The sequence below is a fragment of the Rhinolophus sinicus genome, chromosome 3 (genome assembly GCF_057876585.1).
Source record: "Rhinolophus sinicus isolate RSI-liver-muscle chromosome 3, RSI-T2T, whole genome shotgun sequence".
NCBI classification, from domain to species: Eukaryota; Metazoa; Chordata; class Mammalia; order Chiroptera; family Rhinolophidae; genus Rhinolophus; species Rhinolophus sinicus.
The window spans coordinates 4,557,946-5,134,661 of NC_142503.1; the positions used below are offsets into that span (position 1 = coordinate 4,557,946).

General features: G+C 42.2%; 4 protein-coding genes and 2 long non-coding RNA genes across 13 annotated transcripts; 3 read left to right on the forward strand and 3 right to left on the reverse strand.

Annotated features, from left to right (window-relative positions):
* Positions 1-18,014: 18,014 nt before the first annotated feature.
* LOC109453569 (uncharacterized) lies at positions 18,015-34,772 on the reverse strand. 3 transcript variants are annotated; one of them, XR_016020592.1, is made up of 7 exons: positions 34,637-34,772; positions 32,476-32,573; positions 30,351-30,541; positions 29,679-29,797; positions 28,628-28,712; positions 20,112-20,206; positions 18,015-19,685 (listed from the first exon to the last, which is right to left on the reverse strand). It is a non-coding gene; the product is annotated as an uncharacterized LOC109453569 (long non-coding RNA). The 3 variants fall into 3 exon arrangements; XR_012495192.2 differs by having other exon boundaries at positions 18,015-20,206; XR_012495191.2 differs by having other exon boundaries at positions 18,015-20,206; positions 32,476-32,592; positions 34,637-34,726.
* ADCY2 (adenylate cyclase 2) lies at positions 34,500-383,224 on the forward strand. The gene is made up of 25 exons (XM_074329098.2): positions 34,500-34,810; positions 58,987-59,184; positions 145,793-145,954; positions 230,280-230,429; positions 281,428-281,576; positions 284,013-284,124; positions 286,207-286,334; positions 291,110-291,268; positions 292,094-292,226; positions 293,565-293,741; positions 297,712-297,755; positions 300,520-300,600; positions 303,908-303,977; positions 306,196-306,293; positions 319,342-319,426; positions 332,392-332,529; positions 339,979-340,098; positions 345,261-345,430; positions 353,991-354,075; positions 358,791-358,949; positions 362,500-362,646; positions 364,955-365,062; positions 373,187-373,301; positions 378,016-378,140; positions 382,407-383,224. The coding sequence occupies exons 1-25, from the start codon at positions 34,604-34,606 to the stop codon at positions 382,557-382,559; spliced, it is 3,273 nt and encodes a 1,090-aa protein (XP_074185199.1). The 5' UTR covers positions 34,500-34,603; the 3' UTR covers positions 382,560-383,224.
* A 722-nt stretch (positions 383,225-383,946) lies between these two features.
* On the reverse strand, positions 383,947-402,555 carry CFAP90 (cilia and flagella associated protein 90). 4 transcript variants are annotated; one of them, XM_074329100.2, is made up of 4 exons: positions 401,847-402,541; positions 401,141-401,394; positions 388,650-388,766; positions 386,659-387,080 (listed from the first exon to the last, which is right to left on the reverse strand). In XM_074329100.2, the coding sequence occupies exons 1-4, from the start codon at positions 401,884-401,886 to the stop codon at positions 386,901-386,903; spliced, it is 591 nt and encodes a 196-aa protein (XP_074185201.2). In that variant the 5' UTR covers positions 401,887-402,541; the 3' UTR covers positions 386,659-386,900. The 4 variants fall into 4 exon arrangements, with proteins under 4 accessions (XP_074185202.2, XP_074185201.2, XP_074185200.2 ...); XM_074329101.2 differs by lacking the exons at positions 386,659-387,080; positions 388,650-388,766 and adding an exon at positions 383,947-384,340 and having other exon boundaries at positions 401,847-402,555; XM_074329099.2 differs by lacking the exons at positions 386,659-387,080; positions 388,650-388,766 and adding an exon at positions 399,298-399,738 and having other exon boundaries at positions 401,847-402,554.
* A 3,565-nt stretch (positions 402,556-406,120) lies between these two features.
* Positions 406,121-414,523, reverse strand: FASTKD3 (FASTK mitochondrial RNA regulator 3). Of its 2 annotated transcripts, XM_019743371.3 has the most exons (7): positions 414,392-414,523; positions 411,883-413,354; positions 411,176-411,261; positions 409,061-409,235; positions 407,912-407,981; positions 407,459-407,573; positions 406,121-406,460 (listed from the first exon to the last, which is right to left on the reverse strand). In XM_019743371.3, the coding sequence occupies exons 2-7, from the start codon at positions 413,318-413,320 to the stop codon at positions 406,362-406,364; spliced, it is 1,983 nt and encodes a 660-aa protein (XP_019598930.3). In that variant the 5' UTR covers positions 413,321-413,354; positions 414,392-414,523; the 3' UTR covers positions 406,121-406,361. The 2 variants fall into 2 exon arrangements, 1 of the variants encoding a protein (XP_019598930.3); XR_012495189.2 differs by lacking the exon at positions 407,912-407,981.
* Position 414,524: 1 nt separating this feature from the next.
* On the forward strand, positions 414,525-452,711 carry MTRR (5-methyltetrahydrofolate-homocysteine methyltransferase reductase). Of its 2 annotated transcripts, none has more exons than XM_074329095.2 (15): positions 414,525-414,637; positions 416,237-416,401; positions 417,963-418,116; positions 419,868-419,985; positions 422,573-422,948; positions 427,378-427,500; positions 428,975-429,128; positions 429,962-430,050; positions 432,790-432,970; positions 435,102-435,144; positions 435,677-435,839; positions 438,162-438,280; positions 439,430-439,522; positions 439,641-439,823; positions 442,032-452,711. In XM_074329095.2, exons 2-15 carry the CDS (start codon positions 416,273-416,275, stop codon positions 442,174-442,176), a joined length of 2,070 nt encoding a protein of 689 aa, XP_074185196.2. In that variant the 5' UTR covers positions 414,525-414,637; positions 416,237-416,272; the 3' UTR covers positions 442,177-452,711. The 2 variants fall into 2 exon arrangements, with proteins under 2 accessions (XP_074185196.2, XP_088652553.1); XM_088796427.1 differs by lacking the exon at positions 414,525-414,637 and adding an exon at positions 415,344-415,530.
* Positions 452,712-454,091: 1,380 nt separating this feature from the next.
* Positions 454,092-466,316, forward strand: LOC148758450 (uncharacterized). The gene is made up of 2 exons (XR_016020593.1): positions 454,092-460,911; positions 465,827-466,316. It is a non-coding gene; the product is annotated as an uncharacterized LOC148758450 (long non-coding RNA).
* Positions 466,317-576,716: the final 110,400 nt, after the last annotated feature.

The window sequence follows — 576,716 nt, forward strand, 5'->3', positions numbered from 1 at the left end:
ATTTGCGCCATCCCGGGGTAATTATTGTACAATCCATTTCCATCGGAATAAGCACGGGACTACTTTCATTGCATCATAGAATGCATTCACCTTTAGAGTCAGAATGTGTGTCCTGTGTGCGAACCTTGGTCCCTGCAGCACTACCTGGGTGTGATGACAAAATTGCCCACACTGGAATAATACTCTACGAATTCCACCTTTCTGCAGGAATTCTGCTCCCCATGCAACTGAAAGGGGTTTTTTAAAGCCTCAAAGCATCTGTTGGGTATTTTCTCTTAAAAAAAAAAAGAACATATTTTCCCACCTCCTCCTCAAATGTCTCCTGAAATCACACAAGTTGTCTGTAAAATGCTACACAATCCTTGCTGTTGCCTTATACCTGCTTTGAGCTGAGGGAATTTTTTAACCCACTGCTTTTGTGCTTGCAGATGATATTAACTAAGCAGTTTTGGAGGAATTTATCATTTAAAAAGTGACAAGGATTAAATGTATTTATACCTCTTTTCATCGTTTCCATATTGGCCACGAGGCTGCATGTTTCAGTGAATGAAAATACTTTAAATAACATAATCACGGATCAAAAGAAGGGCAATGTTGTAGGGGGTCTTGCAATTTTCCTCTTGTGCTGTAAACAAAGTCTTTACTGTATCAAGACGTATTTTGTCACTTTGAAGGAAACTCATGTAAATGCTCAGTTAAGTAAATTACTGCTGGGCATCGTTTGCTCTTCTGTTGCACGGCAATTGCCACGTACACAGGACGTAAGTGGTGAGCCTGCCTGACTTCCTAACAACGAGCAATGCATGTGCAGAACCCAGCCCGTCGTCGAGGCATGTGGTGGGTACGCTGTCATTCTCTTCTCTTCTGCTCTTCCGACCTTGGCAGCTATGGACATTTCAGCATTGGCATTTCCTAGGGAACCTGAAGTTCTTTCACATAAAAGAAGAAGAAAACAGTTATGGGGTCTTTTATCTCGATAGGAGTAGGTAGTTTGTTGAGCTCTATTTTATAATGCAAACATGCCGTTCTTATTTTATTTGTAAATATTGAAAAGGTATTGTACTAAGTAAGAAATCAAGGCTAGGCATCAAATCAATAGAATTTCCTGAAAGGGATTCCTGGAAAAGCTTCTAAGAGGAAAATAAAAAGGTATGAAAAGAAGCGTAATTTGATAGCTGTGACACATTAGTTACTGGGAAATAAAATAAACATGAAAAAAACTTCAGCTGATCATTTCAAAGTCAAGGGTAAAGTCAGTGTCTAATAAATCACTCAGATCCATAAGCACATTCGTTTTGGCGACAAAATAATTCTGCTAAAACTGAAGGTATTAACAGACATTGTACTCGTTGGTGTAGTGACTCTCATCTGTCTTCCATTCCTACATTCTTATGACTTCCCAGCAACTTATAATCAAACTAAATTCTTCCTATAAACTTGAATTAGTAGTTTGGCTTGAGGGAAAAATGCATTAAATTACTTTATAACATAGCTTCTGTGATCAGCTTCTATCTTATAAAATTATGATGCACCCTAGGCTTGAAAGAATGCAAGTTTAAACAAATTTAATATACTCTCTATTTAAAATTATATTTGGTAAAATATGCTGGCAATATTGGAGACTTGACCTGAGTTAGAACCGAGAAAGGGAGCTAAGCATATGTTTTCAAAGAAAGGTCTAAGAAAGATCTGGAAATGAGAACATAGCCCTTGAGAAAAAAAATAATAATGTAGGTGATACTGGGATATAGTCATGGAAAAGTAGGCGTACACAAGGTCAGACAATTAATCTCATGAACTCATCCTAGAAAAAGTGCTATATACTTCAACGCTGAATATCACTATGGTCACCTTTGAAGTCCTCCCCTTGGGAAGTTATGCACTGACACCAGCATCTAGTCCACTCTTCAAAGCAATTTTGGAACTCTTTTTCTGGGATGGCCATCAGAGCTGTCGTTGTATTACGCTTGATGTTCTGAATGTCATAAAAATGTCTTCCTTTCAATATTTCCTTTATCTTTGGGTAAAGAAAGTAGTCATTAGGGGCCAGATCAGGTGAGTAGGGAGGGTGTTCCAATACAGTCATTTGTTTACTGGCTAAAAACTCCCTCACAGACAGTGCCATGTGAGCCGGTGCATTGTCGTGATGCAAGAGCCATGAATTGTCGGCGAAAAGTTCAGGTCGTTTTTGTCTAACTTTTTTATGCAGCCTTTTCAGCACTTCCAAATAGTAAACTTGGTTAACTGTTTGTCCAATTGGTACAAATTCATAATGAATAATCCTTCTGATATCGCAAAAGGTTAGCGACATCATTGCAACAAGTTCACGAACTGAACTGTCAGACATGGAATCCAAGAACCTGAAGCCAGCGGTTAGGCAGAAAAATGCTCTCTCATGATGTCCACGTCCTAATGCACAGCACCTGTGAAGACGTCACCTTACGTGGCCAAAGGGGCTTTGCAGATATGATTAAGTTAAGCATATCGGAATGGAAACTTTACCAAATTATCCAGGAGAGCCCAGTGTAATCACAAAGTCTTTGTACTAGGAAAGCAGGATTGTTAAAGTGGGAGGGAGAGATTTCAAGATGGTATGCTACTGGTTTTGAAGATGGAGGAAGGACCCATGAACCAAGGTATGCAGGTGACTTCTAGAGGCTGGACTAGACAAGGGAGAGGATTCTCCCCTAGAGCCTCCAGAGGGAATGTGGTCTGCCAGCACGTTGGCTTGAGTATGGTGAGACCCATGTCAGACTTCCAACCTCCAGACTGTGAGATAATACATCTGTGTTGTTTTAGGCTATGGAACATTTGGTAATTGACTACGGCAGCCATAGGAAACTAATACATTAATCAAAATAAAAACACGCAAAGTCAGAGAAGCAGATTACTGCTTGACTATCTTTGTTGAAGAAATATGCATTTCACTGAATAGCTGAAGAAACTTTTTGAGAAATTCCTATATCGAATTATCTCTTGATTGCAAGTCCCAAGCTTCATTTTAGATGGAGAAGAGAATGACGTAGCATCGTGTAGGAAGGGAGGGGAGCCACCTTGTTACTTCAGATGGGGCACCCACAGGGCCACAGTGGGGGCGACATGAGCCTGGCGGTCTACACTCAAACAAGACAGAAGTGAACTTCAAGCCTCAGGAAAGCAGATTTGTATTGAGAAGTCTTCTATTGATAGCACCCTGGTTTTTCTTGAGACCCACTTAGGCACCTCTTAATGTCCATGTTTCCAAACCTGAGACCACCAGATGCTGCAATGACGTGGTCACTGCTTGGTGTAAGGTGTGGCTTTGGACTCAAGCCAGTAGACCATCCAAGCCAATGAGACTTAATTGCAACACTTGTATTTCCGCCATCAGAAAGAGACCTTTTCTGTGTTGTTGGCTAGCTAATAAGATAATGCAACGGACTGAATGTTTGTGTCTTCTCAACATTTATATGTTGAAATCCCCATCCCAATGTGATGGTATTTGGAGGTGGGGTCTCTGGGAGGTGATTAGGTCACAACCCTCCCAATGAATGGCATTAGTGCCCTTATAAGAGGCTACGGAGAGCTCCCGGCCTTTTTACCATGTGAGGCTACAAGGAGAAGTCTGTGACCTGGAAGAGGGCCCTCCCCCTGCTATGCTGGCCCCTGATCTTAGATTTTCTTCCCTCAGAACTGTGAGAAATGAATCCCTGTTGTTTGTAAGTCACCTGAGCTGTGGGTCTATGTTACAGCAGCCTGGACTGAGTATGACAGATTGTCATCCTGGAGCTGGAAGCAGCCGTCCTAGACCATAAGGGAGGAGTCGGAGTTCTGAAAATGAAGCCAGTGCCACAGAAAGCAGAGCTGAAAAGGTCACAAGTGGGACTGAGATGATCCCCAGGACGAAGCCCGAGCCCGGCTGGGGTCCCCTCACAGAGGACACTTAGACCCAGCCTGTGGACCCAGACATCTCCTCTTCAGGTTTTACTGGCAACTAAGAATCCTCTATGGGAAGGAAACAATATACGTTTTCTCTTTTCCAGTTACACACACGCAAACACGACATTCCTGCGAGAATGGACATTCACACAAACGGGACTTCCAAAGGACGAGATAACATACAAGTGCCCGAAAGAGCAAAGGGCAGCAATGGTTCCCTAAACAAATTAATAATGAGGAGCCCGTGGTATTTAAGAGCATGAAAGTAAGCCAAGTGATGAGTCCCAAATAAATCCAGATCCATCAGCATCCTCAAAGAAAGGCTGAGAAATAGCGGCAAATAGCCATGGCAACCCCAACTTCAGGTGTACGTAACTCTTACAGCTTAAAAAGGGTATCCTGTTTATTTTCAAATTCTCTGGAAGGTTCTCCTGCATTATAGATAAGACAGGACATCACTATCCTCTATTTAAAGATGAGGGAACTGATGTTTGGAACTGTTACGCATCCAGGTTATTGATCTGGGCTGTTCCAGGTTTAGCCTTCACACTTAGGTCCGCGCTCCTGCCTCCAAACCCTCTCCAAGACCCAAACTAGTACTCTACACTGGTGACAGTTCTTTGCATTGCAACTCGTACCATCTGCATTATTGTTTATTTTCCTTGCAGGTAGCTGTGCACTGGGTTCCTCTGGAATATTTGGACACTAAAGTTACTCTGTGTAGGAGATCTGTTTGTAATCAATATTTAGAATGATGCCATCCAGAATCAACTAAAATGTCTTCTGTTCAGTGTTTCCTTAACTCAATGAGTGCCAACTGCAGACCAATAGAGAGGTGGCCTGTTTCCAAATGCGAAGGAAGAGTGTTCTGATTGCTTTGTGTCTGCCTCAGCTCGGCTCAGCGTGTGCACTAGACTGTCAGCAGAACCCATCGACACTCTTGCTGCCCCCTGGGCTCTCCAGTGGATTCTACCCACATCTCCTACTGGCTTCCTGGCCAGGCTCACTGTGTTAGATGGAGGATTTAAACGCAGAGATTCCTCACGGCCTCAAACTGCAAGTGTAGACTGTAGGTTTGCAAGGAGGAAGGGAAGCTCAGTTTAGAAAGGCCTCAGGGAAAAGGGAAACTTTCAGTTTTGTTTACCACACACTGAAAGGATGACCCAGATTTGTTAATGTCATGATGAATGAGCTTACATGTCATGAACTTGAATTACTTTCGCTGTAGGATGGGGCAATAACACCTTTTCTAGCTTCGTTCCAGGTGTTTGCTTTGTGCATAATGACTTATAAAGGGAAAAAGAATTATATAAAGTTATCATACAAAAATTAGATAAAGTGCCATTAATGGTTTGATGTATTTCTGAGATAATATGTCAGAGGAGAAAGCCACAGCCTTCCGTAGCATGGTTGTCCCTCTGTGAACAGGGGTGTCACTGGTCCTCTCCACTGGGGACGTGGTCCTGTTCATGAGGGTACTAAACAGAACTGCACCTTCCTGCTAAGAGAGGGCCTGTCAGTTAAGCATGAGTGTCAGAAAACTCCCTAACATGAAGAGTAAAAGGCACAGAAGTTGATTCAAGTCTTGGATTCTTTCCCTGGCAGAAGTTAGAATAATTTATGCATTTCCCATCTAAAGTTTCCTGTCTGATTACACTGAGGAGAACAAAATCATTACAGGCAATTACCATGTTAATAGACAAGAGATTGAAAACTGAAAACTCTGAAGGATGGGTAAGTCCATCTTCCTGTCACACATGGTAGTTTTGCTTCTGCCTCTAGGTTTCCAAATGCATATGAATTGGTAATCAACGTGCTCCATATTCATAATGCAAATTAAAATGCATATTTGATTGCAAGCCTCATTTAATAAACCAAGAAAATATTCCTAACACTTGCAGTGATAATTAGGGTATGAATTTTTTGTATTTTTATTGAGCTATAATTACATATAGTATAATGTGCAAATCTTAAGTGCACTCTGTGATGGGTTTTTAAAAATACATGTACCCGGGGGACCAGCATCCAATCAAGAAATGGATTATTGCCTTCACCCTAAAAAGTTCCTTCACAGCACTTAATAGTATATTTCCCTCCCCACCCCCAGAGGAACTACCATGTGGAGCTATCGTCCAAAAAATTAGTTGGTGAACATCATAAAAATGGGAATATATAGTACATGTGCACGTCTGATTTCCTTCACTCAACATAATATTTCTGATATTCACCCATATGTGTACATCAGCAGTTCATTTCTTCCTCCTGCTGAGCAATATTCCATTGTATGAATTCACCACAATTTGTTTATTCACACTCCTGATGGTAGACATTTGGGTTGTTTAAAGTTCTTGCTCTCTGGAATAAAGTCACACTATTGTACAAATACTTGTGTGGATATTTCTTCATTTCGGCTGGAAAAATATCTTAGAGTGGAATGGCTGGATCATAAAATGGTGTACACTGAATTTTTATAAGACACTATCAGTTTTTTACATTGGTTGTACCATTTCACACTCCTACCAGCAGACATGAGATATCTAGTTGCACTGTATGCTCTCCAGAATTTGTTGTTGCAAGTCATTTAAATTTAAACCACTCTAGGGGCTGGATAGTGGTATCTCATTCTGGTTTTAATTTGCATTTCCCTGATAACTAAGAGTGTTAAACACCTTTTCATGTCTTTTATGGACCATTCTTATGTCCTCATCTCCTCATCTGTGAAGTATATATCCAAGTCTTTTGACAATCTTTAAGTGGATTGCTTGTCTTTTGCTTTTGGTATAGAAGTTCTTTATATAATTTTGATTCAAGTCTTTGTCATATATAAAAATTGTGAATATTTTTCCTAGGCTGTGATTTGCCTTTTTAATTTTTTAACAAAGTGTTTTGAAGAGCAGCAATTTTAACTTTGAGAAAATTCAGGATACCATTTTTTTTTCTGTTGGGTTTAGTGCTTTTACAATCTCTCTAAGAAATATTTGCCTATGCAGGTCACAGAGTTATCTCCTTTTTTAAAATAGAAGTTTTATAATTTCAGTTTTTAAATTTTGTCTGGAATCCATCCATGTCCGTCAATTTTCATGATAGGTATAGATCAAGGTTCAATTTTTACATACAGATATGTAGTTGTTTCAGCATCATTTGTTAAAAACAACTTTCCTTTCCGCATTGAATTTCACTGGCACGTTTGTCAAAACGAATTTTGCTGCACATGCCGATCTATTTATGGGCTCTATTCAGTTTCATAGATCTGTCTGTCCTTATATCTGAATCATACTGTCTTCATTATAGGATAGCTTTATAGTAGGACTTAAAATGAAGAGTCTATGTCTGTAATTTTGGTATTTGTTATTATCTCCAAAAAAGCCTATGGGATTTAAGCTACGTATGTCAAAAAATTCTTCTTTTCTTTACATATCCTTTAAGCAACTACACCAAGATGGTAAAACAGCAGTTCTCAAAGTGTGATATGGGAAAACTGGGGCCCCCAAAGCCTTCTGGGAGGTCTACAAGGTCAAAACTTGTCTTAATAATCCAGAAATCAGAGAGTGATGTCATCAAGATGGCAACACAGGTCATTTCTGAATTCAGCTTCCTCACAAGAAGACAAACTGGCATCTATCCATAGACAAGACACCATTGAAAAATATCCTGGAACCCAGAGGGTGAGGTTGAAGCACTCATGGACCTGTGAGATGTAGAAGCACCACATGAGAAGGGTAAGAGGATTGGGTCCACTCTGACCACCTCCCCCTCTCCCAGGCTGGCACAGCAGGCATCCAGAAGGCCCCCCAGCCCTCGGGGTTCTTCACAAAGACAAATACTGTACTACCTCAATTATATCTGGAATTTTTAAAAAAATGAACAACTCTTAAGCAGGAGTAGATTGATGGTTGTCAGGGGCAGAGAGGTGGGGGTTTGGGGGTGATGAAATGCGTGAAGGGGGTCAAAGGTACAAACTTCCAGTTATAAGCTAAGTAAGTTCTGGGGATATAATGCACAGCATGGTGACTGTAGTTAACAATAGTATATTGTATATTTGAAAGTTGCTAAAACAAATCTTAAAAGTTCTCACGCACCCCCCAAAAAATAGTAACTATGTGAGGTGATGGATTTGTTAACTAACCTTATTGAGGTAATAATTTTGCAATACATACATTTATCACTTCATCATGTTGTATGCCTTAAACTTACACAATGTTATATGTCAATTATATCTCAGTAAAGCTGGGAAAAAATCCAATATCATTATTTGCCTTCTCATTCTCACTCTCTCTTGAGTGTGTAGAGTACTGGAAGTTTATCGTTTTGGTTTCACGTCACATTGTAATTTACTGTCAAGGAACTACTGCTTTTTGAGTTTTGATGCAGTAATGAAGAAGACTATGCACAGTTATCATGGAAGGCATAAGTGATCCCTCCCTTTGCCAGCTCTGTACCTGTATTAGGCCAGTTTTCTTTATACATTTCAACCAAAATGACACATCATAACAGATTGAATGTAGAAGCAGGTGACAATCCAGGTGCCTTTCATTAAACCAGACATTGAAGAGATTTGCAAGAATGTAAAACGATGCCACTCATCTCACTAATTTTTTTTCATTTAAGAAAATATACTTTTTTAATATAAAATATGTTATTTGTATTCATATGCAATGTATTTATTATCAAGTTTAAAGAAATAACTATGTTTTGAAAACTCCTCAGTTTTCATTTCTTATGTGATAAAAATTGATAGATTATAAACCATATCAACCAACGTGCACGTGGTTTTAAACACATTTTGACAATCCTTTAGCATCTTTTCAAATTTAACTTGCCCAGAAACCAATTTCTGTGTCTATTTTGAGGAGGCACCACGGCACGTTGGACAAGAACAGCTCCTTCCTCCCTCGGTGCTCAGAATCGCTGATTCTCTATTCATTTATTTAGCCTACTCGTCACGCTCACGTAACCTGTCTTCTAGAACTTGTGTCTTGTTCCATAGCAGGATACATTAGTGAGTAATTTTCGATTCAATTCAAAATGACATTTTAGTGTAACTCTTAGTAGATAAAACCAGACATGTCTGAATATTTCTCCTCTTTTAAATGTTTGCACTCAGAAAAAAAGAGTTTTATTTCTCCTTCTTTCATTCTCTTCCCTGGCAATTCTTTTGGAAACAAAAAGACTAACTAATATTTAAATGAGTTCACGAATTCCAAGTTTGAATATTTTAAGGAACATTTGTGGATTGATGTGACTCATCCATCCACCTTTCTCATTCTCCAAAAGTGGAAAAACATAGACAACGATATTCTTGAGGATTCATTTATGCAGCATTTATTGAATGACTGTCATGGAATTAGCCTAAAGAATGTATCTGTATTCAACGAAATAAATGTACAGTTTTTTTCCCAGAAAAACTTATTTGCTTTTTCAGGGTATAGGAAACTTGAAAAAAGTAAACCAGCTAGCATACACATGGGTTTCTGTGAAATAAATTCCACTCCTCCATTAAATTATAACTCTACCTTTTCATTTGAAATCACCATCCTGCACAAAATTATATCCCTTTTCCAGACTCACATGTTCAAAGTCATATTCTTCATACATCAGGAAAGCTTTAAAAATGCTCTTAACATTTTGTGCAACCAACTTCAACTTTAGACTAAAAAGAACAAAAATCTAAGATATACTAATTATCTCTACACAAAAATGGTAGTGGCCACTCTGCTATGCAAGTACATTGGAAGCTCGTGTTTCCATGTACCTCGAAGGGCTGATATTTTTGAAAGTCCACAGCCACTTTCTTCACTAGGCCTAGGAGGACAGGCACATTCTCACATAATCAAGACTAAGGAAAGCCTCAAACTTTGGACCCCAGACATAGGTAAATGCAATGACACATCTGATGCATCAAATTAAAGACACTACTAGAAAGAGAGACCATGTCATGAGGGCTCTCCTTGTAAACCTACCCCTACAAGGGGAGGAGAAAAAGGACTTCAGAATCCAGTCTCCCTGGAAACCTCTGATGTGGCTCTTACAGATGCAAATAGTAATCTGTCCCTCAGGGGACACCTGGGGTGGTACACATCCACCATTCTGAGAGGTAGCCTGTTCCATAGGTTACAGCTTTCACTGGCTAATTCAACTTCCTCTAACTTTAAATCTGCCTCCATGCTACTTCCATCAGCTTTCTTTTATGTAAAAAGGAAGCAAAGCCAGTAGCATGTTCTCCCGTCCACTTTCCTTCCAGCTGGCATAGGAACAAAGCTGGATGTTGCATAAGAGTGATCATTCCTGGGGCAGCCACAGTCAAAACAGGAAATAAACCATTAACCTATTTTCAATAATGGACTCAGAATAGTGCTCTCATCTTTGGAAGAGTAGAAATTTAATGTGTCCTGAATTTGAGTGTCTGGTTCTCGACAATTACTAATAGTTCACACCAACTCACGTAAGTCCCTCTTTGATTAGTTGAGGGAGATTTTGGAATAAAACAAACAATTCAATCATGTCTACTTTAGGCCCGTTGGACTTCTCGTGCAGCTGCCAATGGTTTGGCCTCAAAAGAAGCATTTCTCTGAAAAAGGATGAGGAGATGCTCGAGTGTCGCTGGATTTCATTTGTGAGTGAAAATGTTCCCACTCATTGCCTTAAATTTGTCTCACTTATGCAATGTTTAGAGATTGCCTCACACATAAATAAATACATACTGTCCCAGACTGGCCTGTGGCGAGATGCGGAGGAGTGAGGCAGCAAGAGTGAGAGATTTTCTGGCAGAAAAACACCCTGAAAACCCCTCTGGCACTTACTAAAAAGATGTGCTGAACCCCCATAAGTCTCATTCCGACACCTATAAGTATATATATGGTGGCTTATATTACAGGGCCTTGCTGTTTACTCGAGCAGTAATTGTTGAAAGCTAGGGTGTGCCAGATACTATATTAGTCATTGGGGATGTAGTAGTGAACAAAAATATGGAATTACCAATAAATATGATACTGTAGGACACTCACACAGTACTTCCAAGGGTGCCAGATGTGCTTCCAAGCACTTAAAAATATTAACTCATTTGATTCTTGCAATTACTCCATAAGGTAGTTATTATTGCACAGATAGTCAAGGGCCCGGCCCAAAGTCACACATCCCATCAAAGACAGAGCCTACAACTTAGTAGCGTGGCTTTCAAATTCAGTTTATCAACAACAGAGAATCAGAAATACCTTTTCCATCATGACTCAACACACACACACATAGACACACAGACATACTTACATATATAGAACTGGGGTTAAAGTTTTACAAAATAATACTGATTTTTATTAAGTGTAATACATTCTTATACTTTATATTCTCTTTCCATGTATTTTAATTTTATTAAAAGTGTCTGTTCCCATTCACTAAACTGACTTCATGAGTTCCTCTCTAATAGGTCATAAACCTGCAGTTTAAAAGTCACTGGTTTTGTGGCAGAGGTGTGGGAGGATATTAAAGAATTGCAAAATAACTGGAAGATTTCCAGTGTGATATGATAGACCTAAGGTGAAGGTAGGAGTGGGGATAAGAGAGACCCATCTGTGCTGAGGTCCACAGGCAGGAGGTAAAAGCCTGGAAGAGCTTTCTAGGAAGCAGGAAGAGCCGGTACCTGAGCTGTGCAGCAGGCAGGGGTTGGGTAGTGAAGAAGCAGGAGAAGGCCAGTGGTCACACCGGGGAGAACAGAGAGGATGGTGGGTGTGGAATGAGGCAGAACTTGGCACCTGACAGATGACAGGAGGTTCTGAGGCTATCGTAAGGGTGAAGCCCTATCGTAAGAGGAGAGGGTACCGGTACAGGTGTTGCTGTCCGTGAGGAGGGCACTAGCTTGTAGGGCAAGAGCTGTTCTGGCTTGGACGGTGTGGTGAAGTGGTGAGAGGTCGACTGACTTGCGAAACACTTGGGAAGTGAGAATTCAATGGCTTGATGGCTGATTGAGGGAGATATGGTAGGACTGGCATTTCCAACACGACACAGTTGTGGCCTGAATCAGATAAAAGGGTAGTTTGTGGATAAGAGGAATGCTGGAAAGCACGGAGATTTGCAGGAAAGATCAAGAGTGAAGTGCAGATGTGTTAAGTTTGGAAGACATATACCACACCCAAGTGAAAATGGAAATTAATCTCTGGGTATTTCGGTCTGGAGCCTGGAAGAGTGGCCTGAGCTTGAGACAGTCATCTGAGATCCATTGGCACAGAGGCATTTAGAGTCATAAACGTACTGAAATTTTCTAGGTAAGTGTGTCCCTATGGGAAGAGAAAGGGACTGAATTTTAGAGCTGGTTGTGAGAAATACACGACAAAGGCATAAACAACAAACCATCCTTGGAGTTCGGTGAATTTCAGTTTCACCTTTTTCTTTTCTTTGCCTGGGCCTTCTCCTTGTGTGCTCTTCTTTTCATCAGAGAATACCACTACGGGGGAAAGAATAGCTGACCATCCTTATTATTAAACATGATAGGGTTATTGATTTTAGATAAGCATAGTAAAATCGTGTTTTGCACCAAGCCTCTTCTATGGAAGTGCCCTTCCATTTTTATTGCATGAATCCATACACACAGACAGCAGATTGTTTTTTCTAAAGTGATTGCACCAATGTATGTGCCACCCTATGTGCTCTTCTTAAAATATGGTATTGACACACCTCCATTGGCAGTGGGACTCTGAATACTCCTTCCCCTGGGATCCAGATGGCCCTTTGTAACTGTCTCAACCAATAGAATGTGGCTAAGGTAGCACTGAGCAGCTGTCACAAAAGATAATACAGCTTCCACCTGTGCCCCCCACCCTCTCAACTTCTGTCCTTGGAATGCAGACCTTATGTTGTGAGGCACACAGCCTACATGCAGAGGAGATGTTTGGTGTCTGGCCAGCAGCCTCCGCTGGGCCCCCAGTCAATAGCCAGTGTCAACTTCCACATGTGAGTGAATGAGTGAGCCCTCAGATGATTCCAGCCCCCAGGCTTTGATTGGCCAAGGCCCCTAATATCATGGACCTGACAGAAGCCATTTTGTTGTCTGCTGTCTCAACTCCTGACCCACAGAGACCATGGGAAATAATAAGTGTCCATTGTTGTTTTAAACCACAAAACATTGGGGCAATTTGTTACTCAGCCATAGTAACTGGATCACAGTCTCTGGCCATGTACCTCTAATCTTCACTCATGAATGTAAGAACTTGGATTAGTTCATTAAATGAGCAGATTGATGCCTTAACTTCCAAAAGAATTGCATCTGTGGCCATAGAGGCATCAGTGGGAGGACCAAGGCAGAAACTAACCCTGATGGTTGAGCTGCAGAAGCAAATCACCAAAGAAGAGTGTAGAAAAGCAAGGATGAGGCACTGAAATAGTCTAACTCGACCATGCATTTCATTTTGTGCAGCACGAGCCGTGCATGGAAAGTCCTGTAGCCGCAGACGCTGCTTTGTTGAATGGTGTCTGTGCCCCTCCCCAGCTGCTAATGGTTCACAACTGGCCTCTTCTCTGGAATAATGCCCTGAGGTCACGAGTCCTCCTTCCCCTCCCTCAAAGGTTGGCCTTCTTGCCTAATATGGGATAACTGGTGTAACTCATTGGCCCCGTTGAATTTATTCTCGAATCTGGATCACTTCCTTTCCTGCTTTCTTTCCTTGTCTTATCCTGCTTTCCCTCAACACCTCACCTGGAAGCTCCCTCACACTCTCCCAAGAATCCCCATGTCAGACTTTGGTTCTAGGAAACTTGGCTTTAAAATGTGCCTAATACACACACGATTGATAAGACTAGACAGGATATTGGCCTAATGTTCTGGACAAATGTCATTTGGAATTTAATTTACATGCACTTTCTCTACCCTAATTTTACGTTGTGGCCAGCATTGACTTTGCAATTGTCACAGACTAGGAAATGGTTCCTATTCCAGAGATACACCCTCTCTGTTCCTATTCGCCTTCTTAAAGAACTCACCCTCCAACACACGCACCCCAGAATCGGCCGTTCTTCACATCATAGGGCTTCCCTACCAGCACCACCTGGCTGGATGGTCTCCATCCAACCTGAGGCTTCCTGATTTTCTCATCAAGAGACTCAGAGCCTGAACTGTGATAGGATGGAAGTTCAGGGCTAAGTGTGAGCCAGGTATAAGTGAATCAGAGAAAGCCAAATGCGCTGCAGAAAGCACGATGCCCTCTCAGATGCAGAGAGAGAAGCCATCTCGATCCCGCAGTGGCCATGACCCCAGGAAGGGGAAGGAGGCAGTGCTTCCGGGCTCCTGACACTTCCCCCAAGGCTGCGCCTTTTCCCATCCTGGGGCTTTCAAGGTACAGCAAACGTGGTTGTGCTTTAACTGTAAGAGGGAAGAAAGCCTTCTTCATTTCTCTTTTTGCTTTTGTTTTTGTTTGCAACCAATTCTTAAATGAGAGGGACAATGTAGCATCAAAATCATGATAGTGCTTATTAATAAAGGCATCATAAAAAGATACACTCCAATATTAAGTTTACTATATCAGCTCATGTAGAAATATTTACATGTCCATCCATATTGCTTCCTGTCTGTGTCCAAGCTGGAAAACTCATGGAGTTGACATCATAAGAAAACATATCTTTTAAATCTCCATATAGTCTCTTTGAACTAAAAGATAAGAAAGAGTAATCTTATGATTCCTTCTACTAACTAACTCAGAGTATATTGAATGCTCAACACATTTGATTCTTGGATTAACAAGAAATGAATGGAGTGAAGCGATTTGAGTAGTTATCCTGATCCCCAAATGAATAATAGATTTATCATGATTCAGGTTGGTGATGCAGTGCAAATATGTTCAATATGCTCTTACTGCAGCCAGAGCTCACTTGGGGAGAAATTGTCAGTGATCTCAGGTAAAATATTTCTTCCTGCATATGCAATGAGGATAGACAACAGGGGGAAACTGGACAGGCAGCAAGATCATAATCTTATACTATTGAATAAAATTTCAAAGGTGCAGCCCCTGCTTCCAGGGGAGCTCCCAAAGAAGTTATTTGCATCCTACTGGGTCCTTTTATCCTGTATCAAGTGGAGTTGTCTACCCCAGGGAAGGGTCCCAAGATTCCTCTGGATGTGTTTCAGATCACAGAGGGCCTCCTTGAATTTTATTTTTAAAAAGTTTTTGAGAACTAAAAGTGCATTATTCCTCCTGACTGGTTCATTTCCTCCTCACTGACAGAGAATGAGTTTAATTTCTGCTAGACAGCTGGGTGTAGGTTACATTCAGATTGAAGTGTCAAGCAATAAAATTCTTTATCTTTCAGACCTAGAGATTTCCCCAACAGGATCTCTAAGCTATGCTTAATTAATTACTGAACTAGATCTTGATTCTGAAAGTGGTAATCAGGAGTTTTTTGAGCCATGTCAAAGAATGACCTATTTCTCATTAATTCACAATGAACATTTGAAAACACTCTGATGTGTTTAAATGAAATGGTCATCTTTGTAGAAATAATGCAAATATTATTTTATTGATTTTAGTCCTTGACTCTACTTCAGAATGCTTTATTTAGTTATTTCTGGAATTTAAAAAAATATACTATAAAAGAAATACATAGTCTTTTTTAGAAAATATGGAAACTAAAGAAATGTAAGAATAAGGCAATAAAAAGTCATCTATAATTCTACCCACAGTTTACTAGTGATAATATATTTGCTTGTGTATATTTTACTCTAAAATTTTGAAATAATAATGACTAATAAATGTTATGATTAATCACTTAAAGTTATAGAAAAATTTCCCCAGTGCTATATTTTTATTGAAACTATGACCACTAGGCATATCTTCTGAGCACTCAATCTCATGTTATCCTTATAGATACTGAGTAACCTCTAGATGTGTGTCTATCTCTCTATTTCTCTATCTCTCTATCTCTCTATCTCTCTATCTCTCTATCATCTCTCTATCTAGCTATCATCTATCATCTATCTATCTAAGTCTATTTATAGTTTGCTTATTGTCTGAATCCATTCGGGCTGCTATAACAAAATATCATAGACTGGTGGTTTATATACAACAGAAATCTATTTCTCATAGTTCTAGAGGCTGGAAGCTCCAAGATCAAGATGCCCACAGACTCAGTGTCTGATGAGGACCCAATTTCTGGCTCCTAGGTGGCTGTCTTTTTGCTGTAGACGGGGCCAGGGATCAATCACTTTGGAGCTTCTTTTTTAAGGGCACTAATCCAATTCATGGGGACTACTCCCTTATCACCGACCCAAAGCCCCACTTTCAAATACTGTCACATTGGGGGTTAGGATTCAACATATGAATTTGGGAGCAACATAGTCAAAGCACTAATCATAAATATTGAATATATTTCCTTAGGTTTTCGTTTACCTTTTAATTTGTTTTATGATTTAATGGTACCTACATTTAAATTTAGAGTCAGTGATATTTTCTTTTGTGATTCCTTTCATTCGGTTTTACACTTTGAAATCCCACGAAGGGTAAACTGTTCATGAATTTTTTGATTTAGGTATTTTTTTCTTTTATTAAAGAAAAGTGAAGGGGGGCGGGGGGCTCTAGAAGAGGGTAAACATGCTCTAATATATGGTGATGGAAAGAGAACTGACTCTGGGTAGTGAACACACAATGTGAGATATAGGTAACGTATTACAGAATTGTACACCTGAAATCTATATAATTTTACTAACAATCGTCACCCCAATAAACTTGAATTTTTTAAAAAAAGAAAAGTACTATCAGCTGATAGTAGAAATCTCAAACACTGTAGAAAGATATTGTAGTGCAGAGTTCAAGTCCTATTTCCCCTTGGACACCTCTGTCCCAAGGTCCAACATTCGTTCTGCAAAGCGAAGTGTGCTTAGATTCCTAGGCATCCTCTACTGATGTTGAGTGTACAAACTTCATCTCATTTTTTCCACTGTTTACATTTTAAATTAACCAACTTAATTGAAAATGTCTGGAAATAGCATAAGGCAACTTCGTCCTACTTCCATTTGTCCATGAAACTATCTTGTGCACGCTGAGACATTAAAATATCTTCTAACCATTTTAAGCTTGTACCAGTCCCATGCCCTAGTTTTCATTTCACCATGGCTTTGTAATGTGTTATTAAATCAGAATCAAAAAGTATTCCCAAGTCACCCTACTCCTTACTTTTCTTATATTTATTTAGTATTATTCTGGTCTTTGAAACATTCTTCCTATTCTTTTTTAATATTACAAAAATCTTTATACATAATATTTGCATACTTATATATCTGTAGGAAATAGTTTTAGAAATAGTGTACTTAAATTTTAAATTTTGATGGATATTATAAAATTGTCCTTTCAAAAATTCATTCCAATTCATGGTCTTCTGCCAAAAGTGCTCTCTCATCCTCTTTAAAATTATATTTTGTCTGTTTGAAATATGTGCCTATGTAATTGCTGAAAAACACTACTCTATTACTGCTCTAATTTGCATTTATTTGTATAATAATTGGAATGTTACATGTAGTTATTAAATCTTTAGCTTCTTGTAATGTCCTTCCTCCTTTATTCTTTGCATATCTTTTATTGGATAATTTGTCTTTTATTGTTGACTCGAAAGGGATCTTTAGATGAGAAATTTATATCTTGGTTATACATCCTAGCATATTAACATTTTGTCTCTTTTCTTTTCAGTTGGTGTGTCATTTTTTTTTTCTTGTAGAAATAAGTTCTATGCAGTCAAATGTACCATTCTTTTCCATTATGGACCCTGTGTTTCCCTTCTTGCCTAGATAGGCGTGCGGAGCCCAAACTGTGTACCTCTTCATAATCCCTTGACTGTCTGCTTCCTTCTGAAAGGGCCGCCTGCCTCCACCACCAATTTTGCAGAGCTCCCTGAATCCATGCTAAGTCGCTCTTCCACTTTCAGGCTTAGATGAAATGCCACGTCGCAAGGCTTGGATCTGGCTTGCTGGGCGGTCCCTGAGGGACTAGATAATACAGCCTGGATGTGGGGCGGTTAACTATCCACGAGGTGAATCCTGAACAGTGAGAAAAGGGAAATGAGAAGACACTCCTTGGATAAATCCCTCACCCCACCCCCCCCACCCACCCCCACACACCGCTTTCTCCTTCTGTGGACAACCCAAGTGCTAAGTCTTCCTCACAGCCAGTTCAGTGGCGTCCCTTCCAGTGACCATTCCTGTACCTCATTGCTTCGTTGCTTTCCTTGGGTCACTTCTCTTTCTTCTCGCTCTCTCTGCTTGGACTTGCACCTCCCCCCACATTACCTGCAGCATCAGGCTCCCTTGTAGATTGTCTCTGGGCTGAGACAGTCGCCATGGGAAGGTGTCCCAGATGATGGTTCCCAGGTCTAAGTCAGTTCCCAGACTGGAGTGCACTGATTGACAGGCAGACTATGTCTCATTGGCGAAGTCTCTGATAACTTCACCACGGCTGATTTCATTACAGTACCAATACTGCTGATGTCCCACCAGGAGAACTAGGGACTCGTGGTGAGTTCTGCCTGTGGCTCCATCCATCCAGGAAACCAGCCACACACTCCCAGCAGATGGATTACCCTGGATCCCTTCACCTTGGAGGGGCAATGGTTTCTTCTTGAAATTATATTGGAGGAGTCCCTTGTGCCAAGAGTACCCCTTGCTGAGAAAGTTACCCTCTCTCTTTGTGGAAAACATCAATGAATAACACCAACTCACACAGAAGAAAACATGAATAGCCTAATATTAAAACTATAGCTGGTGAAATGTTCAGATTTTCAAGGAGTATGCAATTCCTTATTTTATGAATAATATAACAGAACTTCATTGTACAAAACTAGTATAATTCTAAATAATAAAAAAAAGTGAAAAAAGATCAAAATGCTACTTGCACAAAAACCAAAACTGGGCTGACTTTCAGCACGTATGTTTTGGCATCTGTACATATTATCTAGGGAAAGGCCAGTGAGGTCTTCGTCAAGCAGAACAGAGTGCCTTGGTCCTTTAGGTTTCTCATACCTGCTCCCAATGCAGCTCACCATTCCCAGGGCCCCCAGAGCTCTCAACCTCCTGAGACACCGATGCCTATGAAAGCCCCCTCAGGAGGTGAGAGAAATGGAAGGATGGATTAATTAAATATTTTCCATACCTGCTTGCAGAGATGTTCTAAATCTAGTTCCTCATTTGTTTTTGTCCAGAATGAGTTCCTTTTAATGCCAGGACTGCATTAATGTATGCCGCTTATATACGCGGGCAAGCACACCCATTTCGGTGTCTACCTCAGGAAATACACAAGATGTACACATCCCTTGCCTTGTAGGCATAGCTTGAATACTTTTCCTTCTCATTTTATTATTGTAGCATTTTACCAGTTCCTTTCAGCGGGAAATGACAGTATACTTTTAAAATAACTTTTATGTGTTAAAAGGATTTTGGCTGCCTTATACGGCTGAGATCATTTAAAATTAGAAAGGAATAAACATATTTTACAAATGTAATGTACTGAAAGCCATCTTTGGATTCCAGACTAAAAGACCCTGATTCTTATCACTGGCATTCTCCTTCTTTCATTTCCAAGATGATGCCTTTCCATCTTGCTGGCTTTGAGATCCACATTCTATCAACTTTGGAGACAGGGTCCCATGTGGCAGTTGGTTTTAAATACTCATGGAAAGGTTCTAAATGACCAAGCAAGACCAGGGAGGATTGGCCTGGGTCCTCGTCACACTGCAGCAGTCATGGTGGGTGTATCAGAATGGTAGCGTCACGTGGCGTGCAGGCCTCATTCGTTTTCTATGTTCCTCTGATAGAAAGGGGCAGGAGAGAAGGTCAGATAAGCAAACAGCCTTCATGTCCACATGAACTATTTAATCATCACAACCCAGGAGATGGTGTGGTCCAGCTCATCCTTTTACAACTGAGGTCCAGAGAGGTGAAGACGTTGCCCAAGTCTGCACAAGTGGTCATGCAGCTGGTACTGAGCCTACGTTTGCCTCACTCCAGAGCCCATGATCTGCCTCTACTCCATCCTTCCTCTCCAAGGCCACAGGACCCAACCTGTGCCACCTCCCACTAGCCCACCACAGCTTCCACATTGCTCCACACGGAGATCGATCACACAAGGGCTCTTCTTCACTTGAGCCGTTCACTTGTGTCTCTCCTGCTTGGGCCATCTCTTCTTCATAGGAACACATAGTCTCTACATCACCCTCACTTTTAATTTTGTCACCTTCTCTTTCGGCCGTGCCCAGTTTCCTCAAGGTATCTCCACTCCCTCCTTCCCTTCCTTTCTATTTTCTGTTCTTTCTTCATAGCACTGCTTTTCTGAAAGAGCAAAATCACGGACAACATGTAAGAATGGTGTTACCGATAATAGTATTATGTTAAGAATAACCCTAAGACAGGCTGCCACGTGACTTCTCCTCCAGATGTCCCTGGAGGGCTGTCCACCATATCTAGGAAACGGGCCTAGGGGTTAGGCAAATGACAAGCACTTGGCGACAGAGAAACAAGGAAAGGAGGAAGGAAGGCTTTAGATTTCATTTCCCCTTTGCACTCTCTCGGCCACACTTCTGCTCATTCCCTGACTTTTTCCCTCAACATCTCCCCATCTTCTGCTATCTTCTAGCTACTGTGATCACCCTGCATTCTTGCAGAATCTCCTTCTTTCCCTAATTATCAGTGGTTCTATGTACATTCTTCTCAGGAAATAATGGTCACAAACACTTAAGACAAAAAAGTATTGGCCCAGTCATTTTTCAGACAAGGGATCACAGGTTAGCCCTGTTGGGAAGGGGCACTAGTAACCGCCTTGCAGACAATCTAGCTGGCAAGTGTTCATTGGCAATCATTTCTCGTGAGCTGGTATGACCAGGGGGAGCTGAATTCCGCATCTGCCTTCACCAACTTCCTGTCTCCCTCTCTCCTCGTTGGCAACATTCAATGAGGATTTAATGAACCATTTTCTTTTCTACAATACCAGGGCTGATATTAGTCAACAAATAATTAAGTGATGGCTGGGCTCACCCACTGCAGTGCCAATTTCACCATGGCAGGGAAAGCTAATCATGTCCCCCAATTTGAATGATATCTGATGAGTGGCAGTGCTGTCATTCAGAGCAAAATGCTAATAAGGCAATTTAGTGTTGACACATTCCATTTTCTTATCTTCATAACTTCATACGACAGTCATTCCATACAACTTTCCTAAATATGCATTATCTTTGTCATGAAAAGGATGAGGAAAAAGTGTCATTGAGTTTCAAATAGAGAGGACAAATCTAAGTAATTGCACAATTAATGATTGTTCACATGTAAAGAGAGACTGTTCATTTTCCATTATGTAGTGATTTTTATTGCCTTACTTGGACACTATCTCAGTTCCCTGTGTTTTTTTTTTTTTTTTTTCTAAGTCAGGTTATAAAACCAGACACTCCACTCCAGGAAAATGAATTATGATCATTTTAGTGGTTGTGGAGTATATGCTGACCTTGTAGTTCTCCAAATCACTCCAAGTGAACTGAATAATTGCAATGGGCCACACAGGTATACTCAGGTGACCTAGAACATGCTGTTAAAAAAACTTACAGTATAGCTCCTCTAAGATCAATTGCTTGGTCCTTCAAAATTTCAAACTTCTATCCCATTAACCAATCCTATTCTTTGAAGACAAAAGTCAGGGATATATTTCAAGTATGACTTAGGTTGACATTATGACCTGCACATACACACAAAAGGCACTGCGGCACAGGTATGGGACGAGTACACAAACCTACAGAGTAATTAAACCCCTAGGTTCACACATGCCTTTCTGGAAAGCTCTCTAAGGAAAATGACCTTCAAAGAACCATCTAGATGAGCCATGGCAATCCTGTACTTCATTCTTTAGGAATAACTGGAAAAAGTCTGTCCTGCGAGTGGTTACTTTTCCAGGGAAAAGCCATGACTGGACAGTCGTGGACAAAACCATTCCAGTTTATCACATGTTTACATTCTGCTGAAGAATCAGAGGGCATCCTGGGCCCCTGCACGCTCCCAGGACAGAAAGGCCTACTGCTCAGAGTCAGTGGCTGCCTGACGTTTTTGTGAGAAGGGTGTTCTCCCACTCAATTTTCTAACTGAAGTAGGTTTGCTCTCCAGGAGCAAACATCGGGAAAGAAGAGGGCCCCTATATTCAGGATTCTGAACAGGGACCTTACTGGTCTAAGCAGTGGAAAAGAAAGACTAGATCAGAAAGTGAGTGAACGAATCCCCAGGACTTGGGGTCAAATGACTTGACCCCTGCACTTCCTACAATTTCATTATTCGAATAGCCTCGTACTTTCGGCCATTACCTAGCTCAACTAAATTAAATATTTACTTTCGCATGTGATTTGTTGGATAAATATTTAATATGATAGTAGCTTTGTTACTGAAAATTGTTACTGTTTCATTTTTGATCACCACTGATGTTTAGCTTCATATCAATTACATTTTCCCCATTTATTTTGGTGTCTGTAAGTACAGGAAAAAATACTTTTTATTTTTACTTTCACACATCGTATATTAAGTGGAGTGGTTTTACTACTATTATCCTACCCATATTATAGCGATTTCAGACCAGAGGTTACAACCTGACATGAAAATGTCATACTGTACCATTTTTAAAGTACAAATATTTATAAAACATTAGGAAAAAAACATACTAAGAAATTTCAAAATAAGTACATCTTCTAAATGTAATTTTTTACATGAAATATATGTCACTGCAACATTTAGCAATCCTTCAAGTAATCTATTAATTATACTTATTTTTTTGTTTTGACATAATTTTATTTGAATTTATTTCTATCTAAATATTCCAACCTATAAAACACTTTTATACTTTTTCTTTCACAGGCAGATCTTAAGCATGTAATGCAATGAGGTTTGGTCAATGTATACACCCATGAAGAGAATGTTTCTATCACCTCAAAAGTCCTCTTAGAACCCTTCCCAGTTGATTCCTATCCCTCTTGGGCCACCATTGTTTAGATTTGTGGCATCATGACTTTACCTGTTCTTGAACTTCAATACGAGGAATCATGCCGGGTGTACTGTTTTTTGTGCCTGGCTTCTTTTGCTCATGGTTCTTGGGAGTCATTCATGCTGTCGTTGTCCTTTTCAGTTTTTGCTAGTTATGGGAAACGCTATTATAAGCATTCTCGCTCAAGACTTTTTTGGGGGTATTTCCATTCTCATTGCTAAGTAGCTAAGCGTGGGATCACTGGATTATAGGGTTGGTATAAGCTCCAAAGTAACATTTTACATGGATGAGAGTTTCAATTGCTCCACGGCCACACCAACATGTGGCGTTATTCTCTTTGATTGTACGCACTGGAGTGGTGTTATCTTATTATGGATGTAATGGTAGTTCACCTCATGACTAATGATATTGAACATCTTTTCATGTGCTTATTGGTCATTCGTATATCTTCTTTGTGAAGTGTCTGTTCAAGTATTTTGCTCATTTTTCATTAGGTTGTTTTCTTTTTACTGAGATATAGGGATTCTTTATACATTTTAGATCCAAGACCTTTTGCAAATGTACATATCCTGAATATTTTCTCCCATTCTGTGGTTTGCTTTATTATTATTTTTTTTGTAGTTACTTATGGAATAGAATTAAAAAAAATAACATCCAATTTATCAATGTTTTACTTTTATGTTGCCTAAAATTGTTGCCTACATCAAAACCCTAAAGGCATCCTCCCATAATTTCTTCTAGCAGCTCTTTAGTTTTAACTTTTACATTTAGGAGTCTGATCCATTTTAAATTAATTAAGATATTATTTGTTATATGTTTCTGATGAATGAAACTAATCTTTTAATATTTAAAAAATGCCCTTCATTATTCTCTGGTAATGCTCCTAATCTTAAATTCTACTTTATTATTAACATAATTAGACCAGCTTTCTTTTTCTTACTTTTGCATGGTATGTATTTTGTCCATTCTTATGCATTTCTTTATCTGTGACTGTATATATTTAAAGTGATTTTTTTCCTTCAGCACATAGTTGGATCTTGCTTTTTTTAAAATCTGATCTTCCAATCCTGCCTTATAATTAGAGTGTTTAGTCTGTTTATATTGAAGGCAACTATTGATATATTTGGGCGTAGTTCTACCACATTACAATTTATTTTCTTTTTTGTCTCATCTGGTTTTTATTCCTATGTTTCTCTCTGCCTGTCTTCTTTTGCTGTTAGAATTAGTCTATGGCCATAAAAATTCTAATTCAATATATCTATTGGCTTTTTAGCTATACCTTGCAATTTTTTTGTGGTTAGTCTAGGAATTAAAATATGCAATGTTGATTTATCACTGTCTATTTAAACCTAATGAGTATTACTTCACATAAAATATAAAAACTTACAGGGTATAATATAACCTACCAACCTTTTTGCTACTGTCATAATTTAATTTGCTCACCTATTTTTGCTATTGTTATACATTTTATAAAGTATGTGCTATAAACTCCACATTTTAATGTAGTAACTTTGCTTTAAACATTTAGTTTTCTTTTAGATAAATTAAGATCAGCATTTCTATCTGATGATAATTTTTTTCAGCTTGGAAAACTTCCATTATCATTTTTAATAGTGCAGGTCTGCTAGCAGTTAATTTTTTCAGACTTTACCCTAAAAGTCTTTATTTCAAATTCATGTTTTGATTTACATAGAATTCTCAGTTAATGTGTGTGTGTGTGTGTGTGTGTGTGTGTGTGTGTGTGTGTTTTCCTCCACTTTAAAGACATCATCCTATTATCTTCTGACCTCCATTGTTTCTCATGAGAAGTCAGTCATACTTCATGCTTCCCCTGGATGGAGTGTGTGTGTGTGTGTGTGTGTGTGTGTGTGCCCTTATATACGCAGATTCGTTCATTATTATCTGCAGAGGGTTGTTCCAATAGAGCCTTTCTTCCTTTGTAGAAATCAGAACTTTTAGGCTACTGTTTTAAAATATAATTCAAGATAGTATTAAAGAACCTATATCATTTTGCAAATTCATGTACAAAATATACTAATCAGATGATAAAAACAGATTGAAATATAATGTTAAAGTAAAATCTTTTTTTAAAAAAAACCATTAGATAGAGCCAATTATATGGTAATGGTTGTTAAGAAATTGTTTTACCTAAGCCTTGTACTAAAAGCCTTCAGATAGGTGACTGCATTGCACTCCACCTGCCTTTTCTCCTCCCAGCCTCACAGGAATGGGACTGGTGAAAAAACTCAAAGCGCTGATAGGAAAACAAAGAAGCAATATTCTCTCACATTTGAGTGCCACAGCATCAAATGCATGACTGTGCTTTGCCCCAGTGAAACAGCCATGCACTTTTCCAGGTTAAGCTCTGCCAAGAAGGTTTCACACAACAAACCATGAACTGCGATGGTTTTGACTCCCATGTTCTGCGATAGGTACCATCCACACTATGGTCTTAATGTCCCAACATGGTTTTGAAAATTTAGCTTCAAAGACTAAATATACACTCCCAGTAATCAAGCTCTGATTTCCCATGTGCCCATCAATCATTTAAAAGTAGCTATATTCTAATTATCTTTAGTTTCTGTCTCCCACTGTCATACATATATATACATATATATATACACACACACACATACACACACACACATATATATAAAACATATATCCCACCTATCTTCAAAATAGTTTGAATTAACTTTTTAATTAAGCATTATTTAAAATAGAGCAATCAAAGACTGCACTAATTCAGTACTCCTCCTTAGGAAGTGGGTAGGTTTTCAATCAATCATCAAACCGTTATGTAACAGAAAAGCTTCCAGCTGGTTAAAGAAACAGGGCAACTCAGGATTACGGGACTGCATATGTATTAGAGTAAAAGATAATAATAATAAATAAAACAAGATCATGACTGTGAATCTTTGTCTTGAACAGCTTAAGCAGATGTGATCCCTTCCTTAAAGGTCTTATATTACGAAGTGTGCTTGTAAGAGAATTTAGTTATGAATCTGGACCAATGACCAGAAACAGATACACAAGCACAAGTAATCATCCTACAAATGTCTAATAAAAAATGTTAAACATCCCTAGAGTTTATTCATCTAACAATCACTAGGTTAACATGTTGAGTGGGACTAGTACCCATTCCTGCTTTTGGTTGTATCAATGTATTTGATAAGAATTTCTCCCACATGGGTAGTTCAGCATGTGTGTGGGGACAGAGCCAGGAGTGCAGTTTCCAGGCTCTCGGCCTCACGTGGAAAGGTGCTGGCTCAGGTAGTGAATGGCCATCAACTGTGATTGGATGGCCATCAGCTGTGGCTAGTTGGCCGTCAGCTGTAACCAGTGAGCCATTGGCCACTAATATAACTGCTGTGGCTACGCTAGCAGTAGATGGGGGGCTAGCAAGAAGATAGTGGCTGAGCGAGCAGGAGCAGACTGCTGTTAGCACAGCAGACTATGGGTTTTGGATTGCAGAGAAGTGGATGGCAGGTTGCAGATAGTGTGGCTCCTGCTTCCTGTGTCTCCAACCCAGATGCCAGCGAGAATATAGTGGTATGACTCCCCAACCTATGGCTCCGTGGGTGTTCCTTTTGGGCCTTACCATGTCCTGCGTTCTTATGTGGGGAGCGGGACCAGGGACCCCGCAGGCCGCCCCACACGACAGCATATCATCATGCAAATCCCTGCATTAATTGGCTTTTTAGTACCCAGGGCCCATTCTTAAACTCTGGGCTCTGAAAGGAGTCCACCTCCTTAAGTACAACAATTATTTTACAAATTCTATTTTGCACTTGTGATTAGCTGTAATTCACTGAAACACAGAATAAATCCAAAGAAGGAAAACGATGAATATTGTTTGGGTCAAGAATACTTTATTCACAGGAAGGAAAACCATTCTGGAAGCATCCAAATGAAAGAAGTGCTCTGATAGGTAATGTGTCAATCATTGGAATAAATCTCATTTTGTTCTGGGCTCATACTTGTGATTCCTAATGTCACACCTCACAACTCCTTTATCTCTTAAAATTTCCTACAAAATACCACTGAAAGAGGGTAAAGAAGGCTAGTGGATATTGCTCTATAGTCTCAATATAGAAAATTAGCAAAACGGACCTATAATTTAGATTTGTAAAGTTTTGTCCAGAGCAGGCATAATTATATTTAGTATTCATAAATTTAAAATAACTAAATATAATTATATATTTTGTCTCCATATAAGAAAAGCAAATGTATTGCTATAACTGGTGTCATGCAGGGTGTCACGCGGGGTCTCTAGTCCTGCTCCCCACATAAGAATGCAGGACATGGTGAGGCCAAAAAGGAACACCCACAGAGCCATAGGTAGGGGAGTCATACCACTATATTCCCGCTGGCGGCTGGGTTGGAGACACAGGAAGCAGGAGCCACACTATCCATAACCTGCCGTCCACTTCGCTCTGTCACCCCACCTCACTTGCTAACTGCAATCCTTCATGCTAACTGCAACCCGCTCTTGCTAGCTCAGCCACCATCTTCTTGCTAGCCCCCATTTTTTGCTAGCGTAGCCACAGCAGTTATATTAGTGACCAATGGCTCACTGGTTATAGCTGACGGCCAACTAGCCACAGCTGATGGCCATCCAATCACAGTTGATGGCCATTTACTACCTGAGCCAGCACGTGAGGCCGAGAGCCTGGAAACTGCACTCCTGGCTCTGTCCCCACACCTGGATACCTTTTTGTAGACTTTGTCTTAAGAAAAGTAGCTATAATACTTTGTGCTCTAATGAAACTTGCTCTAAAACAATTTGAATAAACATTGAGCAACCTCCATGTTTGACATCCATTCATTTTCAGTTTAATATTTAAAATTTCTTTATTTATTTTTTTGAGATGAGCCCTCCATTTGTTGGCTCTCGAGTAGTGAAGTACAACTCTACCCCAGCAGATATTTTTTTCATGTATTAGTTATTAGTGTGTAATATAATAATGAGTGTCCAGGTTAAGATTGCCTTTTTATTCCTTCAGCCTGCCGAGCGTGAAAATGTCTTCAACATTTCCTGGTAACAATGTAAACACAGCCTGTCTAGATAGAGTTGGCACGTTAAGCATATCTGGCCATTTGGAGGTTATTTAATCTAAGACTATTGGCCCTGTGAACTCAGCAACCTCTCCCCACCATTTTCCCAGGTACCACCTGGCACTGAAGTGGGGCTGAGTTCAGGGGGCTGCTATGCAAGAGAAAGCAGGTTCTGTCTCCTTCAGCAGACTCAGTTGTCTCCTCATTTGAAATATTTATTGTGTGAAATTTTACTGTGACAGTATTTTCTTTATTCAACTAGTTTTTATATTAAAATGTAGTCACTATTTATCTATGTATTCAAACATTCTATTGAAACAGAAAAACCGTGTTTAGAAATCCATATTGTTAGAAATTATTATGCTTTCATGATAATGGACTACAAAGTAAGTCTGGATGCTTGCCTTTTTAGGATTTGAAAACATTGTGAGAATTTAAAACTACAAATAGAGTGCCAATAGCAAATATATATATAAACCTACTCACGACCTGGGTAACGTTTCTATCAGATCAAGTTCTGGTTAAACTAATATATTAGCATTATTTATCAATTGTACTCTTTTTTAAAAAAAGAATGAAATTACCTTCTATCTTCACTCAGCCGTTTATTCATCTAGCACACATTTATTAAACACTTACTATGTTGTTTTGCAAATTTCAGGAGCAAAATAAAATGAGTTTACCTTTTAGTGATGGAAGACAGACCACCTTAATACAAAAATAAGCTTGTATGTGTCCACTGAAATAGTCTCCTTCCTCCTTTTATACCTAAGGAAATAGCACTTGTGATCAAACACGTACATACAATTTCACAAACTTTCTTTTGGGTAAAGTTCACTAATTTTTATTGAATGTAAGTAATTTCCTCCCCGTTGATCTAAAAAAGTTGATTAAAAATCCACCCCTTTACCCCGCCCAGGATAATATAAACATGTTAGAGAGAGCCTTAAAATAATTGGTCCACTGCTCTTACTTTACAGATAAATAAACTAAAGCTCAGATATGTTTATGACTTCTTTGAGGATATACAGTGGGTATGAGACACGAGGCAAAAACCCAGAACTTTAAGAACATTATTATAAGAATATTGGTAATTATTACAGTAGTGTGGAATGACACAAGCAGTGAGTTTGATTTATTTTCAAATGCAAATATAAAATCATGAATCAGTCGTAGAGTGACTTAAAATCTTAAGCTAAGTTATCTGAATTGAATGAATTCAGAATTGGGCAAAAATATTCACGAATTACGTCATAGCATTACTTTTCATAGACACTACTTCTTGTTCCTCCAAGCACAGTATGTATCAATTTTACAGTGTAGTTAATTTAGTTTCCCATTGACTATTTCGAGGGACACTTAAAAGGATATAAAAGTCAAAATCAAGGTATCTGAATTATCCACCTAAGCTTGCTAAATAAGCCCCCTCTTCCTGTACCTCCCTGGGCAACAGATATGAGCACACATGAGTCATTGCTTTTCAGGTCCCATTCTCTGGGCAAGAGCCAGGCAATCGATATTTCTCACAAGGCCGGAGACGTACTGGAGACTGATTAGTCATTAACCTCTTCTCACTCCTCCCGGTGCAGGGAAGGAATTCCAGCGTCTCCGTGGATTTTGAAAAAAGTACTAGTGACAAATTTTGGAATGGCCGTGAGATTTTGTGCAGGGTCTGTTATAAAACAGTTGTATGACTTTCTTGCATATTCAAGACCCTAACTCCCAACAAGTCACCTGAAATCAGATCTTAAAGATGATTCTGTGAAATATTTATTCCAACTGTGTCACTTGAGAAATCATTGATGAAATCAGCCAAGCAAGTGGGATCTTTTCAAAGACATGTCGCGATCATCCTGTACCGGATGGGAAAGAAATGAAGTATATTAATGTCACATCCATCCACTTTTTCCCTGATATGCTAAAAACTAAACTGCAAAAGAGTTCCTTAGTGAGCTCAAAGAGTTAATGCGACTTCTAGGAGCCATAAGCTGGCTATGGTTGTGTGGTTTCTGAATCCACCCTCAGGTTCAATAAAAATGTAAATGTTATCTGGGTACACAAGACGTATTTCATGGTGATAATGAATCTGTTGACATACTGTTCCTACTTTATAACATAAACTTCAGTGATGTGTTCGCCAGAGAGAGAAATGAATACACCGGGAAATGCTCTGTGCTCAGCCCTTACGATATGCTCCGGGCTGGCCATGTCCGAGCTGTCCTTGGCACCGTGTCCCCGTCCGCCTTTATTCAATCAATCAGAGCACTGTGACACAGGGAGGAGTCCAACAGTGCCCTTACTGACTGAGCTAATCTAACTGGATTTGGACTAGGAACCAGAACATGGGTTCTTTTTTCAAGTCAAAGCCGCGGATTCAATAACCTGTCCTGCAGCATGATTACTTACCAGATTTATCACTGTTCAGGTGTGTCACAGTGTGTGTGAAAGATGACCAGATTAGGAGGGGAGAGGTGGCCTGCAGCTCCTGGGTGGAGAAGCCTGCCTGCTTGTCCTCAAGCCTGCCCCTGCAGGCTGTGCACGCAGGCCAGATGGGAATGCTGTTTTCTGTCACCAGCTAGCAGGCCCGGCTCTCTGATCTGCAGGGCCCGAGGCAAAAGGAAAATGTGTGATTCCTTGTTCAGAAAATTTCCAAGAATTTTAAGATGGTGACAGCAGAACCTTAAAGCAAGTGTGGAGCCCTGTGCAACAGCACAAGTCAAACACCCATAACGCCTGGCCAGCGCTGCCTGCTGGGTTCCAAGGATGAAGGGCTGCCCTCTAGCGTTGCAGGAAAAATGAAGTCTCCTTCCTAATGCTTATTCCTTTTTTTTTTTTTTTTTAACTCCCTCAGGTCCAGGTAAAGCTTCCACAGTTGGTTTCTTTGTGCATTTTATCACAAATAAGTTGATATGGAATAAATTTATGGGAGAACCCTTTGCTTTCCATGCCTTACTCATGGTTTAGTGGCCCTGATAACCCTAAAGGCATGGAAATGAACTGGAGGACCCCTTGGGGCCCCTTTGGTTGCATGAGGCCGTATTTCATGCTCCTGGCTTTGTGCCAAAGGGCGTTTTTCATTCTACTTCGTGTTGCTTGCGAGTTATTATATTTTCCTTTTTTTTCTTTCAAATAGAAACTGTTGTGAACTTTGTAAAAGGCATTTTAATTCTAAAACACCGATAGCATAACTATAATGATTATGTTGGTTCACATTTCATTTTGTATTAATGCAATGACAGAGGGCCCTGTAAAAATAAAGCACTGAAACTAAAACAAAAAACGAAAACCCAACAAAACCTCAGGGAAGCCTGATATATCCTTCTACCACCTGTGTCCATGATGATGAAGTTAAAACTGTACAGGAGAGTTGGGATGAATGTTGAATTTTGTTTGTTTTGTTTTTAGGAGCCCTCCTTCTCAAGGTACTACATTGGCCATTCCTACAAGGGTCTCAGGTCAGGTCCTTCCCCACCCCCCCGAATGTCAGCACATGGTAGGCACAAAATAAATATTTGTTAAATTCATGAAAAAATGAATAATAAAAAAATGTCATGAGGGTCAAGTACAAAATTCCCTCTGTGTGAGTCTCTCCAATTAAAGTTCGCCCTTGCATCTACCAAAGTCTCCTTAAAGTTTCACAACAACCCTGTTTACCATTTGGAGCATATACATGTGGTTGTTGAAACTACCCAATCTCCCCACTGGAACTAAACAGAAAATAATTTATTAAACCTTTTCTTTTCCCTCACAAGTCTTTCAGTTCTTTTTCCCCCGAGAAACATAAGTTACAAATTATTTACTTTTTCTTCCTTCTAGAGTGGGTGAAGACAGACATTTATCAGTTCAAGGGGTGAAGCAGCAGCAAGAATTGGAGAGAAAATGAATAATGTGTATGTTGTTCCAACAGGAAAAGGCTGGAAATGTGCAGCTCTGCCCAAATTGTGGACCCTGAGAAGGAAGATTCATGTGATATGAACTCTGAGAAGGAATTTATCTGCTGAGATGAATTTCCTCTGGTCAACCAAGGGCCCCAATTTTATGATTAATAAGAGCCGGACAAATCAGAAGCCTACAAATTTGGATATCTCATTTACATAAAGTGGGCCTAATTGGAAACCTGGGTGGGAACTTTTGCTATAAAAGCCAGCTTCCCGTTTGCCTTCCGGCAACATAATTTAGGTTGCTACTTGAATCTGTCTCCCCAGACTGAAGCTCTTTTTGCTCAAACAAGTGCCTTTTAAAAATTCTTTATTACAGTCTAAAATTAATTTGGTTTACAAAACTCAGAAAGACCTTGGGCAGAGCTGGAGAAATCAAGAGAAGCCACACAGCGGAAACTGTGGCGAACTTCCCACTTCACCGTGTCTCCTTAGGAGAGGTCAGAGTCCGGATGTTTGTTAGTGATTCATCTGTGCTGCCTTTGCAGCTTACTCTCAGAACCACCCAAACCCTAGAATCCCCTGGTCCAAAAGAAAGAAGCAAGCCCAATGGTTAGATCTGAACCAGCACGAAAGGCTGAGAATGGAATTACCTGGTTACAGTCTACAGTCCGAGTGGTATGAGCAGAAGGGCCGGCAAGGAGAGGTTGGGGCTGCAGACCACTGGCCCAAAGACAGTTTCATTCTCTTGCTAGGGCAGGAAGATACGGCTGTGAGAGCAACAGGAGACATTCGGGGGATCTCCTCCCATCCACTGTCTCCCCCAGTTTCCCCTCCTCTTCAGGTCTGGGGCAGGACAGAAGGCCTGGGGCCAGGTGGAGCCTGGTGGGGCAGGATGCTGGGCCAAGGATCCGTGTTCAGACATGCCCTTGGCCCAGGCCCTCCTCGCCCTCTCCCCCTCTGCCCCTCCACCACAGCCATAATCTCCAGCCCCCGGTGGCAAAGCTGTGCCTTTCTCTGGTCATACTCCCTGGGCAGAACAGACATTATCTGCTGCTAAGAATAACCCCCTGGAAGGTTCGTGGTCCCATCTCCCTGCGTGGCCTGGGTCCTGGTCATTGGCACTCAGCTAGCCAGCTCACATCCCTATCTGGGAGGGGCACAGCACAGCCCAGGCTGGCAGCAGGACAGTTCTCTGGAAGGTTTCCTAGGTGCTAGGTGGTGCCAGAACTGAGTCCTGAGAACTGGTTGTCTGCTCAAAGAGACAACTGCGTGCCTAGGAACACCCCCTGGGCTGTTTGCTGGTGGTGGGAGAGGAGAGGGTCACTGTGCTTCGGAGTCGTTGGGCTTGAGAAGCAGGTGGGATTTGCAGGTCTTTGTGCAGACAACACTCACATAGGAGGAAACCTCCAGAAGGGTGGGATCCTTCGGAGAGCAGCCATAAGATCCCCCCCCTCCCCGCATCCGGCAAGGGCCAGCGGTCTCCACTCCCAGGCTTGTTGGGAGGGGACGCTGCCCCCACGCGGCTCCAGTCGCATCTCTGGCGCTTCCCGCGCCCAGCCCCCCGTGGTGGCGTGGAGGGGGAAATCCCAGAGCCCACCCTCCTACCCCGATGCCCAGATGCCCAGCCACGCTCCCCTGGTGAGACCTTGCTGCCAGCAGCCCCTCCAGACAGAAGGGGCTCCGAGGGACCTTAACGAGCCAGAGGGGGCCCCCTAAACCTCCGGTACTGAAAACCTTGACCCACTGGGCACCTCCAAAGTGTGACTTCAGCTGAAAGTGCAGGACGCAAGTGAAGCTGCCCCCCTGTCCCCCAGGACTTGGTAGGGTATAAAGTTCAATCATATCCACCTCCCGCCCTCCTCCATTGCGCATTTGGGGCTGTACTCTGCTCAGCGGACTCCACCGGCCCCAGTGGAGCCCACGGGTCCCAAGGGGACCTCTCCGCCCCCCCGCACCGGGAAGTCCCCCTGCCCTCTCTGATAGTGGAGAGGAGCGTGGGAACCCCACTTCCTCTCTGAAATGACAAAGAGGGTGGGAAACCCCAATCGCTAAAGGGGGTAGGGTAGGGGAACCCGTCTTCAGCGCCCGCAGACAGGGAAGGAGGATGTCCTCGCTGTCCTCCGAGTAGGGGTACTGAGGGTGGGGGAGCTCCCTGCGGAGCTCCGAGACAGTGGGGAGGAGTGTGCGAGCACTTCTCCATCCCGCAGCCCACAAAGAAGTTGGGGGTACGGGGGGTGGGAGTGCCTCTCCCGCCGCGCTGTAGTGGCGAGGAGGTCCGGCGCCTCCGTTGTCCTCCGAGCGCACTGAGAAGGGCAGAGACTGCGAACCCCCAGGCTGTGCTCCGAGGTGGTGGAGAGAGGTGGACCGCTCTGTGGCTGATTGTGGGAAGGTGGAGGGAGGGGACACGCGGGTGGAGCAGCGGCTGCCCCCCACCCCCCGCACACCTCCCCGTCCGCCAGCCCCGGCCTCCTCTAACTCGCCGCCGGGCCGTCGGGGGGAGGCGCGGGGTGGGGAGAGGCGGGCCGAGCGCCCCCTGTCGCACCCGCCCCCTCCCGCGCGGTGGCGGCAGCGGCGGCGCCGGGAGCTGCCCCCGAGGCCGCCGCTCGGCCCTCGCCCGCGCGTCAGCGCCCAGCCCCGGGCGTCCAGCTCCGCCCGCGCCGAGGCCCCTGCACGCAGCTCCCGAGCAGGCAGCCGGGCGGCCGAGGCGGCGCGGGGGTGGGACGCGGGCGGCGCAGCCCCGGCCGGGCGCGCTCGGCCGGCGCCCCGCGAGCCGCCCCGATGTGGCAGGAGGCGATGCGGCGCCGCCGGTACCTGCGGGACCGCGCCGAGGAGGCGGGCGGCGGCGCCGGGCGGCGGCGGTCCCGGGACTGGCTGTACGAGTCGTACTACTGCATGAGCCAGCAGCACCCGCTCATCGTCTTCCTGCTGCTCATCGTCATGGGCGCCTGCCTCGCCCTGCTCGCCGTCTTCTTCGCGCTGCGCCTGGTGAGTGGCCTCCCCGCGGGACCTGCCCCGCGCGGCGCGGGTCCCCGAGAGCACAGGGACCCAGCCAGCCGCGCCGCTTCCCGCCGGGGGCTGCCCTCGGCCCGCAGCTCGCTGCCCCTCCTGCCCGCCCGCGGCCGGCCTGCTTCGGGCGGGGGCTGCGGGCGCGAGAAAAGTTTCCTTGGACGGTTCTGCCCAAAATAAAGTTGCCGGGGTGTTCGCCAGGTGGACCTCGGGGCGGGTGTTTCCCGCATCGCCGCGCTCTCCACGCCGCGCCGCTGCCCGCCACACCCGCTCGGACGGGTCTCATTGCCGGTCAACCTCCGGCTCCTTCGCCGGCCCCTGCTCGGCCCCTGAGCGGCCCTGTTAGTTTGGATCGCACGTTATTTCACTGCAAAGAGCCTGCCTCGGGAAAGTGGTTAATGACGAGGAAAATGTCAAAAAGTATATTATTGCACTTCTTTGCCCTCAAATCTGTATGTATTTAGTCCCATAGACAGAAAGAGATGGGGTGTTGACCTGTTATGTCTTCATCCTGTGAGTCTGAAGTAACAAGCATCCGTGCTTTCCTGCTTCTAGACAGGGAGTTAATCGTGTGTACTGTTTTGCACAGGTTATTAAAGTGGATTTCATCCCTGGGAACACGGTGCAACCCAACAGCTGATGTCAATTTTGCCAATTTGTATTTTTCAAGCAGAAATCCTTGGCTCGCTCCCTCGAGCAGTGAGGGGAAATCTGTAGATGGCGGTAAACTTCCTGTTACCGAGCCTTCTGTTTGTGTGGTTCAAACTTTTGCACCGCTTACGGGTGAGATGTATGTGCACATGTTGTGCCAGGCATTGATTACCCAGTGAAATATTTTGGGGCAGTGGGTGATTTGGGGATGTCTCCCTGAATGATACTGTTTTTAGCTTAAGAGTATAAATAGGCACCTATATTCTGTCCCCTGAGCAAAGAAGTGGAGGTTTTGCTCGTCTTGCAGCAAGTGTGCAGAATAGCTGTCTTTGGGATTTGGCAGTTTGTTTCTGATATCCTGAGCCAGATGGTGCTCAGACATTATGCATGGGAAAACTTATCACCACGGGGTTCTTTAAAAAGGATTCTTTCCCCCCACTCTGCTGGAGGGGTGCTGTCTTCTGCTGGAATTCAGTGAGGTAATAAGAATTAAGAGAATGTAGGAAATCACAATGCTGCAGATCACAGACTGGATCTTATACTTAGAGCAGAGAGCACCCTGGGTGTGAGTTCAGGACAGACCTCGTTCTGGTAACCGGCCTCAGGTGCTCCCTGGATGGGCATCTTTCTCTTCACCACTTTTAGGACCAGAAAGGCCTGGGAGCGAGACTTCTGCTCAGGCTCACTGGCAAGCAGCGTCTCCAAAAGCATCTTCTTTTCGGTCCTGTACTTCCTGGGAAGAAAACAACAGTTTTCCTCTGGAAATCTGTTCTGCCAGGACATAGCTGCCGGTGATTCTGTTGAATCTGTAATTGAAACCAGTTGTGGCTTGTTTCTCTTCTAAGTGGAGAAGGAGGAGCAGGTGATGGCCTATTTATAGCGCCATTAATATATTTAAAGACCAGTGTGAAGTTCATACCTCCCCTAACGCCCCACTTTGTTTGCCATGACACAGACCTCTCATTTGATGTTGGATTCACTGGAGTCGGGCTGAGAGCACCATTCTCCGATTTGTCTTAATCCTTATGTTTCTTTATACAATTACTTTATATTCCATTTCATGTGGTGCAAATGCTGGCATGGTAGCCTTTCAAGGTTTGTCCAGGCAGCTTCACTTTTCCTTGATAAATCGATCATTTCCACACGATTCAGCTACATCGTTTTAGGCACCCCCATGCTGTGGCTGTAGCCTGGGCAGATGTCCAGATGGAGCCTGTTCTTTCCCTGGTCCACGGACCAACTACTTGTAAATCCTTCAAGGTGACGAGCTATGCAGAAACATGCCACAATCTGGGAGGTGGAGAGGCTACCTGCCGACAGGACCCGGGGCTGCAAAGCCAAGTGGGAAATGGGAAATGCCTGCGAAGAATGGGCACATCCTCAGAAACGACTTAGGAAGGACTGGGACAGTCCTGAGCTGCCAATAGTTCATTTTGCTTTTGCTTTTAGTAATGTCACTGTCATGCGGGAGACCCTGCTCGCTGCGCCATGTGTCACATGGGGCGGCCTGCAGGGTCTCTGGTCCTGCTCCCACATAAGAACACAGGATATGGTGAGGCCAAACAGGAACACCCATGGAGCCATAGGTAGCGGAGTCACACCACTATAGTCTCACTGGAGGCTGGATTCACATGACGTGCGACCGGCTGTCCGCTTTTCTGTCAACTGACCGGCTCCCCTCACTAGCTGCAATCCGCCTTGCTAACTGCAATCTGTGCTTGCTAGCTGAGCCACCATCTTCTTGCTAGCCCCCATTTTTCCTCTTTCTGCTAGCGTAGCCACAGCAGTTATATTAGTGGCCAATGGCTCACTGGTTACAGCTGACAGCCAACTAGCCACAGCTGATGGCCATCCAATCACAGTTGATGGCCATTTACTACCTGAGCCAACACTTTTCTATGTGAGGCTGAGAGCCTGGAAACTGCTTTCTGGGGCTCTGTTCCCACAGTCACCAACAGCAGTTCCACTTCCCCAAATCGTTCTGCATCCAGATAGTCAAAGATGGTTGGGGTAGGAGCATTGGAAGATGGGGCCAGATAAACACAGAGCAGAGCTCACGTGAAGAGGGGTGAGCTCCTTTCTCAGCTGACCAGAGCCTGGCTTCTCAGAGACCTACCTTGGGAGATGGAAATAGCTGCTTGGGGCCAGCCCAGGTTTCCACCTTCTAACACTTTACTAGAATAGCTAGGCTCTGATGTAATTCAGGAGCTCGGCAGATCTATTTTTGCTGCCTGAAATCTTGGACAGATTCCTTCTTTCCCATGAATCTGCCTGATTTTGATTTCCATTAGGCTTCCATCAGTTCTTATAGTAGAGAAAGTCTGGCAGCTCTCTTAACGCATACCCATAGTCTCAGAATACTTGGATCATAACATGCACGTCGCATCATCCAAGGACAACTGATGTAATTGCCTTTGTATGAAGCGATTGGAAATAGCTATTAAAAAGACAAAAGTGAGCTGTGTCTCTACTTTGTATGTCTGCGATTGACGTTATTCACAAATTGATTTCACTGAATTTCAGTTTGTGGTCAATCCATGATTCTACGTCATTGATCGTGAATTTAAAGTAATGCTCCAAGTATTTTTATTATACTGTACAATAAATTCTGAATTCAAACATCTTGCTTTATTATTTTCTACATAAAATGTTATGAAGTAGGTTTAACCCTATATTTGTTAAGAGTTATCTTAGGCATGACACAAAGTAAATAGAACCCATCCATGATAGCATGTCTAGAATTTAAATATTCTGTTTAATAACAGAAAAATATTTTCCGTTGCTTATCACGGAAATTTTTAATGATAGTACTGGCCTGATGAGCAAAGTAAATTTTGCCCTTGGCATTGGAAACATGGGAACCAGTGAGACCAGACTTTACGTTCTGAGTCTTGTGATGGCCCCTCATTTTCTAGGACTGGTTCTCTTTAGTAAATGCGTGAAAATTCTGTCTCAGAATTAAATCTTATCTCATTTATTATGTCCAAAATCAGGCAGCTTTTCTCAAAATTTGCTTGTCACTGTTAGCAAAGGTTGACATAAATTTTTCAGTTTGTCAAAATACCAGCCTGCTTAGGCAGGTTTGTTTTGGATAAAATTTATGATTAGAAATAGACAATATTTCACGTAGAATGGAAAAAATTTATTTCCATAAGCTTTAAATAGTCAGATATTGGCATGAAATAGAATTGTTAAGTATGATACTGAAAGCCATATAAGAGTGTATACTTTTCTTAAATACATAACACGAAATTGGCTTTTTTATCCCAGATGATATTTCAGTGCCTCCAGTGGGTGGAAGGGTGTCAGTGGGAAGAAGTCAATCCTTCACCCTTTTCTTGGGGGTGGAAGACTGGAGAAGGCATGTGAATATGCCTGACTCTCCTCTAAGGAGCAGGACATTCTATGCATACTTTCTCTAGTCCTGTAGTTCTGAGGGTGGAGGGGGATAGTACGTGTTCTTAGGAATTGGAGTAAAGATAGCTAAACATAATTGTTTTGAGCATTTCTATACATGCAAGAAAATCTTAGTTGGTGGGTATTTGTAAATTGCAACAGGTAATTCACTAGTCATTTTATTTATTATTTAACCATGGTATAAACATAAAACAAGGAAAACTAATTTTCTGCAGGAAAGGTGGTTGCAATTTAGAGGGCTAGCAAGGAAAGATTTCAGGGGCATCCTGTGGGTATTATAGCGCATGCTTCAATATGTGCTCAGTAGCTGTGCCACAGGCAGAGACAGTGGTGGTTAGAAGCATCTGTCTGCTTTGGCATTTGCGTTTTGTCCCTTTCCATCTCTGTCATTTTGGGCAATTGGTTTCACCTCTCCATGCTCCAGTTTTCCTGTTTGAAAATGGAATGGTACCTGCCTTCTAAGGTGACGGTGCAAAGAGTACATACGAATAATGCCTGGCACAGAAATTGCCTCCAGGAACTGTTGTCATTAGTGGGTCTTCAGTAGTCGGTAGTTGCATTTTCACTGTTGCTATGAAAGAACACTTAGTCACATCGCATTTGAGTTGGAAGGGTGCTGGTTTTACCTGTGGGGAAACTGAGACCCAGTGAGGTAAGCTCATGTCTTCAAGGGCATGCTGTGTGGTATTGTAACTGGGTGCAGGGCATTGGACTTTTCCTGGGTGAACTTCCCTCGAGCTCACTGCAGGTATAGAATCCCCAGCTCTGGTCCTGGCACAAAAGACCTTTTTTTTTGTTGACATTTCATCCTGATAGGGACACCCTCCACCTTCATTCCATGTAATGGAGTTACTTTCCATTTTCTTCTCTTCTAATGGTGAAGGAGTCTGGGTAGAGATGCTTCCTCCCTGTTAAATGCCTGTGGTGGGGCCCCATTTGTTCTCGTTATGCTGAATAGTCCCCATGTTTTCCCTTTAAGCGGAGGAGCCGGTGGTGGCTCTGCTTTTGCTGTCGAAGCAGCCCCTGGCATGCAGAATCCATTCCTGTTGAGCTGTATGTGAAACTCACTGACATTTTTAAATCCAACATTCTATTTAAGAGATAGTAACACCATTCAAGCGGATGTATAACTAAGTTAAAGGTTTTTTATGGTTGTACTAATCACTGTGAGAAGTCTGATCAGTAACTGCTAGTGATGGGGTGTCAAAGCTGGGTGTTACACAGAATCCACTGGCACCTCGTCCTTTCTAGACGTTGACGTTGGCACGACCACAGTCCGCAGAACTTCACTCATGGCTGCCTTCACTGATAGGCACTGCGTGCTTGCAGGGATGGGCACTGGGATTGGCAGCCTTGTGGGAGTTGTGTCACCCTGAAGTGGTGACACGCTGATGTGATACCCTACGCTAACACTGGTTCCCTGAGGGGGCCTGGCTGTCAGCCTGGACCCATGGGCTGAGTGCGTCTACACCTGGGCCTCTACAGCTCCCTCCACAGGGCTTCTAAGGGGCGCCCCCCACCCCAAGCCTCTTCCTCCTTGAGCTGCATAGTCAGTCTCGCGTGAGCTTCGCCCAGCCATGGTCGCTGCCTCACGCGCAGGCCTCGGTCTCTGACATTTGCAGAGCTCATGGACGGTACCCAGTCCTGTCACCACCACATCACTATCACCTAACACGCAGCATAGTTTTGCGATCCATCTTCTCCTCAAGTGACTGTTACTTTGGGGAACAAGCGTAGCACTGCTCATATTGAACGCAGCACTAACCGTTTCGCAGGTGCTTAATTAATGTGTGTAACTTACCGTGTAGGTATGTTTTCCTTAGCAGCTGTCATTTCCATTGTGTAACCTACTGGTTAAGAGCACGGATCTTTGCTGAAACCTGCATCCGGGTCTCAATTTTCCCACTTAGTACGTGTTCCTGACATACTGATTTATCTGCTGTAGTTTCAGTTACTTCATCTGTGAAATAAAATCAGTGACACCACCAGGATTGGGGAGCTCTATTGGGAATTGAGATAGACCATGGAGCATCTAGCTGTACCCCACATCTGGGTGTACCCCACAAGTGGAGGTCACTGTTGTTATATTTGTGTCACGGGGGTCTTCTTGTCAAGGTCTCTGGTAGCTGTATGTCTTGTTGAAAACTAAATGAGTGCCAGGATTTTAAAACCTGGGAATGTGTTTCTATTTATGTGGGAAATGGTATGCCTTTAACTTTGAGTTGTTAAAGAAAAAGAGACAGAAGCATAGGTCGTTGAATTGAAAGTCACATTTTGCCAACCAGTTTCCCGACTCTGCCCAGAGTCCTAGCATGGACAGTGGTGCCAGTGCCAGAAAGGATGAGAATACAGACCAGGGTGTGAGTATTTGGGATGCATCGGCCAGTTACTTCTCAGAGCCTAACCAAATCACCTGAAGAAAACTTGGCACTTGAATGGGAAATTTCATTTATTGGCACAATTAAAGTACGTTGTACGCATAGCTCACTGCATTTGAAACATACAGACATAATATACAATAGCTTCTTTTTAGAATCCTGAAATTCCTGAGAAGATTTCTCAAGATGGTTATTATTGTCTGAGAGTCAAGTTTCTAGGATCTCCCCCCGCCCCCCAGAAGATAGTGGTTCTGACTTCAAGGTCTTAGAATTGGAACTTTTACCCATTTCCGCCAATGTCCCTACTATCCCTCAGGCACAGTGATGTGGGGATAGCATAGCTCGGACCAGCCAGAGATCAAAGATGTTGGCTTTCATTCCTCCGGGCTGACCCCCCAAGACTGAACTATTGTACGTGTATGTTAAATGTCCCGTATTATTTTTTTTAAAGCTACAAAAAATAAGGGACAGAATAATTAAGAATTTTAAGCTACTAGTGTTCTGTGGACATTATAAAGGAAACAGAAATTTAGACTAGTTCATTTCTGGAACCAATAAAAGCTATTGCTGTTACCTCTAAAAGCCGAAGACTAAAGTGATGAGGGGAATACACATGAAAGAGATAATAAAGAAATGTTAATGTAGTTCAAACATACGGTGTATGCACTGTCTGCTCCTTTCCCATCACTGACTTGCAGTTAATTCAAACGTATATAATGTATGTTGTTTGGAATTGGACTTCAGGTACACAGAATAGGACTTATCATTTGATTGGTTTGATTACTCTTTGATTCTCGAGCACAAGCCTCGTTGATCTCTATCTGTTCACTTATTTATGCTAAAACAAACACCTGTGAACCCAGTCCAGCCTAGACGATCCCCAATAACGTATTTCCATCTGTGTGTGGCACCTGTCCCATCACTTGCCTGCCCTCAGAAGTCGACCTCGTATCACACTCTGTTTATTATTCTCTTTTCTTTTTGTTCATTTTATCACACACACATATATATCCTGCATACATATATACAGATATCACATATGTATGGTATACGAGGTCTGACAATTAAGTTCATGAACTTGTTACAACAACATTGCTATCCTTTTTGGCAATCAGAGGGATTATTGATTATGGATTTGTACCAACAGGGCAAACAGTTAACCAAGTTTACTATTTGGAAGTGCTGAAAAGGCTGCATGAAGAAGTTAGATGATCTGAACTTTTCGCCAACAATTCATGGCTCTTGAATGACAACACAGGGCACTGTCTGTGAGGGAGTTTTTAGCCAGTAAACAAATAACTCGCTCCATACTCACCTGATCTGACCCTCAATGACTTCTTTCTTTCTTTACTCTAAAATAAAGGAAATATTGAAAGGAAGACAATTTGATGACATTCAGGACATCAAGGGTAATACAACAACAGCTCTGATGGCCATTCAAGAGTTCCAAAATTGCTTTGAAGGGTGGACTAGGCACTTGTGTTGGTGCATAGCTTCCCAAGGGGAGTAGTTTGAAGGTGACTGTAGTGATTTTCAGCAGTGAGGTATGTAGCACTTTTTCTAGGATGAGTTCGTGAACTTAATTGTCCGATCTTGTGTATGAGATGTGAGTAGTGAGATGAAGACCATTTACATATTTTTTCTTTGTGGAGAATGAAGTTTTGCTGATCCATTTTTGTTATTTCTTTACCCGCATCTGTCACATATCAAAATTTCATATGAGTGGTTTGTTTTGCGCTTTCTCTTCTGTCCCGTTGGTTAAGTTTTGTTTTTATCCCTGCAGTACTGTGTGTGCACGTGCACACACACACACACACACACACACACACACACACACAAAACATAATTACTAAACCTTTATAACGAGTGTTTATATTAAGTAGGACAAGTAGCATTCAACTCCTTTAAAATTTCTTGGTTATTCTTGACCTTTTGTTCTTCCATATAAACTTTACGATCAGCTTTGTCAATCTCCATATTAAAAAACAAAACAAAACAAAAAACCCAAAAAAATCTCTACTGGGATCTTGTTAGCATCATATCAAACCTATTGATTTATTGCTGAGAACTGATAATTTATGATATTTTCTACCCTTGAACATGGCTTTGGGAGAATGGTGTCATGTATTAGTTGCTGTTGAGAGCATCTACTGTACCCTGGAGGACATTCTCCCAGCCCCACAAAGTGTCATCCCCAGGCAGACCCTGTAATTGAGTCTTTACACATTCATTCCCTGCTTCAATCAAGGATGCTGCTGCAAGGTGATGGGGGGCAGGGTGAGACCAGCGAATGCCATTGGTTCCCTGGGCAGAAGCACTGTTGACAGGAAGGCAAAACCCCTATCCAAAGAAAATTCAAGTGAGAACAAAGTGCTGCCCCTTCCATCATGGAAGAGGTCAGTTGTAATCAGCCTTACATAGATGGCTGGCTGGACCTCCAGAGGAAGGTGCATGTAAGGGGCTCAGAGTTACCATGCTTCCGCTGTCTCCTTTTTGGTGGCCATACTGAATTCTGCAGAACCAGCTGTAATTCAGACCTGGGGTTTTATTTCCTCAGACATAGGACACTGTCTCTAAGGACACAGGTCCAGGTCAGGTCACAGGGGGCTCTGAATGTCTGTATCATTTGCTCTTGCAACTTCCTTGTGCCTTCAGACCTACCTGAGCCCTAACTCCTGCCTTCCACCTCCACTTGGTGGTGGGATGCCTCTGTGGATGCCTGACTTCATGGCCTGGAGGCTCCCACAACTGTCCGTTAGTGATGGGCGGGCATCTCGGGTTGCGTGGAGACTTGGTGGTCCATGGTCAATTCCTTCTGGGATTTGGTGATAAGCCACCAACTATTTCTCAAAAGGAGAACAATTATCTGCAGAACCGCTGAGAAGTCTGTGTGAAACACTGATGTGGGTGAAAAGTGGGAGCTTTCAGGGAAATCTGTGAAGACAAATGTGGCTAGTCACCCAAAAGGTGACTGAAGGAGGAACTCCATGGCAAGGGCTCTGAGAATCTGTTGCATCTGTGTAGCCACTACCTCTGTGCTGCAGCCGAGAATCTGCTTGGCCACTGTTGAACTTGGGCAGAGGAGCAGGCTACGGGGCAGGGAAGAGTGAGCACCCACTGAAATCTGCCTGGACCCCTGTGACGGCCCACGGCCGGCTCTGACTGTGATGACCTTAGGGGAGGGTTGCATACTCCTCCCAAATCTGGCACAAATTCCTCTTCCGAGCCATTTGGAGAAAGGGGTTCTGAGAAATGGAACTCCCAGCAAAACCAAGCTGACCATAGATAATTCACCCCAACTTTAAAAATGGCAGTTTCCCTCCAAGATCCACTTGTATTCCAAGCACACCACAGGTGTTGATATGTACTGTTTTCATAAATCTTTTCAAATTTATGTTATGATTTCTTTTTCAGTCCAAAAGTTAGAGCTGTGCTTTTTATCCAACAGATATGTGGTAATTTCTAAGTTGTGCTTTTATTATAAACCTAATTTAAAATTGTTGTGATCAAAGAACATGGGTCTATGTGATCTCTTGGAAATTTTTTGCAAGTTGCCTGGTACATAATTTTAAAAAAAAATCCATGTGCACTTGAGAAGAATATTGTCCTTTCTGAGGTTGGGTGTGGAATTTTGTATTTGTCAATTAGGTCAAACTTGCTACATATGACATTTGAATCTTTGGCATTATTTGTTTTGTTTTCATTTTGCTTGCTTGACCTATTAATGGCTGGATGGAGGTGTTGAAATCTATTCTTGGTGGATTCACTTACTTCTTCCTCTAGTTCTATACATTTATACAATTTGAGGCTATTTTGTTAAGTTTATAAATGTTTCCAATTGTTACAATTGCATAGGAATTTTTATTTTATCTTTATCCTTAAAGTTATTTTATATTTTGTAAGATGTTAAAATAGCATATTTTCATATTTTTATTTTCAACCTTTCTGCATCTTTTTGGTTAATCCGTTCTCTTGTAAATAGCATAGAGCTGGGCTTTGTTTTATGACATAGTCTGTGAATCTGCCTTTTGATTGGCATGTTCAAACCTTTTATTTAATTATAATAATTAACATATTTGCAGTAGTTTCACTTACTTGATATCTGTTTGGTATCTCTGTCTCAATTCCTTCTGCTTACTCTTTTATTTTTTGTCTTTTTTTTTTTTCTTTTCTTTCAGTTTCTTCCCTCTGATGATTTGGAATTTATACATTTTATTTGTATTCTTTTGTTGGTCGCCCTTGAAATTTTATCGTCATAAATATTTCAACTTGGTCAGTCTTGACACCAAGGTCATTAAATGACCTTTGAACACTTTATCTGTAGTATTTCCTCTCCTGACTCTATTAAGCTTATTATTAAATATTTCAATTTTGTCTTTTTAAGCCTAGAAAATAGATACTTATTATTCTTTCAGATAGACTTTGTCTGTTTAGTTGTACCACAGTGTTTGCCATTGTATTTGTTCACCTCATTCTTTCATTTCATGCAGTCTTTTTAGAATTATTTAATTTCCTAAAAGTTTTTTTAGAGATTTCTTTTTTCAGTTATAGTTGACATTCAATATTAATTTACATTAGTTTCAGGTGTGCAGCTTAGCGGTTAGACATTTATGTAATTTATGAAGTGACCCCCCCATTAGTCTAATACCCACCTGGCACCATATATAGTTATTACCATATTATTGACTATATGCCCTATGCTGTACTTTACATTCCCATGACTATTTCATAATAGTAATTTGTACTTCTTAATCTCTTCACCTTTTTCACCCAGCCCCCCAACCCCTCTCCCATCTGGCAACCATTAGTTTGTTCTTTGTATTTATGAGTCTGTTTCTGTTTTGTTTGTTCATTTATTTTGTTCTTTAGATTCCACATATAAGTGAGATCTTATGGTATTTGTCTTTCTATGTCTGATTTATTTTACTTGGCATAATATGCTGCAGGTTCATCCACATGGTCGTAATTGGTAAGATTTCATTCTTTATATGGCTGAGTAATATTCCATTGTATATATGTACCACCTCTTCTTTATCCAGTCGTCTATTGATGGGCACCTAGGTTGCTTCTATATCTTGGCTGTTGTAAATAATGCTGCAATGAACATAGGGGTGCATAGATCTTTTCAAATTAGTGTTTTGGATTTCTTCAGATAATACCCAGAAGTGGAATTTCTGGGTCATAAGGTAGTTCTACTTGTATTTTTAATTTTTTGAGGAACCTCCATACTATTTTCCATAGTGGTTACACCAGTTTACATTCCCATCAATAATCCACAAGGGTTCCCTTTGTCACATCCTCACCAACACTTGTTTGTTGGTTTATTGATGATAAGCATTCTGACAGGCGTGAGGTGATATCTCATTGTGGTTTTAATTTGCATTTCTCTGATGATTAGTGATGTTGCATGGTATATGCTTCCATTTATTTGTATCTTCTTCAATTCTTCATTGTCTTATAATTTTCCAAGTACAGGTCTTATACCTCCTTGGTTAAATTTATTCCTAGATATTTTATGTTTATGCAATTTTAAATTGGATTTTCTTCATTTCTCTTTCTGATAGTTTGTTATTGGTGAATAAAAATGCAACTGATCAGGATTCTCTCTATGTAGTATCATGTCATCTGCAAGTAATAATGGTATTACTTCTTCTTTTCCAATTTGGATGCCTCTTAATTCTTTTTCTTGTCCAATTGCAGTGGCTAGAACTTCCAGCACTATGTTGAATAAAAGTGATGAAAGTGGACATTCTTGTCTTGTTCCTGATCTTCAGGAAAACGCTTTTAGCTTTTCCCCATTGAGTATGATGTTAGGTGTGGATTTGTCATATATGGGCTTAATTATGTTGAGATATGTTCCCTCTCTTTCCACTTTGCTGAGGGTTTTGTTTTTAATCATAAATCAATGCTGGATTTGGTCAAATGTTTTTTCTGCATCTCTTGATATGAACATAGGATTTTTATCCTTCATTTTGTTTATGTGGTATATTACATTAATGGATTTGCAGATATTGAACCAACCTTGCATCCCAGGAATGAATCCCATTTGATCATAGATGATGATCTTTTTACTGTATTGCTGAATCCTGTTTGCTAGCATTTTGTTGAGGATTTTTGCATCTATGTTCATCAGGGATATCGACCTATAATTTTTTTTTTTTTTTTTTTTTTTTGGAATGTCTTTATCTGGTTTTGGAAGCAGGGTCATACTGGCCTCCTAAAATGCGCTTGGGAGCCTTGCCTCATCTTGAATATTTTCTACTAGTTTGAGAAGGATAGGTGTTAATTCTTCTTTGAATGTTTGGTAAAATTCACCTTTGAAGCCAGCTGGTTCAGGACTTTTGTTTGCTGGGAATTTATTGATTACTGATTCAATTTCATTAGTAGTGATTTGTCCGTTCATGTTTTCTGTTTCTGATTGATTCAGTCTTGAAAGATTGAATGTTTGTAGGAATTTATCTATTTCTTCCAGATTGTCCAATTTGTTCGCATGTAATTGTTTGTAGTATTTTCTTATAACCCTTTGTATTTCTGTGATGTCTGTTGTTACTTCTCTTTCATTTCTGATTTTATTTATTTGGGTCCTCTCTTTTTTTGTGATGAGCCTGGTTAAAGGTTTATCAATTTTGTTTATCTTTTCAAAGAACCAGCTCTTTTTCATTGATCTTTTGTGTTTTTTAGACTATATTTCATTTATTTCCACTCTAATCTTTATTATTTTTTTTCTTCTACTCACTTTGGGCTTTGTTTGCTGTTTTTCTCTGGTTCCTTTAGGTGTAAGGTTAGATTGTTTGAGATTTTTTTTCTTTCTTGATGTAGGCCTGTATTGCTATGAGTTTCCCTTTTAGGAATGCATTTGCTGTGTCCCATAAGTTTGAAGTCATTGTGTTTTTATTTTAATTTCTCTCAAGGTATATTTTGGTTTCATTGTTAACCCATTCGTTGTTTGGTATCGTATTATTTAGCCTCTTCGTGTTTGTGTGTTTTTCAGGTTTTTATTTTTTATTTTTTTGAATTGATTTCTAGTTTCACATTATTGTGGTCACAGAAGACGCTTGATATGCTTTCAGTCTTCTTAAATTGATTGAGACTTGTTTTGTGGCCTAACATGTTATCTATCTTAGAAAACGTTCCATGTGCAATCGAAAAGATTGTATATACTGCTGGTTTGGGGTGAAATGCTCTAAAAATATTAATTAAGTACATCTGGTCTAATGTGTCATTTAAGGTTGCTGTTTTCTTGTTGATTTTCATTTTGGAAGATTTATCTATTGTTTTCAATGAGGTGTCAAAGTCCCACACGATGGCTGTAATACTGTTGATTTCCCCCTTTATGTTCATCAATATTTGTTTTATATATTTAGTTGCTCCTGTGTTGGGTGCATAAATGCTTACAAGGGTTACATCCTCTTGTTGGATTGATCCCTGTATCATTATGAAATGTTCTTCTTTGTTAGTTTAGCCTTTGTTTTAACATCTGTTTTGTCTGATAGTAGTATGGCTACTCAAGCTTTTTAGTTTGTTTTCATTTGCATGAAATAATCTTTTCCCATCACTTTGCTTTCAGTCTATGTGTGTCTTTCGATCTGAGGTTGGTCTCTTGTAGATAGCATATGTGTGGGTCTTGTTTTCTTATCTACTCAACTGTCTTATGTGTTTTGATTGGAGCATTTAATCCATTTACATTTAAAGTGATTACTGATAGATGCATAGTTATTACCACTTACTATTCATCTTTTTTCTTCTTCTTAAACAAGTTCCTTTAACATTTCTTGTAACATTGGTTTGGTGGTGATGAACTGCTTTAACTTTTTCTTGTCTGGGAAGCTCTTTATCCTTAGAGTCTAAATGATAGCTTTTCTGGTAGAGTAACCTTGGCTGTAGGTCCTGACTTTTCATCACTTTGAAAATTTCATGCTCATCCCTTCTGGCATGGAAAGTTTCTGTTGAGAAATCAGCCGACAGTTTTATGGGAGCTCCCTCATAGGTAACTAATTGCCTTTCTCTCGCTGCTTTTAAGATTCTCTCTTTGTCTTTAACCTTTGGCATTTTAATTATGATGCATCTTGGTGTGGGCCTGTTTGGAACATCTTGTGTTTCCTGGGCTGCATGTTTATTTCCTTTACCAGATTGGGAAGTTTTCCATCATTATTTCTTCAAATAGGTTTTCAATTCCTTTCTCTCTCTTCTCCTTCTAGTACCCCATATGATGCGAATGTTGGTATGCTTGATGTTTTCCCAGAGGCCTCTTAAACTGTCCTCACTTTTTGGATTCTTTTTTCTTTTTGTTGTTCTGATTGGGTGTTTTCTGCTACCTTGTCTTCCAAATTGCTGATTCACTTCTCCGCTTCATCTAATGCACTGTTGATTCCCTCTAATATATTCTTCATTTCAGTTATTGTGTTCTTCATTTCTGACAGGTGCTTTTTGTTGTCTATCTCCATTTTTATGTTTTCTATCTCTCTGTTGAAATTCTCACTGAGATCGTTGAGCAGCCTTATAACCAGCGTTATAACTCTGCATCTGGTAGATTACTTGTCTCCATTTTGTTTAGTCATTTTTCTGGAGTTTTGTTCTGTCCTTTCATTTGGGACATGTTTCTTTGTCTCCTCATTTTGGTTTTCTCCCTGGGTTTGTCTCTGTTAGGTAGAGTTGTTATGTCTCCTGGTCGTGGTAGAGTGGCCTTATGTAATAGGTGTCCTATGGGGCCCAGAGGCACACTCTCCCTGGTCACCTGAGCCTGGTACTCCAGGAGTGTCCTTTGTGTGGGTTGTGTGTGCCCTCCTGTTGTAGTTGAGTGCTGATTGCTGTTGACACATCATTGAGTGGGATTGACCCACAGGCTGACTGGATGTGAGGATTGGCCATGACCACAGCATACGAGCTGCTCTGCAGGGTCTAATCCATGGAGTAGGATTCACCCCAGTGGGCTCTAGTGCCTATTCAGACCACTGTTTGGGTTTGGCACTTTTGGGGCTAATTGGGTGATGCTCTGTTGTGGTCTGAACTGGCCACTGGGTACGTTGCTTCTGGGGCATCTTCAGAGGGGCTCTGAAGGTCAACTACTGCCTCTGATTGGCCTGGGCCTGGAGCTACAAAGTGATCTGTGTTTGATAACTGCCATTGTTGGACCAAGACAGGCTGCCACCAGTACCAGGCCTGGGACAGTTCATCAAAGGCACAGGACACCCAGAGGCCTGCTGCTGCCTGCCTATAAGGTTTAGCCAGTAAAAGAGCCTAGGGAAATATGGGAGTTGGTTGAGGAGCGGTTTTAGGGAATCACCAGGGTAGGGCGAGTGGTGTTCACCACCTTAATGCAGATTCAGGTTTGGTGCCAGTGCTGAGCCAGGGGCCACTCAGCATAAAAGCACAGGGCACATAGAGGCTAGAAGCCACCTGTCTGGAGCCAGTGGACCTTTGAGAGCTTTTTAAGAAAAACTACAGTATGAGCCTAGGCTGGCTGCCTGTCCCCGAAAGAGCCTCTGGCAGGGCATGAATTGGTTGGAGCCAGGTCCCAGGGAGGTACCAGGGTGGAGCGCATGAAGCTTACCAGGCCAATGCAGTTTCAGATTTGGCCATGTAAGGAGGGCTCAACACAAGAAAAACGGTGTCTGCCTGCCAGCTACATAGGAGGCAGGCGCAACACGGGCACAGTGGCGGCTGTCCCTCCAGCCCTCTTCCTAAGCCACACAACTCAGTTTCTTCCTGTATGTCTCTGGTGCCTCCTGAGCCATTGTCCCTCCACCAGAGACTCAGGTGTGAGTACCTGCAAGTGCCTGAGTCTGTGTGGGCCCTTTAAGAGGATGCATGGGTTTCCTGCAGCCTTCCATCTCACCCAGACAGACGCAATCCATGCTGATTTTCACAGCAAGATGTTATGGGGCTTCTCTGCCTGGCGCTGGAATCCTGGGCTGGGGAACCTGGTGTGGGGTTGGGGTCCCTCGCTTCTCAGGGAGGAACTCTGCAGTTGAACTATTCCCTCCAGATTCTCAACTGCCACTTGTGGGTGTGAGACCTGCTTATTATAGTCTCTGCCTCTCCCGTTAGTCTCTGCATGGCTTCTTCTGTATATCCATAGTTATAGGACTTGTGTTCAGCTAGTCTTCTGATGGTTCTTCAGGTTGATTGTTCTATAATTTAGTTGTAATTTTGATTGTGGTCGTGGGAGGAGGTGAGCACAGCATTTACTTTGCCATCTTGATCAGAGCTAGAAAGGGTTTCTCAGTGGTAAATTCCTACTTTAAAAAATTATTTATATGTAAATGTTTGTATTTTTGCTCTTATAAAAAAACAAAAAACACCTGATTTTTTAGCTATACAAGGTTGACTGTTATTTTGTGCTCAATAATTTGCCATTACTGTCTTGCTGTTGAAATTTCTGCTCTCATGTTAGTTGTTGTTCTTTGGATGATCCTTCCGTTTTCTTTGGCCACTCTTAAGATGTTCTCTTCATCTATTAACATTTTGCATTTTTATCATCATGTAAATATGTTTGATTTATTTTTGTTTAACTGGCATTGTGGAGTTGTAGAATATTGGTTTTTGTTAGTGCTGGACAATTCCCAACTGATCTGTCTTGATATGAAATTTCAAGTGTCTTCTTTTTGTAATTCAGGAACTCTAATCAGATATGTTATACCTTCTTATTCTTTTTATTCTATTTTCCATGTCTTAGGCTTTCTTATAATTTTTATCTCCTTACATTTTTATTGCATTGTATTTAAATTCTTTGGTTTATCTTTCACTTCACTAATTTTTAAAAAACTGTGTCTTTCTTTTTTTAAAAAAAACCCAATTGTTTAGCTTTTATTTACGTGATTATATTTGTCATTTTCAAGTTCCATTTTCTCTGTACCTTAGTGACTCCTGTAGTATTGTTATCCTTGAAATTGCTGCCTTCATTCCTTTCAACATGTCACATGCAGCTATTCTGTATTCTCTGGCTGTCAATTTTGACATCTGTTATCCTTGGAAATCTAAGCCATTTACAGTAGTACCACGGTTTTCGAACATCTTCGTTGACGAACATTTCAGTTTACGAACGCCATAAATCCAGAAGTAAATGCTTCGGTTTTCAAACACGCCTCGGAAGTCAAATATGTCACGCAGCTTCTGCTGAGTGCAAGATCCTGAGGCCTAGCTGTCGGCTGTTTTCAAATGTTTCAGAATTCAAATGGTCTTCCAGAAGAGCTTACATTCGAAAACCGAGGTACCACTGTATTACTTGTTTTGGACCCTTGTTCTTAGTGACTCTGCTCATTCTGGTGATTTTTATTGTAAGAGGTTGTTTGATTGTCATTGGTAGGAATATTGACATTCTACGTGAGTAAGTTTTTCCAAAGACTAGTTTGCTCCTGTTTCCAAGATAGCTGGGATGTGCCCCAGTCAATGTCTGCTTTGGGTCCCTTTCACCATGGTCCATGTTTTGTGCTTCTGCATCCTGCCAGGCTTCTCAGCCTCCAGGCATCTCTGGCACCCCTTGTTGCTTACAATGCATGGGTGGCTCTTGCTCTTCCCAGCAGCCCTTAGCTCCATGCCTTTGTGCACTCATTTTCTTTGTGGGGGTTGTAGGGTCGGGACAGAAGGTTGAGGGGAGGAGAGGGGGAAAAGTTGGAGACCTTGTCTTCGTTTTGTGAAACTAGAAGTGCCTCCAGGAACATTTTGTATTTGGGGTCCAGTTCTTATAGAAAGAGAAGTCCTTTAAAGTATGATACCTGATGTGGAACCATTTCCCATGTAAAATACTTTGTGTCTTTATCCATAATCTTAATATGTGAGTGAGAGTGCTGGCTTGTGTGATAGGAGCTGAGAATAAGTAAATATGGCCAGAGCCTAGGCCACAATTTGTGTTTATGTAACACGTTACTTGCATAATTACAAGCAGTGGCTGATACATCTTTTAAGCAGTTGGAAAGTGGTTCATCTTTCACATACCTATAATTTACGTGTTTATTTCAAAAATATTTCTATGTTGTGGATTGTTCAGCATGACAAATTGACTAAAGTTTAAGTATGAGAAGGCTTTCAGTTTTTCAGAATTAGTTTTGCATTTTACATTTAGATCTATGGTCCATTTTGAGTTAATTTTTGTGAACGTTTTAAAGTATTTGCCTAAATGTACTTTTGGGGTTCTTTTGGCATGCGGATAGCTATTTAGTTTATCTAAGATCTTTTGTTGAAAATACTATCCTTTTTCCATTGAGTTGTCTTTTTTCCTTTATCAAAGATCAGTTAACTCCATTTGTGTGGGTCTGTTCTCTTCCATTGATCTACTTGTCTATTTTTCCAATACCATCCCGTCTTGATTACTGTAGCTTTACAGTGAGTCTTGGAGTCAGGAAGTGTCAGTCCTCCAGGTTTTTTCTTCTCCTTCAACATTGGGTTGGCTATCCTGGGTCTTTTTGCCTCTCCGTAGAGAATCAGTGTGTTGCTAGCTACAAATTAACCTCCTGGGATTTTTATTGGGATTGCACTGAATCCATAAATTAATTTGGGAAGAACTGACATCTTGACAATATTGTCTTCCTATCATGTGCACGGACTAGCTCTCCATTTATTGAGATCTTCTTTATTTCATCGCAGTTTTAGAGAAATTTTTAATCAATTTTTATTTACTCTTTTCACACCTCATTGTAAATAAAGTATCACTATATATGTGGAAAAGAGTAAAACATGCATTTTCTATTATATCACACACACGTATATTATGTGTGAATGAAAATATATAGCTGCATGCATACACCTGCACTCAAATATATATCATAGCTAAAGGCTGATTTCTTTTTGTCCAATGGCAACCCTTTCAAATAATGTGTGGTAATAAAGTAAATTATCATTTAGAACGCAAAATGGGCATCATTTCAATAATGAATAGTCAGGCTAGCCTTGGCGAGAAAGTACTGAGATTTGAAGGGAAAAAGGACGTGCTGGTCCTCACAATAACAGTCTCTCTTATTGTGGGGCGCCTGTCAGGCACAAATACCCTCCGACCACGCCGTGTCCCTACTGCTGTTCACACTAAGACCCAGGCTTAGGGGGGCCCAGAGCTCACCCCGACTCACGCAGAAGGAACTGACAGAAACAGTTTCTACCTGCAGTCTCTGGGACTTCAACACACGTCACTAAAATATTTTTTATAGAAAAGCAGTGTTTTACATTAGATTGGCCCTTACTGTCTAAGTGAAAAATAGTACTGTTTAATGAAAAATAAAAGAAATGCATGTGGAAACGAAGGAAACTACAGACAATCTGTTGCTCCATGAAAAAGCCTCTAAGAAACAAAGGAGCTGTCACATAATAAATAAAAGAGATGGGTATTTAATAGGTGTAGCAATTAGAAGCCATCCAAAATCACCAGCAAATGCATTGAAAATGAAAGAATGGTGTTGGAAGAGAGTGATAGGAACCCATTACCATAACACTGGATGAGACCATGCCCAGCATCTCCCTCTCAAAGGCGTTTTAGTGTGCTTCATTTAGTTTGTGTTATATGGTATTTTCTTCTTACCTTTTACAAGGCATATTTAAAGGCCTTTGAGTACATTTTAGTACTAATAAAGGCAATTTAGTACATTTCATTTAGTTTGCATTATGTCATATTTTTTGCATGAAGGGAGAAAGGGTTGGGGTGCATAAACATATTTAATTTAGATTAACAATGTTTTTAATGTTTTAGGTTGCTTTATTTTCAGCTACTCTGTTTGTTTTATACTCTGAATTTTGAAAACTCAACCAGCTCCAGAAGAAAACAGCCACGGGGTGTGTCTTGTGGCTTCATTCATCTTCCCGTCCACGGGGAGGGAGGGGGACCGTGGCACACACGGTCTCAGGGCATTCCTTTATTCAGTTTTCTTTGCCTTAAGAAGAACGCATGATGCCAACAGCGAGACTAGGAAAGAATGTAGTTTATAAGCTTATACATTCTTTAATGAATACTCTACTGTTTTTCCTTGACACTCTTATAAAAGATTCTATTTTGTGGAGAAATCTATATTAAAACTTGCTTGGAATTATAGTTCAAAGGGAAGTGCGGAAATAATTGATGGCTGTTCTCTTTCTAGAAGAGCCCCTATCCTTCAGTGGGCTCCAGTTTTCCAGGGGGTCGGGTCAGAGGCCTCATGAGCAGCAGCTGACCATCTCCCGCCATTGGCCATCGGGGAATCTGCTCCCCCACTGAGGTGGGGGACACTGCTTGAACATCCTCCGCTGATGTGTGGAAAAGACCTGGTAACGTTGGAATCTGGTGAGCAGGGTTAGGCCACCAGCCCCCCCAGGATCACATTATGATTGAGGGGCGTTCCTATGCCCCTTCCTCCCTAAAATATATATTCACAGTTATAGTTTACAAGTGTGTTGGCATGAAGAGTTATGTAATTTTTGACCCTAAAAGCTTGTGGGTTTTTTTTCCTTCTGGTTTATTAGGGGACCCCAGGTCCTGTATCCCCTGTGCCTAGTGGAAAAGTCACCTTGAGGCCCAGACAAGTCACTTCTCAGTGATGAAGACCCTGATATTTAAAAGACGAAAAGTGAGGTGGAGACTGGCATGTTTCAAGCCTCGCACAGCGTGACATCTTAGCCGTGTCCCCAGCACGGTGATCACCTGGGCCCTTGTCCACAGTTAGCTCTTTTACAAGGAAGTGCAGGAAAAGTGCCTCCAGGTAGCCCAGTTTGTCCTCCACTTCCTGGAGGTACTCCATCACAATCTTTCTGTCCCTTTAGCTCCTAATTTTCACTTTATGTATATTTTCGTCTTTCTGCTGAAATAAGAGGCAATAAAGTCAACAGTTGTTTCTCCCCTACGGAGTTAATGAAATAAATGAAAAGTCACACTGGGAGAACAGTTGTCCTGGTGATCCCTTAGCTTCCTGTCCACAGCTCAGTTAAGTTTAATTTGGGAGATGCAAAATAAAGTCAGTTTCTGTGGCTCCCTGTGTGCAGCAATCCTAATCTCAAATCCCATTTGCCCAGCGGACATGCTGTCGTGTCCATGCTTACGTTGACGCGGGGTGTCTGAGTGCTGGGGAGCCCTGGCAGCCTGGTGGAGAGCTGATACCCTTTTGCAACGATTGTCACATGTGTCTGAGGGTAAGAATACAACGTAGGCACTTAGTCATGGGCAAAAATAGCCATGGAGGGAGAGCATAAGAACATCACATCTGATCCTCTTGTCTTTTGCCAGTTCTGGAAACATACGTTCGTTTGGTGACTCAAGGGCTGGCGCCACTTGGTGTAGCCCATCATCTGCACAACCGGAGGGCGGAATGCAGACCCTAGATCCCTGGGCTGGAGCCCCGGTACTCTGTCCCTCACTGGTTCGGTCACCCCATGGCAACTCATTTTCATTCTTGGTGTTCCAGTTTAATCCCCTGTAGAGTGTTGCTAACACCAGTGCCCCCTCATAGGGCTGTCGTGAGTATTAAAGAGGTTAAAACATGTAAGAGCGCTTAGCCCAAAAATGCATCTATTGGTATTTCCTAGGGTTGTTTCTGTCTTCATTTCCCCAAGTGTGACTTAACACCCATATAACAGAGAGAGAAAGAGAGGTGGAGTCATCAGGGTGAGCCTGGGTCCCTTTTTTCCCTGTCCATGTTGACTTGCACTGGGGGTGGTTTGATATCTGTGGTCAGTGGTTTGATGTCTGGATGGGGCCATCTCCAGTGTGAAGTTATAACTGCTCATGTGGCGAGTGAACCTGGTGGCAACCAGGAAAGCGGAGGGGTTCACCAGGCTCCGTCCAGTGTTAGACGGAGCCACTACATAAGTCCCAGCTTTTACTGTAACTACTAATATTCTAAAACCTCAGAGGAAGTTCTCAGGGCCTCGGGCAGAAGGATTTTTTTGTTTTGTTTTTTTATTGAAACTCCTTTGGGTGTTTCAGGAACTGAACATGTTGGGTGAGGATTGAAGACCTCAAACTGCGTTTCATCTGGCAGTGCGTGCTCTTCACAGTCAGGTTCCAGCATAATGTTTCACAGAAGCTAAAGCCTAAACCCATGCTTGTATCATCAAAGGAAGCATGATGTCTCTTACATTGTGCTGAATTGTGTGGAATTGAAGTAGTGTGCCTTTTGGGGGTGATGGTTAGAAAGAGATACAACGTGTGATCAAAGAATACGGTGAATGTTTAAATAAAAAAAAATTACAGTAAAAGACACATTGCCATTAATCCCCCTCAAAATACTCCCTCTCATTTCAAACACACTTATCCCATCGTTCTTGCCACTTTCTGAAGCAGTTCTGGAAGTCCTCTTTCATGAGTGTCTTTAGTTGAGCTGTTGTGGCTGCCTCGATGTCCTGAATTGATTCAAACATTTACCTTTCATGGTCACTTTGACTTTGGGGAAGAGCCAGAAGTCACACAGTGCCAGATCTGGTGAATAAAGTAGATGAGGACACACCATGATATTTTTAATTGACAGAAATTGCCATACCAGAAACGACATGTGACACGGAGCGCTGTCATGATGGATGATGATTTATGGCACACTTTGAAACAGACCTTCTCTTAACTGTAGCTCACACCAGACTGCACCAAACAAGTTGAAACTTGTCACACACTGTGATTAAGTTTCAACAGCCGTTTCCCATATTGAAGATCCCTGCCTTTCCGTTGGCTGGCACTCGGTAGCAGCAGTCACCATATTTTGTGATCACAAGAGAAAGGCTCCGTGTCACACATTGCTTCTGGTATATGGCAATTTCTGTCAAATAAAAACATTATGGTGTGTCTTCATCCACCTTATTCAATGAATCTGGCACCATGAGACTTCTGGCTCTTCCCCAAAGTCAAAATGATTCAGGACATTGAGGCAGCCACAACAGTGCAAACTAAAGACACTCATGAAAGAGGACTTCCAGAACTGCTTTAGAAAGTGGCAAGAGGATGGGATAAATGTGTTCGAAGCGAGGGAGGAGTATTTTCAGGAGAGTTAATGGCAATGTGTCTTTTGTTGTAATATATTTTTTTTAAATTTAAACATTCACTGTATTTTGTTTATTATACCTTGTACACAGAAAATGAGCATTAGTGTGCAAATGTGGATTTTAAAAACATGCGTCAGTAAGAGGCTAGTAATAAACCCCTATCTGCTCTTTGCTACTGGAGCTCAAGAGAGGTGGGGAAGGAAACCAGAAAAATGGCTGTTCTTCCAAGTATTTCCCACTCTCTTATCTTCTATAATTAGTACTTTCTGTCCCTTCTCTATTAACCTGTGATCCCGTTGAAACAGTAATTGCCATGCATTGAAATAAGAGCTCATCACTTTGGAGACTGCGATAGGTTTTAGATTTTTTAAAAATAAAACATTTCAAACCACTTGGAAGCCTTGGTTTTCTACGGCCAGGGCATGTCTTACCCTGTAATGCAGACAGTGAAGTTAAGTTGGTTGTCTTATTTTAACCTGATATTATGTGGTTTTGCGTTCACTTTTGAATAAAATCCATTTCTCCATTTTCCAGGGAAAATTTAAATTTGATGGCATAGCTGTTTTGCATAACTTAGGTGTCTAACATTTGGATATTTATATGGGAAAGCATGGCTGTTTCATAGGAAAATTACATTTTCAGAAGTTTAAACTGTTTTGCTTCTGAAATAACTTTTAAAACTCAATATATTTTGACACTGCTGAATGTCGATCACAGTTTGATAACTTAAATCATCGCTGCCATGCTGTTTCTGAACTGTACCTTTGCGATATTTTTTTCTCTTAGGAAGTTGAAGACCACGTGGCGTTTTTAATAACAGTTCCCACCGCCCTGGCAATTTTCTTTGCGATATTCATCCTCGTCTGCATCGAGTCTGTGTTCAAAAGGCTGCTGCGCCTCTTCTCGGCGGTGATATGGCTCTGTCTCGTGGCCATGGCCTACTTGTTCATGTGTTTCGGAGGCACCGTCTCTCCCTGGGACCAGGTAAGGTGTGAACCTGGGTTTATCTCTTCTTCAGCTGCTCTGCTTTGTGACGTCCTTAATTCTGTGAACTGGGCCGTAAACTGTAGCTGGGAGACCTTTCACTGAGAAACAGGTCTTTTGGAAAAGTTGTCTTAGCGGCGACCTTCTATCTGAAGTCACATGATGCCCAGGACGCTTGGTCCTGCCGGCAGCCAGGGCACACGCCTGGGTCTCACTTGTCACTGATTTTAGATGGCTAAGTCTGAGTTTACACCTCACACCACATTTCAGTAGATCCATCTTCTCCTGGCCCCTGAGTTTCCTGTTATTCCAGAATTCCTCTGGGATGGGAGCCTGACCTCGTGCTTCGAATCCTCAAAGACTGGTAGTTGCCCTTGAACCCTTTCTCAGTCACTGGACCTTCCTCCTTAAAGAATTTCGTGACACTGATTTGGTATGAACATGATATGTTATAGCGATAGGTTCACTTCCATACCTGTTGGGAAACCCCCCAGCTCTTCATGTGGAACCTGGTGAGGCTCTTGGCTGAAAAAGTGGCTCCATCTGGAGGATGGTAGGTCTTTCAGAGAGTGCAGTCTAAAGAATGGATGTCCCCATTACGCTGTTGCCACCTGGCTATATCCCGCTGACCTCCGGACTGCACGGTGTTTGTCCAGGACTCAGGCAGGTCCCGCTTGCAGATAGGGGTGTGCAAGTTACCAGCTTTAAGCTCATAATTGAAGGCTTGGGGCTCTGCAGCCATGCAGGGAGAGTGAATTCAGCACTGAGAGGGACGTCACAGAGTTGCTAGGGACCCAGGAGCCAGAGTGGGAGAGGAACAGGAGCCAGGAGTGGGTAAAGGAGGAGCCATCCTTGGGAGCAGAGGACCCTGAGGGAGAGTTGCTGTAGAGGCCAAGGGAGAAGGGAGATTCGAGGTGGGAATAGACAAAAGGGTCCAAGTACCTGGGCAAGGGATGGAGCATTCCTGGTGTGCGTTACTCGGAGAGAGCCCTAGTTGAGCTGAAAGTTGAGGTTTCTGGTGGGTTCTGTCAGTAAGTCACCCCATGAGCTCAGCCAAGCCATCATCATGTTTGGGCCTCAGTTTCTGCTGCAAAGGGAGAGGACTGCAGTGAGAGAACTCAGGTTGGTTGCTCTGGCTCCAAAGGACACTGTCGTAGTGAAGAATTGGTGGCACCAGCTTTCCTCTCTTGCCGCTCCCTGGAGAGGCTCCAGGGGCGCTGGCTGTCTCCTTGTCATGCTTGCCTTCAGGCCCTTTGGGGGGCTGGACACACACGCCGTGCTCGGGTCTGCTCAGCCTGCACCCCAGCTCTGCCTCTCTTGGTCATGTGCCTGCTCCCCGCCCTCACCCAGCGCCTTTCCTGGTGCTCGTGGCCCACAGCCCCTCCCGCCTTCGCCTTCCTGCGCACACCGCACAGCAGGAGGAGACCGGTCAACAGCACATGTTTCCTGACCTGTGGCCTGGGCCCCCGGCCCCTCCTTGCACCAGTGCCACTTTCTTTAAGCACCTAGCTTCCGAAGGAGCCTTACTATCTGGAAGAGCAAGCACCCCCTCCTTTATCTTTTGTTTTCCCGTTGTTCAGAATTTCCTTAGCTCACTTTCCACATGAATTACAGAATCTGCCTGTCATGTTCAGTGCGCACTCAGTTGGGATCTGGATTTAAATAAATCATGTGGCGTTTCCTAGTTTTTGCTTTGAAAGGTATTTAACAACTAGGGAATAATAGAAGGATACTATAAAAAAATCCCCGAGATTTGCCCTTTTTTGGGATTGTCTTTCTGTAGAATGACATGGCATGTCTCTCCAGTAATTCTGGTTTTCTTTTACGAGTCTGTCCTCCATAGATTATTTATTTTTTTTCATGAAATCAGTAGTAATGTTCCTTAGACTTGTTCTGAGGTACCTAAAAATGTGTTTCTGTTTCCTAAAAGGGTTCTTTTCTTTTTTTTTTTTTTTAAATTGCCTTTTCTATTTAACGTCTATGCATAAAGATACTGTTGCTTTTTGATGTTGAACTGTCTGCAGCTGTTTTGGTGACTGTTCTTAGCTCTATTGGTTTATCTGAGGGTCTCAGTTTATTTATAAAGACAGTATTACCATCTCCAGATAATGAACATTTCTCTCCCTTTCAAATCCTTACTCACTCTCCTCTCAGGTGCTGCGTTGTCTGTGTTAGCCAGGACTCTCCATGCAATGTCCATTCAGAGTGACAGTGGCATTGGACCTGTTTCCATCTTAACTGGGACATCAGTAATTTCACCAGTAATATAATGTTTGTTTGATTGTTACTATTATTTTAATAGAACCAGTCAGTCTAAGGACCTCCCATCTGTCTGGAATGTTCTTCCACAGCTTGTTGACTCCTGTGCTCCTTTCATTAACCTCATGGAACCCCCTCTCAGAGCAGCCTTCTCCGACCTCCCAGTGCCACCCCATCAGGCGACACCCCTCACCCTGCCTCCATTTCCCCGTGGAACTGATAATGAATTATAGTACCGCAAATCATATTACATATCCCTCGCTTTGTTTATGGACGGTCTCCCCGCAAGAATAGACTCTCGTGGGCAGGGATGAGACTGTCTTTCCATGCGTGTCTTCGCACCTCCGGGAGTGCTCCCCTAGCATCAGCCTCCCACAGCTACTCACACAGTGTCTCCATCAATGGATAGCTGCATTTTTTCTTCTCCACATTTTTTGTTTTTGGATTTTTTGTGTGTGCACTTGCTCTGTGTTTGCCTATCGTTTGGTTTTATGATGTACATTTTGGTCTTTATTGATGTTACCCACATGCTTTTAAGCATCTTAAATGTGCTTATCTCATAGTTGTTTCAAGACTGGTTTGTCGCAGGTGGGGTTTGTTGGCTAACTCTCTCAGTGTTAGTTACTCCTGGGTGCTTTGATATTGCTGTGGCCAAGCTCACGTTGAGTGGGATTTGCCCACCTCTTCTCTCCCACCCATGTCACAACTGCCTTCCTCATGCTACCAGGGCACCGGGCAGAACTAGCTTATGAGGAGATCTCAGCCCTGTTGACATTGCAGGTAGGGTGGCCAGTCCAGCTTATGTCCTTGGCAAGTTTCAGGGACACAGCTGTGTCTGCCTGATGCTCAGGAAAGGCCACAGCCAGGCAGGGTGCAGCTATTTTTGGTCACTCTTCCTAAGTTGGGGGCATGGGCAGGGTGTCTGCCTCATGCTGTGGGCCTGCCCACACCCCTTGCCAGAAGACGGACACTTTGGGCCCTATTCTTCCAGAGGAACTTGAAATCCTCCCCAACCCGCTTGGCCACACCTGCCCCACTCAACAGGCATGCGGATTTAAAATGAAATGGTTCTGTCTTGTTAGCATAAAAGTCTGGCAACTTTTAATATTGGCACCACAGATATAGATCTCTCCGTGAGCACTCACCTTCTAGAAGTGTGACAGTAGGTTCACTGTGCTTAAGGAATTGTGCCCAAGAGTGCTTCCCACTAGAAGATGGTTCAGTTAACACCCTTGCTGTACGGGGTGCAGGAGTGAGCGTGCTGCACAGACGGGGGAGCATCTGTGCAAGACACCACTGCTCACACCAGTGGCCGGTTTGGGGGTTCCCAAGGCGACCCTGAGGTTTGCTAACTTGCTAGAAGGACGCACAGAATTCGCTGAAAGCCATGATGCTCACAGTTATGGTTTATTACAAAGAGAGAACACAGATGAATGTCAGCTAAAGGAAGTGTCTAGTAAAACTACAAAACGGGGACTTGGGCTGCACTACCTCTGGGCAGTGGTATGTGACACTATGCTCGGAGCACTGCCTGCCGGCGACACTCAGCTGACCCTCTGTGCCCAGAAGTTTCACTAGAGTTCAGTCACACTGCTGCATGGCTGGCCTTCAGTCCCTAGCCTCCTGGAGGCCTGATATCTGCAGTCTCCAGCCCTCTGTGGGCAGAACTCACACTGCATGGCCCTGAGTCCCCATCGTAAATCACATGTTTACTGTCTGCTGGCAAACCCCAGGCAAAAGAAAACACTCCCTCAGGCAGGGCATTCCAGGGGCCTAGGGATGACTTGCCAGGAGCCCAGGGCAAAGGCCAGACCTTTCTTAGGTAAGGAGGATTCTTCTGTGCACAGATGGCTTGAGTGTACGTCTCAGCCATCACCATCTCCGGTATAGAACACAGTATAAACAGGCAGCACTTGTGTCGTCTGGCCTGCATGTGGCCCTGTTCTGAGTGCTTTCCTTACGTAACCTCAACACCCCCTCACAGCTCCATGAGGTGGGCACGCACACACTTAGGCTTTGCAAGTGTGGAAACAAAGACACAGGGTGATGAAGTACGTTGGTCGTGAGAAGAGGTGATTTCACCCCCTGGGGACATTTGTCCATGTCTGGACACATGTTTGATTGTCACAACCTGGATTGGGGGGTTACCACTGTCACCTAATAGGAAGAAGCCAGAGATGATGCTCAGCATCTCACAAGGCACAGGGCAGCACCCATCACAAACAATTGACCCGCCCCAGATCTCAGGGTAGCACATCTGAGAAACCCTGTCCTATGCAACACAGTCCTTCAGTGATACCTTTTCTTCCTTTTAGGTTCAGGCGTACAAAACCATGTAATAGTTAGACATTTATACCCCTCACTAAGTGATAAGCCCTCTCCCCCAATCTACTACCCCTCTGGCATCGTATATAGCTGTTAACAAGTCCATTGACTCTGTTTCCTATGCTGTACTCCACATCCTGTGACTCATTCTCTCTCTCTCTCTCTCTCTCTCTCTCTCTCTCTCTCTCTATATATATATATATATATATATATATATATGTATATATACATATATATACACATATATACATATATACATATACATATACATATACATATATATATATAATTATAGTTGACCTTCAGTATTATTCAGCTTCAGCTTCAGGTGTACACTGCAGTGGTCAGGCATCTGCACTGTCCATGAAGTGGTCTCCCTAATAAGACATGTGTCCATCTGACACCTACAAAATCTTTACATTATTAATTCTATTCCCCAAACTGTCTTTCATGTCCCTGTAGCAATATTGTCGCTACTAATTTGTACTTCTAATCCCTTTACCTTCTCCCCCATCCCCACACCCCGACCATCTAGCAACCATCAGGTTTTTTCTCTATATCTCTGAGTCTGTTTCTGTTTAGTTTGCCCTTTTATTCTGTTCTTTAGATTCCACATATAAGTGAGATCATATGGTATTTGTCTTTCTCTGTCTGACTTATTTCACTCAGCATAATGTTCTCTAGGTCCATCCACATTGTTGCAAATGGTAAGATTTCCTTCTTCTTTATGGCCAAGTGATACTCCATTGTATAAATGTACCACAGTTTCTATATCCAGTCGTCTACCGATGTGCATTTCAGTTGTTTCCATGTCTTGGCTATTGTGAATAGTGCTGCAATAAACATAGGGGTGCATAAATTTTTTTTGCATTAGAGTTTTGGATTTCTCTGGATAGATACCTAGGAGTGGAATTGCTGGGTCATAAGGTAGTTCCATTTTCAATTTTTTGAGATACCTCCATACTGAGTTCCATAGTGGCTTCACCAATCTGCAATCCCACCAACGAGGGTTCCCTTTTCTCCAAATCCTTGCCAGCACTTGTTGTTTGATGATTTATTGATAATAGCCATTCGGACTGGAGTGAGGTCTTATCTCACTGTAGTTTTTATTTGCATTTCTCTAATGATTAGTGAGGTTGAGCATTTTTTCATACATCTGTTGGCCATCTGTATGTCCTCTTCAGAGAAATGTCATTCATGTGCTCTGCCCATTTTTTAATTGGGTTGTTTGGGTTTTTTTGGTGTTGAGTTGTATGAGTTTGTTTTTTTTTTTTTTTTTTTTATAAATTTTGGATGTTAACCCCTTATCAGATGTTTCATTGGCAAATATCTTCTCCCATTCATTAGGATGCTTTTTGTTTTATTGATAGTTTCCTTTGCTGTAAAAAAACACACAACAACAACAAACAAACAAACAAAAAAACTTTTTAGTTTGATGTAATCCCATATGTTTATTTTTTCTTTTGCTTCCCTTGCCCAAGGAGATATATCAGTAAAAATATTACTAAGAGTAATGCCTGCAAATTTACATCCTATGTTTTCTTCTAGGAGTTTTATGGTTTCAGATCTTACATTTAAGTCTTTAATCCATTTTGAGTATACTCTCGTATATGGCATAAGGAGGTGGTCCAGCTTAATGTTTTTTGCATATGTCTGTTCAGTTTTCCCAGCATCATATATTAAATAGACTGTCTTTGCCCTAATATAAATTCTTGCTCCCATTGTCACAGATTAAACGACCATCGATTTATTTTTGGGCTCTCTATTCTGTTCCATCGATCTATTTGTGTTTGTTTTTATGCCAGTACCATGCTGTTTTGATTACTGTAGCCTTGTAGTACAATTTGATGTCAGGTAGCGTGATACCTCCCACTTTGTTCTTATTTCCTCAGGATTGCCGTGGCTATTCGGGTCTTTTATGGTTCCATATAAATTTTAGGATTATATGTTCTAGTTCTGTGAAAAATGTCATTGGTAATTTGATAGGGATTGCGTTGAATCTATATATTGCCTTAGGTAATATGGACATTTTAATATATTAGTTCTTCCTATCCATGAGTATGGTATATGTTTCCATTTATTTGTATCCTCTTTAATTTCTGTCTTCAGTGTCTTATAATTTTCTTAGTATAGTCTCTTACTTCCTTGGTTAAATTTATTCCTAAGTATTTTATTGTTTTTGAAGCAATTGTAAATGGGATTGTTTTCTTAATTTCTCTTTCTGATGTTTTATTATTGGTGTATACAAATGCAACTGATTTCTGAATATTAATTTTGTATCCTGCTACTTTACTAAATTCATTTATCAGTTCTAATAGTTTTTGGTGGCATCTTTGGGGTTCTCTACATATAGTATCATGTCATCTGCGTATAATGACAGTTTTACTTTCTCCTTCCCAATTTGGATGCCTTTTATTTCTTTTCAATGATGCCTTTTGAAGAACCAGTTCCTAAATCCTCAGTGAGTGGAACCATATGAAATTGCCAAAGCACGACTTAGTGCTGGTGCCAGTTTTGATCAGACAAGAAGGAGTGACTTTACAGTGTGTGGCCCTGAGACAGGACAGGTAGGCAGAGGGGTGGCATCCTTGGAGACTGGTCTGCACCTGGGGAAATAAGGAAGATGGAGAAGAAAAACATGTTAGGTGAGTTGTCCTCTCAGCCTTGAAGGCATGTGGACCTTCCCCATCAGTGGTGTTTTAATTCAGCCCCATCTTGAAGTCCCTTCTACCTGGTGCTGCCAGGGCCCCAACCCAGCAGATGTTTGTTCTACACAGCTGCCTCTCGGATGAAAAAAAAAAAGTTAAATGATATTTTGTTGATGGTTCCAAAGACTGAGTGAAGTCGGGTGGTAAATTGCAGAGTTTTGGCTCCAGCTGTTTAGTGGCAGCGTCTGTGTTTTGGATGGAAGGCCAGTCTGCTTGCTTCTTGCTGGAACTGATTAGCGGAAACACCCTTTGTTTGTTCTCTGACTTTCCCAATGACACAGTGGTAGAGAGACAAAGAGGGTGGTATTGTCACTATATTTTATCTTATTGTTCTGACTGGTTTAAACACACGTGAGCGAATTTGAGCTCAAAATTAGTAGAGGGATATATAAGGTGCTTGTTCTGTTAAGTCAAGTAAATGGGTAGTTTCTATTTTTTAAATAAATCCGTGGTAGTATAGGGTGGTTCCTTCCCTCTTCTCCAAATGCCCAGCACAGATACATAGCATAGCAATGTTCCCCGTCCAGAAGACTCTAGAGCGTGGGTCCTTCCCGACAGGTAAATCTTAGGGAATGAGGCTTAATCGAGGTTGCCAAATCATGTCTCACAGCTTGGGCCAGAAGTCTGAAATCAAGGTGTAGGTGGAACCACGCTTCCTCTGAAGGCTCCAGGGGAGGGTCCTTCCTGTCTCTTCCAGCTTCTGGTGGTCGCCCTTAATCCTTGGTGCTCCTTGGATTGTAGACATGTCACTCTGCCCCCTCATCACATGCCATTCTTATCTGTGTGTCTCTTCTCACAAGGACATCCATCTATGTTCTGATCTTAAAGTGATGACTTCTGCAAAGACCTTAAAATAAGGTCGCATTCACAGGTCTTAGAACTTGAGGTTAGGACTTGAGCATATCTTTGTGAGGGACCCAATTCAAGTCATGAGCGATGTCATTTCACAGGAAGGAAGGCACGCTGTTCCCTAAGTGGGTGCCCTGCTGTGGCAGGAAGCCACTTCCATCTTGTGGCATGTTGTTCTAGTAGCCATTCCCCGCTTCGTAGGTTTTGATAAATGCTCTTGATGTCAACCTTCACTTAAAGGGCAGACCCACCTTGGAATTACACGTACGCCATACAAGTTTTGATGCTTTTCCAAACCAGTGTCTGTCAGGAATCAGAGACATTCGTGTGTGTGAATATCCTACTGAAATAAGTCCCCACTCACGAATAGAAAGAGAAAACAACTTGAGCGTCGTATCGCCGTGTACACGAATGGAGACGTGTGAATGAATGTCTGTGCATCAGAGACCTTGGTTTATCTTTGCTGTCCAAGTAACAGAAACACTTCTGTTGGGTTCCTACATTAGCGACATTGAGTAAGTCTTTCTTGCCTGATACTTTTTGTGACGTGTTTGGTTTACTTGGTGAAGCTACGCTTCTAGATGCTGCTTTATTTAATGGCTTTATAACAAGACAGATCCATTTCATCTCAGATGATAATGACTGACTTAGGACCCTCCCTCTGAGATGGGAATTCCATTTGGGAGGTGGCAGGACAGGAGGGCAGTCACCAAAGTGGCTGACGCTTATATGCAGAGGTGCTGGGTTGGCTGAGTGAGAATGCAAGGGCTGTGTCGTATCTGCATTTGACACATTTTCTGCTCCCCTCCTACTAAGAGCTCACTGAGTAGAGTTCAGTAAACACTTCCATTCTGACAACCTCACTGCAGTCTTGGCAGGGAGACCATGCTGAAGTTGTTGCATAGATTTGTTAAATTACCAAACTGAAAGGCTAACATTTTGCTCCCAAAGAAGAGACTCTCTTTGTCTTATTACCAAAAGGATGCCAGACATTCAGGATGGGCCTGTGTGTGGTTTCTGACAAAAATAGGACATCAGTGTGCAAACATCATTTTTTTTTTTTTATTGAAAGTGGGTGAAAATGTAAGAAAATAAAGGCCTGTCCTACGCTTTGAAATGGTACAGAATTAGTTTGCTTTTCCTTTCGTGCAGTCACCTGGAATACTATTAAAGAATGTATTTACTGTGCAAAGAACCTAGGAGCATGTGAATGCAAGGAGACAAATCCAGCCTGGCCCTAAGTACCCAAGAAGCCCAGGCCTGGCTGCTTTTGTGCACCAGGGTGATTTCCCAGGGGTCATTTTGGAGTTAATATGAAGAAGCACACACATGAGAATAAAAATTAATATAAAAAATATTCTAATTAACAACAGAGATGAGGGTTTTTAATTTGTTGTTGTTGTTTTTAATGGTAAAATGTGGGTTTTAAGGAGGTGCAATAGTGCGGGCCAGCCTGAAGTATTGTTATTTTGAGATGCCCCACTTTTCTGCTGTTTAAAGCGGAGGTGGAATTTCTGTATTGTCCCTCCTCTTGGTTTCCAGCCAGAGCTTTGTGAAAGTCACACTGACTGCGATGAACTGGGAATTTACTGCGACCCTCACTGGGCCTTCCAATCCTGACACTGCTCGAATAGACAGTTCTGTCAGTGTTTCTGGAACAGGCTCTGTTTCCTCTTCCTTCTCTCCTCGTGTGCTTTTCTGTAGAGGAGCACAGGCCCCGGCACTGAGATGGGCATCATACGTTAGCTGTTACCCGGTCATTGAACAGGCACAGCCATTCTCACCTCTGCACTCCTGTGCTCCTGCCCACCACACCCCTACATCAGCATATTTTAAAGACTAGGTGGCTTTGGAGACATTTTTGTTTGTTGCTCTGTTCCTAGTGGACAGCACAGTGTCACATATGTAGGGATCACACTGCAGACATTTCTGGAAATATTAAACAAGTGTATGTAGCACATCGGCCTGCCTGCCTTCTCCACCATAATAGTGATTAAAAAAAACACACCACTATTTCCATCATCTTGGTCCTTCCCTGTGCCCGGCACTATTCACTCACTTTACACACCTAACTTATTTGACTATACAACCCTGTGAAGTAAGTACTATAATTATTTGCAGTTTGCAGATGAGAAAACTGAGAAGTTAAGCAAGTTCCCCAGAGTCACACAGCTTGGAAGAGAGCCTGAATTTACATGTGGCATTTGGGCACCGTCATCATCACCCATCATCTGTGTGTGCCCGTTGTCGTTGACGACTGTGTGATGTTTCCTGTTGTGAGTTGGCAAATGACAGATTATTGTGTGGTGAGGAAGGCTGACATTTAGGAATTCTGGGTTGTTCTATCTGTATGGCTTTTGGGTAATGTTGTTTGGAAAAACTTCATGGAGAGGAAGCTGTTACTTCTGAGATGCCAAAAAAATCAATCATGTCGCTGGTTTGAATTGTCAGCACAGAATCCCAGTTGGATGTACTTTCATTCCTCAGATGAATCTCTAAGAGAAATGGGACATGTCTGACCCAAGGAACAAAATGTGTGTGTGTGTGTGTGTGTGTGTGCGCGCGTGTGTGTGTGCGTGCGTGTGTGTGTGTGCGCGCGCGCGCGTGTGTGTGTGTGTGTGTGTGTGTGTGTGTGTAGTGTGATTGTTGGGAATCAGTGATTGTTTTTATCCTGCAATTAGCATCACTTCCTTATAAACAGATTCCATATAATTTCTCTTCTTTCTGCTGCTTTTCTCATCTTTTTCTGGATCAGCTCCTCTCTACCTGTATTTAGCCCCCTTCCTCCTCATCGGAAAAAAACACATCAGTCTCAAGGGGTCCTGGGAGGGCATTTGCCAAGATGCTAACTCAGGGTGCAGTCCCGCCCAGCACCAGCTTCTCTCTGCTTCGGCAGAAGCTGCACTGGCTTTGGGTATGGTCCCAGACTTTGCTTGATGTCTGTATAGTATGGCTCATGTACTTTGGAGGGTGGCCATCTTCACAAGGACGCTGGTCCTCTAGGTGCAGCTCTCAGGGCATCTGGAAGCACCTCTGGGGAGGGCAACATGAAGTTGAAAGAAGTCATGAGGCGGTCTGGAATTTGTAGTGTTTTCCTGAAAAAGCTGACATTTTATTTTACAATGGAGGAAAAATATTCTGTAGGCTTCCAAAACATCTGTTACTGACACTGTTTAAATGGAGACATTTTTGATGGCAGTTGTCTTAGGGCTTCCTGCCTTTAGTGTCCCTTGTGTTTGCCAAATGATTTTACAGAAGGTTGTGTTTGTAATAGAATTCCAGCTACTTTGGCCTGGAATCTTGGCTGCTGTTATTATATCCAAAGAAACATTCTTACAGGAACTGGTGAACAGTACAACCTGTCACTGTCAGGTTGGGACTGTGTGTGTACCCATGCGAGCAGGCAGGGAGCTGCTGCCATGAAGGGGAGTGAATTCTAGACTCCCGTTGGAGCAGCAAGTTTGTAGGAAAAAATAAATCCAGAGTTTAAATTATTTCCTATTAAGAGTTGCTAAGCAACACCTCACTTAGTGTCTCTAGTATTCAGTATTTCAAATTTCCTTTTCTCAGCAGCCACTAATGTCATCCTCACCCAGCAATTTCACAGGGTTGAAGAGACACAGTTCCAAGTTTGGGAAGGCAAACACATTGAAATTCTCAGGACAGAAAACCAAAGAGGAGAGAGGAGAGGACCACAGAACGAGAGAGCGTGTGAGGTCCAGGGATTTGCAGAGGGTCCCATCAAGTCTCCACCGGGACTGACTAATTGACACCTGCCTGGAGGATGGGGGTGGGGGCTCCTACCATGGCTGAGGAAGAGCCTCCAGGAAGGAGAAGATGGAATAATTCTTGGTACAAGGCCTGTAGAGCGAGCATCTGTGACAAAGGACATTTCCCAATGCAAAGGGAATTAGTTCATCAAGAAGATTTAATAGTTCCAAATACCGGTACACCTAATAAGAGAGATTCAAAAGACATGACGTGAAAATCTACTCAGACATTTCAACACGCTTATCTCAATAACAGGTAGGGTGATAAGAAAGAAAATCAATAAGGATATAGGAGACTTGCGCAGTACGACTAAACAAGATGATGTAACTGCTGTTTGTCGGACACTCCACCCAACAACACAGAGATCATGTCCTTTCAAATGAACGTGGAATGTTTACCAGGACAGACCACATTTCTCGACCATGAAAATCTCACCGAGTTTCAAAGGATTACTGTCATATAAAGTATGTTCTTTGGCCATAATGGACTTAAATCAGAGATCAAGAACATAAATACATTTGGAAAAATCAATCAATAATTGGAAACTAAGCAACCCATTTCTACATAATCCATGAGTCCAAGAAGACATTACAAGAAGAATTAGAAAAACACATTGAACTGAATGAAATAAAAACATGGGTCACAATTTGTGGGGTGCACCTGGAGAGAAATTTGTAGCATTAAATTGTTATGCTACAAAAGCAGTAAGGAGTAAGGAGTAAACAATTTAAGCTTTCAACTTCAGAAACAAGAAGAAGAAGTGCAAATTTGAAGAAAGAAAATTAAAAGGAGAACAAACGGTGAAATTGTAAACAGAAAAACAATAATTAATGAAACCAAATCTGGTTCTTTGAGAATATCAGTGCAATTGATAATACTCCAGCCAGACTCGTCAGAAATAGAGAAGATAACATCACCAATGTTAGTAATGTGAGCTGGGTTGTCACAAAGATCCTCCAGATTTTAATTTAAAAGGATAAGGAAACATTACAACAGCTTTATGCCAATAAATTCCTCAATGTAGACGAAATGCACAAACTCCTTGAAAAGCAAACTAACAAAACTCATTCAAGATGAAACAGATAAACTGAACAGCCCTACATGTGTGAAATAATTTGAGTATGTTGTTAAATATCTTCCTACAAAGAAAACTCCAGACCCAAATGTCTTCCCTGGTGAGTTATATCAAAACTTAAGGATAAAATAATCACAATATTACACAAATTCTTCCACAAAAATAGAAGAGTGAACATATCCCAACTATGCCATGAAGCCACCATTAATCTGCTACCAAAGCCAAAGACATTACAAGGAAAGAAACTACAGACCAAGATCTCTCGTGAACACAGACACAAAAGTTCTGAACAAAATTTTAGTAAATTTAGTCCAGCAAAAAAAAAAAAAAAAAAAAAATTACATATGTATCATGACCAAATGGGACTTATCTCAGGAATGGAAAGTTAGTTTAACATTCAAAAATCAATTAACATGGTAGCTGTCTACTCTAGGCTGCCCCTCACAACTCCTCTGCTGCCCCTCACACTCCTGTGCTGGTGCTTCTCTTCTTAAATAAACTTTCTGACTTATAAAAAATAAAAAATAAAAAGATAAAAAAATAAATTAATGTGATTCATCACATGAACAGATCATTTCAATAAATGCACTACATGTCATCATTTCAGTAGATGCAGAGGTGGCATTTGACAAAATACAATACCTATTTGTGGTAGCATCTTCCAGCAATCCAGCGATAAAAAGGAACTGCTTCAAACTTATAAAGGTCAATTGCAAAAAAAAAAAAAAAAAAAAAGCGTCACACTTAATAGTGAAAGACTGAGGTAAGGGTGATCACTGTCACGACTTCTTCTTGGTGTTGTACCGGACACCCTTGCCCAGAAGGCAAGAAGAAGAAATAAGACATACAAACTAGAAAACAAGAGTTTAGGCTGCTTTCTCTGTTTGTGTGTGCACTGTCCACTATGGGAGCCATTAGACTCACGTGGCTACTGAACACTTCAAATGAGGATATTTTGCATTGAAATGCGCCCCAAGTGTAAACACAGACTTTTAAAGACAAAGCATGAAAAAACTCGTAAACCATTTTATTCATAATATTTTTTACTCGTTACATGATAAAACTATAGTATTTTAGAAACATAGGCTATATCTGGTGTCTTATTAAAATCAATTGTACCTACTTTTAATGAGGCTGCTAGAAAGTTAGTATTATACGTGTGGCTTGCATTATATTTGTGTTGACCAGGTGAGGTCGACTAGTAAGTTGAAAAGCCTGTGGAACCTAAAGAACGCTACTAGCACTAGGTGATAAGTGGGTTTAATGAGGTTGCGATACAGGAGTAAATTGTATGCCTGTATATTAGAATCTTCCAATCAGAAATTGAGAAAAAACTACCATTTATTATAGCATCAATAACATAAAATACTTAGGAGTAAATTGAGTAAATGTGTGTGACTCTTCTACATGAAAAATTATAAAACTTTTTTGACAGAAATTAAAGAAATAAGTAACTGGAGAGATAAACTTTGTTCATGGATCTGAGACTCAATGTAAGTTGTCCATTCTCCCCAAATTCACCCTCGATAGACTCAATGCAATCTCAGTAAAACTCTCAGCTTTTTAATAGAGTAACAAGGAAATTCTAAAATGTATATGGACATGCAAAATACCAAATATAGCCAAAACAAAGGTGAGAAAGCAGAATTATGGAGGTTTCACTCTACTGGATTTCAGGATTTATTATAAAACTACAATAATCAATACAGTATTGTATTCATATGAAAATAGACATTTAGGCCAATGGGATACAATAGACTGATCAGAAATGGTCGCACGCATATATGGTCAATTTATTTTTCACAATATTCCAATCCAATTCAATGGGAAAGCATAAGGTTTCCAACAATAGCTGCTAAAAATATTGGATAACTGTCAAAAAGACAAACTTACACCCTTAGCTCATGCAATATGCAGAAATTAGCTCACAGTGGATTATAGACTTAAAAGTTCATTCTGAAACTATTAAACTGATAAAAGAAAACATGAGAGAAGATTTTGGCACCCTTGGGTTACAAAGCTATTTCTTAATTACAACACATCAAAAATATGAACTATTAAAGAAAAAAACCCTGACCAATAGGATTGATCAAAATGAAAAACATTTACTATTGAAAGACACTGTTCTTAAAGTGAAAATGCAAACGACAGACTGGGAAAGATAGTTATAAAGCATATATCTGACAAAAGCCTATACTTAGAATACATAACAACAGACTCTTACAACTCCATGGTACCTTAGTAAGGTCGAAAAACAGTGTATGATGTTTTGTGGTACACAGCTAGTTTTCACATACTCCATTTCAAATTATTGACACAGTATCCTCAAACGGGAGGTATGAGTCCCATTTTAAATATAAAAAAAACAAAAACAAAAGCAAAACACACCCTCCCCCAAAACCTGAGACCCCAAAAGAGATTTTGTGGCTTTCCAAACACATTTAGCTAGTGGGGCTGGAAGGCACTCTTCCTTCCTTCTTCTGTTCTGACTTGCTGACTCCCAGCTCTTCACTGTGACTCTGCCCAGCCTTTGTCATGGCCAAAGGGAAGGAGGGGGTCTTTAAGGAGAATTAGTTATGCACAATGTTGTAAGAGGATGGCAGTGTTTCTGTTTTTATCACGTCTAAGGAGATGATTTCTTAAAGTTTCATTACGTATTATGTGTTTTTAGACTGACAAGTCGATTGCCAAGTCGTTTGAAATTCAGTTCCTTTTCAGCCAGTTTTTTTAAAAAGAATGTATATATTTTTCATTGAACATGGGAAAAGCACACACACACATAAACACACAAAATGCCTAAGTCACCAGTCTATGTTTTCTTTAATGCTCTTAATATGCAAAACTTATTTTTATTACTATTTTTACCTCTTGATGGGGGAATACACCGTGTTTCCCCGAAAATAAGACCTAGCTGGACAATCAGCTCTAATGCATCTTTTGGAGCACAAACTAATATAAGACCTGGTCTTATTTTACTATAATATAAGACCAAGTCTTATATTAGTTTTTTATTTTACTAATTAATATAAGACCAAGTCTAATATAATATAATATAACATAATGTAATATAATATAAGACCGGGTCTTATATTAATTTTTGCTCCAAGAGATGCATTAGAGCTGATTGTCCGGCTAGGTCTTATTTTCGGGAAAGCATGGTAACTAAGGAACCAAATATTCTAAGAAGCATAAAAACACAAATGCATTACTAAAAAATTATGAAGCAATGAAATAATTTTTTTTGTAGACAGATGCATTGAATTTCTTGTAGAAGGGAAATAAATGGGGGCTATTACAATAAAATAAAAATAATCCAATCAAACTGTATGATATTGGCCGAGATACAGATAAATAGACCAAGGGGACAGAGGGAGAATTCAGAAAGAACCTGCCTGTCTCGTATGGCAGAGGTGGAATTAAAACATAGTGGGGTAGGATGGACTATTCAGTAAGTGAAAAAAATGAATAAGTGAAATAAATGGACAAAAGAAAGAAATCGACTATCTTATGGAAAAAATCAGATTTCTACTTCATTCCATTTAAAAATATAAATTCTAGGTAGATTAAAATCTAAATAAGGAAAGCAAACTGTTAAAGTTTTCATAAAAATGTACAGGGAAATCTCTTCGTAACATCAGATAGGGAAGGGTTTCTTTAAGACATGATAAGCAAAAAAAGAAAAAAATTATAAGGGAAAGTAATGAAGAAATGTGAAAGGAAAGGCCCATCCCAATTATTTTTGTCTTCAGATATTCAAGAAACAGTCTTAGATGTGTGCAGCGGGAGGCGTGTAGATGAATTAACAGGGAACTGGAGAAACCAATTACAGCACTTTCATTTTTTGAAATACTAAATGAGTCAAATGAATAAAATCGATCCACACATAGCAACACTGATAAATCTTGAAAGCATTTTGTTGAGTGAAAAAGGAAGTTTCCAAATTATACTGATGATATGTGTATTGATATTTTGAATACTTACAGATACAAATATTAAAAGAATGAATGCATGGATGGGAAGAATAACAGTAAGTTCTGTCTCCTGGTTACTTATGGGGGAGGAGAGAAAGGAACGTAAAGGGGTGTATGTACCTATAACTGTGTGTGTGTGTGTGTGTGTGAAATACAGTATTAAAAGCTAGTATGCCATAATGTACAAGAGGTGTGTTCATGGGTGTTTGTCATATTATTTGTTGTACTTTCACAAATTCTGGTTTTAGTCATTTTACAGCAAAATAAAAAAGAAAAAGTAAAAGAACATCAGCTGTGCTAAATATAACTTTGCCATTGACCTGGGTCCGCCATTCTGTGCTAGGGCCCAGCTTTCAGACCCCGACCTACTTGTCAGCCCCCAGCCGTCTCTCCCGCCGCTCCCTCCCCCCACAGCCTCTGGAACTGTCATCACTGTTCACCACAGTGAAAAAACAAGCCTCTCTTTTGCCCTGAATGTGTGTTATGTCACTAGTTTTAATAAGAAGTGTTCTATTTCTGAAACTTAAAAAAAAAATTGTATAGCACTATACAAATGTCAGAGACTGTAATACTGAATGATGGTAAGATTTGGTCACTAGAGTCTGTATTTCATAATGAATGAAACACAATCAAAATGTTCGAAGAATATAATCATTTAAAAGAAGTAGCAAACAGGTGTTATCATTACATTTACTTGGAATAGATACTTGGGGGATTAGTTAATGGCTATAGTCATTAAATCCTATAAGGAATATAATTATAATTGAATATTAATTGTTTTCCTTGGTTTCCAGCTATTTCTCAAAAAGAAAAACAACAGAAAAAGCTATTGACAAAAGTGTGAGAAATGAAGGATTAAAATGAAAGCATCTGCGCCTTCTCAGTTTTAGTGTGCATGCTGTCGAGTGTGAACTCTTGGTGTTTTTGACACTTTTTTGATGGGCCCATTAGTATAACAATTATAACATTAGCATGGAAGCATTAAATAAAACAAATGTGGACTGGTTAAAACACTGCCACTTTCTTCCCTCTCTTATCACCCACATGTCTTCTTTTAAGGCACGTGCTGTCATTTACCTGCAGACACACTAAGTGTGGTGCATACAGGGATGTGTCAGCCTCTGAGGCCTTGAGTTCTGGGTCAGCCTCATGTTACATACATGATTGCAGAAGAGGAAACTTGGAACCTAGATATGACAATCGATACTTAGTCCTTTCCAGATTATTGGAAAGGCAAAGCCTCCAAGGTCAAGTAGAGGACATGTGGATACTGCATGCTCTAAGGACATAAGCACACACTCTTGTAAACTCCAACTTGTGAACTCAAAGTGGAAACAGGCCTTTGTGATTAGGAGGGCATCTGTCTGCTGGTCTCTGGTGTGGCCTCTGGAAGTGTTAGGCTGGTTATTTGTGAGTCTTCACAGTGTGTGTGTGTGTGTGGGGGGGGCTACACAGACCCTCAACTACAGGGTAGAATTAGGGTCCTACAAGGCGTGCCCTACAAATTGTGGTTACAAAGAGCCAATGGTTTCAGCCAAGAGTCCTGGGTGTCTGTCCTGTGGGAGGTCTCCGTGGGCCCAGAATTTCCTTTGTAGATTTATAGGACAATCTGATTGTGGAAAATTAATTCGCTTTCACCCAGAATGCCAATTTATGATTTTATTGCTGTTCAGAGAATGGTCCTATTGCTAACCAGAGTACCTTCTTTTGGTGTTGGGTTACCTGGGATACCCATTCAGCTGGGTGTGTGCTGAAGATCAGATCAGAAGAAACGGAGTGTGATGAGCTCTCCTTGGTGTTTCATTCAGGCTGCGATATAGTCGGAGGGATGTCACAGTTGCATGAGGACTGTTCTGGGCAGATAAGTTGGGCCAAAGCTTGGGCTACAAGCCTGGAGATGTCTCAGCATCAGTGTCTCACAAATACTCTCAGGTGAACCAAGTTAAGGTCTATATGGAGTGTGGCCCAGGGAAGAGGACGGACTTTTTTGGAGTAAAAGCACTTTTTCCTTCAATTGAAGGAAAACCTAGGCTTGGTTTTCGCTGACATCTTCTCTTCCACGTGACCCTTCACTCATTTTCATGTTAACACTTGTCCCAACATGAGAACCTGTTCTTCTGTAATATGACCTGCTCAGCAGACCTGGGGGCTGTGGCCGCCAGGACCTGGTCGGCTGGGACAGTCCAGCGCATAAGACTGCTTATTCTAAGCCCTGGACACATTCCCATTGCTTACGAGCTGTTACTTAATGAAACGAATACAAGTTTCCTTAGGAGTCCAGAAAGACTTCTAATTAGTTCAGTTGAATAAAAGGGGCCCTCGGAGTCGTTGGAGCACGTACTGACTACTCGAAGCACAGCTAAGTTTTCTTTCTCACTTTGAGCAGAGTCCTGTGTCCATGTGGTCAGCAGTGGGGCCTGTGCCCTCCAAACATGGTCACCCAATGAGGCTCCAGCTGCCCTTGTGACACAGAGGTGCTCATGCCCACAGAATTAAATAGCAGAGACTTGAGCTCATATAGCTGAAAGGTACGAACAGCACCCTCAGATTGGCAAGGTCTCCTCCCTAACAGGTAAGTAAGTGACTTACTAATGACGGACTTCTGCAGATAAAGGCCACTATTAAAATTTTAGAAGCCCTTGGCAATTTCACCATTCTTGGCTTGGTTTTCTCCGAGAGTCTGCAGAGAATGAAATGCAGTCAGTCCCCGTGACTTGCCGGTACACGTTTGTGATTTCGCCTACATGCGAAAATGTATTTGTAGTCCCCAAATCAATATTCGAGGTCATTTGTGGATGTGAGCAGAGCCGCGTAACATTGGAGTTGCCCAGTGTGCACCTTTCGGGCTGAGGTGGGACGAGGTGACGCCTGCCTTGTTCTTTCAGCCCTCACACTGCAGGTCCGTGTCCCTTTCAGGCTCTATTTGGTGCCACGTTTTTGGCATCTTTGTTGATGACTTCACTGCTTAAAATGGCCCCCAAGCATCGTGCTGAAGTGCTGTCTGGTGTTCCCAGGAAGGGGGGGCTGTGGTGGGCGTCATAGAGAAAACGTGCCAGGCAAGCGTCCCTCAGGCAGGCATTACAGCGCTGTTGGCTGTGAGTTCAGTATTAATGAATCAACATTGTATAGCAAAGGAGGTGTTTTTAACAGAGGCAATAAGACAAGGTCACATACTGATCCGTTGACAGAAGTGTTGGGAGAAGAGGACGCAGGCACCTAGCCCTGTATGTAACTGGCAGTGCTTATAGTGCTGTCATACGCACAACTCCTGGAGCAAGGAGAACACCTGTACCTTACCTCGGGAGAAGTGAGTACCAACCTCAGTGCAATAGAACCTGTGGGGATGACATTGCCGCTGCTGGTGTCAAACTTCTGTCTCCCGTGGCCTTTTCCATTTCCCTATTTGATTATTGAAACAACATGTGCCCCAGCCTTGATATTTTTATGAGTTGTATTTTGGTCCCACTCAGTTTCAGCCCATCCTTGAAAAACAGCCAACCTATGATATTATTAGAGAACCAGAAAAACAGGTCCATGTGAAGGGTGAAGGAATGTCAGGATTCACATTCTGAAACAAAGGTCCTTAAGTCAGTGTCCTTCTCTTCAGCAGCTGCGGACTGCAGGTGCCGACCGGGCAACGTGCAATCGTGGGCTCCTTAAAAACAGCACACCAGGCGTGGGCAGCTTGTAGGGGATGCTTCTGCGATGGGGAGGGCCTCTGAATCCAGATAAAGCTACTGCCCCTTCCTCAGGGAGTGTCCTGAGAAATCCATTGGCATCTGGCCTGTTAGTCATTTCAGAGCTGCTCTGCCTTCACAAGGGGCTGTTTCTGTCCCTTGGATGGCATTTAGGCAGGAGAGACCTTCTAAAGGGGCCGTTGGGACCAGGCACAGCCCCATTTCACAGGTACCAGCTGTGGGACTGGTGCTGACCTCCGACAAGCAGAGGGCTGCGGGAACTCAGGCCAAGAGCGTCGTGACAGTATACCAGGACAGGAGTTGTACAGAATGCCTGTGTCCCATAGCAGCCACGTCACATCCTGAGGGATTATCCTGGGGACGCTGAGCCTCTCCCATGATCACCCTCAACCCCCTTAAGCCACCACAGAGCTAGGGAAACGAGGTGTGGCTGCGTGCAAACCGAGCTCCAGTCTTGTCCCCCAGCCCCCTCCTGGGATGGGCTGCCCCAGGCTCCCCGAGGATGGCAGACGAGGCTGCACAGACCTCGGGCATTAACACCTGCTGCTGGGAGGAGTGTGGAGTTGTGGGGAGGAGTGTGGGCTTGCCAGTCACATAGCGGTGTCCCTGGTGATGTCACTGCGTGCAAGATGTGAGACTTTGACCAAGGGAAATAACTTGTCCAGTCCTCAATTCCCCATCTAGAAATCCATGGTATAAATACCAGTTCACGATCGATTTCAAGCTGCCACCAGCTCACAAAATTCCTGAATACTCTTCTAGCCCCTAGGAGCTGGCTTGTCACACCACTGAATAGAACCAGTGGGCATCAGAAGGGCCCTGCTGAGAAAAATAAAAAGATGTAAAAGGCATATAGCATCTGTTTCTCTCAATTTCATGGTACTGGTGACAAAAAAGAAACAGTTTCACTGAAGCTGTGTTGATTTATGTTTTTTATTGATACATTTTTTCTCATATTGCAATGGCCTGTCCATTCCATCTCAGTACTTTTAAAAATTTGTATTATGAAAAATTTCATATATACCCAGAAATGGAAAGAATAGTATAATAAACCTTTATATATCAATCATACAGATTGTTCCATTTTTGCTTCATGTATCCCCCTTTATTTTAATGAAGCAGATCTGAGACATAGTGAGTTAACCCCTACATGTTGATATACTCCTATACTCTTAAAAATCTGTGTAGCCGACAACCCAACCACCCAACATTTGTGATGGTTAGTTTTATGTGTCAATTTGGCTAAGCCATAGTACACAACAAGTCAATTAACACTAATCCAGGTGTTGTTCTGATACATTTTTTTGTAGCTATTGTTCAACATCTACAGCCAATTGACTTTAAGGAGATTGCCCCTGATAATCTGGGTGGGCCTTATCCAATCAGCTGAGGGCATTAAGAGCAAAATTGAGCCTCATCCAATCAGCTGAGGGCCTCAAGAACAAAATTGAGCCTCATCCAATCAGCTGAAGGCTTTATGAGCAAAGCTGAGGCTTCCTGGAAGAAGTTCTGGCTCAAGCCTGCAGCATCAGCTCCTGCCTGACCTTCCCAGCCTGCTGGCCTGCCCTGTAAATTCATACTTGCAGGCCCTCAAAAGCAATTCTTTGAAATATTTCTGTTTCAGATATATGTGATATCTATCTGTCTATATCATCTATCTATCTATCTATCTATCTATCTATCTATCTATCTATCTATCTATCTATCTAACTATCTATATATCCATCCATTCACCCACCCACCCACCCACTGGCTCCTTGTTCTGGTAGAACCCTGACGACTGATATGCCATCATAACACTTAAGAAAATTAACAATATTTTCTTGCTGTCATATAATACCAGTCTATATTCAGATTGTCACAATTCTCTAAGGCATGTTTTTATTTTTGCATTTGGTTTAATGCAGTCAGGGTGCACATAAGATACATGAATTACATTCGGCTGTTGAGTTTCTATGTGTCTTTTCATTTAGACTACTCTCCCTCTCTTCTTTCTGATTCCTTTACATTGTTGATGTGGTTTGGTACTTCGGCCTGTGGAGTGCCCCATGCTGGATCTGTCCATTTGCTACCTCCTGTGTTGTTTGGTTTCTATCTTTGTACTGAATATAATCTGTAAACTGAAAGTGACCTGTAAAGGCTTGATTAGATTTAGCCTTAAAGGTAGGTCTAGCTTTTGGGTTTGGGTGGGGAAGACCAAAATCCTTTGCTGAAGGTGGCGTGTGGTTCCTATGGCATCACATCAGCGCATGGGGTGATTATCAGCCCCAGTCTTGGTGGGGTCAGATCAATATTGGTTGATTCAGAGGGTGAAAAACTGAGCCCTTCACTGGGTCCTTTCCCATCGGTCTTCCAGCTCATGGTTTCGTCTGTTGATGACACTGGCCTGGAGTCCTTATTTTGTTTGTTTTCCTAATTCTAACTTTCTCCAAGTTATGCTACAAAGAAATTTCACTTATGAAGCAGAGCTATTTATTTTATCTGACATGAAATTGTACTAGGAAAGGGAGAATAAACTAACTTCTTCTCTATAACTGACAATTTTCTGAGTAAGGAATTTGTGCCCTACTATTTACAGTGGTGATCGATATTTTTGGGGGGTGGGGGTGCTTCCTCTTTTGGGGATACCATTTGAACTCTTGGATTTATAGTCCTGAATATTATTATATGCAGTGTTATGTATTTTATGTGTTTCTGTCAGCTGTAATTATTATCATTTTTGATGCCCAAATTGTCACTTCTGTAGCTAGCTGGAGCCTCACGATGTTCGCTTCTGTATCTTTGACATAAACCCCTTCGTCTTTTACTGCCCTTTTGCTTCCTGCATAACGAAATAGCCCCGACTCACCCGACTATTTCCTTCCCCACAACAGGGGTGAAGAAAGGTGTTGAGGAAATGTTGTTCATTGTTCCTGTTATTGTTTCCAGGTATTTTCAGGGGAAAGAGCTAGAAACTATGTATTTTTGAAAAGAAGGAAATCATGAGTTTACTGTGATATTTTTTATTTAAATTTGAAGTTACAAAGTTGTTACCTTGATTTTTGTGGGTATAAACATCTACAGCCCTAACAACCTGAAACAATTATTCACTTGTCCATACACATCCATAGTTCATGTGTAATATAGGTTTTTTAAAAAAATACCAGTGAATAATAAGACCACTGAATGAGTTTTAAGCTTTCTCTGCAGCTCTGTTTAGTCTAAGAATACATGCACTAAATCCATAAAGTCAAAACCCTGTGTTCTTAAGTCTCTTGGCGTATTTTCCAGTGTGTTTATGATTCTACCTGATAAGATAGCTAGATTAAATTTGTTTTCAATTGCTAGGAATTCTTGTTTTGTAAAATTTAACTGGACTTTTTGAAAATATAATTACATAATTCTAAAGTTACAACTATACAGATATATCTCTATTTCTGTCTATCTACCTACCCATCCATCCATTCATCCTCCCTCCCTCCCTCCCTTCCATCCACCTCAGAGGAATTTCAGAAGTCTCCCTCATCCCTGTTGACTTAGCCATGTTCCCTTCAAGCCCCTTTTGGTAACCGCTTCGGCTGTGTTTTTTAATCTTCCCAGTTAAATTATATTTCCCCCCCTAAATTATATTCTACAGTTAACACTTCATATCTGTATATAGGGATTCTTTCCCCCCCTAAATTATATTCTACAGTTAACACTTCATATCTGTATATAGGGATTTCTTTTTTGGCTTCCTATTCCATATTGTGAATTTACCTTAGTTTATAAACTATGCCAATATTGATTGACCTTGGAGTTATTTTCAGTGTTTTACTATTAGAAATAATGCCACATGAATGATTTCGTACATTTTTGCCAGTGTATCGTTTAGGTAGCTGCCTAGAAATAGGACTTTTAGGGCAAAGGATAAGCACAGTTTTGCTAGAAAGGGTCACGTTTCCCTGCTCTGTGCTTGGACCACATTGCTTCTGAGGTGATGCACCAGTGTGCCTGTTTTGCCACCTGCTGACCAATGGGATCTCAGGGCACTTTTAACTTGCATTCCTTGCGTTATGCGAGTGCTCAGATGTTCAAAGGACATTTAAAATGCTTCTCTGAACTATTCCTTCACAGGTTCACCCATTTTTGCATCAGATTGTTCTCTTTTTTAGGAATTCTTTGCTTATTAGTAATTTGCCTTTGAAAGAAGTTGCAGATATTTCCCCCAGTTTGTCCTTTGTCTTTTGAATGTTCTTGTGGTGCTTTGCATACAAAAGCTTAGTTTTAAATTTTGATGCAGTTGAATTAATCGGTCCTTTATTACGTCCAGATTTGGAGTCACATTTAGTAAGTTTCCCCCCACTCCTAGTTTATGGAAACAGCTCTCTGAGCTCATCCTTACACATGGATCACTGATTCATGTGGCATTTTTCTTGATAGAAGGTATGAGATGCTTTATCTTTTTCTAAGGGGGCTACCCAGTTGGGCCAAGGCTGTTAACTAACAGGATGCCCCTGTTTTCCTTCTGCTGAATCTCCCCTTCACTCGGGGCGGTTCTCCACTCTGTTCTCTCCCATTGGTCTGTGTGTGTGTGTGTGTGTGTGTGTGTGTGCGTGTGTGTGTGTATGCGTGTGTGTGTGTGTGCGTGTGCGTGTGTGTATGCGTGTGTGTATGTCTGTGTGTGTGTGTGTTTGTGTGTGTGTCTGTGTGTGTGTCTGTGTGTGTGTGCGTGTTATAAATGAGGTTTATTGATTTTTCTAGGTTAAATTTATATCCTGCTATTTGACTAAATTCTTTTTTTAGCAAAGTCTGTAATGCACCTTTGGTTTTTCAGATAGTTTTATCTGCATGTAAAGATTGTTTTAGTCTTTTCCACCAAATTCTTAAGCCCCTAAGTTAAGCCCCTAAGTGCTTTCTCTTCTTTGATTGCAACGCCTAATACCACCAGCCCTTACTCAGAAGCTTCTCCAGTCCTTACAGCTTGTTTCCGGGAGATTCCTCCGGAAGTGCTCATGGGAACAGAGTCCCCCGAGCTCTTCAGGGACTCGTGGCCACCCGCTGGCCTCTCCATCTCTGCTGTTGTGACTTCTGCCCTAATTCAGGCTTGTGGTGTCTCTGGCTTGCTTGTCTTGTGCATGGAAGTTTATGTACCTATATCCCAGCCTGGCCGTGTCTGCCTCCTAAGGTGAAGGGGCTTGTCATGTAATTCCCTACAGGAGGGACGTACATCTCCACAGGGTTCCCTTCACTTCTAGGGACTGGTTCAGAGAGAAAGAGAGATGGAATTCCAAGACTCTGCCATTTCCATGCTGGTACAGGGTGACTTCCGGGTCCGTGGTCTCCAGACCTACCCCCAGCCTCATTTTAGTTTTTGGCTTCTTGTTTGTCTGTTTCTATGTTTTATTACACGTATTGAGGTGGCATTGGGTAATAACAGAATGTACGTTTCAGGTGTACAGCGTTAGAATACGCCATCTGTATATTCCGTTGTGTGCTCACCACCTGAGGTCTGTCGTAGTCCCCTCCCACAGGACATTAACACCGGCAGACCCACAGCTGGGAGGTGAGGGGCCTTCGCCGCCCTGTAGCAAGTGTGGTGGCAGCCAGAGAACCTGCAGGAGAGGCTGAGAGTGGGGGGACAGTCTTACAGAGGGAGGGGAGAGGTTGGATGTTGGGGGAGGCCACAGTCTGCAGACAGCAGGCTTCCTGTGGCCAAGGTGTGAGGCGCTGCTTTGTACCAGACCTTGAGCAAAATGTCTTGCACTCACAGTTGGCTTGGAGGGATGGTTGGAGGGCAAATACATAAGAAAGTGCCCCAGAAGGCACAACAGAGCTGGAGAGCCTGGGAGGGAGATGTGTCAGCAGCCGGACCTCCTGGGTCTACAGAAGCTTCTCCAGGAGGGTGTGGGGCTTCCCACAGGAGGTGGGGGAGTGGGAAGGGGAGAGCTTTACTGAGCTCCACAGACGGAAGATCGGAGGGTGGAGCCTTAGGTGGCCTCTCAGCCCCTCCAGCGGGCATAGATATTCTCCCAAAGCTGCCTGCTCACACTAGCCTCTCTCTCGCACAAATCCTGCCTGGGAAATATCTGGAACATTGGTTTCCACTGAGGCCCTGAGGTAGGGACAGGGCTTCCTGGTCACTGTTTCCCACAGCTGCAGCATTTGGTTTCTTTCCTTTAAATGTGGATTTAAAAAGTCTGTCCTACCTGCCTCAAAGGCATTGTCATGAGAGTACATGAAAGATGCAGTAGAATGCTGCAGCTAGGGCCGGAATCAGGTGACAGCCTGCTTCTGTCCTCTGTGCTTGTTCAGGGTTGCCAGTGCAGGGACAGTCTCTGCTGGGCCCTGTGGGCCTGGACCTCTCCCCGGTCACCACGTCTCTACCTTGGCTTTGTCTAAGGCCCCTCACGGTCTGCGGTCTTGGGGCTGAGCACATTTATTCCTTATTGGTTGTCGTCTTCTCAAGTTCAGAAGCACCTGGAACAAATCCACTCATTCACACTTTCTATCCAAAAACAGCTGAGCCCTCTTTCATTATTTTAAAGGGCTGCCCCTTAAAACAGGCTGAAAACAAAATGTTCTTTCTTTGGAAAATGAGCACTTTCAAATGTGTTTTCCGTGTGTGCAGTAGCTGTTTTAATAGTTAGATAACGCAAAGTGCTCCTGTCTTGGCTTTTCACCTGCAGACTCTTCTCTTTCAGTGTGGCATTAAAAAGCTAAGTAAGCACAACCAGCAGATGCCAGCCCCACTCTCAGGCTGTGCTCCTGAACCTGAATAGCCGAGCAATAAACAAAAATAAAATGGAAACTCTTTAGTACCTGATTGAGATACATAGTAACCGACTATTGAAACTAGGGGTACCGGGTGGGGGGGGGTAATTGACTTTCCACTTTGAAAAGAGCCAACTAGATATATTTAGTTTTCAATTCCTGATCAAGAAAACAGGTTTCAGATATTTGAAAATGTTAGGTATAAATGTCCCTTCAATTCCCACTTTGCCGTCTTGTCCATATTGGTGTCTGTCCACCACTTCCAAACTTTGCTCAGCGTTTCTGTCCTCACACAATCTGGCGGAAGACTTGTATAGGAGAGGTATTCATTCATGCTATAGTGTGCAATCATATTTTGTTACGAAAATTATGCTAAAAGTGCATTCACATGCCATGAGGAAAGTGAAATTCACAGGTAATTCCATCCTTCAGAGCTGATGCCATGTCTGTTCTGAACATTCCTAAAAGATGTTTGCCTCCGCACTGACCTTTGCTGGGGGTCATGTTCTCTCTTCAGTTTAGTAGCTTGCCTTTTCCACATGTATTTAAAATTCTTCGTAGGCATTGATTAACGTCCTGCACAATTTACCTAACTCTTCTGTGGCTGTTGGATATGTAGGTTATTCCAAATTTTCTCGTTATTATCACCATGCTGTGATAAACCCCCCTTATGCATTGAGCACGTTTTGTGCTTTTTAGAATCATTTCTTAGATTGCAAAAAGTGAAATTGCATGTCCAAAGAGTGTTGATGAGTTTGTAGAAGATACCTTCAATGGCATTGCAGGAAGTTTTAACGTTTTATATGCCCCTGTGTAATAGGGTCCATTCTTATTTTAGCCACAAGAACTTGAACCATACGTGGCATGTTTCCTAGGCAATGTATAATGTAACGGAAGTTCATTTGGGGATAATACAGAAGAATAAAATTCCCTGAGTCATTGCAGCCATGCTTCCACTGTGATCTCTGTTGATATGTTGTCAGTGAAGAGAGGCTGAACTTACCCTGCAGCGTATAAGAGACAAACTGAAATCTAAAAGTCTGTCTGAGATGAGAGGTAATTGATTACATATTGTTCCACTAAAATGTTCATTGCTGCAGATGAAAAGTTCTTTAAATTATGGACATTTAAGGGAAAAGTCTCCATTAAATGTGATAACACTCATTGCACAGGATTGAAATTATATAAATACATACTCAATTAAAAACATAATCAGAAATTTATATGATATAAAAATTTTATAAAATATATGTCATATATATTACATATAATATGGAATGTGTTTTATGTTATACATTTTTATTAAGCAATTAATCTTTAATGGTTATTAACTAACATTAATATGTGTTATGTATTTTAAATATTGCTGTATAATTATATACTAGTATATAATTATATAATGTAATAATAATATACAAATATTATAGTTATATAATATATAAGCTATATAAGTGATGAGGGAACTTTTAGTAGAAATAAAATTTAAGATAAATAAAAATTCTGTCTCCTGCTCCCATCTTGAACAAATAGGGGTTTGAGATAAAAATATTTCATAGTTTCTTTGCCAAGGAGAGGAATCCTGTTATAAAACATAGCATTTGTTTTGAACTTATTCTTTAGATGTAGTTATACTGCATAAAATAATGAAATTTAAACTTGCCTTAAATTGGAATATTAATCATTAGTTTGAAATGAAAACAGAATACAAAAATATTTTTTTTTATTCTTTTATAAATATTTATTTTTTAAATACGTTAGTTTTCTAAATTATAAATGACATTGATGTGAACAAAATGAATTTTTCTTAAGGAATTGTGTGTCTTTGGGGACTTATGTACACTAATGAGCTCTTAAATGCATAGACTGCAGGAGATTGGATGGAAATCGTTTTATGTGCCTGAAAAAAACTCAGAGATTTTTTCCAATAAAACTCAGAGCTTCAGAGAATGCAAATATATTTAACTTACTGAAGGAAGACATTTGAAATGAAACTGCATTTCCTGTGGCATCAGCAATGTGAATAATATCTGAAATATTACTATGATCAGGCTCGAAGAAATAAATACTCCATCCGCTGTGATGTTCAAATTTTAAATATTAATAGTATATTGAAACACTGTTTATTCCTGCTGTAATTTTAAATGTGACGCTTAGTCTTTATCCTGTAAGAAAAGATCCTTAATTTTAAATACAACCATAAATTGTTGCATTGGGGGTAATTCATGAAGTGTTGGTGGCCCTAGGTAGAATCTTCTATCATTTTCGATTCTAATGTCCGTATTGCCCAGCATGTCTGAATAATAAATATCATTCCTTTTCTCTACTTTGAAATCTGGTAGGACTCCCTGGTCTAAGTGGAGTTTTAAAAGTGGCGTGTTTATTCTCTTAGCTCAATACGATGAGTATTCTGTAAGAGAAGCTTTTATTTGTGACACAGTGGGTCATTTAGAAGCGTGAGCTCGAGGTGTGGTACCCACACTGATAACATTAGCAAACCTGGGAAGCTGTTGGAAAGCAGACTCTCAGGCCCCACCTGGAAACTCTGGGGTGGCCCCGGTTATCTGTGCTCACCTAGATTGCAGGTGATTCTATGCTACAGCTGGAGAACCACGAATGTCAAATATTTTTCGTAGACTATTCCTATTTGAAATTCACCTTACTTAGGTTCTGCATTGATGCTTTGTGACGTTAGGAAATAGATTATAGTTGAGGTTTTGGATGGAGACCTGGCCCATCAGTGAGCTTTGGTAGTGGCTTACAACAACCCTCTGAGCTCAACTGGGCAGTTCTTCTGGTCTTGGCTGGGCTTCCTCGTGCATCTGTGGTCAGCTGCTGGGTGGCTGGGGGCTGGAAGGTGTGGGATGCCCTCAGCTGGGGTGCCTTGTCTGTCCTCTGTGACCGTCCTTGCTCTAGTGGTCTGCTCCAGGCTCATTCACATGGTTCCTAGAAAATGGGTGGGAGCATGACCTCCGAGCTGGCCCACGCCCCTTTGCATTTCTGTTAACCACCCCAAGACTCAAGACCAGCCCAGCTCCAAGGGGTGGAGAGAAGGACCCCACCTCTTCATGCGAGGAGATGTAAAGTCCTATCATCAAGGAGAGAAGACTCAGGGAGGGGATAACGATATGCAGACAGTTCCCCACATGCCCCAGGTTCAGGATCAAGAGTAAAGACTTCTTGGCTATGGAATCCAGGTCCCCGTCCTGTATTCTGTTCACATCCAAAGCTTCCTGATTTGTCTCTGAAGCTGAGAAGGATGGCACAACTGATTCAGAAGGACACTGTACGTTCACAGTCACCGACTCATCCCTGTGATCAGTGAGAAGACCATGTTTGCAAAAGTCAAATGAACCTCAAAATTTGACAAATAAAAACATATAAAGCAGACTAAGTGGAAACAAGTAAAAATGTGGATTTTATTTCAAGAGTAGGCTTCTCGCGTTCAGTTCTGGATTTCCTATGCAATTTCTGGAAGGTGCTCTTGTAGATGATGTGTGCTGGCTATGTTCCCACTGGTTTCACACATAGCTCATGACATCCTCGGGGCTTCGAGGGTGATGGCAGTAACAGTCAAAGACAGACTTTTGTATCGTCCTCAGGTATTCTGCTGCTGCTGCTTATATTACGGGAGGGTTTGTGATAAGGAAGAGTAAAAAAAGCAGTAGGAAAAGAGAAGTATGTTCTTGATTAATGAGCTTTGGACCAAAACCTAATGTAGTTTATCTTATTTACAATAAGTATAGTGGTTTTGAATAGTTCATGTTATCCTTTAAATTATTAATGGCGGTAATAAACTGTTTTGTACAGTTATGAGGAAGAAATATTTACTTGCATTTTAAGATTATTTGCTAATGTGGAATTAAAGCAGTGATTAACAAACTATGATCCAAAGTATTCAACTATTATTTATATTTTTAGTGACAGCCTTTTGTTTCCCCCTCCCTGAGTTATGTTTAGGAAAAATAAGACATGTTTTCAGTGGTATTATCAGTATGTTTGGAACTTCCGCTCTCTTATTGACAAGTTCTAGTCTTCTAGACAGTGTATGTTAAATGACTTTCTGACTAATATAGTTGCTCCCTAGAAGAAAGAAAAGAAAAAATCTGTGCCCTCAGGGAGCTTGGCAAGATACAATATGGGTAATTCTGTTCTCAAGCAAGTATAAAGCACCCCCAGAAGGCTAAATATTATGACAAAGACTTTTGCCTGAGACTTACTGGTACACAAAGCAAAGGATATGTGGGTCACTTGGGAAGGAGGTAGGTGGGATTGACTTTGAGCTAGCCTGAAAAGAAGTGTGCAGATTGAAGGAATTACACTTAACTAGAATGGCTGACTGAGGGCAGGGTCACGATGACGCTGGAATAAAACAGTCACTCAGCACTTAGCCAGATGACTTTGGGTAGCATACCAGTCAGCCATTGCTACAATGATGCTAAAAACCAAATCACCCCAAGCGCAATGGCTTAAATCATGAAGAGCCTGCTTTGCACTCAGGCCGGGGTGGCTGGGGCTTGTCTCAGCTGGCCCTCACTCCAGGCTGTAGTGAGTTCAGACCTGCCCCACATATGCACCTACATTCTCCAAGGTGCCCCTCAGGGAGTTTTCGCATGGTGGACCAAGCAGAGTTTGCGAGGACACTTAAGGCCACTGTTTCCACCATGTCCACTAGCAGTCCATTGGCCAAAGCAAGTCGCATGATCAAGCCCAACATGTTGGTCCAGAAATGCCATCTTGCCCACAGATGGAGCACAGGGAACGTTTGCTGAACCACAGTCCACACTGTTCCAGGCAGGGCAGGAAGAGTCTCGGTGTTCTTGGAGCTAATGTTTGTTTTCACAGATGTACATTGCCAATGCAGAATTTATTGCCTTTTTTTTTTTTTTTATTCTAGTCATTCACCTCAAACCCCTTGCTCGTGTTTTGGAGAGACTGTGAGAGATTTATTTTTTCTAACATAATTAGCCTCCAAGGAGGTGATCTTTTTAAGTCACAGCAATTTTGAAATGACTGCATTTTTCCAAGAATAGTATTGGCAACTTCAAAATTGAGATCAGCCTATGTTCTTGATTTGACCTCAAAACAAAAGGAGCTATAGTTATTGTTGTGCTTATCTGGGAATGTAAATTTAAAATAAGTCAAAAACCCTAGATATGGCATATACCATTAATAAGTTAAATAGCTTGAATGCACTATTTACAGCAATTTAAGTGGTATTTATCTTTGCAGAAATGACAATAGAATTCCATTTCATCTGCAGGGTTATTTGTGCCTTCTCAAATTCTAATTACTAAAATTGATAATGAGGGATTCTTTCTATACAGTGCTATGGAACATTTACTTGCCTCTTTTACTATAAAATAGAAGCTCTCTTAGCTATACAGCTGTACAAATTTTGTTCTCTCTTTAGCTTAAAATGTAAATATTCAGCATTATCAAAATTAGAACTCGAGTTATAATTTCAGAAGTTTATACCTAGCACTGTTCCAGGAGGCTGATAATAATTAAGTAATAATGGTTAGCATGTTTCTTACGAGCGTCTTCAAAATGAAGGTATCAGGGAAGGACACTGACCTAAATATCAGTTCAGTTGGGGTTGCTTTTTTCTCTTTGCATGTTTGTTTCACCCTTACTCAGATTAAATTTTTATGTCTTTTGTAGATAATGCACCCTCTACATGAATATGTATTTCTTATAGATAATGCAGTAATTATTATAATGTTCCTAGTCTCTTTAGAAGGAGGTGGGGAGGTGACACCAGTTGGAAAGAGTTGGACATTGTGAGGGAAGGGGTCTAGGGAGCTGATGGACGTTTTAAACTCTTGCAAGTGTCACCTCTATCACTTAAAATGAGGTTCCACTGAATTTAAAAGCAAAAATGATCAAGGAGGGAGGTTTATTTCTATCACATCTCAGAGATGTTCAGTGAGGAGTCCAGAGTTGGTCAGGATGCTTCGTGATGCTGGCAGAGAGCCCTGGCCCCTCACCGCCCACGCACGTTCTTGGGCCACCACAGTGCAGTCCAGGCTGGGAGGAAGGTACTCTCCCTCCTTTGCAAAGAGACTTACTGGGAGGTAAGGGGTTCATATCCAAAATGTACAAGGGGTTCCTACAACTCAATAGTAAATTATCAAAACAGTTTTATTAAAAAATGGGAAAAGGACCTGCATAGACGTGTTTCCAAAAAGAGACATCCAAACGGCCACTGGGTATGTGGAAAGGTGCTCAATATCGCTAACAGGGAAATGCAAATCAAAATTATAGCGAGGTGTCACCTCACACCTGTTAGAATGGCTGTCATCAGAAAGATAAGAGCTAAGTGTTGGCGAGGATGTGGAGAAAAGGGAGCCCTTGTGCACTGTTGGTGGGAATGTAAATGTTACAGCCACTATGGAAAACAGTAAGGAGTTTCTTAAAAAAAAAAAAAAAAAATAGATGTAGCCTATGATCCAGAAACCCCTCTTCTGGGTATATACGTGTATCCAAAGGAAATGAAGTGAGTATCTCACAGAGATATCTGCACTCCTGTTTTCATTGCAACATTCTTCAGAGTAGTCAAGATATGGAAACAGCCTAAGAGTCCACTTATGGATGATTGGATAAAGAAGATGGATGACACAGATGAATTAATAAAGAAGACACACACACACACACACACACACACACACACAATTGAATATTATCAGCCATGAGAAACAAGGTAATCTATCATACCGTTTAGCCATTTGTGACAATCGATGGACCTTAAGGACATTACGCTAAGTGAAATAAGCTAGATAGAAAAAAACAGGTACTACATGGCATCACTTACATGTGGGATCTAGAAAAACAAAACAAAACAAAATTCAAATTCATAGAAAGAGAGTAGAAAAGTGAGAAAAGTGGTTGCCAAGGTCTGGGGTTGAGAGAGAATGGGGAGAGGTTGGTCCAAGGTACAAACTTTCATCTAGAGGATGGATAAAATCTGGGATCCAACATATAATCTACGTAATTGGTAGATAACACTGTATTCCATAATTGAAATTCACTAAGTGCGTATAACTTAAATGTTCTCATCAAGAATAAAGGATAAATAGGTGAGGCAAAAAGGTAATGGATGTTAATGAGATGGCGGAATCCTTTCACAATGTGATATATGTATATCAAATCACTACGATGTACATTTTAAATAGTTTACAATTTAACCTGGGAATTATCCCTCTGTAAGTCTCAAAAAAACAAAAACAAAAACATCCGAAAACAAAGATACTGGGATCAACCCTACAGCTCTTTGTCCCGCCTCTCATTGGCCAATGACGTCTGCGCAGAAGGGAAGTGGATAATGTACCCAGTCCTTTGGCTGGTTAACAAGGGACTGGGGTGCTTTTCCCTTTACCAAAAGGAAAGACTCCGTCTTGGGGGCAACTAGTAGCAATCTTGGCCTCAGTGCACGTGGCCCAACTTGTCCTTAGAGGGTTTTCTGAATGTGCAGTATGGACATGCACCGTGACATATATATCAAACAGTGACCTTTTAACTACCTTTCAATTCATAGGAGCACAATAATTCAGTCTAATATTTTGCCGTCCCATAGCTTTTATTTATTTTATAAGCTGGCTTGAGGCTATGATTGTTTCCACACATGTGCCTTTGGCACGTCTTAGAATTAGATGGGGCTTCCAAGCTAATCAAACCATGTTTTTAAAAGGAGATGGGAATTTAGTTGAGGTATTCCTTTGTGTGTTGCTTTCTATGGAAAAATTAAACTTGGATGTAAAAGCACAAATTTCTCATCATTTAGGAGTGGGGATTTAATAGGTAAATATTTGAGTTTACATTTGTTGTGGACTAATTTAAGTAATAAATGCCAGTTGTGCTGTTTAAGCAAATTACAAAATGTTTCAGTGTTCTATCTAAATTCACATTTCAAACAGTATTTGCTCATTTTAAAAAATGAGTTCTATTTTTAATTAAAATGTATTGAGATGACAATGGTTAGTAAAATTGCATAGGTTTCAAGTGTAGAATTCTGTAATACATCATCTATATATCACATTGTATGTTGTTCACCACCCAGAGTCAGTTCTCTTTCCATTACATTGTATTTGACCCCGTTTCTATTAAGATCTCATATTTTAGCATCTATGATGTGAAAACACAATAAATGGAAATCATCATTCTGAATATTTAGAACATTATCAAAAACTGCCAGAGAAGGACACGCAGTGAAGGGCAAGATTGCTTTCTTATGATTGGAAGTGTTACCGAGAAGAAAGGATAGACAGCCCAGTAAAGATGCTTTCTCTTTCGGTTGGTTTATGGCGTCTGCACATTTTGATAGCAGCGTGTCGACATTCACTGTTTCTGCTTTAAATAGAGCACGTTGATTAGTAGAAGCAGCAGCCTGGGACTGCCTACAAAACGCTGCTGAGTATTTGATTAAGCCTAATGTGTTTTAATTAACAACAACATAAGAACCCAAACAGTGCATCTCCGTAAGTCTAACCTTATTATTTTCAAGTAGCAGTTGAATAACACTTGGAAGAGAGTCATAAATCTCTTAGACTAATTAATGGAAATGTTTTTAAAATACTGGCAGATGAAAGTGACAAATGTGTCACTCCCAAAATTGTGTTTCTCAGCGACTGATTGATAATACTAGGTCAGTCGCCAAGTTTTAATTTCTTGATTAAGTGGCATCTTGCTGTTGCATTCATGTTTACTGAAGTTAATAACTAAAGTCTTTGACACTTCCTGTCCCTCATAGGAAATATTTTCCCTCATTATTGAAACAATGCAGATCTTCAAAGGTAGCTACAAAAAATCAAATTATTTGGTATTTTATTAATGACAACTTAGAACTGTAATAGTAACTGATGGCAGTTCTTAACCAAAAATTCCTAAAAATTCTGAAGTGCCTTTTGAAAAAGCAAATTGGTAAAATTATATTTGGTGTATTTTTAATACTTCTTTTGCTTCATTTTACTTCTTTTCAGCATTGGGTGGGTATTTGTGGTGTAAATGGGAATGTATTATTAAGTTGGATTATCTATTTGATCCCATGTGTGGGTTGGATAGAAAATAGACATTAAATACATTTTTTTGCACCTGTGGCTCTGCTTATTCGTGACATGGATGCCAGGTGACAGGCTGCTGCAGGTGATGAAAGGGCCAGTAAGAAGGTGGGGAGCTACCCTGCAGAAAGTCTGGGAGGAGAAGGGTGGGCTCCAGAGACATGTCAGAGGGCAAACCAGCAGAGGACTTGGTGATATACTGGTGAGGTTAGGCTGCCCATGAATTTGAGATTTAAAGAAAAAAAATTTTCCAATTGTCTATTGATGAGCACTTAGGTTGCTTCCATATCTTGGCTGTTGTACATGACACTGCAATGAACATAAGGATGCACGTATTTTTTTCAAATTTGTGTTTTGGATTTCTTCGGATAAATGCCCAGAAGTGGATAGAGAAGGTGGTACATATATATTATACAATTGAGTATTACTTGGCAACAACAACAACAAAAAATTCTTACCATTTGCAACAACATGGATGGATCTAGAGGGTATTATATTAAGTCAAATAGGTCAGACAGAGAAAGACAAATACCACATGGTCTCACTTATATGTGGAATCTAAAGAATAAAACGAACAAAACAGAGAGACTTGTAGATACAGAGAACAAACTGATGGTTTCCAGATGGGAGGGGGTTGGGGGCCTGGGTGAAAAAGGTGAAGGGATTAATAAGCACAAACTTGTATTTAAAAAGTAGTCACAGGGATGTAAAGTACAGCACAGGAATATAGTCAATGATATGGTGATAACTATGTGTAGTGCCAGGTGGGTACTAGATTAATTGAAGGGATCACTTCTTAAATTATATAAGTATCTAACCACTATGCTGTATACCTGAGATTAATATAAAATAATATTGAATGTCAACTCTAATTGAAAATAAAAATATTTGAATAAGCATGCTTCTATAGTTGGCTTTAGCTACCGAGTACAAAACTTATGTTTATGCCTGTTGCATGCCATTGTTTGGTTTCCTCCCATCGTATGGATTACCAAAATCCTTTAAAATCTTTATACTATTGTCACATCGCTACTAATACTGTCCCTCAGTGCCCTGAGGGTCTGTTCAGTGTCCAGTACACTGTAATGAAGATGTACAGGACACCGACCGTTTCCTGGAGGTGTGTCGAGCTCAGCACCATTCCATGTGCATTGCCCTTAGGAAGTACTTGTGACCACAGACCCCATTTTACAGTTAAGGAAAGTGAAGGTCAAAGATGCTGTAGAACGTTCCCAGTGACGTTCTCAGTGGGGCCCAAATATAGCCCAGAGCTACATGTGAGCCCAGTTCCAGAGCTCTGCATTTCAACTGGAAGCTGTACTGTCGCTCTCCATCCATCCCACAGAAGACCTTGTACTGGGAGCACCACGCAGACAGAGTGAGACGCAGCCCGGAAAAGCAATGAGCTCGGTACATAAATAGCTCTGCTTTAACATTCTAGATGAAGGAAAATTCTTTATCCCCTTCGCCTCCCCCCCAGAAAATAAAATCCATGGGGATTCAAAAGGAAGGGATCGTATTAGGTTGAAGGACTAAGAATGTTTCGCGGAGACAGTGCTTTCAAAGGCAGGACAGGATTACAAGAAGGGAGGGCAAATGGTGGAGGAAGTGACAGCCGCAGCCAAGCTGCAAGGGAGACAAGTGGTGTGAACCGGAGGGGTCGTGAACCCTCCATTCTAGCTGCTCTTCTAAGTATCTAGCAGAGAATTCCAGGTAAGAATGAGCATGGATTAACAAATGTCACAGCTTTGTCAGAATAAGAATGAAAAAAAACCCAACACAATAAAAACCTCACTACTGCTCTGTCAAACCATAACTCTATAAGTAGAACAGTTGAAGGAACTTCCAATTTTCCTTAAATGTTCTAAAAATATCCATGAGCGATGTGTGTGTGGTGGTGATTATGATGAGGATTATGATTGTTCTTCAGGAAAAAAGAAAGTAAGAAATGCCAGTGATTCCAGTTTGGTTAGAAGTCTGCCTGAACTTAAATGCACACGTCTCAGTCAGCAGCCTTTTGAAGAATGTACGAAATCAAATTTTGAATGGGATAGGATGACAGGACCTGAGACTGACAGCAAGTGGTGTGTGAACATCTGAATGAATGAGTCTTTGTGAGGCTGTTATCAGAGGATATTAATGTGAGGGAGCCTGGCTAGGCCAGGGCATACGCAGAGAAAAGGTGCTCAGTAGAAGAGAAGAAAGGCATTCTTAGCTACCTTTGCCAGATTTCGTACTAATTTGACAACCAGTGATCACACCTTCATTTCTACGGCCTTTGCAAGTATGATTTTGTGACTGCTTGTTAAATTTGATGCAGTATTATAACTTTTCTGGTTTTGTGGTTATATAATTTGTCTCTTTTGGAAAACAATATTATGTTGCCACTAACAAAAGGTTGTTAATTGAAAAGGAAAAGGGTAGCAGAACAGGAGGAAGAAGGTTATTTCTCTCAATTTGTATCTTGTTGCTCAGCTAAAAACCTTCCATTTATCTGTCAAGTCTAGAAGGCTAGAATAAAAAACAAGGACTGGAAGCCATGAATTGAGACTCTGTTGCAGAAACCCTATTACTTTGTGACTTTAGGCTAGACATTTAAACTCTTCATGTCTTAAACAAATTCATTGGCAACCAAATGCTAAAATGGTAGCTTAAATAAATAACACCTTCAAAAAAATGTTTCGTGTCCAGGAAAGGTGACCTAAATTTTAAACAGTCTCATAAGTAAGTGTCAGAGCTGAGACAGCCCTCAGGACTTCACTGTCCCCTGTTGTCCCTGTCAGGTAAAGGCAGAAGAGTGGGCAAATCCACTTTCCCTTGGCTTCCTCTATTTGAGTAAGACAGCCCCATGTGAGTGGCCATTTTCTGGTAATTTGCATTTTCTGGTAATTTAAACAAATGGCACTAATTTATTTCCCAATTGCAAAAGTAATCTAGGGTATTTTTTTTTGCAAAGAAATTGGAACCCAATCAAAAGGCAGCCATGAAAAACAAACAAACAAACAAACAAACAAACAAACTGATTAGCTAACCATCCATTCATGACTCCTATTAACTTTTGGAATATGAGACCCTGAGCATCTGCATTATGCATAATATATATGCGTGCATATACACACGCACATTTTTACTTATTTACAAAAACGTGAATCTAAAAATTCCTATAGCCTTTGTCCTATTTATAATAGACGATAATCTTAGCGATACTTTTCTAACAATAAAGGCTCCGTGTTGTGCCGTCCTATGTGTCATAACTTAACATTTCCTTATTGTGGATCATCTGAATGGTCCTGTCGTCTACTGTTTTACTGATTATTTCATTGAATAAAATCCTCTAAGTGCTATTTCTAAGAGAAAGAACTTGTATGGTTTTTCAGTTTTGGTTTTACTTTAGTTTCATTTTTCCTGTTTTGATTTTTGGCAATTCAAATCGTTTCTCATTATTCTATTATTACATGTTTCTTTGCCTATTCATTCCAGTTTATTATTCCTGGATCACTTGAGAAATGTTTTCCCTAAGTTCCTTTATAAATTTTCACTGCATTGTGTAACAGTTACAAATTAATTTGGAAATAATAGCCGATTCACAGTAATACTATTTCCTGTAAAAGCACACGGTGTAGCTCTTTATTGATTAAGTTCATTTTTTTTTTTCTGATCCTTCGTAAGGCTCTGAGTTTTCTACATGTACTTCCTGTATGCATATTTACATTGTATTTCTGGACACATTCTTAAAACTTGCATGAAGAAATTTTAATAAGATTTTCTGTCATTGTCTGTCTATCTATCTATCTATCTATCTATCTATCTATCTATCTATCTATCTATCTATATATAAATTTTGTGCATAGTTTAATTGATCAATTTAAGCAATCCGCCATCTGCTTCTCTGCCAACCGACCCCGCTTGCTAACTGCAATCCACGCTTGCTAGCTTAGCCACGGCAGTTGTATCAGTGGCTAATGGCTCACCTGTAATACCTGATGGCCAACTAATCACAACTGATGTTAACTTTGATTCTAATTTTGTTCATTTTGATTGGTCTTCTACAAGCAAAGATAATTTTCTATCCACTTTTTAATAATTTTTCATCTCATTGTTTTGTCTAGACCTTGGAAAACAATGTACGTAACACTACTGCTGTTACTGCTGTTACTTACATTGGTGTTAGTCTTGTTGTTAAGACCTACTAGTGGTGATAAGGTCTTTTATGGGTGTACCTCTAGAATTTCATTTAATGTGATTTAAGATAGTGGTTGTTGATTGTAATTTAATGTAGAGATTCTTTTTCTCATGGCTCACTTTTTATTTCTCCATGCTCCTCGGCTTCTTTTCACTTTGTTTTGCTATTTTTCATCCTTTTTATCCATTGTTTCATAAATTGCATACTTTTGTGACTTGTACTGAATGAAGCACAAAGTAGATGCAGTTATATATTTATAGAAATACAGATTTTTCTACAGTAGGCTTCTCTATTTTTTGTGTCACATTTCTTTCCCTTTGTACAGTATTCTAGATAATTTTCACAAGTCACACAATTATTTTCTATATTTCTGTGTCTTCTGTAGCTTTGTTATTGATTTCAGTTTATTTGTTTTTTGGTCAGAGGACCTACTTTATATACTTTATGTGATTTCAATTAATTTAAATTTGTTGAGGTCTGTTCCATGACCCAGGATATGTTCTACTTCTATGATATTCCACAGATAATTGAAAATAATGTGTATTCTACCTTTGTATGATGGAATGTCCTCTAAAGATAAATTAGGGCACTTGGTTGGTAGTGTTTTTCATGTCTTTTCCTCATTACTGATTTTTGTATGCTTATTATATTAATTATTAAGAGAGAGGTGGTTACGTTTTTAACTACAATTTGGATTTATCTACTTGATAAAGATAGTTTTTATTTCATGTATTTTGAAGCAATATTGCTAAGTGCATGCATATGTCAGTTTCGTATGCCTTGTTCATGAATTCACTCTGTTATAATTATTTAATGTTCTCTATTCTGGGTAATAATACTTATTCTGAAGTATATTTTGTTGCTAAATATAGCCACTCTAGTTCTTATTTTTTGTTTTTGTTTTGTTTTTTGGTTGTTTTTCTAGTTAGAGCTCAGATGGTATATCTTTTTCTATTTTCTATTTCTTTTTTCTTTTTCATTTTTTAACTTTTAATCCATGTCTTTATATTTATATTTGGGTTTCTTATACACAACACAATGTTTGGTTATTACTTTTTTTAATCTTACATGACTATCTTTGTCTTTCAATTGATATATTTAGCATTTACCTTTGACGTACTTATTGATGAGGTTGGATTAAAGACTACTATCTTGCTAGCCGTTTTCTATTTGTTGCATCTGTTTTTATGTCATTTAAAAACCTTTATCTGCTTTTTGCCTGCTTTTTTATTGAGTATTTTTTATGATTCTTTTTAATCTACCCCATTAGCTTATGATGTATAACTCCTAAATTTTTATAGTGGACACCCTTAATTACAGTCTGTTATACCACTTCACATATATTGAAGGCACCTAGAACAGTATACTCACAATTACTCCCTCCCATTTTTTGTGGTATTACTTTCACTCATTTTACTTTTACATATGCTACAAATCCACAGTACATTGCTACTATTTGCCTTGATAAAATGTTTTTTTAAACAAAGGAAAAAATGTATTTTACCTTTACTTTTATTGCAGTCATTTCTGGAGATTTTCATTTGTGTAGATCCAAGTTTCTGTAGTGCAGCTGTGCTGGTAATGAATCCTCTAAGTTTTTGTTTGTTCAAAAAATGTCTTTATTTCTCCTGCACTTGGAGAGACATTTTCTCTGGTTATAGATTCTAATTTGATGGTTTTCTTTTTCAACATCTTTAAGATGTCGATCCATTGTGTTCTATTTTACATAGTTTATAATGAAGAGACAGCTAAGGGTTGTAATTCTTCTTTTGCGTCCTCTCTATGTAATGTGTTTTCACTTTCTCTAGAGACCTTCAAGAGTTCCTCTGTTTTTGGATTTTAGCAGTTTGAAAATAATGTCCCTAGATTTTCTTTTTTGGTATTTATTCTGAAATCCTTGGATCTGTTGTTTGATATGTTTCATTATTTGTGGAAAAAATTTCAGCTATTATGTCTTCTGTCCTATTCTCTGTTCTCCTTGTGAGATTCTGACCACACATATATTAGAGGCTGTTTGCTATTGTTTCACAAATCTGGGATGCACTGTTTTATTTTTTCTCCTCTTCTCCTTATGTTTCATTACTTTCTATCAACCTATCTTAAATTTCACTGATTCGTACCTAAAGTTTGTTGAATTCCCTGATGAATCTGTCAAAGACTTCCTTCATCTCTGCTTTCAAATTTTTATTTCTAGCATTTCCTTTCTACTCTTTCTTATGACTTCTCTCTTTACCGAAAGGTAATGGAAATATTGAAAGGAAGACATTTTGATGTCATTCAGGACATCAAGGGTAATATGGTGACAGCTCTGATGGCCATTCCAGAAAAAGAGTTCCAAAATTGCTTTGAAGGGTGGATGAGGCGCTGGTGTTGGTGCACAGCTTCCCACAGGGAGTACTTCAAAGGTGACTGTAGTGATATGCAGCAACGAGGTATGTAGCACTTTTTCTAGGATGAGTTCGTGAACTTAATTGTTCGATCTTATATGTGTATCTAGATGTATAGCTTGTTTGGTCTCTTCTTGATGCATGTTTCCTTTGCATTTTTGTGTGTCCCATAATTTTTTATTGAATGTAGGACATTATGAGTAGGAAAGTAGAGACGGAGATAGATAGGTTTATGCTTAGAAATGGATATGTCTTTCCTTCAGCTCGGTCATTAGTGGGAGGGTTGAGTTGGTCTTGTGAGGGGTTATGCTGGCTTTGGGTTTTGTCTTGCAACTTCACTGAACCATTGGTTTCTAATTCTTTACTTTGTCCTTAGGCTGTGTTCTAATTTGTTGGTGGTTTTTTTCAATGTTCCTGCTCTTCCCTCAGCTTTAGGCCTGTCCGGTTCCCCCAGCAGCACTCTTGCCATTTCCCCAGTAGTATAGTGCGCTTACTTATTACTCAGTGCTTGCAGACCTGCTAGTGGGAATTGGAGGAGGGGAATTCTGTACTGGCCCTGCCTCAGTATCAGGCAGGCTCTGCCTCTGTGGCTTTCAGGGTTGGGGCCCTTGGGGGTAACTTCACCTCCCAGCATGAGGAGAGGTCTTATGATCGGACTTAGATGATTTCCTGCCCCTCCCCTAGGGATAGATGACCCTTTAAAAAATTATTTTATCTTCAGCCAGCTGCAATGGTTATTCACTTGTGCCCTGGGGGTGAGAAGGAATGCTACCTTTTCTTGGTGGCCTGAGGCTTTTGTGTCTTATGGTAAAACATCTAGGGCTGGGCTTAGTGCCTTTTCCACAGTTGTGGCCATTCTCTGCTCCCACGCATGCACCATTGAGCGGCTTCTCCCAGCTTCCCGCCTAGCTCCCCATCTTTTCCATGATCACCAGTGGAGGCCTGTGTGGAAGACCCTGTGATTGAGTATACACCCTGCTTATACCTCAGCCCTGCGAGTTCTTTCCTCTTATGCTCTCCCACACTCTCCCTTAGCAGTTCATTAGAAGTTTCAGCTGACATCTTCTTAGCTGTCCCTTTGGTGGTCCTGTCTTCCATCTGTTCCACATCAGGGGGACCACATCAGTGCTCACATCCTCTCCCCCCTCAGGGGTACCCACCTCTCCGAAGATACCAAGCTAGTTCACTGCTCTGTGATGCCAGCTCTGGTGAGATCAAGGAAAGTGAAGAGTTTATAGATTATCCTGCCTTTTCTTAGAGGCTGGGAACGATGTTCTTGACAGGTCACTGCATTCCAGGCAGAAGCCAGAAGCTCTCATGTACTTACCATGTCACTCTGTGAGTTCATTCCTTCATCCACTCATTGAACAAAGCTTTACTGAGTGTGCACCGGGCCAGGCACAGGTCTATGTGGTGAAGGTACCACAGACACAGGGATAGACGTAGGTGTGCTCTCATGGTGCCCACAACCCAGTAAGAAGGCAGACCGTACATACAAGAAAGCAAAGAAATAATGAAATTCAGGAAAAATGGGCAATGCTTGCTGTGAAGGAGACTACCGGGGAGCTATAACACGGACCTCAGAGAAGGGTCTGATATTGAGGGTGGGTAGTGGGCAGGGGACCCCTTGAGGAGGTGAAATGGAAGCTGAAACCCAAAGGTTGAAAAGAAGCCGGACTTGTTAGGAGTTGTGGTTGTGGAAGCTTGGGGCAGGGATTTGGGAGAAAACTTTCCAGGCAGAGAAAATATGAAAGGAACCTAGGGTGGGGTCTGCTACAGGAATTGATAAAAGGGCCTGGAGAGGGAGACCGCCTGAGGGGGTGGGAGACATGGGCAGGTTGCCACGGAAGAAGGCTTCAGTTGTACTCTGAATGCATTGGGAAGTGACTGGTGGATGTCACAGGTTGAATGTGTCAACCAAGGTCCTAGCAAGGAACAGATGGCAGGCTCAAATGGGGTGATTGAGAAGCAATTAAAGGAGGCACTGTTCACAAGGTCTGTGCAAGTATAAGAGAAACCAGCCTGGGGTTGTTGCACACCCAGGCCAGCCACCACAGGGAGCTCTGAGCACAAGCCTGAAGTGGCAGTAGCCCCGGACCTGGGGAATATGGACTCCGAGAGAGTCACCTAAGGAGCCTTGGCTCTTGCTGGAGGAATGCTGGCCCAGCAGTAGGAGCCCTACGCCTCGCTCGTGCCTCCAACTGGTAAACCCCACGGAAACCAAGTGGAAACGGAGCCCATTGAGCCAGAGCACAGGCTTTGCAGCCTCTCAGGAGCAAGGGAGGGATGAAAAGGACAGCGAGCGTGTGGGAGAGAAGACAAAGTATGCAGCACCCAGAGGAATAGGAGCCGAACTCCTTTCGTGCTCACACCACCTGTGGTGTGGAGAGTGGAGGGAAGATGCAAATGTGATCATAAGTGGTTTGAACAATGAGAGGCTCCTCCCAGCACTCCAGCAGAGCAGATGTTGGGGGGCTGGGCCGTGTGATGGACAGAAGCAAGGGATTTGAAGTGTATTATTAGGGTAGATCAAGAAGGTCTTGTCGGGCAAGATTGAAGGGGTGAGGCAGAGTCAAGGGCAACTCACAGGCTGTTGTAACAGGGCAGAAGCCAGCACTCTTTTCTGAAGTGGGGAAGACTGTGACCGTCCAAGTTTGAGGGAAGAACAAGAGTGATGTTTTGAAGATCTTAAGTCTGAGGCATCCTTGAGACAGCCAAGTAGAGATGTCAAGCAGGACATTAGCATCTTCCTCTGATATATACATTCTTCTAGAATAAAGTTTTCTATTAGACACATAAGTGATGTGTCTAACGAGGACATTTTTTAAGTTCACTGTCTTTACATTTCACAACCCATTTAGAGAGGAGCAGACAGACTGTGGAGCAGCATGAAGAGAACGGGAGAAAATATCTGCAAATCGTATATGTGATGAGGAGTTCATATCCAAAATATACAAGGAATCCATACACCTCAATAACAAACAACAAAAATATCCCATTAAAAAAATGGGGAAAGGACCCGAATAGACATTCTCCCAAAGAATACATCCAAATGGCTACCAGGTACATGAAATGATGCTTAATGCCAGTAACCATCAGGGAAATGCAAATCAAAACCATAGTGAGATATCACCTCACACCTGTCAGAATGGCTGTCATCAAAAAGACAAGAGATAACAAGTATCGGCAAGGATGTGGAGAAAAGAGAACCCTGGTGCACTCTTGGTGGGAATGTAAGTTGATACAGCCAGTATGGAAAAAAGTATGGAGTTTCCCCAAAAATTAAAACTAGAGCTTCCATATGATCCAGCAATTGCACTTCTGGGTATTTATCCAAAGAAAATGAAATTTGCACAAAGAGATATGTGCACCCCCACATTCATTGTAGCATTACACACAAAGTCAAGACACAGCAACAACCTAAGTGTCTGTTTATGGATGAATGGATAAAGAAGACGTGGTACATACGTACAATGGAGTATTATTCAGCCATGAGAAACAAGGAAATCCTGCCATTTGTGACAACGTGGATGGACCTTGAGGGCATTATGCTAAGTAAAATAAGTCATACAGAGAAAGACAAATACTGTATGACATCACTTACATGTGGAACCTAGAAAAACCAAACGCATAGAAACAGTACCTTGGTGGTTGCCAAGGGCTGGGGGCGGGGAAATGGGGAGATGCCAGCTCAGCAAAGGGTACAAACTTCCAGTGATAGATGAATGAGTTCTGGAGATCTAATGTACAACATGGTGACTACAGTTAATAATACTGTACTATATACGCAAAAGTTGCTAAAACTTAGATCCTTAATGTTCTTACCACAAAAAAGAAGTGGTAATTATATGAGGTGTGGCAGGGGTTAATGAGCACTCCTGCGGGAACCATTTTGCAATATGTCAGTGACGAGAACATCACATTGTACACCATAAACTCATACAATGTCATATGTCAAGTGTGTGTCCAGAAACCTGGGGAAAGAAAGATACACCACATCTTCCCTTTCTTAGAGTCTCACTACCTATGAGGCAAGGAAATGTAGAAGATTATATCTTGAAAACCCTAAAATTTTAGCATTGCAAATAATTTCTCCAGATTCAGTGTCTGTGGTGAAACTTCTTTCACATTTAACCAGGGAGATCTGGTTGGAGTCAAAATGTGGAAATGTTTCAGGGGAAAAGCTGACCCACAGCCCAGCCCACACCTAGACACCGGGGGAGGAGTCTCCAGAAATCTCTTCATTTCTAAAACATTGGAAATTTCCTTATCAGAGAGGAGTTGACAGACCGGGGAGCAGCATGAAAAGAAACATCTGGCCTTTGCTTTGACACCTAGAGCATTGCTATGAGTCCAGGAAGCTGAAAGGCTTCTCAAAAACCATAAAAATCTAGTTCTGCAAATAATATCTCAGGCTCAATATATCTGATAAAACGTGTTCCACATTTAACATTACCTCTCCCGTTCTTACATTTATCCCCACTTCCTTCTATGTTTCCTCTAGTAAGATAATGGGTCATAAAAACAAAGGATGTTTTCATAGTAAAGACGTCATGTTCTTCCAGAGAAGGCTCCAAACAAAGAGGCTGAGGCAAGAGGCATTGGATACTGTATTATTTTTTTTTAAAGTGGGAAAACAATGGTGACATCCCTAGGCCCTGCCTAATTTCTCCTATGCCCTCATTGTATGCACCAGAATCGTTAGCATGGTTCCGGAACGGTAAATTTTAAAGAAAGAAATATGTGAACGTTTGTTTAGGTTCCACTTGCGGAACGTTGGACGTGCAGTTGTGGGTCATGTAGAAGCAAAGGCCGTCTTCTGGGGTTGTCTGTCCCGTGTGCGGTCAGTCGTACCCTGCAGGAGCCCGAAAGCCCTGCTCCTGACCGCAGATCTGTCACCCGAAGTGTCAGCCTTGTGCCAGGGACAACATGGGCTCTTCCTAAAGGTGCTGGCGTTTTTTTCTTTAGAGCTTTTAAAGCTTTAATCTTAGCTCGTCTTCATTTTACTGAATATCTGTGTTTTTCGATAAAATGCCTTTGCCTGACGCATAGTTTGAGGCCTCGTCAGCACTAAGGATGCCGAGTGCAGAACTGAACCTGGTCTCTGGGGAACTACCCTGTCTGCATGGGGCTGGAACTGTCATCCTCACGGTGGTGTTGATCCGCTGTCAACCTCCAGTGATTCACATAATGCGCCAAAATATTTGGTTACGTCAATTGTATGTATATACCCTGGCAGGTAGCGATTACTTTGTGTGAATGTACCCAGATGTCACTTTAAGGGCACTTAGTTGGCTATATTTAATCTTCCACACTACATGGCCCCTGGGAGATGAAAAATAACCAGATGAATTTTTTGGCTGACTGATGGAGTGAACGAATATAAAATGTTGGCTGATACAAGTGATGGTGGTGTGGTGTTTTTGTAACTTTATGTGTCTGCTTCATCAGTATCAGTATGGCAAACTCAGGACCCACTAGTCTTCTCCATGGTGCTTATAACCTGCTCGGTAATAACCTGTAAGCAGTTACCACCTGTCACCTCCAGGTGAGGCCTGTTGTCTTGATGACGGTTCACTGTCTGAACAGCCGGGCTCACCATGGGCCTGTGTGAATGATAAGAAAATGATTAACAAGGATCCTGTTTCTACAAACGTAGAAGAGCATCAAGCAGACGTATAAACTAGTATTAGCAGGGCCAGTGAGCAGCATATATAATGTGAGTGGCATTAGGGAAATGGGAATCCATGTGAAAATATTGCTACTCTTTCCATTAGTTTGTTACTTATATGTGTATATATTTACACCCATCTGAGTGTATATATATAATCTTAATAATCATAGAATTGTGTTTGAACATACGAGGAACTCAAACATTTGTTGAATGAATGGTGTGTCTTTGTTGCTCAATAAATATTAACTGTTTGAAAGAAAATGGAAACACATTTTTTATAAGGTCCCATTGTTTTGTCATCCAATATTTTGTGGTCAGGCTAATCTTTGAAGACAAACAAAGATACCTTTATTTGTACAAGTTTATTAGATACAACACAATCTGATCATGTTTTTTCAAGGGAGAGTTCCTGGCCTGAAATAAACTTTGTTCCAAAGTATGTTTATTTTTTACTGATGACACATTAGTGTAAACCAAAGGGATGATAGATTTTTTATTATCTATTGGGGGGTGGGGGTTATAGGAAAACACTAAGCTTTCTATTATATATGTCCACAGCTGCATATAGGACACTTGGTAACAGTCTGCCGTCTACTTCAAGAGTGTTTTTAATTTTAACGGATATTTTAGGTCATTTATATTAGTAAAATGCTATTTAATATGCTCTTATAGAATTCGGTATTTATCTTTTATTTTGTAAATTCACATGGAAAAACATAATGTAATTGTCAGGGATTGGATGATTGAAACTTAGTAGAAACCATGATTCATTTATGATTGGTGACATGTGTTGGTGCTTTTAGGGGTCCAAATTCAGCATGAGGAGCTAGAGAACAAAAGTATAACTTTTTAAAAGGGGACATATTTGAAAGAATGACAGGATTTATAAATAAGCCCTGATGTCTGATGTATAGTATACTGGGTTGGCTGATACTTTAAGGTGCGCATGCTGGGATCAGAAGGTCATTTACTCGTGTGTAAAAATAAAGTGCCACTGGGACCTGGAGCCATGTCTAATTTTAGCTCCAATCTCACAGCTTAGTGACTCTTCCCATCAGTAAGTTTCACCTGGTTTATTTCTAAGATGGTGCAATCACTTAGGAAGCTGGTTTCCATGAAGTTCTAAGAATCATGATTTGAGGCGAATCAGTGTGTTTCTCAGTCTAGCAGTATGTATATTCCCTGCTGAGTCAGAAATGGTGTAAGACTTGAATTTTCAACAAGTCCGATATATGGGAAGGTTGGGATCGGAGTGCTCTGCTTACGCAGTCCCTCAGAGTAGCCTGTAGCTTTCCTGTGATGAAAACTGCAATGCATTTCCAGAACGAATGGCTCCACCTGAAGGAGACCAGTTGCATTTTGTTTTAAGCTATTGTTTACTGCAGTACTGGAGACATTTCCTTCCCTGAACATCATGCAAAAATGTAACAGGCTGTTCCACTACTTAGGGTGCTGGGGTGTGAAAGCTCCTTCACATTGAGGTTGGTCTGTGCCCCTCGGGCACGACCGCGGTTGCTATGTGCCTGGAGCCCAGGCAGGTGACACAGGGTGAGTGTGCCAGGTGGGAGGCCTCGGGAGGCGGCCGCAGGCAGGCATTTGAGCCTCGCTGTCTGTGCACCTCCGCCCAGCACACACCTCCTCGTCCCGCGCTCCCTCTGGCTCTGAGCAGCCTCCTGCCCCAGCTTTTCCATCTCCCACTCCGCATGCATCCTGGTCAGTGTGCAATGTACGGCTCAGTTGTCTGTGCCTCGCTGGAGCCTTACTATCTGCAGTAGTCTCTCTCTTTAATAATGACAACGGCCATTTGCATATAACTGGAGAGTTTATAAATATGTTCACACAGAACTTGCATTACTGACATCATTAAAACGTTGATAGAGCAGAGTTTACCTTTCCTAGGAGAGGAAGCCCAGGTTCTAAGAAGGTGAATGATATTCCTGGACGGTGTCAATATCCACTTTCACCCATCTGTTCATGTATGAAATATTCTTCGACTAAATATGATTTTAAATCAATTATATACTTCCCAAACCTCTATTCCACATATATGCTACTGAACCAAAAACGAGACAGTTAATACTTGGAGAAGTCTTCTAAATGACCATTTAAAAATCAAATATACAGCTTACAAGGTTTAGTTATAACCTAGTATCATCCAATTCGAAAATGTATTAGGGGGACATAACCCAATTTACAAAATCTACATAATCACAAAGTTTTCAGGAATAAAAATGTGCTCAGCCTTTATGAAGAAAACAGTGAAATTGTTCCAGTGTGCTGAGTGACCTGAAGAAGTGAGGCATTGGAAGTGCTCTGAGTGAGTGGAGAGCCCTAGAGTCCTTCTGGGGCTGAGGGGTGAACGTCTGCCCTACCCCTGCCTGGAGCTTCCTGGAAAGTCCTGCCTTCAGACGCTGCCTTTCCAAGCCTTCTCTCCCTCCCTCCCCCACTCACTCTCAGCTGATAACCTTGCTTCCTCCCCTATTTCACTGGAAAATTTTAAACAACCTGAAGAGCTACCCCCACCATATCCTCTCCTCCACACACCTCTTTCCTCAGCCTTCCTGCTTGTCGTGGCCTTTGAACTTTGGGCAGGTCTCTTTTCTTGGGCTGACTCTTCTTCTTGGCCAATTTTCTGGTATTTTCAGCTATCCAAGGGTATTCTCTCCCACTTTCTCTCCTGCATCCTAAAAATCTTTATCCTGCAGCCACTAGCATGCTATTTCTTACATTTTCAGAAGCAACACTTTTAACCCCATTTCCCATAAATTACCATCCCATCTCTCTCTTTCCGTTTATAACAAACTCCTTGAAAGAGTTATCAGTGCTCTCTGATGACAGTTTTCCCTGGGCCCTAACATAGTGAGAGGAGCATAGAGTTCAGTCAGCCCATGGGGCAGAAATTGCACTTGGGAAGGTCCCCTCATCAAGGTGACTGGTAATTTCCACTTGCTAAATCTGGTGGTAGTTCTTAGCCCATCTTTTACCAGTTCTGCACAGTGTATCCCTGTTCTCCCTCTGAAACTTGGGTACATGTGGCTACACCACACATGTAAACCATGTGTAAGTCTAAAAAAATACACAGACACACAATAAACAGTTCTAAAAATACGCTATCAGCTCGGGAAAGTACTCAAAATATATCTAAAAGGCAAAAGATTAAGTCCTTGAAATATAGAGAGCTTTTTCTGATTAATAAAAAGAAGATCGAAACAGCAAAAGAGGAATAGACAAAGACATGAATGTAAAATTCACAGAACAAAAACACATAAAAAATTGTCAGTCTCACCAATAATAAAGAAATTCAAGCTTACATGTCAGCCATTTAACATTTTCAAAACAGTTAGAAAGAATAATAATGCAAAACAAGACGTGTTTCTGTCTTGCCAGTGGAGTGTAGGGTGCTACACATCCGTGGAAAGGATTTGGGCAAACTTTTCCTTAAGTCTTAAAATGTGCATCTCCTTTGACACGTGAGTTCCACATCTGGTAAATTATCCAAAGAACATAATTACACAAATATGCAAAAGATGTAACTGAAACTTTCTAGAAACATAGAGAAATGCTAAGTTAAATGATATCTATTGGTAACTAGTAAAAAAAAATTGATATGAAGGTTTATTAATATCCTAATTGTGATATCACTACGTAATATGTATAAAATAATACGTCTAGTCCAATCCCAATTTTGTTCTTTATTTTAGAAAAGAAATGGAAGGATAAATATCCAGATCATAAAAGAAGTGACCTATGTGTATTAGAGATATTCCTATTTATTTACCCTAGCATTTGAATCTTCAATGTTTTCTTTTTTTTTAAATTAAAGTTTATTAGGGTGACAATTGGTAGTCAGTGTTTTCTTTAATAAATATCTTTCCCTATGAATATAAAACAACAAAATTGGAAAACAACACTTTTATTTAACGGAATTACATAATTCAAATTCTAAGTTTTAATCCAAGGTGAAAATATCGATTTTATCCAGTAAGGACCCATAAGACTGAGAGAAATCCAGAGTTGCGAGGGACACACTGTCTTCAGGGACAGCTGAGCATTCAACCTGGGCACCACCGGGCTTTATCCCTTTGTGACGGTGCTTTTATAAGTTTAATTTTTTAATTAAAAAATGAAATATAATAGCCAAATTTTATCTATAAATGTGTGTAACATATATAGACACACATCTACACACACACATATATGGATATGCACACCTCTGTGTGATCTCCTGGGTCCCCAACCCCAACTTGGAGAGGGACATTTGGATTGTAAATACCCAGAAATCTCCCAGGACCAAAAACTTAGGTTGTCCTAAATGTGGTGTGCTCTGGAATTGCCTTTGATCGTTCTCTCTGCCCAAGTGTTGGGGGGGCAATGTTCATCTTTTGAGCCCCAGGTGTAGCAGACCTGAGCTATTGCCTGATGACATAAGGTAGGCGGGTGACAGATGTGGAGATGAACTGGCTGTAGCTGCAGTGCTGGAATGTGCTTCTATTATTCTTGATTTCTGTGGTTTTTGATTGAATTTTGAAAACAGGTTTAACATGTCATTTAAAGCAGAAGTAAAGGCTCTAAGGACTAGGATGGTAAACTTTATCATTCTTAGTGGGAAGTAATATACTTTCAAAAGAAGGAAATTTGATATGTGATTGGAGATTCATTATTACTGTGGAGTAAGTAGGCGTTTTCATAGACTAAAATATACGTAATTGATGTTAGTTTTTCTCCGCTTACAACTGGTAGGAGTTGGATAATAGCAGTGGCTTCTGGAGGAGCTGTCCTTTTATTCGGTTACTGCCATTGTTTAGATCTTTCAGAAGTTATTTTATCGGATACTAAATGGAATGATTTTCAAGTGGGAATATGTAATTGTTCACCGTTCATGTCAGGCTGACTCCAGCCTACCCCCTCCCACGTCCCACCAGTGCAGTGAATAGGAAACAGTGCACGTACAGGGCTCTGCCTGTTGCTCAGAGGTAAATAGCCTTGATTTGGTGAATTTAAGATTAGGTGACAAGAACAAGAAGGCGTATGGACACACACAGTAAAAGTCTCCTGTGGCACTTTCATTGCCTCCATCTGAAGCAAAACGGAACAATCACAAAAAACAAATGGAAAGAACAGAAACATACCTTATAGGGACTCACCACATGCCCTTGAAAGGTTCTACCCAGCAAAAAATTAACAATAATAAATACGTATACTGATTTATCTATATTTTGTAAGTATAAATGCATTTTTATAAATGTGTTGAATATATATATGTATGTATATATACACATATATACATATACATATACATATACATATACATACATACACACACACACATATATATATATATATATATATATATATATATATATATATATATATATTTAGCATCACTTTGGGGGTGCAGTTGCATGACAAGTGGCCAAGTATCTGAAATCTGTGTGGTCCTGAACTGATATGTCACCCTAGAGAAGGCACATTAAAGTGCTATAATTCACTATCACCCTACATCAGACATCTGTTGAATAATAGGGCCATTAAATATGATAAATACGATACACGTAAGAAATGGAAACTTTTCAGATGAAATATGCATAATTCAGGACATGACCTTGAGGGAGGGGGTGATGCTATTGCATTAAAAATAAAATGCCCTTTACAATTGAAAGGCTAGTAAAATAATAACAAAATGAGATTGTATTGAGCAGGAGCCCAAGAAGCACAAAATTAAATAAAGGGAAATGCCTTAATATGGATCCCCAAAGGGCAGCTGAGGGATTTACTTGGTTTATCAACAAATTATTATTTTATCTTTTTAATAACTAGAACCCTGCAATATTCAATATGTATTCACACATATTCATGCTTGGCTATGAGAATAATCCAATTTGAAGTGAAATTTTGTATCATATTACTCATTGTCTTCCATTTATCATTGTGTTTGTAAGAAGACCTGGAAAGTATTAAAAACAATAATTACATGAAGCTGATTTCTTGTGACTCTCATAAGGGAGTGACTTAGCTGAATATTACTTTTACTTTATCATTTTCGGTTCTGTTTCATCTTGTACATTATATACAGAAAAATGTTTCAATAATTTTAGTATATACTTTAAAAAATAGGCCATTGATATCTCGATCTAAAATAGAGATTAAAGTCAGTACTTTACATACAAACTGGGTTGTTGACATCATACATTTAATTGAAACTAACTTTCTATATTTGCAATTATTATCTTTCCTTGACGAGAACCAATTTCCATTCGGGATCATTTAGACTGTGCTTTCGATACGGCACAAAAATAGCTGAAGTCATCATGTTGTTTTCTTCACCTACCCACTTAGCACAACTCGTTACCATGTTCCACCCTGCGGTTATTTGTTACATTTTACGACGAATGGAGCTTGTAGGGTGCCAGGCCCCTACTAGACATGGCTTCACCCCGCTGAGTAAGAACTGGGCGCTGCCTTGAAGGAGCACAGGTGTCAGGGGGGTGATGGAGGACACGTCACACAGTATGGCAGGTGCCATACAGGGGAAGGTGGAGAAATGTGAGCGTCCCCGACTCCAGGAGCTGTGTGCCCTTCAGCAGCACTGGTCCAGCCCCCACATTGGACCGGGTTTGGGGAGTGAGTAGGACATCTCTAAGCTGGTGACAGGGAGTGGGGGCTCATAGGGAGCGACGGTTCCAAGTGTGGAGGTGAGAAATACTCAGAGAAGTTTGTGTTCTGTGAATTCTGGCAAACATTTACGGGAGAAATAATGCAAATTTTATTAAAACTTTTTCAGAAAATAGAGGAAGATGAATTATCAGCCAACTTTTTGGGGCTAGCACAATTAACTACAAAACCTGACAATACATTAAAAATATAGAGAGAGACCAGTACCTCTTGGGGTATGTAGATGCAGACGTAGAGGCATAGATGCAGAAATCTCCAAGACATAAGAAAGGGTGAAATGCCACAGGAACATATCACTTCTTTGTGGCTATTTGAGTGTCATGTCCCGTGTCAAGCATACAGACACCCCTGGACTCAGTTTCAGCTGGAGTACATCTCTTGTAGGGAGGCCTTATAGTCCAAAGACCCCGTTCCTCCGCCTGGCACGAGGCAGTTTCCCCTGGTTCTGAGAAGATCTCAGTCTGCAGGGGCCCCAGTCTGCCTGTGTGGGATGTAGTTAAGGTCTTGACCAATTAGTCTCCAGACCCATTCCTCTAATGTCAGGTTCCCCAAATCGGAGTGGTAAAAGCTTAGTGGTATCTCCTGGTCCCCGGTCTTATCTAGATGGGATTCAAAACATATTTCTTATTTGCTGAGGGGCTGGGCTTCTTAGGAGAGTCAGAGAGGTAGGTGAGTCTCTCCTTAGCTCATTCTCCACAAATAGGATATATTTTTGCCCCAAAAAAGAAGATGCTGGCTGTGGAGGAAAATCCTGGAGGCCAGCACTGGAGAGGTGAGAATAGGATGGTTCCCGCAGTGGTTTCTTCCAGCATTGTTCAGACCCTACCAAGACATGTCTCCATATCTTTCTGGAACACGAAGTATCCAATCCGTGGTGAGGTAGATCCCATCCTATCAAGTTGATGTACCGTACTATGTAATTATGCCTTCCTAATGGTTAAGCCTTTCCAGTTGTTTCTATTTTGTGTATGCTTCTTTTGTTTTTCTCACAAAAATCCTTATTTTGCTGTGTGCCTTGTGTGCATATCCGTGGAATTGTGCCTTAATTATTGCAGGGCACTTTAACTCTCTTGATAATGTGTTTTCAATGTGCTTCTCATATTATGTTGTATCGATTGCATTACCTGTAATAGGTAATACATTATATCCTATTACTATAATTCAAAAGTCACATCGCTTTAAGAAGGGTGTGCTGTGTTTCCTATTTCCTGTCTTAAACTGTTACCGATCCTTGCGCCTGGTCTCCAGCTCGTCCTCCTCGTCTCTGTGCTCTGCCCTGTGCTTCTCAGGACAAGCAGTGTTTCCCTTTGTCACTGATGCTGTTCCGGTTGGGCTCCAGGGACCGCAGTGAGCAGGAAGGGAGTGGGTGGCTGGTGAGATGGACACCCGTGAGGGAAGGGAAGGAGGCGGCTGTGCTGAGGGAGGGGGTCAGCTGTGCTGAGGTTGCAGCAAGGACTCAGCTCACCCTGCAGGGGCCTTGGAAGCTGGAGTCACCTTTCCAAGCTGGGGAGAGGACTGGGCCTTACACCCCAGTGACAACCAGTCATTGAACTAGTCAGCGGCACCAGGAAGAGGTGAGCCCCAGGCAGGTGGTTGTGTTCAGGTGATGCCATTTCAGGGGGGATTCGTGTGGAGATGGCAGCCACCAGCCAGCACAGTTGTGAACCTGCTCTGTACTGGCAGTAAATCCCACTTGTTCCACTGATTCTACCCACGTGCCCAGGCCGTGTGCCAGACAAGTCTGTACCCCGTCTCTTCCTTTCTGTGCCTACTTACTCAGGCTTCTCAAGCTGCAATGCCCACGCTGCCTGCTGCTCTCCCCTCAGGCCCTGCAGCCTAGTGGCACCAGGACAGGTAAGCTTTCTGCAGTCCAGGTGTAATTAGATCAGCCTTCTGCTCGGAGCCCGTGGACACCTCCCTGCGCTCCTCGTGGAGTCTGTACTTCCTGCCAAGCATGTGACTCCCTAGGTGTTCCAGTCTCTTGTTATCACTCTGCTTTAACTCAACACCTTCCATCCCTCCATACGCCCCCTGCAACTTGGCTCTCGTGATTTTTCCCTGCTGTTCAAAAACTGAGATGGGAGCCTCTCACATGTGCTAGCATTTCACCATCCTTAACCCCAAGTCTTAGCGAGCAGGGCCTGGATCCTTTGTCAAGGCCTCCTCCAGGCCTGGCAGATGGCGCAGACTCAGGAAGCAAAGGTGGTGGACGAGCTCCACACCATTTTAGTAATTACCTGAGTGCAGAGAAGCTCCCAGGCTCCATTTTCAAGTCCCAGCAAGCACTTGAGAAGCACTCATAGGTTTCCAGTGAAGTGTGAATTACCTGGAGAGCCACCAAGGTGTCAAGTGACAGAGCGCAACAGAGAGTGTTAGGAGCACGAAAAAGAAAGAAACAGACTTCATTTTGATGACTTGTAGTAGTAGCTTTGACTAAACTTGAGACAGTGAGAAAAGGAACTGGATGGAAATGTTGACTCCATCCTTATAAACCATGCTTTTCTGGGAGAACACTGGACTCAGGGTCTCACTGCTGCTGTGCAGGAGTCGGCCTGAAGAGGAAGCCCCCTCTGCCATCCATGTGCCTTGCTCCTGTGCCAGCTGTCCCACTTGAGGCCTGCCTGCACTCCCCTGGCGGAAATGACCAGCTGTTTCATCTCTGCGGTCACTTATTTTTTACTCTTTCTTGCTCAAACCTCCTTCTACCCCCGAAGCTCAGACAAACCTGTATTTTATTTCCTGGTGGCCCTTTTTCGTTTGGTCTAGTGTGTAAGTGGTCCTGAGGCACATATACACATATGTTTATCGTGAGGGTCCCTGCCGTCACCCCTGCGTCACGATGAATGGATGTGCTCTATGTGAAAGCACTTCTAGGTACTCTGTGGGAACTTCTGCCTCCTGTTCATTGTGTGCTGGGAGGCACATAGATTTCTGCGTCATGAGTCTCTAATTTGTTTGTTTAGAAGAATCTAGGGTACTCCCATGAGCGCCTAAGATGCATAAATTAATTGCTTTTAGAAATTAATACTCTAACATCCCTTAATACCTGAAGTTCTGTTTTGTTCCCAGACATTTAACTAAATACATTGACAGAGGAGGATAGTTGCTTTGAAATGAAATGTCCTAAACTGAATATACTTATGAATTTTTTTAAATCTTGAGAAGGATAATGCACTTCATTTATTGGTACTGAAAAGGTACTTCTTAAATAGTATTTTGTTCCCAGTGCAGTTGGACCCATTTAAAGTAAACCTGGAACAGTCATACTGTACCTTTTAAATTTCTCTGGAACTTTATGTGAGTGCTAAATCTGAAGGTTTTGGCTTCCTTCTCTAAATATAGTTCATGAACCAGTCATCAGTTCTTCAATTTAGTAATAGGTTTAGAGGCAGTTTCAATGAATTCTTTAGCCAGTCAATGGAAAGTTTTCATGCATTTCAGAAAAAATAAATCACACGAAAGATGACTGCATTTATCAAAAACACAAGTTTTCTCTCACGCCTACCAAAATGTGTGTTTATTCTCTATAGAAATAATAAAGGATTGTTGTTATTGTGACAAAACAACAGAATCCAAAGTTAAAATAGGGATGGGATGTTAAAAATATAAAAACAAAAAAATAGAATTATCAGGTTATCTGATTGACTTTTTTTTTAATTAAATTTATTGGGGTGACAATTGTTAGTAAAATTACATAGATTTCAGGTGTACAATTCTGTAGTACTTTTATGATTTTTTCATTAAATTTGTGGTTTGAGTACAAAAATACAAAAGAATATGCTTGTAAAAGGGAAGAAATAATATCAGCAAAATATAGATGATGACAACTTAAAAGTTATTTTTTCAGTGCATTCATACATAGAAAACTATTAGGTAGATAGGTGATAGATGACAGACAGGCAGATGGATGAGTGTCAGTCAGTGGGTTCCCATTACAACACTGCAGGCAGCACATGAATACGGACGCCATCCCAGGTCATCCACGTACATTAGAGGACCAAGGAGTGACCATATAGTCACCTTTTTTGCTTTACTGGTTTTATTTCCATATAGGTGCTTGAGCAGTATAATTTGATTTGAACTTAATAAGACAGTCTGTTTAAAATGATGAGTAATATATGCGTACTCCTGATGATTCATTTGTATTTCCTCGGTTTCAAAACTCCCATTAGAGGTGTTGGGAGGAGGATAGAAAAGCACTTTATTTTTTCTCCTTGACTTCTCTGTAGCCCTTTTAAATATCCCCTTATTTCATTGCTTTACAATCACAGACAATAGGAAATTGCAAAGCAGACTACGTATCAATCTATGCTGATAAATATTAAACTCTAAATGAAACAGATGGATTTTTAATTAAATATATATAATGTAAACAAAACCAAGGCAACTGAAAGAGTTGAATAACCATTTGAGAAATTTAGGAAAACAACTTATTTTTAAAAGGGTTCTAGTATCAGAACAATTTCCTCTTAGACTGGCTGATTTCTGTAATGTTTCACATATTGTAAATAGGAAAAGGAAAGCTTTCCAATTGATTTTTACGATGCTGGCATCAGCCTAATATTCTAACCTGATAAAGACACAAATATAGTGCTAATGACAAATCTCATGGCAATAGATGCAAAGTATTATGAAAAACATTGGCAAATTTAGTCCAATAGTATATAAAAACCATAGTTTTCATAGTGGCTAACACCTACGTAGATGATGCTATGTTCCAGGTACTATTCTAAGTTCTGATGTATTATTAACTAGAATGCAAACCCATAAAGTGTTTTTCTGTTTTGCTCATTGATGTAACAACAGAAGGTGGAACTGTGCCTGGCACAAAACATAAACTCAATAAATTTGTTGAAAAATATTAATACATTTCACAGTAACAGTATGAAGTTGATACTATTAATATTCCCATCATATACAAGAGTGTAACAGGCTCATAAGTGATGAAGAAATTGCCCAAGGTCACACATACCATTCACAGCCATGTGGGGTATTTTGTGGGAGTGCAAGGAAGGTTCAATGTTAGAAATCTAATATTATTGTTTAATATTTTAATCTATCAAAGGGACAGACATCACAAGGTCATTTTGATAATATGCTCAGAAAGAGTTCAGATAATTCAATTCCAATTCTTAGTGGAGAAAACTCTCCATGAAATAAAATTCACAAGGGAATTTTCTTAATAGTTTATAAATAAAAAAGAACTCAAACTCAGGCTCTGAATTTTTATGGATGTAACATTAGAGGGATTTCCTTTAAGATGAAGACCAAAGAAAGATGTATGCTATCAATTCTGTTGGGTAACATTGTACATAACTGCACTCCAGTTGAACAGGGGGAAAATTAAAGTATGCATATAGAAAAGGACAAGGAAACACTATTATTAATTGTGGTTATGTCCATTGATATATTAACAGCTGGCTAATCATGGCCAGGCAATCCAACCCGTTAGCTTTAATAATTAATCTCTCAACTGAGACTACTAATACCACATATTTCACCACACTTTTGTTAAAATAACTTGGATAATACATGTAAGATGCCTCTTGTACATTAGGTGGCCAACAGTAAGCACTCAGTAAATGTTATTCATTTTTATTATTACCTCCTGAGAAACCAAAGAGACACACTTGAGAACCATTAGCACTAATGGAGAGAGACCATATGTCAGTGTGTCATAAGTTAATATATAAAGCTTAAGTGCTTTATAATATACAAGTTGAAAAAGTTAGCAAAAATATGGGACAATAACCCTATTTACATTAATATGAGCCTATCTAGGAATATGTTATTATATTAACATATTAACAATAAAATGTCAGGGATAAGCATAAGAAGAAATATTCAGAATCACTTGGGATAAAAGTATAAAACTCTAAGGTGTGTCATAGGAGAAGATATTAATGAATGAAGAGCTAGTATATTCTCACATATGAAGATTCAATATTCTAAAAATTTATATGTCAAATTTCTGTAATCATTTTTTTTAAATAATTTGTTTTTTAAATTTATTGGGGTGACAATTGTCAGTAAAGTTACATAGGTTTCAGGTGTACAATTCTGTAATACATCATCTATATATCACATTGTATGTTCACCACCCAGAGTCAGTTCTCTTTCCATCACCATATATTCGATCCCTTTTACCCTCATCTACCACCTCCCTCCCCCCTTTCCCTCTGGTAACCACTAAACTATTGTCTGTGTCTGTGAGTTTTTGTTTCTTCATTTGTCTTGTTCCTTTGTTGTTTTCAGTTTTGTACACCACATATCAGTGAAATCATATTGTTCTTGACTTTTTCTGTCTGGCTTATTTCGCTTAGTATAATAATCTCAAGATCCATTCACATTGTTGCAAGTGGCACTATTTCTTTTCTTATGACAGAATAGTATTCCATTGTGCAATCTTTAGTCTCACCTAAGATGCACTACTAAGTATGGGGAAATTAATGACATGTCACTAACTTTTATATGGAAGAATAATATACATGCAAGAATAACCAGGGAAGTTATAGAAAGAAGGTCCAGAGACAGTTACTTGAATTTTTATGGTATTAGAATGTGTGAAAGTTAGAATAATTAAAAGATTAGGTTACAGGAATAAAAATAGACAGATGGATAGAACAGAAATAGTCACAAGTATATATGTGTCATTTCAAATCAGTGGGAAATGAACTGAGCCTTCAAAAAAAGTGTTAGCTAACCATTTGGGGATAAAAAAAGAAAATTACAATTTCTGGTGTTAGTATTCCTATTTAGATAGATGGACACATCATCTAAATTTCTCTACACATCCCTCAAAAAGCTTTCACATCAGTAAGGAGAGCAAATGAGACCATTTGTAACCTATTCCAAAAACACAAGTAGGAGACAGAAATTTACAAGCATATGTAATTTGTGTGATGGGAAATAAACTTTCATATACCAGCTACCAGCAGAGCCAGATAGGAAAAACATGACTGTGCTAAATCAGAAAGAAATTGAACAGAAAATAGGAGAGGATGGTGGCAGAGAAAGACCCATATACCTGGTCTGAACTTTGGTGGATCAAACGTTGCCTAATTTGACTAATGGAGAATTTAATAAAGAAAGCAATTTGAAAGTCACAGGAGCAGGGGTGGCAGTCTTGGAAACACAGTCCTTTTGTGTGTGGGGGTGGGTGGGTGGGTGGGGGGGTGTTCCTTGGATGCATAGTGATGGAAGGAAAGATAAATAAGGATGGAAATTAAAGTCCTACAGAAACAAACAAACAAAAAGAAAAGAAACTTTTTTGTTTGTTTTAAGAGCATTTAAGATCTACTCTCTTAGCAACTTTCAAGTATATAATACAGTATTATTAATTATAGTCACCATGCCATACATTAGAGCCCCAGAACTTATTCATTTTATAACTGGAAGTTTGTACCTTTTGACCAATATCTCTCCAAGCCCCTGGCAACCACCATTCTATTCTCTGTTTCCGGGTTCAGCTTTTTTAGATTACACATATAAGTAAGATCATACACTATTTGTTTTTTTTCTGTCTGACTTGTTTCATTTAACGTAATGTCCTCCAGGTCCATCCATGTTGTTGCAAATGGTGGGATTTTCTTCTTGCTCATGGTTGAATAATTTTCCATTGTATGCACATACCACTTTTTCTTTATTCATTTATCTGTTGATGGACACTTACGTTGTTTTTATATCTTGGCTGTTGTGAAAACTGCAGTGAAACTGGAAGTACAGATATGTCTTTGAGATCCTGATTTCATTTCCTTTGGATCCTGGTAGATATACACCCAGAAGTGGGATGGCTCAATTACATGGTAGTTCTAGTTTTAATTTTTTGAGGAGTCTCCATGCTAAATCGGCGGCACCAATTTGCATTTCTACTGATATTGCACAAGACTCGGAGGTGTTAACATTATGGTGGGAATCATATCTGCACATTGTGCACCTTAAACTTACACAGTGTTATGTGTCAAATATATCTTAATAAAACTTATACAAATAAAATATGAGTCTCAAATAATCAGAACCCATTCTGTTCCATCTCAGGGAGCCATTTATTAAAGAAAATGTGCTTCATTATATCAGAATAAGAAGGTACCTTCATTCTTACCTACAGGCATCTGGTATTGTTTGTTCAGGAAAATAAAAGACATTTCTAATGAACAGAACATGGCAAGCAACATCTCAACAATGTTTCGATGAGAAGAAATCAGAAAATGAGAATGGAAACCGCCCCCAAATAAACCATAAAACTAAAAAAAAGGAAAAATGTACTATAACATTAAAAAATAATTCATATTCTTAAAATATTTTTAGATAATATTTAAAATTTCAAATTAGAAATTAAAAAACTTGGAAGAGAAATGGATAAAAAACAAACAGGGAGAGATAAAATGAGAATTGATAAAATGAGAATCTCAGAGAAAATTGAAGAGACAAAAGGTGCACAGAGCAGAATAGATTTAATGAAAATATAATGAACGATATTGATGACTGACAATAGCCAAGAGAACCAAGATGAAAAGAAGAAGTAAAACGGATCAGAGAGAAAGGGATAGGTATAAAAACAGGCAAAGGGGTTTCAACATTTATATAACTGGAGTCCCTAGAAACAAAAGCAGTATAATGAAACAGACCTAATGTTTAAAAACTAAAATACAACAATTGGGGGGAAATTAAGGAAGACCTGAATTTATACATTAAAGGGTCCACTAAGTAACTGAGAAAGTGACCTAAAGTGCCAACAACTGCTATGTTTCTGAGAAGTCTGCTAGATAGTAAAGAGAAGAACAAATCTTCAGGGAGTCCACACAAAAAGATCCATCATTTATAGGAAAGAAAATCAGATTGGCATCTGAATTCTCTGTATTGACCTACAAAGCAAGACACAGATGGAATAATAATTTAGGAAACTCAAGGATGTGTTTTGTAGGCGCTTGTAATTTTATATCCAGCCAAGCTGTCTTTTAAGAATCAAAAACTCAAGTAGTACAGTACACATGAATCCTTCCTGAGCAATCTAATAGGGTATCACTCTTCAAAGGGTTGTGTCATGATGAGGAGATAAGCACCTTGTTCCAGAAAGTAACTCAACGCATTTGCTTACTTTTGTGAGTAAAACATACTTACAAACAAACAAAAAATTGGCTGAACTTAACCATGTCCTTAGTGAAATAATTCACTTAATTCTGTCTTAAGTTTCTTATCTCCTACTGCACTGGTTAACAGTTTGTAGACGACACTTTGAGTGGTGCCATACAAAGGACAAGATCTATCCAAGAAGAGATGACTGTGAAGCTTAGGCAATAGGACTGATGATGTGCCCTGAATACATGAGTGTTGATTGAATTTTGCAAGGTATCCATGAATCTGGAAGCACAGGTGAATATCCACTGTTTTCCTCAGACATTTTTATTCTGTAAAACAACAACAATAATAAAGATAATATGTGTTTCCAAATTTTATGGATAATCTATAGAGCTAAGAGTAAAATAAGAGTGGAGACAAATATGGGAAAATATTTGTACATGTTGTATTTTCTGAAAAGACGATACAATTTTTAAATGGGAGGAGTACTGGCAAGGACATTGCACACCAATTTTGGTAGTGAGGATTGGTTCAACTACTTGGCAACATTTTAAGTTAGTGTCTACTACAGGTCAACACATGCATAGCCTACAAGTCAGCAATTTCATTCCGTTTATATTCAACATAACATAAGTGTATGAACGTATACATCAGAAGATATGAAAGTCTGATAATAAAGGTCAAGAACTTGTTGCAACAATGTTGCTAACCTTTTTTTTTTTTTTTTATATCAGAGGGATTATTCATCATGAATTTGTACCAACTGGACAAAGAGTTGACCAAGTTTACTATTTGGAAGTGCTGAAAAGGCTGCGTGAAAAAGTTAGACGACCTGAACTTTTCCCCAACAATTCATGGCTCTTGCATCATGACAATGCACCAGCTCACAGGGCACTGTCTGTGAGGGAGATTTTAGCCAGTAAACAAATAACTGTGTAGTAATACCCTCCCTACTCACCTGATCTGGCCCCCAATGACTTCTTTCTTAACCCAAAGATAAAGGAAATATTGAAAGGAAGACATTTGGATGATGTTCAGGACATCAAGGGTAATACAACGACAGCTCTGATGGCCATTCCAGAAAAAGAGTTCCAAAATTGCTTTGAAGGTTGGAGTTGGTACTGACATTGGTGAATAACTTCCCAAGGGGAGCACTTCAAAGGTGACTGTAGTGATATTCAGCAATGAGGTGTGTAGCAATGTTTCTAGGATGAGTTTGCGAACTTAATTGTCAAAACTCGTATGTACATGAATAGTCAACAGTGATAATGGCCTAAATCTGGAAACTGCTCACATGTCGTTAACAGAAAACTGATTACATGAATTGTATATTATACAATGGGATGCTAGAGAGCAGGAGAAGGAAGGAACCTGAGCGATTGTCATCAGCAACGTGGGTGAATCCCACAAATATAATATTGATCAGAAACTCAGCCATAAAGGCATAAGTGGTAGGATTCCATTAATGTAAAGTTTAAAAAGAGCCAAAATGAACCTCTGGCATTTGACGTCAGGATGGTAGTTACTTTTGTGCATATGGTTTCTTGAGGGGGGGGGTGTCATAGGACAGATTTCTGGGGAGCTTGAAATACTTTGTTTCTTGTTCTGGGTTCTGATTACACAACTTGGGTCGCTCGCTGGCATCCTTTATGTTGTGCAGTTAGGAATTTTGCACCTTTGTGTGGATGTCACACTTTAATGAACGGTTCAGGATTGGAAGGAAAGAGAAAAGAGGAAAAGTAAAATGAGCTTCTTGGTTGTTGCTTAGGTAATAAATGAGAGTCAAAGGGTATAATTTAAAGCTGACAAAGCAAATAGCGTACACTGAGTAAGGAAAAGAAGGACTAAGCGTGTGTGTGTGTGTAGCAGTTACCACTAAAACAAAAATACAGACCTTTCTAAATACAAACAAATACGATGGAAAATAAAAAGTTCTTAAAGACAAAGGACCACAGTAAATATGATGTAATATCCACAGTTAAATTAATATGGAGTTTTACCAAGTTAGAACTTTACAGTCACATCAATGAAAACAAATGGGTTTCACCCACTTAAAGAAAGAGAAAAAAACATCTTTATGTCGTCTCACAAAATAAAACCCAGCTCTGTGCTTTTCCCAAGAGACACTCCCCCAGGGATTCAGAGAGGCTGCAGGAGCTGGGACTCCCCTTCCCCCACCCACTGTGCTGTGTTGTTTGACGTGCCCCTTCATGGTGGGATTTGGTTTGTTACTGTGCACATCCTTGCACTACAAGAGTCTCAAAGCTTATCATGTCATTTTTCTGTCCCAGTTCCAGAATCAGCCATTTCTCCAAGGAAAATCAACACTATGTGAGCAGCAAAATGAAGCTGGGATTGGATTATAATGCAGTGTAAAATAAGCATTCAGAAATCCACACTGATATAAAGAAATGATTTAATGCATAAATGAATGGGGAGGATAGTCAAACCTCTCATGAAATGAATCCTACATAATTTCCATTGCGTAGCTGTCTGACTCAGAGGAAGGAGAGCAGAAGTTCTGTCCTCAGGTGTGGTCTGCACACAGTGACGTCCTGCCGGAGGACAGTAGGGGAAGGGCAGGAGGGGGAAACTTTGTGGTAGAGACATGTGAGAAACCCCACCGTGGCCAGGTGATCGGGTCAGCATCAACACTCAGAAGTCTTGTGGAGGGTACCTACCCTAGGTATGGATACGGTGTCCGAGAAAGGTACTTTATCTCTGATCCTCATGCCCAAAACACATAACCCAGGAAAATCCTGCAAAAAACACCATACAAATTTCAGTCAAGGGACAGTCTATAAACCTTATTAATACCCCTCAAAACTGTCAAGATCATTACAAACAAGAAAACAATCTGAGACATTGTCATTCTAAGGGGGACATGAAAATGTACTAATGAGGTATCCTGGATGAGATCCTAGAACAGGACATTAGATGAAAACTACAGAAATCTGAATGAAGTATGGGCTTTAATTAGTAATAGTATGAGATTATTAGTAATAGTATGAAATTATTAGTGATAGTATAAGATTATTAGCAGTATATAACAAATGTATCATACTACTAAGATAATAGGAGTAACTGCATGCGAGGTATGTGGACACTTTGTATTATCTTTGTAATTTTTTCTGTAAACATAAAACTGTCTTTAAAATAGTTGATTAAATTTTTTTAAAGGGGAGGAGGCAAAGATTCATCCTTTAAATGCAAATAGTGAAAAAGAAGGCATGTTATCATGATACCAGACCAGGTAGAACAACAGAAGAACCAGCTTCGTGAAGCAGAAGCTCGAAGGGATGCCAGGAGATGCAGACAGACTTATGAACTGAGCACAAGATCGGGACCCTGTAATCGTTAGTGAGGTTGGCCTTCGAGTGCTGAATTAAATGTAACACCCAATAGTGCAGAACTGACCTATGTGAAGTGGGCCATCAGTAAACATGACCCAGAATTCCTTTATGTATTGTTTTGATTGTTGCTCCTAAACGTACATATTCAAAAACGAAGTTAAATTGGAGAGGCAGAAAACAAATGGAACCCTCAAATTAACCAAAACGCATGTTGTATTGAGAATGATGCAGAAAGACAAATAGATACAAGTAACTTTTGAACGCAGTACCCTGGCTGTACAATTTCTTATGGAAAATTTCTAAGATCTGAAACACATCCTGGACTTTACTTGGCTTGGTGTGAGCAATTTTATTGATATAGTAATTTCAATGATATCATTAATTGTGTATATTGGAGGGGAGGATAAGTATATTGGTGATTTTGGGAACCAGGGTTATCTCTGGAGAACACAGATACACATAGGAATTGAGTGAGGTGAGGAAGAACAAAGCAATATTGGGTTTACATGGGAGGAGTCACTGTGAAATTACGATTTACATATGTATTTTTCAGCTGTGCCCACAGAAAGTAACCAGAAAAAAAAAAAAATGGAGTATTGGTGTGGGGACAGAGTCCCAGAGAGCAGTTTCCAGGCTCTCGGCCTCACGTGGAAAGGTGCAGGCTCGGGTACTAAATGGTCATCAGCTATGACTGGTTGGCCACCAGCTGTTACCGGTTTGCCATTAGCCATCGATGTAACTGCCCTGACTGCGTTGGTTGGTAGGTTGGTTGGCAGGCAGAGAAGCGGACCAGCGGTTTGCGGATTGTGTGGACACACACTTCCTGTGTGTGTCGCGCTCAGTCACCAGCGAGACTGGGGTGCAGGAAGACCCCTTGTTGGGGTACTAGTGGATGTTTGCTCCCTGTGTCTCCAACCCAGCCGCCAGCGAGAATATAATGGTATGACTCCCTTATCTATGGCTCTGTGGGTGTTCCTTTTTGGCCTCACCATATCCTGCGTTCTTATGTGGGGAGCGGGACCAGAGACCCCACATGACACCCCGCATGACAATTGGTCACACCTAGTACCCAGTTCTTCGTCTGTAAATAGTTTTCCCCTTAACGAGACCAGGATCCTTGGAGAAATTCTTGACTCTAGATCTGAAGTAGAAAAGTTTTGTTTGAAAATTATCAATGCGTTCTTAATAAGTCAGTGTGTTTTTCTGAAGTTAGTGAGGAGATTTAACAATTGAAATAATGGTGCTGGGTTTAAGAAATTTTACTTTTATGCATGTTCTTACAGAAAACTTCCAACATCGTTTTTATTTTCGATTCACAAATAAGAACTACATTTTAAATAAAATCTTTCCTTTTTAGTAAACCTCTCCATTTTCTTCCTTTACTGGACTTACTGCTGAGGTTCTTGACCTGGAGTTTCATTTAGTGCTTGCTCTAGAATCTGCTTCCATGGGAAGAAAGTAGAACATACAAGCTAACGCCAGACTTGGCTGCTTCCTCAGTGGTCCTGCCTGACCATCCACGAATGCACATGAATTCAATGGCAGCGCTTAAGCCTGTAGGAGAATTTCAAAACTTTAACAACTCTAAGCCATAAAATGTTGTTATTCAACAAGAGAAATTACTTCATTTACGATTGAAGTAATCAAAGTATCAAATTACGATTGATACTTTTCGATCATAGTCATGGATCTTTTTGAATGTCAACGAAAGTTATATGTTTTTAAATAATATGATCTGATTTGGAAGAAATTAAGTAGTTTTGAGGTAGAGTAGAAATACCTGTGAGGCCGGGCAGAAGCTCCTGCTGTGGCCCTTCTTGTTAGGAGCGTGGGAGAAGTGCACCTCTTGGCGGCTTGAAGTCACCTCGTTTTCCCAGTGGCCTAGGCCAGGCTCGGGGGTGGGGGACAGGGGTTGGGCTTTCTGCTTCCTCTGCACACAGCGCACTTCCTCCTTCTGACTTAGCTTGATCGCTTGGCCTCCATGGCTGATGAGTCCATGAGAAAAAGAGAGGACAGGCTATAGACAAAGGGAACTGAGTTTGGACCTCATTCAAGTATAAACTCATTCAAGACTGTTCAATGGAATGGTCATGTTTTATTGATTCACAGTTTTACAGCTCCTCTTCTGGCAAAATTCACTCTTCAGCTTTTTAGAAGCTTTTCAGTAAGAGTAAATGGCCCTGGTTCTGAACTGGTTTGTACCAGTACCTGGTGATATATTTAATACTTGACACAATTTAAATGATCCAGTGTAGTTGGAAACCACTAGACCAAAATCGTTTCATGTGAATAATCTGTGTCACCTCCAGGTTTTGCTCACCCTGTCCCCTCTCCCTGGAATGTTCTTCTCTGGGATAATGCTGTCCCTTCCTAGCTTTCTCTGGCCCTCTCTCTACAAACACTTGTCCCCCATGTCAGAGCTGCCTGTTCATCTGGACCCCGCGGATCACCAGCTGCAGGGCAGCAAGACTCAGGTCCCTTTGTTCTCTGCTGTGTCCCCATGGGGCGCAGACCTGGACACACAGTAGGTGCTTGGTAAACACTGCATAGTGAGCGAAGACGTGAAATGATACCTGACCGCATTGGATCCCACCTTTACCCAGACTACTGGTGTGTGTCTTGATTTCTGCTGGATTCGTGACTTTTCCTTGTTCTTAAAACTCTGAGAAGTGTGCAATTAATTATATAATAAAATACATAGTAATTAGAGTGCATTACCACAGATGCACACATAAGTTGATAAGTGTAAGAGACAAGGAGGGCCCAATCATGCATTTGTATACTTTGATTACTCTTTGTGAAGGTTATTAATTACATGTGAACTTTAGAGTAAGACAGACTTAATTGTCCAGTCATGTCAGTTCAACAAGTGTGTGCTGGTGTGAGGCTGAGGTCAGAGGCAGGTGAGAGGACTCTTGGGGTGCAGACTCTGGCACCAGATTCCCTGAGGTTCAACCCACCTGTTGCCACCTGCTATTAGAGTGGACCTTGGCAAGGCACTTCGCATCTCTGTGACTTGGTTTCCTTATCCACCAAATAATACTTCCTCAGTGATGTTGGCTGTTTGATGATTATTAAGGTGAAGAGGAAGATAGCATGGCGCTGTCCCTTCCTGAGGAGCGGATGGAAGGGAGAGTGTTTCAGTCCAGGTGCCAGGGTGCTCGTGGGCACGCCCACAGGAGCACGTGGAGCCTCACAGTGGAATGAAGACAAATATGGAAGAACAAACATAATTTAATCCATTTTTAAACGATGGTATTTCAAGGAGAGAGACAGCGGGAAGGAAAAAATGCATATGTATTTTTTAAGGCGGCATTTACTCATGTCTGCTTTCCCTGTGTTTGCCCTTTACAGGAGTTTACAAGGCATGAAAAGAGTTCTTGAAAGGCAAGTTTAACCAATCTTTTGGCTAGACCTTGATGTAGACGTGCTTTTGTGTGACAATCTGTCTCAGTTGCCTTGGCTTCTGGGATTGAGAGAAACACCTGGCAGGCTTCTAGAAGCAATCTCAGCCTGTGACACATGGACTCGATGCCCTTTACCTGCCTCCATGTTCAAGGTGTGTTAAGTGTGTATCTTTGGGTACCTCTTAGATCAAGGAATCCCTTTATTCAATAACAGGGCTGAAGTCAGTTATGAACCAGAAAAAATAAATAAACTGAAATGGACCCAAACACAAACCCAAATATAAAATTGTACAGAATTTGAAATCGAATATTTCTGTAAATGAAACCCATTGAGTCTATTTCAACATAGGAATTTTCAAAGAGAGAGAATTGTGAAAATATCCAGAGTGTGAAATTTTCCCACTTTTGTTTAGTTAGTATTGCTCTCCGGAACATATTGTGTGTACAAACAGGCATTTGCATACACTTATTAATCTTCAGGTAGTAATAAGGGAGATGTCACTTCCCTTCTGGCTGAAATACTGTTCAGCCAGAAGTAAGTGCAGTGCTCTCTTGTCTTTGAAGTGACTTTAAGGTGATGCAAAGCCTGTTAAAGTGTGTAGTTTGCTACTGGTTTTCCTCAGACGGGTACTGGAGTCACATTTCCTTAAATAGCACGGTACATGTCATAGATGGGTGATGTGAGCACCTTAATAGCCCCAAGGCTGTAAACTAATACTTAGAAAGACCACCTCGCAAACCACGGTGTCCCAGAGAAATGAGCCATTAGTACAATAGCGGCTGCTGGTGGTGGTTTGGATTCTTCTGTTAAAAATGCAATAAAAAAAGGAGCCAAATAAGGTAGCTCTGGTGTTCTAGAATGGAATTATTTTTGTGGAACAGACCCGCCCTGGAGACTGTCCGTTTTCGCTCACGTACAGGAGAGAACATAAGGAATTCGGGTGGCCATCGTGCTGATGGGTTGGAGTTGAGTGCTGAAGTTGTATAATTCAAGAATTGAAAGCCTCACTGAACCACTGCAGATGTCAAAATAATTCATTTTTGCAGCTCAAGGATATGCACGCTCCCTTTTGAGACTTTTCTCTTTCAGAATGAGGGGGGTGGAAAAGCAGACAAAGGCATTTAGAACTTGGGGCTTTTGTGGTAAGAGCCCATTGTAAAAACACACTGCCCCACCGGAGGCTGATTTATGTAGATGTTGGATACACAAGTATAAAACCGAGTCCCAAAACAATATTTGTTTTTACATGAATAATCCACTCATTTTCCCTGCATGAGTTTTTCTCAACTGAAGCATTGGCCTTTCAAATTAAATAAATATAATGTTTCAAAAGAATATGGGCATGAATATTCATAAAGATCCAAACAGTGAATATAAATAAAAGCCCTTTTACATAACGTTTTCTTTTTTTCATGAGGACCCTACATTTGGTTTTGTGTTGTTTTTTTTTTGTTTTTTGTTTTTTATTTCTAAAATGATGTTATTCAAAGTGAATTGTCAGGACACCATTTCTTCTGCATAGTCTAACTGTCGTTGAGATAGTGAACCTTCTTTCCAAATTGTTTTATACAACAATGTTTTCCTTTACATAAATAGAAATAAGGTAGTGCTTGCTTGCGTAACAGTCCATTAGCCATACATTCAACCTAGCATGGTGCCAAGTCCCCAATACGGTGTTTGTCCAAACAATTGGAGGAATGCCAATAAATAAATAAAAAATAAAAATAAAATAAAATACGATTATATACCCTGAAACACATAGCTAGTTCATGCACTTAAAGTATGGCAGAATATTTTTAATTGTTTCTATAGATAAGCCAGTAATTTAAAGGTTAAAAACATACAGACATGCAAAATGTGTGTTGTTAGATACTGGGGACACAAGCAATGAAGAGCTCATTATCCTGGTTCTTTAAGGGGTGGAACTATGAGAGTGAAATGGCTAACACTTGAGCAGAAAGAGGAAGGTAAATAAAAATTAAGACTGTGGTTAATTTTGCCCGAACGGTTTAAAAGGATCCAGTACACTGTGATACGTAATTAATTCTGTTAATGGAGTTGTCAGGTATTCTTATTACTGACAGTAGGAAGGCATGGTGGTTTAATTTATTACACTGTCGATACCCAAGGCTGTACCTGTTTGTCTCTTTGAACACGTGACCTCATCATAGGTGCTGATTTAATGGCAGTGTGTTCTAGAATTTAAATCTGAACGTTCACGAAAGTGAAGTTAACATAATTTCAGTAGGAAAGGTTAAATTTGTGATGCATTGCTCTTGGCTCTTCAGGGTCCACTTGTCAGGTGGGAGGGATGGGAAGGTCTTCACGTGAAGGGGGGCTTGTGCCATTCAGATACACGCAGAAAGGGGGCCATTGAGAGGTGAAATGTTCAGAGACACCTTTGTAAAAATCTAAGGTCAGAAAATAGAAAACTATTTACCACCTTGTGAAAGAAAACTATTTACCACCTTGTGAATAGGAAACTATTTACCACCTTGGGAAAAAAAAGCTATTAAAAAATCATCAAAGAGCATGTTATTTTCTCCTAATCAAGTAACCAGAAAACATAATACGTAGACATTTTCTAATAAACATTGATTTGCCTGATTGCTTCTAAATGGACTTGTATTTTCTTTCTTTGCATTTGATGAGGAAAATAAATGTTAAGGGAAAGGACTTCCTGGTGTTGGAACAAGCTGTTTTGGAAGGACAGATGGATTCCTCAAGGTTCTTTTTATTTTGAGTAATTCAAACATGCACTGAGAGACGCTCATCTCGTGCTGCTCCGTTAACCTGCAGGGATTATGGCGAAATAATGTTCTAGCTTCTGCAGAAGATCATGGCTTGTTTTTATGCTGCTTTATGACTTTGTAAAAAAAAATACTTAACCCCTTAGCACCTGGCTTTTCCCAATTGTAAAATTAGAAAATACTTGTCAATAAAGCCAGTTTGTAATGTATTTTGAGATAGAAAATTATCAATTTTTAGGTTGCTGACTATATACTGAGATATTTGTGGGAGTGCTCCACTTTTTCTCAGTTGTTCTGTTGTTTCTGAAGACTTTACCACGCAATTCAAAGACCTTGAGAAGTCTGGACACTTTGGTAAATGGCTGTCTTAGAAACCATGCTTACGATTACTTGGCCAGTTGGTTAACATTTGACTGGAGCTCTGTATCTACTCCCGATTCCTCACTAGTCCCAATGCCAATTACTTAAGTTAGGTTTTCATTCCAGCAGCATATCATTTGCTGTATTGGTCAGGTTTCTGCTCTGATGATGCTGAATGACAAGTAACCCCCACATCCAAGTGGTTTATAGCAGTAACAACACATTACATGTTTCATAGTCACTGATCTGCAGGTTGGTTGAATTTGTCTGATCTCTGTTAGCCCCACCTGGGCTCAGCAGGTAGCGTAGATTCCAGACTTTGGGTTGGATTCAGGTCTGTTCCATGTGTCTTTAATACGGACTCAGTTAAAAAAAAAAAAAAAAAAAAAAAGATGTGTTTTTCTGGACCAGGGTTTTCTCAATGTGGAAGACCAGATCTGCAAGAGGGTGGGCAGGAACATAAACTGAGGCCTCTTAAAGCCTCAGTTCTCAGTTCTGAACTGGCATGCTGTCACTTCAGCCTGTATTGCATGGCTCAAAGGAAGTCTCCCGGCCAAGTCCTAAGTGTGTGGGGTAAGGCTGCATGGCCGTCTGCTGATGTCTCTGGCAAGGGCAAGGAGACGAGAGAGTTGTGGGCAGATACTACATTCCCTTCCACTGCATCTTCTTTCTACATTAGGAAACTGTCCCTAACAGTAAAATTCAAAAATTATCTTCTGTCCTTGTTTTTATTTTGTCCAAGTGACCACCATCCAAAATGAGTCTTTAAAACTCTGAATAGATCCTCTGGGAAACAGGATTATAATGCGGGAACAGGAACTATATTCCCAGACCCCAGGGATGCAATTTACATACTTTAACAATGAGGACAGTAGTTTGGTGGAAACTTATTGGTGGAAAGGTTACAGATTTTTAACTCTAAACAGTTTTTTAACTCTGCAGTCATTATGTGAATATGATGGGGCGAACGGAGGTAAGGGAAATAAACAGACAAGCTTGGAAATTGACCTTCACTCCAAGTGACTTCGAGTGTCTTCGGAACAGGGACTTGTGTTACCCATCATAGCTAACAAAATGCCTTGTATACTGTAGAGTTAAAATAAACACTGGTGGGTACGTGGATACATTAATGATGACCGAAGAAAGGGAGACGCCAGATGATGTTAATAGGATACCCAGAACCAAACAGGGAATCAGGAGGCAGAGCCAGTGGAAAGGAAACAAGGAAACCCTACCAGGCATCACCGGGCTCAAAGCAGAGCTCAACGTTTGGGACAGACGGGACTGGGAAGACAGCAACCTGCTTTTGTTCCCCTAGGATATCAGGTTTTTTAAAAATCCTACTAGTCTCTTTTTTCAAGCTTTTAAAAATTTATGACATACCTCCTCCTTATTTTAGATTTGAAAGAAGGCACAATGAAAGTTCTTGTTTTCATTGTCAATCTCTAACTCTGAATAACATTTTCAGAAGAAGAAAGAAAGCTACCCGGTGATTCATGGTTTCCTTATTACTCGTTTGGAGCCCTGGCTTTCCATCAAAGAACATAATGTGTATTCTTTTGCTTAATAATATAACATTTAAAGAAATGTTTTCATATTCTATCAAGTTGGTATTCTGAAAATATTCTTGGCCAAAGATAACTGTAGAAAAAAAAATCTTTTCAATCATCGAGTCATCAAGGTGTCCCAGAGTTTTTATCCTGAATTATGGTCATCAAGATGTTTTGGTATAGTATAGAGTTAACTTTCAAGAAATTTTCAGTATGTTTTTCATAGTAAGAAAGGGCGGGTTCTACTTGAACTATTCAGATATTGAATAAAAGGTACAATTTGATGATTCAAGTAGATAATTTAGTTACCTCCTCTGAAGCAAGTGCCCCCGGTCAGTTCAATGGAAATAGCAGAATGAAGTAATGACCACATGGAAGAAGGTGTGTGAAATGGCCCAGACATCACATGACATCAGTCATTGCTGGTCTGGCCCTTTTTGCTTACTTAGAAGTGAAGCTGTGGCGGTGAGAATTGCTCATGCGTGCTGAGCCAAGATCACACCCTTGAGTTACGTCACTGAGCACGTGCCTTGAATCAGTCAGCTTCCCCCGGCTTCCCTGCTCCTACCTTTCAAGTGTAATTGCATCTGAAGCATTTCATTCCGTCAGCAAATATATGTTGAGGTCTTTTATGTGCCAGGTACTATTCTCATATCCGTACAGGGCCCTCGTCCCCATGGAACCTACATGTATATGGAGCAAGACAAAAAATAAAAATCAGGAAAGTAGAAACATATGCATTGTAATTTCAATAATGATAATAGAAAAAGAAAGTTTAAAGCAGGGTGATTAGCTAGAATGAATGGGGTGATGTTTTTGATGGGGGCGGTCAATGGGATTCTCTCTGGGGAGGTGGTGTTTGAGGTGTGAGCCCTGAATGACACGCCAGCCGAGGAAATTGGAGACAGAACATTTCGGGCCAGTGCAAAGGCCCTGAGGTGGTTCCAGGAAGAGCAAGAAGGCCAGAATGGAGGGACTATGAACAGGGTGATGGGAATTGGTGAGATACAAGACTGGAGGTGATGCCAGCTGGGACCAGATCATGAGGGACCCTTGTCAACCTGCACTCCCTTTGAACTTTTTCTCAGTGTTATAGAAAGTGAATGGTGAGAGCTAAGCAGGAGCAGTGACATGCTTGGATGTCATTCTTTACAAGATCACTTTGGTTATCGCCGTAGCATTAGCTGACACCTCCATCAGTCCCGTGGTTATCGTTTCTTTTTTGTGGTGAGAACATTTAAGATCTAGTTTCCAAGCAACTTTGAAGTTTATAATACAGTATTGGTAACTACAGTCACCATGCTGGTCATTAGATCCCAGAACTTATTTATCTTATAACCAGAAGTTTGTAATCCTTGACCAACATCTCCCTACTTACCCTGTGCCCCAGCCCCTGGGAGCCACCAGTCCACTCTCTCTTTCAATGAGTTTGGCTTTTTTAGATTCCACATATAAGTGATATCAGATGGTACTTGTCTTTTCTGTCTGACTTAGCATAATGCCTTTTAAGTCCATCCATGTTGCTGCAAATGGCAGGATTTCCTTCTTTCTCTTGGCTGAATAATATCCCCATGTGTGCTGTGCATGTGTGGATGCATGCGTGTGTGTGTGTGTGTGTGTGTGTGTGTGTGTGTGTGTGTATGTGTCTTACATCTTCTTTATCCAGTCATCAGCTGATGGACACAAGTTGTTTCTGTATCTTGGCTGTTGTGAATAATAGCACAGTGAACATAGAGGGTACAGATACCTTTTAATATTCATACATACCCAGAAGTGGTCATCATATTGCAATATGTAAGTGTACCAAATCAACACTTTGTACACCTTTAGCTCACACAACGTTATATGTTAACTATGTATCAGTTTAGGAAAAAGATCCTTTGGCTTTCTGTGTGGAAAATTCTCTCCAGGGCATACTACTGTAAACAGAGTAGCTATTTAAGATGCTGTTGCAGCAATCCAGGGATGATCATATGATTTGGGCTGGTGGTACAGCCACCGATGGGAGGGGATAGATTGATTGAGGATGTCTTAAAGGGATGGAGAGACTGTGATAGCTCCTGTTACATTACAGCAATAGCTCCTAGCTGTGGGGACTAGAAGTTTTATTGAGTGAGATGGGGAAGAGTACAAGAATGACAAGAGTTCAAGATTGGGGAGATGAAATATCCATAATGAGATTTGCACCCACATACCCCTGGCCTGTTTGACAATCCAGCCTCTGCTAACGCTGCCCTGTAAATAACATTAACAACAATTTGGCTGTAGTGTCTGTGTAATCCATTATGGTCCATGAGCGTGAAATTGGGGATTAGGTGTTAGGACTGAGCCAGTGGACTCAGCCTGCAGCCCCATGTAAAGTCCCATGAAGCCTGGGACAGCCAGTGTGATTGAAAAGGAGTGGAACCTGAGAAAGCTCCAGAAGCATCTAGAAGCATCCATGACTAGCACTGTGGCTGAGTTCTACCTGAGTCAGGGATCTAGAGCTCCTGTGAGGGAGATAAGAAGCTGGAGATACAGTCCATCCTTTCCCTTGATTTGTTCTGTGATTAAGGCTGTCTTTGACCTGGGAAAAGGTGGCTTCTCACTGAACACTAATGCTGGTGTTAGATGCAATTACAGTGGGTTCACCAAAGACTGTAACACACACGCACGTACATACACACACACAAACATAACGTGTGCATGTGTATATATATGTGTGTATGCACATATAGACAGATATAGATATGGATAGACATATGGATAGAGATGTAGAGAGATATATAGATATAGATTTTATATATATTACAGATAGGTATAGATTCCTCCTCATTGGGAATACCTGGGGAAAGAAAGAGGAGAAAGGGAAGGCGTTAAACTTGAAAAAAAGCGTAACCATAAAGAAACATCTCAAAGAAGTTACTATAATATATGCAGATAGTTTAGTACTAAAAATTGGTGTGCTGAAGGTCTCCTAATTAAAAAAAAAGAAGTGTTTTACACAGTTGTGATATTTGTACTCATAAATGTAATAGTGACTCAAAGTAATTCTTATGTAAAGCACGATCAAGGAACAAGACAAGAAAATACTGATCTAGGTGAAAAGGTACATATCATTTTGCATATTTTGTTGTTGCTTTTTCTTTTTTAAAGGTAAAGCACATTTCTGGCTGAATAACTTTCTAGTTATGTTTCCAGAAAGTTACTTAAGTGCTCTGAATTCGTAAATGGTATACATATTCTTAAAGTCATCACTCCTTTGAGATGGAAGTCGCATCGCATAAGGAAATTTTTTATTTTGAATTTAGAACTTACCTTTCAGAATGTTCAATCAGATAAATATATTCAAGAATTCTGTCTTTTCCTTTGGCAATTTTTACTAAATTTTGGCATTTCTAGTTGTATTCTAAAACAACAATGAGATATAATGTTAAAAGAACTACACTTTATATTTTAGTTAGGAAGGTATAATTTCTAAGGTTTTTAGTAAAATCTGTGTCTTTGAAAATTAAGCTACTACTTTAAATACTATATTTCTGATTTCTCAGAGATTTGTTGGAGAGAAAAATGATTTGAGTAGCTGTGCTTTGGGCCATAAAATACTCCCATTATGTTCACTGGGGTGTTATTTCCCCTCACGTTATCAGCATAACAAAAATAGAAGATATTTCTCTGATGAATTTCTCATCAGGACTCTGGCAATTTATATAACTAATCCCGATTGTCTTGCTGATTATGCTTTTTTTATACATTCCAGGAGAAGTGGACTAGCAAAGCCTCTTTAAGATATTAGAGTTTAGGTGCCACTTGAAAGGAAAAAACAGAAGCTCTATCTTTAAAGCTTTAAAGCTACTGGCATGTCTGGAACTTTCTTGCTTGTCACTGAACTCTGCAACAAATGTGAACCAGTCTGGAAAAGCCCTGGCTTTGCACAAGAGGCCAAAGTCAAGACTGGGACTCTGTTAGGGAGTGGGGGGTGGGAGATGAGGGTAAAGGGGGATCAAATATATGGTGATGGAAAGAGAACTGACTCTGGTGAACACACAATGGGATTTATAGATGATGTAATACAGAATTGTACACCTGAAATCTATGTAATTTTACTAACAATTGTCACCCCAATAAATTAAAAAAAAAAAGAAGACTGGGACTCTGATAGACCACACTACTATTGCGTCAGGACTGTTTCCGTTCCTCTTGTTTAGCTGTACCTCATCTCTTCTCCTAGTTTGTGGTGATTTTCTATTTACAGAAGTGTGTGTGTGTTTGTGTGTGTGTGTATATAAATTCTGTTGGATTCATAACTTAAATAACCTTGATACTGGACACTTATTTTTCACCTCTGACATGGAAATGGAACGTGGGATATGAAGTGGGCAGAAAGTACTTGAGATCTAAATTCTGGTTTGAGCTGTAGTGTGAACTTGATATTGTGGGCTGAACTCATTTTCCCAACAATATGTGAAAGTCCTGACCTGTGAATGTGACCTTATTTGGAAATAGGTTTTTGTAACTAGTAAAGATGAGGTCATACTGGATGTAGGATGGATCCTCCATCCAGTGACTGGTGTCCTTAGAAGAGGGGCATTTTGACAGAGCCACACAGACTGGAGAAGGTCACGTGATGGCACAGGCACACAGCGAGCAAGGCCATGTGAAGATGGAGGCAGAGATTGGAGTGATGCGGCTATAAGACAAAGGATGCCCAGGATTGCTGGAAGCAACCAGAACCTGCTAGAAGGGAGGCATGCAGCTGACATTTCCTCAGAGCCGTCAGAAGGAACCAACCCTCCTGACACTTTGATTTCAAATTTTTAGCCTCCAGAACTATAAGAGAATAAATTTCTGTTGCCTTAAGCCATCAAGTGTGTGGCAGTTTGTTACAGCAGCCACAAGAAACGCATACACTTGACATCAGACTCTGAAGAAACCATGAAGTCATTGAAGCACCCTCCCTGTCCTCTGCCCTTTGCAGCCTATGTCTGAAGGGACGGTCCCTTCAGTGCATCCATGTTCAACTGTACAATTCTGATCCTGCTTTTAAAAATTCAGCTCAGGATCTCATGACCAGAATGAGACTTCTCATCCCAGGGAAGCAGCCTTGCTTTCTGCTCACCAAGGAAGAGTCACCACTTTCCAGGAAGAAGATGCGCTTTCCTCTGTAAAAGAGCTTCCTCTGTGAGAAAGCAGTGACTAAATTCCATCTTCTTGCCCGGTGAGTTTTCATTGTATCAGCTTCTCAAAAGTGGCCTCCTTGGGAAGAGCTTGTGTTTTGCAAAGGCAGAGTGAGCACACTTCCTGTCAGCTGACATTCTGGGTGAAGGGAGAGTTGAGTGCAGGGTTTGAAAGGGACCAGCCCCTCTGAGCTGAGCTCTAAGATGCTGATGGCAGAGGAGTAGCCAGGGGAATCTTGGCTGCTAGATAAACATCCTAAGTCTGGGTTACCCTTTTCTTCTGTAGATTACCATTGGCTTGACGCCTGGAAGAGTCTTTTTTTATAGGGCATAAGGGCTCCTGGAGGCAGACAAACTAGAAGGTGCCCTGAGAACAGGTGCTTTTTCCACGTTAGTCTAGTATTTGCTGTTGCCTGCCATAGACATCTGACAAATGTCTGTTCATTTGCGTTTTTGAATGTAATTAGTCTACTAAATAGATAAATGATCATTTGAAACTCAACATGGCTATGGTGAATGACAAGGCTAATTGGACCAAAGAGGCTGGCAGGCTATTTTTAGAGATGCATTTAGTGACTAGATGCTAATAGAGTGGATATAACTTGGGTCATACTGGGGCGTAGAATAGAGTTTTTCATGCAGACAGCAACAATGTATGAAGCACCTACCCTGAGTCAGGTACTGTGCTAGGCTTTGGGGTCTTGGCTGTGGAGTGAATCAAGCCCTCAAGAGGTCATTGAGCTTCTCTGTGTGGGAGTAGGAACAAATAAACCCAGAACTCTAATTGCTGTTAACAAGTAAAGCAGGTGAAGAGGACTAGAAAAGGAGAGAGAACATTCTGAGAGTGGGGACTTCCAGGCCTACGGTGAACACCCGAAGCTGAAGGCATGGGGATGACCATCCTCGGAGCAGAGGATGCTTCCAGAGCAAGGCAGGGAGAAGGACAGAAAGGTCATTTGGGGGAGTGTTTCCTCCAGACCACGTGGTTTCTGCTTTACTCTGTGACCATAAGAGCTCTTTGAGAGAAGTGTTCAGAGCACAGGGGTAAGCCAGATGAAATGGTCATCGAAGGAAGCAACTAATTAGACCTGTGCATTCAGAATCCCAAATCTTGCAGTCATATGTTAGCTAGAGTAGAGAGAGGAGAATGATGGAGGAAAGGAGGTCAGCCAGAGCATGACTGCAGCAGTTGGGTAAGAGAGTCCTAGCGTGTCCTGAAGGGTCATCAGTAAGGAAATGCTGGAGTAACATTCCATCACTATGGAATATTTGCAACTGGTAAAAGGTAAATAGTATATTCACATCTACAGAGTTGGAAAGATGCCCAACGCATAGTTCAGGGACAAAAGCAGATTGTAGAGTAACGCATATAGAATCATTCTATTTATCCTATCAGTGAAAGTTTCCGTGTGTGTGTGCACATGTGCGCACATGCGCTTGCCATCCCTCAGGACCATCTGAGGTGTGCTTCAGGACCCAAGGGCTTACCATCATAAAGGCTTGTGGCTCACTCGCATGACCACAGGACCATGTGGGTCATCCGAGGGCCTCTGCTCCTCACTTGAGACCAAGGCGCAGAGAAGCTCCAATGCGTTTCCATGATGGTCAGAGAACGAAGTGGACTTGGCAAGTTGTTCACTAGCTTTGAAAGTTTCCATCCAGAAAGGAAATATATCACTTCTGCTCACACTTCATTCATCAAAGAAAGTTGCGTGGCCTGACTTACCTGGGGAAAAAAAAAAAAGGAAAAGAAAAGAAAATGCTGACATGCAATTGTACCATGTGCCCAGAGGAAGAAAGCTAGAAAATTTGGTAGAGTCCTCACGAGTACCAGAATCATGGAGAATGAATTGGAATGGGCAAAAACGAGGAAGGATTGAGGAAGGATACACACTTTGGGGGATGGAAAGAAGGAGTGAAAGAAGGTATGGAAGCATAATTCCTAACAAACGGAAAGGTAATGAGCCAACCTGGTGGAAATAAGATGGAGAGACAGGCAGACAGTCGCAGTAAGCTGCAGTCCTACAGTAAGAAGACATTGGTTTTGAGTGTGGGCGTGAAGGGGAATTGTCACAGGTGATTCTCGAAGGTTTGCATTTGGTTTGTTTGGTGGCAGAGACATCATGGGCAGTATCGAGTTGCCGTGGAAGAGGAAGAGATTTAAGAGCATCAAGGAGACGCTCTTGGTTTGAAACTGGTGGAACCCACCCGACTGCATTCGACTTTTTGGTACTTTTTACCCACATGTTCTTCAGATGTGCCAAATGCATTTTGGTTTTACATATGGCCTTATTTGAAGTTGCTTTGGAAAGCAGGCTAAGGGGAAAAAGATGGAGCCTTCTGGGATTAATAAGAAGTAAAGAACATTCCCCTGTGGGACGTGCAACTGCTCTTGACTTTCCTCCTTCCCATCCAGCGTGTGGAATGCTGCCCGGGCACCACTAGCTGAGCTCCCAAAATGCTGCCACTAAAATCCAAGACTTAACGTACTGTGACTTGCTTGATTGACCTTTAAAAAATTCATTTTGACATCTAAAAAGGAACACTCAACAGGATTAACAGGATCAGGAAAGTGAACCTCTGTTCTCCGTTTGGTTCCCATAGATAAGCTTCCTGTGTGCTTCCATTTCAAAGTTCAAACTATTCGCAGAAGTGTGTCTTAATTGAAATAATGTTAGAGTTTTAAGCTGTCCAGAATTAAGCTGTCTGAAAGTTGCAATAATTACAAAGACATGTTCAAGTTTTTTATATTAGAAGAAAAAGAATGTAAAATAGAGGTTTTCTTGAATTAATTGGTGGTGAATTCTGATACCTGAAAATATTCATTTAATACCTCTTGTAAAGATTTTGCCTAAATGCTATGTGTAGAAATAATATCTTAATTGAAAACATTTCCTATACATTTGCCGGATATAAGAGATTTTGAAGAAAACTTAATTTTCCAATAAGCCATGAATACACAACAGGTGTTTTTCTCATCCTTAAAAGAAACTTTTTATGTAGCTTAGTGGTTCTCACCCAGAGGTGATGTACCCCTTGGAAGACATTCGACAGTGTCTGGAGACATTGTCAGTTGTCACATCTTTAAATGTGGAGTTCTCCTGGCATCTGGTGGGCAGGAGCCAGGTATGCCACCACCCGTCTCCCGACACGCAGAACGGTGCCCACCGCCCAGGACTGTCCAGGCCCAAATGTCAACAGCGCGAGGCTGAGGAAGGCTGCTCATCAATCTGTACAGACAACTGCTTTTTGATTGCAATACGTGGCACAGCTCACCATGACTCTGAAGGAGGAAAGATAAGCCCGATGTCCGCCCATAAATAACTTAATGTTCTAAAGCTCAGCTAGCCAACCCTGAGTGCTGAGGACCAGCTCTGCGTCCATACCCATGAACTGCTCACATCAGTCTGCAACGGTGTGGATACCAAAGCTGGCAATGCCCATGTTTTGAACTCTCTTTAAATCCCTCTCTTTAAATCCACCCAGAGCAGAGTCTTGTCCGGGTCGTTCTCATGAATACACATCCTGGCTCCCAGTGGAGCAGGGGATACAGTGTCTCCTGGTCTTTCCCATGGTCTGGGGACTCAGGACTCCTTAAAGGAACACAGGCTGTGCTGTGAGTGTGGGCAGGCTCTTCCCTGAGCCCCTTTTGTGCAGTGAAGAGCTGTGTGGCAAAGCTCACTCAAGGCCACTTGCCCTATTTCCCCTGCCCTCAGTTCTTTTCCCACATGATTCATTACCTTTTTATGCATTTGATGATGTTCTTCTGCTTCCGCTTCCTTTGTAGTGAAAACGGCCTGTTTTACTGCCTCCTAAGCCATTGTCTTTCCCATTCCAAGAGTTTCTCTAAGTTGTTTCATATTAATGTTTTTGAAGTGACATTCGGATGACATATATCGCGTCCAGCGCAACACGGACAGTGAGAGAACAAGAAGAGGCGGCGAAGGGTTAAGAAAGAAACAGAAATCAAGAAAGTTTTGAAACAGGGGCCAAGGGTCTCACAGCCTCAAAGGACTGAGAGCCCTGAATCGGGCCCCTTGTGGCTTTTATTGATGTACACACAAGGAAGTAGCATTGTTTTTACTACGGTCTGTGAGTCTCATACATGATACCAGAAAACTGGTTCAGACCAATCACCCTTGCCTGTCGAAAGTCCCATGATGTATAAATGATTATTGTTTGTACCTCCCCAGGGGACAAAACCTTTATGTGGAAAACTTACTGACATGGAGAACTGACGTTATCACTTCCCAAGCAGGTTGTGGGAAGGAATACAGCCACAGAGGCAGAAGCTCTCCTTAGACGGGGGAAGGTGGGGGGCTGTACCCACCTCTGTCAACTCCGTGAGTTCTCCTGGTGGTCCCCACACGACTGTGCCTGTCTTAGGTCGTCCCTTTCTTGAGGAATCTTACCTGTCATTGGCTAGCCAGCCATCCTTTGGGGCCAAACAAGGAGATGGCATAAAGGTGAAGCAATGTCCCTGAAAGGAACAGTCTTACTGGCTCTTCTTTCTTTTTAGGGATAGGCACGAGGGGACAGATGGGCAGGCAGCTGCATGACAACAGACAGAAATTAGCCATTTCAAAGGGAAGAATTTAGTGGCATTTAATACATCCACAATGCTGTGCAACTCTGACCTCCCTCTAGTTCCAAAATATTTGTCGTCACCCCAAAAGGAAACTCTGTTCCTATGAAGCAGTTACTTCCCATGTCCCTCTTCCCCAGCCCCTGGAAACCACCAATCTGCTTTCTGTCTCTGTAAATTTACTCATTGTGGATAAGTCATGCAATAGAATCATGCACTGTGGGGTCTTTTGTCCTAGCTTTGATCATGTAGCATAACATTTTTGAGGTTTATCCAGATTACAGCAAGTATCAGTACATCACTCCTTTTCATGGCCGAGTAGTATTCCATTGTATGGACCTACTGCTTGCCATTTATCTTTCATGCGATGTTGGATGTTCGTGTTTCCATCTTGTGGCTGTTGCATAATGCTGTTGCAACCATGTGTGTACAAGTATTTGTTTGAATACCTGTTTTCAGTTATTTAGGACATATGCTCAGGAATGGAATTGCTGGGTCATGCGGTCATTCGACATTTAACTCTTTGAGAAACTGCCCATCACTGAACCATCTCTAAGCTGTTTTATTCTGTTTGTCACATGTCCATGCTCTTTGCATCTATCTCCTTTCACTAACTCCCCCAGACAACACCTGTCCACCCTCCCTGGATCTCACAAAACCATTTCATAGATAACTTAACGGGCATTCTAAAGCTCAGCTCGCCAACTCTGAGTGCTGAGGACCAGCTTTGCATCCATACCCACGAACTGCCGCCATCATCCTACTGTCTGTAACGGTGTGGATACCAAAGCTGGAAATCCCCACCTTTTGAAGTAGAACAGTTTTTCTCCATCACAACAGTCGGTCCTTTACCCTAACCCAGTGGATTTGTCTGCACATGCTGTCTTGTGTTGTCACAGTATTATTATTTCTTAAATGTGTGCGGTGCCTAGTGTTCTCTGCAGCCTTTAATTTTCCCCCTTGGAAATGGGACTCTCTGTGACTCTTGCAACCCTTCTCCTCTGCCTGCAGGTGTCGTTCTTCCTGTTCATCATCTTCGTGGTGTACACCATGCTGCCCTTCAACATGCGAGACGCCATCATTGCCAGCGTGCTCACCTCCTCCTCCCACACCATCGTGCTGAGTGTCTGCCTGTCTGCAACGCCGGGGGCCAAGGAGCACCTGGTCTGGCAGGTGGGTGACTTCGCACATCTTGTTGGGGCTGTGTGAGGTGCCACGCGCCTGCTCAGGGGGGGACTGTTGGTACCTGGCAGCTGCTCAAGTTCTGTTCTTCTCTGCCCTTGACTCGGGCTATTGCTAAAGGGTGGCGGCCACACACACACACACACACACACACACACACACACACCCCTCCATCAGTGGAGTCAACACTCACTTAGCAATTAGCAACAGCGGAAACTGGAAATGGTGATTCCATTTCACTGATTGCTGACTGGTGGTGTGATTTTAATGGTTAAAAGCTGTTCTCATTATACATTATAATTCAGCGCTCTTATTTTTAGAGTGAATAGGTTATAAATTAAATTCATAATTCCCCATCTCTCTCTACTTTGATATCCAAAAACCCCTCTTTACAGAAGACAAAAGATTTCTCCATTTTTAATCATCTGGTAGGTCCATTTATATTTAAAAAATGTATATATATTTAAAATGCTGTGACAGCAAACTTGTTTTTACTAATAAGTGGTATTTCAAAGAAGCCATCCCATTTAATTAGAAGCATTTGAACAGCGATTTGATGTTCTGTCGTGTGCATCTGTAAGCACGAGGGTCAGGGGTTTCATATTATTCCTAACAGTCTCTTTTTTACCTGTAAAGAAACGTGTTTTATTTTAGTCTCTCAGAACCAAACGTAAGAAATGCAGCTCTGGTGTAAAATGCAATGGGCTGAGGGAACTGGTGACAAACAACACTGTGGTTGGAAAGGGGATTGTGGATATGGGTCACCTGTGCCCTGTGGTGCCTGAGAAACTAGTTTGTCATGTGCTTGATGGAGTGTTTTGTTTGGGAACGTGAAATACACCTGGAGGCTGACCCTTGGGTCTGTAGTGATCTCTCTTGGCTGGAAAGTTTCTAGTGATCTCTTTTCTTAATATTCGTCTCCTCGCGCATACGTGTAATACAACGTTCACAGAGCAGCCTGAAGGGCCTGTATCTCGTGGCACTGGCTGCCTGTGAAGGCCATGGCCCTGGTTTGGCACCATGGGCTCCAGTTTCACACTGACTTGTTCGAAATGTACTAAGAAGCATCCTCTCCCAGGAAGCACGGGAAAGCCATGTTTGTCTCCCGTGCGTCCCCTGTGACCGAGCAGACATGCCAGGAACGTGTACACCTAGACACAGATGAAGGCCACTCAGTAACTGATCAGATGAAAGAGTGAAGGTGGGTGTTTTACTAAAAGAAATAATCCAGCTGTGGCTGGGAAGAGGTGGGAGAAGTGTTCCTTTTCACATGAGCTCTGCCCAAGGATTTATTTCCTTTTCCTGCATGTCAGAGCCTCCCCTGAGGAGGCTCTGTTCTCCCATAAATTCCACTCTTTCACCTTCTGTTTTGCGGGGCCATTAAGCTCAGCCAGAGGGAATCTCATGCAGGGCCAGGCAGTGGGTGTTTCCACCACTCGACATTATGAAATCACTGCAGGAAAGTGGTCTCACACAGCAACAGGTACTCAAACGTGTCTCACGGCTGTCAGCACCTTCTTGGTTTGGGGGACCCTGGAATGCATCCCTTCCACATTTTGTACCTAACTTTTGTGCACCTTCACAAATCAATAAAGTGCCTGCTGGGGCAAATGTAATAGAAAAATATCCGGGAGATGAGGATTATAATACCTGCCTATAAGGATCAAATGGGATTTAGAAAAAGAAGTAAAATGTAAGTGCTTTGCAAAGAGCCTGGCATATTCTAGGTCATCAAGTACTGTATCGAGTTTTTGTTTGTTTGTTTGTTGTTTTTTTAAGCACTTCCATTACATTTTATTGGTAAAAGAAAACAAAAGCGGGGGGGAGAATGTAATCTTAAATTTTTATTTACGCAATTTCTAAAACCAGCACAGAAAAATACTTGTCAGTGGACAGCCAGATATAAAATAATTCTGGAATAGCAAAAAGAACAAAAATTCTTCGTTCCATAGTATTTTGTATAAGAATAACATTGAAAGGAATAGAAGAACATAAGATCAGTTTTCCATCCTTTCAGAAATAATTTCTCAAGGACTCCAAGAGCCGGGGAAGAACAAAATATGCCCGTAGATTTAACAGGGAAGGTTCCTAGGTAAACATCAAACTAAAGAAGAAAAGGGCTGGGCCTATAAATATAATACTGGTTTGTGATGTGAGAAAAACACTTTATTGAATTCTTTTAATGACAAGTGTATATAAGTCAGAATGCCACAGATTGGGTGGCTGTATTGCTGTGGTGTACCTGATTAAAGCAAAACTACTTAAAATAAGGTATATCGATCTAACAGAAAGAGAAGGGTTGCCCATCAGCGATGATAAACATCACAGTGGCTTCTAAACCAATAAAGGTAGAGTGCATTTTATTTAACATGGAACAAGATTTATAATTTTTGTTTCGTTTTATTTTTTGAACACTGGCAATCCACTGATAGGATGCAGCACTTATCTATGAACCAAAATACTGACTTAATAGCAAACCCTAGTCCCCATCCATGTTGAGTATCAGTGTTTGTCATTTTCAGGAAATTCATTTTACCAGCATTTGTCCTGAAGTAGAATTCACTCTTAGCCGGGACACTCATATATCACCGAATTGAGGAATGTAGTTATTAACTGGAAATTATGGATGATATTTCCTAACACATTTGAACACAAAGTATAATTCCTAATACATTTCTTTCTTTTAATTTGAAATGATCCCAGACCTACCAATCTATTGTAAATCCAATACAGAGAAGTTTTCGTTCCTAAACCATTTCAAGGCAGGTTGCCAGCTTGATGGATGTTCCATCAACCAAATGCTTTCACGTATATTTCCTACAGTTCCATTCCTCTGCGTAACCAGAGCGAAACTCTCCAAATCGGGACATTCACATTGCTCCGTTACTGCCATTCCAGTTCCTCCAGATTTCCCGTCAATGTCCTTTGAGCAAAGGACTGAGGGAAGAGTCACACCTTGCGCTGTGTTCTCAAGTCTCTTTCGTCTCTTCCAGTCTGGAACAATTCCTTCGTCTTCCTTTGGCTTTCATGATCTTAACACCTTTGAAGATTGCAGGCCAGTTGTTTTGTAAGTGGCCTTCAGTTTGGGGTGTTTGATGTGTCCTCCCAAAGAGGCTGAGGTTACATATCTTTGGCAGGAACCACAGACGTCGCGGTGCGCCTGCATCTCGTTCCATCAGGGTACATAAGTCCACTTTGTCTCGTGACTTACAGTGGTCATTGTGTTATGCTGCTGTCCACCAGGCACTTCCGCTTTCAAGGGGCCCTTTTCCTCTTTCTAATTAATACGTATTTGTGCAGAGGTACTTTGAAGTGAGGCAAATATGCTATTTTATTTACTTATTTATAGCTACATGGTTTTGTGTTTCCCTATTCTATTCAACAGGTTATTCACTGTTTGCTTTGTTGTCCATATGGCCTCAGATTTGTCCAGTGGATCCCCTCAAGCTGGCGTCACTGACTTTTTGACATGTCCCTGTCCTTACTTCCTGGCACAACCCGATGTGTCAGGTCCATCTTGTGCGTTTCCTGCCTCGGCCTTAAACTCAGTCATCTCTCCAAGGAGCCCGGGTTCTTTTCAGTGAGGAATGGCATCCAGGAGCAGGATCTGGGCTTTGTGTCTTGTCACTGGGTTGTCACCAAGGCCAGGCCCACACACATTTACATCTGCATTTGTTTCTATAGATACTGATTTATTAAACACAAGGTTTCGCACCAGTAGCTCTATTTTTAAGTCACCGTAGGTTTCAGGCCAGTTTCTCCCTTTCCATTATGGCTGCCTTGACCGATAGTGAAAAGAATTAGCCCCCTTGATCCTTAATATATTGACTTATTTGATGAATGCCTATGTGTGATTAGTCTCCTGGCTCATATGCCACCGCCTCCATCCACATGGTGCCTCCTCACTTGACTCAGTTTCCTCTCCCCTCCCCCCAACCACACCCCCCTCCCTCAGCTCGAGCTCTGACACCCCTTGCAGGTGAGGGTGCCCCCCACCTGGGGCTCTGATGCCCCGTCCACATGTCCATTAAGGGTGTCTCCTCCCCCAGCTGGGGCTCTGGCACCCCTTGCATGTGAGGGTGTCACCCTCCCTTAGCTCAGACTCTGTCCCTGGTGCTTGACTTTCCCCTCTGTCGACACTTCTGGCACCCAGCCCAGCTTTGTCACTTTGGGCGAATTCAGGGGATGGGGACGAGTTCCCCCACCCCCTGTGGGTGCAGATGTTTCCTTGCTGTGCTGATGGCTGAGCGCTGAGTTCTTTGGTAGGAAAACAACAACAACAACAACAACAAAAAAAAAAAAGACAAGAAAGGCAAAGAAGAAGAAGGGAAGGAATGCGTTTTGAACAGAGTTTATTTGTGGAAAAGAAGATTCTCTCCAGTTACTCTCTGTGATTCCCTTTGTACCGGTTTCAGCAACTTTCCTTCTCATTCTTTCCCATCTTTGTTTTGCTCACTGGGTTTTGAAGAAACGTTTTTCTGGAATCTGGGACTATGAAGGGAATCCGGAATCCCTTAATAACAAAGGGGACAAACTATTTAAGTATCAGGAGACTAAATGAAAGGCAGTTTCACATTGTCTGTGCTAGAATATTTTATTTATCAGAACCTCAGCAGAAGCAGGCAAAGCCCTCAGCCATCCGGATTAACTAGAAAATGAGAAGCTTGCTTGTCTGAGCAGCAGCACGGGCATCTGACGGAAAGGTCCACGAGAGCAGCCAGGAGCCTTTTCTGCTTAGGATTGCATCAAGGCACAGGGAAACTGAGGCTCAGAAACCACAGTGAGCCCTCCGCCTCCTGGGGCCGCCTCTCTGAGCCTTTCAGGTGGTAGTCAAGCCGCCCTTTAGACAAGATAAGGAAGCTGGCCAGGGGTCTTGCCTCCCACACCGAGGCAGTGGGTCCACGGATCAGTAGCTTGGTCCTGCCTGCAGCCTGTGTTTTGCAGTATTTACTTCTTATTAAATAGATGTCCGGTCTGTTCTCATTTGCTAAACTTCTGTGGATCTGCATCGCTGTCAGCAGGAAGCCGAACCATCCTCAAGGAATTTTCAGATATTCCTGTTTATATGTCACAGCTGCATTTTTGTTTCTGAAACTGACTTAACTCTTCGTACGTTTTTATTTCCTTGGTATTTAGAACACATTCTGAGTTTGCACTTCATACGTCTTTTATTTTCCCATGATGGAGGAGGGGATTTGAATATAGATTTCCTGAAGCAGCCAGCTCTGTGAGAATCTGTACTTATTGTACATGATAAGCTGAGGAGTGCTTATTGATTTCCTAACAGGATTACTCATATTTTACAGACATTTTATAGGATTCCTTTACATGGTGGATACTTTTAATATCTTTAAGTTGTGAAATAATTTGAAAAATTTTTAGATTAGACCTAAAATAGGAAATATAGCCCATTTTCTTTGGCAAGTGTGTAATCAGTAGTGATGCAGATTTGTTACATAACTGCTTCTTTTTCGGTATAATTCAGGAACTGTATATTGGAGTCTGGAATTAAATTGCATTTAGGATCTAATCTGAGAAGCTGAAAGGAAAAACAGCAGGTTGCCAGCTGTCCAATTTCTGGCTGTGGAAGAGACTAATTGTTAGGAATGTGGACCTCTGTTCCTGCTTTGTCTTCAGAGAATAACAGGATATTAGTGTTTTCCACGAGGGGGGAAAACAAGACTACACCACTGTTCATTCTGGGTAGCACCCGGTTATCGATCATGGTCCATGTGCTGTTTCAGCAAAGCTATCCTTTATCTGTTCCAACGACGTAATGATTTGGAAGGAGTGGGGGTAAGCATGAAGAGGTAAAAACAGGAATGTGCCTAATGAAACCAAACCCTAAAGCAAACCTCAATGCTCCCCACAGTCCTACGGTCCTTTCTCCTTCCTTCTCCTTCCTCCAGCCCAACAGATAAACCCTTTTCTGCTCAAAATGGCAGGACCTTTGCACCATCACCCACCAGAGAGAGTTTGGTTGGGCAAGTGAACAACAACAAACATTCGCATGTTCCTGCAGGGCATCAAATCACTTCAAAAATGCTCTGGAAATTTCTAGAATGAAACTATGAGCATGTCTGAGACAGAGACCTTTCATATTGGCAATTAAGTATTTTACTATAATGTTGGACTGAGACCTAGGTTTGTTTTCCAACATTTGTGAGGCTATTCGGGGGAAAGACTCGAAGGATCAGAGATAAAGGAAAACCCTATCAGACCATGAGTTTAGTCTTGGAATTTGATGAAAGGAGCATGAAAAAGTTCTTGAAAAATAAGAGATGATGGTCCATCAGCTGCGTCCATCCTCTTCTTGAGTCTCTCTGCTGTACTCTGTGCCCTCTGTTTGTTCAAAGCAATGGATTTCCATCAAATACGATGTATTATTACAGATTGATTCAATGTTCTACCCATTTTGGTCCAGTGCAGAACAACTCTGACGGGACATTTCAGCTCTGAAGCTCCTGTGCTTTTGTCCGAAGCTGTCAGGTCTGCATCACAGCTCAGTGTCTCCTTCCGACCTGTCCAGCTTCCTTCCCTCCCCATGGGCAGTGAGCCAATGGCCACTCCACAATAAACAGTGAACTGTGTTTTAGAATGTGCTTCCTGGAGAACCAAACGGGTACATTGCATGAACTGGGACCAATTCTCTAGTTTCGTCAGTTTTCTCATCTGTAAAATGGCAAGGGTAACACCAGCTGCCCACAGTTGTTGCTGGCCTTGGTGCTGATTACAGGAATTCACATGTACTGAGACCGGTTATCAGGCTGGGCTGCTCTGCAGCCCTCAATGTAGACAGCAGCAGCAGTCAGGCACTTTACTAAGTGTAAGTGGCTTTACAGGAGCTAAGAGAAGTGGGACATAAAAATACTTGGGGAGGGGTATGTTAATAATTGAAGTCCAGATGGCTGTGGAGTTGAGTAGGGCAGGAATTGGATGTGTAACACCCTCAGGGTCTAGGTCTGGTGTGATTGACCATCCTGCAATATGCTCTACCCAGTCTCAGGGCAGTGAGCGTAATCCTGGTGACGTACTAGAATCCCACACTCCACTAGTGCGTGGAGTTGGGAAGTTTTACTAATGCTTGAGGATCTGAGCTCCTGTAGGTTAACAATGTCTGGTTTTGGGAACTTTGAGACAGCTCATTTTTTGTCAGGAGTGAGAAGGATAAATTAAAGAGGAGACACTTCTGGGGTCACTTGATGGCAGGACGTCTTGGACCCTTGTCCCACCCTTTCTCTGGAGTGTCTTTTTCCCTGCAGAAGCCCAGTGCTGTTTCCCAGCCAAGCTCATTCAGACCAGCCACATGGTGCCTTGATAGGATAGATCTGACCACCCTGTGTCCCAGTTTTGTGGTCATGGGGACATGTCCCTCTACAGCTCCATCTCTCTGCATCCTTCCTACCACACCCCGGCTGAGATGCTGTGTTGGTTTCCTGGGACTGTAGTGACAAATTACCACTAATGTGGGTGTTTAAAACAACAGCAGTTGTTTTCAAAACTGCAAAATTTATTCTCTCACAGAAACCAAAACCAAGGTGTTGGCAGAGTGGGTTCCCTTTGGAGGCTGAGGGAGAATGCGTTCAGCCTCTCTCCTAGATTTCAGTTGTTGCCAGCACTCCTTGGCTTGCGGCTTTAGAACTTCAGTCTGTGCCTCCACCTTCACATGACCTTCTTCTCTTTGTGTCTCCACATCTCCTCCCCTCTCTTTTATAAAGACACTGGCCATTATTTTCAGAGCCCACTCTGAATCTGGAATGATCTCATAGCAACATCCTTAACTTAATTTCACCTGCAGAGACCCTCATCCCCCCAAAAGGTCATATTCTCAGGTTCCCAGTGGACATAACTTTGGGGTCTTCTATTGAACCCACTGCAGATACCAACAGCCGCAGCTGGACTATGGTGCCACCCTTCTGCCACCATGGGTCACTGCGGTCTCGTCATATATTCTCCCTGATCAGAGACTCTGTGGGGCTCCCCATCTCTTGTCTGCTCAGGTATTACTGAGCTCTGTGGTGCACAACATAGGAAGATACCTCCTTAGACGATATCCATGGTAACACATAAGAAAATAAAGCAAAACAGCAAGAATTTGGACTGAGGAAACCTGGGGATTCACCCTGGTTTCAACAAAACTATCACCTAGAGGGCAATAAACTGTATAATTTGAAGGAAGTAGCCATCTATTCCTGTTTAGAGGTTTTCCTTTCTTTTTTTTTCTTTAAAGAACGGATCTTAAACTGTATCAAAAGACTTTTTTTTTTTTTTTTTTAATCACCCATGGGCAAGATTGTATGATTATCTTCCCTTTTGTATTATTTAACAGTTCTTGAATTTCTGGGATTAACTGAGTAGGTCATGTTGTGTTTTTATCTAATTTGCTGCTTGATGCCTTTAACCAATAACTTATGAAGGAATTTGTGTCAGTTTTGATGACAAGAGAGCAAACAGGCAGCACTGGCAGAGGGCCACGGGTGGTTCTGTGCTCCACTCATGTATGAGCACTTGTCACCTCAAATGTTCACATGCGTGCCATTAAATTAGGTGCCATTCCCTTTTTTCCTGTGGAAATTATCCTGATGAGATTACTTTCTCTTCTGGAGTTTGTTTTTGTCAAAGGTATTTTCTTATAGATACATTCTCTTTCATCCAACTCTATTTCCTAGTGTTGAGAAATCTCTTTACATGGTTCCAAATATCTCTGTACTTGGGTTTACTTCTCCCTGGTTATTATCTTATTCTTGGGATTTGTCCTTTCTCTTAATTCCGGATTCACCTAGTTAATGTTTTGTTTATATTACTTTCTTTTTCCAAAGAACGAGTTTTGGTATATTTATATTATTTTTATTGATTTTCTGAGTTTTTATTTCATTTTTTTTCTTCAATTTTTTTATGTATATTTTTTGTTTGGCTTTTTATTTGTAACATCTAGTGTTAGATGCTTAATCCATTTATTCTTTTTTCTTATTTATTTATGTAAGTACTGAAGGCCATAAATTTTCCTTTAAATCCTGTCTTAGCTCTAGTCATTATATGTGCTCATCATTCTTATTTTCTAGATAATTTACTGGGTTTGAATTTCTTTTTTGACACAAGAGAAACTTTTGTCGTCATCATTTTATTTTTAGGTGATTTTTTTCTTTTCTGTTTTTATTATTAGCTTTTTGTTGTTGTTTTTACATTAAAATTAGAGAATTGTCTATGTTCTTTCTACTTTTTAGAGCTTATTGAGGTCATTGTTTGGTAATCTAAGGCCAGCCCCCATTTTTCTTTTGCCTTACAACAGAATTAATCTTTCTGCCTGGTTGCCCAATGGGCTCCTTTACTTTTGAAGTCCAGAAACTTTACTGGGCTTTGATGTTCTATTAATACTTTGGGCTTAATTTTTTTTTTCCAGAGTACCCTTTTAATATGAACTATATGCTACTACTACTAGTAGTAGTCAGTTATCTCATCATTAGCATTAGCACTTACTGAGCACTTGTGGAGGGTAAATCTCTGTGTTAAATGACACTCAAGCAGTTCTGTTCCCCCATAGCCAGTGCAGATGCTAAGAGAACCTTCATGCCACGGCATGTGCCTGCTTCCAGCGATATGCCTGGTGAAGTTCTTCCTTCTGGAGCCCAGACTCCTGGACATCCTGAATCCAGGAGGGCTCCCCCCAACATTCACTCAGTTGTAAGCCAGGGACTTGGCTTCCACACGTCTGGGTGGACCCCTCAGCTTGGAGAGGTACCGCTCCTTTTCCTTTCTTATGTCTACAGCCGCCTCCATGAGGGTTCTCTACAAAGTCTTGTCTCGGCTTCTTACCACTAGGTCTGCTTGCATTCGGTAGCCCTTACACTCACTTTGGAGTCTGGAGTTTCTACTGATCTCCTAATTTTGTTGAAAATATAAATTACATGTGTAAATCTCAGGTCATTTGGTGTTCCGGATAATTTCCAGGTAAAGAAGAATTGTTATTTTTATGTGTCAAACTGGAAATATTTAGTCTTTAACCATTATCTTGGTTTCTTACAATTTCACCTCCTGTGCCGTGTCTGAGTCTCAAATTCTAGGTCAAGTTATTGACCAAGAATGGGAAGGGGAAGAAGGAAAGAACAGATGAACAGACTAAACAGAGTTTTATTAAATAGGTTGGCATATTGGTAGCACAGGTTGCCATAACAAAATTCCATAGACACAGTGGATTAAACAAGATAAATTTATTTTCTCACAATTCTGGAGGCTGGAAGTCTGAGATCCGGCTGCCAGCCAGGATGGCCCAGTTCAGGTGAGAGCGCTCTTGCTGGGTTGCAGATAGCTGCCTTCTCATTGTGTCCTCACATGGTGGAGGAGGGAGGGAAGGAGGGGAAGAGGGGGGCAGGGTGAGAGAGGGAGAGAGAGGGGACACATGCACATGCTGTGGTGCTTCTTATTTTAAGGACAATGATCCTCCTGGATCAGGTTCCACCCCTATGACCTCACTTAACCTTAGTTGCTCTCTTACTCCAAATACAGTCACGTAGTCACATTGGGGGTTAGGGCTCCAACAGTTCGGCCAATAGCAGTTGGTTTATCTGATTTTCTAAAAGTGTAACAGGACTGAGTCCCAGCATTGTTTAAGGGGCTCATGCTGCAAAGTCTTAGGTGCAATTCTGGAGCATTCCCACTTTCCTTTCCCCTTCCAATTTGTTACCAGGAGACAGACCTGAGTAGATCAGAAGCAGAGCTAGGGTGGTGAAGGGGTCAGTGTCCTCAGGCCACAGTGACCAGTGGGGAATCAGTGATACGGAGAAGAGGGTTGGAGGGATGGGAACCTTCCACCCCACGCCCCGTGCTCCACTGCACCTGCCCCTTTTTTATTATTTTCTACTGGAATCATCACATCGTATTTCAGCATTTCATTTATCTATATGTCCTCCTGCCACGCACTCCCTGGACCTTGAGATGAGCTACTGAGATCTGTGACAGGGAACAGAGCTTTTCAATATTTGTATTTGTCCCAGCGCCGAGGGTACACAATGTTAAATGGATGCATGCATGAATAAACCCACGAGGGACTGAGTGAATGGGCACGCATAAGCTTGGCCAAACATAGGGACATTGTAAGCCTCCAGGTGCCCTCGATATCACCAAAGGCGGGGAATAATGGACGGTTCTTCCCTGTTGCACCTTCTCTGAGTGTGACAGCTGAATGTGAAGTAGGTGAGGTAGTGGGGTCCTCTGAAGAGAATCAGGAAGAGTGACAACAATTCCAACACCCTTGAAACTTTATGCTATTCTGTTGGTTTCAAGATAAATCAGAGGCTCACATGAATTTGAAATCCTTTTTTGAGCTCTTCAAATGTGTAGTATTATAGAGTAATCAGAAGAAAAACACAGAGATGACCAACGAACGAGGAGACAGGATATAGAAAGAGAAGTTAAAGGGTTTAGCTTATTTGTCATGGGCAGGAAAATGGGATAAAACTGAACTGGCTCCTGTCCCGGGAGCCTGCGTTGGGCTCTGGCAATGCAGTCGTCACGTTCCTCCCCCGAGTGCACTGGTGCTGCCCCCGGACTCCAGCCCTGCCTGGAGCTCCTCGTAGAAGGGGCTCTGCCTTTCCTCCAGGTCCGTACTAGTGCGCACGCTGTGTCTACTCTTTTGAATCCGAACCTGTAGAACTAAGAAAGCCTACTTCGTCTGTAGGAACAAGAACAGAAGTTAAATTTTTTTGTAAAACATGTTTTGCTGAATTGCCCAGAACTAAATGACATGTTTCCCCCTTTCGAAGACAGCATAATGTGTAATGAAAAAAGCTTTAAGTTTAGAGACAGAAAGCCTTGAGTTCAATTCCCAGTTGTGCGTGAATTGGTTGTAAGAATTTTAGTGAGTGACTTAGGTTCTCTGACCACCTGTCACTTATCTATCAGAGGAGACCAGTGATAGAATTGGATTCAGCATTGAGCACATACGATTCCAGCTGAGTGTTTGCTCCATTTTAAGTATTCTGTCAATGGTAGTTGTTCATTAGCTCGTAGCCGTCTGGAGTTTTTATTTCTCTCTCTCTCTAGCTTATTTTTTGTTATTTTTCAGTAACACACATAATTAACTTTTAAAGTTAGGAGAGCGCCTTTTCCTGAGGCATTTAAATGGGTGAAAATACTCTTCATCCAGCAAACTACCCCATGGTGATTTTTTTATAACAGGTAATGGATGAGTCATAAAACGTTACAGGAACCAGTGTAACATTATATCAATTAGATCAACAGTGAAAGGCACAAAACTGTAGAAAGCCATTATGTAGTGTGCGAGGTGAGTATAAAAAGTAGTTTTCAAAGCTAATTTCTTTAATAAGTTTAACTAAATTGTATTATTTTTACAAATCAGGTTATGATTTTAATAAATATTGTTTTTGTAAATTTAGGTAGTAACTTATTAAATTAATGTCAATTGCGAGTTCATTAATCTAGTCATAAGACATATTTTGAGTAACTGCTACATTCCAGTAGTTTCCAAAGGGCTACCGCAATGACTATAATTTAAAACAATGACTGCAATAAAAATCCTCAAGTATCTTAGCATCTCTGAATAGACCTGCCAGTGACACTGAGATCCAGAAATGTGCATTCATAGCAATTGAGAAAGGGGTGAGGATGACTGTTTCCTGTGTAATAGAACCTATACCTAATAATCCCCTGTAGTCTAGACACCTGTACCAGCACATTCTGCGTTTGGATCATACAGGCTGCTTTAAAGTGATACTGTGTCACCCCAGTCACCGTGGGGCAGGGCCTGCGAGTAAGACCGTGAGCCCCAGAGAAAGACTGATGCATGGTCTACAACAGGGGCCCACCGTCTTTCTGGGAAGGACCACAGAGTAACATTTTTGGATTTGGGGGCTATCGAGTCTCAATGGCAGCTACCCAGCTCTGCAGCTGTAGTACCCAGGCTGCTAGGAACAACACTCGAGCAAATGCACGGGGCTGTGTTCTAATAAAACTTTATTTACGACATCAGGCAGTGGCCATGTACCTGCTCGAAGATATAACTAGAAATCTTTTCACCCTAACTGGGCTCATTTATCCTTGCACAAAAGCCATAAATGTCTGTTATTAAAATCCTGTTAACTAAATATAGTTTGTTATTTTTCAAAAGCATAATTTGCAACTTCCAAAGCAGCCCTTTCTCTTTGAAATCAGTCTCCGCTGTGTTATTCTATGAGCCTCTTCAGACCTCATTTGTGTCACATCCCTAGAGATCATGACGTTAATGTTATTTAGTTGGTTGCAGTGCCTCCACTCTGGCTGTAAAGCTTGGGGTTTTTCTCCCTATTCCATCCCTGGTTTCCACTGCGCCCTGAGTGTGTCTGAACACCCTTCACTGGATTTTAAGCAGATGCTTCCGATTTCGTGTAACAGTTACATTTGCTGACACTGTGTAGCTGGCCAGGAAACTCAGGCCCACACACTGCTCATTTTTCAGCTTGTGGGGTACAGCTAAATGCTCCCCCAAAGGGCCTCCGGAGGGCAGAGTGAAAATGTTCCAGGATCCGCTGATTGTCACTTCTCAAGGCGCTTGTCCTGGCTGGGGCTGCTTTCGGAAGACAGACAGCTGTTGCTGAAATGAAACTGCACATTTTACTAAAGGACTGTGGATGCGTAATGCTCCCCCTGGTCTCCTGCCTCTCTTCCCTTCCTTTTATTCAGTCCAAATTGAGGGAGGGAACAAGGGAAGATTAGAACCTTCTTAGGAGAAAAGGCACATAAGGATTTTCATCCTGTCCTTTGGGGTCTTCTCAGCAATCTGCTTTTCAGCTGTCAGGTTTTGCTGTCTTTGCTGAGAATTTCCCCTGATGTGTTTCACATCCGATTGCCTGCTTATAGTCAACCATCCTGACCAGTGTGCATGATACAGTTATATAAACATCAGTTATTTGATCCTTTTCCATGTGCAGTTGTTTTGTTTCTTTGTTCATAAATAACCACCAAGTGATTCTCAGAAATTTCAGCTTCTGACACAGTCCACTCTCATGAAGTCTAAAAGGACCATTAAGAGATTTTGTTTACAATGTCTGAAAAGGTAGCCTGCCGAGTTGTCATGGTCAGCCCGAAGCTGGCATCTAAAAATAAAATTTGAGCTGACTGGCAGGCAGACTGAGAAGTTACCAGATTAGCAGATGGTGTGAAATGCAAGACTTGTAAAGTGAAAACATATTCAGGAAAAGACAAAACGCTTTCCCATTTATTGAAGGCCTGATGAGAACACATGACCTTGCTAGACACAGTGGGGTGTTGGAGACAGAGGCTGTCTGTCTGTCTGTCTGTGTGTGAGCAGGCACTTGGTGAGATCCTGCATGAGATCTCGAGGAAAAACAGAAAAATGTGGCCGGAAAAGCAGTGCCACCTGGAGGGGCCATCCCCGTTGGAGCAGGCAGAAGCAGTGTGCCCACCCAGCGCCTCGCACATAAGGTGAGACGACGTTCTCAGGTGCACCTTGCAGTCACCCTGCCTCTACCTATGTTAAATCACAGGTTTGCTCGGTGATAGAGGTGATGCTGACAGCATCCAAGAGCAGTTTTGATGACAGGAACCTGAGGAGATACTGAATATGATGGAAATAAACACCCAAAAGTGATTTTGTCCAATTAGAACATGTGACAAATCACTTAAGTTTAGAATTCTTTTGAATGGATGAAAGTCAAAAGGTGCGCTCCATAGAACAAGAAGGGAAAAGTGTGATGGAACAGGATTTCTCATGGGACAGCATCCTAAGGCTTTTAGTTGGCTGCCATTTGTGTGTGATTTATTTAGACTAAAACAGAATTATCAGTTCTGCCCAGCAGGACCCTGTGCTGTGTGTCCGCATGAAACAAAACAAAGTGATGATGTCAACAGAAACGCCTCTACTGTCGTGTGTTTTATGAAGAAATGTGTTTCCAGAAAAAGCGTTGATAATAACTAATGGATGGACATTTACTCATTGATTGGCAGTGAGTTAATTAACACCTGCTTGTCAAGCACTTAGTACTTCTTGACCTAGTTAACCATCCCGCAGCTGTCCCTACTGCAGAGAGGGACCTGAGGCGGGGAGTGACAGCAGGTGGCTCACAGTTGCCCAGCTTGCAAGAGGCGGGTGTAGGATTCCAACCCAGGCGGTCTGACTGCAGAGCCCACCCCCGTTAAACATTGTGGAATTCTTTGGGTACCCTCCCCCAACCCCGCTGTTGTAAAGCATTAAATAGAAGACTCAGCTTTCCCAGAAATCACATAATGAAAGTAGAATCTTTGAAGATTTTCTTGACTTTAATGGCGGACTGAGAAGGAATTAAGTTTTTGACACAAGATCCATAGCTAGATATGCTGGATTATACTGTAAAGGAAAGACAGTCAAAGTATTATAGAAAGAAGGGCTCTTTTCAAGGCCTAAGGTGGAACCATTTCTGTTTTTGGTGCTTGATTATGTGTGTGAAGCAGGACTATGTGTAATAGTCACCCTTCATGACAGGGACAGTGAGAAGACACCGACAGGAATACAGGGTAGAGTGCTGACCTGGGAATCTGAGGATGGACATACGACTCCAGCCTTTCTCTGCCCTCTCCTTACAGATGCCCTAATCTGTAAAATTAGGGGTTTATAGAAATGATTCTGGGTTTCTCCCAGTTCTGTCTATTCAAGGTGATGTAAAAAAGTGCACAGAATTGATGTAAAAACAGTTCTGTAAAACAGTGGAAGGGGGAAAGAGCCTGGTCCACTGAGAAGTAAAGATGGTTTCTGGTGGTTGTGTGGTTATGAATGGTGGTACCCAGGCATTCATTATGGAGCTGTGCTGAGACAATTCAGTTAGAGAAGTACTCACGGTGGGGCACCCACTGAAACGGCATCAAAACACTTTCTTTCCCCAGACCCAGGCAAAAACCACCTGGAGTTCTCGTTCTCCTTGCTTTCTGTGTGTGTGTGTGTGTGTGTGTGTGTGTGTGTGTGTGTGTGTTTATTTTTAATGAAAAAGAAGAAGAAGGAAAAAAACCTCAAGAACTACGATCAGTTTACCCTGAACGACCCTTGGAAAATCAGAAAACTGTTATGTGAAATGAGTGTGACTAGCTGAAGCAGAGGACGGATGTGCGAGAAGCATCTGATGCCACACAGCCCCCCCGCTTTAAGGACCACCCTGTGGTGCCTCCATGAAACTATTCTGAGCTGTTCATCCAACGGCAGTGGCCAACCTGCAGGCTTAGTGACCACATGGCATTCAGCAGTTTATTTGTTACCACCGTGCCACGTTAGACCCCGATTCAATAATGAAACTGGGAAGCAGTAGCATGATTCTTTTAATTTTAAGATACCGCACCATGTAAAAAACACAAACCCCTCCAGTTATTCTAAGATTGTTGGTTAGCCCAGAGAGAAGTGTGTCAGTTTTATTGATCTTTTCGAAGAACCAGATTTTCTTTTTCTCGGTTATCATTTTCCTGATTTTAATTTCATTAATTCCTGCTCTAATTTTATTATCTCCTTCCTTCTGCTTGCTTTATGTATAATTTGCTTTTCTTCCTCTACTTTCCCAAAATGAAAGCTTATGCTACAAGTATGAGATTTTTTTTTTCTTTTCTAACACGTGTAAATAACGTTGTCAGTTTCCCTCTAAGCGCTGCTTTTGCTGTATCTCACAAATTTTGATTGGTGGAATTTTTATTTTCATTTTGTTGAGAATATTTTAAAATGTCCCTTGAGACTTCTTTTTTAACTGATCTGTCTAGAAGTGTATTGTTTAATTTCTACGTATTCGAGTGATCTTCTAGCTCCTTTCCTGCTAGTGATTTTCAGTTCTTCTATGTCCTGAGCACATACTTTGTATGATTTCTGTTCTTCCAAATTTGCTAAGGTTGTTTTTGTGGCCCACGATGGGATCTATCATGGTCAAGGTTCCTTGTATTTTTGAGAAGAGTCTATATTCTGCTGTTGTGAGATGGAGTGTTCTATAAATGTCAACCAGGTCAATTTGATGGATCGTGCTGTTCAGGTCTTTATACTCTTACTGATTTTCTGCCTACTTGATCTATCAGTTACTGAGCAAAGGATATGAAGTCACCAACTATAAGAATGGATTTGTCTGTTCTTTCAGTCTATCAGTTTTTGCCTCAGGTATTTTGACTCACTGTTGTTAGTAGGTACATACACATTTAAGATTATTATGTATTCTTGCAGAATTATACAATATCTCTCTTTATTCTTGACGACCTTTCTTGTTCTGAAGTCTGCCTTATTGAAATTAATATGGCTGTGACAGCTTTCTTTTGATTAGTATTAACAGGTGTTTCAGTCAGTGAACCAATACAGAACCAGTAGCAGAAATATAACACACACACACACACACACACACACACACACACGGTGCCAAAAAAAATGTATACATACATTTTAAGAAAGGAAAAAACTTAAAATAGTAATACTCAATATATACCAATAAAAAAAGATGAATACAAGTCACGTTTGACTTCTGCAATTACAAGAGGTGCTCAGAGTGGTTACCATCAGCGTCCAGACTCTTCTGATTACGGTGAACTCCTGCTTGAGCATAGATAATATCTCTTAAAATGTGTATACATTTTTTTGACTCCCTCGGTATATATGTTTATATATAGTGTTTATACCAACACAGTTGCACACATATGAAACCAACTGAGGTTTCCAGAGCACGTGCCATATTAGTTCCCTGTTTTCAAAACCAACTGAGAGATCTACTCACGACTCAGAGAGACAGATAAAAATATCTCCACTGGACTTGAGAGCAAGTGCGCTTGCTGGCACTTTGCTTCACCTCTTCCTCGCCCCTCTTGGGATTGGCCCCCTCCCATGAAAAAGAGCCTGCCCATTAGAACCCACGCTCCCTGTGGTGGGAAGACTGCCTGAGGTGAGCAGACAGTATTAGTTTCCGGTGGCTGCTGTGCAAAATGACCACAAATTTGGTGGCTTATAGCAACACAGATTTAATCTCGTACAATGCTGAGGGCCAGAAGTGTGAAATCCATGTCACTGGGTGAGGTCAGGGAGGTTCCTGCTCAAGGCTCTGGAGAGAATCCCTTTCCTGGACTTTTACAGAAGCCTCCCATATTCCTGCCTCATTCCAACCTCTTGTTTCCAGCATCACATCTCCTGTTTCATCTCTGATCCTTCTGCCTCCGTCTTATAAAAACCCTGGTCTAATTGGGCCCACCAGGACCATTCAGGACCACTTTCCCATCTCAGGAGCCTTATCTTGATCTCACCTACCAAGTCCCTTTTGCCATGTGAGGTGGCATTCGTGGCTCTGAGGGTTGGGATGTGGCCGGCCATCTTTGGCCCTGGCTCAGCCCACCACACGAGGACCAGGATGTCTGGGGAAAGGCAGTATCCCGTGCACCACTCAGGCCCATCCCTTCTCCAGCTTCACCCATCACATCGCTCTCTTCTGCGAGGAGGGGTGAGTCAGGCGAGGGAGGACAGAGGGGGAGCATTTCCAGGGAGGTCCCTCCTCATGGAGATGTGAGAGTGAGGAACCACGCAGAAATGGAAAATCAGTGAAAATCAGGTTACACCTGGGTGTCCCTGCCTGAGGCAGATTCCCAAGGGGAAATACAAGGAATCCGTGAGTGTCCAACGGGCGTGCACCCATCCAGGCCCAGCCTTTTGGCCACCAGTCCATCCGGGCACTTCTCCTCTCTGCTCTGTCTCACAAGGACTGACCCACGCGGGCTCTGCAGTCTCCTGGCTTCCAGCTGAGGTCAGGCCACCCAGGCACTGGCAGGAGTTTGGGAGACTTAGGACGGGAGAACCAATCGTACATCTTCCTTCCGTTTTATCCTCAGAGTTGCTCTCCTCTGTGGTGCCCGCTCCTTGTGGAGAGGCCCGGTTTGGTTCTGCCCAATAATCTCTAGGCTCTGCTAACATCGCCTGAATCCCCTTCCCTCCAGCCTGGGGTCCAGGGAAGGGGTGGTGGGCTTCCCTGTCTCTAATGTCTGGCTTATCTTACCCCTGCTCCCCTAACTTTGCCTCTCAATTCTTCCATTTCTGGGTAAGTATACTCGGTGTGTATAGTAGTTACCCACAGCTGCATGACAAACTCCCCCAAACTTGTGCTCAAAACAACATTTATTTCCGGTGTCACAGTTTCTGTGGGTCAGGAACCCAGGCACAGCTTAGCTGGGCCCTCTGACGCTGGGTATGTCCCAAGGCTGGGTCGAGGTATTGGCTGGGATAAAAACACCCTAAGGCTGGTGGGGATGGACCGAGGCTCACTCACATGGCTTTGGTGGGATTCAGTTCCCCATGAACTGTTGGTCTGATGGTCTCAGTTTCTTATGGACCCAGGCTCACTCACATGGCTTTGGTGGGATTCAGTTCCCCATGAACTGTTGGTCTGATGGTCTCAGTTTCTTATGAGCTATTGGCTGCTGGCCTCACTCAGTTCCTTGCTACTTGGCCCTCTCCACAGGGCAGCTCGTGACATGGCCTCTAGCTTCTGCAGGGCAAGCAAGGGACAGGCAACAGAGTATCAGCAAGAGAGAAATGAAGAGCAGACAAAGTCACAGTCTTTGTAATCTCATCTGACCCTTCACTTTGGCACATTCTGGTCATTGAAGCAGGCCACTGGGTCCAAGGGGAGAGGGTAACACAGAGTGCGAACACCAGCGGGAGGGGAAGTTTGGGGCATCTAGGAAGCTGGCACTGCAGACATATGCCTCACTGTAGGGGTCCTTCCACACCCCACTTACAGTGTTTCTCTGAACCATAGCTACCAAGTTCAGTGTTCACCAACATGATGCCTTCCTGGCAGTCTCACCTCCACATGGAAAAGAAAATACCTTATTAGAGAGCTTGTTCACTACTGCTGGCTTGGTGTGCTGGCAACTTAAAAATCGCGGCAAATTTCGCCTCCCTGTTCATGAAAGAGCTGCTTGTGGGAGGGTGTGTATGCCTGTGAAATAGAGGAATAAAGGCCCATTCCATCCCAGAGGCGCACAGAAGTTCTAGGGTATACGTCCAGATCCATCCCACCCAAACCCAGTGGTCACAGAAATCGGAGTGTAGAAAAGTGATGCATTTCTACTACGTTTATTTTAAACTACCCAAGAGTCTGCACTGGGAGAGCTTGGCTTGTCCTTTAGAAGGGCAGTTGCTTCTCCCAGAAGGTCATGTCCATGATGACATGACATCATAATCCTTCATCCCAGAAAGAGTGGGTCCTGCTCCCGCTGACAAGTATCCTTCTTGCTCATTCCTTCTTCTTTGCAATCGCATTTCAGCAGGAATCCCACCTTCTCTCCGTGTAGGTCAGTCCCAGTAACAAGGCCTGGAGGTTGTGTGTGTCATCAGAGCTGTAGAGCTGTCTCAAAGGAGGTTTGTGCCCTGAGTCTTTTCGGAAGGGATCATTGCAAAAGCCTGAGGACATTTCTACATTCAAATGATCAGTTTCCAGGACCACCCTCAGAATTCACTTTTTCTGTCTTAGGAAGTAATCCTTTAAAGACAACCTTCCTCCCTCCTCTCACTGTTACGCTTCACCTATAACAGAATAACTCCATAGGACCCCCCGCCCCCTTAGTAGGTGTGAAATGCCTTAAACGCACACTCCAGGTGAGCTTACAATTTCCTGTAGTGATCTGTGTAGTGTTCCCTACACAAAACAGAGCAGAAATCCAGTTCCTCTGACATTTTCTCGTAGTTCTTTAGTCTGTCAGTGCCACGCCCGGAGTTGGTCTTGCATGAATGATAATTCATGAATAAATATGACAGTAATAGAGAGAATGATTGACATTGGCATTTATTTAGGGCTTACTGTGTTTAACATATTCATTTTACTTAATCCCAGGTATTTAACATGTTTCATTTTGCTTAATCCCGGCAATTATATTCCTCCCCCCTTTTTCCCGGTGTGAAAACTGAGCCTTGGAGAGAAGAGGGGACTTGCCCACAGCCAGACAGCATGTCTGTGGCAGAGCTGGGATGCCAACCCAGGCAGGCTGACTGCGGCTCCTTTGCCCACAGCCAACGCTGCCCCTTCCCTCATCCCCGTGCAACCAGGCTCCACATCCGGGTCATTGCAGAGTATATCTAGCAGCTCCCCACTTGCTTCCTTCCCGCAATCTCTTCTCCACTTGGGAATGATCTTGTAAAATCAGGCATTGTGTTTAAAATGCATACCCGCTAGTCTGAAATCAAAGCCCCATTGCAAAGCCCTCAGTTGCCCTGAGCCCGGCGGTGTCTCCTGCATGCCTTTCCTTCACTCACCGTCCTTTGTCAGTTCACAGCATACGGCACACCTGTCCACCTGGAGTGTCGCTGGCTCCTTGTTGTCTCTCAGGTCTCAGCTGGAATTGTCACCTCCTTGGAGAAACCTGACTCCCCCACACCCAGTAGCCCCCGTTATTCCTTTTCCCCCCCTTTATGCATCCGCTGTAAAGGACGTCACATGATTTCAAGCACATATTTTCTCTTTTGTTTGTTCAGTGTCTGTTACCTACTGAACCTTAAGCACCATGAGCTTATGAGCCTGGGATCTGCATTCAGCATGTGCTGTTTCTGCGCCCATCCAAATGCTAGAACCCCAGCCTGCTGCTACTCATGAAGAAGCTACGTGTTAGTAGGATGTGTCCTCAGGAGAAGGGCTGGCATGCCTCACCTGGAATAGAGGCCCCTGGCTTCCTTATTATACTCATTCTCTCATCAAATGTCCCTGTGACAGAGACTCGGGCTGGGAACTATTCTGTGTCCTCAACGAACTTGAATGTAGTGGACAAGAGGGGCAGATACTCAGATAAATATAGTAGCGTGATTTCTGGGCTGGTGGAATTGAGCATGGGGGCTGCTGGCCCGAGTGGGGAGGCCCTAACTAACTCTGGGAGGTTCTAGAAGGTTTACTGAAGCAGATCTTCATCTGGATGTTCCATCCACATCTTTCCTGTGTGCCTGGGGAGAGCCAGGCTGCAAGGTGCCGCTGTGTCTGCAGCATAAGCAGAAAGGGGTACTTTCCAGGAGTTTCTAACAAGCCTCCAAAACGAGACAGCTTCTGAGCTTGTCTGCCTTATTCTGACTTGTCCCTCTTACTGTCAATTGCATACCTGGCGTCTCCTCTCGACCAGGTGGATCTTAAGCTGTCCCCTCTTATACTGACACAGTATTTTGTACTGCGCAGGTGTGTCAACTGGTGCTGGCCTGCTTCCTACTTTCAGTTGCTTTAGTTTTTGAAGATACAGCCACTCTTCCCCTCGCCCTCACCACATCTGACCTCCTACTGGAGGAGCACAGGCAGGGGTTCTTACTAAGGCCTTTCACCCATGCTCACTGTTGTCACTGGTGAAGGTCACAGACAAGGTTAAAGAATTCCCTTGTGCTCTGAAATGCATGCTCTTTGTTATGGCGTTGGCCCCTCTAAGGTGCTCCATCTTTACAAATTCCAAGGAAGGACATTTCTTCAGATTCTCCTTCTGGGATCCATCCACTGATTTGATTGACGTATGCTCATCTTGTAGCTGAACCTGGCAGCAAGCAGCAGGCTTTGTGAAACTCTTCTTTTTCTTGCAGGACCAGTTAAAGAAACGCATCATCTCAAAGTAATATTTCTGAATTAGACAGTCTTGCCTAGAATGTTCAAACAGTAGCAATTCAAGTTTTTCTAAATCAATGATTTCTTCAGAGATTTATTTTCTGTTATCTACTTAAAGTAATCATAATGAATCTACTTTGTAAAATCTATGTATTGTATTTTATAAAACACACACACACACACACACACACACACACACACACACAGAGGGTGCCAAACAAATGTATATGCATTTTAAGAAAGGAAAAAACTGTATTAAAATTATGCTGATGGTAACCACTTTGAGCACCTCTTGTAATTGCAGAAGTCAAATGTGACTTGTATTCATCTTGTTATTGGCATATACTGAGTATTACAAGTTCAGTACAAGTTTTTCCTTTCTTAACACGGGTCTACATTTTTTGGCACCCTCTATACACGTATATCTCAAAATATAAAAGGCACTAGTTAAAAATGGAGTGAGAAAATTAAATCCCTCATACAAATAATTCTTGCAAGAATGAGGCTTTGTGGATTTGGTTTTCCCCGGCTGGCAGAGTAGTGACACCACGACCTGTGCTCTGGTGCTGAGTGTCTGTTTGCATAAACTGCTTCTCTTTCAGTCTTGCATCAGTGGCTCCTAATTATCCTGGCCCTTCAAGAGCAAGCTATTAGCTCCTTAGCTTTTGCCAGAAACTTTAATACTTCTTAATAGCCGTAGACCCGTAATCTTTCTTCAGCCTCGAGCACTTTCATCACTGAAATATGTTGAAAGTACAGTCAAGAGTGTGTGCTCAGATGTCAGCCCTTAAAGAATCTTCTTGGCAACGTGCCTAAAACTCCAAAGCCATTTTTGTTTTGCATATAAATGAACTTTGTGAAATTCAACATGAACAGGTGGCCACAATATTGACTTGTCCACCTTTGTTGTTTCCCTGGGAGGACCGGCTGTGCGCCGATCGCACCGGTGTGCCGGGAAAGCCTGGGCTGCCTCTGCAGTCAGCCCCCACCGTTACAGGTGGTGATTCTGGAGGCGAGGAGAACGGTACTGACAGAGTCAGAAAGGCATTCAGAGAACCAGCAGTGTTACATAACAGCTCTTGGCTCTGCCCTGTTGGGATTGTTTTAGAACTCCTACAAAGGACCGCAGATGCAATGGACCTGGGCTATGAATCAGGCTAGGCGAGAGCCTGCAGGACATTTGGCCCTGTCCACAACGTCCGCAAAGACTTTCAGTCCCTGCCGACCCATCTGCCTCCTCCCCTGGGCCATTCCCACGGAGGCTACCTAGGCAGGACGGCTGTTTATTATTGGCAGTGCAGCCACAGCATGGTGATTGGAGTTCTCTGTACATCGTCTTTCCTTCAGAGCCCAGGCTGAGGGGGCATTCCCACCTAGAGCACTGCTGAGTCACAGTGAATGGAAAAGTGAGAGAGGGTAGTCATGTATGAGCACGTGAAGCGTCTGCTCAGACATGCTGGTGTCACTTTCCCTGATCAGTTTTTGACCAAACTTGATGTGAGTTGAAAAGAGACATAAAATTCCCTTAACAGGAGGGACATCACAGGTCACATGACCAAGTGGAACAGAATGGAAAGGAGTTTCCCCATAGATGGTGCAGTAAATATCTGGAAAAAACAGTATAATTTACTGTACCCAGGTCTCTCATACCTGTTGGTTTCTGGAATTTTCTGGGCTTTCTTTTTATTTATTTATTTTGTATTAAATTTATTGAGGTAACATTAGTTAATAACATTATATATTCCAGCTGTACAATTTTATAGTACAACATCTGTATATCTCATTGTGTGTTCACCACCTGGAGTCTAGTCTCCTGTCGCCATATATTTGACCCCCTTTACCCTCTTTGCTTTCTAAGGACAAATCCCTTCATAGGCAAATGCTCACTTGCTGCTGGATCTTTGCTCCATCACCTCGAAATCTGAAGCGTTGTTTGCACGTGATTATGACTCTTTGGGCCAAATTATGATAGTCACTTCTCATTTTTAGGGCTTTACAAAGTAGCCTGGCTGTCTTGCCTTCCAATTTCTCATTGTGTGGGAAAGTGAGATGGATCCCTGGCAGGAGACCGGGGAGCCTGTGGACAGTTCCTGGTGTGCAGAGACACCTCTCTCTCTGGCTAATACCTACAGTATCCTGGACGGACCCAAACTTTCAGTTTGGTCCCTGCTTCTTGGACCCAACTCCTGCTTCACAAACTCTACCTGGACCACCTCCACCTTTCTTTTCTTCACAGCTTCCCTCTTTGGACCTCAGAATGCCCTCATCCAGTGGTCAGCTCATCGGCTGCTGTGTCTCTCTACTTGTTTTCCTGGGACTCTGGAAACTTTGTGCAAGTAGGACCCTTAAACTCCTGCCTTGACACTCCAGAGTTCCAAAAGTAAGAATGCGGATTAAAAAATCCCAATGACTCTCACTAAAATTCTCTTTCTCGAACTTTGCCCTTGAATGACAACTAAGAACTTTCTGACAATTAAAGCTATAACCCAAACCTTCTTCGTATCTGTGAAATTGACTAAGAAATGATTTTTTCGAGGTTCAGAAATAATATGTCCCATTCTCTTATAGAACAGCTTTATACTTATTAATGAGAAAGCTAACCACTAAGGGTATACTGGATCCCCAAATCTCTCTCCCCAGGAGTGTCATTCAGTGAGAAACACAATGCCTGTATAAGTATGACTGTGGAAAATGAGCCTCTGACTCTTGTTCTGTAGAAGGTCTCAGTGGACTCCACATTGGTGACACTGACGTGAAAGTTGCATGAATATGAACGGCTTATAATTAACCTTCCTTCTTCAGACATCCTCCCTCCATTAGCTGATGACGACGCCTACTGATCGGACCCAGTGATACGTCTCCAGCCCTGTTAGCCAGGAACTCCATCTCCTCACCCTCCGCTGTCCTGGAGGAGGGTTGTCACCCCGTGACTGGCACCGCCGTGTTTTGTCTTCCTGTATCTAGGCTCAGTTCACTCCCTTGCATCACGCCTTGGTGGCCCCTGTCACTTACAGAAGACAGTATATGTTCCATATGCCATCACAGGCCTGCCATCATCCCCCACCATTCCCCTCACACTCAACGTCTCCGCCACACTAATCTGCTTAAAAAGCCGCCAGCCACCCTGCTACCTGGACCCCCAGGAACTTTAGGTTGATACTCCATGGTGCTCTCTTTTTTTCTGTCCCTCCCTTTTCTCTCTGCCCACAAAATTTTTATTCATCTTTTATGAATAATCTCAAGAGTCACCTGCTTTGAGAATTACTTCTTGACCCCTCACAGAGTTAAGTGTTTCTATTTTTTTTTTTTAAATCCAAAGATATAATCAAATTCAAACTTGAAGAGTTTGTCTTCAAGGATCAGTGTTCATTATACCACATTGCACTCTATCAGTGGCTCTAAATATACTGTTTGGGAATGGGGGAAGCAGAGACAGGAGAACTCGCCTGAGTTCATGGCAGTGGGGAGTCATAGACTGCGCGATTTACATTCAGAGTTTCTTTAGTCCTCCTGAAAGTTGTACAAAATCTGCATTATTCTCCCATTCTGAATTTTGGCAAACAGGTTCAGATTGTTGAAGTGACATGGCCAGATTTCATTGGCAGGAATGTCCAAGTCCGTTTTCTTAGTTTGCCTCGCACTGGCTTTCAGGAGGTCCAGGCTTCCACTGAAAGACCCAGAAAGTGTTTGGAGACAATAGTGTCGATGATTTTCTTTTAAGAATACACGGATACGTATGCTTATTCATGTTATCTGTTATTCTTCAAAATATTTATTTTGAAGAAAGCCTACCATGTGCCAGATATTAGTAATCTCCCACAGGTTTAATGATTATCCAGAGTTGCCGACACTAGTGTCTGAACACAAGTAGTGATGGTGTTTTTATCAACTCAAGGAAATCATATTTTTGGTTGAACTTATTTCAAGAAATGGAACAGAAAATTTCCGTTGATACTACTAAGTATATATCTTTGAGTGTCCAGTATGTAATTACTAGGTACCTGGTTGAAAAAGAGTTAGGGAGTTCTACAGAGGTCATAGTTACATTTGAAAGCCAGTTGATGAGGACACTGTGTCCAAAATTATGACAGCTGTTTTTTATTGTTTTTCTAGTTCAAGTCTATGAGAGCTGTATTATTTATATTTGGTATGCACTTACTTAAATATGTTAACTGAAATGATGAAATTAGTACAAAGTTATACCATTTAATTAAAATGTTACTATCAATGGCTTAATGAGAATCCTGTAATATTTTTAATAGAGCTATTTTAATAGATTTTAATAGATCATTGATTGGAAGGAGCAATACATTTGTCGTAATTGTTCCCATGAATAGAGTGTTCCAAGAGGCTGTTGCTGAAGTATTGGTATAAACCACTTCAAATAAACTAACTTGTTAAGACAGAGAAAAACAAACTTTTTCCTTAATCAATATTTTAATTACACTGTTTTTAAAAATCCCTCTGGAAATGAGAGTCTGGATTCCAAGTCTTTCATCAGTGAAAAGCAGTATTTCGATGGTTGGCAGGCTTTCTTCCAATGTCTTTGCACGTGCCAGGACTAAAGAGTGTGAGTCTTTATTTCGTTGAGTCTTTATTTGTTGTAAACTGTTCCTTTTTTCTTTCAAAGGGAATAAAATCACCTAAATATCATTTTGAAGAATGTTAGCAGAAGTTAGACATGCTATGTCTCATGTGCTTGGAGGCCTTAAAATATAACACAATTTAGTCTCCTAAGAAATATTTCTTGAGCGTAACACATTTTATAAATAAATATTCTGCAGTGGTTCCTCCAGTCCCCAGAAATCCCTTTTGGATCTGGTCATTCAAATCTGGTGGTAGAAAGAGGCATTCCTTCATAGGTTCTCTTTTATAATATTTTATCACTTATTATTTTGAAACATAATATATTGGCCTTCTTATTAACTTTTGGGAAATCACAGAAGTTAAAAATTTTTTAAAGTAAGTTATATAGTTTTCCTTTCAGGAGCCCAGTTATACAGAAGATTTAGATCCAGTGGATAGTATTTTAAACTATTTAAATTAAAATAAATAATGTATTTATTTATTTTTAATGGGATAAAATTCTTTCCCTCCCTCCCCCTTCAGCCTTCCCCTGAAGAACAGGGCCAGCGCAGGGCTGGGCAAGCCTCAGGCCTTTAACCCCCCACTCAGCCACTTCCAGGGTGACCCTCTCTTAGGACATAGTTTGAAGGCCAAGGAAGAGCAACATGACGAAGGGCCCTGTCACAAGATGAGCACCCCATAAGCTGTGCTCCCCTGAGATTGAACGTTATTGAGGTAAACCACACATACGACGCATGCAGCATCTCCAGTGTGCATTTCCAAGGGCTTTGACAAATCTCTGATCCCATGTAGACACCAGAGTAGTTAAGACATAACATTTTCCCCCTAGTGAGTTTCAGAGATTGTGGACCATGACTGAAATGCAATAGGGCTCTCTCATCATCATCGTTTAATGGCATGTTCTTCGGGTTTAAGTGTCTATTTACGTTTCAGCCTGGGTTAGGAAATTCTAGGTCTTATTATGAGGCTTTCCATAAAGGAAAATGCAAGAAAAGGAAGGGAAAAGTGGTCAGACTACAACGCAGCAGCTCGTCTGACCTTTCACCTCCCTCTGGTCTAAAAATAAAACAACTGGGTTGGGCCTGGACGCATCATTCCAAGAGGCATGTGAAGACCCTCCGACAAGCAGTGCGGCCCTTCAAATAGCTAAAGGGGGCATGGTGAGCATGAAATCAGAACAAAAGAGTACAGAGTGGGCGGGGCAGAGCTCGAGGAGGCGGGGCCTCCACCGCACGCTGATACCTCTGTTAGAAGGAGCCAAGGCCGAGCTTTCCCAGTGCATGGCAGCCCGGGGCCCAGTACCAAGCCCTGGTTCAGAGCCTTGGTACCGAGGGTATTCACCCAACGTGCACAGACGTAGAAGCAGGAGAGTGAGCCTCCATTTCCGTCTCAGATTACAACGGGAAACAGTAAACATGACAAGATGTGACAAGTGCTGAGTTCTTGCCAGAGTTACTATGAAAATCCCACTGTGGCATAACCTATTTAAGAAACATGGAGGGCCTAAGTAAAAATAAGCCATTCAAGCATTATGTGTCTGTAAACAAACAAGGCATCAGATTAAAAAAACGTCAGGCTGAAATAAGTAAATAAATGTGAAGTTGCTTAGTATTACTTATTTCAGTGCTGAAACGAGCTATATGCCAAGGCTATAGAAAAGAAAATGATTGATCAAATTTCAGATGTGCTTAATTTACATTTTTCTGCTTTGGAATTAAAAATAAATAAATAAATAAAGGGATTTGCCTTGCTTTTTAAAGGAAAGCGTTAATTAGTCCGAGCACTTTTGTGCTTTGTGAGAGGACACGAGTGTTCCAATGGCATTTTGTAGCGCGAACATACTTTTGCACTTAACTGTAATGAAGACAATATGCTATTCTTAATAAAGAAGCGGTTATTTGGGGATGGGAGGTACATGTTTGATTATAATTACAATCACCAAATGTTTACTTGCTGTAAATAAGGATCTGGGTGGGGTTTGGTTAACACATGTGCGTTTCCATACTGTGGTTCTTTTGACAAAAATCTATGTACAAAGCTGTCTGTGAGCCCACAGAGACTTCAGACTGATCCCTTAAGGCCAAAACGTATGTCATCTGGGTAGCCTGACCAACTTTAATCATCAGTTTTTGAAAGTTCCAGAAAAGTGGGTCTTGGTTCAAAGCCATCCTGGTTTAGCTACTTAAGCCTTCCTTCCTGTATCAGACTCTAGCTGGACATTCAGGGCTACAGCTGAGGTTTGCAATAGATTCTATAGGGTCTCAGGAATCTTCAGAAAGTCTATGAAATATTTTTGTTTATATTAACACAAAATAACAATTTTCATTAGATATTCAAAGAGGTCAGTGACTATCCCCAAAGTGTGAAGAAATGGCACTGTGACTGAAAACCGTCCTGCTGTTTCTTTCCGACCTTGTCCTCTCTCAGCTTCTCAGGTGGCATCTGAGTTTCACCCCAGCCCCAGGGTGTTGTGGTGGAAGGAAGTGGGCTTTTATAATCAGTTCATCCTCGGATCACAGATAGGCCACCTTGTAGGTACGTGGGCGTGCACTGTATTTCTCTGTGTGCCTTTCTGTACTTGAACTGTTGTTAAAAAGACACCTTTGAAGTCTTGTGTCCAACTCATTGTTCTGTGACAGCCCTGTTCAATCTTCCTGTAGCTTTGGAGGGGTCTTTTCTTTGAAAGTCCATTGTGTGGGGAGAGACATGTGTTTTGGATGCAGTTACAGCCTTTCATCAACCAACAAATGTTTGTTGACAGCCGACCACATATTTAAATGGTTGCTTTCACCTTTTCTATTAAAAGTTATGAAAATTTAAGTAACACTTCATATTCAGCTTGTTTGTATTTTGAAGATAAGAGTGCATTTCTGGCAAATTGTCCAGGCCTTTTGCTTTTAAATTGGTAAAAGTTGGTTCATTATGTAGTTTCAATTGCCTAAATTCAAATAGAATGCATACACTTTATTTGGTACCTGTTTGTATGCTATGGATATTTATTTAAAATAATTTTATATGTGCATAGACAAAAGACATTTTCAATTTAAATATGTAGGAAGTTAATTTAAAAGATGTTCTTAAAGTAGGAGGATTGGATATTTTCTAAGCATGTATAATTTATTTTAGAAATATTGCATTCCTGTCACTTTAGCCAGCATTTATATCTTGTGAATATATGTGGTTGTACGATTTTCATGTATCTTTTCACAGTGGGACTTAGTTATAAATTCTAATTAAATTTAGGAGAATCTTGATCTCCCTACTTTTACACACATGCGCGCACGCACGCACGCACACACACACACACACACACAGACATACACAGTTCTTGCATAAGAAAATCAGCAACACAATTCAAATGAATGGAATGAATTTTTGGATTCTTATTCTCACAGTTTAGAACTATGCTGTCCACAAGCCACATGTGGCTATTCAGAATTAAATTGAAGCTAAGTATGATAAAAATTCAGTTTCCCAGCCAGTTGAGTCACATTTCATGGGCTTTAAACAACCATTTGTGGCCAGTGGTTACCATACTCAGATAAAGAACACTATTTAGCCAGCTTCCTAAAGCTGTGCATTTAGATAATTTGTAATATTTCAATATTATAAATAATGCTAAAATGAACAACTTTATACATAAAATTTTGCACACATCTGTGGTATTTTCTTAAGTTAATTCATGCATCATTCAATGTACATCCATAGACAAGCTATTATATGCCTAGAACTGTCCAACAGAAATAAATAAAATAGTTAAAAATCCCTAGCATCATGCAACTTATGTTCTAGAAAATAAACAATTAACAAGATAAAAATGAATAGATGAAGGATTGAATGAATTAATAAATAGGTGAGTACATTTGCATCAAAATCATTTTAATATGTGTGTATTATTTGAGGCATTATTATGGTCGTAAACATGTGCTCCAATGTATCAAGCCTTAACTTTAGCCCTAGTTTTTGCCTGTGATAACTTTTGTCATACAGAAGGTTTTAGCATTCTGTGCTTCCGTTGTTTTTTTTTGTTTGTTTGTTTTCAGTGTTATTGGGATATAATGGCCATACGGCACTGTGTGAGTTTAAGGTGTCCGGTATCATGAGTTGACTTACATGTATCTTGAAATCATTACCACAATAATTTTAGTTAACATCCATCATCTTATATAGATATGGGAAAAAAAAGAAAAAATATATATATTTTCCCCTTGTGATGAGAACTCTTAGGATTTACTCTCTCAACAACTTTCCTGTATATGATATAGCAGTGTTAACTGTGGAAGTTTGTACCTTTGACCGCCTTCTTTCAGGTCCCTCTCCCCAACCCCCACCTCTGGTAACCACAAATCTGATCTCTTTTTCTATGAATTATTTATTTATTTATTTTTCAGGTCCCACATGTAAGTGAGCACATCCAGTATTTGTCTTTCTCTGACTTATTTCACTTATCATAGTGCTTTCAAATTCTGTCCATATTGTCGCAAATAGTAGGATTTGTTTCTTTTTATGGATGAATAATATTCTGTTATATATATATATGTATATATATATATATATATATATATATATATATATATATATATACACACATATATAACATGTATCTTTGTACATATATCATCATCTTTATGCATTCATCCATCGATGGACACTTGGGTTATTTCCATGTCTTGGTGATTGTAAGTAATGCTACAAATATGGGGTGCAGATATCTCTTTGACTTAGTGTTTTTATTTCCTTTGGATAAATACCCAGAAGAAGAATTGCTGTGTCATATGGTAATTCTATTTTAATTTTCTGAGGCACCTCTATACTGTTTTCTATTGTGGCTGCACCAATTTTCATTCCCACCAACAGTTGTGCTTTAATTTTTAAATATTTTCCTTTATATCTCATGCGTTTGTGAGAACTTTAGACCTCCAAAGCACTAACTAAAAAAGAGAAGATTGGTCATTTTAGAACATTGAAATTTAAATTTTCAGTTGTGCAAAGATACCATTTAAAAAGTGAAGAAATACTCAGGACAAACGAAGATGTTTGTAATGAATATGGCTGATAAAATTTCTCTCTTCTGTAAATCATGAATCATATATTCCATCTTTATCTCTTTCCATCCTGAAGTAACTGCCTGGGTTTCTTACTGTTTCTTACTGTGGCATTCATCTTTGTGTACACATGTGACATTCAGATGTCATTTTGAACGTTTTCTTTTTTGAATGTATGGCCTTCAGACTTCTGCATGAGCCCCGGATGAAGGTATTCAAGTATGTTTCATATGCAGAACAATGATGGGAACAAGTCTGAATTCATTAATGTTTTTCTAATAGTTAACTCTTATCATTGGTTTCATTCTTTGCCTTTAAAAATATATCAGCATTTTGTTCCCATTACTGATTTTTTATTCCCTTTGATTTCTAACAGTACAGAAGGAAAGGTCAATTCTGATTAAGCAGGGCCTAAAAACAACTTGGCCTCCTTCTGAAGTGAGGTACCGTTTAGTATTTCTTTTCTCCTCCTCCATGACTTGTAACACGCATATTGACATATAAGATTATGTGAATTTTTTAAGTGTGAAGGCAAATGATAACTATGTCTCTTTGCAGACGTGGTAGAATGTATGATAATTTAATGCCCAGATTTACTTAACCTTCACACATGGTTATTGTGGCATCGTGGGGAATGGCCACAGGTTCCAGACAGTCCGTGTGTGTGTACTTGGCAGTCACATGGCACTGTGCTGGGCACTCATTCTCTTTCAGGAAGAAATGTACATGTTCCCGTGGTCCCATAACAGCCGCCTTTATGCCGTGTTCTCGTCCCTCCAACCCCACTCAGGGTTTGCTTTCTCCAAAGTGCCAATTTTGATTAAGCCTGCACTAATTTTGATTCTTTGCAATATCAAAACTTCACACCCAAGGATATTATATTGCACAATTAGTAATGTATTTGTGTGCTGCTTTCCCTGCAGATCAGTAAAATCCTGTAGATTTACTTATATAGGCCTTGTACATTTCTTGTTAATTTCTGAGTATTTCTTATATGTTTTTAATGCTGTGAAAAGTTAAAAATATTTTTTTTTAAATTTTACATTTTAACTAATTATTCCTGATATATAGGGAAGGACTCTCAGTTTTAATATTTGCAGCTTCTAACAGGACAACTAATTGAATACTCTTAATAATCCTATTTTGTCCTATTTTTTTCCACGTGGCTGATCATGTCTGTGAATAATGATAATTTATGATTCCATTATGATTTATAATAATTTCAGCATTTATACCTGTTACCTTATTTGTTTTTTCAATAAAGTTCAACTGCTGGAAATTGGGTAGAGCAAGACTCTTATGTCACCTGATTTTAGTGGACAAGCCTTCCTGGCTTCCTTCAGCAGTGTCCTCGTGACATTTTATTTACTCTGTTTAGTGCCACTGTTGAGCTCAGTGCTGAGCAGAAAATGTGTCTGTCTTTTCAATTTCATTTAAAGAGTTTCATAAGTAATTCCTTTGGATCATTTCTATATAGAACACTGAGAGCGAGAGAGAGGACTTTAAGTAGTGGAGAAACAAACTGATGACATTGATGAAAAGATGTCTCAGAGTAGCAAAGCCAGTGAGCTTAAAAGCTAAGAACCCCAAGTCTTTAAATTTTTATGAACTGGTTCCCTTGTATTGCATTCTCAGTATAATTATGAACTATTTTTTTTCTACTGATCCTAGGAATCCATTAATAAGTCATTAGGTTTTCTTTTTTGTATTTTCCAGAACTGCACTTATAGGACAATATCAGATACTCAGTTCAGCTAAGAAACATGACAAGGCATTCTCATTTGCTGCATCTCCTTTTATTTTTATTTTATCTTTTGAAATTCCGAGTTTTGGATTTAATCAGCTTGTGTTGCTATCCTGCAGATTGTTTTAAATGCATCCTATTGGTCCTGCTCTCTTTCCTGACATTTTGGGGACAGATTTAACCTTTGATCTCACCGAATTTGAAATCTATTAATAAAAGATGTGATCTGTGATATTTGTTTTTTAAAAAGTAAAGTTAAAAGGAATTAGCAAATCGTATCAGTTAAATAGGAACCAATATGACCTAGCGAATATTTATGAATGCCATTCTGGTAATGTCCTCTGTATTTATGACTGACAGAAACCCTCATGCCCTGGAAAAGAGGGCCCCGATTTTACCCTCAGCATCCCTGAGTCCAGAGGGGGGCTGCCTGTGCCCCTTTTGGGCTCAAGACAATTTCCCATGTGGATGTGGTTTAAAGTCACACATTTTTGAAATGTCCTGTTTGTATCTTAAAATAAAAATGTGCAGACTGCTCATGTTGCCGTCCTGTTGAGAGTATATTCCTAGCTGTCTAAATGTGTGGAGGCTTTTAAGACCTTAAGTGTGAAATAGAATGGGTTTTATATGACTTTATGTGATCCAGACAAAAAGTAACGCGTCCCCTGTGAGCATGCGTCCTGGGTCAGCGTGACAAGCGTAGCCCAAGGACCTGGTAAATGAGAACAGGGAGCTTTATGGCTTTTTAGGGAGTCAATGCTGCCTTGGGAGAGCCTGACCTTCATTACATGAAGTCTCACAACTGATTGCACATAACTGTGTCCCTGTTCTAAGGCCATGGCCAGTGAGGACCGCCTGGATTGTCACCTTTGTGTCTCCAAAGCACCTTACCTATTGCTCACTGTCAATGGTGGCTGGTTGAGTGAATAGTCCAATAGCCTGGGTATTGTCACTAACTGATTTAAGCAAAGACTCCTTTTGCTTTTAGCATAAGTAGCATCCTGAGCACAAGTATAGAAATAGTTCCGACTAATTCTGAGCACTCTAACGCTTGTGGCGATGTTCCTGTTTGATTTGAAAATGAATTTAATTAAAGACATTTTTTCGAAGATTAATTCTATAGAAGACAGTCTTTACAGGCATATTTAAAATGTTCTTTCTCTACGTGAACACAGCAGTTTCGTTGCTTACTCAACAGTTTTCCCCAGAAATGGCTGCATAAGGGTATCTGTTGACCTGGTGCCATTTCTTCCCGAGCCGAGACCCATCCTAGCAATGCAGCATAAGGAAACGTTTACAGACCAGCTGAAGGAGGTAACAGATTTAAGATTCACTTCTTATTGTAACGGGGAAGGTCTTATAATATGAGTGATGTACCTGTAAAGAAAGTCAAAGAATTCACCAGAATTTAAGCGGCAGCTCTAAGGGTCATGCCCCCACTGGGTTTTCAGCATGCTCGACACTGTTTGAATTCCTGTATGTACAAAACCCACTTATTCCTCATGGCCTGGGAGGCACAGAGAGGGTGAGTGATTTGCCCCAGGCCATCAAGCTCAGCGCCCACCCTGGGTGGGGTCTTCCTAATGGGGTCTTCATGGTGGCATCCAGTGGTCTCTGCAGATGTGAGTCACTCTCTGGTCACGGTCGTTGTTTCTCCACTGGGATGGACTGCTTTCTGGCCCCTGAATTGGTCACTGAGCCTCGGTGCTGCCGAGGGCCTGGCTCTGAGGGTAGTTACATTATAAGTCACTGAGTTGACTCTACACTCTGCTGCTACCCAACAAAGCTCAAACACACCCCACTGGAGATCACCCCAAGAAAAATGGGATGTTCTTTTTGTTCTTGAAGATTTACAAAAAAGAAAAAAGAAAAAACCTGAATGTATGCAGGGCTGTTATCAAGAGACATTCAATAAGTCCTACCTGAGAGTTCAGTGAGGACGAATTCAAGACAGTGCAGTACAGAGGGAGTGTCTGCCGGGATTTTAGGCAGGGCGATTTCCTAGCATGCGTTCAGATGTGGAAACCACCTTATTTCTCTTCTTCCAGGGACCAAAGAGAAATGCTGAAGCAGGGGAAGTGCACCTGCTCCTAATAAGGTCAGGCACTCAGAGAGGGGAATAAACACACACACATAGGGCCTGCATTACCCACATGCCAGCCCGTGGGCCGACCCCCTGCTGGACCAAGGAGAAGTTCTGCCTCTCCTGCTGCCTCATTCCTTTACGGCTGCTCTTTTGACTTTCACAAGTAATTGTGCATTCACTTGATATTATTGAAGAGCCTTTCAAAGCACACATAAATGAGACGTGGGGCGACTCATTAAGACTTTTATCAAAGGGCTTTAATTTTCTTTTCAAAGCTAGAGAAATAAATGCAGAATTAAGGAGTTTTCATCAGGCTTATCTTTCTCATGTGCTAAAATAACCTCAGAACTTATGGACTTCCTTGGTTACGGTCCTTTCTTTATGGCACCTATAATTTCATATGAATAGGGAGATAAATAATGCCTGGTAAAAACTATTTTAAGCCACTTATTTTCCCTAAGCTCAGTTTTTCACAAGTTTTGAAAAGAGACTCTTATTGTTCAAAATATGAAAGTCATGTTCACATAGTTGCTTGGGCTACAAAAAAAAAAAAAAAAGGGTCATCAGTCTGCCCTAGCATGAGCACAAGGGTCACCTAGATATATAAAACACATACCAGAGTCTCCTAAATGAGTTTACACACCCGCCTGTACTAGGATACTTCCCACAGGAATAGGGTCCTGCGAGGATAGAAATGATCCGGAGCGTTTTTTTTTGCAAGGGAGGCCGTAAGACCTGATTGCTTTCCATTTACTTGACCTTCCCTTTTGAGAAAATGCATCTTCAACCCACATCCCTTGGTGATGGTACTTTCCCACTCGCAATGGTCCACTGTTTCAGAAAGCCGACGTCCACGCTGAGCCGTCCTAGGAATGAGCCTTCCCAGCACTGGGAGACCACGCTAACCGACCAAAAGCTTGGTCATCAATGCAGCATTCAGATTGGTTTATGACCAAAAGGAGAACTGTGGATGGAAAAAGGAGCTCTGGGGAAAGTACCCTCACAGGGTGATCTGGTCATTGTTTCCTAACTGGGCAGGTCATGGTGGGTAGTCACACCCAAGGCCAGTAACTTCTTTAGTGAAAGGTTTTAAAGCCAGCCCTGCCCTGGTTCCTGTGCATTTAGATGAACACAACCTTGAAATGCTAGAAATAATCCTCTTTTCTAGATGCCTGAAAACCACCCTCAAGGGAGCACACAGTCTTGTTAACTGTCTTACACCTTGCTTTCCCCCACCTGCATGTGTCTTCCTTACGTTCCCTCCCTGATTCCAAATGTATAAAAGAAACTGCAAAACTAGCCTTCTCAGAAGCATCTGAGATCTTGCTCCCTGACATATGCATATGTCATCAGTTTGGATCAAATAAACTCTTAAAAATAAAAATTCTCTACAAGTTGAAAAGAGAAAGAGGAAAAGGATCTTGCGTGTATATGCATAGCTGCATCCTGCCTGCTCCCTCGGAAACCCCATTACCAATGACGATTGCCAGCTCTGGGAACGCCTGCTGCATCCAGTCTTCAGCAGCCCAACGTTTCCCAAATGTATTTGACCATGGAAACTTTTCCATACAACACCTATTAACACCCCCACTTCGCAGGAATGTGCATTGAGAAACCTAACTGAGCTGTCTCCAAATGAGAGGAAAAAAAAAAATCTTGAAAGTTCTTATGTTTTTATTCATGAACAAAAAGGTACAAAAAGGTACACTGCAAAGAGGAGTTCCCTCCTGGAGAAAAGGAAGCATACGCACAAGTGTATGTGAGTGAAGAACAACTGGGGTTCAGCAAGGAGTGAGCCCCACTGGGTGAACACTTTTGACGGCAGCTGCAGAGTCACCTAAGAGGCTGTGTCCCCACCAGCAGTAAGAGAAAGCAATGCTCTTCTAAGGACTCACTGAACATGCCAAATTCCATTTTCTTCCCCTAAGTGATTTTGCCCAAATGAACCCCACTTTGCAGATGTGAAATCTGCAGCACCAGAGCCTTGGTGTGTCAGGAAGGAGCTGTATTAGGGCCGCTCTCCCTGGTCTGGAGCTAAATGTTTCACACTGAGGACCTTGGATTCCTCCAGGCCACGATGGGGGATTTGGTCACTGCATGACCTAATATTCCAGAATTTTGGAGGTGACATTGCATAGTATCGATATTTGGAAGTTTCCAAGTACTCTAATATTTTGAGTCTTGGAAAAAAATATTAAAATGATTAAGTCCGCAGAAACTTTTCCTTAGAGTTTAGAATTTCAAGAATGTCTTGACCAGTCTCAGTAATTCTTTGGTAAAAATATATCTTTAAGTAATTTTGAATATATTACATGGACAGTTCTGTCACTTAGCCAATATTTAAATTTGTGGGGTTCTTTTCAATCTGTATACATCTGTGGCCATAGCACTTTCCTAGGGGTCATCAGGGCGTCCGGATAATTTTTTCTCTACTTTTTGGAGAACAATTCAGATACATTTGTTATGTGTCTGAAGGGTTTACATTGGTCATTTCCATTGCTGAAGCATTTGACTTTTGAAAGTTTTGCTACTGTGCTATCTTTGGGCTTACAGGGTGGTTAGTTGTTGCTGCTTGCATCTCTCTGAATTATTCTATTACAACAAACAGGATTGTTTTATGAAACTCTGCCCTGGTTTCTGTTGTTTCAAACACACCAGATTTATCTGCAGTGGATTTTGGCATTTCCTTATATTTTTTTCCTAATGGGATGGGAAACTGAAACCTCAGGAATTTGTGTCCTGTTTACTTTAATTACCAATGCAACTGACATATTTTTCAAGTATTGTTCACTTCTTTATGGTCCATATTGTGTGAATTTGGAACATCTTGCCTTTCAGGGATGCAGTTTTGTTAATGGGTTTAGTTCTTTAGGCTAGTCAGCCTCACAGGTCATTTTTATTTCTCGTGTTTCCTAAATCTTCCTTTAATCTTATTTTTGTTGGGTTTTGTTGTACAGAAGTAGCTAATGTTCATATAATTGTTTCATTTCTAAGTTTAGTGAATACACATTTTCCTACTGGTGAGTACCTATCAAATGTAACTCACTATGTCAGACCACGGAAACACGAGAAAAGCCTGACCTGGACCTGCCTCTCAAACAACCCTGGATGTGTTTCTGTCAAAGGCAGGACTGCCTTCTCTCCTCTCATCCCCTTCCCCCCCCCCTTTTTTTTTTTTTTTAAGTCAATGTGGTTTTTTTATTTGTTTCTTATACATTTTTTTCAGAGCTATTTTATCAGCAAGCACATTTATCAGAAAGCACATATACATATACACACATATATATAGTTTTCCCTTTTTATATAAATTATAACATATCAGATACATAGTTCTATATTTTGATTTTTTTTTCTGTTCCTTTAAGAGAAAGTAATGTTCTGGATTTTGTTTTTAATATTTTGTGATCTAATTTTTTAAATTATTTATTTTTTTGTCCATTTGACACTCAGTGTAGTACATGACAAGAGCTCAAACTCAGAGTTTTCCTTTTATTAATATACATTTCTCCCAGCACCATTTAGTTCATAAGCAGTTCATCTCCGCTTTGTCAAAGTGAACTTACTGTATATTCACTGTCTTACGTAAGTTAGGCGCCGATCTTGAAATCCTCGGTGTCTCAGTTCTGGTGCAGTTTCATCACTCGCATAACTCTTCATTAAGTCCACAGTAAGATAAATCCAAAGCAAAGTTACAGGACTGTAGGTCGTGTTATCCTTATGGCTCGTACGATGCTTAGCATGTGCAGATTCCTTTTTTTTTTAAAGTCATTTCTCTCAGGTTATAGAAATTATGTCGTTTGAGTGCCTGGTCTTACTTCCAGAGACGGTCTATAAGTAAGTTTGATGGTAGAATTCCTCATTAGGATTGAAAAGAGATTTCAAGATCAGTGGTGTGATGTCACCGTGGTTTTTGCTACTTAGGGTGGGAATTCATCACCAGAAAAGCCCGTGTTTGATGCTGCTGCCAGAGCTGGAAGTTTTTCTTTAATGGAGTGAAATAGGGGACTTTAGAATTTTCTTAACTAAACCAGAACATTCACTGTCTCTCTTCACAGTACATACCGTTCATGATCTAGGCAAACTTCTCCTTTATTCTATTCAACTGACAACTGTTTTAGAAAATGTCGTATCTCTTCTAGCTTCCTTTTGTGTGCGTGAAGAATGTGTTTTCTTATTTTTTCAGCTGTGATTTCATGACTAAGTTAACATCTGTAGACTTCCCCTCCTTTCAAGTTAAATGGGGTAATAAAACCTGCTATGTCTCTGCACGGGCTGTTGTCAGATAGACTAATCATTACGATAGAGTTTTGAGTGTGATGTGTTACTAAAACACAAGTATTCTTGCGTTGAGATGGGTCTACATGACAGTTATGGGTCGGAGTGCATCGTGCAGAGGCCCTGTGGTCTCGTGGAGTGGTACACATGGGAACAAGCAAGCCCAGGGCAGTGGTGAGTGCCATGCAGCCAAAGGGAGGTCCTCAACATCTAGAGTGGGCGAGGGAGACTTCAGAGAAGAGGGTACCACAGAACTGAGTCTGGAAGGCTGGGCAACCACACACACACCACTGGAGAGATCTAAGAGTCCATGTATGTTCAGGGAACCTACACCTGTGACAAGTGGTCCACCGGGCTCAGGGGTATGGGCAAAATCTTAGAGATGATGCTTGAGAGGGACTCGGACCATATCACTAAAAACACAGATAATCTATAACAAATAATCTGGCCTTCATAGAGGAGAAGTAATTTTAAACAATGGAAGGACATTATCCAAAAGTACTGGAAAACACACGTAAACATCTGACACCCAAATGCATCACAACTCCCGCCATAGTGTGTAACGAGGTTTCTTCAGTTTCCAGGCTACTCCACTTAGCTGACTCCCTAATATTTCTCCTTTTCTTGGTCACCAAGTCACTTGGAATAGAGGACATTTGAAGCTTTGTTTGTCATATCCCATTTCTTTATGTATCTTTTCATCTAATCATTCCGCTGAGATGCTGTCTCTAAGTGGCTTTGGTTTCCTAGGCACCAAGCCCACAGTTGTAATCATGAACTGCTCAGATTTAAGAAGAGAAGGAAGATTGGTTGTCTGCCTTTGGAGAAGCAAGGACTATTGGTGCTAATGTCCCAAGAGAGATTATTGAGAACAAAATCTCCATTGAATTTGGTCTTACTGTTTTAGTTTTCTAGTCACAGAAGTACAGGAAAGTTTATTCTGCTTTAAAGATGAAAAATTTTCAGTAGGCAAAAATTAATAGAACCATTGATAATTTTGGAAGTTTAAAGAGTCTTGGATGTTTTCTAAATCAATGTCATTGATTTTATAAAAGATGAAACAAATTGAATGACTTGCTTAAGGTCACACAACTTTTTATCCTTATACATGTAGCCATCTGGCTTCTGCTTGAACATTTGATTTAAACTTTTCCCTAAGGTCAAATTCCAAACCAGGTTGAAATGGTAATTCTTTGAAAGGCTGTGACCACAAAGTCTGACAGCCATGTATTTTTCAGGGACAGAATGAAAACAGAGAAACATAGATCAAAACTGGTTGGTTTCTTTGACTTTTTGACCAGAACAACTGAACTTGTGGGTTAAATATCATCATAAGAAACTTAAGTGGAACAGCTAAAATATTTCAGTGTTCTGTAATTTTATTGTAATAAATATTACAAAAAAATATGACCAAACAAAAAAGTTCAACATTTCTCTGCTGTAGCATTGATGTAGCTAAGCTCTGCAGTTTAGACTTCTGTAAGACTAGCAAACAGAATAGAGGATCCCTCCTACTTCAGTACGTCATGAACATGGGAAGCAATGCCTTGTGAGGTTTGGAACATGAGCAGAAGCAATTGAAGGTGGGCAAAATGAGGCTGATGTGTAAAGGAAACTCAGAAGAAAAAGAAAATAGAGAATCGACAAGAAACTATACAAGCTAAGGAGAAGCCAAGGCATTAAATAAAATGCTTGCTATTGGAAGTAGCAAATTAAGCCACAAAGGGGTATATAATATGCTTAGCACCAATACTACAGAATGTCACCTCTTCTAGAATATGGCTTCTGGAAAGTTTCTTTTAAATTTTAGTACGAGGTGTGATCAAACAATATGGTGAATGTTTGAATAAAAAAATTATTACAGTAAAACACATTGCCGTTAATTCTCCTCAAAATACTCCCCCTCGCTTCAAACACACTGATCCAATCATTCTTACCACTTTCTGAAGCAGTTCTGGAAGTCCTCTTTCATGAGTGTCTTTAGTTGTGCTGTCGTGGCTGCCTCAATGTTCTGAATCATTTTGACTTTGGGGAAGAGCCACAAGTCACACGGTGCCAGATCCAGTGAATAAGGTAGATGAGGACACACCATAATGTTTTTATGTGACAGAAATTGCCATACCAGAAGTGATGTGAGACACAGAGCCTTTCTGTTGTGATCACAAAATACGGTGAATGCTGTTACTGAGTGCCATCCAACGGAAAGGCAGGGATCTTCAATATGGGAAGCGGCGTGTTGAACCTTAGTAACAGTGTGTGACAAGTTACAACTTGTTCGGTGCAGTGAGTTGGGTGTGAGCTACGGTTGAGAGAATGTGTGTTTGAAAGTGTGCCATAAATCATCCTCCATCATGACAACGCTCTGTGTCGCATATCGCTATTGCTATATGGAGATTTCTGTCAAATAACAACATTACGGTGTGTCCTCATCCACCTTATTCATTGGACCTGGCATCGTTCAACTTCTGGCCCTTCCCCAAAGTCAGAATGATTCAGGACCTCGAGGCACCCATGACAGCACAACTAAAGACACTCATGAAAGAGAACTTCCAGAACTGCTTCAGAAAGTAGCAAGAATGATCGGATAAGTGTGTTTGAAGAGAGGGGGAGTATTTTGAGGGGGATTAATGGCAATGTGTCTTTTAATGTAATAATTTTTTTTTTAATTTAAGCATTGACCGTATTGTTTGATCAGATCTCGTATATTGGTCGTAATTCAAATAATGTATTATTTCCACCCAGTTTCATGGGAATAATACTGTGTTGCTATTTATTGTATGTTTAAAAATGGTGACATAGGAGGACAACAGACACCTGTCTTTGAGTGTTGTTAATGCTCCTTCATTATTAAGCTCTCGTCCATCAATCTTACAAGGTCCCAGAAACATTCCCCTTGCTCATGCATTAATTGCTGATGCTACCAAAACAATTCTTAGCTAATATATCCCTAGAGATTTATTATAAAAGTTAAAAAGAAATAACTTGTACTTTGGAAGATATATACAATATGAATCATTTTCTTTAATGGATTTGAAACTGAGGTTCTATCTTTGGAGAGTAATTTTGCTCAGCGCTTTCTTTACTATAGTTAAATGGCTGGCTCTTTTTTATTGTTGCTTTTTTAACCAGAAGAGAACAAAATACAATTTTTTTTTTCCCCATTGATCTCTATATTTTTCTGGGAAACACATATTTTGTGGGAGCTGTGTGAAGTGGCCATTTGACTGAATGAACCATTGGTTGCCAGCTTACTCGAGAGCACACAATGTGAAGAAAGCATATTTCTCATAATTAGTAAAGGTGAACATTATAAATTACCCTTTTAGGGCTGTGTCTCTGCCAGTCTTTCTCTGTAAAAGTCTATCCACAAAAGTCGTCCTGGAGATTCTCCTGGAACTGAAGCCCAATGCCAGTCTCCATGACATCAGTGTCCAGAACTGGGGAACTCTGAGAAGCGAGGTGAGCATGGAAGACAGTTGAGAGGAGATACCCCTTTCAGAGAAAAATTTAGGATGACTCTCTTTTAAACAAGAAAATGAGCAAATTGAGATGGCTTGGGCGAAAGAGGAAGCAGAATTTGAAGGATTTTTGACAAAAAGTCCTTTCTTTTAAAAATATATAAGTATATTAGCAATTAGAAAAGTAACATTAAACTAAATCATAAACGTAACTCTGAAATTAAAGATATTAATAGTAGTTTAACTTTGAATTAAAACATTGTACTATCGTTTAAAAATCTCCTTTCATTCTGCATTGTGTTATCAATTTCTTTCCTAAGGCTTTCTATCATTATATTTATTTCAAGTGTATTCACCCTTATTTCCTGGAGGTTAGTTATAATATCTATTCTAAAGTCTTTGATAATTCTAATATCTGTGTCATATTAGAATTAGTATGTGCTGATTTTACTTTTAGTTGTGAATTGAGATTTTTCTGGCCCTTAGTGCGCTGAGGAATTTTGGATTGATTCTTTGACATTTCGAGTAGTATATTATGGGATCCTGGGTCTTGTTTAAATCCTAAGGAGAATGTAAATTGTTGATTTCTTTTTCAGCAAGCAACTGAGCAGGTTAGTTATAGGCTGCAGGTTCTTAGAATTTTATTTAGTTTGTTCTCCTGTATTAAGGATTTTATTCATCTTTGTTATGGGCTGAATCATGTCCCCCCAGAATTCATATGTTGAAGTTCTAACTCCCAGTGACTCAGGATGAGACTGAATTTGGACATAAAGTCTTTACAGAGATAATTGAGGTTGAATGAGGTCATATGGGTGTTCCCTAATCCAATATGACTGGTGTTCTCATATAAGAAGAGGATATTAGGACACAAACACTCACAGATGAAAAACCATGTGAAGACCCAGAAGAAGGCCATCTACAGGCCAAAGAGACTTCAGAAGAGACCAACCCTGCTGACACCTACATGTCAGACAACCAGGCTCCAGAACTGAGAAAATAAATTTCTGTTGTTTAAGCCACGCAGTCTTCAGTAGTTAATATAGCAGCCCTAGGAAATGAATACACTTTGGCTTCATGTTGTTTTGACCATTATTTGATGAAATGAGCCTTGTTTTCTTTAAAATCTACCTTATTAAATTAATGACATGACATTACAATAATGATATAAAGTAAACATACACACTCATATTCACATAAGATACAAGAAGGTATTGAATATGTTTTCCAGGGAGGGTAACTGGAGGGATTTTCATGAGGGTTGTGCTAATGGTAGTGACAGATAATCACCCCTTTTCCATATTGTAGAGGAAATGGATGATTGGTTCTAAAAAGAGAGACACAAGGGAAAAGACATATTTAACTGCATGGTTTTTAAATGTCTTTACATGAAAGTTATCTTAAGCAATAATATGCGTTATACAAGAAAACTGAGAAAAACGTTTCATTTACAGCATTTGTCATACAGAATTGATTCCTTAATGGATAAAGAGATGTTTTCAAATGAATTTAAAAATCTGTAATAGGACAGGGAAGGTGGACACATAGATTATGGGTGTGGAGCAATTCTCTCTCTCTCTCTCTCTCTCTCTCTCTCTCTCTCTCTCTCTCTCTCTCTTTCTTGCACACACAAACACACAAACACACGTAACAAATAGCCAACAGATATGAATATCATATTCACAGTGGATAAAGCACCTATAAGCAATATGGCAAAGCTTTCAAATACATGTAAAACCCAGGGTTGGTGAGAACCTGTGCCAATGGACTTTCTCCTACCCCACCTGTGACTTTTTAATCAGATCCCATATTTGAGGGGCGATCTGATAAAACATAGTAGTGATCTTCACGGGTAGAATGCCCTTTGATCCGTCAATGATGCTTGTCATTATGGATCCTAAAAACATATCAGTGAAGGAGTACTCATCACAGTATATTTTATAATGGAAAGAATGAAATATCTGACAATAGAGGATGGGTTAAATAAATTTTGTTACATTCAAGTAAAATAATATAAAGACATTGATGATTAATAATATGGGAAAATATTTATATTATTTTATGAAAAGAGGTTTCAAAATTAAAGGAATATCACAATTCCAATTTTGTAATAAAAAACACCTGCATATGACTACAAACCATTGGAAGGATGCACAAAATACTGAAATGGATTATTTTGAATGAAAAGTATTTAGATTGTAGGTGATTTTTAATATTTCCTTTTGCATGACCTCTTTTCCATGCTTTAAAAATAAACATATAATACTGTTTTTAATAATTCAGTATAATTTATTGAAATATAAGAAAGATTCTTCAGAAACAGTAGTGATGTGGTTGCTTTGATTTACAAAAGCGATGATGTAGAATTTATGAAATATTAAGCGTTTTTGCATTCATTTTGTAGCAGTTAATGTCTTGCCCTTATTTGTTGATTTATCTGAAAATTATTTTTTATTTTAAATATCCCTAAAATTTAGGACTTCAGAGTCAGATTAATCGATATTCTGTTACTATGCATACCTTTGATTAAAGTCATTTATTTTATACTTACCCTTTTGGAATGAGACTAACATACCCAATTATGGATCAGTTGAGAAAATTAAATTTTAACTGTATTTTTACAATTAAATATATACCATAGACCATCTTTACCAAAATGTTCTATTTTAAAACCGATGATAAAAAAATATCATGTACTATAAATATTCATATCTATTGGAGAACAAAACTTATATTTTTATGTTTTAAAGATTTTTATTAAAATATAGCTAACATGCAATATTACATTATTTTCGGGATACACCATAATTATTCATCATTTTATACCTAAAGAAGAGATCACCATGAAAGTCCAGCAATCATCTGACACTGTACCACGCTATCACAATATTATTGACTATATTCCCTATGCTGTACATTACATTCCCATGACTTATTTGTTTTATACCTGGAAATTTGGACCTTTTATTTCCCTTCACCTTTTTTGCCCCCTTTTTAAAATTTTCAATTGCAGTGACATTCAATATTATTTTGTATTAATTTCAGATGTACAGCATAGTGGTTAGACATTAATATAATTTAAGAAGTGATCCCCCTGACTAGTCTAGTGCCCCTGGCACTATACATAGTTATTACCATATTATTGACTATATTCCCTATGCTTTACTTTACTTTACATCCCCGAGTCTGTTGTGTAACAACAGGTTTGTACTTCTTAATCCTTTCCCCTTTTTCATCCACCTCCAGACCCCACTCCCATCTGGCAACCATCAAAATGTTCTCTGAATCTATTTTGTTCTTTAGATTCCCATCTAAGTGAAATCATATTACATCTATCTTTCTCTGTCTGATATACTTCAGGCAGCACAATACCCTCCAGGTCCACCCATGCCATTGCAGACGGCAAGAACCCATTCCCTTCCCTGGCTGAGCAATATTCCATTGTATATATGTACCACCTTCTCTTTATCCATTCATCTATCAGCAGACACCCAGACTGCCTCCACATATTGGCCTGCTGCCACCTGCCGGCTCCTGTAAGGTCCAGCCACTGATAACGCCTTATGTGGTACATGGAGTTGAGGGAGTCACCACGATGGGACGCATGTGCACCAGGTTTGGTAGACCCTGGTTTGGTGTCAGTGTGCAGCAAAAGTCTTAGCGCACACTGAGGCCAGCTGCTGCCTGCCTTGGACCCGCACATCCCTGAGCATTGTCTATGAAAGAGTAACATGCTCGTGGGGTTGGCTGCTCATTGAGAAAGTGTTTCTGGCATGGGGCTAGTTGGGTTAGGCAGGGTCCCAAGGTGGAGCGAGCAGAGCTCACCAGGCCAATCAAATTCAGATTTGCCTGTGGGGGCGGGCTCAACACAGAAAAGATGGCGCCCGGCTGCATGGGAGGAAGATTCCTCACATGGACAATGGTGACTGTCCTTCCAGTCCTCACCCCACAGCCATACACTTCAGTCTCTTCCCATATGTCTCTAATGCCCGCCGACTCACCATGCCTCCGCCTGAGCCCAGGGTGAATGCCTGCGAGCGAGTCTTTGCATGGGCCGTTTACGGGGGTGTCTGGATTTCCCGTAGCCTGCCATCCCACCCTGATGGTCAGAATCCCCACTGTTTTTCAGGGCCAGATATGGTGGTGGCTCCTCTTCCTGGCACTGGGACTCTGGGCTGGGAAGCCCGATGTGGGACTGGGCCCCCTCACTCCTCCAGAATGAACCTCCACGGCTGAGATATCTCTCCCGGTTCTCAACTGCAACGTGGAAGTTGGGGGCCAGGCTGTTTCGCATCTCCACCCCTCCTACCAGTCTGGACATGGCTTCTTCTTTATATCCTTAGTTATAAAACTCCTGTTCAGCCAGACTTCAGGTGGTTCTCCAGGTTGATTTTTCCACAACTGAGTTGTAACTTTAATGTGGTCACAGAAAAGGCAAGCACTGCGTTGATCTACTCCGCCATCTTGGATCCTTCCTTAAAACTTACATTTTTAAAATGAATTAACTCCAACATAATATTTTTGCTTTTCAAGAATTAAGAAATACTGAGCCTATTCATGAGGATGTGTGCATGTATCTGTGTGTGCGTGCCCGGCTGTTTTTGGCATGTAGATCTATTCTCTTTCTGTTTGCAAAAGCAATAAGGAAGCACTATTTGGACTGTAATATGTTGGAATTGACCATCTGGATATATGGTGTTCTGGGGTTAGACTTCTTTACCAAAAGTCTGCCAGTCTGAGCGGCCTCTGCCTGCCCTCCTCCAGCCCCCACTGAAGTGGAGCCCAAAATGTTTTCTTTCTGGCTCATTGTGCTGCACATAGGCCCTCCCAGGAGGCGGGTGGCACTGACAGAGCTGTCACAGGGCTGCCGCAGATGGTTGTGTGCTAAATCTGCAGCCTCAGTATCTGCCTCCTTGGGGGACAGATGACATGGCTGGAAACTGTGCTCATGTCACTCCAGAGACTCTCCTTGTGGCTTAGTGGGCAGACGCATGCCCATTAAAGACAGGTCCAAAGTCTTCCCCTTCCCTCTCTTGCATCTGCTTTCCCAGGTTTGCATTTGGAATCAACCGGACAGAGACATGTGACATGGTTTAGGTGAAACAGGGTTACAAAATATAAGAAATCCTCTCCTGTTGTCTTGCATAAAAGCCTGCAATAGAATCCAAGAATTCCAACGGTTCTTTGTTAAATAAGAATAATAGTTACCATTTTCGAATTTGCTGTGTGCTGGACACTGTACAAAGCAATATTATTCAACATATTATTTTGTTTTAAAGGCATGTAAGTGCATTGGTCCTACTTTACAGAACATTAAAGTGAGACCGAGATAGTTTAAGTAACTTGCTAAAGGTCATGCAGTTTGTAAATGAAGACAGCAATTAAACCATTTTACACACACACACACACACACACACACACACACACGCACACACACACACACGCCAACCCCAACATCACCGTTAGGGCTTTCTTAACTAGGGGATTTATTTTAAGCACATCCCCAAGCATTAAACAGATTTTGTTTGACGAGTAGAGCTAGCAAACCTCTTTCAAGTTAGCAGACTCTTCTTGGGAAATTTCATGTACCAGTGTGGTTTACCTGATTAGATTTACCTTTGCTGACAATGCAACTTTTTAATGCCACACCACTTCTCCGTGTATGTCTTCATTAAGAAGTTCCCACATCTCAGGATGCCCAATTTCTTTCTCATTAATTTGAATCGAAAATTATTCTTTTTTCCTTGAGTTCATGACAGGGATGTTGTTATTCTCTCTTTTTTTCATAGACTGTCTCTTATTCCCCACACTAGTCAGGCAGTGCTAGCCAGACCAATGGTACCATTGATGTGTTGCAGGGTAGCCAAGGAAATCCAATCTGTATAGGTCACATGTTAGGGCAGAGACCTGTGGGGTTAAAATGATTATATTACATTAAAGTAATGAGCATTTTCCATTTTAATTTAATGTCAGATCTACGGTTAATAAAACAATATAGTCTTTAAAGCATGTGTGTGAGGCCATCTGCGTTCCGTAGATTACAATACACTGGATTCATCCTGTATTTGGAATATTTCAATACAATTTTACGTTCTATCAAAATTTACAATTAATATGCACATGGGTAATTTTGATACACATGTAGCTGGGATAGAGGCTTTTTCTGAAAGAAAAGTGTGATTTCACTCAAGGAGTACAGTGAGATGATGAATTTGGCACATTGCGGATGGAGTCAACCTGTGTGGAAAGTGTTAACCCCTGGCTCCCTCATGTTTCAAAGAACACCCGAGAAACCTCTCAGAAGACTGTCCCCCAGGTTCTCAGGACCCTCTAGGTGTGCTGTTTTCCCCTTGACTTATACTTTCTAATAACCAACAGTATTAAGATAATAAAGTGATAATAATAAATAAGTTAAAACAAACTTAGGAAATTTAAGGGGCATAGTTTGCCTGCAAAACAGGATGAAAAGGGAAGCTTTAAGAATTTGTTACCTGACTCCAATGTACCAGAAAAAGGAAAAGTGTTTGGTTAAACACTTAAATTTGGATTGCTGATGAGAGTAGGAAAGTCAGTCCCTGGAGCCGTTTGGAGAGAAAGAGGACAGGAGAAGTAGCTGTTAGGGCTGGGGCACCGGGACAGGCGGGAACACACCTGTAAGTGTCTCTTGAAGGAACCTTCCCCAGTTTGCATCCTTCCTCAGCTATCTCAAAAACACGCAAACAAAAACCTGAGGGCTCCTTGCTGGGTGCCTCCTGTGATCCTGGCTAGTTAATTTATATGTACACAATATGCACTGATCAAATCCATATAAAATGAGAATGCTTCTGATGTGGGTTTCCCTTGCCATCTTGTTCCCTTTGAGAATTCGCAGAGAGAGAAGGCCTTGTGAAGTGTTAACCTGTGCAGTGATGCAGTGCCAGTGCCACGCTGAAAGAGAAGTCCAGAATTAGCTCCCAGCACTTTTTTATTTACAGAATTATGTAAATACAGCACTGAGGTTTCCCTACCCTAACACTGCGCTCTTTCTTCTCTTTTCCGTGTGCCGAAATATTTTCATGTGGTCCTACTTGCTGCTTGCCTATTTTTGAAAGAGAAATTATTCTCTTTAGCAAGTTCTCCCTTTTTTGTTGTTTTGCTTTTCTCTTGTTGTGGTGGTGGCATTTTTGGAATAAATGTGTTGTTCATTTTTCTAGTTTCTCTGAAGTAACTGTGTGAGAACTGTGCGTGTATAATTTTCAGAGCATTGCTCATATGTAACTCTGTAGTGTGAGTGAGCAGTCTTAATGCTGGGGACTCCCCTCCACGTCCAGCTTTCATATTTGGACAGTCAGTGTCCAGCCCTCCTGCCCGCCCCTCCTCAGTCTCCCCCTCCCTTCCACTCCTTGGTGCTCCCTGCAGAGTGGAACTCCTCGGAAACATATACCGTGCTTCCCTGAAAATAAGACCTAGCCAGGCCATCAGCTCTAATGCATTCTTTGGAACAAAAATTAATACAGGACCCAGTATTATATTATATTATATTATATTATATTATATTATATTATATTATATTATACCCAGTCTTATATTAAAATAAGACCAGGTCTTATATTAATTTTTGCTCCAAAAGATGCATTAGAGCTGGTGGTCCGGCTGGATCTTATTTTGGGGGAAACAGGGTAGTGAAAGGTGGTGTGTACACCATTCTGAGTCCACACCCGGTCTTTTCTGGTAGACTGGGAGGAGGGGTGGGATAGAGACACACAGGGGCAAGTAAGGACCACTCGTAAGTAGCCCAGATGTATTTCCTATGGAAATGATAGGAACAAGGCACCTCTGTTCAGTGTTTTCCTGCAGGTCACACACATGAGATGAGGCAGTAAAAAGAAATAAAAGGTATAAAACATACAAAGTAACAAGTAAAACTGTGTCTCTTCACAGAGAACTAATTATTTACAGTGACAATCCCAAGGAATCAATTAAACAAATAAGAAATCTAACATGCAGATATACCCAGGTTGAAGACTACAAAGCCAATATACAAATAGCAATTCTATTTTTGTATAACTGACAGGAAAAAAATGGAAAAAGAAAAGTAAAAATATAATTCCATTTTCAGTTATGTCAAAAAACATATAATGAATTTCAGAAAAGACAAGCGCGACCTCTAAATATAAAAGTACACAGTTGCCAAAAGACATTTTTAAAAGATGAATGTAATTGGAGCAGTATGCTGTGTGCATGGCTTGAGGACCTCAACATTGTGAAAACGTAAATTTTCTCCAGGTTGTTGTGTACATTCAGTTAATCCCAAGTGTAAATCCAGCAGGCTTTTTGTAGAAATGTATAAGTGGATTATAAAATTTATACTGAGATGCAAAGGACTTAGAATAGTCAAAGTCGTCTTATAAAAGTAGAACAGAGTTAAAGGACTTACTTGCGTTAGCTTTCCTATTCAAGACAGGGAGATATTATGTGAAGATCACCCCATCGACCAATGGAACAGCATAGTGAGCTCCAGAAGACCCAACTCACGCCGTCATCTGATTCGGGGCAGAGATGCTAAAGTCATCTCAGGGTAAATGAGTCTTTCCAACATGGTGTGGAAATCATGGGATACATCTACAAAAACACCCCAAAACCCTCTGTCTCTGCCTCTCACAATATGAACAAACTAAACTCGGATAAACCATTCAATTGTAGCTGACTACAAAAGCTAAAACTGTAAAGCTTCTAAATGCAAACATAAAAGGACATCTCTGCTAGGGCTAACGTAGAGAAGTTTCTTATGCAGGACCCAGAAAATAATAACCTTCAAACCCCAAATGTTCACATCAAAAACACTGTCTAGAACATGAATAAGTAAACCAAAGATAGGGAAACATATTGCAAACATGGGTCTTACAAACAACTTTTATCTGGAATAAAGAACTCCTACAGTTCAATAATATAAAGAAAAACAACCTAATTAAAATTGAACAGAGGGCGAAAGATCTGAACAGACATTTATTTCACAAAGGATGATATATGAAAAGGGCCTCAAATTCATCAGTCAACAGGGAAATTCAAATTAAGGCCAAATGGCATAACACCACGAGCAAACCAAAATGGCTCAATTTAAAAGAATGACAACACCACTTATTGGCAAGATTGTCGTGTGTACCCAGCATCTACGTACTGCTCCCTATCAGCATGTCGTCTAACGCTGGTTCTTCTGGGATGAAAAAACTACTACTCATTTTGCTGTTTGCTAAACACCCACCTTGTTTCCCAGTAGCTGTAGCATAGCACAATAATCGTACAGGTAGGCCTTATATATAAGCAAGGAAATGCAAGCTGCATCATGAAAGAAAAATACTGCACTCAATTCTGTGTTAGGCAAGAATAAGCTTGCTCCCAAGTTCAGCCGGCATGGTTTATATTTTTTTCCTGTGTCTAGACTGATAGATTTGATTATGGCTATATTTTGAAGGAAAATAATCCACTGATTTTATTTATCTCATTTCTTTTTTGTGGCAAAGCAGCATTGTTAGTTTGGACAAATCTGTACCAAGTTGATAGATGAAGTTTCAGGGTTGAGAAAAAATGTTCCATTAAATTATTGATGTGGAAATTCAAATCAGCATTGTAATTTTAACAGCAGCCAGCTTTTAAGGTCTCAGATGAATTTACAGGCCTGTCCGTTTTGTCAGCTTCTCAAACTCATCCAGCCTTATCCTCGCCGTCTCCCTTCCCAGGGTCTCCTCAGCACCGGCGTATGTGTGTACCAGGCAATTCTAAGTCCATTCCCAAATTCTGACAAATGTGACAAAGAAAATGCACAATGAATTAAATTTTGTCACATTGACTACAGGGCTTGCTTTCGGCAAAGGAGACAAACTAATCTAATAAGTAAGTGATAAGGACCTGGAGTGTTGCACTTCCCGGGGGATATACTGAGGTAGCTAAGTGGCTGTCTTTAATTTTCCAGACTATCTACATGTAAGGCTGTCAGAGAAAGGAAAGGCCTGCAGCCAAGTAGCCTTGTAAGTCTGCAGACTGTGGTGGGTGATTTATCACACTGCTCATGTGAATGAAGAGACATCTTGAAATGATGGCTGTGGGCAAGTGAAGGTAAAAATGAAGTGAGCTTGTATGTGTGTGTATGTGGAGAATTTTTATCTATGTCTGTGTCTCTAGGGATAGATCTCTGTAGATTGATATGACATGATATGGTATGATATGATATATATGACATGACATGACATGACATTACCTAGAATTATATAATCAATGACTGGTAGAGTCCAGACCCAAACCCTCCGCCTGCTGAGGCCTAGCGCCCTGTCTTTCAGCCGCAGTGGTATGTCATTCACATGACTCACTACATCTCATCTGCTCCAGGAAGTCTCAGCAGGCCTGCTTCCTGCCAGGCCACTGTCTTTCCTCCTGCACGATCACCTAGCAAACGGCGTGTTAAGTCCCCTTTGGCAGCCATGGGCAGTGACTTGAATTGGAGCTCTCCATTTGACTTCTTCTCTGCCATGTTGGGAAGTACTGAAATGGCACCATTTTATAATGTAAGAATTTTAGTCTCAGTTTTATTTTCATTTAACTTCAAGTTGAAAGCATTGACATTTATTATGAATGTGATACATGTACATAGTAAAAAAAAATAAAAGCCGAAGCACAGGAAAAAGGGAAGTCGCCCTTCCCCCAGCACAGTCCCCTTTACCAGAGTGCCACTGCTAATGGGTTCCCTGCATCTCCCAGGAAATGGGTGGAATTCATCTGAGAATTCCCAGAGTCTCACATAGGGCCAGGTGCCTGGAATAGGGGAGCTGACAAAAACCTGTCTGGATGACTTCCTAGATGAGGCCTCTCCTCTTAAATTAAGAATAGAAATAGAATCAATATTCAGAATAATAACAATTGATTTAAGTATATGATCCTATTACATGCTGCAAACAAGTAAGGGAGAGATATGGAGAAGAAAGAGCAATTAAAGGGACTATAAATGTAGGGCCATAGAGGAGGCGATAGAAACATTTAGAGGAAGGACCAGTTGGGGTGGAGCTTCATGGTGTCCAGGACTGTATTGCTCCTCCCACTAAAGGGGCCATGACAGGTCAGCAGTTTTATTAAATTATCGTGGCAGTACTTGTCAATACAATTGGTCATGGAATGAAAAAATGTTACAAATATTTAGAGAAGAATGGGAAATGTGTTATTATTATTATTATTATTAATAATAATAATAATTATTATTATTATTATTATTATTATTATATTATCTGTTATTGTTATTGCAAGTATTGCATTGTTACCAGAAAAATCCAAGAGAACCAAGAAAAGTGAGTAGAAGCAATGTAAGAAGCCAGTAAGTCTTTCTTTACTTCAGTAATATTCAACTAGGAAAATGTAATAGAAGATAGAACTCTATTGTCAATATTTTAAAGTGTACAATTTTTCTGAATAAATTAAAAAGAAAAACGAGATGTAGGAGAAAACTAAAATTGTTTCCTGAGAGACATAAAAGCTCCAAATAAATGGAGAATGGGGGCACATATGTTATTGCATGAAAATAGTAAATACTGTAACAAGGTCAGTCCTTACTAAGTTCATTTATGTTAGTAAACTCAATTAATATACCAATGGACCTTTTTGGTAATCATGTTAGTCTGCCTGGCTATCATAACAAAATACCATTAACTAGGTGGCTTAAATGATAGAAATTTATTTTTTCACAGTTGTAGAGACCAGAAGTCTGAGTTCAGGGCGCTACCATGTTTCCCAAAAAATAAGACCTAGCTGGACAATCAGCCCTCATGTGTCTTTTGGAGCAAAAATTAACATAAGACCTAGCATTATATTGTATTGTATTATATTATATTATATTATATTATATTATATTATATTATATTATATTATATTATACCTGGTCTTATATTATAGCAAAATAACACCGGGTCTTATGTTAATTTTTGCTCCAAAAGACGCATTAGAGCTGATTGTCCGGCTGGGTCTTATTTTCGGGGAAACACAGTAGCATGGTTGGAGTCTGGTGCTTCTTGCTGTGTCATCACGTGGCCTTTCTTGCCTACTGGGAGAGTGGAGGATATGCTCTTAGGCATTTCTTCTTAAAAGGGCACTAATCCTGTCAAACCAGGAGTCTGCCATCTTGACCTCATCTAATCTAAATCACCTCCCAAAAGCTCCACCTCCAGGAGCCAGCACATTGGGGGTCAGGGCGTTACATTACCCTATGAATTGAGGGGGGGAAATAAACTTTCATCCCAGAACAGTAATTTGATTAAATAATTATGATTTTATTTGGAAAAATAGACAATAAATAATACCTAGTACATTTTGCCTTCCAATTATGGGTTTAGACTCAATAGACAGACACATAGAATATTACCATGGTTGCCAAACTTTTTCTGTAGATGGCAGACAGTACTTATTTTTGCCTTTGAGAGCCAAAGTATCCACCTTGATTGTAGCACAAAAGTGGCCATAGATACTATGTAAACAAATGAGCATGACATGTTCCAATGAACCTTTATTCATTATACAGTGAAATTTGACATTTACATAATTTTCATGTGTCATGAAATATTACACTGCGTGTTTTGTTTTTTCCCAATCATTTAAAAATGTAAAAATTATTCTTAGTTCAATAGCTATACAAAAACCAGCTGTAGCCCAGATTTGGTCTGTGGGCCATAGTTTTCCAACCCCTTGAATAGAAAAAAAAGAGCAAAGAAACAGACACTAAGGCACATAAGGAATTGATATGTTACAAAGGAAGTATCACCAACCAGTGAAGAAGATAAAGGCTTTTTAGTAAATAGAGTAAGAAATTGGTTTCATAACCGAGGGAAATATCCTATTAGACCTTCACCATCAGCAATAACTAAAATAAATTCCAAATGTGGAGTTAAGTGTAAAAAAATAAAAATTAAGCAAAACAAAAGTGATTATCTAATTCCGTAGTGAGGAAGTCCTTTCTAAATCTAAAGTGGGCTCTCCATGGGCCATAAATTCTGCCCCGTTTTCCTTGGTGTTCCTTCTCGATTGTCCTCTCGAAGCTTGAGCATCTGAGAAAGGTTCCCATCTTGCTCCTGCAGTAGACTGTCATGAGTTTTCATGGGGAGACATATGATGCAGCACCACTGGCAGCTCACAGTACTTCTTATCACTTACATGGAGGAAGTACCGTGGAAGCCTTTCTCCCCAAAAGTGTGTTAAAACCATCAAATGAAGTCAAACACATGCTAAGCAAGGTTAAATGGGTCCTTTCACAATTGATTCCAAAGGTTCCTTGGTCATATAATGGTTCCCTCCTTACCTGCGCGTATGGGTGGCAGGCGCCAGTGGCTCAAACACTGTGTGGCCTGACCTGGTTGTTCTAGGTGCTGAGATCCCATGTCCAAATGAATATTTAGATTCCATCTACTAAAATAAAAATCACAGCTGATGGGAGCTATTGGAAATGAGATAAAAGGAAATGAGTCATTTTGGGAGTCACTGTATTTTGACTGAGTACAAAGGATAAAAAGTAATGATGCAAAAAGAGGTATAAGAAAGCTAAACTTGGGGCAATTGTAAACGATGATAGAATAGTAGCGATTATTAATTGATACTGGATACCTTTTAGTTCTGCCATTTCATTTCCTTTATTCAGAAAATGATAGAAGCTATTCTTGACTGATGTACCAGAGGACAAAATAAATCGCAGACATGCTGCTGCAAAATTAGATTGCCTTTAAACTTTGGCTGTCTTGTTAAAAATTCTGTTTTTAAAAATAGTTGTACAGTCCTGTAAGTCTTTCCAGAATCCTTATGTTCTCTTTATCCAGTGGCATATTTAAAGATTGGGAATTTTGTGTTTGGATTTGGGGGAAAAAATCACTTGTTCATTTGAGACCACATAATGGAAGCAAGGTTTTTTTCTCTGAAGATAGATTAATAGTTTAATAAAGTGTTGACTGCCTTTCATCATCAGAAAAGGTGAAGTATTATATAAAATGATTTTCCAGGACGATGATGGTATTGTTCAATAATGCCGCTAAAAAGAATGAACATTGTAGCGTGGAAAGGCAGCCCATAGTAACCTGCAGTATAAATGGGGATTATTTTTATAATAATATAGTTGGAAAAGAGTTCAGTGTGTTTTTTGCTTCTGGGCATTCAAAAAGTTAGTTTTAATTGTTTTAGTTAATTTATCTTGATTATTTATATATTCAGTACTCTTATGTTATTAGGTTTATTTCTGTAAGTTCTATTTTGATTTTTTTCATATTTTAACTTTGTAACACAAATAGCATTCAAACTGGAAAAAAGGTCATTATTATTTAAATCTGTGATCTTTTTTAATTTTAAAGGGAATTCAAAGCAAAAGGGATTATTGTTGTTTGGTTGCAATCTTTAAAATTATAATAGCAGATAAATTTTGAAATGATTTTTTTTCTAGCTTTGGAAGATGCTCATGTTTAGTGGCCATTTGGATTTCCTCGTCTTTGAAGTAGCTTTTTAAATCTCTTTCTCTGTAGGATTATTTCTTTTATTCTTTCAGTCTATAAGAGTTATATTTATAACAGGAATATTAAGCTACTTTATTTTTAACATGTGTTGCATGGATATTTACCTAAGCTTATCATTTGTCTTTGTTTATAGTGGCTTTTAAGTTCTCATTTAAAATTTTAAGTACTTAAACGTGGCCCTTTCTCTTTATTGCCACTAGGCTTCAGTCTTGTTTAGAAAGGCTTTCCTCAGTCCCAGTATTTAGTAAAGTGTCTCCTAAATATTTATTAATATATTTTATTTTTTCATTCAAATATAATCTATCTGGAGATAATTTTTTTAATTTTATTAAATTTGTTGGGGTGACATTGGTTAATAAAATTATATAGGTTTCAAGTGGACAGTTCTATAACACATCATCTGCATATTGCATTCTGTGTTCACCACCTAGAGTCAGTTCTCCTTCTATCACCATATATGTGACCCCCTTTACCCTCTTCAACCACCCCCACCCTTTAGCCTCTGGTAACCACTAAGCTGTTGCATGTGTCTATGAGTTTTTGTTTGTTTGTTTGTCTTGCTTGTTTGTTGCTTTCAGTTTTATATACCATATGTGGGTGAAATCATGGTTCTTGGCTTTTTCTCTCTGACTTGTTTCATTAGCATTATAATCTCAGGATTTATCTATGTTGGTGCACATGGCAGTATTTCGTCTTATGGCTGAGTAATATTCCATTGTACATATGTACCACATCTTCTTTGTCCAATATCCATAAAGATACGTGTACCCCTATGTTCATTGCATTATTCATGGTGGCCAAGAAATGAATACAACCAGAGTGTCACTCGATAGATGATTGGATGAAGAATTGGAAATCACTTTTAAATATTATGAGAAAAGACTCTGGCAGTATCCTTCCAAATGGAAGTTGATATTTTGGATAAATAAATAAATAAGATTCAGTAGTAAAAAATATTTATTAGTAATTGGTAAATTAATTGAAGAATAGGGTCAAATAGAATGTTTCAGCACCTATACGAGAGTAACACATAATTGTTTTGAAAAACAGAAAATGAAATCTGGGGGAATGGAGAAGCCAGGGCCCCCAAGACTAAAGAATTCTAGAAGCATCCTCACTTCCCCACTTACCATGCAGACAGCACACAATCCTAAACCTTTGTTCATCTTTTCCTGGAACTGGAAAAAATGATGGTGAAACTTACAACAGATTAAAAAATCTTGAGGACTTCCAAAACAACTGTAAGTAAAATAGTAAGGGAGAACTTGTCCAACCTGGTTTTATAACTTTCTGTGAGTCAGAGTTGGAATTGCACAGAAACCCGACAGATCAGTGCCCACGTAAATAAAGAGATAAACTGAGGCAAGCTCAAAGTTGTCTAAAAGATGAGTTTATTTGGGAACAGCAATTCTGGGTATACAAACTGTAGTAAGCTGCAGGCGTGTCTGCTGAGGGTTCAGTGTAGGCTGTATTTATGGGCAGGAATGTAAAGAGGGGACATTTCAATGCAAGTCTGTTCAAACCCAAAACAAACAGAAACCAGCTTTGAAAATCCCTTGAGCTGACAAAACTAGTCCAGTCATACCAACAAAGCTCAATTCAGCTTATTTTGCGAGATCAGCCTGACCTGGGTCATTTTTTGTTCGTGTCTCTGGAAACCGTAAGCAAAACTTCCCAAGGTTGATATGAGCCAACCCCTGGCCAGCTCCTTGTCATTAAAGAACATTCCAGTATTATCAGTTTTCTGCAAATCAGGCATTCATGGGAAAGCAGTGTGTGAGTCCTTAAGTTTTGCTTTTTTGAGGGCACATGTGTCCGATTTTCCATTTTATATCCTCTGGTTCCATTTTAGATGGAAATTCTTTCACATCGGCAAACTGAATAGAGATTTCCACAATCGGTACAAAATAGAGAAAGAACCTGAAGCAGGGAAATTTGGGAATGAAGTACATTTAAATAAAAATTCTGGGCTTCATTAAGGACCAGGCAATTTCAAGAAAATCTTACTTGAATTATGTAGAACACTAATCACACCCCCACACTAAGGTGCCTCTATAGAATAGTGGTAAAATGTAACTTATTTCCTTTATTAAGGTGAACTTAATTATAAAGAGACTTCCTTCTGTCAATTTATGATTCACCATATTCAGTATAACCAGTGAAACCTGCTCATGAGCAGGGACTGTGACCCAGGAACGTGCGCTTGTCTTGCAGGGGTTTTGATAGAATAGGTTGTTGGCTAGACCTTGGCCAGGACCATCCTCTCACACATACAGAAGGCATGGGTTATTAGAGAACCAGGTGTGTCTTTCTTCAATAACCCTGTAAGATAGAACGCGAAGCTTGAGGTTTTATGTTACTTACTCACATTTCATGGTTAAATATTCTTGGCCCCAAGCCTTTTGTATCTGGTGGACAAAGTACAGGTTGATTGGAATTCCTTCTGGGTAGGTTTGGGGACCAGCAGTAGCTCTGAGCATTAGGGAAATAAGCATTGCACTGGTTTATTCCATCCTGGGCAGCATACATCTTGACCCTGACTGTTACTTATAAAATCAAAAGCTTGTTATTCACACAGAAAGGAGCATTGATTTTATCAGCAATGTCTACCTACAATTAGAGTCAAGCCTCCCTTTTCATAGAGTGTGAGAATTGTCCGTGTTTGTAGGACAAGGTTAACCAGTGACAGAGCTGACCAGGGTTTCGGGAGGGGTAGGGTGGGCATCGCATTACCTGGACCATGGACCTCACCAATCTCAGTGGAGACCAAGAGGCAGTGCCCGGGAACCTCGGGCAGAGAGACAGATGCTCTGGGACCGAAGGGTTAAAAGCATCCTGGTTTCTGGAAACCCAGGATGCCTTCTTCTGCTTCAGTGCAGAAGTTCTTGGAGAAGATGCAAAATTTGCATGAAAAACTGAGGTGCATCAGTGAAATATGTGCTTGAGTGTCCAAAATACTCAGTGAGAGGTATTAGTTCCATCCATAAGGTTGACATTTTTTACATAAATGTGCCAATATAAGAGTTATTTGTCCCAGTAAAACACTGTGACAAATATTCCACAGCTAATGCTCTTCCCATCAGCAATCTCTCCCGAACATTTGTGGAATATTATCAAAAATTACTTTTCATGTGTAAAATTTTCTAGTATGGAGCACTTTGGTATTTAGCCAAAAGCTTTCTTAACTCATGAGCTTAGTGAAAATTAATTTAAGTATAACCTGTGAAACCTGCCCATGAGCAGGGACTGTGACTCAGGAACGTGCACTTGTTTTGCAGGGGTTTTGATAGAATAAGTTGTTGGCTTGACCTTGGCCAGGACCATCCTCTCACACATACAGAAGGCATGTGTTATTAGAGAACCAGGTGTGTCTTTCTTCAATAACCCTGATGAGCATATTCTCTTCTCCCTTCATCCCCAAGACTTTGAAGATGGAGGGAAGGAGAGATAAAGAAAGGATGGCATGACTAAAGAAAAAGTAGTAAAAAACCATTCTGGTTATGGAATATTGACCCAAACAAATACACATCCATTCAAAATATTCTATCAACATGGATGAATTAAATGCCCCCAAGAACTTTTCCTAGAAGCTGAGGAAAGCAGTGACACAAATGATAAAAAATAAATAAATAAATAAAAAATCTCTCATGACATTTGTATTCTACTTGAGGGAAGATGAGACAATAAGCCAATACTTAAAAATACAGCAGTGTGTGAAAATCACACGGAAAAAAATAAAGCAGAAAAAGAGGTTATACATTGCTGGTGGAGGAGCTATTATTTGGAATAAGTTGGACACAGAGGCTTCGCTGATAAAGGATCATTTGCGTGAGATCAAAGAATGTGCATAGGGAGCAAGGAGGCCTGGGTGTGGGAGCAGAGCATGGCGAGGACGGGATGGGAGAGGTGGCGTGGGTGGACCACGTACGCTGGGAAGCAATGTTAAGGGCATTGGCTTTTGCTTTGAGTTGATTGGAGAAACCACCAGAGCATCATCAGCAAACAAGCAACATGGTCAGTTAGAGGTGGTGGTTCCTGTGCTGAGAAGAGCCAAGTGAAAATGAGGGCCAGCCTTGAGATGGGTTTAGAGGTCACTGCCGAGGTGAGAGGAGACGGGGCTTGGACCTGGGCATCAGTGATGGAAGTGGTACGAGGTGGCTATTACGGTATACATGCTGAGGGTTGACCGGTCTTGATATTCCATCCATCCGATGTCAAGAATGAGAGCCAGAAACACCACGCAGTAGTCAAGGTTTGGGGGCCATTGGGCAGACAGGTGCTTGGCCAGCCTCTGGAAGTAAAGTGGAGAACCTCAAAGGCCAGGAGGGAAGAGCCTGAGGAGGGAGGAGCCCTGGAGCCTTTCTTGTTTCTATCCTGATCATCAGTGTTTTGCTCCAATGTCCCAACCTTTGTCTGTAAGCAGCCAGGAACTCCTGTGTGGGATCCTCTCTCCCGGCATTTCCTTCCTTTGCATCTGCAGTATGTAATTAATTATTAACTTAATTAATGAGTTTACACATCCGCTGTCCCTGTCCCCAGCCAGAATTTAATGTGCACGAGGACCTTTTTCTATCTTGTCCGCAATAAAATGTTTGATGCATAAATGACCCAATGAACAAGACTTCACCAGGAGGGTGGGATTGTGTGTACTTGGGAAGTATTCACCCCAAAAACTATTTTAAATTTTAAAGGAAACAATCAAAGCTCTTAGACAAAGAGCTGGCCCCTTTACCCTCTTCCATCAATATCATGAACCTTATTTCATCGCAGGAAGAAAGATGGTGTCTAAGGAAGAGTGGAGCCTCAAGGCCAGTTTCTTCAGACAGAATCCAGAGCCTGCTAAATGCGACCTGTCCGTGCCCTAACTGCATCTCTAAGCCACTTATTTGACACATTGTTATATCATTCTAACTGGATTTCCCTTTTTTTCTCCCTCCATTTTAATCTGTTTTCTTTGTCCTTCAAGGCAGAGTGGTTTACAAGGAGATAGTGGTTTTGTTCATTATCTAATTCTAATTGTCCCCTTATACTGAGCACATTGCAGCAGGCACCCCAACATGTGCTCACACCCAGGGCCTGCTCGTGGAGAGAAAGTCGGAGTAAATGATGAATAATAGTGCTGCTATTGAAGAGTGGTCACTGCTAGTGTCAGTTTTTTGTCTTTCCCAGCACATTCCTTAATGACCATTGTCATTTTCAATCCTTTATTATTTCGGTATTCATATGTTAATATTTTAAGGAACCATTTCCCATAGGTCTTGACTTCTGTTGTTTTTGTTTATCTCTTCGGCCTCAGGAATACTTAGGAGCACTTCAGATGGCTTTTTCCAAATGCATGTGAAGTGTTTTTTTGTTTCTGGCTTCGTTAAAAATGGTGTGAACCCTCAAGGAAAGAACAACCTGTTATTCCTTTTCCTTTCATATGTCTTCCTGTTGGAGAGGAAAACTCCTGTCTGATGTTCAAAAACAAAAGTGTGTTTGACATCTCCTGAGCGCTGGGTGTCTGCAAATAACAAACAACTTCAATACTAGCAAATTATGTAGACATGCCAACAATTTTATGTGGTGATGTCTTCAAAATAAGCTTTTGTCAGTGTTCTCAGAGTCTGGTAACCATACTCTCTCCAGAGAGCCTCCTCAGCAGGACGCTTCTGCAAGGACCTCAGCCCTGCTAGGGAAGTCCCCTCTCCTACAGGGCTGGGGGCAAACCCTGCCGCTGTAGGGTTTGAGAGAGAGAGAGAGAGAGAGATCTCCAGAAAGTTCTCGAAGTGTTATCCTGCCCTCATCTATTCCTTTACGTACTGAGGAATTGATATACTCGTATTTTTCCTCCCTTCCCGCCTTTCATGGTTGGCAAGCTGTAGTTCATAGTGGCTTTTGCAAGAAAGTACAAAGTGATTTTTCAAATGTGCGTGTCTCAGCTGGGTAACCCGAGGCACAAAATAACAGGCTTGCCAGTGGATACATTTCCATGATAATCAAATGTCCCATCATTTCATTTAGCCCATGGTGGGGTGTCTGAACCTAAGGCAAGACGCAAGTCCAAGTTCATGCTAGTGTAGCTTCCTTGTTCCCTCACTGATGACACAGCTGGTATTGATCCAGTGATCCAGTTACCCGAGTGGTGAGTTGACTGAAGTGTCTTCTAGTTGCGTGAGAACATGTGAACAACTGTAAAAAACCTAAAATGTTTTCCTGAAAATATCGTTCTGCAATGCCCTCATCTGTGGCAGATACGTGGGCTGGCTAAGCTGGTGAGCTCTACAGTCAGACCGCCTGGGTTCTGGGAGTCCAATTTCCATCTGGAAAATGAGGCATGACAGCGATTAAATGAATAAATAAATAGCTTGTAGTTGAAACAATGGTTGGCCTAATGTGAGTGCTGTGGATACCTCAGCTGGCGTTTCAGCTGCTGCTGTTAATAATAATAGTTATTATTGTTATTAACTAGTGTTCACAGAATTAATTGTCATGTATCCAGGAGTTTACGGCCTCTTCTGAGTCAGTGAATTGGAGACATTCTTTTTTTCTTTAAATCAGTTTTCAGTTTATTTCAAACAGCAGTTAAGTTGGGCTACATACAAATAACACAGCAGTTACACCAATTTCACGTGGGCAAGGAGAGTGAGTAAAGGTAAACCATGTGAAGGAGGAAAAGCAGCTCCAGGAGCCGTTTTGGGGGCTCCCCTAAGGACCGAGCCCAAAAGACTTGTTTTGGATCTGATTTCTATGTTGATCTATTTCTTTAACCATCTGAAAGGCCAGGAAACAATATGAAGCTTTTGCTGTCCCTCCACTGCTCTGTCAGTTGCTATTTCTGGTGTCTGCCTGAAGGCAGCGGAGAAGCGCGGGGCCAGGGTGAGGCTGGGGCTGTGGTTTGGGCAGGATTCAAAGCAAATGTTCAGGCAGCTTCTGGCGGAAGCTGCACAGAGCCCTCTTTGAGAAGTCGGTGCCCCCGGGCTGCGGCCTGGGAGGCCTCTTCCAATGGGGAGCTTTCAAAGCTGCAGTGAGGAGCTTCTGGACCGTCACGGGTCCCAGTCCTGCTCCCTGCTGCTCCCTGCGCTCAACCCTCACAAGTCCAGACTCATTTTCCTTCAGGAAGGGATGAAACATGCAATGGATGCATGGAGCAGGGATAGAACATTCATTCATTCACCCTCATTCATTCATTCACCGACTATGTGTGGAATGTTTTCTGTGTGCTTTGCCTCGTGCTTGACGGGGGGTGAGGGGAAGTGCCTGCTGTCATGACAACGCCTAATGAAGGAGCATCCTCAGAAGTAGACACTCCTTCCCCAGGCCCAGCCCTGCAGCTAGGCTCTCTGCAGGGGTGGGAGAGAGGAGGGGAGGGCGCCTAGCCAGGCCAGGACTGCGATGGGAGCGGAAATGCCTTCCTCTTTCACTGCTGCCTGGGCAGTGTCCTGGTCACTAAAGTGGTGACCAGGCCAAACACTAGAAAGGGGAAGGGGGGAGCAGAAGCAAGGAGAAGGCGAATACGCAGCAGAGACCAAGAGCAAAACTAGGGGCCAGAATGAGGGGGTGGCCTCACCTCAAAAAGCCAGGTGCTCCACCGTGGGCGTGAGTGTAAATAGGCTTCTGGAGCGCGGCTGAGGCCCAGCCTCAGGGCCGTCCTGTGCTGTTTCCCGAAGCCGGGGCTTGCTCTTGTAACCACACTCCTGCCGATGCCGATGCCCTGGTCTGTGTGGGACGGAGTCAGAGGATCTGTGCAAGCTTCTCCAGGAAACTCCGGGCACACCCACAGTTGGGACTCACTTATCTTGCAAGAAACTTGGCAGAGATGAACGAGAGGAGGCAATGGGTGGAAGCTAGAGAAATGCAAGTACTCCCTTTGTGTTGGTGTCAGTGGGAGGAGGACACAGAGATGCTGGCTGCAGTGGGGCCTGGACGGAGTCAGGGGAAGGTCTGGGATCAAGGGGGAAAGCGGTCCTTGCACTGCAAAGGGATCCCTCGGACTGGAGAAACCCATGCAGGTATGGGTGTGGACGGAACTGGAGATCCAAGGTCATACATTGGGGGAGTGAAGGAGGGACTCAGTGTTTTTCCTTGAGAGGGAAAGCAAAACTGTCTTTGGGAGCATGAAGGCAAAGCCTGAGTAGGAAGTTGATGAAAGTGGCAGAGCTTTGAGACAGTCGTGGAGGGAGATGGAAGCAGGAGCGAGGCTGTATTTAGATGGCTGTCTGGTGGTGCCAAGTGCATGTCAAGATCAAAGTCCTTGAGTTGGCCGCGGTTCTATCTGATACCCATGGGAATTGCGTGGTTGGCATAAGGGTGAATAAGATAGTGTCGCCTGGTGATTCATGCCAGGCTGGACACAGCGGATGTGGTTGTGAGGGTACTGGCAAGGAAGAAGCTCAGTCATCTGTGGTAAGTTCTCGGCTGTCTAGAGATGTGATGCCGGCAAGTATGCTGATAGTAGCAGAAAAGTCAGGGCTAGGAGTGAGGCTGCTGCATGAGTTCAAGGTGAAGTTGTAGAAAGCAAGAAGGGAAGAGGCGATGGGCAGTGAGTTTGAGATTTCTGAGGTGGATGGGTTCACATGATCAGAAAGTTCAAGGTTATGGCCAGTGGTCCAAGGTCAAATGGCCAAGAATCATTGGATGGGTCATGTCCATGAATATTGAAATATCTTAGAGTTACATGCAAGCCGCCAAGGCCAACCCCAAAGCCTTCAGCGACTGATGAGGGAATTGAAACCCAGGACAGCTGCCCCACCCCACCTTTCCCAAGAGGAAGGATGAAGCCACTTGATCAAAGCCTTTGCATAGAACCCCATGCAGGAAGCCCCTTCACCGTCCCCTCAGCTTCTGATATAGTTTATTTTTCTTTTGACAGTGGTTTTTGTAAGCCAGCTTAATATTAAGTTATGAATAGCTCAATTTTAAACTAATACCATAATGAATTAAGTTAAAATAAAACTGTAGAGGAAATTCAGAAAAGGTGACTCCATCACCCTTACGTATACATTAGGCCTCTGTGCTGAGCAAAACTCAGTAAAAGGGACAGTCGAGATGTCTGGCTCTAAGCCTCATATAGGAACATAACATATGCACAGACTCTGGAAGTTCACTCGTGCCAATCTCTCACCTTCAGTTATATTAATGTTTAAAACAAAGCCCCATAAGACAGGCTCAGCTATGAGCTTGAGAATAAGGCACTTCTTTGACAGCACAGCCTTCTGCTGAGGGCAAAGTATTCTAAGGAGCGAGGCAATCAGAGCCATGACCCAACTGAGGAAGCTCACAACAGTCACCCTTGTTTCTCCCAGACCGTCACGTCTCCCTTTACTCTGTCCAGGCTCCTTCTTGCTTCTTGCCTTCCTCCTCTAGGTTCTCTGCCTACTGCAGTCCCTCATCTTTCCTCAGCAGTGATGTATATGGGGTGTCAGTTTCTCAGTGCTGCTGTAACACGTTGCTACAAACTCGATGGCCTAAAGCAGACTCGATTTGTACCCTCATAGTTCAGGAGGCCAGAAGCAAGGTGTCCTCAGGGCTACACTCCCTCCAAAAGCTCTAGGAGGGATCCTTCCTCTTTCTGTCGCACACCCCCAGCTTCTGGAGGCCCCAGCTGTCTGTTGGCTGTGGCTGCATGACTCCAATCCCTGCCTCCATCTTCACATGTCCTCCCATGTCTTCTCTCCTCGTAAGGACACTTGTCATTGGATTTAGGGCTCACCCTAATCCAGGAGGCTCACATTTCTGATCCTTAACCTAATTACATCTGCAAAGATGTAATTCTTTCCTAGTCACATTCACAGGTTCCAGGTGGACATTATCTTTTTGTTTTATTCCCTAAGAGGAGAGTACCAGTCTACCCAGTACCATCAAAAACACAGTACCTGAGCAAAATCTGCTTTGACATCTTCTTTGTGTGAGTTTATTAGCGTCTCATAACTGTATGGTTACCTCCTTGGAGGAAAGAACGTGTCTTCTGTTTCTGCTGCTCTCTTCCCCCGCCCCCCCAGCTGGGCCCTCCAGGGTGTCTTCCCAGGTGGGCTGGATTCATCTCCTCTCCACTTGTAGACCTTCACATAGAGTGACCTCACTCCCACCTTTTGATACTTAGCTCAAGGCCGACCTTCAAAAAGCCCCCTTCAGTTGCTCCAATACATTACCCAGTCCACCTCTGTAATTCTAACTTCTCTTGATGTTATTGTCTCCATAAAGAGGTTAATTTTTCCCAGCTTGGTCTGAATTCCTTCTCTTACGGGTTTGTTGGCCTATTTAAGGTACGTTCCACACATAGCTTTTGTGTGCGACCTCCATTCATACCAATACACTCAGAAAACTATACATAACAGAAGCTTATGCCACAACACGGGGAGGGCTGTGTTTGCTGACTCCATCGGGAGATCCCAGTCATATGAGTCACCCTGACATATGGCTGCAAGAAACAGAAAGGAAAATAGGAAAAACCAGACTAAGAGGCTTAGACACATGGGAATGGATTTGCCTCAAATCAAAAGAAATCCAAAGGTAGAGAGAAGGCTACTGACCTTGGTCCAGCAGGTGAATGAAATCAGGACTGATGCCGCCAGGATCCCACTGGCTTTTCTCTCCCAGGTACATGGAGGCTGCTGCAGACCCAGCTATTTCATCTGCATCCAGAGCAAGGCCGATGAGTAGGAAAGGCCAAATTCCCCAAGAATTGCATCTGCTCCTTTTTATTAGGACATTAAAGCTGACTACGACTTTCTTCCTCTTCTGACTCCAACTTCACTCTCCTCTGCGTCTACTCCCAGTTACGTGAGGAATTGGAAAGCAGATGTGTGAAATTCTGCCCCGCATAGTGGGAGGAGCCACAGGAGAAGGCCAGTGGGTCTTGACGGTTGATCAACAGTGTCTGTCCACCTGAAAGTGCTTGTGTAACCCAGCCTGTCCTGGATCCTACAGGCTCCCGCCCCTCCACCTAATATTGTCACCTTGTGTGAGGTCAGGATTGATAAGAACAGCTGTTAATTCAGTCGGTGATGATAAACTCCAAAGGACAGAAATTATCAGACTGCAGGACGTTTTCCGTTTAATGATGCAGGTGAACGCTGTCTTGAAAGCAGTGCAGCGGCCACCTTCACCGCTGGAAAGCTCCAGTGCCATTGTTTTGAAGCTCCTTTTAAACCTGGGGAAGTCTTATTTGGACGGGGAACACGCCGTGTTTGTTTTGTTATCATGGGTTCCGGTACAGCCCTGTAACAGTGTTCTCCCCTGGGTCTGTATCCTGTGGTGATGTGGGGGTGAAAACGAAGGAGAAACCTGAAAGCAAATTATGCAGATTATAGTTTCTGTGCATTAATTAATCATTAAGCAAAATTTAAGAAAGTGAATATATTGTTTATTGATATAATTTAATAAAATTTAATATTATTATTATTATTATTTATGAAGCAGATAGTTTTGCATTTAAATCTAAATTTGGTCAGTGGTCAGTTCAGTGCAACATTTTTTTATTAGTGAAGGTTGTACCTGGGGGCAATCCCACAGGCTCCGAAGTGCAATCCCGTGATTTTGTTCCAAACTGAATCAGATCTGCTCATCCAAATGCCGTCAGACTTGGGATGTTGACCTGTTGGAACAAAGGAGGAAGAGAATGAGATATAACTTCAGAATGCTCATCTATTAACTACTTTTACCTTGACTTCTGTTCTGCATTTGCCCTAGAAACTACTGAGTGTTTGCTGTTTGCTTTCAAAATCAAGTCTATGTGTACACTATAAGTAAGAGCCCCTTCACTCTGAACATGTGTTTAAGTATGTTCCTTTGAAGATACAGGAGAGCCTGTCGTCCCTTCCCTAGAATTGGTGTCACCTATGTACATATTATCTTCCACCCCCATCCCTGGCCTTAGCTCCCCTGTTATTGCAGACCCTCCGAAATTCCATTTCCCTGTTCAGATGTGAGTATCTGAGGTTGACGTTGGCCCATCTGTCACTTAACTCATCCCACCTCTTTCCCCCCCACCATGCCCGACCACTCAGCCTCAGCTTTATCCGAGTGAATGTTCCTGTCCTCTCACTGCAGGGTTGCGCTACCCCTCAACCAGTGGGGAGCCCTCTTAAATGAGGGGAAGGAAGGCTTTCCTTGGGTTTAAATGATTACACCACACCTCATGTTTTTAGTTGGGAAGGCAAAGCCCGCCGCCCCTGGGAGATGCCCGTCCTCCTTAGCATCCGCCATTATTCAATCCACTATTAAGTTCTCAGCTCTTTTCTGCTTTTCACTACCTGAATTGTTTCTTTGTTGTGGGGGGATTCAAGTTTAGTCATCTACTTTTTATTTGATGTGAGTTTCTCCAATGGTCGTGCACAATGTATTCACTGGGGGAGATTTATGTTAAAAATAATAATAGCCTGCTGACTCTCCAGGAATGGGCTTCAGGCGCATATCTTTTTAAAGTGCAAGATGATTCTAATGCCCAGGCTCTCAGAACGACCTCTGGCCTTAGTTTACCTGTTATTGTAGATTCTCTGTGCAGTGAGCTTTTGTGAGGAAAATACTTTGATGAGCCTTATCTTATTTTCCAATTGCTAAAAATGAATCAGAGAACGCATTTGTATGGCACTACAACTGACAGCATGCTTTGAAAGATAAGTCTTTGCTTCACTAAATAGAGCACAATTTGTGCGTGAAATTTGCATTTGTATGTGTTGATTCATTATAATTGTAAATGGTGTCAAAAGTCATGTGCGCGTTGGCTGTAATTTATGTACATTACCAGTGGGAAAGATACACAGGTCATGAAGGGTACACTTCACTTGATGGCTGGCGGAGTTATACATAAATTGGTCTTAATTTGAAGAGTGATGTAATCAGACAGAAGATGTGTCTCCTGGGGAAGCCTGCCCACACAGGTAATGTCTGTCCACCTGGGAGCGTTCATTCTACAGGGTGTGGCCCTCAGTCAGGAGAGCTCTGACCTGTGACCTTGTTAGTAATCCAAACTTGACCAGACTTGGGAGGCAGACTTGCCCTAACATAAGTGAAAAAGAATATTTAAACCCAGAATGCTAATTGATTAATTTATCATGAGGAACAGACTATCTGGTAGACTAGATAACTGGATGAAACTGCCTCTTACCTTCTCTCTCTGAAGCAAGGAGCCACGATATCTTAACGTCCACACGTGACCATGGAGACAGCACAGGTGAAGTGAGGATTAAATGTTCAAGGCAGTGTTTCTTGCCCTAGCTCTATTATTACTCTCCTAAGGAGCCTTTTTAGGTAGTTTTTCCCTAACTGAACCCCCATGAAATTTTATTGCATATCTATTTATGTGATTTATGAATATCTATGTTTTATTCATGTAGCACTTTTTGTTGTTGTATGTTTTGCTTATTTGTTTGTTTGTTTGTTTTGCTGTCCCCAAGAACCAGTGTTTACCCTCTTGGGGATGAGATGGCCCCCACTGAGAATGCATGGTTTAGGCATCAATTTCCAAAGGCCTAAAGTACTCACCTCCACTAGAGGAATGCACCAGAGGTGGGCCAGGTGAGCGGAGGCTTTGAGCCTGGAGAGATGGGCAGGCTGGGGGACCCCAAAGGGGAAGAGAGGTGTGGGAGGCAGAGCAGGAAGGGAAGTGGACGATGCAGACAGGGGCCCGGTTGATAAAGAGTTCAACATAGGGTAGGCCTGTGAGACATTAAAATGGAAAAGCCATCTCTTCTTTGTCCAGCCCTCATGAGGAGGATCTGGTTGGAGGTCTGCCTTGAGAATTGGTGCTATTTAGATGGTATTGAAGAAGCCAGGTGTACCGATGACCATGCGAGGGGAAAATTGGGCGATTTAAAGGCAAGGGGACCTAGAAAGAGCTCTGGAGAGTACAGCATTTGTGTCAGAGAAGGTGGAGTCATCCGGAGGGCACACCCCAGGGAGGGCAGCGCCAGGTTGCCGGGAGAGGCAGGAGAAAGTGACCAACTGCTGCAGAGGATGCCGCCCAGGAGTCATGGAAGTGAGAGCACGAAGAAGTTGATGGGTTTGGCAAAGTTGGTGGTGACCAGCGACCTTGACTAGAGTAGTTTTGGTGGCATCGCAGGGTAGCTACATAGTGTGAAGTGGGAGATGGAGAGTAAGGGGTTGAAGTAGAAAGAGCTTCAGTAGACAAGCCTTTGAGTTTGGCTGCAAGGGAAACGAGACATGGGGAAGAAGGAAGCGAGTGTGTGTTGAGGGAAGGTACCACTTTGTTAGGAGCAGGCTTGCTGGCTGCGGGGACTGATTCAGACAGTGAGACATTGATGGCATAGAAGTTGTGGGAATGAACTAGAGCCCGGAATCCCTGCTTCTCAGGCACAGCTGATACTCAAGGTCATGGTTCAGGTCCGTGTGGTTTTCTTATGCCTGGAGTTTAACAAGTGTTCTTGCAAAGGCTGGAATGTGGTTGTTGGAGTTCCAGGACACAAAGCCATTTCTAAATGTGTGTTCTGAAGTCAGACTCTCTCCTCCTTTCTGAGTCTCCTTCCCTGTGGTTCTGATGCCAGGCCCGTTTTTCCCCGTCTTCATTTGTCAGTGCGGTGATTGCCTGTAAAAATCTTTGATGAGTGTAACTGTTCCCTGTAGTAAGCCCAGTAGTTCAAGTTCTCTGATCAGAGAAACACACTCTCTGGACACCCTGCCCACGGGACGTTCTCCATCCTGCCTCTTCTCCTCTCTAGTGTAAAGATCAATTCTCACACAACCCTTTCTGTCTGTTTAGCATTTCATAAGCTTTTCTGCTTCTTCTGCTTAATTTCATATTCCAAATACCCTTGTTAAATGAAAAGGATATTAAAATGTTCCTCAAATAATTAAAATAAATTGTGAGATAGTAAATATTGCTCTAATTGGTTAATGCCTGATTTATAAATGATACAAAATAAAAGGAACTTCATTAATTGCCAACTAGGTTTTCCACACTTTATTATGTTCTTTAAAAATGAACACCTCTGGATTGCTCCTCTAATAACTTTACTCTTGATTTTTTTTTTAAGTGGGAAGGTTTATTATGTAATATGTCCACTGGAAAATGGAAGTAGATATTTTTAATTTTTTATACATATTCTTCAGAATTCTAGTAGCCTTGGATGGATTTCTGTTTCATTCCTGGCTTGAAATACTTCTTCATACCATCAGGAAGCATGTTAATTCATCACAGAAATACATTTAGACTTGGAATCACTAGAGTTTTAAAATACAATTACGATGGTCACAAATGAGGCTGGGGTGTTAGCTCTTCTTTAGAAGCTGAAAAAATATGTGTGAAGCCCACCATCTGGAAACCTTTGTAAATTGTCATTCCATGAGACTTCTTACCTCTTTTGTATATGCCATTATTATTATTTTTGGGGGTGGTGGTGGTGGTGAGATCTGGACTGAAACTGGCCTTATGGGGTATGTTAGATTGCTGTTTCTTGTCTCCCAGGAAGACAGGTGTGCTTGGGGAGGAAGTGACTCTTGATAATGATACATGGAAGATTTTGACTCAGAAGTTAAACCCATAGCTGCTCTGAGCTGTATCTTGTAAAAGTTCACAGTTGTACTTTCAGGTCAGGTTTATTTAGCAGAAACAAACACTTCTGTGTAAGCTGCAAGTTTCATGTATTTTGGGTCCAATTAAATATAACTTCTTAGGTTTACAAAGGAGAAAATAGGTAGCATGCCCATTAAAATTTTAATAACAGTTTTTATCATCTTTAATTGATTAATATACTGATTTATTTTGTTGAAACAGTACTTCATGAGTTATATGGTTTCCATGCTGTGTGCCAGGGCACTCCTGGGGTACATCATGATGTACATTTTTCAGGGAAACACAGCAGCCAGCACTCAACATCTACCAGACGCCATGCAAAGCACAAACTCAAAGCATTTCATGGTCTCCACATTAGATGACAATGCATTCCTTTTGTTGTAAAGCTGGGTTTGGGGCAGTTGTAACAAAAAGCAGTACTGTGCAGAAATCAAGACGGAACAGGAAACGTGAGTGGTAGTGTTGTATCAGCATCCAAGGTTTGTGAAGTTATGCAGTATAAGCACATGGCTACTGAGGGCCCATTGTTAGTCAAGGGTTATTAAAGAATGAATTAAAACGTACTTTATTTCAATACATGTGTTGGCTTTTTTTCCCAGCAAATGCTAAGTTGGTAGGGCAGAATACTTACGTCGTTTGGACCTTGCCGCTTAATTAACAAGACTCTTGGGTGTTCCCTTTGGCCTAGAAGTGCTATGAAAAAAATAATGAGACACTCACGCTGTGAACCAAGAAAATCTGGGGAACTCTGCATTAGTGGCTTCATTCTTTGCAAGTAAAATTTTACAAAAATGTTGAGAGCCGTAGTGTATTAGCTGTCTTCCTTTAACCACAAGCATCCCTGTGTCACATCTGGACAGCTTGCTAATGAGGACTCTTAATTCCAGACTATTTGTGATAATATCCTGAGAGTCCAGCTGCTACAAAGCAAATCCCCCCCCAACCCCCTCCCCGTCCTGAAAACCCTACTTTGCATCACGTTTGTTCCCTTGCATTGGTGACTTCTGTTGTTGGCTCATTTTATTGTATTCATTCCAACGAAGTTGATTTCTCAGGGGAGGGGTACAGAATGTAGTTGATCATAAATGAACGCTCAGTACAGGTTTGTTAAGTGAAATGATTTAATGAAGGTCTCATCTCAGTTCAGACTAAGCCATCATCAGTGGTATGTAGCATTTCTGCAAAGAAACCACCAGCCCCAGATTTCTAAGCAATACAGGTTTTAACCTTTCAGTGGATTCTCTGGTAATTTATAAATAATCTGTCTTTAAAACTCAATAGCATGTTGTTACAGACTGAATTGTGCCAGCCCCAAAACACCTTTATATGATGAAGCCCCAATCCCCAGTGCCTCAGAATGTCACTGTATTTGGAGACAGGGTATTTGAAGAAGTGATTAAGTTAAAACGGGGCCATTAGGACAGGCCCTAATGCCAGCTGCCCAGTGTCCTTATAAGAAAAAGAGATTAGAACACACAGAGAGACCCCAGGGGCACACAGGCTTGTATAGAGAGAAGACCACGTGAGGACACAGTGAGAAATGGCCATCTGCAAGTTAAGGAGAAAGGTCTCAGAGAAACCCACTCTGCTGTCACCGTGACCTTGGATTTCCAGCCTCCAGTACTGTGAGAAAACAACTATCTCTTATTTAAGCTGCCCAGTGTGTGGTACTTTGTTATGGCAGCCTGAGCTCATTAATACACGTGTTTAGCAAAGCCCATTTCTTTAGATTACGGTCACTGAATGATGCCGACTGGAAAAAGCTACTGCAGTCATGGTCGTTTGGAGACCGTGAGATGGCTCTTGGTGATGTGGCCAGACTAATATCTTCTGCTTGAAACTGACTAGAAGTCAGAGTCTGATGTCAATGGATTTAAAAACTTGTCTTGAATTCTTATAGAACACAGTCTACAGATTGGAATGGAATTTGGATGGGGTGGGAAGGGCACCCTTCAGTCCATAACAACATGATCCTGGGTTTTAAAGATAGGTTATTTATAAATTACTAGAAAATCTACTTGCATGCTAAAACCTTTCTTAGAAATTTGGGGCTGGTAGTTCTTTTGCAGAAATGCCTGCCTCATACTGCTAATGATGGTTTAATATGAACCTAGACAAGACATTCATTAAATTTCATCATATTCAGTAGGACAGGAAAGAAGGTGGTGGAGGGAAAGCAGAGAACCCTCTGGGGAGATCCATTTAAGTACATTTCAGCCTTTTATTCTATGAAAAGGGAAGCTGCTGCCAAGCATCGCCTCCCATAATTAGTATCATTAATGGAAGATCTGAAGTTTAGTTTGTAACAGGAAATTCTTTTGTTTTCCTTTCACAAAAGGTTGCAGTTATGCATCCAAGAAGTTATTTATCATTTTTAATCACATGTGACTTTGAGGAGCATTTTTGCCCTGACGGAAAAGGGCGTTCCAATTCAGAGTGGATCGTGTGAATCGCAGCACTCACCATGCTTCTCCTGCACGTGGAGTTCGTGACCATTTCCGCAGGATTCTGCAATCCGTTGGCTTCTCTAAGAACGCACTTATAATATCATGTTTAAGTTCACGCCCAAGACTGGCCATGCTGTCCCTGTGTTGTTATTGCTCTGCCCTTCAGCAAACTCGTCCCTCTGTTACCAGGTTACGTTTGTTGTCTACCTTTAGGTCCGTTTCCCTTACAGGTGTGCTCTTATTTGGTCATAAACATCAGGGTACGCTGTGCCTGGTTTGTTTATTTCTAAGTTTGTCTTCTATTACGTAGATTATAAATGAGGTTACAAGTAGGTCACAGTCCAAGTTGCAAATGGGATAGCATTGCACATGTACCCATAAAAGGCACGCCACCCTTGTATGTGACGTTAATTAAAGGGAAATAGCTATGACACCTGTGTACTATGAAGTGGCATATCATGTCATCTCAAACTAAGCTGCCCTGGTTGGAGTGTCTGACAGCCTTGGTCATGTTTGTTAACTGAATCTGAACACCTGTTGTCTTTTAAACTTCTAAATGAGTGGATGTGGACCAATGGTGGCACCTATAAAGTGGTGACGAATAAAGAGAATTATGTAAGTGTTTAAATGAAGCTAAATTTCATTGATTCAGATTTAGAGAGATGATCTGCCTAAAGTAATTAAAAGTCTAAACTAAAGTGTGTTAAAATTTCTTTTATTTTTTTTCTCTTTTAAGTCCACTGAAATCACCAGAATTAGGCAAATTTGAGTTACTATGAGTATATAATTACATGTTTATAAAGTTTTTGAAAAGCACTGACAGGCAACACTTAACTGTGTCCTCCTGTTGTGCATATGTCATTACTGTGGGAGAGAGGATTTCGGAAGCTACAGAGACCAGCATTTAATGGGCCCCTTGGATGATCCAGGACCACTTGGTCCCATGGGTCTCTGAAATAAGCAGAGCGGAACTCTTTGGGATAATTAACCCTCACAAAGAGCGAGGAGACAATGGCTACTTTTGGGCTGTAGTAGACATGTAAAGTTCAGTTAATCATTGGTTAGTAGCCTGACAAAATCTGATGTAATCATCCACAATCACTGTGGCAGGAGACAGTGTTGGGACCTGACAGAGTCTAGCTGTAACAAAAGTACTTTGTAATCCCAGATGCACTCAGAACTGGGCATGGAGCTCTGCTGAAACAGAAGGGAGTGGGGAGAGAAATGTCTGACAGCATTGCTTTGGAGAAGTGGCTGCAGAATAGGTCAACAATAAAAAGGAAATGGCTGGCCCATTTGGATGCAAGAGAAGTGGGATATGAGTTATGGTTAGAGTGGTTCCTTTTTAACTTATCTTAAAGGGCTAAGAAATCTCCCATCGAGAATGGTAAGGCTTGATATGGCTCTTTTAAGGTATTTCATCATAAAACTTGATTAGAGTGTTCCTTTGTTCATCTTTGTAACTTTCCACATAGCTCATTTATTAAGTCTCCCCTCTTCCCATGGTGCAGAAGAGCTAAGCACTGAAACCCAAGATTGTTCCCTGTGCTTGAAAGTCAAAGATAGAATGGACAAGAAAATAGTGTGATGGTACCCTCCTTTGCAGAAAGTAGAGTGAGCTGTAAATCTCCATGGAGGGACACTTGTGTGGTCTTCCACATAGTTCTCAATATTGGAAGCTTTGTGTTTTCTTTCTTTTCTGTTATTCTATTAATCAAGCCAAACTTTCCCCCATCAATTTCAAATTTGCAGTCACTGAGCTGAGGAGTACAAGTTTAGGTTTCTGCGTGGTTAATTCAGCTTCCCCTTCTTCTGGAGAAGCCGTGTTGTCACTGACTTAATTTGTGGGAGGAACTTCCTATGAAGATCTTGAGTGTCTTCTAGGCTCGTCTCTTCCAGTTGGCTTGTAATGAGCTGGTGGAGAGCTTCCGAGGGAGCAAATGGCTCTCAGACTTCCCCCCTTCAGCTGTATCTGGCTGTTATGCTGGACTTAAGCCCATCTATGTATGAGAGTCTTTAGTTCTTCAGCCCAAATATAGCTGGAAAAGTAACATGATGTGGGCTATTCAGAAAGATTTGATACTAATAGCTCTAATATTAAAGAGAATAATGAAAATAATAGTAATCACAACCAACAGTACTAGGTATTTCTAATGGCCATTTCCACAGAAAATCACGTGGCATTTGAATCCTAATTTTCAATTCCAGTGTTTCACCCAAAGCCCTAATAACACTCTTTGCTGAGGTGATTGGTCTCTCAATTTTCTTTATAACTTTTTTAGTTTGCTCAGGTTGCCATAACAAAACACTGCAGACGGTGTAGCTTACACAATAGACATTTACTTCTCGCAGTTCTAGAGTCTGGAAGTCCAAGGTCAAGGTGGTTTGCTGATTCAGTTTCTGAAGAGAACTCTCATCCTGGCTTGCAGATGGCCTCTTCTTGGGACGAGAGAGAGGGAGGGAGGGAGGGAGGGAGGGAGGGAGCTCTGGTCTCTGTTCTTTATATGGACACTTAATCCCATGGTGGGAGCCCGGCCCTCATGACCTCATCTAAACTGAATTGTCTCCCAAATTCCCCATCTTTTAAACGCATTACACTGGGAATTAAGGCTACGACATATGAACTTTGTGGGGACATAAACATTCAGTCCTTAACACTTTCTTTGTAATTTCACTCCTCCTCATTTGGAGAGATTTTAAAATAGAAGAAGATTCTAACATATGACCTCAGGATCACTGGGTGCTATTAGCCACGGTGCAGTGTTGCTGGTGCACACTAACCAACTAATAAAAAGCAGAAAGCCTGACGTCAGGGCATATGGCAAATTTAATTCTCAGGGTGTTGAAAGACATACTAAGGCGATGGGATCACGGTGCTTGACAGCCATGTTTGAGAGCTCAGTTAAGGAGAATTCTGCCTGATTGCTGTCTCCCCCAAGCAAGATCAAGGCGCTATTTGAGACACATTTGATGCTTATGAGATGTGGCGCGTTTACTGAATATTCATTTGCCGCTCTCTTCATCAAGTTCCTGTATTCCCTTTCATTTTCCCTTGACTTATAATTGGTGTTTTTGCATATTTATGATCTGCTTTGTTTTAAGCTGATGACCTGTTTCAAGAGCTATGTTATCTCCTCCCCTTCAGCCCTGTGAGGTTAATTCATAGAGACACCACGTCCCTAAGTGATGGTGTTCTCATCTGACTCAGGGCCGTGCCTTCCCCTCAGCTTGCATGTCAGCCACCTGCTATCCCCCGTGCAGCCCTAACATAAGACTAAAAATGGGAATATGGAACTCCTTGAAATGCACAACATCTCAGAATCACGAGGGACCTGAGTGGCCACCTAACCCACATGACAACTGCTCAAATGTCCAAAGTCAGTGAACTCACGCACTTAAATGCTCCCTGCCCAGGTGAAATAACCTCAGACCTTGCGCCCTTGGTCACATGACCCAGTCGGGAGCCTCTTAGTCTGCTCTGGACATGCACAGACAGGCACATCACCAGTTAAATGCCATGGACAGGTGGTTCCCCAAACGTGGCCACTCAGAATAACTTTACATGAGGGACTCTGTATAGCATAAGACACAAATGCTTTATATAGATAAATAATGCTAGCTTCTTGCAAAGTAACACATGTCTCTTTAGATTTTCTTTAGAAATACCTTCTGTGCACCCTAGTAGAAGGTCAGGTCCCTGGAGGAACCTGACCAGGCCCACGTGAATGGGGGCAGTGTGGATGGTACAGGGATAATCCTCAGAGCCTAGCCTGGCTGGGGCCGTGGCCTCCAGTCTCTTAATCTTTTAGACCTTTGTTCCCTGGCCTCTAAAATAAAATAATAAAATAGAGCCATCCTGTCGCTTATTGCACTTTCTGGACACTTGCAAGGATGAAAAGATACAAGGCGTGTTTGGAAGAGTAATGGTGATCGCTGGTAGATGCAACCTGCCCAGCAGCCTGGGATTTGCTAGTCATGCATCTCCTGAGAATCACTAACGAGTGTTGATGAATCGCCCCCCGTGTAGTATATACAAGGAAGACGGGTGGCAGGGCTGTCCAGGCTTCTGTGATGTAGGTGTAGAGTCTGGATCACGCACCGTGCTTGATTTCAAGACCCGGTTTGAATCTTCAGGGTAAACGTCAACTGCTGTTACCCCCTTAAACCATTTGTTTTCTTCTAAGACACCTCATGGGAGGCCAGGTTTCTTCTCCTGTTTTCTGACCGATGTGAGTAGCTAAGTGAAGCAACAAGTTAAAAGACGACGTCAAGACAGTATGATGTTATAAAACAAATTCAACATTGTAAAAATAGGACTTTTCCGTGTTAACAGTCTTCTAGAAAGCAACATACTTTGCTATTATTTCAAAAAGACAACCTTAACCACATCACTTCCTTGGTGCCCTGGATTTTATACAAAGTCTTTCGTACAATTTTATACAAAGTCTATGGATACACCCCTTGAAAGAAAAATGCTGTAGGACATCAGTCATATTTGTAAATTTGTGTAGTTATTAAAATGCCAGGGCCAATTCTATTAATCTTACAGTATGGTCTTTCAAGATAAAACCAGGTATCAGAAAAATGGTTGTAACTTGATTAATTTTTCCATCAGAAAGTAGATACCATATTTTACTTGGCATTAAAAATCTGATGTTGTCAATTTCTTAAGGATTTTCCTTTGCATATCTAAATCCAAATTTGTAAATGTGTTCTTTCTAATTACCTATAGCCAGGAAGTGTTCGCGTGCTGCTTGAAACAATGCAGAGTCCAGCATGAATGACCAAAAGAAGGCTTTTCCTTAAGTTCTGTGACAATGCCAAGTTGTCAGGACACTGTGTCAGGAAGAGGCAGCATTGTTCTAGGAGAGCCCCCACTCAGGGAAACCCAGGACAGGTGGTGGTTTCATTCGGTTCTGCTGTTTGCATTTGGGGTTTTTTTTGGAGGAATTGGCTTCCTAAAATGTTTATAATTTCACTTTGAAGGCATTTTTTAAAGAGAAAAATAAAAACCTCTCATAGATAAGCACTGTTATTTTTATTATTTCAGCTGTGCCTAATGAGGAAAAAGACAGTATTTGCTAGTTGGGAGCCGTCTGTTTTGTGTGGGCACGTCTTGTTGCCTGCATTCTTTGGTGCACTGTTCTTCAAAGCAAATCAGCAGTGACTTTTTAGCAAGGTAGATGGCCATTTTGTAGAAGCAAAGTATGGTAGGCCTTAATTAACAATGTGCCCCTGAGCACGGCACCAAATGCCCTCCCCTCAGCTAGAAGAGGCCCCGTCCTCAGCTCAGCTGGGAATCACCAAGATTTGCATGTGCTCACGTGATTGACATTGACAGAGGTGACATGGGAAAGCATGGCAGTGGGAAAGGTAGAGCCTGTGCAGCTAGAAACGTCTGGAAGTAACACTGCAGACGGCCGCCTGCCCCCAAGCTCTGGGCAGGGGCACCGCTGCCTCCTGTGCACCGCACACACAGATCACATGTACGAATGGCAGAGCATGTACACATGCATCGTCCCTACCACACAAACCACGTAGACGTGCATAGCACACACAGATCCCAGACAGACAGGTGCGGACGTATCACAAGCACATGTCACACTCACAAATCACACACACCATACCCTTCACACAAATCTCACATGCATATCGTGTGCACACATATCATCCTCTACCGTCCGCAGATCACATACAGATATCACATGTGTACGCATCTCATGTGCACGTATCACACTCACTTCGGGCACATGCACGCAGCACAGTACCCACAGTTGGTATTTTAATCATCCGTAGTACTGGAGCACAGATGCAGTACGGATGCAGAAAGAACATACCCGGAGGTTGCTGTGAGAATGTGGGTGAGCTCCGGGAACTCTCCGCCTCCAATACCTGTGAAAGAGTGGGTTGCATGGGACGGTGCGGAGGCCCCCTCCAGCCTGAACAACAGCTCATCCCAACATCCTTCCCACGTCTAACTCTGTCCTGCTTTGACCCTCCATCCCCAAATGGGTTTCCCAGGGCCTTAGGAGGGTAACAAGCAACACTCCCCCTCCCACCTGTGTCCTGGAGAAGCAGACAAGGGCACGAGGCAGGTGGAGCAGAGGACATCACCTTTACCCCGATACAAGAGTGTGGAGAATGTGGCTTCGGTCTGGGCCCCGTGGACTTGCCGCTGTTCCCCTGAATTAATGGTCTCCTCTGGCCCCCAGCACAGGGGCACGTGGCCCACTAGGCTCACGGTGTGGCTAAGGACAGAGGAGATGAGTGTGACCACTTTCCTCAGGGGGAAGACCTCGCTGAGAGATGCAGAGAGGGGCTGAGTTGCATGGTGTCCCGATCCTTACCCCATCTCCCCACTCTCACTGGGAAGAGTGATTTCACTGTGCCAGGGAGAACAGTGTAATACTCTGGAAAGTCCCAAGACAGGGAACCTGGAAGGCTTAGGGATAAATATTCCCCCAATGGGGTTCAGGTCACAGCCGCACATGCTCACCACATCAAGTGACTGATGGGCTGGCTGGTCCATATTAGTGGGAAACTCTTAGAGAAGAGCACAGGGCTTTTGGAAACCAATGCCCTGCCTTTGTTGTTGAAGCCACAGCTGACCTGTTTGGTGAGAAGTAAGAAGGGGCCGTGGGCACTTATCCAGGTGACACCACACATCCACTCCCAGACCTGTAAGTCTGGTTCTGAACATGTAAGGGTGGAAGTCAGGCGTCATCGGTTTTCTATGTTATTACCACTATGTCAGAAGTGTGCTGATAAGTAAGAGTGCCCACTGGCAACACCATTGCCATATGCTGTTGGTGAGAATACAAATGGAACATTTCCTCCGAGCAATTTTGCAATATGTATCAAGAACTTAGACATATTCATGGCTTTCAACTCAGTGTGTTTCACTAAGTGAGCCCACAGAGGTGATTAACTGTGAAGCCAGAGCTTCATTGACACGATTGACCGCTGTAACATTGCGCACATGTGAAGAATGCCAGTGAAGCAAGGGACGAACGGCATGGGAAAAACTGAAAGATGATATGGTCGTAGGACGGAATATTACCTAAGCACTCAGCATCCTGTGGCCAAAGGATTTTTAGGATCTGAAAATTCTCATTCAATGTTAGATTTAAAAAGCAAAGCAAAACACTGCAATCAGAATGCATTCAGTCCTTTTGAAAAAAGGCAGAGGTCTTGGCAAAACAAAGTATGGCAAAAATTTCGAGACTACTGGGGGTTTGTGGAGTGGGGACAAGACCATTCAGACAGTGAAGGGTTCTTCCTGGGAAGAGTGATTACAGGTTCTGTTTAATTTTTCTTTATGTTTTTCTGTTTCTCCACCAAAGCTTTGTGGATATGAATTATTGTTATCATCAAAAGAGTAGTGAGTTATAGCTTTTGAAAATTTACCACATTTTTATGTAAACAAAAGATAATAGAGAGTATCACTGACCCAGGCTGAGTGAATACAGTGTTGGTGTGTGGGTAGCCTGTATCAGTCACCTAGTATTGGAAAATGATGTGTGACAACCATGACAGCTCAGTGGCACATTATAGTAAACTATAGGTTGTCCAGGACAGCTTTGCTCCATGAGACTTTCATCTTCCTGGGACCAGTGGGCTATGACATGCTTGTTTCCCAAAGAAGCCCTGGAGGGCCACTCAAAGCATGCCGGGCCTTCTGAGCCTGGGCTAGCTCTGACGCATGGTGACTCCCATCTGCATCGCATCACATGCTGAGCCCAAGGATGAGGGAGGAACCACGGAGTCATCTCGCAAAGGGCATGAAGGGGATGGGATCCCTAAAGACAATAGCTGTTTCTGTTACGTATAGTCGTGTTTCCCTGAAAATAAGACCTGGTCGTATATTAAAGTTTGCTCCAAAAGATGCATTAGGGCTTATGTTCAGGGGATGTCATCCTGAAAAATCATGCTAGGGCTTATTTTCTGGTTAGGTCATATTTTTGGGAAAACACGGTATAAATGTCTGTCTGGAAACAGAAATAAAATTAACTCCCCAAGCAGAGGCATTTCTCGGAAGACTGTTGCTGATGTGCATTGGGTCGTCCATGACTTAGACACACTCACCTATTGACTGGCTCTTTGTGTCCTCAGATCCTGGCCAACGTGATCATTTTCATCTGTGGGAACGTGGCAGGAGCATACCACAAGCATCTCATGGAGCTTGCTCTGCAGCAAACGTATCAGGACACGTGTAATTGCATCAAGTCCAGGATCAAGCTGGAATTTGAAAAACGTCAGCAGGTAAAATGCAGTTTCAATCTTCCTTCCGCATTTCGAGGCATTATTAAAATGCTGGTGTTGCCATTACCATCCAATATGCAGTCCATTAATTCATTCGAAAGAGCCCTGAGCAGCCTAGGCCCGGCCGTGGGCTGTGCTCTGGCTGCAGCTATAGCCAAGGAGCAGAGAGAGCATCTTCAGACCCAGACCCAGAGAACCTGGGTGCACTCACATGCAGACAAGGTAGCCACATCAGGTGCCATCCACACGTGGCTGGGGAACGTCAAATAACAATAAGAATACTAGCAACACTTCATTAAGACACTGACTTTTAGTTCAAGTCCATTTCTCTGGGGCAGCATTTGTGGCCAGAGTCTGCCCCAGCTGACATCGGAGGCTCCCTCTCTCTGCGCCGTCATACCACTTCATATAGTACCTGTTGTCCACACTGGATGAAACGGTCAAAACGGATGGGGACAAATGTCAGAGGGAAACTTGTTTTTGCACAGGTGCTTGTACCTTATAAATGTGGAAGATATAAAAATATTGGATATTTTAAAAATTAAATAAAAGCTAAATTCAAAAACCAAAAAAAAAACAAACAAAAAAAAACCGTTCGGGAGGTAGGTCATCGGAGTTGTGAGAGAGGGTCGAGTAGTGAACTGGTTGGTGTCATTTCAAAGGCTGTTTTATGGCGGTTGCCTGGGTGCTGCACAGAAACGTACATCAGGGAAATTACATGGGTTATCATGAAGTATCGAAAACATAAGACATGGAGACAAACCAGAGATGTGAGAGGCAAAGCCATGTGTTATCATCGAGGAGTCTGGACAGCAGGTGAGACAGGCCTGTGTGGAGGGAAACCATCCAAATACCAGGGGTCCTGTATTTGGCACGCTTAACTTCAGGTGACGGCCTGGTACCCCTGTGAACACTTTCGTTTCTCTTGGGTTTGTGTTTGTCAGCAGGACCCAGTTTCGTCTAGAAAAGGTACAGTTGCCTGACTGTGTGGACACCACGCTCACTTTTATGACAGCACTTGTCACAGTACCTTTGGTGTTACCGCATTTGGCCCATAGACGGTGCCCCATTATTGTTTGTTAAATTGTACTGAGTCAGTCCATTTTCTGACCTCATCAAAATGTATTAGGTGGTGGGAGCAAAACATATCCTTTAAATTTTAGTGCTGGACTTTTATTTGCGTATGAACTGATAAACGGTAATCAAATTCCTTTGTGAAAACAGGAAGTTCAGTTCATTCATTCAGCAAGTATTGACGGAGCACCTAGATTGTGTCAGGCTTGATTCTAGGCTGGGATATGGCCATAAACATTGCTTTCTCACTGATATTAGCAGCAAATCTCATGGTTTGATTTTTACAAAGCTTTTTGTGTTACAATATGTATAGCAAAGCTATTCAGTAATTAATGTTGAATGTTTTGGTCTCTGTGTCTCAAACTCTGATTCAACGTTGAGAAATATAGACAGTTGTTAACATGGGACTATTATCCTGCCTATCTTCATATACCTCTGTCCAGTAACATTTTAAATCGGGGTTCTAGAAAACTCCACAGTTTCAACAAACAGTAGTTCGTGTTCGTGGTTGGTCCCACTGTCAACTTGAAATGTTTTAAGATCGATAGTTTCCTTTCTCAAACAGTAGTGACTGGATCAGATTGGTCCCGACAGACATACTTCACTTTCTTTTCCATCACCTCCAGAATCTACCTCAAAATAGCACCAAGGCTAGGGTGAACTGAAATGCCAAGTAGACAGACTAGCTAACCTAATATTTATAGTACCAGCTTTGACAGAAACAATCAGTCAAGCTACTGACCTCATCTGCACTGTGTACCTCTCTGAAGACACCTTGAGTAGCCAGAACCAGGTGCCACCCATGTCACGTGGTGTCCAAGTAGTCAGACAGGCCACACTTTGATCTTATGTAACTCAAGAGCAGGACTTGTGTGGACTCCTTTGTGCCTGAGAATTTATGGCACCGTCATGGGGGTCTTGTAAGGACATTTACTAGTTTTGTTGTTGTTGTTGTTTGTTTGTTTGTTTGTGTTTTTAAAGGAGTCAGTGATCCTTTTTAAATAAGGAAAGAGAAAAGGGACACTCTGAAGAAAAATAAGACCTTTTACTACAGATCTTTAACAAATGTCTTTTGCAATCAGCATGGGGAGACAGCTCCCTGGGTCTGGTGCCCAGAATGTAGTACTTTTCTTGTTAAGTTCTTCGGGAAATGTGTGCCCAGAATTAGAATGAAAGCTTGGACTTTGTTTGGACTGGCAATTCAATGAGAGCAAAAATTCTTAGTTAATAAAATCAATAAGATACAACCTGCTAGATATCAAGAAACAGAAATTGGCCGATGGCAATCTACCTATGTCTCTACACAGAGGAGCGATCCCTGAGACCATGGAGCCCAGTGCAGCCACAGACCAAATTGAGATGCAAGTGTTCATTCCACATGTCACCTCCTGCCCTCCCTTCACCACACACCCCCTGTGCTTCATTCATCCACCGTCACCACTGCAAAGAGAATGTCATTCAAAGTGCTTCCTTTGTTTCAGCCCCCGGATACAATGAATACCAAGCATTTTAACGTTATATAGGTGCAATGACTGGAGGAAGAAAAGTGCATTGGAAGGAAACACACAACACTCTCTGCATGAGGCAGGGTGCACCTGTGACAGTACTTTGCAGTTGTCAGAGCCCAGGCCCCTCCCAGTCGTCCTTCCTGTGCATGTGTCACCAGGGGACTAAATGTAGCCGGCATCTCGAGGGATTTACTGCCAGACTAAGTGACTCAGGGGTCCTTATCCCAGGGACAGTGTCCCTCCAGCTGACCTTCCAGGGTCCATCTCTGCCATCCTGAAACTAGATTGTGCATTCTTTGGTGGCAAAGGCTGTCTGTTAATTTATTATTTGTCTTTAATGTATTATTTTTCTTAGAACCTAGTTGTTCGTGTGTGTGTACGTGTGTGGAGTAGGCAAGGAGACATGCTGAGAAACACCAGCGGAGAAAATGCATGAATATATTTTTGCACTAGCTTTCTCCCTCGCTTTCTCTACGTTCACCCTTCATAATGTGACTTAGTTATGTATGTACTTATCAATCATCCTAAAACTATATCCTTGGACACTTAGGACTCCTCCTGGTTTGTAGCAGCCCCTGGGTCCCCGAGTGTCCTACCCCCTCATGAGCCCCTTTCATAAGTCTCTTCCTCTGTCTCGTCTGAATCCTCTGCAGGTTAAATGTCATCTCTGAACCCTCCATACCTCATGCTTGCTCGAAGCGAACTCAGATACTGTTGGATGTATCTTCCCATTATGAGTGTCACTTGTCATTATTCACTAATGTAATACTTGTCATGTTAAAGCTTCAAAACATAAACAAAGATAAACAGCAAAAGTGCCAACTCCCTGTCCTCCCAGGGCCATATTCCTCTCCCCGAAAGTTTCTAGTGTAATTTGGCTGAAGTATTTCTATGAACTGTGGTTATTGCAGGCTCATTGTCACGAAAGTGATCAATAACTATCCAGTAGAGAGTGTACAGACAGAATTTGTGTGTGTGTGTGTGTGTGTGTGTGTGTGTGTGTGTGTGTGTAATGAATGACACAGTTTTTATGTCAAAGCTAGAATGCAAGCTTGGAATCGCCCAGCTTGTTAACCTGACCCAGATCTCCTAAAGAACATGCACTTAAACTAGTCTTTATTGAAATGCTGGGATCACAGATACATCGTGATGACAGTTTGCAGGATAATGAATCCTGAAAACAGTGCTAGGTTTTGACATTGATGAGTGCAGCTCATAACAAAATTACTATTTCAGATCTTTGCTGGTGAATTTTATTGACAAGTTGAGGGAAAAGAATGTTTAGGGGAAACATTTAGGAGTGGGTATTCCAAAAGGCAGGTCAGCACACAGACAAATGTGAACAGCAGATTCTATTCTTAAAAAGGGGCAGATAGATTCAGAAGCATTCAAAACTTGGGCTCTGAAGACATAGCACTTTCAATGAGTGAGCTTTTTGAAAAGTTCTAAGTAGGATTTTGATTATTTTCTTGAAAAATTGAGGGAAGTCCTTTCATTAGAGAGCAGTGTGCTTCATTAGCTGATATAAATGAATAAAAATGTGACAAATTCCATATAAAGAGAATTAATGGATCTCTCAAAGTTGCCTGCTGATGAATAACTTAAAACTTAAATTTTTTAATGCTTGCCTTTAAATAAAGTTTGCTTTTTATATTATTTCATAAAAAAATGTTCCTATTGTTTCCCAAATAAATTAGCATTTATAATTACTGTCTTCTGCCTCTGGTGACGTTATGATTTTAAATTATTTTATTGGAAATGAATAATATGAGAATGAAACCTAAATGCCAAATCAAGAATATTATTATGCAAAGAAATAGAAGCATACCAATTTTTTTTTTGGTATTTTGTCAGTATTTTCCCCAGCGAATGATGAATTTAATCATTTCATCGCTTGCTGTTTTTCTTTATCAGTGAAATAAGAGTGCTGGGCTGGATTGCCTTTTAAGTCTAGAGACATAATAGCTAATGCAATCCTCTAGCTGAGAATGGACTTGGAGAATTTGCTTTTGGGCTGCTTCAGGGAAAGTTCTGTACTTGCTCCCTGTTCAGCCTTTCACAAGCCTTTCGCAAGTGCTCAGGTGGCGGTACAACGCGTGTCAGGGATGCACTTAAAGTGTTTGTATGTTACGAGGGAGCTACACTGCCCATAACATCTGCCCCACAATTCTTGGATTCTGCGAATCTTAACGTATTCTGCTCAAATTCGATTTGGGGGCGGGGGGAATGCAGACCAAAAACACAGAGTCCCAGCATCTCAAGGTTAAAGAAAAACATAGACAATCATAGTGTAAGATAAGAATTATTTTTTCCTTGCTGATGAGGTCATAGTGTAAGATGCAAATGTGGTTTTCTTTCTTCCTTGTTGATGAGTTATCTTTCTGTGTTCTGTTATAGTATGATATTTCCTTTGTCATATATATATTTTTACATATTTTTAATTAGAATTAGATTTTTCGTTTTGTAGACTGTGGGATCATTTTAATTTTTTTCAGGTCCATAAATATATTCCTTTAGCCTTTGCATTTAGAAATGTTTGATTTCTCTACTTCTGAGAATATACCATTAAATCAATCAACAAAGCTTTTAGAATGTTCTCTGAAAGGTCCACATAGTTTTAAGATGTTTATTCTTAATTCTGATAGGTTTGTGTGCTCTTGTGAAGAGATTATCTTCTTTTCAACATGACTTTTACCTGATTATAAATAGTATGCAGGGATACTATTGGATGTATGTTTTCTTTCCAGACACTCAGAAAATTCTCTATTCTCTCTAATAGTGCTGTTTTCCCAAACCCGTATGCAATAATCACCTGCAAACTACATTTTATGTTTTTCTACCTTTAATTTTTCACATAGCTCGGTATCAAAAGCCTCCGAAGTGGCATTGAGTGACATTATTATGTGGGGCTGCTTAATTGGTGCCTGTGCTTCTAGAAATGTTCATTGTTTTATTGAATACCCACATTAAATATACATATCTTAAAATATATATATTTTGATGATTTTTTCCTCTAATTTTTTTAAGCATTCTGTTTTTAAGTCTTGTCATTTTGATTTTTCTTTTACATCTAAACTTACTTTGGTATTTAGAGAGATAAATTTAGACCATTTGCACTATTGTCATAATCATTATTGATATCTAGTATCTCTCATTCTGTTTCCTGATATGTAGTGTTTGTCTCTTAACTTTTTAAGAGTATAGTAATGTCGTTTTCGTTTTCTCTTAAATATAACCTGTCAGGCCTCTATTCTATTTCTAACATATCTTGTAAGCACTTTAGAATATCCACCAACATGTGAACATTATAATTTTTATTTATCTAAATGGTCCCAATAGTGCATATCTGTGTTCTTCCTTGTTGTTAAATATTCCAGTTTATCTTATATTAAATTGATAAATACACTAAGGAAAAGGTTACCTTCTCTTAGATATCTCATAATGAGTGGCTTTCATTTTTGCTTCTTTTCCCTCACCACTAAACTTCTTGAAAAAAGTAGCTACAACTTTTTATTTCTCTTTCCTTCTACCTACTTTCCTAACTCCACTATGCGACTGCCATCAAAAATTCACTGTTCCACTGAAAGCACCTGCCAAATTTAAAGGCATTTTCCATCCTAGATTTCTGCAGTGTTGACTTTTCTTGCCCACTTTCTGTCTATTTGAAGAAAAAATATTCTTGGAAGGAAAAACCAAAACCTCCGCTCTTGGTTCCTGTCATCTGGAACCATTCTGGTTCTCTGACATTTTTTTTTTCCTCTCCACATTCTCTATAGACACTTTTCTATTCCTACCCACCACACATGTTCCTCAGTGTTCTACACAGAGGCATCTTTTCTCCATATTTATTGTGGCCAGCTTTCAGCTCCTCACACATTTCCAATCATCCTGTCTGGATTAATGGCTCTCAGTGCCCTAGTTCTGCCCTCCATCTTTTCTGGAATTCCAGACCCGATTTTCATGAACACTGCAAACTCAGAACGTTCAAACTCCATCTTTCCGCAAACCACACTGGTCTGCCATCCTTGATTTCTGTTCGTGACGCTACCCTCTCTCCCTCACCCTAACTCTGGATTTCCCCTCTTGGTTTGTGCTTTCCCCTTTGTGTCCCCCATAAAATAATTTGCTCTGTGGTGTAGTTTCTATTTGCTATTCTTACTGCGCCACCTTTGTTTAGGTTTTCACTGCATCCTTCCCTCATCAGGTTCATGCTACACAATAGTGTCATATTCTCCCAAGGTTAGCATCAGGGCAGAGCTGAGCCCATAAACACCCTGGCTGGATGAATAATGCAGTGCCCTTAACAGGTGTTCTTCGGCTTGTTTGCTGAGAGGGAGTCTTGTGTAATTGTCATGAGCATGGCTCTGGGTTTCCATTGTTTGGTTTTGAATCCTTTCTGGTCTTCATTTCTTCATCTATAAAATGTGATTGTTATCCATTCTGGCTGCTATAACAAAATGTCATGAACTGAGTGGTCTGTAAACAGGAGATATGTATTACTCAGAGTTACTGGAGGCTGGAAATCCAAGGTCAGGTACCGGCATGATCGAGTACTGGTGAGAGTCCTCTTCCAGATTGCAGATGGCTGACTTCTCCTGTATCTTCATGTGGCAAAGGAGGTGAGGGAGCTCTGTGTGGTCTCTTTTGTAAGAACACCAACCACATTCATGAGCGTTCTGCCCCCATGACCCAATCACATGTCAAAGACCTCACCTCCTCATGCTGTCACATTGGGATTTCAACATATGAATTTGGGGGGGCCACAAAAAGCAATGGAGTAATGGCATTACCTACCTCAGTAGAGTTGTGGGTATCTTATATATTTTTATCATCACTCACAGAGCATATGCTCATTAAAAATATATATATTCATTACTCATGCACGTACAGAAGGTGCCAAAAAATGTATACACATTTTAGGAGATGTTATCTATGTAGCAGTAGTTCACTATAATCAGGAGTGTCTGGACGCTGATGGTAACCACTTTGAGCACCTCTTGTAATTGCAGAAGTCAAACGTGACTATATGGGTTGGACAATTAAGTTTGCGAACTCATCCTAGAAAAAGGGCTACATACCTCATTGCTGAATATCACTACGGTCACCTTCGAAGTACTCCCCTTGGGAAGCTATGCACTGACGCCAGTGCTTAGTCCACCCTTCAAAGCAATTTTGGAACTCCTTTTCTGGAATGGCCATCAGAACTGTTGTCATATTACATTGATGTTCTGAATTTGTATAAATATATATGTGCTCACTAAATAATACATGTATATGTTTATATATTTACTATATATAATATGTTGTATATAATATATATTTAGCATATACATTATGCATGTTATACACACACACACACACACACACACACACGTGTGTGTGTGTACACTCTGAATTCCAAATGGCTTAAAGAGTGTCCACAGAAAATAGCTGACACTTTATATCAGGGTAGGACGACAGCTGCTGCTCATCTGACATGGTACTGGCTTCACCGGGAAATTTTCAAAAGTGATAATAAAAGCAGAGCCAGCACCTGCATCTTTAAAGTCCCGAGAAAGAAAGAGCTTGTGTAATGCATGAAGGCCAGGAGGCACTTTTTCAGCCAACAGACTATAGAAAAGGAAATGTTGAGAACCGTGAGGATCCGAGGATGTCCCAGGGAGAGTATCGTTTGTGTAAGAGCTTTGGAGAGGAAGATGCCTCTTCTGGATGGCTGGGTTCCCAGTGAACAAATTCCTAATTACAGCATTAGCTTCTTCTAAGTAATGCCTGTATCCCCATCCTCTTTGAAGTCATCATTTAGAGACATTTTTTATACTGAAAACAAAATACAAGGAAACGATCAAACACTTGAATTACAGCCTGAATCTCCATTTATTCAACAAGCACTCCAAATGTCCAGATTGGACTTATTCCTATGCTGCTAACATTTCAGTGTTAAGGACAAAGGGAGAAATCCTGAAAGCTCCTAGAAAGAAAACAACAACTAGATGAATTGTTATGGAATAAGAGTCAGATTTGCATTTCTCATAAACAACACCAGATGTTAAAAAACAGTAGAGCAAAATCTTAAAAATACTTAAGAAAAGTATTTTGCACTTCATTTATATACCAAGTCAAACTACTATTCATGAATGAGGTTCATGAAAGACTCTCAAGCATATATAGAGTCAGGAAATACCTCCACCACACACGTCCTGTGACACCAATATTGAAAGATTTCCTCCAGTACAACAAGCCAACATGAATCCAAACAAAAGAGAGAAAAGGCGGGGGGATTAGACAAACTTCGGGAGCTAAGAAACTGGTGAAGCTTGAGAGTTAAGACTAAATAACTCTTGCCTAATGCAAAAATAGCACTATTAATTAAAACGGAAAGAAGAACAAAAGTCTAATATTTTAAAAATCAAATGAGTTCAGCTTAGGAGGTCTTAAGCTGATGGCTGGCTTATCTAGAAGAACCGATTACTCCTAGAAAGCAACAACAGAAAGAGAAATGATTGATGCATTACTTTGGGTCATAGTGAATACTTTAATTTCAAACATTAAAAGAGAATGTTCAATTTTTATATTCATCAAGGTAGATCATGTATTAAGTTTTAAAAACTGTCTTTTAGTGGTAATTCAAAATTCAGTGCAAAGGAAAAAAAATCATTGCTTGTATAAGGACAAGCCAACTTGAATTACAGCTTAGTATACTGAGACTATAATATTTTTCTTCCTTCATATGCAATAAAAACAACTCAGCTTATGGACCAGGTAAATAGCGCTTATTACACTAGGAAAGTCAGAATCCCCTGAAACATATTATACATTTCAGCATTTGTTAGTATTTGCATTTCCATAACATTTTTCATCTGAGGGAACTGAGTTCTTTATAAATATCATAAATATCACATCCCATCGAAATGTCTCATATAGTGGTGTTATTGCCTTAAATACACAGGGTAGGGAATTACTGAGGTTTTAGCAAAAGCTTGCGCAGAAGGGCAATTTCCCCCACTTCCTGCAGGCAAGCCTCAAGACTCAGTACATTTTATTTGGGCATCATTTGCTCGCAGGAGCGTTTGTCTTCACGTCCACGTGTCTCGGCGTCATCCCCCTGCTGCCTGCAGTCTGAAGCTTTGTCCTGTAAAAAGTTGCTATAGGAAAGTTCGGTGCCCTCAGGAAAGGTAAGGCCCTTCATTCGAACCCAAATCCCCTTGCTGAGCAGACTCCTCTGTCTTTCTTTGGAGTATGTGAATGTGCCTTTCAACTCCTGACATACAGAGCTCTGCTGGATTATGTGAGCGGCCCTGGACAGCTGTTGCTTTTTCTTTTATCTGATGGGTTGCTTGGTTTTTTAACATCTGTGTGCCTCAGTTCCCAGGTCTATAACATGGGAGTAGTGGTAGTCTCTTCCCATAGGGTTGTTTTGGGGCCAAAGTATATATGTCAGAGTCTGGAGCAGCCCAACCCAGCGAGCGCACGGGGCATGTGAGCCCCGGGCAGCTAGGCAGAAATCGTGTGCGCGTTGAAGTCCACAGGCTCCTGGTTTCCATGAGGTGTGAACTGATGGCTTTGTACAGAGATCCGTTTGTTGTATGAACATTCAGAAATACCCCTAAATGTTACGGGGCAAAAGTAGCCCCAAACATACAGTTTTAGAAATTTGCAATGCTTCTGACGCATCTTAAAAATCAAGACAATAACAGCTCTGTGAAGGTAGAGAGGTACCGAGAGTGAAGGCGCTAAACCAGTAGAGTGTGGCTTGACATTTGGTCTCTTACCCATGTCTTCTCTTTCCTGTCTGCCACCATTTGGCAGAATTTTAGAAATATATCACGATCTACTAGAATCATCAATCCCAACTGCTGTAGATCACACTGTCCTTGACTTTGGATGTTTCCTGATGTTCTCTCTCAGCATGGGAATATGTCAGATTCAAAGTGCAAGGCCAAGGGACAACCAGACCCTCTGCCTTCCTTCGCTCTCCCCTTTGAGGAGCACGAGGGAAAGGCATCAGTGCTCACTGGGCATCAGTGTGCTTACAGGTAAAATGAGAGCTCTATCTGACTTATTTCACTTAGCATGACACCCAAGATCCATCTATATTGTCGTAAATTGCAATAGTTCATATTTTTGTAATGGCTGAAGAGTATTCCATTGTATATATGAAAAGGACAAGACCACGTGATTTCACTCCTATGTGGGATATAAAAGAGAAGGCAACAAATGAACAAACAGAATGACATATATGCCAAAAAAACAAACTCATGTTCACAGATGACAGAATGGCAGTTACCAGAGGGGAGAGGTGGGTTGGGGAGGATGAAGAGGGTAAAGGGGATCAAGTACGTGGTAAGGAAAGGAGACTAGACTTTGTGTGGTTAGCACAGAACAGAGTGTGTAAGTGCCGAATTAAAAGTTGCACACCCAAAATTTATATTATGTTATTAACCAGTGTTACCCCAATACATTTATGAATAATAAGAAAGAAATTGAGGGCTCTGGACCTCAATAGATTTCTTACCAACCTAAGAGACCATAAATTACATATTCTGATATCATTTTTTAATATCTCAGAAACCTTCAAAGGAAAACTCTATGACTGGTTTCCTTTTACTTCCATTTTATTGCATCTCAAATTCTGGCTATAATTTTGAAATGTTTCCATTAGGCTTTTCATTCCTCGCTGTCTGTGGACATTCATTTCTATGTGGTGTGCATGAAGTTCATTTCTCAGAGCACATTGCTCCTTTGTTAGGTAATTATTTTCATGAATTTTAAATATTCATGCATGCTGGTTACAAGAAGCTCTTCAGAGCAAAGCATCAGGATAAAACAGTTTCTTAAATGAACAGTTATTTTTACATTTAAAGAGCACTGGTATGACTTATTGGAAAAATACCATTTAGCCAGCAATGTATTCTACCATGAATATCACCAACTGGTGGTCCATGAACATTAACAGTCTTCATTCTAGTGATTTGAGGTAACAAGCCCCCACCAAGGCATATTTCATGACAATAGGAAAAGGCAGCATTGTCTAATAATTTAAGAAAATCTTGGTCAAGTAAAATGTCTAAGTACAGAAAAACTGACTTATTGTAAGAATTGTGAGATATATAAAAATGTATACAATAAACTAGTTTTAAGTCATAAAACCTAGAAATTGTAACTATAGGTAAAAGGAATTAATACTGTTTTGTGTCATTTAATAGAATTTTGATGAGCAGAAAGATATTATTTTAAATTTGTGAAGCAAGCTGTATCTGCAATTGTAAGCAAAATAGATTTCCTGTCAGGTTCTGAAAAATAATGGAATTGGATAAAGGTCTTTTCCTCACAGCTATGGCTGAAGCAAACAACGATGGCTCAGAAGATAAGCTACCAGAACTTACTGAACATAAAGCTAGTCTAATAAATTTCAGCGATCTATTATAAATCACTTCTCTAGCTAAGAAAATGCTCTCATTGTTATGGCTCCAGAGTCACCTAAGTTGGATCCATTTATTATTTAGAGATACACCCCCACTGAAATAATTTATTTGTCCTTTTCTCAAACACTATAACTATGCAATATGAAATGCAGAGATAACATTAGTTTCCTGTTTTGCTCCTCGTTTGGAAAACAACTGAATAAAATGCCTGCCCCCCGCTCTGCTGCCATCTCTTAGAAGTACATATTTTATGTTGAGGTGGAACAGAACACTGATATAATATAAAAATTATTTCCTCTGTTTATATTCTGATCTCAGCACGGGAATTTGAGTTCTCTGGACACTGTATTTCTTTCTGGATGAGCAGTCAGTTTAGAGCAAACACAGCTGAAATCTCAGTATTCTTCATCAAGTATGGTAAATGTAACAACTTCTGAATCTGGAGGATCTAAGTGTAGCCTTTACTAAACTACTACTATTATAGTGTATATCTGTAAATAGAGAAAGAGAGGAACTATAGGGGAAAAAAAAAACACTAATACTTTTTTTTCTTTTATTCACTTTATTTCTGTGGGGGAATAAGACCTGAAGAACTATAATGTGCAGTATAATGTCCAGGGGAGGAAGCCTTGCTTGCCTGACACCTCAACATGGCGTGTCCTAGGGCTTTGGTCTCCAATCTGTTTTCTGTCACTCACTCTCTTGGGGTTCTCACCCTTTTTTGTGGCATTAAAACCTTTCAATTTTGTGGCATTAAAACCAGTGATGACTGTAGAACTCTGATCTTTCCCTTGAAATCCAGACTCAAAGTCCAACCACCACGTCCATGTTTTCATTGGAATGTTTAGTGAGACGCTCAAACACAACATGACCCAAACAGAACCTTTTATTTTCCCAAACCCTCTTTTCTGCTATTTACCACTCAGTAAATGACACCCCATTCATCCAGTTGCTCAGGCCAGAAACATAAGAGGAGGCCTGCTGAGCTCTGGTTTTTCACTTACTCCTTATATCCACACCGTCAGCAAATGGCATTAACTCTGCCTTCCAGTACATCCAAACCCAAAGACTCTCACCTTCTCCCTTACCAGACTTGTCCTCGCCACCACACTTCCCCCGGGATTTCAGCAGTAGCTAAACTTGTTTACGTTCTGTTCCCCTACAGTCTGTTCACCACACAGAAACCACATCAAACCTTCAAAAAGTCCGTCAGATGGTGTTACTCCTCATCTTAATCCCAGGGAATAAAATCTAAATCCCTCCCCTTGGTCTACAAGGCCCCAAATCATCTGGCCCTGACTGAGTCTCCACCCTTATATTTTACCTACTTTCCCCCCTCAAATTAAGGACATAGGGTTCTATGCTTTTCCTCAAACAGACTGGGTGCATTTCACAAAAGGACTTTGACACTCACTATTTTTCCTTTGCTCTTTGCCTTCCTTTCAGTGGATGTTTACTCCAGTGACAGCCCCTGGTGGTGACTCTGTGACTATCCTAACTGCTAGAGCACCACCATGAGCCTTCCTTTCCTGACCCCACTTTACTGTTTCACGACACTTACCAATGCATTATATCGCTTACCCTTCCATCACTCCCCCTTTTTCCTTTCCTTTTCTCCCCTCTTTTGTTTCCCTTGCTTTTTCTCTATATCAAAAGTTGGCAAATTTATTCTTTAAAAGACCAGACAGTAAACATTTTAGGATTTGTGAACAGTGAAGCAAAATCAAGCCACTGTTCTCATCAAAAGGCATATTCTTTCTCTCTCTCTTTCTCTCTCTCTCTCTCTGTCAAACACACACACACACAAACACACACACACACACACACACACACACACACACACACTTTGCATTTAAATATATAAAAACCATTCTCCATTTATGGGTCATCCAAAATGGATGGGAGAGAAGTTTTAGCCCAGGGGCCATATGTGACTCCTGGTCTGTATTACTGAATAGAAAGCAAACACCATTATGGGAGGAACTTTTAAAATTTAGTTTATCGCTGTATCCCTGGCACTTAGAAGACACAGATTTCAAGCAGCCCAATAAATATGCTCAAAAACGTAAAGGAAACCATGATAAAAGAAGTTAAGGAAAGTGTGATGGCAATGTCCATCAAACAGGGAATATCAACAGAGTGATAGAAATTATAAAAAGAGCCAAAGTAAAATTCTGGAATTAAAAGCACAATAACTAGCATGAAAAATTCACTAAAGAGGATCAACAGTGGATTTGAATTGGCAGAAGAATTACTCAATAAACTTGAAGAGAGATTAATAGACATTATGCAAACTGAAGAACAGAGAGAAAAATAATGGAGAAAGATGAACACACCTTCAGAGACATGTAGGATAGCATTAAGTGCACCAACATAAGCGTATTGTGAGTCCACAAGGAGAGGACACAGGGAAAGAGCAAATAACAGCAACGACAAAACTTTTAAAAAATAATGGTGAGCGTTTTCCCCCAAATATAATGAATCCAGAATATAAAAGAATTCGAGTAGGATAAATTGAAAGAGATCCACACCTAGCTACATTGTAGTAAAAATGCTGAAAGCCAGTAACAAGGAGAAAATCTCTTTAAAGCAGCAAGAGAAAATGTCTCATTACTTACAAGGGAACCCTAATAAGGTCAACAGCTGACTTTTTACAAGAAACAATGGGGCCAGAAGGTAGTAGGATTACATATTCAAAGTGCTAACAGGAAAAACAAAAACTGTCAACCAAGAAACTCATGTTAAGAAGATAAATATAACAGACTCTATAAATATACATTTGTTCTTTCTTCTCTCAGCTTATTTAAAAGACATGAAATTATATACAATAATAGCAAGATGTCGTTGGCATTGTGACATATACTGATTTACATGTATACCATGTTATAATATCAATAATTTTATGCAGCAATTATTGTTGTGTGCAACAATAATAGCACATAAAATGGGAAGAATAAATACAAACTGAGAATGTGATCCTAAATTTCATGTGGAAATGGAAGTGACCCGGAACAGCCAAACAATATCGATAAAGAAAAGCAAATTTAAGGAACCACTCTTTCTGATTTCAAAAGTTCCTACAAAGCAGTAGTAATCAACAAAGTGTGATAATGGCATTGGGATAGAAATACAGGTCAATGTAATAGAACTGGAAGTCCACAAATAAACCATCCCATTTACAGCCAATTGATTTTTGACAAAGGTGACAAGATAATTTAATGAGGAAAGAATACTGTCTTCAATAAAAGGTGCTGTGATAGTTGGATATCCACATTCAAAAGAATGCAGTTGGACCCTTACCTCACACCATACAGAAAAAAAAAATAACTCAAATTTTTTCAAAGACCTAAATGTAAGAGCTCAAACTATAAAACTTAGAAGAAAGTATAGCCATAAATCTTTGTGACATAAAATTAAGCAGTTTCTGAGATACGACACCAAAAAGAGCAACAATAACAAAAATAGACAAGTAGGACTTCACCAAAATTAAAACGTTTGTGCTTCAAAGGACACCATCAAGAGAGTGAAAGACAACTCACAGAATCTGAGAAAATATTTGCAAATCATGTATTAGAGAAGGGGCTTGTATCTAGAAGATATAAAGAACTCTTACAACTCTACAACTCTTACAAATCTCTCTATAATAATAAAACTCTATAATAATAAAAAAAATACTCTAAGAAGAGCCAAAGGATCTTAATACACATTTCTCCAAAGATACACAAATGGTGAATACAGACATAAAAAGACGCCCATCATTTGCAACCTGGGAAACGCACATCAAAACCACAGTGACATATAACTTAGAATCACTAGGATGACTACAGTCAAAAAGAAAGTACGTGTTGGTGAGGATGTGGATAAATGGGAATCCTTGAACCCTCATTGATGGGATTTAGAAATGATGCCCTGACTTTGGATAACAGTCTGGCAGTTCCTCAAGAGGTTAACTAGAGTTACCCTACGAACCAGCAATGCTGTTCCTAGATATACACCCAAGAGGAAATAAAAACAACATTTGCCCACATAAAGTTCTGCTTGGTTGTTCATAGCAGCACTCTGTATTATTCATAATAGCCCCAAAGTGGCAACAACCTGAATTTCTAAACTCACTGTCCTAGGACTCTGCTGTTTTCTCACTGCATCTCACTGGCAATGATTTTCCCCTCTGTGACAGGGAAATTGACATTTCATGGTGTCAGAGAAGCAAAACCTTACCTGATTCCATGTAGGAACTCCTCTTTACCTTGGCTTATGCCTGGTTACTTATTGACAGATGACAATAAATATTACCGTCATCAGTCACCATTAATCATCATCATCATCATCATCATCATCACCGTCACCAAATCACTTTTCCCAGAAAACACTGTTCCATTGCATGGCTCTCTGTAGTTGGAAGCTGTGTAATTGTGTTTTTCTTCTTTTGTTTCTACTAAGGCAGTTTCTGCTTTCTGAGAGTGGTTTTTCTGTGGCTGATCCTCTGCTCTTTCACTGGTGTGGTTTGCAAGCAGTGTCTTCACTACCCCATGGATGAGACGTGATCTTCCCACGTCTGCTTGCCTGTGCGTGTATGCACACATGCACATACACACATATGCATGTGCACACTTACCCCTCTCCCACTACCCTTCACTCTTCTGTCCCTGAGTGTGCACGCTCAGAAATAATAAATATCCAGCCGGAGGATTCAGCCGGGCCCTTGGGTCCTGATTTGAAACCCAGCATCAAAGGTTCTTCTTTAAAGCCATTTCCCGGGTAAGAATATCGAGGGAATCATGTAACAAAGTGCAATTTATTTAACAACTTTCTCTTTTAGTAAATAAATTGCATGTCCATAATAATGATATTTTCCCACCTCCACGTCTCTTGAAAATCATTTCAACCTGATGAGATTTCCAGCTCTGAGCAGATGTACAAACATTTGTCGTAGACATAAAAGCTGATCAATAGAACTGCAAAAGGTACAAGTTTTGAATCATTCTCTGATTATAGCTGTGGGCACTGTCATTACCTTTTTCATTAGGTAGTGACATGGATAAAAATATTGAGCCATTTACTTTACACAAGAGGGGGGAAATACAGAAAGAGAGAGAGACTGATGGGGAAGAGTGATTAAAATTGCTATTTTTTTGCAAAATGAAAATCCAGCTTTCAAGTATTAATCACAAAAAAAGTTTTGCCCTCAATCTTGTGGAGATATAATAAGCGTTATAACAACAACATAGAAGAATCTTTCTTTTACTTACCCTTGAAGATAGTAAATTGTGGATGTGCTGCTCAAAAATTGTCATTACACTGTCCATGTAATTGTTGTGAGTGTTAATGATGAAAGGAAACCTGTGCAGAATGCTCTGCGTAATTTCATCCATTTATTATCATTCCTTTGATCGTATTAACCCTATCGTACTTCCGAGAAGCTCAAAGAGGTTGTGTATATGGGTCTCAGTGACGGATGTGGAGATGGCTGACCAGCCCTGACTTTATTCTGTCGAACGTGTGTATGTGAAACCAACGGGGAGGCTTGGATTACCTTCTTGATGAACATCTGGGAATTACCGCTTCCCTCCCTTCCTGGGAAAGGACGTTCTCACCTCTGCGACTTGTCCTGACCATGACACACCAGCCTTCGTTGTTACGTGGTTCCGCAGTGAACTTTGTAGCCAAAGCAATAAACTATTACTCAGAGGGAAAATAAAAATGTAAAACACAAAAGAAAAAGGCAGGAAAGAGATTTTTCAAATGGACAGAAAGAGGAACTTGCAGGATTCTGGGTCCTTTCCATGTCACTGTGTGTTAGAATAGATACTGTTTTAATTCCCTCGTACCGCGAGTGCTGTGGGGGCCAGCAGGAGAGGGCTGGCGTTTAGGGCAGGCTACTGGTAGCTCTGTTAATGGCATTTATTTTTTACACTGAATATAATTACTGGGAAATTTGGACTTGAGAATATTTCCTTCTTTTTTCCCCCCATTTCCCACATTTCCCATATGGGGGGCCTGGAGGGTCGACTCTGGAGCCGGCCAGACTGGGTTTGGGTTTGGCTCTCTCCTGAGATGTCAGGCCAATTACTCTCTTTGTTCAAATGTCCACGATGTAAAAACGGGGCTGGTGACCCTCCCCTCCCATGCTGCAGTGCTGAGTAGGATTAAGGGACTGGAAAGTAGGCATTCACTCTTCTCCTGGCACACAGAGCTCAATAAATATTGGGGTGGAGGGGTATTAGGTTACTATTCTTTAGATATCTATATCTGCCTTATTATTTAGAACACTGAGGTGCCACCAGAAATATTTGCTGATCAATTCAAGTAAAAATTACCTTCCATAATCTTCTGCAATTGAGACTGGTTATTTTCATGTGTTTAATGAGCATAAAATATTACCATGTGGGTTTTTTTTTATCATGAGAGACATGAGGTTTCAAAACTTATCAGTTCTTACCACCACCTGAGAAGAATAAATCTTGGCTCCTGGGATAGGAGCCAGGTTATGGGGCAGATTAGGAGTTCAAGTTTGGATTAAAGTGTGACGGGTTTGGTGGAAATCCAAGGAGAAGTTTTGAGAAGGCAATTGGAGCTGTCAGTGTAGAGTTTGGGGTCATGAGCTGCGCTGGAGACACAGTTTGGAGAGTGGCCAGCAGATCAATGCTGTTTAAGGTTCTGGGATTGGACATAGCCATCAAGGGACCCTGACGTTCAGAAAATGTCCCGGAAAAAAGAGGTGTCAGCCAAAGGTGCTGAGAAGAGATGATTCTTGCTGCAGGAGTGTGGTGCTCAGAAAGCTAACGAAACAAAGAGTTTCAGGAGGAACGGAAGCAATCAGTATTCTTACCAAGAGCGGTTTTTTTGTAGCCTGGTGAGGGGAGAAAGCCTCTTTGTAGGGGTTCAACACAGATGAGAGGAGAGGCGTTGGGGAAAAGGTGCAGAGCGGGGAGGTTTGCTGCAGAGAGAGCCAAGGAGGAAAGATGGGGCCCAGAGAGGGTCATTTTAAGCACTGGAGAATGACCTGCACAGGTGTGCACCGTTGACTGATGCAGAAGAGAAGGAAAAATGGATGTTGTAAGAGAGGCACATAGGTTTCTGTAGCCACATTCTTGGGTAGGAAAGAAGCCATGGGTCCTATTGCACAGGTGAAGGGGTGGAGCTTACACAGGAATGGGGCCAGTATGGACTTCCGGGTGGGACCTGGAGCATTTCAGGGCAGATGCTGGTAGGTGGTTCTCCTTCCCATCTTTTACTGGAGTTGTGTGTGTTCCCATCCGCTCATTTTATGAGTTTATCGTTTCCTTATGCTCTTTGGTTTACCCATCTCTGTGCCTCTACACACTCCATTTCCTCCTCTACGTCTCACACAGATAGAGGGTGCAAGATGTGGGCAACCTGTAAACATGGCTGGCGCTGAAATTGTGAATGATGAGAGAAGTGTGATTGCCCACATACTGACAGTAGTACTGTGGCTAAGTGACCCGTGAAGTTTTAAAGTACCGAAAAGGGCGGGCAACCCTTGAGACATAGAAATGTCCATTGCTTACCGACAGCTGTACATTTCTGAAATGTACATTCGGGAGATATTAATGGCTGAAATACACATGTTCCCGTCAAGTTTTAGAAGTGTTTCTAGATCCCTGTTAGGCTTCAGAGACTAAGATAAAGAGACATGCCTGTGGGTTTGTGGTCAATGCTGCCCAGAGAATGTCCCTGGGCTGTTGTCACAGCAGGACTCCCAGGGGTATCTCCTGTGTCTCAGGGCTGGAACCCAGTGCGCCAACAGTAACTGCAAATTGATTGTGTCCAAGGGGAATTCTACTCTGCTGGTGGTGTATTGGGTTGTGTTTCTGTGTTGCTTTTGTTGTTATTTCTGATTTTTTTTTTTAGAACCAATTAAGGGAACTATAAGAAAGCACAAGTCTTCGTTTTCAGAACTACATACTGTTTATAATGAGGGGGTTTATCAGGGGTTAGGAATGTGGAAAAGCCAGCGAAGCCCCCATCTGGCTCTGATCCCCATTCGGGAGGCAGCCCCTGGAGCTGGGAAGTCTGGGTCCAAAGGCTTCCCCAGCACCATGAGCTGTTTCTGGGACACCGAGGGTGTTTGTGAGGTTGATGTGGAAGAGACTTAGAACAATGCCGACCCACAGAAAGCTCTCCACGAATGTGAGCTACTACCTTTTAAAACACTTTCTGAAGTGTTTTGCACTGATTAGGTACCAATTCTAAGCTCTTAAAATTTCTAGGTGTGTTTAAGACACGATCCATCAATTGACTCAGAGTAATAAGCACACTGAGAGAATTAATTGGGGAATATAGGTTCATTCACTAAATAAGAATATCGAACAGAAGGATTGTATACATGGCTGCCAATATTTTAGTCACTCACGTCAGTGAACCTGGGGTCTGCATCGTCTAGGCAACCAGGCAAACATCCTTCCCCACCGACCAGCAGGCAGACCTCCAGGCCTCCGGGTGGCAGTGTTTTGTCACTGCTTATGACAGTGTAACATAAGCAAGGTGACATAAGATGTGATGCAGTGTATTGTAATTCAGGAGATGTGTGACAGGAGTCCCTCAGAAGGAGGACTAACAGAGTCCCCTGGGTTCTGATGTAGTGGGGAGGAGGAAAAGCTCCTGGGTGTAGAGTCTGCAGTCTTCCATGATGGGTCTGTCAAATCTCGAGCATGTGACAGATGTACACCAGCCGGTGAAGGTGCATAGGAAGCGCCAGCCCACATAGTGCATATGGGCGGCTGGTGGAGGGGTGAAAACCATGAGGCTGGTTTCTGAGTGTCCGCTTCCCTCCTCATGGGCCCTTTGCTGTAGATGTGGAGCTTAGGATGAAGGCTTCTGGAACACAGGAGGAGCTGTGTGCTAGGAGACACTCCGCCTTGACTACTGGGTAACAGAGAGGCTTGAGCAGGGTTTAGTGAGTCACTAAAGGTTGACAGTGGTTCTCCATCCCCAAAGCAACCCGCTCCATGACTCCTGCATCTTCCATTTCTGTCTGTGCTTCATCCTCAGCCCATCCCCCCACACGCACCTGTACACACTGCACACACTTTACTTTTTCACCAGTAAGCAAAGTGCTCAATAGAACTGTGCTCTTTTATTCTTTCCTCCTAAGGGTTTAATCCAAATGGAAATTTAATGACCTATGTCCTTGACCTGGGGACCAAAACAAATGCCCATCCCTTGTCTCTGAAATGACCCCTTGGCGTGAAGCATCCAGGCAGGGTTCACAGCCTCCGTTCAATGCCCACCATCCACACCTTTGCTTTTCTCTCCCGGCTGAAACTCAGCGGCCCAAACTCCCAGCAAAGACTTTTCCTGCAAAGTCAGAAGACCCTGCAAAGGGGCAGCCATGACTATGGTGTGATGCAGCTGCCCGGCAGCCTCCAGGCTGGTCGCAGGAGCCACACACTGGAAATGCATCTGTGACATTCGGGGCCTCAACCTCTAGTGCCGTTGACACCCCCACATTCCTGGGGTTCCCCGTATGACCACAGGGGTCTCTCACCTTAGAGACAAGCCCGCTTCAAGGCTAGACTTCAAGGCCAGTCACCTGGGGTTTTCTCAACACGGTAATTTCCAACCTTACCCCAGAACTGCCTGGCACGCTGGCAGCCAGGCAGAGAATGGCCATCACCTCTCCTCTGCCAAACCTCCATCTCCCTATCAGCCCTCTTGCTGTCCCTGTTTCCATGTGAACAGATTCCTGTAACCCCTCCTGTTGAGATTTTCCCATTCTTGGGCATCTTTACTATGTGCACCTCATTTTCTCCTGCGATAAACTTGGTTTTCCCTTTTCACCAGTGAAGAAAACTATTTATTGCAGGACTTCTGTCGAGCACACAAAGCTAAGGAGACAGACCATTAGCTTTTGTTCATCTTGAGTGTGCGTCAAGGTTCTCCAGAGAAACAGAACCAATAGGATGTGTGTACAGAAAAGAAAGATTTCTTTTAAGGAATTGATTCATGCAATGATGGAGGCTGTGAGGTCCAAAATCTGCTGGACGAGCTGGCAGGATGGAGGCCCAGGAAGAGCCGCTGTGGCAGTTCAGGTCCAGGGCCTCTGCTGCAGGAGTTTTCCTGCCAGGGGACATCAGTCTCGCCAACTGACTGGATGAGGCGTACCACACTCTGACAGGTATTCTGCTTTACTCAAGGTCTGCCTACGTCTGCAGAGCTTGTTCCCTTAGCTACTGTAATATTAGCATTTCTTTGAATGATAATAAAAATCAACAAATTTGGACACCTGTAATTTTGGACAACACAAAACAAAACTCTTTACGTTTAAATGGGAATCTTGTCCATATACACCCTCACAGAAACCTCCAGAATAATATTGGACCACTGTGGCCCGGCCAAGGTGACACATAAAATTAACCATCATACTGAGTTTTCTTGGTGCTTTGGCTTAAAACACGAAGCTGTATTTCGTGCAAAGGATCTACTGAAAATTAGCCATTTCAGTATGCTGATGGCTGAGATTCTGAGATGAAAGAAACAAGAAATGCAATTGGCTTTAACTTTGCGAGGGTTTGCTTTTCAGAATCGGTACAGTTTTCCTTATTCTGCAGCTGTTCACTCTATTCAAGTCAGTTCCAGTTAAATGTGTAATTATTTAGCTCTCTCCAACGCAGTGTAATTTAAGAGGAGATTTGACATAAACCAAAGTGTCTTTTTTATGTGTGTGTGTGTGTCTCTGTGTGTCTATGTCTTTGTGTGAGTGTGTGTGTGAGTGTGTGTGTGAGTGTGAGTGTCTGTGTGTGTCTTTGTCTGTGTGTGTGAGTGTGTGTGAGTGTCTGTGTGTGTGTATGTCTCTGTGTGTGTGAGTGTGTGTGTGTGTGTGTCTGTGTGTGTCTTTGTGTGTGTGAGTGTGTGTGAGTGTCTGTGTGTGTGTGTGTGTGTGTATGTCTCTGTGTGTGTGAGTGTGTGTGTGTGTGTGTGTGTGTTCTATTCATGGACTTTATAACACCGAGATTATTGTACTGTGTTGTGTATGTCATCACTTGCCACCAGCTTGCGAGTGGAAATGAGAGCAGTCTGTTAAAACAAGGACCAAAATCGTTGTCATTTCTCTGTAAATGTGCTGAAAACCTCCAGGAGTTGGTGTTGAAACCCAAAGCTCTGTGGTTTCCAAGAGTCATACTTGCCAGTTAGTCCTCAAATACCCAGGGCTTGTAACAGGACACTTGTGAGAGTAGGACATGGAGTTCTAAGGAGAAATGACACGTCCTCTGTGAGCCAGCTCTGCCAGAGTGATGCAACTCGCAGGGAACAGTTTCATTAATCTAATCAACGGACACAAAAGCAGGACTTTCTACCAGAACTTGGGAAACCCGTCTTTATGTTCAGAACTGTGGCCCAGGTACACATGGTGATCATAGGGAGCTTTCAGTGACATTCCCGCCGCTTCCCAAACCGGTGTGTGACATTGATTGGCTGTGACACAAGGATCCGAAAGGCCTATGTAAACACAGTCTTCAAATGTGGAACTCGCGTGGAAATGTGAACACTTGACTTTCAGGTCTCTGTCTTCACTAGAATCCTTTTGAATTTGTGCTCCCAAATCTAGGCTTTTCAACTGAGGCTGAGGTAGCCATGGCAACGCAGGAGCGGGTTACAGGGAGAATGGGGGTGGGGTGAGTCCTTCTCAGTAGGTAAACCTCAGTCATTAGGCCACCCTGCTGCCTCCAGAGCCCACCAGCCTGCAGCCCCCAAACGCACAGAGTTCTCTCGCCTCTGAGCCTGTCACCTCTCTCTCTGCTTGCCTGGCTGACACTGTCAGCCTCAATTGAGGTGTCCCTGCCAGGGAACCCACCGCAAGAAGAACAGCAGCTGGGAGCCCTGCAGCAGGTGCAGCCTGTACCGTGCGTCCACACATTGCCCGTGAAACCCCGTGCTGACATTGAACACCTCTGTTAACTGTCAGCTTGTCGGCCATGCCCAGTGGCCTGTGTGCTCTGTGGGGACACAGCCCCCTCGTTGCTCAGCCTGAGATGAGAATGAACTGACATACAGACGGAAGTCAGACAGGTGCAGGTCGGAATCGCCCTCCATTCCTGGTGAGCTGTGTGGGATGTAGCGCAAATGGCGTAGGTTCCTTCGCCCAGTCCTTGGTAGAGCTAGACAGCTGCAGGCGCTCCCACTGGAGACTCTCCCCAGGAAAACTTCAGGCAGTGAGGATAAAAAATGAGCGTGGTAGCCGGAAAGTAAAGGGAAGGAGGGGCTGAACTGAGCAGGCCCAGATCCTTCTCCTCCGAGGAGGAGTGAGAAGCATGACCAGGAAAAGATGGTTAACTGAGCTTTGCTCCCTTCACACGTGGATGAGTCAGGGCTGTCCAGGGACGCACAGCCAATAGGGGAGTGCATATATAGAGAGAGAACAATTTATTTTCACAACTGGCTCATGCAATTGCGGGGGCTGGCAAGTCCACAATTCGTAGGGCAGCCAGCAGGCTGAAGACTCAGGAAAGAGCCGATGTTTCAATCTTGACTCTGAAGGCTGAATCTCAGGCAGAGTTTCTCTGTGGCAGTTTGGAGGCAGCATTCCCTCTTCTTTGAGAAAGCTCGGTGTTTACTCTGAAGACCTTCAACGGAGTGTATGAGACCCACCTGCATTATGGAGGGCAATCAGCTCTACTTCAAATGAACTGATTGTAGATGTTACTAACATTAGTTCCTTTAAAATACGCTTATAGCAACAGATAGACTAGTGTTTGGGCAAACAACTAATCACCATATGCATAGTCTTGCTAAGTTGACATAAAATTTATGTATCACAGCATGGAAACAGGAGAGGGCAGCAGTGGGGAGTAAGATGCGGGTGTGGACCTTTTCACATGCTCTTAGAGGCAGAGTCAGTCTCCCAACTCCAAGCTCCATAGGTCCATCAGATTATACTCACTGTGTGTACCACGTTCCCCAGGTCCCAAGGCTGTGTATTTCTTTATGCTCTTCTGTGACTTGGGAGCCAATGAACAGTGGTTTCGCCCGGGAGGTGTAGCTCTCAGGCAGAGGGCATTAGACTGGCTTTTATTGTGCATACTTAGGGGTAAATAATTTTAACCATGTACTTTATATATATGTTTGTTCTTAAAATATGTATGTTAATATTTTATGTACACTGTAAAACACAAGTTAGAATTAAGGGCAGACAATAATAAAGGTGATTTTTTTAATTATTTACTTTTTATTAATTCAAAAATACATTATTAGGCTCTTTTTAATATTTTTGATAAGAGCATTGTGATTGAATATGCTTCATTGCTTAAGAAATTTTTGGTTTAACATTTTGCAATAGGATGCTTTCAAGTTCAGTTTATTCTCATGCTAGGTTTAATGCTCAAATGGTCCAAATGGGAAAATACTCAGTAAGTGGGTCTCTAAATCATGACGATCATTTTTCAATCCTGTTTACACTTATGCCGAGATTTTGATAAAACTTTAGCTCTAAACTCTCCATCTTTTCCTGATGTCAGTCAGTTTTTGCAAATCAACCAGAAGGTATTGCATTTTTATTTTTGAGCAAATGGGTTCAAGTTGTACTGAATCTTCATTTGGGGAGATTTTTAACTGAATTTAAAGATTCCATTCCTAAGGAATATCTAGTGTAAAAATATGAGATTTTTTATATTGTTTTGGCAAGAAAATCATGAGAGAGATTATAAATGCCTGCTTTTCAAATGGTTTCTCCATAGCATTTGTTTTTGAAAAAGAAATTATTTCTCCCACATGGTTAAACGACAGTCTTACTTTGAAAAAACAGATTGAGTGTGCGTGTGTATGTGTGAGTGTGTGTTCAAAAGTGTCCATTAGCTACTGTAATATTAGCATTTCTTTGAATGATAAGAAAGATCAGTAAATTTGGACTCCTATAATTTTGGCCAAAACAAAACAGAACTGCCTTTTGAGTTTAATGACTTATAGTGCAAAGTACAAAATAACCAGAAAACTACTGCGTGGTGTGGAAGTCTATCACATTATGGAATTTTATACAGATTTACTCTCTATAGAATTAACCACACAGAGAACATTCTAGAGCATATGCATTGCCACATGGTGCAATGTGCTGTAAGTTGACACACCAGAGAGGGCACCAGCTCCAGCACTCTGCCCAGGAAGTCCTCTCTTCCTGCTGATGTGCCCTCTGCTGTTGGTAATGCCAGTGTGTCTGGCAGTCACCTAGAGAGGGTGGCACTGTCAATCAAGATAGTAAAGAGCTAGATGTCTTCCTTTCTTTTAACTTTAAAAGATAAAAATAAAATGAAGTTGTAGTATTTTATTTACATACTGTGTTCCAGAGAAAGCCATCACAACCATCCCCCTGGCCGCTCATTCCAACTCCTGCTCCTGGGGCACAATTAACATACAGATATAGCTGGGCCTCCAACACATGGAGCATGGACCGATCTGTAGACATGAGTGCCTCACGTAGGCTTTCTCCGTGTTTATTCATCTGCCTTCTGCTTTAGATACTTGGTGCATGTAGTCTGCTCACAGGAGAACATGTGTGTGGCGCTGAAAGACCAGCCCTGAGCCTCCAGAGGGAGAGGCCAGCCCTGGCGGGGGAGAAAGGTGTGACCACCGCATGGAAAACGGTTTGGTGCACATTCAGATGGATACCTAGGGCATCCCAGCGGATACCTGTGATCACATGGTACATTCCAGCGCAGCCAAAGAAGTGCAAAGACAGATGGCTGGGCAGTGCTCCCGGGCCAGCGTGTCTCATTTCAGTTGCTTAAAGAGAGAGCCTTCTCTTATCATCCCTCTTTGAAAGTGCAAGTCTTATTGGAGAGCAGAAATTGTTCTTTACAATTGAAGCTGAATTTTTAAAATGAGTTTTCAATTCAGCAGTGAGGAAAAAAACAAACAAACCTGCCTGTCTTTCAGACGAAACAATTTGTGGCTACGTCCCTTAGTCTATTTTGCCCCATTCTTTCACCATTACGTGTTTTTATTACAAGTTTTATGAAAAGATTCTTTTCAAATGTTCATATAACCTCAATTTTTATGGTTTCCATAAACAGAAACTGCTAGTGTTCCCTTGAAAGACCATTTTTACTTTACAGGGCTCTGGCACACTGCGCATAGAAGCTTCCAGCCTGAGCTCAATGGAATGGACTGGCTATTTCAGGCCTCAGAGACCCACAGAGATGTTTGTCCAGAAAGTCAGACTTTGGAAACCAACGTCCAGCCCAACTTGCTGAGTTCCTTCAGATGCCTCGCCCACCCCTGCAACTCCCAGTTTAGACTAAAGATCACACAGAGCACAAATCCCCTTCCAAGAGAGACCTGGGATGCGCAAAATTCCACGGAGGGTGTGCCAGGCTCCCTCTTGCCAGAATCCTGACCTGGTATTTGGGCCAGCCCCAGCTGTGCTTCCCTCACTGGCCTCAGGCAGGGCTCTGTCTTGTGGACGGCTCCACTGGTCTTCCAGAAGAACCAGGATCACTAAAGAGGCCAGACAAAAATGAGCTGGACTCTATCCCCTTTCTAAGGACCCCGAAGGAACACCCTGGATTTGTTCCTCCAACATGCAATTTTGTCACCCCCCCCCCCAAGGCAGAAGCCACGGATGTCTTCTGAGCCTTGCTGTTACAAGCCACAGTCCTGAGGTGTCCTGGTGGGTATGGCTGCCTTGGGCACTAGGTTAGAATCTCTAAAAGTGAGGTCCTGCAACAGCAGGATGCCAAATACAGCCAGTGCACCCAAGGACATGAGCCAACTCCCACGTTGGAGTGAACGGTGACAGTGCTGGGGGCCTCTGGGGAAAGTGCTTGTCGTGGGCCCACTTATGCTTCCCGCCACATGAAAAGCCTGGGCAATAGGTTGGTGCTGGTGTATAGGATTTCTTTGTTTGTTGGTGGCTAAATCTAGAACTTATTTATGTGACTCTGTGGACCATAGTCATCTAATAGATGCTTATTAGTAGCAGTAGCAATACCTCAGCTAGTGATCAAAAAACCAAGAGATGAGCAGGCTGACATAGTCGTAGATGCTAACTCTTCTGAATTACACTACTTAACCCAGTGTGATATAGCAATACACTTGACCGTTTGGTTGTCGTTTGCTAATTCAAACTGAACAAGTGAATGTGGTGAGTCGTTGCCCTAAATTTCACTGCAGACCTAAAAAGGCCAGGTCCACGTGGAGACTGCTCATCAAGCAGATGAAAGCGTGGGCATTCTGGGATCGTTCTCCTGACATTCATTCTCTTGCTAAGTTTCTGACCATGTTTCAGAGGATGACAGAGCATCGGATTTTTCTCATTCTCCTGTTGCCTTCTGAGAAGCCCTTAAACAAAACATCTTCTCTCCCAGGAGATTCCTTCCTCAGTCCTTATGACCAGGAAACACCGTCTGCTGGGGTGATCTGTGAGTGAGGCCATCCAGGTAAGTGGTGGCTTGGGAAGGACAAGTCCAACAAGAGTGGCTTTGGAAGAGCATTCTGGGCAAAGCTCTCCTAGACCTAACACAAAATGTGTTCCAAATCATGTGAAATGCTACTGAAAAACCAGATCAACAAATTAAAAATAGAACAGAAAGCACTGCAGCTGTGGTGTGGGGCTGCCAGCGGGATGGCTGGGCACCAGAAGGCACACAGGCGTCTGTCTGCTGGGAGGGCTGAGAAGGGAGAGCAGGCTTCTGGTAGACTGGCAACAGCTACACCATGGGAGGGGCAGCAGCTGTTATCTGCCCTTGCAACAGCTGGAGGAAGGCGTCTCGGCCCCGTTTCTGCCTGTGCCCTTGGCATGGGAGAGATGTATTTGCCAGTGGCCTCTTGCTTCCAGAATACTGACTGTGGCTAAATTTTGAACATTTTCTTGATTGGGAAATGATTATATTGTAACCCCATCATTGTTTCCCTATACGTTGCCATCTTTTTTATTTGTTTCTGTGTATGTGTGTGCTGCACCAACAACATTTCTATTACAACTTGACTCATGGTTATTCACAAAAGTGATGAGTCTGTGTGCAGTAAACGGAATAGCAGCCTCCCTGAGATGTCCGTATCCTAATTCCCGAACCTGCGAGCAGGTTACCTTAGTCAGCAAAAGGGACTTTGCAGATGTGATTAAAATAAGGGGTTTGTTTTTTTCCTCACTGCTGAATTGAAAACTCATTTTTAAAATTCAACTTCAATTGTAAAGAACAATTTCTGGGTCCCCAGCGCTCCCTTGCTGCCTCCGTCTCCTCTGTAGAGGTCGTAGGGTCCCACTCAGGACGCTGTGATCTTGAGCCTGCTGGCCTTTCCCTCGACACACAGGGAACATCACTTGCCGTTGCTAGTCCCCTTTCCTTCTACTTCCATTGCTGCCCAGACCCATTTTCATTGCTCTCTGTTGGCTTCTGACAAGCCGTTCTGCAGTATATTCCTCTTTAAGATGTGTGTTTGGGCCTACTTATGTTTGATTTGGGGTACAATACTTAGCGGAAGGTATTGTGTGACTTTTTCCAGGTTCCAGGAGAGAGAGGAACCACCTTCCCGTGGGCCCGTGTACCGCCTACACGTTAAAGATGCCGTTCCCTAGGAGGCCAGGGAGGGTGGCAACTGAATTTCTTTAGTGCCCACCTCATGCCAGAAGTGTTTCATGGTTTTATGAGTAACTTCAATGAAAACATGCAGAGTGGGTGGAACTTTCGTATGTTATTGTTGACAAAACTAAGATTCTGATCTGTGCAGAGTGAGGTCATACACACAGCCATGTATAGGGGTTGGGACTTCCGCCTGGTTGTCTGGATCTGTGCGCCCTGCCCCCTTCCCTCCCCCACGCCACAGAGCCTCAGTTCTGTGCTCACCCGCCCCCACCAGCTTCCTGCCCCATCCTCTCCTTTCCCACAGGGGTCATGTCTCCTGATTCCATTTCCTGGGCTGGTTTTCCCTCCAGTGTCTCATTTGTACCTTGGAACATAATTCTAATAAAAGTAGGTCCTGTTTCGTGTCTAAGCTCCTCTACGCAGACCAAGAAGTCCCGAGGGCAGGCTTTGTGTTGTGGGCGTCTTTTCACTGACGTGAGCTAGAGTAGTACTGGCTTTGATGGGGGTAATTGAGTGTATATCAAAAAATGTATGGATTTTTTTTCAGTTATGTTTAACATTCAATATTATAATTTTTTAAATGGTGCAGAAAAGAAATTAGAGGATTTTAAATATAATATATCATTCTTTTAAACTAGTAAGGGTTGTGTACGTTTATACCTGCTTGCTTTACATATGCCTAGTTAAAACCTTTCACTGAGCTTTAATAAAAACTTGGAATACATGTTATAAAATAAAAGAGACGTATAGAGAAAGGCAAAAAAGACTAATGCCAGGGTAAATAAAAGAACTGTTTAATGCAAATAAACTGTCTCACAAGTTGTCAAAAGAGAAGTTTAAATCTCAAACTCCTCGTCTTTTGCGTTTCTCTAATGACGAAAAGAGCAAACTCATGTAAAATATGGTATAATGGCAGGGATGATGCACGTGGATGGGAAGGAAAAGCGTCTCCATGCGGTGTTCCACTGTCAGGTTCCAATATGTGCAAAAGGCTTTGGCAAAGACCACAACATCCACTGTCACACCACCCAGAAATATGAATCCTACTGAGATCTCAGAGCAGGAGGACGTGGCATCCTGGTAGCTGTTCGTCTGCTTCCAAACTCCAAAAGACACATTTTTTAGTAACTATTTCTCAATATTTACTATGCGATTTACTAACTTCTCTGAATACTTTTAACACAATAATATTGTCTTCTAAAATCATTAAGTAACTTGCAGGAGTCTTGTTCAGAAGGAGAGAAGTCATTATGTTGATTGGAACAAACACATTCTGTACTGATGTGGGCAGAGCAAGAAAATAATGGTCTTAGATACAGAATAATTGTGTGTATGATTACTCTCCACTAACTAAGATTAACAACATGTTTATTACCTTTAACTAACCAAACTCATTAAAGCTAAAGTATCCCATAGGTGTAAAGGATATTAAAAGTGAAACCATTGCTTACTGAACCTCCCTCCTTCCATTGGGAATAAGACATTCTAAGTGTTGACCAGGTAGATGTGGGGCAAGTCAACTACAGATAACACCAGGGATGCAGGATGATGCCCTGGTGACTGGTTTGAGGTCTCCAGATCGATGCTTCCCTGTTTGCTTGTGGCCACCCAGCTGTGTCATTTCTCAATGATTCTGTTACTTCTCTGTAGAAAAAGACAGGAAAAGTATAATCTCTCTAGATTTCTTTTTTTTATTATTCAAGTTTATTGGGATGGCAATTGTTGCAAAGTTACATAGATTTCAGGTGTACAGTTCTGTAATACATCATCTACATATCACATTGTGTGTTCATTTCACCACCCAGAGTCAGTTCTCCTTCCATCACCATATATTGGATCCCCTCTTACCCTCATCTACACCCCCCCACACACACTTTACCCTTTGGTAACCACTAAACTATTGTCTGTGTCTATGAATTTTGTTTCTTCATTTGTTTTTCTTGTTCTTTTGTTGTTTTCAATTTTATATACCACATGTTAGTGAAATCATATGGTTCTTGACTTTTTCTGTCTGACTTATTTCTCTTAGTATTATAATCTGAAGATCCACCCATGTTGTGGCAAATGGTCCTATTTCATCTTTTCTTACCGCTGAATAGTATTCCATTGGGTATATATACCACAACTTCTTTATCCATTCGCCTATCGAAGGACATTTTGGTTGTTTCCATGTCTTGGCCACCGTAAACAAAGCTGCAATGAACATCAGAGCACTTATATCTTTACAAATAAATGTTTTCAGATTTTTTGAGTAGATACCCAGGAGAGGGATTGCTAGATCATGTGGTAATCCTATTTTTCATTTTTTGAGGAACCTCCACACTGCCTTCCATAGCGGCTGCACCAGTCTGCATTCCCACCAGCAGTGTATGAGGGTTCCTTTTTCTCCATAGCCTGTCTAACACTTGTTATTATTTGTCTTGTTGATGGTAGCCATTGTAGATTTCTACACAAACAGTGCTAATGAAAAGTTCATCAAGGTAACATTTAATACATTTTCTTTCATATGTGTGTTTCATTATTTAAGCTGTCTAAAACCACAATGCAATAGTTAATTTCATGTATTAACTTGACTAGACCATGGTACCCAGATGTTTGGTCCAACACCAGTCTAAATTTTGTAGTGAAAGTATTTTTGAAAGATTAACATTTAAATCAGTAGACTCTGAGTAAAGCAGATGTCCCTCTGTAATGTGGGTGAGCTACATGCCATCAATGGAAGGCTTTAAGGAAAAAGACTGAGGTCCCTGGGCAAGAGGGGATTCTGCCAGCAGACTCCAGTTGCGACATCGTTTCTTCCCTGGGTTTCCAGCCTGCTGCCCTGTCCCGCAGAATTAAGACTTGACAGCCCCTACATTCGTGTCTTTCAATTCCTTAAAATAAAGATGATAGGTATATGATAGATTGATATATAGATAGATAGATAGATAGATAGATAGATAGATAGATAGATGATAGATGAATAGAGATGTAGATATAGAGATCTATAAAGTTATAGATATATACATGTCCTATTGTTTCTGTTTTCTCTGGAGAAACTTGACTAATACATAATAAGCACAAATTTGAAAATAATGATCTAGCAAACAAAGGTATTTTTTAATTGTAGAAATAAAAAGTACGACATTGTATCACAACAGGGAATTTCATCAGTCAGAACCTTTCTTATTTTATGCCCCAGTCGTCTAAGATCAGCTTCGCCCTGTAAGAAGCCACAAGCTTTTAAATTCTGATGCAAGCTGTGAACTGTGATGAGACCTGCAGTGTTTATCAATGACTTGTTCTGTCTTCACTAACTCTGGAGTAGCCCAGAATCCATCACAGCTCCACTAGTTTCCTAAAACATGTTGCAACATGTCTAATATCAGAATCTAAGTGCAGCCAGCCCTGGGAGGCATAGTAAGGAGACCCCATGAGTCTGGGTGATAGGAAATAGTGTCTCATGATTTTCATGAGAATCACCTGAACGAGTGGTACTTCTTAAAGGGGCAATGAAAGGGAATTGGAATAAACACAGGAAGAGCCAAAGGAATCAGTGGTGTAGGTGCGTCATGCCTGAGCAGTACGAAAGCACCGCCACTTCCAGGCAATGTGAACATGCGTCGTTTCCCATAATGACCTTCCTTGTGCACAGACTTCCTGGGAGAGCAAACCCTTAGCGCACAGTGAATGCACAATGCCCACCGCGTGGTAACCACTGAAGACAGATGCGGTTGCTCGTAGGAGCTTTTCATTTATGGAATGTTCAGGGTTTTAATGTAGTTATTTTAATTCTGTGCCTATTATATGAAAAACACAGCAGTTAACCTAAAAGTAAGCTTTGCACACTGTAAGATGTGGGGGGGGAAGGTCCCATGGAAATGGAGAAGTTGTGGGTGTCCATCCCAGAGCTGCGACCTTCTGAGTGACAGAGAGACTGAATTGCCTTTAATTCATATGAAGACGTGGTCCTCATTCCACCTTTCTCAAGCACTCTGGTTCTTTCTAATTTGTTCTATGTTTACCCAGTTTGAGAGGTTGCTGGAAACCCAAGTGGGTGGGACGAAGCTGGTGCCTCAAAATACTATTAATTCTTTAAACATTTATTGAGTGCTTATTATGTGTAAGACACTTGAGAATGTTTTTTAAAAGAAAAATTGACAGTCATTAAGTGAGAAAATACGCAGCATGGACTGAATGGCTTTACTGAAGACCTGTGTCATTATACTGTCATTATACTTTATGACAGAACACAAAATCCAGCTTTCCGTATCAACAGTGTATTTCCCAGTGGTATATGAAATGTGTGCGTACCCCTGCATGTTTAAAAACGAACTCTTTTTACCCAACATCTACTCTCCCATATAGTAACTTCTCTAAGATTTGATCTGTGGGTAGTTCTTCATTTCTTCCTGATTAAATCAGTTCTTACGTGATTTTAATTATGTAAATTTCAAGTAAGACAGATAGATGATAAGCAAGGGAGGAACTTTGAAGCTAGAAATGGAGAAATCATTAACACTTTAATTCTTCAGTTACTAACAGCTTACCCATTCTTATTTTAAACTCAATCTTGTATTCCTTCTTTTTCCGAAATTTTTCAGTTACACATTTTCAAATTACAATTGTAATTTTTCAATAACAATTTTTCAATTTGACATTCAGTATTTTATATTAGTTTCAGGGGTACAGCTTAGTGGTTAGACATCTATATGATTTATGAAGTGATCCCCCTGACTAGTCTAGTACCCATGTATCACTATACATAGTTATTACAATATTATTGACTGTATTCCATATGCTTTACTTTACATTCTCGTCACTATTTTCTAACTACCAACTTGTACTTCTTAATCCCTTCACCTTTTTCACCCCCATCCATCCTCCCATCTGGTAACCATCAGTTTGTTCTCTGTATCCATATGTCTGTTTCTGTTTTTGTTTGTTTGTTTGTTTGTTTATTTTGTTCTTTAGATTCCACATATAAGTGAGATCATATCGTATTTGTCTTTCTCAGTCTGATTTATTTCACTTAGCATAATACCCTCTAGGTCCATCTATGTTGTTACAAATGGTAATATTTCATTTTTTATGGCCAAGTAATATTCCACTGTATATAGGTACCACATCTTCTTTATCCACTCGTATATTGTTGGACACTTAGGTTGCTTTCATATCTTGGCTATTGTAAATAATGCTGTAATGAATATAGGGGTGCATCTATCTTTTATTGTTTTGAATTTCTTCAGATAAATACCTAGAAGTGGAATTGCTGGGTTATAAGGTAGTTCTATTTTTAATTTTTTGAGGAACTTCCGAACTGTTTTCCATAGTGGCTGCAATCCCAATATTGCATGAGGGTTCCCTTTTCTCCATATTCTTGCCAACACTTGTTTTTTGATTTATTGATTGTAGGCATTCTGATAGGTATGATGTGATATCTCTTTATGGTTTTAATTTGCATTTCTCTGATGATTAGTGATGTTAAGCATCTTTTCAGCTGTCTATTGGCCATCTTTCTATGTGTCCTCTTTGGAGAAATGCCTATTCAGTTCTTCTGCCCATTTTTTTTCTTAATTGGATTGTTTGGATTTTTCGGGTTAAGCTATATGAGTTCTTTATTTTGGATATTAACCCCTTCTCAGATATATCATTGGCAAATATCTCCTCCCATTTAGTAGGTGTTCTTTTTGTTTTGTTGATGGTTTCCTTTGCTGTGCAAAAAGTTTTTGTTTTGATACAGTCTCATTTGTTTACTTTTTCTTTTGTTTCCCTTGCCTATGCAGATATATCAGAAAAAATATTACTAAGGATAATGTCTGAAAGTTTATTTCCTGTATTTTTTTCTAGGAGTTTTATGGTTTTGGGATCTTACATTTAAGTCTTTAATCCATTTTGAGTTTAATCCATTTTGGTTATATGGAATAAGGAGGTGGCTCAGTTTCTTTTCTTTTTTTTGCATGTATCTGTCCAGTTTTCCCAATACCATTTATTAAATAGACTATCTTTTCCCCATGCATATTCTTGCCTTCTTTGTCATAGATTAAATGACCATATAGTCGTGGGTTTGTTTTCTGAACTTCCTGTTCTGTTCCATTGATCTATATGTCTGTTTGTATGCAAGTGCCATGCTGTTTTGATTACTATGGTATTGTAGTATAGTTTGATATCAGTGGCATGACACCTCCAATTTTGTTCTTTTTCATCAATATTGCTGTGGCCATGTGGGGTCCTTTATGGTTTCATATGAGTTTTAGGATTAATTGTTCTAGTTCTGTGAAAAAGGCCATTGACATTTTGATATGGATAGCATTGAATCCATAGATTGTTTTGAGTAGTGTGGACATTTTAACTATGCTAATTCTTCCTGTCCATGAGCACAGTATATGCTTCCATTTATTTGTATCTTATTCATTTTCTTTCTTCAATGTCTTATAATTTTCCAAGTACACATCTTTTACCTCCTTGGTTAAAAGTATTCCTAATATTTTTTTGATGCAATTGTAAATGGGATTGGTTTCTTAACTTCTCTTTCTGGTAGTTTGTTATTGGTATATAGAAATGCAACTGATTTCCAAATATTAAATTTGTATCCTACTACTTCACTGAATTTATTTATCAGTTCTAATAGTTTTTTTGGTGAAATCTTGGCGTTCTCTGTATATAGTATAATGTCATCTGCAAATAATGAAAGTTTTACTTCTTCCTTTCCGATTTGGGTGCCTTTTGTTTCTTTTCCTTGTCTGACTGCTGTGGCTAGAGCTTCCAATACTATGTTGAATAACAGTGGTGAAAGGGGACATCCTTGTCTTGTTTCTGATTTTAAGGAAAATACTTTTATTATAGCCTTTCCCCATTGAGTATGATGTTAGCTGTGGGTTTGTCATATGTGGACTTTATTATGTGGAGATATGTTCCCTCTCTTCTCACTTTGTATGAGCTCCTGTGTGAGGACTGACCCCCCCCCCCCAGAGGGGGATTCACCCCAGTAGGCTTGTGTGCCTACTGAGACCACCTTTTGAGTGTGCCACTTGTAGGGCTAATTTGATAGTGCTTTCTTGTGGCCTGAAGCCAGCCTCCTGATGTATAAATTCTGACACTTGTTGGGAGAGGCTCCCATGCAGGCCAAGGTTAGCCCCTGCGTGGGACCAGTCCGGGGCTACTTGGCAGGAGGTACTAAGCTATCCACAGTTGGTCGCTGCCTATGCTGGATCTGGAGGCACGTGGGAGAGGCCACACTAAGAACTGAGGCAGGCTGCCAGTACTGGGCCTGGGGCAGCTTACCAAAAGGCCCAATGTACCTCTCAGGCCTGATGCCACCTGCAGGCTGCCTATAAATCTCAGCCACTGAAAGAGGCTGTGTCAGTGTGCAATTTGGGTGAGAGGGTCCCAGGTAGTCACCAGGGTGGGTTATGTGTTCACCAGGTTAATGCAGATTCAGGTTTGGTGCCAGTTTTGACCCCAGGGCCCCTCACAAAAGTCCCAGAGCATACCATGGACAACCACCACCCACCTCAGGTCCACAGACCCCCAGGAGTTTTCCAAGAAGGATTTCAGCATGGTGTAGAACTGGGTACCAGGCCACCTAAAGTGCCTCAGGCAGGTCTGAAGGAGTTGGGCAGGGCAGGATCCCAGAGAGTCACTGTGGTGGGATGTGTGGTATTCACCAGGCCAGTGCAGTTTCATATTTGGCCATGTGGGGGAGGGCTCAACAGAGGAAAGATGGCACCTACCTGTAGGCTACACATGAGTCAGGCTCTACACAGGGATAATGGCAGCTGTCCCTCTAACCCTCGCCCTGAAGTCATAGAACTCAGTTTTTCCCTGTGTGCCTCTGATACCTCTTGAGTTGCTGTCCCTTTGTTGGAGCCAGGTTGAGTGAGATGAGTGTGTGGGCACTTTAAGAAAACGTCTGGATTTCTAGCTACCTTCCATCTCACCTGGAGGGGCAGAATTTTCAACGATTTTCATAGCCAGATGTTGTGGGCGCTCCTCTCCCTGGCAATGCAACCCTGGGCGGGGACCCCAGTGTCAGGCTGGGACCCCCTGCTCCTCAGGGGGACCTCCATCCTCAAGATATCCCTCCAGATGCTCAATCACTACATGTTGGCATAGGACCAGTGTGTTTTGTGTCCCCACCCCTCCTACCAGTCTCAACATGTCTTCTTCTTTATATCCTTAGTTATAGATGTTCTGCTCAGCTATGTTTTAGCTGATTCTCTGGATTGAATGTTCTATAATTTAGTTGTAATTTTAATGTGGTCATGGGAGGCCACAAGCACAGCCTTAACATAATCTACCATCTTGCTTGGAACTCTGTATCTCCTTGACTTCTAAGTCAAACATGGGGAAACGTTTTGATTCATCTGGTTTTTGATAGAACAATATTATTTTAGCATTTGGTACATGTTAAGAAGTAGGTAAAAATGAGAGAAAAGGCTGAAGTTGAGGCTTTGTTGTTGGTGGTGGTTATTTTGCATGTTTTGCTACTAATTATTCTGGCAATTTCCCAAAGTTAGAATGCTGCAGTAAAAATGAGTGTATTCTCTGGTGTTACTACAATGATCCACTCACAGAAGATGATGCTCCAGTGGGTCTAGGACATTCTAGAGGAAAATGGAGGAGGATTTATGTTTAGTATTAATTACACAACTGAGAAATACTTCTCTCCATCAAAGAGGTGCCTTAAAACTCGGTATTGTTCACTGTGTGTGCAGTGGAGACATTCGTGACAGCATGTGAATCAAACTAATTGTACCTCTTACTTGATTATGAAAAAAAAATGACATGTGCGTTCTTCTAAATTAAGTCTTTCTCACACAAATTACTGGTTGCCACTATAAATCAAGCAACATGTGTTCTGAATGCTGACGGCTGCAGTATTAGCTATTGAGTGGGGAAATGAGATACTTTGCAACTAAACTTGAGGGGTTTTTTTGTTGTTTTTTAGGTGTGTGGGTTTTTTTTTTTTGTTTGTTTTTTTGTTTGTTTTTTTTTTGCTTTTTTTTGCTTTACCTAAATATAAGCGTCATAGAACTGCTGCTTCACCAGCTTCTACAGCAAGAAGGAGACTGGGATGGTTTACTCCCACCCCTCCATTTTAGGGTGAGGAAAATGAGGCCCAGAGGTGTGAGGGGTGGCCTGAAGTCTCATTCCAAGTAGTTGCCAGCTCAGACTTCAGTCTCAACCTTCTAGTTTGTGTGCAGTGACCTGGCTGCCCCACCATCGTCCTGAATTATGATGTAAAACAGCCATCAGCCACTGAAACCCAGGCTGTGACAGATCCCCACATAAGTCAATACCATTCAGACACAGGCAGTGGGGGAGCTGGGATTTGCTCCCAGACTGGTGACCTCCAAGCCTGTGGTCTGAGCTGCTGCACTCCCCTCCTCAGCTGAGAACTCAGTAATTACTCAGAAAGTATTATTTTCCAAGACGATCCATTTTATGGCTTTTATTGTAAAGTGCAGTGTGTTGAATAACAGATGAGAGACGGACTACGGACATCACAAAAACAACGTCCTTTGGAGGAAGGATATGCATTTCATTGCCCTTACTTCAATTGTCAGTGAAGGTTCTAATGTGTCTGCAGTGCCTTTAAGTGTGATTTTCCTAGAACTTTCTCTATACCAGGAGTCATCCAGCTGCAGCCCCCGGGCCAAATCCAGCCCACCACTGTTTCTGTGCAGCCACCTGAACTAAGAATATTTTTTACATTGTTAAGTGATTTTTTTTTAAATCAAAAGAAAAATAATATTTCATGACACATACTTCATGACACATGAAAATTATATGAAATTAAAGTTTCAGTTCCCACAAATAATGTACTGGCACACAGCCATACTCATTCATTTGCTCCTTGCCTCTGGCTGCTTTCCTGCTCGGATGGTAGAATTGAGTCGTTGTGACAAAGATGGCATGGTGGAAAAGCCTGAGCTGTTTATTTCTGGCCCTTTACAGAAAGAGTTTGCCCATCCCTGCCCTAGGCGCTGCGGATAGAGGCTCTATGCCCTGTTTGTGGGCTCCACGTCGTGTCCTCCTGATGGTATAACTCCACTTCTTTACTGTGAGGCAACAAGGCACTAGAACTCCCACAGCCGCACAGAGGAAACGGGTCCTTGTAAGTGGCAAACCTCAGAAGCTGCCCAGCCGTTACTCGGGCTGCATAGTTTAGGTGATGCTGCGAGACAGGGACCCAGAGAAGGCAGCAAGATGGGGGGCAGGACAGTTAGAAGATAGATAGGAGAATATTTAAGGAGCCTTGAGAATATTTAAACAAGGGAGGCATCGGAGATGGAGAGGCCGTGGGGAGAAGTCTGAGCAGCACAGAGCCGCGTGGGTGCCTGTGTATGGACCGCCTCCTTCTGTCCTGTGGATAAGGGGTCTGCCAGGGCTGCACTGTGTCTCCCAAAGTCACATGCTGACGCTCTCACCCAGAGGACCCCAGAATGTGACGATTTTGAGAAATAGGGTCTTTAAAGAGGAAGTTAAATTAAAATGAAGATACTAGGGTGGATCCTAACCCAATTCGACTGATGTCCTTATGAGACAAGATTAGGACACAGAAGAAGCCATGTGAAGACACAGGCAGAAGAGAGCCATCCACAAGCAAGGAAGAGGTCCCAGAAGAAAGCAAACCTGCCCTCACCTTGATAGCAGTTTTCCGGCCTCCAGAACTGTGAGGAGATGCATTTCTATTGTTAAATCGCCTGGTCTGTGATACTTGGTTACTGCAGCCCTGGCAAAGTGCCATGTGCCCAGCTTGGCAAGCCCACCTGTACAGCCTGCTGGTCTCCATTTGTACTGTCAATGCCGAGGGTCTGAACAGACACATGACTCAGAGGGTGGCAAGTCCCGTGTTTTGTTCAGCACAAAATAGCCCACCCATATTTGCTTGTATCCATACACGGGGTGATTCTCCAAGGTTTGTGAGTTCCAAGGACGAGAAGCACATGGTGAGTCTATTGACCAGGTTATCCATCACATTCTTACATACAAGAACATTTTAACCCCATATAAGGTACCCAGCAGGCAGTGGAATAGGATACCTGGAGCAGGCGTGTTCACCCTTCGCACTGTTAACACTAAGAGCCGAGCCTCCTGTGCTGTGGGGGCCTGGACTGGGCACCGTAGGATGTTTAGTGCCCCTGCCCTCTGCGCACAGTGAGATCGAGGCCCCACAGCAAAGGCAAGAAGGTGAAGGAATAAAAGCAGCTATGACCTGACAGCCCACGGTAGTCACAGGCCTCAGAGAGGGACTCGCGGGTGAAACCACGAAGGACAGACCCCAGGGAGGTGACTGTATCCTGGAAGATGCTCCATTGTTCACTGACACATCCCCTGGGTCCATGGGGCTGTGTCCTGGGCTTCCTACCTGCCTTAATAACTCACATCCTCCGGGTACTTGAGCACCATTGGTTTCTACACCTCATCTTTCCCATGAAGGGTGACGTAGGAGGACGGACTATTCGCCAGGGTCCACCCTCCTCTTTCAGGGGGTCCAAAAGGTAGTGCTCACATCTCAGTGCATCTGTCTCCGACTCACGCTGACTGTGGTATTGGATTGACCTTCACTGCTCTCCCCCCAAGTATCAGTTGTGGTGGTGGTGGATTTTTTTCCCAAATTTATTTGGGATCTAGCAGGAGCACCCTTGAAAGTAGCTAGTACACCTTACTATTTCCAGCATGCAGTGATCCCCCATCATCCCTCAGTCAGAAATTGGGAATGCCTTTTAGTTTGTGTCCAGGTTTGTGGGTATTAGTAAGAATTTTCTGGACTTGGTCTATTCAGTGAGACTGGTTGGAGGGGTGGGCAGGCTTGAGAATCAAGCGTACCCTGCCCTATGCTTAGCTCTGGAATCTTCTTGGCCATTGGTTTGGGGGGTTTATGATACAGGGCCATGCCCTTTTTTGTGTTGTTGCCATAGTCGGCGAACTGTCTTTGTTGCTTTTGATAAATGTTGGCCATGTTGTTAGAGAGGGAAGTCGTACTCCGCAGTTTTACTGTGACACACAAACTTGGACACCTCTCTTATTTGTACATGTATAGTCACCACAAACCGAACCAGAATTACTGATCATGTAGTGTGATGAATACGTAGAATTTCAAAGGGTACGTAAATAAAACGCATTATCCCTGCCCCCTGCCCCCACCCTCCAAAGTAATTTTGACTATAACTGGGGTAACCAATGTACATGAAAGAGTTAGCGGACAATTAATGACAAGTCGGCATTATTGACTAGGAAATCACTGCTAATTCAGAAACAAAGAACAACGCACGTGGGCTTAAACTAATCAAAGGAGACTTCCCAACCATCAGGCTAGCATACGGGCTCCCTGTGGGCCAGGTACTGCTCTAAAACCTTTGCGAACAATTCCTTTACCCCACAGCAACCCCGTTAGGAGGGGCTTTTCCAGGCCCCTTAAAGATGAGGGGCAAGAGCAGATTTAGAGGAGAAGGAACAAGGAAACAAAACACACGATAGAACAGGAGAGAGTGTGCAAGGGGAAATCAGCAGACCGAACTCTTTGGAATGTTACAAATGAATTGGTGAAAAGTTGTAGATTGGACTGGATCAGATAATGAACGTTGTAGAAATGCTTACATTTGAATTTTTTTTTTAACAGTCATGAAAAGGATCAATGCATTCACTAGGTAATTGATACTGTGAATGTTTTTGATATTGTGCCGATGTTGTTAGCAAACTACAACCAGCAAGTGCATAGTTTTACAGATAGAAGCATTCAGCTGCAGCAGGGCATTTGCAAATATAGTTATTATCGTGAGGTTTTTTTGAAATAGTTATTCTGAAAGTTCATAATGCTATTTCGCTTTTTAAATGTTTGGTACTTCAAAACATGATTTTTACTCTATAGTTTTGCAGTATTGAGTACAGGATGACTGAGCATCAGGCATCTCATTTTATGTAAGTTTCACAATTTTGAATCCAGTTTGAGTAAGAAGCCTGAGGTCCGTCAACTGGATTGAAATTTTGAATGCTTCTTTTAAAGATCTTCTTCTCTGTCATAGTTGCCTACATCATATGCAAAGAACATCTTGCTTTGGATAGTGTAGTGTAGTATAGTATGTTTTTATGAGCTACCAGAAAAATTATTTTAGTGAAATTCCTAAACAGAGAGCAGAACGTTCCCAGATATGTCAATGGATTGCTGAGGATTGAATCATGAAATATTTGAATGGCATTGCGTTCATTCTCTCCTTTCGTTCCGAAATTCTTTATGAAAATAACCCTCCTCAATCCTATCCAATTTTTGGCTTACTTTTATTGTCTTGAAAAAAGTTAACTGTTTAAAAAACAAAACAAAACACTTTTTTCTGAACTACCGTGTTTCCCCGAAAATAAAACCTAGCCGGACCGTCAGCTCTAATGCGTCTTTTGGAGCAAAACTTAATATAAGACCCGGTATTATATTATATTACATTTATATTATATTATATTATATTATATTATATTATATTATATTATATTATATTATATTATTATATATTATATTATACCCGGTCTTATATTATAGTAAAATAAGACTGAGTCTTATATTAATTTTTGATCCAAAGACACATTAGAGCTGATGGTCCGGCTAGGTCTTATTTTCAGGGAAACACAGTAGTTTACATGAATTTACATCTAAAACAATCTCAAATTGAAAGTAAATCATAGTATTTGTAGATAGCTGCTTAATTTCCATTGCATATCTTGTTTGCTATGAGACATTTGTAAGAGTCATTTGACCGGTTATTTGAGACAGAAGCCACAACGTGAGTGTCGTGGTGGGGAATGAAATAGCCTTCACCTCATTTCCTCACCGAGAGCTGATCCCCTCTGTCTTATCCTACATAAGCCCAGCCTGAAGCAAATGTTTGATGAGAATTAGAAGACGAATGGTAAGTTGTGTGTGGAGATGGACATGAGGTGAATTCACAGAAAATCAAGTTGGAATCCCAAATGCGTGAGACTTGACTTGAACCTGGGCACTGGGGGGCCTCGTGGAGAGAGAAGCTCTGGGTCTCCAGGGCCTGTACAAAGTATTTAACCCTTGGATCCCCCACACCTTCGGAGCCATGAATATTGGAAGCACCTGCCCTCCAGTCTGCATCTGATGGAAAACATGGTCCTTTGTACCCCACACTTGGAATCAGGGTGGGCTTGTTTCTCACTTGAACTAGTAGAATATGGGGAAATCATGCTGTGTGAGTTCTGGAGTGCCGCCTTCGAGGCCCTGAAGATCCCTTCTTGCTTTCTGAGGCTGCTGCCCTGAGATCCCTATTCAGAAGCCTGTCCATCCTAGTGGAGGGTTAGTGGCCACCAGGAGGAGAACCGAGACCCAGCCACCTGCCAGCAGCAACTGCCAGACACAAGTGTAACCAGGGCTATATTGGGCTTTCCAGCCAGGCCAACTGTCACGTCAAATGCAGTCATGTGACTGGCCCACAGCAAGACCAGCAAAGGAACCACCCAACCAATGCACAGAATCATGAGAAAAGAAAATGCATTCGTGTTCTAAAGCACCAGTTTTTGGGTGATGTGTTTTGTAGCAATGGATAATTGAAACATACCCCTAATCGAAATCAGGCTTGAGCTCAAGTCAGCATGAGCCAAGGAGCTCATGCTGGTGGAATAATGTGCTGTTTTCCTTAGAAATCATTGCATAGGATTCAATATTTTATCAGACATCAGCTTTTCACATGTAAACTCAGTGCTCTTAGAAATCTGCTCACTGTTTGATAGATACTTTTATTGGCATGCCGAAGTTGAGAATTCCCAAGCTTATCTATACGGATGTAGTTTTTTCAATTAGTCAATAAATATTTTTTAACGTAACAGCATCTTCTCATTGGCCGTGACTTCCATCCCCATGCTGGTCTCAGTTTCTGTTTCCTGGCAGAAAACGTGCCCTCTTTTCCCTTTGGCTGCAGTTTATCAGTTATTCATCCCCCCTTGAGCCCCCTCCACACTGCGCCTGGGCTGTGCGCCTTCCCTCTCACCGATGCTGGGGTCAGCAGCAGGAGGAGCCCTCCCCAGCATCATTTACATGAGCATTTGGATTTGTACCTGCAGAAAAACAATGAGGAGAATGCCAGTTCATCAGCTCCAGAAGATAGATAGCAGAACACCTTTAAGAAAAGGATATGACAGTGTGAATGCACACTGTGAATCTCCACAGTTGCCCTAGAAATCTATGTGTGCGTGCCTACTAATGCATATTGTGACAAAATTAAAGACATCTATCTATAATATATGTATACACCTATAGCTATGTAGATATCTGTAGTTATAGCTATATACATGTACACATATATGACACACATGTATTATATATGCATATATTTATTGTATACATTCTTCCATTAGTTCTTTCTTTCTTTTTTTATTTTTTAGTTTCAGGTGTACAAAACAATGTAATAGTTAGACATTTATACCACTCATGAAGTGATACTCCCTCGCCCCCCATCTCCTACCCCTCTGACATCATATACAGCTGTTACAATTCCATTGACTCGATTCCTTATGCTGTGCTCCACATCCTGGGGAGTACAACTATTAAATTATAGTTGACATTCATTGTTTCTGTGTTTCCCCCAAAATAAGACCTAGCTGGACAACCAGCTCTAATGCATCTTTTTGAGCAAAAATTAATATAAGACCCTGTATGATATATGATATGATATGATATATGATATGATACATGATATGTGATATATGATTGATATATGATATATGATATATGATATATGATATATGATATATGATATATGATATATGATATATGATATAAGACCCGGTCTTATATCATATCATATCATACAAGATCTTATATTAATTTTTGCTCAAAAAGATGCATTAGAGCTAATTGTCCGGTAGGTCTTATTTTTGGGGAAACAGGGTATTCAGCTTCAGCTTCAGGTGTACACTGCAGTGGTCAGGCATCTACACTGTCCATGAAGTGGTCTCCCTAATAAGACAAGTGTCCATTGGATACCCTATAAAATCTTTACAACATTATTGATTATATTCCCCAAACTGTCTTTTGTATCCCCGTGGCACTATTATAGTTACCAATTTGTGCTGTCTAATCCCTTCCCTTTCTCCCTCTTCCCTACCCCCCTCCCATCTAGCAACCCTCAGTTTTTCCTCTATATTTCTGAGACTGTTTCTGCTGGTGTGTTCATTCTACTCTTTAAATTCCACATATAAGTGAGATCACATGGTATTTGTCTTTCTCCGTCTGACTTATTTCACTTTTACTTTGCATAATGTTCTCTATGTCCATCCATATCATTGCAAATGGTGAGATTTCATTCTTCTTTATGGCCGAGTAATACTCCATTGTATAAATGTACCACAATTTTTTAATCCAGTCATCTACTGATGGGCATTTCAGTTGTTTCCATGTCTTGGCTATTGTGAATAGTGCTGCAGTAAACATAGGGGTGCATAGATTTTTTCGAATTAGTGTTTTGGATTTCTCTGGATAGATACTTAAGAGTGGGCTGGGTCATAAGGTAGTTCCATTTCCAGTTTTTTGAGATACCTCCGTACTGCTTTCCATAGTGGCTGCACTAATCTGCAATCCCATCAGCAGTGCACAAGCGTTCCCTTTTCTCCAAATCCTCGCCAGCACTTGTTGTTTGTTCATTTGTTGATGATAGCCATTCTGACTGGAGTGAGTTGGTATCTCACTGTGGTTCTTACTTGCATCTCTCTAATGATTAGTGCGGTTGAACATTTTCTCATATGTCTGTTTACCATCTGTATGTCCTCTTTAGAAAAATGTTTTTTCATGTCCTCTGCCCATTTTTTAATTGGGTTGTTTGTTTCTTTTGGTGTTAAGCTGAATGAGTGTTTTATAAATTTTGGATATTAACCCCTTATCAGATGTATAATTGATAAATATTTTCTCCCATCCAGTAGGATGCCTTTTTGTTTTATTGATGGTTTCCTTTGCTGTGAAGAAACTTTTTAGTTGATGTAATCCCATATGTTTATTTTTTCTCTTACTTCCCTTGCCTGAGGGGAAATATCAGTAAAAATATTACTAAGGGTAATGTCTGCAAATTTACTTCTTATATTTACTTCTAGAAGTTTTATGGTTTCAAATTATACATTTAAGTCTTTAAGCCATTTTGAATTTATTCTCATATATGGTGTAAGGAGGTGGTCCAGCTTCATTTTTTTGCATGTGTCTGTCCAGGTTTCCCAGCACCATTTATTGAATAGACTCTCTTTACCCCAATGTAAATTCTTGCTTCCATTGTTGTAGATTAAATGACTGTATAGGCATGGATTTATTTCTGGACTCTCTATTCTGTTCCATTGATCTGTTCCATTGATACTGTTTTTAATGCCGGCATCATGCTGTTTTGATTACTGTAGCCTTGTAGTATGATTTGATGTCAGGTATCATTATACCTCCCACTTTGTTCTTATTCCTCAAGATTGCCGTGGCTATTCAGGGTCTTTTATGGTTCCATATAAATTTTAGGATTGTTTGTTCTATTTCTGTGAAAAATGTCCTTGGTAGTTGATAGGAATTGTGTTGAATCTGTATATTGCCTTAGGTAGTATGGACATTTTAACTATATTAGTTTTTTCTATCCATGAGTATGGTATGTTTCCATTTATTGGTATCTTCTTTAATTTCTCTTTTCAGTTTCTTATCATTTTCTGAGTACAGGTCTTTTAGTTCTTTAGTTAAATTTATTCGGGATTGTTTTCTTAATTTCTCCTTCTGATATTTTATTATTGGTATATACAAATGCAACTGATTTCTGAATATTAATTTTGTATCCTGCTACTTTACTAAATTTAATTATCAGTTCTAATAGGTTTTTGGTGGAGTTTTTGGGGTTCTCTATATATAGTATCATGTCATCTGCATGTAATGCCGATTTTACTTCCTCCTTACAAATTTGGATGCCTTTTATTTCCTTCTCTTTTCTGATTGCTGTGGCTAGAACTTCCAGAACTACGATGAATAAAAGTGGAGAAAGTGGGCAACCTGTCTTGTTCCTGATCTTAAGGGGAATGGTTTTAGCTTTTCCCCATTGAGTATGATGTTAACTGTGGGTTTATCATATATGGCCTTTATTATGTTGAGATACAATCCATCTAGTCCCTCTTTCTTAAGATTTTTTATCATAAATTGCTGTTTGATTTTGTAAAATGCTTTTTCTGCATCTATTGATATGACCATATGATTTTTATTTTTCAGTTTGTTAATGTGGTGTATGACATTAATCGATTTGTGAATATTGAACCAACCTTGCATACCAGGGATGAATCCCACTTGATCGTAGTGTATGATCTTCTTAATGTATTGCTGAATTCTGTTTACTAATATTTTTTGAGGATTTTTGCATCTGTGTTTGTTAGGGATATCAGCCTGTAGTTTTCTTTTTTTGTAATGACTTTGTCTGATAGTGTGATCAGGATGACAGTGGCCTCATGAAAAGAGTTTGGGAGCCTTCCCTCCTTCTAGATATTTTGGAATAGTTCAAGAAGAATAGGTGATAATTCTTCTTTGAATATTTTGTAAACTTCACCTGTAAAGCCATCTGGTCCAGGGCTTTTGTTTATTGAGAGCTCGTTGATTACTGATTCAATTTTACTGGTAGTAGTCTATTCAGAGTTTCTTTTTCTTCTTGAGTTAGCCTTGGAAGGTTGTATGCTTCTAAAAAATTATCCATTTCTTTCAGATTGTCTAATTTGTTGGCGTATAGTTGCTCATAGTATTTTCCTAAATATTTTTGCATTTCTGTGGTGTCTGTTGTCACTTCTCCTCTTTCATGTCTGATTTTATTAATTTGGGTGCGCTCTCTCTCTCTCTCTCTCTCTCTCTCTCTCTCTCACTTTTGATGAGTCTGGCTAAAGGTTTGTCAATTTTTTTATCTTCTCAAAAAACCAGCTCTTGGTTTCATTGATCTTTTGTATTGGGTTTGTTGTTTTTTGTTTTTTTTTTGTTTGTTTGTTTGTTTTTTGGTCTCTGTTTCATTTATTTCTGCTCTGATCTTTATTTTTATTATCTCCTTTCTTGTACTCCCTTTGGGCTTGTTTTGCTGTTCTTTTTCCAGTTCCCTTAGGTGTAAGGATAAAATGTTGATTTGAGATTTTTCTTGTTTTCTTTAGTTAGTCCTGCATTGCTATGAATTTCCCTCTTAGGACTGCTTTTGCTGAAGCCCATAGATTTTATGTCATTGTGTTTTCATTTTTGTTTGTCTCAAGGTCTATTTTGATTTCTTCTTTGATACCATTGTTGACCCATTCATTATTTAGTGATATGTTATTCAGCCTCCCTGTATTTGTGTGTTTTCCATTTTGTTTTTTTTCTTGTAATTGATTTCTAATTTAACAGCACTGTGGTCAGAGAAGACGTTTGATATGATTTCAACTTTTTAAAATCTATTGAGACTTGTTTTGTGGACTAACATGTGGTCTATCTTGGAAAATGTTCCATGTGCACTCGAGAAGAATGTATATTCTCCAGCTTTGGAGGGGAGGGAGGTTAGTGACTGAGACGGGCTGCTGGTGGCAACAGGGATTTAGTCCTGCTGGAGATGCTCTGAGGAAAAGTGTGGAACATGCTCCCATCTGCCTGTGAGCGATGTGGGTGTGGAAGCTGGGGTGTTTCTCCATCAGTTACTTCCTGATTGGTTGAGACACAGGGGACTGTAGATTTATGAAGTCGTAGACTGCAGGACTTCCAAAGGAAGCAGAAGGAATATGGGTAGACAGGACACCATTGGCTAGAAAAAGCATGACTAGAAACATATGTGACCATTGGGAGAGCCTATTGATGGTGGCTTTAAATGCAACCATCAGTAGGAAGATTGCTCTGTACCCAAGAGCATACACAGGTTATTGTCACAAGATGATAATTGCAGAACTGTATCAACTGGGTATGACTTGCTATGTTTTATTTTTTCTTAGTCCTGGACTCACCCACCACCCACCAGAAAGAGTACCAGATTGTTTTTCTTTTTTAAAAATCTAATGAAGCCAACCACCAGACATCTCTGTAGACACGCAGGTTCCACTGCAATTTCTAAATAGATAGAGTAGGTCTAAATTCATAATCTGTTATATTCTACATGCTACCATTTCTTATCGCTGTTTTGGAGGTTAACAAATTTATATTCAGTGTCTACGTGCTTTGATTATGACAGGGGTTTGGTGGCAGCATGCCCCCCTTTCTCTCATCTGGCACTGCTCTGTCCATGTCTGAGGGTGTGACCAGCAAGGTCCCCTGACTGTGGCTGATGGCAGTTTCACTCTTTTCTCACTAACTGTCCTCCATCTGTTTAAAAAGATTTTGGACATCGTTCTTGATACAGTTGGCTAGTACCTGTCCTTTTATGATTTATTTCTGTTTGCCACACCTGTTTAACGTGTTTTTGTTTTTATTTTACTTTTATTAATTGATTTATTTTGGAATAATTGATGATCCCTTCCTCATTTTCACAGTTAGCTGGTTAATCATACATTCTTTGACTCTTTTTGTCACTAATGTGGAAATTGGATCCATTCTGGACTTTCTGTAGTCTAATATAAATAAAGACATGAAAGAGGACTTCCAGAACTGCTTCAGAAAGTGGCAAGAACAATGAGATAAGTGTGTTCAAAGTGAGGGGGAGTGTTTTGAGCGGGATTGATAGCAATGTCTCTTTTACTACAATATTTTTTTTGTTTAAACATTCACCGCATTGTTTGATCATACCTCATATAAACTTTCAAAGATTACCCTTCTGTCATGCTTTTCCTTAAAGAATATTGCCTGTTTTCCTTGAAGAGATTGGAAAAGCACCACTCTAGCTAAAATAAATGCATATTAAAATAAATGTAATATTGCATGCTGTGGTGTCCTGAATTTAAAGACCAAAAAGAGAAGAAAAGCTCCTATCACTTCTTTGTGTTCCACCTGTAGATTTCATAGATGACATTTTACAGAAGCAATATTCCTGACTACGTCTTCCTAATAGTTCAGAATCTCTCAAAGGGATTGAAGGTTCATCACAGAGGAAATGAAATATTTGAAAATATTTGTCTCAGCTAGGAAACATGAAATATTAGTTGACTTTCTTGTACTTTAGCTCTCATGTGAACAAGCAGGTAAAAATGACTGTTTCCTATCTGAAACTGAGCACTGGTTCCTGACATTCTACTGTGATTTCTGCTTCCCTACTTTAACTTCAAAAGAGAAAAACAACATCCTTGTGGAAATAACCTCCCCCTCCCCTTTTCTTCACACTGCAGAACATGTGCTTGGAACTCAATAAATAAGATAACGCACTCTGACCTCAGAAGATTTTTTTTTTCAGTATGTGCTTCTAGCATCTGTATTTTAACCTGTTAGAAATCGTCCTCAACTCTGCCCCACTGCAAATCAGGGATGATGATTTCACATGTTACTTGGCTGTTCCCTTAGTCATTTGAAATGTCGGTCTTTCCTCCACACCTGTCCCAGGAGCGGCTTCTGCTGTCCCTGCTGCCAGCTCACATAGCCATGGAAATGAAAGCAGAAATCATCCAGAGGCTGCAGGGCCCCAAAGCCGGCCAGATGGAGAACACAAACAACTTTCACAACCTGTACGTCAAGCGACACACCAACGTCAGGTGCGCTGCTCTGCTGTTGTTCTTCCATAAGCCTGGGGAGCCCGTTCCATTCGCTGCATTGGGGACGTTTTTAACAAGGAGCCCACGGCTAACAGTGGCCTGTCTCCTTGTAACTGTTAACCCTTCGCACGTGGAGTAGATACCACCTGTGCACTGCCTCTTGGGCCTTTACGTTGAGATAAGAAAATAGGGTCCCCCACTTTATTGGACTGAGTCAGCCCTCCTAACTCTGCTCTCTGTGGCTGACCTTCAGTCACAACATGGAGATAGGTGGACAGCGGGGTCTTTATTCTGGGAACTCCATGGTGTCCCTGGAGCCCAGGACACTCCGTGTTGCAGTAAGATTGAGGGGAGAGTCAGTGAGCTCTCAGCACAAGGACGATTCCTCAACATGGGCTTGGCAGGCAGGCCCCAGAGAAGCCTGCACTTTCAAGGGCAGAAGGAGGAGGGTAGTGGGGGAGGGGACGAGGCAGGGGTGTGAGTGGCAGGAGGTAAGGCCCCCCGGGGCCATCTTGGAAGCTGACGGCCATAGTAGCTAAGGCAAAGGATTGGTTAGGCAGCTTCAATGGCTGTAATTTCCCTCACGTTGTCTAGAATATGTGGGCAGTACGGAGTTAAACTTAAATTCATGCAATGTATTTGGAATCCTAAAGTAACTTAAGTACTTAAAACTCAGAAATGTAAAACCTTCGATGGCATGGAATACCAATTATTTTTTAAAGAAATATGAAACGATGTAGCTTTTTCACCCTGGAACAGGACAGGTCTGAGCAAAGAAGCAGGCACAAGGCATGGGTAACACAGATCATCTAGTCAACAGTTGAGGGTTTGGGTCTTTTCAATGAAAACCACTGGGTTTGCAGATGGTACCAATAAGATCAGCGGCTGACTTTAGTCCTGCTTGGACCATTCATTCAACAAGATGTGTATTCTCTATTAATAGTATTTACTACCTCTTTACTATCTAATGATGATGGTGATGATGATGGTAGTAATAACAATAACGAATGATAATAATAACAAGGAGAGGACAGGGAGGAAAGAAAGAATTTACAGACCCATTGCTTTCTGAATCGTCACAGCTTTCTTCTGAATCCCTCCCACGAGTGCCGAAACACTCACAAACACATTACGTCTTGCAAAATAGACACTTCTCTTAGTCCAATGCCACCAATCCAGCTCTGAAATGAGCCCTCATGTAGCCCAGATCGTAGAGATTTTCCCACACTCTCCGGCTCAACTCTTTTATTTCCTCCCTCCTCAGAGCACCGCTCTGGTTTTAACCTCCCCCCGCCACAGAACTCTTTCTTGCTAAACTCACTAGCAGCTGTCTTGCTCGGAACCTACGACTGCCTGGCTTCCACACCCTTATCTCCTGCCTGCTCAGCCGTGCCCGGCCCGATGACCTTGCCCTTGTGCTTACAGAATTCTCCCATCCCTCCGTCTCCTGACATTGTGTCCCCTGTGTTGTCTTCCTGCTGTCTCCTTTGTTGTTTTCGCTTCCCTAAACCTAGCCTTGCCTATAAATTAGTGTTTACAGGGCTCTCTCCTCACTCCTTTCTGTTCTCTCCCAGGATTTAATTACCATCCACATGAGGCTAAGACACAGAACTCAACCATAGCTTTCCAGACTCCTCTACCCACTGGAGGTCTTCCTTCTGGGTTTTCCACAGACGCCGCCATTAAACTTAGCACAACCAAAGCTGAGCTGGTCATCTTCGCCTACGAGCCTGTCCTGATTTGCCCCACCAGCGTGTACATCCCATGTAGAGAAGCTGCACTGTCATTTCCTAAAAGTGACTTTCCTGGACTCCTCACCATCTAATCACCACACACACACACACTCCTCTCTTATAGTGCTCTGCTGTTTCCTTTATAGCACTTATTATCATTGCTATTGGCTATTTTCTGGTGTCCTTATTTGTTTGCTCCATCACCCCAACTAAACTCTGAGCTTCAGGAAAGTGTACTGCGGCTGCTTTATCCTGGCAGGTAGTAAGTAATCCAGAATATTTTGGTGAGTCATTTTTCTTTTAGGAAGATTATTATTCCAATTTTTCTTTCAGTTAATAAAAACAGGATTGGGCTTTTATTATTTTGCTTCTTTTACCTTAGGAATTCTATTAGTACAAACTCATGCTACAATTCAAATAGAAACATGCTAATTTGATATCAGAATTATGACAGTGTAATGAACTGTCAGGAGGAATACCAGAGAGGGCAGGTGTGTCAGCCCTGAGAGAGAAACGGCGATCGGTAGGAATGGAAGGTTTAGCCAATGTTTATGTATTCCCTGTCCAGGGAAATGACATTTTTATTATGAAATTATAAATAGAAAATGTAAAACAATATATGCGCTTTTAATGGGAAAAGCTGCCCTTCCTTTCTTAAGGAACGGGTAGTTGCCAATGCCGCCCTCTGTCTTCCTGCCCACAGCATCCTGTACGCTGACATTGTTGGGTTTACCCGGCTGGCCAGTGACTGCTCCCCAGGAGAACTGGTCCACATGCTGAACGAACTCTTTGGAAAGTTCGATCAAATTGCAAAGGTGAGTATTCTTTAGTGGTTCCCTTTCATTTTGAAGTTGTATAAAATTTTGGCTTGCTTGTCCTCTGGCCCCCTTACCAACTTTTTACTTTTTCATCAAAAGCACCCTTTAGGAATGTTGTTTGTAAATTTTTTGGAATGATTTGCCATCGAGCCCCATAAGCCTCAACCCTACGTCAGGGATGAGACCTGCCATCGTTGCATAGAGTTAGCACGTTTTTGTCTAGTTTGAAAACTTCTGCTTATATGTAATTCAGCACACACATAGCAAGTACGTTTAAGATGAAGACTTTTATGTGTACACGTCTCTGCTGTTCTAAGGTCCCCTTTAGGCATTCTGATGTCAAGAAGGGGGAAACGTGGTTTCTTCTCATCCAGTTGTACTGTCGTGTCTTCGTACTGTTAACGGCGGTCTGGAAGAACCCCTGAAAAGATTGCACACCCTCTCCTTAAGCCCTTTATTTATTACATCTCATTTTGGGTCATTGACCCTTGTGCCTCTTGAGCAGAAATTCAGTTCAGTAGTTGTCGTTCATATGCTCATTTATGGGAAGTTTCACAGAGAGGAAATGATGACAAGTGATCTAAAACCATACTAGACCCTATTTGTTGAAACTGTTAGGGTTTCTGGTGGGAATATTGATAAAAAAAAATTTTTCTTCTTTGTTAGCCCTTTACTTCTCTTAAAACAGCTTAATTCTTTCTTTGATTTGTTGTTTCCAACAACAACAACAACAAAAATACGTATTATGATGCTTATTAAAATGTGTCATTTTTCTAGGGAAGAGTTGGCCCCCAATGTACTTCACTGCCACACTCATCTTGCTTTTGCACCATACGCACGTTCCCGCCACGCCTCTGGGGAATAAACCCGGCGTGCAGAGGCTCTCAGAGGCACCCTTCGGTCAAGTTCCCCACCAAGTGCCTTTTGCTGCCCGACTGACCAGCACAGCTCCCACTGGGGGTCCTGAAAGTCAGTAAGGGTACAGGTCTTCTTTCTTCCTTTACCAAACAGGAGGAAGAGGTTCAGATTTCTGGGTGCTCACTTTTAGAAAAAGAAGGGTCGAAACTGAATGTCCTGACAATTTGAATTAAAGCCAGGTGTTTTTTGTTGAACTACCTTGTCACATTAGGAAGCGTCATCCCTCTTTTAGCAGGTGGCAGCATAGCTCCAGTGTTCATGTGGTGCTCTCCCTGTGTGATGTCTCAGTGTCCCAAGGTGCCCCTTTTATAAGGACCCCAGTCACATTGGATTAGGACCTGCTCTGCTCCTGGATGAGCACATCTTAATTATTTCCATCTACAGCAACCTTATCTCCAAATAAGGTAACATTCACAGGCACCAGGGTTAGGACTTCACTCCATGGACTTGGGGTGGCCTTGATTCATTGCCCGTCACAGAAGTGCTCACTGGGCTTCCTGCTCCTCTCTGATCATCGTAACAGGACGATGTCCAGGCAACATCAGAATCCGGCCCAGGGTTTAGGCCCCAGAGGCAGCAGGCTTTGGGCATCAGTTCATGCCTCCTAGTTAAATAGCAAGGACTTGGAGAGCATTGCAAACACGCAGACAGCTCAATCCACTGACTGAATACTGTGGAAAGCACACAGCTTTAAGCTGAGGAACATGAAATCATTGCCCACTCAGTATTATTAAAAAAAATAATTAAACCACTTTATTGAGGTATAATTGACATACACAAAGCTGTACATCTTTAGTATATACAACTTAATGAATTTGGAAGTAAATATACACCTTTGGAACTGTCACCACAATTTATACCATAAAGATACAAAAGTTTCCTCTTGCCTCCTTTATTATTATTATTATTATTATTATTATTATTATTATTATATGATTAAAACACAGCATAAGATCTCCCTTCTTAGCAAACTTTTGAGTATTCAATGCAGTACTGTAGACTATAGACACTACGCTACACAGTCTCTAGAAGTTACTTACCCATCCTGCATAACTGAAACTTTGTCCCCTTTGACCAACCTCTCCCCATTTGATATTCTGTAAATTTAGATCATCATGTAAGTGCCTAATGCACCTCAAACTCGGTGATTTCTTCTTCCAGGAGAATGAATGCATGAGAATAAAAATTTTAGGAGACTGCTACTACTGTGTGTCTGGACTCCCGATATCTCTCCCTAACCATGCCAAAAATTGTGTGAAAATGGGACTGGATATGTGTGAGGCTATAAAGTAAGTGTAATGCTTGGTAAGATCTTCTTTAACTGTTTATAATTTGCAGCTGTAATTCTCACTTGCAACTATTTGTATTTTTCTGTCCACGGGCCTTAAATATGTTATTCTGCATTTAAATGGAAAGATGCAGATACCCATTTATTAGTATGGGAGTAACTCCATCCAAAGTAAGACTTCTGTGTTTTGTATTATTATTGTTATTATTATTATTATTAGCCTCAGATTCTTTGGCAAAACTGAGTTATAAATCTATGCAAAAGGACAGCTTTGTTTTTTTCCAAAAAGTGAGTTTTAGAAAGTCAAATGTCTCCTCTGATCTTAAGGAAATGTCTGTACTGTTTCGTGATTTCTGACAAATAATACGGCTACACACAAATTGTATAAAAAGAGAGTAACTTTTACCACCAGGCAGCAATGATATAAAAACCCAGTCCAAAATCTTGTCAAAAATGCTCAGGTCTATGGAGTTAATTTCAGTTTATCTCCCTAGTATGTTTCTGTATTGTATCTGTATTCTCTTTCATTGTAATTCGAGAGATTTCCTCATGTAGAATACTGTCTTATGGTTGACAAGAACAGGACAAAACTATGAGGAACAAAGTTAATTTTCATTACTGGCACCACGATGAATCCTTTAGTAACGAAGGCCCTTTGTAGAAGCTAGAATATTCTTATCAGTGATTGTGCCTCTTCTTTGTTGATTATATGATTGAAAGGTTTTAGTTTGTGGGGTGTCTTGATTGCCTGTTTTAGTCCAGTGGTCTTACCCTATCCTCTACGTATTTTTGGTCTAATCAGGATATGAAGTAGGTGGTGGATGTTCTGTTTCCTTGTCTCAGGGTTAGAGCAGATGGGGCTCTAAGTGAGAAAGCAACAGGTCAGGCAGTCAGTGTGTATGTTTGTCATGCGCTAAGATGGACAAAAATGTGGTGTCTGGGAAGAATAATGAAGCCCCCTACAGTCTCAAATGAGTTCAGGAGACCTAAGTGTTCTAGAATCACTAGCTGAGTAGCAATGGCCACAGGCCACTGGGAAGATCAGGGAATGGGAGGCAAATGAATAAAGTGAAAACGAAGAAGGATTCCGGATGGGGGGTAGTTAGTGTGGCCTCAGCTTCCCACATGAAATACGTTGTGTGGGAAATAGCTGTGTCCTACTTGTTTCTTCTCATAAATAAATCATTTGTGTTTCCTGATACGTGAAAAATAGGTTTTGTTTATTTCTAACGTAATGAACTATTGCCAACACTAGATGTAAGTGAATACCATCAGTGGAACTAATAGGTTTACTTAAATTTATAACCTGCCCCTGGAGGCAAGCTCTGTGTTGGTTTCAAACAAGGGGTGAAGTGAATTCTATTAAGGGAAGGCATTTTCTCTTGATTTCCTTTTCAAATTAATGTGGGAAAGATTTTCAGAAAGGACAAGTTTACTTATGGTGTGCATCAGTAACATCGGGTTAAACAATCCACACGTTTCCTGAGGCTTGACTTCTGCTTTTGCACCAACTGCTTTCTAGTTCAGTTATGTTTACCTTATTCCAATGTGTTGAAGAGCTTTTAGGAGAAAGAATCCGTTCCATCCACCTGTGTGTTATCAGTTCATCAGTAATCTTTTTCTGTTACATTTTTATGGTGGTAAAATATACATCACATAAATATTGCCCTTTCAACCCTTTCTCCGTTACAATTCAGTGGTGTTAAGTACATTCAAAATGTTGTGCCACCATCACCACTGTCACTGTCCCCAACAGAAACTCCACTAAACAATAACTCCCCCTTCCCTTCCCCAGCCCCTGGTAGCTTCTCTTCTACTTTCAGCCTCCATGACTTTGCCTGTCCTAGTTATTTCGTATAAGTGGAATCATATAATATTTATCTTTTATGTTTTCAAGCTTCATGTACTCTGTGGCATGTGTCAGTGATTCTTTCCTTTCCATAGTGGGATAGTATTCTCTTGTATGGATATATCACATTTGATTTATCCATTCATCATAGATGCATAAGTAATATGTGTCCAGAATCTCAGTAATTTAAGCAGACTTGAGGAAACTTTCCAGAACTCTTGCTTATAACTGCACCTAAGTTTCAAATATTAATGGCCATGTGTCCCTGTGACCTGCCACTCATTGACCATACTCTCCCTCTGTTATACAGCACCTGTTTGGCTCACACACAGTTGACGAAATATCAATCATAGATTGTTTTATTACACCCCCAATAAAGGGTAGGGAATCTCAACAAATTTCAGGAATTCTTTGTTCTCTCTCACATGCAAGGACAAGCAGTTTCATTCCCATTTATTAAACCGTAAGATGAGGATGAATACAGGAATTTTAATCTTTTTAAGGTGGTGAGAAGAAGGTGCACACTTAGCACGTGGCATTTTGCCAGATCATCTCAGGTTTTTCATAGGAACCAGCAACATGGGTCCAGGAATGTTTGCCTGTGGTATTTCTTCCATGTTTGGACCTCCACACGATTCAGAGACTCAGTCCCTGTTTGCTATAACACCACTGCAGAAGCACGTCAGCTGCAGTTTTGGATGGTTCCCAATGCTTAGAGAATTTTTTTTTGTTTCTGTCCTGACATTTGTTAGTCTGTCTCAGGAAGACAGACAGCACTTGACATCTCTTCTGCTCCTTTTAAAGGCAAATGTAAACTGTAAACTGTTCTTAATCCAGGAGGTAATATTCAGGCCCGTGAATTTATGAGTCATTAAGGGTCCTCTTAATCTAGAAAGTTCATCTGTTATTCTTGTAAGATTTAAGCAATTACGTCCACATTTTTGTATAGGTCACACAGATTGCACCTACATGCATTAAAACATTGGGTAAGTCAACTCATTTGAACCCTTCATCAACTAATTTTTCTACAAAAGGCACAAAGGACATGGAGATTGTTTTAAAGAGTCAAATCATCAACCAGTCAGTTCTGTCAAAGTGGCCACTGGAGAGTGCCTCGTCCTCCCTTTTCACCCCCTCCTGGCTCTCTGCTGACCATATTTTGGTACAGAAATACTATGTGGTTGGAACTGTTCTCTCTCAGCAACATAAAATCTTAAGAACAGTTATGGGTTTTATAACACATTATTCAGAATCTCATCTCCCAAAGACACAAACAAAGTAAACCCTTCAAAAATGACCTAGGTCAAGTGATAAACTTGTATCGACGTGTCTACGTTGCCCCAGGTCCTGAACCCACTGATGGGTATCCAGACCATGTTGACAAGGTCCGCGTCTTCATGGGGCTGGCACTCTGAGAGCAGATGTGGGCACAGATGGGCAGTGCCCACTGCACAGGATGGTTGGAGCACCTAGGAAGGGTGCTGGCATGAACCTGGAAGGAGAGACCAGAAAGCCTTCCTGGATGAGATCATGCCTGAACCACGGATGGAAGAATGATGCAAACTGGCCACGTGACACCCCGGCCCTGTCAGCAAAGGGAGGCTCAGGGGAGTGGGGAGCAGAGAGAGGAGCCGTCATGAGCAAAGGCTTGGCAGTGAGGACCATCCCGGGCCTGGGCAGCCATAGCACTCATTGCCCGTGGAGGGCAGAGTGGCGGGGCACGTCTCCTATGTCCTGTTGATGTTCTGGCTCATTCTGTGGGTGGGAATGAAGGGTTTGAGTGCATAGTGCCAAATAGGTTGTTGTCTTTGGGGGGAAAAACATAAAAGGAAGACAGATAGAGGGGCGGTGGAGGGGACGGGTGAGGAGGGGAAGGAAACACCTTTCTACATTTTTTTCTTTGGGAAGCTATTTATTTTTACATGGTGGGTCTGTTTCTTTTTATCATTTTTAGCATACCCAAATGACGTTGTTTTATTATTTAAGCATGGCAGCCATGCCTGCGTCATTTTCAGCAGTTTCAGGTTCGTTTGACTGCAGGCCACACCTGGCAACCCTTCCCCCTTGCCGAGCTGCAGGCAGTGTCATGGTTTCCTTCACACAGCCTCTGGGGGATGATTCTCCACGGAACCACGGACGCCTTCCTGTATACTTCTTCTGCAATAATATTTTAATTGATAAATGTACTTAGCCAGCAGAAATAAATAAGCATGGCGAAGCACTGCCATTTTCCCTTAAGGCAAGTTCTTCACTTGTCTCTGTTAATGAGTTGGCAACAGGGTCCTAACGTATTTTTTAAATGATTTTTTTTAATTAGTTTCTTTTTAATGACACTTTATGCATTATTAAAGCTTCTTAAACAGTATTGTTTTTTCTCTTTTTGTTAAAAAATGTACACAATTGAAAAGCTTTAATCTCATGGTTATGTTTTTTAATCCTATTCTGGCTAAAGTCATTATTAAGCTCGCAGATAAGCTGTATTGTCTCATCAGCAGAAAATATTCATGGGGGACATACATTGTGCTAAACGCTAGAACTGCACATGGCAGCTGAGACCCTTTCTGACAATACAAGGCAATGCCCCGTGAGTCTAGTATGAAAATTCAGGGTAGCTGTCAGCATGTGATAGGTGATTGATACACATCAGGTGAAAGAGAAAAAGCTACAGACCAAATGCTGCCTCATCGCCATGGTTTGGCCCGATGTGGCATTACTACCCAGAGCACTGAAGCTTAGGTCTAGTCTGGGAATAACCAGAAAGAAAAACCCTTTCTACTGTCTCAGTTCAGTAATGGCTACAGGTGGATCCTGATAATATTTCCAACAGTGTGAGAAATTCTGAGTGATGAAATGCCCTGAAAACTGGCCAACAGTGAAAGGAACGAGAGGCTGTTCCTGGATGGTGATGTAACTTTCCTTGTCTTTAGGAAAGTGAGGGATGCGACGGGAGTTGACATCAACATGCGTGTAGGAGTGCATTCTGGGAATGTCCTGTGTGGTGTGATTGGTCTGCAGAAGTGGCAGTACGATGTGTGGTCACATGACGTTACCTTGGCCAATCACATGGAAGCTGGAGGGGTTCCCGGGTAAGGATGTTGGAATTCTCTCTCTAAGTTGGCTACATGGTTAGAAAGGACAGGTCAGCAGGTTAATAACTGACTGCTCAGTGTTGGATGTTTTCTATGGCTGCCATTAGTAGCATGTGACTCATGCCCTATGCCTCTTACATTAATTAAATAAACATGACCTGTCAAGTCCCAATTTCACCACCCTGATGACCCATGGTCAAAGACTAGAGATATCAGATCCCAAATTACAGACTTTGCTTATTTGCAAATTTATGCGTGTAGATATAAGGTGTTTGCACTGCAGTGTAGATAAGGCATTTCTCAATTATGGGTGACCTCTGAAACCAGTATTATTAAAATCAGTAAACTGTGTCATCCATCTCTGGTTAGAAGAGCATATTTCAGACAACAGAATTTGGGGACAAGTAATAGAATTTGGAGAAGGCATGAGAGCAAACACTGAGAAATAAAACCCATAGTTTTATACTTTTCTAAGGTCAGCACCCTTCCTAACATGCCTCTGGCATGTGTTTCAAAAAATATCCTCACACACAAAAATTTGACCTAATCAAGCTTTATTTGCTGTTATTCACCACACCCACGATGCAGGTTTCTGTGAGCACAGAGAAGCTCCAGACAGGAGTAGATCATGACTCTAGAAGCATCTTTCTGAAACAGGTTGATAAAGTATAAACCTCATTCACAGTCCATTTTACCAAGAACATACAGACTTTTCTTCATTTGGAGGAGAAGAAATTATTTCTGAAATCACAAATAAACAGAAAATCTACCTTCATAGATGTCCTTATATATCTTGATTGTGGTTTTAAAATGGAATTTCAGACGTGTTCACATTTCTTCTGTCACACTGGAACACTTGAATGGCGCTTATAAAGTAGAGGAAGGAGACGGTGACATCAGGGACCCATATTTAAAGCAGCACCTGGTGAAAACCTACTTTGTAATCAACCCCAAGGTCAGTATTCTAGACTCTGTAATTAGCCTGTGGCTGCTGTGATTAAAAGGCAGAGGGGCAAATTACTGTATAGATAAGTGTTTTTAGTTAACAATCAGTGTCCTTCTTTGCTAGTCTTACCACTAAAATTACTTTAAATGCATATGGCATTTTACTGATGGAACATGTTTTGTAATAATGAATTTAAATCTATTTATTAAAGAAACAATTAAAATAATTGCTCTGAATGACCAAGTTGTATATGTTGTTCAATGTATATGTTAGTTCATGATGCTTCTAGGCCAGCCTAGCAGTTGGGAAATTAAATAAAGAGAAAATATTTTGCTTAGTCCTTCAGATGACAAATATCTAATGAGATGAAATACGATGAACAAATAAGAGAAAGGAAAAGTGGGAATTTCTAAAAGATTAACAACTAAATATCACACGTACCTTTGTGTGAGGACGTCTGTGCAGACGTGCCTACCTTCCGTGCAATAAAACAAACCTCTGTTGCCTGTGAGACCGTCCCACCCATCCAGACAGTTAGGCCCTGGCTCCTCTGTTCACACCACATGTTGGCCAGAGCGACGGGCCTTAGCGCTCTCATCTCTTTGAGCCTTTCTCAAATTCCTGCCAAGTGAGCATTATTGCTAATTACAGATTGTGAACCCAAAGCTCTGAGGGGTTATGTAGCTTCCCCCCAAATCACACAGCTGGTACATGGTGCAGACATGAGCAGGAAACACCCCGGAGCTGTCAAAAGCAATACCACAAACTCAACAGGGTCATGTGTGTGAACCAGAAATGCCACGTTCACCTTTGCAGACAGACTTCCAGCTCACTTGACAATTGATCTGCAGACAGATGTGTGAGAGGAGGGAGAGCTGTGGGGTGACGGGAGGTGGGAGGTGGTGCGCTGGGGAAAAGGCGAAAGCAAAAGTAAGTATACAGAGCATTGTGTTCAGGCAAAGAGCACCAAACTGTGGATAGGAAAGGCCATCTAGCATCAGAAAACAGCTCCGATCACTTCTCCTGTCATATTAAGGAAACACGACCATCAAGAAAAAGCTGAGACAGATCAATATGTCTGTTTAAAAATTTACTTTATAAAAATTCTCTTTGAATGGCTATTTTTTTCCTATGTTTAAATGACAGGTAACTTTCACTACCTGGAAAAAAAATGCACTCAGCTTGTAGCACTGAATACCAGTAGCACTGAAGGAATGAGGGCCCAAGGCAGAAGCCATGGAGAGTGAAGGGGGTGGCCTTAGAGGAAACTTCTTGAAGGGCTGGAGCAGGAAGTGAAGGTGGGCACCTATGGCACACTAAGTGCGATACTTTGTTTCTCACCCCAAGGGAGAGCGCCGGAGTCCACAGCACCTCTTCAGACCGCGCCACACCCTGGATGGAGCGAAGATGAGGGCCTCTGTGCGCATGACCCGGTACCTGGAGTCCTGGGGGGCAGCCAAGCCCTTTGCACACCTGCACCACAGAGACAGCATGACCACGGAGAATGGCAAGATCAGCACCACGGTACGCCCTTTCCCCGCCCCCTACCCCTGGTCCCAGCCTCCCTCCTGCCCTCCCCCCCCTCCCCTGCGCCCCACACCTTAATGCTGGATAAAAGCAGGTTCCCTAAACCAGTAGGCATCACCTGCCAAAAATACGTTCTGTATGGAATGAAGCAAGCTTTCCATCTCTGGATTCTCCTCCCACAGGCTCCTTACAAACAGCTCTCAGGGCATGAGTGGTCGCCAACCCCGCATGGCGAAGGGTTTGAACCTTGCGTTACAACTTTGTAACCCAAGACTGTTACAACTGACAGTAGCAACTGAACACAACTGAACTTGTTTTGAATCGAAGTTTGTTTCTGGTGTTGTGTGTTTGCTATCTGACGTCGAAAGCCTGAGCGTCTTAGTAAAAGAACCAGTGAAGGCGTGGTGTCCTGGGAGTGTGGGTAGCAGCATCCTTAGGCCTGTCTCTTCATCCGCCCTGGTCAGGTGGCGTGGGTGGCGCTGAGCGTCCTGTTGTTGCGGTTATTCATTTACATCACTTCAACCTCGGACAGAGAATCAAGTCCCAGAGCTGCTTACCGCAGAGATATTTTCAATAAGATGGCTGATGCAGATAGAAAGTAGAAAGATCTGTATGTAGGAGGAGAGAAAAGTAAATGTAATTACACACTTCGAATAATCCCCAAGGTACCGTTAGATTTTAAAACAATCGAAGAATAAATTTCATGTAGAATTGCATTAACTGTATGAGGGATGGAGCGGAGGTAATTCTCACGTGCTGAGGAGAAGAAGCATCCCTGTTTGTCAGGTAACAGTGAACATCCCCCAGCACGTCACAGCGACACGCCCAAGCACAACAGGTAGGGCTCAGCACTGTAGTTTGACTTGGTTGTATCTCTCTTCTCAACTTCCCTTGTTCTTTTTCAACTAAAAAGTAAACACGACTTGATAAAAGACCATGACCCATCAGTCATCAAGGGAGACCACGCGGACAAGTCCTGGAGCGGTGTGCATTCTACGGGGAGGAGAGAGGACATACAGTAGTAGGACACAGACAAAGGGACAAGGTCATTGTAGGTGCTGCTGAGGGCTATGATGGTCAAATGGAGTGAATACTGTGGCTACTCCGGCTAGGACATCTGGAGAAGACTCAGAGGAAGAGAGGAGGACATTGGGAAAGGAGGTGGCAGAACAATGCATTCAGTGGTTCTGAGATGGAAAGGAACCCGGTGTCTTTGGGAGGCAGAGAGGATGCTGGTGTGTCACCCACAGTGAGCCAAAGGAAGGCATGTGGGTAAGATGCACTAAGATAATTGTGCTTAATTCAGCATAAGTATAAGGGGAGTCATTAGATGATCTTAAGCAAGGGAAGGACATGATACCATGAAAACCCTGGAATAATGGAGTCAGGCGGCAAGGGGCCAAGTGAGAATGATGCCTCTTACACTAGGATTTCAGTAGTGGAAACAATGAGAAGCAAACTCAGGGTCTGATTTGAATGCAGAGCAAATAAGTCTTGGTGATGGAATGGATATGGGCGAAAACGAGGACCAGGGATGAATGCATAAGTTTTCTTTGTTTTTGCTGCACAGCTAGAAGAATGATGTTGCCATTGACTGACATGACAAATACTTGGGGGGAAATCGGGTGATTTAAGATGGAAAAATTAAGACTTTGCTAATCAATATGCCTCTTAGACATCTAAATGCAGCTAGGAAGTGCAAATATAGAGGTCCGGGAAGATGCCCAAGCAGGAGACGTGAATGTGAGAGTGCGTAGGCTGTAGGTGATGTTTGAGGCCGTGGAGCTGGATGAGAGTATCACGGAGAAGAGATCAAAGGAAGAGGCCTGGGGGCATCGGGGGCCTTCCAAACCTTAGAGCCCATTAGAGGGAAAATCATCCTGAGATGCTAGTATTCAGTTGTCAATGAAAGTTGATGCTTCGGAAAAAAATAATAATTTGGATAATTTTCTTCAACACTGTCTGTATTATTAATGCTAATGGCTAATAACCATATTTCTTATTGGAATTTGTTATACACCAGCGATTGGTTGGTTGGTTGGTTTTCAAGAAATAAGCATATGTAAACATGAGAACATGATTTTCTGTGCTGTTTCTTATGTATACCTGAAAAAGGTCGTTTCCAGGTGTTACTGTCGTTCTTGTAGTTATTTATTTCTCATCAGTCTTTGTTGTCCCCAGACTTAACAGTGACTGTCTCCCTTATTATTTCAGCCTGGGGCCCCAGGAAAAATTTGGCCTGAGTTTAATCTGTTGTCATGTTAGTAAAGATGCCTCCAAGAGAGAATCGCAACTGTCTAGTGCTCAAAGCTTCAGGAAGTTGTTTATAAGAGTCAGAGGACCTCTTGAACAAACTCAGTTTTCTTAACTGGCTGGGGGCACCAGTCACAGCTACAGAACCTAGGGACTGCCTTAGCAGCCACTTCCACAGCTTTGACGAAGCCCACCACTGCTGCTTAGCTGTGTCCCTCACCCACTTCCGGAAAGATCCCATTGTCATTCTTGTTGATACATCTCAGTGTGGAACAACTGTCGTTGCCAGGAGTTATTTCTCTTCTCTAATCCCCTATGCTTAGCTCCACTGACTCTTGATTCAACATTGATAAAGCTGGGAATAATGCATTATTTTACTTTATGCAATAAAACGTAGAGTTCAGTTAATTTTTAAGAATGCCTTACTTTTCCTCAGGCTAACTGTATTTCCTCAGCTAACCTTGGGATAAAAGAGCAGACAAAACTTTCTTTGGAGTCACTTGGAGCCACTTTGTCCCCACTTTTGATTTCCCCATAAATATATAAAAGCGCACCTTGTGTTTTTTTTAAGTCTATTATTGAACATTTGGCAGTAGGTCCCACTGATAAACCCTGACCAGCCTGTCCTTCTCATTCCATTTTCAGGAACTACCAGCACTCATGTGTTGATTTCTTCTTTTTGATCAATGAGTCATGTATTCACATACTTAATTAAAAGGTGGTGCCATTTCTTTCTTTTTTTTCCAGTTACAGTTGACATTAAATATTATTTTATATTAATTTCAGGCGTACAGCAGAGTGGTTAGACATTTATATAATTTATGAAATGATCCCCCAGTTAGTCTAGTACCCGCCTGGCACTTTACATAGTTATTACCATATTATTGACTATATTCTCTATGTTGTTTACAATAGCCAAGATATGGAAGCAACCAAAGTGTCCATCAATAGACAAATGGATAAAGAAGAAGTGGTACCTATATACAATAGAATATTACCCAACAATAAAAAAAAAAAAAAATCTTACCATTTGCAACATCATAGACCCAAAGGTATTATGCTAAGTGAAATAAGTTGGGTAGAGAGAGACAAATACCATATGTAGAATCTAAAGAACAAAGAAAACAGAAACAGTCCCATAGATACAGAGAACAAACTGATGGTTGCCAGATGGGAGGGGATTTGGGGAGCTGGGAGAAAAAGGTGAAGGGATTAAGAAGTACAAATTGGTAGTTAGAAAGTAGTCACGGGCTTGGAGCTGTTTTTTAACAGCACAGTTCAGTGATAGGGATTGACGCTAGGTTTTGTGGTTATGTTTCTGTTTTAAAGCACTTTTTTAATATTTGTCTGATACCAAGCACCATTTTTACATGATTGTAAACTGTCTACAGTAACTTTAATAACGATTCTCTACAGGCCAGTGTTTGAAATCACATCTTCAAATATCAGGATGTGAATTTAAAAAATCCGGACAGCCATTCTGATAACTGACAAAATCCAGAGTTTACAGATAACATCAACATTCTAAATATAAACTGAGTTTTAATCTTGTTTCACATTTGTAATTAAGCTCTTTTTCTCCTCATGGGTAATTATATTTTACCTAAACGATACTCTCCAGGATAAAAGAAGAAATATGTAATACATAGCTATCATTGCAACAGTATTTTTAAAGGATGTTTTTAGCAACTAGTAACCTTTTTTTTTTTAATAGGATGTACCAATGGGTCAGCATAATTTTCAAAGTCGCACCTTAAGGTATGGTATATGTTCCACTTTCTAATTTTTAAAAGCTTATTTTGTGTTTATTTCTGAAAGTGATTATCACCAATTATAGCAATTTTGAAGGCTAATTCTTCTAAAAGAGCAGCTCCTTGTGAAAAGTCCTATTAAATTGCTCTGAGCTTCTAAAAATAGGATTATTAGTGTCGTGTTATTAGAATTAACAGAGAAAAAAAGGAAAACAGCACCTAGTAATCACTTTAGAACTTGAAATCATTTTCTTAAAATGACTATTCTTAATATGTAGTAAAAAAATATTTTCTTAAAATGAGCATGTTGAATTATTTTGTCTTGAATCTTGGAGATAAAAGCAAGATAAGTGCAGCCTTTCTGTAGTGCCCAGTCCTCTCAAAAAACGAAAAATAAAAGTTCCCACAAATGTCCCCAGGACCCTTTTGACATCCAGGGTAGAATCACAGGTACCGATCCTTTCCTTTCCCTGTTCCTCAAGCTTTTGAGGTCAGAACTGTATGTTAGTATTGGTTTGGGAATTAAATATTTTTTTTTATTAAAGTCATTAAGATAATTAACTAAAATGCAATTACATCATCTATAAATCCCATTGTGTGTTCACCACCCAGAGTCAGTTCTCCTTCCATCACCGTATATTCAATCCCCCTTACCCTCATCTCCCACCCCCACCCCCACCCCCCTTACCCTCTGGCAACCACTAAACTATTGTCTGTGTCTATGAGTTTCTGTTTCTCATTTGTTTGTCTTGTTCTTTTGTTGTTTTGGTTTATACACACAATGGGATTTATAGATGATGTAATACAGAATTATACACCTGAAATCTATGTAATTTTACTAACAATTGTCACCCCAATAAATTTAAAAAATAAATTAAAAAAGAAAAGAAAATGCAATGTATCCAAGTGTAAAAAATAAACACCATTAGCTAGATCGTTACCTGCAAAACATGGCAAAGAATGCACATTATCCCAGCATCCGTCTAGGGGACTTTGTTTGCTGTAATGCGCTCTAAGTTGTATTTTGTGTAAAATTTGAAATTTTAACATTGAGATGTAATGCACATAGTCCTACATTATAAGGATAATTGGGTTCTCGGGCTTTTGAGGCATTGTGTTTTAAGAGACATGCCAAGTTAAAGAGAACTCCAGCTAATTTTAGAAATAATATTATGGACCCCATAACTTATCTTGCAGAGGGCATGACTCTTCTGGCCAATAAGACGTTAGTATATTTGCAAGCAGCTGGGTTTCACCTTCACGAGACAGAAAGTTCATGGACATCCTTTGACTTTATTCTTGATACTTCTACAATCGATCGGCCCCTCCCTGAACGCCTGCCTCCTGAGTCTGTTCTCTTAAATTACCGTGGGAAATGCCTGTGGACACCCACACTCTGTGGGCAGTGTCTTCTGGAACCAGTGCTACCTGGAAGAGAGGGAGTGTGTGCTGTTATTTGTATCTGAACTGGCACGTGGAACTCCAAAGTCACCCTGACAGCATTCCTCCCAGGTAGACGCTGTGGCTCTATCCTCTCAGAAGGGAAGGAATGGAAGTGCAGGGGTTCAGGGGGACGCCCAGGGTCTGCCGCTGAGGCCAGGATTTGCACCCAGCTCCTCTGTGATGCCACAGCTAGTGTTCCCGGCTGCTATCCTGTCCTGGCTCTCTTGCTAAGAGCCTCCTCCATATCTGTTCCACTTCCCTCTGGGGCGGTTGATATCTGATGGCCCCAAGGCCTCATGGAGAGAGCCCAGGTTTTGAATCAGCCTCACCTGGGCTTCCCTCACATGTCATGGCTTTGTCACATGCCTACCTACTTCATTAAACCTCTCTGAGCTTCCAGCCTGGCCAAGAGTCAGTGTCACATGCTATGGAAGCATCATCTGAGATAGCACACGACCTCTTCCGTGCCTCTGTAGATATAATAGCCCAGACGTGGTCATGGGGCAGGTCAGGGAAGGAGCTCAGGAGAAAGAATGGAGAGGAATTGGAAGGAAAGAGTGGTTGGGGACAGGCAGCAATTGGGAGGCCAACAACGGGTCCCAGAGGCAGGAACAAGGATGGCAAAGTCAGAAATGCTGAAAGTCTGAGGAACAAAACTCTGGTTGACAAATTAAGAACTCCCTGTGCAACTCATTATTATTTCGGCAAAATTTATTTACAAAGCATTTTATGGCTGAATATTCTTTGCTTCTAAGACCAAGTGAGTGAGTGGTCTGCAAATATAAGTGGGGTTTTCTGTCACTAGTGCTTTCAAATGCTGAGGAACATTTACATACATACAGTCAAGCTTTGATATGCCTAAAACTAATACTGTAGTTCTGCAAATTCTTGAATACAGACCAATGAAAACATGAACATGGACTGTTTTGTCAACCACACCAAATTTTGCAGGGGAATTTCCAGAAACTGTGTGTTCTGTCATAAAATCAAGTTTATAAAGGCAACAAGTCAAGGGCTAACGTGTCTCTTAGGACAGAAAGTTCTTTTATCTCAAACACCAAGTAGCTGCCTTTCAGCGTTGCTTTTGATCGCCTGCTAAAATTTCACACTAAGTGAACGGCGAGGCCATATTTTACTGCATCAAAAACTCTGGACAATTCTCTCAATGCAGAGTGGCTACTGTTCATAGACTCATTTCCTTCTCTTTTTTTCTTTGTTTACTCAGTTAACAGAATTGACCAGAGGTTTGTGCATCGTCAAAAAAATGGGCTTAATATTGAGCTTAGTAATAAGATTCTTACACTGTTGTATTTCCTTTTTTCATATAGAACCAAGTCACAAAAGAAAAGATTTGAAGAAGAATTGAATGAAAGAATGATTCAAGCAATTGATGGAATTAATGCACAAAAGTGAGTACCTCCTAATCTTAGATTATCAGTCATCTTGTATTTCAAACACCATTATTTGAAAAGATGATTTCCTGCCTAATAAATACTCTCCAAGTAAATTACTAATAAACAACATGAAATGTAAACATGGAGAGAAAAATGTAGGCAAACGTGTTCAGTAAGTAATATTAAAGATCAACAGGAATTCCATATGGGAAAACCTTGAAGCTGTGTTGTGTGACAGTGTCCATTCAAAATGTGTTTATCCCCCTGCAAAACCAGAGAACCTGGGGATACCTATATTCTAAATTGTGGAAGAAGGGTTTTGAGCATTAGAGTCTGAATTCATGGGGTCAGTAAGAAGAAGACCATTTGGGTATTTTTTTCTTGGGGGGGTGGAGCGGAAAAAATGTTACCCAGCCTGTGAATTCTATGAATGTCCATTCAGTCTGTGAATTGCTGCTGTAGTATTAAGTGGTCCAGGCGATGCAGAGAAAAAACAAATTAGAGAAGGTGGTGGCCTTTGTGGCCTGGACAGAGAATTCCATTCAGCAGCCTTGGAAACCAGCTTAGATGCATGTGTCGTGGCTGAACTCATGGAGGGCAGACGCTGGAGGACTCTGTGTGATGCCTGGCATCCAGTGGACATTCAATAAATGTTTGCTGAATATAATTGTAGTGAAAGCATCAGTAGGTCCAAATGGAAAGCCTTCATGGGAAAGTGTCCATCCTTGCGGAAACCTATTTAACTTTTTTCATGAAAGTTGACGCTTGAAAAATGTAAATGATTTTCACCAAGAACTCTGCCTCCAAAATCAAGTTGTGCATCTTTGCAAAATGTGTACTTCTTCCAGCTTGTTCCTTTTAAGTATTTGTTTTACAATATTTACGAGGCTTCTGAAAGAATCACGTGTGTGTGTGTGTGTGTGTGTGTGTGTGTGTGTGTGTGTCTGTGTAATTTTCTCGGTAGGGCTATAGTTGCAATTCAGATATGTTGGCACATTGAATTAACATCTATGTAGAGCCCCCGAAATTTGGACTGGAAATATGGGGGCCCTGCTAATTAGTGAGGAGCTCATTTTGTTTCCACTTTATAAATTGCACTCTTACTTTATTTCCACGTTTATATATATATATATTATCCAGGAGCATTTTTAAACTAGATCTTCTTTCTCAAAAAAGAAAAAAAATGATTTAATAAGTTACCTGCATACATTATTCAGTTTTCTATTCATACAAATACAGAGTTCTAAAAATTAGTATAGTTAAAATATATCTTAAATATTTTTTGTATCCCTTTTAGATTGACTAACCTTTGATTCCTCCAACTAGTCTCATCAAACAGAACGGTAGCATATTTTTGAAGATAGTACAGTAATAAGAAATACTAAAAATGTTTATTTCCCGGCACCTGAAGATTATACCCTTGAATCTAAAAGTATTGTTGTAGTTCTCACTTTTCATGGTAATCATTGTTGTGCATTTCTGGCCTCTGAGCTTCAGCTGAATGTGCACTGTCTGTATGTGGTTGAGTCTTGTGGGACATTCACGCTCACGGTGTGTGGCCGTGAGAGTCGTCTAGGCACAGGGCTGTCCAGGTAAACCTGGAGATGTCCCTCCTCAGGTTTTCCAGTCTCCTGGCTTAACTTGTCATTATTCCGAATGTGAAACATCAGTGTACATTCAGGGACCCTAGTCTGAAATCAGTAGGTGGCTGTCCTTGCCAGTTACTAGGTGACGTGTGACAGTTCACTGGGCCTTTCTTCCTGGATCTTCAGAAGGCGTCACCCTTTATCTCCCAAGCATATCTCTGGGAGTCCAATTTCAAAGACAGTTGGCCGATGGTTTGGAAAGTACAATATTCACAATTTCCTGTAAATTAATGATTGTTTAAACAAATATAACGTGTTTGGAAAATTTATGTCAAACATAATTTTATATCTAATGCTCTAATATACTGGGGGTGCCAAAAAAATGTATACACATGACTTGTAGTCATCTTTTGTTATTGGTATATATTGAGTATTACAATTTTAACACAGTTTTTTCCTTTCTTAAAATGTGTATACAATTTTTGGTACCATCTGTGTATATATATGCGCATATATATATACATATATATGTATATATATATGTATATATATATGCTCTCACTCCTTATGTGTGGATATATAAATATAGATGTGGACATACGGTCATATACACTTATAGATATATACATATATACATGCATATCCATATATAATTCAGGTTATTATGTTTTTAATTATGAAAATATTTAAGAACAAATTAGGAAAGTAGAAATTTAAATTCCTCACCATAATGACTCAAACCAGTTGGTAGTATATTTCACTGGTACTTATTTGTAGATTTTTCTTGATTTGTACATATCAATTTTTCCTTACTTAGCTTTATTTCATAAAACATTTGTCTATTTCATTGCCATTGTGCTACTGTATCAGACGTTGTGCACCCAGCTTGCTTAGTCCTATGCTTGATGTCGTGTTTAGTGTGTGATTATATACGAGGTTCTAGTGAGAAGTTTTGTCCTTAAGCTCTGTCTCTGTTTCAACTACTTTCCTAAAACAGATTTCTAAGAATCAATCAATGTGTAAGAGTGCATCCTTCCATATCATTTTTACGTATTTTTCAACATCTGAGAGGTGTTTGTGTATTTATGCACATGTGTGTTTTGTTTGTGTCAACATACTGTGTTCACAACATACGGTGTGAACCAATTGCTTATTACATTAGTATTTTCACCCATTTTTTCTGTGTTCAAATATGATTTTTACTTCATAGGAATGAAAAAACAGGACAATGAAAGTATTTCCAGTCAGTGTAAAAGAAACAGAATCTTCTCGCCTAGAACTTGAAGGCACTCTAGTATATGTGCTGCTGAAGCGAGCACACTTGAAGGCACTCTAAATGGGTTGGACGTTCTGTCATGTGCCACTGAGAAAAATGGTGCTTCTTTCTGCACCAAATCCTTCAGGACATGACACTACCATATAATTTCCATAAAACATCAGGGAACACATTTCCTCATGTACTGGAACCCCTCATTATTTAAGTTGGGTAACTTGAGTTTCAATTTAGATGACAGTTGGTTTGTAATATCGAATTTTTCAAGGAAGGCAATGTGTGAATAGGAATATTATATTTGCAGTCCTGTTAGCATTCTCTAGATTCCATTATACATTCTTTTTAAATATTCAATTTTGGACGGTTTACAATAAAGAAAGAAGAATGCAAGTCATTAAAAAACGTACTTCCAGTTGTTTGGTTGGAGGTTTGGTTTTATGATGTCTGTTCTGTATATTGCCAGGCAATGGCTCAAGTCTGAAGACATTCAGAGAATCTCACTGCTTTTCTACAATAAAATACTGGAAAAAGAGGTAAGCTATTTTTTTTTTTTCCTCAAAATCCATCTTTTTTTTTTTTTTTTCTGAAATGTTAGTTTTTAAAAATTCTTTCATGAAATTATACTTGTATTTTTTGCCTGTGACATTTAAGCTGCGTCTAACTATATCAGAATTCTCTCTATCTTTCCCTATGGTCCTCCCATGCATGTATCATTTTACCGTAGTTCTTGTTACCAAGCTTCTGTCTTTCGCTAGTCACCATTCTCAGCACTCCTGAGACTAAATGATATCTAGGACGTGTCTGAGATGGGAGGTAAAGGAAAGGCACATAATCTGAACAAATCCTTCCTAGTAAATTTACAATGACTTTACACAAGTTATTTTAACTTTTTATCAAAAATATGAGATTTACATTGAACATGTTTGGGAGAATTAGAAACCCCAAACTTTTAAGTTTTGTTACGTCTAAATACTTTGACATTATGGCTCCTAAAGTAAGAGCTATTTCAGGCACATTTAATTTTTACATGTCAAACTTAACATGGATTTGCTGAAGTGAACTAAGTGATCATTACAGAAAGTTCAACTCTTCTAGGTCAGCTTTACGCCATTTGCCTTTTGTTTTGTGTTGATCTAGAAAAGGAAGAAGTTAGAGGTAATTTCCGTGATCCAACCATATAATTACAGTCTTTGTTTGAACAAAAGCTATTACATTAATGGCAGCAGTCACAGCACTGGTATTAAAGTTCTGTTGAGAAAATTCAGTTCATTGTTTTATGGAAATTGAGTGGAAAAATCAAATATTAAAAGTACTTCCAAAATTCATCAGGGTTGAATGTTGCAGTTACATCAAAACTTTCTTTTTTATTAGTGGCCAAGAAGATCAACTACTTCTAAGTCAATATATTGACTATAAACGGTTTACCAAATTGATATTTCATATAATTTATTATTATTTTTTGACCATTTTATCCTTGAATAACTTTAATAGATACTACTGGTTACTCACTGTGTAAATGGTACAGTATTCCTTTCTTGACAGGAGTCCATCTCCTTTATTAATACTGCAAAGAAATTATAACTCATATCTCTACACAAAAGCCCAGAAGGTAAAAGATTGGGGTGTAATTGAATGCATAGAATGTAATCACATTTCTGCAATCATGCTAATATAGATTCTTCATCAGCATGTAAATTATCCTGGCTATTAAGTCATAAAATTCAGCAAAATAATATTCTAGCAGCTAGAAGGTGATCGTCGTTTAAAATGCAGCTTTGGCTGATATTCCCCACATGTACATATTTGCAGAGGCCAACTTTGAGGACAATTTTAGGGAGCATTAGTGTTGAAGGTCACCTGTGGTCCACCCCAGCCTGCCCTTCAGTGGCTAAAACCCAAGAAATACATACTATAACTTCCCATGACTTTGGAAGCAGTCTGTGGAGATATAGCTAACACAGCCTGGCAGTCTTGTCAGGAGGTTTCAATAGCATTGCCATAATGATTTTCTTTAATTTTATTATAAAACCCTCTTTGGAGAGGCAATCTGAGCTGCAGCACTGTCTCACTGTGAGCCTGCGTAGCTCAGGCAGGGGCAGTCCCAGGGGAGGCAGCTGCAGGACTGGTCAGTTTACCGTCCTGGACGGAATGCAGAACTGTGTGGCCCCTGCTGATTGCACTAGTCAAGTGGATGGAGACTCCATCAGCCAGGCTCTGACATGCAAACAGAATGGTTACACACTTAGAGCAAAGGTCTTCTCTGTCATGGAAATTTTCTCACCACCCCTAACTAGCATTAAGATAAATAATAAAATAAAATACTAAAATAAGGAAATAAAACGAGGAAACCGTGTTTCCTCAATAATATTGAAAAGTAAGATATGATGTAAAAAATCATTTCCTTTCCCCAAATAATTATGGGCATCAGACTCACCCGGGAACCAGGACACCCGCTCTGGACCCCTCAGTTCACTCACTTGGCTTCCCGGTCAGCTGCTCCCTCCTTGATTCAATGACCTTTCAGTGGGTTTCTGAACAGCTGGACTCTTAAAATTCGTGGTCTTTGGAAGTCACATTGGCAGGGAGCAAGCCCTCATTGATGGAGACGAACGGCCATCGTCCTTAGCTCGTTTGTGCCACAGTCTACAGTTGACAAGTGTGATTCATGAACAGGGTACAGTTAGGCTGCCATGATTGTTTCAGCCCTTTTTGTACAAAAGTGTCATTTGTGGTTCCTTCTTGTCCCCTTAGTACCGAGCCACAGCACTGCCAGCGTTCAAGTACTACGTGACCTGTGCTTGTCTCATATTCTTCTGCATCTTCATCGTGCAGATTCTCGTGTTACCAAAGTAAGTATGTGTATATGACTGTCCACTGGGACGCTCACCAGGTGTGCCGTCCCACTGGCCCACTTACACTTAAGGGTGTGAGATGTTAATTTCCCAATAGAGTGGTGTGTAACATGTCCCATGACACAGCAGTGGTGGATAGGGTGAAACTCTGGATCTGTGAAGTTACGTGGCCCCCATGTGCCATGTTTAGTTATAGAAATATTGGATTTTCAAAGTGAACATGAAAACCTTACAGGGTTTTAAAAAAATAAGTTGGACCTACTGACTTTAGTTTCGGTGTTACTCTGATGCCCAGTGTAAGAAGCGTAGCCAATAAACTTTGCCCAGAAAGGGCAAAATTGCTAGATGGTTTTTCTAATAAGCAAATGACATTACTGTATATTGAAAGGACAAAACCTCCTCTGGGCATGCGTTGCCCACCCATCCGTTCTGATTTCACATTCTTCTCCAGGAAGGCCAGTCTCTGCTACCGTGTCCGATTATTATAGGTGACTGTCCAACTCGTCTTCCCAGGAGAGACCTGGTACAGATGGGAGAAACTGAGTGAGCTGGATTTCACACATTCAAACTTTGGGGCAGGTTCTTCCTAGTTCTACCAATTGGTGAAAATCCAGCCACTCTGAAATTCCTAGACTGTCTTTCTCTCGCACCTTCTTAGTGAGTGCAGTATCAGTTAACTACTTTTTTTAGAGAAACAGATTCTTTCTGATTCTACAGCCTAAAAGAGAAGAAAAAGAAAACTCTTGTCCTTTTAATAATTGGATATACAGAAATAAATTTAAGATAAATTTTATTTTCCCTTGTCTATTTTGTCAAGGCCAAAGCAACTATTTTCAAACTAGTAGAATTTGGTTGTGCGTTTGCATTTAACTTCAGGGGCACAGCCAGTATTTGGGGGCAACTTGAATTGCCAAGGCTGAGTTACATTTTTCTCATGAGATGATGAGCAAACTAGAGAGAAATGGTCTGTCTTTCCTCCTGTACTTTAAAAGTGTTCTGGGCACTGAGCCAATTGAAAGGCATTTATACAAGAATAACACATTAAAGTATTATTCATATGTATACAGTTCCAAAGCTATCTGCCTCCTCTTAAAAGAAGTTCCTACTAAATTTGCTCTTCCCGTGTAAATTAGCATGAAAATGTGTGGGCCAATTGAGCTCTTCTTCTTCTAGACTTACAAAACCTTCAGTAAAATTTGCCAATGTCAACTTACCAGTTTTTCATTCAGAAAAAAAAAAAGTGTTAACAAATTAAGCTCTTTCTAAGTGCCAGGCCTGTGCCACATGGTGCAGGAGAAAAGGCTTATGTACTGGGTATTCCAATGTTCACAGGTGATACAAGTACTACCAGAGAAATGAGGCCTTCGTATTACTCTTAAGTAGATAAATGCATTCATTTTTCTACATCTTCCTGTTAAGTATTTTTATACCTTTACCATCAAAATTAAGACAGTTTATCACCCACTGAAAGGAGTTGGGAGAGAAGAAAGTGACTCAGGCATTTTAAAACATGATGTCAAAGAAGATTGACATTCAGGAACCAAATAGGACATTTCAAGGGATTTTGCTTAAAAAAAATAAATACATAAAATGTCAAGGAGATGTCTGCTCTGTCTTTGGTTTGATTTTCTTGTCTCTTCTGTTGTGTTGTTGAATTATGAGGCCCCACGGAATTCCATTCTCTCAGGCATCATCACCAATTACGGTTGTGTTTCTCTTGAGCAGCCAGTTGGATTTTGAGCATGAACATTGTGGTATCTGCTTGTTTTATTTCCCTCTTTGTGTTGGCAGTTTGAAAGCTCAGAATAAGGCCTGTGGGCTCCTCTAACAAAGAGAGTTCACACCTGCATTTTACTTATTTATTTGTTTATGAGAAAACTTGCCGAGTGATGTATTACAGGGAAAAGATACATTAAAATTAGCCAAAGGAAGAGACACCAAGGCCAGAATCTGGGAGGAGTCCAAATGCAGAGCTTTTGGCGTCCTCTCCAGGTGGAGTCAGGGAGGGTGTGACTTTCTTCCGTTGATCTCCAGCTTCCCCCTGATGTCAGGCTAACATATTTACTCTCCAGTTACTTCAGAGGTTGAGAATGTCACTTCCTGTACAAGCTTCATATTATATTACATATTCTATTATGTTATATTATGTTACATTGTAGTACATTATATTAGTCTACTTCTTTGGCTTTCATGTTAATGTCCTCATTTTTCTTTCTTTTTCTTTTTAAAAATTCTTGCTGTGAAATATTTCAAACATACAGAAAAGTACAGAGCATAGTAAACACGCATGTGCACACAATCCAGACTTCACAAGTGTTAATCCTGCATCGTATTTACTGTAGATAAATTTCCATGCTCTTGGGACCATTATTGTTTGGGTATGCTTCCTATAAACAGCATCTATTTTTGTTTTTATTTATTCAGTCTGATATCTTTTTCTACATTAATATCCTTTATTTTGTTTGTATTTTGATTTTTTATTGATGTATATAGACCTAATTTTTACATTTCATTTTCATTGCTTTTCTTTTGTTCTCCTCCTCCCCACCTTCCAAACAATTGATGAAACTTTATTTTTTTTTCTTTACTAGTTAAGAAGAAATATATATATATATATATAGATAGATAGATAGATAGATAGATAGAGATATAGATATATAGATATATTTATATATATATATATGTGTGTGTGTGACAATCTTTAAAATACAAATATATAGGATATAATAATATATTCTACATATTTTCCTTTTAATGATTACCATTAAAATTTAAGATACTCTTGATTTAATAAATTATCAAGTTAATCATTATGTCTCTTATATAATTATTTCTTAGCATTTTAGTTCCATATCATACTTGTAGTCAATATTTACCCACATTCTTTACCAATCCTTTTTGCTCATCAATGCTTTTTAAAAAATTCTTTCCTCAAATTTATTTTCCTTCTTGCTTATATATATAAGTTATTAGTTCTTTTATTGAGGGTCTGTGAGTAGCAACAGTTCCCCCTTTCTGTTTGTATTCAAATATCTTTATCTGCTTTATTTCACATCTGCTCTTGAGTAATAGTTTAACTGGGTATAAAACTTTAGGTTAGCTATCATTTTCCCTTAATATTATAATGATATTATTACATTACATTTCCGCTTGTATTGTTGCTAATGAAATGCCTTCTGTCAATCCCTTTACATTCCTTTGTAGGTAATCTGTCCTTCCTCTCTGGATGCTTTTATTTTATTTTATTTTATTTTTATTATTATTTTTTTTTTGCTGGATTTTCATTACTGTATTGTTTCTAGATGCGCATTTGTTGTTATTTACCTAAGTGACTAGGTGTGATTATTTTCAATCTGAGTGTTCATATCTTTGTTCAGTTCTTAGCAATTCTCTGACTTCATTGCCTTATATATCATTATCTTAACTGTATTCTTTCCTCCTGGGACTCATTAGTTGTACACAGTGCTATTCATTCTGACCCAGGTCTTGTAATTTTCCCCCAAAGTTTCTACTTTATTTATTTGTGCTTCATTCTAGTGAATTCTTCTAGTTTCAGTGATTACTTTTTCATATCTAAGAAGTCTATTTGGTTCTTTTAAAATCTGATTGTTTAAATAAATCTATAATTTGCCTATGGGTTTCATTTTTTTTATTTCCCATTATTACCAGACTGTAGACATATTGTATGAAAATAGAACTTGTTTCATTCTGTTACTTATGCTTTATAAATCATGAGTTCTGCCATTTAGTTCATCTGTTTATGCTGACATGGTGGTGTGTCTCCTTGGGTTATATGTAATTTTAACTGTGAATTCATCAACAACAAGGGTTTTGGTCCATGGTAATCTCATGTGTTCTGAGTTGTGAAGTCATCACTATGGTGTAGTTCTCAGTGTCTCTGCCATGTACCTCTGGGATTTACCAGTTTTGTTAAATCCTTAGGTCAAGATTTCTGCACTAAATACTGTGTTTCCATGAAAATAAAACCTAGCTAGACAATCAGCTCTAATGCACCTTTTGGAGCAAAAATTAATATAAGATGCAGTATTATATTATACATGGTATTATATTATATTATCTTGTATTGTATTATATTATACCTAGTCTTATATTAAAATAAGACTGGGTCTTATATTAATTTTGCTCCAAAAGACACATTAGAGCTGGTTGTCCAGCTAGGTCTTATTTTCTGGGAAACATGGTAGATTGTGTGAATTTGATTAAGCCCTTAGAATGGAGCAGGATGGGTATCTCAGTTTTCAAAGATCATTCTTTTTCTATTCATGGTCCTAGACAGATAGTCAACTTCCCTGAAAATTATCAGGCTGGTGGACAGAGTTTTTATATTTCCTATTTCCTGATGGTACAGCACATTATGATTCTTGATTTTATTCAAGAGCTCAATTCCAATTTTATATTAATAAAATGAGTGTCACTTTCTTTGTGTAGACAGTCAATCTCACACTCAATGGCATATATCAGCCTCTGGTTCTTCCTCAGCCATTTAATAGCAATACCTCTTGGCACTGTGTTTTCAAATCCCCTCTGTGTATCAGGTGTTTTCTCTACCTAGCTTATGAACTTGTCTATTTAAACATAATTTTTTTATACTTTATGAAACATTTTTATTTAGAATTATGGTGCTTCTCAGTTCTGCTAACATACCCTCATTAAAAAAAATGTTGAATGATAATTTTGTTTTATTTTTGTTTTATTTTTGGTAAATTGTCCCATGATTTTCAGAAAAAAAGAGAGGAAAGATTAAATGAGTGAGTAAATGAATAAATAAATGAATAACTAATAATAATTAATTTCTGACCAGTAAGAAAAAGTGTATTCCTGAAACAAGGTATTACATCATCCTTCTTTGGTCCATAATTTTTCAATCTGGCTCTAGTCTGAGAATTTTAATAGAGGTAATTAAGTTATTGGCTCCTCTTTTTGGAATTGTGCTCTCATTTTTGTCTGCCATGTACTGTAACTTTATCAGAAAGGTGAGCTACAGTTGAAGACCAAAAATGATCAAGCATAAATTGTATTTACATTTTTTAATAGCTTAATTCATATTATCTGCCAGACTAAATAGACTATGTTAAACCAGGCATGGACAATTATTAATATAAGGATGATTTTTTTTCTAATAAAGTTTAGTTAAATACCATGTGTTTCATTAGCCCAAGTTAAATTAAGAATGATGATATTTTAATTAATGAAAATGAGTAGCCAAGTTATAATCTTAAATATCTTATAACTTTTATTTCTGCTTAGATTCTTTAATGCTCATTCCATTACTCATTTTAATACTCAATACTCATTAATTCTTTAATACTTATGTCAAAAGAGTCTGTTTTGTTTTTATCTCCAAAAAGGAAAAAAAATAAGACAAAGTTTAAAGGTAGAATTATTCATATTCGTTGAAAGTAGACTTGGTTTTCTAAACACAAATGATGGAAAATAACTATTAGGGAGGCAGTTTGCTTTGGTGAGCAACCAAATGAATGGGCCCAAACACTGGATACACTGAACGTCAGTTACTGCCTGTGTACCTGGATGCAGTGGATGAGAACGTTAGGGCAAAGCAAGAGAGAGGGAGAGGGAGAAGGAAAGAAGGAGAGAAGGAAGGAAGGAAGGAAGGAAGGAAGGAAGGAAGGAAGGAAGGAAGGAAGGAAGGAAGGAAAGGGGAAGAAGAAGAAAATCCTCACTGTCCAAGATAAATGAACCAGTTCATGTTTTTCTGACATGAACAATATACAATTTTGGGTTCAGGTCATCTGAGAGTAAGGAAATGACTCACAATTAGTAGCTTAAATGTAAGTTAGTGGGTTAGTTCCTTCCCCACAGTCAAAGTCTAAGGTGGGGGTGACTCTCCGTCCCTTGGATTACTTGGCTTCCTCCAGTATACCACTCTGCTTTCCCTAGACCCTCCTCCTCATCTTCATTCTCTAAGATGGCAGCATTTACTTTCTGAGCAACAAAATGAAGTAGCCGACCCAGAAGCAGAGGGAAAAAGCATTCATAGCTGCTATCTCTTGGGAAACCTCCCAGAAGCTACCTCATGGCACTGTGGTTTATAACCCAAGTCTAAGATTAGTCACATGCTGAAACCTAGCTGCAAAGGAGGGCAGAATATGCAGTCTTTAGTCTGTGTAACATGGTACTTATCTAAAAATATTCTAACATCATGAAAAAAAATGGAATTCATGAAAATCTGTATTCTCTCCAGAAAAGAAAACTTATATTTGTTGAGGTTTGCCATATGTCACTGGTATAGTAAGATATGAGGAATCATAACAATCAGAAGAGAGCTGGGTATGTTGGGTATGTTTTCACTCAATAAAACAGGCCAGCATACCTTTACTTTGTACGTAGGGGTATATTCTGAGCATTTGTAATGGAAATATAAATTTATACTTGCATTCAGTACACACAGCCAGGATGTGCACCCATAATGTAGTTCCTTTTGCCTTTCCCACATCACAGGACCTCCAGGTGGCCTTTTCTCCATTTCACCTTTTGATTCTATCTTTTTCTTTTCTTTTTTTTTTTTTTTTAATTTGAAGTTCCCTTTCAATTTGAAGTTCTGTCATCTATCACTTAAAAGAGAGAGTTAAAGGGAGGGATTTTTATTATTTCATGCTAACTTAAAAGAAAGTTTCCATCCCTCAGTTCCCATCATCCTTGCTAAATACCACTTAACAGATGTGCAGAGAGTGTTGACAAAAGAATCTGCATTTGTGGAATCGTTCAACAGCTGTTTACTGAGCTACTGTATATCAAACAGAGTTAGAGATGCTTGGAAAATAGCAGTAACCCCTAAAAAGTTCCATCTGCCAAATAACTTACATTCTGTTAGGGGACACAAGAATAATGCAATAAACAAACACATATATAATATTCAGTGGTGCTAAGCTCTAAGAAGAATAAAGCAGAGCAGGACACTACCGAGTGATGGAAGGAGGTATTTCAGATGAGGATGGTCCAAGAAGGCATCACTGACATGGAAGCAGAAGTCTGAATGAATTGAAATAGGAATTATGTGAACATATGGCAAAAGAACATTCTAGATGATGGAAGTCACAGGTGTGTTCAAGGACCAGCAAGGAGGCAGGGTGGCAGGAGCAGAGTGAGCCAGGAAAGAGTAGCATCAGAGGAGCCGTTTGAGGGGCAGGCCATGTTGGCCCTCACAGCCTACTGGAAGAACGTTGCTGAATGCAACGGAAGCGCTAGAAGGTTCTCCACTGAGGACATGATCTAGTGATGCATAAAAGTATTGTTCTTGCTGCTCCAGAGAAGGGTGGAGGTAGAAATAGGAAGACCAGGTAAGATGATGGTTTGTGCTAGTATAGCAGTGGAGGTGGTAAAAAGTGATCAAATTCTGGATATACTATGACAAGTGACATAGACAGGTCTTATTACTGGATGGGCTATGAAGAATAAGCGAAAGTTAAGTTCTATGGAGGTTTATGGAGGGGAGGTGGGCGTGCGGGTTGGCCTGGACCGCTGGAGAAATGGAATTGCCATTTACAGAGAAGGAGAATCCTGGGGTAGGGAAGGTTGGAGATGGGTGTGGAATCAGGAACGCAGCTCTGGACATCCAGGATGTGTGCACCCATAATATAGTTCCTTTTGCCTTTCCCACATCACAGGACCTCCAGGTGGCCAACCCATCCCAAAGCTGCTAAGGCCTATCGTTAAAGAAAGCCTACTGTAATCTGTAATGGCAAGAATATTTAAATGCCTTTTCTCCTTTTCATCTTTTGATTCTATTTCTTTTAAACCAAATTCCCTTTCATTCTGAAATTCTATCATCTATCAAAGAGAGAGTTAAAGGAAGGGATTTTTATTATTTCCTGCTAACTTATACTTGAAAAGTTTTCTTCCCTCAGTTCCCATCATCCTTGCTAAATACCATGTAACCAATGTGCAGAGAGTGTTGACAAAAGAATCTGCATCATTCCTTGGGGGAAGGAGAAGGCGGGGGCAGAGGGAGAAGGGATGTGACAATCATCACACTACATAGAATTCCTGAGAAAGACCCTGTTACTTACCATTGAAATGGCTGATGCCTCATACAACTTTTAGGTTTTCTTTCCTCAGCACTTGTGCTTTTCTGTCCCTGTCAGGACCCGCTTGAAGCAATAAACTGACTGGGGGAAAAAGGAAAGGAGAGGGGACCGGCTCTCAAATCAGCCTTTCTCACTTACTGTGACAATATGCTTGATTGAAGTGCCAAAGTCAAAAATCATCATGAAAACATGTGATTTTTCTTGCCTTATGACAGGGAATAGTCAAGTTTGCTTTTCAGTGAATACATAAATCAATTATGTTTGTGTGCTGCAAAGAAACAGCTTTGCAACTAGAATGTTAATTAAAACTGATTATGTTACACAAACATCATAGTACGCTTAATGGGCCCGAACATGCTTTTGATAGAACAGGCAGGGTAAGTGGTTATAATTAAGAGCTTTTGACCAACCATTACTTTGCCTCATGGTATTTCTTGGTCCTGAGATGAGAGGTGCAGCCATGTGAACGAGAGGGCCAGAGTACCATGGGCTGGACCACGGGACAGCCTCAGCTGGAGCACATCAATGACAGTGTGGGCCACTCTGGGTCTGAATCTCAGGGCGTGACATCATGTTCCAAATACAAGATCATATCATCTGCCAACAGAGATAGTTTTCCTTATTCCTTCCCAGTCAGATGCCTTTGTTTTATTTCCCTTCCCAATTTCCCTGGCTAGACGCTCCAGTATGATGTTCAGTAGAAATAGTCACAGCACACATTTATTCTTGGAACATCGACCATGCTATGATATATACTGGGCCATAGAAGCATCTCAACAAATTTGAAAAGATTGAAGTAAATTGGAAAAGATAAAACTCTTGCGGTCAGGTATCTAACTACACCAACACCAAATTAGAAATTGAGAACAACGGGATATCAAAAATTATCCCCAATACATAGTTCATTGTTAAATTATATACTTTTGAATACCCTACAAGTCAAATAAAAAATCACGAGGGAAATTAGGAAATGTTTTGTATGTCAAAAATATATCAGAATATGTGGGATATAACGTAAAGCAGTCATTTACAGAGGAATTTGTAACTTTAAAATGTTTATATTAGAAAAGAAGAAAGGGTTAAAATCAGTGGTCTTAGGAAGCCAGGAAAAGATGAGCAAATCAAGTAAGTAGAAGAGAACACATACAAAAGAAGGAAGAAAAAAATTAATAAAACAGAAAAGACCAACACAGAAAAATAGGAAAGCCAAAAATGGATACTTTGAGAAAGTTTAAATAGTCCTAAGCCACTAGCAAAACTGATCAAGAAAGAAAAAGAGGGAGAGAGAACCACAAAGTACCCAAACTAATAATATAAGGAATAAAAGGGGTTCTTTACAGATCCTACAGGCATTAGCTGGATAAATATGGAATGTAATCACTCAAGGCCAAGAAGATTTATGTTCTGGATAAAATGTGAAAATTCACTGAAAAGACAACCTACCAAACCTGACACATAATGGAACAGAAAATGTAAATGGGTATCTATCTGTTAAATGTAGTAAGTTTGATTTCTTTAAATCTTCCCACAAAGAAGACTTCACACCCAGGTGATTTCTGTCTGAATTCTACCAGTCATTTTAAGAAAATAAAATGGAAGGAACTGGTCAAATATTAACAAATTTCATAATTGTGAATGGATAAAATGTCCTATTCGTGGAAAGAGGCTCGAAGTTTCCAGCTACGAAGCAAAGCCCACATCTGTCCTATTTGTATGAGATCTAGCTAAAATTGAAAGAGAAAGTTCTGAAATAAAGGATGGAAAACAGCTATTCTGGGAAACAGCTTACAGAAAAATAGAAAGCTGCAGTAATATAAATTTCTGACAATACAGAATTCACATGAAAGACATTCTGCATGAAAAAAGACATGTTATGATACAGTCACCAAGAAAGTTCAGCAATCATAAATCTTTATGCACTCCAGCATCTGTTTGAAATAAATAAAGGGAAATTATTAAAATGTTCAGATATACTGACAAACCCACAATCCTATTTGGGAATGTTAATGCATCCTAAAATTGACAGACCCAATTGAGCCAATAAGTCAGCTTACTGGGGATTTGACAAACTCACCAGGCTCTGTGAATAGAAGTATTTAGAGAACATGCTTTGTTCCCAGCAAAAGGAAAATACATATAATTTACAGAAAGCCATAAAACATTATAGAAGTAGAGCATATTTTTCACAGCCCGGAAGAAAAATAAATTGTCACGGCATAAATAATAACCGCAATCTCTGATCAAATCTGTTGAACTTAGAAATAACAAGAACAGACCAAAAATAATCTCTTTGTAGAATTTATAAATTAGACTTCTGAATTACTGTGGTATTAAAAGGAAATGGAAATTAAAATTATAGACCTTTTAGAAAAGAATGACAATAAGTAGCTATAAATCAAAGCTGTGGGATTTGGCTAAAACAGTAATTATAGGGATATTTATGTCCTACAATACATTTATTAGAAAATGCAAAAGATTGGCAATAAATGACAATCAAGAAAAAGAACAATATAAGTTCTTTTTTTAAGAAGGAATTTTTTAACTTAAATCAGAATCTAATAACATAGAAAAGTGTCAGAAAGCATAGACCTTAATGATAAGCCAAAAGCTCGTTCTTTGAGAAGATCAACAAACATGCAAACTTTCAAAAGTGTCATTTAAAGAAAAAAGAGAAAAATAGCATTAAGTACAAGAAGAAATTATTTCAAATATGGAGACTTTTAAAATTTTAAGAGACTATTGGAATATTTTACATTCGAACATCTCAATGAAATGGATAATTTTTTTCTAGGAATATTATCAAAATTGACGTAAGAAATACAACCAACTGGTAAACATGGCCGAAATGTGACATATCTACTTCTAAAAATGGAACCTGGTCAGGAAAACAGTTTTGTGGACATAGAACCACACCACTTACTGGAGGTATCACGTAGGCAAGTCTCTCACCTTCTCTGGGCTTCAGTTTCTCTTTGGTAAAAGGAGGTGATGCTAGGAACCAGCCTACAGGATTCTTGTGAGGAGGGAATAAACTATACGTATAAAGCCCTAAGAGCAGCACTTGGCACCTGGGAAATGCTCTGTGGATGTCAGCTTCTGTCATCATAGCATCGTATCTTCACCATTCCCTCATCAGATGGTTGTACAGTTGAGATTTACCAAACCTTCAATATAAGACTCATTTATTATGTAAACACTTTCAGACCAAACTAAAAGAAATAATGTTTCTGAACTCAGCCTCCTGCGGCTGGCATTACCTTGACATCCAAAAGGAAACAGAGTCCAAGAAAACTCATCAGAGCTTATTTTATAAGAATAAAAATGGATAAGAAAGATGGCAAACAACTGTTCAGCAGATGAATTACTGTGTCTCTCTTTGGTCACAGGAGTGAGAAAGAGGCCTCCATACCTCTGCCGTAGGACTGCCTCCCACTCCCCCTTACACACACACACACACACACACACACACACACACACACACACACACACTCTGTCTGGCTAAGCAGCCAGGGCCTCTGTGGCTTCTGACGAGGGACTAAGGACTAGAGGGATGTCTTAAAGAAGGATCTTAGAGATGGGGAGGTAAGGAGACACGCAGTGCTCACCTGTACTGGACTGCAAGAAGGCTTAAAACAGGGCTGCCATCTTACGCATCTCTGTGCCATTACAGCCTACCATGGGCCTGCGCAGAAGACTAGTCTCCCTTCTAAGTGCATTTGCTGTATATACACCCTCCCAGCACACTTATTGTCACATAAAATGTGAACAAATGATGTTACCCAGCCGTGTGTTTGAAAACACTGTGAATCATGTCCAGGAGATAACTCTGCTCAAATCATCACTGAGTCAGGCCAAGTATGGGTTTGAAGTCAAGTGTGTAGAGATCTTGCTTGGTGTGTAATCCTCTCTCATAGTAGAAAAGGGATGTGAGTGTGTGGGCTGCCTGGAAGCTTCGTATCACGATGGCATTCTGGTGACTCAGCTCAGTGATCATTTGCTTCGTTTCCTTCCTTGCCAGGCTCACAGCTGTCACTGGCCAGAAATTTCAGCATTTTGCTGACTTGCATCTGAGTCTTTCGTCCCATCCCTGGACAGTCAGGGTTTTGCTCCTCTTCCACGGTCATCTCTTCTCTTCAGTATCTCTGGCCAGTCTCCTTGGCAGGGGGTTCACTGTGGTCTCAGACACGCCTGACTTCTCCTCTGATGTAACATTTGAATTTCATCTTAGATTATTTGTTGTGGTTCAGCTCATTTGATATCCCTGAACATTTCTACCCTTGCATTAAATGAAGTTTTAAGAGGTTTTTAGTTTTTTTAATTATTTTAAGGACCTCTCAGTAATGCATACAATTCTTATAAATACTTATATCTACCTATAACCTGTTGATGGCACAATCTGTAACTTAGCATATTTTTCACATGATCCCAGAAACCTTGAGTGTTCATTGACTCGTGCAAGAATGTAAAGGGCCATGGCCCGTGAGATTTGGGGGGAACCTCGGGAAACATTTAGATGCATTTGTACTGAAGGAAATTGAGTCTGATTGGATGTAGTGGGGGGGGAGGACTCAGTGTCTCCTGAGGGATGGGGCATGAGATCTTCAAAGGCATCCAGTGAGGCTGCCTGGACGCAGCCGCTGCCGGAACGTCAGGTCACAGGGCACCGAGAAGGTCACGGGCACATGTGGGCATGAAAGTGCTAGTAGCACAGACGAGTCACAGAAAGATCATTTTTCTTGAAAAAGAACTGTTATTTGACTCCATTTTAATGAGTCAAAACAAGTTGGTCAGACATAAGTGTGTACACTTTTCAATGACATATTTTTACTTTTAGCTTCATTTTCATTCTTCAAAAAATGAGTGAGAATTGAAGTCCCCATTTAATTAAGTCCTAATTAAGCTGAAAAGATGACTGATGTTCTTTCCGGAATAACAGGTGCTCTCCCCACACTAACCTGAGCCTTTTTGTTTCCTGGTAGAACGTCCATTCTTGGGATCTCCTTCGGAGCTGCATTTGCCTCCCTTGCCTCCATCCTCTTCGTCTGCTTTGCAGGACAGCTTTTGGTAGGTACTGCAAATGTGCACCTTCTTTGAAAACTGCTCATTGAGTGGAAACGGATTTCGTACTTCAAACAGGGAGCTTGTTCACGTACCCTTTCAAGAGCTACCGATCTCAGTAAAAGAACACATACCCTTCATGTCAACAGCCCAGAATGTAAACTGAGGCAGCTCGTACACAACCCAGACACCGATTGGAAGATTATGTGAGATGTTGGCTGTCACATCATAAACTTGTAGTTGTACATCTGTTTGTTTCTGTCAAGAGTTTTTATCATCTCCTCTACGTTTTCAGAGTATTTCTAATTGAGAATACAGCTATAGTAGGAGGCTTTTCATATACAGGGGAATTCGAATTCAAACCAAATATGTATTTTATACCCCCTTTCCAGATATAAAATATTGGAGCATACGAAAATAGCAAACATAAAAATATGTCTTCTTCGTGTTTTCATTTAAGCCAATCATTGTAGACTTAACAATTTAAATGCTAGTTCTGGATAGAAGAATTAAATCTATGTGTATTCTTCAGTGTAAAGCCATGTGGCAGGATGGCCCGAGCTGCATGCGAGCATCCTCAGAAGGCCATGGGATAGAAATCAGAAAACAATCAGTGTTTCATCTTGTGTATTGGAGCCGAGCTGAACCAGGAGAGGCCGCTCTGAGCTAGGTTTTGAGCAGCGTTCACAGGCATCCATCAGAGACACTTCTGTGATTTTTTTTTTTAACCAAAAGTTTAACGTTACAATCATTTGTTATACAAAATAGAGAGAAATAATCTTTAAAATATTTATCGGTGAACGCATGCCATATGGTACCTGAGGTTAATGCAATTTCGTGTTTTTCATATTTTTGGAATTATGATTTCTCTTCCAGTTAGACTTTGACAGTCCATGTGGACGACAACTGAGGAAGCAGGCCGGAGCCTGCAGCACTCCCAGCCACCGGTCACTCGGGGCTAGGCGGCTCCCCCAGGGGGCTCTCTGGCTCCTGTGGCAGCATTTTTCTCATGGTTTTATCCTTTTCATCTGTTTCTTCATTGTCATGTCATTTTGCTGTTCAAAAGACACAGGATTACTGCCAGGAACATCACAGTGACAGAATGGCCTCCCGTGGCTCTGAAAAGCAGTAGTCTGGAGCCCTAGGCTTCCGTCACATTCCAGTTCAAAAAGGGTTCCAATTCCAAAGCGGTCTCTGCCTCCACGGTCTTCCTCCTCTGCCTTGAACCTTTGCAAACTTTTGTGGGTTTTGTTTGCTTTGTCATAGTTTAGAAGTTTCAAATTGGAACTCTTTGGGAACTCTTTGGGAAGAGTTGGGAACTCTTCTGCGAGTGGGACTGTGGTTTCTGATTTCCTCAAATGAGCATATGGTGTCTCTTAAAAATCCCAGAAGGCATTGTAGTTTGTAGAAAAGAGAGGGCTGGGTAAATACAGACCCTTGGGAATCCTTGTCACATTGTGAAACGCTGAATATACAGAGAAGCCTGATTTCCCATGTTCCGATTTCCCTTGGGTAGAAAGCACATGGGCTCCATCCTGTCTTCCTGGCCCCCAGAAGGATTTTGAAGCCCATTTCTCAGGTTTGTAGAACAGGAACTAGCATGTGTGGTTCCACTGGAAGTCCAAACCTTGTTGTACTTAAAGCAGCTCCTGTCATTGTGCCTAAGTAGCCATGTTTCTCATTTTCTAGTCCAAGGAACCCAGTCATGGGGGAGGGGAGCATAGGGTATATTTATGTGTTCCATTTGACTTTTTTTCTGTCTACTAAGTTGCTGTAGAAAAGAAACACAGAGCTGGAGGCTGAAAAAAATGGATCTTTAGAGCACTTAGCTGCCTTTGTGGGAATGTTCTGTTCTCATGCAGTGTCCCCACTTTCAGCACCAGGATAACCGGACCTCAATGTGGGGCCATCGTCGTCCGTCCAGTGTTTCAGGGCCATCGGGATCCCACATCCACAGCAGGTGGCTCCTTCTATGTCTGACACCCACATACCAGATGCCTGGAGGTTCTTTTTAACTCTGTGTTGTCTCAAAGAGAGACTTTTAAGGCTGCAAATGAACTGGTGCCTGCCTCCTCCTCCTCGCAGAAGGCCTGTATTTTGCCAAGGTGGCCAGGAAGACAAGATTTGAAGACAGCTTGTCTTTCTAAACTTGAACCGTTAGGATTCATGAATGAGTCTCCCCCCAGTGGCCGGCCATAATCCTTGGCGCAGATGTAATGCTGGTAAAATTCAAAAAGGGATTCTTCCCATTCCAACATGCGGTTCTTTTTACTGTTTAGACGATGCTGTAAGGATTCGTTTTCAACTGTCAACATCCATATCTTAATGCACAGCCAGTCTAAGAAGTCTTTAAGTGTGCTTTCTAGTCTACCCTCCAAATTCACTCAAAAATTATGTATGTCACAAATGCTCCACTATGGTCACACAGAGAGTATTACTGCATCCTACCAGCTCGTTCCCTGGCCTCGTGGAAACCTACCAATTATGTGACGTTTTATTATGATTTGCATTTACTTATGGATTAAATACTGAGTTTATGAGAAAGTACTTAGTATCCCAGACTCCCCTTCTGGTCCCATATGTTAACCTTCTAAAAATGTAAATGCCAAGGGCAATATTGATGCTAAGAATATTGGTGTTAAATTCTCGGTATGAAGAGTTAAACTAAAATACTTTTATCAAGGAGGTTGGGATAAGGTAAGCCTGGCTGATGTTTCTCCACCAAGAGCTTGACCTTTGTTACCTTCTGTTAAACAAAAAAGTGAAACAGAGGATTTGATTTTTTAAAAAGTAGAGAAATACCTAAATGGGCAAAAAATAAGAGTGATAATGAAATGCAATTTTTTTCCTATTGATAAAAAAAAAAAAATCTCACAGATATTTGTTCAGTGACACATTTGGAGAAAAATGTCAGGAAATTTGTTGGTTATCATTGTTGCTGGGAGAAGTCCAGCCCGCCCCACCCCTGCCCTTCGTTCCCACCCCATCCCTGCCCCGGGGGCTCTCCCAGCACAGCTCCCCCCACCCCCTACAGCCCACCTCCCCATTCTTGCCGTGTAGGTGAGCTTAGCAACTGCTTACCTTCCTAGCAATGTTTCCAGAAACTACACCAGCCCTAATGATGGGCCCTTCTTTGAGCATCGTGTGACTTAGGGCCAGTGTCACATAATTCAGCACTTGATTACGTAACAGCTCATACACCTGCCCCTTGTCTGTGAGTGTGGCTGTGGTCTCCCCTTATATAAAGAGTAGGTTTCAGCCTTGCAGCGAACCCTGCAGAATGCTCCCCGTGTAAATGTGTTCAGTGAGCATGTGCTACTGATCACTACTGGACTTGTGCCATCATTTCTGTGACGTTCCTTCTAATTTCCTCCATGCATCTGGCTCTGTGTAGCTCGCACCTCTTGTCTCCCTAACACCACCATTCCCAGGCAGAGTCGGCGTGCCCTGAGATCCCATGTTAATCCTTCTTGAGACGGTCTCATGTGGGGACTGGATCTGCGTGTGAGTGAGTGAGTGGAGCAGTGGTGAGTTGGTGGCCGGAGGCCACTGCTGCCCTGAAATTCTTTCTTAGAGGCGGCATGATTCCTTGACTCTGACCTCAGTTGGAAATAATCTTCGAACCTTCCTAAACCAACTCTGCAGAGCCCACCTTTCCCACCATCTTCCCTAGTGCCTGTTGGTTGGGCTTCCTATCTGTATTCTTGTTGGTATTTTTTCAGATGGAAAGATCCTCAGTGAGTTTGCTTCAGCCCTATTTAGTTGATTGTACTACTTCAAGCACTTAAAATTTACGATTAATATTTAGTATCAGTGAGCTTGAAGGAATGTTGGGTTGCACCCACATAGAACCCCCTGCAGCACTGCTCATGCTCACACAGCCTCGACTTCTGGCTCGCAGCTCTGGGTTCAGCGCATCCTGGCCCAGCAGCCAGGGGCCCTCACTTGTCACATCTCCCTCGGCCCGTCTGCATCGATGTCTTCCTGAGCTACTAAGCTTCCTACAGTAGATGCCAGTTAGCATTTCAGAATCGTAAACACAAGGGCTGAGAGAGGACCTGGAGACAACCTTGCGCAGCCCCCGGTTTGTGGGTGGGGGACCCAAAAGTCATGTGCTTCAGTGAGTTTCCATTTCCAGACATTTCAAAGCAATTTCCCTCCACGAAAATTAATGCAGGAGGACTTGTAAGCACAGCTCTTGAAGATGGAAGTGGAGACTTCGGAGCAGGCTCATGAGTGTGATAACTCTAAGCCCTGCAAAGGTTTCCTGGCCTTGGGTTAGATCCTTTAGACTCAGCATAAAGGGCTTACGATGCGGGAGATCCCTGTAGATTATTCTGTATCTGACCTCACTGCAGTTTTCAAATAACAAATATTATGTTATATTAAAAATGACACTTATTCTGGTAGGCGTTCTGTGTACATTGGCTCGTTTGTCCTCACAAGAGGCCTTGGAAGGAAGGCGCATCCTACAACTAGTGGAACGGAAGCGTGCAAATGCTACATAACTCACCCCATAACGTACAGCGAGTAGGTGTGGAGCTAGAACTGGAGTCAGCCCTGACAGTCCTTACCATTCACTGGCGGCAGGTTCCAGAGTATCAGGCTGTGTGTGGAGACAGTCCCCAGCAGACGATGCCCGAACTAGGCAGGGATATCCATTCATGGTCACGGGCCAGCGTGGCACTGAGGTTGCCGTGTGATGACTGCTGAGCGTCCATCAGTCTAAAGCATATTGGTCAGTCAAGATAACCTCACATAGACCCTCATTCATATTCTCCTCTAGCCTGTGAGGTTAATGCAAAAGTAATTGCGGTGTTTGCAATTATTTTTAACCTTTTAAACCACAATTACTTTTGCACCAACCTAATAGTTTCCTAATATATGTCATCCAACTGTTGGCCCAGTTTATTTATTTATTTTAGTTTTATTTATGTTTTATTTTAAAAAAAAAATTTATTAAATTTGTTGGAGTGACATTGGTTAGTAAGATTATATAGGATTCAAGTGTACAAGTCTGTATTACATCATCTATATCTCACATTGTGTGTTCACCACCCAGAATCAGTTCTCCTTCCATCACCATATATTTGAACCCCTTTACCCTCTTCTACCAACCCCCTCTCCCCTTATCCTCTGGTAACCACTAAATAGTTGTCTGTGTCTATCAGATTTTGTTTATTTGTTGTCTTATTCGTTTGTTGCTTTCAGTTTTATATCCCACATATGACTAAAGTCGTATGGTTCTCGACTTTTTACATCTGACTTATTTCACTTAGCATGATAATCTCAAGTTCCATCCACGTTGTCACTAATGGCAGTATTTCATCTGTTCTTATGGCCGAGTAATATTCCATTGTATATATGTACCACATCTTCTTTATCCAATCATCTATTGAAGGACAGACACTTCAGTTGTGTTTCCATGGCTTGGCCACCATGAACAATGCTGCAGTGAACATAGGGGTACATATATCTTTACGGATAAATGTTTTCAGATTTTGGGGGTAGATACCCAGAATGGGGATTGCTGGGTCATATGGTAAGTCTATTCTTAATTTTCTGAGGAACCTCCATACTGTTTTCCATAGCGGCTGCACCAGTCTGCATTCCCACCAACAGTGTATGAGGGTTCTTTTTTCTCCACAGCTTCTCCAACACTTGTTATTACTTGTCTCATTGATGATAGCCATTCTGACTGGTGTGAGGTGATATCTCATTGGGGTTTTCATTTGCATTTCCCTAATGCAAATGAAGTTGAGCATCTTTTTATATATCTGCTGGCTGTGGTATTGGGAAAAGTATCTGTTCAGGTCATCTGCCTATTTTTTTTAATTGGATTGTTTCTTTTTTGTTGTTGTTGATTTATATGAGTTCTTTATATATTTTGAATATTAGCTCCTTATCAGAGGTGTTGTTTGCAAATTTCTTCTCCCATTTAGTTGGTTGCCTCTATGTTTTGTCGATAGTTTCTTTTGCTGTACAGAAGCTTTTCAGTTTGATATAGTCCCATTCATTTATTTTTGCTTTTACTTTCCTTTCCTTTGAGGTCAAATTCATAAAATCCTCTCTGAAGTGTCCATAAGTTTAGTATCTATGCTTCCTTCTATGCAGTTTATTGTTTCAGGTCTTACATTTAGGTCTTTGGTCCATTTGAGTTAATTTTTGTGTATGGTGACAGATAGCAGTCTAGTTTCATTCTTTTGCATGCGGTTTTCCAATTCTCCCAGCACCATTTACTGAAGATGCTTTGTTTTCTCCATTGTGTATATTTGGCTCCTTTGTAAAAGTGGATTCTGGGGAAAGCATAACTCCATATTAAAAGACATTTGGTAAAATGGACAGAAAAAAGTTAATTTATGCATGGATTTAGACTCTAACGTGTTCTAATAAGAAAGTACCCTTAATATTAATACTAAGCAAAATGTTTTCACATATACACATATAAGAGCCCTTCAAAGTGTTTTCATATATATGTTATTTCACAATCAAAACAACCCATTTTATTTCAGTGGAATCTAAGACATAGGATAAGAGATTCAAGTGCACATTTTCATTATAATCAGCAATAAAAATAAAAATAATTGTTAGAGTACTACTAATAATAATGTGTACATTTACTGCCAGATTTAACTTTCTAAACTACCTGAAGTGTGCTTACATCTGTGTAACAAATACAGCACATTGACTCTGACCAAAACTAGCAGCAAAAAAAAAAAAAACACACCCCAAAAAGCATCTTTTGAAGCAAGCATGTCACATACAGCAAATGAAAATGCTAGGAAGTGTCAGAAGACATTTTTCTCTCAGAGTGGTAGTCTTGTGCTTTATACAGTGGAGATAATATGATACCAGCCCACTGACCTTGTTCCAGGCTGAGATGAAAGCGCAAATACAGAGATCATCCTGGGGAAGGAAAATAGGTCACACACCAGCTGATAGAAAAGCTTTCTGCTCCACAGGAGTGTTTCTCCTTGAAGTCGATTTTCTCTAATGTCAATATAACTACCAGCTTTCTCTTGGTTAGTATTTTCCCAGTGTCCCTTTTTCCGTCTTGTTATTCAGCTTTTCCTTGTCCTTATGTAAGTTTTACGTGTGTCTCTGGTAAACCTCATCCAGCTGTATGTTATTTTCTCTGATCAAAAAATCTCTCTCTTTTACCTGACAAGTGTCATACATTTATGTGTATTATAATTACTGATGCAACCTTATTTTGCTCTTTTTATTCATCACGTATCTTCTTTGCTTCTACTTATTTTCCTCCCCTCCTGCCTTCTCTTAGACCAACGGAGTTTATTTATTCCCCCTTTACCCCTTCTAGTGACTCGAAAGTTATGTAGCCTCGTGTTTTCTTTTAGTGATTAACTTAAAATGTGTAACACATGCACAAGACTAACAGAGACCGTTAATACTCACACCTTTATCTTCTTGTTGAAAAACACAGGGACCAAGCTCTAAATGAGATCATCCTTTTCCATCTTCTCTCTTTTTGAAATACAAATCTCAAGAGTTATGCTGAAGGTGTGATAAGAATTGAGGAAATGACCCATAAAACAATACAGAAAGACAAAAAGTGTTTAAATTTCCCTAAACTTAGACTGCTTTGATTATTCATCATCATGTATTCTTATCATTTACCAATTTCTTACCATTCTTCAGGAGCACCATTCTTTCCTCTAGGACTCAGTGTCCATATTCCCGAAGGACTGTTCCTTTTGTAATCTTTGCAGTGAGAGTCTGTACATTATATGCCCACTCAGCTTTTGTATTTAAAAAAGTCTTTTTTCCTCGTGGAGTAACAATAATTTGTAATGATTTTTCTAATATTTGAAAAACATGAGTCTATATTTTCTTGTACTTTCATATGCTGAGGAGAAAGCTACCGTCTAATTGTTGTTCGGGGGTAGACAGCAGGTATTTTTCTCTCTGATTGGTTTTGTAGGATTTGTTCTTTGTCTGTTGTGGGCAATAGACGCCTTGTGTTAAGGTGTTGGTGCACTTTCATTTCTCCTCTTTGGGACTCAGTGTGTCACCTCACCCACCGAGCTCATGTGCTGCTCCAGCTCCACAAAATGCTTGCTCCATGTCTGCTTGTTGTTTTGCCACTTTCCTGGTCTCTCTGTTCTATTTTTCTCAAACTTTCATTGCAAGTATGTCAAATCTTTTTATTATACCTTTTGTGCCTGAATGTTGCTTTCATATTTTTCATCTCTTTACCTTTCTGTGCTGTTTTATGGGTGATTTCTTTACAGCTATCTTATCCTCTCGCTATAGAATAACGCTTGAGTTTTGAGCATCCGTATTCACAGTTTCATCTCCAGCAAGTGTATGTGGCTCATTTTAAAAATAAGCTTGTTATTTTCTCTTAACTGCTCATTCATTATGGACTCTATCTTTATTACTTTAATCTTATTTTATAGGCTATTTGAGATTGATACAATATTTGCAGATCTTATGCTAATTCTACTGTTATGTCTGTTGATGTTTCCTTGTAAGGTCCATTCTGTTAGCTAGTTTGCAATTTTTTTTATTATTATTACTGTGAAGTCATGTTCAGTGGGAACAGCTTCTCCATGCCCTGTACTCCGTGATATAAAGTATCATTTATAAGCAGTGTTTTTCTTGCTGCTGCCAGAGCCCCAAGGATTTCCTCTGGTCTTGTTTTTTGTTGCTATTGTTGTTTTTTATCTGATTAATAACTCCTAAACTGGGGATTCTCATTATGAAGCAGAGCATGTAATTTCAAACCCAACACCCATATTGGGAATTTGGATTTATTGTTGCAGGTTTGTTGTTACTTCCCCGAACTAGTGCATGGACTTCCAGACTTCTTTACATGACAGGAGCAACCATTGGAGCTTTCTGGTTTTACTCAGGGATCTGGGTCCCAGCTGCCCACCTTTTGCAGGCTCAAGGCAGCATCTTCTTCCCCATGACATTGAAAGTCCACCTCCAGGTGTCGTAGCCTGTGTCCTGTCCCAGGACACCTGTGAGCCAACCACACAGCCTCAGTCCCTCTAGCACTCAGCCCCTTCTTTCTTCTGGCCCTTGGGAATTTCTCTTGGGGTTTAACCATTAACATAGTGAATGTATTAAGTAAGCATACAGTCATTTTCTACCATTTGCCAAACACTGCGCTGCTTCTGCGACTACAAAGACCACTGTCCTCCGGCTCTTCACGTGGCCAGAGACAGCATTTCAGCAAAGACAATGCAATACACTCAGGCTGTGAGGGCCGTGCCCTGGATGAGTGGCCCAGACATGTGCCCCCCCGCCCCCTGGGGTGCACAAGGTAAACAGATTCATTTTGTAAAATACGATTGACTGAAATGAGGAAGTCTTTCTGTAGGAAACTCAAGTACAATTAAACACTCAAAGCACACATGGCAGGCTCTGTGACACAAACTGTTAAAGTCGTTACTGCTGCCGTTCAAAAGGACAGTCCTTGGGCAATTAAAATGCCAGTGTAGACGTTCTTTCAGCCAAATACACAAAAGTGCATGTTTATATGATAAAGTTAACCACATCTTTCAGGCACGATTTTAAGATGTTTTGTTTTTTAAATATAAATGTTTGCTACTCAGTCACTTTGAATATTTATAACTTTCCTGAATGTTTTCCATTTTACTAAATTTTCACTTAATATAGGCATCAACTTCTACTCAGGTATCTAATTTTATTTTTTAAATGGAAACTCATGAAATTGTGAATGCAACCTGCTTTTATTATTATTACATTACATTATGAGGCATTTTTGAGTGAGAATCTACTACCAGTTGTTTTTAGTGCAAAGCACTAAAAAAGAAAAACGGAAAGAAGGAAGGAAAGGAGGAAAGAGGGAGGGAGGGAGGGAGGGAGGGAGGGAGGGAGGGAGGGAGGAAGGAAGGAAGGAAGGAAGGAAGGAAGGAAGGAAGGAAGGAAAGAAAGGAAGAAAGGAAAGGAGGGAGGGAGGGAAAATATTTCTAGCAAACCACTCTGCTCGTTGTCCCCAGAACCAACTCCATGATAGGGTTTTAATATAAATGTGTATCTTTCTCCTTTTATATCTCCCACTGCATTTAACACCAATTCTGTATTTGTCAGTGGGTGGATGTGACATTAACAGCCCAGAGCATTTCTAGAAGGTCCACAGTGAACTCTCTGTAAGAGGTAATCACAAGACACAGTGAGACCACTGATGATCAGGAAAGGGAGGAAACAGATTTGGGTGAAATTATGCCAGGAATTAAACCCAACTGGCGTGACTAACCTCGGCGCATAGGAGTCATTGTCTCATTTTCATAGGAAAAGCATCATCTGAATAAATACCAAACATTCTTTGAGATATTATCACTTATGTTTCATTAGGTTGATATTCATTTTGATAAACTTATTTTTCCATCAGGGACTTTATTTGAATACTTCCCCTGAAACAGAATAAACTGAAGTAAATTATCATGTCAAGAACCAAGTGGTAATTTTTATTCAGAGTTTCCAATCGAGTCAGTGTTCTCATTTGTCCTTCGTCAGACCCTTTCAGTTTTAAGATCTTAGTCTGTTTTCCCCATCGTTGTTTTCCTCTGTTCCCCTAACGTCTTTATCTCCCTGCCCTTCTTCTGTCACTGTCACTGTAGTTCAGGAGGCACATCTCTTATCGTCTTCTTCTATTTCTTTGTCCTCGCCAACGGCACTGTTTACCAGTCTTCATAGGGCAGCAGAGTTTTATTTACTTTGCCTCAACTTGGTGACAAGGATGAAAAGATAAGGAGGCAGCCTGCCCCTCTGATCTTGGGAACGATGCATGTTTGGCACGATACATTTAAAGATGCTTCTGTGGGGAGACTTTGAGGTAAACATGCAGACTAGCAGGAGAATGAATCCACCCTATTGCATCTGAACACAGTGTGTGCCAAACCCACGGGTCTTTAGAGACGTGCTCCGAGGCTTTTCTTTCTGGGGTGAATCAGAGTATGACACCTTTCCTGGCCCGCCTTCCACGTGTTCAGGAGGCCCCTGTAGACAGTAGTTCCTAGGGCCACCAATTTGTAATTTTGCCCACCGTGGTGCAGGAGCAGAAAACTATTCACAGGTGTGTCTGCGCACACCTGTGTCAGTAAGTCACTAACCTCTGCTCAGAGTGCAGCATGTTTCTATCAGACAGTCTCTTTGGCAAGATCATCGTCATGTGTCGTTCTAACGTTTTAAACAAAGGGACTCTTTTTATTTCATAATTTCAGTAAGTCTGTGTAATAACTGGGTAATATTTTACCTAATTGACTGTGGTACGGAATCCGAGCGAGACTGAAATTTCTCCTAAAGTAGTAAAGTTTTGAATTTTCTGCTCTTAACAGTTTTATTATCGTATCTATTGATAATTATTTCTGTGTACAGACACAGCACATCAATTTTAACCATTTTCTCTTATGTGAAAGCACTAAACCCAGTGGACTAGGGTGCAAATACATATTGTCTTAATTTCCCAGAATCAAACCAGATGCTGTCATCTCCTAATGGGACCTGAGCTGGGTGACTATGACAACCTATTTGAATCTCTGGTCTTTGTACTTTATTATAGTTTCTCCTCCAGATAGACACCTGATTAGGATTGTGGCATTAATATTATTAGGAGTAGCACCCTCGGCGGTGGGGAGGGGTCCTCCAGCTATGTGACCCTGCAAGCTACTGCGTACTCCGAGCATCAAAGAGCGTCTTACTGCCTTCACCAACCCCCATCCAACCCTGCTCTTGGGAAGAAGCCAAAGGCACAAATCTGGCCCCTGCCACGTTGCTGGTAGAGAAAATGCACTGAACCCTCCCCCGCTTCCAGGGAACCTTCTGCCGCCAGCCAGCAGTCGGTTCCTGGCCACCCAGGAGCTCAGAGCCCAGGGCAGCACTGTCTGTGGTTCAGGCTCTGAGAGAAACCAGAGAATGACCTGGAGAATCAGAGAGGTTGGTTAACTTGCAGAAAGTCTCACAGCTGTGTGGCTTTGATCCTGGACCACTGGGCTGGTTCTTTACTCTTCTAACCACCTCTCATCCTGTATTACAGAACCTGATTTAATTATTATGTTGACATTTAATATATTGCAATGCTTATATTTTTAAGAATAAAGTAGGTATATACACACACACACATACATAATATATATATATGTATATATATACCTGTTTCCTCAAAAATAAGACCTAGCTGGACAATATGCTCTAATGTGTCTTTTGGAGCAAAAATTAATATAAGAGCCAGTATTATATTATATTATATTATATTATATTATATTATACCAGGTCTTATAATAAAATAAGATCGGTCTTACATTAATTTTTGCTCCAAAAGACGCATTAGAGCTGATTGTCTGGCTAGGTCTTATTTTTGGGGAAACATGATATATACACATATATACATATATATGTGTAAGTATTTTTAAAAATAAAGCAGAAAGAAAATTTGAGAGAAGTAGAGAAATAAAAGTGCTGTGTATTACTGCTAGTAAGGGGGATTCTCTATTTGGGTTTCGTTGCGATCACACCACTTTTACCATTATATTAACTCTGTAGTGTTTGACAGTTGTAGTCTTATGATTAGCTACATATCAATCTCTTTTCTACAGAAATCGGCTGAATTTATGATAACTGCTCCATGACAGCTGTGATCTGAGGCCTAGCACATTCCACAGAATGGTTTAATAACTGACATATTTTTTTATTTACCAGAAGATTGTTTTAAACATAATTTCAGGTCTCTTTTAAAGGACGTACAAGTGCACCCTACATTTATCATAGACATTTAATGAATTTGTTCTTAGTTTGTAACAATGATGCCAACATACTTTTTAACAAGGTCTGTGACCTGGTGAAGGCCCCCAGTGGAGGCAGACTCTACTTGTTAATCTGTGAATAAAATGGGTGCATCTTGTGGTTTTGAATGTCATTAAGAAACGTGAGAGGATACATAAAATAACAGTGCATTTCTCTTTCTTTCTTTGTCTTCCTAGCAATGCAGCAAAAAGGCCTCCGCCTCTCTCCTGTGGCTTTTGAAATCATCAGGCATCATCGCGAACCGCCCCTGGCCAAGGGTCTCCCTCACGGTTATCACCACGGCCATCATTCTAACCATGGCCGTGTTCAACATGGTGAGTCAGGGGTGCTGGCAGGCAGGGCCATCTTCACTCCCGATGCCTGTCTTAGTGGAATTTGGGAACCATGCGCATAGCTCCTTTGGCGACACTGATCACTGCCTATTAAATTCAACATCCAACCACTGCAGAAGCAGCCTCACTAATTAAAAGGATGCTTTCTGCAGAAGCCACCTGAGAGAGGCAGTTTCCTCCAGCCATTTCCCACCATCTGGCTCCTGTGGCTCCTGGTGACAGAAATGACATCGAATGGCAGCGGCATAATCGCCTAGGGGAAACAGAACTATCAAATGCAGGCGAGTGCAGCAGGAGAGCTGTCCTACTCTCAGAAGATCTGACTTCAAACCTTAGCTCCCGCCTTACCAGCTGTGTGATTTTGGAGAGTTTTCATTAAACTTCTACAGGTTCCATTTCCACCTCTCAAAAATGAGAACTGACAGTTCTCTGCCAAGGTGGATGAAGTGAGCTGATGTCCCTGCCCCACTTAGGATGGCACCAGGCATTTTGTAAATAGTAAACCAGGGGTCGCTCTTACTATATCGATATTATCATTACCTGTAGATTCTTAAAAATAGGCTCATAGGTCATCAGTGCACATGAAGACGTGTCCTTTTCATTATTCTGGCTTCACCACCGTCAACCAGAGGCATCATGACATTTCATATGGATGCATCACGAGTTGGTGGAACTGTGGAGTGTAATGAGGTACAGTTCTTGTCTTCCTGAAGCATAAAATCAGGTCTAGAAGATAGAGCATATATATTAACTGATAAGGCATAGTTTTCATAAATGAGACAGCATTTATTCAGCCAAAAACGATCTACTAAGCATAAACATGTGTCTGGTACGTTGTTCGATGCTCAGAACCCAAAGATAGTCCTCTGGCTTCCAGGCATGCACAGAGTCTAGGAGACCGACAGCTGGTGAACCCATTGTAAAGAGTCTGAGGGCCACAGGAGCAGCAAGCAGAGAGGTGGCAAGGAGAAGGGCTGGCAGGGAGAAGGGACAGCAGGGCCTGCTGGACGGACTTGTCAAGGATGGTAGGAGGAGGGGTTCAGGAGATGGTGGACGGAAGATGAGCAGTGGGAAGACATTTCGCATCTAGGACTAGAAACAGGGCAAACATTCATATTAAGAAGTGACAGATAAGGCTGAAGCAGTACTGAGGACCGTGAATGTTTACTTGGGATCCATCCTCAATAGTGTACTCTAGAGCGGTTCATGCCTCCTGACACGGCTGGAGATTCAGGGGAGGGTGATTCCAGCGGGAAGCTGGATGGACGGGGGTGCCAGCTGCCACGGCTGGAGACCCCTTCACCTACTTCACCCTGCCCAGATGTCTGTCTTAGAACACCTGGAAAGGGAATGTCAGACAGATGCCACAGCGTGTCTTCCTCCTACCACTTCCTACCCTGTCAGATGTGTGTGTGTAGATTCCTGTGTCTTCCCACGTGGTCGGCTGGAGGACAGCATGCTGGTTTGCCCCACCTCACCTGACTGCATGCCCCAACTCTCCCTGAGCACCCCTGAAAAGGACATGAGGCCCAGCCCTACTGTGGGCCTCCCCAGGGACAGATGTGAACACAAGCTCTCCTTTCTCCAACTGTGTCATCTCAAAGGTCAGCTCAGGAAGAAGGCTTGCCCCTGGAGGAAGTTAGGACCGATGGTGCCTGCGGGGAGAGGGCTCAGCAGTCAAGGCCATGCAGCCAGCACTCTACCCTAGGAGCCCCTGGCCCTTGGTTTTGCCTTCCTATGTAGAGCTGTCTTGATGTGTCAAGTGCACTGTGAGGTCTCCACTGCCCTGGGCCTCTTCTAGCTCCTCTGTAAATTTAGGGAGTGATTGTAAGCTAATGTCCCCTCCTGGTCAGACACAGCACCCAAGGCCGGTCTTCCTACCGCAGGAATGATGAAACCCCCCTCCAGGAGTGGGGGCCTGTCTTCTAGGTCTCAGGCGCACCTGGACCATGACATTGTTTATTTCCAAAAAGCCCTCAATCAAAACTGAGTGGGGAGCAGCTAGGAAACAGTGCCATGTCTACACAACAAGTATTTCCTGCTCTAGAGGGATGTTAAAATGCAAGGGCTCAAGTGGAGATTTGCATCGGTCAGCTTGAGGCATGTGCTTGTCAGGGGCCAAGACTGATCTGCTGTGTGCTTTCTGTGTGGCGACCCAACGGGGTTTTCAAGGTGGCCCCAGAGCTGTCATCAGCATGTGGGGGGAGGAACCTGAGTGAGGGACTTAAGACTGAGACAGGAAGGGCTTTCCCGGACGTCCGGCAGCATGTGTATTACCAACCATTAGGACACTGAACTTCCTGCCCAGGCAGTGTTATGGTTCTTATCAGGCTGTGGAAGCATCACAGGGAGGGAGATGCACAGAGAGGCAAACGGCAGGGGCGAGAGCCTGTAGAAACATGAGTGTGTTTCCTAAACTGCATTCCTCGTGCTGGTCCTGGGAACGTGCACGTGTGCAGTCGTGCCCACCCTGCTCCCAGATCCAGCTCTCCAGGAGTGATGCCCAGCTCTGTGAGGAGTTTTGGACATTAAAGCTGCAAGACGGAGACAGCTGGGTCAGAAGTCAGCTCCACCGTGAAGAGTCGGGGCAGAACACTCTGGAAGGCTAACAGGATGCCCTAGCTGGAGTTCTGAGAGGTTCTAACAGCCACAGCGTGTCGGGTTGCCTGAACGAGGCGTGACGGCCACAGCACCCTTATAATCAAGGCTCCTCATCCCTCAAGGTGTGTTCGCTCACCTGTGCAGGCACAGAGACGATAAAACACACTCCCTAAGAGTTGACCTCCTCGGTCGGCAGCACCTACAAGTTACGGGAACCATTTCACAAGCCATCCACACACTTAAGAGAATGTTTTCTTTCTTTCTTTCTTTCTTTTTCTCTTGTGTCTTAGGAACACGCTTTCCGTATAAGGACTGGTGATTTAATAGTTACTAAATGAAAGAATGATTGGGTGAATGGGTACGCACATGACCCTTTGAAAGAGAAACGATTTATTTCTATAAAGTCCAGTTTGACCTTATAAAACTAGGATTTATCACCTAATTTTTAAAAGACAGAATCTAAATGGGACACAAATCTGATTTGGAAGCTAATTGTATTTCATGTAGGATAAGTAGTGATGATGAGCAAGCAGTTAGGTCACTGTCTAAACGTTTGACGAGCTGAACATTTAGGTGACTTTTTTCCACTGTAACAGTGATCCCTTTGGGGAGAAGAAATGCATCTTGAGTACCAGAAAAAGTCTTCCAGAGTCACTTTCCTTCCTCACAAAGAAAGGCGTTCATCCCTAAGTGAGGAATGTGGGAGACAGGGTAAAACTGATGGATGACCTCGAGGAAGGGGAAATAAGGCTCCACCTGCATACGGACCTCCTGTCTGGGGCAGCAGAGGCAGTGGGAAGCGACAAGCTGGTTCCTTCTCCTGTGTCTCGTGATGGAGAAAGAGGCGACTCACAGCGCTCAAGCAGATGTCGGCCCCACCGGTGCAGGAGAAATGGCATTTTCCTTAACACCTGAGGCCCGGAAATTAGTGGTTCTTTTCCATCAGATGCTCCTGTTGCATTTATTTCAAAGAAGCCTCATAAAACAGTATGACAGCCAACACTGGGTGCAGAAAGGGAATGATTTCCCGCCTACTAGGGAATAACCGTGGAGCTTTCTTATGGTTTCTGACTAATCACAGAAGGGAAAGCCTTGTTCGTCAGGCTGTGGCCTCTGCTCACATCCGGGGATTTACAGAGCGTGCCCTGCAGCTGCTCGGATCCCGTCCTCTTGAGTTATGAGTGTGTGCGGCAGATGTGAGGTCCCGTGTCCCCTGCCACACCACACAGTGGCGCTGTCACCCGATGGTGTGGAGGCAGATTCAGGGCCGGTCAGAACTGAGATCAGCAGGGTGCCGTGCAAGGGAAGTGGGCCCCCAGGTCCCTCACTCCCATTCGGGGAAGACGACACCCACATTTTCACAGCACTGACAGGTCAACAGGAATGACCGATCCTTTTAAACATCTAATTACGTGCTGATGAAAATGACAAAGCGTTTAGGTCAGTTTGAATTGAAATGAATTCTGAGGTTCTAACCGGACATTTTAAACACCTCATGTTCACCCATGTGACACCAAACACCCCAGTAAAAAGTGGAGGAAAAGTTATCCAGACTTTTGTCAACTGCGGGGTTTGGGCTGTCAAATTGCCAATGACCTGCATGTTTTGTTCCATGTTCGTGTCCATCTGACTGTTTAGAGTCATGCATGAGAAGCTCGAATTCTCTGCCCCCTTGACAGTGTCATCATGTGGTTTCCCTCTTCATTTTGCAACCTCGCCTGAGCAACTGCCCAGAGGACACTATGCCCAGTGTGGCTCTGTGAGGCCCAGCGCAGGGAGTCTGCCGCAGTTACTGGGGGTCCGTGTAGGCTTCTAAATGTGCTGATGTCATCAGGCAGAGAGCACGGTATTAAGTCGCATGTTCAAAATTTAACACTGTTTGAAAAATATGATTCTGAGATGTTTTACATTGCCTGCGAAGGGTAAAATTGGGAAATAAAGCTACAAATATGCAGTGTTCATTAGGATTTTATTAGGATATCGTGTCTAAGATGAGGATATCATTTCCGCAATTATGACAAAGTTTGTAGAATATTACGATGGGTCCGGAGAGGACCCCAAATAATTCTGATTATTAGAAATTCAATCTGTGGCACTTAAACCTGGAAGGGAGAGGAATGAGGGAGTAGTAGCTCTCGAATATGTGCCTGGCTACATAGGGGATGACATGAGTTTCTTATTTTATTGTATTTTTTTCCAGAAATGATGTTCTATTCATTCACCGAGAAAAGGGGAGGTTAGGCCTTCTTGAACAATTTTCTCCAATCTCCCAAAACTCCCTCTTCATTTTTTCCAAAATAACACCACACTGAAAACACATTTATACAAAACCACGTATTATTCCCCCTCACAAAAATCGAGTGTCTGTATTATAGGAACAAAAACAGATCCAAGACATGAAAAGAAAAAGTCACCACTAAAACTGAAACGTAACAGTGTTAAGGATTCAGGTATTCTGTAGAATTATTACCAGCAAAGTAGAAATATTTCCGCCTGGATCTTTTACACTTGAAAGTGATCACGTTGACGATCTGAGGTTCCAAGGAACCCTAGTGTGAACCAGAATTCCATTTTCCTTTGAAGTTCAGTGGGAAAGGTAAGTAGTTAGAATGAGTTTCGTTCAGGAAAGAGCAGCAGGAAGTAGGGAAAACCCTGGCCATTGTCAAAAGGCACTGAGGTCTTTCTGGAGGCAAATGCATTAGAACAAACTCCAGTAGGAACAAGCTCATTTCCACTCTAAGAGCCCAGGGCAAACACAAAACAAATAAGGTCTCTTTGGTTCCAGCTCTGATGGCGACCAGGGCCTCCTGGTGAGAGAGGACACCTGAGGATGAGAAAGGCTCCTCTTAACTGTGCTTTTCTTTTGTTATTTTTAAAGTGACCAAGAAGACAGAATGGGGGAACTGATTCAAAATTGTAGTGTGACGCCACATAGAAGGAAGTTTCTAGATTTTACAGGTAGTTAACAAGTGCTAGGAAAAGCAGCCAAAGGCGGTTGCGGAAGTTTTGTTAGGTCTGGCGATAGAAGTTCTTACTGTTTTTCAAACTCAAACCATCATATTTCTTGTACAGCCTCCTTACAAGACAAAGTTTTCACAGGATATGTGTCTACTCATTGTGCAGCAAGAATTTATTTTCTCTATGAGGTGATATAATCAGGAAGTTTTTGCAAACAAAAACTCATAGACACAGACAACAGTTTAGTGATTACTAGAGGGTAAAGGGGGTGGGGGGGAGGTAGAGGAGGGTTAAAGGGATCCAATATATGGTGATGGAAGGACCTGAGTCTGGGGATGAACACACAATGCGATATATAGATGAAGTATTATAGAATTATACACTCGAAATCTATGTAACTTTACTAACCAATGTTTTTGTTTTTGTTTTTCCTGATATGACTTTTTCAAAGAATTAGCATATTTACAGTTCAACCAGGGGTTGTGACTTTTTTGATAAATTCTTTGGTAGTAAATAAAGAAATCTACACTTCTTTGATTTTTTTTTCTTTTTTTTTAAGGAGGGCACAGCTCACAGTGGCCCATGCGGGGATCGAACTGGCAACCTTGGTGTTATTAGCACCACACTGTAACCAACTGAGCTAACCGGCCACCCCAATTTCTTTGATCTTTTAAATCAGTGTTTTGATTTTACCATGTGATAGAGTGGGTAGAATCACGGTATCCAGTATCATTCTTGGAATCTGAGAGGAAATATTCCCAAGAATATAGTAAATAAATGCCTCCTTATCTATCTAAGTAAATCGGTGTAAGTGTTTGGCATGAACTCTGCCATCAATGGAAATAAACAAAAGGAAGGAAGCAAGCAAAAACAACCATAGAAACCGTACAGGCAAGCTTTACTTTGTGACCCTTGAGTGTGTATGGCTAACCTGTGCAGGAAGCACAACCTACTTTTATGGCTGAGATGAATTTCTTTCAGTAAAAGGGCCCTGGCCCAAGTGGTTCTCTGTTTTGTCTTTATTGACAGTTCCTCTGATCCTGAGCCACAGTACAGAAAGTGTCGGACCCTCCGTCACTTGTCACAACGGGCTGTGCAATAGCTTCTCTAGAAAAGACAGAGACACAGATAGAGGATTTAGATTCTCCTACCTTACTAACAGGTGGACTGTCCTTCTGGGTGACCATTACAAAAGACCTAATCACCTATTTTCTCAAGATTACGTTTTTTCGTTGTTGTTTTTGTTTTGTTGTTTTTTTTGTTTTTGTTTTTTAAGTAGGACCCCTTTCCAACAGTCCTAAGAGCATCATCCTCTCAATTTTAAACCCTCGTGACCCTGAGCGGCCAAGCACTCACAAATAATAGACAGAAATGTTGATACTGGTTATTACATTATGCCGATAAAACTGTTTTTCTCTTAAAACCAAAAACTCATAAAACTCCACAGACTCATTTAATGCTTGGACCAAGATGGTGAAGACTCTGCATACACACTGCAGGCTCTGCTTTCAGGGCAGGGAGTGGAGTGTGTGTGCCAGGTGACTGCCTCAGTCATTCTAACGAAGAAGCCTTCTGCCCTGTGCTTTGTCATTTTAATCTAATATTTAACGGAGGTGCTTCTGTGTTCCCAAACACCAATCCAGCAGTTCTGGAATTCACTACGAAGTGTGTAGCACAACAATCAATAGTCATGTGCTTATTCGGGAGACATTCTCAAAGCTTCTAAAAGGAGGAGATGAAACTGTTCGCATTGCCCATGTGACCCTGCTTACCAGCCAGAAGGAGCAGGTCTCTGATCATCTTAGCACCCCCCTTCTAACTCTTCAGTCTCCTTTGCGCTACTTCATTGAAAAATAAACATTTTCTTTGCAGTTTTTCCTGAGCGACTCAGAGGAAACAATCCCTCCAACTGCCAACACATCCAGCACAAATCTTTCTGCCTCCAGTAACCAGGCAGCGATTCTGCGGGCACAAAACTTGTTTTTCCTTCCGGTAAGAAAGTTTGTTTTTCTTTCCTTTCTGTATGCTACTAGTCCATTGAAGGGTATAGCCTCCCCTTTCTCATCTGTTCTAGACGTCCCTTTTCTTCTTTGGTGCCAATACCTGAGTAGGTTCGCAGCAGTTAAAAAATGCCAGCCTTTGACGAGAGATGTCTGGCTGACTGGCACCAGTTAGGTGCCATGTGCAAACTTGGTGTCATTTTAATGCTCTCACAGACAACTCTTGCCCTGTTCTCTTAACTGCTACATTATCCCAGCATTTGACGTTTCAATTATATATCTGAATTTCTGGGTTTGTTGCTCGTAGATTTTGCTAATTGTTCCAGTGAATTGGTGTTAGCTCCCTGACACTGTGATGGCAGGACCACATTTTGGATTCCTGCTTCTCCTTTGATTGCAAATACTGTCCCATGATAATATCCTCAGTAATCGTCACTGACTCGTTGTAACCAATGTCCCAACAGGCCTAGATTGAAATTTCAAAAATTACTAACACATCAGTCTTTTAAGTGAAAAGATGTAAATCAGTTATTTACTGCTTATATCTTTTAGTCCATGAATTGTGCAAAAAAAAAGTATATTGATACTCTCCTTTACATTTTATGAAGAATCATCTAAAAGTAGCATAGATTATCCCGATTCCATTTCTGTCTCATATAGTCAGTTTAGAGAATGCTAAATGAACTATTTGGGGGACTGAAATTGATCATTTAATATGTATTTTTTAAAACGTACTGCCAATCTTTTAAACCCCACTAGCAATTGCGATAAAGATTTCCTTTCCTCATTTTTCTTTCACTGACTTGCTCCCTTGATATTTGGCTTTGATGCTGTTCCTCATCTTGCCATTTCCACTTCCTGGGACTCTCACAGCTGTGTGTATAGAGAATAGGGGCGTCTGCATCTGGTGTTCTTCTGAGGCTGTGACTCTGGCAGAGGCATCTGACCGGGGTCCATAGGAGGTCACTGTGGGCTCAGGAAGAGAGAATGGCAGAAGTTTCCTCCTGGATCCAAAGGGTCCTGGCTTTCATTTTAGGCACTAAAGCCCAGGGAGGATTAGACACATCTTTTTGTTATTAATTAAGTGGAAAGTGAGAGATGAGACCCATAGGCACTTACCAGCCGTGATCTCACTGTGGACAGTGTGGAGCTGCACTCTTTGGAGAAAGATTTCAACTAACGGTGTGGGCTGCCTCTTCCTCCTTGAATGGATGGTGTTAGCAGCACATGGTCCATAGGCCAGTGGCAGGAGAACACCTCCAAACTGTCCCCATGTGACATTCACAAGACACTTGAATGGTTTAAAGTAAAGATGCCTTTTCACAGGATAGAAAAACAGATCTGGCAAAGTATTTTTTTGAATCTCTCCATTCAATATTTTTGGGTAGAACAAGTCACCAAGCGTGGCACCACTGCAGGCAATACGGTCCTTCTGAATTTCATTTGGGTAAGTCTGTATGATATCCGATTTTCAAAAGAAGCAAATCACTAGAAACCCAAGATGGGGAAAGGTCATACTTACTTCAGCCTTTGAAAAGATCCTGCAAAAATACACAATCAACTCTTTAAAATCTTAGCCAACAGGCTACTGTTGTCCCAATAATAAGACTTCAGAAACAGAATTATGCTGGCTTTGCCAAGGTACTCGGCGTGCTCACGTCCTGTCTATACAGGAAGGAACACTTTTGTTTACTCAAAAGTTTAGGGGTCCCAAAGGAGCCCAGAAAATCCTGGCTTCCCCTTTCATAGGTGTTGGGAAACACAGGGAAAGTTTCTTTGTGTATGTGCACAGAGTACACCTCATGCCTCTCAAAGCCCATCTTATGTGACACCTGTGGCTGACAGGGGAGTGACAGGACTGCCACCATCACTGCTGTGGGTGGATGAAGTGATGCATCTTCTTAAGGGCCATTTATAACAGGCATCAGAAAGCATCCACACAGACATACTTTATACCCTGCAACACTCATTTTGAAAATCAATGTTAATGGTGCGAAGACTTAGCTCCCAGGGCGTCCATTAAAGTGTTTGCAGAACATCAACAATAAACAAGCAAAACAAAGCAAACAACCTAAAAGTTAGAACACATTCCATTGTTTCAATAAATGAATTCTATTATTTAGTCATATCCAGCCATTACAAAAGATGTTGTAGAAAAGACATAGAAATATATATTTTGATAAGTTATTAATTAAAAATTATCATTTAAAAACACCTCAAACAGTATAACACCAATTTTCTAAAATAATCATGCCAATAGTAAGTAGCAGAAGAAAAAGCCTGGAAAGATATACACAAAATAATTAATACCCTCAAGTTGGATATTGGGGATAGTAGGAGACCCTTATTTTTTTACCTGTCCTTTGTGTCTTTCCTAATTTTTAACATCAGAGGTATTATTTCTGTAAGCAGAAAGAAAAGAGTCATTTAAAAATGTCCGGCAAAGTCAACCGTAGGAACTTGGCCATGTGGGCACTCGGTACTCTACCAAGCACTTAGAGCTTCCCATCAGCAAAACTACCCTGTTAGCAGGTACTGTGGGAATTCCCATTTTCCAGGTGAGGAAACTGAGGCCAAAGGAGACTTCAGTGCATTCCCCAGGATACCAGTGGCTATTCCCTTAGTGTTAAAATACCAGTTGAGTGCATTGATTAATTATATCAAAAATGTCAATGACTATATTAACTGATATTCACTTAGCTAACTTAATGTTAACTAATATTAATGAATGATATTGTTTAGTAATTAAAATAATATTAATAATTACTAATTTAAATTATCATATAAATAATGAGTACAACTCTTAACTACTCATTAGATTAACTGTATCAAACCTGTATAAAAATAAGGTCACCAGGACTTCTCCCCTAATAGAGAACAGCTCGGGAGCCTGAAGTCCACCACTGGCCATTCTCCCTGGTGGGCTGCGTCCTGAGGTAGTGACGGCTGACAATCAGGGCTTCTGGCGTGGCTTTCTTGACTTATTCTCCCTCATTCACACATCCCTCTGTGGCATCTGCGGGGTCCCAACCTACCTTTAGTTAGTTCCCAGAATACCTCATGCGTGGCCTGCAAGCATTCTAGAGAGTTTTTTTCTTAATAGAAAATAGACTAAAAGCCTATTTTCCATTAACGTATGTATGTTCATAGATAGTCCTGAAATGTGAAAGCTTTTTAAAAGCCTTAGGAACTCATTTTAAAATGTAAAGCCATAGACCTGTTTGTACAGGGATTGGCTGGCATGTTGTTGTTTAATCAGGGTTATTACAGAAAACCTTTACAATCCCCCCCTAAAAAATATCCATCAAAGTGGCCCCTTATTTTGCTTTTCATTTGATGAGGCTGAACTGGTTGATACCTGTCATTCTAATAATGGTTTTTGGCATAATTTTAGAAGCAGAATCCTTTTTAAAACCAAATCTCACAACGATCCCCAGTTTATACCTATAACAGCAGACTCTACATAAAGGACGAATCACGCTGTCCGACCACTGCAGCTCACTTTTTGACTTTCCTTTCTTCGCCAAGAACAGCACTGATGAGCTAATATCGGTAGCCTTCCAGAGCTTATTGTGGATGACCTTAGCTGGGGAAGTAAAAGAGCTGGAAGGGCAACAATAAGCAATTTATCCATAGCTTATTCCATGTAATGAAACTAAAATGGAGTAGCTTACAAAGTGGGCTGGTTTTTAAAGACAGGGTTTATCAAACATCCATCAGATATATGTTTTATTACAATTATTAAACTTTTTTCAGTACTTTTTCTGTTCCAGGAATGCTAAGCTAGTACCATAACCCCTTGTTTGTAAAAACCGTAATGTAGCAAATCAAGGCTTTGAGAGCATGGCAGCCATGTCATTTAGTCCCTCCAGGCTCTGAGCGTTATTTCTTCTTCTCAGTGACCTGAGAAGACAGTGAGGATATTATTACCCTCATTTTACAGATGAAGGCCCTGCAACACAGGCAAGCTAGTCACTGACCTAAAGTAACTCAGGTAATGAGTGGCTAAAGCAGGATGGAACCCAGGGCTATCCTGACTCCACTGCACCTGTCCATTGTGGTAAATAGTGAGAAAGTTAACCCTGGGCAGCTTTAACCCCTGCAGCTGCTCCCTATGAACTGAAAAGATGTCAAGGACCCACTTCTTCCCATCCTCGGTTCTTCCTGTTTCTTCCAGTGTCTGTCCATTTCCAGGGTATTTGACTTACCTTGGTCAAAACTTTTAGTTTTTAAAATCCTTTTTGTTTTAGATAGCCCCCCTGACACACAGTTTTCTTTTAACAAAATGCCTGTTCTTGGTATGCTTTTAACAGAAATATCCATATTGATTTATAGCCTCTTAATGAATTAAAGAAAGCCCAATCCCCTCACCTTCCCCGTTATCACCCCCCACCCTTGGGATTAGAAAGCACAAAATTGCCACGGGGATACAAAAGTAAATTTGGGGAATGTAATCAATAACATTGTAAAGATTTTGTAGGGTATCCGATGGACACTTGTCTCATTAGGGAGACAACCTCAGGGATGATGTAGATGCCTGATCACTGCACTGTACACCTGAAGCTGAAGCTGAACAATAATGAATGTCAACTATGTATATACATAGTTCCAAGAAGCGGAGTACAACATTAGGAATAGAGACAGTGGAAATGCAATGGCTGTGTGCGATGTCAGAGGGGTAGTGGATGGGGGTGGGGGGTTGACACTGTGTGAGGGATATAAATGATAAACGTCTAATTAGTGCTTTGTTTTGTGCACCTGAAACTAATAAAAAACAAAAGGCCAAAAAAGATTCTGTATGCTCTAATTTTTAAAAAATCTGTAAATGTGTAAGTAGTCATATTTTCATTTTCAAGAAGCAAATGGCATTGGCTTATAATGTCCAAATTTTTTTGGATTATTTCTATTTGACAATGTGCATGATTATTTTTATTAAACATGCTAAGCTGGGCCAGCAAGCCACGCAATGAGTATTCTAGATCAAATGTGTTCAAGCACTGACCACTGGATCCATGAGCAGAAAAAGGCATCTGGTTTCACAGCACATTTCTAAGTTAACCTGTGAGCTTGGTGGTGGTCCCCAGTTTTCATTCTTACTTCAGCATTTGTCAGGAGAGGTCCTGAGTATTCATCTGACGTGTCTTTCTGTTCTAGTACTTCATATACAGCTGCATTCTGGGACTGATATCCTGCTCGGTTTTCCTGCGGGTGAATTACGAGTTGAAAATGTTGATCATGATGGTGGCGTTGGTGGGCTACAACACCATCTTTCTCCACACGCACGCCCACGTCCTGGATGATTACAGCCAGGTCTTATTTGAGAGGTAACCTTCTTCCCCTTCCTCCTCTTTACATTAGTTCTTTCTGGGGACATTGGTAACGTGAGTGTGGGTTGAGTAAATGCAAAGTAGCAATAAGAGAGTCACTAGTAATCACTGTGTGAGAGTTTCCTTCAAGTGATGGTTCAGAGGATGATGTGTGTGTTTATTACAGATTGTGTAGAATGTGTATTATCATAGACGCTCAGAAAGCATGCAGTGGTTTAGAGAGTTGATTTTGTTATGTTAGTCTATCGATAAGAATAATCTGGGGTTTCTCACCCTCAGCATTATTGATGTTTTGTACTGAATAACTTTCTGTTGGGGGTGAGGAGCTCCCCTGTGCATTGTAGGATAATTAGCAGCCTCCCGACCTCTGCCACTTCATGCCAGACACAATCACCCAAAGTCATGACAACCAAAAATGTCTCCAGACATTGCCAAATGTGCCCTGTAAAGCAAAATAGCCCCCATGTTCAGAACAGTTGCTTCGACTTACACAAAAATACTGGAAAAATAAGTGGATGTATTTCCGAGTTATAATGCTAAATTTCATATGGGAAAGTTCCTAAAATACCCTTGTATAGAAGGGAGAGCTTCTATCAACTGTGGCAATTCTCTGTTCTATGAAGAAATTGACTTCCAAGAAAAGGTATAATTGTATTTGTTACTCTCCCAGCCTTAGGACTAGATGCTCATGGAACAATCTCTCAGGGCCATTCACTTGGTTTATACAAGGTTTCCTGTAATCAAATTGCTTCCATAAGCTTCTAATGAATATTATATTCCCTGCTTGAGAAAAGGTTTAATCATCATGATATTCTCCCTCTTACATTTTAACAGCAAAACAATGTTTTATCCCAAGTGTTAGATTTATTTCTGGACCCACCAGCCTTCATGTTTCTCCTGTGAGCGCTTTAAGTAATCCTCCATAATATTTCTATATTTCTTTTAACATAAAGCAAATCCTCAAATATTTGCAAGGATTCATTGCTCTGGAAAGATGGTTTGAGTTGAGAACGCACAACCACAGACTTCTCCTTTGCAGCCCAGTGTCAACCACAGTGGGTCCTTCCGTGAGCAAACGTTTCTGACCAATAAGAACACTTTCAGAACCACAACTGCATTGCCTTCTCTTCACCTAATTTAATTGTCATCATTCTCCACACCATAAAGTCCTAATAATCTGTAATCAAGCTTAGGGTAGTAGGGTGGCAAAAACGTATAATTGTATTAAGGAAATTTGATGATTCCTTAGCCAAGATGAGAATGAAACCAGAAGTTAATTTTCCAATAAATTCTCAAAATTGTCAACCAAACATGCTTTAATATTTCTGTACTGTGTCCAGACAGCCCGTATCAAATCCCTAACTAAATGTACCGTTACTGATTTTTACACACAGCAGACGATGATATTTAACTCCCCTTTATTAAATTGAAAGCTCCTGAATGTGCTGCACAGCTGTAGCAAAAGAAGAAATGAGATTAGCAAGTTCCTGATGGGTGACATTTACTCTTTGGGGACCCGCGTGAGAAGCACTGCCTGTGGTTAGGACCTCAGCAGCAAGACAGCAGTACTTTGGTTGCAATAAAGGAGTTTCTCCTGTCAGAGCCGCTTCATTTCCTTCCAGACCTTTTGTGTTTGTTCTCTTGGTTTTGTCGTTATGATGGCCCTAAAGCCAGGGGGGGCTGACGTGAGCAGCCTCAGGGCCTGGCCTTCACTTCCAGCAGGAAGCCAGTATCCTCTCTAGGTGGGGTGCACCTGTCTCCCCATTGCTAATCTTGACCTTAAAGTTCTGGCACTTCCAGACCTCATTCCTTCCCGAGATGCCACAATACTCCCAAAGCATTCGTCCACCGAAAGATGGATATTACATGAATTATAACATAATACCAATTTTCTCTAATATCAGTTTAAAAATAAACCCAAGTGAGAGACTCTGAAAAGTGGAAGTTTAGAATTCCCTCCTGATTTCTCAGCCTTCTTGTGTGTTTGATGCAACCCGGTACCTCACGCCAGAGCCCAAACCCATCAATGTCAATGTTTGGTTTCTCTTCTGAGATTTAAGAGATTCCCCATCAAACGACTGAACCAGATTTCTTCATCCTTTGTCTGGCTTACTGATGCTGACACAGCTCTTTCAGAAAGGAAAATTGAACGAGGATCCTTTAAAAAGTAAACAAATAAAACTGATCTGGGCTGGTGCCTTGAGAGTGACTGTCCCTAAGTCCCAAGCCAGGCATCCCCTTTAAGGAGGGAACTAGCTTAAGGAGCACAGATGTGAGGAGCTGTGCATGGTCAGAGTCACAGAAAAGTGACATCAGCATCAGGACGAAATAAGATGTCTCTCATTTCCCACCCCCAACCACAACAATAATAATTGGCACCTCCCACAGACTAATAATTTGCATCTGTGCGAGCAGTGCACTCCAGTACCACAAGCCAAGGGGTCTGGGAGGAGTCTTACCTACCCATGTATCAGGTAATCATCATACAGACCTTGGTCCCGGGCATGGGCCCTGGTGGCCCATGGACCTATCCCAGCCCCTCTCAGCTGTGGTCTGGGAGCCCCTGAAAGATACTCCTAGCCAGTCACCCGTGGACCAGACAGCCTTTGTGGAAGTCCACATTCCCAGAGGAGAGGTTCCAGCGCACCACTGGAAGAAAACTGCAAGCTTGAATGCATTGAGGTAGGAACAGTTTGAGTCCACCCCCCTCCCCCCTCCCCCAAGGCAGCACAGCTTAGGGCCAAGAGACCTTCTCACCCATGGTTTCTCCTGCGGAGGAAAAACACGCACGTGTGATGAGCACCGGCTTCCCAGCTGTACAGGACGCTACAGGAGGCCCGTGTCTTTCTTGACCCATCCAGAGTACTAAATCGGAAACGTCATGACTGGGGGTCACGAAGAGCTGCAAGAATGGCAGAGAGGACTCTCAAAGGGCATTAAAGGGATTCTGCTAACTGCATTGTAGCCTCCATCATGCATTCTGCCCATGAGCCGCAGGGAGCACCTCACCTATGGTTCCCCCCACCCCAACTGGCCCACAGGTACCCTGTGCTCCATGTACCTCACCCGGCACCCCTGCTCTGTGTGTGGCCAGCTCCCTGTGTGCACCCCACTGGCAGTGGAGAGAGCGAGCGTTGGCTGAGGGCTAGTGAGCACACACAGAAAGCTGGCCCAAACATGCAATTTCAACATCAGCAAGTTTTGTTTGGGAAAACAAAACGGAAGCTGTCAGCAGTGGACCTGGGGCATTGCAGGATGGGCAGGAGGAAACGGTCTTAAAAATTCTGCCACACAAAGGAGCAAGACGTGCTTTGCAGTTTCCAAGGACACACAAATGGTGGACATGTACATGAAAAGATGCTCAACATCACTAATCAGGGAAATGCAGATCAAAACCACATGAGATATGGCCTCACCTGTCAGAATGGCTGTCACCAAAAAGACAAGAGATAACAAGTGCTGGCAAGGACATGGAGAACAGGGACCTAGTGCATTGTTGGTGGGAATGTAAAATGGGGAGCAGCCACTGTGGAAAGCACTGTGGAGCTTCCTCACAAAATTAAAGACAGAACTGCCATGTGATCCAGCAACCCCACTTCTGGGTCTCTATCCAAAGGAAATGAAATCAGGACCTCGGAGAGATATCTGGGCCCCCATGTTCATTGCAGCATTATTCACAATAGCCAAGACATGGAAACAACCTAAGTGTCTGTCAATGGATGAATGGATAAAGAAGAGGTGATCTATATATAAATATAGATATAGCACGCTTTTACCTCAGTTTATCTACTATTACCAACACAACAGAAACTAAGTTTCTTGAGGTACTTTTCTTCGTAAAAAATAGAGGCTTACTTCACCAAAAGAACATAAAATTTGTCAATTTAAATGTTTGCGTCTACCTGCCTGGACTGCTTTCTCTCCTGAGAGGAATGCAAACATTGTTTTTTCCCTCAGCAGAACTGTTTGCCTTTAGGTTAGATGCTGGTTCACCGGGTGATCCCTGGTGACATACCCGTCACTCAGTTTGTCAGGTTTCTTTGTTCCTTTGGACTGTCAAACTTGAGAGCCAAAGCGAATGCCCTATTAACAGCCTCAGGTAAAGGCCAACTATAAATTAGCGTGTGGCTATAGGCATATTGGGTATCTAAGTCTTCAGACTCCAATTTTAGGTATCCAAGAAAGCATATTTGGTCACATTTTGGTTGGAACTTTGGCTGAGTTCTGAGTCTTAGAGTTAGAAACTTCTTCAGTTCTGTTAGCTCTGTCTTGCCCACTGTATAACTCACTGATGGAACAACCCTCGTATGTGAAAGTCTGGAGTGGATTTCATCCTTAAAACTTAAAGGAGAGAGAGAGAGAGAGAGAGAGAGAGAGAGAGAGAGAGAGAGAGAGAGAGAGAGAGAGAGAGAGAGAGAGAGAGAGAGAGGCCTGACACCCAATTGGCTATCGTTTTTATATAAATGGCTAACCTAAGGGTTATGGGTTGAACTGTGTCCCCAAAAGAAGATGTGTTGAAGATCTGAAGCCCTGTACCTCAGAACACGACTTTATTTGGAACCAGGTCATTGCAGATGTATTGAGTTTAGATGAAGTCATACTGGAGTAAGGTGGGCCCTAATCCAACATGGCTGGTGTCCGTATAAGAAGATGACCAAAGCAAGACAGAGATACACAGGGAGAATGTCATGTGATGATGAAGGCAGGCATTGGAGTGATGCAGGAATGAGCCAAGGAGCACCAAAGCTAGTGGCCAACCACCAGAAGCTAGGACGGGGCCAGCAAGGATTTCCATGCAAGTTTCAGAAGGAGCATCGCCCTGCCCTGCTGACACCTCGATTTCAGACTCTGGCCTCCAGGACTATGAAATAATACATTTCTGTTGTTTTAAGCCACAGAGTATGTGGTTTGTTGTTTTGGCAATCTTGGGAAACTAATAAAATGATCAACTCAATTGACTAGACTCTGCCAAGAAGACCTCCTGAAATTTGATTCTATTCCAGATGCTTCCTCCACACACCAAGTTCCTTTTCCTCTCACCTCTCCCACAAACATACAAACAACAAGGTAACCCAGGAGTGAATCTATGGACGGAGAAATTCGTCCTTCAAGCTATAGGAACCCTGACAGCAGCCATCCATGAGAGGCCCACAGGGGAGACAGGGGCTCTGGGGGGCATTGACAGTGCTTGAGGGCTAGTTGAATAAAAGAAGGTTTAAAGACATCTGAGTGAAACCCAAGAAAACAAGATGCAGTCCTTCCTAGTACAGAGACTCTCAGGAGTGTAAACGGTACCCATGTGTTGGTACACAAGTCTGTTCTACAGGCTGTGCTGTCGCTCCTGATGACTGAGGTCCACTTAGGTCTGTACTTTCAAGTCCACTACCCCACCCCGCAGTGAGAGCCCTCCATGTCTTGCTTATCCCTAGTCCCCACCTGCAGCCACCACGAAGACTCAAGGACTGGGAGATGAGCAGAGCAGGACACTTCCACCCCTAAACCAATGTTTAAATGCATTAATAGGAGGACTGCCAAAAAAGGATTTTTCCCAGGAGGTTGCTTACATGTATTTTCTGTGTGATTAATTGCAAACCCAGTTGGGACCTCAGAGAACGCTCCAGAAAGGCTGTGCTTGCATTGAGGACTCTTTTCTCCCTATCAAGCTAGCTGTGACTAGAAGAATCTGCTCATCAGCCTATGGAGGTCAGCAGGCCATGAATTGCATAAAGGGATCCTCCCTCCCACTCTCCATCAGTGAGAGGGACCTGAGCTGGCTCTGTATGTTTGGGGCACCTGGCCCCTTTCCTGGGAATGCAGAGGGGACATGAGGTCTGATTGGTTGCACCAATGAAGCTACTGTAAGGTCCTGGCCTGGGAGTTAGCATTTCACTCTTAGCCTGGGGCTTACAGGGATGGTGGGTGGGAGAGGGAGGTGGCCCAGCTGCTTTCTCAAACCCTGGAATTGTGAAGTGGTAAGATGTTCGTGAAGCAATATGAAAATTAAAAACCCAGCCTGCACCATCTTCTTGGGCTGTTGGCTGCATTGTACCACTTTTACTAACTGGTCAAGATTGTGTGGATACAATCAGTATAGGGGAAAAAAAATGAGTTTAGCATTCATTGAAGTCAGCGAGTTTATAAACATCTGCTCCCCTGAGTCCCTTCAACTGTGCTGTTTGACACAGCTGACAGGGCTCCAAAGGAACCTTGTTTCTTAAAACCAACATTAGCAAGACAGGAAAATGGCACTTTTCAGCTTATTTCATTCTCACAGAGAAGCTGGTGACCTCGTTATGCCTGATGAGCTCGGATTCTTCCAGCCACAGCAGGTTTGGTCAGGAGGAAAGCACCCTAAATGCACACAACCTTTCTGGAGAGTTCTCTGAGGTCCTAAGCTCTTGAACCACTGAGATCAGGCAATTGTGTCCTCATTTCTGCAGGAATCCACTTTCCTTTTGAGCTTGGAACTTGCGTTTTGTTAATGACATTCACCACTCATTCCTTATCTGTAACTGCCTAGTTCCATCCCCTCTCTTGTACTCTGGTTAATACTGAAAATCATGAGTGCCAATTAGGAACTGCTTCCTGTGTGGCAGGCTCTGTACCAGGTGTACAGTCACCAACACATCCCATAAGGTAGGTATTGGCACCCCCTTGGGCTGATAAGGAACATGGGATTTGGAGGGGTTTATCCTGGGTCCCACAGCTCAGTGCAGAGGGTGAAGCCAAGACTCCAACCTGGGCTATCTTACTTCAAAGCCCACCTGAGCTCTTCTCTTTAGTATTGTTTTCAATTCCTCTTATTATCGCATCAGCACTTCAACCCTCCTTGGAGAAGCAGAAAAATCTCAAAGCAACTTCAATTCACAAGCAGAAAGTGATATTTATAAATGATTTAATGTGATGTATGATGCTTGTGTGACATGATATCTCTACATTATCAAGATTTATTTCAAGTCTGTCTTATAGTTACATGTGGGAAACTATCATTTGTCAGCTTATGCAGGACTACCATGGGGGATGGCAGTAGATTTCTCCTGGCATGCTGTGTTTTCAGGCTTCTCCACAGAGTTAGAACCAATGGGAGATATAGATATGGATATGATATAGATATAGATATAGAGATAGATATAAATATGGAGAGAGAGATGGATATAGAGAGATGATATAGATATAGACATATATATATATATAGATATAGATATAAATATAGATATAGATATAGATGGATAGAGACAGACGGATAGAGATAGATAGATGATATATAGACACAGACATCATACAGATATAGATACAGATATAGATATAGATAGATATGGATAGAGATATAGGTAGATGATATAGATATAGACAGAGACATGCTATAGATGATAGAGATGTAGATATATAGATTAGACAGACGGGTATGATTTATCACAAAGAATTGGCTCACATGATAATGGAGGTTGGCAAGTCCAAAATATGCAGAGCTGATATCCCAGTTTGAGTCTGAAGGACAGAAGCTGCTATAGGACCAGGAAGAACCAATGTCACAGTTCACAGGTGGGAGACAATTCTCTCTGGCTCAATGTTGGGTCAACTTTTGCTTCTGTTCAAGCCTTCAAGTGATGGATGAGGCCCGCCCACATTATGGTGGGCAATCTCGTTTATTCCATCTGCCCATCGAAATGTTAATCTCATCCAAACCATCCTCACAGAAACACCCAGAGTAATTAATGTTTGACCTAATAGCACCTTGTGGCCCACTCAAGTTGACTCATAAAATTGACCACCCCACAAGCAAACTCAGATGTGTGGGTGGTCATTGCCTAGAATATTGAGGTGAGGATGGAGGGCCCCGGCCAGCATGGGAGAACTTGGGCAGGGATACGTGACTGATGTCTGCCTGGAACTGAGGGGAAGTGGGCCAGTGGATCTAGGGTTTCCATCCTTTTCATGCCCTTCTGACACAAAAGCATTTCTATGAAAGCGGGAGTAAGCATGGGTGCCTGCGAGAAAGTCGTATGCAAGTATCTTATTCATAGATTACAGTAGCTTGCAGAAATTGTTTCCTTCTTCATTTTTACACCTTACATGATTATTAAATTCTAGCAAGCTATGTCTTTCTGAGAATAATGACTTAAAAAAACGGAAGGTATCATACGGAAGATGGGACAATGAAGTTCGTGAACTTTCTGCTGTGTAAGCACATGGTGGAAAGTTTGCGAACTTAATTGTGCAACCTTCATATATCACATTATCCATATTTATAGTGTAAAAATATTACTAAGACTCTGCTATTCCTTCCTCTTATATTTGTTAGAGCTTGGTATAAAGTAAGAAATCTATATTAATTTGGAGAGACTTTTTTTTTATTGCACTCTCAAAATGGGATTGTTTTGTTGTTTTGATGTAATCTGGGTTTGAAGATACATTTGAAAACACGCGTGTGTTTGGTGGGAGTAGAATGTAGACAGGCACTAGAGATTCTGAAGTTGCTGCCACAACTTTTAAGTCCTGTGTGTCTGTCATTTTGCATTGTTTTTGTCTGTTTTTTTGTTTGTTTGTTTTTTAATAGACCAGGCATCTGGAAAGACCTAAAGACCATGGGCTCAGTATCTCTGTTTATATTCTTCATCACACTGCTTGTCCTGGGCAGACAGGTAAGAAGTCTGTTTTTTGCCTAACTTCTGTACCGTGCTGTGTTCATAATACTTGGCTGACGTGCATTGTAGTTACTTTCATGCAAACAAATGTTCGAGCATCAGAATCATCTCATGTAGGGGAAAGTAGGGAGCTCGGGGGTGTGGGCTTAGATAGAGACAAAAGGAAAAAGCGCTTTCATTTTTTTCCACAAGTGGCAAACTTTGTGAATATTAGTGATCCAAGTCAGTTTTCTTGTTAAAGCTCAAAATACATTTTGGATGTCTCGTAAGGCTAAAAAAAGTGTTCCTTCATAGCTGACATCCCTTGACTAGAGTTTCATTTGCTTTGGAAAAAGCATCTTGACTGGGGTTTCATTTGCTTTGGAAAAAACATCTTGACTGGGGTTTCATTTGCTTTGGAAAAAACATCTTGACTGGGGTTTCATTTGCTTTGCAGAGTGTAGGGCATGCCTTTTTTTTTTTTTTTTTTTTTTTTTTTTGCTGTTGCTTGCAATCATTTCTAGAAATACAGTCCTCTGTTCAAACATTTTATTTTGTGATGTGAATGAACCTGTTCCTCCTTGGGCCCCCCACCCCCTGTTGGTCTCCCAGTAGAGGCTGTGAGTGCAGGGGTTTTTACAGGCAATATTCTTCCTCTGCCTGCCCATAAAGACAATCGTCCAAAGAACAGACTCATCTCATGCCAGGCAACTCTGCCTTCCTCAGTCCAAATTTGCTTTGAGTGATTCAATGGAGAGCGTGAGTCGAAGAAGTGATTCACTTGGAAATAACCAGCTAAGATACAAAGCCAATTAAATTACATACACATCACTAAACTGTTAAGTAGGAAGCTGTCGATCGTCAGGGCAGAATCCAGATCTGTGAGTGACAGCCCAGTAGCCTGGGGACACTGTAGTCTTCTATCGGCCGGAGCAGTGCAAATGGCAGCCTTCCCCAGAGGTCAGGGGACAGCCCTCACCCCTGTTCCTGGAGCTTGGGAGATCCCTGTCTCGCCACTGCCCTCCCCTGCCTCTGTCCCTGGCACCTCCTTGGTTCTGCTGCCTTTGGCTTGCGTTATTGACAACCTGTACATTTCAATTAACCTATTATAAAATACCCTGTCCTGGTTTTTGTTTTGTTTTGTTTTTGCCCCGGTTGCGTTCGTTTCTCCTACTACCTGGTTTTCTCTATAGTGACCAGCTGTCTGTTCTCACTCATGGAGAAAAGGCACGTCCTCCCCCAGGAAACGCTGTAGTGTTGAGGTAAAAGAACCAGAGTTCCTTGCAGAGTATCACCTAGACATCATCCCTCAAGAAACAACATGGCCATCCCTCTGCGGGGTCACCTGCTTCTCCGTTTCCTACCTGGGATGTTTTGTCCTGCACTTTCTCCCGTTAGAATGACCACTCAGATGGCTTCATAGCAATACCTTTAAGAACCTAGAATAGAATTGAACTCTCCCACATACGTATTGATCCTTGAGATGATAAACACTCCATCCCACTACATAAATGTTATTGAATCCTCCGCTGCCCATCGGTCGCTTTCTAATGGATTTAAGATAAATAGTCAAAATCGTTAATGCTGGTCTTACAGGAGCCATTCCTTTTTGTCCCTAATGTGACAATAAGTAATATGTACATTTGAGGACTCAAAGTCATCACTTTCCCCGGGAGTACTCATATGCATAGTCGTCCTTTAACAAGTAGCACCAAGGTTATTCCAGCGGGAGCCAGGAGGCTGACCTGCGGTCTGAATCATTAAGAGAGTGACTTGCTAAGGTCCCAAGACTTCCGGGCTAAGAAGAACTGCAAAGTCTGACATATAGCGTTTCTGTACACCCTTCTGGAAAAACAAATATGTTATTAACTGACATTCGATATTTGAAATCAGGTTTTTAGGTTTCATATGTGTTCATATCCTCAGAGTTGTTTATTTCCTGAATGGTTTTGTAGACCATCATACAGACATTTTGCAACTTATTTTTGTCATCATTTGTCCTAATGGCTCTCCAGCCCCATGACCATCTTTTCTGAATTGATGGTGATGTGTTTGCTTTCTGAGCAAGTTAGTATACTAATATTGCTGTCGGTTTCTAAGAAATCTTAATGAAAACATAATACATGCCCTGGATAAGAGCTACAGTCCTGTTCTCTGTACTGAAATCGAGTTTGTGATGGAAATACTGGCCGACTCAAGGGCCTTTCCTGTATTTCTCCCGGGTTGAAGCAGCACACTGCCATCAAGGGTCTGCCTTCTAGGTGGGCTCACTCAAGATGTGGAAGCAGGCAGTTGGCAGCCTCGTGGCCCACGAGTGAGGCTGAGATCACTGTGTGTAACAGTTCAGAATCCAAGCAAATGTGATCACATGCTTCCTGCTCCCCGGCCAGGGACTGTTTCTTCTGTCTGTGTAGATAGACATAAATCCCTCTCATTCCTCAGTGTGTTTTCAGAACTAGACAAAGCACAGAAGTGACCTGGCGGCTGTGCTGGGATGTCAAACAGCAATGAGGGCCGCTGGGTCCCCATCTGGCCCCGATGTCACTTCCAGGCTTCCTGCCCTCTCCTGCCCTTGCAGTGAATGAGGAGCAGATGTCAGGTTTCTGAGTGGGCCCTGGGCCCCTGAGAACATGGGAATAGCCCCAGGTAGAGCCTGAGAGATGGGTGGCAATGTGAGGAATGGAGGGTCACGAGGCAGGGCTGCTGTGTTATTGGAAGTGACAGGCAGAGTCACGGAGACAGGGGCTCCCAACTCCTCTGCTGGATCTCTCCCCATTGGCTCCCCCTGTGATTCTGCCAAATCGCCCTTTCTTCCTCGTATAAGGACAGCAGCCATTGGAGTCCCCGCCCACCCTAAATCCGGGCTGATCTCTGCTGAGATCCTGAAGGTCATTACATCTGCAGAGACCCTCTTCTCAGTGAAGGTCACGGTCACAGACACTGGAGAATAGGACTTAGAATGGTCTTTGGGGGACACCGTTAAATCCATGAGAACCGGTGTGGGATAGAAACATTTGTCCTCCTTTGGGTGTTGCCACGAGAGTTTCTAACGAACCTGTACATCAAGGAGAAGACTGTATAGCAGAGTGTTGCTGTGGGAGGACAGACATGAAGATTTGGCAAAATGCCACTTTCCGTCCAGTGTGGCTGGTCCCAGGCTGCTCTGGTTCCTTGTGGTAGGAGACTTGCAAAACGCTTGCCTGCAACACACGAGCCGTTGCTCGGAGAACCTGAGCGACCTCTTCGTGTGGTTTACAGAAACCTTTCTAACCTGCATGAACTGGGCTTGCTGCCTGCCCACTGGCTCCTGGGTTTCTTCTCACGTTTCATTGCTGTCGAATCTGGAGCACATACCTGTGTCTTCTCAGTGCCACCATCATGGATTGTTCTGTCATTTTAGTTTAAAACCAGCCACGCCACAGGTTGATCCCCCAAAAGACCCAAATAAATCATCTATTCTCCAAGCAAGGGCCTTTTTTCATAAGTGCCTAGCATGATTGCCATAAATGCAGAATGTGGAGAATGGGGCATTAATGTAAAATTTTAATATGAACACACTTAAAATTATCTTTTGCAGTCTTTCTTAAAAAGGTCTGGCTATCGGACATAAAAATAAATGCCACCCCAGAGAAGGAAGAACAATTTCTGAGTGTGTCATATATAGTTTGAGGAAACCTAATTGATGAATGCCCAGTGTTCTTCAGGTTTCAGAATGTAGACTTTTTTTTTTAACTCTCCATTTGTTCATGAGCAGCCATTCATGTGTGTGTGTGTGTGTGTGTGTGTGTGTGTGTGTGTGTGTGTGTGTGTTTGTGGTTTTATACTGTCACTGGTATAATTAACCAAACCATAAAAGAAACAAACCCCCTGCATTTAGTTCCCCTTTGCACTTATTTGTCAATAAATTTCTATCTGTGCTGAGACGCTCTCTCTCGTAGGCCCTTCTGTTATAGGAGGAGTCGCTCAAGTCTATTTCCTTGTATTAAATTATTTACATCACAGCACAAAGTGGCGCTAAAGCCAAAGAGAGCCTTTGACAGTACACAGCCTCTCTATTTCCACATTGTTAACTGGTTTTTAAAAACATTACATTTTAATGCCTTATAAAGCATGAACACATATGTTTTTATTACCAGGCACCATCTTAATTAAATTACATCAAAATGAACTTTTGCCTAAATATAATGTAATTCTCTCAGTACAGTGAATTACCAAATGAAAAAAAATGCATATTTTTCAATGAATACTTAATTATATAATTTGTGCTAGGGGAAAACTGATTTTTAAATATTAAAAGCAAACTGCCATAAATGAGCACTATTATTTTTTAAAATGCAAATCATTCAACAAGGCACTCTCTCTGTTAATGTGCTTTTCACATATTCATTATTTATATTCTGTCATCCCTCTTTTCAAAAACTAATTCAAGCCATCTTCTATGAACAACTGTGCGAGACGCTTCCATGTCTTCTTTTCTTGCAAGCCTCCGATATAAGTACTTTCTCTATTCCTGAGGCTGGTTCTTTCCTGAACTAGTTGTTTGCACATCCATGTCGGAGGTTTTATGAGAGCCATTTGGGGGGAACAGAGGGCTTTGTAGGGAAGGTGACAGTTCTGTTTGGGGGTTCTTTTTTCGGTTTTGTTTCAGTCTTTTAATTTTCTCTTTAAAACCTCCGCTCTCTGGCAGGACGAGATGCCTATTGTTTCTTTACCTCTGTGTCCTCTTGTAACAGAATGAATATTACTGTAGGTTAGACTTCTTATGGAAGAACAAGTTCAAAAAAGAGCGGGAGGAGATAGAAACTATGGAGAACCTGAACCGCGTGCTGCTGGAGAATGTGCTTCCCGCCCACGTGGCTGAGCATTTCCTGGCCAGGAACCTAAAGAATGAGGTGAGACGACGTGGAGCTGGTGGCCTGGATGGGGCAGTGGGCTGACTAAGTGCTGTGGGCTGACTAAGCGTTGGGAACTCCAGGCAGTGACCTAAATGCCTGTGGTCCTCCAAACACCTCAGTGTTCAGGTCCAATATTGGCCTGAATTTGTCCATTTTCAGGAGGACACTGATTGGTTGTATAAACATCAGTCGAGAATAATGAATGTCTTAGCGTGGAGTTCATTCATTATTTCTCATTTTTCTCCCCCAATCACATAAAGTTCTGAAGGTTCAATACAAGGCACAGAGTTCCAAATAGGTCACAAAGTGGCCACCACCTTCTCCCTGGAGTGGGAGGACGCCTTCCTTGCCAGCATGAGATAGAGGCCCAAGTCCAGAAGCAAAATTAAATCCTGCATCCTACACTTCTACTCAGTGCTCATGGCTTCCCTGAGAGCCTTTTAAAGGTCTCAGAATTTCAAAGATATGAGGTAAAATATGGGAGTCATCAACACAAGAATAGATCAAAGTCCTGAGCCCATCCATTTGAATGGAGAAATGGGAATGTCATGGAATGTCTAAAGGAATGGATATTTAGCACTGAAAAGGCTGGGGTGTCATTTCAGCAATGCCGTAGCTTATGAAATGAAATTTCATGACTTTTTTTCATATTCCTGAATTACAAGAGTCAGCTGATGCACCTGCAGTGGAACTCTCTTAGTTTGTGAAACACGTATTTGAGCACCCACTGTGTGCAGAGCTGAGTTCAGTGGCATTCCAGAGAGGTCTGAGGTGCAGTCCTGTTCTTAGGACATTTTTAGTGAGGATGAACGGTAGGTGAGGGATGGACTAACCTACAGATGGATGAACTCGTGAACAGATAAGCTCAACCATGATGATGCTCTAGCAACCTCGAGGGAGAAGGCTGGGAACAGTACTTTTCTGAAGCATGTGTCAAGTTTATACTAAGGAGAAGTGCCAGGTGGGGGGTGAGATGCTGGACACTGTCACTGTCATCTTTCTGGGGCGTTCTGGGCGTGGTGAGCCAGTCAGGGTCCCCCAGTAGGTGTGACTGACCACAGGTCATTCACTCTTCGATTCCTTCTCGTGGGTTCTCCATGTTCAGTAGGGTATTCAGCAACCGATTTACCTTTTGGTCACAGATAATGAAATCACTACATGAATGAAAGGGACCATCTGTTTTCATTAGCCTCATAAGAGTTTCCTTATGTCTATATATCTAGGTATCAATTCAGTCTGTAAATTCATCATGTACGTAATGTTGCCCCTGCCCTCAGGCTGGGCTGGGCCTGGATACATGGATGAGAAGGGCAGAGGTGGCCTCGTCCTCAGGAGGGGACAGGATCCTCTTGTCTACCAGGGCACTGGCAGCATAAATGTGGGGGTCCAGAAAGGCCACCTCTGTGAGGCAGTGACTTCTGAACCTGAAAAGAAAATGCTAGAAACTAGTGGGAGATAGAGGATGAGGAGGGAGAAGGCGAGAATTTTCCAGGTCCTCAGGGCAACTTCCAGCCTGATACCAGGACAGTGCCTAGTTCGAGATGTGAAAAGGCCCCAGGGAGCAGCCGTGTAGGCCTTGCAGATCCCCTGCGCCCTCCTGAGGTCTCCCTGGGCCAGACTTGGGGAATCCGTGGATTCTCTCTCTTCTTTCCTGTTTGCCTGACTTATTCTAAGCCAGCCTCTGAACTCTATCGCCCCTCAAGAAATCACGGGAAAGCAGGATGGAGAAGGAAGGTGAGACCAGAGCTAGACTCGAATCTTAGCCCAGCATTTCCTATCATGTAAACCTGCAGTCTCCTCCTCTGTAAATTGAGAATAAAGTACCCGCCTCTGAGGGTTGAGTCGCGGGTGTATTCATGCCTGTAGAGTGTTCAGAGAGCTGCCCATCCTGTCATGCAGCAAACAGTCAGTCTGGTGATTTTCATGCTTATTCTTGGCATCGTCATCATTCCCCAGGCAGTCACTCTGGCTGACGTCAGCAGACAGTGGGGAAACGCAGGGTATGGAATATATATCCTTGCCTGGCTAGATGTACCCCATTTCCTTAACAGCAGGGAAGTCAGTGGAATTGATACCACTTTTATAAAATTGGCATTTTTAACTAGAACAGGTTTCTAGAAGGTTATCTTTCTGACTTAGTCAGCATTAAGTTTGGCAATCACACATGCCACTGGTTGTCTTCACAGGATGTGAGTGTTCACAAAAACAGCTTTGCAGCAAGAGAAAGTACAGGTCTCCACAATGAGCCAGCTCGACCATATTGAGCACAGAGAAGGAAAAGAAACCCTCGATTCTATTGTTTATGTATTTTGTACAGACTGTGAGGCAGTAGCAGAAGGCATTGCAGGGTGGATGGCCCAGAGAACAGGAAGATGACACGAGTCTAGCTTTTCCAGGAAGTGGCTGTGACCTGCCAGGGGTCGCCATTCCCCTGATGTGTTTGTTATGAGACCTAAGTAGGGGAAGAACATTCTTCTCAGAGACCACCCTGGAGTCACAGTGCTGTTGGAGTGCTCACTCTCTGCCAAGGGATTCATTTGGTTGCCCAGAGAACGGAGCTCACCAACAGCATTCATGCTGAGTGGATTTCCTCGCCCTACCAGGCAGACAGGATTTGCCACCCACTAGCAGTATTCCCTCCACTCAGAGGGCAGCCTTCTGGTCGAACAGAACTCACCTCGTGTTTCCAGGAGGAGGGGGCATTTCCCATGATGCACTGTACTATGATGGCACCTGCCCATCTAGCCTTCCTTGGGCCATTCGAGGACCCTGAGGAGCCAATGCCAGTGGGACTGCAGGTCCTCCCTCCCAGGACTAGCCCCACCCCCATGCTCATGTCACAACCCTTCCTTTCTGAAACTTTCACTGAACTTAAAGGTTTCATTATATGTTGGGAAAATTGTGGGACCACCTTGAAATTGTGTTTATCAGACATTGTGATTTTACTTATGTCTATGTACACAGAACTCTGAGCCTCGTTCTATTGAGAAAAGATGTTTTAAGTATTGTTGGAGTCTAATGCAATATGATACATAGCCTGAGGAGCTTCACTGACTGGTCCTTTCTGCTGTAACTAAGAAGTACCCTGAGGAGTTTCATCTGCTCCCTTTAGGAGACACGAAAGAGGGAAGTGTCTAAAGACTTGAAAGAATGTAGCCATAACGACTCATTTTAGGACAATGCCGTGGTGTGGGAAATCATTTTGTTTCCCTTAAAGGACACTTGTTTCCTAAGCAAATGTCTGTGGTCTCTTGTGATTGTCTAAGGTAGAGATGCAGAGAGGTTTTAGTGGGAGGGCACTGCACACTGGTGGGTAATGGCAGCGGGAGCGCAGGGCTGAGCGTCCTGAGCCTGCATCCACTCCTCAGAAGCTTTCACCTGTGAGCCATGGCCAGTGTCTGCAACGGGCCTGGCCCTGGGGTGAGACAGTGGGAGTGGGGCCCTTGGTGGCTTCTTGGCCAATCCGAGCATAAGGAAACACTTGCATTAGGAGCACATTTGTTTGAAAGGTTTCCTGGTGCTGAGTGTTTCCTTTTCTCCTGGGCAGGAGCTATACCACCAGTCCTATGACTGCGTCTGTGTCATGTTTGCCTCCATTCCGGATTTCAAAGAGTTCTACACGGAATCCGATGTCAACAAGGAGGGTCTGGAATGCCTGCGGCTCCTGAACGAGATCATCGCCGACTTTGATGATGTAGGTACTTGCGAGTGACCCTGGGAAGGCGGGTAGCCCCAGTCCCATGCTGGCATTCCCTGGCCGGCACATCTGACGTTGTTCATCATGGCATATCTTAAAACTTGGCCTTTGATGTCATTTCTCATGGCTGGAGTTAAAGCTTGTTGCTCTTTTTAGGTCCCAGACAATTTTGGAAAGACAAATGTATGTTATTTGTGAGATGGTATGATTGCTAGGAACAACTACCAACATCTGTTCAATAATATATATCCGGTGTGCTCATGAATTTTCTCAAAAGGCTTCAACTCCAAGGCTCGCCCATCCATTTTTATATCGAAAAGATAATGAATAGATTCATCATAGTAAATTATTGGCCTGTCTGTCTCTGCATCCTCCAAGGTCTCGGTCAGATATCAACTTGAACTCTGCATGGATGACATGCTTTGTTATTGAAAAAATCAATATGTATATGAGGTAATATATTTCAAAAGGGCCAAAGTACGAGGTCTTGCCAAGAAATAAGGTGAACATTTAAATTTTAAAAAATTATTACAATGAAAGACACATTGTCATAATCTCCCTGAAAATACTCCTTCCTCCTCGCTTCGAACACACCTATCCCATTGTTCTTGCCACTTTCTGAAGCAGTTCTGGAAGTCCTCTTTTGTGAGTGTCTTTAGTTGTGCTGTCGTGGCTGCCTCCATGTCTTGAATCATTTTTACTTTGGGGAAGAGCCAGAAGTTGCATGGTGCCAGATCCAGTGAATAAGGTGAATGAGGACACACCATAATATTTTTATTTGATGGAAATTGCTGTACCAGAAGCGATGTGTGACACGGAGCATTGTCATAATGGAGGATGGAAACGTTTGCCCATTTCTCAGGCCATTTTCTATGCACATCGTTTCTTAAATGCTCTAATAAGCCCTTATAATATTCAGAGTTCACTGTAGTGTTGCTGGCTACAAATTCAGCTCACACAATTTTATCAAGGTAAAAAACACAGTATCACCTGGATGGCACTCAGCAGCAGCGTTCACTGTATGTTTTGATCACACCTTGTATATGTTTTAGAATTTGAAATAGGTGTGATTTTTCAATTTTCAACATTCTGCCTTTGGAAAGAATAATGGGTTCTGTTTTACAGTAAGAACAAACACAGCTCTGGTTTTTAATAATTTTGCTGCTATATCATTCTTATACATATTAAGCCAATTATAGGAAAACTGACACCTATGAACATGAATTCATCATGATTTATGGAGCTATGGAATACAGTGATGAAATTATGTACTATGATGGTTCCTGGCCCACCTTCTGAATGACTTGTGGGACCTGTACATTTCTGTACTGCCGTCATCACCAAGAGGTTGACTAAATACTCACGGTGAAGTAATAATTACTAGAGATTTCCACTGTCGTGACATGTTCATAGTGAAAATGGTGGCACGTTTGCTCCAGGGCCCCCAGTGAAATAAATGTGCCCCAGTGCCAGTGGGTGAGTGACAGTACCCTTTCGCGTTGGATTAGCTCTTGGATATGTGGTAAGGGGATTTGCTCTCTGTTAACTTCTCTAACATGTAATCTTGAAAGAAACTTCTCAGAAAGCAGAAGTACCAAGGAGAGGTCAAGAAGATGCTCCCAGACTTTGGTTGACACCATTGCTGTCCTGAGCAAATTTAGAAACTTCCAGAGTTTCCTTCACTTGCTGTCTCCATGATTCGTTCTCATTCCTACAGCTTCTCTTATTTTTACCTTCCCTCCATCCCACCCCAAGGCCTAACGTAGTGGGTGGGGAGGAGTGAAGTAGGAAGATTGTAACTGGGGCAGCAATATTAGGGTCTGAGCTAAGGGGAGGTGCTGTTCTAGATCTTCGTTCCCTTCACTCCAAGTGCTCAAAGGGCAAAAGCCAACCCTCAGCACAATAATTGATCGTAAGTCACCCTCACCACGCGGGGGAGACCTCATTCACTGAGTCATACTTCTGTAATAGGTCTTTCAAACACTCAGTCAGGAAATATAATTGAGGCCGTTATTATGTGCATCATAATTTATCCTGGTTTCTTCACTAGCAGATTTTGGAAGGTCATTCATGTTGACTGGAAGTAAATCATTGTATGAAATTTCTTTCCAAGGACATGCTCTGTGTGAAATGCATAAAGTGCTCTTTCCCAACCAAGCCCAAGGTTGAAGGATGAGTAATCCATGGCTGAAACATCTTGTGTACCCGTTACTGTAAACTAGAATTTGAGGATGTCTCTAGGAATTGCTTGGCACTGGGTCAGCTCACGCTGCTAAATAACTGAGTGATTGTCATTACTTTACAGCTGTTGTCCAAGCCGAAATTCAGCGGAGTTGAAAAGATCAAGACCATTGGCAGCACATACATGGCAGCAACGGGTCTGAGTGCTGTGTCCAGCCAGGAGCACAGCCAGGTACAGAGGTGCCAGCCGTACATGGGCACACGTGAGCCCACAGGTCATCCTGCTGCCAAAATGGCCATGCAATGAGCCAATCTGGGAGCTGCTTGATACCAGATAAATATACAAAAAGTAAAAGATTAGAGCTGTTTATTTAAAATCAACTCATTACAGGATGGGTCCTAGTCTTTTGGTTAAAAACAGTGTAGTCGAAAAACAGGCTGACCACAGAGAAATTTGCTTGAAAAGGTGGCTTGAGCAAAATTGAGTATCTTCAATCACCCAGCAGTTTTGAGGGGGTTTCCTGTTTGGGTGTGTGTGTGTGTGTGTGTGTGTGTGTGTGTGTGTGTGTGTAGATATGCTTGTGTAACTTGTGGGTCCATAAACAAAATCCTGTTTCCCCTCAGGACAATGGGCCCCCTGACGGGCACCAACCCAGGTTCCTGTGGGACAGAGGTGGGGGGACAGCACAGGTGACCAGAACGTCCCAGAGCACGGTTTGCTGGAGGCAGGTGGAGCCCCCAAAGCCAGGAAGGGCTGAGCCTCAATGCTCAGCACCCTCTCCCACAGACACAGATGGAGCGAGAGAGAGACAGTGGGACAGCACTGTGCTAGATCAGAGCCCCTCGTCCAGGGACATCAGGACAGAGTCCCCTTCCCTCTTCTCAGTCCTGGGCAGAGACTGGAACGTGAAACGTCTGATTCGAGGTTACCACCAGTGTTTCTCCAAGTGAATGGGGTCAAACATATTCCATTTGTTCTCTTCCTCATGCGTTTGCTTTCAAATTATTGTTTCTAATGTATATGCATTGCTTTAGTAATAAGGACAAGTAAAGAAACAGACAGTAAAAGAAACCCTAAAAGAGTCTCCTCTTGGGTTCTGAGCAGCACCCTCCCAAGTCCAAAAGGAAAAACGTCACCCCTGTGTACATGGTGTCATGTATTTTGAATGCCTTGGTTTTTTATGACCATGACATTAAAGTGTTGAAAATCTATTGAAACATCATAAAGCAGAGGTATTGAAAAATATAACCATATTTTAATTTTAAATAGCTGAGTTGTACTAAAAATAAACCTGATTACAATTTTAGTTTCCTGACTTTATTAGAAATGCACTTATACTTTTTCAATACCTTTAATATTATGGGGAAATTAAGCACACAAAAAAATAACACAAAGTCATGTATATGGGCATGGATGTTTTTCCTTTGCTCAGGCTCTGGGACGCCCAGCATAGCACTGTCAGAACCAGTCAGTCTTAATTGGCTCCACTGCCATAACAACATGCCACAGGCTGGGAGGCTCAAACGACAGAAATTTATTTTCTCCCAGTCTGGAGGCTGGAAGCCCCAGATCAAGGTCCCGCGGGGCATGGTGCATGGTGAGCGCTCTCTTCCTGGCTCACAGGTGGCCACCTTCTCTCTGTGTCCTCACAAAGCAGAGAGAAAGAAAGACTTCTTGGGGGGAGAGGGTTAGGGCTTCATGATGTGATTTTGAGGGGACACAATTCAGGCCACAGCCCTGCCTTCATTTAAAACTTCAACATTTTAGTTCATTCTGGATTTTTCTGCATCAATGTTGACTTTCTAAAACATTGCATTAGGGCATTATTTCTCATGATTGCTGAGCGTTTGGTGCCTCCGTAAGTTTTATGCCCAAAGCGAGTGCCTCACTCTCCTGCCTCTACTTTCAGCCCTGATTATGAGGCCTCTCCAGCTGATCTCCCCCGTGGCCTTTTGGGGCACTTGGCCTGATCACACCCACCCAGACCTTGCTCCCCGACAGCCACTTGGGGATCCCCGGGCAGGGCCTCAGAGCAGAGATCCTCAAAGGTACCTCGACGTGAAGCAGGGGGCCTGCTGCATAGAGATTACACAGGTCCACCCACTGAGTGATTCTGTGCCCACCCCATCTCAGGAACTGTGTTTCATTTTCTTCACTGTCTTACAAGCCCACTACATCCAGTGAAAACCCTCTCCTTTTTATCTCCTGACATTTTTGAACACTTACTAAATGCCTTCTGAGTCTACTTTAACAAGCCTAGGAGAACCCCTCTCCCCTGACCCATTTTACAGATGGGGGAACTGAGGCACGGCAGGTACTTGCTAATGACTGCCCCTCTGTAACTGCCCTCTGTCCAGGAAAGGCATGTGTGCAGAGATTCTGATGTTAGGTGAGCATGGAGAGTGTCTGGAAATATTCAAGGTATCGTAACACAGGCTGCTACAACAGAAATACCATAGACTGGGTCACAAGTGGAAAACATTTATTTGTTGTATTTCTGGAGGCTGGAAAGTCCAAGATCATAGCACCAGCGTTGTCTAGTGAAGACCCACTTCATGGTTTGCAGACGGCCATCTCCTTGCTATCTCCTCACAGAGTGGAGGGCAGAGAGAGCGGAAACAAGCTCCCTCCAGTCTCTTACCTTATTCATGAGGTCTCCACTCACATGACCTAATCACCTCTAAAGGCTTTACATCCTAAGACCATCACACTGGGGATTAGGCTTCCACATAGGAATTTGGGGGATTCACAAACATTCAGTCCATAGACGAGAGACCCCCCCCACCCAAACTGACCAGGGAAGAAGTAAGGAGCCCTCCTGATCTCTGCAGCTGCCCGTCTCATAGCAGCTAAAGCATACTTTGAAACTAATAGTCATAGCTTCCTTTCCTGGAAAGCAGAAAATAGTTTGGGTCTCTGCTGAAATGAAAAGCAATATCCCAACTCTATGTTATTTTTTGTACAAACACCAAAGCTCTCATGATGCGTCATAAGTAGAAAGAAATTTCCTCTGATTTTCAAGCTACTAATAGGAAACTGAAAACGGAAAAGAAATGAGCCACTGTTCTTTGCTACTGAGAACGTCAAAGACACTTAAATGTCAGACACTTAGGTCATTGTCAAAGCCATATATCTGGCTAGGATGCTCAATGTGTGGGAAGGGGGAAGGTACTGAAGTAGCACAAAAGACAATGTCTTACTGACAGATGCTTTTCATGTCAAGCAGAGTAATATCCTTCTCTAAATGATCACAGCAGAAAGCAAATAAATCCCGAGCCCCAGGGGTACAGGTTGAACATGTTGCCTATATCAATTCATTTCACCTTAGCCATTACAGTATGAGGTAGGTAGCTACTGCCCCATTTCAAAGATGAGGAAACTGAGGCCCAGAGAAGTTCAGTGACTCAGCCACGGCCAACAGGTAATGATTGTAGAACCTGGAGCTGAACCCAACTTTGTCTGACTCAAAAGCACTGGCAATTATTTAGTGAACTTCTGGCATTTAGCAAGTAGTGGTCAGAGTGCAGACAATGATCCTAGGAAAATAAAGGACAGGGTGAATGGGCGTGCAGGTCTGTGGCAGATGGACCTAGACAGTGAGAGACTGGGATGGAGGGGGCAGAAAGGAAGGCCCGGCCATCTGAATCTCAGGTTTCCAGGTTAGGGATCTGAAGTTGAAGAGTCGAGGATAAGAGCTGTCTTATGGGCTATGAAATAATATTAGTTTTAGTTATACACGTGTGAGCTTGCACTAAGACATCCAAGTAGAGTGCCAGTCGTCCACAGTGCCGGTGGCTAGTTTAAGAGCCATTAGTCCACAGCTCTCCATCAGCTGAGGATCTATCAGAGCCATCATCCAACCCACATGTCACCATTGTGCTGGCGAGAGTATCACGGAAAACTGCTTACCTATTTGTCTATGTTTATGCATATTTAATTTAAATATCTCCCTTAGGAAGCTTACAAAGAAGGAATGCAATGCAAAAATAGTTTCAAATTAATAAAGTGGAAGGAACCTGTAAGACAAGATGGGAACAAAGATGAGAATGCTGCATAAACTGCAAATAGCAAGAACTTGACCGTGTTCTAGATGCCTGAAAGGGGGGGGGGGGGCAAGACGGCACCGTTGTTCAGACGAGGCCCCTGGAGTCAGATCGCCTGGCTGCAAAGCCTGGGTGTGCTACTTCCAGGAGTTCTTGACCTCTCCGGATTCTGCTCTCCCATCTGCCCCACATGGGTAAAGGTGGAAACTGCTTCCTGGGAGCCACGGTGAGGACTAAATACATACTTGCAGACAGGCGTCCATCCACTAATGCTAGTGAGTGTCCAGCAGCCAGCACAAGTCCAGTGTTCCAGTGTTCATAAAGTGAGATCAAAGCACTCACTCAGTAATGTATTTGAAGACCAGGCCATGTCAGGTTGGAGTGAGGTATCCCCCACCCCGGCCCTGACCCAGGTGCTAACAGAGGCCCTGGTAACCATGACAATGGGTCGGTAGTGAGCAGTGCGCTCAGGAACTTCCTCATGGAAAACAGGTCAACATGTCGGGAGCGGGGGTGTTTGCTAGAACGTCCCTTAATGTGCATATTCATTCAATATGTTCTCTGTAGAGTAAGGTCAGGTGGAGAACAGTTGAGTCCAATTTAATCCAAGTTGAGTGACTCTAGAGGGACCGATGGATGGTGTAGCAATCAGGACATTTTCCACAAAGGTTATTCCATGCCTCTGAGTTTTGATAAACACTGGGAAGTGGTAAGTTCCAGTCATGTTCTCCGACAGGTACCTGAATGTCAGGTGTCCTGAGCCACCAGAGTGGGGCCGGTCTTCATGCTGTGATCGTCAGCTCCCCTTAGAGAAGGCTGGCATCCTTTGGAGAACAGTAAGGTCTAATCAGATCCCCCTAGGAGCCCCAGGCAGAGAGCAAGATGCTCCTTAGACAGCAGTTCTAAATCTTCAAAGTCAAACAGACGATCACCAACATAGCTGGTGCTCAGTGAACATGTGATGGATGGAGGAAGGGGAAGGAGAAAAGAGGAGAAAGCAGGAGAGAAGGCCTGTGTTCATTTTGGCCTAAAACTTGCCGTGGTTGCTACCTAACAGCGCCGCGGATTATAAGATGCCCCCAGGAAACATGTGTGTACTTTAAGCCGTGTTCCTTGATGCTGCAACTTCAGAAACAAACAGCTTGCAAAATGTGTTCCAGGAAATCGACTGTGTCATCTCATTGTGTGGCTGGAAGTCAGTTACATATTTGGCAATAACTAACAGAAATTATTTGGATCACGGGAGAAAGAGCTGCGTTCTACAGCCACCAAATGTTTATCAAAAGCTCAGTTATAAGGACTTTTTGAAATGAACTGAGCTCTTCTAGAAACTGAGCATAATTTTTTCTAGGGTTTACTAAGCCCAAATGAGTTATTGACGTTGGATTTAAACCCCATTCCCAGAACTCAATCTCTTCGTTATTACTGAGGTCACATAAAACCTCCAGCGTAAGCCCTACTGCGGGAAAACGGATCAGGTGAGAGATAATTTATCAGCAAGTGAAGCTGGTTTGCTGCCCCTTGGTTCAGTTAAAAGCACATCATCTCTCCCGTGGCCAATCTGTTCTCCTTGCTAGGAACTGGTCATTTGTACTGCACAGGATTCTGCCTGTCGGTTAAACAGTGTGTTCTCCGTTAAGGAGCATGACGTTCGCCAACTGATGGCACAAACCTCCAAATCATCTTCTCCTCCTAAGTCGTGAGACAAGAAATATTAACAAGCTCTGAAAAACCTTAACTGTCCTTAAGAAATGATTCAGCGTTTCCCCCAAAGTTAGCGGACAGTCGGCTTCGTAGTTTCAATCTTTTTAATTGTTTTTTTCTCCCACGATTTTAAGTTACAGATTTATGACAACTGTAGTATTTCATTTGTCTTTTCGTAGATTGACGTAATTCACCTAAGGAAAGGAAGAAGCTTTTGTCTCTGAGCCAGAAATGTAGTTCCTCTTCACCATTCATATTTATTTTATTTAGTGCAATGGTCTCAACTGGGAGCATTTCTACCCCCCAGGGGACACCTGGCAATGTCGAGAGACATTTGGGGCTGTCACATCTACAATGGGGGGGGCTGCTACCAAACGCTGGGGTGTGGAGGCCTGGGGTGCTGCTCAGCACCCTGCCATGCACAGGACCCCCCAGAACAAAGAATTGCCCCCCCCCCGGAATGTCAGCAGTGCCAAGGTTGGAGAAGCCTGCTTTAGCGCTCTCCTCTTCGCTCCTGTTATTAAAATGCAGCTGGTTGTGCTGAATAACGCTCCTGGCATTTTCCTTTTTCCTTAGCTGCTACCCTGGTTATGTCTACTGTCTTCGTGTCTCTTCTCACTCATCCCAGCCGAAGCCCTCAGACTTTGTTTTTATCTTCACCCCCATAGAGAATGATCCCCCAGGTCACCAGGTGCTTCCTCTTTCAATGTCCCCGAGAGCTTACTGGATCCCTGATTGAGCTCCTGTGGGGCCCAATGGGTTTAAACACTCCTCCCAGAAGCCATGGATGTCCTATGTCCTGTTTCTCCCAGCCTTCTCTCAGGAATTTCCAGGGTCTCTTATTGATGCCCATCCCAACGGAGGACACCCCCGGTCTACCCCAATAATATCCTGTTTCCTTTTCTCCCCTCACCTACTGCATGGGACTTGTAAATGGTCCCTCCTGGGTGTATGCTCCCCAGGTGAGCGTCAGTTGGCTTTGACCTTCTGCCAAAGGTTGACGATCCTGTCTCTGTTCCTCCTAGACATTTCTTCTTGCTACCCGACAGCCAACCGAATCGTAGTTATTTAGTAAGCATGTGTGAATCCAGTGCTTCTCCTTTGATCATACTGTGGAGACACAAATTACGAGAACAGTCTCTGCCCTTGTGGAGTTCACGAGTGAGTGAAGGAGACAGACTTCAAGGAGAAGGCCACACTGACTGCAGGGCTAAGATGGGCGTCCGTCCTACAAGCCCACTGGCAGCAGTGAGAGGGCATTTCACCAGGCAGACTGCATGGAAGCCACACTCCAAACTATCTTGGTGCCCAGTCATTAAAAGTTGGGGAAGCACAAACCTTCAGGATGTGTAAAGTAATATTAGCTTGGTGCGAAAGTAATTAGGTTGGTACAAAAGTAAAAAAGAATCTATTTTTAAAAGATAACCAAAAATAGACATTTTAAAAGATGAATTTCAAAAGTAAATATGAATATAACAGGTGCTACAAATTGGTGGTAAATATAAATTAGTAACAAGAATAGTAAACATAAATGAAGAGTAAATAGGAATTTCTACTTCTGCCCATTGGGAACCTTGGCCTTCTCTTCTTTCTCAGCTCCATACGTATGATAGCTCTCCGTTCCTCCAAGGACGATAAGCCACCCAGAGCCTACTGAAGGCAAGACTTGTTGACCCCTGTGTTACTTTGCTCAGGCTACCATAACAGAGTAATCCAGACTGGGTGACTTAAACGACAGCAACTTCTGTTCTCACCGTTCTAGAGGCCAGAAAGCCAAGATCAAGGTGGCAGCAGATTTAGTTTCTTCTGAGGCCTCTCTCCTTGGCTTGTAGATGGCCCTCTTCTCCCCATGTCTTCACATGATCTTTTCTCTGTGTTTATTTGTGTCCTGATTTCCTTTTCCTATAAGGCTACCTGTTGTACTGGTTTAGTCAGACTAATGACCGAATCTCAATCACCTCTTCCAAGACCCTGTCTCCACAGCCACCTTCTGAGGTCCTGCGTGTTATAACTTCAACATGAGTTTGGGGGAACACATATCAGCCCATAACACACCCTCCCCGCATAGGCCAAAAGGAAGGGTGGTGGTTTGAGACCCAGTGGTATTTAGAACTGTAGCCAGCGTGGAGTGGGGAAAGGGAGGAATGGCTCCCCGAGCTCGCTCCCTGCCTGCCCCCCACCATCTCCCCTGGCCCTCCCACTGATTAATCCAACAGGAAGCCAGGGGACAAGGAAGAGGGAGTCCCTCCGGGTCAGCCTCCCCAACCAGAGCCCAGCAGAGAATGGGGAAGACTGGGTATCAGAGGCAGATGGAGAACCCCGAGCCAGCCTCTCCCCAAAGGTGTCTCTGTTGGCGATTTCTGGGTTAAAAAGGTGTAGGCCCTACCCAGTGTCTTCTAGTGTTTCACATTTCCTCATGGCCACAAAAAGGAATTCAGGCACAGTGTTCCCTTGAGATGAGATGTAATTCTCAGAAACATCTGCAGTGCATTGCAGAGTCGTAATGTGTGCGTGTTCCCTTCTGAGTGGAGCCCGGGTTTGTGACTGAAGGGAGCCTTGCAGCCTGTGAAAGTCTAACCCCCTACTGCATGTGTCTCTTTGTCCTCAGGAGCCCGAGCGACAGTACATGCACATCGGCACCATGGTGGAGTTTGCCTTTGCGCTGGTGGCAAAACTGGAAGCCATCAACAAGCATTCCTTCAATGACTTCAAGTTGCGAGTGGGTATGTTGTGCAGAGACCCGGGTTTCAGTTGTGTTAAGGCATGGAGTAAGGAAGAATTCACAGGAAATGTTGCTCACCTTGCGATGCTGAAGTAGGACAATGACAAATGTGTCCATAGAGCAGCAGGACTGGGTTGCAGGTGGCAGGGCTCAGGGCAGTGGTATGTCCCTCAGGGACTTTTGCACAAATTAGAAAAGAAATGACCTGCTTAGTTGGACCCAAACTATAAGCATTTGGTTTAGCAAGTAGGCCATGAGCTGGCTTTCCGTCCCACCTACCTGTCCCTCCAGCCAGGGACAAGCTCTGGCATGCACAGCCATCTTCATCCTGTAAAGCTCATGTAAGCCCGTGACCTAAGCCACTCCATTCGTTCGTGGACGACAGTCAATAAAACTAGGACTCACCATGGGCTGGAAAATGCATCGAGACTTCAGAGAAGTGAAACGGAGAAAAGAAAGATTTTTTTTTTAATGCATCTTAGAATTGTTAAGATAGTCATACTCCTAGGGTGTCGTGAGCGGGACATGGCTATCAAAGTAGCGGTCTCACACACAGTGGTGTCTGTCCACAATGTCAGACTTCAGTGGAATAAAGCCATGGATCTAGTCCTACTGACTCGGTTTCCCACGGGCATTAACCAAGGTTCCAGCTAGAGGGTAGTCTCCAGTAATCTAGGGAGAGCGGTTTCACTCAAGATGGTCACACAGGTTTGCAAGCAATAGGGTTAGGCAAGGCGAACAGAGGCTTAGGAAGGAGGGATGAGAGAGAGAGTCAGTGTTCAGCGAGAGTCTCCACAGAGCTGGGGTGCGTAGCATGAGGCGTCAGGCCGTGCAGGTGAGACGGTCAGGAGGTGAGGCTTCAGGTGCTCCACCTGGGACGAGTGCAGGTGCGGCTGTCAGCTCGTCAGCTGAGGCCTGAGCGAGGAGCTGTCCGTGAGCTCTGATCTTATGCTCGAGACTGGGTGCAGGGCCCCCATCTGCAGTCCCAGAAAGCGTCCAGGTGGTCACACTCCACCCTGCCTCTGGAGTTACCTGGTTAGGGCGTTCACTGGGTATGCCATTCAGGGGGTGCTGTGGCATGACTGTCACTTTGTGACTGACACAGCTATCGGAATCATTAGCATCCATTTTGTGTTCATAGTTAATGCTTTATATACAGGGTCACGACCTACAAGAACGCCAAACTTGCAAATGTGTGTCCTAGGTTCTGAAATAGCTATAGATTTTTGGATTGAATATTCTATTTGAAGAGAAAAATCCAGCTTTCTTTAAAATTAAAAAACAAAAGTCTAGTAAGTTCTTTCCTTACTTTTAATTGACTTAGCATGTTTCATGATTACTTGCCTTTTACAAATGTTTACCCCCCAAACTGCGTGTTTCCAGCCCTCAGGTGAGCACACAGCTGCCTTGTGATGTTTGTGCAGTTACCTGCAGCCATTCGCGACTTGTAAGGGCTCCTTCGACCATTTTGTGTTATTCTTGGCAACACACTTCGCTTCTTCTGAAAGCAAATCCACATAGAGTAGTTCTTGTAACAAATTCCGTCTGACTGGCTTTTCACTTCTCTTGCACAGACTTCAACTTTTTTAAAAAAACCCTGATATTTAAAGCTGTTTTCTTCCTTTGCTCTGCATATGTTCTGAATTTTTAAACCCAGAAATATTTTACATCTCTTGAGCAAAGGAGATTCTCCTCCCTGTATGTCTTATTAATTGTCAGCATCTGAACACATTTTGGTGTTATCGGTTCTCACCGCCTTGCACGGTGGACCTTTATCTGGGCTCCCATATGCAAGGTGAGAAGGGCCAGTGGGCAGGAGCCTGCCCCATCCCCCTGCTGACGACATCAAACAGGGAGGCATCCCTTTGCCCCTGGAGAGTCTTTGTTTGTACAGCTTGGGAAATGGGCTACGCACACTTCCATACTACCCTCCTTAAAAAAAAAAAATCTATCGCATGGCCAAACGACACCTCCATTGTCAAACACATGGACCAGAATAATATCGCCCTTCACTGTGAGGCAGAATGGGAATGTTATTTGCTAGTCACACGCAGTCGCGTCCAAAGCGCAGTATGCTTGGTCTGGACCGTGACCTTGTTGTGTTTACAAATTACTGTGAGCAGTGGAATGGACCTCCTTCAGTAGGTATTTATTGAGTGCTTACTTTACACTGATTACCAAATAACTAATAATATCTGTCACTCATTCCACCTGCCAGCTCTTTCTATTTCTAAGGACGCCTGAGCTCAGTGTTTCACTTTACTTGCCTTTGAGTCGCCTGTGGCCTCTCCCCGGAGGCAGCTTCCAGGCTCCACCGTGGTACATGGCACCATCCAGTGGCAGTTCACTGTAGGAACTCGGAAGAATAATAATGACCTCCACCCCACACTCCCCCCAAAAATGATGATACAAATAATAAGAGCTGAATATTAGCTCCTAACGTCATTTTCTGCATGTTAAACTGTAGAGTCAGCCAGTAATGGGAGCCACAAATTGCACACATGCTTGCACTTAAGTAGAGATTGCCCCATTGCTAGCAATAGGCCACGCTGTCCCCATACCCACCCACGCACTCCAGCCGCTCACTGATGCCTGAGCACTCTGACCCCTGTGACAGAGCTGGCATGAAATGTGTGGGATGTCGGAAGCAGAGCTGTGAGTTTTATTGAGTCCTCCGCAGCAAAGGAGAATTTCTTTCTCACTGCTGTGAACCTTCGAAGGTTGGGTGGAAGTGTTTCTACTGCGTTTCCTGCCTACCTCTCCACTGCCAAGAGGAAGCTTCGCCTAAACTCTGACAGGCCGAAGCACACTAAGCAGTTCAGCAGTGAGAAATGAAATCTCTCAGAAACACCCTCATTAATCGATATAATTTGACACCTGTGGTACAGCCGGGATCCTAGAACCAGGAGAGAACACAGGAGAGGTAATCAGTCAACTATCTCCATTTGTATTTCTATGTCCTGCCTCCACACCGCTCCCATACTGACTCTGGGCCTGTGTGTTTGAACTGAGTTCTTGGGACAAGCGCTGGTCCTAGCTGGCACACTGGGGGCAGGGGGGAGCCTGGCCTCTCCCTTACTAGACAAGTTGATCAGAATTTTGAAGCTTCAGCTTTTTGTGGCAGACGCCATCTCCGTATCCCATCCGTGTCAAAGTGCACCATGGCCTTAAGTGTATATGTATAATAACTATGGTCTTATAATTGCAATTACTACAAGGGGGTGGTCAGAGCAACTGTCACCTCCGTGGTGGCCCAGGGTACCTGATTATCGGGGGAAGGAATGTATACTAAGATATATACATACATACGTATGATTATGTATACGCATACACAGTGTACTTGTTATAGCACATAATGCCCACGAATCCCGGGAATCCAAGCCATCCATCGTCGTGCCTTGGTGAGAGCTCAGCCAGCTGGACTGAAGAGAGGTGACCCATGAATGTCCCCAGTGACCTTTGATTGAGTCTCCTTGGAGAATCACAGTTTGTGAGGAGGCTTACACCCCAGAAGTTGGATTGTCCTCACTCTGATGGGTTCAGAACTATAAAGTCCAGCTTCACAGGATCCAAGAACCCAAGCAGCAAAACCTGACAGACCTTCCAGGGCTTGTCTGGAGACCATCTTCATGTCACTTTTGCTCACTAGGGGTGAACAGGTGTCCTGGGATCCCCTCCAAACATGAGGGTCTTGGGGAGTTCCCTCGATCCTCTCAAGTCTACCTTCTGGTCTTTTTTGTCCCACTTGTGTGTTTTTAAGTGCCAGTCATCTCAGTTGAAAAAAAAAATCCCCAAACTTGAACTCTATCAAAATCTCTATATTACGCATGTCCAGATGCCTATGGGTTTTTCCAGACATGCGTAGACTCCCTCGCCAGCCACTGTGCAAGTTAGGAGAGTCTTCTGGAAGGTAGTTTAGCAATGGGAATCAAGCACACTCCTCAGGAATTCAGTAAACTCACCAACGGGGTGTCACCAAAGGCAGGCACCCTCAAGGTGGGGAGAAGCCATGTGTCCAAGAAGCTCGGGTGAAGACAGGAGAGCAGAGTCCTCACTAGCAGGGGCCGTGGGCCAACTGCCCAGCTTTGCGTTCTGCTTCTGCCGTCCACGTCTTGTCTGCTGGCGCCACCCCACTGCTTCCTCACTTGACAATTAAAGGTGACGATAACAGAACCCACCCACAGGGCTTTTGTGAGAATTAAAAGTTTGCACATGAAAAGCAAGTAGAAAATGCAGTAGAGTGGTGGTGATTTCAGCAAAACATTTGCGTGAACCCAAAAGTCCAACAGCGGCAGAATGGCCAGTGTACATAGTACAGGCACCCAGCCATTCAAAAGAAAAGTATGAGTATTTCAAAATTAGTTAAGTACCAAACTATTGGAAAACAGTATAATTATCATCACCTGCCTAAGATTATATAGCGACATAGGAAAACAGTCGCCTTACAATGTTTAGCTTTTCAAAGCATAACCAATTTTATGTTATTACAGAATAAAGATAAATGGACATATAATCATGAATCAAGGTCCAAAAGGGGAGAAAAAAAGACACATATTTTGACATGATAAAATTCGAAAAATTCTTTTTCCTTGCTCGAGAGTTCCGTGGGCTAATGAGGTTTAATAGTGACGATTCCAGGTGATCTAGTAAAATGTTTCTGTTGAAGACAATTGCTGTCACCTGAATCGTGGTAACGCCATTCTGATGTGTCACAGGGATGAACCATGGACCTGTGATCGCTGGTGTCATCGGAGCTCAGAAGCCGCAATACGACATCTGGGGCAACACCGTGAATGTGGCGAGCAGGATGGACAGCACTGGGGTCCTGGACAAAATACAGGTAACCTGCCTGCACGGTCACCGTGGCCCTGTCTGTCCTCTTGGGAGCCATACATACATATGCTGATAATCACACTAATATGTTAAAACAAAGGAACAGACCTTAACGTTCATGTCAATCTTGAAAAACCTTGAGAGAACCTTGAAGAAAGCTTGAAATTTACATAAGTCTTTTCACTGGGGAAATGTTAATTCATTTCTGCATTACAAACAATAGGCAAATGTAATCACGTAAAGGTCACTGCAGTGTAAAAGCAAGGGACCACAATGACCAGCAGGCAGTAGGACGGCCCAGTGGGAAGTGCAGGAGTGATGCCTTCCCTTCTTTTCCTGTTCTCGCCACAACACCTTGAAAAGGACTTTGCAAGGCCCCAAACCGGACCTCACCTCCAGCCTTCCTCTCCCCGGGGGCTGGATCAGAAGGAGGAATGACGGAGCCGATCGGGGAGAGGAAGACATGGAATCGTGGGTGATGTGAAATGGCCATACTAAGTTGGACTAGAATGGGATTTCGAGATCTAGAAATGACTGGAAAGAACTGGAATCCACCCAGGGCATAGAAAGGGAACCTGACAAATGAAAAGCAGCAGGGGGTGCATGCAGTGATTGGGCAGAGCCAGACACCTAGGACCAGTGAGGGACTGATTTCTCCACATAAGAGGGACGTGTGCGTCTGTGCCTCACCCTCTAAGAGCCGCGGTTCTACATGTCACTGCAGCCAGGCAGTGTTCTGCAAGACAAAGTCTTGCCACATGGCAAAGATGTGTGAAAGTCACTGGACACAAATAGTAGGTGTGATCGGTTTGTAGTCCCCTCCAGAGAAGTCAGTGCGTCCCTGTTCTGTGTGCCTCAGCTCGGCCAAGGTCCTCAGACAAACTTGCTTCTTCAAATTGCAGTGGAGGCTTAGAGACTGTATTAACCTCTGAGGAAGACCGTCAGCTCCAGAGTCACCAAAAACGGGCTTTTCACGAAACCTCTGCCTTCTCACTTGCCCCTCACGCTGTACCACCTCATTCCCCCAAGACGATTCTATTACTGTGGCCTTTCCAATGCATATCTTTAATGTTTACTGGAATGGGACAAACAGTACTTCTAAGTGTCTGCCTTCTTCCAGTCAGATTATCAGTCACCACTTGTTGAAAAGCAAGCAACATCCAACAAAGGGAGAGAGAAGAAGGAAGTGATGTGGGAGGAGAGGAAACATTCCAGCATTCCCAGCCAGACTGGCCACACGGGGTTCCTCGGACTGTGGGCTGGAGCCGTGGTCACTCTGAGCAGACTTCCCTGTTGCCCACCCTTAACAGGAATGGTCTGCCACGTTGGCAGCCTGGCGTCACCGTGCCCTGATGGCACCACGGCTTCTAGGGCTTTCTGCATGCACATCACTACCCGCTCCTGATGCCCAGGGAGGCCCAGCAGTCCTGGACCACCCAGGGTCTGCTGTTCCACTGGAGAGGGAGGCATGCTTCCACCAGTTCCACACTTTGTGCCCTGTAGGCTACCCTGTGCCCCCACCACACACCTGGAACATTCAGAAGATGGGTGGTGGTTTTAATGAGCTCCACAACTCTCCCAGCGGTCTTCAAGCACTTGAGATAAGTATGAAAAGCCACTTAAGAGCAGCTGGTCCAGGAGAGCGGTCCTCTGAGAGGCTGTAAATCCCCTGCAGGTCAACATTTCAAATGAGTCTGAGCTCCTGTGTGTCTCTAAGATGATATCAGGCATCATAAAACCGCATGTGGTTTAGTGCCGAGCGGCCACCTGAAAGGCCTGTGTGCACCCTGAGCCCCGGGGAGGAAAAGACTGGTTTCTGTGGGGCGAGGGTGAAGTGCGTCCACAGGCCCGTGTGGGCTTACTGGGCCCAGTAGCTGGAAGGTTTGTGTCTGGCTGGTTTCCGTCTCCTGTGCGAGGAGCTCGCTCTGGCTCCGGTAGCCTTTTATTTCCATTTATGTGCAAAGAAAAGAAAAAAGTAGTGAGACCCAGAAAAGATAAAAAGCGATGCAGAGGCCATGAAGAGCTTCTCCTGGGCTAAAGGAACGGGATCTTTTTATCAAAAGCATGGCACTCCCACCGTGCTTTCTAGCCTAGAAGCCCAGAGGACATGAGGCCCACTGATCACCCGCCAGGCTTGCCCTGGATGGGAGGAGCGTCGCGGGTGGTAGTCAAGGAGACAGCTCCCTCCTCCCCGCGTGTGTTGTGATGGTTGTGCGGTTGGTGTTACAAATGCCAAAGGAGAGCCGGTGGTGATGCTCGGCAGCCGGAAATCCCGCCCAGTGAGCCTCCAGGCCTCCTGGTGGCGTGTTTGCTCTGTGTGTGGAAGGTCAGCAGTCACATGCCTGCGGGACTCGCTCATCCCGATGTCCCCTAAGAACTCCGATCAGGAGAATGTATTTGTCTCTGAGCTTCTGGGCTATGTCCATGTTCTCTCAGCTCTTATCCAGAACCCACCGCCCCTTCTGTGCTACAGGTTTCACCCCCAAGGTACACCTGTCCTCCTCGGGGACTTGGACTCAGTCAGGGGAGGGCAGGACTGAGCGTCTGGCATCTGGGTCCACCTTTCCTCCCTGCTCTGCTCATAAGGGTCCTGAGGGCCTGCCTGCTGGTCCCCGAGCTAGGGGCTGGCTGCTCGGGCACGTTGCAGGAAGACAGAGTACAGTTTCTAGCTCTTTCCCGCAGCCTGCCCTTGAGATCTTTACACGGAACACTTCAGCCTTCCTTCTGGGAGCCACAGATGTGCCCTGGGTTCTCGTAAGCACTGCCCTCCTATGGTTTGATGTACTTCGCCCCAGACCAGCGTCTACCCCAGGCCTCTCCAGCCACTAAGCCCAAGGAGGCTGACTCATGGCTACTTCCATGAGTCACGGCCCCCACCACGGCCCCCCCTACAGCATCGGCCTGACAGTGTCCACGCCACAGACAAAACTGTGTGACAGTAGCATTGCTGTGTTGTCCACAACCCTGCCTGGCACACGCGTGTCACCCACATATGTGGGTGGGGGGCCCACTGGTGTCATGTCCATTTCCTCTGAAGAGGTGGGAGGAAATCCCTCCTTTGCTTTTGTGCATGTCCAAAGCGACAGCGTTACCAGGGGTTCCTGGGAGAACAGCTCCCTCCCTGTCTGCTGCAGACCCAGATACCTTCTAGAGGGGCCTGCTGGGGACCATGTTCTCGACAGGTGGGTCTTCCCTCATCTCGGAAGCCGAGCTCTCGTTCTTAGTCAAGCCTGTGCATGCCACCCGTTCTCTACTTGAGAAAGTGTCTCTTGCAGAAGGCTGCAATGACACTCAAGCAGCCAGACCCAGGCAGGCCTGGGCTTCCTCCTCCAGACGTGGTTCCTCAAGGAGACCAACAGGTGGGCTCAGGCTGAGGCAGCGCAGGCTCAGTGCAGGACCTGGCACCTCCCCGTCCTACCCAGCAGGCATCCCTGCCCTCTGACCCAGCAGGACCTGAACATGATTCAGCAGCCAGGACCCTTGCCTCGTGGTAAAATGGCAGGAAATCAGGAGTCTTGTCATGCCGACAGGCTACAAGGGAGGGGCTCACTCCTTTCCGCATCCCCGTGTCAATCCAGTGAATTGAGGAATCTCTCTAGACCTTACCCAGAGTGCCGTGTGCATGCAAAGGCCAGTGCAAATGCCTAGTGTCTTCAGTCTTAGGTCATCTGACTCATGTGCATGAAACCTGACACACGTGGTCATTTGCAGGAGTTGACTGCTTCTCAGATGTCTTCTCCCATTTTTGTTAAGGCCTATTTTCAATATGATTCAATATGATTCATATTATTTTCTGAAATGACATTCATGACAATTTATAAACATCACCCAAAATCCCACCAGTCCATCATATTTTGATTTACCTTTTTCCCAGGTTTCTTATATGTGCATACCTAATCTTCACATGGTTGAAACCGTACCAGGGTTCCACGCTTAATTCTCCTTTTGTGGGCTGAGCGGGTTCTACATTATTCCGTGGTCTCATCCATTATATTGATCATGATCCCATCAGAGTGTACTTAACCCTGGAGATTACTTGAATTTTAAGTGTTTCCATTTTTTTTACTATGACAGCACTGAATTAAGCATTGGCCTCAACTTTTTTTTCTTCTTTTGGGTTAGTCTCTCTTCTACCAATTTCTCCAGAGTGGAATTAACAGATTGAAGAACATGAACATTTTTTGGCTCTTTATCCTTGTAGGCAAATGACCTTTCCAAAGGGCTGTGTTAATATCTGCACTAAACACTCTTTCATTTGTCAACGTGCCTCTAGGTTACGGAGGAAACAAGCCTCATTCTGCAAACCCTGGGGTACACGTGCACATGTCGAGGAATAATCAACGTGAAAGGAAAGGGGGAACTGAAGACGTACTTTGTGAACACAGAAATGTCAAGGTCCCTTTCCCAAAGCAACTTGGCTTCCTGAAGAGGCGCCTTCATTTTGGCAAGAAGACTGTATTTTTTGGAAGGTACGATGCACTTTCTGACTGCAACTTTTGTCCCTCGTTTTTGATGTGCGTGCTCTGTTCTGTCCTCTGGAGCCTCTGCAGACTCGTTCCTGTGACCTGGTGGCATCCTGTTTGGTGTCTGACGTGTGCCAAGATCGTCCTGCCACTTGCACTGTGCTCACTCCTACGGAGAAGGAAAAGGAGTGTGTGATGGAAGAGAAAAGCTTTCAAAGAACTAACACAGATGAGAGAGGTGAAACAAACAAAAATTCTTAAGGCAATAAAACTAGGGGGTGTATGTTATCTTCTGGTGCATGTTCTTTTCGGGAAAATATGGTAGCTCGCCAACCGCATCCGCTAGTCTGATATTAAAACACAGTATTTGTGAATAAGTTGATTCTGTCACCCCACATGGAATTTGACTGTGTCACCCACGTGTCTCATTGCCAGTGGCTGTCCACGGGCCCCAGGTGGGATCCATGGCTCTGTCACCTTGCTCTGCTGTGTCGTGCCAGCAGCACGTGGCCATCCATCACCAGAATTAGTTCTCACAACTTAGGACCAGTTTTGTACCAAACACGTCTGATGTTTTGATGCCATTGTCTTTTGTAAAGTTAATTCATTAAAAGTTTTATGTACTTTGGTTTGTAGTGTCTATATCCCACCTGCCCCCACCACCACCACCACCACCGCCGCCGCCTTCCTTCTTTCTCCTGTGGTTTGCTCCAGAATCAAGGTTTGTTTTCCATTCATTCTCCCTGTTGACAGTTGTTTCAGAAAGTGCTCTCCAGAAGCAAAGATTGGGATGTTCCTGAGTCATTCAGCTGAGGACAAAGTTTGTGACATGGACAATTGACTATGGGGCTCTCTGGAACATGCTCCATGTGTCAAGCGGTCTGCTTTCCATGTTGGCATCTCTGGAGAGCATCTTCAGAAGGAAATATTTTAACAGTGAAAATATTTTCTGCTGGCAACAGCAGCCCTCTGTTCACACACTTCTGATCTACCATAATCCTTTGATAAGCTAGCAGACACAGGCTGCATAGGGTGATTTGGAGCTACGTAAATTAGCAATCACAGCAGTTTGAACAACCAAGAGAAACTGCCAAGCCGCCCTGTTATGTCTGAGGAGGCGTAATAGCCTGGAAGATAGAAGACCTCACAAATTTGATTCTAGAAAATCCAACTCTAAACTTCTGGTTTCTTCTTCACATAAAGAAGTCATACTTTGCCAAAAGGTGAAACATAATGCGATCGCGTATAATCCACCATTTAAAAGCAAAGCTGCAAATCCCAGCCTGGGTGAACAAACCCGATTTCTTTTCCTGGCTCGGGCAGGCATGTTAAGAGGCAAAGGACCTGTGCTCTCGTAGTGGGCGGCCTCTTCCTGGGAGCTCAGACCGGAAGCCGGAGCCCTCGGTTTGATTGCTGGCTCTTTCTAGCTGTGCAGCTTTGAACATGACTCTCAGTTTCTCTTAAGGTATTTTCCTCGTGGGCAGTTCAGGGGATCAGGTCTGATTAAATGTGCTAATGACTGAGGCAGCCTGGCTGGTATGGAGCTCAGTCCTGCCAGCATCGATGGCACCCTGTGGGGACCTGGACCCATACTCAGTTTAAAGCACTTACGGAAACTGGCCTTCTTCACTGAAGTGAGACGACAGCATGATGTCTCCAATTGTCTTCCTCTGTCAGGAAGTTTTTGATCCTGTAATTGCAACTCAGCATTGGCCTTGATATGCCAATTTCTCCAAAAAGGTGACTGAAAGACAAAAAAGGACATAAGGACATTTTTCTTCACTCTAACCAAAATCTGGACTAGGGTGCCCTAGTGGTTCAGAGATTTCAAACTGGCCTGTGTGTCATCTGTAACAATTATTGGCAGCTGCACCTTGTGGGGTCTTCCTCCCCTGGAGCCTGCAGCACCTATCTGAGGGCGCTATTTGTCACCTGTCCTTAGTGGACACCTGGGTGATTCACCAAGAGCTCTTAAACGTGCCCCCCAACATGTACTGAATTTGGTGAAAAGAACTCAACAGATGAATAGTTTTTCCCCAAAGCTGTGTCACCAGCCTTATCCAACAGTAGTTTTTACAGCAATCAAGGTCATTATCAGAGTCTACCTTGCAAAGGTCTGTGCATACACGGTGTCTCTCAAAGCATGGTCCCCAACCAGCAGTACCAGCATGACCTGGGAGCTTGTGAGAAATACAGATTCTCAGGCCCCACCCCAGACCTGCCAAGTCAGAAATCCTGCTCCCCCTATTTCAGATACCAATTTCTCCAGGTGATTCTGATCCCTGGGAGACCCCCTGCATTTTACAAATGAGTAAACAGGTGCAGAGAGGTCCAGGGGCTTGTTCAAAGTGTCCCAGGCAACCAGTGACCAAAACAAGGCTAGAATGGAAAGCCACCTGTCCCCTGAAATCCTGGTCCGAGCTCCTTAAGCTCTGGCAACCACAAACATTCCTGGGAGCAAATCCTGCAAACAAGAGGACTTGCAGTTCATTCTCATCAGCCCCTGGCCCCGGGCCGTCGTAGCCGGGAAGACCCCCTCTCCCTCCAAGCCCTCCTCAGCCTCTCAGCCGTAGAAGTCCTCTCAGTACAAATGCCATGAGTCCAGGCCCCTTCAAGCTGCGGTGGCTTTGGTACATCTGTTTAGAAATGCCTGTGCTATTCCTTTTCCCTAAAGACAGCAATCACTCTGCTTTCCTAGAAACAGTGACTAATGGTGGAAATGTGATAAATCAAAACAAACTGTCTTACTATATGTTTCTCTTTGATAAGGTGACTAATGGGCTCCATGGATTGGCTTTAAGTTGTAAAAGTCAAGGTGCCAAAGGACATTGATGTCTGACGTACTTGAGATCTTTTGAAACCTTGCCCAACCCAAGCCCTGCTGTAAAACACTTAGTAGAAGGTTAGGGAGTAGGAGCTGACTTAACGTGAGTGAAAGTAATTGTGTTTGATGCTACTGTTACTTTCAGATGGAGGCATTCCTTAGCGATGCCTCGTCTTTCTTGTAACCAAGGCTGAAGAAAGAGTAATTTGTAAGGCTTTCCATAATTCAAACTTTATATATATTTTCTGTTATGTTGTAAATGTGATTAAATTCACCCAGAGGCATTCCAAATACACTATTGCTGTTTGTTTGGAACAGTAAGTAAACAACAGGCACCTGCAGTGAAAAAAAAAAAGTCTCAAAAGAATAAGGAAATATTTAGGAGTTACTCGGCCTTGAAATTACCAGTGATTCAGGGTCACGTGTCCTTAAAGAATCAAAATAATAAAACCAGCAATGGAGGAATGGGCACTGAAATGCATTAGATCCCCTGCCTGTTAACTGCTACACTACGGGGAACTTAATCACCATAGATGAGGGGTGACTTCCTCCAAGGGATGCAGTCATTGAAAATACAGCCAATGCCTTCACGCTTGAATAATTTCCAAATTATCTACAAAGTAAACATTTCCAGTGTAGGTTAGAGAAGCAGCTGCTTCTCAGAGGAGAGGTGTTCCAGGTGGCAGTTGCCGCCTCTGCAGTACCTGTCCTGACACCCCCATGGCCCACTGATTTCCACACCAGCTCTGCAAGTTTTGGAACCCCACTTTGACAAGGAGCAAATGTGGGCCCACGTGGGTGCAATGATTTACCGTACACCACGCAGCTGGAAAACGCAGAAGCCAGAATTTTACCCACATCTGCCAGACACTAAAGTCCAGTCTCTTCCCATGGCCTGGGCCTGCTTCTTCCAAGTGACAGGGCCACTGCAGCCCACCGAGGCCACCCATCCTTACTAGGACTTTTGTTCTCAATTGTGCAAACTTCCATTGATGGCGGCTCAGACCTGGGGAGGGCGGGAAGTGCTGTGGTAGAGAGTTCAATTGTGGGAAATGCGATTTCATTGTATCTCCTCTTGAAGAAAGGGAAATGTAAGGATCATTGTGCCATCAGGCAATGGCGGCTTCCATAACTGTTAAGAAGAGTTAACTGCACCCTGCTCCCGTGAGCCTCCAGAAGCCCCCAGAAGCCCTGTGAACGTGGAGAGCTGGTGAACAAAAAGCAACCCAACCACTGTCAAGTGGGAACAGGTTTCATTTTATTCAGGTGCTCACAGTGGATCAGCATCATTGCATCTGAAACAGTTTCGTGTCACTCGATGTTCATCTTCAGTATGAAAGTTGCTTGGCCAGGCTCTTGCCAAGGCAATCTTAGGGAAAGCCGTGCCACACTCCCACTGTCACAACCCCAGAGGCATCAGGCCAGCTCCTCGAAGGCCTGCCGCTCCCTTGCCAGCCCCCTCCGGGCCACGAGGAGGGCTTCAGGCTGGGGAGATGTGCCCAAAGCCGGGTGCCTTGAAACTGGGGATGTCATTCTTCCTGTAGAAGTCGGTCTTCAGATTGTTGGCGCGGCTGTAGTCCCGGTTCAGAGGCTCCAAGGGCTGGTGTATGCGCCTCCCATAGACAGATGACGTCAGCACCCCCACGGGCCTCTCCTGCTCCTGCCCAGGGGATCAGAACACGCACGTCAGCTCACATCTGCTCCATCAGCATGGCTCAGCCAATCCTCAGCCTGGCATCTGGAAGCTGGTTCTGCCTGGCACAACTGCACGCCTGCATCCTGTCTCCACCCTGGCTTCTTGGGGGTGACTCCACAGTGGCACCAGGGGGTCCTCTGGACTAGGTCAGACCCTGCCCCTCAGCCCAGAGTCCTCTGGTGTCAAGTTCTTCAGAGGAAAGCAAAGATGCTAGGCGCCCTCTGACGTCAGGTTTACCTTCTCCCTCCCTTCCCGCTCTCCTCTCGGCCCTCCTCCTGCCTGCCTTTCTTTCCCTCTCACCTGCTTTCTTTTCCCAAAGGCACATCACCCCAGTGCCCCCCTCGTCTTCCCAGGCACCCCCATCTGCCCAAGCTCGTCCTTATCTCCCCAGCAACCCCCCATCTTTCCAACCCCCCAACCCTTTCATTTAAAGGCTTTACTTCTCTGCATACTACTTACTACTATCCAGATTCATTCTTATTCGTTTGGCTTTTATTTTTCTGTCTCCTCGTGGGAATGTCAGCTCTAGGAGGGCAGACACTTCACCCTGTTCCCTTTATGCTCAACAGTACGTGGAAGGCGCACAAAAACTATGACTGGGTATAGGAAATGCTTGGTATGTTCTTATGGGAGGAAAGCACTGACTTCTCTACCAACTCGAAATGAACTAACATAACAAAAACAATAGAAAAAACTGTTAATGCCCATGACTTAGATGGTCATACCTCATAGTGTCTCCATCTCTTAATTTCATATCAAAGTAATAAGTTTCATTGAAAGTCACACGGTGGCATTGTTAAACAATTGTAGCCACAAGCAATAATCCAATGCTCTAGAAAGAAATCCCACCCGAAGCTTGTATGTTCTGATTTCTGTGCATCGTGTAAAAGACTAGAATGATATTAATTCAGCACCCCATGTATTGATCATACCGTCCTCAGATCAGGCATTGTGGGGACCATGTCCGCGTGTGGAAAGGCAGCAGGAGGGTCTGGCCCAAGGGGTACACGACCCTCTCACCCAGAATGCCTGTTGTGATCCTGCCCCCCTCACCCTGTGAGTTTTGTTCCTTCTGCTGGCTACCCACCTGTGCAGCTGCCTGCAACCAGAGCCTCCCTTTCAGAAAATCATGTCGAGAGAAAAGAGGACTTGTGCTACCCACGGTGGTCATAGTGGCCTGGAAATGAACGTGTGTGGTTTCAACCTCAGAAGCCCAATGTCCCTAGAACAACTGTGACAGCCTGAACTCAGAGATTAAGTAAAACCCTATTGTTTCTGTTGGAAAGAACTTCTTAGTTTTGCTTTCATTTAATTGTTAACTTTTACAGAACGAAACAACAATCATAAAAATTAGGACATGGTCACATGACAGAATAGAGCAAGCTATAACAGTAGCTTAGTCTCAACCTTTTGTCACAGTAAGATAGAGGGGAGCCACGCAAACAAGAGTTACAGACACCCCTGGACACAGTATGAAACGAGCACACACGCACTGACTGTCAACCCCTTGTTAATGTCCTGTCTTAATCTTACCTCCTCGTTAACATACAGTCCCAGGCTTTTGGCATGTTCTCTGTCATCTCGGTGCAATTTCTGATTATAACCTGGGTTTTTCTTAAAAACACAGTCATAGAGGGAAATGATTCCTGTCTGAGAATAAAAGGAGAAAGAAAGCATAGGTTTATTCACAGGCCCAGCGATTGAAGCACCGTGGAGCTCGGAAGCCAGCCTGCTCCCTGAGGGAGACGTACAGCATATCCCAACTGCACTGAGGGGTACTAGGGGAGATCGCCCCACGAGCAGGGAGGCCAGGACCCTGCCAGCCAGGGCAGGTTGCTGAGAGGCCCCAGGGGGGCAGGGACATTTCCACGGGAGCTGTTCCTCCACATTTCATAGACTGCTCCCCCTCCCACCCCCTGCACAGACATGCTCCCGGCACTCTTTCTGATTACATCGCCAGGGCACAAACCTTAAAATAATAATCCACTTGATGTGTGTGTGTTTCTCCTTCACTTCTACTCTTCTTGTTTTCTCAAATTTTCTATAGTAAGCTTGTACTGCTTTGAACAGTAACAACAACCTCAATATTAGGATAATATAAACAAACACAAGTTATCATTTAAGTTGCTAACCAATAGGAGGACTCTCTACCTGCAAATCCTTCTGCAGAGAGAAATATAGTCTTTAATCATATGTGGTAGCTAAAACAATTGTGACTCATATATATGGACGAATATATATATTTGCTATATATTACATATGTATATGAGGGGTGACAATTAAGTCTGCGATCTTGTTGCAATGATGTTACTGACCTTTTTTTTATATATCAGAGGGATTATTCATTATGAATTTGTACTACCTAGTCAAACAGCTAACCAGGTTTACTTTTTGAAAGTGCTGAAAAGGCTGCGTGAAAAAGTTAGACCAAAACTACCTGAACTTTTCGCCAACAATTCATGGTTCTTGCATCTTGACAATGCACCAGCTCACACAACTATCTATGAGGGAGTTTTTAACCAGTTAACAAATACCTGTATTGGAACACCCTCCCTACTCACCTGATCTGGCCCCCAATGACTTCTTTCTTTACCCAAAGATAAAGGAAATATTGAAAGGAAGATATTTTGATGACATTCAGGACATCAAGGGTAATATGATGACAGCTCTGATGGCCATTCCAGAAAAAGAGTTCCAAAATTGCTTTGAAGGGTGGACTAGGCACTGGTGTCTGTGCACAGCTTCCCGAGGGGAGTACTTTGAAGGTGACCGTAGTGATAATCAGCAATGAGGTATGTGGCACTTTTTCTAGGATGAGTTTGCAAACTTAATTGTCCGACCTCATATAAATGCAATATACACATATATATCAAACATATATAAAATAACACACACACAGTTGTGATATCTTAGAAAGTGATCCTGTTAACAGAGATATCTCCATTTTTCATCCCAACTTATTCTTAACACAAAAATAAACATGCCTGACTTGGTACCTAGTAAAAGGGTGAGAAATCCACGTGTTAGCTGATCTTTAATGTTCACCTTGTACAGCATTCATGTTCCTCCAGCCAAGTGCCAGTTGCCTCGAACTCTCCAGCAGCAAACCCAGACATGCCACCTCACTGGGACTTGGGGGGCACCAGCTCTGTAACCAGTGTTTGCTCATTTGTTTTTTTGCCCAGATAGTAATGCTAGAATGATTTTCTCCAACGGCAGGACGCAGAGGTTGACGGTAAATAGGGAAAGATGCTTGACATGTGCGGTCTCCTGGAAAACTCATACCACCCGTTCTGACTGCAGGAACTCGGGGCTGCTAGCAGCACTGGAAGTGACTAAAGTGAGCTACCGCTTCAGCCCAGCCTTGACAAATCATTCCCGGGTCATCCTGTGTCCTGTGCTGCTTCTGCTGGGAAGTTCTGAAGATAATTCAGATGCAGCTACTGTCCTAGTGCAATGAACCATCTAGTAAGGAAAACAGGGCGATCTTTTAGAACTGTTATGTTAGGCCTCCTAAGAATCCCGATGGCAACACACTTCTTCAGTGACTGCTGGAATCCTGGTTTGCCTACATTCAGAGTCACTCCAGGTGACACGGAGGCAGGAGTGGTGGCTCCTGAGTCTGTGCCCAATGGCCATCTAATGATGTCACCGTGCAGGAGCTTCTTCTCAGCACTGTTCTCTGTCACCCACTCAACTCTTGGGTCTGTTCACACATTGGTCTGGCCGGTCTTGACATTCACCCCAACTGAAGGCAATTTAAACTATAGCTCATGTACTCATAGGTTAAAAAACACAAAGCCCAAATCCGTGCAGAGGTGATACAGTATTCAGCTTTGGGCATTTAAAAATTGACTAGCTATTGGGGGAAAAATAATTAACTTGGGTTTTCACACTGTAGACAAAAATAATCTCTGGATGGATTAGAAAAATAAGAGAAAAGAAAAACCGTAAGTGACCTACGCATCAAAGCAATGGGGAAAATGTCACAAAGACAATATCAATCACTTTGATTGTAAAAATCAGACATTCGCTTATCAAATAAAATTCAAACCAAAAAAGGCCCTTTAGGAAATGATAGCGAGAGCGCCGTATCATTAACATACGGTGTGTCGGACGTCTGCAGAAGCAGACGCTGATGGGGTCAGGAGCTCCAGCATGGAGAGGTTAAGCAAACCTTTTTGGGGTAAGCTGCCAGGCCTGAGGCACCTGCAGAACACAGCAGACGGTCAAACACAACACCCACCATGGGGATGTGGGGGACAAATTCCCCAAAGGAGCAGGCTGGCCTGCAGCGAGGGAGGTACCAGCATGCAGACCCTTCCCTTTGGGCTTCAGCACTTTGAAGCCAGGCCTGGCTGAGGGCAGCAGGCAGACGTGAATGGTAACTTGATAACCCCATCACCCCCACGCCTCCGCCACTTATACACAGTAATTTAAGCGAGGCTCTCAGTCAGTCTAGATGTCCCCTTGTTGCTGGAATCCCCCCCGTGCCTGGCTGACCCTGGGAAATGGGTGTGTTTCAGGAGAATAGCTTGGGTGTGCAAGAAAGACCTGGTCCCTAAGACTGAGCACCTGGGTGGGAGCTGCACTCATGTCATGAGGTGCTCTCGTCTGTACCCCAAGAACCTTGGGCCAAAGTGGAAGTGACCAGCGGCCTGCCTCGGTTCCTGCGTGGCTACCTGTCGGTGACCAGCCACGCCCAGGTCAGAGGGCAGCCATGCCAGAAGGGGACAGCAGGGCAAAATGGAGCCTCCAGGACCTGCCTGGCCTGTGCGAGGCGGACCCACCCATGCCTGATGCTTCCGACCTGAGTAAGCCCCGGGGTTCTGGGAGGTATCCTGGGACGAAGACTCTGAAGAGGGAAGAGTGGAATCGAGGAGAATGCAGTCACTGGTGCCCGGATGAGCAAGAAAATTTCACTTTGTTTTGTTTCCCACGCTGGAGAAACCCACTATGGCGTGCAGCTTTGCAGAATCATGCCTATTTCTTTCCATTCTAATAGGTCTCCTAAAATACTCTGTAACAGTTACATCTCTGAGCAGTGCCTGCCTCACGACCCCGGGATTCGTGACCAAGAGCCCCCATACCTGTGAGTAGTCTTTACCAAGAATCTCACTGCTGATGATGTGATCGGAATCTCTAGCTCTCTTTTTTGGGGATTTTGCATATTCAGAACTTTCCAGAATCAAAACAAATTTTTCTGTCATTGAAACAAGGAAAAAACGAAAAAAATTCATCCCCGGGCAGGCAGCCTCTGAGCAATGTGACTGCCCATTTGCAACACCTAATTAAACCAAAAATCTGCCTTTCCTGGATTTTAATGATTAATCTTTCTTTTTTGTCTTTCATTCTTTTGTGGTTTGAAGCAAAATGATATTAATAGAAACCAATCTGAATTTAGATGTTATCTGGCTTTACTGGTAGTTTGCTATTAAAATCTCTCGAGAGGTTTCCTCTATTTCACACATAACATTGCTTTAAAAAAAAAAAAATTAAACAGAGCCCATTTGTGCGAGATCTGCCTTTGTCCTTTGTGTTGTGGGTAGTATTAAAATGTGCCATGGTCTTATTCTGGTTCTGGCACCTGATGACAGACGTTTCCCAGCAGCAACCCCCCATCCTAACACTGAAAAATCATGCCAGTCCGCAGCCTTCGGCCACTGCCACTGCCGTGAGCAGAATAGAGGCCTTCAGTTCTCAACCTCCAAAGCACATCGGGTCTACTACTGTGTGAGGACACTGCTAGTGAGTCTCTACCTCAGAGACCACAGGCTGAGACTGGAAATAAACCCATTAATTACACATTGCAACACAGGCCACGTGGAGTTACAGAAGTGTGCGCTAAGTCCAGTGACAGCAGAGAAGGAAGGATCAGCTCCTGTGTGGCTTCGGGTAGGAAGCTGTGTGACTGGACTCAGCAGGAGGGACCACACCACTAGAGCAGGAGCCTCTGGGAAGCGACCCCCCTGGGTGTTATGGGTTAAATTACATGCTCCAAAAATTCACATGTTGAAGTCTTAACCCCTAGTACCTCAGACAACAGCCTCATTTGGAAATAAGATGTAATTAGTTAAGATGAGGTCATACTGGGGTGGGGAGGGCCTAATCCAATAAGACTGGTGTCTTTATAAAACACACTTGGACACAGACACAGACATTCTGAGAGGCAAGACGATGTGAAGACACAGGGAGAAGACGGCCTTCTACATACCAAACAGAGAGGCCTGGAACGTATCCTCCCTCATAGCCTCGGAAGGAACCAACTCTGCCCACACCTTGATTTCAAACTTCTGGACTCCAGAATCTATGAGAGAATACATTTCTGTTGTTTAAGCCCCCCATTCTGTGGTACTTTGCAACACCAGCTCTAACAAACACAGTTGGTAAAGAGATGCAGCCATCTTTTGAAGAACAGAAAGTCAGAATGGAGATAAAAACAACGGTTATTGCAGTGGAGCCAGACACCCAGCCTCGGAGCACTCTGGTCCGGGTAAACTGAATGGTAGGCCCTCTGGGCTGGCAGACATCACCAGTAATGTCCTCTACTCCTGACTACACAGGGGGTTCACCTTCTCTGCTCCTTTGAGTTAGTGGAGCCATGTGACAAGTTCTAACCAATTAACTGTGAGTGGAGATGACATGTGACTCTTCAGGCAGAACCAGTGCCTGGGGACTTCCTGAAGCGTCATACTGAGATGTTTGTAGCTTCCATGGTGGCTGCTGAGTGACTCTACTGAGCAGAGCCACCATTCTGACTCCTGATGGACTTTTAGCATGAGAAACAAGCTTGTTTAGGCCATTGAGCCTGGGAATTGTTTGTTACTGCAGCATAACCTAGCTTATTATGACTAATGCAAGTGGATCCACAAGCAGTACTGGCCTACCACCTCCAGTCCATGAGGGGACATCTCTGGGCTTTGATTATGGCTAGTGCCTCCTCCCAGATGTTCCACACACTCTCACACAAATAAATGGGGTAATATTTTGAGCAAACTGAGCCCCAAGACCTTTATTTTCTCCTCCCTTTCAGACTATTTTAAGTATAAACAAACTCCCGTTGTGAAGCCTAAACCAGGTAAATTCTGAGAACAAGAAGGAAACAAGAGAAATTAATACATTGTTCCATGATCATTGGGCAGGGGTAATACTATGTGCTCACCAAGCAGATTTCCCCTTTCTGAACAAACAAGACTGCAATTCCCAGTTTTCACCACAACTAGGCTGCAGCCAGGTGACTGGCTCTGGCCAGGGAATGTGTGTGAAACTAATGGACACCACCTTCAAGACCTGGTCCATAAAACACTCTCCTGCAGTGCTCCAGGCTTTCTCTCCTTGCTCATTGAGTAGCAAATTCAAAGCATGCAATAAAGGACTGCAAAGTCCCAAGGATTCCCAGCCCTGGTAATCATGGAGACACTAGCAAGGAGGAGCCTGGTTCCCTAAGTTATTGTGTTAAGAAGCCGGGCTGGAGAAATAGACATGTTGGGCTACATGTGAGAAAGAAACAAGCTTGCATTATGTTATAAGCTTACAGTCAGTGGTATGCTTATGTTAATAAATCAGAGGCAAAAAAGACCAGATTTGTAATCCTTGCTGATTTCTGTGGTGTAAATACTCCCAGCATGGCCAATGTCAGCCTTCCTACTGAATGCAGAGTTCGGAAGAGATGCTAAACGTCGGCTCTCCGTTGTCAGTCTGAGCAGGCTCCACCACACCACTGGTGAGGACTCTGAGGGTTCAAGGCCTATTCGTTTCCAGGGCACATCCTAGCCCACCTTGACTGGTACAGTGATCAACTTAGGACCGAGCTCTGCTCATTGCCTCTCTTCATAGGCCACAGTACTGTTACCTCTTCATCTTGAGGCTTTCGGTTACTGTCTGCCTGTTCAGAGCTGTGTGATCTACTTGCAAATCTGAAAATTCCCAGTGTGATCCACAGTGTTTCCTTTGAATCATAAGGGCCTTAACTTACTTCTGATAAATTCAGCACTTCTCCTTGGGAGTCTAGCAGCAGTATCAAGCTTGATGAGGACATTTTAATTAATGGTAACATCACTCAAGATTCTGAATCTCAGTAGGACTGTTGCTTGTCAAGGACACAATGTTAGCTTTTTTTTAAAGCACAATACTCAACTATTTTCTTTGGTTTGTCTGACAAATAGTCTGTTTCCTCTCTGGTGGATTAGAATCACAAATTTTGGAAATGTTTATAACTTTTTGAATCATCTGAATATTTTATCAATTTAATAAGAACCACATTACAAGCAGTCTTGGTGAGGCATCATTGTCACTACTTTAAATTGATTTCTTGTTGGCATGGTTGCCCCAGGCAGAGCCTTGGAAACTGTTGCCTGTGACTGTGAATTGAAGTCAGACAATTCCTCCCTCTGAGCTTGTGTCTGCTTCCTGCTGGAGGTGTGCTCTGAGTCAGAGAGCTCCGCATGTCCTTTCTGCCCAATGTGTCCCCAGGAGGAGACTTGATGATGGTGGAGCCAGATGTCTTTCCTCTTCCGCTGATAATCGCCCCCCACGTGCCCCCCGCCCACCTGCAATTCACAGCACAGAAAGAAAGGGCCATCCATGAAGGCTGATACAAATCTAATCTTACATGTTCCTCTCGGTCAAATATATTGGGGAAAATGCTGTTTATTTTCTTGTGACATTTGCTTGTTGTACTCCTTAAATTGGATGATTTTGAAAACAAATGTCTAAGGTATTTTATTAAATGAAAAGAGCCATCTGCATCTATATATACATACACACATACACACACATAATTTTGGAATATTCTGTCTGTAGCATGTTCTCATAACACAGAGTTGGCCACGTATCACCACACTCATACACACAATGGAAAGACACGTACCAGGCGCTCACACTGCTGGTTACGACTGGTAGGAACACTTATTCCCCACGCCCGGTGTCGCCTTGCATGAGGAAGGACTTCTGCTAGAAGGACACACATGGGCTCTTCCTTCTTTCCTCCCTCCATGGGGACCTGCCCCTTCCTAGGACCTACCTGTCCAGGAGGAAGATATTCAGCCCCACTCCCAGGCCTTAAAATGACCACTGAACAGTGAAGACGCACGCAGCTAACGCAAACCCAAGAGAAGCACCACAGTCCACTCCCAATTTTGATCCCTGAGGAGGGGAGCAAGGTCAAGGGTAACCGAACAGCAGATAATTCAAAAGGAAACTGCTAGTTAGTCTAAGAGGTTAATCTTGTAAACCGGGTGACTTGTCCACTTGCTTTAAACGTCCGCACTCCTGTTACTCCTTCCTCCCTCATTCGTGCTGCCCGTTTTTATGCAACCGACTATGAGACAGACACTGGGTTGCTGAGGATAGAGCAGCAAATAATCGCTGCCTCGTGGGCTCATATTTCAGTGGGGAGGGGGGACACAATCAGGGGAAATATTTAGCAGGCTAGATACTAATAGGTGCAAAGGGGGGAAAGCGGGGAGGGGGAAGGAAGTGTATCTGGGGGTGTCATGATTTCATTTGCTAGCACACATTTTGATTGGAAGCCCTGTGGGTGCAAGAGTCTGCAGGAAAATAAAGAGAAATGTGCCTAGGTTTTAACAGGTAAGTCAGCAAAAGAACTGGAGCATACCTGTCCTCCACAGACCCAAGGGGGGGCCGAGTGTGTGTGCCAGGTGTGCTTGCTGCCTATGGGGGAAGAGGCCCCACCCAGGAGGGATAGGGGGAGCTTGGATTGAACACTTCCTGTCTACTGAACCCTGGCACAGGCCCTCCAGAGAGTCTCTTTTGCACCTCTGGACAGTCAACATGCATTGTTATAGTTACAAAGTGCTTGGCTGTATTCGGTGAGGGGAAATTCAGTCACCAGGAAGGTAAAGAAACCCTCAGCCCCTGGCCTCTGTGTCCCCACCACACACCTAGAAGGAAAGTCAGCTAATCCCACCAGAGCTAAACTAGGGCTTTCTGAGCAAAACTACACTCAAGACACAGCTAGCCACAATCCACCTTAGCACGAGGGAAAGCATAGTCTTAAACCGCCAAGGAATATTTTTTTAATGCAGCTTTTAGACTGAGAAATTTCATCGAAACCATCATAAAAGGGCAGTCTCCTTTAACTTAGCTTTTCCACTTGAGGAGCAGAAATGTTGCACAAGGCAGAAGTAGAAAAAAGGTAATTTAAAAACATCATTGAATGGAATTCGCTCTCCCTGGACCAGTATTTTATAGGAAAAGCCCTTGCAGCTGGTACCCCGTAGGGAGCAGGACAGGGGGTGATGGCATTGTAGCTGGCAGCTTAAGATAACACATTTTCTTAAGAGCAGGGCATTCCTGGGGCTTTAACTGTGCTGCTTTGAGAGCTTTAATTGTGGGCTCCCTCAGGGGCCATGCCTTAGGGGATTAGAAGACACCAGGCTGACACTCAAATTACCTGCCTCACTTGTATTCCTCTCAGACAGTGGCTAAGGGGGGGGGATAAGACACTGTCCCATGGAAACAACCCTCAGTGGAAGGAAACTCTAATACATCACTAACAAAGCAAACAATAGTAAATAACAGCTCTACTTACACTGGGCTTACTATGTGCCATGTTATACCACCGTGTTTCCCCAAAAATAAGACCTAGCCAGACAATCAGTTCTAATGAGTCTTTTGGAGCAAAAATTAATATAAGGCCCAGTCTTATTTTACTATAATATAAGACCCGGTCTTATGTTTTTGCTCCAAAACACGCATTAGAGCTGATTGTCTGGTTAGGTCTTATTTTGGGGGAAACACGGCATTAATTAAATTTGTTCTCATAAAAGCTCCGCACAGTGGTACTGTTTGATTCCTGTTTCATAGATGGGCAAAGTGAGACGGAGCGTTTGTGACGTGAAAAATCGCACAGCTAGTAACATGAAGCCAGTATTTCTACCCAGGACTCCTTGGCTGGGCTACTAACTCACCACTACGTGTGTCACACGGTAATGGACTTAAGAGCTGCTTCTACAATGTTTCTTCTCAGGCTTGAGTGGGGCTTGGAATTTATAACGGATTTAGGGGCAGCTGAGTCCCCCCGCAAACCTGTGAGACAGAGCTCCCCGTCTTTAGTCCAAACGATCTTAAGGTCAGAGAACCAGCTTCTGGCGTCCTGCAGCTGATTGCATGCCAGTTCAGAAAATCCTCAGGACAATTTTATTTACGTGTCATTGTTTCTGTTACATCATTTACTTCGTGTGACACTAAAGGCCTCAGCTAAACCTAAACTCGCCTGTGCCCGTTATCAAAACTGCCCTGAATGTTTTTCTGGTTTTTTTTTCTTAAAATCCACTTTGCGTTACTTTGTTCTAAGGCCCACCTCACCTTCCAGAGGCAGCCATGCATCAGAGCAGGGGTTGGCGAATGTTTTCTGTAAAGGGACAGTCACTGTTTTAGGCTTCCAGGTCACAGGGTGTCTGTCAGTACCACTCAGCTCTGTGTGGGAGCCGTACACAGCACTAAAGCAATGGGGCTGTGGCTGTGTTCTAATAAAACTTTATTAACACAGGTGATGCTAATAGATTTGGCCCAGGGTCTCCATGTGCTGTCCCCTGAAGTAAAGGGGCACACTTCTCGCCCACTCCTTATCTCCTTCCAAGTATGGAGGCCCAGTCACATTATACCTTGGGTGTCTCTCTGCCCTTGGCTGATTCAGCCCCAGAAAGGTGGAGCCATGTGTAAGACCAGTCAATTTAGGAAGAATATACTGGGCCTGCCGGACTCAACTCTGTCCCTTTTCCCTTGGTAGTGCCTGGCCCATAGCAGGTAGGGGGTTCTGCTTGGTTTTTTCTGGGGCCCACAGCTGTGGTGGCTGGGTGGGTAAGTCTGCCCCATTCTGAGCTTTGTGTCCCCAAACCTACTTGCCAGAGTTCCTAGTGGTAACTGGTAACTTGGCTTCTAGCTCTAATAAATATGTATCTTGGCCCCCATCTGCTTAGTCTTTTATCTTGTTTCCCAACAGCCTCAAGGTAGTAACTGGTAAGATCCCTCAAAGATACACGTAAAATGGTGTATTGTGAATTTTTTCTTGTTAAGAGGCCAGATAGAATTTGTATTCTCTCAATAAAACAACACAGACCAACTTAAAACATCCAGACTCCTTGCTCTTTGGCTGGTCCTCTCATGCTGTGCATTAATGGTATGCATGACTCATAAATTAATTGGCAGTGATATAGGGTTTGCATACTTAAAATGGAAAATTCATTTAATAAGTGAAATTATTTACAGATAAAAATTCTTCCGAGACATATTGCTCACAGGAGGAAAAGATATGAGGTCCAGGTGGCAGTGGGCTTGGGAACGATTGCCCCAAGACGCCCTCCTGTCTTAGTTCCTGGATATATTCAAGCCTAGGAGTCAGCAAACAGGGTTGCAAAGACAGATACACCGCGATGTCCCCTTTCTTCGTCGTGTCCTTTTGTCCTTCCACATCGATCAAAGCCAAGAGAAGAGGTGCTAACAGATACAAGAGATCCTCCTGCCGAGGTGTATATGTTAGTCTGCTAGAGCTGCCAAAACAAAGTATCCAGACCGGGGGCTTAAACAGTAGACATTTATTGTGTCGCAGTTCTGGTGGCCAGAACTGAGATGAAGGTGTCGGCAGGGTTGGTTCTGAGGGCTGTGAAGGAAAGATTTGTTTCAGGCTTCTCTCCTTGGCTTGTAGAGGGCAGTCTTCTCCCTGTCTAGTCACATCTGTGTTATCGGTCTGTGTCCAGAGTTCTCGTTTTTATAAGGACACCAGTCACACTGGATTAGGCCCATTCTAACGGCCTCACTTGAATTTTATTATCTGTCTCCAAGTAAAGTCACATTCTGAGGTGCTGGGGGCTAGGACTCTAACATAAGAATTTTAGGGGGACACAGTTCGACCCATACCAGTTGTCTAAACCTTTCTGTTTGCGAGGCCAGGAAAGTTCCATGACAGTCTCTTACATTTCACGTGTGGCAAGTACTCAAATGTGTGCTGAGCTGATCTGAACGGGGATTTATTTGGGTTCCCTGGATTGTGGATGGAAGGAGAAAATGAAGGATGCATTTTGTGAGAACACCTTTTACGTAATGAGGGAAACACCTACTTCCTCCAGGCACTGGATTAATCTATACCCTCTGGGTCACTCATTATCTCTGAGGCTGAGAGTCCCCAATCTATGTGCCTAACAGTGATATGCCTGCACCCTGAGCTGCAAGGCACTGGACACATTTCGGAAAAACAGCGGGAAGAAAGGAAGAGACGACTCATGACAAGTTCTGGTTTTCTTTTTCTTCGGCTTCTCTTCCGGCTTTGGCTGCGGGGTGGCCTTCAGACCCACAGGCTCTTCCCGTGACTCCACGTAGCCAGTGGGGCCAGGCCTGACCCTACAGTGCTCCCAGGAGCCTTGCCCTCCCGGCAGGAGGCTGTTCAGCTCTGCGTCCTTGTCTTCCTTTCGCGGGTGGGCTTCTAGAAGGGTTTCCGTGCCCTCGACCGGCAGGGCAGTCACAGTGACGAGGACTTTTAGGCAGTGGCTGTTTCCCGGCTACCCCAGGCCTGCAGCTGACAGACCCCAGAGGAAGCGCTGCTCCCGGCGCCAGGGGACCCTCCTCCAGCAGCTGGGAAGAGGGTCACCTGGCTGTTCGGGCGGTGGCGGTGATACTAGAAGGCCGCCGCTCTCCCTCCCTCCCTGACGGGCACCCTGACGTTCAGGCAGAGGTGTCACTAATCGAACCCAAACGGCTCCGAACACCGAGCTGAACAGCCCACCCGCCGCGCGCGTTCCGCACGCCGTTCCCCACCCCTGGTCCCGCTGAGCACAACCCCACACTCGCTCCGCCCCTGCTTATCCCGGTGGGGGCGATACTTGTACCTTCTCTGGTTGTCGGGGCAGCTGTACGCTTTGGGGCCCCGCCTACCCCTGCAAGCAGCGCCGCCCCCAGGCCACCGCCGGCAGCGCCGCGGCGCTCCGATCCCCCTCCCCCGATCTCCCTCCCCTGACTCCTCCCCGGACCCCCCCCGTGGCGCCCCGCTGTGCAGCCCCGCGGCGCACCTGGCCCTGGCGGTAATAGTAGCTGTGCTCCTTGGGGTCCAGGCGCCGCGGCGGGATGTAGCTGAAGGCGGACAGCGCCGACAGGGGCAGCGGCCGGTGCCTGCACCGCAGCGTGTCGGCGGTGATCTCCTCCTCCTCGTCCTCCACGCCGCCCGCGTCCAGCGTCCCCGCGGCCACCGTGCTGGATCCCCCCCGATGGGAGCCCATCCAGTCCGCCCTCCACAGGCTGCCCGGCGCCCGCGTTCGGCCGTCGCCTGGCGACCGCACAACAACAGGCTGGTCGGAGGGGCTGAGCTGGGCCGAGGGGCGGGGCGGGGCGGGGCGGAGGGGTGGGGCCGAGGGGCGGGGCGGAGCGGGGAGGAGGGGTGGGGCCGAGGGGCGGGGCGGGGCGGGGAGGAGGGGCTGGGCCGAGGGGCGGGGCGGGGCGGGGAGGAGGGGTGGGGCCGAGGGGCGGGGCGGAGCGGGGAGGAGGGGTGGGGCCGAGGGGCGGGGCAGGGCGGGGAGGAGGGGTGGGGCCGAGGGGCGGGACCGAGGGTGGGGCCGAGGGGCGGGGCGGAGCCTCTCCCCTCCCTCCTGGCACCTGGGCCTCACCCCAGGTCTTCTCTACGTTTTGTTTCTAGGGGCGGAGACCCAGCTGCTACAGCGCCTGCGTCCGGGGTCCCGGACAGGAGAAACCTCTGGAGTCCGCACTTTCCAGCCTGCTTACTTTCCCCGGTGCAGGGTGCGTTCGTCCACTCAGGGACCATTCGTTGGGGAGCAGATGACCGCGCACCCACTACATGCCAGCGCTGGAGCTGCAGCCTGGAACCAAGTAGCCCGCGTCCGCGTGGAGCTTACAGTCTGGTGGCGAAGAGACAGGTGATAGAAAAGGGTAAGTGACAAAGAGGGTCTCAGGCGGCGCCGTCCAGCAGGAATGTAGTGACAGCCATACAGGCAATTGAAAACTTTCTCGTAACCATACAAAGAAGGCAAAAGGACCCAGGTGAAATTAATTCTAATGATATTTAGCTCAATATCTTCAAAACATTATCATTTCAACATGTGGCAGTAGCCACATTTCAGGTGCTCGGTGACCACGTGTGGTTTGGGCCAGTACAGGTGTAAACCTTCCGGGAATTAAATCAGCGTGACGAAAATCTGGCAAATATGCCGGATTCTGCCCCTTCCTGTTCTTTCTGCCACCTAACAGATGTTTCCCAAGTCTCCATCTGCTCCCAGGCATACAGAGATTCAGAAGGTGGGACCCTGGTGTTCAAGGAACTGCCACTCAGCAGGCAGCTCTCCATCCCAGCACACCATCGACCCTCCCATGTCCAGGCCTGGTTCAGGCAAAGTGCTGTTTTGTTCAGGCAGAGGTGTCACTAATCCTTCCACAGCTCTGCTCCCTGCCAGACACACACCACCACCGCCACCACCACTGCCATTTCCCAGGGATCATCACTTTTCAAGGGCTGAAGCTCCCAAATGTCCTAACCTTTGCTGCCCCCTAGTGGCAGGCATGAAGACTATCACTGTGCTGCAGGGGTTGTGCTTGCAAGTTAAAAGAATTTTTTTCCCACCAATTTTTCTTTCTCGGCTTTACCTTTTTTCCTTTCTTTGCTTTCACTTTTGAAAAACTACAGCAATATTAAACCTCCTTCGAAAACATTATCAAGTTATGGCTCCACTTGTGCTTGTATAGGTAGACATTCAAATTCAGTGACCTGAGAATTCAGTTTGTAAGGACTAGGCTTTATAATCTGACAGAGTTTGTCAAACTCACCCTAGTTCGTGAAACCAGCAACCTTATATCTGCTTATTAGCCTAAATTATTTGTGTAATATACACATTTGTATATTACAAATTGGTAATATACAAATTTGCTTCAAACAGTGTCAGAGTTAGGCCTAGCCTCCTTCCCAGTGACGACCCCATGTGCTTTGCGCTGGGGGCTCTGGCCACGCGATGCCTGAAAACTCGCCTACCACACAGACCCTCCTTCCTTCCTTCTAAAATGCAGCTCACAAATCTCGACCAGAAAGAAGCCTTCCTCAGTCCCCACGTCTTGCTTGTGCTTCAGGAATGCAGCCCTTTGCCGCCATCGTCTGCTCATTCTTTCTCTCACCCGACTCCTAGCCCCTCTGGGCAGCGGCTCTTGTCTGCTTCCCTCTGGAGCTGCAGCATTTAGTGGGTGCCCAGCATTGTCGGAGCTCTTTAATGAATGTTTGGTGAATGAAGGAAGGGGGTCGGGGAAAGCCAAACGGGACAAAGGCTCAATAGAGGAGGGAACAAGATGTACAGAGGGAGCCGTGTCTGATTCCGATTAAAGCAACCAGGAAAGAAGGTCATGATGGATGAGAGTCAGGTAAATTGAAAAGGTGGAGGAAGAATATGTTAGGCTGTGCTTTTCCTTCTTAGCATTTATAACCAACTCATTATCTCTGCGTGGCTATTTAGTTAAGTCTGTCTCCCTTCAAACTATAAGCTGCTTACTTCACATCTCAGGGTTGTTTCCTACCCAAGGATGAGCTGAGTCACAGGGGGAGGCAAATGATGCCATGAGGTTGGCCTGGAGGCTGGGGAGGGAATGGCAAAGTCACCTGGGCACAGGGACACATCAGAATCCAGCACCTCTCTCCCATCCAATCTCCATTTGCTTCCATGTCTCTTCCTTCTCTATGATTACAGGCATAAACTTGAAAGAATGACCTCAGAACTCATCTACATAGTTCCCACTTCCTGTTTTAAAGATCAGCAGACCCAAAAAGGTCAAGTGAAGTACGAGGTGTGATAAAAACATACACTTAAATAAATTATTACAGTAAAAAACACATTGCCATTAATCCCCCCCCTCAGAATACGTCCCTTCCCTTCCCTTCGAACACACTTATCCCGTTGTTCTTGCCACTGTCTGAAGCAGTCCTGGAAGTCCTGTTTTGTGAGTGTCTCTAGCTGATCTGTCATGGCTGCCTTGAAGTCCTGAATCAATTGAAAATGGTTACATTTCACAGTCATTTTGACTTTGGGGAAGAGCCAGAAGTCTCATGGTGCCAGATCCATTGAATAAAGTGGATGAGGACACACCATAATGTTTTTATGTGACAGAAATTGCCATACCAGAAGCAATGTGTGACACGGAGCCTTTCCGTTGTGATTAAAACATATGGTGAATGCTGCTGCTGAGTGCCAGCCAACGGAAAGGCAGGGGTCTTCAATACAGGAAGCGGCACGTTGAACCTTAGTAACAATGAGTGACAAGTTTAACTTGTTTGGTGCAGTTGGGTGTGAGCTACGGTTGAGAGAAGGTGTGTTTTAAAGTGTGCCGTAAATCACCCTCCATCATGACAGTGCTCTGTGTCACACCTCACTTTTGGTATACGGCAATTTCTGTCAAAAACATTATGGTGTGTCCTCATCCACCTTATTCACTGAATCTGGCACCGTGTGAATTCTGTCTCTGTCCCAAAGTCAAAATGATTTACAACATCAAGGCAGCCATGACAGCGCAACTAAAGAGGACTGAACTGCTTCAGAAAGTGGCAAGAATGATCGGGTAAGCATGTTCAAAGTGAGGGGGAGTATTTTAAGAATTAGTGGCAATGTGTCTTTTACTGTAATGAATTTATTTAAATATTCACCGTATTGTCTGATCACACCTCGTATATTGCTTGATGGGGTAGAAATTCAGACCAATAGTAGCTGCATAGATTGTGTGCTTACTCTGCTGGCAGTTTTCTAAGTGCTTTATTAATTATAATCCTCATTTCAACCTGTTACGGGTTGAATTGTGTCCCCCTCAAAAACTACATTTAAGTCTTAACCCCCAGTACCTGTGAATGTGACCTTATTTGGACATGGGGTCTTTGCAGATTTAATCAAGATGAGGTCATTTGGGTGAGACCTAATCCCGTGACTGGTGTGAACACACACACACACACACACACACACACACACACACACACACACAGAAGCCAGCCACGTGAGAGGCAGGGATGCAGACCAAGGATGCCTGGGGCCACCAGATGCTGCCAGGGGCAGGAAGGGTCCTTCTGTAGAGGCTTCAGAGGGAGCACAGCCCTGCAGACACCCTGATTTTGGACTTCTAGCCCCCAGAACTGAGAAAATACATTTGTTGTTTTAAGCTCTCCATTATGTGGTACCTTGTTGTGGCACCCTAGGAAACTATTCACAACCCTCTTAATCATTTATTATCCCTGAAGAAATAGGCCCATGGTCACTCCGCAAGTGGCCAAGCTGGTACTCAGACTAGGCTGGATTCTTAGCCACTCGAGTCTCCTGCTTGGGACTAGCTTTCAGTCTCTCACCACTCATGAGGCGTGACATGCTGGCTAGGACACCCCTCCTCTCTGGGCCGGTCCACTGTCTGTAGAAGGGGAACCACGCCTCAGTTGGAAGGCCACGACTCACACAGCGTAAGGCTCAAGTGCTGGGCACGGGCTCAGCAGTGAGTGACGACAGCATGGCCTGTCTCCTTGGCCAAGGTCATAGAACTGGCTGGTGGGAGAACCTGTGTCCCACTCCAGCGCCCTCATGAAGGCTGCCCCCTTGTCCTGGCTCCCGGAAATCTGTACCTGACCATGACAGGAAACTGACACGTCTACAGAGAACTAAAGACAACACAGTGCACTCTTGATTTAAAGCTTAGAAGCTTCTCCCGCCAAGCTACCCCCAAAAGCCCTACCTAAGTTTGTTATGTCTTTATACCTTTTATTTAAACAAAGATAAAAGCTGCCATATGACTGTATTTTGTTATTAACTGAAGGGTTATTTTTGCATAATTCTATGTATGTTTGTAGCTAAAGGACTAGTCTGTTTTCATTGCTCCTCCTCCTCACCACATATTACTTCGTGTAAGAAAATATAAAAGGTCACGGGAGGTAAAATGTCTTCCTTACGTTTGTTAGAAATGGAAACAAGAACATAGTTCCAGTTAGATAATTCTTACAAGACGAAAGATTTTAAAATAACAACACTTACTCATTAATTTGATCAATTGTTTATTGTATAAAAGTATTTATGATACTTGTATTAAATAAAAATTAAGATTAATTGCAAATTTTCCACCGATAATTACATACATGGTATAAGGTAAACTCCAGCCCCTTTCCAGACACCAGTCCATTAACAAATAGCTGATTCACAAAATACATTCTTTTTCCTACACTGAGTCCATGAAAGCAGTTTCTTTCATTGTGAGTTCTGAGCCCAGTATTCCTTCTGGTTACCAACAAATGCCAGTGTTTTGAGAAAATAGTTTTCTTTGTAAATATTCCACCAATTCAAGTCTTGATTTCAGCATCTCAATCTCGTAATAAGGGAGCTGTAAAGGGAGGAAAATAAAATTCGTCATACTCCTTCATAGTCTGAATTTCCCTTGGGCTTTTGGTTACTTATGTCTCACGCCCTCTGCCATGGCAGAAGGTAAGCTCCTGGAGGGCAAGGGTCATGCCAGCTTTCTCATCCCGTGGGCCGTGCCCACAGCAGCACCTGGCACATAGCAGGGGCTCAGTACATGCAAAGCAGAGCGTGCAAAGAAAATCGGTGCTCTGGTATTGTCAGGTCGGAGTACAAGGTGACCTTGAGTGGGGAGCTGGTGAATGAGCAGAGGTGAGCTACTCGAGTGCTGGAGACCAGTGTGGTGCTGGAAGCAGCTGGGCACAGGAGAAGGGTGAGGGAATGCAGGGGACGGAGGGGGCGAGGATGGGAAGTGACCACTGGGCTCGGAGCGAGGGCCTGGGACGGAGAGATGCAGAGGAGCTTCGACTTGGTCCTGTAAGCAGTGCAGTGAAGGCTGAGCACACGCCGGTACGAATGGTTCTGGAAAATTAATCTGGGGCTGTGCCAATGGAATGGAAAAGTACCCAGACAGGAAAGCAGAGGGCAGACGGCCTGGGAACTGGGGACGCTCCATGGCATCCCCTGGGCTCCTCATAGAAGATCTTACGTGATTTCCGATGTAATCTCAAATAAGGTATTAAACATTATGTGTTTGATGAAGATCCTGGTTTTAATGGGCTATCTTGTCCATTTTTATTTATTAAATCGGGGAAATTAAAACACAACAGACATTCCAATAATTCAGTAATCCAAACACAGGTAAGCAGAGCTTACAGGGAACATAGGGATTCCCCACTTTTGGAAAACCAAAGGTTTGAAAGTTCTGTGTTTCAAAATATGAATGAAGAGGTTTAGGCCTAATTAACAAAGTTGGCATTTAAATTCTTGGTCCTTTGGGCTGGCCAACCACTTAGTGCCCTGGAAAAAGGAAATCTGAACTACTGTTTGGGGGGGGGGGGGGGGGAGAAGACGAAACCGTACCTGAACAACCTTATAACCCAGTAAGCGTAGGTGTCTTTGCTTGATGGCTTCCTTTCCCAGTAAGTGTTTACTATTCAAACAAAATCTTTTCGGACCATCAATACACAGGGCTACCCTGAAAAGTTGGAGAGAAAATTTTTAAAATAACCCAAAATACTTACATATTTTTAGTTGCCAGAGTTTATTTGGGATTTGCTTTTTTCCTATTTGCCAATACTATTTTCAAATGAATTCTGACTGTGTATCCTTTAATGGTTGAAAAAGCACTCAATTTTATTAATATTGAGGTTCATAAAATATTACAAGGAATTTCCAAAATTGCAAAGTGGTGTTTTATGCTGCAAAGTAGTGTTTTAATTTCCAGAATCATGTCTATTTTTTTTCACTTTCCTAAGAAAACAATCGTTTATTAACCTCAATAGACTTATAACATAAACCACAAGTTTTCTTTACCTTTTATGTACATCTTCATTAACTGTAAATGGTAATACAAATCCTTCTTCATCTAATTTAATTTCAACATCTGGTGAGAAAAGAGGAAAAATCCTTCGTGTGATCGTCTCACAAACACTACCTTCCTTTCCTCCTCATTCTGCTTTGCTTCCTCCACGCCGCACTGACCAGCTGGTGGACGGCTGCAAAGTACTGACCACACCTGACACTGGTGAGAATTTCAACTGGTCTGTGCTCAACCAAGGTAGCCTTAAACCAAGAAGGCTCAACTACACAAAAACGAGTGGGTTCGCAGGTTACGTGGGGTATAAAAAGAACCACGCACACAACTGAACCCTTCAGTCCACACAGTGAAGAAAATCCTTTAAGTTAAGCCTAGTTAGACCCTGGTGCACCTTGAGCCTTTCGTCAAAGGAGCTCCCAGGGCCTCCTGGGTAGAACAGCACCCCGACAAGGGGGGTCCCCAAGCACAGGCAGATTCCCCTTCCTTCCTTCTGGTGTTCTGCTGTGCCTTTTGTCATGGGGCCCATAAAGGAGGGGGGTGAGATGTGACCACCTGAAGCCCACAAAACACTGTACTCTTTAAGCTGATTTTCCTTTACTCATCAATGTTTAAATATTGCAAAGGTCTGGGACGCTAGCCAGCACTGTCCAAAAGAACTACGGTGACAGAAATGTTTATACCCAAGCCATCCAATATGGCAGTCACAAGCCACCATGGCTACTGGGCACCTGAAGTGTGGTTAGGGCACCAGGAGCCGAAGTTTGAAGTTTTCAAAACTTGTAATTAACTGGAATGTAAACTCTCTTGGACACCACTGTGCGTAACAGCAGCCAAGAGTGCCTGAGCACTTACTGTGCTCCAGGCAGCAGCCCGCATTGTAGTCCTAAACGAGTCTTATTAGAGGTCACCCTTCTTCCACTTCCCAGTTTACAGATAAGATGCAGCATGAAAGGTTTAAACCTGCGCAGAGGCCTTCTGCTACGGTGTGGCTGTGGTGCGGGCCCCAAACCACCTGGACTCTGCAGCCCGCTGCTCACCGGAGGGCCACGTCCACTTGGCATTTCCAGACCTCCAGTCCCACGTGCTCCATATGAGAATGCACACACGCTGAGGTTTAGTTCACAACAGAACTCCCTTCTGCTTACCTATTGTGTAGCAATACGGCGTTAACACTTTGGAAGCAAAATACTGTCTTCCTCCTAAAAAGTCAATCAGTCCACTCATCACAGACTTATAAAGCTGGAAATCCACAGGCGTCTCCAGGGAACAGCACGGAGTAAGAAACGACTTCACTTGATATTTAGGAAGAAGTTTTGGACCCTAAAATTCGTATGTGCAAACATGAGAAATACAAATAAGAACAAAGCCAGAAAATAAAACGAAGGCTACCTGAGTGTAAAAGTCAATCAAAATTACTTTATAGGCATAATACATTTCCAGGACTTAGAACAAATACCTTTCTCAAAATGACAATGCAAAATAGTCTTATAGTTCAAGTGCAATAGTTCAAAATAGCTTTTAAATGTCTTAGAAGTAGTCAATGATCCCCGTAAGACAGAGAAAGAGAGAAAGAAAAGGGACGGAGGGTAGGAAGGAAGGGAGAAAGGAAGGAAAAGAAAAAGAAAGAAGGAAAACAATGTTATGATAGTTCAAGAAATAACTTTGGATCTAAGAATTGCTTTAAGGACCTTAAGGACACTGAATTAAAATTTCAGTAGTAGAAAATGTGATAAAGGTGACATTTCAATTCAGTAAGAAAAGAATACTTATGGAATAAATGGTGGTAGCAATTCGTTATCCATGTGGAAAAGAACTAACTTGAAGTTGTCCCATCACAGACTATAATCAATTATAGGTAGATTAAAGATCTAATTATAGTAAGAAAAATAATATTTTTTTAAAATTTAGTGAAATTCTTATATTACCTTAAAAGTGATAAAATATTCTTAAGTGAGCTAGGAAACCTAGAATCCATAACAGGTAGATAGATCTGACTACAGAAAACTTAAAAATTTCTGTACAACAAAAAGGCACGATAAATATTAAACCAAAAATAAAAACTACAAGCTAGAAGGAAATGTATGCAACATACATAATAGTTAATACCTCTGTTTTACAATGAGTTATACGGGGCGGTGGGGGGGAAGCTAAACAATGCAATAGAAATGAGTTAGGGGGTAGAAAGGCAACTCACAGCAGATGTAAGTGACCAGTAAGAATGTGAAAATGTGCTTAACTTAATTATTGCTCATTAAAATACAATTGAAGCATGTGACGTGGTACTTTTTCATTGAGTCAAATGACAAAACTTATATGACTAATAACAGTGCAATGAAGTGGGAGGGACAAGGCCACCTTCATTCATTGCTGGGGAAATGTGACATCCACAAGTCTTAGGACGAAAAAAAAATCTCTTGGTATTTGTCAAAAATCCAGTAATCCCATTTTCAGGAATCTACCCTCTAGATTAAGAAAAAACCCAAAAGGCTCCAGTATGAAAGGATACGCAAGGATGTTTATTACAGTGCTGTTGATAGAGACAAAAGTCGGGAAAACCCGAACGTCATCAGCAGTGATAAACACCAGGAACTACCACGCCGTTCTTAAAAAGAATGCGTTGGATCTTTACGTGTTGCCCTGAGGAACGTCCACGATGTACTGGGCATAAAATCAAATTGTACTTTGTCCCTCTCCATGAAGAGACAAATTGGACGAGCTACTTTTAAATGTGGTTCGATCAAGTATGGAGGGCCAGGAGGGGGGCACTCCTGGAGATACCACCTCTGACCCTAAACCAGGTGTGGGTAACATTACGAGACTCAGTCTTTAGAGAACTTGATGGACGCACAAACTCCATGTCCACTAAACTTATCAGACCCGAGGGCATTTGTTGGCTTGGCCTAGAGGTGTAGGCGGCGTGATTTACGATGCGTTCAGTCTAGTCACCGGACCCGACAGGTACCAGAAAGCTACAGCCCTCAGCATGATCTCCGAGGACTGACTCATATGCCCTCAGCACTTGATAAAAACTCCCAAGTCTTACACAGTAGGAAGTGGGCCCTTCAAGGACAGGAATCAGAAGTGGGGTCCATTTATCAAAGAAAGGGCTATCCGGTGGCCACTGCAAGTAAATGGAAGTTCTGCTTTCTAGTGAGGTTACTGAGACAAAGCAAAAGAGAAAGAAGTGAAAAGATGTTGGGGGTGGGGCACATGAAAACTTCCCTCACTGGGAAATAAGGCGACACAGTTTGTGCTTTTACCTTATAGAAAGGACATTCGAGGATGGAGGTTAACAAAAGTTGGGTCAGTTGTGCTAGGCTCAGTCTGTCCAAATGTGATTCTTCACCTAAAATAAAAAGCATCCCAGTCACAGTTGAGTTTGGATTTTGGTATCTATAATGAGAGAAAAGAATATGAAGCATGGATAAGGAACCTTTAAATGACACTAAGAACATGTTAGTTAATTATGCTGTCTTGCTTGCCATCAGTGTACTCTCATTCTGACTTTCAAGAACTCAGCTCCTAATTAGAGACTACATAAAGGGGAAAAAGTAAGTTGGCTGAATTGGTGGGAATTTCCTTTAACTATGGAGATCCAGATTTTTGACATATTTGGTGGTCTTGAATTAAGATGAACACCATCCGCTCAAAATACAAATTAGGAGTTCTACAGTGGCTGTCTCACAGAGATTCTAACGTCACGGTGACTTGTGGCACTGCCACCACCACCGTCCCACAAGAATCCTCGGTGTCTCAGCTAGGGCAGCAGAGTCTGTTTACCCGAAACTGTTTTCTCTCCAGACGCAGTGTCCTAGCCCTCTTTAGCTCTGCATTTCCACAAGCTTGTGCAACTGCAGATGTCTCCTTTAGATTTATGGAAGGAAAAAGAAAGGCGAGGCACTGCTCAATGTAAAAGGCACATATGTGACTTGAAAACGTCACAAGTTCAAGGTTGAAACCAACTCACCCAGGAGCCGTTGAAGAAAATAAGGGCTGTACAGTTTTGCCATAAAGTTGACAGGATGGTATTCAATAAGCGAACACGAGTGGAGAAGTTTCAATAGTGTTTTGGGAGGAAAGTGATTAAAATGAGTGAATAATGTATCTTCTAGCTTTCTAAATAAATCAGAGGCATTTGGTGGCAAATAATTGAGTTTTCCAAATGCTTCAATCAACTCCGAAATCTGACTAGGTGAAAATTTTTCTGATTGGCAAACAAAAGTTTCCGCCACTGCGTTCAGGATGGGTTCTGAAAGAATCTGTTTTCTGCTGCAGTACGCTGTGACAGTGCTGACAACCTCGGGGTCCAGGGTGAGACAGAGAGCAGCCACATGCTGCTCCAGGGCTGCTGTAAGAAACCTGTCGTTGTGCCCAAAGTATATGAAAGCCTCTAAGACCTTCCTGAGCTCTTCGTTGGTGAAACGAGGGATATGCCGCACAACATATTTTCCCAATTTTATAACCAGAGGAAGTGCCTGAGTTTGATCAAGAGCCACTAAGGCAGTGAGAATTTGGCTTATCAACTTAGGACTCAGGTTGGAAACTATTGACAGGGAAAAGTTGTTTATCTTATTAAGAAGCATCTGGTGTTGGTCCGCTTTTTCAGGACATGCCTGCAGTATCCTATAAAGGGCCACAATATCCTCAGGGTGGAAGTTTTCCAATTTTTCACCTTGCAGTTGATATATAACCAAGTCTAGTGTCGCACAACCTGGACCTTGCAATTTAATCAGACTTTCTCCAAGAACACAAAGACCATGGACTTCCAGGCCACCCCTTTGGAGACGATGCTGGCATTCTGCCACCAGGTTCAATAACAAGTTACTTTGGGGAGCCACATCCAACAGAGTCAGGGCTTGCAAAGCAGTCACCAAACCAGTGTTTGACAGATTTGAGGGTTCCTGTTCAAACTGAACGCATAGAGCTTGAAAGACGTGATTCTCCAGTATTTCCTTTGGCAGTCCTTGCTCACCATCTTTTCTTTCCATTTCACAAATCCGTTGTAAGGCTGCTGCCGCCATTGTATCAGGCAAAGTCTGCAGTGTGTTTATAAAACTTAGCACTTCCTCTGGTGAAGTGAAGTTGTTTAGTCTCCTGTAAAATATCTGTTCGTCCATGTTTTTAAGATTTTGTTCAAAACTGTCCAAATCATGTACTTGAGAGAACACTGGCTCACCAACTGGATGAAGGTCATTTCCATTTTCCGAATGGAACTTTTTACAGCAGGCATGATGGAACCTGACCCTGAAAGGCTCAGGTTGTAGTGAAGAGAACCACGGACGCAGACGCTCGCTGACGACCTTGTGAACGTGATTTACAGGTTGACTTTTCAGAGCAGCCAGAGCTCCATGTATCCGGAAATCAGATAAATGACAAAGGTTCCTCCGCAAAGTAATTAAAGCCATGCCATCAGATTTGCAATGCCTCTTGATTTCATAACTAAATTAAGGAATAAAATACATGATTAAATACATGAAGAACATGACTCATTCGACAACATCCAGGCTTATAAAACTAAGAATGAGTGGCCCAAAGAAGCGATTAATAAACATTTGCCACTAAAACGTAAGTACCGGAAGAGCAGAATCCCTTTAAACCTAGAGCTTAGAAGTGGCTGGCATCTATCAATCAAAATCACTGTCATTTGCCAGGCAAATGTTGTGCTTCACATGTACTAACTTAATGCTCCCAACAGCAACATGAAGTACTTTTATTATTTCACAGGTGAGGAAACTGAAGCACAAAGAAGTGACTGTACCCAGTTTACACAGCTAGTTAAGTGGCCGAACTGGGAGGCAAAAGCAGGCAGCCTAGACCGTAAACGTGCTTCCTGTAGGTTGGTTGACGGAAGGACCTGCTTTTGGTTAAACACACGTTTTCCGTCAGTGGTTGGGAATCCCCGGATGAGGAGGGCTCGCGACAGTTACGTTTTGGGGGAGTCAAACGTTATACCCGATTTTCTGCTGGGCGGGGAGGGTGTCAGTGTCAAAGGTCACGTGTACTCAAAAAAGGCAACGGGTAAAGTGGCCAAAATTCCTATAGGTCAGTGTAAAGCAAGGGTACAACACGCGCTAAAGGGCCCTAAGGTTTTGGTTTCCGCTCCGAGCCAGGATCTCGCCAGAACTGAGGAAGAAAAAGGTCCAGCTTGGTGCTGGCAAAAACGCTGAATCAAAAAAGGAAAATGATGCAGCGGGGAAATGGGCGGCCCGTTCAGACCTAAACACCCTGCTGAGATTTGGGAAAACGAACGTGCAGGACAGAGGAGGCCGGGCGCCCCGGGGGCCGCGTCCTCCTTGGAATGAAAGGACCCCAAGGGCCGGACGCCCCCAAACCCGGCGCCCTCGGGACCTGCGCTCAAGCACCGAGAGCGGTGGCCTGAGAAGAGCTGGGCGGGCCAGTGCAGAGCCTCAGCGATGCCGCGGGCCCACGCCTACCCGCCTCGAACACCCGAGATCAAAGCCCGCGTGGATACCTACCGAGCTCAGCCCACGGGAGCTCACAGCAGCGTTGGACCACGGGAGCCTCATGAGCCTCCGTACGCGCGCGCACGCTGCGGCGCGGCCGGCAGCACGACGCATGCGCGGGGCCGGGGGTCGCGCATGCGCGGGGCCGGGGGTCGCGCATGCGCGGGGCCGGGGGGGGTCGCGCACAGTGCGCAGGCGCGGGAGCAGGGCCCGCCATTCCCGCGCTGGCTCCTGGCGTCTCCGGCTGGGCAGCTGCAGGTAAGCGCTCCGCTGTTGCTGTTCCCCAGTCTGGGCCGCTGGCCCCCCGCGGGCCCGAGGGGCGGGCGGCCCTGGGTGCACGAGGGGACCAGCTTCCGCGCCCCCGCGTCCCGCCCTGGGCAGGGCTGGGGGAACGCGGGTCGCTGGGTGAGCAGCGGAGGACCGGCTGCCCGGGGGCTCGTCCCTGTCGGGTCCCCGGCCGCGCCGCGGCGTTTGCCCCGGCGGTGCTGGTCCCGCGGTCGCTGCGGGCCCGCCCGTCGGCGTGTTTGTTCCGAACGCTTTTCCAGGCGGGGGTGGGAAGCACACGGGGGCGGGAACCCGTGGGGGTGTCGGGAGGCGCGCTGGAGACTCGGGGGGTCCCGGCGCGGCCCCGGCCGGAGTGGGGCGCCTGCTCCCCGCTGCTTCGTGACCGTGCGCGGCGGGTGTCGGGGAGCCGCCTTGGGGGCGTGGGGAGCAGTCGTGCTTCATAAGGGGGCGGTGAGACCCGCCTGTGCGGGGCTCCCGAGAAGTGTCCAGGTCGTCAGGTGTGATCATACGCGGTGGCGTTTCTGTCGCTGCACTTACACAGTTGTCAGTGAGCCCTAAACGTGTCGTGTCTGTGTCTGTCCTCATTTGTGTGTTCATTTATGCAGTTAATTGAGCGTCTGTTGTTGGCCAGGCGCTGTTCTGAACCCTAAACGTATTCCTCGATTGTTAGCATGTTCCCCAACACGATTCTTTTGCCTTTTTCTTTGTTGCTTCATTTGTCCCGAGGTGTAACTGGCCAGAGCAGAAAACCGTTGGTGGTTCATTCACCAAAAGCTGAGACTTTGAGTTGAGTTCTACTTTAGATCTTTTCCTACGAATGAACAGTCCCCCAGTTTTAGACACTGGATGAGTATGGGGGAAAGTCAGTGAGTATCCTTTATTTTATTGCTGCTTTTCCCCTTCAGGAAAAATGCAGGTACTAGTAAAATGCTTGAGTGGATTAGAAATATTTTCTTTTTGTACGTATGTAAGTGTGTGTGTGTGTGTGTGTGTGTGTGTGCAGTCACATATACAATTGATATTGAATTAATAAAACATAGTATGTGCTTTAATTAAATTTAGTGCTCTGATTAGTTCATTTAGCATTAGAATCAATTACCAACCAAAAATCCTACAGTTTTAATGAATTTTTACTTTACCTTTTGTAAAGGAGCAAGCAGAAATATTAGCTGAGATGAGGTGAGCGCTGCTGTGTGTCCACCGTTGCCCAGGTGCTCTGCACCCATCGTCTTGTCAGTGGCCTCACTGTTACCCACTGTAAGGGCGGGCGCTGAGGCCCAGGCCTGTTGGGAAGCTTGCCCGCGGGTCTGCAGTGTGAGGGACCAGCCTGGGTTCAAGGCCAAGCAGTCTGACCCCGGAATGATTTCTGAGCCATGGAATTCGAGCTTCATTCCTGTGTCCTTTTTGCTTTGATGAATTCTCTCACTGTTAAAGACTTCTTGGGAATGCGTGCTAACAAAGTCAGAAGTTATTTCACACTGCGTGTGGATAACGTTTATGAGGGAGAATCAGTACCTGCAGGTTGTTACTGCCTTCAAAAGAAAATCCCTTTTTCCCTTTCCTGTTATTCAGTGTAACTGTGCGAGCTGTGGTACGTGCCTCGAGGTGATGAGGAGGTTTCTGTTACTCTATGCCACACAGCAGGGACAGGCCAAGGCCATAGCAGAGGAAATCTGTGAAAAGGCAGTTGCACATGGATTCTCTGCAGACCTTCACTGTATGAGTGAGTCAGATAAGGTAAGAGCTGTTCACGCAGACGTTTATCCTATCAACCATGTTGTGAGATTCCCACCAGCTTTTCTATTTTACATATAAGTGTGCATTTGCCTTAGACTAAGTAGTCTCAGAAACTGAAACATGTAACTTCTCAGCCAGCACGGAAGGCGTGGGCTTTGCCTTGTTTACCTCGCAGGTGGCTGTGCGAACAAATGAGATGTGTGTGTTCGCGTGCTTGTGTGCGCTTTCCACCTCATGGTCCCTAGTGCCCCATTTGTATTGCCCCAAAATAAAGACCTTGCTATTCATGTCGAGTTCCTCCATCGAACAGAATTTAAAGGAGAAGTGTAAGGATTTAGATAAGACTCCGCTTCTTTAGGTCAGGGGCTGCTTGCTTTTACATTCAATCTCTGCAGAAGTTCTTACCTTGAGTTACATACGATCTTCACAGCTCTGTGTTCTTCTTACAGTCAGTCTGGTTGAGACCTCCAGATTATACTGTATTATACCTACCAGGTCATAGCAACTAGCAGGGGCCCTCACACAAGCACGAGAAGATGTGCCAGCCACTAAGCAGTGAAATTCAGTTCGGTACTTCAGAAACTCCTCTGCCAGTACACTCTCATTCAAGTTCACATCCTCTGGCCTTTCCCACGTCTCTAGTCCAAAAGACTAGACTTTGAGCAGTACAGGTGAATTATAAACTCAGCTCATAGAAGGAGAAGCAGCTAGTTCCTTTGTGCTGCGAGGCCCCGGTGACACCTAATGTGGTCACTCACTGACGGGGCGTCCTCCAGGGACCGCCAGTTGGCTGGCTCCGTAATTCTGCAGTAACTGTAGATTTACATTGCGGGTGCCGCATGATGGGGTACAGTCCGAGTCTGTTACTACAGACAAAACAAGGTCGTCATATAACTAGCCCCTGTTTGGCCCCTTGGGTCACCTTGCCACCTAGGTCAGCAGCTGTCTGACAGGTGAGTAGTTGATGTTTCTCAACGCGATGTGAGTCACTTGTTTGCTCTCCCCAGCTGAGTGGTTTCTCCAGTTGTTCCCGATCCAGGTTCAAACAGGTAGCTCGTTTCCTAGATCATGGGAGTCCTTTTCAAGGGGAAGTGACTTGAACAAACTGCATAGACATAGGGTTTGATACACGACTTGTGTAGTGTGGTGTAAGCGTTGAGTCGCTCGGTAAAATGTTACTCAAATCCTTACCTATTATATCAGCTTGAAAAGTAAGGTGGATTCCCTTGAGTCGAAATAGATGACATTTGTGCAGTAGAGCTCATAGGCTCATAAATGGAGACAGAGTAATGTTCTATTTGAAATATTTAAATTTAGGTTAAAATTAGAATGCAGACGCTTGATTTTTAACTTGGAAACTAATGATGTCAGTGACACAGATGACGTTCTGAGCTCCCTGGAACCTGAGGGCACGATAGCCCTGATGCTCTGGGTACCTGTCTGGGTACAGTCGTGCCGTACGCAGTGCTCATTGGTTCCAGACACAGGAAACCAAGCTGGTTGCGGGAAGTGAAAACTACACACAGCAGCCGGTCCCTGACGTGACATCCTTGTTTTTTAGTATGATCTAAAAACTGAAACAGCACCTCTTGTGGTGGTGGTTTCTACCACGGGCACCGGAGACCCACCCGACACAGCCCACAAGTTCGTGAAAGAAATACAGGACAAGACGCTGCCGATTGATTTCTTGGCGCACCTGCGATATGGCTTGTTGGGTATGTGCTGTAATTGCTCTTAATGTACTCCATTATTACTGGCTTTAATTCTGGCGTCTGAATGTATCTTTCAAAACCATGACTTGTAATTGTATGGATGTTGGGCTTTTTGGTTTTTTATATAAATACATATGTGATATTTAAGTGTACATAATGTGCTTTGTTCTATGGCTGCCTCCCCAGTCTCCTCCCCCCCCCCCCCAGCAGCTCTGCAGAGCCCCTGAGTCATGTTCTTAACCAGGGGCGCACATTAGAATCAACCAGGAAACGCTCTCAGAGTACTGGTGCCCGGCCCCACCCCGAACCTGCTGGAAACACCCTGACGGAGCAACCCTGCATGCTCTTTTATTGTTGCTGTTTTCACAACACTCCCAAGTGGACCTCCCATCTCCCTAAGAACCATTCCCATAGGAGGGTGGTTTCCAGTCCTGGCCTCACACTGGCATTGACTGGAGGAGGTTTCGTTAAATCCCGGGACCTGGGCCCACTCCAGTGATTCTGACGCGGTTGTTCTGGTAGCAGTATTTTTAAAAGCTCTCAGGGTAAGAAACTCTGGCCGAGGCCTCTGTGAAGTGGAGAGTAAAACATTAGGATAAAGACTCAGAAGGACCAGCTCAGCAAGATACGATACCAGGCAGGGAATTCAGGGCCCATTTTCCTGGTTTGTGGTGGGATTGTTCATGCTTTAGAGTTATTTTGGGGCGAGGGTATCCAGCAAGGATGGAGTGTGCTGGTAAGTAACTGACTAGAAATTTGAAATTATGACCCTGGCCGAGGTCGGTCGTATAGAACATATTTAAGAGAATATTTTGGAGTATGTACTTTTTTTAAATTCAAGTTTTTCTAAAACTTTATTTTGAAAAGCGAACATGTATATGTTACTGTAAATTTTCTCAGACCATTATTAAAAGGGAAAGACTAAAGCCCATCCAAGAATTCTGGTCAGTCTTTTAGGCCCATGGACGGATCCACCCACCAATTGCTCAGCCTGTTCTCGTTAGGAGAGTATATGGAGGTGATGAAATACTAAGGAGTTGAAGCTTTTAATTTTACATTTTCAACCAAGTATGAAAATGTTAGTCCACTTTCGTACCAGGGAACATAGAATCTATCCTTAATTTGTCCAACAGAAACATAGCAAGGGGCTGTCGCTGTTGCAGATGTGCCTGTGTCCCCAGACTCGGGGTCAGTGAGCCCATAGAGGACCAGCAGGTAGGAAGCATTTCCGGTTAGCAGGCCATGTGGCCTCTGCACCAGCTACGTGCTCAGCTCAGCTCTGCTCTACTCTGGGCACTTGAAGCTGCCGGAATAGGAACAAATGTGTTTGGCTGTGTGCCAACAAAACGTGATTTACAAAGACAGACAGCAGATGTACTTGGCCCACGGGCTGTGTGCAGACCCTTGCACTACATCAGAAAAGTTTGTAACAGACAGGTTTTTTTATACCTATCTAATCCTTGTTTTAAGATTTCCATGTTTTTTACACAGATCTATGGAAACAAAAATGTGAAATATATTTCTGTTAAAGGTAGTCGACAAGTATGTTGTTTCAGTATGTCAGATACTTTTGCTTTGTAAAATATAAGAACATTATCTCATATTTAGTATTATTCAAGGAAAAAGTAAGAAAATATGGAGCTACACCTACCTTATTTCCTGTTCTGTCAATGGGGTGTTTTTGGTACTTATCTGCCTTTCTGTCTTAAAGTTCCGAGCTTCTTGCGCGCTGATAACCTGTGTGGGCTCTCTAGGTCTGGGTGACTCAGAATACACGTACTTCTGTAATGGGGGGAAGGTAATCGACACGCGGCTTGAGGAGCTTGGTGCGCGGCGTTTCTATGGCACTGGACACGCGGACGACTGCGTGGGGTAAGGCACTGCACTTCTCTGTTACTCCAGTGAGCCTGTCTGTGTGTATGTCCCGAGAGTCAGCAGGTTGATAAAAGTTGTTGATTGAGCCCTGAAACTGCCATCTGGAAAGTCCTCTTTTAGGTTCAGTGTTTTTAGCTCTAGGACCCATGATCAGCCAGAGCTTGGTGGACCTGTTCCACTGAGGTTTTCAAGTGCCTCATCCTTCTCAGTATCTGCTCATGGAAGAAAGTGGAGAAGGTACCCCAGTACAGTCACGTAAAGTGTAACTTTATCTTAAAGTGTGCAGGTATCTATGAAAATGCACATTTTCTTTAGGAATTAGGGAACATGTGTGCGCCTCCCTCAGCTGTGCACACGGGGTGACTGCTTAGGGCCCTGTACCTGCCCGGTACCAGCAGGCCACTGTCACTGATGGAGAGCCCAGACGGGCCTTCACAGCACACAGCACGCTGCATCCCTGGGCTCCCTCCCCTTACAGCTCAGTGGCCCTTTGCTACCATGCCTGCCAGAAGTGTACATTTTATTTTAATTACTATTATTCTTGTTTTTACAATTCAGTGTTTCCCACTATGTGTCCCCTTTCCAAACCTCTTAGTGTGTTTATTCAGAGATCTTACAGATGCTGTCCCACCGCCTACTCTGTCATTTAGCCGTTACGTATTTTCGCCAGATAACAGCACACCCATGTGACGTGTTTTTACTAGGTGCATGCATTAAACACATCTCACTAGATCTTTGTGAATACTGACAAATTCAGCAAATAATGACTAATGTTTTTCTGCTTGTTACTACCTGGCAGGAGTGTGTTGGCAACCCTTCTGTTCTGCTTAACCCCCTCCGTGCCTACTCTTTGCGTAACATTTTCTGCAGCAGTGATGGTGGATCTTTTCCGTATCCCCAGAGCTTGTCTTTGATGGTGAGAAAGCTCTACCACATTTCCTTGCAGGTTACCTTTTAGTTTTGTCCCTTTATATTGGGTTCTTTCCTTTTCTTCCAGAACCTCATTGGCATTACTTTTTTATTGTGTAGTGTGAGCTATTCAGTTGCTGACTCCTCATAAAACCCATTAGACCCATCAGTTCATCCATTTTACGCCTCTTCAGAGGCTTTCAGTTTCTCTGTTCATTTATTTGGTGTTAAAATTATTGGGTTTATTAGGTGTTAAAATTTTTGAATGTTCATTTCTGCAGCCTGCATCTCTTAAATTTTCAACCTAACAAACTTACTTGAATTTTCCCTTTTCTAAAATTTAAATATTTTCTAGAAGACATTCTGGCTTAATATACCACCACGCTGAGGGGATAAGAGTGCGGATTGGAGTCCAAATACTACCCGGGTTCAAAACCTTGAGCCCTCACTTACTGAATGAGACCTTGGCCAGATTACTTCAGCTTTGTGTGCCTAGGTCCTTCCCTCCCTCTGTGAAACGGTGAATACTATTAGTATGTATTGTGGAAGGTTCTGGAGAGGCTCACGTGCCTTCATACGGTTGTCCTCTTAGAACAGAGCCTGCCATGTGGTGAGCACTCAGTAACATTAGGTCTCTCTCTCGGTATCGTCTTCTTACTTCTGAGTTGTGAGAATGGCTTTTTCAATGTAGCTGTCATTGTTGAGCCCGTAATTTCATACACTTGCTTTTCCAAAGGCTCCTGCTGTGCTGTGTAACCAGATGTTGCACTACGTACTAGCTGGGCTCCTGGGAATGAAGACAGTGGAATTGTAGCCAGAGTCGTTGTAATCAGAGGTCTCACTGTGCCGCCTCCTCAGAGTCGCTTAGCTTTATGAGCTGGAATGTAATTCTGCCTCCTCTGAGTTGTGATTCACAGACAAAGGTGTATCCCCAGGGTCCTGACGCAATGTCTCCATTCGCTCTGCGTATACTTCTCTGTTCAGGGAAGGTGGGGCTATGGTGGAGTCGTCATCCTGTGTTAGTGGTGAGGAGACCCGCACATTTCACATGTACTTAGAATAATTCAGCTTTCCCAAATAATTGCTTTTTTCCCATGGCCAGCCTCCCTGGAAATTTCCCAGAAAATTTGTTCAGAACCGATAGAAGGTTTGAACTATTAGAAGCTTAATCTGGAGTGATTTCCTGGTGGTCCTTTAATATGTAGGACAAAAAGATCAGTAAATTGGCTAGGCACAAAACTGTTACATTTGGTTACTGTCACTAGCATTTGATATTAACATAGACTTGGATTTGGGCTAAATTCTGTGAGCCTCATCAGAATTTAACATGCTTGTTTAAAATTACACCTCCTGAAAAGAAGATTACCAGCTATCTTAGGAAATGAAGAGGAATCACATTCCTATCGCCTAATACTAAAATGCCTCTGTTCTTTAACTTTTATGCACGTGCATATTTTTTACAGCTCATTTGATGAAATCAGAATAACATCCTGCTTTTTTAACTTAGTCATTCATAAGTAATTCTTCTGTTCTGAGTCGTCTTCATGTTTAATGGTTTTGACAGTTGCATAGCATTCTGCCAAATGGACAGACACTGCCATTACCTGTCGTTATGTATTGAAATGGAGAACTCAGGCATTTGTCTCTTTTTTCCTTTTTTATTACAACGATCCAGTTTAGAACTTGTGGTTGAGCCTTGGATTGATGGACTTTGGGCTGCCCTTGCGAAGCATTTTGAGTCAAGTAGAAGAGAAGAGATGAATGGAACTCTCGCCACAGCCCCTAATGCTTCCCGGAGGACAGACCCTGTGAAACCGGAATCAGGACACATTGAATCACAAATTGAACTTCTCAGATTAGATGATTCAGGAAGAAAGGATTCTGCGGTTTTGGAACAAAATGTAGCCAACGGAGGTCAATCGAGTGCTTTAGTTGCAGACACTGAGTCCTCACTCACCCATTCAGTCCCCCCACTTTCTCACGCCTCTCTGAACATCCCCGCTTTACCACCGGAGTATTTACAGGTGCACCTGCAGGAGGCCCTGGGCCAGGTAAGCAGCCTTACTTCCTGCTTCATGCTATGTACTGTCTCACCAGGAGTGTGGGTTTTGCTTTGGTTTTTAATTGCATTACAGCAGAGGTCAACAGACTGGGCTTCTGGCCAAATGTGTTCCGCCACCTGTTTTATAAATAAAGTTTTATTGGAACACAGCCGTGCCCATCGGTGCACAGCTTGTCTGTGGCTCCTGCACTGCAGTGAGAGTTGAGTAGTCTCCGGAGGCCTGCCCCCCCATCCCCTGCCTTACAGAAGTGCTCCCATTATTACATTCCTTCTGTCTTGGAAGAAGTCAATTGTGAAGAGCCCAGGTTTTCCATTGTCTTAGAGATGACCTTCCTGGTTTCTTATGGTAGATGAGAGTCAGTCAGGCTGTTACCTCAGCAGCTAACCCTGAAGGACCCATTTAGAACAAAATCTCCTTTCCAGTGTGGTTTTTTGGTATCTTGGATGCTCCACTTTGGGGATTGTTTTGTTTCTTGATAATTGTCCTATGGACCTGTTTTTGTCTATAGTACTAAGTCTTTTTCTCTACCTAGAGTATTTTTCCTGTTATTACATAAAGGACTTAAAAGTTGTCTGTACATTTTTGGGCTTGAGTGGGATAACAGCTAACTTCTCCCCACGCCCACCCATCCGTGGTACCCTGAAAGTTCTTCAGCGTGCTGAGGGTACATGGCCAGGGCAGCCCATCTTCAAACGTGGCCCAAGCCCTCTCTCTCTAGAGTGGCCAATGGGAGATCCACTGGGCTTTCTGGCATAAACCACACCCTCAAAGCAGCAGTCATGATTTCTAGTTTCTTTCCTTTTTAATAACGAAAGACTGAGACATTTGAGAAACAAACAATTTAAGTACAACTTTGTAATATATTAGAACTGTTTGCAAATACCTGGTAGGATAGCAATTTTTAACATATTTTTTGTGTCTTCCTAAAGTATTCAAATAAATAAGTGTGTTTATGTAAACAACTGTGGGTTATTGATTTTGGACTTACACTTCGTTATTCTGTGAATTGTTTAAGTGAGGTAATTATAGTCAGTAGGTTTTAGGTCTGGGAACTAAAAGGACCTGACCTTGCACTGAAAGATGGGTTGTGCTGGAAATCTCCCTAAGCTTGCAGGAAGCACTCTCGGTGCACAGGCGACTTTAGGACATTGATGCCTCGGCCCGTGGGCACAGTGCACAGACGTGGTACAGAGCCCCTGTCTGCACGCTGCAAGGATGGAGGCCTGTGACAGAGGGTGGCAGGTCACCTCAGCAGGAGGAAGGGCTGCTAAGAGCGGTCCTCTTACGGTGGGTGGCGTCAGGTGGCTTGAGTTAGTAATGCAGTTAAAAGATTTCTTAAATCTCAGCTGTTTGTGGAGAACTTGTATAAACCTGCTCAGAGGATACACTTAGAGGGTAAGGGATGGGAAAGTGCCTGGCCTGAGGTCGTGCTCTGGAGTCATCCCCTTGGGGAGCGGGCGTGGGGGGGGGGCAGGACTGGCCGTGGGGAAGTGGCTCTGCGGCCCGTCTCGGCGAAGACCCCTTGGCCAGCCCCGCTCCAGTGCCGCACGGCCACCTCCAGCGCCACGGCTTCTCGGGCTTCTCGTGGGCTGCACGGCGCCGAGCGCCAGCCCTCGGTCCTGCTGCAGCGCCCCTCCTGCTCTGGGCCTGCTCAGCTGGCTGCCTTTTGCTCACCTGTCGGGGTCGCAGCAGGAGGTCCTGGTGCGGCACGTGCTGGCCCTGACCCTCGAGAGGCCTCGCAGGTGTTTGGCTTCTCTGGGTGAGGGAGGTATGAGGTGCGACAGTGGATCCTTTCCTTGGGGGCTGGGGGTCCTGGCCTGCACCAGACTGTTGGACTCCCCAGAGTCGCTGTACACGGCAGGCCCTTCAGCCTGCTCGGGCAGGGGCCTTACCGGAGACTCCAGCATACCAGCACTTCTTGCTCATTCGTCTCGTGACACAGTGGCATTGAGGTAGTGGGCCAGTGATGTCTTCCCGGTGTCCAGATGGCCCCCCTTTATTCAGTCTCAGAACAGCAGGCAGGAGCATTACCGCAGACTCGGGCAGAATTCTAAATGTCTGCCGTTGTCTGGTCCGAATGAAACGAGCATGTCTGGTGCTCTTCAGGGGTGGAGATGGGAAAGAGCTTGATGGCTCAGTCACTGTCCACGGGCCCCGTGCCTGAGGCCACGCTGACCTGCTCTGTCAAAGCAAACCGTCCGCACCGAGGCCACAGCTGGGGCTGCTGCTCCATTCGGTTTCTGGTGGTTCAGTGTCATCCTCCCAGGATCCATCTGGGTTTTGCAGGGGCCAGACGGGTGAACTAGACGGAGATACGATGGAGCCCATCCGTGTCCTTTAGATGCTTGTGGATAATCAGTATCTGCCATTCCTCACAGGCTGCTAGGTTGTTTTTTATTTTTTATCTTGGTGAGGAGAGAGGTCGGCATTACATTCTGAAGCTCCCTGTTGTCCTTCCCCACTATGATAACCCAGTGTGGGATTGTGCCACCTACCACGTGACCACAGCAGGGTCCTGGGCCGCAGTGGACTCTGGGAGCCAGACTCGGGCCAGGACTCCCCTGCCTGCCTGGCCCCGCAGTCCTCACTCTGATGACCGGGTCACGGCGTCCACTGGGATCCTCTGCCAGCCCCTCAGCTCTCCCGGGGTCCCCTTGGCCCAGTGCACACGTACGTTGGGCGAGGACTGGCAGAAGCGTCCCTGAGTGCAGCTCCTGTGGTGTGGCCGGGACCTCCTGCGGGGCTGCCCTACAGTCGGTGGGCTGCGTCCAGAAACGGCAAGGCTCCTGGAGTGTTTCCTGGGCAGCTGCCTGCCGCTTCCTGCTCGTGACCTGTCAGCATCTCATCGTGAGGATTGAGTGTCTTCCTGTTGGCGTGTCCTGACACTGTTCTCAGCCATCCCCCTGCTTCTGAGAGTCAGGCCCCGGCAGCCCCTTGATGTCGCTCCCGACGATCATTAGCCCGCCTGGCTGCGTGGTCCGTGCCCGACCTCCCTGTGTTCTGTGGGGCCCTGACTGGCACACTGACTCGACCAGGGGGCAGCCTGGCGTCCTCAGGGATGCCGGTGCCCTCAGCAGCAGTGCTGGCCTTGGCAGTGGTGTGTGTCTGGCGGCTCCAGAGCGCGTTGTCATCTGGGGGGTGTGGGCTCCCCAGAGCTCTGTCCCCTGGACTAGCCCCCCTTCTCGGAGCCTTTTAATCCCGCCTTCAGTGCTGGCCACGCAGCTCTTGCTGTTTCTGCCTCAGTGGAGGCTCTCGCTTTGTCTTTCCTCTGGTAGCTGTACTGTTGGCATGTTCCTATCTGGAGCCTGTTGCCGGGGTGTTAATGCCTGTGTCCGAGAAGAGTGTCCCAGTTAGAAATACTCCTGTATCTGAGCTTGTGCTCTGCCCGCCTTGGCCCAGCACATCAGCATTCTGTCGTGTGTGTACTTTGTCCACTTCCTTCAGCACGGAGTCTTAACAATAGCCCTCCGATTCCGGGGTTCGCCTTCAAAGTTGTCTTGAGTTGGGGCAAAGGGCTTTGTAGTCATTCATTAGTCACTGGACGTGGGCTGCCTCTGAAAGGAGCTGTGACCTGGGCAGGGTGATTCTCAGAGGGACCGAGAGCTCACTGCGGGCAGTCTGGGCAGGTCCCAGTGCCCTACATGTTAATACGAGGCTCTCACCCCAGACCCCCTTCCCAGCTTTCCCATATAAGTACGTAGCTGAAAATAATTCACCAGTGTTTTCTAAAGGTGAGTCTCCTTTTTTAATAGAACTTAGGAGCATCACGGTGGGAAAGGCCTGGGGCTAGCACCGAACTGGGTCTCTGCGGTTTCCAGGACCTGTGCTCATATCAGTGCTGCTGGCACGTGTGGCCTGTTGATCTTAAATAAATGAAAAGTAACCGAAATTAGGGATTCGGTTCCTTAATCACACTAGCCGTATGTCACATACTCAGTGGGCCCTGTGGCTGGTGGCTCCTGCATTGGCCCCTGCAGGTACGGGACATCCCGTCATGAGCTCTCTGTTGAACAGCACTGCCTGTGATTGGGGGTTCTCGTGGCCATCCATACACACACCTTCCAACCTTAAACATCCATCATGTCCGTCAGAATCTCCTTCCTGAACTGCATGCGTACTATTTCCTCCTGCATAGCTTATTAGGAAGACAGACGTCTATGTGGAAATGCAGGGAGCTGATGTGTTTAGTCTGTATCTCCGAAATTCTAATGTCTCATATACAGGGGGGTTAAAATATGGATGAGCTTCTCTTCTGAAAGCTTGAGAAGCATAATGTCTGTAGTCACCTACCTTAGAAAAGAATGCTTAATGTCCAGGGAGGTGTGTGAGACTGTAGATCTTACCTGGTCACTCAGTGACCTTTTGCTAAGTGTACCTGAAAATTGCATTTACTGTTTTATCGTCTTTGTTTCTCAAGGAGGAAAGCCAAGCATCTGTGACTTCACTGGGTCCCGTGTTTCAAGTTCCAATTTCAAAGGCAGTTCAGCTGACTACGAATGATGCCGTAAAGACCACGCTTTTGGTCGAGTTGGACATTTCGGTAAGTTACAGAATGCATTTCCCAGCACAGCTGTTGTCTACACATGCAGAGACCCGTGTGGGGGTTGTAGTCTCACAGGGAGAGCAAGTCTCCGACAGGACATCTGGCCTTTTATTCTGGGCCTGTCACTCTCCCCACCTCTCACCTGTGTTCTTTCACTTGGGACGGGCGGTGGGTGTGTGTGGGGGTGACTGAAATGAGGACTGACTCGGAAGGGATTCAGCATGAGAGAATTGTGTTGCTGGCTTACTCAGCCGTGAACGAATCGTGGAACCACAACAGCATTTTGCACAGAAAAAGGAAGGTCTTAACCTGCAGGCATCCAGCCAGTTGGAGATGGAGCTCAGACTAGACAGGCATCAGAAGAGCTGATTTTTCAGAGCGCTGGCGCGCATTCCTTTGAGAATCAACAATATCGCAGGCCCCCTTGCCAGAGAAAGGATTCTGTCAGCATTTCTTATACATTTTCAGGGAGCGCCATGTACTGCTTCTCTGAACTCCATCCACGAGCCCCTCCCCAGCCCTGCCCCCGTTCCATTGACCTCAGGTTAAGACCCTGGTCATCCTGAAACCTCAGTGCTTGAGTACCTCTTCAAGGTCGTGTAGCTCAGCCCTGTATTTTGATGACAGTCCTGAGAAGTTCAGTGGCTTGCAATTTCAGAAAAGTCAGGGCGCATCAAGGCTGCTTGTATAGATTTCATTGAACTTGGAAAAAAAAGAAATATGACGGGCATCAAAGCTAGATGGTTTTGCTTACACACTGTTGAGTAGTTCCATGTTTCTTTTGAACCTTTTAATCCATATTGTTAAATGCTCTGTAGACACCAAAGCATTTTAGTTTTCATTCTGCAGTTCTACACTGTTGTCCTAGAGAGGCAAGGGTTGGCCAGTTGGTGGGTGCAGTGCGTCTCCCTCACAGGCTAGGAATGTGTGTGTGGTCAGAGGCCCCCCACTTCTCTGGTCTGTGTTCTGCACCTCTAAAGGGACACGCTGTCGGGAGTGCCTTTGCTCACAGCCAGGACCAAGCCAGGTGGTATGACAGTCTCTGCTCATTAAGGAAACAGCAGTGCCCTCTCCCACCCCTATTCCTCCCCAAAGGAGAGGAAGTTGAAAACCAGTGCTGCGGCTAGCACCACCTCAATGTTGTGGGCGTGTGTGTTCGTAGGAGGGAGGTTTGCGTGGAACACTGCTGACTGACGTCCTTACTCTGGCAAGTGAGGCGGGTCTTCGTTTCCAGTCTGTAAATACTCAATGATACAAAGCAAAACATGGGATTACTACGGAAGTTCATTTTTAACATAACTTATAAAAGGATGTCTGTTCAGCTAGTTGGGCTTGTTAGATTTTTGCAATTAGAATGATTTTGTTTGTAATTCATGTATTTAAATAGTCATATAATAAAAACTGATTTTGTTACCCACAGCTGAAACCCTTTACTTCATACGGAATGTTTTTGTTTCCTGTTCTTCTTTAGGAAACGGAGTTTACCTATCAGCCGGGAGATTCCTTCAACGTGGTCTGTCCCAACAGCGAGTCTGAGGTACAGAGCCTGCTCCAAAGACTGCAACTCGCAGACCAAAGGGAACACCGTGTCCTCGTGAGAATTAAGGCAGACACCAAGAAGAAAGGTAAGTCCTTGATGTACTTCTGAGGGTGTCCTTGGCAGCAAAGCAGAGGTAAGAAATGCGGCGCCCCCCCCCCCCCAGCCTCCCGTTCAGCATCGGGGGTCCCTCAGTGTCAGGTCCCTGTCGGGGCTCAGACAGGCAGAGGCTGGTGTTAAGTGGTCTCGCGGCCTTCACAGCAGTCACACTGAATGAGATACTTATCTACATGAAAAGGGAGTGTAACTGGTTTGGAGAAGCAGCTTGTTTAGTTGGGCTGATTTGTTGGTTTGCTTTTTGGAATTAGTGTTACGTTGTTTCTAAGTTCATGTATTAAAATGTCATACAATGAAAACTTCTTTATGATATGAGCCGTTTTGAAAAGGTATTTTCCTGTTATGTTTATCCTAGCATAGTATTGCTTATTTAATATAAATAATTGTTTTTTCCAGAATTAAAGGAAGTTAGTTTTTTAGTTATTTGCTGAGTCTTGAACCTGAGCTCAGTTATAGAATTTTTAATGAGAGTCCTGCAGTGCTAATGGCCCACAGCCTTTGTTGGCTTTTTGTTCTTTGGTTTGGGATAATTTTCCTTTCATTTGTTTGCCATGCCTAGATTTGGTTGCTATGGCAAATATAATATGCTTTTGAAATTATAATTCTTTTATTTTTTTGTAAGATGCGTTTTTCTGCTCTATTTTTGGGGGGGAAATTTTTTGACTGAATTAACATTGCCACAAATCATATTGCAATTTGATAGCACTATAATATAAAGTATTACCGTTACTGTGTTTTTAAGAGTGCAAAATATTTTATTGTTTATTTTCTGTGTCATGAATGCCTTCCTGTCTACCTGAAAAGGAGCAACCTTGCCCCAGCATATCCCTGAGAAGTGTTCTCTCCAATTCATTCTTACCTGGTGCCTTGAAATACGAGCAATTCCTAAAAAGGTATTTTTCTTTCTTTGGGTAACTGTTTACAAATATGCTTTGCTCTGTGTTGGATTTACTAAATAGGTCTGCTTATTTGCCCTTTGAAGTCTTAGAAAATATGGTCTTCACAGCATGTTTTCAAAATTAGTTCCCAAGGGTTTGTGGTGTCTTTATAATTGTCATAGACACGCATTTTTATGTTGTGTTTATATTGAAATTTTATGTTTACTATTGAAATGAGATTTCTTAAATAGCACTTTTTTTAGTCTTGCTTGATGTAGCGCATTAAATAGTGACAAAAGGGACGCAGATGACCTGGTTACCCAGCTGCACACTGACTCTTGCTCTTTAACGAATGGCAGGAAACTTATGAGAATGTAGACTTCCCCCTCCTACTTGCCACCTGTTTATTGTTGTTAAGCTTCCTGTTGTGTAAAACTTCACAATTATTGTTAAGTCAGAATTCTTCAAGAAAAATTGAAGGGCTTTCGTAGGCTATGGTGATGTTTCGAGGAATTTGGAGTAGAGCGATCAATCCACTAGATGTCAGTATTATGCCAGGAGCGTTATTTAAAAAACAAACTTGTAAGGGTGTCTTCTAACCATGTCCCTCAAGTGGATGTTAATGGGTAAAACTCCCAACCTGTGCTTCGCCAAGCGTGGGTTGCCAGTGAGCATAAATAGTGCTAAGATTATGCCACCTTCCACCGTGCCATTTTTTTCTTTTATTAATGTGTTTATTGTATTTGTCCCCTTTGGGAAGCAAACTGGTTTAGAGAGATGCTCAGTCATAGATATAATATGAGCAATTTTGTTATTCACTGTGATGAGATCTTTTTGATTAAATTCAATAAATTCGGAATTTTAGTTCAATTCTACCATTTTTTAAATTTCATAAAGTATAGATATAAAAATATTTTTCCTTAATACAAAAGTAATATGCTCACTAAAAATTCCAGACACAAAAATAAATAATTCAGGAAGTGATAGACCTTTATAATCAAACTTTTATAATGCTTGAATTTTGTTTTGTTAAAAAAACAAAGCAAAATAAAAAGCAAACGAGGTCCTATAGTCTATGTACTGTTCTGTAACATGCCTTTTCACTTAAAAAGAAATCAATAGTGTGTATGTCCTAACAGGGAAATATATTGCAGATATTTTTAACAGATTGTGTGGACACAGCATAATTAAGTTGTTGATTTAATCATTGACGGTTGTTTCTAGTTATTCACTATTAAATAAAACAAGATGAACATTCTTACACTGTATTCATGTTTTCATACCTGTTTGAAATAGTTTTAAACAAATTCCTTGGCATAGAATTGCTACTTTAAAAATACTTGCATTTTAAATTTTAGTAATGTTTGTCAGCTTGTTCTCTACAAACGGTGCAGTATTTCCTATTTTTTTACCATGAAGTTGCTGTAATTCTAATGTGATAAATCTTAAAGGGTTCATAGTTGCCACTATTTTACTGTAATTTAGGAAACTGTGCTGACTTGGGAAAGTGATGCAGTGTGATTGGTAAACTTACATGACCACAGAGCCACGCAGTCAGCGTGTTCGTTCATTCCACGCCTGTCCGAGCACCTGTTCTGGGTCCGATACCGAGAGAAGGCCACGCCGTGTGTTAGTGTCTGGGTAGCTGAGGCAGGACTTCTGGGCTAAGCCATTGGGAACCCGTGACCCCTGCAGAGCCACTGAGTCCAGGCCACGGTGTCTGAGCTATGGGATAAAACGTGGCAGCGCCGAGTAGCGTTTCTGACAGCGCGTGAAGCAGGTTACTTGCTGGAGTGCTTCGTTCCTGAAGCACCTTGGGTAACAAGAACCGTGCCTGCCATAGAATGGATAAGCGTGGCATTCCTGGAGACCCAGAATCATTAGCAAGCTTGGTCTTCGGTCCACAAACTTGGACTTGGTTCAGTCTTTGAGACGTGGGATTCAGTACTTTGTTTTGCTTTATTTGTTCACGTCCTCCTCTTTCTGCGGTGAATCTGAGGGGGGCTGTTGTTCTGGCCCTCCGGTCCCTGCAGCCTTCTGTCCCAGGTCCACATTTCTCTTCACCCATATTGAACGGCACGTGGTCCCCAAGTTTTGCCTGCTCCTGTGCCGTCACGTGGCCATGCCATCTGGTCAGCCATTGTTCACTTCCTGTGTTTCGTGGGGCCACCTTCGGCGCAGGCGTGCATGCTGGGCAGCCCCTCACGTCCTGCGTGTGCCCCCGTCGGGGTGGCTAGCATTTGCACACTAGTTACTCCTTGCACAGCTCGCACTGGCCTGTGCACCCTGACAGGCTCGGCGTGTCATCTTGTTCCCAGTGCCTCACCCACCTAGCGCCTGTCACGTAGAAGGCACTTAGCAGTTGTCAGATGAATGCAGAGATCTGTGTTGTCGTTCATTGTCAGTTAGGACAAGGCCAGCATGGTGCCCTGAGCCAGTGTTCACTTATGAGACTTGGTGATGGTCCTTAGTCACATGCACCAGACATGGAATTTCAGGTCATACTTGTGACTGACAAGGTCGCTTTAGGATCTTAGAAAGGTGACCAAAAATAGAACATTAAAGTCGGTTTTGCTAACAGGCTGACATTAAAACAACAGCAAAGTAAATTCTCTTCCTGACCACACTCTGAACAGCTCTCTCACTTTTTCTTGGATAATCGGGTCTATCCCCAGGTGAAGACTGACGAATACTCTCCTACCTGTAACCGCAACGCATGGAAATTTCGGTTTGCTTCCTTTGCTTTGGCCACAGGCATTTCTGCGGGCCCTGGAGGGCTGTACCAGCAATGGCTCGGAAAAGCGAAGGTTGCAAGAGCTGTGCAGCAGGCAGGGGGCGGCCGACTACAACCGTTTTGTAAGAGATGCGGGTGTCTGCCTGTTAGACCTCCTGCTGGCTTTCCCATCCTGCCGGCCACCACTCAGCCTCCTGCTCGGTGAGTGGTCCCTGCGCCCCAGGGCAGCCTCTGGTCACAAACACTGAGCTCTCCTATCACCTTTTGAATTCTATGCAGAGTTGGGGACACCTCTCAGTGATCAGGAGTAAACACCTTACAGTTTGTCTTCAGGGGGCCTGGGCATCTGAAATGCCATCCAGAAGACAAAGAATCCCTCTGCCACCTCTTTCATGTCTTCCTTTTTACTTCTACCATTGTCATGATCATTTTCTCTTTCAGTGTACCCAGTCTTAGCTCTTTTTTTTGCTCAGCATTCAGCCTCTTTTTTTCAATTAATTTTACTGTTTTTTTAGAAAGCATTTAGCCTAATTTTATCTAAAAGTGAGCTTTCTAAGAAAAAAATTTGTTTCAAAGATAATGAACATCAGGGTTAATTGATGGAGTTTGGTGAAGTGTGTGCTTTGTGTGCAGGAAACAGAAGTGTCCCCATCTGGCCAAATCCAAGTTTAGGGAGCAGAGAGGGACTCCATGTCGCACCAGTACAAGGGGCCTCCCTCAGGGTGGGTCTGGGCGTTAGTTAGGCTTGGGGGCGCCCGTCACAATACTCAGGTGGAAGTTCATCCTGGTTTTTGCTCATTTGTCTCTTGGGGTTCTCAAACTCCGACTGGAAAATTGACAATCCCTGAGGGTCTCGTGTCGGGGGAGGGGAGGTACTTTCAGAGGCGTCTCAGGAAGGGACTGGAGACTTTTACTAACGGTGACTACAGGAATTTTAAGGATTTTTAAACCTTTATGACTTTCCTGTGCTTGTAATTTTGTCAACTTCTGTCCGTTTTCCTGTAGTGGTAAGTAGTATAATCCTTAAAATTTGCCCTTGTCTTTGGTGACAGGAAAACATGTTTTGTGCTTTTTGCTGTTAGGCCAGCAAGGTCCCTTTTCTTGCCCAGTATGATTAAGGAGCCTCTCCTTTAGAAGTCAGGCCCTGCTTTCTTTTCCTTTTTATTCTGTTCTCGTTCCTCCTCCTGAAAAGGGTGAAGCAGTGTTACTGAGTGAGGCCCCGCTGCCCTGCTCTGCCATGTTCACACAGATCATGGCCGCGTCTCAGAGCCAGCATGGGCTTGGGACCTTGACATGGGCAGGAAGTCACATGGCGTCTGCGACGCTCTAGGTCATAGAGGAATCTGTTTCAGTTCTTTTCATGAGTTTTTCTCTCACCTTTTTAAAACGTAGGTATCATTTATTGCATAGTTATGTAAAAAATGAATAAAGGCATTGCGACTTATAAAAATTTAAATTACTTTCCAATTTCCTTAAGAAAGCTTAATATTTCTAAAGCTTAGTATTAAGTTGAGCTGTCTATGAAAACTTTTTCTATTTATTGAAATAGCCTTTTTGGGAAGGTTTTTCCATATTTTTGCTAAATATTTATTACAAACACGATGTTGAAAATTTTTACTGTTACGAATATATGACATTGAAAAATTCCAAAGCTTGTTAGTGGACAGTAGGTATTCAGGTATTAATTCCTTAACATTCTTTGAAAGAGCACCTATGTACCTTGAATCCACCGAGTTTGTGGATAATTTGATTTAAAATGCCCATCACTACACTCCCATTTTTTTGTTATTGTTATGTAAATATAAGAAGGAAGACTTGCAAGCCTAAGTATTTCCCATAATTCTTAAGGTAGTGGTCTGTAATCTTTTGGGGTCATGGTTTTATTTCAAATCTGAAAACTGAACACTCTGCCCAGAAAACTGCGCGTGTGTGCACACACGGACACACGCACACGTACACACACACACACAGAGACACACACACAGACACACACGGACACACACACACGGACACACACACACAGAAAATGTAATTGGCTCCTTGACCCTGAAGTCCACTCATGGATCCTATTCTTAGCATCCTTTGGTTTAAGAAACCAGCCTTTAGGTAGAAATACTGGTTTCAGATTAAGGAAACACAGTAGGTCAGGTTTACTTTAGGAAATGGAAGAAAGTGTTCAGTAATATTTTACTTAGACTCAGTGAATTGAAAACTAAAACAAATTATTTTGAGTATTCTAAATAAAACAAATCAAATCAGACCTTGAATGTTTTACCACTTACGTACAATTTATTTTCAGTCGCAGTGACTTCTTAATTGTTTTTTTTCCTAGAACATCTTCCTAAGCTGCAGCCCAGACCATATTCATGTGCAAGGTACTGATATTTATTAACATAATATATGGCATCTTTCTCCCAAAATGTTGCGAAGCTCTGGCTTCCAAATCCTTAGTAGCTGCAAACCCATCAATGAAAACTTGCCGGATTTGCAGAAGACACGAACCAGCCTGACGGAATGAAGCAGACGTGCTCAGGACTCCTGTGCTCCAGTGGCTCAGAGACTGGGGGGCCCCCATGCTCCAGCCCCGGGTTCCCACTGGGGCCTTCCCTGCTGCTGCTACTGGTGCACCCCCACCTTCACTGGGCGGTGGGGGAGGGTGGGAAGAGACAGGAAAGATTGCACACATCTTACGTCGTCTTGAAGGCAAACAGGTCATTAGAAACTTGACTGAATGGCGTCACAAAATGAGCGCAGGGCCGGGGCCTTTTAAGTAGCAACGGAAGTCTCCCTCTGAGGAGTTGGAGGTAGATTAGAGCCCTTTGGGAGACGTCCTCACTGCTGTACAGAAGCCGTTCGCCCTTTATGTGTTGGTCCTCAGAGAGTTTAAACACGCATCTGTCTTTGCAGCTCAAGTCTGTCTCACCCAGGGAGGCTCCGCTTCGTTTTCAACGTGGTGGAGTTTCCGTCCTGCATGTCGGAGGGTGTGCGGAGAGGCGTGTGCACGGGCTGGCTGGCCTCGCTGGCTGAGTCCATTCTGCTTCCCGGTGGCGGGAAAGCCCGGGCCGCACAGGTACTGGGAGTGTCGCTCGGGATCATTAGTTATGTTCTTTGCCTGGACTTAGTGACATCTTGTATGTTTTGATACAGCACGCAGCTAAACCTCATTCAGGACCATGTGCATAGGGGACAATTTACAGTCCCTTCCATCCATAAGGATGATTGAAATTAAAAGAACAGCAACAAAAACTGCAGGCTGTATTGTGAAATCCTCTTTCTCTGTGATACTGAAGAAATGAACGAGTTATTTGTAGTGTTATCTAGTGACTGGTTTGGTTGCTGTAAGTTATCGGAGTTGAAAAGTTCATAGCCCTCAGGGGGGATTAAAACCTGGTATACACTTGAGCGGTGTAAGGGAAAACTGCTGCTGAAGTTGCCCTTTAACTTGGTATTTTCCTAGTCTGCTGTCTAGAACAGAGGTGGTGTGTGTGTGTGTGTCCCCGTGTCACCTTACCCCTCCGTACTCCTAGATTGGTTATGTAGCAACACAATATGGAGAACCTGAGAAAATTCCTTTTTTGGAAAGGAATATTAGAGTACTGACATAAAAGTATGATGTCACTTAATGAATATATAGAAATAGCAGGTGATCTCCAGAAAGTTAAAAAATACAAGTCTATCCATAACTTACCACAATACCAAATAGGGATGCCTTTCACGTGTTCTTTCTTTCCTCACGCCCTTTTCTTCTCCCTTCCTCCCCCACTTTAACAGATTTGTATTGACTGCCTAACATTCAGACAGCAGAGGTGCAGATAGAAAGGATACCACTTAAAACTGTAAATTTCACGGTGCTTAGCAGAACCATATTTTATTCGGAAGAGTAGAGAGTGTTAGCAGCGTGACCCACACAGGCCCTCCCCGACTGGTAGGACAGAGGTTTTCAGATGTTCCCACCCCTGGGGCGGTGGCCAGCCCCTCCTGTGGGTGTTCAGCCCGCCCAGTAAAACCCCAGCAGGAGCCCTGGCCTGATGGCCTGGCATGGCTGCCTCCTGCCCCCCTCTGGCTCCTTCCCTCTGATGTAAGGACAGGCTGGTCCAGGCCAGGCCTGCTCCTGGGGCTTGGATCCCAAGTGAGGGGCAGCCAGGGAGCAGAGCCCACCTGCAGCCTTTAAGGAGAGCTAGGGTACGTGTCTGGAGCTGGAGCCCTCTGAGGCTTCCTGCTTCCTGCAGGACCAGCTGGCTTGTCTCGTCTCAGTCGTCCTGAGGACACAGAGCTCCAGGTAGCAATCCTGCCATACCCGTCGTGTCCTGTCTGATTCTGCTTCCTGGCACTTGCCGTTACCCCTCATCGTTTGTGGGATATGTGTTTGTTGATAATGTATTTTTCTTTTCCACCGACCAGAATGTAAGTCCTGTGAAGACAAGGGTTGGGTTTTGCTCCTTTCTCTCCCTAGTGCTTGTCATGCTACCTTCAGTAAGATAGTGAAGTGAAAATCAAGTGAACAGGGCGAATGTGATTGCAGTCTCATTCCAAAACGAGAGCAGTCGTCTGACAGCTCTGCCAGTTCTTCACTTAACAGGGATCGTGTTCATCCTGTTGATGAACTTCATATGCTTTTCCTCGAATTAAAGGTTAAAATGGACCAGCATGGAATGTAGAGTGGATTCCTGTCATTCTTAACTCTTAGTGTCGCCATGTTGCAATCTGGCATATCTCACCAATTGTGCATATCGCAAAGCGAAATGAAGAGAAGTGTATTTTCAAATTGATTCCTTGTACGAATCCCTGCCTGGCACATGATTTAGGAGAAAAATCTTTTGAAATTTTAGCACAAAGGTCTTATCTGCATCACTTGTTCCTTTAGTTTTGCACAGAAACGAGTAACACTGGACCCAGAATAACAGATACAGCACAGTTCCCTAGCAAGGAGCAAGCCCTTACTTTCTCTTTCAGTTGCTTAATTTTCACTTGAAACTTTTCACCCTGTCTCGATGTTAATCTCATTGCCCCGTACGTGCAAACATGAAGCATCATATCTTCATTTTTTCGGATTTCTCCATCATATATACAGTGGGTTCATACTAGGAAGCAGATTGTATTCATGGGACTAGAAAAATAATTTGATGATTTCTCACCAATGTTCTACCGTAGGAATATCTTGCCTGTCATTTTTAAAACATCGTTGATTTTGATGAAAAATAATTTGCAAGGCAGACTTGTTTATTTCTCTGTAGTGACAAACCTGTCATGGTTTCTATAAGATTTAATGCTGCTATTTAATAACACTTCTTTGAGGGGAATTTACACTGATTTCTTCAGCAAGGATCATCTTGGTTATGTGCTTTTGTCTCGGTTTTCTTTCACACACGTGGCCATTGGTTTAATATTCCAGATACCCATCTCTCCTCGAACAACAAACTCTTTCCACTTACCAAGTGACCCCTCAGCCCCCATCATTATGGTGGGGCCGGGAACTGGCATCGCGCCCTTCATTGGCTTCCTGCAGCACAGGTACGTGCTTAGCGTGGCCACGGATCCCTGCTCATCCTGGGTGGAAATGTGTAACACAGAGCTGCTTTGTTTCTTCAGCGGTTTTTAGGATATTGGACTTCAGTTGTAAAACTTCTATTAAAAAAAAAGATTATCAGATGTGTGATAGCGTAACAACATAATTGTCACCACGGGAAAAGTAAACACAGATGTCTCCTGGAGAGCTTACGTTGTGCTGGGACTTCCTTTCACTGCAGCACTTTTTCTCCCCTGCTGCACCATCGTTTCTAGCGTGTGCAGCTGGGGACAGACTTCAGGCGTAGCTGTGTGCTGCAGTAATGTGCAGGCTGTTCCATCTGTAACTTAAGTGTTAGGTTGGTGCAAAAGTAATTGCGGTTTTTGCCATTTTTAACTTTTTGAACCACAATTACTTTTGCACCAACCTAATAGATAAACTCGGTGGTAATGGATCCACAGATCCAATTAGACCAAACGTTTCAAAGTTAAATCAGTAATTTTCAACAGAATGACAGTAACAGATGTAACGTTGTGTCAGGACAGAATGATTTGATACAAAATAAATAAATGAAATTGTACTTCTTTCACGGCTGGTGAAATAATGAAAGTTCTTATATACTATTCCCAGATGGTGTAGTTAACACCTTTTGTACGTAGTTTGTTTGTTGTTTTGTTTTAGTTTTTTCCTTAAAACAAAGGAGGGATGGCAGACACTCAGCGTGTCTCATGGGTGTGCCCATTTCTGACACCCCGCAGCAGACTGTCTTTTAAAGCCCTGTGCCACTTTTCCATTGCATGAATTGAGAATTAATTTTATTCCTAAAATTGCCATTAGTATTTAATGTAGAAATTGCCATTAGTATTTAATGTAGAAGTTAGTGTAGGTGTCACATGTGATACTTTGAATGGTCCTTGTAGCAGTGTCCTGTGGAGCTCGTACATGTCTGCAGCTCACAGGGACACATACGGTCATGTCTGCTGGCGTGGCCAAGGCTCCTGGCCAGGAACAAAGTGTTCATTCAGGAAATGAGCTTTCCGTGACAGCAGACGTGGATTTTACAGACCTATCTGGGTTGTTGGTGTTTCCTGGCTAAAGAGATTAGCGACACACATTGTTCTATGTCAAACATCTCAACTTTCTTTTCAACCTAGAGAGAAACTCCAAGAACAACACCCAGACAGACACTTTGGAGCGATGTGGTTGTTTTTTGGCTGCAGACATCGGGATAGGGATTATTTATTCAGGTACTCTACCTACAGTTCTAGTATTGTCAGACCCAACCGAGGGTTGCAGTCCTCTTTGCAGACTCCTTCACCTGCAAATTACAGACCTCCTACTGATCCATTGTCTGCTGTGTTTCAGAGAAGAGCTCAGACATTTCCATAAACGTGGAATCCTCACTCACCTGAAGGTTTCCTTCTCCAGAGACACTCCTGCGGGCGAGGAGGAAGCCCCAGTAAAGTATGTGCAAGACAGCCTCCGGCTGCACAGCCAGCAGGTGGCAGGGCTGCTCCTCCAGGAGCGGGGCCATATTTATGTGTGTGGGTAAGTGCCAGCTGGGCGGGGCAGTCGGGGATATGTGGTCAAGGACCAGGGCACCGAGTGGTGTCACCAATCCAGACACCTACGGATGAGATACTTCATTAAGGACAGGAATGGAAAGCAGGTTCTGAAATGACTGACATACCTTTAACAGCCAAGAAGTTGTCATGGAAACAGTGGTGAAAATTGCTGTATTGGGCCATGCTTTGTGCCATTTTAAATACATGGCTTTAAGCCTCTGAAGGTCACAATCTGTGCTGAGACACTAATCATTTAACTCGAAGTCTCAGGACTGGTTTTGTTGATCTGAGAATGTGTGATTGGTGCGGCTGACCTAGCTAAGGAAGGGTGCTGTGGTTTCGGCTTGAGAATGGATGCCAGAATCCTTTTTCTTCAAGGCGTAGTTTGTAAGGTCTGTGTTGGCATAGCCGGAGTCATTCTTATGTTAATTTTGTCTCCTTTCTGAGGCAAGGGCTGTTAGAGAAACCCAAAGTGGCCATAGAAAATAAAAATTTTAGGAACTTTTCTACTTAGTTTAATGGGACTTGAAAAAAATCTTGCTAATGAAAAAGGAGGTTTGAAATAAGAAATTACTCTTTGTTATCCTGACACATCCCTGACATTTCACACATTTCTCTAAGTAACCAAGTCAGATTTGTTTTGTTTTGTTTGTTTGTTTGTTTGTTTTTTACACTATGATACAGAAAAAGAAATGCAGGCATAGTGAATTAGGATACATGTAAATATAATTGAATTGAGTCTCATAAAACAAAACTTTTTCTGTTTATTTTTATGACCCATTCTGGTAACTTCTGTTTCAATTGTTTAATTTTGAGAAAAGCTAGCTTTGGCTACCAGTTGATTTCATGACCCATTAATGGGTTTTTCACGCAGTTGAAAAGCACGGCTTTAGGTCGATGCTGGACAGAGATTCTGGATTTGTGTTCATTTACATTCAGCTTTTAATTAAGTACTTGATCTTCTTTTTGTCTGTGGAGGACGGTCAGTGATCAAATACAGTGGAGTTGGGGTGCACCTTTAAATAATAGAGGCAGAACCCATGGTTCAGGTACAGGAGCCGCTGAGCATCGAGAATGGGGAGAGCATCTTAACGTCTTACGACGAGAACCCAGACGTAGTCCTTCCCGACCGCTGGTGCTTCCCTTTTTACATCTGTGGGGGACATGATAGAGTTCATACTGTGGTCAGTGCTGAGGGCCCCGGATGACACCCCACAGCCTTTGTCAGGGACCAGCCCCCGGGACGCAGGGCCAAGCAGAGCAGACAGAGCCATGGAAGGAGTGAACTTGACCCTAAGCCCAGGGGACAGTACATGCCAGCGATAGACAAGTCAGAAGAAGACGGGACCAGTACTGTGGCACCCGGCGGCCACTGGTGGTGACCTGGGCTGAGGGGTAGAAGCCGTGTTGGCATGGGGGCGGGGGTGTGGATGAGGAAGGTGAGCAGCCACTGCAGGCAGCTTTTTAAAGAAACTGCCAGGAGGGGCAGGGCAGGCTCCGTGCCTGCTGTGTGAGGGTCCTGGCCGACACGTGTTCATTCAGCAAACGTTCCAGTGCTTCATGAGTGCCTGGTGCTGGTCCGGGGTGAGGGAGACAGAGATAAGTGAGGTGCGCCCCTCCCCCTACACGTGTGCTCCCTGGCGGCACAGCCACAGCCGCAGGTGCTGACAATGCAGCTAGTGCCATTCCTGGGCCTGCTGGGGCTCCGGGGAGGGTACTACCCTTCCTGCCGGTGAAAAGAGCTGAGACGGCACAGCACGTGGGGAAGGGAAGGGCCAGGCATGCAGAAGTTCTGAGTAACCTGTCTGTTAATCTGTGTGTGCTTGCGCAAGCACAGGAAGGCTTAGACGGGTCCCACTGTGCGCCATGACAAGGGGGAGGGGGTGACAGGTAACAGGAGCCACCCCCAAGGTCCTTGGACACTTAAGAGCTGGGCCGCTCCTGGGAAGTGGACGCCTTAGAGGACTGTAAGCTGTGAGCTGTGTGGTCGGCTGTGCCTGTTAGAATGGTCACCGGTGAAGGCCGCTGTCGAGGGGCAGAGTGACAGGTGCCTGGGGCTCCAAGACCTGTTGGGACACTTTCCAGAGAAATGGAGGGAGGGCTACGTGGAGGGAAGGGGAATTAGATTCGTGAATTAAAGAGGATTCGTAAAAAACGTCTCTCTTAAACATTGATATTATTTTTTTCCTAGCGATGCTAAGAATATGGCCAAGGATGTAAATGATGCCCTTGCAGAAATAATAAGCCAAGAGGCTGGAGTTGATAAACTAGAGGCAATGAAGACGTTGGCTGCTTTAAAAGAAGAAAAACGCTATCTTCAGGATATTTGGTCGTAAAATCAGAAAATGGAGAGGATTACGTTTTTTGGTTGAAAGTACTAAAAGACAACTTGATTGAAGCCTGAGACTTTCAATTTTAACTTTATTTGGAGGCAGTGGGATGGGCAGTGGAGCACTTAACAATGCAGCAAACTTCTGGCTTGGATGGCAGCACACGCCCTGGCTTGCAGGCCCCCTGAGCGGCCGGCCCTCACTCCCCCAGCGCATCCGGGGGCCAGGGGCCGCCTTGCGGCCTGGGGACTTCAGAGACCTCAGGGTTCGCAGGGTGTCCGTCTGCACATGGGAGGCCGCCTGGCACTTAGGTGGGCACTGGCGTCCCCTGGGTAGTTAAATCTTGTGATTTTTTTTTAATGTGAAGGTTTTTTCAATGTGAAAATAATTTATTCTTATATGAAAAATGCCACAAAGAGTATTTATATTAATGTATTAAAATGGCACATGTGTAATCAGCATATCTGATTACATGTGTATGTAACTATATCAAATGGTTGTTTATTACCAAAACTATATTTCTGATAAAAAAGTATTTTAAGGTAATGCATATAGAGATTTTCTTTTTTTAGGATGCTAGAAATGTGAAATATATTTTGAAATCCTATTTTGACATATGATTTATCACAATTACTTGTTTTTAATAGCAAAGTTCCAGAATGTAGGAGCATTTGCATTCAATTTACAGATGTGAGCAAACACACACTTTAGTAAAACTGTAGCTTTTTTCTTCTGCACCCCCCCCCCCCCCCCCCCCCCGGAATCTTCATTTCTGTTCCTTTTGGAGCTCCTGCCTCCTGCCCTGTGAGGACACAGCAAGGCGGTGGCCGTCTATACCCCGGAGGCGGCCCTCACCAGGACGCGGCCTGGCCGGCATCCTGGCCTTGGGCCTCCAGAACTGGGAGAAGTGAATGTGTTGTTTATAAGCACCCAGCATCTGGTACTTTGTTATCGCAGCCCGAGAGGACTGAGACAGTACAGTCCTCGGTGTCGGTGACAAATTCTCTCCTAAAATTTGTCAAAACAAAACTAAGTGTAAAGGGATTGAATACCTTTTCTCCTAAGCGCTAGTATATATTGTTTTGGGTGTTTTTTTTTTTGAGATTGGCATTTAGAAAACAAATCTCTATGTGGCAAAGGCCGACCCCCTGAGCTGGGGGTCGCATCCAGCAAACTCTTAGAAAAAGATCTGAAGGTTCATCTTAAGGTTTGATAAGGCTTTATGGCTCTCTGTTCCATTCTCTAATCTCATTTTGCTTTTATAATAGAAGCAAACCTAAATAAATAAATAAATAACGCCATATGAAAACATCTGCATGTGACCTGAAAACAGATCCAAAAAGAGAAAGTGACAATCACAGTGGGTGCTGGCACCTGGCCTGAGCCGTCTTGTTTATGCACCACAGCCAGGTTATTTCTGTCAGGTGCTGTTAGATACCAAGTTTCAGGTGGGTAGAGATCGACAGATGATAGCATAGATCTCAGCCCAGATTCTGCCACACGGGCAGATACTTATTAAAAATGTCTCAGCAGCCAGGCCCAAGGCAGCTCCTACCACCTGTCCTGAGAGGCTCCAGCTGTCTCTAGGTGGGCCAGCCTCGTCCTGCATGAAAATCTAATTCAAAGTGGTTGTGAGTGTGTCAGGGACAGGATTTTGTTCCTCTTGTCAACTTGAGCTGCCTTCCGACCCAGTGGTGGACGTGGTGCTGTTACATTTTAGGGTTAAGCCTCAGGCGCTACTGTAAGGATCTTATGTGTGTGTGTGGTGGTGGGGGGTTACCCATAATCAGTGGTGAGATTAACAGCAGAGTTCGTGGCTGTCGCAATGTGGCTTTCCTCGTTAGAATGCTAACTCACCAACATACGTGCTGAAGGATTCTAAACTGAATTAGACACCGTAACACGGGATCACTGCTTAGTCATAAACTGTCAGATAAAGTATGAGATTTGAACTTCACAGTTAGCAAACTAGATGATGTATGTGCTGCACCCAGCAAACAGCACCCACACTGGTTCCAGTTGTACTTGAAACCTTTTTTTTTAAATTGACCATGAAAACTCAAGAAACGGCATAAGTTATGGCATTGTCCTCCGACCCTGATAGAATTGAAAATCAACCACAAAAGCAGCCCACAAAGACCACAGCGAAGAACTGTACATGCCAATGACTCGTGGCATCAGGAGGAAATGAAAGTGGACTGCGGAATATTTGGGGCTGGTTTACGGTGCTGGAGGTGCCGTGGGATGCAGCCCCAGTACCCAGCGGGCTCATTCACCACACAGGTACTGAGCGCCCCTTCAAGTGCAGTGGACGCAGCAATGGGCAGGAAGCGCCTCCTTCTTGGGGAGCTGAGCTTCCTGCATTGAGGGAGACGAATAAAACAGTTCCGTGAAGTCAGTGCTGAAGGCTAGGAGGAAGGGCCCGTCCAAAGGGGATTTGGTGTGCGGTGTTGAAGGGGCTGGGCAGCCACAGACGCACACTAGTGAGGGAGCGTCACCTGAGAAGGGAGGTGGGGCAGCTGCCGGTGAGGACTTCCTGGGGCAGAGGACAGGAAAGAAATGGGGAGGTGGAAGAGGCCTTGCCTGAGGCCATCCTAGATTTGGGGTTTTCCTCTGAATAATGTCCTTTGACTAGCTTACATCTGTTGTGGGCGAGGCATGGAGGAGTGTGTAGACATCAGCTATAATTCTGTAAGGAAATTTGGCCCTTCTCCCAATTTATGTATTTTTTATCAGCATGGGCTCCTGGGTATTGAATGCTTTGGATTATAATACAGTTCCACATTAATTTTTCCTTGTTGCTCACATTGTTCTGTGGCTATCGCGCTGCCTTTCAGGGTGACTCCTGTGTCCCTTTGACTTGCCTCCTGTCTGGAGCACATCTTATTTTCTGGCACCCCTAGATGCCCCAGGGTCATCTGCGTGTTCTCTGCCCCAGTGGGTGGGAACCCACCCACCACGCCTCCAAAGAGCCCTAACTCCTTGTATTGGAGGACCCGGACAGCCGCTGCTCTCTTCCATCCCTCTAATTTTGCCTTTTCTAGACTGTGATAGGGGCAGAATGATACAACAGGTGGCTTTGGGGTGACTCTTCTTTCATTTAGCAAAATGTCTTTAAGATCCGTCGTCCCTGTGGTTGTGTGAGTTGGTAGCTGGTCCCTTTTCACTGCTAAGTAATATTATTTTGTGTGGTACACGACTGTTTGTTCATTCACCTATTGGAGGTAATCTGGGTTTCTTCCAGTTTTGTGCAGTTATGATTAGGTTGTAAACATTTGCGTGTAGATTTCTACATGAACATAAATTTTCAGTTCACTTGGATAAATACCTAGCCGTAGGATTTCTGGGTCGTACACTAAGTTTTTCTTTTCCCTTATTAAAAAAAAAAAAAGAAAAGAAAAAGAACAAGAAATTCTAAGACTCTGGCAACTGTTCCAAAGTGGCTTTCTCCATAATTTCTGTGTACTGATCTTCAAGGAACAATTTTCAAGCTTGAATGTCACAATATTATTTTTAGGATGGATTCTGGCTATTTGTAAATATTTTTATATCTGATTTGCTTGATTTAAAATTTCACACCAGAGAAAACGATGGCTGAGAAAAAAGAGTAATCACATCCTGCCGAGGACAAAATCTGAGAAGCGCCTCTTGTGTCCGCGTTACCTGTCAGGTCGCAGGGCAGGTCGGGGGTTCGTGCAGACGTGCCAGCGTGAGCCTTGTGTGTGCAGAGCTTCCTCACGAGCGGGTCCTGTCACAGGGTCACACCTGTATTCAAAGCAGCATTCGCCTATGAAGGGGAACCGAAAGGAACCAATAATTGTTCTCCAAATGTTAAAAGTCACCAGGAACATACCGATCAGGTGGTCACACAATACAGAATCGAACTATAATAACTCAAGTCCTGTTTCTTTGTGTTTATCATCTTGGCCCTCATTTTACATTCCTAAGTTCCCGTTTAAATGCTGTATTAATCTTTTTTACTCTAATGTTACGGAAACTTTCACTGTTTCTTTCCTGCCATTATCACATGTCTCATGATGTAGTTACTAAAAATAATTTTGTCCCACGGAGGAGGTGGAGTTAAACCACAACCTGCTGGGGTGTCACGTGTTGGGGGGGCCAGGGCTGACCCCAGAGTGGCCTCAGACAGAGGACGCAGCCCAGGTCACCTGTGACGAGCATTGTCCAGAGGGAAGCGCTTTGTGTCATTCAGAAGGAATTTCATTAAAAAGCAATGAAAGAAAAACATGCTTCAATTTTGCCGTTTTTAAAATGTGCTCTACTATGAAGATACGGAAGTTGGAATACAGAATGCTTAGTATGCGACTGTCATTCCTTTGCTTTCACTATTTCTGTTACTTGAAAAAGTGCTCTTTCTTCATTGGTTAGTGTCTTACACAGCCTCAGAGTGACTGAGGGTGAGTGGTGGTTACTGAAGAGGCTCTTTAGTTCTGCTGTCATGTGTTAGTCAGGAAATGGCGGGGAACTGGGTCAGGAAGGTTTTATTCCCTTTACAGTGTGGCCTGTGGGAGGCACCAGCTCTGATGGAGCTGTCTGCCAGCCCTGACAGTCGCGGGAGAAGATGGGCTTGCTCCCAGCTACACGTGCACCTCCCCGAATTCCCCATGGGCCACATAAACTAGCACCCGCTTTGTAAGATCCTAAGCCCTGTGCAGCCAGTGTCATCACGCCATTCCTTTACCCAGTTACTACAAAGCAGAGTGTCCGGTGTCGTTAAAATCACATCAAATTGAAGAGAAAATGCAGAATGGTACTTCCATTTGTATGCGTTGTAATACATGCTAATTTCTGAACATTCACCTTTTGTAACTTCAAAGCTGATCTTTATTATAAATAGTACAATATAAGCCAAGGACAAGAGTGATATTCATAAAAGACATCATTTCTTCCCTCCAACAGTGGGTGACAAACGTGGCTTAAAAAAAGGCCAGGAGACGTCCCGGGTATCTGCAGCTTCAAGTTCTACTCACAAGAACCACATTTTCCGTCTCTGTTTTCTGAAAAGGCAGCGGACAGCCCTTCACTCTGCCCGTGCGAGACAGCAGACACTATGCATAGTGGTTCTTTAGCGATCAGTCATGAAGTTAGTGGTGTGTATGGTGCGACACTTCTAATTCTTTTTCTCTGAAAAAACTTCCGACAGCATTTTGAGTTCGAGACTAGTTAAACACGGGTGAAGCTTAATGATACACACGCCTCTTGGCCTGTTTCCCTTCACACGGCAAGAACTCGGACTGGCAGACTTTGTGAAAGCCTGTGTCATGTCATCTGCCTTTGAGGAAATAGGACACCTTTATCAATATTAGCAACTGGGAAGGTGTTTCCACCTAAACACAGGCATTTTGACAATGATACATAGATGGCACCTGTAAAATGCTAGAGCTATGCCTCATAACAAAACAAGGATTGGATTTCAGAAGACCGTGTGACGTATGGCAAGGTCATTTGATTGGTTTTTAGTGCCCCTGCCAAGTGCCATTCCACTGCATGGTTCCAGAACACATCCATCTCCTTGGTCCTTGATTCAACAGCAGTTAACTCAGCACCTTTCAGCAGCCTATATTCACTTGCCAAAGGTTAACAGGTAAAGGAAGAGTTCAGAAAAGGTCTAAATCATGTTCCTATTTTTCCAGATGCATGACGAACAAAAGACCATGAGTCCATTGTAAGAGCCGTTTAAATTCCTCCTTTATTTCAGAACGTAGCTATGGGTTGTTAAGATTTTTTTCCACTTCAGTATTTTCAAGGGGAAGTGAGGTGGTTGTCTTTTCTTTGTAAGAAGTTTCTCAGTGACATGTCAGCTGCCATCACAAGACCTACAGCAGGGGGACTTTGCCACGTACACGATGGAGCTCTCATTTGCACCCTCATTAGTAACTGCAGAGAAATAAGCTGGAATTGTAGGAGGTTATTGCTCACCTCCGTTTTTCCTTCTTAATGGTCCAAAGGGACTGACCAGGCAAGGTTTCATTTGCAGCTGGACTAGAAAACTCCAGAGGGGGAATGTGACTTGATAATAAGATCTGGAAACATGCTGCCACGTGGGGCCCGTTAGCGATTCACTGATGTATTTTTGTAATTTTAGACCCGCACTTGTTGCCATTCTAGGGCACACAGTTGTTGAATATTAAACCTGAAAGATCAAGGGCAAAATGGAGGGAGAGAACTGCTTGCCCACGAATCTGCAATTCCACTTGCTGGCTAACTGAAGGATTAATAGCCAAAACTCAAACTGGTCCTCAAAAAGCACTAACACCTCAGTTCTTGTAAAGTGGTCCCGACGGTGCCAGCGTGGGGCCCAGGTTCCCACTTCAGGGTGCCCAAGCTGACCAGAGCTGAATCCCAGTTGGGCTCAAGCAGTATTAGAGCACCGCGTCTCCCATTCTGTGTGATCAGTGACTGGCACGTGTGGGAGAGCAGCCACAGCACAGAGTACCGCTAAGCATGCCTTTCACCAGAGGCCAGAGGTGGAGCCCACGCCCCAGGACGGTCAGCCTTGGGGGAGAAAGGCTAAGTTTCTACGAAGCCTCAGCAAGTAGGGCAGCCTACGTTAGCTAGTTTCTGGAGTTTGGTCAAAGACGGCTCTCAGAAGAAAGGAATTTTCTGCAGTTTATCAGCTGTTTGAGCATTTCAGATTTAGCGAGAAAGGCTGAGAAGACATAGCTGTGGGCCTAAGATATTAAGGCAAATAAAAATAAAACCACCCATGAGGTCATATCAATGGGTGTCTCTGAAACAGGCACTGGGCCTGCACTCCAGGACAGGGCAGCACGCCAGCATCGGAAGGGGGCTGCACATTCCACCCACGGCAACAAGGACTAGTGTCTAGAGACTGGTGAAGCGAGAGTACAAGGAGGGGAACTCACGTTCCCATGTCGCCCTCCCTGCTCAGTTTACAGCAAGGGCCTTAATCTAATGATGGCCATGCGGGCTCCCTCCCAGCCCCAGGGAGGAACCCTCCACTCTCAGTGCTGGGGCTGTGGGAAAGAACTGGCTCTGTGACCTTTCCCAGCCCCTCGGCATTGCTTGGCTGGGAAAGCTCCGTGTTCAGAGTGAAGAGTCTCCTGAGATTGGAGAGATTTGGGCAGAGCAGCCTAGGAGAAGGGGAGCAGCTGCAGGAGGGAGGACGTTATTGGGAGGCTCAGCTACAAAGCTGTGAACTGTGCATTTTCAGTGTAATGTACATGTTTATTCATCCATCCATCCTCTATCATCCATCTACTCATTTATGCATCACCCATCCATCCATCCATCCATCCACTCATTCATCTACCATCCACCCATCCATTCATCTATCATTCCATCTATCCATCCATCACCCATCCAGGCATTCATCCATCCATCCACCCATCCATCATTCATTGATCTATTCATCATTTTTCCATCATCCATCTATCCATTTATCCATCCATCTATCCATCTATCCATCACCCACCCATCATCCATCCATCCATCATTTTTCCATCATTCATCCATCCATCTACCCCCCCACCCCCCCAACAAATGTTCATTGAGCACTGCTACAAGCCAATTTCTTGTTCAAAGAACTCAGAAATTTGCTTGTACCTCCTGAAAAAGATGCTACACTTTCATGCTTCTGTGCCTTTAAAAATGCTGTACCTGGTGTTTGGAATGACCCTCCCATGTGCCATCCCTGCTTGTGGATTTGGCCAACTCCTATCTGTCAATCAACACAGCTCAGAGGCAACCTGCTCAGTGTAGCTGCCATGATTCCAGCTCAGTTGGTCCTTGGCTCATGTAACCACTGCATCTTGTCACCACTCCCATAGCTGGTGACCATGCTGGGTTGGCATTATTCACAGGATGCTTTCTCACTGAACTCTTAGGTTCCTTCTAACCTAGACCATATCACTGCATCTTTCTTTACCTTGAGGATAGCGCCCAGTGGACTATCCAAAAACGTTTGCTGATAAGTTGAGTGAAGGAAGATCAATAACCAGCTGCTTGTTTTGCAGTTGGTTCAACAATCACTGGCAGGCATTTCTAGTGTGTGCCAGGCCTATGCGGGAGCTGAGGGCACTGCAGTGAGTGAGTGAGACTATCCCAGCGTCCCTGCCCTCCTGGAGCTTTCACTCTGACCCAAGTCAAATGCAGCACACGCAGCTGTAGACAGCACTTGGGATGGCCAGAGGCATCAGGTTAAAGATCCTCTGGCTGTGAGAACATCAGGTAGCAGTGATGAAGGTGACAGGGCTGCACCCAGAGCTGTGGCAGGAGGAACGCAGAGGATAGAGCCCTGGGGCTGTGGCAGCAGAAGAGGCCCTGCCCAGGAGGACACGGGCTCTCCTGCTGGTAATATTACCCTGCAGGTGTCTGGAATCTGGGGGGCTGAAAGCCCAGCCTCCAGACAAGTGGAAATTAATTGCTAAGAGACGAAGAGACAACTGAAAAGGAACACCAAGCAGAGCAGCTTTTCAGAGGGAGCGAGCGGAAAACGGAAAATGGACGAGGCATTTGAAGTTCTCCGATTTACCTCAATATTGGAAGCAGTTATTTCCTCAGCTTTTAGAATTTAGCCCCGAGGGCAATGCAATTGGAAACGACAGCAGGATCCTGTAATGTTGACTTTGAACCTCACACGTGGGAATGGCTTGGACTGGATTCTGTTACAAGTGCCCACATAAACCTCTGGGGTGCCCTCACAGGGCTCCTATTTCAAACCGAGTATCTGCTCCACACCCCAAAGCTGCTTTGTGTGGGGGAATTGGTGGTGAACCAGGAATCACAGATTGAGGGTGGGGACCTGTAGGTGAGATCACTTACAAATTGGTGTAAGTATTCATTGAACAATGGACTGGGATACATAGTGTTTGAAATGACACAGGAAGACTGTATGCGTCAGCTTCCCGGTGTACGGTCTTTCCGTGCTCATGATTATAAAAAGATGGTGAACAGCACACTTAGGACTTTTATTTGTAGAGACATCAGGGACATAAAACCCCCACATTGCAGGGCTGGTGCCAGGTGGGGTCTCGGCTATCTCCACATGTCATGAAATCCCTTGGCAAACTTTGTCCTTTTTCTGTATGTTCACTTTGCTGCCTATGATACAGGCTGTGATTTTCCTGCTGCTTCTTGTGGGTTATACAGCTTGAACTAATATCATAGACAGAAGGGGGAAACAAATAGCAAATGTTCTCTTGAGACAGAAAATGCATGATACTGTTTCTGACAATTGTCAAGTTCTGGGCAAATGGCAGCCTTCTTATTTTGGTTTTGTGACTTTTGTCAGCTATCAAATTGATTCCTCCTTACTTTCTTACATACCTTTGTGGACCCTGAGAAGAAAGATTCATCTGATGTGATGTGGGCCTGGCGTTTTCTTTGTGGGAAGGATTTTTAACTACAAGTTCAGTTTATTTAATAGATATTGGGGTATTCAGGTCATCTGTTTCTTTTTGAGTGAGACTTGGTGGGTTGTACATTTTAAGGAACTTGTCTATTTTATCTAAGTTATAAAATGGTTTCTCCCTCTCTTTTTAATGATTAGTCTGTCTAGATAGCAGTTTATCCATTTTATTTATATTCTCAAAGAAACAAGATTTAGTTGCATTGGTTTTCTCTATTGTGTTTCTGTAATCTGTCATTAACTTCTATTCTTAACTTTATTCTTTCCTATCTTCCACTTGCTTTGGGTTTAACTTAGTCTTTTTTTTTTTTTTTTTTTAATTTTATTTCTTAAGATGGACGCTTAAATAATAGATTTGAGATTTTTCTTCTCTTATAAATGTTAATGTTATAAATTTTCTTCTAATCATGGCTTCAGCTACACATTACAAGTTTGAATTTTAATTTTAATATGTTATTATTTCCTTTTCATTTATCTGAAAATACTGTCTAATACCCCTTTGTCATTTCTTCTTTGACTGATACGTTACTTGGAAGTGTGTTTAGTTTGTAAATTTGCAGATTTTTATTTTAACTCCTTGTGATTGAAGAACATACCCTGTATGATGAAAATCCCTTCTCATTTTTGGAGACTTGTTTTATTACCTATTACCTATAATATGGCCTATCTTGCTTCTGTTCCATGTTCACTTTAAAAGCATGTGCATGGGTGGAGAATTCTGTAACTGTCAGTGAGGCCACGTTGTTTTTATAGTGTACGAGTCTTCTCTATCCGTACTGATTTTCTGTCTGCGCCGTCTGTCAATATTTGACAAGAGGGTGGGAAGTCTCCAGTTATAATTGTGGGTTTATCTCTTTATCCTTTAGTGTCAACCCAGTTTCAATATGTTAATACATATTGAAAATGCATGTACTTTACTATTAGGTGTAAGCATTTCGGATTATGTGCTTTTCATTAATTGACCTTTTCTCATGAAACTGCTGTTTGTCTCCCTGGTAATATTCTTTTTTCTCAAATCTACTTTGACATTAACATAGCTTTCTTTCGGAAACCGTTTTCATGGTATAACTTTTCCTACCGTTTAATGTACCTGTGTCTGCACTATGAAAGCTCCTTTTCTTATAGTATAAACTTGGGTCTTATTATTTTATCTAATCTGATAACCTCTGCCTTTTATTTGGAGTATGTAGGCCATTTACAAATCATGTAATTATGCATCCAGTTTGGCTTTTATCTACCATCACGCTATTTGTTTTGATCACTGCAAAGACCTCATCAGTGGTTGGTGTAAGTGTGATGGGTCTGCAACTCAAGTCTGCGCCTGTCAATCAAGGCACCCTTTCCGTGGCAGTTAGTGTTCTGGAAACACCATGGAACCGGCCATGTGTTTTTTATTCTAATTTTGACCCAGGTGGGGGCAGAGAATTTTATCAATATGAAAATAATATATACATTTTCAGCATTTAGAGAGAGTAAAATTCCTATGTCAGAAATTTATTTTTTGAGGCCGTATTTGGCAAAATGCAGCCATAGTTTTATCAATTGTTGTGGTTTATATGGTCCTTAGAGTATGGCTCTATAGAAAACCACTGTTTAAAACTTGAATTTAGTTTATTTCTAAAACGATGGTTTATTCACTATGTTTATTTGATCTTAAGAATAAAAGTTTTTCCTTTAATGATTTTAGCAATACTGTGTTAAGTTTTTTGGTTATGTGCTTTTATATAGAAAAAGGGAGTCCCTCACTTTCTTTAAAAGATACTTATTTAGGAGAAGGGAGTGCCCTCATGCCTCAGGCTTTTCATAGAGCCCCATCACATCTGCTGCATGCGAGCTCAAAGCCCAGTGCTCTCAGCTCCATCACATCTGCTGCATGCGAGCTCAAAGCCCAGTGCTCTCAGCTCCATCACATCTGCTGCATGCGAGCTCAAAGCCCAGTGCTCTCAGCTCCATCACATCTGCTGCATGCAAGCTCAAAGCCCAGTGCTCTCAGCTCCATCACATCTGCTGCATGCAAGCTCAAAGCCCAGTGCTCTCAGCTCCATCACATCTGCTACATGCAAGCTCAAAGCCCAGTGCTCTCAGCTCCATCACATCTGCTGCATGCAAGCTCAAAGCCCAGTGCTCTCAGCTCCATCACATCTGCTGCATGCGAGCTCAAAGCCCAGTGCTCTCAGCTCCATCACATCTGCTGCATGCGAGCTCAAAGCCCAGTGCTCTCAGCCCCATCACATCTGCTGCATGCAAGCTCAAAGCCCAGTGCTCTCAGCTCCATCACATCTGCTACATGCAAGCTCAAAGCCCAGTGCTCTCAGCTCCATCACATCTGCTGCATGCAAGCTCAAAGCCCAGTGCTCTCAGCTCCATCACATCTGCTGCATGCAAGCTCAAAGCCCAGTGCTCTCAGCTCCATCACATCTGCTGCATGCGAGCTCAAAGCCCAGTGCTCTCAGCTCCATCACATCTGCTGCATGCGAGCTCAAAGCCCAGTGCTCTCAGCCCCATCACATCTGCTGCATGCAAGCTCAAAGCCCAGTGCTCTCAGCTCCATCACATCTGCTGCATGCAAGCTCAAAGCCCAGTGCTCTCAGCTCCATCACATCTGCTGCATGCAAGCTCAAAGCCCAGTGCTCTCAGCTCCATCACATCTGCTGCATGCAAGCTCAAAGCCCAGTGCTCTCAGCGTGTCATTTTATTGCCGTGCCTGGGGCATCAGAGCCCTGGTGGGAAACAAAGCAAAGGCCAATCCATGAAAAAATACAAGTTTTAACTCTATTTCTCATTGTTGCTTTTATCCCTTTGCTTGTAGTGAAAATGCTATTGTAGCTCCTCAGCAAGATATGAGGCCAGAAGAGTAAGCGTGTTTCTTTTCTATTTAAGCATGAACTACTTTTAATTCTCATTTTCTAAGTGAAGAGTCAGCACAGGACAGAACACGTTTCTGGACTCCTGAAACGGTCTGTTATCCTTGAGTGCTAAAACACCTGAGTGTTTCCACTGGTGTCTGAAGTGTGTGTTTCCTGTGTGACCTGGCAAAGAACCCAAAAAGGCCCCAGAATAGGGACTTTATTTGTTCTGGCAATTTCCTTTGAGATCCCCCTGGGTTGGTTTTCCTCTGCAGGGGACAGGACAGTAATGGCTTTGATGAGGCAGAAGAGCTGAGGAAGGAACATTGTACACCACAGGCAAACACTGTCCAAGGTCCCTCAGCCGGAAGTGAGCACAAGTTGGGGAATTTGGCTGAGGCTGGTGCCATGGTTTCCGCCTGAGGAGCAGTGCTGGGCAGCTTCCCTACCCACCCCCCAAGCACTCATTACCAAAAACACCATATAAATAAATAAACAAACAAACATAAAACCCAAAGTAGAAAACAACACCTACAGATGATATGTTTCATCATAAAACAAGCTTCTAGAACTTCAGGTCTTGTCAAAATAGAACTATTTAGGCAGTTTTTTAAAAGAAGCATTAATGTCATAATTCTTCCATAGACTGTTCTTCCAGAAGTATCAGTGGCAAGAGTCAGTCCATAGAGGAGAGGAGGATGGGCTCAGTTTCTCCCCTCGTCTGTCTACTTACTTTCTGATAAATCTCCCTCCCCTCTTGTATAAATTGTTCCTTCTTCTGGTGGCCAAGACTGGCAGACTGAACACATTCCCTGGACCATGAACACCTTGTCTGTGAATTACACAGATGCCAGTATGAAACACTTGCCATCAAGACAACTCAGATCTAAATTTCCCAGGAGTGAAATAGGACCGAAGCTTGTACGTCCGTTTACATTGCAGACCCATGTCTATCAGTATTTAAGTCTCCAGCCCTCTGGGGTGACTCAGTTATGATGGGACGTGAGGTTTTACCTACATCCAAGAGTCAATCTTGAAACTTTCTACAACTCTCAGTGACAAAAAACATTCTCGGGTTCAAGTCCACTATCAATTTGGACTTTGCAGTCTGTGCCATCCATGTGCCATGAAAGTTACTGTCTGTGTTGCAAACAGATAGTAGTCCCCCCACTTGCCCTCTCGGGGTTAGGAGACGGGAGTCCTTTGAGAGTCTTGAGCTCCCAGAAGACAGGGCGCAAAACCCATTCCTGTCCTAACACCCTGCTTCCGCTCTCTGAGCAGCTGTGCCAAACGGCTGCACGATGCTGCACGATCCAGAAGCATGCCACATGGAGAAAGTGGTTAAACTTATGGAAACTTGATTCTACAGTCTTCAGAAGGGACAGTTTAACTCTAGGCTGCTCATGTTAACACATTAGCAGAGGCAGGTGAGAGACTTGGATGGATTTTACTTTAGGACTGATAGGTAAAAGCAAGCGATTATCCAAAACTAAGGCTTTAGGGTGCTTAGGGAGACAACATAATCTGTCCTTGGTGTGTTGAGACATCGTTAGACTTCGCACAGAAAATCAGCCACCTAACCAACGGGGTGGGGTGAGGGGTTCATGCCAGCACTGACCAATAACAGCAAAACTATCATATTCAAAGCAAAAATCTAAGCAAATTCAAAAGAAATTTGATAGGCACCATTTTTTCCCTATGCAGACAGATGTGAGTCTTGAAATTTTTCAACGTAGAGAGCTATATTTAGTTGCATGAGACACAAAGACTATACAATCGTCGTAAAGCTGTCAGTGGCCCCAGCCGTCCCCGGGCACCTGCAAGAATGATGCATTTAACTAATGACAAAGTATCTGCGTATGGAGAGCGTCATACATCTTCCACGTGTTATAATAAAATACGTTATCAGTGCAGCAGAAAGGACTTCTGTCCCTACCTGGCATTGATGCCGGGGAGTCCGAGCCCTAAAGTGTTAAGAAGTGACAACCTGTGTGGAATCGCTCGTGGTTCCTGGAGCAGCTTCAGTGTTAGAATCAAGACCTGCAGTGGTCGCTGGTGGGACACCCTGGGTGCTTTATTCAAGGGCCCAGCTTGGGAGCTGTCCAGCCCTGGAGGCTGCAGACGAAAACCAGGAGACATCACATTCACGAAGTCCTTTCACTTTGTTAAACCTCATTGACCTTATAATCAAGACCCGAAGAACTGAGGCGCATGTTGGCAGTGGGTGATAACTGTGGAATGTTCTAGCAGTGGACCCCTGCGCTGGGAATTTCCTGTCTGTTTGGAGTCTCAGTGGGTAGGAGCGTGTTGTGCTCACAGAGAACCTAGGAGGAGGCAGCCTCTGTGACTGTCCTTCCGCCTGGGAAGGGGGTGCACCTCCCAGGGCCCAGGGCCCAGGGCCCCGGAACGCGGTGTCGGGAGCAGCAAAGGGGCCCAGCTTAGAGGGAGGAGTCAGGGCTCAGGGACACCTGAGGGGCAGGTACTCAGCCTCTGCTGTGATCACAGGTGAGGCGGAGGCAGCTCCCTTGGGGAGGAGCCGGGTGGTTAAGGTGCAAACGCCCCCGGACCTGTGTGCGGGGACGGCCCTGCAGGTCTCCTGTCCCCGAGAGCCCTGGGGCCTCGCCGGGCGTCCTCTGTGTGACCAGCAGCGCCCGCCTCCCCAGCCGGGCCGCCCCTCTCTGTGGACCTCCACCCCTGCCCGGGCCGAGCCGCCTTCCCCCAGCCCCACCGGCAGGGATGCCCCCTCACCACGCCCCGCTAAGCCTCAGGCACCTGAGGACTGAATGGTTCAGGAAGGGAAAGGGGGCATGTGGGGAAAGAGGAAGAGGAGCGGGAAGCGGGCCTGACAGTGCTTGGAGCCTGTGTTCCGCGTGGCCTCCCCGAGGCCGAGCGTCTCGGGCCTCCCCCGGCCCTCCCGCCGCGCCCGCCTCTGCGCGCAGCGTCGCTGAGCACGTGCAGGGACCGCAGCGGTAAGTTGCCTCCGAGGAGGCCAGCGAGGTGGGGGAGGGCAGCGGCCGCCGCAGCCAGGTGTGCGGGGGAGGCAGCCGGGCCTGGGCTTCCGGGCAGAGCTCTTGGTGGTGGTGCAGGTGGCGAGGTGGGGACAAGGTAACTGCCCTTCTAGCTGTTTGTGAAAGCCTGGCGTGCTGCCTCGGCCGCATAGGTTCCAAAGGAACAAGAGAAACACAAGCAATGGAGACCTGCCCAGGGTTAGGCATTTTCCGATGCCCAGTTGTGTCAGCCCCAAACTGGGAGACTTCTGCGTGGGAAGATGTTTTGCGTGGACGAGCCCTGGGAGAGAGCCGGCCCGGCCCGTATGCAGCGAGCGGGCTGCAGCACCGAGGAAGAGCGTGTCACTTCAGGAGCCGTCCCCTAGATGGCGCCCTGAGACAACGTTTGCATTTTTTTCAACTACACCTTCAAATCTTTTTCAAATATACTTCGTTAGGGTTCTTTGCACGCTCAAAGGTGATGCTTCACATTTTTGTTGGAAGTGATGCATTTTGTATTTTTTCCCCAGTGGGTAATTTAACCACTAGTGTATAAACATGACGTTTTGTGTGATGGCCAGTCTCTTGGTTCCAAGGAAGAACGGATGGAATGGACAGGACTTTGGACTTGACTGACCTGTGACATAACCTTGGGAAAGTTGCGTGCCCTCTGAGCCTCCATTTCTCCATCTGTAAATTGGAGCTAATACTGCCTTGGGGAGTGTTTTGCTGCCCTCCCCTTCTGCCCATGTCATTTCTCATCGTATTTGGAGTTCCTTCCAACCAGGTTGCTTTCAGGGACTCACTGGGCCCCTGATTATACCAGGATCCAGACTCCTCAGCCCCTCACGTGTCAGCCAGAGAGCCGGGAGCGAAGCAGCCTCATGAGTTAATAACACACCTGTCTCAGCCCTGACTGAGTTCCCAGGGTGTGAGGAGGCGGAATAAACTCATTTTATAGGAGTTTCTATCGAAAGAATGCTGTGGGGTTCTTGAGAAATTTCCCAATGAATTTCCAGACCAATCAAAATGGGGCTCATCTAGATGTGAGTGCAACACAAGGGCTGCGTAGCCACTGCCACATCCGGCTTCTGGACTTCCTTTCACTGGCCCTCAGCGCTCTCTTCAGCGTACAGGAGCTTCTGGAGTTAATCAGAAATCTTAACGCAATTGGCATTGAAGATTCGTCTGCATCTTTGTGTGGCTTGATCAATCACTTCTTTTTATGGGTTAATAGTCCACTGTCTGGATGGACCACAGTTTGTTTATCCTTTTGTCTATTGAAAGCCACGTGCATTGCCTCCAGTCTTGGGCGGTTATGAAAAAAGCTGCCATAAACTTTTGTGTGCCAGTTTTTGTGTGCCCCTAAGTTTTAAAATCTATTGAGAAAAACCTATGCGTGCCATTGCTGGATACTATGATAAAGCTGTGTGTAGCTTTATAAAAATCTGTTAAACTGTCTTCTGAAGTGCTTTGCATTCCCACCAGCAATGAATGACAGTTCCTGTGGCCCCACATTCTGGTGAGTAATCGGTGTTGTCAAGTTTTTGGAGTTTAGGCATCCTAATGTGTGTTGCCATCATATGTCATTCATATCTTTTTAAATTATTATTATTTAACGGACAAAGAATTGTTTAGAATAGCATTAGCTGTAACCGCAGTATTTTCACTAGCTGTGCACTGACTTGGTTTTCCATCCCTGCATCTCTGTTGCTCACGTGTCTCTGCTTCATTCACGTCCACACCCCTTGTTACTGCATGAGCCCCCCCCCCCCCATGGGCTTTCCTAGGGTGCCTACCCTTCCCTGGGATGTTGTCCTTCACACAGCGGCTCTCCTTCAGGCCAGGATGTTTGGGATTCCTGCCAAAACCTTCTGGGAATACTTGTCACATTTTTCATTTTGGTGTAATTTTTCATTCACTTTTCTCTTTTACTATAAGGAGCACAATTAGGAATGAATAAATACATATAAGCTGCACCAAGCAATTTAATCCCACTAAAGGAACCTATGTTAAATGACATTAATCACAGATGAATTTTAAGGTTAAAGTTTGGTCTGTTTTCTTTAGGGAACTGGCTTTAGTCTCACATTTAAATTCTTTGGACGTGATTCCCAGTGTTGGTCAGCGTCCTTTCTCTAGACTAGACTAGTCACCATGTAGTGACCCTGCAGTGAGTGCAGCAACATTTTACAGAAAGGAGAACACAGGATTGCTGCATGCTGCAGGTCAATGTCTTTGATGACACTGGGCTTTGTCTTCCCTGAATGCTGTGCGCTCCTTTGGAGGCGCTCAGGGGACACTGGGTCAGACTTAGTTACAGGAAGTCCCCAGACTCAGGTGTTTCCTCACACATTTGCCCATCTCATTTTAGGTGTATTTTTATGCTCCAGCCCCTGAAAACTTATGTGGGGCGCCTGAACTCCCCCACTCCTTCAGGGACCATTCACTAAGCCCACTCAGGTAGATTCTGACTAGAATTGGCATTGATGCTGTAGTGGGAAGATAAAGAGGTTTCTGTCTGTAAGCAGGGCTGTGCAGAGATCTTTAGTGAAGGAAGTGGAGAGGAATTAGCCATGAACAGGCTGGGGGTCCCCGTGAAGCAGCCTTTGTGCTCAGGAAGAGTCAGAGTACGTGGCCCAGGGCAATCCAGGGGTCTGGCCCCATTGGCCCACAGAGTGATACTAACGAGAAAGGAAGCAAATGCAGGGAAAAGGGAGGGGAGTAGTGACTGAAAAGAAGGGGACCTGGTCACTCCAAAGCCGAGTGTGATGGAAGGTCCCAGGTGGAGACCCGTGGTCCGTGCCCACAGTCTTATAACTGTAAACCTTGGACTCTTCCAGGATCAATGACCCAGAGTTCAGTGAGGGGGTCCTCATTTCCTTGTTTATCTGCAAAATGGTGAAAATCATGGAAATCGAAGCCTACGTGGTTGTTTCAGCTGGAGTCTTTGGTAGTTAGTGTGTCAGGCCACCTTCAAGGTTATGGACAAAGTCTCAGCTCAGGCAATTCCATGTCTCCAGAGATCCCCTTAGGAAATACACTGGAGTGTAACTGACACCCAAAGACACTTTACATTGAAAATATGTCAAGTCTGCACTCAGCTAATCATTTTGTGTGGACACTTCCCAATGCACAGAAAGAGCAGCCTTGATGGTGTTTGAATTACAGACATCCCGATGCCTCCTTGCCACGTTTTCCTCGCCTTCAGCATCAGTCATGAACATGTCCCCAACACTGGCAAACCCTTTCCTCATCTACCTTGCCCCAAGGCAATCAGCTTCTTTAGCCCCAGAGTGTCTTGTATACTCCACTGGGGTTTTGTTGTTGTTGCATGCAGTTTTGAAGTGTGTCCATTGCTTACACCCAGGTTCGGTATTTCTCTCTCGAAAGAGGGCTCCGGTGGGGGCAGAACAAGTAACAGGAACCGTGATCAGATGCGACGTGCTGCATGAGCCTCAGAGCAGCTGTTCTCTGGGCCTGCGTAAGTCCCACAGCTCCTGGAATCGATTTCTAAGTGAGTAGAGTATTCAGATAACACCCTTAAACCATCCGTATGCAGACTCGTTGCTATTGTTTTTAAGGTGATTGCGTTGGTCCCGTGCAGCAGCACGACCACTCATTCACCCATGTTGTGCTTGGCCATTTCTGTTGACACGACATAGCTAGTATTTGATTACTGGCCAGTGGGTTATCCCCGACAGACGCCAGAAAGCCATGCTGACTCCGTTCTCTGATTAATCGTGGTGAAATGGGAGGACGTGCGGTGATATTTGCTTTGACCTGAGAAATGCACAAAAGGTCACACCAAATATCACACAATGCGTTACCATGTAGGATGAAATATTTGCAGACCAGGTACCGTTTTGGAATTTATTTCTGCTGTTTTTTTCCTGTTCAAAACACTAACAATAACTGATTTATAATAAATTTAAAGATGTTTGTAACTCAATAGATACGAAACCAAGGCATTTAGGTTTTGTTTGTTTGTTTGTTTCAAGATTGCAATACCAAAGAAAATATATAGCTTTCATCTTTGCTTCTTCTCTCTTTTGGATTCTGAAAAACAATGAATGAGATATATTATCCCTGTCTGATTGCCTCGCTGCAAAGCTGAAGTGTTGGCAGTGATTTTTTAAATGACAGTATTTCATACTTTTTTAAAAAATGGACTTCTATTAAAGATGAATTATACATTTCTTTTAGCAGATGGAGCAAGGTTTGATTCAATTTTAATATAGGTCATTATCAGAAATTCAGTATCAGAAGCATCAGGAATGAAGAGCTGTTCTGTATTTAAAATACAATCCGCACAGCAAAGTGACTTAGGGCATCATAAAAACCTAATTCAGAGCCTGACACCAATTGTACAGTTCCAAGCAAAAGTCACCTCATATAGTCTTTCCTAAAGATCATATTAGCCCTACCATTGAAAAAAAATCAAGCTTATTACCCATGATAAAGGTTGATACCAGATCTCATTCAGATAAACATATTTTATTGTGTTCAGATCAGAAAGGAGAAAAGCAGGGCAAAATCCATTACACGTTGCTGGCACTAGAAAATCAGCCTACATGTGTCTTAACTAAAGTGCAGGTCAGGCAAGAAGCAGCAGCCCACGTTTCCTAATTTAATCAGTAATCAGAGCCCAGGAGTTAAATGTATTCCTCTTTTTCTTCATGATCTGGCAATTTAATGCTCCACAACATGACAGATTCAAAGTAGCTCAGAGTTTAAGACTCAGACACAGGCAGGGTGCTCTGGAATCTGGAAAAATCTAGCTTCCCACTGTGTAAGTGTAGATGGTTTAATTTCTTATAGAAATGTGCCAGCGCCTTGTTTAAAATGCTGACGTGTGTTTCACTTGGATGTGGTTGTTGGTTCCGATCAGATGCAGAGGACTGATCAGACGTATTTTAAAGACAATTGCTCTGATAAGTCTCTCTGATCTCAGGGGTAGAAAATGAGCAACACAAGCCATCGTGATGCTCCATTGGGGATGTGGCTCCGTGAGACCTTTGATGGCTTGTTCAGGATTTAGGTTACCCTCTCTCAGCCTTCCAGAATCTGACATCACTCTAATTTTTACATCTTCCAAAACCAAACTAACCCCCCACACACACCACTGTAGTGTTTGTTCTGTGGTACAAACATCAGTGTGATGCTTATAGAAATGAGAGCTTGCTCACTGTTGCTCTTCAAGCAAACCCACAGATACAAGAATAATTGGACACACGCTGGTGACAGCTGCCACAGATACGGTGACTGGCCGATGGGAACTCCCTAGACCATCACATGATTGATTTTATGTTGTTGTTTTTCCTATGCCAGTTTCAAACTGTTTCAAGTTTGCAAAAACGTGTCATCCTTAGCTTTGTCTAAGAAAGTTAGTGTTTCTCCTCCTGATTTCCCCCCCTACACCACGACTTGACCTACGTCAGACTTCAGCGTCAGCACTTTGAGGGAAAGCACAGTGTAGATTTTCAGTCTGAGCAGCCAGATTCATCATTAAAACTAGTCATCAGCAGAGAAAATGTATAAACGTTGTTCAGTGTAAGATTTTTCTACAGTGTGTGTGTCACAATAGCTGTTACACATTGGATGTGACTTCTGAAGCCAGGAAACATTAAATACCTCATTTGTGTGAAGTCACATCGCTTGTCCTGTGACACAAAATGAACCTATACTTGAAATTGTTTTATTTTTGTCATTGGACATTCTCAAAAGTCAGCTTCAAACCTTGGTAAAAGTGGGTGAGTTGCCGACCTCATGCCTCTCAAAAATTACATCTAAAGCCTGTATTAGTTACGGTGGAGCTCTTACGGAAAGAGATAGTGTGGCCTGGCCCCTTCATTTCAATGAGAAGCCAGTTTGGTTTGCCCTGTTGGACTGCCCGTTTTGCTGGGTATTCCTCACTGGGTCACTGGGAGAACCGTTCAGTTTCTCAGCTTTTACAATCTTAATTGTTATCGTCATCCTAAATCTTGTTGTTAGATGTGAGCAATAAAAAGTTGCAATTTAATTTGCTGGTCTTAACTGCTCCCCTGAGAGCTGTCCAGATGGTTTAATGACACCTGACAGACACATTGTTTTCAAAGCTCAGTTTAAGACACCAGTTGTGGCAGCCCAGGCAGGGAGCTCCTTGTCTGAGGCATTGGGTCAATTGTGGAAGTTCAGGAAGGAAGGGGTGGGCAGGGCTTACCCAGCCAATCAGCAGAGACCAACTCACACATGCTCCCAGCCTCAAGTCTGAAGGAAACAAGCATATTTATAAGGTAAACTGAGCTGTTGTGACAGACGTGAAACTGCTGTGCTTGGTCACTGCTCTTGGTGAATTGACAATCTCCATATGCCAAACCTCTTCATCTTTTTGAAACAATAACTTCGTGAAGAATGACCCTAAGTACTGCTAACAGTGCCCCAGTCTTCCTTTAACAACTCCCTGCCATCTCTGTCTGCCAATGTTCTTCTGGACAAAAATCAGAGAATCTGAATTACGTGCAGTATAAATTGCACTTTAGTTTTTGTACTTATATTTTATGTAAATAGTTTGTATCATTCAATTGTATGTGAGCATTGAAATAAATCCTACCATTTAGGAAATAATTTGATGGCCCTTTTCTCTGCATAACCTCCAAGTCCCCTCTGTTCCCAGCTGTGCCAATGCAGTCACTACGTGAAGATCCATGTTAACCTTTAAGAAACGCAGTCGTCAGTGCGAGACTGCGGAAGACCTCGTGGGTAAACCCCACACCGCACTCCTCGCGTGCTCTTCAGATCCTGTGCCCTCTTGCGTGGCGGCCCAGACAGGACCACCCAGCTTCCTGACGATTCTATGATGTCGTAAACAACTTTTACGAATGCTCCGTAGGCAAAGGGGAATGTGTGCTAAGGAAAGCCAGAGGTCCAAGGGGTTGCTCTGCAGTCCCGCTGAGGATTAACTTATAAGGTTGTATTACACGCACCCTTTCTCCAGCACACCATATTCCGTTCTTCCTTGGATAAAAACATGGTTTTCCTTTTAGTTTTTGAACAGCTTTGTTGAGGTATAATTGATATACAAAAACTGTACATGTTTAAGATATACAGTTTGATGAGTTTGGACATACTGCCTACATTGTGAAACCCTCACCACCATCAAGGGAACAAATACATCCAATAGAACAAGCTTGAACTGATGACTACCAGTCAACGTGAACACAGCTGCAAGATGCCTGGCCCACGAAAACCACTCTTGAGAGAGAGCCATGTTTCAGTATCCATGATCCCATTACACACAGGGTGTATATGTATATACACTTGACCCTTGGACAGCATGGGTTTGAATTGCTCAGATCCACTTATATGCGGATTATTTTCAATAAATACTGTAAGTGTATTTTCTTTCCCCTGTGATTTTCTTAACAATTTTTTTTTTTAGCTTACTTTATGGTAAGAGCACAGTATATCATACAGATAACATAAAATATGCGTTAATCCACTGTTCATGTTGTTAGCAAGGTTCTGGGTCAACAATAGGCTACTAGTAGTTAGGTTTCTGGGGCATCCAATGTTGTACGTGCATTTTTGGCTGTGGCAGGGGTGCTCCTAACCCCTACGTTGTACAAGGGTCAATTGTAACATATACAAATAAAACTGTGTGTAGGTAAATTTTCCATTCATTGGAAGGACGAAAGGGCCCTCTTAATATAAAGGCCAAAAAAACACTCAAAACTCTAAATAATGAAATGTGGAACTTTTGGAGAATTCCAATAACAGTTTACACCTTTCTGTCAGTTCAGAAGGTGAGTTCTCCTTCCATCACCTGAAATCTATGTAATTTTACTAAGAATTGTCACCCTAATAAATTTAAAAAAATAAATTACAAAAAAAAGAAAAGAAAAAAGAAAGGACAACAACTTGACTTGGAAGAAAATCCTGGAAGTACACACTGTTCCCCAATAAAGTCCTGTTCCCCTTCCCCAATAAAATCTTTAAAAAAAGAAGAAGAAGGTGAGCTACATGAAGAGTGTCTTGACACAATGTGCTTTCTTGCTTCTTGTTTCTCTGAAATGTCCTTTGCAAGTATGGAGATCTATACTCTTTTGATAGTCTCACATGATGCTCTTCTATCTAAATCCTCTTCATTGAATCAGCTTATTTTGTTCCAAATAACATAAAATTTGAAATATAATTTTAAAATGTCATCTGGACCCACTTGAAATATATAACATAATTTTGCATTGAGCCCAGCTTGTAAAGAAGGCAGAAGTGATTGAATGTATGCACTGCATCACTGTAAATGTTTAATACAAGAGCAAATTGTTCTACAGGTGTATTTTTCTGGAATATATTTGATTTATTATTTTTTCACAGTAGATATAAAGATAAAATCTGAAATTGCTTTTTTCTCACTTTGTTCTGCATGAATTTCCATGGGGAAACATTTGAAGCTCACACATCACCCCTCCATGGAGAAAGTGAAGAATTGATCTGTGAGGTGAAAGTGGACTGCACAGCAGGGGGAGAAGGCAAGGAAAGGGGATTGTCCTCAGAGCAGAGAATTTCAGACCTGCACCTTTCAAGGTGGAGCTGCCCTGGGCAATGGCACCACCTGGGCTGTGGCCAAGCCATTTGGAGACAATGTACACCTGGAAGGAGATATCACTGGAGTGGATATCATGTCATTGTCGAGGCAGAAGGAGGCTCTAGGAAGTCTGGTAGGTGAGGGATGAGGTGGAGACAGAATGCTGACTCAGGGCCGCGTCCCTGAACAGGAGAGTGGTGAATTGAGAAGTAACCTACAGCAATGCTCAGAAAAGCGGAGGTATCACCATGTGGCACAACAGAAGTGGGAGAGAAGAGGCTGTGGAATCACTGGACTTGTTCACTGGCCGGCAGGGGGAAGAGACTTCCTTTCTTCTTCCAAGACTGGGAAGGCGGCCTGGAGAACGCAGCCTCCAACTAAGCTCGGGGTTTCAGTGAAAGAGCAATGGCTGAGCAAGCTGTTCAGAGAGAGTGAGGGATTTCAGGAGGTTTCTGTAAAATACAGTGGACTTAAGGGGACAGTGTGGTATCAAAAGAAGGGACCTGGAAAAGGTGACTGTAAAGTGTCCTAACTGAGGCAGGCTTTCTTTGTCCCTAGTCCTGAGGGAGGCAAGTGGGGAACAAACAGAAAGCATTAAAACTCTCCCAAATATATATGTGTGTGTTTATCTCATTTATTGTATATAAACTTTTAGTTGTTCAGTTTTGCTTTCCAAAAGAAAAAAATGCAGTACTTATTTCTGAACTCCTTTTAAGGACCCAGTAAGTTGTTTTGTTTTTCTAATTTATGGTGATGGTCCCAAATCTTCCCCAGATATAAGACAGCACATAGAAATATGCTGCTGGCACTGGGGATTGTCCTTGTATTCCTGAAGAAAAAGATTCGGGCTTTCTGTATAACTTATCTTCTAAAGAATTTAAAGTGTTAAATTGATTCACCAACATGCTAAAAATTAAGTTGAGAGATTTTATGCCTGTTTTAGACAATGAAACACATAGGGAGTTGGGGACTTCTCTATATTTAACTCAAAGTAAAAATAGTACGCAGGTCCACGGTGACATTATGACATATTTCTAAGCATGTGTAGATCATTTTGCTTTTAAATGAACTAGTTCTCTTTTAAGACTTCATCACAAATATTTTATACAATGAGATGCTATAAAATCTGATTAATGGTATGATTAAAAAATATCCATTCAGAAATTATAAGATACTGTGTACTTAGCATTAGTCATCAGATAAGTCAAAAGAATCAAGCCCATACATCACCATGTAAATATCTTGGGATTCTAGTGAGACTCTTCCCAAGTAACCATAATGAACATACTGAAGAAAGCCTTAAATGACGCCCATCCAGCTTCCGTTGAGAAGGACGAGACCATGCTGTCTCCTGTATGCAGACTGAGGCACGGTCATGCGAGTTGGTGTACGGCTTTGTTGCAGCATATTGTACCATGAATTCATACAAATACATCAGTAAAGAATTTTTTGTTTTGGTTTCAAACATTTTGTTTTTTCTTAACAAAATATTCAAACAGTTTCAAGCTTGAGAAGCATGTTATAACCTAAGAGTATGACTTCTAACCAGAGGGACTGCTCCATTTCTATTTCTACTCAGCTGTTTGATCTGAAACAGTACAGCTAATCTTTCGTTACTTACAATCTCTCATGCCAGTTAAGCTAACAGGCTCTTATTTATGCCACAGGAAACACTCCCTATGCATGTTTGTTGGAAATTCTACATCAGGACCCTGTGTGATGAGAGTCATCAAAACTCAGTTTCTTTATTCAGAGACACTGCCTTGCTGAATACTTTCTCCTCCATCTATCCTAATTGTAATCAACATATAAAAACCAGTTTACATTTTCACTTTTCAAAATGTTCTTTCCAGCATGAAAACCAAAATCGATGTTCTTGCTTTTCTGTTACCCCCCCCCCCCCCGCTTTACTCAGTGGAAGTTCCTTGAGATCATGGGCTCAGCCTATAATTTTCTATCCTTGGACTATTTAGAATAACACTAAGCACGTAGCAGGTAGTTGAATAATTGTCTCATCTACTTAGCAGCAGCTTCAGCAGCAGCAGTAATTGTTGAAACCACATCAATATTTTTTTAAAATTCTACTGTGTTAAAGTTTGCTGTGTAACTCTGCTTAGTTGTAGTTTAACATGGAATCAGTAAAGGGCTTTATAAGATACAGAAGAAGTGAAATTACATGGATTATCCCCAGTGACTCCCATGGGTGGCTACTGTGTGAGCAGCTGGAGACCCTTGCTTCTCCCAGTTGTGGGTGCATATTTGCATTACACCTGAATCTCCACCAGCACTGTGCAATAGAATCGTCAGCCACCTTTGATGCAGTCCAGAATATTTTACCATTTAAGCAAAGAAAAATTATTCTTTAATTTTGTTCTGTAACCCTGTTTCAAAGTGGAACTCAGTATTTAAGTAGTTTGTATACGTTCATGATTCTATTTTTGGCAACTCTGGTTTTTCATAGTGAGGGTTGCAGACTCAACACAGCAGAAAGGGACAAAGCACTTTAACCTTTGCAAATGGAGAATCCTATGACAGTAACAAATTTCAAAAATGCATCTAATTAGAATATTCATACTAACCAATTTTTACTCCACTCTCGCTCTGCATGATTTCCCAATTATGCTATTTCATTCCAATTATTTTACTTTTGAATTTTTAGCGGATATCAGTTTAACACCTATTAATTCAGAAGGGGCAGCGTCAAGTCTTCAGATTCTCTGTAAGCGGCTATACCTTTGACCAAACTTTTCATTGAGTGTTTTTCTCCCTTGATCTTACTGCAGACGTTATAACCAGGGTGCTAAGGTCCTTGCGCGCAGTGTAGTGCGGGCGACGTGAACGATAATAAGCCAGGGGCCGGTGGGCAGCTTCTCCCAGCAGGTGTGGGCCCCTCCCCACATGGCCTTATATTCCGGGGACTCACACATTCAGGTTATTTCCTTGGCCCTGTGGACTTTTGGTTACCCTTCTGCTGTAGAAGTTGATTTAATATTCTCGAGAGAAAGACATACGGACAGGGGGCATTTCCTAAAACTGTGTGAGTAAACTCTCCAACAGAACCGGAAATGGTAAGCAGGCAGACACGCAGGTCTCTGGTTTCCTCTTGACGCCACATCTCAGTTAGCCCCGCCTCACCGGGGAGAACTTGGGGGGCTAGCCAGCGCTTTGGCTCGGGTGATCTCAGTCTGATCACTGACTCCATCACCCACTCTGTGGATTGGACACGTTCCATGAACTGGTGAAACCTTGGTGTCTTACTCTGTAAAACAGGGATTCTCAAAGCACCCTATTGGGGTTAAATGAAATCAAACAAAATAATGAATGTTACATGTCAGTACCTGCCACAAAGTAGTGGGAGACTGTACAAATGGAAAATGCCAGACCGTATATGAGGATAGAACTGACTCACAAGCTGCAACAACCAGCCCAGGAAGCCAGCCTGCTCTCTCTAACTAAGTCAGGCCTGTGGGGAGTCAGACCACTATCTCTAGTGACTAACCCGAGATGCCCATCAATAGCCCCTGTAACAATGGGCCCCAAAGAGTCAGCTTCCGCAGTTTTTGCCCTGCTTCCAATATAGGACGAGCCAGAAAGCCAAATGTGCTCACCTAACCAACCTCCCAGGACACCCCGCTTCTGGCCAGCCCTTTTCCAGCTTCCTCAGGCCAACAGCCCCTAGTCAGGCCCTCCTGAGATCACCGGTTTCCCTGTAAACCTTCCCCACTCCGCTGTCTCCTTTGAATGTCTTGCTGCCCAAACACAAGTGATGGTGGTTGACTCTATGACAGCAAGTGCTGAGTAAACGGCCCCTGCTTTTGTCTTTTGCTTGGTTTTCACTTATTTCCACAGTATTATTCAGTAAATATTATGATCAGAACAATAAAGTAATTATTGAACTAAATATGAAATCAATGAATCAAGTAATACATCTCCAGAGGACTCAGGCTGACATTAGTATAGCTCAGTTTATGTTCCCTTTTTTTTTTTAATTTAATTGAATCATTATTGATAGTCTTTTCTTACATTCATTTTATTTTACTTAATCTTGATTTTCTTAGTACATTATTGATGGGCATTATGTCTGGTTTATGTTCCCAGCTTATTGGCTGACAGTGTGGGTTAATTCACAGTGGATCTGCACTTTCTAGTCTAAGGTCCCAAGGGCCAAACTTTTGAATTCACTGTCCAACAACCACACACAGCAGGGCGCGGGGGTTTTCACAACAGATGAGGTCTTCTCTGTTCCTTCGCTCAATCTCTAAGGCTTATCACAATGCTCAGGAGGAAATTGGTTTGGGCTCTTGAATGTATTTGTCACAAAGCCCTGTGGTTGTAGAGTTGTGTACAAATTGATTTTTTGATGATTCATTCCAGTATTTTTAATGGGTATTGAATTTGAGCTATTCATGTCTAGATTTCTGCTGGTTTTCCTTTTAGATATTTTTACCTTTTATGTGATGAAAATACATCACTTTTCAATGCCTTACCCACTTCTTGGATCCTATCTGCTTTTACAATAACTGCTGAAAACCCAGTGATTACATCTGCTTGGGCACAATTCTTAGTGGCCCCGTGGTTCTCCCACCCATACATGTTTTCTTGGGGCGCACTGAGACTTCTTAGTGATGTTATATGAAAATCACAGATAAATGAAAAACAGAAAATAACAGATAAAACACAGATACACACATTTCAGAAGATGCCCCACATCTGACCCTGTGTATCCTGCCACCTTACAGCTCAGACACAACCAGAATCTACATGACCAGACCTCTGACCTCTGACGAACAGTAATGAACAACCCCCTATAAAAAGAAGATCAAACAACAATTTGGTTATCATGTAATCTGTTACACAAATCTCTCTACCTCAAGCCAGAGGAAAACAGGAGGAAACAAACCACTGAATGAGGTGTCAATAGCATCCAATTAAATGGTGACAATTTATAGCAGTAATTTATTACATTGTTGCTCTTAACAATGGGTGATCTGGCACAGAGCTAGTTACAAGTGGAAACAATGTAGCCTATAATTTTGCTGTTAATTTCAGACTTGACAGATGCCAGGCCCTAGCAGAGGGGTTCCTGGTCAGGAAAAAGAGAAATTGCATATTTTCAGCTATCATGAGGAACAGCAATGTACTTGAGATACTTAAAGAGAACTGTGCTTGTGTGTTTCTTATCATATAATCATAAATATAGAGACATGGCTCATTTAATTATGTTTAAGGTTCTGCAACATGAGGAAAATAACAGTGGAAATACAGTCATGGAATAAAAGAACTCAGCATCGATCTCTCTGTGTGCAAATTCACTTAGTCTTAACTTACACTACTGAATTATTATTAGTCATTTGTGTATGGAAGACAAGCTATACTTATAAACCACATGAGTTCTTTGTCAACATGAAAATGTGCCCAGTCCAAGAGTTCCAGAAGTTATTGGAATATCTAAATAGATACTTTAGACAGAATAGGTTGGCTGTATCATGCGACTGGATGAAAGGACATACTGGGAAAACTGAGCTTGTGCTCTCAGTGGGATGGAAACGAAGGGAAGGACATTAGTGAGGTTGAAATTCTCATCTCCACCAGGAGGAGAGGTGCTTGTTCCAGGATGTCGTGTCTGTACGAGTTTGTGGGATAGAATACAGGTGCCGTTTCACCTGGTCATATCAGGAATGCCGTGTGAAAGGAAGATTCTGTATCTCATCAAAGACTGAGGAGACGTGTACCTTCCTGACAGGAAACAATACGATATGACCTGGAACATTTCCTTAAAATGCATACTTGCTTAGCATTGACAGAGGACACAAAACTGAAGGAATAACACGAAGGCAAAGTGAGCAGACTAATTTTATAGCTAAGAAGAGAACGCGTTCATTCTTTCACATCATGACTCAAACTCAGCGCCACAGACCCCTGTAGGGAGAGAGCTCTGACGTCTGGAAGCTGTGTGTCGGTGCCCTGGTGCAGCTTTGTTTTACTTTTCCTATTAGCTGCACCTGACCTATTTTTCCCCACACTGGGGGTGGTTTATAAGATCCATGTCTGCTGCAAGGAGCAGCCCTCAGTGAGAAAGTCAGACAGCTGGTTGTCCACGTGGCAGTCACGGAGGGAGAGATGCATGTTGATGTTGTAAAGCTTCTTCCCCAGCTAGAAACCCAACTCAAACCATCTTATAGCAAAAGGGAATGTAACGGCTCGCAGAACAGAGAAGTCTAGCTTCAAGCATGGCTGGGTCTGGGGCTTGAGCACTGAGGGGACATGTTCCTTTCTCCTCCCACCTCTCCTGCCCTCTGGATGGGCATCCCCCTCAGGACCACTCTCTCCATGGCTCAGCCACGTGGGCCGTTGTCAGAGGCAGACCTGCCTGGTCCATGGTACATGTGTGTAAAATGGGCTACTAATGTTTGCCCCACAGGGGTTTATAAAGATTAAATGAGACACTGCAGGTAAAGAACCCAACACAGCCCCTCCGGCAGGATCAGGAAAAATCTAAGTCAGGGCCCAGGACAGGGGGGAGGTATGTCTGTGTTTACGGAAGTCATCGTCTGGCCCCCTGCGGTCATCAGTGCCCATGGAGAAATCGGACACTGTTCTGACCGCAGGACATCAGGACAGGGGGCCTTCTGTGATGAGCATCAGGGGCTCAGTGACGCAGGTTCTGAAGCCCATGCAGAGCAGCGAGCCTCAGCGTGGTGTCTGCACGTCCTTCCCCTCCCCATGGCAGCACTCCCGCCCCTTCCCTGCCATCCTACCACCCAGGCTCTACCGCGGTACCCGGTGAGCACAGTGCCAGCAGCACAGAGAGGAGATGGGGGCCTTGCTCCGGGTTCATCAGACCGTCTTGTGAGCACTTCCCACACCAGCCAGCTGTGGCCTGAGGGTTCTCCACAGCTTCACCTCCCTCCTCTCGGTGCCATCAATGTATGAACCTTACGTCCCTTCAACTCATACCCAGTGTCAATTATCACGTCAGAAATGACCACATGTGTCCTAACCAAGGAGGGAACTGTAGAAGACTCTGAGATTGGGTTAACTAATATTTATCGCCACTCTTCCACTATTAAGGAAACCCCTATTTTGTTTGGGTAGCATGTGTCTAGCTAAAAATCCAAATTTCCTAAGCTTCCCTCCAGCTAGTGGTGACCACTTGACATAGTTCTGTTTAATAAGATAGAACCAGAATTTTCTTGGGTGAGACTTTTGAGGAAACCACTGTTTCCTCTGAGAAAAAGGGAAAGACATAGCCGGCACACTGTTTAGCCCTTTCTCTCTCTCATTTTTGTTACCTGGGATGAAGATGTGATGCCTGGAGGTACAGCAGCCATCCTGAGAGCATAAGGGTGAAAGCCACCCATTAAGGATGGTAGAGCAGGAAGGTTGGAGGAGTCTGGTTCCCTGGGGACAGTTTGGAGATTCCCTTCCCATCCAGAAATGCATATCTCAAGCCTCCATTTATCTGAGGGGATAGGGGATTTAGATAATTAACTTTTTCAAGTTTATGTTACTTGCAGCTGAAGAAAACCCTAACTGATATGTAGTCTAAAATATTCCAAGAGAAAATGGAATATCAGGAATCTTAGTAAACACTATGAAAGATTCCAACAAAAATGAAACCATGAGCACCTTTGAAAGACAAAACAGAAGAAGTAAGTCCCCCACCCCCAGCACACAAACACAAACACATACACACACACATGCACATGTGTTTCTTGTTTTCCATTGATAATCGATCACAGCACATTAGGATTTCACTATGAAAAATGTTTCTAAAATTTCAGAATAGTATATTTTTCTTCTTTTTCAATTTTTCAGAAAAATGGAGGGAGGATGGTATTAAAATTTCCCCAGAAAATTTGTATAAATGCCCAAATTAGAAAGAACTAGCACCCAGTGGTTTTCTTTATTGTCTTATGGCTGCACCAAATGACTTTCTACTTTTCCCAGTTATTGTAAAACTGCAAGGACCAGTGAACATTGATCATTGGAGCATGAAATGGAGGCCAATTTTACCTGAATTATAAATTTGGGCAATTGCCATTGAAGCCAATAATTGCCTAATTGCCAGCCTTCCTCTGCAGTTGGAACCAGGCCATCAGACTTCACGAGAAATATAAATGAGTTTGTCGATGTGAATGTGCGGCTTTATGCATATTAATCTTGCTGTTTGAGGTCATCAGTGAAATACACTCATCACGGTGATTGTGCCACAATCACAGAAGAACCTTTCAGAATGACACTTTCCGTTTTCTTTTCATTCACTCACTATCCGAGCGTGGGGCTGAGCGCTGAGGAGAAGAACACACAACATCTAAGTGAGACATTTTGTGTCTCTCCGTTTCGTGGGCATCAGAGGTCCAATCACTGTTCATGGAACAGAAAAGAAATGCAAAGGAAAAAGCTAAAGGTTGGCAGCTGGACAGCATATTAATAAACAAAAGAAAAATTTAAAGCATGGAAAAGATCTAAAAGGAAACTATTTAAATAATGACGTTTGATTTGAATTTTATATTTATTTAAAACTGCAGTTCAAGATATGAAATAGCCCGTCAGGACGTGCAAGCCTTTCAGTAAAGCAGCGAGGAGCTGGGATTTGAACACTTGCGTTTGGCTAACATCCAGTCAGAAGGAAAAGCAAAGGAGACCCCAAGGTCGTCTTTATTGATTCCTCTGAAAATAAGGATGAAAGAATTAAAACACATACACAGTTTTTACATGGGAATTGTCTCTTGTACAAGGTTTCTCAAAAATGGATTGTAGTCTTCTAAATTATTGCCGTTGCCTGAATGGACTTTGGTCAAACTATGTGAAAAAATAAAAATTACAAGTAATACAACAATAATCACCTTTTAAAAATAGTGACAGTCTCAAGTTGGGTTTCCTGGAAGCAGACAGTAAGATAGTGTTTGGGTGGAAGACACTCACCTGTGAAGGGAAGGGGAGGAAGCAGGGCTGGGCAGAGGGGGAGTTTAGGTGTGAGGCCGCCTGATCAGGCCTCCCCCCCTGGAAGGGGCTGGAGAGGGGAACTGCCAGTAGAGTGGTCCTGCCTCAGGCTGAGCAGGCCAGGTGCTCACCCAGCTCTGCCCAGGCTTGGAGGTGGGTGGCCAGAGAAGGGCACAGCTGGGCATGAGGCTGCTACCTCGCCAACCCTCAGAGGACCAGGGCCAGCTGTCCGCCGAACACACTCTGTCTCTGGGTGGTGGGGGCTTGATTGAAGGGGGATCTGGGTGGCACATCTTTGGGTCTATCGAAGTGAAACATGCAAGGTTAAAATGTTTGAAAGTGTGCGTTCCCCACGCTGTACATTAACCAACAGTTTAAAAGCGACAGTTTATTGATTATATTCCCCAAACTGTCTTTCATATCCCGTGGCAACCCTGTGGCCACCAGTGTGTGCTGTCTAATCCCCTCACCTTCTCCCTCATCCACACCCGCAACCATCCAGCAACCCTCAGTTTTTCCTCTATGTCTCTGAGACTATTTCTGTTTAGTTTGCTCGTTTATTCTTTTCTTTAGATTCCACGTACAAGTGAGATCATATGGTATTTGTCTTTCTCCATCTGACTTATTTCGCTTAGCATAATGTTCTCTAGGTCCATCCATATTGTTGCAAATGCTCCGAGGGGTAGTAGATTGGGAGCGGGGGGTTATCACTTTGTGAGGGGTGTAAATGTCTGACTACTACATTCTTTTGTACACCTGAAACTGAAGGAAAAAAGGTTAGCACCCCAAGTTAAAAAAAAAAAAGTAACAGTTTAAAAGCAAGTGTGCCCTAACGATCACACACACACACACACACACACACACACACACACACACACACTGCTAGAACTAACAAACAAATTCAGCACAGTTGCAGGATACAAAATCAACACAAAAGTCAGTTACTTTTCCGTACACTGACAATGAACAATCTGTAAAGGAAACGAAGAAAACAATTTCATTCACAAAAGCATCTAAAGGTTCCCATTCCAAACAATTCCATTGTGGGGGAGAGAGGAGGTTTTCCCTCACCGGCTACAGGCCGTTCTCCGACACTACCTGTCCTACAGTTCAAGTCCATTCTCACACTACCTGCTCGGAGACAGCGTCAGATCCATAGGCTAGGGCTCGGTCCCACAGGGCTGCCCCTTGCCCAACTTCAGAAGCCAGTGTCCAGTTCAGGTTGTCACTTGGCTTCTGACCCACTGGCTGTAGATGGGAAGCTCCAATGATCCCCTCCTTGGGTTCGATTAGTTTGCTCACAGAACTCAGAAACATTTCACTTACTGGATCATCGGTTATTACAAAAACCGATGGAACAGCCAGAGGGTGGAGATACAAAGGACCAAAGACAGGAAAAGGAAGTGAAGCTTCTACGCTCTCAGGGCACCACTCCCCCCAAATCTCCACGTGCTCACCAACCCGAAAGCTCTCTGAACCGGTTCATTTGAGTTTTTATGAGGGCTTCATTGCATAGGTAGGATTGACTACCTTAATGGCCGTCGGGGACTGCTTAGACCTCCAGCCCCTCTCCCCTCCCTGGAAACAGAGAGTAGAGTGGTTGTTACCAGGGGCTGGCAGCTCATGGAGATGGGGCGATGGACCCTTAAGGGCACACACTTGCAGCTCATAGGTAAATAAGTCCTGGAGAGTGAATGCTCAGCACCGTGACTGTAGTCAACAATCGTGTTATAAACTCTACGTTGCTAGGAGACGTGCTATTTATGTGATGTGATAGACGGTGAGCTAACGCTATGCTGGTAACCACACTGCACTGTATCAATGGATCAAATCAACATATTGTGCTGTTGAAACTTGCACAATGTCATATGTCAATTATATGTCTTTTAAAAAGGGGATGCTAAGATGCTGAAACTTCATTTGTACAGAGTAGGAATCATTGAATTATTATCTTCAAAAGTTTGCAAAATAAACTGATACTTTCTTCATGGAATAACTGCCAGATACTGATCTCGGTATCCCAAACCTACGCTTCTTATTCTTTAGGGTGTGTGGAGAGTGATAGGCCAAAGTCAAGGTTTAGGAAGCCATCAGATGGCTTGGTGTAACTAGGCTGGGAGGGGGAGTTGGAGGCAGGGAGGCTGGGAGGGTTGGTGGCATATTCCAGGACAGGGGTGGAGAGAGCTGGGATGAGGGCAGCCCAGAAACCACGCTGAGCTTGTCTCACAAGAGTGAAAACTTCTCTTTTTTAGTCCAGATTTCTACACATCACTGTGTTTTTAGCACTTAGATGACATAATTGTAAAGAAAAAGTAAATATCTGATTCTCTTGCCCACTGGGGACTGAGACAGCTGTGTTGCTCCTTTTTGCTCCCCACCCCCACCACCTAATATTGCCCCCAACTGAGCTCAGGAGGTGGAGCAGGGGGACATTCATCAAAGTGACAGATCCACCCAAGTTGCAGAGATTGGAAGCCCCTCACAGTTCCCTTTAAAGACCACAATCTCCTTGCCTTAAAGATTGACTAAAATCAGTCACTCTGAGCTTCATTGAGAAGCAATAGACTGTCCTAGAATGAACTAGTAAAACACTCAAGGTTTTCTCCAGTCTGAGTAAGACCGTAATTTATTGGCCCTATATGTCTACCCAGTGCCAAAAGCTATGTCTAGGATGACACTGATATTTCATCAATGAAGATACTGTATTTTTGTGCTGTACCTTTAGTTACTTTTATATTTTGGATGTGTAACTCAAGAGTAAGACATAGATGCATAATCTGGGTACATTCCATCTCTTTTCACAGATTTGTGTAAATTTTAGAGCTTTTAGGGTCCTTCTACTGTAGCACACAGTGGGATGTATGTAGTTACATCACCCACATGGCTGGGGAGTGGACCCATGGGCCTTGGGGGACCCACGCATTGTGCACACTTTTTCTCCTCTTGTTGTAAGTAAATTCTGTACCACTTGGGGGAAAAAAAGTTTTCAAACCAACAAGATGATGACAAAATAATAGAAAAAATGGACAAAGGATGAAATGTGAGTTGAAAAAGTACAAAGGGCCAGGACATATGTTGACAAAGGTCCAGCATCCCTGGGATTCAAAAATGCAAAATTCTGTTTCTCATTCACCATATTGATCAAGCCAAAAGGGCACAGTACTCTCCTGAGAATGTGGAAAGTGTGTGGAAACTAACTCCCTTCTAGTGGACATATAAACAAACTAACATACCTTTATGGGGGCAGTTGGCAACATATTTGAAAAGCTTTAAAATTTGCTTGGCGTTCAATCCACATCGTCTGTCCCACAGAAAGAGCAGAATTCCATAAGGAGGCTTACTTTCTAAGGGGCCATCCCTTGCTCCGTCAGTTCCTTGCATGAACGGCTGCATAGAACGTGAGGCCATGTGCTTATTGACATTGTGAATAAATGAGCACGATCAACTTTGAGGGAAATATATAAAAACATTCACTGGATACAACCACAGGGGGTCACTGGATGCCTCATGCACAGTTTCCACTGAGTGTCTGGGGACTAGAGGGACATGAGTGACTTGAGGAGTGAGTTGGGGGAGGTGGTGAGGAACTGGAAAGAGCAAAAGTAGCAGAATTTTAAGAAAGTGTATGGTTGGGGAAAAAAGAATCTTGTGAGTGAAGAGAAGGATTGGGCAATGAGAGGGATGTAGTGTGTCAATGTCCAGGGATACAGTGTCAAAAATCTTCTACGTTTCAGATAGAAGATTCTTGACCAATTTTTATCACTGAGGAGTAGACAGAGAAGTTGAATAGACACTAGAAAGAAGATAACTGAGCCACCTGGGTGCCTAGGTGAGAGGTGGTGTGGCTGCATCCCACAGCACCTGGGGAGGGGGTGCAGGCAACAAGCCAGGGCACAGGCACCTGGTTAATGGAGGGAAGAGCAAAAAGGATGAATGAAAACGGACGCAGGTTTGTAGAACTGGTGATGCAAATCTGAAGTCGATTGATGGCTGATCTCACGGAGGTCAGAAATAAGAGCTTCTGTTCAAAACTATACGGAGCTTTTAGGAGAAGGGGAGACATTTCAAAGAACCATCACAGAGAACGGGAAAACGAGTTGTTATAGCTCAGAGACTGTAATGGATGGTAAGGGACTATCCTTTGATTCTGGTTTGTTTTAATCTAGAGAGATTTTCTCCTGAATGTCTCTATACTTACTGTAAAAACGTACTGTGTTTTTATTCACAAAGTTTTATAATGATTGTGAATGAAAATATGAGGAGACTGTCCTCTGAATATGATGTGGGTTATCTGTCTACCAGTTATTACTTTTCCCATTTACCATTTCTATTAGAAGCTGGTAGAATTTGACATAAAGCCCAGAGGTTTCATAAACAAATACATCATCGCCAAAAATATTGAACAAAAGGACAAGCTAATAATAATACATTTCAACCTTCTACTTGTGCCTGGGAATAAAAATGGCTGGAAAAGTCTCTTTTGATCCACATATTCAAAATTAAAAAAAAAAAGTAGTGAGTGGTAAGACAGTTCAAAATAGTAAAAGTAATCTGCATGGCTGAACAGCTTTATAAAAATATGACTCCTTATATTCCAGTCAGACGTATTGTGACATCCATGTAGCCTCTATTTTTTTTATTTTACTAGAAATAATCACAATTGTTGAATTGTTGGTTCAGGTGCCAAGGAGATTTAAGTAAATTTATAGAATGAAGTCTTTCACATGGAGTATCTGTTCATCACTTATTAATTTTTAAGACTTTGAAGTCGTTATGGAGACAGTATTTTTTTGTTGGGGATATGTATTGAAAACACGTTTTTCAGTCTGGCTTGCATTTTCACTTTCTAATACTCAACAGCAGTTCATAATTTTAATGTCATCTAATTTATCGGTATCTTCCTTTAGAGTTAATGTTTATTGTGCTTAATTTAGGAACGTTTTGCATATTCCCAAGGTCAAGAGATATTCTCATAAATTACTCTCCAGTATCTTTATTGTTCTTTTGTCACTTTGATCCAGAATCCACGTAGAATTGATTTTTGTCTATGGTATGTAGTTGAGGCCAATATATTTTTCCATGTAAATATCCACTCAACCTATCATGATTTATTCAAAAGATTCTTCTCGTCCTCACATTACTGCCAACTACCAACTACTGAATAAGTTATATGTCCATTTATAGATGAGTGTCTTTTTAGATTCTATAACATTCCATGCTCTATTTACCTCTGTAAAAATTATCCCAACTTTGTTATTTTTGTTCAAGCTTATCTTGGCTGTTCTTGGCTAGTTGCATTTCTACATTTTTCCTTCAACGTTTAAATTTCTACATAAAGACCTGCTGGAGTTATCATTGAGATTGCATCTCTCAATTTGGGTACAATAGTCATTTTAAAGTAGTAAGTGTTCCAATCCATTTACAGTGTACATCTCTACATTTATTTGTCTTCTTAAATTCGTCTCGATATTGTCATATAGTTTTCTGTACAGAAATCTTGCAAAATGCTCTTTATAGTTGTTTCTAGAAGTTCCAAGCATTTGTACTATTGAAAATGACATTTTAAATTATTTATGTTCTAATTGTTTGTTGTAAATGTATAGAGATATGACTGATTTTTTACGTATTGATCTTTGTTATGAACTGAACTGTTTTCCCAAGAATCCAAATGTTCAAATCCTAATCCCAGTACCTCAGCATGTGTTGTATTTGGAGACAAGACCTTTAAACAGGTAACTAAGGTTAAATGAAGTCAGTCGGTGGGCTGCAATCCAATTTGACTAGTGTTCTTAGTAGGAGAGAACATTTGGACACACAGACACCAAGGGTGCATGTGCACAGAAGTATGACCACGTTTAGAAGCAACAAGAGAGCAGCCATCTGCAAGGCAAGGAGAGAAGCCCCAGAGGAAACCAACCCTGCCAGCACCTTGACCTTGGACGTCCAGCCTCCAGAAATTGGAGAAAATAAATTTCTGTTATTTAAGCCACCCAGTGTGTGGTATTTTGTCATGGCCGCCCGAGCAAACTAATACAATCTTATGCCCATAAGTCTGGCTAACTAGTAAATAAGATATTTTTATTTTTTCCCAGCCTTTCCCCTTCCAGTTCTTTATGGGAGAGTTGGCCTGCAACAAGTTAATACACAATAACTCCAAATAAGAAAACACACTGATGGTTTTTTTGAAAAAATGCAGATAGGTCAATATGAAGTCTAATAAGAGAGAGAGGTGCCAAGGTCATTTAACGTACACATTGTCCCTCAGTCCCAGAATGTGCAGTAGCTCCTGGCATGCAAGGATGGTGGGTACAGTGGGTGGGGAGCAGTCAGGAAGCTCATGCTCTGGCAGAAAAACCAGGAGTGGGAGTTGGATGGCCTGGCTGGAATTTGTTTTCACCTGCAAACTTTGGAAACTTGGTGGAATCACCACTTTTTTATTTTCCTCATTTGTGAAATAGAGACACAAACTCCTTTCTCCATGGTGCCGATGTGTGGATCAAAATCAAAATGAGAGACTGCTATTAGCCTTCTATAAATCTTGAAGAGTTATAGGAGGGGCATGTGTAACTGTGATTTTTCTCCTTTTAATTGTGTCATTTAGCACAGAGGATGGAGATATCTATATGGGAAAACAAAATGAAATGTATTCCCTGGGAAATTTATCTCATCTGTAGGACCAAGGCTACATAAAGTATCCATTTTTCCAGTTTCCTCAAAGTTATAGGAATTTTCTAGGAAAATAAACTGTTTTGACATCGTTGACCCTTCGTCAGGTGACTTAAGGTACAGGTGGCTCTGACCCATCTGAAAACGTGAGAGAAGCTGAGGCAACCTGTACCGTCTGCCCTTCCCAGAGAGAACACTTGTGTGTGTGGCGGGGGTGGTTGGTGACCCAGCAAAGTCATCGCTGAAGCTCTGGCGAGGTGGGAAGGATCTCCCTCAGAAGCTTAGGGGATTCATTAGGTTATCGGATGGTAGAAAAACCACACATCTGCTTGGAATAAGTTGATTACGAGTTCCTTATTATTTCAGCCACATACATTTCAATTTCAAGAGAAGAGACTTCGTGCAAACATAACATCGATGTCATTGCTATTGATCTGTCTCATATGGATTTGGTGTCAACAGGATGGTTAATACCAGCCACAACCAGGGGCCCCCTCCACTGATGTACACCATGGTGTAAACCATCATTTACTTTTACATGCACATGGGTGAGTGAAAGATACATTACAAAACGAACGGATCACTCCAGAAGTTGAAAAGAAAAGAATGTATGGAAACACTTGCTGTGAGAAAGTCACTTAGCGGGTGAGGAATTGCAGACAGCTTCTGTGCCCCCCCTGGGGGAGCAGACGTCCTCCCTCCTTGCCAGCTCTTGAGAACAGAGTATTATGAGAGCAGATAAAACGGAAAGAGAAATATTTTAGGAGGTATTAATAACGAAGAGGAGATGACAAGATGAAATGTGGTGACGATCAAAACCTGAAAGTATTGTAACTCCAAATTCTGTTGGTGGCGTTTTATTGGAAAACTCTATCTGGTTTTATTGCCATATCTACACTGTAAAGTTTCTTTCATAACTGCTGTCCTTGGAAAAATGGTCAAAATGCTATTTTTATTGCATTGAAGTTATGAAAACTGCCATTTCTTATAAAATAGTAACATACTTCCCATAAAGACAAATGAAAGAAAAAAAGAAAATAGGAGCTAAAATAGAAGTAGAGATATAATTAAAATAATTATGGTGAATTAAATTGAAGGAAGAAAATATAAATCCTTCTACGAAAGGCATGGGTAGGAAAACTTTAGAAAATTCCAAAGGTAAGTTACGATAATGATATTGAGGTCGAAGTATAATCACAAAATCTTATTAGACTGAATTAATATGAGAGAAATACACGGGTTAGATAAATTGACTGTTTAATAGTGAGTAAAATAGTAACCAATTTTCTCTCCTAGCCCCAAGCAATGCCTTGCCTTCATTTTTTCTGTGAAATTATTGGAATTACATTACTCTTCCTGTGAGAAAAAGAAAGAATTATCAAAGCATTTCACATCATACTTGTCAATAATCTACAAAAGTTATTAGTCCAGCAAAATTTTTACTCAACAAAGATCAGTGCTATTTCTTCCTCCTCATACCATTTCCTTCCCCACGTTGGTTGCTGTGGGCTGTTATTCTAGCAAACCTATCTGGCTATTCTACCTGCAGAATATATCATGAGTCCACCTAGCTCCTTCCCTCCCTCTGCATCCAGCCTTCCCTTGTCACATCTCGGTGGCCAGCATGCTGCCTTCCCACCCCACCCCCAGGAGTGACATGCTGTCCTCCCTCCGTTACACCTGGTGGCCAGATGCTGTCCCCCTGCTCCCCTCCTGGGTGCTCAGTGCACAGCCGTCTGAGTGACCTTCTCACATCTCGGCTGGCTCCTGCCATTCCCCTGTTGAGAGCCCTCCATGGGTCCCACTGCATGTGGGTAACAATGAACAATCCCTCACATGCCCTTCGAGGCCCCCGGTGACCAGGCCAACCATCGCTTGGCCCCCAATTCCTGACATTCCTCCCCTTTGCTCTCCGATGTCCAGCCATGGTGGCCCCTTGTCTCATCTGAGGATGTTGGCAGATGCTGCTCCCTCCCAAGACTGCCCACTATCCTCACCTGCCTCGCTTTCACCCATCGTAAAGTCTCATTGTCTTCTCAGAGGGCTGGCCCTGACCCTCAGTCTAAATCAATGCCTCACCCCACCTCAGATATTCTTTTTCATGACTGCCAATCTTCGCTTTCATAGGACTTTGCACAGTTTAAAATATATGTTAATTTTCTTGTGTGTTTCATATCTGTGAACACTGGTTGATGGAATTCTTTGAAAGCAGGAACCAAATCCTTTTGTTCTTCATGGCATATTTTGTGCTTGGCATGGGGCCCAGCACCATTTCTCTAGATGTTGGTTGAGTGACTACATGACCCAGAGTCCTCTGTCATTATAGTCTGATTCCCCATGCGAATTCTATGACTCTTTTGTATTAGAACCTAATTTCTCTTTAGACAAATTGCAAAATTCTTATTGCCTTTGAATCCCATGGACACCTGTGAGATTTAAATGAATACTAGTTATTCCCATTTAACAGATAAGGAGCTTGAGGTCAAAGATCACATAACTTGTCTTCAGTTACACAGAAAGTGGCAGAGTCTGGTCTCAAGCCCAGTTCTTTGTATTTAAGTCCAGTAATATTCTTTACAACAATGACCTGTTGTTGATTAATTACTGGTCAGAGTTTAATTCATCTTTTGGCCCTGCCACCCAAAAAATATTCTGAACGTGTTAATAAATAGATAAGTGAGAACCCCATGTCCATATTTTCTTTCTGGGCCGCATATACAGATTCCAGTATCCGGGAAACCTATGAAATGCCATAGGAAACCAAAAAGACATATCGATTCTCTGCCAAACACTTTGAACATAGACCACATTTGTCTCAATAATGAAGAGAGATAGAATTCTCTCTCCTTGTAGAAATGAGAAAAACAGACACTCAGAAATTACAGAAATTACTTCCAGTCCCACAACTAATAAATACAAGGGTTGGGATTTGAAGTCATGTATCCGTGACTTACTCCAAAGCCATGCTTTTCCTACTGAACAGCAGACTATTAGAACTCGGTAAGTAATACTTTGTGCCTCCAAATCCTCCCTTAAAACCAAATACATTGACAGCCTAAGAAATAATTTTCATATCACAGAAATACTCATATGCACAAGGACCTCTAGATTCCTCAGCAACACCTACTAAGTTTTTATGCATTTAAGTGCTGATAATTCATATCCCCCCCCCCCAGAAAGATGATTATCAACTTTGATGAGAATGAAACAAACTTTAATTAAGACAAACAGACTGGCTATATTAGTCAGCTCTGGCTGCCATAACAGAGCACCACAGACTGATGGGGAGCCTTAAATAACAGACATTTATTTTCTCACAGTTCTGGAGGCAGAAGTCCAAGATCAAGGTGTCGGAAGGTTTCTGATGAGGCCTCTCTCTTTGCTTTGCAGACGGCACCTTCTCTCTGTGTCTTTCTATGGCATCTTCTCTGTGTGCTGGAGAGAGAGAGAGAGGTATCTTTGGTGTTTCTTCCTTTTCTTATAAGGATACCAGGCAGGTAGGATTAGGGGTTCACTCATACGGCTTCATTTAACCTTAATCACCTCCTGAAAGTTCTTATCTGATATTGGGTGTTAGGAATCCAACATATGACTGTGGAGAATACAGTTCAGTCCATAGCAAAGTTCTTTCCCTTTGTTGTAATTGTCTTGTTTTGGACTTCCTATGGGTATCACAAATGACTTCTGAAGAAGGGCTTACATCCCTAAGGCCTATCTGTTTTTTAACATGACAGAAGTTAAAGGGATGCTTTTTGAAAGTTTACGTATCTGTAACTGAGCTTGGGGGGCGTTTAAAGTGGACCATGCTCATCTTACATTTTTAAACCCTGAAAATTCTTCCCCTGTCGTTATTCTGGGGAGAGGTTAGTATTGTGTTTACCTCAGCATTGAGGCCACTCAAAGAGTGAGATGATTATTCAAATACTTTCCCCCATAGCATTGACAAAAGACACACGGTTTGTGGTGATCACTAAATAATTTTTGGCCTAGTACTTCTAAGTACAGAGGACGCCAACATCAGGAAGATCATTCTTGTTTCTATATTATCAGCAAATATACCACCTCATTGAAGAAAGTGTCTCCGTTCAAGAAACAGCTCTAGAATGTTACCTAACATGTCAAGCACTGTGCTGGTACTGCCAAGGACATGTGGCCCTGCCCTTAAGTAGCCTACAAGTGAGTCTGAATGAAAAGGCATGGCCGCGTATACCTGAGAAACACATTATGATGCGTGATACTGTAACAAAGGAACCATGGAGGGCGACTGTGGATTGGCAGGTGGGAATGGTGGTGCTGACTGTGAGTGGGGCTTCTTGATGAACTTGGCTGCTCCATTGTGACTGGAGGGGACTGGGGAATGGGGAAACATGGGCCCAGGCATAGGAACAGTGGGTCAGGGGCCTTTTCTACCATTTCAGATATTCACATAGTGCTGGGAGCTAAGGCTGGAAAAAGAACTAGGGACCCGATTGTGAAGGGCTTGGCGTGTTGAGCTCAGAAGCATGAAGGTCATAAGAAACCAATGCTTAGTTCAAGGAAATAAGTCAGGAAATATCCATCATGGCCCAGGAAGCATGCTGGTTGAATGAGACAGTTTTTACTTTTTGAGGGTCTTTCTGTCTCATGTGGGAGATAGACTGTAAACTGATAGTCAATACGATGGTGCTATTCTAGAGATGTGTGTGAGGTGTCAAAAGACCCCCAAGGAGAGGACTGAGCCCAAGGGGAGAGCAGATGAGTCTTTCTTGGTAAACAAAGTGTATACACAGTACAGTTACTAAGACAAAGTATCATTACCATCAATGATAGTGGATTTATTTCCTTGTCAAAATTATGTTGCAAAGGAGAATAACAAAGCCATGGATTTAGATTAGTTTACATTCTTATATCACTTTACTCTAAAATGATGTTGGGTAAGCCATGATTCTAACACCTGCCTTCCCCTAACTGGAAGAAAAAATATAACCTTTATTCCTTTAACTCAAAATGTTCTCATCCCAACTAAATGGTATTCCTCAAGTTGTGATCTACATATGTCAAATCTATAATTTACTTCTGTAATTAAAAAGCTTTAGTAAATTTTTCCTTTTAATGGGAACTTTTTAATCATATTACTATCCATTGTTTTAAACATTGGATAAAATGAGATATTCAAAAACAGAAAATATTCAATTTTATTTTTAAAAAGTTGTGACCAATTCATGCTATTTGGTTTGCTAACTGTTGAGTAATTAGTTTATTGTTTTAGAAATCCAGGAGCTAAACTGAAATGCTAAGGCTGTGTATTTAGTCTCAGCTATTAACGTGCCTTGTTAGATTTCAGTCCGGTTTCAGGTGCTTCTACATGAGTAGAATTTAAACCAGAGTGTTCTCTCTAGTAATACTCATATACTGAGTATAAAGTTCGCTGTGCCACAAAGAAAAAGAAACCTGCCCTTTTGTCATAAGTATACATCAATCTGTTTTGCTCAATATATACTCCACATTTCAACCATTGACTTGTTCTTCATGAAAATTTTGCTGCATATGAGGACAAATGTTAGCTACTGAGAGTAACGCAAAAGGTTTAGTGATACAGACTCTTTCCTCATGAGCTTACAGTCTATTCAGGGATAGCAGACGTCTATGGTAAAAGGAAAAGAGGGCAAATACCATCAGAGTGTCCACATTATAAGAAAGCCAGAAGAGCTTCATCCTGAAGAATCAATCATTTTATTGGAAGGAAGAGCAATTAGGTTTGTCCTTGAAGGACGATAGGGTGTAACAGTTCTTTCCTACTCTTGATGTCTCCTTCTATGTGGAGAGAGTCCTGAAAAGGAAACGAATTAATGCAAGTTGTATTGGTTTCCTATGACCGCTGTAACAAATGGCCACTATAGTAGTGGCTACAAACAACACAGTTTATTATCTTCGAGTTCTGGAGATCAGAAGTCCAAAATCAGTTTCACTATAGTCAGAGTGTCAGGACAGACAGCGTGTCCTTCCTGGAGGCTCCAGGGAAAGATCTATTCCTTGTTTTTCCAGCTTCCCGAGGCTGTCTGCATTCCTTGACGTCCTCCATCGTCAAAGTGCATTACTCAGACCTCCTTTTTTGGCTTCACATCTTTTTCCCTTATTGGGCCCACTCAGATAATCCAGGATAGTCTCCCCATATCTAGACCTTTATCTTAATCACATTTGCAAAGTCCTTTTCCCGTGTAAGGTTACATATTGACAGGTTACAGGGAATAGGATGTAGACATGGTAGAAAGGACCATTATTCTACCTACCACGCACATTAAACCTTTACAACAGTACCTGGCATGTACTAAAAACTCACATATCCTGTATTGTTACTGTCTCTATTTGATTAAAATGCAAGTTTTACTGTTCTCATCTCTTCAACATAGTCAGCAAGGTCTATGCAGGACTTCCAGGAAGTGCTTTCCCGTTCACTGTGTCATAACTCTACAGTCCTTGACGTACCGTATCTGCTCTTCCCGGAACCTAGTATCGCACGCCTTAGATGAATATTTAAGTGTATAATCTCAACGCCACACATCTGACTCTATTGCATTCAGAATTCACATTAAGCCTTAAATATCACCTCTGTGAAATCATAGGATTCCAAAAATCTATGAGCACTATTATGCTATTACACCTAATTGTGTAGTTTTTATTTTTCCTTGGGTATGAGAAGTGCCCTTCAATGCCTGAACTGAAATGCGTTTAAATCAAGACTTCAATAATAAATGTTTGATAATAACAATACATATGGATGAAACAATCGCTTGTCAGTTTGGATAGGTAAACCTTTGGGATGCATAGTAACTAACCACAACCCAGACTTTGCATTTTGCTAAACCGGGACATCTCAATCTGCTTCTTACAAATCATTATATTCCTGGTGTTACAGACTTTCCTGCCAACAAATGCATGGAATGTGAATGATAATTTTTAACTAAACATAGAATTCTCCCATAATTATATTCTCTTGTAATGTTCAGAATACATTTAATTGCTCTGTGATAAATGTTGAAGTAAATATCTTCCAATTAGGCCATTTTGCTTCCATTTCCTATGGTTTTACAGTCACTAAATGACCATTTAGTTTGTTCCTTTCCAACAACAAAAGAGCCTGTGCAACCTCTGCACTTGTGCTAGGCAGGAAATGTTTTGGCAGAGGACAGCATGTTACGAGGTGGAGCTGTTGGGGCAGCTCACCCTGGGCCTCTTTCACTACTTTGCATGTTGCTGAGTGAGTCAGCGTCTCAGTGCCCCGACTGTTCCTTCATCTGGCCCTTTCTCAGGATTGTACATGAAAAGAGATGACACAGCCAAGAACATACTATGTGGTCCTCATGGCACCCGATCTCTCTCTGGACAGAGAACAAGCTTGCTTACTACAGAAGTAACAGATTCACTGGGCTTAAGGTTCTTCTTCTGTGGCAATGCCCATCCCATGGCACATGCATCCTCCCCCCGGACATTGGCATCATCCGGTGGGATTTGGGCCTCAAGGAACCAGCAGGATGATGGTCATAACCCAACTACTGCTTTTACTGTGAGTGGTGAAGTCCTTTGTCTCTGACTTCAGAGTCTCGTGTCTTCTGTCAGCATCTGCGGAACATGACAGGCTCTTAGTTTGTCTTCATTTGGATGGAGATCTCTCCACATTGCCAAGCTGTCAAAGTAAATAATAGATGCTCAATCCTATGGGCATATTTCACCAAAACCTTCCCTTCTAATGGGACACTGGTCCAGTTGGCATGAGCTATGGGTCCTGGGCATCACCCACCTGGTTCAGACCCATCTTGTGGCTAGAAGTGGCTTAAGAGAAAAACTGCAAAACCCCTGGTAGGACCACAGAGAAACATCTTACCCAATCTCCCTCACCTAAAAAGAAAAAAAAAAAGGGGGACATCCTTGGCCCCAAGGATAGGCTTTGTAATTGGAAGGGTATGTACACTCATGTACACTTTCACCTTACAAACCATATAGTACTAACCAGGTACCTGCTCAGATGGCAGGAGAGGTGATGCCCTCCTTTCTCAGAACCTCATGGCTAGCAAGTGGCAAGGTTGGGATTGGCTACGCTCTCAGCCATGAAGTCAACAGTGTGGTGATGAATTGCCCATAAAAACACAAAGAGTCAAAAATGTATCTCCCCTGGTTCAATTATAAGATAATTTGCTTTATCAAAAATAACTAAAAGGACAAAGATTAATAATTTTGATCTGAGAATTTCACTTTATGGTTCATAAATAGACACTTCTAAATTCAACAAGGTATATCTTCTTCAATTCTGTCATGTTTAATAAAGACTGTCCTATTCAATTGTCAAAGAGACAGAACATAAATTAATCATCCCAATCCTTTCCTGGGGAATAGAAAAGGAGTGAAAACATCAAAGAGTGGAGAGAGGGGCACTCAGCGCCTGTGACCACTGTGAGAGAGAGAGAGTATTATAATGTGCTTCCCTGTTCTCTGGAAGCCGAGTTTCTGGTTAGTGAAGACACAGACACCCATGGTTCAGCAGTCCAATGGGATGCAGGTGTGGGCTGAGACAGCAGAGGAGGAAGAGTGGGACACGGGGCACTCAGCTCTGAAGGCAGGCCTGACGGACAGTTGCAGCGGATGGGAGAAACCTTCACGAGGAAGCAGCCTGCACAAGGACAGCCAAGGTCAGGAGAGGCTGAAGGGGACAAAACCTGCCAGGAAGGAGAGTATTGAGGACAGAGGTATCAATGGGACAGTACAATGATTGGAAAATGGTGCAGAGACGGGTCTGGAGAGCACAGAGGACCTACTAGGAAAGACATGGAAGGTGCGACCTACAGTCTCAACTGAAGCCAAAGTGGGCAGGATCTTGAGAACAGACTGAGCAGATGTTATTTTTCCAAGTATTTTGAGGAGAAATTAAAAACAAAAAACAAAAAACAAAAAACCAGCAACAGAGAAAGTAGGAGAAGACTAATGGAGTTGTGCACCAACTATGAGCCACCATGCTTGTCGGTATTAAAAATATTTTACCTAATCTAACTCCCAGGTCTAAGTTTATTTCCCTCTGACAGGAGAAGAGACTAATGCTCAAGTACTTAAGGTTAAGTGCTGGCCAATTGGTGATAGCCAGCTTTTTGTGCTCCACTTATGCTTGGATTTTCACACTGCTGGATGTTGGCAGGTCCAAAATTCAAAGCAGACGCATCCAGCTCCAAACTGTGAGTGTCTGCCATCATACTGCTGTGTAGCAAAGTGACCTGGGTTCTGTCCCTCTGGCATGAATGTGCAGCCAGATGAGAGTGGGAGAGATCAGCAGAGGCACCTTAATCACGACATTAATGATAATGACTAATAACAGTAATAATAGCAGCTGCCACTTAGTGTGCAATAGATGTGACAGCGACTACTTCCAGCATTCACATCCTTTCAATCATGTATAAGTTAACGAACGTTACATACATTTTAAAGGAATGAGAATCAAAGTGGTTCAGGAACTTGCCACGAAAATAAAACTATCAAAGGCAAAGCTTGAAATTTGAACTTGGATCTGGCTGGCTCCAAAGCCACTGGTTTGGATTCTTTTCATTGCCTTCTAGGGCACTATTGAAATATCCAGATGAGGCATCCCCAGAGCAGACATGCAATGAAAATGGTCAGGACCAACGCAATTATCCAATTGGATGGTCAGAGATCAGTCTCACTTTGCCAGGATTCTCCTTGGGTACAGCAATAAAAGCTCTGTTCCTCTCTTGTCACCCCATTGACAGTGCAGTGGGATGTCCTGGAACCAACCCCAGCAACGTGATAATGAGTGTCTGAGAGCACAAAGAAGGTGGGGACCCTGCACCTCTGTGGAGATCACTGTTCTGGTTACTTGCATTCTGGTCATCATAATCAAAGGTGGAATTTACTGGGACCATCTCAGGAACTCAAAGAAAAAGCTGGGGGACAGGACTTGGGAACTGGACGGGCATCTAGGTGGGCTGGGCAGTGGTGAGCAGACCGAAGGTCATACCATGGGAAGAGTCATTTCAGCCTCTGGGAATAATATGATTGCCAGCTGGTCCCTACCCCTGAAGTCGTTTGCTCAGAATATAAAGCCAGGGAGGAAATTTGATCGTCTGTACATGAGTCAATTGTTTCACACACGTCCATGAAAACACCTCTAAGCATAGCCTTCCGTAAGTGTAGAGATTTCACTGGTGGTTTCAGAAAGATGTGTACCAGTAGAATAAGTTTCTTGGAGCCATGACCATACCGGAATCAACATGTTATGAGGTCTGATTATAAATGTATTCATCTAGGAATTTTGCTGGTATGCAGTTTGAAAGAGGGCTATGCACATACTAAGGTATTTCGTTTCCTCTTACTTCTGTAGGGGAGCTCCTTTGGTTGACTATACATTTTAAATCACAGCCACTAAACGGCAGTTAATAGTTTCAAGGGAAGTGACTGAAGCCTAATATTCTATTCTAGCCTTTGCTCAACGTTGTCTGAAAACTTACTTCCTTGTAATGCACCAGACCAAGCTGGAAGGATGATAAATGTAATTATAATTTACTTTGTGTGGGTGTTGTCAGTCATTTACATGTTCACAGAGTACTGTAGAGTAATTTCTCTGATCTGCTTAAGTGTTAAGACTGCGGAAGGGACAAAGCACAGACAGAGGAGATAACAAATTTGCCTATAATTCAAGGGTAAGCTGGTCTCAGGGACCGGGTCTCCTATTTAGAGCAAATTTGTTCCTGGACTTAGTCCACTGAGCCTTTCCCTTATCAATCAATGTACACTGTCCCACTGAATTAGAAACAAGCTGATTCCCTCTTCTGTGAAACATATGGGGTGTTTTCAATTGCATGAAGCTACACAGAACAATAAGGAAGACGGCAGGGCCCACATCCTGGAGAGCCAGGGTGTCATTGGCTCCAGTGTTGATGGGTCCCATTGCTCAGCTGAGTCATGGGGAACCCAGGTATTTTGTCCCTCCTCCAGGCTTTCTGGTCTGTGAGTTTGTTCAACTCCTCCCAGGGCTGTAACCTTGAGTGTGGAAGCTGCTAGAATCTGGGACTCCAGGATTCCTCATTCACACTTGGGGATGAGGATGACAATTCTGTGTATTCTTCTGTGAGAATAAGAAGGAATTCCCTTTGGGGCCAGTGACTAACCTCTCCTTATTCCCCATTGACCCAAACTGTGCCATTTCCATTCTAGAGCCACTCACAAGAAATAGAGATGGTCTCAATCTGATTTGCTTCGATAACTAGGAGGTCATACTTGAAATTAAGGATGCTATTGAGTTAATACTTAAAATAATATTTTAAAACATAATGTTGTATGTAATGTACTTAATGAGCCAAGGAAGGAGGGGTGGAAGGAAGGAAGGAAGGAAGGAAGGAAGGAAGGAAGGAAGGAAGGAAGGAAGAAGTCACCTTCTCATAAATCACATAGGCTTCCTGGGGAGCATTATGACCAATGAAATTAGGATATATCAAGAAGGAAAAATAAAAAGATGATGACAGATAAAAATTAAAAGATATATATTTCTATGCCTATGTGTATGACGGGGTGTGTGAGTTACATAATACCAGGTATTTTTTATTTACTTAGTTTCTTGGTGGTGTGAGGGAGTTGTAAGGGAAGACTAAAGCAGCAACATTCCCAACTCCTTTATGACAACTAAAGGTCTTCTTTCCATTTCCAAAAGTCTGAAGCTTTTGTACTGCCTTCTAACAAGGTGAGGAAAGGATGGTAGGTTTTTGCTTTAGACACTTTAAGGAACATTATTCTGTATTTTTCCAGAATTTAGATCAGTGAATGGAGTTGAGGCAGCAGAATATACCTGCAGAGAGTGAGGTGAGGGCGGTGGTGAATATGGGAAGGCTGGAACATTAATCTTTTAGTAGATAAGGGGCTATTCCGATTTTCTATTTTTTCTTGTGTCAGTTTTATATTAAGGAGTTTGTCCATTTTATCAAGATTTCCAAATTCATTAACACAAAATAGTTTACATTATTCTCTTGTTATTCCTTTACTATTCATGGAATACATAGTGATGGTCTTTTATCCTTGATATGGGTAATTTGTGTCTTCTCCTTTTATTTTCGTGATCATTCTAGTTAGAGATTTATCAATTTTATTGATCTTTTCAAAGAACCAGCTTTGGTTTCACTGATTTTCACTTATTTGTCCATTTTACATTCATTTATTTACTTATTTTAAATTTTTTTCTACCTTCCATGTTCTTTGCAGTTAATTTTCTCTTTCACTTCTAGATTCTTATGGTGGATAATTAATTTTACATCTCTTTTCATTTCTAATATAAGCTTCCCCTCCCCTTCTTTCGCCATCCCCCCCCCCCCCAACTACGGTTCAAGCCATTGTTTCTCAGTCTAGTTGTGTAGGGCACAGCTCCCTGGCCCATGCTGGTATTATGGGCCTCGCACTCCCCACCCCCCGGCTGAGGCAGCTGGTTGCTACCCACCAGCCGCTCTTGGCAGTACACAGCAGCCCACGGCAGCACAGAGCAGCACACACCAGCCCACAGCAGCACTCAGCAGCCCACGACAGCATTCAGCAGCCCACGGCTGCTCACACCAACCTCCAGCTGCTCAGGCAGCCCAGCTCCAGGGAGAGCCATTGTTCACAATCTTAGCTGTAGAGGGCGCAGCTCACTGGCCCAGGTGGGAATCGAACCGGCGACCTTGGCATTAGGAGCACAGAGCTCCAATCACCTGAGCCACTGGGCCAGTCCAAATATAGGTCTTCAATGCTATACATATTCCCACATCCATTGCTTTAGCTATCTCCCACAAATGTTGGTATATTTTAATTTTCATTCAGTTCAAAATATTTTAATTTCCTTTGGCATTTCTTCTTTGGTCCATGGCTTATTTCAAAGTGTACTGTTGAATTTCTAAATATTTGGGATACTTTTCAAGTACTAGTCTTATTTCTAACTTAGTTTCATTGTTGTTATATAACATAATCTGTATGATTTCAACATTTTTAAAAAACTGTTTGTAGAATTCTGTGACCTGCTTAGCAAGGTCAGAGTAAGAACAGGCAAATAATGAAATGTTATCTGTAGAATGAGGCTGTGTCAAAAAAGCTTATGTGCGTTATCTGATGGCAAATGGGATTTATCTTATGTCAGGAGATTTTGAAAAATTTAAGAGAGAATAACATGATCAAATCTATACTAATTTTTAAATTAAATAAAAATTGAAATATAAATAAAAAGATCATTTGTACTTAATGTTAAAATTTGAGAAGACTGTTTTGAAAATTTGTAATAGCAACCATCATAAATTATTGATTAAAATGATATACGTATATTTGATCGCCTTTTCCTTTTTCTACCCACCTGGTGAAAGGAGAACTGACTCTGGGTGGTGAGCACAAAATGTGATAAATAGACGATGTTTTATCAAATTGTACACTTGAAACCTATATAATTTTATCAAATTGTACACTTGAAACCTATATAATTTTACTAACCAATGTCACCCCAATAAATTTAATTAAAAATGATGTATAATAGTCTTTACACTGAGAAAGAAAGAAAACAGAACAACCCCTCCCTATTACTTAAAAAGTAAGAGTTAAATGCATCGACACAAAACCATTTCTTCCCTTTGAAAACTAATATCTAAAATCAGTCCAGTATTTAAGACGAAAAAACGTTATGGTGATAGTAATATGTGAAATGAATTAAAAATGAAACAATATGTATTTGACTCATAACTTCGTGTTACAGACAGAATACTAAACATCCCCCCACCCCGGCCCAGCAAGATTCCATGTGCTGCTCCCTGGAGCCTACACACATGATGACATGTCATGCTCATCAATATGTCACGAGGCAGAGGCATTTGCAGATGTAAGTAAGGCTTCTCATCAGCTGACCTTAAAATAGGGAGATGAGCCTGATTTAGCTGCGTGGGACAGAAAGTCAGCACATATGTCTCTAAAAGGGGAAGAGAAAGGCAGAGGTGAAGTCCGATAGTCCAGGCACTAGGAGAATTTAACAGCTGCCACAGGCTTTGGATCTGGATGGTGCCCAGGAGAGTGGGGGGTCGGTATCAGCCAAGAGCAGCAGGGACCTCAGTGCTACAGCCACACAGAACTGAAGTTGCAAACACTCTGAGTGTCCGGGTAAGAGCCCAGGCTGGCTGACACCTGGATTTTGGCCTGGTCAGGTCCTAACATGAGACTCTGCTGAACCACCTACATTGATGACCTGCAGAAATGTGAGATAATAAACAGGCATGTTTTAAACCATTAATTTTGAGGTAAATTGTTATGTAACCATAGAAAACTAAATCATCTCATTAAGTTAAAAACTTATTGTTTGTGGTCAAACCAATCTATGAAGTTGAGAAACAACCCCAGGGAAGAAAGAGAAAAAGCAGCTTCTTTAATGTGTAGAACGCATTTTTTTCTTCTTCTCTGTGTTTTGCTGGTGGATTTAATCCCATCAGGTGTGAAAAGCTTCACAGGCCAGGAGCCTGAGAGTTCTTGGGTGGAAATACTGCCTTAGGAATGGTGTATGTATCTAAGAGCAGTTTTAAAGCCCTGAAAGATATCACACTGATCTCTTTCACAGATTTCTAGGGTAAGATGACTCTTCAATGCAGGGGCACTAGAAGGAGAAGAGATGGTCATTCCAGATCTGTCCCTAAATTGGGATCAGTGGGAACAACATCAGAGTGGGGAATGGGAATCTGAGCTCTGGATTGGAAAGTAAGTGGTACTCCTGTTTAAGTGGAGTGGAGAAAACAGGAAGAAAGAAAAGAAAGAAGAAATGGAGAAAAGCTCAGCAAGGAGTGTTTTTCTTTTTTCCTTAGGATTATAATTTGCTGGAAATAGAAGCTGATGACGTTAATGGCTATCTTCTTTAACAAAGGCTACTTAAAAATGGAATGTGTTTGGCATCTCTGGTTTGTGAAGTCCCTGGATGTTCTCTGCAGAATTCCAGTTTTGTGTGGACATGAAACACAGTTGAATGTTAAGGATTCCAGGAAAGGAAAGTTAACATACCCTGGGGAACTCTTTACAAGGATTAGGGTTTCTGACTCCTGCTTTCACTCTATATCCAGTGTTCTTTTCCCTAAAGTCTCTCACAGGGGTTAGTGGGAAAGCAGGTTCTAAATGCTCCTAAGATTCAATATTTGGTGGGGTTTTTGGGTGGCCTAGCATTCATCCATCTATTGATTTTTACTGGAAATTATTTTATTATCTTCAGATTTCCCTTTCAGTCTCTGAAAGAATATCCAGCTGGTTTCTCCTGAATTTGACTCAATGGGCCACCGTTTTATTTTGTTCTTTTCTTATGTTTAACCCTCCCTACCATTGTATTTATCACATATTTCCCCCATCTTGGGTCACATGCACAACTCTAAGATCACTCTCACCAAGGTCATTATTTTCCTGTAGATTAAGCCACTAAGTATTTAAAGAAGCTCACTTCTCTAGAGTCCTCACTTCAAATGCTGTGTGTGTGCTACCAATCAGTCCATTATCTTGCTGTGTAGAAAGTACTTTATGTACTGAAGCCTCATTCAGAGTCCATTCACTAAGAGTTCACAACAGTTAGAGACTTACATTTACAAATTCCTTGAAAAAGATGGGCTCTGAAAAACACGATAATGCAAATAAAGAACATGTCCCTCCCAGGAACTAATGGCATCCAGTAAGTTTGCAAATCTCTGTTTAAAACTATCTCACACATCAGCCCCTCCATGAAGCCTTACCCTTCACGTCAGCCTTTCTTTGAACTGTCTAGGGCAGGGGTGTCCAAACTTTTTTCAACGTTTTTTTTTACCAAGGGCCATATGCGATAAAATACACAAACAGCCGGGCCACTCACTCAAGGTGAAGTACGTATTGCCTCAACTGGTTTATTTAAGTAAATTAAATACATTTTTGGAATTTGCTGCGGGACAATTACAAATGGATTGTGGGCTGCAGTTGGTCCGCGGGCCGCAGTTTGGACACCCCTGGTCTAGAGCATTTGGCTGTATAACCCTCTTGGGCACTTACGTTCTATTTTGTGTTACAGCTATCCTTTGCCGATATCCCCCTGGCCTAGAGTTTTCTCACCATAAAGAAGGAATCATTTATTTTTATAACCTCTCTATCAACTAGTGAAGAGCCTAGAATATGACAAGATCTTGGACAACTCTTTTGGCTTGTCACTCTCGCCATCTATTCATTTAAGTATGCACAAATAATTTATCACCTTCTAGGCGTAAGCTAGGTTGGGGGAAATATTAGCCTCATGTTTCTCCATCTACTGTTGACTGAATCCTGCATACTGGACTCATGAGTGAAAAGACTGATTTCCACAGTCATAGCTAGAGTGAAGTCTATCCAACCCACCCCTGCTCCCTATGCAATGATTTTTTTTTTGGTCATGATCAAGTGTCGTCTGTGTCCCCTCTTGCTTGGTTAGCAGATTCTGTGGGCTGCATTGCTTTTCTCACATGGACAGATACATACCATTTTATCAATAGCTAAGATGTAGGCCACTTCATCACTGTGTTTAACTTTCTCTGGCCTAACAGAATCACCACACTCTGTTACAAGACAGTGTGGCCTGAAGAGCCTAACAGTGTGGTCTCCAGAGTCAGGATGTCTGGTTTTCTAAACAGCTCCAACACATAGTTCCCCAAATGCACAAGTGCTTAACCACAAGACATTAGCTTACATTTCTGTAACAGCTTTACACTGAGTTGATTCCTGGCACTGCTGTGGGATAAGAGTCAAAGTTTGTTTTCTACATACAGATACCTTACAGTTTCAGTACCAATAAAGTACCTTGCTACTTTTGTAGAAAATCTCTTGAACATGTGTGTGTTCTGATGCTTCTGGGCTCTGTATCCTGCTCATTGATCTATATAACTATCTTTATGACAATATGACACAATCATAATTATTTAGCTTTACTGTGAGTCTTGAAAATAGCTAATTTAAGTCCTGTGGGCTACCTTTTCTCTAAGTTGCTTTGGCAAATCTAAATTTTTTTCATGTAAATTTTGATTCAGGTTCTTTATTTCCATGTAAGTTGCATTTCCATGTAATTTTTAGATCTAGATTGTCTACTTCTACAACAGCCTGCTGGGGTTTTGATTAGAATTGCATTGAATGTGTTGAGTAGAACTGACATCCTTAAAACGTGCCATCTTCTAACCCATTGACATAATATACATATTTATTTTCATAGGTCTTTAACTTCTCCCAGTATCTTTAATGTACAGGTATTAACTATTTTTTTATTATTAATTTTGTTCTTAAAGATTTTGTGATTTTTTTTTCCCACTGTAAATGGTATTGCTTTCATTTCATTTTCCACTTGTTAGGTGCTTACATTTAGAAATGCAAGAAAAGCTTTCAGCATTTTAATCATAGTTGTTTAAATTTACGGTTGATAATTCCAACATTCTTGCCATATCCTCCTGGTCTGGTTGTGATGTTTGCTCTGTCTCTTCGAGCTCTGTTTTCTTCCTTTTAGTGTGCCTTGTAATTTTTATGTAAGGGCAGACATCGTGTACTGGACAAAAGAACTGGGACAAATTGGTCTTTAATAATGTCATGGTAAGGTGTGGGGGAGGGAAAACGTTCTGTAGACCTACGATCAGGTCTCAGTCTTTTAGTGAGCCTGTGTCCCTGCCCTCTGAACTTCACACATGCTTCTCTGTATTGTTTTCTCAGGTGGTATAAGATGGTACAAGATAGTGTACGTACACGTGGTACAAGATGGCTGCAGGGGGCCGGAAGTGGGTGTTTCCCTTACCCCAGGTTGGTTATGCACTGATAAACTTTCAATAGGTTAAGCTCTGGCAAAATAGTTTCACTGAGGGCAGGCATTGTTAGGTAGAATAGATGCTCTGGTGCATTTAAAAGTGATTCCTGTTCTCCTTCCCCTGCCAGACGCACAGGGGATTTTTCTCTGAGCTTCACTGTGAGGGCCTGATTGAGCTCCTGGAGGTAAAACTCTTGAATGTGTGGCCTCTGCTTCACACCCATGACTGTGTTTCCCTGGAGTTTCATCTCTCAGGCTTGTCCACTCCAAGCCTTCGACAATTCATCTGTTACATTACAGGTTTTCCTATCAGCTTTTTACTTGTTTTGAGCATAGAGTAATGGCTTCCAAGCTCCTTGCATGCTAAGGAGTTTTCTCTACTATTTGTTTTCTATTTTTGTTGTTTCTATTCTTATATTTATTATTTCTTTCCTTCTACTTTCTTTGCATTTAATGTCTTCTTCTTTTCCTAGATTCTTAAGGTAGAAGCTTATCATTGACTTGAACCTTTCGTTTTTCTTTATAACATGAACATGTAAAGCTACACTTGTGAAAGCTGGTTTTGTTGCATCTCATACATTTAACATGTACTGTTAAATTTATCATTTAATAAACTATTTTCAATGTTTCTTGTGCTTTCTTCTTTGGCTCATATGTTATTTGGCATTGTGTTGTTTAATTACCAAATATTCTGGGGGAATTCTCAAATAGTTTTGTTGATTTCTGATTTAATTCTATTGTGATCAGAGATCATATACTATATAATTTCAATCCTTAAAATTTCTTGAAAGGCAAGTTATGGTATATATATATTATTATCTTGGTGAATGTTAATTGTTCACTTTGAAAAAAATGTGTATGCTGCACTTTTGGGGTGAAATTTTTTTTAAATGTCGATTAGTCCAAGTTGGTTGTTCCGTTATTCTATCCTTATTGATGTTTTACTTTTGTCTAATGTACCATGACCGTTGAAATACGACTGATAAAATCTCCCACGATTATTGTAGCCTTATCTTTTTATCTTTTTGTTTGTTAGTTCTTTCTTCATGTGTGTTGAAGCTCTATAATAGGTAAATACACACACAGAACTTCTAAGTCTTCTTGATTTATCCACTCTCATCATTATTTAATGACCCTCGTTTTTCTTTGTTTTGAACACTTTATCTAATCTTTTGAAGCTTGTTCCAATTGGTATTTGCTATGGTATATCTTTTTTTCCATACTCACTGTGTTTTTATGTTTAATGTATGTCCCTTATACGCAGCATATTGTCATAATGTTTTGCTTTTTAAAAAGATATTCTAACTTTATCTGATTTGAATTGGACTGTTTAGATAATTGGAATTTAATGTAATTTCTGCTATTTGTGGGTTTAATTTTCCTTCTTGCCATTTATTTACTATTTACCCCATAGATTTAGTACTCTTCTCCCCCTCTTTTCCTGCCTTTCTGGGGCTCCACTCTTGGCTTAACTTTAACTCTCTCTCTCTCTCTCTCTCTCTCTCTCTCTCTCTCTCTCTCTCTCTCACTGTTTTTGGGTTTTAATATACAATTCTAATTTATTATTGTTTACTTTTAAATTGTATTATAATGCTTTGGTAGAGTGCAGAAACCTTACAAAACCTTATACTGCCATCTCTTCCTTCCCATCCTATATGCTATTTTGCCTTTTTATATATGTTATACACTCCAAAATACATAGTTTGTTGTTGTTGTTTGCCCTAAATCAATTCTTCTCAAATTGTGGCCCAGGAGCCTTTGAAATCCCTAGAACTCTTTTTGGTTGTTCTTGATGTTGAAACCATTTTCAGAATAATTTTAAAATCTTAGTTGCCTTTTGACTCTCATTCTCTCATGAGGGTATATTTGCATTTTCAGAGGGCTCATAACATACGATGTTGAATTCAAAACAGATATGAGAATCTAGCTGTCTTCTCTTAATTCAGATTTTAAAAGTATATGCAAAAGTATAAAACATTTCCACATTTTTTAGTAGTATTTTTATTTTAAAATATAGTTATATTTCCTTAAAAAGATGCTATTTCTGTTAACATGTGTGGAATTCCCATTATTTTCAAATGAATATATATATACACATACATGTATATGATTTCGCACTTTTAGTTTCTAACATGTTCAATATATTAGTAGGTATAATTCACATAGATAAAAGCTCTTTGGCATCTTCAACTTTTTTTTTTTTAAGATGAAAGGGTCTTGAGACCAAAAAGTGTGAGAACTGAATCTTAAATCTTAAATTTTAAAAAGCCTGTCATATTTACTTACACAACCATCATTTCCACTGTTTTACCTTCCTTCCTGTAGACACAAGTTTCCATAAAGTGTCATTTTCCTCAACCTGAAGAAATTTTGTTAGTTTTTTGTATGGGTTGCTAAAATGGACCGTCTTTGTGTTTGTCTAAAAATACCTTTATTTCACCTTCATATTTTTAAAAAACAACAACAACAACAACAACAACAAAAACTGTGTAGGTTGACAATTGTTCTTTACAGAAATTTGTGGTAATGCTCCCTTGCCCCAGTCCATATTCAGAAAAACTAGTTACCCCATCTTCTGGGAACAAATATTTGAGAAAGTCAAAATCAGCTGCATATGGAGAAAATAAGCTGGTTGGAATGAGGAGTGAAAAAGAGCATTACATCCATCTTTAATTCAATGTGATAAACCTGCCCTTTATACCAATTCATGCTCTGTCGGCAGAAACTGACACATTTCAAGTTGAGTTCTTCTGTGAAGTTTATTTTTTTGCCGTGACCTCAAGTCTTTAAAACTTTTGTTCTCTGAAAGCTAAGCCATCAACACCCAACTAATGAAATTTTCAGTTAAATTAAAAATCCTAACTTATGCTTACGGTATTGTACATTTTTGAGAAAAGATATAAAGAAGCAGTTGGGTGACCTTTCACAGTTTTTTTCTCTGGTATTTATATCGCTAGCAGTGACATCAATAAGCCCTACCAGGAAATTACAATTCTTTATAGAATGTCATAGAATGATGATATATTTTACTTGGTGTTTGAACACAGGTGTTTTATTAGAAATTTTAAAGGGGACCAGCCTTTTCTTCTTTGATACTTACAACCTTAAACCTATTTTAGCAACAGATGCAAAGCCCAGACCTTACAGAAGAAAGACCACAAATTCAATTATTGGAAGAGAACAAGTGGGATTTATCCAATACCATCAAACACCGAGCAAAACTGTGACACATGTTAGAAAAATGTGTCATTTAAGAATAAATGTATATTTAATGGAACATGTGCTGTATATCAGAGCTACTGACTCTCCCTTTCAGAGAAGGCAGTGCTTGGAAGAAGAGGGGAAACCATCGTGAAGAGAAAAACTATTTCAGTGAGTCTCCGTTCCATGTCAGCTCCATGTTCCGTGATGAGCTAGTGACAACTGTCCTGCTGATGTGACTGTCCCCAGGGGTGCTGGGGCACAAGCTATGCAGGTTTTCCCCGCGTGCCCTTTGCTGTCTGGGCGGATGGAATCTGCGGAGAGTGCAGACATGCGAGCCTTGCGGGGCTTCTCCCTATCCAAGCACCCAGCACCCTCCCGAACCCCTGCCATCCCCCCAAGTGCCCTCACCTCCCTGATCTATCCAAACCCTACTCGGCCTCAGGGCCCAATGTCATGACCACGTCCTCCGTGAAACACGGCCATAGCTGCAGGTAGGATTTGGACTCTTCTCTCTGCAGCACAACAGACGCTGTGTGTAGGTCCATTTAACGTGACCTGGGGCAGCCGTTTACCCATCGGTACCACTCCTGAGCTGTGCACAGGGGTTATTTTCAGAGGCCAACAGCACGTGGTGCAGATAGAACACAGGTTTACTGGGGAGAACTTGGGAGCCGAGTAGAAGAGACGCCCTGAACTCTCCCTCTCCCACTCCTGAGTCTCCACACCCACGGCCACCCTGCCAGGTACAGCGCCCTGTGCTCTGATTCTCTGCGTTGTGTAGCGCCAGGGGACAGGGAACACCGGGTGACCATCACCATGGATGCTCCCTGGATGGAGGGGCTCCTTGTGAGGAAGGGGCAGGGCTGGCCTCAGCCTGTTCTGCTGAGCCAACACTGACATGCAGAGCCGACTCTCTGCCAAGCGACTCAGAGAGTAAAGGAAGTTACTTTCAGGGCCAGACACTTCTGTCTGTTAGCAGGAAGCTGTAGGGCCAGCCATGTCCTGAGTCCTAGCACATAGATGGCGCGGATGAGCAGCAAGTGCTCAAATGTTATTAACACATGGCTGGTAAGGACAGAAGAGCTACATACCCAAATCAAAACCTGCCTGAAGTCTACAGCAAAGGTGTGACACATAGCCTTCATCAGAACCTTCCAGAGACATTCCTTTGAGGTTTTCACCAAGATGGCAGTGACCAAACAGCCCACCACTACCGGGTTGAGGTGGCACAACCAGCTGTCCTCGAGGCAAGAAATACTCTCACTTCCGCCTCCAGGGCCCTGCCGATCTCCCCAATGGCGCTCACTGGTCTTCCCTGTGTTCTCTTCTGCTTCAAACTTCTTAGCAACTGTTATGTTTGCTATTGTTCCTGAATGCTTTCCCAAGAATGTCACGAGAGATTGTTTTCCACCTGTTTGATCATGTAATCTTCCAATGCAAGTAGACACTGTGAAGACTCATAAAAAAAGAGATGCTGTTCCAGCTAACAGACAAGTGACAGCCCTGCTTCTGCTCTGGGAGGTGGCAGTATTGTAGCATCTTTGGCATAAGAAAGAGAACACAAACAGGGTAAGTCTGCTGCTGTCGCTGCTCTTCCTCCACAGTTCAGCTGAGGACTGACGGGTATTTATTTCATTGCTCTCCTTTATAGTGCCTGGAGCAGAAGCGAAAATATAAGAAACTGTATTAGAAGAGACACGGGTCCTAGGTAGAGCTTTGTTTGAAAGGCTTGTTTAGACTGAGGACAGCTGTGATTTCAAATTCAAATCAGTCCAGGACGACAGCAGCCAAAGGGCCCTGGCAAAGCTCTGGTCCTCCATTCACAGAGAGTGAAAGTCTCTGCCCAGTTCCGAATGCTTCTAATGTTCAATTTCTGTGCCTTCAGGAACTTTTTGATCGGGAATAATTCCTCATTTTTCTGTCTTTCTTTACCGATTTCTTTGACGGCTCAGGATTTCAGAGCTGTGGGTGGATCTCCCTGTTATATGATAATTATCTGTATTAGAAATGGATCTTCATTAGCAGGCAGCTGTGCAAAAAAATCCCTTGCTGTTTTAGTCTTTCTCATGTAATTTCATGCATATGATCTCAGTTGAATGCCATTTACCCAGTTCATTGTCAGAAGCATTAGCTGATAACAAATGTCGGGTACAGAATGTGAAACCTAATAAAATATAATCCCAGAGGGGAAAATGGACTCTATTATATTTCTATGGACCTTGTCTATAAATTCTTTCCTTGAAGTCTAACTCACTGACTACTACATTTAAAAATAGGTCTCACTGCATCATTGCTACTCACTTAAAGCCATTTTCCCAAAAGAACTCAATATTTTCATTTCTTAGCCCCAGAATCAGACAATTTAAGAACACATTGAAATCTACAAGTCACATTGTCCAAATACCAGGAATTGCCAACTGAGGTCATAAGTATATTTTATACTTGTTACACATTAAAAAATAACATATTTTTCATAAGTAAAACACATTTCTTCTATCAGAATTATCCTCATCATCACACATTGTCCTAACACTCTCAATTGAGCACAAAACATTTTAAGCTTTCAGAAGTTAGTTTATAGGGTATCAGTCAGGATAAAGTATGTGTTGCTGCAGTAACAGGTAATCCCCAAATATCAGTGCTTAGAGGTAACTTAGTTTTATTTCTCATTCGTACCACTTGTCCAGCACAGTCACAGGGATACTTCTCCTTTCATAGTCACTCAAGGTTCAGAGTGACCAAACTTCGTCCCAATTCATGTTTTCACAGTAGGTAAAATGAAATGTGGCGAAACATGCATTGACTCCCAAAGCTGCTAAACTGCCATCCTCTGTTTCACTTCCACCTACATACCAATGGCAAAAGCGAGTCACATGCCACACTCACTTTTTTTTTTAATAATTTCTTTCTTCCTTCCTTCCTTCCTTCCTTCCTTCCTTCCTTCCTTCCTTCCTTCCTTCCTTCCTTCCTTCCTTTCTAAGATTTTATTGGGGAAGGGGAACAGTGTGTATTTCCAGGACTTTAGGAACAGTGTGTTTTTCCCAGGACCCATCAGCTCCAAGTCAAGTCATTGTCCTTCATTCTAGTTGTGGAGGGCGCAGCTCACTGGCCCATGTGGGAATCGAACTGTCAACCCTATTGCTTAGAGCTCGCACTCTAACCAACTGAGCCATTCGGCTGCCCCCACACTCACTTTTAAAAGAGGAGGGGAAGTCTAGCCTTGCATGTGCTGGGAAGAACACGATGTATATTTGCACATCTGCTCCCAGTGGACCCAGTCAGGTAGTCCCCTGACTCATTTTTAAAGAAATCTGTTTTGGGGATTGATTTAAAAGGAAAAGAAAAGTTTTGAAACAATTGCTTGCTGTTCAGTACCTACCGCACATTAAATTATGGTTCATAGTCCTGGTTATAACCTGGGGAGTTTTAAAAAATATTCCAATGTCCAGGGCTGATCACAAAACAGAGAAATGGAAATCTCCAGGGTGAATCCAGGCTTTGGGGTAATTTATCCCAGTATGGATTTTCTGTATAAATTTAAGAACACATATTCTCTATGGTGTTTACACAGGGACCAAAGTACAAAACCAATGGTTCATCTTAATTGTCACAGGTACACCAGGTGAGAGAGACGGTGATCTCCATGGTAACAGAGCCACAAGCTCTGTGACTTCAAGAGGAGTTCAAATTAGTATGCATTTGCTCACATGCATTTGTGCTCATAGCAAAATGATAGTTGTCTTCCTCTCAATTGGCTAAAAAGAAAGCTTTGCTTCTGAAAAAAAGCTTTTCCCTAGAATATTATTTAGACTTTTGCAAATGAAGAGCTAAAACTATTCAAACAGATGAAGCGCCTCTCGCAGAAGGTCCTCAGGTGTGTCTTTGGCCCCCTAGTGACCACATTTAGCTCAGGCATTCAAAAACAAAACCAGATAACTTGAAGATGTCTCAAATCTAATGCTATGATTGCTTCTCTTTCTTCCTAGAAAACATAAGTGTATTAAAAAATAATAAAAACATAAAATGTAGGGCAGAGTCATTGTTCAGGTGTGACAGAAGAAGCGCAGCTCACTGACCTCAATTATCATCCGGCAATGTCATTATATTTAACACGCAAGTGGTACCCAGGTCCAGACAGCCAGAGGCAGGCACGTCAGCATTTGTTTTCACATCTATTGAGAGATAAATCTATCAAGAGAAACAGATGTCTCCAGACATTTTGGGAAGTGATGAGGTCACTGGAATGAGAATCTGTGGCAAGAGAGGAAGATGGGGGAGGGGTCCAAGGCTGATGTTGAGGGGGGTCAGCAGCCAATGTGTGTGCAGCCACGAATCTCCACACATATGTTTGTTAACTGCACACCTGGTAATGGCCAAACCACTTTGCTAATAAGAATTCAGAGTAGGTGGAGAAGGAGGTGTTCATTTGAGGAAAGGCAGCAGGACTAATCTAAAATCATCCATTTAATGGAGTTGCATTGAGAGATGAACAAACAGCAAAAACATCTTTTAATTATGAAGAGTTAGGCCTCAGTATGCCAACGTCTTATTATTTTGGCAAGATGCTATCACCCCAATTTATGCCAAATTCTTTCGTATTCGTGAAAAGCTATGAAATATACAAATTATGTGAAATGCTTTCATAGTTGAAATTTATTATAATTGGGCTCAAAACATATTTTAGCAATGGCCAATTAAATGCCTAGAACAATCCAGATCTGACAGAGGCAAGAAAAAACATAATTTGTGCAAAAAGATCCAGTGACTGTTATGTGATGGATGTTACATAAGGGGCGTCACATATAATGCTGAGAGTTTGAACGCGTGACCTTAGGCTCACCTTGGCATTGGGTTTTCAACCTTGAAATAGCACTAGATGAGAACTATCAATTTTCGGATATAAAAATACGTTTATTTAATGTTTAGCATGATTTCTAGATTTTCCAGCATTGATGATGAATTTAAATAACTTCCAAGTTACCAGAGGGTAACAGTTAGAAACTTGTCTATGAAAGTCTAAAGAAATGCTTCTTCTCAAACATGAGAGCCATTCAGAGTCACAGCACATCAAAAATTAAGATTTTCTGTTAAAAATTAGAACTTTCTATTCATTCAAGGAGAAACCGCTTTATTTTAGGATATTTTTCCTCTCAGGACACAAGGCAATGAAGCTTCTGTTTTTGTTTGTTTGCTTTATTAGTTTCAGGTGTACAAAACAATGTACTAGTTAGACATTTACACCCCTCACAAAATGTCTTCTATTTTGACAGCATCTTTTTCTGAGGAGCAGGAAGCTGGAAAGCATGTTCTCATGAATCCTCACAACTTCCTGTCAGAGACTTTCCAGAAATGTTACCATCTTTTGTTGACAGAAGCGAGAACGAGGCCCGGAGGTCACATAACACGCTCTGCAACAAACACCGAAATAGTGGGAAAGCAGAGACCAAAAAAGCAAAGCCAGCCGACTGCTTAGCCATACAATGTCCATCCAATACTCACTTCCGACTTTTTCGTTTTTCATGAGCAGCTCCTCTTTATGTCTGAACAGGTTAGCATATGTTTTACCTACATTTTGCCTGTGTGTTTCTTGCCTTACATGTGAGGTATTTTTTAATTTAAAAATTTTACATTAACAGCAAGCGTCAGAAGTATACGTTTAATAAACAGTCAATGAAAGACTTCCTGTGGCTTCTGCTCCCAGCTCAGGAAGCAAAACGTCCTGCCACTCCCATTTTTCTCCAGAGATATTTTCCAATTGAATAGAATTACAAGGCAACCACCTCATTGGTTCAAAGCCATGGTCTTAGGAGTTTATTTAGTGTGAAAATATAGTTACTAATATGAATGTAAAAATATATATTTTATATTAATATTTGCATAATATGTGTATTTATTTGTTACCACACATCCTGGCTCACTCAGGGTGAATTCCTCACAGAATTTGGATATTCTCAGAAAGTGGGACGGAGCCGGAACGGACAGCTGAATCGTAACGGAAACATAATGGTGGAGACCAGGAATGACTGAGGACTGTTTGCACAGCACCTATTTTGGTGCTTAGAAAACACTGGAACATACAGTATCTCAGGTTGCTTTGGAGGCTCATAGCCATCCCATGACTCGCGGTGTCCACATTCCTTGGCTTTTACACCCACAGACGGAGCTAAGTGTGCAGGGCTGGGCGCCAAATGCTGCCCCCTGCATTCACAGCTGTGCCCTCTGCCCTAACAAGGGAGGGAGCTGGGATTCGTATCCCTGCTCTGACCAGAAGAAAGATTCCCCAGACGCCTTGAATTTCCCTGAGCACCGTGAGTAATGCTGAGCAAACCCAACAATTCATTTGTGTTAGTTTTACGTATTTTTATAATCAGTAATATTCTTTTGATTGGGAAGACTGAACCTTTCTGCCAAAGGGATTCTGACAATATCCACGCATATATTTTTGCTTCAACTCTGAATTTAAGCTGATCATTTAATATTTTTTATCCCTCTCAAATAAAGCCCTTTCATTCCAAGTGAAATTCTCCCTGACACAAAGTTTAGGTTGAGGAATGACATATAAAGTTGGTTGAAGACATAGAGTGCAAGAGACTGCTTGACAGAAGGAGACAAACTCCAGAGTGAGACTGGGCCTGTTCACACTGATGGTCCTCAGGAAGCAGCCTTGCCTGTCTAGCCTAAGTATGTGCCAGGGAAAGGGTGCAAATGAGTTGCCTTGAGCAAAAATTAATGCCCTGTGTGATTAATAATAATCCTTAGCGATGGATTAGGACCTTCAAGCTTCAGGGGGGGTATGTGGGTTGAATTGTGTCCTGACCAGAAAAAGACGTGTTGAGAGCCTCATCCCCAGGAACTCAGAACCTTCCTGGGTTTGGAGACAGGATCTTCACAGAGGCAATCAAGTTAAAGTGAGGTCATCAGGGTGGGCCATATGTCTGGTGTCCTCACACAAGGGGACGTTTGGCCCTCAACACAGACACGCACGGAGAGAAGATGGTGGCCTACAAGCCCATGAAAGAAGGGCCTGGAATAGGATCTCACCCATAGACAGCCCTGGGAGGGAGCCAGCCTGCTCTCACCTTGACCTCAGACTTCTAAGCTGCAGAAGTGGGAGACAGTCCATGTCTGTTGTTTACGCCACTCCGCCACTCAATTGGTGGTGCTTTGCTAGAGCAGCCCTAGAAGACTGATACGAGAGGGAAATACTTGATCCAGAACTTGGAGCATTTGGGTCTAAAAGACACCCAGCTCGGCTCCAACAGGAGGAATTTGAGCGTTGGTTTCCCCACTAGTGATGCTACAACAGTAGGGTTGAAAGTGACAAGAGAGACTGTGTGGCCAAATTTGCCAGCCCCTTGTTATAAAATATCAGATTTATATCCCACCCCACCCCCCACCCCCACAAATATCTGGCAGTTTTATTATCTCCCTCCAAAATTATAGTTAGATATAATCATAAGATCTTAGTGACCTGGGTGTGTGTGGGGGGGTGAGAAATAATCCAACCTAATCCCAAAGGATGACTTTGGAATGCTTGTAAAATGTGCATTTATTTAACTGAATACTTATTCCATCAAAGTTAGGCATATTTTAGAGGTTGGAGCCAACCAAAATAAATTGCCTGCCCCTTCCCATGGAGCCATTTAACACTATGGTATATGGGGGAGGCTTTCCTTTAGTGTCTTCCATGGTGGACCTTGTCCTGCTATAAACAGATCCTCTGTGAGGGGCTTCTGACTCCCCGGTGCCTTTCCTTGTGTGTCGTCCTGATCAGAGGCTATCCTCTGTGTGGCAGAGTTGTTCTCTGCCACCAGCATGTTCTAATTTCAGCTCCTTCGCTTGTCTCATCACCACAGACCTCAGGAGGCTTCTTGTTTGGAACTTTATTTGGAGCTTATTTGAAGCACCGAGTTTAGAGATCAGATGCTACGACAAGCAGTTTCATTTTCACAAGCTCTCTTGGAAGCGGCTTATTAAAGCTCTAATTATTAATCTGGTTTTATCAACAGGAGTGCATCTTCCATCTCAATATTTTATTCCTATAATTAAGTAGTGTCCTGTGAATGCTTCATCTAACACACTAAAAGCACATGAAACAAGGAAGCGGGTAAATATAAAGGACTTAAACGTTTTTTATTTCTTTTTTTTTTTCAAATGTATCCTGGCTTCCACAGTCTGAGCTGTTGATGGTAGGGGTTTGCCTGTCTCTCCAGGGTGGACCCAGATGCTGAGATGACCCACACAACATCACTCACAATCTGTGATTCTTTAAGGTTTGCTTTATGTTGTAGCATTTCACAAAAGATGTGCCTTATGGATCAAACTGCAGTCAATTTTAAACTAAATGAGGTGGGTGTTTTTTGTTGGTATAGATCATTTTAACACGTTGCGTACGGATCACGAGAATCTTTGTTTTTTTTCTGAGCCATGCGTTAAGGACGGAAAACGAGAATTCTCATTTTTACTGTTGACTCTTTTCACTTTGCATATTTTATTGAATTATTTGTGTTTCGTTAATATCTAACGGGCACCGCTTTCACCACCCAGATCCGGAGACAGGAGGGATTATTAACATCATAGGTGAGTAAATCCTAAAAAATTCCATAGAAAAATAATAAATGACGTAGAAGCATTTACGCTTTAAAGAGAAGAGTGCATTTTAAAGTAGTTTCTTTTAAAAACCTGCCGGAACAGAGGGGTATGAGGGATTTAAACCCCGCCGTACGCAATGTGTTAAGAAATATCGCGATTAATTTATTTCTGCTCTGGGATATACTCAGTGTATTGGGGAAAAAACCCCATGGTGCAGTGAATTTTAGAATAGGTGCTGCTATGGATGTTTTGATACTTCTAGCACTGTACACACTTCTGTCCCATATGCAAACAAGTGGACCCATTCTCCTTGACAGCTGTGAGAATACAGGACATGTTCGTATTGTGCAGGATCGGCTGCTTGATTATCACACTGGTTCCGGAAAGCCAAATAGAAGATGCAGACAAACGTACCGCAGTCAGAATAAACACAAACAGATAATACATCATTTAAAAATCATATGCCTTAGTGAAGGGAGCTTCTGAGGGCATTGAGCTGCTTTCATGGTTGTCTACCCCTTCCTGGCTGGTATTACTCTGGGGAAGGGGCCTTAGCAGGAATTGCAATAATTATTTGTTTGCCCTTTGGCTTTGCAGTTGACCGTTTGCTTCTCAGATGTATAAACCAGGTGTCGTGCAGGGTGTCATGCGGGGTCTCTGGTCCCACTCCCCACATAAGAACACAGGATATGGTGAGGCCAAAAAGGAACACCCACGGAGCCATAGGTAGGGGAGTCACACCACTATAGTCTCACTGGAGGCTGGATTCACACGATATGCGACCTGCTGTCTGCTTTTCTGCCAACTGACCGACTCCCCTCACTAGCTGCAATCCGCTGTGCTAACTGTAATCCGCTCTTGCTAGCTCAGCCACCATCTTCTTGCTAGCACCCATTTTCTGCTAGCATAGCCACAGCAGTTATATTAGTGGCCAATGGCTCACTGGTTACAGCTGACGGCCAACTAGCCACAGCTGATGGCCATCCAATCACAGTTGATGGCTATTTACTACCCAAGTGAGCACCTTTCCACGTGAGGCTGAGAGCCTGGAAACTGCACTCCTGGCTCTGTCCCCACACCAGGTCATTTCTGTACTATGATTTTTCTATCCAAAACTTCTCTCCAGCTCTCCCCTAGAGAAACTGGAGCGTTATTGACCCAGGGTAGCTTCTAATAAATGACTGTTCAATGAATGGGTGAAGGAAGGAATGAATGGATAAATTGGTGGTTTTGGTGACTTTCTCATGCATGTCCGAGGTGCTGATAACACCTTGTACTTGCTGTATTCAGCCTTTTCTATTCCTGATATCTTTACAATATTTGTTGTACCCAAGCTGCTTAAAATGTGCTTATTAATAACATTAAATTTGAGGACTTAATTTAAATATGATGTCTGGGCAATATTCGGGGATGGTGGAGAGAGAGAGAGAGAGAGAGAGAGAGAGAGAGAGAGAGAGAGAGAGAGAGAGAGAGAGAGAGAGAGAGAGAGAAGAAGAAGAAAGGGAAAGAGGAGGGGGATGGGGAAGAAGACAATGCCATGGACATATGGAAAAAGAAGATGCTCGTACATATTTCTCATTGGAACTTTGATTAGAAGTCATACAGCACGTGAAATATGAGACTATGGCTTGAATAAAAGTGTTCATCCCAGGCTCGGGAAGTCAAGGAAAGCTTTCCTGAGTAGGTTATGTCTAATCTGAGTTATGACGATACCTATTGAGGTGAAAAAACTACTCAGTCTTCCAGCGCAGAAGTGGAAAACAGGGTATGGATCAGAGTCTGCAAAAGCCCAGAGGCAGATGCTCATGGGAGACTGACCAGCCTGCAGACAAGGATGATTTGAACCCAGGATTCTAGGAAATGACTGTTTCTGAGGAGGGTGCAAAGTGAAGCAGAGCGTAGATTTGGTTTTGAGGCAAAGGGAAGACTTTTCACTGATTTTTATTTTTAGAAGAAACTCCAGATTTCCTGGGGTAGAGATTGGAAGAAGCAGACCAGTAATCAGGACAATATTCAGGACAGGAAGGAGGTCCCAGCACCAAGGTGTATCTGAGAAAATGGAGAAAGAGAACATAGTAAAGAGATCATAGTAAAAAGGTGAATTGACAAAGGGACCTTCGGGAAAGTCTGGCCCTAGCCTAGTAGCATACGCATGGGTTTGATTGAAGATACTCATTACCCTACTGTGGGATGTTTTGATTTCTATCAGAGTAAATACAGGCAGATGGAGCTGAGTGGTATCGGGGTGTCAATGCAACCAGTCAGATGTTACTATTACGAATAAATATCAAAGAAAACACAATTGGTTAAATGTACATTTGACTCAGAGTGACAATTTTTATATTAGCTTTTATTTATGAAGGATCTTCTAAATATTTTATCATTTGATCTACTATTTCTTAATCAATATAGTATTTAAAGGTGTTTCCAATTTATTTGTAAGGAAATGGGAGGTCACGATGCTTAGGCAGCTTGGTAAGTCCTAGGTCCAGAGGCAAGGCCGGGGTATCTACTCCCACAGCCCGTGTGTTGGGGGACCACTGAGGAGGCCCTGTGGCCTGGCAGACACATGGGGTCCAAGGCCATGGTGCCAATTCTGATGCCAAAGCCGCGTGCCCCAGGCTCCACCGGTGGATATTCCTTTCCACTTTGCCTAAATCCACTGAATTCCTTTCAAAATATTAAAGGCAATTTGTACAACATTTTTTACAAGTGACATTGGAAGTGCTGTTAAGTTAAAACATCAGTGCACAGTGTTTACTCAGGGCAGGTGTTCTCATGTTTAGTATTTCCTGTCTGTCATTTTCTTTTCATGGTTCCTTTTTTGTAAACTTTAGAGCTGTGATTTTTTTTTTTTTTTTTTGTAGAAATTTTTGCCTTTCCTCAGCAATGCATTAGAAGAAATGGAATTCAATTTATTTTACTCTGAACTTATCAAATATTAGAAATTTTCAGCAGCACATGAGTAAAACTCAGCATTTTATCCTGAACAAAAATAATAGCTGCGACAAAGAAATTATTTGCTAAGAAATAAAAGATAAAAGCAGCATAACCGTTTTTGGAAATGTTGTGACTTGAATTTCACTGCTTTGTTTGAAACTAGGACTGACACGAAGCGCGTTTTTCCCCTCGTTGGTGTTAGCTGCAACAAAAAATAATTTACCAACTAAAATTGCTTAGGCTTTTAAGGTTTTTGTTTGTTTGTTTTCATTTTTTTGCGGTCTCAAAAAAGCCCAACCCTTCCTATGAATGTGTGTTGGGTGTTTTCTCATTCCTTAGTCATTCATTTGGAATGAATATTTCTGAAGCACCAGGAATCAGCATCTCGCCCTAATATTGAACCATCTACCTTGTGTGAGACCATATCAGATATGTTTCTTCAAAACAAACTCGGTTTGCAAGAACTACCCATAGTGTGTGATAAATATTTAATTCTAGATAAATATGAATGCAAATGATGTGTGCCCTTCGAAAAATAAAATGTCTCACTATAATAATAAATAAAATGTAATCTATAATCATTTTTGTTTTCCCCTATTCATTTAAAATGGAAGTGGCATCTGAGGGTTGCTGGATAAGGCATCCATATTTTTTTAAAAGCACTAATATAGTCCATTATATTATAGGAGAAAATATATAGGAGGAAACAGCCATATTTCACATATTGAGCAATTAAAATTTTCAGCAATAAGAATCCTAACATTTTTCCTAGTAACATAGATAATACATGCTCATTGTTCAATGACATAACATTCAGAAAGCAAGAGAGAGAAGAAAGAAACAAATGACCAGAAATTCTAATGTTCAGTAAGCAGAAAAATTTAGTGACCATTTTTTCAGAGATTTACATACATGCACACATACACTAGATGTACATATCCTATTTATAAATACATGTATAACTTTATTTAATATTGTATATAATACACACATGCATATGCATGGATTAAGAAACAGAGCAAATCTAAATAAATGAACTCAAAATGAGAACATGGATCCTTCCCAATATATTTTTAAAAAATAATTCAGCATTGACAATAAATGAAAAAATAAAATAAATTTAAAAATAGAATAAATAAATAAAAAAACAAATTAAAAAATTTCAACATTATTTAACTCTTGACAATCTAAAGATCCTAGTATTTTCTTTCCAAATGGAAGTCACTCTTACTGCAAATAATGGTTAAAGCTTCTGTATTGTGTGAAATTACTATCTACAGTTATTTTATTTTGTATTTCTTGTGTCATGGGGTCCAGTTCATCTTCCACTAAGCAGTCTTAGGTTCTTGGCTATAAAACTGCAGCAGTAAGGTAGCGTTTTAAAAGAATAACATATTTTCCTCAGTGTCTATGGTTTTTCTCAGTGTGGGCAAGGATGCTACATTCTTGCCCAAACTTCAAATGCAGTTGCTTATTTCAGAATATAGAGAGACAGCACCAAGTTGTTCATGCGATTGTGGTAAAATAGCTATGGTACATTTGGGGCAAGATAAGAAATACTTATTTCTATTTGTACATAAATAAACGCATCTGTGTTTACTGAGGGTCGATTTTATTCTTATGTGTGGGTAATTAGTTTGCTTGCTGTCCATTTTTATGTCTCCTTGCTTAATGTTCAGTTGATGTATCTGAATTTGACTTTTGTTTTCTAGCCCTTGTGGTAAACATCTCCACACATTCCAGAAACAAACTTCTGTGACCTGTCACATGCTTTCCTAAAAGCGCTGAATTCCACCTACATTTTATGAGTCCAGAATGGTCATTTTGGAAGTCTGACTTGTTTTCTGTCTTTGTAAATAGCATTTATCGATTGGCCTTAGTGTTTATTAATAGTCAACAACCTGGCTTCTTTTCAATTAATAATCAGAACCAGCTTAAATGGAGACACTTATTCTCAGCTCCTTTGAAGGAGATGCATTTCTCGCTGGATACAAAGCATGGTCCTCATAAAGCAATACAGAAATTCGATTGTCTGAATACACTTCATCTAGTATTGAAAAGCACTCTAGTGACCAATGAGCACTTTTAATTTTGTCTTCTTTCCCTCTCAGGACTCTGTAACTCAGCCCAAACCGGCAAGGATGTTGGGAGGCTGGATGGGGCACAGGTGCACCTGCCCATAGGTGTTCCTGTAGAAAGATGGCGACAAGCGCTCTGCAGGTCACCCGGATAATTTTCCAGAGGTGTCATTCACATGTGGAACTGCACATCTCCCTCCCCCACATACAAAAGGTTCTCAAAATACTCCCAGGTCTCTGTGTTAAGTCAGGAAGAAAAGCTGGGGGCAAGCACCCCTGCTGCTGGTGCCTTTTTTCCTCTGAAATGAAATGTCTCAGTTTCCTAAAATGTTGGACATGACAGTAGAATGCCTTCCACCATGTCACTGGGAATTTTCTCTTTGGCTCTGGGTTTCATCTTAAAACTGAACAATCACAAAACTGAACACACACACAAGGGCAACATTCTTCCAGTTTCTTCCATTATTTCAATGTCTTGTCACACATGTACTGGCATTGATACATGAAGGACAGGTGTTATCTGCATTTTTCAGAGGAGAAAAAGCAGTTATTACCATATAATGTCACAGTGAGGTCACAGTTCAGGAGTGCCGAGATGCCCTGCTGTCTCCTGACTGCCCATCTCCATGCATGTCATTTCCCAACAGAGCGACAGCAGCTAGTGGCCATGGCATGGAGCTTCAGGATGGACAGAAGACAAAGGCCAGGGGACAGAGCACCCAAGGGTCTCCCTTCTGTTTGTCAGGGCTGTCACTCAGCTTTCTCAGAAGAACTCATTCTTGTTAAGGTGTGACCCTGACAGCTCTTAGTTTGGGTCTGAAGAATCCCACTGACAGTGAGTCATAACAGAAGGGCTTCTGGTGATAAACTTGAGCCAACTCCTGGCAGCCATGTTGGCACTTACAATCGTAGTTTCCTTATCATTGCAGCTTTTTCCTCGTGTGGCCTTTGCATTCCCTCTGGATTTCCAGCTGCTCTCTGCTGGAATCTTTGCCACTTGTTCTGTGGTATGAGGTGCCAGCTCTCTGCCCAGAGTGAATTCTGGGTGACTGTCATTCAAATTCATGGGCAGAGGTCTATTGTGAAACCCCGCCTCGTAGAGAAGGTCAGCACACTCAGCTGGGAGTTGTTCTTTTTCTCTTGACATTCAGCTGTGATGGTGGGAAGTTAGGTCCTCGTGGAGTTTAATGCAAGGCCACAGAGCTTTTGAAGTTTGGGGAAGGATTCCTGAGTGTGGCTAACACCAAAAGGCAGGTCCGCATGGGGGCCAGGTCTGTTCCTTGTGGATAATTTATACCAGGCAGCGCACTGTAGAGTTTCTACAGGGGACACCTTCCTCATCTGTGATGGGGGAAACGACATTTCTGGTTTCCAGGTGAGTCAGTCAGTCACTTCCCTGATTGCTGGAACTATTCAAGGGTCCCTGGGACTCAGGGCTCCGGTCTGGCCTCTCATTTTCTGGTGACAACACAGTTGCTCCGATAGTTTCATCTGCTGTTAACTTGAATCTGTTGAGCCAGAAATATTTTAGTGATTTTGTCCTTGACCGAGGAGCAGTTCATAATGATGTTTTCTTTCAAAGAAAGAGCAGTGCTCTGTGCCCACCTTCCTCCCTTCTTCTCTAATACAGTATTAACCAATATTACAAAAATAGGTGGATTCTCTCTTCAAATTAAACTGGCTTCCTATGTAGCGTCCACTCAGTGAGGGTCAGAGGCTTATCTCGACATCACTGCTTCAATCTGCTGTGTAACAAACCTGTCTTATTCAAAGGGACTCGGACACCCAGTTCTTGTACCCTTAATTGTGATGTCTTTTTTATTTTGGGTCCTCTGCCCTTTAGTATGTGAATACCCACCTCCTCAGAGCTACTGTCCCAGATGGGCGTAGTGAACCACATCGTCTGATACCCTCTGGGGTGACCCCCTCTTACGTCAAGGACGCACCTGTGTCACCAACAGAAAGCAGTGGGAGTGATGCAGTGTGACTTCTGAGACTTAGCTCCCACCTGAACCCCGTGCCCAGGTGCCTTATAAACCTCTGGGTGTTACTCTGAGGAGAAGGAGAGGGCCCGATTCTGAGGAAGGGGGTTGTGAAGGGAACGACTTTTTTGTCTGGAGCTCACTATGTTCCATTTTCTGACACAAGGAAGGAGTTGGGCTTGAGACACTTTCATTACAGAAACACAGCGTTGCTCATGTTCCTTTTTTGTATCCTTGAGTTTGTGGCCACTGCAAATAAACAAATAGCGTTTATTTTATAAAACTTTGGATTTTTCAATTTAAGTAACTCTCTTTGAGTCTGTAGAAATCCACTGTGTAGTTAAAACTCACTATCAGGTTTCCTGACTCAAAGTCAGATGCCTTTTTTTTTTCTTCGTCAGTTTACAGAACAACTCTCTCGTGGGAAGAACAGCCTCTCTTCGTGACCCGAGTTTACTTTTGGGTGGCTTGCCTCTAGATGCCGAGGAAGGCCTTGACACTTCATTGTTACATATCATGCCATTGTTTGTTCTCGAAACTTATTTACTAGTGAGAGTTGAGAAACCAGTACTATGGTTTCTGCTACAAATGTTTAGAGTTTGGCATCTTTCTTGAACTTCCTGGAACTTAAAGAAACAAATATTTAATATTTGTGCTTTGTTTTATATTTCATTGGCTCTCACCCAAGATAATCCAAGCAGGTGCAGTCCTTTCTGCTATATGGGTCTGTACTGGGATGGACAGTCCAGGATGGAAGCAGGGTGGACACAGGAGGCAGGCTGAGGCTGGACAGAACACAGAGATTGTTCCAGTGCAGTGGGCCAGGCTGGGTGTCCGCTCTCCTCTCTGTGTCAGCTCTGCCTCCCACAGTGGATTCAGAGACAACCATGTACCCGTGGAGGAAAATATTCTCAACATTCACATTGAAAAGTGAGAGGGATGAGAAACACTGAAGACTAAACTCTACCTCGGCCCAGGTTATTCTTTTTAAAATGTATAATTGTAAGCTCAGGACAAAGAAGTGAAAGAAAAAACAACTGATTTATGTATTATGCCTTTTCTCAGGTACTTATCTCACTGAAATTAAGCAGCCTAAATATGGATTAAATCTTTCAGTCCATTTAAAAGTTGCTTTTTAAATCTGAACAGCTTAAAAATCAATACTTCTACAATTTCTAGATAACTGGTCTACCATCTGCTGCAAAATGGAGGGCAACATGCTATTAGGTACTTATACAATGAAAATAATAACCTGCTCACTACCGTGGAAGACCAGGGCCCATTACCTCTCTCACAGTGTATTACCAAGTTTATTGCCAGCTTGGGAACCGCTCTGACTATCCTCTTTTCTCCATCCCTACTGCTATGGTATCTGGTCCCCCTCATATCTCACTTAATGAGTTAGTGTTAGGGGTCATTAGAGCAGAATTTAATCTCATTTCCTTTGTTTCCCACCCTTTCTCCTCTAATCCCTTTTCTGCTCAAGGACCAAACTGATTGTTTCTAAACTCATATCTGACCATGAAACATTTACTTAAAATTTTTTCAGCTGGTTCCTAAGATCTACCTAAAATGTGCCAGTTCTGTAATGTGGGTCCAGGACCCACTATTGCTTGATTCACTGTGACCTTCGTCCTCTCACCTTCACACCTTCCCCACCTTTACACACCCCATGCTCCACACACAGGAGAGCCCTCTCTCCCTCAAGCATCATGTACTTTCCGAACTCAGCCCTCTATCGGCCGTTCCTCTTGACTGAAACACTTTTTTCTGTAGCATTCTATAGTGCCACAAGTAGGGCATCCATAAATGTTTATTAGACTATTTTTATTATTTTTATTTTAATAATTTTGATTCACCATTAGACTATTAGTCTGTGTATGTTTGCGTATAGAACAATTATTTTGTGTTAGTGTAGAGTAACATTTAACCAGATTGCAGTCATGTGAGGCGTGACTGAGCTGGAGAATTTGCTTTCTTGGATACTCACTCCCATGGCCGGTGAATTGGTGTTGACAGGAAGTGTCAGTCCCTCTTCACTTAGGACTTGTCACAGGACTGCTTAGTGGCCTCACATCATGGTGTCTTATTTCCTCTGGAGCAAGCAGTGAAAAGGCCCCAGGCAGAAGCTGCAATGTCTTTTCTGACCGAGGCTCAGAAATGATATCCTTTCATGGTGTCCTGCCCATAGGTTAGACCCGACTGCACGTGTGAGGGGACCTCACAAGGCATAAGTCCTAGGAGGGAGGGTCACTGGAGGCCATCTAGGAGCTGGCGACCACCTTCCACCCTTTGCACTCTAATGATTCATGTCTCCTCATATGCAAAACATACTCACCCCGTCCAAGGGCCCCCAGGTCTCAACCCATTAGAGCATTAGCTCAAAATCCAAGATGTTACATCTGAATCCATTTCAGGAGTGGATGAAACCCTTCAGGAATGGTTCCTAGACTACCTTCCTGGAGAAAAGTACCTCTTTATCTACAGACCTGTGAATTAAACAGAAGAGCTATCTTAGCCCCGTCTCCTTCCACCATACACCCAACGTACAAAGGTAGGGCAAGTATACCTTTCAAAAAGGGGTAAAATGGGAGACAAACACACACACAATCCATTGGCCCACAATAATTCTGAAATCCAAGAGGATAAGTGAGGGACAGAACCAGAATTTAAATATTGGGAACTAGTTCTAAAAGCCATTATTTTAATTACTACCCCATGCCACCTCTTAAGATTTTACACAGCTTTGTACATTTTTATGGAGAAACTTGAGGATCCTCTGCCATTATTTGTTACTATTTTTTTTCTTTCCCTGTTACTGGCAGATTTTATGGATGCTTCATTTTCAGATGCTGGTTTCAGATTCACCTCCACTGCATTTTAATTGGCTAGGAAGATTGTTTTAGATAATGTCCAGCAGAAACCTGCTGTCAGCCAGGAGAATTGGCTATGAACTAACTCAGAAAGTATTTTGAGAACACTAATGTGCCTCCCGGATGAACCATAGACAATGGCTATTGATCAAGAGGAGGATGAAATACCAAGTAAGAGAAACTGTGCTACATCCCACGTGTTGTGTTGCTCAAGTTGCTTCTTTATATGTGTCTTCTCTCCAGCTTTCTTTTTGTAACCTTAATGAAGACAGTCTCCAGACTTGTCACCAAATATCAGAAGGCAGAGGGTCTAAGTTATTCTGAGTGAACCCTATGAACCTGTGAACAACTGGTCAGAAGTAAACATGATGGATTTTATGCAATGATTTTGCAACAGAATTCTCTCAGGACGGAACAGATTATCTAGGAAGATAGTGAATATCTATTCACAGAGGGTTTAAGTATAAGCTGGATGACAATGTGATATTAGTTAACAGAATAATTAATTAAACAAGTATTTGCTATGTGTTTTCTGCACGCCAGACACTGTGTTCTGCACGGGGGATTCAGCAGCAAACAAAACAAACTAAAATCCATCTTGGGGGCTAAATTCTAGTGGAGAAAAACAAATTCTATTTGGGAGAGATTAATAAATAAAAATATGATTATAGTTTATTTAACGTTATATAATAATATATAATATCACTACTAATATTAGTGGTAGTGTAATGGAAAGGAACAAAGTAGTATAAGGATGACAGGGAGTTTGGGAAAAGCCGGAGCGGCTGTTTTACATGATGTGGAGAAAACTCACTCAAAGAGTGACCCCTGAGCCCCTGAAGAGAATTAGGCATCAAGTCGTAAAGCGATGTCTCCTATCTGTGTCCTGGCAGTGGGCACGGGGCGTGCAAAGGCCCTGAGGTTGGAGCATGCTTGTCATTCTCAATAAGAGCCAAGAGGCCAGCGTGCCTGGGGCAGAGCCAACTTTGGGGAGGGCAGGAGAAGGTCAGAAAGGTAACAGGAAGCCAGTTTGTGTGGGGTCATGAATCGCTATGATGATGCCAGTTTTTACTTCGAGTGATGTGAAGCCTTAGAGGGTTTTGGGAAGAAGGTATCACTATCTGACTTGTGCCTTAAGAGGACCACTCCCCTGCTGGTTGGGAACCGCATGGAAGGGGCAGGCACAGACGGAGACCAGTCTGGAGGTCAGTGTCATGACCCAGAGGTGAGAGAGAGAGGCCTGGAGCAGGCGGTGGTGGTCGGGATCTTGGATGTGTTCCTGAGCTGAAGCCAGAAGGATCTGCTGAGGGTTGCACATGGCTGTGAAAGAGAAGCACCAAGGTTATTCCAAGGTTTTGGGCTGGGAAGGAGGGAGCTGCTTTTTACTGATGGAGGGGAGAATCCTGAAGAAACCATTTTTCACATAAGGGAAATCAGGGGCTCTGTTTGGAATATGTTAAGTGTGAGGTGCCCATTAGACCTTTAAGTGTGGACGCTCAAAAGACAGTGAGCTTTACAGTCCAGTGTCCCGTGGAAAGCCAGGTGTGATAGATGGGCATTAGTTGTCAGAGTACAGGCAGTTGTGAAAGACACGTGTAAATGAGATCCACCAGATTTTGAAGACTCTGTAAACAAAAGAATATAAAATATCTGTTTAATAGTTATTTTTATATTGATTCCATGTTGAAAGGATAACGTCTTGGATGTATTGAGCTGAATGAAATATAATGTTAAACTTAATTTCACCTATTTGTTTTTACTTATGTAGACACAACTAGAAAAATTAAAAAGTGACTCACATTATGTTTCTATGGGACCACGCAGACCTAGACCAACTTCCTCACTTCACAGACTAAGAAACAAGGAGAAGCACAACACATTTTGGGCCAAGTCCCCCCATGAGTGAGTAATGGGTCCGGCTGGAATCACTGAGGTCTGCGTGCCCGGTCGGCTTCCGGCCACACCGTGACCCCACTCGGCAGAAACCTTCCTCCAGGAACCAAATGGAGAAATCATTTCAAAACTGACCAGAAAAAGTCAGCAGAATAGACCAGGTTTACCATGTGTTTTGTGACTTGTTAGTCTTGGTTGCTTTTCCATCCTATAACTGACTTTAAAATTTTTCAGTTTCCTATGTATATTGGGAAGCAGGAAGAAATGATCATTATTAACTATGCCACCTTTTGAAAGGACATTGGATTTTCTCTAAATGTCTTCTGAACCTCAGCTTCAATAAAAAGAGACTCGCTCACCTCTTTATTACCCAAGTTGTAATCCCTGAATCATACCACGCTGTGACAAGTCTGTAAATACATAGCACAAGGATGAGGCCCCTGCTACTGTCTGTTGGGTTCAACAGGCTCTGAACTCTCCAGATAACAAACCTAACAATCTCTCAATTGCTAAGAAACCATTCCTAAGAATGCCAAAGCACAATGTGAAAAAATTAACAACAGAATTAAAATTGCAGATGATTTTCTAAACCCATGAGAAGTGAGAAGAAATTGATAGACACGAATATGTGACTGATTTTTCTTGTTCAAGTCAGAGAGCTCACATAAGGTTTCATTAGAGATGACAAATGAAAAGTTTGTTTAAATGTTTTGTGCTAAACATTTAAGAGAGTCACATAGAAGAATAGAAAAGGCTATCTAGTAATTTTCACAATAAATTTGAATGGGATGTATTTATTCCCACTTTGAGACAAAATAAAAATTCAGTCCTATTTACAAGGACACATGTCACAAATAAAACAATGCGACACTTTATGCTGAGTAGGTTAGAAGTACTAGGGCAATCTTTTTTGCATGGATCATCTCATTTACTTCTCAAAATGACATTGTGAGCTAAGCACAATTACTGACCCAAGAGTTACCTCCAGAGACTATACTTTTGACAGCTATACTATTTAAAAGTGAAAAATAAATGCATGGTAAAGATCTATAAGGAATAGGTTAATACAAAAAAAGAGAATGTCTGGCAGGTGTAAAATCAGAATTCCAACTGAAAAGCATTAAATGGGACACATGGAGACAAAAATTATAGTTCATGAAGCACACAGATAATGCCCTCTCCCCTTATTAATAGAGTTTCTAAGTATACAAAACAAAACTGTGTGACATACAAGGAGAAATCTATAATCCAGTCTGAATAAAACAATACTCAACATGCAGAATTCAAAGAAATACTGTGAAAACAACAGAAACCCCAAAGATGTAAATACAATGTCAGGTTTGATCTGCTGAACGCACACATAGCATTTGCCACAGCAAAGGATGCATTTCAATCAGGTATGATGAGCCCCTTCTACTCAATAGAAATAGGCAAGTGACCACATAGAAAACTATAAAACATATACAGGAGCTCAACAGCAAAAGCAGTTGAGGTGCTAATATGCCTTTGAAACAACACCTTATCTCATAGTAATCAGGACAGCAAATTATAAAATCAAATACATATATCTGTATATATGTATATATATGATTCTGTACATTATATTTGCCCATCACATTGGTGAAAATAAACAGATTGATGCTATGCAAACAAAGCAATGCAGAAATGAGCACTTTCATTTTTGAATAAATAGCTTTTCATAGACCATTTAAAGGACAAATTGGTAGTGCTGATCAGGGATTAAGTGTGCATATCCTGTGACCAGCAGTTCCACTTTCCACATCCATCACACCGAACCAGTAAGCCATGTTCCCTGAGGCACAGTTACAAAAAATCCTCTGCAGTCTTGTTTATACTAATGACAGATTAGAAACAATGGAAAAAACCTGCGTGTCTATGGGAATGGCTGAACTTTCGAGTACATTCGTGTATTGTTAGACTATGCAGACATTAAAGGGAACGAGGTACAGCTGAAGGCATGAAACTGAGAAGCCTGCAAAGTCATTGTTAAGTTAGTATACATGAAGAAATTGATAAGGAGGTATAGAAATTTATCTCCCTCTATATACATCTGAGGTCTGACAATTACGTTTGCAAACTTGTTGCAATGATGTCGCTAACTTTTTTTTGATATCAGAGGGATTATTCATTATGAATTTGTACCAACTGGACCAACAGTTAACCAAGTTTACTATTCGGAAGTGCTGAAAAGGCTGCCTGAAAAAGTTAGACGACCCGAACCTTTCGCCAACAATTCATGGCTCTTGCATCATAATGCACCAGCTCACACAGCACTGTCTGTGAGGGAGTTTTTAGCCAGTTAACACGTTGCGTACGGATCACGAGAATCTTCACGAGGGATTTAAACCCTGCCGTACGCAACGTGTTAACAAATAACTGTATTGGAACACCCTCCGTACTCACCTGATCTGGCCCCCAATGACTTCTTTCCTTACCCGAAGATAAAGGAAATATTGAAAGGAAGACATTTTGATGACATTCAGGACATCAAATATGATGACAGCTCTGATGGCCATTCCAGAAAAAGAGTTCCCAAATTGCTTTGAAGTGTGGACTAAGTGCTGGCATCAGTGCATAGCTTCCCAAGGGGAGTACTTTGAAGGTGACCATAGTGATATTCAGCAAAGAAGTGTGTAGCACTTTTTCTAGGATGAGTTCCCGAACTCAATTGTCAGACCTCCTGCACAAAGATACACGCTAACTGTTAAGAGTGGTTCCTTTGGGCAAGAGATGACAATTTCCTGAGTGAAGCAGGGAGAGTGAAGGAGGGTTTCTGTTTCTACTTTAATTCTGAATGACTTCTATTGTTTTACAAATAGTATGACTTCATATATTACTTCTGTAAATAAAATAAACACGAATATGCCACTAAGCCCCTAAAATATTTCTTGAGCAGATTAAAATTGCTTTATGTTAACATTTGATTTTGCAATTTTAAGGAAAATGAAATTTCAATCTTAATTTGTGAAAGCTTTAACAATTTCAGGAATTCTTAAATCTATTTGAAATTTTTTCAGATACTGGATTATTATTTATTTTTTACTTTTGTGGATTTATTTTCAATTTAACTAGATAAAGGCTCTCCCCTATTTTTTTATCATGTGTTTGACAACAAATTTGTGGAGTGAGTTGTCATGGTAACAAGATAAAGATTCCAACAGGGCAAAGCAGAGGCAGCTTTGATCCTGTTTTGTCAATATGATGGGAGATGAATTAACCTCGGAAAATAAAGCAGCTCTCCCTCAGGTGCTTGGCCCTGGTCTAGTTAACACATTTACACAAGCTGGGTGTGAAGAGCAATTGGTACATCCTTCCCTTTATTGTAAGACACTCCAGAATGGTGCTTCGCACACCTCAGAGCAGAGATCGTTGTCCCTTAATCAGCTCTTCCAGATAGTCTCCCACGTTGGTTTCCTGAGATCACCAACCAGACACCTGGTGTGGCTGCAACATCCGCAGCTTCAGAGAAAAGCCCTCAGCACCCTGGTCCGCACACCTGTAAACAGCACTGCGGCTCCCCCAGTCCCACCCGGTGGTGAGCGCCATCTGTTGCCCGCCTGTCCTTCGCTCAGGTGTGGCTCATCTGACACCCCAGGGGAGCCCCCACCCCCACCCACCGTGGGCCCACCCGCACGCAGGCCCCGCCTGGAGACAGACAGGTGAGCAGGCTTTGCACCTTCACCTGAGTGGTCTCACTCCGGGGCCTTACACAACGCAGTGAAGCCCGCAGGGAGGGGAACAGCCGGTAGACCCCTTCACGCCCTGAGCTCAGAGACTGCACCCGACCCTGCGGTTCCAGGGACCCCGCGGTTCCAGGGACCCCGCCTGTGAGAGATCCCCTGAAAATCTGGGTCAGGGGCACTCCCTACCAGAATTGTCTCCACCGCCCCAGAACCTAACGCAGGTATCCACCTTTGCTCTGGTCCCGTCTATGGGCTCCAAAGGCCAGGGGGTCCCTGGTCCGCCCGGTCTGTGGCCTCTGGCGCTGGGCTCCTCTGCATTCTGGGAGCACGGGATGTCGGCAGGCTCCAGGGCAGGGCGGCCTGGAGTCTGATTTCTGATTTGTTTCCCTCCAGGGGCCGTTTTCCTTCTGCTTTTTCCCTGTGCTGACAGACACTCATTATGTTTTCCATAATTAGTACCCCCAGACCTGTCTGTTTCTATTTTATTCTCCCAACTTATTTCTGTCGGTCGTATTTCATTATTATGCAGTGATGCTATTGGAGCGCAGGAAGGCGTTTCAGGCCTGACCATGGTGGGACCGGGTGTGGGGCTGCAGAGGGAGACCAGGTGGAGAAGGGGCGGAGTCTGGAGGCTAGCAGGTGGTGGGGGGGCAGGGTCGGAAGGCCAGGGTGCTCTCTGTCCCTCAAACGAGCCACCACTCTGCGGGTTCACGCAGAGCTCTCTACCTTCCAAAGCAGGAAGCCGTGGACCACGGGACACAAAGCTGCGGACAGGCTTCACCTGAGAATGGTCACCTTAAGCTAAGAGAGGAAAAGGGGGACCTGGGGTCAGGAAGGCAGGGGTCCCAGGGCAGTGTGGGCAGGAGCTGGAGCACAGCGGTCACCAGGAGGCTGGTCTGTGGCGGGCAGCCTGGCATCGAGCCACCCGAGAGCCGTCCCTGAGGACAATGTCGGCAAAGGGGCGCGACCCAGGGCAGCAGCGGTTCTCCCGGAGGCACCTTGCCCGGTCGAGGGCTGCCCCTAGAGAGATACGAAGCCTGCTCGGTCCTCTCTGCTTTCTCCTGCGATAGAGATGGCAGGCGGGCCGGTGACCGGAGACCTGGGCGTCAGGTGTGCGTTTGCCGGGAAACACGCTCTGAGCGTGACCCGTCTTATACTCAGGCTGGGAAAGCCCAGGGACGGCGCTGTCCTTGGCTTGACGTGTGGCTTCAGAGTTGGTTTTCTGTTTTTGTTGCGATTTTTGTCTGCACCTGCTCAAAGGCTTAACGGGCATGATTTGAAAAGTCACTTCTCCAAGTATTATTTTCTAATTAATCAATATAAATAGCATAACTTGCTTTTCACTTCAGAAAGTAAACCCTTTTTGTTGAAAATTATTTCTTACAGGTTACCTACCAACCTAGCCTTATTTTCACCCCTCTAAAAACAATGAGGCTAATGATTTAAACGGCTGAGGGGCCTCTGCCTGCCTGGAATCCTTTCCCTATCTCGAAAACATCTGGCTGTAACCTCCAACCATAAAATAACATGGCTCTAGAACATGGAGAGAAAACAGCTCTCCAGCCTCAGTTTCCCAGTCTAAACCCTGACTGTGTCTGGGCCCCACTGCTTCCCCTTCCGGAGCTCAGCTCACCCTCACCCTGAGGGACCTGTCCAGACCTGTCCCCTGGGCTCTGCCCAAATACCCACCCGCCCAGGGAACACGTCCTCCCAAAGAGCACAGGAAATGTGAACATACTGAAAACTCCTGCAATGCACAACTTCTGACTGACTCGTCATCTCTCCAACCCGCCAGTCAAACCCCGAGAACTTTCCCGCTAAGGCCAACGCCTCCCGTGTCCACATCAAGTTGGTCTGAAGCGGTTTCTGCTGCCTCCTGCATGTTTTCTCCTTAGTTCCCTCTTCTCCTCCCCTCTCACCACCTCAGCTCTTTCCTTGGCACACTGCACCTCCTAACGTCTCCATCCAGCCCCACACTGCCGCTGGCGACCAGTATGCTAGCCACAGGGACATCTGCCTTGGTCCCACCCACACCCGTGGATGCCTGTTTCCTATTGACACAGGCACCTGTATTTCTTGCACATGTGTGTGCAGGTGCATGGTTTTCCATTTCTGTGGCAGGCATAGAAAAGGAAAAAGTGTGGAGAAGACCTGGGTTTCAGAGCCATAGATTTTCTTTTCTTTCTCTTTTTAAATTAAATGTATTAGGGTGACAACGGTTAGTAAAGTTACATAGATTTCAGGTGTACAATTCTGTAATACACCATCTATATATCACATTGTGTGTTCACCACCCAGAGTCAGTTCTCCTTCCATTACCATATATTTGATCCCCCTTACCCTCATCTCCCACCCCCAACCCTCTTACCCTCTGGTAACCACTAAACTATTGTCAGTGTCTATGAGTTTTTGTTTCTTTGTTTGTATTGCTTTCAGTTTTATATCCTACATATCAGTGAAGTCATATGGTTCTCAACTTTTTCTGTTTGATTTATTTCCTAAGAAATAGATTTTCAAAGTTTAAAATAACACATCTTGGGGCGGTTGAATAGCTCAGTTGGTTAAAGCACAAGCTCTGAACAACAGGCTTACCGTTTCGATTCCCATATGGGCCAGTGAGCTGCGCCCTCCACAACTAGATTGAAAGACAATGACTTGGAGCTGATGGTCCCTGGAGAAACTCACTGTTCCCCAATCTTCCTCAATATTCCCCAATTAAAAAACAAAAATTTTAAATAATACATCTTAAAATATACCTGGGTCTACACACTCTAATTAAAGCGTCATCATGATTAAATTGGAAATGATGAAAGTCAAATGATAAGAACCCTTCACTGATTACCCACCTATCTACTTGTCCCTAACTCATAAGCCATAGGTTATGGAAACTTTTGGTGAACACTCTGAACTTGCTAGGGAATGACCATGGTATGGCTTTGCTTTCCTCAGTTGTACCACTAATTGTGCTATGTCAAACCTTCCTTCACTATTTTGTAGCAGTTCTGTTAGTGTCTCCTTGGCCATAGCGGCTAGCTTTAAGAAATCCATCCAGTTTAAAGCTCCAACCTTTGCCCAGCCCCAGTTTTCTCTCTCCTCCATGCATGGCCAGGCTGGTGGGTACAGGGAGCGGAAGTGGGGGTGTCTGCTCTGCTCATCACCTCTTCTCCCCTCCACTCCAGCACTGGTGAGTGAAGGAAGACGTCTCAGTTCTGGGCCAGCTCCTCACCATATCGTTGCAGAGCCCAGCTCCTCTGGTTGGGGGTGGGGGGAGCAATGGACAGGGCATATTGAGTGCATGCTCATTTTACTGCCATGGTGCAGTTCTACCTCTGCTGGTCTCAGTCTCTGCTGCCTCCCTAGAGAACCCCTACTGGCCGTCCATGTCCTCCACGTGCTGGGGGCACACATTCTGACTCTCTTACAGAGTGTGTGGGTGAGTTACATTGGAGTGCAGGAAACAGATGTCCAGAATGAGAGTAAGTGGAGGTCTCAGAATGACTGCTGGGCACGAGCAGAGAGGACAGCTCATCCAGATTTTACAGTGTGCTAGCATGAAGGCAAGATCCATGCAGGTATCAGTATCCACAGCTGACCTTTCTCTCCAGCGTGATGGGTAGGCACAGTGAAAGGCACTGCAGCTGTACCTTATATTGAGGACACGCATGATAATGGCATCTAGACGAGGCTGACCAATGAAATTATAAACAGCCCAGTCTAGCAAGACTGGTTACATAGTCGGAGTTGCTTTCCTCTAACTGGCATCTTGGCAAAAGCCTCTGAGCCCCCAAGATTGCAATGCAGAACGTAGACAAATCCACCTGAGTAAGAAGTCTCCTGCAGGCCCACATGCTTGTACATGTGTAGGATGAATCCGGACAGACACAGCAGAAGCTTGTCCCAGTAATGTGATTCTGGGGAGGTTACCTGGGGAACGGGTGGGGAGACACGATTGTCTCTATGTTCCCTCTTATTTCATTGAAAATGTGTGTCATTTGTGTGCATTACCTAGTCAAGACAAAATAAAATGGAAAATGAGCGAGAAAAAGAGAGAGAATAATGTAGAAAAGAAGACATGACGTAATTAAAAATAAACAAGCAATAGAGAATTGCTTTTGCATGAGTGAAGACTTACACCAGGGTTTCATATGTACGGAGAATCCACAAAGATAGTAAATAAATATATATATTTATATATAGTCACAGGGTGTAAAGTACAGCATAGGGAATATAGTCGTGGTATAGTAGCTATTTACGATGTCCGAGGGGTAGTAGATTGGGGGGTGAGTTATCATTTTGTGAGGGGTGTAAATGTCTAACTATTACATTTAGTATACCTGAAAATAATAATAATAAAAAATTTTAAAAGACAGAAATGCTACAGTCACTGCCATTTTACCTGCTTATCTGCAACCATGACAAATTAATGGGTATTTAGTGCAGATTCTTTCAGGTTATCCATTAAAAAAATGTGATTGCCATTTTTTTTCTTTCAATGCATTACAAAAAGCCCTTTGATTTCTGCATAAATAACTATAAATTTATTAACTGTAAATTTTCTTTCCTCTAGGCTTTTCAAATAAAAGTTATCCTTGGCTTGAAAACAGCTAGAGAAATTTTAGGCGAATGTTTTTTTTTCAAGAAGTTAGAAGTGGGTAAGTTTAGCATGAAAATAATTCCTCAACCATAGCTAATGGTATTCCACAAATCTTTCATGCAATTCAGAAGTAAAATGCAGGCAGAAAATTAGGCTAGAAAACAGCTCAGGGGAGAAAATGGGCCATTTTTAGTACAAGATGGCTTTCTCATTCTACCCCAATATTTCAGATTTATTCACTGATATAGCTAAGCTCACATAAACCCCTTTCTTTCCACAATTGAAATACACTAAAAAAATATGTGTGTGTGGTAAACAATTCTAAATAACGCAGGGAAAGTTGCAGTCTCTAGTAAGCAACACTCATAAATATCACAATCCCCATACTCCTAAAAACATGCTTTTTCATCTAATACTTTTTCACATAGGGATCTAGCTGCCTGATACTAAGTTTCATTGTATAGATACACAAAACTTCTCTTAACCAGTCTCTTATGTAAGACCATTGAAGATGTTTCCAATTTTTGTTGTGATGTGTTGCAATGAAATAACTGACTAAGCATCTTTGGTACATTTCTACAAGGTTAAGTGCATTTTTATGTTGGATTAATATCTACCTGTGGTTCTGATAAAATCTTTCCCAATTGCAGTTGCCGATGTAAAGAATCCTATCATACTTTCAGCATGTTACTTAGACTACATATATTTAAGATAATGTAGACCGTACATATTTAACAATACTTTAGACTACACATTTAAGAGCATTTGATTGTTTTCATATTGCAAAACACTCTTCAGGCACCATATGCAAATTGCAGTTATTTGCTAATTGATGAGTACTTCCAGAACCACACATTTGGGTCCAAAGGAAAGAAAATAAGTATATAATGCACATTATTTGGAATGGTACTCTGTTGCGTAAGTGTATCTTGTGTTTATGGTATGCGAGTATAAGACAAGGGATTTAGCACAGTCATTAATTTGTCGTTTCTTTACCTAAGTGCTGCTGCTGTTCAAACCCACACCACACTCCAAAGCTGAGTCCATCTCTAACCCCACCAGCAGCACAAACCACAGAACTCCATGGAATAGAGACAAAGTTCCCTTTGTTTTGAGGAAATAAATGAGATATGTGGAAAAGTGTTTCCCTGGGCCCGACTAGTGTTTAGAGTTTTGGTCTTGTTGAACCAGAAATAAATATGGGTCCTTGAATGAAAGAGACGTCTTAGAGTTCTTTAATGAATCTTTGTTTTTACAATGTAGTGAACCCCTAAAATAGGGCCAGCATATGTTTTCTGTGAAGGACCAGGTAGCAAATATTTTCGATTTTGTGGGCCAATAGGCAAAACTGTTATGCAGGTACTTAATTGTGTTTCAATAAAACTATATTTATGAGCTTTGAAATTTACAACATGTTTGTGTGTCATAAAACATTTTTCTCCTTTAGATTTTTACAAACCATTATAATGTGAAAAAAATTTTTGGCTTACAGATTACACAAAAATAGAACGTAGGCCATATTGCATCCACGGGCCCCAGTTTGCTATACCCTGCTCTCAATGTACAGCCCAGGCAACTCTTCCTATTAGAGAAACACATGCCTGCATCTTTTTAAAAATCCAGTGTGGGAATTGTTTCATTTGCAACAAATTATGAATAAATTATTTCCTGCAACTACTGTAATAGTAGAATTTATTTCACCACCTCTTTTTCACATTCTATACTTACCACACTTTGTGACAATGTGGTAGAGGATGATTTTTTACATTAACAAACTTTATTTTTTAGAGACATTTTAGATTTACAGAGAGTTTAGGTTTAGTGTAAAGTTCGGAGAGCTATTATCCTTCTTCTGCACACTTCTCCTTCTCCTCCCCCCACATTTCCCACTATTATTGATGTCTTGTTCCTGTGGTACATTTGTTACAATTGAGTACTGAATACTGATACACTATTTTTCACTAAAGTCCATAGTTTATGTCAGGATTCACGTTTTGCATTGTGCAGTCCATGACAAATGTCATGTAGCCACCATTCCACGATCGTGCAGAATATCTCCACTGCCCTAAAACTCCACCGTTCATCTCTCCTTCCCTCCCTCCCATCCCTGGAAACCACTGATCTCTTTATGATCTCTGTAGTTCTGAGTTTTCCAGGATGTCATGCAGTCAGAGTCACACAGTAGGTATCTTTTTCAGACTGTCCTCTTTCACTTAGTAATATGCACTGAAGTCGCCTCTATTTCTTTTGATGGCTTCAGAGTTCATTTCTTTTTATCGCTGAATTACAATCCACCACAGGTTATGTATCCATCACCTACTGAAGGGCATCCTGGTTGCTTCCAAATTTTGACAATTCCTAGCAAAGCTGCTACAAATATCTACGCGCAGGTTTTTGTATGGACATAGTACTCACTTCCTTTGGGTAAATACAAGGAGCACGATTGCTGGATCCTAAGGTAAGAATATGTTAGTTTTATAAGAAACCGCCATACTGTCTCCCAGGGTGACGGTAGCATTCTGAATCCCCAACAGAGGAAATAAGAGTTCCTGTGGTTCCGCGTCCTTGCAGCATTCGGTGGTGGTAAGGGTTTTGGTCATTCTGATGGGAATGTCGTGGGATTGAGTATTGCTTTAATTTGCAACAGTGGAATGGAGCATCTCTTAATATGCTGATTTGTCATCTCTATGTCTCGTTTTGGAGAGGTGTCTATTCAAGTCTTTTACACATTTTTAAAATCAGGTTGTTTGTTTTCTTATTGTTGAGTTTTAAGAGCTCTTTGTAGATTTTGAATAACAGCCCTTTATCAGACAGACCCTTTGCAAATATTTTCTCCCTGTCTGTGGCTTGTCCTTTCAATACCATAACGCTGTCTTTCACACAGCGAAAGTTTTTAATTTTAATAAAGCCCCGCTCATCAATTATTTCTTTCACAGATCATGCTTTTCTTGCTGTACCTAAAATTCATCACCAAACCCAAGGCCACTAGATTTTTCTCCTATGTTAACTTCTAGGAGTTTTATAGTTTTGTGTTTTACATTTAGGCCTCTGATTCATTTTGAGGTAATTGTTGTGAGAGGTGTAAGGTCTGTGTCTAGATCAATTTGTTTGCATGTGATTGTCCCAGCAACACTTGTTGAAAAGACTATCCTCTCTTCACCTATTACCATTGCTCTTTTTTAAAGGTAAGTTGACTACATATGTGTGGCTCTATTTCTGGGTTCTCTATTCTGTTTGTCTATGCTTTTGCCAATATTCTTTTGTGAATTTTTTGATGCATTGTCTGTCTTGACTGTTGTCTCTTTCCAGTAGGTCTTACAGTTGGAGTATCAGTCCTCCACATGCTTTTTAATATCATTCTCGCTCTTCAGTATTGTGTTAACTATTCTTGGTATTTTTTGCCTTTCCATATATTATTTAGGATTAGTTTGTTGAGAACATTTTGTAAATGAGACCATAGGTATAGTAGTATTTAATATGGGGGAAATTTTAGTTGTCTCCACTAAAATGAAATTTTCTTTTAGAAAAGGAACAGTGCAAGCAAAGGTAACAGATATGTTACAGACATTATGTCAGTATCAGCATTTATAATAGCTGAGTTAATAATGGATTAATATGGAGGACATACATGTTATTTCTGTAAGAAAAAATAAGGCAACATCTCTAAGTAGACAATTCACAAAAGGGAATTCCTGTAGAGACTACTGATAAGTATGTGTAAAGATTCTCAACCACAGTAGCAATCAGGAAAGCACAAATTGAAACAACTGTGAGAAACTACTCTACGCCTATAGATTGGCAAGAATTATTAACACTTGTCAAGAGATGGTAAAAGTGTATGACCTCAAACCTTGAACACAGTTGCTTGGATTGTGATGTCACCATTTCAGGTATTCTGAAATTCAGTTGGTAGTATTTAGCAAAATTACATATCTGTTTACACTGAGACCAACGTTTTTCATATCTTCTTGGCCATGAGAAGGTGCATTAGGGTAATCTGTGAAGCACTACTGAGTCTTGTAGAAGCAAGGAGTTAAATTAACCTGTGTCCATCTTGAGAGGAATGGGTAAGAAAGTGTGACATGTATCAGATGAAATATTATGTAGGATTTAGAAGAAAATGTAATACATTTACATACATAAACATATAAAAACATATATAAAAGTATAGTGACAGTATGAGAGTTAAGTCATTTGTCTAAATTAAAAATGAACACAAAATACTATCCTCTTTAGAGGCTGCATGCCAGGATGTGAACGTTATCCTTTTTTTAATGATTGAAAGTGGAACTTAGGCTGAACTCTTGAAGTTTTTGTTGTTATTTTTCATGACTTTTAATCATCAGGAGTGGCAGTTTACAGACTGCCTACTTGGATGTTTTTAATGTTTTTCATCACATGTGAATTATTTTTCACACTGGTGTGCAGCCTCCGGTTATTAAACCATCTGCAAATTAGCCTGAAAATCATGGACTTAAGTATCAGTCACAACGATGGCTAATTAACTCCCCATTAAAGTTCTCAACAGTAGCTGTGAAACGATGTGTCTTAGGAGACTCTCGGCAAGCAGTTACATCTCCTGGCATTTTCCCTGTCATTTCTCTCTCTTTCTGAGCTGTCAGGCTGACGGTCACTCAGGCAGCACCTGCTGGGGAAGAAAAGCCAGGGCCTCCTGTGTCCGGGGAGATGCAGGCCTGCACCCCCTGGGGAAGCTCTGGGGGCCTGAGGGGACCCACAAGCTCCTGAGCAGGTGTTCAATGTCTGAGATGATGGAAGTGAAAATCAATGATAACTCCTGCTTCACAGCCCTCTGATTTGAATGTTCTGCAGGAAACACTGTGGCTTGCACCATTTCCAGATTAAACAAAAGGCAAGTCACAAAAACAAACCAGCACATTATCTAGCGTGGCATCTGTCCTCCAAATGATTTCTGAGCAAGGTCCTCAGACTCACAAATGGAGCTTTTGGAAGGAAAATGTCTTCCAGCCACTGTTGCCACTTTTTTTCCCTCCACCTCCACCCTGACAGTGACAGACGGAATAGGCCGGGGTCACTTTATTATTCTTTGTTCTCAAGAGAGCACATCTTCTTTTTTTGGTGACCAAACTAGATTATTACAACAGAAAGAAAAGTTAGCAATTGGGAATAGGGAAGCTTTTACTCATATTTAATATTTCCCAAGTGCTAGTGACAGAGACAATAATTTTAAGGGAAAATATAGTATGATTATGGGAAAAGAAACTATCAAAAACACAGGAAAAGGACTTTCGGAACCTCCCTAAAGCAACAGTATGAAAGTGATTTAATAGTAAGCAGCACAGACTGAATTCCCAAGGTCAGTAATGTCATTCTCCATCATTGCACAGAATTACCATCTGGAGGACTCACAGGAAAATCAAAAGCTCTCGTTGAATTGCTAGCAAGGCTTTTTTTTTTTGCCTATAGACCAGAAAACCATGAGATTCCCAACCTCTTTATAACAACCTCTTCCAGTAATGATTTACTCAAATCTATCCAAGACAGCTTAATATGATGGATACAGGAAAGTGACTTCTGATTCAATTTAATGTGCAGAAGCAAGACTCTGGCTGAACTCCGTGACATCTTAATGTCACCTCCTGCTGTCCCTAATCCATGTACCACCCCTCCGGGAAAAACAAGGGGCAGCCCCTGTCTGAATGATGACATCGGGACCTGTGGACTTGGCAGTGGGCGTGAGAATGAAGCTGTTCACTGCCCTTCTGCCTCCCCAAACTCCTTTGAGCCCTCGGGCCTGCCGATGTCCTCAGGACATGTCTCCTTTCAGCAGGGTTACAGAGAGGTCAGTTGTTGAACTCAGTTTGCTAATATTTCGTTGAGGCTTTTTACACTATGTCCACCAGGGTTATTGGTCTATAATATTCTTTTTCTGTGGCATCCTTGTATGGTTTTTGTATCAAGGTAATGCTGGCCTCATAAGATGTCTTTGAAAGAGTTCCCCCTCTTCTATTTTTTGGAAGGCTTTGAGAAGGATTGGCATTAATTCTTTTTTGAATATTTGGTAGATTCACCAGTGAAGCCCTCTGTACATTTATTCTTTGCAAGATTTTTGATTATTGACTCAATCACCTTGCTGGGAATCTGTTTAGATTTTCTATGTCATTATGATTCAGTCTTGGTAGGTCAGATGTTTCTAGGAATTTATCCACTTCCTCTAGGTTGTCCAGTTTGTTGGCATATAATTGTTCATTGTAATCTCTTATGATCCTTTGTATTTCTGTGGTCTCAGTTGTAAGATCTCCTCTTTCATTCCTGATTTTATTTATTTGAGTCCCTTCTTCTTTCTCTCTCTTTTTTTTTTTTTTTTTTGTGTGTGTGTGTGTGTGTGTGTGTGTGTGTGAATCCTGCTAAAGGCTTGTCAATTTTGTTTATTTTTTCCAAGAACCAGCTCTTAGTTTCATTGATCTTATTTTTGTTTTTAGGCTCCAGTTCATTTATTTCTGCGCCAATCTTTTTTTATTGCCTTCCTTCTAATAACTTGGGGCTTTGTTCTTCTATTTCCTTGAATTGCAAGGTGCGGTTGTTTATTTAAGACTTTTCTGGATTCTTCAGGTTGGCATTTATCCCTAGGAACTTCCTACTTAGAACTGCTTTTGTTGCATCCCAGGCATTTTAGTAGGTTACAGATCCATTTTCATTTGTCTCAAGGTATGTTTTTAACTCCCTTTTGATTTTATCTTTGACCCATTGGTTATTCAGTAGCATGTTGTTTTATCTCCACACACTTGTGAATTTTCCAGTTTCCTTTGTGTTATTAATTTCTAGTTTCATACCATAATTGTTAGAAAAGATGCTTGATAAGATTTCAATGTCTTATGTTTATTAAGACTTGTTTTGTGGCCTAACATGTGATCTATCTTGGAAAATGTTCCATGTGCATCGAGAAGAATGTGTATTCTGCTGCTTTAGGATAGAATGTTTTATAAATATCCATGAAGTCTATCTGGTCTAACATGCAATTTAAGGCCAATGTTTCCTGATTGATTTTCTGTCTGAATGATCTATCCATTGATAGAAGTGGAGTATTAAAGTCCTCTACTTTTATTATTTTGCTGTGTCTTCCTCCCCATACAATATTTCTCACTATATAATATTTGTTCTATATATCTAAGTGCTCCTGTGCTGGGTCCATAAATATTTACAAATATTATATCCTTTATTTGAATTGACCCCTTTATTATTACGTAACACTCTTCTTTTACTCTTATTACAGTCTTTCTTTTAAAGTCTGTTTTGTCCGATGTAAGTATAGCTACTCCGACTTTCTTTTGGTTTTCATTTGTATGGGATAGCTTTTTCCATCCCTTCACTTTCAGTCTCTGTGTGACCTTATATTTAAAGTGTGTTTCCTATAGGCTGCATAAAAATAGGACTTGTTTTTCATCCAGTCAGCCACTCTGTCTTTTCACTGGAGAATGTAGTCCATTTATACTTCAGTGATTATAGACAGGCATGTGCTTATTGCCATTTTGGTCCTTGTTTTCTGGCTGCTTCTTAGTTCTTCTGTTCATTTTCTCTGATCTTGTTCTCTTCCATTATGGTTTAGTGCCTTTCTTTAATGGTTTGCTTAGGTTCTTTTCTCTTTACCTTCGTGTATTTACTGTTGGTTTTGCTTTGTGCTTGCCATGAGGCTCACTTATAACAACTTATATTTAAGCCAGTCTATTTTAACTTGATAACAACTGAAGTTTGATCCCATTCTAAAGTTCAACCTTTAACACACGTTTTAGATGCAGTGTTTCTTCACAGTTTATCCCAGATATTCCATTTCTAATAGAATAATCCAGGTGTAAGAGACATTCTTTAGTGAATAAAGTCTAAATTTTTATTGTTAATTAATAGGTTCAAATATATAATACTCTTTACAATCATATTTATGTTTCCTTTCATGTTACATAATTTAATTTTCTAAGAGCTTTGCCATTTAGAAAGTAAGAGGCAGGGATTAGATATTATTGCTCATTTCCATAATCATTTATTTGTCCATAGTTTACCAAGAAAAAGCAGAGATACCAGAGATATTTCTGAAATGTTACCTACTCCATATCCTTGAAGGCTTAGTGCCTAATTAAAATGCATGGGCCAGTGACAGAATGCTTTATTAGGTAGATTGCAGATTATAAACATACAGTGTTTAATTCTACGCAAGCACATTTTTATTTACTTAGTAAATCACTCTCATTTTAAAGTGTAATCTTTGACTTAAGTGTGAATAGCTTCAGCTGCACTAAAGTTATTGCATTAGTTTTCTGGGGCTCCTGTCATAAAGTACCACAGGCTGAAGAGCTTAATGAGGAAAAATTTCTTGCCTCATACTGTGTTTCACTGAAAATAAGACCTAGCTGGATCATCAGCTCTAATGCATCTTTTGGAGCAAAAATTAATATAAGACTTGGTCTTGTTTTACTATAATATAAGACCGGGTTTTATTTAATGTAATATACAACTGGGTCGTACATTAATTTTTGCTACAAAAGATGCATTAGAGCTGATGGTCCAGTTAGGTCTTATTTTGGGGGAAACAGGGTAGTTCTGGAAGCCACAGTTGTGAGAGGAAGACATGTCAGGGCTGTATTTTTTTTTTTTTTTTCTGAGATCTGTGAGGAAGTAGCTGTTCCATTCTCTCTCCTAGTACCTGTACTTTGCTGGCACTCTTTGGCATTCCTTGGCTTAGGGAAGCAGCACCCCATCTCTGCCTTCCTGTTCATATGGCATTCTCCCTGTATGTGTCTGTCTCCAAATTCCCGCTTTTGGTGAGAACACCAGTCATACTGAATGAGGGCTCCATCAGGATGACCTCGTTATCACCTCAATAATTGTATATGCAGAGACCCTTTTTCCAAACAAGTGTCATAGTCTGAGGCACTGGGGATTAGGACTTCAACACGAGCTGTGGGAGGACGTAAGTCAGCCCCTAACAGCTGTTCACAACGCAGCATGTTCTGAGGAATTGCCTCAGTGATGCTCAGGAGTAATTGGTGGTAAGTGAGGAATCTGCTCTAGCTGGCAGCACGTCCTTGGGGGGCTGAGGGTGGGCCAAGGCACAGGCAGCACACACAGCGTGACATCACTGGTGCCATAGCCTCTACGTGCACAGGAAGCCATCTTAGCATCGCCTCAGGTCCCTACTTGGAAGAATTTACTTCAATTGTATTTTTTCCTCATTCCAGTCTTCCTTCATAGAAACACAAAGTGCCAAACACTACGGTGCTTCCTAATATTCCCAATTCCCTGTAAGCATGGGTTGTGCCTGACAGAACTGTTCAGGAATTCTATATGCAGCACTTCCATTTGGCATTTCCAATTGCATTTCACAATTACATGCTTGAAAAACCCATGTATGTAAGGTCGCTTTGCGGAAATTAAATTATAACACTGTAAATCTCTAATTACATGAAAATGTGCTGTTCTTATCATCCAGTGGCACGAACTTTTAAATACTCTCTGTCTAAAACTTTATGGTAATGCTGCCTACATCGTGAGCCCTTTTGCACCAAGCTTATTTTAGAAGGGGAAAATTGTGTGAAAAGATATGATCTATAAAATATCATTGTCACAGGAGTAGCTACTGCCTCACACCAGTGCTGCAGTTCTGGTTAATAATGCTCCGACCTCCAATACTGGGGACAGTCATGACACTGCAGGTAAATCAGGCAGCTGGCTACCCAGAGTTGAGTCTCTTTAGGTAACAGCTCAATGAAAACAGAGATAGGTAATAAAACCAATTCACCTTTAACCAGTAACTACCGTAGGGAAAATGAAGTATGTGAATCTCTGTAATAATTTTTTTTCTGCTATAAAAATCTATGTGATTTGTATCAAACTTAATAAATTAGGACCCATTTTGTAGGTGACTGGATAACATTAGTGGTGTACAACTTGTTAGAATATCAGGGAATATAAAAGAAAGAGACTGCACCTGAATGATTATGATGTGAATGTATATTTAGGATTCTCTTGATCAGGTGCATAGGTCAACAATTCTCACTGTACATGTTCTCTGCTTCCTTAGTCATTGAAATAAATGTAGCACCCATTGCTAAGTGCAAGGGATAAAAACATCTGGCTTTGGAAATCCTAGGCCAAAGGCAGGGAAGTAAACACTAGTGCACCTAATAGTCAAACTGCTTTTGGTGATAAAGGTTGTATCACTTTCCCAGCTTAAGCTGACGCCTCAAAATCTCTTGGATAGCTGAGCTCAATAGAAGTTGGCTCAGAAAAATATTTATTTTCTCTTTGATGACAAACTATTTCAAATACTACAAGCCAAGACTTTTTTTTTTTTTTTTTAGCCAAAACAGGATAGAATGTACATGTATTTGTAAAAATTTAAATAAATATTACTGTGTAACATTATATAATGAAATATTATGTAATGAAAAATGCCTACTCCATCTTTATAAACTAAGTATGAGGTTTCATTAAGGACTTCAAAGCATTTTTCATCAGTTTTTATGGGGACAAACTCCCAAAATTCCAGAAAAATAAAGCCATTCCTTACCAGGTAAATGGCCAGTGTGAATAACAGAAAACAAATGATGATGTATTGGTTCAATACAAAGAAAGCAATGGAAAGCTGAGTTTTTTAGGTAACATTTTTGTCCTGAGCGAAACTAGTGTATTCAAAGTTATAGACTGTAATATTTTAAAGATGAAGAAAAATCTAATGTGTCAACCATAAAATTGTGTTGAGAAACTGTTACTTCATGTTGCGTATCGATCTCAGGATTGTTTTTTATGAAATAAGGTGGATTTGAACTTTTATATTTAAATTATTTATTTCCAAAGTGCTATTTGTCTTTATCACTGTCCCCTTTGCAGCCCAGCTAACTCCCCATTGGGCCTATACCTCCAGCCCTGTCTTGTGGGGTGGGGCTGAGGACCTGTTCCTGCCTGTGGCGGAAGGGAAGCGCTGCAGGTCACTTCCAGTCCAAGGCAGCACTCTCATCTTCCAAACATCTGCTGAATGACCATCAATGCTCCAGGGCCCCAGGGTATACCAAAGGCACAAGGTGTTAGAATCATGGGCCCCTCCCCCTCCATAGGTCTGGAGCTGCACACCAACCAGGAGCCCTCGCGTTGCATGGTTCTATGTCTTTACATCCTTGCATATCATCAGCTCGGCAACACAACTGCTTTTTCTAAGGACTCCTCCATGTTGTTGGCAAGGCCAGGAAAGGCAATGCCCAAGAATCCTTTTCCTGCAGAGCTGTGGGTTAGAATTGACCAGAGAGAATTCAGTTACAGCTGGGCTCCTGGGCAGACACACATTTGCGTAGGCTTCCTGGCAGGCTCTTGGGAACCATCCACTTCATTGCCACCGACTGTGGCAGGTGGGGGGCGTCCCTAGAGAATCCGACCTACTGAGGCAGCTTCCCAGTGGGGAGCACAAAGACATGGCTTGGAGAAAAATTCAAATCCTATGTATCAATATAAATGAAGGCTGTGTTTTGAAAAGAGACACAACCACCCACTTCAGAGCCTTGGGCTGAGATGCCAGGGGCAGCCTCCCTGAACTTACAGAGCTTTCTAGATCTTTAGCAAGTACATCTGATTTAATCTTTTATGAAACCCTTTAATCCCAAAATGCTTAGCGTGACTGCTGTCAGCCTGATTGAATGCTGCAAACTGTGAATACATTTCTACGGTCCAACTGTTGACATTTTAGACGTATTGTTCAACGCGCCTTCTCACTATGCTCAGCATATCTTTTGGTTGTGTTCTCTGCTTTTCGGAACGCAGCCTTCATTTTCACTAATGAACATTGTTGGAACTTTTCTGTAAGCCATGTCCTTATGCTGGTGGCACTAATCTGCAGCATTTGCGAAACACCCCCCTCTCCACTCCATAGATACAGTGTCAGCTCCTCAAACACGCAGGTCTACTTACCAGTCTTCACTTATGCTCTGTTTTTGTTTCTAAATAGTAATAAGGCAGAGCTCCATCCTAGTCCTCAGGACTTTTGTGGAATCACTGTCTCTAACTGTCAAAACGAATTTAAATGAATTCTGTTTAATTCTCACAATGTTTCTTTGAGAAAGGCAAGAACAAGGGGAGAAGGTATCGGGTTTGTTCACAAGTTGTTCTCCAATTCCAATTTTCTAATTTACATACCAGAAAATAAGAGGGAGCCCCACAGACCAATGTATCTCTAAAAATATTGGTTCACAGAAAACAAATTTATGTTACATGCTCATTAGAAAACACACAAATAAATGATGAGTTTTAGGAACGAGGGGAGGCATATGTATTCAATAGAAGAGAATCAAGTGAAAACACTTTAAAATCAATTACAAAATTCAGCAAGTTGCTGAGTACAAGATTAAAATAAAATCAATAGCCTAATAAAACACAATCAACAGTTAGGAAATGTGTTGGAATGAAATATTCCATTTATTTCAATAGTACAAGTAGATTAAAAACTCAATGTAAACTTTACAAAGCATGTACACAATGTAGAAGAATAAATCTTTACAATGCTACTGAGGGGCTACAACATGAGAGACCTGGAAACGTAGATCCTACCCCTGAATTGAAAAAGAAAACGCTATTGTCAAGAAGCCAGTTTTCATAAATTTGCCTATACATAGTATTCAGTAGACACCAAGCAATGCATAAGTAATTTTGTTTTTGCACATAGATAACCTAATATAAACTTCTTTGGAAAAAACAAGTATGCAAGAATATGTAGGACGTGTCCAAAAAGGAAGAGCAGTAGAGTTGAACTAATTACACCAGATATTTGAAACGTAATAGTGAGTAGAGGCAACAATATTGCATTACATACATCAAAGTTGCTAAGAAACTAGATCTCCAACGTGCTCACCACAGAAAAGAAATGATAATTATGTGGCAAGGTAGAGCCGTTAGCTAACACTACGGCAGTAATTGAATTGTCACTGAGGTCCACTGAGGTGCCTAGGTCTCTGTCAGGTCGTTCACTGATGAGGATGCCGGTGCTTCTTCCTCAGAGTTGTCCAGCAGTTTCCAGTGACCACACTTAGAGAAAACGCAGTGTGTGAATCTCTGTAACAATTTTTTTCTACTACAGAAATCCATGTAATTAAGCTTAATACATTAGAAGTTTCCGGGTTTACTTTTTTTTTTTTTTTTTGCTGTAAACTTGTTTCTCTTTGTAGGTCCCACTAACTCTTAACCTTGTGTGTAAGAAGTAAGGCGGCAGGTTTCTTCCTTTCTGGAACTCAGTTTGAAGGAGCACTGCCAGTCCGCGATGACATCTGCAAAAGCCAAGTGTTAGGTTAGTCCATAAAGTGTGATGAAATCTGACTGAGTGACACTTGTGAATGCAATTAAACCATGCATTTCCAAAGCATGATTGCACATGGTTCACCATTGGAGAAAAAAGCTAAGCAAACACATCCAACCAGTTGCATTGTCCCCAAATAAAGCTATTTCTCTATGTTCAGCTGGAGGGGCTTCTAGTCCAGTGACTGACTCCACATGAGCAAACCAACGGGATGCCGGAGACAGAAGGCATTCCATGCTGCAAGAAGCCCAGTGATTTCCGATCCTCATTTCAAAGGGATAATGCCATAATTTTGGACTCATCATTACTAGTTATTAAAAATATTGCTCCACCAGGATTTTACCTCTATGATGTTAATATAACTGTTAAAGTAGCATCCTTCGTTAAGTTATAACTAAAGTGCTCTCACTGTACTGAATGCCAACATCCTGAATTAATAAACACTGGATATTAATCCGAGAGAAGCATTAAGGAACAGAGCCCTCCATCTGCACAGGACTGTAAGAAAGCCATGGCTCCTTAATGAGGCAGGGATGGTGCCTGAATACCAATTGCTTTTGCATCACGTGATCTTCTATACCCCCACCCCACTCCCTCTATTGCGAAAGTCCGGAGCCACTGTAAGGGAAAGAAGCTGGAAACAGTGAGCAAAGACCACTAGCACCAAGCAATGCCAGAAATACCACCAGCTGAATTTTAGAGATAAGTCATATTCTGATATATTTTAATGTGTTGATTTAAGTGGCAGTGAAGATGGATGGTCCTTATGTGTAAATGGAATAATCAAACGTTGTGTCACTTCTGACTGTAAGGTGGGAACATTCTAGGGAAAATTTCTATGTAACCAGAATTTTAATCCAACCAACAGAAAATGGTGACATCCTAATATGTCCTTAGGTAGTATACATATGATAATTCAGAAGATAATGTAAGAATTGAGGAAAATATATCTATGGCTGATTACTGAAAAAAGAAGGCAACATTTTTATTCACTTTACTACAATGATATGAAGTCTGTGCATATATGTACACATAGGGAAATATGCAAATATGAAATTTATTATCTAAGGAGTTTAGGATTTGAGGTATACATTTTTTTAAATCGTTAACAACTTTTATGGTATTATAATAACAGATAATACTAAAATCAGATTTTCCTATTTCCTAAAATAGGTTTTTATAGGATTTTATTATTACTTTTGGAAAATCAGAAAACTGATTTTGATACATGTGGCCAGGCAAGCAGAGATGTATGTGGTAAGATTTTAGAGATCTGAAATGCTTCAGTGACTCCCTCACATGACCTTTAAGTGACCTTCCACCAAGTCCCTGAGAAATACCAGCAACCATCAGCCACTCCAGTCACTGACCTCAGGCTAAGCTCTGCCTGCTTCTCCTACAGGGTGTGGTACAGACACTCCTGATCGCTGGGGTCTTGTCAACTTTGTACAGAAATACTTAGGTAAAGCTCTCTGGAGTGGCAAATTATCAAAGAACCTTGGACAATTAGAAATATTTGGCTTTTAGAAACTGCTTACATCTGGATAGACTAATTGACAATATACCTAAAACAAATTAAAACAGGAAGTTAGTTTTGACTAAACTTAGCAACTGTCAAACAGCATCTTGGCATCTGAGTTTAGCTCTGTTGCCCAAGGACACACAGCTGGTGATTGGGCCAGACCCAGCGTCCGCTAGAAAACGTAGCCCCTGACCATCATCTCTGCACCCTCCACAGTGTTCAAGGTTGGACAAAGTTATGGGAGTGGCGATAAGCAGGACGACGACGTGAGGGCACAGCCGGACGAGCCTCCTGTGATGACAATAGAGCTTCTCAACAACCCTAATGAGGCCAGACGACAAGAAGGTGAAAGAGTAATAACCAAAACTGGATGATAAATTTGCAAATCTCATCCCAGTTTGACCAGCTGCCATTTTTAATGCCATCCTCCGCTTCCACACTGCATTCTGCACACGGCGAGCTTCAGTAGCACACCTGACCGTGTCAGTCCGGGAAAATGTTTAGAAGACAGAGTAACAGGACGAGGAAACAATACAGGAGCTGGGACCAGCGACTGTGTGCCAGTCGTGCATTAAGTGGGTGGAGGGGACACGTCCTGGTGGACGGCCTTCCTCACAGCGCATTCAGCACCATGAGCTGAGTGTCCCAGCTCAGTATTCTACATGCACTCAATTGACCATTAAAAATTCCCAGTGGTGAAAGAGTCACCAGTGAGAAGCATTTCTGACTTTTATTCTGCTGACGTAGTTTATTATTTACCCCAGATGACTCTATCTTGGGGGTATAACTCCAAATTAATAGAGCACTTTAAGCATCTTTCAGCAAAGCCAAAAGTGCAAAGGAGAGTTTTGCACATCTGGCCTCGTTCTCTGTTTGATTAGGGATCGGTGCTCTCAGTTGCTTACATCTAACTGTTCCCCAGGTCAAGACTTTCCAGCTGAAGGTAAATCATCGAATTTGATTCCACTCAACGCACACAGGGGTGTACCTGCCTGCTGTTACATTGACTAGAATTTGTTCTTACAATGTAAAAAAGACAGCATCTCGAGGTCTGTTTCCCTTCCTGTTTTTTATTGCATGCCATATTTATTTATTTGCTTTCCAAGATTGTTCCCAGTGGGAACGCGACCTTCCCGAGCCTATAGTGAGATAAAATGCAACGTGACCATTCATGAAGTTTTGAATGAATAGTCAGGAAAGGTCATTTCAGGAGGAATCCTAGTTCAAAAGTCCAGGGCCTCAGTTCCCTGTGGGGTGGCGAGCCCTAGGTTGGTGCTCATGGTAACCGAATCCACAAAGGAGTCGTTGTGAAGAGCATCTGGGCTCTTTCCCACTTCCCCTCTGCCTTTTGCTCCCTCCACCAAGGCTGGGGACATTTTCAGGGCCAGAGACCTTTGCGCTGGGTTGTGGTCTAAGAGCATGGTCTGATTCTTTCCTGAGATCCAGTCCCCTGGGATGGACATTAGCCTCTCCCCTAAATGACTGCAGAGGACTCATGGAGGCCAGTCTAAAGGTAAAAGGTAAAGGAAGCCGCTCAGCCTGCACAGGGCCTGCTTCCATCTGGGCACATGGCCCAGTCCAGTTTCCCAGGGGTTTGGTGCTTGGCGAGTTGGTTTAGTGGCTGAACACGTGTCCCTGTACCAGTTCTGTCCTCTGTGAGTCCATAGCTCTCTGGATCTTCTCCAAGTTGCCATGAAGAGAAGACGATAAGATTCAGGAATTGAAGGTCTATCCCACCATCTTCATCCTGTGCTTCTCTTCCCACCCCCCGACCCCAGAGAATTCACTCACTACAGGAGGTGCCTGGGGACAAACATGCACTCTGGAGTCCCCCACCTGGACACTCTTCTGAGGTCAAGGAGTCTAAAATTCCTGCAATTTGGTCACAAGATTAAAACAAATCCCTAAGGATATTTGTAGCAATCATGCCTTCATAAAGTCCATAATCCATTTTGAACAAGTTAAATCTTCCTACCCATTAATTTTCAAGAGGCCTGTCGTGCAGGGACTCAGCACCCGCTCCCCACACAAGAATGCAGGATATGGTGAGGCTGAAAAGGAACACCAATGGAGCCATGGATGGGGGGTTCATACCATTATATTCTCAGCAGGGCAGCTGGGTTGGAGACACAGGAAGCAAACATCTGCCAGTACCCCAACGGGGTCTTCCTGCACCCCAGTCTCACTGGCAGCTGGGTGAGACAGGAAGTAGGATCCACAGGAACCACAATCCGCTATCCACGCTTGCCAACCCCATGTACTAGCCGCAATCTGCCGTCCGCTTCTCTGCCAACCAACCAACGACTCCTTGCTAGCTGCAATCCGCTCTTGCTAGCTAAGCCACGGTAGTGGCTAACGGCTAACTGGTGACAGCTGATGGCCAACTAGTCACAGCTGATAGCCGTCTGCTACCCGAGCTCACACCTTCCCATGTGAGGCCGAGAGCCTGGAAACTGCTCTCTGGGGCCGTGCTCTGTGCTGCACACTGTGTAGCCTACAGACACTCAGGAAATATCTGTTAGACCAGTGAATGAAGACACCATTTCCCTAACTAGAATAACTATCCCTTCTCTCATGTCTATCGTTACGTGTAATTCCGTGGAAACCTTCTGGGGCAGCTCTGACTCTGTTTTCCTTATTAATCACTTAGAAATCCTCCCACCCCCAATAATCTTACCGCCCTGTGACTTTTAGTTCATTTTGACTGGACTACGTGAAGTACTGAAATAAATTATCAACTTCTGTATGGATACAGAAAATTTAGATTTTAATTGAACTTAGTTGGCTTTGTCATCTAACTCAGAATTTTGTTTTCCTTTATTGCATCCCAAATGTCCTAGTGTATAGGCCAAGGGCTAATTATTATTTTTGCATCTTATATAATAATTTGCACAGATTTAAAGTTCACTAAATTTTGATTTAATGTCAAAAACTTTGGGTAAACACTACACGAGTAAATATGTGTGTGCACACACATATTTTGTACTTAACTAATGATTAAACACACAGAGATGAGCTGAGAGCCCCTGATTTCATAGACTTCATAGACTGTTTTATGTTGGAGGGGTAAGGCAGGAGTATTATTAAGTCAGCTTCTGAATTTTTCTCTTTTTCTGGTCACCACTTTTTAAAGAATATAGTATGAGTTTGTGCTCCTATATTTCTTCCTTGATTTTACTTATTTTAATTTAAGATCATGTTTCTTTGGTTTTAATGAACAAAATTTAAAAATCTGGCTTTACGCTGGCACCCTATTTTGGAAGGCTTTCTAATCCCTCAGGCTTTGTAGGGGGTGGAGGGAAATTGAACTATTTAACTGATTATTTCTCAAAGTCAGTTTCTCAATAAGGCCTGACCAGTTCAGCATTAATATTAAGGCTAAGAAATGATGGGACAGCAAGGAAGATACAACAAAAACTATGGAACACGTTAGTATTCTTATCCAATCAAAACTGAGTTCCAAGGTAGAAACTGATTTCATGGATTTGGTTAACTTCAAGACAATCTGTGGTGACATGATGCCATTAGCCCTAACACAAGAGAAAGTGGTTGTGACAAAATACTGAGCAAATATGTATAATGGAAATCTTTACAGTTTTAAAAGACCCCAATGCTAAAGATTTTTAGAACAGTACTTTCAGAGAAACGAATTTTAAAAATAAATTCAACAAGGGACCGTGTATCAATTTCAGAGTAAAAAAGAGATGCCAAGTTTATACAGGGGCTGCTTCTTCCATTTCAAGACTAGAAGAGATACTTATTTTGCTTAATTCATATAAAGAAACATAGAGTCAAACAAAATAAAAAGTCAGCAGAATATCTCGCAAATGAAGGAACAAGAAAACTATCCAGAAAAAAACAACAAACAAACAAACAAACAAACAAACAAAAAACCTTAAGGAAACAAAAGCAAGTAATTTGCCTGACAAAGAATTTAAAGACATGGTCACAGGGGTGCTCAGCAAACTTGAGAGGGAACAGAGAAATTTAGGGAGAACGTCAACAAAGAGAAAGTGTAGTAAAGAAACAAGAAGGTCCGAAGAATACAATAGAAAAGGAATTGGTTTGTATTGTGTTCTTCCAACAAGACGACCTTAATTATAAACAACAATCTAGTATTTCTCCCCTTCTGTCCTTCCTTCCTTCTTCCTATATATTTCTGAAATATTTCCTTCTTTCCCACCATATTTCTGAAACCTTGTATTTTCCTGAGTCTCTAGCAGTGACACTGTGAATGAATATCTTTCTGACTTTTCATGAGGGTTTCATTGTCATGATAGCTGGTAAATGTGGTATTTCTTCTTTAAGCTGTAAACAGGTTGCTGAGCTGTTCTGTGATAAATGTCTTTAAGTGCAGCAATTAAACCTTGAAATAGCCTGCTGCATTTTGCCATTTGACTCTACAGCCTCAACTGGGCGTAAAATATCCTCTGTCATTGGGTGTGGGGGCAAAGCCCCAGAAAGAAGTTTACAGGCTCTCGGCCTCACGTGGAGGGGTGCTGGCTCGGGTAGTAGATGGCCAACTGTGATTGCATGGCCATCAGCTGTGGCTGATTGGCCGTCAGCTGTAGCCATTGAGCCGTTGGCCACTAATATAACTGCTGCGGCTACGAAGGAGAGCCGAGGAGAGTGGAGGAGAGTGAAAGAGAGTCGTCGGTGGGTTGCAGACAAAACGAACAGCAGGTCGCACGTCCAGTGAACCCAGCCTCCAGTGAGACCGTAGTGGTATGACTCCCCTACCTATGGCTCCGTGGGTGTTCCTTTTTGGCCTCACCATATCCTGCGTTCTTGTGTGGGGAGCGGGAGCAGAGACCCCGCAGGCCTCCCCGCACGACATTGGGGTTAGAATTCTTCTTTCAATCTGTCAGTTATTTAGCTTTCTTCAGTTTCCCTGTGTGGTAATGGCCCTAATATAGCTAGTTTTAACAGCAGCACATTTACATCTTATGAAACATGCCAAAAAGGCTAGTAAAGGACATAAAGAAAAATTATAATATAAAGTTGAACACAACGAAAGAAACAGTGGGAGATTTGAATGAAATTTTGTTTCTTTCAATTCCCTTGAAAATATAGTGATCTTCTATATGAAATTAATTGACATGAGGGTAAAAGTGTCTATTTTAAGGTCAACCAACTGATAATTTAAGAATTTCATGCCCTTGTTAGAGACACTATGTTGAATGTGGAGCTACTCTATTAAATACAATATTATATTAAATACTCAAAATTACATTCAAAATGAAAACAAGGGAATTAAATATAAAAAGAATATTTGTGATCATGTTATCAATCAGGAATATAGGCTTAAACTAGAAAAGAAAATGTTTTAAGAAGTTTACCAAGAAATAGAAAAAGTTGCTATGGACCACTCTTCCCATTCAAACATCTTAATGTTAGAACTGCATACCACCTGATTATTTCAGCCGAGTACTACTGAGTCTCTCTAGTAAGTATATAATATTAACTGTGATTTTAAAGAAATATTGACTAATTTAATAAACATTAATGATGTTTATAATGATGGGAAATAGACCCAGAAATCAAAACATGTGGGAAGCAAAGAGATCTTCTCAATTTATTTTGAGAGCTTTTTTTTAACTTTTGCATCTTATTGGCATTTTCTGGTCATGGTTGTAGGGCATCCAGGCTACTCAAATGAATAGAAGTTTTTTTTTTGTTGTTGTTGTTTCTTTATAAACAAGTTTGAATTTGGTCATGTTTATGTTATTAACTGAACGAGCCACTAGGTCCATTCATCTAATCAATCCTTTTTCCTTGTTTACAATTTTACATATTATTTTCTACTTGCAATTATAAATATTGGTCAATCCCAGCACATAGTAACATCAGAGAAGTATCTCAGCTTCTAGATCAATATCACTAAATTCATGAGTTTACCATCACAGATTAAATGCTCTGCTAATTATAAGTCCTCATTTAAGAAAAACATTTTAATACAGTTTTACTTATAAGCAGAATTTGAGAAGTCTGTCAATTTTTACTAAATGTTAAGTTTTGGGAACCTGACTTGAAAAATAAGTAGCTGGGTCCACCGAAGTCTCTGAGCTGAAAATTGTTTCAGGATTCTATGTGCTGTTCTTTCGCTTACCTCTGCTTCCTTATAGCAAACTAATATTGGAATATAGTACTCAGTAGATTTATTTTAATTGCATGGGTCATGATTTTTCAGTGAAAATAACTAAAATATATTGGATTGAGCCAAGGAAAATCTCAGAAAATGAGATATTGCTTAGTATAACAATGTAGTAATGTTCAATTTAAATTATAATGCCTGTGAGGGATTCATATAGAATTCTAATTTAATGAAAATTCTGACCCAAATAGAACAGGAAAACTGTACAAACTCGTACCCTACCTTCCCCAAAGACTCGTTCTCTCCAGTTATTTTTTAAACCACGACTTCCAAAAGAGGAGAGTGTGATGATTTTCTAAGCTTTTTAAGTGAATGCTTGTGTATCTACCAATAATGATGAAAATAAATCATCCTAATCGATTTTGTGGAGCTTGTTCTATGTAAACTGATGTTTAAAATACTGTAGCTTTCCCCTTAAGACTTAACTTGCAGAAATTCTTCCAAACCCACATTAAGTGAAATGAATGCTGTTGGTCAGTGGATAATTCCAAGGCTGAGATACAGACAGGATCCCCTAATTTGAATATTTCACTCTAGCCTTTGACACTGGTCTTATAGCTACTCGTATGTTCACGGTGTGTCTCACAGGTTACAGGAGTGAAAGTGTACAAACACTACAGTCCTCTGAAGAAATCAGGCCAAAGGGTTCAATTTAAAGCATGTACCTAAGCTTTCAAAACAATGGTTAAAACATGATTACACAAAGGATCCGTGGGAGGGCTGAGAGCAGCATTTTGACGATGTTGATAAGGGTCATAATGAGAATTTGTGCGGAGGGTGGGGGAATTCTACTCCACGCACTGTTACTTGTGATTTATAAACATTATCCCGTTGATCCATACTTGAACTCTTTGTAAGTGGAGCTGATTTGCACCCCGAGGCCTGGAGAGGGCCATCCCCTGCTGGGGAGCTGCCATGTCAGTCACCAACCCCAGGATTCCCCGACTTACTCCCCGGCTTCTCCCCTGGAGTTCGTGCACGTTCCGCTCTCCTTCGAACAGGTCAACTGTGCTGACTGTTCACCAATGACTAACCTGAGGGTCAAAGTCAGTGGGCCCACAGGTATGGCACTGGATCAGCCCACAGCTATTTGACTCACGATTTTTGATAGGGAAAAAAAATCTCTTCTTTTCACTACCCCCTTTATAACTGGATCAGACTAAGAGAACACACAATTTTTCCCAAAGTAAATAGCTCCAAATTTAACTCTAGTGATCGCTATTAAAAGCATACAAATATCATGGCAAAATATTTGCAACCACTCAAATTCTCAGTAATAGGGAACTGGTTGAATAAAATATGGGTCATCCACACAGTAAAGTACAATGATACCATCAAAATATATAAGGAATGACATTTCTGTAATATAGTGGAATGATTTCCAGGTTGAATGACAAAAATGTATGTAGTCTGCTGCTATTTGCCTAACAAAACTGGATATATTATATATATATATATATATATATATATATATATATATATATATGCATATATATACACATGCACACAAATATCTCTATATACTAACTACATGCATACACATATAATATATGCACATATACATACCCAGATGCATAAATATAAATGTATATATACATACATATGTGTGTATGTATATATATATACACATATGTATATATATGCGCATATTTCTCTGTTAGTAAAGGAAGTATACATTTTAAAATTTAAAAGAGATGAAAGCTATACCTTCTTTGATATGTTTAATTGTTAAGCCAAATGAATATTTTACACAATCATGAAACAAAACTAAACCAAAAGCAATCAACAATTGGAAACACAATGAAAATGAAATGATGGACCTAACCGAACTGGCATAGTCACACAGGGAAAAATGCTTCTAAATGATGTTAACACAGTAATTTGACCTGATTTAGAGTGGTTCTCAAGTGGGAATGAGGGAAGAAAAAGTGGGGACCCCTAATGTAGACAACCCTTTCATGGTATTTTGTAATAAAGGGAGATGGATAAATGGGGGAGAGACTAGAACAAGTCAGGGGAGAATATTTACTTACATATCTATACCTAGGGTCACACACATACATAGGCACACACACGTATACATGCACGTATATCACATGTATATATACTTTTAGTTTGGATGATATTAAAATAGGAATGTGATTTTATGCTGATGGTCAGCTCAGGAATAGTTTGACCTTTGGTAAGTAGTAATTTAATTTCTTGTTTTCTTTTTCAACTATAAAATGGGATAAAATCTTGTTCATGGATTTGTAACCAAGATTCAACTGTGTGAGGCAACATCTACCAATGCCTAGTATGGTGTCGGGGCGCACAGAAGTCCCTCTGTAACTAGAAGTCCTCATGCCATCGTTTGCTCCTTCAGTCAGTAAGTGGACACACAATGGCCGCACAGCTACCTGATGTGTCAGTCAGGCTGTGAGAAGCTCCCAGATGTGCAAACACAAATCACCTTGGAGCCATTAGGCCTTAAGGAAGGTCATGGGCTTCTTGGAGAGTATCAAGTTGGTTAAAGTGAATTGATTATGAGATCCCACGTAGTGACTTTTCCAGGATTTCCCTTCTAAGAAAAGATCACCTTTCCATGTCAAATGATGTGCTTTAGATTTTATTACACTGCCATTTTACAGTGATATTTGATTATTGTATTCATTTAATTCTCCCAAAAGCTATAAAGAATTGCTATATCCATTATGGAGCTGGAAAACTGACTTCTGGCTGGTAACTGATTCTATCAAAATCCAGTCTTGTAGTTGACATACAATATTACTCTACTTCAGGTTCAGTTCTAGGGCACATTAGTCATGCACCTACACAATTTATGAAGTGATCCCCTTGATAAGTCCAGTGGCCATCTGGCACCTTACATAATCTTTACAAATTTGTTGATTATATTCCCCATTCTGTATTTCATATCCCCATGACTATATTGTGTCTACTAATTTGCTCTTTCTAATCCCTTTACCTTCCCCCCCATCCCTTTCCCCCTCCCATCTAACAACCAACATATGTATATAGTCACGGGAGGTGGACTATTGCTTAAGGAAGATAGTCAATGGTATTGTAACAGCTATATACGATGTCAGAGGGGTAGTAGATGAGGGAGGGGTTAACATTTTGTTAGGGTTGTAAATGTCTAACTATTATGTTGCTTTGCACACCTGAAACTAATAAAAAAAAATGCAGTCTTGTGATTCTGACCCCAGTCCCTGGGCCTATGTTTCCCCCACTGGGGCTGACTCATCCAGGAATCTGTGGTTGGTTGGGCTGAGTGGACACTGGGGCTGTTTCTTCTCCCTAGTGGTCTTGGTGAGGTGTCCCGATTGTACAGGGCTAGACTTTTGTCAGCTCTGAGAATAATATCTAACATACTTCCCAGGACACTGAATCCTAAATTCAGTGTTCAGTTATATAATTCAATGTATGACGTGTCTTCAATTGTTCTTCTCCCATTCTTTCTAGTTTAAATAGATCTTTGTCATTTTAAGTCTCCTTTGCTGTTTTCTATCACATTTAATTTCACATAAATATCAAAAAAGTTTTCTAAGAATTGGGAGAATACAAGTCTCAGAAAAAAATCCCAAGATATTCCTTTTCACGTCTTTTACGTGTTCTTTTGAAATGAGAAGAATTTGTTAGATAAAGCTGCTTATATTTGAAGAAAAATAGCCGTATAAAATCTCCATATATATATGGGTATATGTGTGTGTGTGTGTGTGTGTGTGTGTGTGTGTGTGTGTGTTTCTATATTTTAGTGATGCCCTTTTCCATCTTTTCTGTGAGTGAGAGTTTATACTGCCAAGTTCTTTAATGAGAATTTAAATTAAACTCATTTTAACCACTGAAATAGGGAGTATTGGTTAACACCATGGCACTAATAAAAAGTATGTTACCATGGATTTATGCTATTTAATTATAACACATTCTTGTTTTATAATTCCCTAGAAGTAACATAGCAAATGTATTTGTATATAGTGCCCAGGCCAGGCCGTAACTCCGGGGACACCTGCAGTGTGCAAGATGGAGCACCAGGGAGGTCGTCTGCGTTGGCACAGGAGGAGAACGGTCTCCGCGCTCAGCCCTAACCCAGGGCTGGGTGAGACCCAGCTATGCCAGGGCCAATGACAGACTCCCAGCAGATGAGCCAGCTGGCTGGGGGCTGCGTAGACTTTAGAGTGTAAATGTCAACCCAGCTCTGAGTTGGGAGAATTTTCAATGTGACTATTTATCCCAGCATGAGATTAAACATGAGAATGTTTAAATAAGAGTGCCTAGAAAAGTTAGCGGATTAATCTTAGTTTATTACTCAATAAAATTTTGTATTCCCATTGTGAGGTGGAACTAGGACCTGTCAGAGAAAAGGATGTGGGTTGTAACCATACAGGGAACCACGTGATTGAACCTCCATGACGGGAATCTATTGATTTATGCCTGGGATGCATGTAACATGGTAAGAAGGCATGCATGTAAGCACACCTCTTCGTTTTTTGTTTGTTTGTTTTCTTTTTATGTTTTATCTGAAGTTACATGTCTCTCCGTAGAGGGCATTCCATCCTTTGCAAAATTCTCATTCCCATTTTCCTCTGGTCCTGTACTCTCAGATGATGCTCACTGTCACAGGTGATCCTGTGGCCCCAGGCCACGCTCCTGAGATGTCCTAGTAAGGGTCTCAACAGCTTCTCAGAAATCAAATTTAAAGCAGACAGTATAGTATAATTCACACTTACTACCCCTTCATAGTGTTTGTTTTCATATTGATTAGTTGTTTTTCAGCATTTCAGGGTAGATGTCTTCTTTATGTTTTAGGAAATTTGGGTGGTTGCGTATAGATTTTCTAAGTGTGTGACACTGTCAAAATCTTGGCTTATGGAGTGATGTGACAAAACACAAACATGTCACTTTTTGAGAGACCCCAGCGTTTCCTCAGCTCAATTTCCATTCAAACTATTCCACGCCTTACTATAAAGACAAGAATGGAACCTGTGATTTCAGCATCCATAACTTTTAGATTATGGCACTTCAAAACTTAACCATCATAATGTCTGACCACAGGGATAAACCAGAGGAAAGTTGTTAATGGTCCAGCCCTCTCTGGTCCTCTCGGTAGCAGGTGACAACGGAATTGCCATGGTCTTTGCTTTGAGAGTTCTTTGTGCTATGCTTATTTCTGGGAAAGTCAAGCTCAGCACTGCTCATCGTATGTAAGGACACACTGAAGGGGGCTCCTTTTGATGCTGATATTTTGTCATCCTTCCAGGAGATAGAGGATTCCCTCCAGTCTCAAATTCCATGACAAGTTCAAAGCCTTCCCAACTTCCTGACTTCCTGTACCTCCACTGCCATGGCCCCATGGTTTGGGTTCTGCTCTTGCCCCTTTGTGGTCACTAGGTGACCTTGTGGTCACTCAGACATGAGCCGCAACACTTCTCCAAATGGGCCACCAAGAGCCCCTCAAATGAAGAGCACTGGTAACCAGGTGGACGTCAGCTCTGGCCTGTGGGGAACTGGAAGGAGAAACTTTACACCAGACTCCACAGGAAAGGATAAGCACAGCCCCACCTGTCCATTTCTGTACTGTCGGGTCTCATTCTGTCCCCAGCCCGTGGGGCTGCTCCTCATTCTTCCTCTCCCATGACAATTGCTAAATAAATTTGGGAATGGATAAATCGACTATGGGTGCTCATGGGGACGCGTGCGTGTTGAAATGTGATCCTAACCTGTATGCATATAACACATAAGATGTTGTCATCACGATTTGGGCAAAAGTGGAAAAAATACTTTTGGAAAATTCATTCAACCCTAAATGTTATTTGCTACGATCGTATTATCTCATGCTGACTCTACCAGTTAACCTAGAAACTCTTATGCTGCTACAGAGTCAAAAGGTATTCTATGCAGTCCCTTATCACGCCTTCCAAGTTCATGTAGACCTTCAAATACAGCAAACAAAATGTCATGCATTTGAAAAGTCTGTCACAAAAACAGACTGCACAACTGTGGCTTTATTACTTTTTAAATTACCCTAGAGATGTTTAAAGAAAGATACGAAAAGAAATAATAAAGAGCTCACATATACAGTTATCTCAATAAAATATTATTTCTCTAAATATAGGCCTTTTTGGGAATATAAAGTTCATATAAAAATTTGACTTTATTAAAATATGTATAATTTGCAAATAATCTACTTTAGATACAATATGTTATTGGGCCCTTACTTGTTCTTTTCGATACACGTGTTCTCTTTTAGCAAATGCAATACAATGGAGGAATCTGCTGATTCCCATATGTGAGCAGCATATTATTGTTGAAACCCAATTTTGCACTCAAAACATTTATTTGGATTATACACTTTCTTCATGTTAGAAAGCTGAGGGGAAAGTACAAGTTTGACATGAAGTCACCGAAACAAAAGCATGTATCCACATTTGGTTTACTTTTTGTTCACTTGTTTTCTTTAGCCTGCTTCTTCCGATCTTTGTCTACGAAACTGTCAAACTAGCAAATTCACTCCAGGAATAGGGGCAGCAAATGGATATAAGACATCATGCATTTCCTATACTATGAAAAGTCAGGTTCGACGTGGCCATAGTCTAGAGAGTGACACATGAACTCCTGTGCCAGTGCCTGAGAAAGGATGTGCCCGGCCGGCAGGGGCAGCGGTGGGCAGGGGGAGGTTCGGACCAGCGGTCCGTGCCATCTGAGGCCCGGGAGACGGTGGGAATGAACCGTTTAATTCCACGCTTAGGAATTTGGAATTAATCTGCTGATTTGTGGGGAAATTATTAAAATTTTGCAGCAGGAAAGTGATATCATCAAAATGACATCCCAGAAAGACTAGGCAGGAGGGAAAGCGGGGTGGAGGGGCGGCACCCGGGTATTGCGATGGCACGTGTAGGCAGTGGTTTCCCCATGGACGTGCTTGGGCCAGTCCATCAGGGTGGGGGATGTTTCTAACTTATCTGTACATTTGTGTAAATCTACAGGTAAAGCATTGTAGATGCACTGTGAGGGATTCCCAGTGACCATCTGCTGGTGGGGACCAAGATCTGAAGGCCCAGGTTAGGCTAGTGGGCGGGACATGGACAGGAAAGGACGCGTGCAGGACACATCTCAGGAGGAGCGAGCCACTTGCCTAGTAGTGATTTTGACAACTGAGGTGTGGGATGACACGTGGGCGGTGAAGTCCAGAGTGAATGACCTCTTAACCGGGAGGTTGTCAGACTTCCCAGTCAAGAAATCAGGCTTCTTCTAGTTTCTTCTTTTATAACTTGTTATAAGGAGGCGAGTGAATGAATTTACAAATGAGCAAACCTGTAGTTGCACAAACTGACAAAGGCCATGTCAATTAGCTTCATCTACTGTCTGAAGCTGAGGGGGTTTTGTTGTGTTTTGTTTTTTTCGGTACATTCCAAAACTAAGTCAGATGTATTAAACTCTAGGAAAATTCAATTAGTCTAAACTTGGTCCTTACAGGACAACAAATAGCAAAGGTAGTGAAAAGACAGCAAACTCTTCACTTTAAGAAAAGTTTTTGACGTTGGCTTCCTTCAGGTAGTGAATTTCCCTACTACATTAGCATATGATTCAATTAAAAAGATTGTAATTTGCATAAAATTATTCAGAACTGACTCTCAGATAACCTTCCTTACTGAGTCTCAGATACGAGTAAATTTAAGATTCTAGTTTATCAGAGGATACTAAAACTTATGCTCAATATACAGATCAATTGAACCCACATTTTCCTTTCCTATGGTATGGCGTACATATATTACAAAAGATGGCTTATAAAACAAGAGCTAACATAGTTAGACTATTTAAACTGTCCGCTGAAAGCACCAGGTACACACCAAAGGTATCAGAAAATAAAGCACATTAATTCTAGGAACAGCATAGAATGCTTTGAGAACGGGAGAAAAAGTCTATGTGATACACAGAGCCTGCTTCAATGGTTTTTCTCTGAATATATGAATGAGATTTAAGAAAACAGCCTTGTTTCCTAATTCCTCCACAGTCTGAGTCTGATTCTACCCAAAACATGAAATGTTATAAGAAAATTAACATATGGCTCTAAATACCTGCTTGCCAATGATCTCATATGTCTCAACACCTGCAATTGTGAGTTTTCTTCATGAGCGCCTGAGAATACTAAATTGAGCTCAAACAGTTGCATTGTTTTAGCATAGGAAACAGTTCAGATGGTTGCAAGGCTGCACATGACCTTTTTGCATGGACACACATCAATTCCCTATACTCAACACTAGAAGTCCATTCATGAAATGCTCCGTGGGAATATTCCTTCAAAGTTTTTTGGAGAATTTTCCAGTTAGGTTTTAAAAGTCACTGTTGCTCAGAAAGTCATGGAATCCACCTTGTCTTTTTTTCTCATCACAATGTCAAAGAAGAGTTTGAAATATTATTGTGTTGTGCGATGACCCTTCTCCCCAGGCTTTTATAAATCAATTACAGAAAGCTTTCATGAGTGTCATTGCAAAGGAAACGGAAAAGATCAAAACACGTTCACCCTTAATTATGTCCAAGAATTACACCTTTAACAATATTAATATTGTTTGCTACCTTATGTTTTGACCTTTTTGCGAAAGATGGGGTCAAAGCTGGGATGAGTCTACTTTAAAAAAAATTATTGGGTGACATTGGCGAGTAAAATTATATAAGTTTCAAGTGTACAATTCTATAATATATCATCTATATATCACATTGTGTGTTCATCATCCAGAGTCAGTTCTGCTTCTATCACCATATATTTGACCCCTTTACCGTCTTCTACCTCCCTCTTATGCTCTGGTAACCACTAAACAGTTGTCTTTGTCTATGAGTTTTTGCTTGTTTGTTGGTTTACCTTGCTCATTTGTTGCTTTCAGTTTTATATCCCACATATGAGTGAAGTCATATGGTTCTTGACTTTTTACATCTGACTTATTTAACTTAGCATGACAATCTCTCTACATTTGAGGCTCCGTGGAAAGGGGAGAGTAAAATATAAAAAGAAAATCTTAATGTAGTAGCAATGAACACAGACTCCTGGTTGAGTGTACTTCCCAAGTTCTCGTACAGACACCGTACCATGGCTGAAACGCATGTGGAAAGGACAGGATATTTCTTATCCTGCCAGCCTTTCTTATCCCTGAAACGGGTATCAAGAGAGAAATTCTCTTTGTTTTTGCTCTGAGACACAATATCCTCACCACTGGTAAACAAACACAGTCTGGTTAACAGACACTTCTTTTCATTTTCGGAAACAAACAATAAAGTGTAGAAAGGACAATTAGATTCATCCATTCCTATATTGCCATTTCTGGAGAGTTAGTGGAAGCCAGTCTTCTCCACGTAAACATGAGAAAAGAGGAATATATTTCCCCATCAGTATATTACATGAGCAAAGTTATATTAAATAACACATTGAAGAAAACATTAGGTTGGTGCAAAAGTAATTGCAGTTTAAAAGGTTAAAAATAATTGCAAAAACCACAATTACTTTTGCACCAACCTAATAGTTTATCATGGTGTAATGCAGGGTCTCTGGTCCCACTCCCCACATAAGAAGGCAGGATATAGTGAGGCCAAAAAGGAACACCCACGGAGCCATAGATAGGGGAGTCATACCACTATATTCTCGTTGGCAGCTGGGTTGGAGACACAGGAAGCAGGAGCCACACGATCCGCAATCCGCTTCTCTGCCAGCCCACCTCACTGGCTAACTGCAATCTGCCCTGCTAGCTTAGCCACAGCAGTTATATCAGTGGCTAATGGCTAACCAGTTATAGCTGATGGCCAACTAGTCACAGCTGATGGCCACCTACTACCCGAACCAGCACCTTTCCACATGAGGCGGAGAGCCTGGAAACTGCTCTCTGGGACTCTGTCCCCACATGGTTAACTGGGATAAATGCCAGGAATGTGAGTGTGGCTCAATATGAAGAAATCTATTAATATAGCCCATCACATTAATGGAGATAAAGGGAAAATCTCATGATAATCTTCATAACTACAACTTCTAAACACATTCATATGAAACACTCAGTAAAATAGGAACGTGTCAACACTGATGCAAACAGGCAAATATCTAACAGAAGAAAATAGAAACCAAGCTCCCCTCCTCTCTCTCTCTCTCTCTCTCTCTCTCTCTCTCTCTCTCTCTCTCTCACACACACACACACACACACACACACACACACACACACACTTGTTTTATGACAAAAGTGGTACTTGAGAGCAATAGGTGAAGGTTGATTGTTTTCAATTCGTGGGTCCTTGTCTGTTATATATCTTTATAGGTTTAAAAAAAAATCTTCGCCTCTATCTCGTACCACAGAGAAAAATCAATTCCCAGTGAGTTATAGACCTAAAAGTGACAAGTAAAACAATGAGTCTCGTAGAAGACAACATAGGAGAAGGTCCTCATGATTTCGGGGCGGCCAAAGTTTCCTCCGACAGGTTATGATAATCAGTAGCCATAAAATATCAAGATGGATAACAAATGAAGACGTGTATTATTAAAATCACTATTAAGAGTGTAAAAAGGCAAGTTCAGGTTAGAGAAGCGATTCCTCATGCACACAGCCAAAGAGCTAGTGCCCCAAATGTATATAAATCTCCTGTACACCAATTAGGACACATATTGCAATGAATTTAGAACGTTTGGAAAAGCAGCTCTTTCGTTTCAGTTTTCACAGTAAGAGCCTAACAGCAAATTAAAGTCCACATCCAAGAGGGTGTTTTTGGGTCATCACTACTTAAAAAGCTGACAGCTCTTCCAGATGCTTTTTTTGTAAAAATCACATGTGATAGCTGTAGGTCATCAGTCGACTTAAAGGAGATGTTTGCAATTTTGCAGATTGAATCTGGTTTATGTTCTTCAAAGCTCGCCCTTGAGGGCTTGTAGGGAGAAGATCTAGAAGGACAGGAGCTGGGAGACCCGTTAGCGGTCACCCAGGGAGAGATGATGGTACCTGGAAGTGGCCTAGTGGAGGGGGAGGTCAGATTGGTCAGCACATAATAGGAAGAGTGGGCAGGACTGTGATGCCCTGCACGGCGGGGGAACAGGGCGTGGAACACAGCACAGGCATTGGAGGCTCATGGTTTTCTTCCCCTGGCATTTATTTGGAAAATTTTCAAACAATTAGAAGAGTGGAAATAATTTTCCAATGCACCCACTTATATCCTATATGTAGTTTCTGTCATTCATGTTTTACCATACTTGTTTATCACACGTCCGTACACAGATCCAACCTTCTATCTTTCAATCAAACCTTTTTTATTCATTTCAAAGTAAACTGCAGACATCAGTACACATCTTCCTAATACTTCTGCATGCATATCATTAGCTAGATTTCAATGATTTGTTAATAGTTTTGTATAAAATTTACATGCAATGACATGCTTAAATCATAAGTGTATATTTTGCTGAATTTTGACAAATACCTACATCTGGGAAAACACCAATTTTATCCAATAGGATATTGAGATGCTGCAATTTGCTCTAGTGCAACAGCTGATACTAAGTTAGGTAATCTTTCAAAGACATAAAGAAAGCCAGCAGGGAAAGCTAGAATCAATGTGTGAGAAAAATATATCTAAAATTCAATAATTTAAATAGTCATCTAACAGTGCTCATATCTTTTTCTGCTGTTTCCTTATTGGAACCATAAATGTAATGGCCTTTTTATAACTAGAATTCCATATGGAAAAGATAAGGTTGTTAATTTGATTTAGCATTCAATTTACTCAATATGTTTCGCCTGTACGACTATTATTAAAACTCAGCTTAATGAGACATGCTTTTAGCCTTTAAAGAAAGTCAACACTTTTGGCTAAACTTAATTCCATAAGTCATAATTATAATACCGGCACAATAAAACCATGAATTTCGGGTAGCGGAGGAGCAGAGATTATAGAATTTCCGCAAGTTTGCTACTCAAAACACATAAACACACACAATTTGAGTAAAGAACAAGCCCAAGAGGCTTGTGCAATGGAGGTCAAAGTTAAGTTTTTTCTTATTTCAAGAGTCCAGAAGAAATAAAATGGCCCACATCATCATCTTCATCCTAATTGCTACAATTCAGAGAGCTCTGAATCGCTGTGGGGATTTGGAGAGAAATCCTGGGGCTTCTGTCATGAAGTCATTTTAAATGTCATCTTGGGAGAATTAAAAGTCTGTCTTATCAGTAACCCTGAGCATGACATAATCAAGAAATGATGAGGGAAGATAAAGAAAAGCTGAGAATTGGAGACATACAACAGAAGTATGGGGGCTTTTTGTAAAAGAGGAGATGATGTAAATTATTGAAAAAGAAAAGGTTATAAACAAGCTGCCCACAGACTGTCTACCGATTAGGTCATCCAGTTAGTTTTCAAGGTGGCAATTTATTTTCCTGCTTTTTTGTCCCCTCATTTTATTCCTGCACATTCACATTCTTTTCACAGCTCAGAGTAGTTATTTTTCAGCTTTACTGAGGTATAACTAAGAAAACAGTAAGATACTTAAAGTGTGCGTTGTGGTGATTTGATATATGTGTACATCGTGGAAGGCTTCCCCGTCCAGGTAATTAACACGTTTGTTACCTGACATACTTGTGTGTGTGTGAGGGAACATCTCTTAGCAAATTTCAACTACACAATACAGTGTATTAACTATAGTCACCATGTTTTATATTAGATCCTAAAATCTTATTCATCTTATAGCTGAAAATATGTACCCTACGACCAGCCTCTCCCTATTTCCCCCACATCCCAAGCCCTGGCATCCACTTTTCTATGATCTGTTTCTATAAGATGGGCTTGTTTTATTTTTTAGATTCCACATAGAAGTGAGGCCATGCAGTGTTTGTCTTCTCCTAGCATAGCGCCCTCAAGGTCCGTGTGTTTTCACAAACGGCAGGGTTTTCTTCTTTCTCAGGGCTGAATAATGGTCCATTGTGTATGAATGTACACAGAAAAGATGTCTCACGTCTTTTTCACCCATTCATGTGTAGACAGACATGCAGTTTCCATATTGTGGTTATTGTAAGGAATGCTGCAGTGAACATGGGGGTGCAGATATCTCTTTGAGATCCTGACTGCATTTCCTTCAGCTACATAAACAGAAGTAGAATCGCTGGGTCACATGGGAGTTCTATTTTTAATGTTTTGAGGAATATTCATACTGTTTTCCATAGTGGCTGCACCCATGTACATTCTCACCTAGAGAAGTTATTTTCTGACCAGTCAAATGAAGGTTCAGCCAAAACAAATTAAGACAAAAACAAAGAAACACAAAGGCCCCCATATGGCTTGCTTTATTTCTCCCTGAAAAGGGCCTCCTTCACGTTGACCAGCCATCGCCACCTTCACCTGAGTGCAGCTCTTATTGACCCACTCCCTGACCTCACCCCTCCACCTTGGGAGACTACAACTTCTATGTAAACAGCTGGTAGGACACTTCGGGACCAATACTGGTCCTTTACTCTCTTCCATTCAGTGGTGTTCTCCCTAACCTCACCCAGCACCTATTCGCTCAAACATCATGACCAATAACTGTGCTACCCCTGAAACATTGACTCAAGTCACCTCTCTCTGATATCACCTTCTTTTATTCAGGTCCACTGCTTCTCATACTGCCACCTCCCGAATTCTCTGACCTTACTGTTACCTCCCGGCAAAGTGACCTTTATACTCTGTCACCTGTGCATGCCCTCACTTCCTGATTCACCCAGTTCAGATCCTGAGCACACCTTGAAACTCCTGTGAGGATCTCACACTGGCCCAATACATTTTGAATCTTAAGAGAAGTCAGTGAACCCACACTAGTGAAGAACAAGACTTTGCAACTTGGTCTCAGGGTGGGGAAAGTGCCAGTATGTCAATGACACAGGTGACAAATATGCCAAATGATGCAGACAGGCTGGGGCTTCCCAGCTAATGGGCCACCAACACACAGACATTGATGGGAAATGAACCACACAGAAGACCCAAATGCCTTGGGTTGATTTTGTGCAACACCCTTTTTTGTAAATAATGAAGGCATCCATTTAAGGGAGAAAGAATTATTGACAAATCTTTAAAAGGAAGAAAATGACTGGAAGAACCAAACCTGTATCACAGTAGCGTTTAGTTGTATGGAATCCTGCTTCAGAAGCTGTGACAGTTAATGAGTTGGATTCTAATATAAAAATTGATTGTAACATTTCAACAAAAACAATAACTGGCTATTTGAAACAACTATTTTCAAATGTTTTGCCAACGTCGTTCGCAATTTCCATAAAATAGTCCGTAAAGCTTCCTAAAGTAACTTCCCTGGAAACTATCTTCCCTGAATTATTTATTGAGGAGATAAAAATACAATGTTACAATCTCCATTTTTTATAATGTTCTTAAATACTAAATTTTCATTTCCAATGAAAAAATTTTGTTTGACTTTTAGCTAATATCCATAGCGACTATTTTCTCTAATACTGTAAAGGAAAATATTTTGCTATGATAACTGGCACCAGAAGGTCCTGGGTGTAAAGTTTCAATGGAATTACCACGCTCTACAGCTTTTAGTTTTCAAGATAAAATAGTTTTAAGTGTCACCAATGCCCTCTGTCTTCCATTAAAATCCTTCCTGTCTAAACAACAACCAACACCCACACACACCACTGCTGACTTTTTATTGTCTAATAAAAACACGTTTTCTATACACTCGACCTCATCAATGGGTATTTTCTCATATTTCATAAAGAAACGACGTTAGATTCAAATTTGTCATTTTCAAATGTAATTAAGCAAGAGGGAAGTGCTACAAGACACCCCGCTTTGTCTCCAGGTTTCCATTACCTCTGCTTGGTTGCAAATCCAGACTGGGTGAGATGAAGTGCACGGGCCTGAGAAGAGATGGCGGAGGCACATTTATACAGTCACCTAACATTAAATTAGGACGGCGTCTTACTTTAGTTGAAACTCCATTCAAATAAAAAAGGAGAGTGATATTTTTCTAGGCTAAAATACAAAATGATATGTTGAATGTATTGTATCAGTCTCAGAACATTACTATTGTAAGGATTTTTACAGAGTATTGGATGATTTAATGTGAGATACAGTAAATTATCTCAGCAAGGTGAGTCAGAAGTGGTTATTAATAGTAGATTTATGCTGGTTAGATTTTTTGGCCTGTGAAATCATCTTTAAGCTAAAAATCACACTTGTTTGATGGGTTCATGGAGCTAGGACAAAACCTTAGGACTCTTTTAATTAATAGTTCTTACATAGAGTTTATGGGGAAATTTTTTCATTCAAAGCTCATGGTGTTTAAGGATTATAGTGCCAGACTAGTAAATAGAGGGCAGAAAAGCTGAACGTCAGTGAATTGTTGTCAGCTATGATGTACTTTTTAGGCCAAATAAGTTTTGATACCTAGAATTTAGTGCAACAATGGAAGGTGCCACCTAACGGGGTGGATTCATGCTGCCCACTAGAGCCCCTAGAAGCGTTAGCACTTATTTTGTTTCTGTAGAGTCAAAATATCAGTCAGGAGTCAAAACCTGAAAGTCTCTTGAAGACTAGCCCTTGAGATTAGGAGGCGTGGAGAGGGGAGAGTGATGATGGAGCCCAACTGCTCCAATTGGAAGACTGATCTTTGAAGAGTAATTTTCAAAGCCAAATACCTACAATGCTGCCTAATGTCCACTCTTCTCTTGAGCACAGAGCTAGCCTACATTTCCCAGAACCTTACAATCAGGTGTTATCATGGACCTGGGTCTTCCCAATGCAATGCTGACAGACATGACATGGGTTTATCTCCTGGAAGGAAATCTCCCCTGCCAGATTCTCCACCCTGCTTATCATTTCAGGTAACGGGTGGGTGGGTGGGCGTGACAGGCCCACCCACCTTTGTAAACTACACTTTTAGAATGGCAGAACAGCTGGAATTGCCTCAGATTCTTGAGCAAACAAGAAACAAACGTCTATGGTTCCAGCCTTTGTATTTTGGTTCCCTTGTTGTTAACCTCAGCTTAGAATACCCTAATGAATACAATAGACAATAAAGGTTTAGTTCAAAAACAAATTGTAACAAGTCATATTTGGTTTTGTTTAAAATTGTCTGCTTATGCAGAAAGGAAGGGACCTTTCAGCCCTTGAAATTGTATGCACGTTTTTGGCAAAGTAAAGATGATGTTGTCCTACTGGGCCTCTTACCAGCCACTCATGGCCCCACCAAATGCCCCTCCAGATAGCACCAGAGTGTGCCTTGCAAAATAGTTCCCCATTAATGAAAATAAAGCCCAAAGAACTTAACACAACAGCTTTGTCCGGGTCTCCAGCTTCTCCTGATGTCCCTTCTTTTTGTCACACTGATGCTATTTGACTTGAATGAACTAGCTGAATTTCTCTCTTATCTGAGACCTCCCTGGACTGATTTTCCTCTCTTGGTCTTTGTCTCCCTGACTCTCACTGACCCCCGCACTCCTCTGAAATTTCAGTTTCTCTAGGATCCTTTTCTTCTCTGCCAGACTAGCTGATATCACCCAAATCTCCTCATCGTACCATCACAGTCGTAGCTGGTTATTTATCTATGAAATTGTTTAATCTCAACATTTCCCCCTTGAGCTCCAAGCTCCGTGAAAGCAATGATTATGTTTCCCGTACAATTCCCTGCACTCGAAATGCTAATACCAGACCTTGGGGATAGTAGGTCTCCCAGAAGTCTTTCTGAAAATGAGGGTCAGAGTCCAGAGTGCATGGCCTTGGGGGGCCGTCCCTTCACTCTCTGGGAAACCACAGGCATCAAACCCCGCAGGAAGGGTGGAGATCAGGGCTGTACAGACTCTGTCCAGCTGGCCTTTCCCCAGCCCCAGAGTATGCACGTTTCAACCCAACTTGTGCAGAGAGCAGACCTCACTCCTTCCTTTTAGAGAAACTCTTCCTTTAAAAGATCTTGTGACTCTACTGGCTTAAGAGCAAAGCAGGGGCATGGTTTCCAAGCTCACATTCTCCCTGATGATCTGAGCTTTCCAAGAGCTTGTCACTGGGATGCGACATTTTGCTTTATCCTGCTTTAGTCTTGCTCAGTATTCTGTTTTCTTCCTTGCTATCTGTGTGAGGGGCTTGACAACAGACAAATGAAGGCAGAAAGCAGAAAGGATTGTGGAATTTTGATTTTCAATTACTTATACTCTGAAGGCCATGGTAAGGACATGTGGAACAGACCAAAACAATGGGAGAAAATACCAAACTAGACTGGAAAACGATTTCCCATGCTGGAGACAGGGAGGAGTGAGATGGGAGATATGATAAGCTAATGGTCATCGTGGACCTGGGGCCAGGGATTGCATTAGGCCAAAAGGGGAACACGGTTAACAAAGGTGGGTCCCCAGCCCCCCAACTTACTGGAGTAAGCGCCAGCCTCTGAGCACAGGGGATGCTTTAAAGCATCCAGCCATTGCTTTTAACTTCAGCATCACAGATTCATTGGGCTTCTGTAGGTGAAAATAGATGATGCTCTTTTTCTTCTGCATCTATGTCACTGATCAAGTTTCCTTTAAGATTAGCATGCAAATTGTATAAGCTGAACACAGAAACTAAAAAGGGAAAGAGAACTACAAACAGTGACGGACTAGTCATTGTGTTAGGGAGCATATGAATTTTCAAGATGGTTCCTGAAAAACTTCTCTGAATATTAGGTTTGATCCCTTTATATCCCTTTGGAGTTCTGAGCTAATGAGAGTGAAAAACTTGGAAATCTGTGGGAGAACATAACGCTCCTGATGTAATGAAAGGAGTGTGCCTCCTCCTACAGGAAGCCACACCATATCCTGGCATCTAGTAATAAAGATACATAAGAACTCGCTGCTAATTGAGTAAATTGTATTATTCCCCTAGAATCACAAGTATATATGGTAAAAAGACAAACAAACAAAAAAAAGAACACAAAAATTTAAAACTCTATATCTTTTGGAATACTATGTTTTCTGAGATAAGTTAAATGTTTTAAATAGCCTGCTCTCAAATTGATCCTGAAAAGAACAAGTATCTGAAGAGTAAATAAAAATAAAAAGCCTCAGAGCTTTAAAAAAGTCAAATTTAATGACCTCCAAACTCAAACCTGCACTAAAAATAAGTGTTTTTGCTCATGCAGAGAATTGTGTGACAGCTTTTCTGAGGAAGATAAAGTGGTTTCTTTTTTTATTCAAAATGTGCTTCTCGTTGATATCCTAAATATTGAATTTCCATGTGGGGAAAGAGGAAACTACGTTAATAAGCAAGACTCATTTACTGAGCTTGCGAATTTAGTAGAAATAGTCCAAAGACCTAACGTTATGAGAGGACGTGGAGGATTATCCCATGGTCGTGTTGTGTTGTTTTGTTCTGGTTTCTGTCCCAAGGGATAGTTTATATTTTCCTATCATTCCTTTTCCTCACTTTCCTTTAAAAGTTAGGGCCATGGGCTATAAATGACCAAATATAAAACTGCATCTTTGCTGAATAGAGGTTCCAAAAGGGAAATACATCCCTACCGTACACTGTAATGAAACACCTCTCAAATGAGCGCACGTTTTCAGAAACACTTGAACATGCATTTTGATATGGAATTGTTTGAAACAACATTGGAACCTATACAAATTGTTACCTGAAATAACTAAATAGCTGAAAATGTGTGCAGGCTTTGTTCAGCTCTCGACGTTGTGTTATCTCCTGGATTTGGATGAGAGTTTTTCAGGTGCTCAGGCTGCAGGAATCTTGTACATCGGCGTGCTCCTGGTAGAGGAGTCTGTCGTTAAGACAACAGGTCCTTGGAAAGTAGGATCAGTCCTCAGCGGGAGCTGAGAGTGCAGATAATTCCCAGAGGCATGGTAGAGCCTGGCCAACCTCTTCCAGAAATGGTCTGTCAACTCTAGCAGGGACGAGACGTGACACAACCAGAAATCACATGGCATCCTGAAAACTATTACATAGGCCGTATTGCACTGGCTTGAACGTATGTTCTAGGAAAACTGTACAATTGAGATAGAATGTAAGCCACATAGACAACTTAAAATTTTCTAGAAAAATAAAACAGATGGAATTGATTTTAATACTATGATTTAGTTAGCACGATGCATTCAGAATATCATTTCAACATGGACTATTTCTTTAATTATAAGATATTTTACTTATTTTTTCAAACAAAGTCTTCACGACCCAGTGTGTATTTGACACTGACAGCGAATGTCACGTTAGACCAGCCACACCTGAAAGGCTCAGTTGCCATGTGTGGATGGTGGGTGTTGTATTGGACAGAGGAGACCAACACATTCAGAGAAGGGGAGCATGGTTGGGGTAGGAACAATCAGAAAAGGCTTTGGGGATGAGGAGATTCGTGATCTTTACCGCCGATTTGGGCTAGTGAGAAGAGGAGGCAGTGCATTTTCAGGGAACTCATCTGGGGTCCGACAGTGTCTGAGCAAAGACCAGGAAGTTATCCCAACTGAGTGTGGAGAGTGGAAACAGAATCACCGGAGGGAGGTGGAAAGAAGATAGGGCATCTAGAAAATAAAGCCACATGAGCTTGTTGCCTAATGGAGTTACTCAAAATGTATGTTCACCTATGTCTACTGGACACTTGTAATAACATTCGTTTTTTTTAAAAAAACACATTATTTTAGAATAGTTTATATTGATGGAAAAGGTGCCAAGGTATTTCAGAGTCCCCATATACCCCTCCCCTTACAGTTTTATTGACATCTCACATTATTGGTTAAAAAATTACAAACCAATATGGATAAAATAGTGACAACTAATGCCTATACTGTATTCAGATTTCCTTAGGTTTTACCTCATGTCCTCTTCTGTCCCGGGATTCTATCCAGGGCACCAAGTTATATTCAGTTGTCATGTATCCTTAGGCTTCTCTTAGTTATAATGGTTTCTCAGACTTTCCTTATTTTTGATGACTTTGACTGGGCAGATATATTTGGTGGAATGTCCCGCAGTCAGGACTTGTCTCATGGTTTTCTTCTCATGATTAGACTGGGGCTATGGGTGTTTGGTGGGAAGACCACAGAGGTAAAATACCATTCTTATCACATCGCCAAGGCCACAGGGATTACTCTAGCCTCCTCCCGCTCCTTCTCTGTAACCTCCCATGTCAACACTGAGAAACCTGGCTCCCAGCACCTGCCATCCATTCACTTAATGCTTCAACACCACTATTCATGTGTAGAGGTTTTAGAATTGTTTATCTGTACTTCCGTGGGAAACAACGTTACCAAATAGAGCGCAGTGTTCATGGATAGCCCTCGTGCCTTTTGTCTCAAAGAGTTTACCTGTTTTCAAAGTTACCTAGGTTAGTACCTATTCCCCCACTCTCTTCAGGTAGGTTGCTTTACACATTTGTAACATAGTTCGATTCTTAGCTATATCCTCTCTCCATCTTGGGATCCTTGAGCTCCTAAATGATTTAATATTTGCATGCATTAAGGTTCACGCTTTGTGTGGTAAAGACCTAGGGCTTTTGGCAAGTGCATTGTGTCACCTGCCACCATTATAATGTCACACAGAATAGCTTATTGCCCTGGAAAATCCCCTCTACTTCACATACTCAACCCTTCTTGACCCCAAACTCTTTTCCAGAATGTCATATAAATGGAATTATGCAGTAGATAGCCTTACAGACTGGTTTCTTTTACTCAGCATTATGCATTTAAGATAAACCAATGCTTTTACATGATTTACATGATTTGATAGTTCATCCCTATTCATTCATGAATAGTATTCCCTGTGGGGATGTACCCCTGTCTGTTTATCCATTTACCTTTTGAATGATCCTGGTGGCTTCCAGTTTTTGGTGATTATGAATAAAGTGCTATAAACATTCATGTGCAGAATTTGTGTGGGCACAAGTTTTCAGATCAACCCAAACTGCTGAATTCTATGGTAAGACTATATTTATTTTTGTCAGAAACTGCCAAACTCTCCCAAAAATGACTATGTCATTTTGAATTATCATAAGCTACAACCTTGTCAGCAACTGTTGTTGAGAGCTCGTGCTCTAACCAACTGAGCCATCCTGCCGCCCCCCCCCCACCCCCCCCCGGAAGCCGAGCAGCAGCTCATTGTCTTCAGTCTAGTTGTGGAGGGTGCAGCTCACTGGCCCATGTGGGAATCGAACCATCAACCATATTGTTCAGAGCTCACGCTCTAACCAAGTGAGCTATCTGGCCTCCCCTATTTTTGAGTTTTAAGAATTATTTGTACATTTTGGATATCAGTCTGTATCAGGTATGTGTTTTACAGATATATTATCCCAGTGTATGGCTTGACTTTTCAGTCTGTAACCATTCTCTTTGGAGAGCAGAAGTTTTTAATTTTAATAAAGTCAACTCTTTGTTTTTCATGAATTTTGCTTTGGTGTTGTATTGCACTGCTTAAGAAATCCAATGTCATGTAGATTTTTCTCCTATATTTCCTTCTAGAAATTGTATTGCATCGCATTCTACATTTAAATCTATGTTCCATTTCGAATTAATTTTTTTTGTGAGAGGCAGAAGATCTTTGTCTAGATCCTTTTTCTTTTTTTTTTTTTTTTTTAACATATGGACAACCAATTGTTCCCACACCATTTATTATTAAAGAAAAGACTATTCTTTCTCAATTGATTTGTCTGTGCATCTTTTTAGAAAATCAGTTGACTCTACTGTATGTCTGGGGGTCTATATCCCATCTCTATTGTTCCACTGATGTGTCTACTATTTTTTCGTACACTGCACTCTTAGCTAATGTGGCTTTACAGTAAGTCTATGTGATTCTTCCAAACTTGTGCTTGTAATAATGTTTTAAAAGAGAAGTTTAGGGCAAGTTTCTCTTCAATTAGGAGGATGTAGAATCAACTCTAAAACTCTTCAAGTTCCTAGTTCCGTAATTGTTTTCCACAGTGAATTACAGGAAGAAAACTGGAACATGTATTTTTATAGCTGAAAGCAAATTAATAAGGTTTATTTTGTTGGTTTTTTTGCATAAGTCTGAAGTATAAATATCTCCAACAAAATTTAAACGAATTTGTGCTATGTGGATTGATTAACATTTTCTGAAGGAAGTAGCAGCATTTGGCCTAAAGGTGAATACAAAGTGGCTGTAAAGGTCAACGCACAAATTCATAAAATTCCAGAAAAAGGAATAGAAAATGTAACAGAAACCGAGATACTATTTGCATTAACAGTAGTCTATAATTAATCCTACCTAGGATTAATTAGAGATAGAACTATTTATGTAAAAGCCAATTAAGTTATACAATAGAGTGACTAAATGGAAGAACATAACACTGTAAATATATCCATATTCCCAAATTAATTAAAAATTTAATGCAATCCATTAATAACCCAGTGGTATTTGGTGGGGGATATTGGACAAAAATCTTTCTAAAATATATATGAAAATAAAAAGGTCCCCAATTTATAAGACAATTCTGGGAAAGATGACAGGAGACACTCAATCTACCTTGTAGAAAGGAGTCTTCTTTCTGTAGCCATAGTACTGGAGAGAGAAAGGGGACTCTTACAGCAGCGTTTCTCAACCAGAGGTGATTTTTTTCCTTCAGTGGATATTTGGCAATTTGAAGAGATTTTGGTTTGACAACTTGGATTGGGGGGGGGGGGGCGTGCTACTGACGTATGGCGGCTAGAGACTAGGGTTGCTGCTAAATATTCTACACACACAGGACAGCTCCCACAACAAAGAATTATCCAGCCCAAAATGTCAGTCATGCTGAAGTTCAGAAACCCTGCGATAAAGGAATAGGGAAATGGACTCATATCCCAAACAGATAATGGAAAATTTGGCTCACCCTTTAGAGAAAAGAAAATTGTTTCACTACTAAGTTTTTTAAAAAATGGCCTCCATATGGAAGATCTGAACATAAATGGCAGAAATATAATACTATTATGGAAAAACAGTGAATATTTTCCAGAAATTCTTCTTTAATATGAAGTCAGAACACGTCCTGCAGTAATCCTTTGATAATAAAAGTATTAGTATTTATACAGTTGTTTCTTTAAGACCAGAGATATAAAATTTAGAGATAAAGTTTAAAAGTCTAGCCCATTTCTCTCTGATGAAATGTGGCCAGATTTTTAAAGCATCTGTATTTCCTCTGCCTCTCTTGGTCCCTGGGTTAGAGTCAGTTCTCATCCAGGTGCATTTTACACAGGCTGAGCTAACATCGCACTTATAAATCCCCAATTAACTTTCTTTTAATGTTCTTTGCTGCTAGACAGAGGTCCTCCTGGGACGAAGACTGTGTGCCCTCCACATTTCCCCCCCTGTATTGAGCACGCCTACTGTAGAGCAGCCAGACATATGTCTTTGATTGAATGAATTGATTAACCTCTACTATTGGCATGTAATCATTGTCCCTCACTCTCTCCCAGGCTGCCCGGGATGAACTAGGACAATCAATTACACAATACCAAAATCAGCAGTATTAAGGACAACCTCATTTCTGCTTCTCAATTATCAGAGACTATTAAGAGGCTCCCTAAAAACGACAAAGGAAACATTCTGAAATACATGCAATTTAATCATGCACCTTAGAAACCAATACCCCTATAATCAAATGAATCTCCTAATATATATCATTAAAAACCTTACAAAGTAGTTAAAATCATGATACATCCCGAAGTGAACAGTAGTCTGGTTTCTTTTGTTCTCAGATGGATGGATCACATGGATTTATTTATCTTGAACCTTGTCCCTTCATCTCCACATCTATTTATATTTTAATCAGAGATGATTTCAGCATCTTGCCTACCTTTGAAACAAAGACATGCCAAAGTAGTGGTCCTATTTACACGTTAGATAATGTATGTAGCAAAATGGAATGCATTAACAAAATGTGAGGTATACATTGGTTTTATATTTAGAATCTCCAGCAGTTCTTACAAACAAAAACTTAATTTCCAGTACTAGGAGGCTTAAATAGTTCCTGCTGCCACGTGGTGAGGCTCCTGTGATGGCTTCCAGGCAATCTTTGTGTCTCAATTATACAGCCATTGCTTCACCAAGTAATGAGAAAAAGTCAGGGCTGGGAGCTGTCCACCAAGTCTTGTTATTTTTGGAATACCAAGTTTCTTTTCAGCATAGCTCATTTAGAGAATGGTGGCTGAGAGAAGTCCACTCCTATAAGTCGCTTCAGAGGACGTTTTATCAAACTGTTGGAAGCTCCACCCTCACTTCCGGGAAAGCATTGTGACAAGTCACAGGAGTCCGCTTTCATGGTGGGGATAGGATGAAAAACACAGCTAAGCACCGAACTCTCTTTCCATGGCAATTTCCTATAAAGGCTTTCTTCCTCACTGAGATTCCCAGGAAATGAACCTTGAGGATTGCTTTAAAATTTTCCAAGGACACATGTCTAGGGTGTGTCCACCCCAGACATATGTCCTTAACTGGGGTGGACAGCAGAGGCTGGTTGATGAGTTGGAAGGTCATTTGAACCCTATTGAGACAATATGAGTTGTGGGGGTTTCTCAAACAAACCAATAATTCAGCTGGACTACATAGGGGAGCT

Bases quoted from the DNA above. Each gene is read 5' to 3' on its own strand.
- ADCY2 (XM_074329098.2), top strand. From the start codon at position 34,604: ATGTGGCAGGAGGCGATGCGGCGCCGCCGGTACCTGCGGGACCGCGCC. The intron at 281,577-284,012 runs GTGCGCTGCTCT...TCCTGCCCACAG, and splicing joins AAGCGACACACCAACGTCAG to CATCCTGTACGCTGACATTG. The intron at 319,427-332,391 runs GTAGGTACTGCA...TTGTCTTCCTAG, and splicing joins GCTTTGCAGGACAGCTTTTG to CAATGCAGCAAAAAGGCCTC.
- CFAP90 (XM_074329099.2), bottom strand. From the start codon at position 401,886: ATGGTCCCTGAGTGGACGAACGCACCCTGCACCGGGGAAA. The intron at 401,395-401,846 runs GTAAGCAGGCTG...TGCGGTCGCCAG, and splicing joins CGCACCCTGCACCGGGGAAA to GCGACGGCCGAACGCGGGCG. The intron at 399,739-401,140 runs GTGCGCCGCGGG...TTTCCTTCACAG, and splicing joins ACTATTACCGCCAGGGCCAG to CCCTCAGAACCAACCCTGCC.
- FASTKD3 (XM_019743371.3), bottom strand. From the start codon at position 413,320: ATGGCTTTAATTACTTTGCGGAGGAACCTTTGTCATTTATCTGATTTC. The intron at 409,236-411,175 runs GTAAAAGCACAA...TACGAATTTTAG, and splicing joins TCGAATGTCCTTTCTATAAG to GGTCCAAAACTTCTTCCTAA. The intron at 407,982-409,060 runs GTAAGCAGAAGG...TTTTCTCACCAG, and splicing joins GCCGTATTGCTACACAATAG to ATGTTGAAATTAAATTAGAT.
- MTRR (XM_074329095.2), top strand. From the start codon at position 416,273: ATGAGGAGGTTTCTGTTACTCTATGCCACACAGCAGGGACAGGCCAAG. The intron at 416,402-417,962 runs GTAAGAGCTGTT...CTTGTTTTTTAG, and splicing joins GTATGAGTGAGTCAGATAAG to TATGATCTAAAAACTGAAAC. The intron at 419,986-422,572 runs GTAAGGCACTGC...ACAACGATCCAG, and splicing joins CACGCGGACGACTGCGTGGG to TTTAGAACTTGTGGTTGAGC.